At 39.7% G+C, this 513988-nt stretch overlaps 8 protein-coding genes, 1 long non-coding RNA gene, 1 other non-coding gene and 3 pseudogenes across 19 annotated transcripts; 6 read left to right on the forward strand and 7 right to left on the reverse strand.

The window, feature by feature from the left end:
* Positions 1-25290: 25290 nt before the first annotated feature.
* On the reverse strand, positions 25291-36276 carry LOC141584289 (uncharacterized). Of its 2 annotated transcripts, XR_012517248.1 has the most exons (5): positions 35144-36276; positions 33513-33579; positions 30152-30558; positions 27298-27413; positions 25291-26446 (listed from the first exon to the last, which is right to left on the reverse strand). It is a non-coding gene; the product is annotated as an uncharacterized LOC141584289 (long non-coding RNA). The 2 variants fall into 2 exon arrangements; XR_012517247.1 differs by having other exon boundaries at positions 25291-27413.
* Positions 36277-83274: 46998 nt separating this feature from the next.
* LOC120363504 (small nucleolar RNA U13) lies at positions 83275-83378 on the reverse strand. Its single transcript, XR_005579048.1, has one exon. It is a non-coding gene; the product is annotated as a small nucleolar RNA U13 (small nucleolar RNA).
* A 16169-nt stretch (positions 83379-99547) lies between these two features.
* On the forward strand, positions 99548-122872 carry AKIRIN2 (akirin 2). Its single transcript, XM_003922949.4, has 5 exons — positions 99548-100368; positions 119020-119163; positions 120753-120902; positions 121878-121949; positions 122194-122872. Exons 1-5 carry the CDS (start codon positions 100134-100136, stop codon positions 122202-122204), a joined length of 612 nt encoding a protein of 203 aa, XP_003922998.1. The 5' UTR covers positions 99548-100133; the 3' UTR covers positions 122205-122872.
* A 1241-nt stretch (positions 122873-124113) lies between these two features.
* ORC3 (origin recognition complex subunit 3) lies at positions 124114-191536 on the reverse strand. Of its 4 annotated transcripts, none has more exons than XM_010333804.3 (20): positions 191448-191536; positions 186716-186770; positions 179840-179937; positions 178219-178363; positions 175731-175835; positions 173904-174055; positions 172700-172833; positions 170059-170218; positions 165872-165985; positions 163568-163701; positions 163125-163188; positions 153449-153565; positions 151898-151977; positions 140416-140546; positions 136971-137047; positions 136079-136176; positions 130956-131097; positions 129253-129369; positions 128287-128366; positions 124114-127441 (listed from the first exon to the last, which is right to left on the reverse strand). In XM_010333804.3, exons 1-20 carry the CDS (start codon positions 191469-191471, stop codon positions 127336-127338), a joined length of 2133 nt encoding a protein of 710 aa, XP_010332106.2. In that variant the 5' UTR covers positions 191472-191536; the 3' UTR covers positions 124114-127335. The 4 variants fall into 4 exon arrangements, with proteins under 4 accessions (XP_010332106.2, XP_003922994.2, XP_074253814.1 ...); XM_003922945.2 differs by having other exon boundaries at positions 136971-137050; XM_074397713.1 differs by having other exon boundaries at positions 124114-127448; positions 136971-137050.
* LOC120363250 (large ribosomal subunit protein uL18 pseudogene) lies at positions 141257-142231 on the forward strand (annotated as a pseudogene).
* Positions 191537-191638: 102 nt separating the features above from the next.
* Positions 191639-273100, forward strand: RARS2 (arginyl-tRNA synthetase 2, mitochondrial). Of its 2 annotated transcripts, XM_003922944.4 has the most exons (20): positions 191639-191718; positions 211300-211373; positions 214359-214461; positions 215791-215874; positions 227566-227663; positions 230816-230871; positions 234127-234210; positions 244452-244528; positions 255624-255782; positions 257293-257399; positions 261935-262030; positions 265102-265162; positions 266395-266471; positions 267242-267366; positions 267973-268040; positions 268124-268233; positions 268949-269044; positions 270557-270631; positions 271921-271984; positions 272435-273100. In XM_003922944.4, exons 1-20 carry the CDS (start codon positions 191683-191685, stop codon positions 272519-272521), a joined length of 1737 nt encoding a protein of 578 aa, XP_003922993.1. In that variant the 5' UTR covers positions 191639-191682; the 3' UTR covers positions 272522-273100. The 2 variants fall into 2 exon arrangements, with proteins under 2 accessions (XP_003922993.1, XP_074253815.1); XM_074397714.1 differs by lacking the exons at positions 191639-191718; positions 214359-214461 and adding an exon at positions 191727-191925.
* Positions 273101-274000: 900 nt separating this feature from the next.
* SLC35A1 (solute carrier family 35 member A1) lies at positions 274001-307649 on the reverse strand. 3 transcript variants are annotated; one of them, XM_003922947.3, is made up of 8 exons: positions 307363-307452; positions 302657-302834; positions 285906-286065; positions 285578-285730; positions 280521-280587; positions 277906-278082; positions 277315-277449; positions 274001-274866 (listed from the first exon to the last, which is right to left on the reverse strand). In XM_003922947.3, the coding sequence occupies exons 1-8, from the start codon at positions 307376-307378 to the stop codon at positions 274739-274741; spliced, it is 1014 nt and encodes a 337-aa protein (XP_003922996.1). In that variant the 5' UTR covers positions 307379-307452; the 3' UTR covers positions 274001-274738. The 3 variants fall into 3 exon arrangements, with proteins under 3 accessions (XP_003922996.1, XP_074253816.1, XP_010332109.1); XM_074397715.1 differs by lacking the exon at positions 307363-307452 and adding an exon at positions 306801-307160; XM_010333807.2 differs by lacking the exon at positions 302657-302834 and having other exon boundaries at positions 307363-307649.
* A 17661-nt stretch (positions 307650-325310) lies between these two features.
* On the forward strand, positions 325311-326089 carry LOC101029837 (ribosome biogenesis protein NSA2 homolog pseudogene; annotated as a pseudogene).
* A 93-nt stretch (positions 326090-326182) lies between these two features.
* On the reverse strand, positions 326183-419229 carry CFAP206 (cilia and flagella associated protein 206). 2 transcript variants are annotated; one of them, XM_003922946.4, is made up of 16 exons: positions 415192-419229; positions 405344-405513; positions 395757-395901; positions 389883-390093; positions 388201-388313; positions 386864-386947; positions 382735-382825; positions 379962-380150; positions 379013-379171; positions 377704-377912; positions 369548-369667; positions 367336-367534; positions 363924-364064; positions 359355-359548; positions 332151-332294; positions 326183-329169 (listed from the first exon to the last, which is right to left on the reverse strand). In XM_003922946.4, the coding sequence occupies exons 3-16, from the start codon at positions 395814-395816 to the stop codon at positions 328939-328941; spliced, it is 2145 nt and encodes a 714-aa protein (XP_003922995.4). In that variant the 5' UTR covers positions 395817-395901; positions 405344-405513; positions 415192-419229; the 3' UTR covers positions 326183-328938. The 2 variants fall into 2 exon arrangements, with proteins under 2 accessions (XP_003922995.4, XP_010332111.2); XM_010333809.3 differs by lacking the exons at positions 395757-395901; positions 405344-405513; positions 415192-419229 and having other exon boundaries at positions 388201-388309; positions 389883-389967.
* Positions 342340-343125, forward strand: LOC101030474 (hsc70-interacting protein pseudogene; annotated as a pseudogene).
* Positions 419230-423429: 4200 nt separating the features above from the next.
* Positions 423430-448830, reverse strand: C4H6orf163 (chromosome 4 C6orf163 homolog). 2 transcript variants are annotated; one of them, XM_003922954.4, is made up of 5 exons: positions 445972-448830; positions 441560-441654; positions 439997-440104; positions 433536-433738; positions 423430-424113 (listed from the first exon to the last, which is right to left on the reverse strand). In XM_003922954.4, exons 1-5 carry the CDS (start codon positions 446117-446119, stop codon positions 423678-423680), a joined length of 990 nt encoding a protein of 329 aa, XP_003923003.3. In that variant the 5' UTR covers positions 446120-448830; the 3' UTR covers positions 423430-423677. The 2 variants fall into 2 exon arrangements, with proteins under 2 accessions (XP_003923003.3, XP_074253817.1); XM_074397716.1 differs by lacking the exons at positions 439997-440104; positions 445972-448830 and having other exon boundaries at positions 441560-445961.
* Positions 448831-450669: 1839 nt separating this feature from the next.
* SMIM8 (small integral membrane protein 8) lies at positions 450670-463900 on the reverse strand. The gene is made up of 3 exons (XM_074397717.1): positions 462550-463900; positions 454209-454368; positions 450670-451325 (listed from the first exon to the last, which is right to left on the reverse strand). Exons 1-3 carry the CDS (start codon positions 462615-462617, stop codon positions 451167-451169), a joined length of 387 nt encoding a protein of 128 aa, XP_074253818.1. The 5' UTR covers positions 462618-463900; the 3' UTR covers positions 450670-451166.
* A 19014-nt stretch (positions 463901-482914) lies between these two features.
* Positions 482915-494754, forward strand: GJB7 (gap junction protein beta 7). The gene is made up of 2 exons (XM_003923288.3): positions 482915-483112; positions 492762-494754. Exon 2 carries the CDS (start codon positions 492789-492791, stop codon positions 493593-493595), a length of 807 nt encoding a protein of 268 aa, XP_003923337.1. The 5' UTR covers positions 482915-483112; positions 492762-492788; the 3' UTR covers positions 493596-494754.
* The last annotated feature ends 19234 nt before the right edge of the window (positions 494755-513988 follow it).

Here is a 513988-nt window from a genome sequence, read left to right on the forward strand (position 1 = left end):
TCTCACTATAAGGCAACACCACCTTTGCCAAGAGACAGAGAGAAGGTTGGTATCTGTTACCTCAACCTCCTATTCTGTTCCCACAGATAAATCTAACTGCTCACAACCATCGTGTTTATGATAGTGAGATAGTTGAGCGCACCAGACATTAACTGCTTACAAGAAACAGTCCACAGTGGGATTTTCTGGGCTCATCTATAGCTTGCTTCCCCTCCAAACAACCCAGATTGGAGAACAAAGGAGGAGGCGCAGTTCTCCCACAGAAGGCAGGAGAAACAAAGTAGACCTTCCCCTCCTCTCCTTTCCTTGAGATAGGAGGAAATTTTAAACTCTAGTCTCTGCCTCCAATCATCAGGGTGCTCCAGTCTCAGCCTTGCTATTTAAGAGTCTTTTCTCTTTCAGATTTGTCAAGCCCTGGGAAACAAGTTAAAAAATAATTGGATAGTGTTGCACAATGCCATTTTCCTCATCTTTTATAAAAAGTTAGGATCAGGCCAGGAGTGGTGGTTCATGCCTATGATCTCAGCACTTAGGGAGGCTGAGGCAAGCAGATCAGTTCGAGACCAACATGGTGAAACCAACCCCATCTCTACTAAATATAGAAAAATTAGCCAGGTGTAGTAGTGCACACCTGTAATCTCAGCTACTCAGAAGGCTGAGGCAGGAGAATCGCTTGAACCTGGGAGGCAGAGGTTGCCGTGAGCTGAGATTGTGCCATTATACTCCAGCCTGGGCAACAAGAGTGAAACTCCATATCAAAAAAAAACAAAAACAAACAAAAAAAAAAAGAGTTAGGATCTCTGAATCCTAGAGACAAATGAGTATAGTAACAGGTTTCTGCTGTGTAGCCAACCTCATATGAGAGTCTACATTCATTTCCACGCCACCCAGAAGGGGCAGGTGTATTTAAATGGCAGGTGATTGTGTTGGAGGAGCAAAGTGCTTTAAGGCACAATACTTACATGAAAGACTGTGTAAACCCAAGTCCAGAGTCATTACCACTGTTGCTCCCCTTCCTCTGCCAAAAACTTGTAAAAGGCACTTACACCATCTGAGTCATGAACCCACTCCTGTGTACCAATTTATTTCCCTGAGTCTTAATCAGTCATGCTTTGAAGGGTGTAGTCAAGTTGTTAGATCTGACTGATGAACCTTTAAAAATCATGCACACCATTTACTGTAAACCATGCTAGTCCCATACAGTGAAATTACATGTCATTTTACCTCCCAAAGAAGCAGGGAGCTTGAATAGGTGGGATATAGCTCCGAAGCACTCACTTAAACGTTTACCCTATAATTTGGTGTTTAGTTAACATTCAGAAAAAAGAATAGCCATGGAAGTCATTCAAGGCTACCCAGTAGGTTGGAGACTAGTAGGTGTTGAACACAGAGTATATGATTTTCACACCTTTAACTGCAATGCTTTACATTTTGGCAATGTTGTGACCAACTGTGCATAAATAAAATACCTCATCTAATGGTTTCTCAGCTACCAAGAACATAGGCAAAATCCCACCTTCATTTCAGAAACATGCCTCACAGTACATGCTATGCAAAATTCATCCTCATCTAAGTGCAAAGCCATAAATCTGTGGGGCACACAAAGTTGGGTCTACCATGGTCCCTTTTCTTTTGAAACCCACATTCTAGTGAGAGATGGACATTATGTAAGGCATAGCAGAGTAAGGGACTATTGGAGACACGATTTCTGTGGCAGGTCTAGAGGATGAAGACTTAATTAGAATGAGCAGATTAGGGAAGGTGACTGTGAGGAAAAGGACCTGAAGAAGAAGAGGGATTTTAGGTGGGGAGAATGAGGGTGAGGGCATTCCAGCTTGATGGAAAACAGTAATGATAGCATGGAGGCATGAAGCCCTCACCAACGCAGAAACTCTATAATTACATCAGCTTCTAAGTTCCACTTACATTTCTTGCCTACACTATGCTCAGCCCACAGGGGTCTTGAGAGAAGCATAATACTTCTTTTTTTGTACTCTCAAGATGCAAGAAGAATCACCAACAACTTTTTACAGCAGTCACAGTCAGAAGAAACTATTCATTGTCTGTATCACTCCGTATCCACACCATAGCAATAGACCTTCACTGGCCTCCTTGGCCACTGGTTCTTGGTTTCCAATCCATTCTGCACACTGAGACCTTATTAACCCTCTCAAAAGCCGCATTTCTCCAGACAAGAAGAGCTCATAGAGAGGAAGAACTTATAATACTCTTCTGGGCATTCTAATGTTCACCAGATAAAGCCCAAACTCTTCAACAAGGACCTGAAATCTCTCTATGATCTGGTTTCAATTGTCCCTTCTGTCTTAATTTTCTGCTACTTCACACGTAAGCAATGATGGCATCTTATCACTAGGAAACTACATGGAACCCAGGCATTAAAAAAGAAGAAAATTCTATAAGAATTAGTCTGAGGTTGGGTGCAGTGGCTCACATCTGTAATCCCAGCACTTTGGGAGGCCAAGGCAGGTGGATCACGAGGTCAGGAGTTCAAAACCAGAGTGGCCAAGATGGTGAAACCCTGTCTCTACTAAAAATACAAAAATTGGCTGGGTGCAGTGGTGGGCGCCTGTAATCCCAGCTACTGAGGAGCCTGAGACAGAGAACTGCTTGAACCTGGGAGGTAGAGGTTGCAGTGAGCCAAGATCGTGCCATATTGCTTCCTGCAACAAGACTTCAGATGGTGTAAGAGAGAGAGAGAGAGGAGAGAGGAAAACTTGCTAGAAAAGAGCTGCTGATGAGACAAAAAAAACTGTTTTCTCTCAGTGAAAATTGTATTTAAAATTTGAACCTTATAAATACAAATCAAAATAAAACTTTAATAAGATTTTAGCACACACAATATTTGATCTAGGAAACGTCTTCCACAATTATTTAAAACAATCATTTATTTGTTCAGCAAACATTTACTGAGTGTCCACACTGTCCCAGACATCGCTCTAAGTCCTTGGGAATATACTTGGGAACATGACCGATGTGGACCGCTGTGCAGAGTTCAGTAAAAACTAAAATGGTGATACTAAAATGAGGTGGTTAGGCCAGAAGATCTGTACATGATGTGCATTCACACACCCACATTCCAATGCAACAAAGCAGTGACTCTACGTAATTAGGTAAAGCAATAAAAGACAGACTCTCCTATGTTCCATTGGCAGATTGCCCACCTACCAGGTTTTGCTTGTCCTTCTGAAGCCAGTGATATCTCTAAACACTGCTAAAATTTCAAATAGGGAGGGCTTGATCTGTCTCCTTATTAATGTCCCTGTTCCTTCTCTTTTAAAAAATTGTTTTCAATTTTTCCTAAGATATTTTCAGTTGCACCTTTGAACAAGAGAAACATGTCCAGCCTCCACAGTAATTTCAGCTTTTCACAAACTAAGTGTCTTAGTTATTATCTGTTTGGTTGACAATAAAAATCAACTTGAGCTAACTTATTTGGAAGGAAGAACCTATTCTAAGATTGCAGGGATAACTCACAAAACTCATGAAGGCAGCCAGGTTTCAGAAAATGACCTGGAAAGCCCCTGGGAACTAGGCAGTGTTCCCTCTCCGTGCTTCCTTGTTTTTCTTAGCGCATTTGCTTCTTTCTTCTGTCTTTTCACACCATCTTTCTGTGAGTGCTCCCCTACTGCTTGAGTTTTCACCACCTCCGTTCCAGCTGTAAAGAGTTACTAGCCATCACTGAATCCTAGCCTCAGATTCCTGGGCATAAGAATCTAATTGGCTCACTTTGTACTCTGCTCCAACTAACAGTGCACAGGGCCAAACATGTCCACCAAGGTCCAGTCACTATGAGAAGCACTGTCATCCAAAAGGTGTCTCCCATACCAAGAAAATGTGTACAGAGATTTCAAAGCTACCTCCCACTGAAAAATGTATCTTTCGAGATGAAGTTATAGGCTGGGCAGTGGCTCACACCTGTAATCCCAGCACTTTGGGAGGCCAAGACAGGTGGATAACCTGAGGTCAGGAGTTCGAGACCAGCCTGGCCAATGTGGTGAAACTCCATCTCTATTAAAAATACAAAAATTAGCCAGGCATGGTGGCACATGCTTGTGATCCCAGCTACTCAGGAGGCTGAGGCAGAAGAATCGCTTGAACCTAGGAGGTGGAGGTTGCAGTGAACTGAAATCACACCACTATACACTCTAGCCTGGGCAGCAGAGTGAGACTCCGTCTTAAAAAAAAAAAAGAAAGAAAGAAAAGAAAAAAAATAGGTTTGACCACACATGTACCTAAAAGAGTTTTCCTCCAAGGGTCTCCAGACCACATTTTGAGAACTACTACATTAAAGATTGCCTACCATCAGCATGTAAGAAGACACTTAAACAAAGTATCTTGATTTTATAGGAGTAGCTTCTTTCTGCCTCCATATTAACACAATCAGTTTAGCTTGCTACAGTAATCATACTATTTTTATTAATTTGATTAATCTATGAATCAATTGAATTTGATAAATTGGATTAATAAATAGGATATGGCAGTTACTGAAAAGCTTTGTGGAAGGATAGATCTAAAATTAATACTTGGCTCCTCCACAAATTAGCTGCATGACCTCAGGCAAGTCCTTTAGGCATCAGTGTCAGTGTCCTGTTGTTTTTTTTTTTTTTGAGATGGAGTTTCATTCTTGCTGCCCAGGCTGGAGTGCAATGGCATGATCTCAGCTCACTGCAACCTCTGCCTCCCGGGTTCAAGCAATTCTCCTGCCTCAGCCTCACAAGTGGCTGGGATTACAGGTGTGCACCACCATGCACAGCTAATTTTGTATTTTTAATAGAGATAGGGTTTCTTCATGTTGGTCAGGCTAGTCTCGAACTTCTGACCTCAAGTAATCCAGCCACTTAGGCCTCCCAAAGTGCTGGGATTACAGGCATGAACCACCACACCTGGCCAGTGTCCCCATTTTAAACAGGCATAATAATGATACTTACTCATGGGGTATGAGGGTTTCATGGGACACTATAATAAAATGCTTCGCATAATGCCTGATACCGTGAGTATTCAAAATGTTAACTGTTTTTATTATTTTTTTGTTACTTAGCGTATCTGTGCTCACAGCCACTAAAGATGAGTCTTTTCTTGTGCTTGAAGAATTAGTCCTACAAGTAATGATTTAAGTTTTGTATCCTAGGTGTCCCTACCCCACAGGAAAACGTGCTAATTAACTACCCCACTAAGATAGTTACTGGGCCACACAAGTGTTCTGGGTGCAGCTTGAGAAAGAAATCTGAGGTTATCTTCTGTCCATGAGGTGGTTTAGAAAGGATTGGTCTCACTGAGAGGTTATGGAGGGTTTTTTTTTTTTTTTTTTTTTTTGAGAGACGGAGTCTTGCTCTGTCACCCAGACTGGAGTGCAGTGGCATGATCTTGGCTCACTGCAACCTCCACCTCCCAGGTTCAATCCATTCTCCTGCCTCAGCTTCCCAAGTAGCTAGGACTACAGATATGAGCCACCATGCCCAGCTGCTTTCTGTATTTTCTGGTAGATATGAGATTTCACTATATGCTGGCCAGGCTGATCTCAAACTCCTGACCTCAGGTGATCCACCCACCTCAGCCTCCCAAAGTGCTGCCATTATAGGGTGGACCACCACGCCTGGCCCATTCCCAAACTTTTATTTTGTTTCTTGACATAAAGATTTGTTTCTTGAAGCCTTAAGTGAAACTTCCCTTTTGGTAAAATAAAAATAAAATAAAATAAGCTTTCTAACTGGTTACTAGTAAATCCAGTTTTATGCTATTAAATTTCATCTTTGCTCCAAATTGACAGAAAATGAGGATATCATCAAGACATGGATTAAAATTTCTTTTGTAGCCCTGGAGGTCCCATCAATTCTCATATAAAATAAGAAGTAATCAAGGAAATGGAACCCTGACCCCTGCTCTCTGGCTTATCTCTGACTTCCTTTACCCTCATTTCATATATTTTGCTGAGAATACAAAATACATAAGCTATTTAATTTTCTTTATCCAATCCAGTATTTTCTTATAAAATGAAACCGAAAAGCATTTTCTTAAAGCACATGCCAGGTGGCCACATATAACAAGTCTTTTATAAGAGGCAATATGTTTGCATAAGTGAGAGGGCAGAAAGAGAAAACATCATCTTATGTGGCCACAGTAGGTTTTATCCAGGTCATACTGCCTCTATATCCTGCCAAACCTTGACCAAGGGTCTGAGTCCTAACATGCCATGATAAAAAGCCAGGAAATAACCCAGGTTTTTAGAAAGTTATGATCACTCAATTTGAAGACCTTTTTTTGAGACAGTGTCTCACTCTGTTGCCTGGCTGGAGTACAGTGGCGCAATCTCAGCTCACTGCAACCTCCGCCTCCCAGGTTCAAGTGATTCTCCTGCCTCAGCCTCCCAAGTAACTGGAGAATCACTTGAACTAATCAGCTAATTCTTTATATTTTTAGTAGAGACTGGGTTTCACTGTGTTAGCCAGGATGGTCTTGATCTCCTGACTTCATGATCTGCCCACCTCAGCCTCCCAAAGTGCTGGGATTACAGGTGTGAGCCACTGCGCCCGACCTGAAGACTGTTTTTTTCTTCAATTTTTTTCACTCTAAAGCTCTTTCCCATAAGCTTCATAAAGAAACATTTAGATTCCCCTTCCCTCTAAAATATTTAAAATGTAACGACTAAAATGCAGTATCTTTGCTTAACTTTACTAAGGGAATGCAACAAAACATCAATCCAAAATTACAAAAATCAGAAAAACATTTTTTAAAAAGTTGTAATCAGCAGCCTAACAAAGTACACACTGAGAAGCCAATTAAAATGTTCGTGTTCAGCTCTAATAATAAGTTTATTTATGATTTTTATCTTTGTCATAAAGGCAAAAGATTCACATTTTTGTTAGATGCTTTTCATAATGGGAAGTCCACAACTTGTAGCTTCTCCTGGGTCAGTTGTTTGTCAGGATATATAGGCTTAGAGTTGGCCACAAATCTTTGTCACCCAAGCAAGTTTAACCACAGTTAAAATACCAGGACGCTGCTCATTTTCTATATTTTAAAATACAGAAAAAGCTGGGGAGCCTTAGCATATCAGGATTCTTTACTGAGCAGAGCCATGAAGTATGTCAGCATCTTCTCTCCCTGTTTCCCAACAACAGCACTAACCCTAGTGGTCCATGAGGACCTAAATGCTAATCAAACAAATGGAATGATGAATTGACCAAAAGAAGTATTACAGTTTCTACGGGACGGTGTTACATAATGTGGAGAAAGCTAGAATGGGATTTTTGAAAAATTCTTAAACATTTTATTTCTGGTCTGCACCAAAAATAAAGACAAAGAGTATCCTTCCAAGATCATGTCATAAAGTAATGAAAATTCTCTATTTTTTCCACCCAACTCTACTCTTTTGCCACAGTTTCTAAAATCTTTATAATCTATTTCAGTACCCACACTTTGAACAAATTAATATAAGGAGGATTCTGCAGGATAAAGTTTAGAAATGGGCAAAATAAGAAGAGTTTTCATTTTTCCATGGAAATAGAAAAAATAACTAGAAAAAAGTTCATTAAAATGTTTTAGTTATTTTAAAGCTTCTTATCTGTAGAAACTATCCAATTTTCAAAGAAACATTATCCATAGGTCCTTGTAACTAGAACAAATTTCTTATAATCATGGTTTTAAAATAATTATTTTATCATGACTATGAACAATTCTTTAAACGCACTCCTGATGTATTTCTTATCAGTGGCTTTACCATATTATTTTAACAAAACAAATTTTAAAAGCAAACCATAAAATCACTGAGAAAGATTAGATGACAAGGTTTCATTTCTAGAAATGGCAGAGTAGCTCATATTACACCAATCCTCCCAAAGTAATGATTACAAACCCCTGGAAAACAAACATACATACACACACACACACACACTCTCTCTCTCTCTCTCTCTCTCTCTCTCTCTCTCTCTCTCTAACACACACACACACACACACACACACACACACAAATATGAAGCCATGAGAGTATCTAAAAGCAGGCAAAACTAGAGGTGGCAATATTTAGAGGAAGATGGCCAAGTTCAATGGGCCCATAATCCGAGTGCTTTGGAAGTCCAAGGCAGAAGGATGGCTAGAGGTCAGAATTTTGAGACCAGCCTGGGAAACATAGAAAGACCCTGTCTCCCCTCAAAATACAAAAAAAATGCAAAAATTATCCAGGTGTGGTGGCATGCACCTGTAGTCCTATCTACTTGGGAGGCTGAGGCAGGAGGATCACTTGAGCCTAGGAGTTCAAGATTACAGAGAGCTATGATCATGCCACTCTGCTTCCAGCCTGGGCAACACAGTGAGACTCTGTCTCCAAAAAAAACAAACAAACAAACAAACAAAAAACAAAACACACACACACACACACACACACACACATACACACACTAGATAGTGGTCCATTTTTTCTGTTTCTTTGTCTGAGAGTACTCCCAATTGGTCCCACAAGAAGGTAGCTAAAATTTGCACAGAAACCTTACCAGCTAAGAAATCAGAAGACAAAAATCCAGAGACATAACAGCAAAAAAGTGAAAGGAAAAATAATGGAAAGGAAAGAGCCACAGAAGAGAGACTTCAATTCTACATATAAACTCTGCCCAAATCTCTGGCCAGCCTCTAAGACATATGTATGTTGGATAGATACCAAGAAGCCTAGCTAAAGCTAAAAGAGCTAAACAGATTTCAGTTGCTACACACCATAGGGGTAAAGATTTTAGAAATTGAAATCAACTGGGTTAATTGCCTGCTAAAACACAAACTGAATACTCTTCAGAGTAACACAAGAGAATCCAGAGTCTCTACAATGTATCAGTGACAATATGCACAACACAATCCAAAATTACAAGACATAAAAAATGGAAAAATGTGACGTATACACAAGAAAGAGGACAATCAATAGAGACCCCCAAGATGAATTATATGTTGAAATTAAGAAAAAAAGCTTTTAAAGTAGCCATTATGATTACACTCAAATATATAAATGAAATATAATCATAAAAAATGAGCAGAAAGAAAATCACAACAGAGTAATAGAAAACAAAAGAACCAAATGAAAACACTAGAATTACAAAATATAATACCTGCAATTTTTAAAAACTCACTGATGGGCTTAACAATGAATTGGAAATGACAAAGGAAATAATCAGTAAAAGTGAAGATAGATCAAAAGAATTACTCAATCTAAAAAAAGAAACAGTTCAGGCGCAGTGGGCTCATGCCTGTAATCCCAACACTTTAGGAGGCCAAGGCAGATGGATCACCTGAAGTCAGGAGTTCGAGACCAACCTGGCCAACATGATGAACACCATCTCTGCTAAAAATACAAAATTAGCTGGGCATGGTGGCACATGCCTGTAATCCCAGCTACTTGGGAGGCTGAGGCAAGAGAATCGCTTGAACCCAGGAGGCAGAGGTTGCAGTGAGCCGAGATCATGCCACTGCACTCCACCCTGGGCAACAAGAGTGAAAATCTGCCTAAAAAATAAAGTTAAACATATAAATAAACACTGAAAAAGAGGAGAGCCTCAGGACTTGTGAGAAAACAAAGAATAACAGATATAACATAGACACAATTATAGTTCCAGAGAAAGAGAATAGAGAAGGAATGGGCATAAAAAATTTTTGAGGAAATAATGACTGAAAAATTACCAAGCCTGGACACACGTTTACAGACTCAGTAAACCCCAAGCAGGATAAATACAATGAAAACTATACCTGTGTACATCTTAGCCAAACTGCTGAAACTCAAAGATACAAAGAAAATCCTGAAAGCGTCAGAGTAAAGGACTCATTATATACAGGAAAACATGGTATAGATGATAGCTGATTTCTCATCAGGAAAAAAAAAACCAGAAGAGAGTAATTTTTTTTTTTTTTTTTTTTTTTTTTTGAAACGGAGTTTCACTCTTGTCGCCCAGGCTGGAGTGCAATGGCACAATCTCGGCTCACTGCAACCTCCACCTCCCAGGTTCAAGTGATTCTACTCCCTCAGCCTCCCGAGTAGAGTAGCTGGGTTTACAGGCACACGCCACTACGCCCAGCTAATTTTTTTACTTTTAGTAGAGACAGGGTTTCACCGTGTTGGTCAGGCTTGTCTCAAACTCTTCACCTCAGGTGATCCACCTACCTTGGCCTCCCAAAGTGCTAGGATTACAGATGTGAGACACCATGACCAGCCAAGAGTAAAATATTTTTAAAGTGCAAAAGGAAAAATTTAAAACTTAGAACTAAGATTCCGTATGTAGTAAAAAGATCCTTCAAGACTGAAGGCAGAATAAAGACATCTTCTTATAAATGAAAACTGACAGTGTTCGTTGTCTGTACCACAAGAAATGCTTAAGAAAGGTTTTCAAGCTAAAAGGAAATGATAGCAGCTGGAAATTTGGATTTCCCAAAACGTTCTTCACAAATGGTAACAATATGGGTAAATATAAAAAACAATCTTTATTCTCTCATTTTCTCTAAAATACATATTACTGTTGAAAGTAAAACTTATAGTGTCATAATTGTGTATTCCACATGGCTGTGGAATACATATAACACCTGTACTATAAAGGAGGAAGTTAAGCGTAAAAGCACAGATGGCCAGTGAAAGCGAAACTCCCTTGCAGACTTCATTTTTTATGTGTAACTTACATTTAGTAAAGTGCAAAGGTCTAAGTACACACTAGATGAATTTATGCATATAACAACCATCAAGATCAAGATTTAAAATATTTTGGCTCCCCCAAAACACTCCCTAGTGTTCCTTCCCATTTGATGCCACTTGTCTTGCCTCTGTCACGATAGACTAATTTTACCTGTCAACACCCATCTTTTTCCATGTTTCCTTTCCCAACTTTCAGTCCTCTGTTTTCCCTTGCTACATTTAGGGCTGTATTGGCACCTCTGTCAAAGACTCATTAGAGAGATATGTATATGTATTCCCCAAAGCTACATAGATAAATTATTATTATTATTATTATTATTTTTTGAGACGACATTTCACTCTGTTGCTCAGGCTAGAGTGCAATGACGCGATCTCAACTCACTGCAACCTCTGCTTCCTAGGTTCAAGTGATTCTCCTGCCTCAGGCTCCCAAGTAGCTGGAATTACAGGCATGCACCACCATGACCAGCTAATTTTGTATTTTTAGTAGAGACGGGGTTTCTCCATGTTTGTCAAGCCGGTCTCGAACTCCCAACCTCAGGTGATTCACCCACTTTGGCTTCCCAAAAATGCTGGGATTACAGGCATAAGCCACTGAACCTGGCCAGATAAATTAATTTCTAAAACAAGAGGCATGGAGCTGAGGAAGACAAAGGGGAATATGACTAGGAGAAGAACAGGGATTCTTCCCTGAACATGCCCTGATTACCAACTACATGGGATGAAAACAAGCACCACTTCTTTTTCATTGAAACCCCACTTTCTCCAACAAGGCTGTAAACAGCCATGGAGTCTGTCTGCAATGATCCAGGAGGCAGGACTTCCAGCCCCAACTTTCTCTGATTTTACAGCCTCTGTAAGTGTGCTTCAAAGCTCTTCCCCAGGGCTGTTCCAGCAGCACCAAGTGCCCACAGCAGCCAAAGGCACCTTCACCCCAAGTCCAGGAACTTGATAATGATGATGTTGGCCTTGAGTGGAGGGTTGTTGATTAGGAGACAGTAGGTGGGGGAATGCAGCAAGCTCTGAACATGAGTTAATTAATAACCACAGTGTGTGCACTTCATGCTAACATCAAAAGCCAGCAGCATGAAGGGCCCTTTGATCTCCCGTTCAGTACCTTTTCAAGTTGTCCCCTTTATCTTCCCCAGAAAGTTCTTGCTTCTTTCTGTCTTGATTTTTAGGGAGAATTTTAATAAGAATGACCTCTGGCCCCAATCACATACGCTGTGGCAGGCAAGAAATGGAGCAGCATCCTGAGTACACAGATCCCTGCATCTCACTGTTGACAAAGGCTCCAGTTCCCAGTGACATAAAGTGGAATCACAGCTTTCCTTTTAAAAAGAGCTTGTGCATAGGAGACCTCTGTGAGAAGGTTCTTAGCAGCATTCTTGATAGGAGTCAAAAGCTAGAAACAGCTAAAATGTCCAACGGCAATAGAATGAATACGCTGCTGGGTGTTCTAACAATGGAATAATATATATCCCTGAAAATGGACATGACACAGCTCCATATGACCACACGGGTGTATTTAACAGGCATAATAATAGATGAAAGAAGCCAGGGATAAAATTAAAAATGCTATATAATCTCATTTATATAAATTTCAAAACACACTGACAGAAAGACTATAGTGTTTCTAGGTGAATAGTTAAGCAGCAAAAGCGTAAAAGAGACACAAAGAAACAATTACATTAAAATCAGGGATGATAAGGGTTTCACGCCTTCAGAAGAAACTAAAGACTTTCCACGAAGAAAAATAATATCCAATTGTTAGCAACCATGTAGGAAAAGAGGCATTCTCGCACAATTCAGGTGGGAGGATGGATTGCTTCATCATTTCTATTACCTTTGCTACCTAAGTATTCACAAAGAAACACTCTAATTTAGCCGTGTTTTGAAATTTACATAAATGCACTCATCTAGCAATTTGGCAATGTGAATTAAATGTCTCATAAAAACGCATGCTGGTTGATCCAGGAATTTCCTTTCGCTCTTAAGGAAATTATCAGTCGAGTACTTCAAGATATACACAAACCTGTTCATTACAACATTATTTATAAAAATGGTTTCTAGCAGCACACCCGGGATTTGGATCTCACCAAATACCTTGCAGTAGAGCTATATGGAAATGCAAATATTTTCACCAAATAGTATTGAAAAAATTTCTAATGTGGTCCATTTTTAATTACAGAGAGCATAAACATACAACATTTAAATGTGTTGTAGGATATTCCACAAAATATTAACATGACCCTGGGTGAGGAAAAATCATGGGTGATATATTTTTCATCAACAGCTGTGTTCTTGAACGGAGTGATGGTCACCGGGGTATTTTGTGTACTTCTTCTCAAAAATGGCCATGCATTTTAACTGTATAAAAAAATTCAAGGCCAGGTGTGGTGGCTCATGCCTATAATCCCAGCACTTTGGGAGGCTGAGGTGGGTGAATCACCCAAGGTCAGGAGTTCAAGACCAATCTGGCCAACATGGTGAAACCCTGTCTCTACTAAAAATATTTAATTAGGTGGGCATAGTGGTACGTGCCTGTAATCCCAGCTACTCTACTCAGGAGGCTGAGGCAAGAGAATCACTTGAACCCGAGAGGCGGAGGTTGCAGTGAGCTGAGATCATGCCATTGCACTCCAGCCTGGGCAAAAAGAGCGAAGCTCCACTCAAAAATAAAAGTAAAAAATATATACATAAATATCTTTAAATGGAAAAAAAAAAAAGTAAAATCGGGGTGGAGAAGGGGTGTGACACTGGGAAGGGGCGTATGGAGGAGGAATGTGTTCTGGGAACTAGAGATGCTTTGTTCTTCACCGGAGTGATGGTCACTGGGTATTCCCTTCATTCTGCTACATTCTGTACATTTATTCTCTAATCTTGTCAATCACTCTATCATATTTCACAACTTTTAAAAAGGGGGGGGGGGTTAAGGAAAGAAAAGCCTGAGAATCTTAATGCTAGTTAGGGGAAACTGGAGTTTCAAAAAAAGGAAAAAGAAGAAGAAAAGCCTGTTCAGTTGCTACAATGCCTAATAAAGCTGCAAATCCAGCCCAAACCCACAGGTTGTCAGATTCACGAAGTGTGAACGTAATGTAGGCAGGGGAGATGAAGCATTGAGTTATGCTTCACACACACACACACACACACACACACACACACACACGCACACACACACAAATAAATCTCTCCTTCTGGCCGCCCACGCTTCACCTAATCAGCACCAGCCTGGGCTGCTCAGTGGTGTGTATTCTCACCAAGGTGCTGCCCAGAAGACCCACCCTGCTCAAGGAAGCGTAGCTGGTCCTGTTCCTTTTCACCTCTGATGGTGCCAGAAATCCTGACAGAAACAACAGCCTCCATGATGCCAGAAGAGGAGGCTATAGCACTGCCTGGAGACAAACCCTTGCAGAATATATGCTTCCAACTGGGAACATGGTGATTTAGAGCCCCGGGGCCCTGCAAGTGCAGGATGTGCCACTCTGATTCCCAGTCTGTGACAGCAGGGGATTCCTCCCAATTATTCTCAGACTCAGACTGTGGTTTGGACTTTTTTTTTTTTTTAGAAACAGTCTTGCTCTGTCACCCAGGTGGAGTGCAGTGACACCATCTCAGCTCACTGCAACCTCTGCCTCCTGGGTTCAAGCAATTCTCCTGCCTCAGCCTCCCGAGTAGCTGGGACTACAGGCGCGCATCACCACACTCAGCTAATTTCTTTTGTATTTTAGTAGAGATGGGGTTTCACTGCGTTGCCCAGCTGGTCTTGAACTCCTGAGCTCAGGCAATCTTCCCACCTCAGCCTCCCAAAGTGCTAGGATTACAGGCATGAGCCACCGTGCCCAGCTGGTTTGTACTTTCTATCAGATCATTCAACTAAACTTGGTGACACTGCAGATAAAACAAAGCAGATTAAATGTCGCTGATTCAAAGAGCCAGCTACTGCTGCACCTGAACCTGATGGGCCCCCAAGAGGCTTTGACTCTCCCACAAAGATCGGGGGAGCCAGGTGTGTCCTCATCCCTAGGCCAGGGATGGTGTTGGGTAATTTTGATAGACTACCCCTTCCTCATAGAAGCAAAAAGTCCTTTGTGTTCTTTTAACATCCAAATTAGAGACACCAACATGTAACAAGCAAAATACAACATGCTTTAATCCAGTAAAGGGCATAATGCCTTGTAGTCAGTAGCTCCTATAATGTTTGTAGAAAAGAAGGAAGGGAATCAGCATTCATTCATCTCTAAGCTGTACCAGTTACTATACAAGATGCTTAATGTATATGATCATATTTAACTCTTACAACCAGCCTCCAAGGTAAGTGTTATGATTACCATTTTACAGAAATGATAAAGAAATGGAGGCTCAAAAAATTTAGATGCCTGTTTAAGATCACTCAGCCAGTTAGTCAGAGATGGACTTCAGTCTAGAACTGTCCCTCTGCAAAATCCCTGCTCTTGTTTCTCCGTTAATGAGTGAATGAATGGGAGTTAATGATATCTGTGAGATGACTCATTCCCAGACCCCCAGGTGCTACTAACACTGCTTCCAAACTCTGCCCTGGGGTTTGCAGGACCTTTTTTAATTCACTGGATAGTCCCTAACAGGGCTGGCATTAACCCAAAGACCCAGAGAAGTGGCCTTGGCATTCGTTTGTGAGATACTCTCTCCGCTCACATAACCCCCAGGGCAAAAGTGAATGCCGCTGCATTAATTATACCTCATTTGTCCTTAAACATGAACACACCCACAAGGGCTAAGCAGGTTCCTGCACTCATGCAAGCTTGTTCCTTAGGATGCTTTCCCCATCATCTGCCTGACAAATGTCTGCTCATCCTCCAGGATGCCTTCCTCAGCTCCCTCAGGCAGAGCTACTCACTCACTCTTCAGCTACTGAAGATTGAGTAGGGACTAGGCATGGTAAGGCCTAAAGTAATCAAGAGTCTCTACCCTTCAGGAACGGCAAGCCAAACAGAAGAAAAGAGGCCAGCTTTGGTGGCTCACACCTGTAATCTCAGCACTTTGAGAGGCTGAGGTGGGTAGATCACTTGACGTCAGGAGTTCAAGACCAGCATGGCCAACATGGTGAAACCCTTTCTCTCCTAAAAATACAAAAATTAGCCAGTCATGATGGCACATGCCTGTGATCCCAGCTACTCAGGAGGCTGAGGCAGGAGAATCACTTGAACCCAGGAGGCGGAGGTTGCAGTGAGCTGAGATCATGCCACTGCACTCCAGCCTGAACGACAGAACGACTCTGTCTCAAAACTAAATTTTTTTAATTTAAAAAATAATATATAGATTTCTATCCCTTTTAAATAAGAGAGTTTATTGGAAAAATACATGGAAATCTCCTAGAACTCTAAATTGGGCAACACAGCCAGGCCTCAAGAGAGACAAGAACCAGGTATAATAACTAGGAACCAAAGCCTATTTTTCTTTTTCTCTCTCTCTCCACATGTTCTCTCCTCTCTGCTTCTCTCTGTACTTCTCTCTCTTCTCTCTCTCAAAATACTAGCATCCTCTCTTCACTTGTACATACATGAGCCAAACATAGCTGCCCACATCTGATTTGTTTTTCCAAAACAAACAAAAAATTATAGTGATAACAATGAAATTTTTTGACAGTTTTTGCAAATCCCTTTAGTGGCTTGCTTAATAAATAACAATTTACATCCTACATCTGCCTCTGCATTCAATCTGTTGTGATATATTTTGGTTGAAGTATATAAAGAAAATTCAGTTTCACAGAGACAGGTAGCTTAAAAAGAGTAAAGTATTTTAAAAGACTTTTCATGTAGTTACGGATAATCTTTGATAATACACCAAAACTCAACATGTGGTAGTTTCTTAAAGTTTAATTGCAATGTGGAATCTGAATTCATATGAAAGATATTGTTTGGGCCAGGGGCAGTGGTTCATGCCTGTAATCCCAGCACTTTGGGAGGCCAAGGCAGGTGGATCACTTGAGGTCAGGAGTTTCAGATCAGCCTTACTAACATGGTGAAATCCTGTATCTACTAAAAAAAAAAAATACAATATTAGCTGGGTGTGCTGGTGCATGCCTGTAATCCCAGCTACTTGGGAGGCTGAGGCAGGAAAATTGCTTGAACCTGGGAGGCAGAGATTGCAGTGAGCCAAGGTCACACCATTGCACTCCAGCCTGGGCAACAAGAACAAAACTCAGTCTCAAAAATAAATAAATAAATATAAATACAAATAAAAGAAATTGTCTGGCCGGGCGCGGTGGCTCACACCTGTAATTCCAGCACTTTGGGAGGCCAAGACGGGTGGATCTCAAGGTCAACAGATCGAGACCATCCTGGCCAACGTGGTGAAACCCTGTCTCTATTAAAAAAAAAAAAAAGAAAAGAAATTGTCTTACCATAACATTAAAATCCATTAGTCTGTCTTGCATTTTGATTACATCTTTAACCTGCACACTTGTCATTATAAAATATTGGTTCACTGAGTTATACATCTTATCTTCCTAATGTTGACACATTTTATACAAATATATTTTTTAAGTCTCATTTGTTGATATCACCACCAGTCCCATCAGAAAAGTCTTTAAGTATTGAAAAGCAATCAAGCTCACAGTGACAGATACAAGTTTTACAAAATTCTAGCTTTCATTTGTAAACTCAAATTCTAACATTGGCACACACACACAAAAAAATGTTGGTTTTCTTGAAGTGACAGGATAACTTGGTTCATTTAAAAGAAAATGTCTGCCAAATACCTGGGTTTGAGAAATCATAGCTTGTACAGTCAAGTAATAATTGTACTCCTTGAAAAAAAGCCATTTGCTCTAGTTCACAACTGAAGTAATCACATAAGTGATTTTCCCAGACAATTGCCTACTTCAGCATACAGCAGACATGCTGTATGCATTTTTTCCATTTCATCACACAGAATGTGGAAAAGACATGTACCCAAAAGTCAGGTTTTAACGAAATTATTTTTACTGCTTCATCAAGGACATTAAGTAACACTGGCTTCTGCTTTTCTTTTTTCCTTATTTTTTCCTACGGTGAGTGCATGGTAGTGAGGAATGTAACAACTACAGTAAGTGCTATTGCCTTGATTCGTGCTAAGATGCCAGCAGTATTCCCCATCACTGCTATTATTCCATATGTGAAAAAGCACACTTTATAAAAAAAGGCAAATATCCTCTTAGCATTGTTATCAAAATGGTTTTGACTTCTTAGTCCCCATGAAAGAGTCTCGGGATTCCCAGGGGTCCATGGACCACATTTTGAGAACTGGAATTCTAAACCTTTCAAATTCAAGTTTCTGATTTTGTTTTTGTTTTTTCTTTTTTTGTTTGTTTTTTGTTTTTTGTTTTTTGTTTTTTTGAGATGAAGTTTTGCTCTTGTTGCCCATACTGGAGTACAATGGCACAATTTCAGCTCACCGCAACCTCCACCTCCTGTATTCAATTTATTCTTCTGTCTCAGCCTCCTGAGTAGCTGGGATTACAGGCATGCACCACCACACCTGGCTAGTTTTGTATTTTTAGTAGAGACAGGGTTTCTCCATGTTGGTCAGGCTGGTCTCAAACTCCCGACCTCCAGTGATCCACCTGCCTCAGCCTCCCAAAGTGCTGGGATCATAGGAATGAGCCACTGCACCCAGGCTGTTTCTGTTTTCTTTGAGACAGTGCCTTGCTCTGTTGGTGCAATCCTGGTTCACTGCAGCCTCAACCTTCTGGGCTCAAGTGATCCTTTCACCTCAGCCTCCCAAGTAGCTGGGACTACAGGTACATACCACCATATCTAGCTAACTTTTCATTTTTTATTTTTGTAGAGACATGGTCTCACTATGTTACCCAAATTGGAAAATTTAAGTGATTAATAAACTCCCTTAGTCCAAATTTCCATACCCAGATAGGAAAAAGTTACATGCCCCAGCCCTCAGTGTGGACAGGTGTGTGATCACATGGCCCACTGTCCACTTAACAAGGATTATGGAACCAGACAGTTGGAAAAGAAGTGAACAAATCTGGCAGAGCTGAGATTCAGAACAGGGTGGGATTAAGCACCTTCAAAAGCTTAAAAAAGAGTTGGAATAGCCAGGGAATTCAGCAGAGTATATCTTGCAACCTCACCAGAACACTATTGAAAACTGAAGTGTGTACAGTTTTTACAGATTCCAAAATGCTTTCACACACATCACCTCATTTCATCCTCCCAACAGCCTGTGACATAAGCATCATTCCTACCACTCTTCAAGTAGAAACAAAAGCTTAGGCTGGGCACGGTGGCTCACAGCTGTAATCCTAGCACTTTGGGAGGCCAAGACAGGCAGATCACCTGAGTCAGGAGTTCAAAACCAGCCTGGCCAACATGGCAAAACCCTGTCTCTACCAAAAATATAAAATTTAGCCAGGCGTGGTGGCACATGCGTGTAATCCTAGCTACTCAGGGAGACTGAGGCACAAGAATCGCTTGAACCTGGGAGGCAGAGGTTGCAGTGAACTAAGATCATGCCACTGCATTCCAGCCTGGGCAACTGAGCAAGACTCCAGCTCAAAACAAAATTTTAAATTAAAAAGAGAAAAAAGAAACAAAAGCTTAGAGAGATCAAGTTACTTGCACAGAACATGCAGTAAAGACACAACAGAAATTAGATCTTTGGACCAGGCATGGTGGCTCATGCCTGTAATCCCAGCACTTTGGGAGGCCAAGGCAAGCTGATCACCTGAGGTCAGGAGTTTGAGACCAGCCTGACCAACATGGTGAAACCCCATCTCTACCAAAAATAACAAACAGACCAAAAAAAGTAGCCGAGTGTGGTGGCAGCACCTGTAATCCCAGCTACTCAGAAGGCTGAGGCAGGAAAATCACTTGAACCCAGGAGGCAGAGGTTGCAGTAAGCTGAGACCGTGCCATTGTACTCTACCCTGGGCAGCAAGAGTGAAACTCTGTCTCAAAAAAAAAAAAAAAAAAAAAAGGAAAGAAAAGAAAAAGAAATGAGACCTTTGGATTTTAAGGGCTCATTCACCTCCAGCACAGCTGCCTGCCAAGCTGCAGAAATTACACTCTAGGTGATCAACAGGTGCTCAAGAATTTGGAACAAGCATCCTGTACCTGGGATGAGGGTGGGGGTAAAAGAAGAAAGACTTGGGGCTCCCTGCCTAGAAGTTAAAGTTCAGAAAAGGGAATGGATCCAGAGAGTCAGAGATTCCCCATCTTCCTGAATTCTGAACAGTTGGGTGCAGCGAAGACCCTGTGGTCTAACTCCTGTTAGATCACTCCATCAACTCTCACAGGAAGAGGAACCTTCACTCAACACCATTGTCACTACCAGTAAAGTGCAACTTTATGTGGGAAAAGAATATTGTTTTTGAAGAATAAAGTGTGGAAGTGTTATTTTTTTCTATTAACTATCCAATGTGAATTATTGTGCTCAGACTAGGAACTAAAGCATAGACTTTGTTACATTATAAACATTGTTTTTCTACAGTAGACCAGCTGGAGGACCTCCCACATGAAAAAGAAATGTCCAGTGTAAACAGAAAGGTATCCATTTAGGGAGCCTGGCTTTGAACCTTTCCCTGACACAATCCAGTTTCCCTAACCCCTTTCACGCAGTATGGGTTTCTAGAATATTATTCCAAATGTGTTGAGCCAAGAGGAAATGAAGATTAAAGTTAAGAAGGAAACCAACAGTTTGCTTTTAAAATATACAAGAGAAGTCTGGCTTTTCATAAGAGATCCAGGCTCTGAGTTCCAAAGCAAATCCAGTGAAATATCATCATGGAAGGGATTTGATAATTTCCCAGAGTTAGGGGATTCAATATGGAGGTCATTAGCAACTTGTGAATGTTGAGATCTGAAATGTAGCTAATCCAAATTGAGATTACACTGTACATGGAAGATACAGATCAAATTTCAAAGATAGTACAAAAACAATGTCAAATACCTTATTAATAGTTTTACATTGATTACACATTGAAATATTTGAGATATATTGAGTTAAAGAAAATGCATTATTCAAGTCAAGTTCACCTATTTCACTTACATTTTTAATGTGGCTGCTATATAATTTAAAATTCTATATGTGTCTCACATTGTATTTCTGTGAACAGCACTTACCTACGGGGGTCAGCTACACAGCCCTGCTAACCCCACCACATTCAGCTCTTCCTCATTTTTATTCAGAACCACATCAGTTTATTTTCTCTTTAATTTTTAAATTCCTACTTACATTTTGATAAAAAATAATTCTGAAGGGCAACTCAGATAAATCCAGGCAAATTGTGATGATAAAAAAATTAGAAGAGGAAAAAGAAAAGATCCAAAGCCCAAGATCTCTTGGTTTACTGAGAAAAACAAAACAAAACAAAGCCAAAAAACCCTGCTCATCTGTCATCTATTTCTTTATCATGAGAGGGATGTACTTACTCTACATGACAAATTGCTGTCCCTCCTAGAGAACAAATAATGTAATCATGATAGATTAGTTCCTATTTGACATTCATTAAAAATGAGTGTGTTGAGTTTAAGATCTCCCAGCACATATTAGCAGATGCTCAAAAAGCTAGAACAAACTACCAGTTAAATGCTATGACTTTGTGAAAATAAATCTCAGTAAGTTCTTACCCAGGAAGTTAAACTACTGGGTCCTGGGAGAACAGAAGGGAGAGGAGGTGGGAGTTGTGATGGGAAGCTTTCAGTTGCTGTACAACTACTCAGTCACATTCAGATATTTTTAAAAAGCTAAATGCTATTTGGAAGGTTGAGAGGAATTTTATGGTTTTGCCTCTAGCCTTAAACAAATCTTTGCTTCAGCAGACTTGACGGTTAGGATAAAGGTTAACAAAAAAGACGACTAATCATTTGGTGACACTAGCTGCACTACAGAGCAATACCATAGAAAGCCAAGGGTTGAGGAGGTGCAGGGCAGTGGCAAAACTTGTAATTCTCTGTAGGATCATGAGATTGTACCTCCCAGGTTCCTACTGTCTCAAAGATGACCTTCGCCACAGCTCCCAGGAGTGACTCATTGCTTTCCACTGGACCTCTCCACGCTTATCAGAGGCTTAATACTCACTTTATTGAACAAAGCAGGAAAACAAGAATCCAGATGGAAGTTCGAATCTTTATTAACCAATCATCCCAGCCTTGCTTTTACCCATCCTTCATCCTGTACCTGGAGAGGATTCCTCCTTTTTTTATTTTTCTATTTTTAAAAATTTCATGCCCAATTCCTGCAGAGAATTCCTCCTTCTTTATTGTTTCCTAATGCCTGCTGGGTTTGCTCAAGGTATGTGAATCACTGTGCAGTTTTCCCACCTGGTCCATCTTTGGCAGCCTCTAGGTAGCATTTCCCAACACTACAACCCTTCCCCTCCTGCCTGTGCCTGTGATCCCTCCCCCATCCCTGGGCAATGACCCTAGAGTTTTGTTAGGATGTTTTGAAATGATGAAACTAATCCCTCCCCCAAGGAAACTGAATCAGCAAAGACTATTACAAATGTCCCACATTTTACAATCATGGGAAAGGGAAATTTGAGTTGAGATTCATTCAGAAGATTCCACTTGTCAGTATTAATGCAACTGATTCTAAAATATTTTAAAGAACCCATTACAAAAATAAAAATACTCCTTAAATTTAAGTGGATATGTGCTATAAAAATACCTAAATCTGTACAAACACAAATTTTAGCACCTAATCACACTTCAAAGTATGCTGAAAAATGTATGTAATTATTCTTAACTCACACTGAGATAAGGAAGTATTAATAATCTTTCTACTTGTTTCAAATGGAGAAACTTCGCCACAGTAAGGTTTTACAGTGTTCCAAAGGCACAGAGAACTAGCACAAGTCAGCCAGGGTTGCTCACTGAGGACCAACACCAGACAAAAGATTATGGAGGCAAAAAAAAAAGAAAAAAAGGGGATCGGGGGGTATGCGGTTAAAAAAAAAAAAAAAAAGAAATCATCCTGAAACCTAAACTGTTCCCTGAAAGTGAATATAAGCCTAAAGGTTTCTTTCACAGAAGGCTCATCCTTGAAATAATTGCATTGAAATAATTGCAAACAGTATATTTTTACAAATGGACCGAATTGGACCAGTGGGTTCTAGAAGACAATCTTTCTTGCCTGAGAATACCCTGTCTTAGCCCACATTGTCTTTTGCAGAGCTTTCTTTTCTTCATCCAAAACATTTTTCTCTTTTCGCAGTTCTTTACTTGAATAGCTGTGGGAGACATTATCGGCTGGTAGGTAAGAACAAAAGTAAGAATCAGAAAACAGTGGGCTCAAAACCTGGCTCCACTGCTTACTAGCCACGCTGAACGTGGAAAAATTCCTAACCTTCTAAAACTGCTCCTTTATCTACAAAATGGGCTGATAATGATATCTACTTCTTAGTATTGCTGAAATGATTCAACAACATAATATTCATAAAATATTTAGCATGGTCCCTGACCTGTTCCCAATAAATGGTAATAATTACCATAATTCTGTCTTAAAACAAGAAATTCCAACTTCTCAGACAACAAGGAGAGCAGCCAAAACATACACTGAAAGGTTTTAAGGGATTTTAAGAAATTCTGCCAGGTGCGGTGGCTCACGCCTGTAATCCCAACACTTTGGGAGGTCCAGGCAGGTGGATCACCTGAGGTCAGGAGTCTGAGACCAGCCTGGCCAATATGGTGAAACCCCATCTCTAATAAAAATACAAAAATCAGCCAGTGCTGGCAGGCATCTGTAGCCCCAGCTACTTGGGAGGCTGAGGCAGGAGAATCACTTGAACCCAGGAGGCAGAGGTTGCAGTGAGTAGAGACTGTGCTACTGCACTCCAGCCTGGGCAACAGAGTGAGATTCCATCTCAAAAACAAAAACAAAAACACATCAATTTGGTTACCAATAAGGGCATGGATAGAACATGGCATTGATTAATGGCCACAGCAGGCTTGTATGAATTTACCTCTGACTTAAGGAAAGACCCACCACAGCCTGTTTCTCAAGGGCAGGCCCCTTAAAATACGACAGAGAGCAGAATAGGCTGGAGGGTCTTTAAAAGAGGAAAAAAGTGGCTCTATAGAGCATGCCCAGTTTTTCCTTCTAGGGATGTAGAGAGGCCAAGAGTGTAACTCTAACTGAAGTTCTTCCACAGGGAAAGATAAAGAGTGGAGAGAATGTTCTCACCCTACCGCATCTCCAGTGAGAAAATATTTTCTCATTGGGGTTGCTCTACAAAAAATGCCTTGACTCCCCTTCCTGCCAAGACATCTTCCTGCCATAGTGTTCTTTTCTTGTCTCTTCTTCTCCTCCATAGTATAATTCTCCAGGTTTGTTCAGGTTCAGATCAACACTCCCATATTCTGCTCCTTGAATTCTGTCCTGATACAGCAATAACATACAAAGATATTCATTTGCCTAGACTTTAATTTTGATAGTCCTTTGCTCCGCACAAGTATGCCCTCACAACAAAACCCAATTCAAAAGAACACAATGACAGTAAGAATATACCAAAAAGACAGGAACCTGGAAAATACAGTATTCAGTCATCCAATCATTCCTGAGTACCCAATATGTGCATTTAGGGTGCTGTGAATGTGGCTGTGAACAAGACAAAATCCTGCCTTTTTCCCATGGGTCTTCTACTTGATGAGGGAGAAACAGCAAAGGCTGCCCAAAGAGGCTTATCTTCACATGCATGGAATAAACCAAAGACCTGAGGTCCTTCCCACCTCTTCCACTAACTGCCTGTGTGACAAAGTTTCTCTAGGCCCTTATCAAATAAGGGGGTAAAATTAGAAATAGAGGCTGCTGATTCAAAGTTCTCAAAGCTTTTCCTCTTCCTTGGGTCTTCCCAAGGACAGTCCCTTCCAGACAGTGGTGAAATCAAGCACAGACATCGCTCACTTAGCAGCTGTCCTAGACAGACACCACTGGGAAACAAAGAAATCCACAAGTCAGATGCCACTTTTATTTTAGACAAAATTCCTTCAAGTTCAGTGATCCTTTTTCTAAAGCCAAAGCAGATGATGCAGCAATGAAAGAGGAAACCATAGATGCAAGGACAGAAGGAAGAAGTGAAAAACCATAATGGAAATGTCTGACTTAAATATTTCTGTAAACTTCTCCATGTAGAAGAGAAACAAAAGGGAAAAGACATGTATTCAAGAAAATTAAAATTAGAAACGTTTGGCTCTTTAAGGAGTAAATGTCTCTATTCTGGAATATTAATCTATATTCCCGCATATGCAATTAACCTAGTGAATTTGCAGTTGATTTCTTTCCCAGAAGCTGTAAGCTCAAATGCTTCATGAGTCAAACAAGTAACAAATATGTAAAGTGGCTGTAGGGTTTCAAACTCAAAACACAATAAAACCTCAAACTCAAATTTGTGTAGGTCAGATTTGTGACCCTTATCATTTTTTTTTTCCATTTTTGAGACAGAGTTTCGCTCTTGTTGCCCAAGCTGGAGTGCAATAGCGCAATCTCTGCTCACTGCAACCTCCACCTCCTGGGTTCGAGTGATTCTCCTGCCTCTGCCTCCTGAGTAGGTGGGATTACAGGCTAGCACCACCATGCCTGGCTGATTTTTTGTATTTTTAGTAAAAACGGAGTTTCACCATGTTAACCAGGCTGGTGTCGAACTCCTGACCTCAGGTGATCCACCCGCCTGAGCCTCCCAAAGTACTGGGATTACAGGTGTGAGGCACGGCGCCCAGCCTTGTGATCCCTCTTAATCAATGTTTAGGGGAGAGAAAGGTACCCCAAAACATGCAGTAAGGTCACCCTCTGAGAGTGACCCTAGTAGGAATCAACACATAACAGATGAGATGAATCGTTAATAGGAATCACCTGTTCTGTAATTGGTCTGTAAATGTATGATTGAGAAGATCCATTCTCTCTAGTCTTAGTTGAGGTAACTAGAGTAAAGTCTCAGGGAAACAAGACTGATTGAAATTAACAAGGCAGGAAGGGAAATTGCTGGGTTGCCTTTCCTACAGCCATTCCTTTCCTCTTATTCACAGAACCCGGCTCCAATAAGAGGCTATGAAAATGCTGGATACTGCCATTCATAGCCTCTCTTGCAGCTAGGAGTAAAAAGGTGATACTGCTCTAGCCAAGAAAACATGAGGGGAAATCTGCAGAGAGACATCTGGAAAATGTTTTCTCTTTGATAGTAACAACCACAAGAAGAATGTTTATCCCTTTGCTGGGCACGGAGACTAAGGGGGAAATGGAGACTCTTCAAAGCAAGCACAGGCAAAAACCACATAATTTGAACTTAAAAGGGTTGATATTACAAATCTATGTTTATTCTTGGAGAATGCCTTATAGATCAAAGGTTGTATCTAACTCTTCAGACACTCCAAATCAAATGCTACAGGAAATTTAAAAATCATGAAACCAGGTTTGGAAAAAATAAAAATTCCAAGAGAAAACCATCACGCTCACTCAGAAAAGAGTTGACAGTGAAGAGCTTGCTCTGGGAAATTGAAGATCCCCAGAGAGGCCTAGAACAATCCTTATGGAGATACTCCAGCTGAATTAGATATCCTGTTTACAGCAAATATCATAATGGATTTCGCAAATGCAGTTGGTGATCTCTATCAAAGAAAGTATTAGGTCAAAGCAAAATATAATAAAATTTTAACCACTTCTCCGGCCTTCTCCACAAACAGCAACAGACCATTCCGACATAAGAGTCAACTGTTATTCGCCACTTTAGATCCTCTCTGCCTTACCTTTCTCTGTGGCCTCCGACCTCTTGTTCCAGCTTAGCTCGTATTGTGGCAGCCAACTCTGTAAATTTCAACCAGCCTTACTTAGTGCGTGCCAAAAGCACATCACTTCATGCATACCCCTGACACCCTGTCCTGCAGCTTTCCTGTTGATGCTGGGTATGAGACCCCATAGAACAAGCAGTTACTGCATATGTACTTTCCAGGAGTACAGGAGGATTAACACTCACTGGGAAGATTCTTTGACCAAAGAGAAACGAGCCAGCAAATAATTCTCCCTTTAACACATCATAGGACTGTCCCGAGAAGCAATCATATATACCTCTTTCAATAACAGTTTCCCAAGATCAAGGGATCAGTTGCTCTTCACAGCCATCCTCCAATTGCATTTCCCTCCTTCTCTGCCTCCCTCTACTTTTCCCTTATTCCTGATCCCTACTAGGGAATTGCACTCCCTAACAAAGTTATAGTACACGAGCCTTAGCCTCAGGCACTGCTTTCTAAGCAACAAAAGCTCAGAATATATTCATTTTCTTATTGCTGTGTACCAAATGACCACAAACTTTGTTGCTAAAAACAATCCCTGTGTATTAATCAGGTCACAATTCTGTAGGTCAGTCTGCCCCAGTGCAGTTGGGTTTATAGCTTAGGTTCATAGAAGACTGAAATCAAGGCGTAGGCTGAGTTGTGTTCTCATCAGGAGTTCAGAATCCTCTTCCAAGCTCACCTGGTTTGGGTTGAATTCGATTCCTTGCAGCTGTAAGGTAGAGGTTTCCATCTCTTTGCTGGCTGTCAGCTGTGGCCTGTTCCCAGCCCCCAGAGGCTACCTGCATTCTTTGTCACATGACCCCCTCCATCTTCACAGCCAGCAATGGCACACTGAATCATTCTTGTGCTTCAGATTGCTCTTACCTCAGCCGGGCATGGTGACTCATGCCTGTAATCCCAGCACTTTGAGAGGCTGAAGTGGATGGATCGTCTGAGGTCAGAAGTTCAAGACCAGCCTGCCCAAAATAGTGAAACCCTGTCTGTACCAAAAAAAAAAAAAAAAAAAAAAAAAATTAGGTGGGCATGGTGATGGACACCTGTAATCCCAGCTACCCAGGAGGCTGAGGCAGGAGAATCTCTTGAACCCAGGAGATGGAGGTTGTAGTGAGCAGAGATCACACCATTGCACTCCAACCCAGGCAACAAGAGTGAAGCTCCATCTCAAAACAAAACAAAACAAAACAAAACAAATCTCTCTTACCTCTCAGTGTCTGACCCCTAGACCAAGATTTAAATGACTGACATAATCAGTTCAGGCCCACCTGGATAATCACCCTATCTTAAGGTCCACTGACTTGGAATCTTAATCATATTAACAAAATCCCTTTGGCCATATAATGTAACATACACATTCCACCCTCACACTTGAAGGAAAGAGGATTATACAAAAGTAAGAGTCATTGGGGAATCATCTTAGAATCCTGCCTATCACTCAGATAGTTGGTACCAAGAGGTGACCCTAGAGAGCAGACCCTTAGGATGAGATTTTGCTGCCAGATTACTCAGAGATTGGAAAGCAATAGAGTTTCCAGCATTGGTAGTAAGTGGGGTGGAAACTCCTAGATGCAACGATAGCGCAAGTACTGTCTTTCACCTGAAATTAATTGATATTAAGTGGAGCTAGAAGGTAAGGCAATGAGATATGCAATGGCTATGGTACTTGAAAAGTATGGGAGCAGTTATGACTAAACCTTGTGGAATGGCCTTACTGCTATTAACAGAATCAAAAGCCTTGAAAAAAGGAAATGATAGCCTGGCGCAGTGGCTCACACCTGTAATCCCAGCACTTTGTGAGCCTGAGGCGGGCAGAGCACAAGGTCAAGAGATCAAGACCATCCTGGCCAACAGGATAATTAAATAAAATAAAAATTAGCTGGGCATGGTGGCATGTGTCTGTAGTCCCAGCTACTCTGGAGGCTGAGGCAGGAGAATTGCTTGAATCTGGGAGGCAGAGGTTGCAGTGAGCCGAGATTGCACCACTGCACTCCAGCCTGGCACCTGGCGACAGAGCGAGACTCTGTCTCAAAAAAAGAAAGAAAAGAAAATGATAGACTCAGGACAAACAACTACCACCAGTTCAAAGCTTGCTTTGAAAACCAAATACATTTATCTCCTGTCACCAAAGGACAAAGCTGCTAAGGAGACAAGAACTGTGCCTCATTCTTAGTAGTAGCAGGTGTGAGGTGCAGCCTCTCATTTTTTATCTTGGAAGGGATGACCTGGCCTGCTCCAGACTACTGGATCCTTACAAACTTCACCAATGTAGCAAGTCCCTGAATATTCATGAGATTTATCTTCCACTCTCTGGTATACATCATTCTACTAGGCACTGGTACTTGCCACTCTTTACTTATCAGGTCTATTTAGCAAGATGCCATATGGTGATCTAATGATAGTCAACATGATTGAAGCCCCTATAATAGAAAGTAGAAGCATTTACATAGTTTTGGGCAAGGACATGAATGTGTAATACCATCCTTCCCATGAAGGCGAATTACTTTTCAACTTTCCTTTTAAGGTGATTGAGAAGTATGAATTCACTAGATCAATAGCTGCTTACCAAGTGCTAGAGGTTGGGTTGATTTGAACCGGTAAAGATACCATATACAAGAGCAGGTGTAGCTGGGATTAATACCCCAGTTAAGTCTGTGGAAGTCTACACTCTGCCATAATCCATTCAGATTTTGCAGGAACCATACAGGTAAAATGAAAGGAGGAAATGATGGTAACATACCAACTATATCTTTTAGGTCTTTCTTGCCAATCTCTGCAATTCCTTCTGGCATGATCTATGCTTCTGATTTATAATCTGGTCTGATGGGGTGGAACAGTGGGGAAGAGTAGTTTCAGAAGCTTCCACTTGACCTTTTTAAAATTCTAATGGCCCAAACTCTACTGATTAGGGACAACTATGACAATTCTTCTAGTGCTAAGTATATCTCTAATGACTTCAGGAACTAATAACGAGCTTGGTTCATAGACCCATTGGATCCCCCATGAGATAAAGGTCCATGACAGATTTTGGGATTCCCTGGTATCAGTGTCCACCTAAATCCTTATTTAAAAATCTTTGAATCTGAGTCTTCTCTTTTTCCCAGTGTAGTTATCTGACAAAGGTCTACAGGTCTCTCCAGGGAAAGAGAGGGAAATATTTACCTATCCATTTGTGTTACAGAGTCCTTCCACAAAAACACCTGTTCTCCCCTTCAAACAAAGGGATCTGGATCTCTGAGTTACTTAAATCTAGCAACAGGGTGAGGGACCACAGTTTTCTTTTGCAGTGTCTAAAATTAGCCTTCTACTTAACAGCTTTCAATATTTTGTTTGGATTAGCAAGTTGAGTTACATCCTAATTAGCTATCTGTCTACATCTCATTCCTAAGAACACTATGATTTATTAGGTTATCACTAGTGAAATCTGCAGGCCAGGGCACCCTGTTTGCCACTCTTGTCTCACTTTCTTTTGATCATTCCCTTTCTGCTCCTGATAGTTAAGTACCGACATCTGACCTCTACCATTCTGGAATACCATCACCCCCATTAATATTATGAAATACAATTCCATGCCAATGTTGCCTACAGAAGAGGACCACCATTGAGTTTCTCAAAGACAGGTCTCCTGTAACTTATGAATTCCTTACTGTCTCAAAAAAGGGAACCTTCTCATAACCCTCTGGGCAACATAATCAGAAGATGAATGTGCAGCTTTTTCCCTGACCTTCTGAAGATTCGCTCCTCAGTGTCATGCCAAGGCAGTTCGGTGTCTTCACCAAATCTTCACTGGTACTTCACTTCATTATTGTATCCAGCTTTGGCTTAAGGCATCAGACAGATTATATAGATGGACTTGCATGTCCTTTGCCAGGCCCAGTGACTCACACTTATCATCCCAGCACTTTGGGAGGCTGAGGTGGGCGGATCACTTGAGGTCAGGAGTTTAATATCAGCCTGGCCAACATAGTGAAACCCCGTCTCTATTAAAATACAAAGTTAGTTGGTGTTGGCCTGTAGTCCCAGATACTTGGGAGGCTGAGGCAGGAGAATTGCTTGAACTCAGGGGGGGAGGTTGCATGAGCTGAGATTGTGCCACTGTACGCCAGCCTGGTCAACAGAGAGAGGCTTCATCTAAAAAAAAAAAAAAAAAAAGACCTTATATGTCCTTCATATAACATTGAACCCCCAAGTTTTTGAGTTCTCAGTAAACCCTACCCTATCCAGACTTATATTCTGCTCTCCGTGGCCCAATTCCCTCAAGATTTTCTCTCTCATGTTCCCCTAGTCCCTGCTCATACATATTAATCAGATCTAGCAATTCCTCCAGTGCATATTTTTCTCCCGGAGCAAGAACTCTGCATCCCTGTTTGAGCTGTGCTGACACCTGACCCTTGTTACTGACCCACAGGCAATGAGAGGTAGCAGGGGTTGCTCTTGAGAACAGAGGCACCTGCCTCAGGTAAGCTCAATGCATAGTCTCCAAGCAAGTGGAGGCTCTTCTCCTTAGCAATGAGAAAGGGGATTTTTTTTTTTTTTTTTTTTTTTTTTTGCCTGATTTGAAAGACTCCAGATTCTCAGACTTGGTCACCCAAATAGTCCTATCCTAGATCTCAGGGTTCATTTGTTTCCTATCAGAATCCCGACTTTAACATGAGAAAGCTGCCAAAGCTGCAGGCGGAACTGCCAAAGTTGCAATTCTGCTTCCCTTACAGTTAAATCCTAGTCCTAATATTCAGCAGTCTTCCCTGCAACTACAGAAGAAAGAGTGTCCTTAAATTCTACCATGGAGGCCTTCTGTCTCACACCTGTGTTATCCTTTTCTGAAGGTCTCCAAAGCAATCCAAAAAAGCCACACAACTTCAGTCTTTATAATTATCATTGTTCCGGTACCATTCAAGTGCATAACAACCATGTAACTTAGTGCTTCTCTTTCCACTGATGTCTCATCCCAATTTTTTGATGCGATCACATGCCAAGATTTATCACCATCCACATACTACCTGCAATGCGGTTCTTATTGCCATCTGACCAGTGAGTGACCCAGCTCTAAATTCCCATGATGACAGCTTGCTTTCTAGTGTCATTTCTGATACTGTCTTACCCCAGGTTTGCCTGAGAGTTGAACCCAAAACAAAGTCTGGGTGCAGGTAGTTATTTGGGAAGTGGTCCCAGTGAGCAGGATTGGGGAGCAAGAGGGTGAGACCTCCCAAGATGCATCTCAGAACTGTTTGCCAGGTAAAAAAAAGATGGAGGCTTTTGTTTATTGGCTCTCATCCCCAACTGGTCAGAGATGACCTAATGAATATTAACTCCCTTGAACTTCTTGTCTGCCCTGCATGAGTGTCCAGAAATTCTGTGGATTCCACCAATCTGTGGTAGAGAAGCTCTAGGGCAGGAACCAGAGGCAAAGGCACTATCAGAATAAGACTGCATGCAGCTAGTCTAACTAAACCTACGAGAATTAATTACCAAAGCAGTGGCTAGATTAATTCCAAAAGGAATGTAAGATGCACATAAGAAGTGTTCGAAGGCTGGGTGTGGTGGCTCATGCCTATAATCCCAGCACTTTGGGAGGCTGAGGCGGTTGGATCATTTGCGGTCAGGAGTTCAAGACCAGCCTGACTAACATGGTGAAACCCTGTCTCTATTAAAATACAAAAATTAGCCAGGTTTGGTGGCAGGTGCCTGTAATCCCAGCTACTTGGGAGGCTCAGGCAGGAGAATCACTTGAACCCAGGAGGTGGAGGTTGTAGTGAGCCAAAGATCACGCCACTGCACTCCAGCCTGGGTGACAGAGTGAGACTCTATCTCAAAAAAAAAAAAAAAAGAAAAGAAAAAGAAGAAAAAGAAGTGTTCAAAACTATTATATTTAATCAATTCAAGTCAAGGTGATTCAGACCAGAAATACTAATGTATGGGGCTGGGCATGGTGGCTCATGCCTGTAGTTAACAGCACTTTGAGAGGCCTAGCGGGGAGGATTGCTTGAGTTCAAGACCAGCCTAGGCAACATAGTGAGATTCCCTATCTACCAAAAAAAAAAAAAAGAAGAAAAGAAAAGGAAAATAGCCAGGCATAGTGGCATGTGCCTATAGTCCCAGCTATTCAAGAGGCTGTGGTGGGAGGACTGCTTGAGTCCAGGAGGTCTAGGCTGTGATCACATCATTACACTCTAGCCTGGGTGACAGAGTGAGACCCTGTCTTTTTTTTTTTTTTTTTTAAAGACAGTTTCACCATGTTGGCCAGGCTGGTCTTGAACTCCTGACCTCAGGTGATCCACTCGCCTCGGCCTCCCAAAGTGCTGAGATTACAGGCATGAGACACCATGCCTGGCCAAGACCCTGTCTTAAAAAAAAAAAAAAAAAGAAGAAGAAGAAGATAAAAAGGAATACCATGTGTGTTTAAGAATGCCGAATCCTGGGAGTTAGCAACGCTTGTGTCCCCAATAGAAGTGGTTCTGACATCTGATTAAATAAAGCTAATTGAAGATGTATATTTTACTCCTCTCCAAAATCCCACTAAATGTAAAAGAGAAAAAAGGGCCCAGAAACAAAAAATAAGAGAGAGAAAATGAAAGCAAATAACAGAGGTCAATGCAAATTTTGGAAGCTAGAATGCAGATGGTTAAGTAGAAAAGTGATTTAACACAGTGGAAAAAATTGTAAATCTAAACTTTCAGTAGGGTAGAGAAAGAGTCAATAATAAGCAACCTTAACAGGCTTACAAATTAGAGACACCAGGAAATGCCAAAGACAAGCAGACAGGTAGTGCTGAGAACAGGGCGACTGTACTGGTTGTGTAAGGAACATTCCGAGCATGGGATTCCCTCTCCCCAGTTGTTTTCCTCTTCCCTATGCAACCAAAAATCACTCTTACCTTACCCAGGCAAAAGACGGTTGACGACTTTCTGGAGCGGTTGAACCAGACAGATTCCAAGAGTGGAAATTGAATTACTAATGTGCTAAATATTGAAGAGAAATTTTTATTTCTGTCAGCAAGTTTCTGATGAATTACTGATAGGTACTGTCAAGGGAGGACTTGGAGACTGAGGCATTTACATAAGGAAAAAAAAATTTAAAAACTTTACCTGCAAAGAGGGTGAGGAGGTCAGACTCAGGAGTGGCTCACCAAATTACAAACACACTGTTTTGTTTCTGTGCCCACAGGAAAAAAAGAAAAAAAAAAGTTTTTTGGTTTTAAGAAAACCCACAAAAGTACCAAACTACCAAGCTTATGTATTTACATTGTTACAATAGAAATAACAATTTTCTCACTTAGTTTTCTCATTCACAGAGGTCAGACATAACAGCAAAAATCAGAGATAAAATTACTTTCCGGCCAGGTGTGGTGGCTCACGTCTATAATCCCAGCACTTTGGGAGGCTGAGGCAGGCAGATCACCTGAGGTCAAAAGTTCAAGACCAGCCTGACCAACATGAAGAAACCCTGTCTCTACTAAAAATACAAAAATTAGCTGGGCATGGTGGCCCATGCCTGTAATCCCAGCTACTCAGGAGGCTGAAACAGGAAAATCACTTGAACCAGGGAGACAGAAGTTGCAGTGAACCAAGATTGTGCCATTACACTCCAGCCTGAGCAACAAGAGTGAAACGCTGTCTCAAAAAAAAAAAAAAAAAAAAAAAAAAAGCTGGGCGTGGTGGTGCGCACCTGTAATCCCAGCTACTCAGGAGCCTGAGGCAGGAGAATAGCTTAAACCTGGGAGACAGAGACTGCAGTGAGTGGAGATCTCATCACCGCACTCCAGCCTGGGCAGCAGAGAGAGACTGTCTCAAAAAATAAAATAAAAAATAAATAAAATAAAACTATGTACATGTGCTTACTTTTTTTTATTATTTTTATTTTTTTCTGAGATGGAGTTTTGCTCATGTTGCCCAGGCTGGAGTGTAATGGCGATTTTGGCTCACAGCAACCTCCGCCTCCCAGGTTAAAGTCATTCTCCTGTCTCAGCCTCCTGAGTAGCTGTGATTGCAGGCACCCGCCACTACGCCCAGCTAATTTTTGGTATTTTTAGTAGAGACGGGTTTTCACCATGTTGGTCAGGCTGATTTTGAACTTCTGACCTCAGTTGATCCGCCCTCCTCGGCCTCCCAAATTGCTGGGATTACAGGCATAAGCCACCGTGCCGGACCTATGTGCTTACTTTGTAAAAAATTAAAATTCAGTTTTTAATAAAGGCAGTTCCTAAATAAATAAAAAATAAGTAAAAGCTTGTCAATACTACTGAATTCCCCTTTTTGACCCTGACCGGTAAGATAGAAAAACGCCCAGATATATTCTAGAATGTGTTGAGGCTTAGAAGCAGGACCCCACCTGCTGTGGCTCCCATTTTAGGATCATTGCCCAAGCCCTTGGCAACTGCGAGTAGCTGGCTGAATGCTCTAACTCAGCAAGGAGTTCCAGTTGGCTCCAAATGTTTGTTCATCTTTGAGACCCCAGTACGTATGAAACTAAACTCACAAGGCCATCTTTTGTCTTTAAATGTTAATACTTTGTTGAAAGAATACATTAAACTACCACCTTTTTACTTAAGGAGGCCAACCCAACATTTTGAAAAAAGTAAACATTAATTTAACTTGCTCTGTGAAGTTATTAAAGAAAAATTAACTCACAAATATAAAGCCACTGTCAGTTCTTTAAAGGCAACGTGTCTCAAGCAGTTCTTTAGATATGCAGCCAACAGTCTGAAGTCTTCTCTTACCTTAGGGTTAGATTCAAATGTTGGCACTTAGAAACGCACACAGTCAAATTCTCCTTGACGATCCTCAGGAAGACTCTCAGGAAATTCTACAGAGACAGGTTTTACTCCATTGTTGGAACAGATTGCTATCTCTTGAGTGAGCACTGAATGAAATAACTGATGTGCATTTGGGGTTGTAAAAATTAAGTGTCTTTAGAAATAGAATTGTGCTCAGTTTGGTGAGATTTTCGCTCCATGAGAAGCCCTCGGGTGCTGAGCCGAGCTAAGGAATGGCTTATTCATGGGTTCCCTCAAAGGAATAGTGGGTAGACTCTCCCCTACTATTCAAAGAGTATTTCTTTCTTTTCCTTTTTACTTTTTTTTTCTTTGAGACAGAGTCTTGCTCTGTCGCCCAGACAGGAGTGCAGTGGTGCCATCTGGCTCACTGTAACCTCCGTCTCCTAGGTTCAAATAATTCTCCTGTCTCAGCCTCCTGAGTAGCTGGGACTACAGGCTTGCGCCACCACGCCCAGCTAATTTTTGTACTTTATTAGTAGAGACAAGGTATAAGGGTTATTGCCGAGTTTAAAATGAGGAAACTGAGGCCAGTATAAGAAAATGAAGATCCAATTTATTTGGCTCCCGGCGAGGTTCCATGGTCCCAGGGAAAGGGACCAGGGAAGTCGCAACAACTTCCTGGGGCGCAGGATTTTTATAGGTAGGAGGAAGGAGCAACAGCTGCGTGCTCTGACTGACTCCAGGGGAGCGGGATTGGCTATTGGTTGGCGGGTTGTTGGGCGGGTTTTCCCGTGAGAGAGCTGGTCAGGAGCGTTGCATCAGCTGGAACCTTCCAGGGGAGCCCTGCGGCAGAGCTAGGTGCCGAGTGCAGAGCCTGGTGCTGGGTGCAGAGGTGGGCGTTTCCAACCTCCCACAGGCAACCGGCCTTTCCCAGGGTTCCACGGTGTTACCCAGGATGGTCTGGATCTCCTGAGCTCGTGATCTGTCTGGCTTGGTCTCCCAAAGTGCTGGGATTACAGGCGTGAGTCACCGCGCCAGGCCATATTTCTCTTTTTGTGGAATACCTAAAGCACACAATTAAATGCATATATGATACAAAAATAAGTGTAATTTGAATGAAATGAGAGATAACCTAAACAAGTACAGTAGAAATACGTTTTCAGAGTACAACAATCTACATATGCAAGGATATAATTTTCCTTGTCTGTGGCTAAAATTAAATTTAGTTCTCAATATCCCATTGTCTCTGATAGCAGAAAACCTAGTTATATCCATTTCAGGGACTCAAGTCACCTTCATCTTAAAGATGTCATCTTTTAAGATTCTCTTCCTGGCCAAATGTGGTGGCTCACGCCTGTAATCCCAGCACTTTGGGAGGACGAGGTGAGAGGATCACTTGGGGTCAGGAGTTCGAGATCAGCCTGGCCAACATGGTGAAACCCAGTCTCTATTAAAAAAAAAAAAAAAAAAATTAGCTGGGGGTAGTGGCACATACCTGTAATCCCAGCTACTCAGGAGGCTGAGGCAGAATTGCTTGAACCTGGGAGGTGGTGGTTGAAGTGTGCCGAGATCATGCCACTGTACTACAACCTGGGTAAGACTCCATCTCAGAAAAAAAAAAAAAAAGATGATTTTTCTTTCACTTTTTTTCCCCTCCTCTTCTTCCCAGAATAATGCAAATTCCAGGGGATGACATGTCATCCTAGCATCAGGGGAGCATTGTTCCCTGTGTTCTCTCCATCTTCACCAGCTTTCCTGAGGTGTGGCTTAAGCAGCACCTCTGTCTCCGCTATGTTGATGGTCAAGGTCAGGTTTAGATAATTTACACTCTTCGCTGCTTGGGGGCTCCAGGACTGCCTGGAGGCTGGGTAGTCTTTCCCTCTTTGTCTCACAATGGCACTGCTGATCCTCCACCATTCAGCCACATCTCTTATCCTATCCATTGCTAAATTGTCCTACTATGACCTCTACTCTGAGATCCCCTTATTTCACACCATAGTGACCCTCTGATGGACAAACCCATATCGGTTATGAACTCATTCTGAGTCCCGCTAAGACATGGAAAATAATTTTTGGACATATTCCAGCCCAATGGACTGAGGAACACATTCGGTGGAAGCAGGTGGGGGTGGCAGCACGTGAGTGGGCAAGCCAACTTGACCATATCCTCCGCCTAAACACACTGTCCTGTCCTTTCATCTCTATCATGACCAACCTCCCCAGGGCACTCTTCCCACAGCTCCTGATGGATTGAGGAATCCTCACACTTCTAAATTTTCTGTCTTCTATCCATGCCTAACCAGAATTTTTATCTTGAGAGAGGGGTTGCAGAGTGCAAAGTCCTATTGTAACATCTCAATTCTAATTTTTCTCTTCAACTAGCTCTTCCATTTATCTCTGAGCCCTTCAGACTAGCCCAGAAAGAAGTCTTACATCTTTTCTATCAGGCTGGAAGCAGCTGGCATCGTCAGGCATGCCTCTTCGTACCATGTGTAAATGGTATGTCTTAAATCGAAATGATGAAGGGGCCAGGCACAGTGGCTCTCACCTGTAATCCCAGCATTTTGGGAGGCTGAGACAGGAGGATCACTAGAGGTCAGGAGTTCAAGACCAGCCTGGCCAACATGGTGAAACCCCGTCTCTACTAAAAATACAAAAATTAGCCGTGCATGATGGTGGGTACCTGTAGTCCCAGCTACTCAGGAGGCTGAGGCAGAAGAATTCCTTGAACCTGGGAGGCGACAGTTGCAGTGAGCCAAGATTGCCCCATTGCACACCAGCCTGAGCAACAGAGCAAGACTGCATCTCAAGAAATAAAAAGGAAAGAAATGATGATGGGGGAGGCACATTTCTCTTTCCAAACCCTGGCTCTTGCAAACTAAAAGCTTTCTGATGGAAGGGTGCAGTGGCTCATACCTGTAATTTCAGCACTTTGGAGGGCAGAGGCAGGCAGATCACGTAAGCTCAGGAGTTTGAGACCAGCCTGATCAACATGCGAAACCCCATCTCTACTAAAAATACAAAAATTATCTGAGTGTGGTGTGTGCCTCTAGTCCCAGCTACTGGAGAGGCTGAGGGGGGAAAATTGCTTGAATCCAGGAGGCAGAGATTGAGGTGAGCAGAGATTGTGCCATTACGGTCCAGCCTGGGCAAGAGAGTGAGACACCGTCTCAAAAAAATAAAATAAAATAAATAAAAGCTCTTTGGCTTCTAGGCATTGTATCTGCTACAGACTCTTCATCAAATCTGGGAGGTTTTTAGACATTATTTTATCAAGCATTCTTTTGGCTAGTTCTCTCTCTTCTCTCGTTTTGGAACTCCCATTATGCATATGTTGGCATGCTTGATGGTGTCCCACAGGCTTCTAAGGCTCTGCTAATTTTTCTTTATTCTTATTTCTTTCTGTTCATCAAACAGAAAAATTTCACTTGATCATCACATTTGCCGATTTTTTCTTCTATCTACTCAAATCTTCTGTTGAGCTCTTCTAATGAATGTTTCATTTTACTTATACCTCTAAAGTCCAAAATTTCTATTTTGTTCTTTTTTAAAAAAAAATCTCTATCTCTTTATTGATATTCTATACTTAGTGAGACATCATTATCATACTTTACTATAGTTCTTTGAGCATACCTTAAAATAGGTGGTTTAGATTATGCCCACCCCGGGAATGCAAAAAAAAAAAAAAAAAAAAAAAGTTTTAAAGTCTTTAGTAAAGTTCTGTGCCTGAGCCTCTTCAGAAAGCATTTCTATTGATTACTTTTTTTCCTGTATTTGGGTCATACTTTTTCTTTGAAAGTCTAGAAATATTTGTTAACAACTAAATTAGATATATAAAATACAAATAAAAGATAAAATGTGTCAACTCTGGAAATTAGATGATCTGCCCTGCTCAGGATTTGTTGTTGCTGGTTTCTGTTTGCTATTGTTTACTGACTTTAAAGAACTAATTTTTTTTTTTTTTTTTTTTTTTTGAGACGGAGTTTCGCTCTTGTTACCCAGGCTGGAGTGCAGTGGTGCGATCTCGGCTCACCGCAACCTCTGTCTCCTGGGTTCGAGAAATTCTCCTGCCTCAGCCTCCCGAGTAGCTGGGACTACAGGCGTGCGCCACCATGCCCAGCTAATTTCTGTATTTTTAGTAGAGACGGGGTTTCACCATGTTGACCAGGATGGTCTCGAGCTCTTGACCTCGTGATCCATCCGCCTCTGCCTCCCAAAGTGCTGGGATTATAGGCGTGAGCCACCGTGCCCGGCCTAAAACTAATTTTTTAAAATGTGTATTCTTGAGGCCAGGCATGGTGGCTCACACCTGTAATCCCGGCACTTTGGGAGGCCAAGGCAGGTGGATCATTTGAGGTCAGAAGTTCAAGATTAGCCTGGCCAACATGGTAAAACTCCATCTCTACTAAAAGTACAAAAAATTAGCCAGGCATGGTGTCATGCACCTATAGTCCCAGCTACTCGGGAGGCTGAGGCAGGAGATTCACTTGAACATGGGAGGCAGAGGTTGCAATGAGCCAAGATCAAGCCACTGCACTCCAGCCTGGGCAAAAGGGTGAGAAAAACAAAAAAGGGTCTCAAAAAAACAAAACCAATAAAATAAAATGTGCATTTTTTTTTTAATGTATGGCTAGTAAGTCTGCTGAGTTAGCTTAGTGGTCATCTAGTGATAGGACAGATATTTTCTTAAACTTTTGGAAACAATACTTCTCCCAGTCTTTGCTGAGGGGATCTTTGTGCATGTTGGGGCATGCCTTCAACATTTAGCCAGGCAGTTGACAACTTTGCCTCAAGCTTCACTTTGTTTTTTTTTTTTTGTTTTGTTTTGTTTTGTTTTTCCTTTTTTTGAGACGGAGTTTCGCTCGTTACCCAGGCTGGAGTGCAATGGTGCGATCTCGGCTCACCGCAACCTCCGCCTCCTGGGTTCAGGCGATTCTCCTGCCTCAGCCTCCTGAGTAACTGGGATTACAGGCATGCGCCACCATGCCCAGCTAATGTTTTGTATTTTTAGTAGGGACGGGGTTTCTCCATGTTGACCAGGATGGTCTCGATCTCTTGACCTCGTGATCCACCCGCCTCAGCCTCCCAAAGTGCTGGGATTACAGGCTTGAGCCACCGCGCCTGGCCTCAATCTTCACTTTCTATAGAGCCTCGAGGTCAGCCAGAGGTGACAGCTTAAGCTATTCTCAGGTCTTTACAGAGGTTACACACAGCTCTTGTTAGCAGCAGCAAATTCATATGAATCTACAGCACCTCGATTCTTGCATAAGGCAGACCAAGGGAAGTTTTAGAGCAGGAGTGAAAGTTTATTAAAAACTTCTAGAGCAGGAGCAAAAAAGGAGGACAAGCAGGAGACTTCAGAGATCCAAGCGCACCATTTGACCTTTGACTTGGGGTTTCTATGTCAACGTGCATCTGGGGTTTTCCATCTCTTCTCCCTTGATTTTTCCTTAGTGTGGGCTGTTTGCATGTGCAGTGGCCTGCCAGCATTTGGGAGGGGCCGCATGCACAGCGTCTTCACTAAAGTCGTGCTCAGGCTCATTTGAGGCATATTTTCCTTACCAGTCGAGTGTTTCTAGAGGAAGGTCATATACCAATTAAACTGCACCATTTTGCCTCTTAGTACGCATGCTTGAGCCTACTCGCCCAACTCCAAGATCTCATCAGGAAGCTGCGGATCACCAGTTGCAGGTGTTTTCTGTCTATTGGGAGACGGCCTTTCCTTGGCACTGGCTGCAACCAATTATTATTTTAGAGAGACAGTTCAACAACTACCTGACCATCACCTGATGGTTGCCTGCCTGACCATCACCTGATGGTTGCCTGACACTCCTAGTGGAGTGGGAGCCCCACTCCTGCCCTGCTCGGGCCTGCCTAGCTATCTACACTAAAACTTTTAGAATGTGCAGAGCCCTACACGTGCCCATGACCTTCTAAATTCCCCAGAAATACACCAGGGCTTTTCAAAATCCCTGTAAACATCTCACTCCTCCGGTTTTTCCTTTTAAGCTTTTCCTTTAAAGCTATTGTTTGCCCCAACTGTTATCCATTACCTCAGGCAGCCAAATAGTTAAACAATCATGTTTAAATATTTTCAACAAAACCCCATCTCAGGGAGAAAAGGTCTTTTGCAGTGACACTGGGTCAGCCCCAATTTAGGTTAAATAAAAACAGTCTTGTAAATAGGTCTTCCAGAGAACCATCAGACTGGTCAGATAATGACAATTTTCTTTGAATGAGGCATTAAAGGTGCTACAGCTCTGTTCTGCCCACTCCAATGGTTACCACACTGCTGGTTTTCACTGTGATTGTGAACTCTTTTTCAGGCTGTCGTGGGGCTGGAGAGTAGAGGATGGGAATAGAGCAAGTTAAAATGCTCTAAAACTCACTATTCTAATTGAGATTTCACTGTTTTCTAGTAAGAAACTTCTACTAAGTTCTCTAAATGTCCCTGGGTAGCTGAAAACCTTTGATTAATTTTCAGAGTTTGAGAAAAATTTATTCTGACAGTCTTTTTCAGTTTTCTTGCTGCCTTTACGGAGGAAAGAATTCTCATAGGTCCTTACTTCAACATTTTCTCTGACGTTGCCCTGTTAACAGCCTTTTGACTTACAGATTTTCAAATACAGACTTTTAAAAGCATTTTAAGCCGAGCGTGGTGGCTCACACCTGTAATTCCAGCACTTTGGGAGGCCAAGGCAGGTGGATCATGAGGTCAGGAGTTCAAGACCAACCTGGCCAAGATGAGGAAACCCCGTATCTACTAAAAATACAAAACTTAGCCTGGCGTGATGGTGGGCACCTGCAGTCCCAACTACTCAGGAGGCTGAGGCAGGAGAGTCATTTAAACCCAGGAGGCAGAGGTTGCAGTGAGCCAAGATTGCACCATTGCACTCTAGCCTGGGCTACAGAATGAGACTCCGTCTCAAAAATAATAATAATAATAATAAAATTAAAATTATTAAAGCATCTTAAAATGCAAAGCTAGGCAATGACTATTTTGTTTTCAGGTGTGACTGCTCTCTCTTAGGATAATAGTAATAATAAAAAATAACATATTGACAGCCATTTGCCAAGCACCATTCTAATAATTTTACATGTATTATCTCAGTCTACTTTCAAAACAACTCTGTTAAACAGATACATTTTTTTTTTTTGAGACAAGTTCTCACTGTTTTGCCCAGGCTAGAACACAGTGGCACGATCACTGCTCACTGCAGCCTTGATTTCTCAGGCTCAACTGATCCTCCCAACTCAGCTGCTATGTAGCCAGTACTACAGGCACAGGTCACCACACCTGGCCAATTTTTAAATTTTTTGTAGAGAAAAGGTTGCACTATATTACCCAGGCTGGTCTTGAACTCCTGGGCTCAAGCGATCCTCCCAACATGCTAGGATTACCAATGTGAGCCACCAAGCCTGGCCAACAGATATTACTATTATAGCGGTTTACAAATAGTGAAAATGTGGCATACAGAGGTTAAGAAACTTCCTTAAAATCAGTAAGAACTATGTGGTGGAGACTGGATTTGAACCCAGGCTGTCTGGCTCTAGAATCAATAATTGTGAGGTAACATGAAATTAGGGAGTTACCAAAATGAAAAATACCTGTTAATATTTTAAAAAGCATGAACCCACTACACAGATTTTTATTTTATTGAACTCTAGATTACTTTAAGTGTAAAAGCATTTATGCCAGATAAATGATTCTTGATTATGATCATGCCAAATTGTAATATCTTTGACAAAAGCAAATTATTAAATATACAACTAAAAATTCTTGCAATTCCAGTTTTATTATAATTTTTGGCCAAGTGTGGTGGCTCACGCCTGTAATCCCAGCACTTTGGGAGGTTGAGGCAAGTAGATCACAAAGTTAGAAGTTCAAGCAGCCTGAACAACCTGGTGAAACCCCGTCTCTACTAAAATACAAAAATTAGCTGGGCATGTTCTCATGCACCTGCAGTCCCAGCTACTCGGGAGGCTGAGGCAGGGAGAATAGCTTGAGCCCGGGAGTCGGAGGTTGCAGTGAGCTGAGATTGCGCCAATGCACTCCAGCCTGGGTGACACAGCAAGGCTCTGTCTTAAAAAAGAAAAAAGAATTTTCATATAAACAATTTTACAAATAAAAAAACAAAATCCTTTACCAGACAATAATTTCTGTCTTTTGTTTTAGCAAATATGATTACTGTACCTTTAAGATCTCTTCTGGTGCTGAAATATTTTTGAGATAGCCGTTTAACATTTCTTTTTTTATTATTATTTTTAAATAGCAATATGGGGTCTTGACATATTTCCCATACTGGTCTTGAACTCATGGCCTCAAGAGATCATCCCACCTTGGCCTCCCAAAGTGCTAACTTACATGCCACCATGCCCAGCCCACTTTCAATTCAACAAAAATGTCTGAGTGTTTTCTTTGTGCCAGACACTGAGGATGTGGTGATGAACAAGGCAGGTTCTGCCATGATGAAGCTAAGAGTGTAGTGGAGAAGACAGTCATGAAGTAGCAATAGGTGTGATTACTATTATGAAAGAGAAAGCACACAGAATTACAGGATCATATGGCAAGAGACCAGAGCTACCCTGAAAGACTGAAAAAGGCATCTTTGAGATGTGACATTAAAATGAGATGTAAAGGATAAGGGAAGGTGATGGGAAGCCCTGGTAGCTAAGGTTAGAGATCCAGAAAGCTGTGGTTTGTTCAAGAACTGAGAGGAGCTTAGCGTGGCCAGAAAACAAAACTGACAGGGAAAGGCAGAAAGGAGACAAAAACACAGCTGGAGGATCCTGTTTGTTTAAAAGCATTTGTTTAGACGGCTAAAAGCCCCCAAAGAACACCACACTATATTTATTATATATGTAAATACTCTTTGAGCACATCATTAAGAGATCACCCAATGGCAGCACATGTGTCTGCTTTCTGGCTGGCAGTTTCTAATGGATTGTCTGCAGTCCTCAGTAAAGCTAAAATCTATCTAAAGGGAGGCTGAACATGGTGGCTCATGCCTATAATCCCAGCATTTTGGGAGGCTAAGGCAGGCGAAGCACGAGGTCAAGAGATCGAGACCATCCTGGTCAGCAAGGTGAAACCCCGTCTCTATTAAAAATATAAAAATTAGCTGAGTGTGGTAGTGCGTGCCTGTAGTTGCAGCTACTCGGGAGGCTGAGGCAGGAGAATCACTTGAGTTCAGGAGGCAGAGGTTGCAGTGAGCCGAGACTGAGCCACTGCACTCTAGCCTGGTGACAGAGCGAGACTCTGTTCCAAAAAAAAAAATCTGTCTAAACAGAGTAAAGGGATAAAACGTTCATGAAGGGGCATGGCACAGTGGCTTACACCTGTGATCCTAGCATTTTCAAAGGCCAAAGCAGGCAGATCACCTGAGGTCAGGAGTTCGAGACCAGCCTCGACAACATGGTGAAACCCCATCTCTACTAAAAATACAAAAATTAGCTGGGCATGGTGGTGCACGCCTGTAATCCCAGCTACTCGGGAGGCCGAGGTAGAAGACGCGCTTGAACCCAGGAGGTGAATGTTGCAGTGAGCCAAGATGGCACCATTGCACTCCAGCCTGGGCAGTGGAGCAAGACCCCATCTCAAAAAAAAAAAAAAAAAAGGGGGGAAAACAGATTCATGAGCAAACTGGTAAAAGCAGGCCGAAATATACAGCCTTTTGAAAGAAAGAAAAAGAGAGAAGAAGAAACCATGCCTGGGGCAACAATACAACTTAAGTTATTCCAAAGCTCTCTGTAACCAGATTGCTTTCTCTGGTCAGGTATGTATTATATATGTGTATATGTAACAAGCTACTCGGGAGGCTGAGGCAGGAGAATCGCTTGAACCTGGAAGGCGGAGGTTGTGGTGAACAGAGATCGCGCCATTGCACTCCAGCCTCGGCAACAAGAGCAAAACTCCGTCTCAAAATAATAATAATAATAATAATAATAATAATTTTATGGAAAGCCCCTGAATGGTTCACTAACAATAAATTACATTCTAAGTTTGGTTCAACTAAATTCTCTATTATTATTATTTTTATTTATTTATTTATTTATTTATTTTTTGAGACCGAGTTTCACTCTTGTTACCCAGGCTGGAGTGCAATGGCGCGATCTCGGCTCACCGCAACCTCCGCCTCCTGGGTTCAGGCAATTCTCCTGCCTCAGCCTCCTGAGTAGCTGGGATTACAGGCATGCGCCACCACGCCCAGCTAGTTTTTTGTATTTTTAGTAGAGACGGGGTTTCACCATGTTGACCAAGATGGTCTTGATCTCTCGACCTCGTGATCCACCCGCCTCGGCCTCCCAAAGTGCTAGGATTACAGGCTTGAGCCACCGCGCCCTGCCTTTTAAATTCTCTATTATTTACTGGCAATTACAACATATACCTTGATTTTTTCACTCTAGTTAACACTATAGGAAAGACATCCAGTAAGACCCCTCGGATCCCTGTAAGTCTGAGATAAATGGATACCAGCTGTGAATTGCTGCTGCTTACTTCTTGGCTTCGTCTCTCATTCTCCTTCTTTGGTCTCTTGTCCTTATTTCTGCCTGGAGCCTTCAGAAAGAAGACATCCAAACTCAGGCCCTGTCTGTATTGTAGCAACATGAGAGATTCCTTAGGTCCCTGCTCTCCACTCATGCTTATTTGCCTTGGTGTCTTAATTCCAGATCGTTGACTGCAGTGAGAGACAAAGATATTAATCTTTCCCAGTCTTTTTTTTCAAGACGGAGTCTCTCTGTCACCCAGGCTGGAGTGCAGTGGCATGATCTCGACTCTACAACCTCTGCCTCCCGAATTCAAGCGATTTTCCTGCCTCAGCCTCTAGCTGGTATTACAGGCACACACCATCACACCTGGCTAATTTTTGTATTTTTGGTAGAGACGGGGTGTCACCATGTTGGTCAGGCTGGTCTCAAACTCCTGACCTCGTGATCCACTCGCCTCGGCCTCCCAAAGTTCTGGGATTACAGACGTGACCCACCACGCCTGGCCTTCTTTGCCAGTCTTTTAGAATTCTCCTTGCTCCCTTCTGCTGTCATCCCAACATTCTGAATTAGAGAAGTGTGAAATGTTACATAGCACACATCCAGAGATCAGAGATTCCCAAAGAACTTCTCTTCTAGAAGGTTTTACTTTTGAAGACACTGACCCTTTGAATGAAGGGGGAAGACACTGAGATGAGAAAAGTAAAGATAGGACTGCCCTCCAGCTCTTCCTTTCTAAATGTTTTCCTAGATTTTAGCTAGGGTGGGGTGAAAGTGGCTGGAAGGGGGAACAAAGGTATTTCTGTTTTTGTTGCTTTGTCCCTTCCCTACATTCTCAAAAATATAGTCTCAACACATACAGCCTCAACATCAGAATCCATCCACGAGACTTCTCCTGTCCATATTTCACAAGTTAGAATTCTTTCTAAGTCTCTTTTATATACTCTCTTTTATTTTATTATCTTTGTTTTTCTGAGACGGAGTCTTGCTCTGTCCCCCAGACTGGAGTGCAGTGATGAGATCTCAGCTCACTGCAACCTCCACCTCCCGGGTTCAAGTGATTCTCCTGCCTCAGCCTCCTGAGTAGCCAGGATTACAGGCACGTGCCACCATGCCCGGCTAATTTTTTTTGCTTGTATTTTTAGTAGAGATGGGGTTTCACCATGTTGGCCATGCTGGTCTTAAACTCTTGACCTCGTGATCCGCCTGCCTTGGCCTCCCAAAGTGCTGGGATTACAGATGTGAGCCACCACGCCCAGCCTATACTCTCTTAAATTCTTTAAAGTCTGGCCAGGTGTGATGGCTCACACGAGGCAGGTGGATCACTTGAGGTTAGGCGTTTGAGACTGGCCTGGCCAACTTGGTAAAACCCTGTCTCTACTAAAAATATAAAAATTAGGTGGGCATGGTGGTGCACGCCTGTAGTCCCAGCTACCCGGGAGTCTGGGGAAGGAGAATCACTTGAACCAGGGAGGCAGAGGTTGCAGTGAGCAGAGATCGCACCATTGCACTTCAGCTTGGGCAACAAAATCGAAACTCGATCTCAAAAAAAAATTTAATTTAATTAAAAAATAAAGTTTAAGGCCATGTATATGTTTGTATTATTCTGTTATTATTACCCAAATTTGCAAATAAGTACTGTAAACTACTTTGCCAGAAAGTATTTTGCTAAGGAGATACTCTTCTCAAGGCACAAAGGGACTCATACAACATCTGGCAATGCTGGTGGGCCCAGCTTCTGCCCTCTGCTGTGTATATTGTTATGATTTCAGATCACATAACATCCTCACTGTCCCTTCATGATCCTCTCACCAAAGAGACTCATATCTAGTAAAATCATTCCAGCCTGACGTCTTAAATAAACAAATATGACTGGAGCAGACAAGAGATTAATGACTGCAACTAAGAGAACATGAGCTTCAAAATTGCAAAGCACACATCAGATTTCACTGCTCCTAATCTAATGCACCAATCTGCTGGGATCATCAAGAGAAAAGACATAATTTGTTTTCTTGTTTGGTAAATGTTAAAAATAATTTAGCATTTTCATTGAAACTTTGGCCTCAAAACAAATTGTTTTCTTGTATTCTACCTTGAAAATATTGTATAACCCAGATGAACGGTCACTTTTCCAGCTTCTGCCACTAGTCTGTCTGGACATAGTTTTTTTTTTTTTTTTTTTTTTTTTTTTGAGATGGAGTCTCACTCTGTTGCCCAGGATGGAGTGCAGTGGTGTGATCTCAGCTCAATGCAACCTCTGCCACCCGAGTTCAAGCAATTCTCCTGCCTCAGCCTCCCAAGAGGCTGGGACTGCAGGCACGTGCTACCACACCTGGTCAATTTTTTGTATTTTTAGTAGAGACGGTATTTCACCATGTTAGCCAGGATGATCTCAATCTCCTGACCTTGTCATCCACCCACCTTGCCTCCCAAAGTGCTGGGATTACAGGTGTGAGCCATGGCACCGGCCTGGACAGTATTATTTTGCCTGGACTTCTCCAGGACCTCTTAATCAACCTTTGTACGTTCACCTCTCCAAACCACTCTCTCTGCAGCAGCCCTGGCTAAAACATAAATTCTTCATGTTATTTCCCTATTTAATGGCAAATGGCTTCTTATGGAATAAAGATAAAATTTAGAATTCTTATTTATTTATTTAGAAACAGTCTCATTCTGTTGCTCAGGCTGGAGTGCAGTGGTGAAATCTCAGCTCACTACAACCTCCGCCTCCTGGGTTCAAGCAATTCATCTGACAGCCTCCAGAGTAGCTGGAGGTGATGCATGTGCCACCACAAATGATGTGATCTCGGCTCACTGCAACCTCCACCTCCTGGGCTCAAATGATTCTCCTGCCTCAGCCTCCCAAGTAGCTGGGATTACAGGTGCCCGCCACCATGCCTAGCTAATTTTTGTATTTTTAGTAGAGATGGGGTTTCTCCAGGCTGGTCTTGAACTCCTGACCTTGAGTGGTCCACCTACCTCAGCCTCCCAAAGTGCTGGGATTATACATGAGCCACTGTGCTCAGCGTCAACCTGAAATACTCTTGCCCTGTGATTTGCTTGACTAACCCCTGCTCACCCATCAGACCTCAGCTTAGATATCAGTTCTCCAGAGAGGCCTCCCCACTCACCCCAATCTAAATTATACCCTTCCATCATCTTTCTCACAGCACTCGCTTTCCAAATTTATATCTTAATTTGTATGTTTATTTGTTCCATCTTTGCCTCCCCCACTATAATAAATCTATCTCCATGTACACAGAGGTATGATGCCTTGGGACCCACTGTTTCTGGTGCCCAACAGTAGCTAACAAATGGTATAGCTCAATAGATAGTCAAATAAACAAATGAATATGTGTGGAAGGAAGGACACAAATGTTCATCTGTTTATTTGATGAATTATTTAGCCCTCAAACATCATAGACCCCAAAACGTCCCTCAGCCTCCCTGCAGAAGCCCTCTAATAGGCCATCATAAAACTTTCAATTGAATGTAGCTTTTCCTAGACACATTGTGAGGCTTTTTTGGAGATAGGGCGTTTTATCCATATCTCCCCAGCTCCCAGTGAGTTAACTCTATAAACGCTCTTAACTGACTCTGCCTCTGACAGTCCTGCTCCCTGCCTCCCTCTTTCCGCCTGGCCAGTCCACTCTGATGTCAGAGAAATGAAAGTGTTTTTAAAGTCTGCCCCCTTAATTTGATCATTTAAGGCCTTTCATTTTCTTCTATTTCCACACCCTGTACCTATAAGCCACATGGGTCTGCTGTTGCTCCTTGAAGCCATTTCAAATTAGCCCCAGCCCATCAGCTCTGTTCATCAAATATGCCTTGAATCCAAGCTCTGCTTCCACACTTAACGCTTGACTCTCCACTCCATGCTAGCAGCCACCTCGCTTCCGACACTCAGCTTTGTCTCCCGGGTCTCGTCTCACTGTCAACACTTGGGTCCAGTAACTGAAGGAACAGCCCACTCTGGCCTTCTTCCTTCCTAAGGGCAAAGCTTGCATTCGTCCTTTAGATCTCTCTACTTGGTTGTTTGCGAAAACTCCCACCCTGGCACCCGGCCTCTGGCAAACACTCAGGCCAAGTTTAGACATGTCCCCCACAGAGAGGATGTCAGATTTCACCACCTCTGAAGCCCCATTTCCCTCTGGTTTCCACCAGATCCCATTTGGCCTCTCATTCCTTTGTGTCCGCAGTACTGAACATGCTGCCCACCCCACCCCAGCCAACCACTCACTAAATCTGGTAACAAATTGTCTCTCTATTTTTTTTTTTTTTTTGAGACAGTTTTGCTGTGTCGTCCAGGCTGGAGTGCAGTGGCGCAATCTCAGCTCACTGCAACCGCTGTCTCCCAGGTTCAAGCGATTCTTGTGCCTCAGCCTCCTGCGTAACTGGAATTACAGGCAGGCACCACCACGCCTCACTAATTTTTGTATTTATAGTAGAGGCAGGTTTCTCCATTTTGGCCAGGTTGGTCTCGAACTCACAGCCTCAAGCAATCTGCCCCCCTCAGCCTCCCAAAGTGCTAGGATTACAGGTGTGAGCCACTGTGCCCCTCTCTCTGGTGACCAATTCTAATTCCCCCATCAAACTTATCTCCAAGATCTTCTAAATTCGTCCCATCCCTCCTACCTACTCACTATGACTTGTTTGTATTGAAAACATGAGATTCTCTACAGAAAATTGGGTAAAGGACAGATCCAGATCTAAATCCCATTCCTGTCATCTAGCAGCTTCGGGAACTTGAGCAAAATAACTTAATGTCTTAGTTTCATTTTTTAACAAATATCTAGGAAGTGGGAACAATATTCTACAATGTTCAGCTGCTGGCACAGATATGCCACATTGTAGGCATTTTTAAAATGTGCAACAAAGGACGAGAAGAAAGAATATATTCATCATTTGCAGGGATGTGGTGCTGTGGCTATAGCAAAAAAAATGAGCATCATATTTTGGCTATATAATTCCTGTCGATGCTGAGATCAACCATAACAGCAGCAGAGTAAGGAGAAATGTATGGAGAGAGAAGTTGGTGTGCAAAGCCATAACGAATGAGTAAAATAGAACAACAGGATGATGAAAGGAAGCTTTCCAATAGGGCCAACATGAGTAGGAGCCGGGGCATAGGACAGCCATGGGAAGTTGGAGAGGCAGAACAGAAGCAGAGCTGAAGGGGGCCTGTTGAGGAAAAGCAGAAAATATGCCTGAAAAGATGAAGAAGGGCACCGGGTGCAGTGGCTCATGCCTGTAATCCCAGCACTTTGGGAGGCTGAAGCGGGAGGATCACCTGAGGTCAGGAGTACAAGACTAGTCTGGCCAACATGGCGAAACCCTTTCGCTACTAAAAATACAAAAATTAGCCAGGCTTGGTGTTGCATGCCTGTAATCCTAGCTACTCAGGAGGCTGAGACAGGAGAATTGCTTGAACCTGGAAGGCAGAGGTTGCAGTGAGCTGTGATCACGCCACTGTGCTCCAGCCCAGAGGACAGAGTGAGACTCCATCTCCAAAAGAAAAAGAGAGAGAAAAAAAAAGATGGAGAAAGGCCAGCTCAGAGAAGATGTGACTAAAATGAAACCCAGGTCTCCTCTGACTTCTGGCCTTATCTCCACGGCCTTGAGTTTTCCCTTCTCTGTAAGTGAACACTGGGATGCATAATCTCTAAGCATGTTTTTGTAACTCAATTAACCCAGCCCAGGGAGTGGTGTAGCCCACACCTTATCCAAGTAACTAATTAATGTTTGTAAAATCCAGATGCCACCTAAAATAGTCGTTATGAGGATGCTGCTGGAGATTCTGCAGATGCCTCGGCTTAGCCCTGGACTTGCTGACAGAGGCAGGGACCTCCCACTCTGCTCCCTGGCCTTGCTTCACTCTGCTCGTTCCTTGAATGTTTCCTGACCTCATGTGGAGATAGTTGTAAAGTATTTCCAGTGATTCTACATTTGCAAAAGTTATGGAAATCTTGGCTCTTGTATAAAGTGGCTGGGCTTAATTTATTTTTTAAGTAGATTCAAGGCAAACCTCTATTTGTCCTTAGTTTTCTACTTCTTTGGACCTCAGTATCCCTGATTTGGTTATGATAATAATATCAATACAAACTCCAGATAAGTAAAATTATACTAGTACTAATGCTGACTAAGTGAGACGCATCAGGCATTTTACCAATATCATCACGTGTACTCCCCACAATAATCCTATGAAGTAGGTACTATTTTTATGAGGATAATAATTTGACAGATGAGAAAACTGAAGCACAGAGGTAAGTGGCTTGCCCAAAACCACAGTTAGAAGTAAGACAGTCAGAAGTCAAACCAGGCAAGCTGCTTCCAGAGCCCATGCTCTCAATCCACTTGCCATACTACCTGCACAACAAATGTCAGGTTTCTTACTTTACAGACACAGAAACTGAGTTGTTAAATAATGGCCAGAATTGCCTGAGGTCACTCAGTGAATGAATCAGTAGCAAAGTCAGAACACTCTAGAATCCTGAATCTTTCTTGGCTCAATTTTTCTACCACCAATGTATATAAAGACATTTCCTCTGTCATCATTATTATTATCATCTTTTTTTTTGAGATGGAGTTTCACTCTGTTGTCCAGACTGGAGTGCAGTGGCGCAATCTCAGCTCACAGCAACCTCTGCCTCCTGGGTTCCAGCGATTCTCCTGCCTCAGCCTTCTGAGTAGCTAGGACTGCAGGCATGTGCCACCATGCCCAGCTAATTTTTGCATTTTTTAGTAGAGACGGGGTTTCACCATATTGGCCATGCTAGTCTCAAACTCCTGACCTCAGGTGATCCACCTACCTCTGCCTCCCAAATTGCTGGGATTACAGGCATGAGCCACCATGCCCAACCATTATTCCATTTTTAATAGATCTCAAGGCTATATGACTTTGGCTTGAAGAAACAAAAATCAATTTCAAACACCAAGTTGTTCCCTGAATAAAATGCTGTTTTCCTGAAGCTCAAGATTCCTAAGAAAAACAGAAATCAATCAACTTCAACCTTCTGGCACACCATAAACTTCAAATGGTCTAAAGTCTAGAGAAACAGACAAGTCCTTCCTCTTGCTTAGCAGGTCAGGGAACGTGAACATCAATGGATGAGACCACAGGCCTCTCAAGTTTTTTCAGTGCCTAAGGTTATGACATGTAAAGATACATACAAATTTTTGTATCACTTTTAAACACTTGAAGCTTCATGGGTTCTGTTTAAATCCCAAGGAGATCATTTATCCTGCCTCATCCTTCTTTAACTAGAGAAGAAAATAGTTAAGTAGATTTGAGGACGCAAAATCAAGCTCTCCACATGGGAGTTGTTTACAGAACTGCTAACATTCTCCCCAGCTCTCTAACATTTGTTAGAAATGTTGAGGTGCAGCCGGGTGCAGTGGTTCACGCCTGTAATCCCAACACTTTGGGAGGCCAAAGCAGGTGGATCACCTGAGATCAGAAGTTCAAGACCAGCCTGGCCAACATGGTGAAACCCCATCTCTACTAAAAATTACAAAAATTAGCCAGGCGTTGTGGCAGGCGCTTGTAATCCCAGCAACTCAGGAGGCTGAGGCAGGAGAATGACCTGAATCAAGGAGGCAGAGGTTGCAGTGAACCAAGATTGCGCCACTACACTCCAGCCTGGGTGACATAGTGAAACTCTGTCTCAAAAAAAAAAAAAGAGAGAAAGGAAAAATGTTGAGGTGCTACTCCTATATGTTCCAATTCTGTAAAACTGTATCTAGTTTCTGACTTAAGGGCTTATTGTCTCTGATTTTGGCATAGATAGTTATGACAGTTTTAGAGTAGGAAAGGCAGGTTGGTCTTTTTTTTGCAGGTTTTCTTTCTTTTTTTTTTTAAGATGGGATTTCATCATGTTGGCCAGGCTGGTCTTGAACTCCTGACCTCAGGTGATCCACCCATCTTGGCCTCCCAAAGCGCTAGGATTACAGGTGTGAGCCCTCTTACCCGACCGAGCAGGTTGGTCTTGAATGCCCTGAAAACAGCAGCTACAGGAAAATATGAAGACCTTATAGGGGTAGTTTCATCTCTGAACAGTAATGGTCCTAAAACAGGCTCTGGGGTGTTCTCAGGAACTAGACTATCCTTAGAAATGACATGCTTCCAGAACAAGGGCTATAAGGCAGTCAGTTTTACTAGAGTCAGCCAAGATTGAAGTAATAATAGAAATTTCATGTGGCCTGTTCAGTCTTGGAAAATAGTCCAAAAGTTTCCCTACAGCAGCCAACCAGAAGCCCTGCTCAGAGCCAAAGCCAACAACTGGAAACAAAGTTGCCAAACCCTTATTTCCCTCTCTGTGTTGTATTATTGCGTGTTTTTTTTTTTGTTTGTTTGTTTTTTTTTGAGACGGAGTTTCGCTCTTGTTACCCAGGCTGGAGTGCAATGGCGCGATCTCGGCTCACCGCAACCTCCGCCTCCTGGGCTCAGGCAATTCTCCTGCCTCAGCTTCCTGAGTAGCTGGGATTACAGGCACGTGCCAACATGCCCAGCTAATTTTTTGTATCTTTAGTAGAGACGGGGTTTCACCATGTTGACCAGGATGGTCTCGATCTCTCGACCTCGTGATCCACCCGCCTCAGCCTCCCAAAGTGCTGGGATTACAGGCTTGAGCCACCGCACCCGGCTTATTGCGTGTTTTTTACTTTTCCCTTGGCATTTTGAACTTAGATGTCAGCCCAGCCCTGGTTGAAAGAAAAGCATGAAGCTTTCCTGCATCAGTGTGCTCAGAGACCGTGCCATTGAAGGCAGTGACCCTCTGCATGGGGTAGGAGGTTGCTGTGAAGAGCAGTTATTTCCACGTGCACGTAAATGAGGGTTTTTCGGGAGTGCAAAATAATCATTTTTAGTTTTCAGTTAATATGCAATCTGGCTAAACTTCCCTATATTGAGGATATACTGATTGTGTTCATTTTTACTATGTGCTTGGCACTGTAAAAGGGCAAGCCTAATTTAGGTTAATGTCCTTTTTAGCAAGAAACAGCTATATGGAAATTTATTAAGTGGAAGATGATGTCCTTAAGAGGACTGTCATTCTAGAAGAAACTGGCTTTGGGGAGCACTTCCTTTCAAATACTAAGATTTCTCCTTCATCAGTACTCAGGAAACTACAGCTCAGCTTCTCTCAGATAAGTTTAATTTTTTTTTTTTTTTTTTTTTTTTTTTTTTTTTTTTTCTTGAGACAGAGTCTCACTCTGTCACCCAGGCTGGAATGCAGTGGTGGGATAGCTCACTGCAGTCTCCGCCTTCCAGTTTCAAGCAATTCTTGTGCCTCAACCTCCCGTGTAACTGGGATTACAGGAATATGCCACCATGCCTGCTTAATTTTTTTGTATTTTTAGTAGAGACTGGGTTTCCCATGTTGGCCAGGCTGGTTTTGAACTCCTGACCTCAGGTGATCTGCCTGCCTCAGCCTCCCAAAGTGCTAGTATTACAGGTGTGAGCCACCAAACCCACCTTCTTTTTTTTTAACATCATAAAACTGGCCAGGTGCAATGGCTCATGCCTGTAATCCCAGCACTGTAGGAGGCCCAGGCAGTGGATCACCTGAGGTCAGGAGGTTGAGACCAGCCTGGTCAGCATGATGAAACCCGTGTTTACTAAAAATACAAAAATTAGTCGAGCATAGTGGCAGGCACCTGTAATCCTAGCTACTCGGTAGGATGAGGCACGAGAATCACGTGAACCCAGGAGGTGTAGGTTGCACTGAGCTGAGATTGTGCCACTGCACTCAGGCCTGGGGGACAAAGTGAGACTTTGTCTCAAGAAAAAAAAAAAGTGTATGCACAAACAAATCTTCAGAGTTAACAAAAGAAATACAAGCATGAATTTGCTCATAAATATTTCCCATTTTATGACCTTCATATAATTTGGTTTTCACTTAGGTTTTTAATTTTAATACAGAGAATGCCAGCATATAAGAAGGAAACAAAAAAAAGTTGAAGTGAATGATATCATGCATGTTGAGCTAAACATATTATTATGTATATAATTAATAATAGCATGAGTTAAATTAATAAGACAGACAAATGGTAAAATTAAAAAATAAAAAATAAATACCACAGCCAGTCACAGTGGCTCACCTGTAATTCCAGCACTTTGGGAGGCCGAGGAGGGCAGATCACTTAAAGCCAAGAGTTCGACACCAGCCTTGCCAATATGGCATACCCTGTCTCTACTAAAAATACAAAAATTAGCCGAGTGTGGTGGTGCATGCCTGTAATCCCAGCTACTAAAGAAGTTGAAGCAGGAGAATCACTTGAACCCAGGAGGTGGAGGTTGCAGTGAGCCAAGATCACACCATTGCACTCCAGCTTGGGCAACAGAGTGCAAAAACAAACAAACAAACAAACAAAAAAGACAAAAAAGCCCAGGTGCAGTGGCTCAAGCCTATAATCGTAGCACTTTAGAAGGCAGAGGCAGGCAGGTCACCCGAGGTGAGGAGTTCGAGACCAGCCTGGCCAACACAGTGAAATCCTGTCTCTACTAAACACAAAAATAAGCTGGCCATGGTGGTGTGCCTCTAATCCCAGCTACTCAGGAAGCTGAGACAGGAGAATCACTTGAACCTGGGAGGTGGAGGTTGCAGTGATTCAAGATCGTGCCATTGCACTCCAGCCTGGGCAACAAGAGTGAAACTCCAACTCAGGAGAAAACAAAACAAAACAAACCCCAGCATCATAAGCATAGCTCATTCCTGAAGGAAAAGATCACCCCTAATTTGAAAAGGTTTCTGAGCTCATCATCTTACTTTTCTTAGCTCATCATACATAAGCAATGTCTGGCTGCCCTCTACATTAATCAGCCCTTACAACATTCCTATGAAATAAGTGGATGAGGTGTATCATTAGCTCCATGTGGCAGATGGGGCAAACCAAATATGTGGAAATTAAATGACTCACCTAAAGCCACCCAGAAGCCAATGGAGGAACTGAGATTAGAACCCACAAGCTTCTGTTTTCTGTGCAATCAACCCACAGTCACCCATTGTGAAGCTGAGCTGGCTCCCGGATTGCCACCTGAGATGCTGGTCCTACTTAGTCACTAATGAGCAGCATCCTTGCTCTGGGTGCCAGGGTGGAGAAAGAAGGCACCAGAGCCATATTTCCTATCCCTGAAGAAAGAAAAAAATCCAAACATCTTTCAACTTAAGTATTTTTGAAGTGCCCTTCTCAGTATGTAAATAGTAAGCAATTTGAAAAGGAGTTTTATCTTAAAGAAAAATAAGGAATTAAAGGGCAATTGCAGTGGGCTTTTTTCAGATTAAAGGGATGTGAAACATTTCTGTTCAATGAGCTTGGAATAAAGTTCAAATTCAGTTCATACGCTTATCTCCAAATTTCATTTTTTAAAGTACCTCAAACATAAACTCCCACTCAACTTGATCAAAAGCTTCTCCTGCTTCAAGAGACAGAGCAACAATCAGCCCCCTTGTTCATTTAGCCAAGTCAGTGTTCTTAATCAGCATAAAAAACATCAGGAGCCAACTGGTGTTTTTTTTTAATAAAAAGTGGTTTGATGAGGCTCCAGGCTGGTGGCAGCATTCTCAGCCCAGAAAAATAGGAGTCGAGTCCTCAGATACGCAAACAGGCCCAAGAACAAGGACCCACTCCAATAGCTGGTATTTCTTCAAGCCTCAAGCCCTCTACTGTGTACTAACTTCCACTTCATCTCCCTGCCTCTCCCTGCTCAGCATTCCACATTTCCCAACCATTTGGATCAAGATTCAGTGCCCGTTTCTCGCTCCCAAAAATATGTCATTTGGGATTTTCTTCCCTTCCCTCTCTCAACAATTTGGTGCAAAAGCCTTTAGGTGGGGCAGAGCAGGATAACATCTGTGACTAATGGGGGAAGCCACTGTGGTCCAGAACTGGGTGTTGGAACCCCAGCAGGGTGAGAAAAGTGTCTGCACAGGAGGGCTGCTTGCTGTGTGGTCTCAGAGCCTGAACAGGGTAGGACAGTGTTCCTGCAGGTGCAGCCTGGCTTGGGGTGGCAGAATCCCAGTGGAGTGGGCATCCCCATGGAAGAAGGGTGGCTGGGTATAAAGTTTCAGAGTCCAGGCAGAGTGGGAGGACTTTCCCTGGATAAGAGAACAGAAGGGGAATAGAACACTAGTTACACAGAGAAGATTAGTCAAATAAGTAACTTATTAAGGATAATGAAAGCCAGGTTTCTCACTGTTGGAGAAGGGAGTCACAGATATTGAAACAGAAACCTGGAATGAACCCTGTAGTTGTCCAGTTGAAATTGGAAGAATCTAAATGATATTATGATATTCAATATATTTATATAGATATAGGAATAAATATAGAAATGTGTGCATGCATGCATACCTACATATTGTAGAATGTAGAATAAGAGACCCCCAAAGATGCCTGCATCCTAATTTCGAAAACCTGTGAATATGTTACCTTCCACAGCAAAACGGACTTCACAGGTGAAATTAAGTCAAGAACCTTAAGATAAGGTTATTCTGGTTTATCTGGGTGGGTCCAATATAATTACAAGAGTCCTTATAAGAGGGAGGCAGAGGCTGGGCACTGTGCCTCACATCTATAAACCTGGCACTTCAGGAGCCTGAGGTGGGAGAATCACTTGAGCACAGGAATTTGAGGCCATTCTGGACAACGCGGTGAAACCCTATCTCTGCTAAAAATACAAAAATTAGCCTGGCATAGTGGCGCACACCTGTAGTCCCAGCTACTAGAGAAGATGAGCTGAGAGGATCACCTGAGCCTGGGAGATGGCGGCTGCTGTGATTGGACCACTGCACTCCAACCTGAGCAATGGGAGTGACACCCTGTCTCAAAAAAAAAAAAAAAAAAAACGAAAACAGGGAGGGAGGAGGATCAGATTCAGAGAAAGAGTTATGACAACAGAAGCGGAAGTGAAAGACAGATGTTAATTTGAGAATACTGTGCTGTTAGCGCTGAAAATGGAGTCAGGGACCATAAGCTAAGGAAGACAGGCAGCTTCTAGAAGCTAGAACAAGGAAGGAAAGGGATGCCTCTAGAGTCTCCAGAAGGAACAGCCCTGCTAACACCTTGATTTTAGGGCTTCTAACCTTCAGAACTAGAAGATGATAAATTTGTGTTGTTGTAAGCCATTAAGTTTGTAATACACCTACTATTATATTGGCTAATTCTGTCTAGTAAGCGCTCTTGGGAAATTGCAATACCCCAATAGCAGTGAGCACACCTAGCTGCTAAATACCTTTCTCCATTAAAGGGAACCAAGCCTCTTCAGAGAAATGGCTGATTCAGGGCTGAGTCAGGGAAAATACAAGACAAGCCTGGAGTATGTTTTCTCTTTTTTTTTTTTTTTTTTTTTAGATGGAGTTTTAGCTCTTGTTGCCCAGGCTGGAGTACAATGGCACGATCTCAACTCACTGCAACCTCCGCCTACCAGGTTCAAGCAATTCTCCTGACTCAGCCTTCGGAGTAGCTGGAGGTGATGCATGTGCCACCACAAATGATGTGATCATGGCTCACTGCAACCTCCGCCTCCTGAGCTCAAGTGATTCTCCTGCCTCAGCCTCCTGAGTAGCTGGGAATACAGGCACGCCACCACGGCCAGCTAATTTTTGTATTTTCAGTAGAGACAGCATTTTACCATGTTGGTCAGGCTGGTCTCATACTCCTGACCTCATGATTCGCCACCCTCAGCCTCCCAAAGTGCTGGAATTACAGGCATGAGCCACCACGCCCAGCCTAATTTTGTATTTTTAGTAGAGCTGGAGTTTCTCCATGTTGGTCAGGCTGGTTTCGAACTCCCAACCTCAGGCGATTCACCCGTGTTGGCCTCCCAAAGTGCTGGCATTACAGGTGTCAGCCACTGCACCCAGACGATCATCCCCATTTTATAGACGTGAAGGCTGAAGAATGGGGCAGTGAGCACACTCACCTAAGAGTCAGTCTGAATGAAGCCAGTCTTGCCCTGGAGTCTGTGCTGTATGTAGACCACACTGGACATCAGGGTATCTGGCCATGTACAGAGCTCCAATGCTCACCAAATAGTAAAGCTACATATTCTTAGCCATCTAGTTAACCCACTGAAAGTCTAGAGAAGCACACTGAAGCCCAGAGGGGTGAATGACCTCACCTGGATTACACAGATTATTCCCAGAGGAATTGGGTTAGAAGCAGGATCCCTGGTTGCCAGCCCAGCATGGTGCCTTCTCCCATGACACAGGTCCCTGGCTCTGGTCTTCTATTGTAAATCACATAGTGTTTATCATATGACATCTGCAGGTTTGTTTAGGGGTAGTTAATGAAGTTAGTCAGCGTTTCTCACAAATAGATCATAGTGTCCATCCCACCCAGACAATTATGTTGAATATGCTCAGGCTAAGTTAATACACCAGTAATAACTGTACTGTGAAAGATGAAAGCTAAAGAAAGAGATGAAAACTAAAGAAGGGATTGAGGGAGAAGAAGAGGAGGAGGAGGAAGAGGAGTGGGGAGGAGGAGGGGGGAGGAGGAGGAGGAGGAGGAGGGGGAGGAGAAGAAAAGATACTGAAGGCTGTTTCCCCCTCAGTAAGGTTCAGTTTTTTCCCCACAACTTTTAACAAAGTGGGAGTCTCTCCTAGAATGTTAACATCTGCTGGATGTTATTAAATATCAATTTTCTAGCAACTGAACCATTGGACATTCTTGCCTAAGTGAAACAAACTCTACTTGTGCTTCTCCATGGGTACAGAGCTTTAATTAAAGGCATGTGATTAAATATTTTTCAGTTAACTTAGAAAAGAGAGCCACAAGGTAGACAGACAGTGGATTCACTGAATTTTTTTAACTCTTGATCTTTCTGCATTTATTTTCAAGTTCATTTGTCATTTAATTTGTTGTCTCAAAGATTTTAGATTTTCCAGATTTCACATTAAATTTAAAATTAAAATTGCAATTTGCAGTTTATTCTCTGCCCTCCACCCTTTCAGGCAACAGTCAGGCAAGGCACTAACATGTTTCAGAAATTTGTTTAACAGAAAAAACAGTAATTTGTGCTGTCATCTCCTGTGTGAAACAAACACCCCTGTGTCTGTCCTCTCCAGGAAGGGTGGAGGTGACCTCCTCCCTTAGAAGCCTCCTCCGTACTGAAGGGTGGGGGAGGTTTCCCAGGATGCACCTCTTTCAAACATCTTTAAAAGCCTAGTTCTTCAAGTTTGGTGGGCTATTTAACTGAGGCACATAAAATGTGACTGTGGGCTGGGTGCGATGGCTCTCGCCTATAATCCCAACACTTTGGGAGGCTGAGGTGGGAGGATCATTTGAGCCCAGGAGTTTGTGACCAGCCTGGGCAACACGGCAAAACCTCAGCCCTACAAAAAATTCAAAAATTAGCCGAGCGTGGTGGCACGTGCCTGTAGTCCCACCTACTAGGGAGGCTAAGGTGGGAGAATCACCTGAGCCAGGAGGGAGAGGATGCAGTGAGCTATGATCATGTCAATGTACCCCAGCCTGGGTGAAAGAGTGAGACCCCATCTAAAAAAAAAAAAAAAGGTGAATTCATTCAGGCCAAATAAATGCCACCTGGTGAAATCCAGATTCTCTGACTCTTCCTTCAGAACCTATTTGCCCTCCTGCTGAAGAGGTTCCCCAGGATTTGATCACAGACTGGTTGTCACAGTATCAGAGAACCCAACCAAAATTAGCATTCTAACTATCAGAGCAATGACCATTGTTTGAGGGCCCACTGTGCGCCCCAAGCTTACTGTGTTATCCGATTCAGCATGAGTGGATCACCTTCTTAGAAACAGGACTGTCCAGGCTGACTGTGGTGGCTCATACCTGTAACCCCAGCACTTTGGGAGGCCAAAGAGGGTGGATCACTTGAGGCCAGAGGTTTGAGACCAGCCTGGCCAATATGGTGAAACCCCGTCTCTATTAAAAATACAAAAATTAGGCTGGCGTGGTGGCAGGTTTCTGCAATCCCACCTACTCGGGAGGCTGAGGCAAGAAAATCGCCTGAACCCAGGAGGCAGAGGCTACAGTAAGCCGAGATCACACCATTGCACTCCAGCCTGGGTGACAGAGTGATACTGTCTCAGAAAATTTACAAAAATAAAAAGAAAGAAAGAGAGAGAGAGAGAGAGAGAGAGAGAGAGAGAGAGGGAGGGAGGGAGGCAGGGAAGGAAGAAAGGAAGGAAGAAAGAAGAAAGAGAGAGAAGGAGGGAGGGAGGGAAGGAAGGAAGGAAGGAAGGAAGGAAGGAAGGAAGGAAGGAAGAGGATTGTCCAGGAAAATCAGGTATTTTTGTCCTGTCTAGGCAGTTCTACCTTTACAGATTAGAGAAAGAAAGGAGAGGAGTTGGTCTACATCCACTTTCTCCTTTTGGGAAGAGAGTGACCCTCTGGCCGGGTGCGGTGTCTCACACCTGTAATTCCAGTACTTTGGAAGTCCGAAGTGGGCAGATCACGAGGTCAGGAGTTTGAGACAAGCCTGGCCAACATAAAGAAACCCCATCTCTACTGGAAAAAAAAAAAAAATAGCCGGACATGGTGGTGGGTACCTGTAGTCCCAGCTACTCAGGAGGCTAAGGCAGGAGAATCACTTGAACCTAGAGAGCAGAGGTTGTGGTAAGACGAGATGGCGCCACTGCACTCCAACCTGGGCAACAGAGCAAGACTGCCTCAAAAAAAAAAAAAAGGAAAAAGAAAGTGGTCCTCTCACCTGCCATACAGGCTATTTTGCTGGAAGCTCTTCCATTGCCTTTTTAAAATTTTAATGTGCAGTAATCTTGACCCTTTAATGAGGGACCATCATCAGAAAGAAATTCCTAGTCAATGTGTGAGGTGGCAGAGGTGTGGACCGTTCCAGGCTCTGCTCACTTCTTCCTCTGCCCCTCCCAGGCCTGTCACAGGTTCAGGGCCGGTCAAACCTTGTCCCAAAAACCAAAGAAATGTGCCCCAGAAGATTTCTGACAATCTCCCAAGATTTCTAGTTATCAGAACCAAGGCCATCCAGGCCTCCAGCTGAATCTAGCCACCTGAATTGAGAATATTCCACCTGAATAAAAGCCACCTGAATTGAGAACATTCCAGAAACTAAAACCAAGGACAGGATGATACTTTGTAACTACGGGAGGGAATGTGGCTTCTCATTTTCCAAGAGAAAATGAAAACAAGATTTCTTGACGTTCTTTTCACTGAATGCTAAAGAAAGCTTCTTTGTTAGCTGTCTCCTCTCCCAACAATAAGAAAGCAAACAAAACAGAACAGAAGACCCCTGTGCAGCAGAGGTCTTTTTTTTTTCAATGTTGCATGTTTTATGCATTATGAACTGAGGTTATTTTTTCCTGTTAGGATTTACATAGAATGGAAATAGCCATTAGATATTCTGATTGTTTTAAAAGTCAAAAATTTTTTTTAGCTCCAAAGGGCCCTCTCTTATTTAATTCGTTTAAAAAGCTATTCATTACCGTATGCAGAGCATTGCCTTTGGCATCATAAAGAATTTTTTTTAATGATAACTAATACAGCCTTATTTTTGAAGTGGTCTTCTTGTTCAGAAGAGAGAAGGAGAATACATCAGGAATATGAAAAAGCAAGAAAAGCACTAAGTGTGAAGGGGTCTTTTAAAAACCTGTCTCAGGAGTGGTGGAAGGTAGTATTTCGTAGTGTTCCTAGGATTTCAGTAATGAGCAGACACTAGTGATATATTAGGATACAAATCATTAATAAGACACATTCTCTTGGCCTGAAGGATCTTCCAGGCTAGTGAGAAAGACAGGCATGTAAATCAATTGATTACAGTTAACAAGACAAGAGCTATGAGGAATAGAAATGACATTCTGTGAAAACTGAGAGAAGAGAATGACCAGGTCTTCTCAGGAAAATCAAGAAAGGCTTCATATAGAAGATGACATTTGAGCTGGGTTACCAAATGTGGTAGTTATAACATATGTTCACAATTTTTAGATACTTCTCCTTTCAAGAGGTGGAAGTTGCCGAGCTTGGTGGCTCACTCCTGTAATCCTAGCACTTTTGGAGGATGAGGCAGGTGGATCCCCTGGGGTCAGGAGTTCAAGACCAGCCTGGCCAACCTGGTGAAACCCCATCTCTACTAAAGATACAAAAATTAGCTGGGTGTGATGGTGTGCGCCTGTAATCCCAGCTACTTGGGAGGCTGAGGCAGGAGAATCACTTGAACCCAGTAGGCGGAGGTTGCAGTGAGCCGAGATCACGCCATTGCATTCTAGCCTGGGAGACACAGCAAGACTCTGTCTCCAAAAAAAAAGAAAAAAGAAAAAAAAAAGAGATAGAACTTAACTCCCCTTCCTTTGAGTGTGAACTGGACTTATGACACGCAGCCTCCCGAGTAGCTGGGATTATGGCCACCCATCACCACGTTCAGCTAATTGTTGTATTTTTAGTAGAGATGGGGTTTCACCATGTGGTCCAGGCTGGTCTCGAACTCCTGATCTCAGGTGATCCGCCCACCTTAGCCTCCCAAAGTGCTGGGATTACAGGTGTGAGCCACCATGCCTGGTGTCAACTTGTATTTGCTGTCTCCTCATGACACTAATAGAATATGGCAGCAGTGACCATGTACTTCGAAGACGAGGTTATCAGCAGCATTACGATTCCGTTTACTTCTTTCCTTGGATCACTCACTGTGAAGGAAGTCAGCTGCCCTGTCACGAGGACATTCAAGCAGATCTATGAAGAAGACCACATGGCAAGAAAGTAAGGCCTCCTGCCCACAGCAGACACGTGAGTGAGCCATCTTGGAAGTGGCTCCTCCAGGCCCAGTCAGGTCTTTGAATGACTGCAGCCTCAGCCAACGTCTTGACTGCTACTGCCTGTGAGACCAGGAACCAGACGCATGCAGCTAAGCCACTCAGAATTCCCGATCCCCGGAAACTGTGAGGTCATAAATGTTTCTCGTTGGCTTAGATCACTACCTTTTGGGATAATTTGTCATGCAACAATAGGTTCCTAATACTCCAGATGAGTATCAGTTTGCCATATTGGCAGGTGGGAGACATCCAAATTAGAAGAACTTAAAGTGTCCCAGTGAGTGGTTGAGAACGAAGGAGTGTAACACATGTATTTGTCACTCTCAAGCTTTTAGTGTGTTAGCAAATGCCCTAAGTATTCTTACAAGTGGAATTTCCTTCAATTAATATCATTGGCCAGGTGCAGTGGCTCATGCCTGTAATTCCAGCACTTTGTGAGGCCAAGGCAGGAGAATCATTTGAGGCCAGGAATTCAAAATAGGCCTGGGCACCATAGTGACACCTCATCTCTACAAAGGAAAAGAAAAAAAAAAAGAATATTGTGTAATATGGCTACTCACTGCACTTCGGGGGAAGAAAATTAAATTTTTTGCCATGATCTAAAAGCCACTTCTCTAGTCCAGGTTGCGTCACAGTCCTCCTTGCTCACAACACCTGAGTCTCGTTGATTTTCCTCATTCCGTCTCCCCTGCTAGGAGTTCTGTGCACACAGCTGCTTCTGCTTAGGCAGCTCTTCTCTTCACCTTTCCTCCGGCTGACTCCTGCTTCTATTATAAGACCCAGCCTTCGTGGGCCTTCAAGGAGACCCCTTTTCTGACCGTTACAACTGTTGTTCTTTTCCGTAGCGCGTATTTGTTTCTTCCATCGGAGGAATTAGTCTCCAAAGTCATGTTATTGATGGTATTCGTCTGTCTGCATGTTTTTGTCTGTCTTCCACTCCAGACAGTATATTCCCCTATGCAGGGGCCGCTTGATTACTGCAGTATCTCCAACACGTGGCATGGTGCCCAGCATGCGGTAAGTGCTCACAAAACATTGATTGCGGCTATCTTCCCCTTCCTCCTGTGTAGTAAAACTTTTGCATTAGGTAGTCCAGATTTTTTGTTCTGTTTTGAGATGAAGCTTCCCTCTTGTTGCCCAGGCTGGAGTGCAGTGGCCCGATCTTGACTCACTGCAATCTCCACCCAAGGGTTCAAGCAGCGGTTCTCCTGCCTCAGCCTCCCGAGTAGCTGGGACGATAGGCGCCCGCCACTATGTTCGGCTAATTTTTGTGTATTTAGTAGAGACAAGGTTTCACCATGTTGGTCAGCTGGTCTCAAACTCCTGACCTCAGGTGATCTGCCCACCGTGGCATCCCAAAGTGCTGGGATTACAGGCGTGCGTCACCATGCCCAGCCAGGAATTTTTGTTTTATGACTATTTGTCACCCAGGTATTCCCGTTTTAAGACTATTTGTCAGCTGGGCATGGTAGCTCATGCCTGTAATTCCAGCACTTTGGGAGGCTGAGGCAAGCAGTTTGAGACCAGCCTGACCAACAAGATGAAACCCTGTCTCTACTAAAAATACAAAAATTAGCCAGGCTTGGTAGCGTACACCTATAATCCCAGCTACTCTGGAGCCTGAGGCATGACAATCCCTTGAACCTGGGAGGTGGAGGTTGCAGTGAGCAGAGATTGTGCCGCCGCACTCTAGCCTGGGCAACAAGAGTGAAACTCCATCTCAAAACAACAACAAAAAAACGAAAACAAAACATGACTATTTGTGTGATCCCGTCTCAGAGAGAAGCGAATAAAATGAAATTCTACAACAAATTTTAAACATATTCTTCAATTTTTTTGTAACTTTATATTTTATATTATTTGATAAAATCATCTTTCATGTCTTGAACAGTAACTCATTCATTATGTAACAGAAGGCAATGAAAATATCCCATCCTGCTCCTATCAAAGCATCTCCTTTCCCCGCCTCCATTCCATTCCCAGAAAATTTTTTAATGATGAAATATTTAAAATATATTGAAAAATAGAAGGACTAGTATAGCAAACACTATCTCCAATAAATAAGAACATTCTCCTATGTAACACAGTACTATTATCACACCTATGAAAATTTTAATAATTTCAATTATTGTCTATAATTCCGTTTCCTCCCAAGTTTCTTTTTTTTTTTTTTTTGAGACAGAGTCTTGCTCTGTTGCCCAGGCTGGAGTGCAGTGGTGCAATCTCAGCTCACTGCAACCTCCCTCTCTTGGGTTCAAGCGATTCTTGTGCCTCAGCCTCCTGATGCTACAGGCATGCGCTGCCAAGCCTGGCTAATCCAAATTTCTTTTATATCTGGTTTGTTCATACCAGGCACTGAACAAGGAATACAACTTGCATTTTGTTGGATCTCAAATCTCCTTTAACCTAAAGCAGTCCTTTTTTCCTATCATTCTTTCTTTACGTAACTGACTTATCAAGAAGTCTGGACCAGTTGCCTTATAGAATCTTCCTTCCTTCCTTCCTTCCTTCCTTCCTTCCTTCCTTCCTTCCTTCCTTCCTTCCCTCCCTCCTTCCCTCCCTCCTTCCTTTCTTTCTCAAGGTCTTGCTCTGACTTCCAGGCTGGAGTGCAGTGGTATGATCTCCACTTGCCGCAATCTCTGCCACCCAGATTCAAGCGATTCTCATGTCTCAGTTTCCCAAGTAGCTGGGATCACAGGCGTGCACCACCACACCTGGCTAATACTTTAAAAAAAATTTTTTTTTATTGCATTTTAGGTTTTGGGGTGCAAGTGAGGAACATGCAAGATTGTTGCATAGGTACACACATGGCAGTGTGATGTGCTGCCTTCTTCCCCATCACCTATATCTGGCATTTCTCCCCATGCTATCTCTCCCCAACTCCCCACCCCTCCGGCTAATATTTTTTTGTATTTGTGGTGGAGACAGCGTTTTACCATTTGGCCAGGGTGGTCTTGAACTCTTGGCCTTAAGCAATCCACCTGCCTCGGCCTTTCAAAGTGCTGGAATTACAGGCGCGAGCCACCGCACCCAGCCACTTTGTAGAGTATTTCAACTTCTAGATTTGTGTGATTGTTTCCTCGTGGTATTGGTTAACATATTCCTTATGCCTCTGTATTACCTGTGAGCCAAAACATACTTATAATAGACAAGATTAAATGTATATTAAATGGCTGGGCATGGTGGCTCACACCTGTAAACCCAGCACTTTGGGAGGCCAAGGCAGGCAGATCACCTAAGGTCAGGAGTTCGAGACCAGCCTGGCCAATATTGCGAAACCCCATCTCTACTAAAATTATAAAAATTAGCCAGGAGTGGTGATGTGTGCCTGTAATCCCATCTACTATGGAGGCTGAGTCAGGAGAATCTCTTCAATCCAGGAGGTGAAGTTGCAGTGAGCTGAGAGCACACCACTGCACTCCAACCTGGGCACAGAGCGAGACCCTGTCACAAAAAAAAAAAAAAAAAAAAAAAAAAAAAAATAGATTTAGCATCTTGGCAGCAATACTTTGCAGATACAAGACTGTACTACATACATATGTGTATATGTTTCTAACTCACATGTATCATATGTATATATGTATGTCAAGAGGTACACAGTTTAGTGTCTCTCTTTTGGTGGTGCCAAAATTGGTCACTGGGCTTAGGTAGTAATGCCCAGATTTCACCCTGTAAAGTTGTGTTTTTCCTTTTGAAACTGAATGGCAAGCCATCTAAAGAATGATCTTTTGTCATCACAAATTGGAGATATAGTAATACGGCACCCATAAATACTTTAGCATATGTCATTAAAACGTAAGAACATTTTCCTTTATACCTAAAATCAGATTATTTCACTGAACAAAATTATTATCAACCCGTTAATATCACCTAATATTCAGTCCATGTTCAAATTTTCTCCCAACTATCTCCAAAATGTCTCTTATGTCTAGTTTTTCAAACTGGGATCTAAACCAGAGAAGCCAGTTTTTAAGTGATCATAGGAAAAACTTTAAATAGTACATTTTCCTTTTAATTTCATGTCTTACCCACTAGTTAAAAAGAAATGTGATTGCTATCATTGCAGTAGGTGACTGTTATATGCGTGTAGTTAGGATAGTTACAAATCTTGTTCTAAAATCTTCAACTGAACTAGGGGTGGTGGCTCATGCCTATAATCCCAGCACTTTGGGAGGCTGAGGTAGGCTGACTGCTTGAGGCCAGGAGTTGGAGACCAGCCTGGCCAACATGGTGAAAACCTGTCTCTACTAAAAATACAAAAATTAGTTGGGGGTGGTGGCACACACCTGTAATCCCAGCTACTTAGGAGGCTGAGGCACAAGAATCACTTGAACTCGGGAGGTAGAGGTTGCAGTGAGCTGATATCGCCACTGCACTCCAGCCTGAGCCACAGAGACAGATTCTGTCTCAAAAAATATAAAAATAAAAAAATAAAATCTTTAACTGGCAGTTCTAGTGCCAAAAAAATAAATAAAATTTATCACTAATAACATTATATCCTTATGATTTTTAAGTCCTTACTAATGATAAAGAAATCTTAAGATCACTATAAGATTGAAATATGGTCAGGTGGGGGTGAAAAAAAAAAAAGAAATATGTTCATTCATAAGTTGAGGCCAAGTAGTAAATCTTGCCCAGTGGCTAAGAATCAGAAATAGAATCAGCCCCTTGGCCATAAACAGCATCTCAGCAGAAGAAAGGGGGAAGCTAGTAGCTAGGTTCACACTAACATCAAGGATGAGAGAAATAATACATTTCGACTTGTTAGTCAAGAGGACTCAGACCTAAAGGCTTACAGAATCTCCTCTTTCTTTATAATGACATTTTAAACTTTCCATGCCTTCACTCAGAGTTTGTTCATTTTACTAAAGAACAGAGAGTATTCGTTTTCATACCACACCCTGCCCAGATGTGGAAATAACAAGTCAAAGTGATATTTCCAAGATATTAAATCAGGTATCTTTCACCCCTTTGTACCCGCAAAGTATATAAGCTATGCAAAGACAATAAACTATGATTTTATTTCTTATCAAATATTTCTGATGAATAGGAGGGAAACATTCATGCTTTAAATTAGCCTTTTCATCAAGTACTAGGACCTGTGTTATTTAAATGAAGCATGAAAATGTGTTCATAATTTTTTGTTGCCCTTTTTTTTTTCTGAGACAGACCCTCACTCTGTCACTCAGGCTGGAGTGCAGTGGCATGATCTCAGCTCACTGCAACCTCTGCCTCCCAGATTCACACAGTTCTCCTGCCTCAGCCTCCCAAGTAGCTGGCATTATAGGCGTGCCATCATGCCTGGCTAATTTTTGTGTTTTTAATAAAGATGAGGTTTTGCCATGTTGGCCAGGCTGGTCTTGAACTCCTGACCTCAGATGATCCTCCCACTTTGGGCTTCCAAAGTGCTGGGATTACAGACATAAGCCACTGCACCCAGTCTTGTTTCTGTTTTTTGGTCTGAACATTGGTGGTCATTTGTTTGATCAGTAACACTGAAATATGTCATAATCATAACTCTCCTTTTAAAGAGAAGCTTTAATCCTGAGACTACAAAACTTTTTAAAGAATCTATTTGCAAGTAATATTGGTCACTTTGAAAATAGGAAAGCTGAAGACAGGAAATTGCCTGCCCACACAAAATCACATGAGTCAAGAAGCAAGTCAAAACTAAAACTTGGTCTTACCGGTCTCAGCCTTGGCCTGATCAAAGTCTGAAGGATTGACTTTAAATTGTAAAGACCCGTTGTTCTTCCTAGTCTCATGATATTGACTCAAAATACTTTGTGTGCTTTATCCCTAAGGTAATGAGTTCTCACTTGATAGGTAGGCCATTTTTTTCTATAACTGTATGAAATATCTATACATATATGAATCAACAGCATAGTTTACATGTGTGTTTATTTTGTCTGTTTCTTTTTAGTGACTGGGTACATCCAAGAGATAGAAGAGTCTGTATAATTAGGAACAAAAGAGAAATAGACATTGATCATTTTGATAATTTTTTGATAATCTACTGTCCTCTTCTCAGGCTACAAAGATAACCTATTTGTTGTAGAAATTTTGAAGATCTAGGAAAGGCACAAAAAGGCAAATGCAAGTTAGCCATTTTCTTATTTCCCTCTCATAGAGAGAGCTACCATTATCATTTTTTATTTATCTTAATAAACTCCTCATCATGCATGTACTTTTCACTTATCATCTGGAATTTCCCTATCCCTAAAGACGTAGATAAATTTGGCTCCCATCTCTTTCTAGGCTGTGGAAAGTCCAATAATCTCGTCCAGGCTGGGGGTGGGTGAGAGTGAGGGGAATTTGAAGAGGGCTGTTTTAACTGATTTCTTGCCTCTGCTGATTCCTATACTCTGCTCAGGCAATCTCTTTGTGGTTTACACTCACCAACTAAATGTGAGGCCCTGCTATGTCAGACTTTCCTCAAGGCTTGAGAAGGTTTGAGAAGATGGAGAGAACGATAGAGGTTTATTGCAATATAAACAACTTACAACTGAATATTTAATGTCATGTTTTTAAACTCTCCTTTTTGACAACTTGGACTGTAGCCTCTTGACATTTTACTGGGATCTTTTTACACCTTTCCTGACCTACCTTGAACCCATCTACAAGTCTCCTCCAAAAAATACCAAAAAAAATTAAGCTATTCAGCTTTACTTGTATCTTTAATTTGGAGTCGAGGGGCAGAGTGCATAGGTTAAAATTCTGAGACTTGCTCTTAGGTAAGTAAACTCTCTAAGTCTCAGCCTTCTCACTTGGAAAATAAGAATATCGATAGAACCTCCTAGGCTGGACACAATGGCTCACGCCTGTAATCCCAGCACTTCAGGAGGCTGAGGCGGGCATATGGCTTGAGGTCAGGAGTTCGAGATCAGCCTGACCAATGGCAGATGGCTTGAGGTCAGGAGTAGATGCCATGGTGAAACCCTGTCTCTACTAAAAATACAAAAATTAAGCAGGTGTCGTGGTGGGCACCTGTAATCTCAGCTGCTTGAGAGGTTGAGGCAGGAGAATCACTTGTACCTGGGAGGCAGATGTTGCATTGAGCCAAGATTGCACCATTGCACTCCAGTCTGAGTGACAAAGTGAGACCCTGTCCCCCCCTCCCCCCCCAAAAAAAAGAACCTCCTTCACAGGCAAAGCACTTCAAGCACTTAGCTCATCTCCTAGCACACTGAGCAAATGTGAGCTACTGTCATTATCATTGAGAATATTTCATCTGGGCTATAGAGCCTGGAGAACCTGTCTGGACTTCTATTGAGTACCCCTTTCCAGTTCCAGAACACTTACTTACAGGAGAGTGAGGGTTTGAGATTAGGAGCACACAGTCTGGGGCTGGGCACAGTGGCTCATGCCTGTAATACCAGCACTTTGGGAGGCCGTTGACGGTGAAACACTTGAGCTCAGGAGTTTGAGACAAGCCTGGGCAACATGGCGAAACCACATCTCTACAAATAATACAAAAACTAGCTGGGTGTGATGGCAGGCGCCTGCAGTCCCAGCTACTTGGGAGGCTGTGGTGGGAGGATCACTGAGCTCAGGAGGCAGAGGTTGCAGTGAGCAGTGAGCAGTGATTGTGCCACTGCACTCCAGCCTGACGAGTGAGACCCATCTCAAAAAACAAAAGCAAAACCCCAAGAAACATATAGTCTGATGTGGGAATATCCATCAACTATAACTAGGGTACAAGATATTTATTAGGAATCAACATCTATGGAAAGAAGGGGAAGGAAGCAGGACTGGGCCGAAGCAACCAACCATCCTGGTTTGTATGTGACTGAGGGTTTCCTGGGGCAAGGAATGTTTGGTGCTAAAACTGGAAGACTCCAAAGTAAACTGAGACAGTGGCCACCCTGGCTGAGGAAACTGGTAATAAAGCCTTTGAAGGAGGATCTGGAAAGTGAGGATCTGGATAGTGCATCTCTGTGTCTGTCAAAAGCGCCAGTTTGTGCCTCGGTTTCCTCATCTACAGAGTGGCGATGATAATGGTAAATGCCTGATTGCATTGTTATGAAGGTTAAATGAGTTGATATATGTAAAGTGATTAGAGCAGTGCCCACACAGCAAGCTCCTGAGTATTAGCTATCTTGCCAGATCAAGTGTCTTCCTGTCAGATCCTGAAATGCTTGATCCTTGTTCTTCTTTGTCAAACTACCACATTAGTGTTCATCATTACCTCAGTCTGGTTGTAATGCACACCCAGACTGATTGAATTTGGATACATGCTGGTTTCTTGATTACAGCCAAAAACTGGGGTAAGAGGATCTTCCATTTCCCTCACACTCCCAGATTTTGACTGCTTCAGAAGAACCCGTCAACTCCTTGTGCCATCCTAGTTCTATTATTGAATAATGGAAAGAATTAAATGAGGAGAAAAGTGACACAGAAGTAAGGGCAAAAGGAATAATTTTATTATTTTATTTATTTTATTTTTGAGAAAGAGTCTTGCTCTGTTGCCCAGGCTAGAGTGTAGTGGCATGATCTTGGCTCACTGCAAACTCCGCCTCTCTGGTTCAAGCGATTCTCCTGCCTCAGACTCCCAAGTAGCTGAGACTACAAGCACATGCCAGCATACCCTGATAAGTTTTATATTTTTGTAGAGATGGGTTTTCACCATGTTGGCCAGGCTGGTCACGAACTCTTGGCCTCAAGTGATCCTCCTACCTCAGCCTCCCAAAGTGTTAGGATTCTAAGTGTGAGCCACTGTGCCTAGCTGAATTTTTTTCTTTCTTTTTTTTTTTTGAGACAAAGTTTCACTCTTGTTGCCCAGGCTGGAGTGCAATGGCATGATCTTGGCTCACCACAACTTCTGCCTCCTGCGTTCAAGTGATTCTCCTGCCTCAGCCTTCCAAGTAGCTGGTATTACAGACATACACCACCATGCCTGGCTAATTTCGTATTTTTAGTAGAGATGGGGTTTTTCCATGTTGGTCAGGCTGGTCTTGAACTCCCGACCGCAGGTGATCTGCCCACCTTGGCCTCCCAAAGTGCTGGGATTACAGGCATGAGACACCACACCCAGCCTGAATTTTTAATTAAAAGTAGCTTTCACACACACACAAAATTTAAGCATGAGACTTTGGAAGCTAGTCTGGGATGCATAAAAGGCAGAGTGACTAAAGATCATTTTTAGCCTGAGTAACTTTTGTGATTATGAAGCTGATAAAATAAATGATCCTCATTCTGACTTCTCTTTTCTCCAAACTAAACCATGCCATGTAATTCTATCAGGTGATCACTGGTTGCTTGTTCCTCCATTCTGAAGAAGCTAAAGCTGCTGAAAGTCATGTGAATCACTTTATGAGCAAGAGCAGGAAGCAGCACTAGGTTAAAATTTGGAGTGTGACATTTTCAATATGAGAATACTTCCCTCCCCGAAGAGCTGGACACAAATTACTTTTTATAGCAGCTCTTGGCTTTTCATTTAGCCAGGAGGGAAGTATGAGGTAGCACAGTTCCACACCCTTTTACCTGGATGACGTCCCTCTGTGTCATTTAAACAGATGCTACTTAGAATAAGGAGGTGGGTTATTTACTCTCTGTTCTCATTACCCGAACTAAAGCAAGCAAGCGAACAAGCCAAGCAAAAGAGCAATCTTAGAAGTCATTTTTTTAAATGCCTAGACCTCTTCTGGCTTGTTCTTCCATTGAATTCCAAGCATTATTTGTCTAGGTTCCCTTGCCTGAACTGTTGGCACAGAAGGTGCAATTTTATCCTTGAAGCAGGGTGTTCCTCAGGCACTGAGCCAATGCAGTTGGCTCATTCACTTCCTTCCCTGCTAAGTTTCTTCAGGGCTTTCTACATGTCAGAAGCCTATTACGCAATGATTCAGAAGAGGATACAGGAAATATTGTTCCTACTGTGACATTGGCTGTTCACCTCTCTCTAGCCCAAACTGGTTTACTTCACCAAGGAAGCCACAGAGTTTTCTTCATTTCAATTCCTTTCTGATTTCACAGTTACCATGATGGAAATCTGAAGTAGAAAGGACTTCAACCAGGTGCAGTGGGCTCACCCCTGAAATCTTAGCACTTTGGGAGGCCAAAGTGGGAGAATCGCTTGAGCTCAGGAGAGGAGTGTGAGACCAACCTGGCCAACATAAGAAGACCCCTGTCTCTACAAAAAATTAAACAAAAAAATAGCTGGGCATGGTGGCACACACCTATGGTCCTAGATGCTGAGAGGCTGAGGTGGGAGGATCATGTAGACACAGGAAGTTGAGGCAATAGTGAGCTGACATCATGCCACTGCACTCTAGCCTGGGTGACAGAGTAAGACCCTGTCTAAAAAAGAAAGAAAGAAAGAAAGAAAGAAAGAAAGAAAGAAAGAAAGAAAGAAAAAGAAAGGCAGAAAAGAAAAGGCATGGTGGCTCACACCTATAATCCCAGCAGTTTGGGAGGTTGAGGTGGGTGGATCACTTGAGCCCAGGAGTTTGAGACCAGCCTGCGCAACATGGCAAAACTTTGTTACTACTAAAAAATACAAAAAAAAAAAAAAAATTAGCTGGCCATGGTGGCACACACTTGTAGTCCCAGCCACTCAGGAGACTGAGGTGGGAGGATCACCTGAGCCCAGGAGGTCAAGGCCTCCGTGAGCCATGATTGTACCACGGCACTCCAGCCTGGGCCACAGAGCAAGACCCTATCTCAAAAAAGAAATAATTTGAAAAAGAAAAAAAAAGTTAAAAAAAAAAAAGGACATCCATATCTTCTTTGTGGGGAAAGTGCTTAGGACTTTTGCAGCTTCTGATGGCGAGCCTGGGCTGTCTGTCATGCAGGGCTGCTTGTCTGATTTCCACTACCTATGCTGTTGAACTTCTTTTGTGTGAGTAGACCAGCTAAGCCCTATCCTAAGGACAGGCACATTCATGTATTCCCCTGGTGGAGGTGTTGGTGTGCACCACTGTAACCTTTCTCACTCTCCTGATTCTTCTCAAGAACTACAGCACACAGTTCTTGTCCTAAAATCTTACCATTTGAGGCACCTGGCCCAGGCTAGGGATGCCTATTCTGCATCTGTTTCCAGGAATCACACAGACACCTTGATCTCAGAGCCCACCCAACTGCGTGAACCATTTCCAGGAAGCCTAAAGATCCTGTTTCTTTGTGTCATAATGAGACACTGAGCTAGAACCGCCTGCCCTTACAGGCATCTCCACACAGGCTAAGGGTTCTGATCAGAATAGTAATGGTGCAAAGGGGACCTGCACTGGAAATCTGTGTGCAGAATCATGATAGAGGATTGTCTCTGTGCAGAAAGCCTACCAGAAACCAGAGGGAGGAGAAGGAGAGAGCTGCAGGTTCTGACTTCCCCCTTCTATCACTCGACTCAGAGATCCTCTTACCAGCTGGAGGGGTGCCCAGCCCAGGCTTCTCATTCAAGGACGCAGGAGATAAAATGACTGGGTTGGTGTTTAAGCAAATGATTCACTCACCTTTTTATAGTTGGGAGGACACAGGAAAGTTTTAGTCTTTCCATACATTTTGTATTTTATCCTTATACTCTATTGATTAAAAAGAGAAAAATGAAAAAGAAAGCACAGTATCTGGGAAAATTCTTTCATATGCTCCAGACTCTAATTTATTTTATGTCCATAAACTGAAATCATCTTATCTCAGAACTGCTTCAGCTTTATAAATAATGCACTTTTAAGGTTTCACATTGACTATACTTGTACCATGAGACTTCTTATGTCCTACAAAGACGATTGGATAGAGTCAGTATCTTTTTCCCTCACTACCTCTTTTTTTCACTCTCCACTTTCAACATAACCACTGCTAAATGATCTGACAATCAATTTCATACATATAAAAACATGGTGCTTAGTTCCATGTTTTTATGTATATGAAACTCTGGGGTGTAGGGAAAGAAATGTGTATGAAGTTACCCTGGCAAAGGCACACTGTGTCACTTCCCTCTGGATGTTTTGTAAAACTGGTTGTGAGAAAATGTAAGAGTGGGTAGACAGTGCGACAGTGATGGAAACAGGTACTGATGAAGGAGTCAACTCCCTGAAAGCCAGCTGTCTTCCAAGTACATCCTGAGTCACATTTCTCCTCCACATCTCCTGCTCTTCCTCCTCATGTAGCTTGCCTTCTAACCACATCCTAGAGATTTGTCTCTTTTCTCATCTAAGTTTCAACCAGAGATAGGAGGAGTAAACTGAGATCCTCAGATACTTTTTCAACTGTCAAAGCTCCCAGAATGCATCTTTAACTTGGAATCAAACTTAAAGGATTTACCGGCCTTCCCTGTAAATTCTTTTGGGCCACTTCGGCAGCTTGTGAAATCTCCCTCAAAACATTGCTGGGTACCTCTGTCACATTCATTAGGTTTTCCTTTCTTTGTCCTTTGATGAATTTCAAAAAATGTACAAGGGTTCACTATACAAAGGGCAAACTGTGTTTCCAAAAGACATCATAAAACCAAACCAAAAAAAAAAAAAAAGTGAAAATCTTGTACCTACAGAATTCTAAGGCATTTTTTGGAATTTTTCTAGAGAAGAGATTTTTAAATGCTATATGCAGAACTCAATCTGTGGACATAATATTGCTTTATGATCTTTTATGAACCATAAGCTGGAATTGTTAAAATAAATTCAGGTGGACAGATGCCAAATGACAAAGCTGGGGTGGAAAGTAGTGGTAAAAAGGGATTTTTACTGCTCCATTTACGCACAGAAAAACTCCACCCAATAATTCTGCAAAGCAAGCCTAAAATACATTGAATCCTCTGCTGATCTCTAAAATCTTGAGCTTCTTGGTTAAGGTGAGGAAAATATCCTGATTGAAATCATTAAAATAAACACTGGTACAAGGCCCCAGAGAAATCTGGCAGTGGTACTACTGAGAAATTTCCTGATTTGTTCCATTTTCCTAAGACTCAATGCTTGTGCTGACATTCTAAATCTACTTGCCAAAGAAGCTCCTGTATTCTGTTAATAGACAAATATTCTGGGGTGGAGGGGAAGAAGACGTGTAAGAAAGAATTCTGGCAAATGCACACTGTGTCAGCATACATTTTACAAGACAAACTGTTTTAGGCCATACTTTCCTAGCTGTTGAAAAAATACCACTATAACAACAACTGTGCAACATTACAAAATAAAAATAATGCTTCAGAAGTCCACCAGCTTGATCCCAAACTGTTCTGACTGGCCTGAATGATGACTAGGTACAGCCAGTGATATCTATTTGCAGATGTCAATTTGCATGACTTGATTTGCATGACTTGATTTGGCCGTACTTGGCCAATAAATGACTTTTAAGTCCTTTAGCCTAATATAAAATCATGAGCGTAGGTATATTGTTCAAGATTTTTGGTTACAAACAACAGAATCCACTCTTGCTAGTTTGAAAATAAAATGGGCCAGGCACGGTGGCTCACCTGTAATTTCAGCCCTTTGAGAGGCCGAGGCAGGCAGATCACTTGAGATCAGGAATTCAAGACCAGCTTGGTCAACATGGCAAAAACCCATCTCTACAAAAATACAGAAATTAGCCAGGTATGATAGTGGGTGCCTGTAATCCCAGCTACTTGGGAGACTGAGGTGGAAGGATTGCTTGAACCCAGGAGGTGGAGGTTGTAGTGAGCCAAGATCGTGCCACTGTACTCCAGCCTGGGCAACAAAGCAAGACTCTGTCTCAAAAAAAAAAAAAAAAAAATTAGCTGTGTGTGGTGGCTCATGCCTGTAGTCTCAGCTACTTGGTAGGCTAAGGTATGAGAATCACTTGAACCCGGGAGGCAGAGGTTGTAGTGAGCTGAGACTGCACCACTGCACTCCAACCTAAGTGACAGAGTGGGACTCCATCTCTAAAAATTTTTATTTATTTATTTATTTTAAAAAGTATTAAAGCGTATTAGATATCACATAGATTGTCTGAAAGGGCCAGAGACTCATGTTCTGAGCTACTTGGCAGGAAGTTATATCCAAATTACACTGCTGGACTGTTACAGAAGGGAGTGCCGCTGGCATTGGCACGGTGCCTGCACTAACCCTCTGCTGGGGATACCAACACTGGGGCTGGGCCATTTCTGTGCCACTGGCAAGCCCCATAGCTTCACTAGAAAACAGATTCTGCATGACACCTGCTTTCTCATGGTTTTCTCTTCTGCATTCAGTCTTGCATGGCTACATTTGATTACAGAAACTAGGTCACATCCTTGCACCTTGGCCACAGATAAGACTAGAATAGAGAGTTCTAGTTTTACCTTGAAAAACAGAACTCAAAATGTAGAAATTCCCTTGATATGGGAAGGGCTTTTAAGAGATGATAAGAAGCCACAAACATAAAAAAGTGTCTACTAGGACAGGCATAAAATGATTAGGCCGGCAAACCCTTGCAAAGCAGCAGGAGGCCAGTGTTTACAAGGAGACTTCTGTTCATGATTGGAACAGAAAACAACCATAAAAGGATTTTTCTGTAACAAAAGAAAGTCTTGCAGGAAGCACTCAATCTATGATTGTTTTTTTTCCCCACCAAATGCAAGGAGAGATTCAAGGTCTCTCCCTCTCACCCTAGCTTTGGCAGGTTTTCCCAGAAACTTTACAGACATTATTAGCATACTGGAAGACAATCATATCTCCACCTTGACACAGATTTGGAAAAGAGTAGGCAGGAAAAAAAAATGAAAGCAATTTAAATGCAGTTCTTAAAATTTGTGTGGTGCCAAGCAAAAGATCTCCATACCAGACTAAGTAACTACAGATGGAGGGACTGAGAACTCGCTCATCAGTAGGTCCCATCAGTTGAGAGTGCTATGGTGCTACGGACCAGCACAAAAGTAGATCAGCACAAGGCACAGAATCAGACCAATATAGGAAGAAATTCTGGGACTGAACTAGGACAGTGACATTACCTTAGCCAAAATTATCTAAGGCAGAAATGTTCAATCGATTTTACCTTACATACCAAGATCTGTGAGTTGGTTGTGGCTACCTCAATTACCTTGTTAAAAGACTACCAAGAAAAATGTCCTTCTGTAAACCCATTTTCACATGGTTGATACTTACAATTTTATATTCTACCTTTTTCCTCATTCATTGAATCGAAAACATCTTTCCATGTTGTTTAATCTTGTTAGTTATCCCTTTTAACACTTGCATAGTATTCCACCAGCTGATTAACTCTAATTTACTCAACCATTTCTCCATCATTTCATTCTAGGATTATTTCTAATAATTTGAGAAAGGCAAGTGGAATTTTTTAAATGAGTTCTTTCTGTTATTCTATAGAGATTAGCACAGAAATAGTACCTAAGCTCTTCACAGACACCTTGGGCCTATAGAGATTTTGCAAGTACTTTTAAAGGAAAAGTGGTCTTATAAGAAATCAGGTTCCACATTTTCTTGGAAACTTTAAGCCAAAAGACTTTAGGAAGTCCTGACATATGTTCCCAAGGTGGCAGCTACATTCTACAATAAGATCTCTCTTCCTGAACTGAATATCTCTAAGACATCCTTGGGGAAAGACCTCGAATGGGGCTGGCTCCCATCTGAAGTTCTGAAAACCACTTACCTTGAAAGCTCAGTCTCCGGAGTCTGGATAATTAGTGGCGAGAATGCAGAAAGCTGCTCAGCCTGTTGTGGGTTTTGAGATAAAACCTCAATTTCCATAATCGTCGTAAAGAGCAGAACAGTCTTTCTGCCCCAAAATATATTCAATATGAATTGTGAAGTGTCTTAGGAAGAATTTGCATGCAAGGAACAGAATTCCACTTAGCTCAAATAAAAAGAGGGTTGATTGAAAGGCAAAGGTTATTATGGGGTCACAATAAGCCAGTGCTGGAGATACAGCTCCTGGGCATTATAGGACCAAGAAGGGGATTATGCAGATTTTATTTCTCTCTCTCTCTACTGTGCCTTTCAAGGTACATGGCCTCTCTATTTGACTCTGGGCATCTGTCTGCCTCATCTTTGTGCTCTTTTGCTCGTAGACTGGCTTTTTCTGCTGACTCATCGTTTCTCAGCTTCCCTTCACTGTGGCTAGCATGAGGTTTCAGCCTGCTGTGGCAGGCCAATGGGCATGACCTTGCAGCTTGGCTCCACACAGCTAAATGACTCAGCCTCTTTGTCCCTATTCCAAATTCCTGGGAGAGAATTCAAGCAAGCCGGCTTGAGTCAGATGTCTACTCCTGGGTCAGTAACTGAAACTGGTGGGGCACAGTCACATGGCAGGTAGTACTCTCCCTTTTAAGTTAGGAGTGGGGCAGAGTCTTCAAGGCAGCATATGGATAGGGAGGAGGGAATGTTTGACATATCTGAAGCAAATATGGGGCTGAGAAAGGCATGCATGATTGTGATTAAAAAAGAAGAAGAAGAAGAAGAAGAAGAAAGCAGGGGGTTTGGAGAGAAAAAAATATCTGCCATTTCTTAGTCATAAAACAATAGACCACTTTCCTAGTCTTCGAGAGACTCGTGTCCTTAATATATAACCTGAACAAAATGACCTCCCAGCTCTCAAGATCTATTACTTGTACTTTCATTTTAGGAATCTCATAATGTAAGGAATGATCAACTCTAATATCAGAAATATGGCAGGTTTTTATGAACAAACATTGAAAAAATTGTCTTTGCAATAAGTCCAGTGGTGTAATATTACCAACATTACCGTTCCTGTAAACATTTTTGGAAGGCTGCTAACAAGTGCTAACAATGTTGAAGTCCCCTGCGAGGCGTTCAGCAAATGTTTCTTGCTTAGAGGGGAATTCTAAAGGAGAAGGAAAACAGACCTTGCTCTGAGGTTTGCCTGTCAAGGTGTTAGAGGCTTGAAAAAGTAATGTGTTGAATAGATGCCTCCATTTCAATAGAAGATTCACTCAGTTCTAATGCTGATGGTGAGCAATGCTCTAAAATGCATTATTGGTGAACTGCCCACTGTGAATAAAGAAAAAAGACTATGTTAATTGAAATTTATTTCTATCCCAAATTAATAACGCTATCCTGCAGTGTATGAAACTGAGGCATTCCTGTAAAGTTGCCTACAAAGCAAGGTTAATTTTTCCCCATTGAAATCTACTGTGGCATTGAACATTTACTATGTTCCTATGAAGAAAGGAAGGATCTAAAGGGAAACACTTAGAAAAATAAAAATTATCCTGGTGAGGATCTTAATTGCTCAACCTACTCAAGTTCCTTTAAAAAATCTGAGTACCCAGCTGGGTGTGGTGGCTCACACCTGTAATCCCAGCACTTTGGGAGGATAATGTCAGGAGTTCAAGATCAGCCTAGCCAACATGGTGAAACCCAGTCTCTACTAAAAATACAAAAATTAGCTGGGTGTGGTGGCACACACCTGTAGTGCCAGCTACCCGGGAAGCTGAGGCAGGAGAATCACTTGAACCTGGGAAGTGAAGATTGCAGGGAGCCGAGATGGCACCACAGCACTCCAGCCCAGGCAACACAGTGAGACTCTGTCTCAAAATAAATAAATAAATAAATCCGAGCACCCACACAAACCTATGTTTGATAGCAAGTAAATATGTCTCTGGAATTACCCCAATCCACCTCCAAGTTCCCAGCTGGGCCTCTAGGTCTTCCTATATCCAAGCCCTCACTCGGTTGCATACCTCATCTCTCATCATTTGCCTCCTCTTCTTTTCATATATAAATGTAAAAATTTTATTTCTGGCCTTGAGCTGAAGAGTTAGATTCGTTTTAATTGAGTACATTAATTCATTTATAGCAGAAGAGAAAGGCCCTTGAGTTGTAGGTAATCCAACTTCTTCAAATAGGATTATCCTTCGGCCAGGCATAGTGGATCATGCCTGTAATCTCAGCATGTCGGGAGGCTGAGGCAGGAGGATCACTTCAGGCCAAGAGTTAGACCAGCCTGAGCAGTAGAGTGAGACACTCCCTCACCTCTACAAAAAAGTTTTAAAAATTAGCTGGGCATGGTGGCATAAATCCTAGTTCCAGCCACTTGGAAGGCTGGAGCAGGAGGATTGCTTCAGCCCAGGAATTTAAGGTTGCAGTGAGCTATGATCATGCCACTGCCCCCTAGCAGGGGTAATAGAGCAAGAAAAAAAAAAGGATAGCCCTATGTACTCTGTGGTGCTAGGAGAAGCTGACTTTTTTCTTGTCCATCCTAGAGAGCTCTTCCTAACAGCCCCAGACCCTGGGCAGGGCAGACTTTATTGCCACCTGCTAGGCCTGATCGTTATTGGAAAAATATTAGAATTTTTGTTTTCCTTCTTTAATCTTAAAATAGTAGATATTTTCCTTTGACATATAAAATCTGTACTCCTTTTTCCCCCCAGATGGAATAGCTTACTGCTCTTTTCTTCTGATTATAAAAGCAATTCATGGCCGGGTGTGGTGGTTCACGCCTGTAATCTAAGCACTTTGGAGGCCAAGGCAGGCGGATCACCTGAGGTCAGGAGTTCAAGACCAGCCTGACCAACATGGTGAAACCCCGTCTTTAAAAAAAGAAAGAAAGAAAGAAAATAAATAAATAAATAAATAAATAAATAAAAGTAATTCATGCTTAAAAAAAAAAAATCTCAGCTGGGCACGGTGGCACACACCTATAATCCCAGCACTTTGGGAGGCCAAGGCAGGTGGATCAACTGAGGTGAGGAGTTCCAGACCAGCCTGACCAACGTGGTGAAACTCCATCTCTACTAAATACAAAAAATTAGCCAGGTATGGTGGTGCATGCCTGTAATCCCAACTACTTGGGAGACTGAGGCAGGAGAATTGCTTGAACCCAGGAGGCAGAAGTTGCAGTGAGTGAGATTGCACCATTGCCCTCCAGCCTATGCAACAAGAGCAAAACTCCATTTAAAAAAAAAATTCAATATGAAAAAGGATAAAGCAGAAAGTGAAAACTTCCCATAATTCTATTCCCAGAGGCCACAATTATTAGTTGTATATATATTTTTCATATCAGATAGGTAATATGCTGATGCTGTAATGAGGTTCGAGGATGGCACATCTCACACATGTGGATGATTACCCAATCATCTTGTTCATGAACCACAAAAGGATCTATATGTATTCTTTCAGATGCATATTAAACACACACACATTCAAATATATATATGTGTGTGTGTATACATATATGTATGTACTCCAAATATACTCTTTATATTATGTAATATATACTCTATATGTTTAACAAAAATGGGTCATATTATCCACTCTTTCCTTTTTTTTTTTTTTTTTTTTTTTTTTTTTGAGACAGAGTCTCGCTCTGTCACCAGTCACCAGGCTGGAGTGCAGTGGCACAATCTAGGCTCACTGCAACCTCCATCTCCTGGGTTCAAGCAATTCTCCTGCCTCAGCCTCCCGAGTAGCTGGGACTGCAGGTGTGTGCCACCATACCTGGCTAATTTTTGTATTTTTAGTAGAGACAGGGTTTCACCATGTTACGCAGGCTACTCTCAAACTCCTGACCTCAAGTGATCCACTTGCCTCTATCTCCCAAAGTGCTGGGATTACAGGGATGAGATACTGTGCCTGGCTTTGTTTTTTTCTCTACAACTTGTCGTATACATCTTGCATATTGATCCATCTCATTCTTTATACATATATATATGGTTTTGAGACAGAGTCTTGCTCTTGCTGTCCAGGCTGGAGTATAATGACACAATCTCAGCTCACTGAAACCTCCATCTCCTGGGTTCAAGTCATTCTCCTGCCTCAGCCTCCCCAATAGTTGGGATTACAGGCATGTGCCACCACACCACCTAATTTTGTATTTTTGGTAGAGACAGGGTTTCTCCACATTGGTCAGGCGAGTCTCCAACTGCCAACCTCCAGTGATCCACCTGCCTTGGCCTCCCAAAGTACTGGGATTACAGGTATAAGCCACCGTACCCAGCCTTCATTCTTGATAATTTTTATAATAGTCTGTAAGTATTCTTTTGTACCATAATCTCTACCCTCCACTGAAGGGCATGTATAATGTTCTAAGTTTTTCCTAAATACTAAAATACTGCAATAAACATATATGTACATATATGCCGGTGCATATTCTGATTATTTCCTTAGGATAAATTCATGTATATAAAATAACTGGTTTAAAGCTTATGCACATTTAAAATACTAAAACATAATGCCCAATAGTACACCAAAAATCATGTCACCTTCCTCTCTTAGCAAGTTTCCTTCAATTACCTTTATTTTTCATTGTTGCCAATCTGAGAGTTCAAAAAAAATTAGTACCTCACATTATTGTGCTAATTTGCATGTCTTTGAATATTAGTGAAGATGAATATCTTTTCAAGTGTTAGCCATTTGGTTTTCTTCTGCAATTTGTTTGAAATTATGTGTCTGTACTACTCAATCTGTTTAATCCCCCAATCCCATATATATGCACATTTGGTTGAGAGTATCGGGGCAGGTATGTGACAGGAGCTGGGCCAATAAATTTGTTCTCCTAGGAATCTGGGTTGCAGAATAGGGTACCTCTAGTTTGCCGCATTTAAGCCAGGAAATCATGCAGTGCTGTCTGGGTCAACCATTTTTTATCATGTGCATGATAAAGAAGAGAAAGTAGGTCTGCAGAATGAAAAGAAACAGGGATACCTTGGAAGCAGAAGAGATAAGGGCTTGTGGCCTTGATCATGTCTTTTCTCCGGGCCTGTGAGAAGGTTCTGTATCCTTAAGCTAGTTTGATTGGATTTCTGTTCAGATAAGCACTATCACAATTTCTCTCCATAGGAATATTAGGGTGGGAAGGGAGGAGATGGTTTTGAAAGAATATTCTGATCTTTATTTTCCTCTCTCCTCATTCCTAAGAAGCCCAAATAAACCCCAAGAAATCTGTGATTCCCAACCTTTGAGGGAAGCCGAAGCAAAAAATTGCTCAATGGACCAAACACGTCTTCATTGTACTAGTCTTTCAACTTGTTCTTGTAGGATTCCCCCCATCTGATCAGTTGCCACTCAGCTCTCTGTCTGCCAGATGTCAGTACCGCAGTGTTACCACAGTAATGGCTCTGTTTATTGACCACTCACTATGTACATGCTAAGTGCTTTGCATACATTAATTATTTAACCAAAGTGCATATATTCTTGCTCAATTTGACAAAACAGGAAATGATGGATTAGTTTATTAAGTTGCTCAGAAACACTCAGAAAGCAGAGGAGCAGGTTTTCAGTTTCTGCCGTCTGATTCTGCTATTCTTGCTCTAGGCCAGTTTGGTGACTACAGCCCAGAACTTAGGACACACTGGCTTCTAGGGCAGAATTGTGGTCTCCAAGATCATGGCTCCAGGCCCCCTCTGACTGCCACCTTCAGATCCTTGTCTTTCTTAGAACAGGAAGTGCACTAATAGCCTAGCAGCTAGCACATATCTGACCACAGGCAGTGCAGCCTCATTGCCCATTTCCAGCGTGAAGTTTATCCAGGACCCATTGTTGAATAAGCAAGCTCTGAAGGTTGTGCGAGCTATGTCCTGAAGATGGGCTGGGCTTAGTAAAGGTGTTCTCACTTTCCACTCTACACTGGAATTCCCCTAGACACAGGCCTCCCACTCTGTGGTCTATGTACTAGTTATAGTAATATGGCCAACTATAATAAAGATAGCCAACACTTAGGTAGAGTTGGTCATTCAAAGCCCTCCACATATACTAGCTCATTTGCTCCTCATATCAGCCCTTAGAGTTAGATACCATTAGCATTGCTGTTTGGGAGGCCAAGTTAGGATGATTGCTTGAGGCTAGGAGTTTGAATCCCACCTGGGGAATATAGCGTGACCCTGTTTCTACAAAAAATTAAAAAAATTAGCTGGGCATGGTGGCATGTGCCTGCAGTTCCAGTTACTTGGGAGGCCTAGACGGGAAGCTCACTTGAGCCCAGGAGTTTGAGGCTGCAGTGAGCTATGATTGTCCCACTGCGCTCCAGCCTGGATGATATGGATGATAGAGTGATGCTCTGTTTCTGAATAAAAAAGCAAATACATAAATAAATAACCTTCCCAGTTTCAATGGAGGCATAGACATGTTCAGTGACGTGCTCAAGGTGACACAGCTAGTGACAGCAGCCAGGATTTCAACCCAATTATCAGATACTCCCTTGAGTAGTTGATGAACTCTAAGACTTGCTCATCAGAAAAATGCACGTATTTGTGATTTTGTGTAGTGTCAGGGTTTCATCTCAAGGAATCCTCCTATAGTAGATCAAGCACTTTTCATAGGAGTGCTCAGAAAACTCAGATATCCTCAGGGGCCAGGCAGGAATGTTAATGAGTGAAGGGGCTAGATGTGAAGAAAGACAGTGGGCCTGCAGAGTTTTCTCTTCACAAAAGCACTGATAAGAACAACCAACCAAAGCAAATCCCCTGGACTGGACCAAGAAAACTCACTTGTAGGCTGACCTCAATCAAATATTATACAATCAGTTTGCCCTTCTGTTAGAACACAGCATAGGCCCTTATTTGCTATAAACTCCCAACAGGGCTGTCTGGTGGTCCTAATATTCTGGTGTGTTGAACTGCTCTCCCAGCTCAGGGTGGACCTGCAGCTTATTCCAGGCAGACTCTCCTGCTAGAGGTCTAGACTTGATCCCTACTTGACTTTCACCAAACTTCTGGGTATCCAGGACCCCAGCTACTCTTCCTCAGGCTTCTGACGGGCTAAGGATATTTTGAAGGTGAAGTTGTTTAGGTTGCGTAAAGCAAATGGTGTTACTCCTACAGACAGTCATGAGCATGGAGAGGGGATAGCTGGCTTTCAGAGACTGGATTTAGGCAATAGCAGTACCCAGCTCCCAGAGGGCTCCTGGACTCTGGAAGATGGCCCACTGTAGCAGAGATGTGCCTGGTTTCTGTCTTCTGGCCTCTTCAGCCCAGCCCTCTCTTTTCTGATCCCCTAATCTCCCTCCTGTCTTTGTTCTTCCCTACACCCACTCTCGGGAAGTTAGAAATACTTTTCTAGTCCTGTGAAAGCTGCCCTCTCTCACTGCTGCTATTTTTTCTCAGTGGTACTTGCTCCGTTTTGTTATTACTGCCTCAAAGCACTTGGCATAATTTGCTTAATAGGTTTAGGCTTTTGGGAAACAAAAAAGCTAGAAACCATTTCTGCTTTCCACTTGGTAATGTTCCTCCTCTGAAGCAATAAATCACGTGCTCAAATGTGATGCAAGGACTACCTGCTCGAATGGAAGGGAGTGGGGGAGAAAAAGAAGGGTGGAAATACTGAGAGAAAAGTTACCATTAATTATTAAAAGTATTATTCTACCACGTATCCATCTTAAGATGTTTTTACACTTTTTTCTTTTCTTTTAAATCCTTTATTTCTTTTAAATTATAAAATAGCTTTATTTGACAAATTATAATTGTGTATAATAATGGGGTTATGTTATGATATAGGTATATAGTGTGGAATCACTAAGCTAATTAACATATCTATCATCTTAAATATTTATCATTTATTTCTCCTAACTGCAACTTTGTACCCAAGATCCCTTTACATTCTTTTTTATTTATTTATTTATTTATTTATTTATTTGGGACAGGGTCTTGCTCTGTCACTCATGCTGGAGTGCAATGATGCGATCATGGGTCACTCACCTTTGATATCCCGGGCTGTAATGATCCTCTCACCTCATCCTCCCCAATAGCTGGGACCACAGGCGTGTGCTACTATGCCCAGCTAATTTTTGTACTTTTGGTAGAAACGGGGTTTTGCCATGTTGCCCAGGCTGATTTTGAATTCCTGGGCTCAGGCTATCCTCCTGCCTTGGCCTCCCAAAGCACTAGCATTATAGGGGTGACCACTGTACCCAATCCCCTTTATATTCTTGCCGACCCCACAAAACTTGTTTACATGGGCTATGTGTATTGACGTTTATTGTTTTAGAAATTAAGATGGATAAATCTTTAAAGTATTTACTAATTCATTTAAAAATAACAATAAACCCATGACATGTTAACAAGAATTACTTTAAAAAACCTGTTTTCTAAAGCAAATAAATGAACAAAAAAGGTTCACTTAGAATAATGGCATCGTGTATGTTTCTGCAAGTCTTTTTAATGTCCAGCATAAGAGAAGACAGTTGGATTCACATATGTGGTTTTGTACTCAATGTGTTGCAATATCACATATCACGTGGCTCCTGGAAAACCCCATACGCTGGTGAGCAAAAGAGAGTGAAAGACACAAACGACATGTTAGTATTTGCTGAAAATACCTTTACCCAGATAAAGGATCACACCTTGATAACTATTCTTTCAGATCATGATGTATAGGCAGAGTCTAGAGTGCTAGTCCTGGCAGGAAACATACATAGTCATCATCTTAAGGAGGCAATGCATAGTCAAAGGCACTGATTTTGGAAGCAGACACTTGCAGATTTGAAGCTCAGCTCCTCAACTTCATGTAGAGTGGCCTTGGGAAGGTCACTGAACTTTCCCAAATTCCAGATCTCCTACCTACAAATGGAAAATAGTACTTACCTTACTGAGTTTTTGAAAGGTAATGTAGTATTTTCCAAACTTCCTTAGTCACAACATTGGCCAAATCCGTATAGGACCTATGCTGTTATCCTCTTGGTGTTTTCCTTTTGCTCACTTTTTAAACTTCAGTAAATATTTTTAAAGGAAATTTTATATCACTATTATAAGTGCAAAACTACTTGCCCTAAATTGAAGGTGCAATGAAAATTAAAGTGTTAAGCCTAAGGCCTGCTCTCCTTTTATAACAAAAGGAAGTAAGTCGATGTTAGGAAGTCATTCAGGACCTGCACCAAGGGGAGACTCTGCCAGACGTAATTAGGAGTCAGAGGTTTGAAGCAGGAGCAGCTTTCCCAATATGTGATGCAATTTGATTTCTGCCTAGCCCATGTACCACTAAGCCATCAACTACCTGAAGCCATTTCCTGTATCATCCTATACTTAGGAGACAGTGAGATCATGCATGTAAGTACTTAGCTCAATACCTGGCACACTGGAAGGACTCTGCCATGTAGCTTTTGTTACGTTTTCTAATTCTTCCTTTTCTTTTCCCACAGGGGTTAAATGAGTCACCTAAGTGCGCAGTTATTAGGTGAACTATGACTATAATGTGTGTCTTATATCCCCTGGTGGGTAAGAGCATGTACTCTAGAACTGGGCTTTGCCACTTTAAAGCTGTGTGACCTTGGGCAAGGGACTCGACCTCTCTGTGCCTCAGTTTTCTCATCAGTAAAAAAGTTATTGTTTACAGGGTATCCCACCATGGCCCAGGTGTGTCCTCAGTTTATCCTAATAAAAATCCTTACATGGTCATAGTGTTAATCCCATTTTACTATTGAATTTGTGCCTAAGTCACACAGTCTAAAATGGATCAGAGTTGGGACTATTACTTTTTTTTTTTTTTTTGAGACAGTCTTGCTCTGTCACCCAGGCAGAAACCCGCAATTACTTTTGCACCAACCTAACAGATAAAAGAATTTGCAATTGTGTTTTTTTACACGTGAACAAGATTCTGAATGTTCTTGATAATCTTTAGGAAGAGTCAGATACTGATCTGTCTTGAGTAGTTAACAGGTAAGCCTGTCTTGGGCTGGATTGTACTAGATGACCTCTTGAAATCACTGACAAATATATGGTTCTGATTACTCTGTGATCTACCCAATTGACTCAATATAATGACCATATCCAAAATTATGAAAACTGAAAATTCAGCCAGCATCATATCTACAACAGAAAGTACTTTTTTTTTTTTTTTTTTGAGATGGAGTTTTGCTCCTGTTGCCCAGGCTGGAGAGTAATGGTGCAATCTTGGCTCACCTCAACCTCTGCCTCCCGATTCAAGTGATTCTCCTGCCTCAACCTCCTGAGAAGCTGGGATTACAGGTATTTGCCACCATACCTGGCTAATTTTGTATTTTTAGTAGAGATGGGTTTCCTCCGTGTTGGTCATGTTGGTCTCGAACTCCCAACCTCAGGTGATCTGCCTGCCTCAGCCTCCTACAGTGATGGGGTTACAGGCATGAGCCACCGCACCTGGAAACAATAACTTTTATTAGGTTGGTGCAAAAGTAATTGCAGGTTTGCCATATTTCCCCCCACATATTGCCAATCTAGGCTGTAACTCATCCATTTAAGCAGGATTAAAGTGAGGCACACCCTAAAACCCAACTGCATTGACTAGGAACTTTAGACATTATCTGAGTTCCCTCTTTTGCACTCTCTTTAGTGTTATTTGTATACATTTCTTCTCCCTTAGACTATAAGCATAAGGGAGGCTTCTTCATCTTGCTAGACTCCATGTTGTCAAACAGTGTCTTAGACATAGCAGACTCTTAGTGCATGGTTGTTTAAACAAGAAAGACTACTCCAGGTATTCAAAATAGTTTTTGTGCACACCCCAATTGCATCTTTTATGTCACTATCATATTCCAAAATAAACTGCCAACACACAGGTGTAATGAACCCGATCACTACTATCTTCTGTTGTAACCTAAAAGACACCATAGGTTTCAGAGGTTAGAAGTCAGGCCATAATCCTGACAGTCACTGCTCCTCTACTGCTTGCTTATCAGAGAGCATTCGACTGGGCTGGCTGACTTTCTTTTCAGTGAATACCCATGACCTTTCTTTCAGAAGGGCTGTGAATTTTTAAACTGACAACTGTGCATGACCCAAACAGTAAATGATGAGCTTCCAGTTAAAATTGGAATGTCAGCTAGAGAATGGCTGGGAATATTAGGTTGACAATTTTGAGTCTGAACTCCCATTCTTCGTGTAAGAAGCCTTTGAAACACAATCGAAAATAATAAGAAACATCCTAGAAAGGCAGTCAAAGGTGAGGATTAAACTCATCAGCCAGGAGTAAGACAAAATTGATTAAAGGTCATTGGCAGCATTCTGCTTGGGCATGTATGTGGTGGTTGGGGGAGACGCAGTTGTCTCAGAAACTGGACCCCAGCAGCCGTAATTGGCCACTTGGCAATCTAATAGGCAATGCACTCTTGGGATTATTCCACTTCTTTAGGCTTGGGGAGATTTTGGAGTTTTTCCTTAGCACAATAATAATTGACATAGCTTACTAAGGGTTTGCTACACAGTAGACAGTATTATATGGTGTACCGGCTTTTAGTTTCCAGATTGTTGGTAACTTGGATGACTTTTTTTCTCCAACAAAAACATTATATTCTATTTTTCCAAATTATTATGATAAATGGGACTTTTCAAAAAGAATTTTCAAGCCGGGCATGGTGGCTCACGCCTGTAATCCTAGCAGTTTGGGAGGCCAAGATGGGCAGATCACCTGAGGTCAAGAGTTTGAGACCAGCCTGACCAACATGGTGAAACTCTGTCTCTACTAAAAATACAAAAATTAGCTGGGTATGGTGGTGCATGCCTGTAATCCCAGCTACTCAAGAGGTTGAGGCAGGTGCATAGCTTGAACCCAGGAGGCAGAGATTGCAGTTAACCAAGACCGCACCATTGCACTCCAGGCTGGGAAACAGAGCAAGACTCTATCTTAAAGGGAAAAAAAGGAAAATTCTTTTTTTCTTTTTATTTATTTTTTTTAAAGATGGGGTTTCACCATGATGGCCAGGCTGGTCTTGAACTCCTGACCTCAGGTGATTCCCCCCACCTCAGCCTCCCAAAGTGCTAGGATTACAGGCGTGAGTCACTGCACCCGGCTCAGGAAAAATAATTTTCAGACAAACTTGTAAGATAGAGTAAGCTTCTTTAAAGGTAGGAATGTCTTATTCCCACCCACTCCATGACCCCACTGCTGAGGTAAAACCTTACTAGGAGTGTGAACTATCTTCTCTAAGTACAAGATGGGGACAATTTCTTGCATTCATCTGGCCGTAATGAATAACAAACTGTGGGACACAAGTTTCAGATGAAATCTAGCAATTTCTTGAGTACTCTATAAAGCCCTAACATTAACACAAGCCCTGCCCAATAATCAGTCCCAAGGTGATGCTTGTTATCAGTGGGTGGAGTTAGAAAAGCTGCTCCTGGGGCAAGAGTTGAGCCTCTTTTTTCATTCACACCGCACACCTGGCGAACCCTTATAACAATGGGCTTGCAGAGGAAGCCCAAAATATTGGGGAAGTGCAGGCATCATCTCATTCTCTCCAAAAGCCTCATCAGAGAAGGTTCTGGTGGCATCATGGAACCACAGGACAAAAGGCCCAAGAGGGAACGAGAGCCTGACACAGACAGTGACACCAATTCTGAGTCAGGCATGGACTTAAGCGAGACAACGGAACTGACACCTGCAGGAGAAGGTGTGAAGGAATTCTAAAACTAAATGAGGAAGTGGGGCTAGAGACAACCTTCAGGGGCTTGAGGTCCCCCACCAATGGGGAGATAGTGTGTTAAGCTTTTCATTATTCATCAAATGTTTACTGTTTAGTTTATACCTGGCACTCTGCAGAGAATGCATGGTCCAAAGTATTTCGTGTAAATTAACTTTCCAAACAACTGAAACTTAAAATTATCTTAAATACCTTCTACGGGATATTTTCTAATATCATGTTTGTCACACATTTTCTGAACTGCACACTAAACATAGTTTGTGCTTTTCTTGATGACTCATGGTCACTGTTGTGCTTCTGACTTAGGGTTGCCAGATGAAATACAGGACACCAATAAAATCTGGATTTCAGCTAAATACATGCACTATTTGTGACTTTAAATAAAATAGAGATAGGGCTAGTCTCAAACTCCTGACACAAGCAGTCCTCTCGCTTCAGTCTCCCAAAGCGTTGGGGTTACAGGTATGAACCACTGCCTCTAGCCTGTGACATATTTATACTCACAAATTATTCCTTGTTTATATGAAATTCAAACTGAATTTGAATTTGGGCATCTTATATTTTTATTTGTTAAATCTGGCAACCCTACCACTGTAGGTGTATATGTATATATATATATATATATATATATATATATATATATATATATATATGATGTTATACTACAACGGAGCCTCAGCTGTAATTGAGCTGTGGTAGGGCTAATTGTCTTGACAGGTAGGTGTCTCAGTATTGTGCTTTTTGAATTCTGCAGTTCTTTTTGACAGTCTGTTTTATTGCTATCCAGTGATTGTATTGCTTGTTGTAGCCAGTGTATAGCATCTTTACTTTTCTCTGCTCTTCCCTAGTAGATTCTTCCAGTTGGTTTGGGCTGGAAAATAAGATCCTCAAGCACATTTGAATTTTCTGTAAAGTAAGAGTAAATAGTTTTTGAAGAAGGGTACAGGTACTTGAGGGCACATACTTAAGTATGCAAATTTTAAAATAGGACTTCGTAAAACCTTACTGTGGCTGCCAGAGACTATCCTGTAATTTCTTTTCTTTTTTTTTTTTTTTTTTTTGAGATGGAGTTTCGCTCGTTACCCAGGCTGGAGCACAATGGTGCAATCTCAGCTCACTGCAACATCTGCCTCCTGGGTTCAAGCAATTCTCCTGCCTCCCGAGTAGCTGGGACTATAGGCATGCGCCACCATGCCCAGCTAATTTTTGTATTTTTAGTAGAGACGGGGTTTCACCATGTTGATCAGGATGGTCTTGATCTCTTGACCTCGTTATCCACCCGCCTCAGCCTCCCAAAGCCTGTAATTTCTTTTCAATGTTCCTCAGACTAAGTGAATCATTGTTTATTTCCTGGAGTGCATAGGGCCCTGTATAAGGAGAACTCGCTCACTGATGTAGAACAGATAAAAGCTCTAATATTAGGTTGGCACAAAAGTAATTAAAAGTAATGGCAAAACTCACAATTAATTTTGCACCAACCTAACAGATAAAAGAATTTGCAATTGTGTTTTTCACACGTGAACAAGATTTTGAATGTTCTTGATAATCTTTAGGAAGAGTCAGATACTGATCCGGCTTGAGTAGTAAACAGGTAAGTTTGTCTTGGGCTGGATTGTACTGGGTGACCTCTTGAAATCACTGGCAAATATATGGTTCTGATTACTCTGTGATCTACCCAATTGACTCAAAATAATGACCATATCCAAAATTATGAAAACCGAAAATTCAGCCAGCATCATATCTACAACAGAAAGTACTTTGTATTCCAAATACAGTGCTTAGATGAGGGTTGGGCCAGCCTGAAAAATTTTATGCAAAAGGAATTACAATGTCTATTCTTCCCTAACCACACTCATTTACACAATGATTGAACAATTTTTCTGCCATAGACAATCCTTGTTCTGAATATAGATTTGAAATGCCTCCTGAATTAGAACTGCCATTCCTAATGCTGAGCCTATGATTATTCAAATTCAGCATGAAAAGTCAGCAAACACCTCCCCACACCTTATATATTTGCATTTATCTTTATTTGACATCAGAAAAAGTTGTTTGAAAATGATTTAACATATGCAGACGATCTTCAGGCTCAGAATGATGAGGTCTTGTGTTACCCAGCTATGTCTAGTTTTATTGGCTTTGAAGAATGACTCATCAGAATCAGATCCTGGAGAATATTTTGGGAGGTGTTAGGAAAATCTATTACCAAGCAAGACCAGTACCTTGGTAAAATAGTTTAATTTTCTTCAGAGGCTTCTGAGACTGTACAAATCAGAAAATACTTGCTGGGTCATGGTAAAACTATTCTAAATATGTTAAGCCTTTAAAACTTGTTACAGGCTTTTTAGTTACAGTAAGAGCCATTCTGGTCTGCGTAGGTCACTTGGAGCCATTAGCTGTATTATATATTTAGATTCATGTGGCCTGATTCAACTTACTAATGTGTTAAATATAGCTTTCTTTTTCCTATTTCTTCTTTCCCTTTTAATTATTATTTTTTAAATTTTTTTGTAGATATGGGGGTTTTGCTAAATTGCCCAGGCTGGTCCCGAATTCCTGATTCCCTCCCTGCCTTGGCTTCCCAAAGTGCCAGGACTACAGGTAGGAGCCATTGACCTCAGCTCTTTTTCCTCTTTATTACTTCCTTCTCCCCACCCCCTATCTTAAGATCTGCTATCTTTTTCCTCTTGATCAACAAAATAATTTCTCAAGTATATTGTGGTAGCTCACATTTGTAATCCCAGCACTTTGGGAAACTGAGGTGGGAGGAAGGCTTCAGGCCTGGAGTTCCAGATCAACCTGGCAATGTACTGAAACCCTGTCTCTACAAAAAAATTAAAAATTAGCTGGGCATGGTAGTGCAAGGTTGTAGTCCTAGTTACTTGGGAGGCTGAGGCAGGAGGATCACTTGAATCCTGGAGGTCAAGGCAGCAGTGAGCCTTGACTGTATCACTGCACTCCAGCCTAGGTGACAGAGGAAGTCCCTGTCTACAAAAAAAAATAAAAGTAAAAGCCAGGTGCGGTGGCTCACACCTGTAATCCAACACTTTGTGAGGCCAAGGCAGGCGGATCACAAGGTCAGGAGTTTGAGAGTAGCCTGACCAACATGGTGAAACCCCATTTCTACTAAAAATACAAAAAAATTAGCCAGGCGTGGTGGCACACACCTGTAATCCCAGCTACTCAGGATGCTGAGGCAGGAGAATCGCTTGTATCCAGAAGGCAGAGGTTGCAGTGAGCCGAGATTGCGCCACTGCACTCCAATCTGTGTGACAAAGTGGGACTCTGTCCCCCACCCCCCAAAAATAAAATAACTAAATACAAGTAAAACATACTATGTCATGACTTACGGCTTTTAAGTATTTTTATTTTCAAGTTTAGCCTAAGAAATACTTTAATTTTTGTTTTTTTCCATAGCTTCCTTCTACTCTAAAAGGATTGGTATGGTATTTTAGTAGATCTATAAAGGAACAAGGATAATGTGGGCTACTGAGGACAGTGTGATTAAAAAAATGTTTAAGAAATATTTAGTTGACATTTACTGAAGTGTGCAAGGTACTATACTATTGGTAAGGAGCTAACACAATGGCAGGAGAGGCAGATTCATGAACAGAATTTCATTGCAATGTGGTGAGGATAATGGTGAAAATATGCAGATAGGTGTCTCTTTCTCTGTGAGGCTATAAAACTAATTTGGCTTGGAACTGCTGGGGAAGGCTTCCTTGAAAAGTTAATACTTGGCTTGAGTCTTAAAACTATAGGCAATCAGGCAAAAAGGGTGGTGTGCAGAGCCTGAGAAAAGACACAGGTGAATAGGGAAGGGTCTCCCTTGTCAGTTTAGTTTCTGAAATAGCCTCCTGAGTCATTGGTAGAAGGGGAGGTAGCCCAGCCCTATCACTATTTAATCTTGACAGCCTTTTGCAAATATGCTATGCAGTGGTGACCTCGCAGGCAGCTATTGTGACTAAACTGTAAAGTTTACCAGATATCCCCCACTGCCTTTAGGTATAACAAGACTTTGCTGGTGGGGTGTGGTGGCTCAGCCTGTAATGCTAGCACTTCCTGAGGCCAAGGTGGGAGGATCACTTGAGGCCAGGAGTTTGAGACCATCCTGGGCAACTTAGTGAGATCCCTGTCTCCACAATTAAACACTTTCCTCATTTTCTAGGCAGTCTGGTATATTTCAGATGATAGCCTGATAACCACAGTCCCCTCTGTATTAGTTTCTTACAGCTGCCATAAACAAAGTACCACAAACTGGATAGCTTAAACTACAGACATTTATTGTATCACAGTCTAGAGAATGGAACTCTGAGAAGGTATTTTCAGGGTTCTGAGGACTGTGAGGGAGAACAACTTCTTTCCTAGCTTCTGGTGGTTTGCTGGCAATCTTTGGCATTCCTTGGCTTGTAGAAGCATCACCCTAACCTGTTTTCATGTTAATGCTTATGTGGGTCCAAATTCCCTTGGATCCATGCCTGGGTCCAAATTCCCACCCTAACCTACTCTCCCCTTCACCCTGGACTTTTTTTTTCTTTGAGACAAGGTCTGGCTGTGTCACCCAGACTGGAGTGCAGTGGTGATTACGGCTCACAGTAGCGTCGACCTTCTGGGCTCAAGCAATACTCCCACCTCAGCCACCCAAGAAGCTGGGACCACAGGTGTCCACCACCATGCCTAGTTAAATTTTTTTATTTTTGTAGTGATGAGGTCTCTTATTATTGCCCAGGCTAGCCCCAATCTCCTGGCCTCAAGTGATCCTCCCACCTTGGCCTCCCAAAGTCCTGTGATTACAGATTTGAGCCACCTCACCTGACCCAAATTTCCCTTTTTTGTAAGAATACCAGTCATATTGGATTAGGGACTCATCCTGCTACATTTAGCTAATTATGTTTGAAATAACTCTATTTCTTTCTTTCTTTCTTTCTTTCTTTTTTTTTAAATGAAGACGGGGTTTCACCATGTTGGTCAGGCTGGTCTTGAACTCCCAACCTCAGGTGATCCACCCACCTTGGCCTCCAAAGTGCTTGGATTACAGGTGTGAGCCACCATACCCAGCCTGAAATAACCCTATTTCTAAATAAAGTCACATTTGAAGGTACTGAAGGTTAGGACATCATGTGAATTTTTAGGGAACACAATTCTCTCAAACATAAGGAATTTAACTCACAATATCTCATTTTCAATGTAGGCTTTATAACTTAAGAGCAAATCTTAATTTCAGAAAATATTACCAAGAACATAAATGCTTTATCTGATTTCCATGGGTTAATGAATCTTTTTCTACCCATTTACATAAACTATATATGTTCTGTTAATTTTACAGTATTATGAATTTCATAGTGTTTAGAATTTAGTAGAAATTTACCTAGTAGGTGTCTTAGTTAAGCTGCTATTTCATTAAATGCTTATCTTTTTCAAAATATTGTCCAAATGTAGGAAATGTAGGATATTTCCAAATATCCTAGATTAAAATTAGCCGGGTTTAGTTGTTGACACTGTGATCAGGACCGCTGATCTCCGAAGCACTGGACAATTCTATAAAACAAAAATATATTGAACTACTTCCAAATATGGCTTTAAAATAATAGACAAAATGACTATAAAATATCTGTTACTGAATAAACGACAAGAATAAATGAGCATTGAAAATCAGTATTTACACTGGAAATTGGTATTTATAATTATTTGACAGTTGGCATTCACAAAATTGTTTCGTATTGGACTGGTGTTAGTTTCTACTCCTCTCTCTCTCTCTCTTTCTGCTCCCCCCGCGCCCTCTTTTTGAGACAGTCTCATTCTGTTGCCCAGGCTGGAGGGCAGTGACACCATCTCGGCTCACCGCAATCTCCGCCTCCCGGGTTCAAGCGATTCTCCTGCCTCAGCCTCCCAAGTAGCTGGGATTACAGATGCACACCACCACACCTGGCTAATTTTTGCATTTTTAGTAGAGACGGGGGTTTCACCATGTTGACCAGGCTGGTCTGGAACTCTTGACCTCAGGAGATCCGCCTGCCTCGGCCTCCCAAAGCACTGGGATAACAAGCTTGAGCCACTGTGCTGGCTACATGTATCACTTTTTAAATTAGTACTGTATTTGATTCTTACTTTAGGTATCTGACTAAAAGTACAACTTTTAGAAACACTTTTTTCCCCCTCTGCTTCCAAAATGGATCCAATATCTATTACCTAAACATTTAACTATCTTTTGATTAGTTTTGTACCAAAGTTCACAATATAATGCACCAATATTCAACAGAAATAATACAATGTCTGATATCACTTGCTTTTACCCAGAGCGAAACAATTTGGTTCTGTAAGTCGTTCAAATCCTATTCATTTACAGAAGAAAGCTGGCTTTACAGAATTTAATTAGTGGATGAAGCAGCTACTTGGGAAGGGCAAAGCATCGAGTTCAGTCTAGGATCCTGAAACTTCGATACTATTATTGTTCTTCTCCCTTTCAGTCCTAAATAGGTTTCATAGTCTCATTATCTCCTATCCTCTCCACGTGAAAGGTCTTGTTTTGGGTACTGTCGATACCGAAATTAATCTAACTTTGACTATAGATTGGCTTATTATTTCCCAAATCTTAAATCACTGTGGGAGCACGTATGCGAAGAATCTTAAAAGATTTCTACGTCGTTTAGGTTGCTTTCCCCACGGGTTTGCTATTCCATCTCCCACAGTGTCAGAATCTTTTCTTTTTTCTCTTTTGCTTAGTTCCTTTTACACTCAAGCTGTGTAGGGGGATTTAAATTCCAACCCGGAACTCAGAATCGCGTGCCTTGCATGACGGAAGTCGTAGTTTATGTGACTCCTCCCTTCCCGCGTTTCAGGCCGATTCCTCTTCGCAGCCCAAAACTACAACTCCCAAAATGCACTCTGGGTTTGGCCCGCCCCCATGCGCACGCGCTCTGAGGCCGCCGGATTTGAATCGGCGGCGTTGTTATTGACGCCATATTGGGACCGGCGGCGGGTGGGAGAGTCCTACGGGGGAGGGGGAAGCGGTTGGACGTGTTCGCTTGGGCTCCTGCTGCCGCAGCCACCTCGCAATCGCTCTGCATCGATCTCCGCTCGCAAGCTACTGACCGTACACGGGCATATTAGGAGCTGCGTTCCAGCCTCACACCCCACGGTGCTGTTTCCGACTTCTGAAAGGATCTATCTCAGCACAGAAGCGCCTCAGGCGCGGCGCAAAGCTCGAGCGGACGGCGGGGGCGTCCGGAGCCTCTCCCGGGGGAGCCGCGCCTGAGGAGGCGGAAGAGCCCCCCTGACGCGACTGGCGTGTGCTGCTGCCCGCCACCGCCCCTCCCGCTCTCACCCGGCTTGTCCCTGGCCACTGCCCCTGCCGCGGAGGCAGCGGCGGCGGCGGCTCTCCTTCCCGTAGCCGGCGCTTCGCGACCCGCTTGGCTCCTGAGCCCGTCGGGTAGGCTCTCCTCGAGTTCCCGCTCTTCCCCCCTTCCCTCGCCCTCTTCCTCGTCACCCCTCCCCGACCCCACCCGAGCCCGGCGCCTCAGCTGCCCAGGGCCATGGCGTGTGGAGCCACTCTCAAAAGGACTCTGGATTTCGACCCGCTGTTGAGCCCGGCGTCCCCGAAGCGGAGGCGATGTGCGCCATTGTCGGCGCCCACCTCGGCCGCTGCCTCCCCGTTGTCGGCAGCCGCAGCCACCGCCGCCTCCTTCTCGGCTGCGGCCGCCTCGCCGCAGAAGTATCTCCGAATGGAGCCGTCCCCCTTCGGCGACGTCTCCTCCCGCCTCACCACAGGTGGGACCCGGCCCCGCGGCCGCCGGGGTGGTCGAGGGAACAGGGGTCCCTGGGGTGGGGGTGCCGGACTGTGGTTCTCGTTCTTAGCAAAGTAGTTGGGTGGCCACATTTCTTAGCCCGAGGACCTAATAAGACACAATGGAAAAGGCCTGATGTCAAGGGGGGTCGTGTTTGGAGGTGGGTAGGGGCTTTGCCTTGCCAATGTTGGGTAGAACAGGGACATCTTTTTCTTTGGGCCGAATGATTAGAATTGTTTCCGTAGTCGCTAGAGCCCCAGCGGAAATGATCAGAGAGGGCTGTATTATTCATAAATTTAGGCGAGAGGGGTCACATTTCACCCCAGTCTTGATGTGTGCTTGTCGTAATCGATTGGTTGCAGCTATTAACTCTGGGACTGGGTGGTTTGAGGCGAGGCAACAGCCCCTCCTCCAGTTCAGACATGGCTGATTTTAGTATAGTGGGGGTGGGGAGTGGGGATGGATGTCACTGGGGCGAGATCTAGGCCTGTCATTAATCACCCACAAGAACGCCACTTTGGCTGAGTCAAGACCTGTTTCCCTAGCAGGGTCAACAACAAAGAAAATGCTCTTCCCGTGTACTGTAATAGGATCACGCTATACGTCTAGACCTTGAGAAATCTTGAACTTTTAATAAGCATATTGCATTTAAAATTGGGGCTGAGGAGTTGCTTTTATTTAGAAATGCTTTATTTCTGCCCAACAAAGTATGTTGGGAGAAAACAACCTAGCCTTGAGAATAATGAAGAAATCAACCCAAGATTCCGAGGGACTTCAGACTTTTGCTTTTCATTTTGAAGCATTTCCTGAGAGGGAGATTATGGGGAATGTCTTTTGGCTGCTTTGTAAGGCATGCGTATGCCCAGTTTTTTCTGTACTTTGAAATCCTTGTGTGCCCCTGGCACAGTCCTAGGATAGGCTTTTGTGGACTTGAAGTGTAAATGTTTCCTTTGTGTGTAGCATGCAAAGATTCCTATGTGAATCTGAAGTAATAATACTATCTTTTAGACAAAGCCTTTTCATAGCTTGATGTAAATGTCTCATCATTAGCTTTAAAAAGTGAAGTATATACCTCTGTATTTGTAACTTCCATTTGAAATTGACTTTAATTTTTTTTTAAGTCACATTTTAAAACAGTTTCTAAATCTGTGGAGTGACCCTCGAATACGCAAGCTACCATTTTTGATTAAATAGTTGATCTAACTTAAGCACATACTGTTTTAGAGTTGTAGAGAGTTTTCCCGGGAATTCTCAGATAAATTTATTTAATGACCTTTATAAGCTATCTTTTAATTAGCTTGAAAAGGCATTCGTTGATTAATTATTAGGCTTTACTTTAAAAAAAAAAAAAAAAAAAAAGGAAACCAGCGTCAAGAATGAGCTACTGGTGGTTGACATTTTTGGAACTTGTCTTTTAGTGAAATGGTACCATTAGAAATGGAAATGGAATCTGTACTTAACTAATAAGGCCATTTCAAAATAAAGTCATGAAGTAGCTAACCAGCAATAAATTTCAGTCGAGAAAGTTAATACAGTGCTAGGTTTGGGAATTAAAGTAATATATCTCAATGCCAAAATAATCTCGGGCATGTATGTAAACCAGTGGGGGCTATAACATGTTCCCCCCACGTTTAAAGGGCACTTACTCAGAAAGAATTGTGATCCTTTGTAAACTTGTCTTTTCATTGGCATATTGGTAGCATTGGCTAATATGGTTGGCTCCATATTTTCTCAAGTTTAAATTAATTGGACTATCATATCATAGTAAAACGACTGCAATTATTGAAATCGTTTAAGCCAGCTGATTCAGATTCACATTCATTTTCCAAAATGCTGGTATTCTGTTCTGCAAGATGGTTTTTGTTTTGTTTTGTTTTGTTTTTGTTTTTTTTTTGACATCTACTTTGGAAGTTTAATCATATCCTGAAACCTAAAATCACATTGTAATTGATTCTGAGTCTGCTAAAAGTTAACTAATTTGAATATCTTTGTAAGAAGTTGACTTGAGAAAACAAGTTAAAATTGAAGTTTTGACTTGATAAAGTTACATTTTGTAAATTGTAGTTTTGAATGACATTCTAAATGTAATTTAATTTGACTTTGTTTATATGGCCAATTTGGGGTATGGTCCTGTGTGCTTTTAGTAATGTCATAATGGGAGCTGCAGTGTTGTGCAGGTGTCAAAGAGCTGCCCAATTTTGATGTTACTAAACTTGGAAATAATTTTCTCAAGCACCTGATTTTTAGCTTCCTATTTCATCACCGATTATTCTTCAACTTTACGGGAGTGAATACCCATCTGTCATTAACTAAAATGAGGAGTTAGTATTGGAAGTAGACAGTGGCTTACCAAATTGAGATTGGTGATCTTGTGGGAACTCTGTTTTCCTTTCACATCTGTGAGTTAAAATATACTAAAGTGAATTTTTTTTCAGAGCATGTGTACACTTTTTTTTATCATTGCTCTCCTCTAGATACTTACAGTTTAAGTTTCTGATGGCATAGCTGAAGTCATATTGTGGCTTTATTAGTTTTAGGAACTTGGATGTCTGTTTTAAACCTTAGCTATCATTTCAGTCATTCCAGGAAGGTGATTCCAAAGTTTGACTTGACTTATTTAAGTATTTTTCCAACTGTTGCAACTTAATACTAGGAAAAAGGAAGGACTAGCTGAGCTGAAGGAAGTTAAGCTTGCTTTCTTAACAGCAGGGCTTAGAGCCTTTATTATGCGAATTGGCATTAGGAATTTTTTAGGGGCTCCTTAACACACAGCTATCCCAAACCTGTTTTTTCGGACCCCTAAGTGTTACTTTAATTCAGAAATGCTGTCCAGGGCCAAGGGTTGGTTGACAAAGTACAGCCATATTTTTATGTAGCCTGAGAGCTAAGAATGTTCTCTACATTTTTTAAATGGTTGGAAAAGAATAAAAAAATTATTTTGTGACACATGAGAGTTATGTGAAATTCAAATTTCAGTGTCCATAAATAAAATTTTATTGGAACACAGCTGTACTCATTCTTTTTTTTTAAAGTACTGTTCATTGCAGGTGATGATGACAGAGTTGAATAGTTGTCGCAGAGAGTGTATTGCCCCAAAACTCCATATTTGCTCTCTGGTGTTTATAGAACTAGTTTGCTTACCCTCTTGTGAAGCGTCAGCAGTGAAGCTTATGGTATGGGAAAGGAAAAGTGATGAGTGGAAGTAAGGGGAGAGGGGGAGCAGAAGCATTAAATATGATTGGGGAAATGAATGCCTCTAGTAGCTGCATCAGTACATATCCTGGTAAGTTAGTTGAAAACCAATTCAAAGTATTATTTACAATTGGTTTTTCAAACATCTCATAATATTGCCATTTAGCCAAAAGGTTGTCATGACATTCCCAAAAGAAATTATTTTAATAAAACCAAAATATTACGCAGCATTATGAGAGACTGTTAGTCAAATCCAACACATTGTTTTCATTATTATGTAGTGAATGAATGGTCTGAAGATACCTTTCTGTGACTGTTAACGTATTTGTGAGTTTGTTAGGCACATTAATTCACATTGTTTATGGCTTGGTACCATTACTCTAGTCTGCCTTAGGAATTGAATTCTGTGAAGAGTTAAGTTCCTTTGTAAGAACTCATTGTACTTGCTGGAAACTTGCCATTAAAAATGGAAACTACAGCTTGTGAATGGGGAAGGATTTACAGGAACATAGATTGTTCACCAGACATTGATGTGTGCCTGCAAACGGAGACACCAGCTGGCTGAAATGAAATATAAATGGTTCTAGGCAAACAAATGAGATGTCTGTTGGAGGAGGCAGCATCTCACTTCAGATGTCATTTATATTGAGCCAGAAGTATTTTTTAGTATTTTGTGGTTATTTAGACAGCTGTTAAGTTGCTCCTGGTTTCTCATTGGATTTGGCAAATAAATGTTTTTAATGGTCTTTGTACTTCGAATCTTAAACCTGATATTCTGTTTAGGACTGCGTATGTAGCTGCAGTTATTTCATATTTCTATGAATTATGCATTTAAGAATCCTGTGAGTATATATGGCCATTAAAAACTGCAATTGTATTCATTACTGGTATCAAGATTATTTTTTTTATTTTTTGAGACAGGATCTCGCCCAGGCTGGAGTGCAGTGAATGGTGCTATCTCAGATCATTGCAACTTCCATCTCCTGGGTTCAAGCAATTCTCACACCTAGAGGAGTCGCTGGGATTACCAGTGTTCACCACCACACCCAGCTAATTTTTTAAATATTTTTAGTAGAGAGGGGGTTTCACCATGTTGGCCAGGCTGGTCTTGAACTCCTGACCTCAGGTGATCCACGTGACTTGGCCTCACAAAGTGCTGGGATTATAGGCCTGAGCCCCTGAACCGCTGCCCCCAGCTTGCTTTTTATTTTTCTTTTTTGGTAGGAAAATAAAGCGTAACTTGAGCACAGCAATACATAGGGTAAACATGGCTAGATTAGAGGTTAGCCCCTCTTTGGTGTGGAAGGTACTAGTCACTATAGTTGCCACAGAACCATAACTTGAGGCGTAAAGGAGAATAAATTTCTTCAGTTTTTGAGTGGCTTTATAGGAAAAAGAATATAGTACATATTAATCAGGTCTTTTTTTTTTTTTTTTTTTTGAGTCAGAGTCTTGCTCTGTCACCCAAGGTGGAGTGCAATGGCACAGTCTTTGCTCATTGCAATCTCTGCCTCCTGGGCTTAAACCATCCTCCTGCCTCAGCTTCCCAAGTACCTGGGGGTACAGGGATGTGCCATCAAGCCCAGCAAATTTTTGTACTTTTTTTTTGTAGTGATGGGGTTTCACCATGTTGCCCAGGCTGGTCTCAGATTCCTGGGGCTCAAGCAATCTGCCCACCTTGGGCTCCCAAAGTGTTGGGTTTATGCATTTGAGCCACTGTGCCCAGCAGGTTTTTTCTACTAAGTGTTTTGATAGACCTAGAAAGATAGTGATAGAAAGCTTTCGTTTTGAAAGATTGAGAATAAAAGCTTCAGTGGAAGTGCCCAGTTTTGAGTATATTTCCTATTTGAAAAGAAATTTTTCTCCTCTTGAAAGAAGAATGTGATACAGCATGGGTTAAGTTTGGGCCTCTTAGATAGTTGCCTCATGAAACTACATAGTATTGGGAGTGGGAGTGGGTATTTTCAAGTACCTGTAACTGAATTAGTTAACCAGCAATTTGCGGTCCCTGTAGTCCTTGTATTTATTGCCATGCCTAGCACTGTTGACTCACAGAATGTTCTCTACAGACGTGAAACTGCAGGGAATTTCTTGCCTTTGAGAAAACTACCTGCTTTCAAAAAGGTATGAGAGAAAGTACTTATTTAAGCCTATCAAAAACCAACTAGGCATCTGAAGTTGTTAAAGAAGTCTTCACAAATGGATTTGCATCTTTAATTTTATTGCTGACTTCAGGATTGTAGAACTCAGCTTACTTCCAGTATTTCTTAGCTTTCTGAACATACACTATTTAAATACACTGTAGCACATATAGTGTATGCTGATACCCCCTATCAGCAACAGTCTCACTGTAGCCATGACTTCACAGGAATGTCTTGAATTTTGAGCACTAGGATGAGTCATATGAGACTTGTATATGGTGGCTTGAAAATAGCCCTCTAGTTATTCTTATCTGCCATACTGTCCCTCTTAATATCTTATCACAAATAGTTTTAAAATGCTAAATTTATTTGTCGAGTTAATCAAGTCTTGACATTTCCCAAGAGTTGCTGTGGTTGAAAAAAAATGTAATTTCAGTTTTATCCTGTAATTCTATACCAAATTTTCTATTTAGACTGTTCTATGACATTGTCATGTGTAACATTTTTGATAAAAAATGTGATTCAAATGAGTTGTAACAAATACAGCAATTAGTTTAAGACTTTGAATAATACTTTTCTGAGGCACTTTAAGTATACTTCTCAGTATTCATTTTTCTGGATAATGATGAGAAACATGGATTACATAAATTATGATATTTTAAGTAGCCCCATGTGTAAGAATTTTTCTATTAGATAATTTGTTCATTGGAAGAAACATGTTGAAGGGTTTTACAGGATTTAATATGATCTAAATTTTTTTAATGTCTAAAGGATTTAAATTGTTATAGCAAGTTTCTCACATGAGATGATATTGTAGCTATATTAAGCAGGAAATCCTTGCAGGTTATTTAAAATTCTAATGTATGTCAGTTTGTCAGCTTTAATATTTATTTTGGGCCTACTGATAGAATTTTACAGTATGACAGATTTTTGTAGTATTTCTTGTGATGATAGGCTTTGTTGGGTGGTGAACTTTATAGCATTAAGAGAGCAGCTCGTAATAATATACTTTTAGTTTGTCTTGGAGTGTAGCTTTTCTTTTAAAAAATCTTAAGTCATTAGTTTTTATCTGTCTCAAGTGTCGTAGGCAGGTGATCTTGAGATATACTAGTGATATTGTGATTTTATTAACATTGTGATCTTTCCATTAAATACAACTTTTCGATTCAATTTTTTAGGTCTTTTCATGTAGCTGGATTTTCTTAACATTATTAAAACATTTAAATTCCTCTTCTAGAAGTCACTTGTTCAAACCCTTATAACCTCATTTGAGTTCCAGATACTGTATTGGCTAGGCAAAGAAGAGTAAGAGTCTCTCTTGAGAGTCAATGATAGAGCAGCCACTGTTGATACTCTATTAGCTGGCACTTATGCTTTATCAATAGACCTATTTTAATTATTAACTTTTTCACATTAGTATTTCCCTTTTGACAGCCTGAGTATTGAAATTGGGTTATTGATTAAATCACATTTTTGAAAAAGTAGTTTTTTTCCCTTAAAGCGTTAAAGTTTGTTTACTGACTTAAGTTTCTGAAATTGTCTCGGTATGTGATGTATATTCTCACTTTGGTTAGCATTCGTTTTCATGTCTGTTAATGTTAATTCTTAGAAAACTCAAAACTAGATGGAATGAGAGGGAGGGACTTGGAAGTTTATTTTTTTGTTTCTTTTTGTTGAACTGATTAGCAAATGAAGAGTAGAATGTACAGTTAAGTTTGACGAAAGCCTTTTTTTTTTTTTTTTTTTTTTTTTTTTTAAGACAGTCTCACTCTGTTGTGAGGCCGGAGTGTGATGGCGTGATCTTGGCTCACTGCAACCTCCACTTCCAGGGTTCAAGCAATTTTCCTGCCTCAGCCTCCTGAGTAGCTGGGACTACAGGCGTGTGCCACCATGCCTGACTTATTTTTATGTTTTTAGTAGAGACAGGGTTTTACCATGTTGGCCAGGATGGTTTTGATCTCTTGACCTCGTGATCTGCCCACCTTGGCCTCCCAAAGTGCTGGGATTACAGGCATGCATCACTGCGTCCGGCCACGAAAGCCATTTTCAAACATTACTGTATTATAGGAGATTGCCTTGTTCCTCACACTAAAATACGATTATCTAGAAGAACTTTTCTAAGTGGTATACTTGATTTAAAGTATAGAAGATTTTAGTTGCTATGACAGAGTGGGGGACTTTATGCTTACTGTAACAATCTTCTATAGCCCAGGGTAAAATAGTGCATTATCAGAGCTTGGCATGGTAATCAGTTGTACATGTGTGGAAATGCTGACCTACCAAGTTGGAATAATTCTTCAGTTTTTTTTTTTTTTTTTAGATGGAGGAGTCTCTCTGTCACCCAGGCTGGAGTGCAGTGGTGCAATCTTGACTCACTGCAACCCCTGCCTCCAGGGTTCAAGCATTTCTCCTGCCTCAGCCTCCTGAGTAGCTGGATTACAAGTGCGTGCCACCACGCCTGGCTAATTTTTGTATTTTTAGTAGAGACAGGGTTTCATCATGTTGGTCAGGCTGTTCTTGAACTCCTGACCTCGTGATCCGTCCACCTGGGTCTCCCAAAGTTACAGGTGTGAGCCCCCGCACCTGGCCAGTTCTTCATTTTTAAAACACTGACAAAGTATTTGGGTTAGATGTAACTACCTATCCTAAGAGGAGGCATGTTAGACTCTTGAAGCATCCTTTTTATACATTTCTGGATATAACATGAAGAGGTTCTACAGTTTTTTTTATAGCTAGTGATCACTGTTTCAGGGGTCTAGTTAGATGAGAGTTAAGCTTCATTTTGGTTATTGCCTTCTTGACAATCACATTTTTTTGAAGTTTTGGTGTATGAAAGTATCAATTATACATAGTAGTGATTTCTCTATTCTAATTCCTGTTTTCTAAAAATTAACTTTCCTCATTGTGATATTTATTTATTTATTTTCGAGACAGAGTCTCTGTCACTCAGTCTGGAGTGCAGTGGCATGATTCTTGGCTTGCCTCAATCTGTCTCCTGGGTTCAAGCAATTCTCCTGCCTCAGCCTTCCAAGTAGCTGGGATTTTATAGAGGCGTGTGCCACCATGCCCGGCTAATTTTTGTATTTTTAGTAGAGATGGGGTTTCGCCGTGTTGGCTAGGCTGGTCTTGAACTCCTGACCTCAGGTGATCTGCCTGCCTTAGCCTCCCAAAGTGCTAGGATTACAGGCATGAGCCACGGCACACAGCCTATTGTGATTTATTTTAAAGTTAGATGCTAATAGAATTTTCACTAGGTGTAGTAGTATACTACTGGAGAGGGTAGTAGATGTTAAGAATTTGGGCCCTGAGGTCCAAACTTGGCTCTGCCATGTTTGAGCCATGTTCCTTTCAGAAGACATTGAAGCAGAGCCTAACATTTTTCTCATCTCAGGAAGTGTATGCATGATAATAGTAGTATCTGCCTCTTAGGGTTGTTATGAGAATTAAGAGCCAAGTGCTGGAAACAGTCACAATAAGTTGGCAACCTCAAATGGGACTTTTACTGACCAGCAGTTTTGCCTTTCAATGAATAAACTTGCCTTCTACAGAAAGAAGAGTTGCCATCAAATCACAGTTTTTCATTGTTTTTAGTACTAACACAACTGACATTTGTGCCTGTCCTTTTTAGTAACAGTGAGGGAAGGATTCTGCTTTTCTCTAAAGTAACCTTGTCCTCTTGATTATTCCCTTTTTCTTCTCTCAATTGTATCTTTGCTTTTAGCTTTATATATTCCCAAGCCTTCCATGAGAAAGTAAAAGAAAAAAACATACTCATTTTTCTCTAGATATCTTCCAGATTTCCAGATTCAAAGAGCTTTCAAATAGTCTGTTTACTTCCATTTCTTCAGTCTCAATTCCTGACATGCTTCAAGCAGCTCCTGTCAGTTCATCAGTGACTTCTATGGCACTCAATCAGTCCCCTTATTTGACCTTTCTTTCAGCATTGTGCCTGCCGACAGACTTCTTTCTTTTTGAAATACTTTTTTCTTCTGTGACTATAGTTTCCCTCCATGCCTTAGCGGTTCTTGTTTTCTTTACCTGGGCATTAAACCTAGCAGTTCTTTAGTTCCTTGCTTTTAGCTCCATGCTTATCTCACTTAATAGCTCCCTAAGCAGTCACATGCCTGCTCCTGACTTGAGTTTCCACTTACAGATGTCTCTTTAATTTAAATATTCAGTTCGGACCATTCTTTTTTAGTTCTAGCTGTGGAAATTTTGGACTTTTTTTTTTTTTTTTTTTTTGAGATGGGATGTTGCTCTGTTGTCTAGGCTGCAGTGCCTTGGTGTGATCTCAGCTCACTGCAACCTCCGCCTCCCGGGTTCAAGCAGTTCTCCTGCCTTAGCCACCCGAGTAGCTGGGATTATAGGTGTGCGTCACCATGCCCTGTTAATTTTTGTATTTTTAGTAGAGACAGACTTTCACCGTGTTGGTCAGGCTGGTCTTGAACTCCTGGCCTCAAGTGATCTGCCCACCTTGGCCTCCAAAGTGCTGTGATTACAGGTGTGAGCCACCACACCCAACCTAATTTGGATCTTTTTATCCCCCTGCCACCAGAAGTCAAAATTGTTGTGAAATCTTTTGACTTTTAAATGTTCACAACAAACTTACACAATACATGGGATAAATAAAAGAAGTATGTGGACTTCTAATCAGTGCCTTATCGTGGGAGAGGTGGTCTTTTTTGAGATAGTCTCACTCTGTTGCCCAGGCTGGAGTGCAGTGGTGTTGTTTCCATTCACTTCAACCTCCATCTCCTGGATTCAAGGGATTCTTCTGCCTCAGCCTCCCTAGTAGCTGGGATTACAGGTGCCTTCCATCATGCCTGGCTAATTTTTGTACTTTTAGTAGAGATGGGGTTTCACTGTGTTGGCCAGATTGGTCTCGAACTCCTGACTTCAAGCGATCTGCCCACCTTGGCCTCCCAAAGTGCTGGGATTACCGTGCCTGGCCTGAGAGGTGGTCTTAATTCCTCTTTTAAAAAGCAGTCATGATGATAAAGTAAATGAAGTTGTTCACCCTCAGTCACATAATGACAAATACAGATTTCCTTTTCTAAAGTGTGTTAGGAGAGATGAAACAATCATTGTATATAGGTTAATGTCATGTAATGAGTCTTCCTAAGTAGGTCAAATCAAATTAATTTGCAGAATATTTTTCCCTTGGGGAGGGGTATGTCTTACTTAGAATTACACTTGATCTTAGCCAATAGGCTGAGAAGCAATGAACTTAGAACTATAAAAACCATTCAGGTGAGGGTGGCAAAATGATTTTAAGTTAGCTTAGGTATTTTTGTACTTGCTGCTAATGTCTTCCTTTCCACTCCCTAGTATGCCCAGTAGTAAACCAACCACTTTCTAAAAAATGGTCACATTAAGAGAGTTATTTTGGCCAGGTGTGGTGGCTCATGCTTGTAATCCTAGCACTTTGGGAGGCCGAGGTGGGTGGATCACCTGAGGTCAGGAGTTCAAGACCAGCCTGGCCATCGTGGTGAAACCCCCATCTTTAAAAAAAAAAAAAAGAGTTCTTTTAAACAGGGGCTAGAAACTTAAATACCCATAGTTCTAGACATATAAATGATTTAAAGCACGAGGGAACTAGTGAATTCCAGTCCTGACCAGCAGCATCACCTCGTAAGTAATGTAGAGTCTTAAGCTCCACCCTTCAGTGTCTACATTTTAATAAGATCCGGAGGTGATCTTTGTGTGCATTAAAATTGTAGAAGCACTCGAGAACTTAGTCCCAGAAGGTAGCAGCCACTTTTCATCTTCAGCTGAGTTTTGCTATGTTATCTAGTTTCCTCAAGAGTAGTCAGAAGTCTTGACTTTTTATGTAAAACCACCCAATTTTTAAATGGCCACAAATTAATGTGTTTGTAAAAAAAAAATCATGTTTGTGGGGCTGAGTTTGGCCTCTGAGTCATCAGTTTGCAATTCCTATTTTCAGGTATGCTAATTCTTTTTTTTTTTTTTTTTTTTTTTTTTTTTTTTTTTTTTGAGATAGAGTCTTGCTCTGTTGCCCAGGCTGGAGTGCAGTGACATTATCTTGGCTCACTGCAACCTCCACCTCCCACGTTCAAACGATCCTCTTGCATCAGCACCCCCTACTAGCTGGGATTATAGGCATGTGCCACCATGCCCAGCTGATTGTTTTGTATTTTTAGAAGAGAAGGATGGGGTTTTGCCATGTTGGCCAAGCTGGGCTCGAACTCCTGACCTCAGGTGATACACCCGCCTTGGCCTCCCAAAGTGCTGAGATTACAGGCATAAGCCACCGCATCCGGCCCAGGTATACTAATGTTTTTTGGGGTGCCTGAACAAGTTGTTATAGGAGATGGGTTTGTTGTTCTTCAGCTTGATTGTGCTGAACCGGAGTCCTCGGTCTGCTTTCTCAGTCTCTGCAAGGTGGCTGAGGTTCTACATTTATATTTATGTAATATTTAACTGTATAAAACGCATTCATTTATTTTCCCTACAGGAGAAGGAACAACTGTAATCACTACAAGGGCAAAATCTTTCATTTCACTGGTACTATATAGCCAGTGCTACTTATTTGAAGTAAATTATTTGTGAAAAACTCTGCAGGTAAATACACATTACTTTGCCTCTGTGGCTCTGGGTAATTGGAATAGGAGCTGAACCTTTTGCCTTGGAACCACGTTTCTGTAGCATACACATTTTGGATTTTGGATTTGGGGCAGTTCAATTTCCCCTTAACCATTTATTGCCCTGTTTTTTGTTTTTTTTTTTGAGACAGAGTTTCCCTCGTTGCCCAGGCTGGAGTGCAGTGGCCCGATCTTGGCCCACCACAGCCTTGCCTCCCGCCTCCCAGGTTCAAGCAATTCTTGTACCTCGGCCTCTCCAGTAGCTGGGATTATAGGCAGGTGCCACCATGCCCGGCTGACTTAATTTTTTTTTTTTCTTTTTTTTGAGACAGTGTTTCCCTCTTGTTGCCTAGGCTGGAGTACAGTGACACAACCTCAGTTCACCACAGCCTCTGCCTCCTGAGTTCAAGCAATTCTCCTTCCTCAGCCTCCATACTAGCTGGGATTATAGGCATGCATCACCACGCCGGGCTAATTTTGTGTTTTTAGTAGATGGGGTTTCTACACATTGGTCAGGCTGGTTTCGAACTCCTGAACTCTCTACCTCAGATGATCTGCCTGCCTTGGCTTTCCAAAGTTCTGGGATTACAGGCCTAAGGCACCGTGCCTGGCCTTTATTTATTTATTTTTGTATTTTTAATGAGACGGGGTTTCTTCAGGTTGGTGAAGCTGGATTACAGATGTGAGCCACCACGCCTGGCCTCCTTTTTTCTTCTTCTTCTTAAGACGGAGTCTCATCAGGCCGAGGCAGGTGAATCACCTGAGGCTGGGAGTTCGAGACCAGTTTGGCCAACCTGGCTAAACCTCGTCTCTAGTAAAAATGCAAAAATTAGCTGGGTGTGGTGGCAGGCACCTGTGATCCCAGCTACTCAGGAGGCAGGAGAATCACTTGAATCTGGGAGGCAGAGGTTGCAGTGATCTGAGATCGTGCCATTGCACTCCAACTTGGACGACAGAGCGAGACTGTCTCAAAAAAAAGGAAAAGAAAAGGTCTCACTCTCGTCCAGGCTGGAGTGCAGTGGTGCCATTGTAGCTCACTGTAGCGTTGGAACTCCTGGGATTGAACTGTCTTTCTGCCTCATTTTGCCAGTAGCTGAGACTGTGGGGGCAAGTCACCACACCTGGCTAATCTTGTTTTTTATGTTGTGTGGAGATAGAGTTTTCGCTTTGTTGCTCAGGCCGGTCTCAAACTCCTGGCCTTAAGTGATCCTTCTGCCTTGGCCTCCCAAAATGTTGAGATTCTAGGCGTGAGCCACCACATGCAGCCATGCTTTCTTTTTTATTTTGTTTTGATAGCTTGTAAGTTATTTGAGAAAATACCTATAAGTAGTTCGGAGCTACATAACAAAAGCAACAAGGTTAATGTGTCCCCTTAGTATAACAGAAACTGTTAGTGTAAAACTTATATTAACCAGAGTTTTAACAAATTGAATCATTTATTTCAAATAAGTAATCATTGGCTCTATATACCAGTGAAATAATAGGATTTTAAAGTGAATTTAAAATGGCATCAGCTCATTCTTTCTGGTCATAGCTCTTGGTTGGATCAGAATATTGTCCTTAAGATTCCTTCAAGGAGAACCTAAGAACTGTTTTAGTTTCTGAAGAGATGATCCTGGGAAAATAGCCAATTAATAAAGATGAGTCTCCATAGCAACCCCAAGTTGTGTTTTAATTTATGAAGTAGCCATGACAATATCTAGTATGTAGTTCAGAACTCTACATCACTCTGTTATTGTGGATCAGTGTCTTAGTTTTTTGTTTTGTTTTGTTTGAGACAGAGTCTCACTTTGTTACCCAGGCTGGAGTGCAGTGGCCTGATCTTGGCTCACTGCAACCTCTGCCTCCAGGGTTCAAGTGATTCTCCTGTCTCAGCCTCCCAAGAGACTAGGATTACAGGCACCTGCCACCACTCCCAGCTAAGTTTTGTATTTATAGTAGAGATGGGGTTTCACCATGTTGGCCAGGCTGGTCTTGAACTTCTGACCTCAGGTGATCTGCCTTCTTGCCTTGGTCTTCCACGAAGTGCTGGTATTACAGGCATGAGCTACCGTGCCTGGCCTACAGTATCTTAGTTTTAAGTCTTAATGGCTACTGCAAGTTTTCTGTATGTAATTATGTATAAGCTTTCCATATCATTTGTGTTCCTGACTAGAACTGGCAAACTTTCAAGATTTCTTTTTTAATCCCATTGTTTCAATTGTCTAAGTCCACTTTCATTTTGTGTTTTCCAAAGAAGGCTATGGAGAAATAAATGGTATTGGTCTATAAAATGATACAAAAGGGCCTCATACACCTAAACTTAAAACTGTTAGTGAAACCTTAATGTTTGATCTAGTAACGATGCCTGGAGGAAAATAGTAAAGCTTTATGGGTCTGGAGCAAAAGTTTCTAGTTTCACATGTCAGATTTTTGGAACTTAAATTTATGGACCCTAGAAAGATACTTTGACACCCCACCCCCTTCTTTTGTTGTTCTCCTTTAAACTTAGTTTTAGTTGCTTCAAATTCTATGTTCTTTGCTTTGCTCAGTCCTATCTTGATGCTGTTTATCCTTCCCCCGTCAATTTCATTATGCCTTTTTTCCCATAACTACTTTTTCCTGTTTATACTGTTGACCTTATTCATGGTGTTCTGGATTTGTTAAGTAATCAGTGGCAACTAAAAAGAGGCCTTTTCTCTCCACATTTTTCTCAAAGTTTTTTTTTTGAGATGGAGTTTTGCTCTTGTTGCCCAGGCTGGATTGCAGTGATTTTGGCTCACTGCAACCTCTGCCTCCTTGGTTCATGTGATTCTCCTGCCTCAGCCTCTTGAGTAGCTGGGATTAGAGGCACCTGCCAACACACTTTGCAAATTTTTGTATTTTTAGTAAAGATGGGGTTACATTCTGTTGGCCAGGCTGGTCTTGAACTCCTGACCTTAAGTGATCCTCCTGCCTCGGCCTTCCAAAGTGCTGGGATTACAGGCGTGAGCCACTGCACCTGGCCTTCTAATTTGTTTTTAAAAATATTCCAAAGGAATAGGTGCTGGCTTATTGATACCACCTACCTGCTAAGAGAAGTTTATTAGCAATCTTAGTGTCTTTTACTAGGTTTGAGAATGAAAATGCTATTAGTCATAGAACTTGCTAATAATGGCTTCCGCTTAGCAGTATTTTTTGGTAAATAGTGACATAATTTTTAGGATTTAGAGAAAGAATATACAGCCATTTGTGTGATGTAGCTTGTCATGAAGATAACTCTGCATGTTTTGTTCTAAGTGGTTGCTGCAAATTCAGTCTATGCCTCATAAGCCAAATAGGAAGGCTACATTATTAAAACTGGAATATGCAACTGATAATACAAGTGAAGCTTGGACCCTGTTTTTCTTCAGTGAACTATAAAGGGTGTTGGCAAGACAATGTCAGATATTTCACGTGCCTTGGATAAAATGTTAACTTGCTGGTTTGATAAGAGATGGCCAGATCTAAGTAGCTTAAAACTAAGTAGACAAGTACTTTACTAATATATGGAAGGACTTTATCTACCTGGTATGAAAGCAGCTCACGTCAGCCAAGTATCTAGATTGAACTTAGCAATGTAGTTGTAGAATATTGAATCTGAGGAAATTTGAGTTATCAGCTTCAAAATTGTTTATATCCTTGGGCTGAAATAAATTGAGTTTGAGGCTTGCCATTGCAGTTAGCTGTTTGCTACTTGTGCTGTTGAGAGCTTGGCCAAGTTAAATTGGACCCTTCACTGCATAACCTTGTTGATCATGTGTTACCAGTATTAGAGCATTTGAGGGCACAGAGTGGCTTGGACGACATAGTTGCATATTAGATGTAAAAAGCAGTGCAGGCAATAGCATTAAAAATTCTCCAGCTCTTTAGCTGATAATATCAAGTGTTGGCAAGGATGTGGAACAGCTGGAGCTGTAATATATTTATTGTAGGAATGCAAAATGACAAAATCACTCTGGAAAATGGCTTAACGTGATGTCTTGCAAAATAAAACCCTTCATTTGTCATATTATTAGGCAGCCCATTCCGACTCCTAGGTATTTACCCGAGAGAAATGAAAACATGTCCACCAAAGACTGGTACTTGAATATTTGTAGTAGTCTCAAATTGCAAACAGTCTAAATGTCCATTAACAGGAAAAAGGATAGATGTATGTGTGTATATACATACGTACAATGGAATACGTATGTCACTCATAAAAAGGCATTTCTGATTTATGTAACATATATGAATCTCAAAAACATTTTACTGAGTGAAAGTAGTTTAGACATAAAAGTCTATACTCTTTTTTTTTTTTTTGAGACAGTTTTGCTCTGTCATCAGGCTGGAGTGCAGTGGCGCAGTCTCCACTCACTGCAACATCTGCCTCCCAGGTTCAAGCCATTCTTCTGCCTCAGCCTCCCAAGTAGCTGGAACTACAGGTGTGCGCCACCACACTGAGCTAATTTTTGTATTTTTAATAGAGATGGGGTTTCACCATGTTGTCTAGGATGGTCTTGATTTCTTAACCTTGTGATCCGCCCACCTCCCAAAGTGCTGGGATTACGGCATGAGCCACCACGCCTGGCCTAAAAGTCTGTACTCTTTATGATTCCATTTATGTGAAAATCTAGAGAAGGCAAAACTATATAGTAATTGCAGATGAGTGTTGGATTGTAGTAGGGGAGTGGTGATGGTGGTAGTAAATTAACTGCAGAGGAGCCCAAGAGAAGTTTTTGGAGTGATAAGTTGTTTATCATGGTTGTGTTAGTTCCAAAACTGTATGTATGTACTTGTCAGAACTCAGTGAATTGTACTGAGTGAATTCTGTCATTTGTAAATTATACCTTAAATTTAAATTGGTGAATTTTGTCATTTGTAAATTATACCTTAAAATTGTTAGTGATGCTTCTAAGTATCTGATGGTATGGTGTTTCACAAAGATAAATTTTTAAAAGTTTTACTGTATCTTAATTCTGGGTTAGCTTTCAGTGAACAAACTGAGGTTGTTATTATACAAGCATTCTTTTAGTACATTTTAATTGTGCTTTGGTTGACTTGTGAAGCAGTAGGAAGACTAAATCTGAGAACAGCTATATGGTGATTAAAGAATGTATATAAGTCATACAAAAGATAAATATTAAGGTCAAGTTACTCCAAGCTAGTACCTCCTAAAATACCTGATTATAAATAAACTTTATGATTTTTTTTTAATCTACTTTATGATGTTTTGAATGGCACTTTTGATCAGGATAATAATAGCTTTGAGCAGAAACTGATGAATGTGAGTGAAGCTTACTTTCTCTCTGAGAGCAAAATATAATTGCCTTTAAACCCTTCAGATAACCCTAAAGGATATGCCAGATACAGTTTTACTCATTTCTATGATTGTGGTTCAAGATAATTGCACTGTAGTGTAGCGGTTCTTATTTATTGAGGACCTGTAATACACCAATCACTTTACATGGTCTCCGCCTCACTCCATCTTTCAGCCCTAAGATTCAGAATGCTGTTAATATTCTTAGGTTTTATTGAGCTTAAAATAATTGGCCATGGCCATTTAATGTATGATGATTTTTTTAGTTCCTATCTACTTTGTCATTTTGTTGACCTACTATCACTTCTCACTGGTGTGTACTTGAATACACATACTCCTTCTTATTTATACCCACACTCCTTCTTATTTATGGGCTTGGAAAAGGCATAAAGGCATTAAAGGCAATTGGAAAAGCCTGTTAGTGTCATAGTCCTACATGATGAATAAATGAGCTTTGAGTTTGAAACTCTTAAGAATCTGAGTGTTTTGGTTCACAGACTCTTTGACCATTATTTCAATTGAAAAACTTGATTTTTGCCAGTCAGTGCACTTATTGATAGGTAATTCGACTTAGAAGTTTTGCTGGTATAGTATTTTAAGAAATATCCCTGGGCCGGGCGCGGTGGCTCACGCCTGTAATCCCAGCACTTTGGGAGGCCGAGGCGGGTGGATCACGAGGTCGAGAGATCGAGACCATCCTGGTCAACATGGTGAAACCCCGTCTCTACTAAAAATACAAAAAACTAGCTGGGCATGGTGGCACGTGCCTATAATCCCAGCTACTCAGGAGGCTGAGGCAGGAGAATTGCCTGAGCCCAGGAGGCGGAGGTTGCGGTGAGCCGAGATCGCGCCATTGCACTCCAGCCTGGGTAACAAGAGCGAAACTCCGTCTCAAAAAAAAAAAAAAAGAAAGAAAGAAATATCCCTGTACACATCCCCTTCCTTGCACATGTGTGTTATTGGGATAGGTTTCTAAAGGTGGGTTTTTTTGTTTTGTTTTGTTTTTTTGATCCTGTATCTGTTTTACCCACCTTTTGTTGGGAAAGGGCTACTTGAAGGTTTTGCTGAAAGAGAACCGTCAATAGTGGTTCTTACCTTTAGTAAAGTTCTCAGCAAAATAGTTTTTCTTGTGACAACAGTTGCCTGTGTTCATTGCTTTCTCTCCTCCCCCCTAGCAAGAATGATACTGTTGAACAGCTGAATTCCAGTTGGTGTGTATGTGCTAAGGGAATGTCACCATTTATGCTGAAATAAATTCCTACCAGAATGTCAGTTTTCTGGTATTATTTGAAAGGAATATTTTGGGTAGATTGGTATATTAAGTAATCATTGGAAAGCCAACCTTTTTGTTTTTTTAATGTGAAAGCTTTTATCTTGAAAAATTTTAACTTTTTTTCTTTTAGAACAAATTCTTTACAACATAAAACAAGAGTATAAACGAATGCAGAAGAGAAGACATTTAGAAACAAGTTTCCAACAGACGGATCCATGTTGTTCTTCTGATGCACAGCCACATGCATTTCTCCTTAGTGGACCAGCTTCACCAGGTAATAACATTTCTTTTCACTAATAAAATTTATTATTTAGAGTGGGAAAAGTTAGTCCAAGTTGCCTTTAGTTATTTAAGCTACTATAAACTCTGATTTTTAAAAAACTTATACAAGTAATGCATGACATCTTAAAAATATGTACAAGGCCAGGCGCGGTGGCGCACACCTGTAATCTCAACACTTTGGGAGGCTGAGGCAGGAGGATCATGAGGTCAGGAGTTCGGGACCAGCCTGACCAACATGGTGAAACCCTGTCTCTACTAAAAATACAAAGATTAGCCAGGTGTGGTGGCACATGCCTGTAATCCCAGCTACTCAGGTGGCCGAGGCAGGAGAATTGCTTGAATTTGGAAGGTGGAGGTTACAGTGAGCTGAGATTGCGCCACACACTCCAGCCTGGGGACAGAGCGAGACTCCGTCTCAAAAAAAAAAATGGGACAAGAAATTACCACCTGGATTCCTGCTAACCAGAGGCAACCACCTGTATATATCTCTAGAGTGGACATCTTGTAAGTACTATGATTTGTAGCCTTTATTAAAAAAAAAATTAACAGGCTAGGCACAATGGCTCATGCCTGTCATCCCGGCTCTTGGGGAGGCTGAGGTAGGTGAGTCACTTGAGGTCAGGAGTTTGAGACCAGCTTGGTCAACATGGCAAAACCCTGTCTCTACTGGTAATACAAAAATTAGCCATGTGTGGTGGCACACGCCTGTAGTCCCAGCCCCTAGGGAGGCTAAGGCATGAGAATCACTTGAATCCAGGAGGCTGAAGTTGCAGTGAACTGAGACTGCACCACTGCACTCCAGCTTGGGCGACAGAGATTTTGTCTCAAAAAAAAAAAAAAAAAAAATTAACAGAATACTATATGCTGGGAGGCTGAGGTTGCAGTAAGCCGAGATCGTGCCACTGCACTCCAACCCCGGGCAACAATACAAGACTCTTGTCTCAAAAAAAAATGATTTCTTCAGAAATGTGTCCCTCCTTTACCACTTAAGGTACCCTAATCTTTCTAAAAACATCCCTCCTATCTTCTTAATATCTGAAATTAATCTTTGAGACCTCAGAATGAGACTAGCCATAGTCATCTACTGTAATACTGCTAAAAGTATTTTATACACATTCAGGTACACCACTCATTTGCTATCAACTGTTTCTTCATCTAGCTCTGTGTATTTGTCCTGGTACCACCACTATTCCTCTCTTTACTTGCTCCTTATAACCTGCATTTTTTAGTTGAGATACGGTTTCACTATGTTGGCCTGACTGGTCTTGAATGCCTGTCCTGCCTCGGCCTCCCAAAGTGCTGGGATTATAGGCGTGGACCACTGGGCTTTGCTTGTCTTAAAGGTTTTCAACTCACCTTTAGACTTTTTTCTCTTGATTACATCTTGCTGTGTTTTGATGATGAAATTATTATTTTGGTCCTGTTTTAAGACTTGTGAAATGCTATGGTCAAAAACTGATTTGAAAATGCTTTTATATCAACATTGAAGAGTCCCAAATGAAATCTCTTCATTTGGAGAAAGAACTGCTTTCTATCGTGGCTCTAAACCAAGTGCTATTTTTTTGCCCTTATTGAACATAGGGACTTCATCTGCAGCATCCTCACCATTAAAAAAAGAACAGCCCTTATTTACTCTACGGCAGGTTGGGATGATCTGTGAACGTTTGTTGAAAGAACGTGAAGAGAAAGTTCGAGAAGAATATGAAGAAATATTGAACACAAAACTTGCAGGTATGAGATGTGTTTATTAGAGTTTCCGAGGAATTCAGTTGTAAGAAATGCATTATTTCCTACGTGTACTTTAATTTCACTTTCTATACACTAGTGCAGTATATTCTCTCAGAATGAGAAAATTTCAGTTCAGGAAAGGAAATAAACCTTCCTGTAGCTCATGGCCCACCTTGGCAACCTCAGGAGGAGAGTATTGGCTAGCCGTGTAGATCAGCAGTAATATTAGTATGTACCCTGTACTAAAAACTGAGGTTAGTTGTTTACCTCAGTTTGGTTGTGGATTTTTTGACTTTATATCTTTCATAACTTTGACCTCAATCTAGACATTTTAAAATAACAAATTGGCTGTCACTGTGTAAGTCATTTGAGTATCAAACTGCAGTAGTGTTTTAGTTATCAACGAAATTCATTAAAATTTGATAATTTAAATGCAATAAATAAAATCATGTATGGTAACATAAATAGAATGTTTGGCCACAGATTTAATTTTTATATAGATATATAAGCTTTTTGATTCTTAAGGAATTAAAGGATTAATGTAGATAAGAGAATTTGCTTAGATGTATAACAGCTTTTTCTGTGATACCTCATTAGGTTTTAGGTATTTGTTTTTTTGTTAGCTTTTGTAATCCTGTTTCTTCTCATTGCAGTCAGTTGCCATTCATAGATCACACACAATAACTTTCAGAGTAGAAAGGTCTTTTTATTGGAAGCCCTTATTTTTAATTGTTAGGAAATAAATAAACCTCACCTAGCTTGTATGTCAGGTCCTGTGACTGGACTAAAACCTAGGTTTCCTGAATAGTAAGCTCCATGCTGTTTTTTGTTTGATACACTGTTAGTACTACTGAGGTTATGTAAGTAATTAAGTTTCAACTTAGAATTGTTTTACTATACGTTTTGTATTTTCAGTTTATCTGGCTCTAATGTTAAGGCATTTTACGTCATGTAATTGACATGTACCTTTATTTGTAGAACAATATGACGCATTTGTGAAGTTTACCCATGATCAAATAATGCGACGATACGGAGAACAGCCTGCTAGTTGTAAGTATCACTTTTGAAGTTATAAACTGAAAAAGACTATCTTTTAAGGAGAAGACATAATTATTTTCATACTCAAAAAGATAATTTAATAAAATTACTGAAAATGTATGGAGGAAATAGGCAGCATAACTTTGTAAGTCTTTTGGTTACTTAAATACCTAGGGGCAATATTGGAAATCAAGATCTAGTATTTGTTTGGATTCTAACCTGTACTTTGCATTAATTTTCCTTTTCTCACCTTTAGATGTTTCATGAATCACGTATTCTACATTTGTGGGCTGCCTTGTTCCTTGTTGAGTTGTTGCAAGAGGTCCCAATTATGACATGCAGCAATGCCAATACCCCTTCTGTGAATACAGGTTATTTCAAGCTTTCGTCAGTGGCAACCACTCTTAGGCAGCAGCAACTGGTTTTGGAAATTTCCCTGATGTCAGTACCACCTGGATGTGGACCTTTGCTACCTGTATTAATACCAGTGGCCTCATTTTGCTGTATCATTACAATTTGGCTTCTTATATTAATGTTTGAAAAGGATTAAAGCTGGTATTCTAGAACATGCCCTTCACTGGTTGTGTAAATAAAACTGTAGAATGACACTTCAGATGAAGTTAGTGTGATTTTAATTATGCACTACAACCAAGCTGTAACCAGTTACTAATTTTAGAATGTAATCCCAGGACAATATTAAGCAAGTAGCCTGCAGTGCTTCCTGTGAAATAATGAAGGAGGGCATTTCTGTATTCCAGGACTTCTTGGGGTTTCAGAGTGGGTTTATATGATTTTCTTTTTTTTGGTAGTTTTATTTATTCTATCAGTCTTTTTAACAAATGTTTATTGCTGCATTTTTTTTTTCCAGTGTATCATTGTTTTACTGCCCTTGTAGTACTGGAATTTAGTTGGAAGAATAAAACATTTACTTCTGTTCTGCTTGTTTCTTAATGTACAGATGGGGGTTAGTATTGGAATAAAGTCGGTGTTTTAAAACATAAGCATTTTCCAGGAATCAGTAAAGTTAATTTTCTAAGGTTTGAGTGCTATTTCAAAAAACTGAGTTCTGATTCTAAATTCCTTCTTCTGTAACTTACTCCTTGATAAGAGTATTATAGATAACTGCTATAGAATTTTTACCTCAGATATCAGTAGAATCCAGTTTTTTTCTTTTAAGGACTTGATATGAAAAAGCATGATTCAGCAATTTTGACTCTTCCCATACATGGTTTCCAGACATAGCTTTCTTATAATGAATTGAGCCAAAAAAAAAAATGCTTCAGTGAATTATTTTGTTGAATTCTAATAGCATATTTCCAAAACTTAAGACAATCTTAAATATACATTTATAATTGATCAAGTTAGTAAAAGAAAAAGGATTTACTTTTTCCTTTTTAGCTTTGGTAATTACATTTCACCAATTCTTTGTTTAAAACAAGCCTAAAAAGTGGTTTCACAAGGTGGCCAGGCAATTTATATGTCAATTAGATTGGTATATAGCACAGGGTGGCAACAAGGTGCTTAATTCTACCTCCATTTAATGGTCTTAGAGATTCTCAACCTTAGCACTACTGGCAGTTTGGGCCAGATCATTCTTCGTTGTGGTGGCTGTTCTTGTGTATTACAGGATATTTAGTCACATATCTGGCCTCTACCACTAGAGGCCAGTTAAACCCCTTCCCACAATTGTGATAACCAAAGTGTCTGCAGACATTGCCAAATGTCACTGAGGGACAAAAGAGCTCCTAGCTAAGAACCACTGGTTAGCAGGATAGCCTGTAGTCCCAGCTATTCAGGAGGCTAAGGCATGAGAATCGCTTGAACCCAGGAGGCAGAGGTTGCAAGTGAGTCGAGATCGCACCACTGCACTCCAGTCTGGGTGACACAGTGAGACTGTGTCTCAAAAAAAAATTTTTTTTTCTTTTACAGCCAAATTTCTGCATTATCACTTACCCAAAAGTCCTAGCTTATAGGCTATTCTGACTTTAGATGGGTCCAGTAGTTGATTAGTCCAAATACCAACCACACATGATTTCAACAGGAAGATTATTTTAGCTACCTAGGGATTCTGAATTCCTCAAATCCCTGAAATTGCTTGTAATTAGTATCTACAGAATTGTGTGTTAACAGTCATCTTAATCTTTTAGTGAAAGGCAGTACTGATACAGTACTGTACTATGATCTGTTTGGTAAATCTGATTAACAAGTGCACCTAGCTATAATTCTTTGTATTTTTTGAAAAATAGGCAATCTGAGAAAAATAAATATTGGATGTTTAAAATACTAAAGCTGTCTTTGGCCTATGGCAAGACCCTAAAGAAAATGGTAGAAGATTCTCAGGCTCTACTTATCCCAAGACTGCTTTAGGCAATTGGGGGTAGGGGAAAACTTTTGGAATCTGTTTTAACATGCTGCCTAGGTGATCCAAGCAGCTACAGTTGAAAATGACTTGTTTTTGCCTCATTTGGGTTCTCTTTACTCCCTTCAAAATCGTTCAGTAATTGGTGTTAAGTGAATATTCTACAAAAGCACACTAATAGTCTCTACTGATGGATATATGGCTCCCACAATTCTCTGCTCCTGCATTTGCCCTAGGTAAGGAGCACTAGATGCAAACTCATGTCTCAGGCAAAGGATACAGCTCTAGCAGTCCTCTCTCTACTGCATCTATTTTCTCTACTAAATCACTTCCAAAAGCATAATCATGTTACTAAAAATCTTTTGATCCTATATCCCTTGCTAGTGATTATTTTACTGTTCCTCTTTATAAAAGCAAAACTCAAGAACTTTCTAAACTTTCTCCAGTTTATTACTCCCTCCTTTTTTAAATAACTTGTTTTATTAGGAAAAATATTCCAACAGAAAAGTTGAAAGAATAGTATAATGGTCCAAAGGCAGTTAATATTTTGCCATATTTGCTTTGTATGAAACTATTTCAAAGGCATGACAATACTTAAAAACATGCATCTCCTAAGAATGTGATTCTATATGATAATACCGTTATTCAATCTAAAATTTAACAACAAGTCACTTCAGATTTTTTCATGTGTCTCTTTTTTAATACCCTTATCCCCAAACAGGATTCAATTAAGATTTTCACTTTCTGGAAATACTAGTTCTTTTGTCTTGTTTTTTCTTTGTAGTGTCATTAATTTAACTTCTAATATCCCTTTGAACTTCCTGTAAACTGCAAGTTAGGCCTAAAGACTTTGTAATTTTCAGGTTAAACTTTCTGTTCAAGAGTGCAAGGTGATGCTGTGGTTTCCATATTGCATCACACAGTTACGGCTTTTCCAGGCTGTTAAGTTTGGACACTCGGTTGGGTCATCTGATAGGTGATTAGGCTTCGTCTCCACTACTCTTAGTAAAACTCATCAAAGATTTCCACATTGTTAAATCTCATCAGCAGCTAGCATTTTACCTTGAAGCATTCTTCGGTTGACTTGCAAAATACTACACGTGCTTGATGTTTCTCCTTTACTGGCTGCTCCTCCTCAGTCTCTTTTGCTACCAGCCCAATCTTCACTTCCCTAAATTTTGATAAAACATAGATGTTTCCCCCCGCCCCCGAGCTCGACCTTGGGTTGCTTACCTCCTCTTAGTCTCATCTTGGTGATCTCATCATAAGGACATCAGATTATATTAACTTGTGTGACATCTTTAGTTAAGTATCTACTAGACACCTCAAAATTTATGTCTAAAACTTACTTTTGCCTCTGAAATTTTTCCTCTCGGTCATCCTTAATGACAGTTTTTCAGGCAGAAACAGTCTTGGACTCCTTACATCATTTAAGCTTAGTTCCACCTAAAATCTTACCATTTCTACTTCTATTACTCTAAGCCACTATCATAGCTTGCTTGGATTATTTCTGTGGTTTCCCAACTGGTCTTTATTTTGCCTCATTTGTGTCTCCTCTCACCCATCCTATTCTCTCATAGCAACCAGACTGATCCTTTAAAAGTCAAAGTCTTGCTTAGATGGCCACCACACCGGCTAATTTTGTATTTTTTAGTAGAGACAGGGTTTCTCCATGTTGGTCAGGCTGATCTTGAATTCCCGACCTCAGGTGATCCACCCACCCTGGCCTCCCAAACTACTGGGATTACAGGCGTGAGCCACCATGCCCAGCCAGACATTTTTTTTGAGATACATTTCATCTAGCATTTTTATGTGCTTGAAGCAGGGAGTGAGGTGAGAAGGGTGACCGATTAAGGTCGTCTCGGCCCACCATGTTGGCAGAGGTCATAGGTGTTCTTTATTCTAAGCTTGTATTAATACCTCCTTTTACATCCTTGAATGAAGGAGGTTTGATTATGCAGGTTGAATATCCCAAATCTCAAATCTGAAGTGCTCCAAAATCTGAAACTTTGAGTACTGACATGCTCAAAGGAAATGCTCACTGGAGCATTTTGGGTTTTGGATGCTGAACTTGTAGGTATGCAAATATTCCAAAATCTAAAATCCAAAACACTTCTGTTTCCAAGCATTTTGGATAATGGATAGTCATAAAACTCTTCAAAGCCTGTGAGTACACATGCACACACACAATCCTGCAATTACATCGTTCCAAGGTTTGCAAACCAAAATATATGCATGGTAATTTTGTATGTTAGTGAGTAGTCTTAAAAGTCCCAGAATTCCCTTAAGAACAGAGCATTAAATAAGAAACTTTAGCTAACTTTCTTTCATTACGTCTTGAGTTTCTGCCATGGAAGAGATCGAGATGTCATTCATCTAGGCCTTACTTTCTTCATCTGATTTTTATTTGTTTAGGATGTGATTTGTAAAGGCCTTACTGGCTCCATGATGGGTCATCCAGAAATAGAATATTTACTGCCTTTAAGCATAAAGCCAAACAGTTTGGACCTTTTTTTTTTTTTTTTAAGTTGTAAGACTAAAGGAAATGGGGAGGCAGAGGCAGTTTTAGAACATATGTAGTCACCAGCAGAAACAAACCTGGAGGATATTCATGTTACCTACTGTCTACTATGCTAAAGTGAGGAATGCCAATGCAAGAAATTGGGGGAGGAGGAATGAGGTCTGTTAAACCAGCTATAAATTATACTCCTGGATAAAGGAATTTATTACATTTATATACTGTTAAGTTCAAGAATGATTTACTCACAATTTAGTAATGACTTTGTGGAAAGTACAGTAAAATGTGCGAGCAGTTTTAGTTATGTATTGTTTGTTGGAGTCTAAAGTACTCCACAGGTGTTTTGATATATGCCCATTTGGGGTTAGCAATGTACTTTTCTGGTTAAACATCACATGAGGATTACACATTTATCTTCTCACCAAAAACAGGCTCCTCTAGTACATGTAAATATGATAGTTGATAGTTCACCTTTTTCTCTTAAGCTAAATGTGATCGTTCTGGCTTCGCTCATCTGCTTTCTAGCAGCCTCCCCACGTTAGCCTTGCCACATGGTCAGTCTTCTGTTTGGTAGGTTTTATAAATCCTAAAAGTTCTAGTTCAGAAACAGCTCTAATAAACCGAGCACTGGAGGCTTTAGTTAAGGAAACTGGCCATATTGTATTTTTGACAAAAAGGGGTTAAAATCTCAATGTTAAAATACTAGTTGGTAAAGTGAAATAGATAGTTCAAATATAAACTCCTCAATTAGACTATAACTCTTACTGTAAAACATTAATTAGAATCCACTGTCAATAAAACATAAATGGAAACGTACTTAATGCTTCTTAACTCTAATGTTTTACATAGTATGGAAATTGCTCCCCACCCCCACTTCTAAACATAACATTAGAAAAATAGAGAATTCAGACCAGGTGCAGTGGCACATGCCTGTAATATCAGCACTTTGTGAGGCCAAGGCAGGTGGATCACCTGAGGGAGGTCGGGAGTTCGAGACCAGCCTGGCCAACATGGTGAAATCCCATCTCTACTAAAAATATAAAAATAAGCCGGGTGTGGTGGCAGGCACCTGTAATTCCAGCTACTTGGGAGGCTGAGGCAGGTGAATTGCTTGAACCCAGGAGGCGGAAGTTGGCAGTAAGCCGAGATTGTGCCACTGTATTCCAGCCTGGGCAACAATAGCAAAGCTCCATCTCAAAAAAAAAAAAAAAAAATTCAATAATGGCAGTTTCATTTTTGGTAAATTTTGGAATATAATCTTGAAATACATTTGATACCAAAAATTTTAGGTTTGGTCTCATTTTGGATTAAATTCAAAATAAAGATTTAGAAATTTCAGTTATTCTAGCACAGTATGGTTAATATTAACAAGTAATAAGGTTGTTTGGAGTATACCTTTATAAATATCTAGTGTAGAACTGGAGAAATTATAAACATTTTATGTGTATTTGGACATGGTTTTAAAAGGATACTGGATAATTTCATTCATTTCTTCTGAGGTTGCAGAATTTGCATCCATTTTTTCAGCAGCTGTCACAACTGTTGCAAAAGCCTTTTGAACAGACAAGACAGAAGAAAATAAAAATGTCTACAGTTGCCAAACATCTTTTTTTTTTAATGGCTGTTGATAGCTGGCACATATTTTTTATTGTGTCAAATTTAAGATTGTCAAAACTACAATGATGATCACTTTTAACCACTTATATATTAAAAGATTAATGGTTCCTGAATAATTTTGCATTAGAGAACTCAGAATATGCAGAGAAAATCAAGAAACAAAGCTAGTCAAAAGAAAAAGAAAGCCCTGTTTCCTCTATTCCTAATCTTACCCCAGCAAAATATCTATTTTTCGTGGAAGCAGTCAATTATGGATATTTTTTAATGGTGACAAGACATCTGTAGGGCCTGTAACAGAGTTAAGATCTTTGTAATACTATTTTAAAGACAGAAATAATAGTTATTTATTTAAAAGAAAAACAACAGTTGTTTATTGCCTTGCCAAGTATTCCTTGTACTTCCTGATTGCTAAATCTGTTATGTAGTTATTTCAATAATTTTTTTCTTTTATCCAAGAAGAGAAATGCTAGTTAATAATATACTTTATTTCGTGAAATAACAGAACTGACCTAAATTGTTTGGTTTCTGCTTAATGCTAACTATTGGGTTAGATCACATACTTATTTTGACCTGGCATAAAAACACAGACTTGGCTTGGTTAAGGAATGCAGGATCAGAGAGCTGGGGACTGGGAGTCGGGATTGTTGAGCTACCACTTCCTAAGAAACTTTTAAAGTTTGAAGCGATTAATGCTTTCCAAATAAAAGACAACGCATTAAACACAGTATGAATTCCAAAGCACTAAAAGTATAAAACTATTCTGAGAAAGCCATCATGGATGTTTAGAAAAATACCCAGCTTGCTCTTTTCCCCCAACCTACCTCTGACCAGTCCACAAGGTTGATTAGCCTGCTACACTCTAGGTGCAGTTTATATGCTATGCAGATGTCTGGGGCAATATTTGGAATGCAGCCTTCTTCACTTTTCAGTGCTTCATTCTAAAAAGTAACAGTAAACGAAGATCGCTACCTTTTAGAAATGATTAGGAACAAAATCAGACATTAATAAAGCCCTCAACCTAAACTGAGTACATCAGTAAATGGAATCTTGGTTTCCTTTATTTAGTAAGTGAGTCTATTCAATAGTTGGCTGGTTCTTGTTTAGGTTTCTGTCTTGGTCACAACCCCTGTAGTTCTTAGTCACTAGAATAATATTCCCAAGATTAGAAGACAAGCATATTTTTCTCAATCCATAAATTACCAATTTCTGAGACCTGAATGCACTTGCTATAAAAAGTTAATGGAAATCTTTAGGAATACTTAATAAAATGGTACTTCCAACACTTGTTAGCTGAAGTTTAACAATTACTATACTATATTAGCAAATACTAATACCACTTACCAGGGGTATAAATTAACTTTTAAAGAAAAGATTACATTGTCAACATTGCAGATCTTAAGCCCCAGAGAAACCATCAGTGTTTCTTCAACCTATTTGAAATCCATGGCTTTTATTGAGGAACACAAAGTCTTATATACACACCCTGCTCTGATATTGTAGTATCAGGGGTATATTATATCCCACCCAAAGACAACTGAAATCATACCAGTTCTCTTCTGTGACCCACTAGCCAAGAAGATAGATTTTTTTTAAAGGTCTAATTTGTGGTTTATATATTAAAAATAACATTGTTTTTGTTGTTGTTGTTGTTCCTTAAGTATGAAATTTTCAATGTTTTTCACCATCACTGAAAACCACTGACTTATATCGTCCTACTCAGTACTCTTGTAATACTGAGCATGTTTGTGTGCCATTTTGCAATGAGAACCAATACACTGGAATGCTCTTCATAGGTCTTACGGAGTTGCTGAAGTATTTATTGTGGCAAGATTTCTGGGTACTTAACTTACAACTCTTCCATGTATATACAGCTTACTGAATGTTTAAAGTGATCATTTTGCCTGGTCATAAGAAAGCTAGATTCTAAAATTGTGAGCTGTCTTAAGCTTTTGTTTAAAGAGCTTCTAGGAGTTGATAACTGTGTCTGGGCTTTAGCAAGGGCACTGCTGAAGTGTGTTGCTCCAGGAGTTTTAGTGGTGGACTGCTGGCTATCCTCCACACAGCTCTGCAGATGCTCTCAGAATAGATCTTTCTTTGGTCTAAAATCCAAGATGAAGTCCCAAAGTATTTCTCTTTCCCACTAGAAACAACCATTTTGATCTTTAAGTAATTTATTAGGCCATATTGTTTAATCCCTATCTGTTGTTATGTTTATAAGAAACATTTCCTTTATTTTCACAGGAGTGGTAACATTATACTCTGGAGTCTTTGTGCCTATGATCAGACTTCAGCATGTGAAGGGCAGAGATTACACATGGTCAAAAAATGGCAGCAACAGCTGACTACTGATTGGTATCTTTACAGGGTTAGACATTTTTTCTACAGTCTCAAGAATTTTTAAAAATATATGAGAGGTGCAACCCTGAGCTGCCAACTCTCTGCTCATTAAACCGTAACTGCAAATTTAGAATGTTTTTGTGAAGCCCAGAGCCTGAGCTAAACTATCAGAGAACGAAAATCTTACCTTTAGATAATAGTAAGGATTGTTGAGTGCAGTATGGAGGGCAACTCGCGGAGCAGCATTTAAATGCTCACGAAGGGCATGGGCAGCGCTGAAGTACACCACCTCATGGAGAGGCTGTGTCTCAGGAGGCAGAAGGTATTCTCTGAAACAGCCAGTCAGATATCCATGTTTAGATAAGCACAGGTTTATTTTTTTAATATATATTTTCCTTTAAGCTCTGTTGAACTTCAATTTTTAATATAATATTTTTGTCAATCCTCTCGTGGTAGAGGATTGAACCATTTACTAAAAGCAAGATCAACAACAACCAAAAACCAACAAATGAAACAAACCCAAGTATCAGATCTAGTACAGTTGCACTCAGAACTGCACCTCTTCCATATAATAGTTTTTAAAACTACCTCTAGACTCCTTATAAGAAGCTGTATATTTCAGTTCTGAGTTAAATCTTGAGGAACAAATGTATATACACTATATTTCTGCTCAGAAATCTTTAAGAAAGAATTTCTTAAAGTAAAAGAAAACTGAGATATCTACATTTTCTAGCACAGAAAACATTTAACCTTTGGCAATATTAAATACAGGCCTGGAATTAAGAGTTTAGGAAATTATTCTTGGATCACAGAATTTTTTTTTTTTTTTGAGATAGAGTCCTGCTCTGTTGCCTAGGCTGGAGTGCAGTGGCGCAATCTTGGCTTACTGCAACCTCTGTCTTCCAGGTTCAAGTGATTCTCCTGCCTTAGCCTCCTGAGTAGCTGGGACTACAGGTGTGTGCCACCATGCCCAGCTAATTTTTGTATTTTTAGTAGAGACAGGGAGTGTTTCATTATGTTGGCCAACCTGGTCTTGAACTCCTGACCTCAAGTGATCTGCCTGCCTCGGCCTCCCAGACTGCTGGGATTACAGCGTGAGCCACCGCACCTGGTGTGATCACAGAATTAGTTGGTATTTTTCACGGAAATGACACCTCAAAAGTTTTTTTTTTTTTTGAGACAGAGTTTTGCTCTTGTCGCCCAGGCTGGAGTACAATGGCGCAATCTTGGCTCACTGGAACCTCTGCCTCCCATGTTCAAGCGATTCTCCTGCCTCAGCCTCCTGAGTAGTTGGGATTACAGGCATCCACCACCACACCCAGCTAATTTTTGTATTTTTAAAGAGAGACGAGGTTTCACCATGTTGGCCAGGCTGGTCTCAAACTACTGACCTCAGGTGATCCACCAGCCTCAGCCTCCCAAAGTGTTGGGATTACAGGTGTGAGCTACCAAGCCCACCCAAAAGTTTTTTATATATTGGAATTACTTTTTCCTTTAGAAGGCAGAAAAGGCTAATTCTTAGTTTCAGAGTACTGAAAAACAAATCATCAATAAAATTTCAGTTATTAAAAAATCTGCCATTATTCGGGATTTTTTTTTACCTACGAGCTAGATGATAAAACAATTTTAATGAATTCTGAACTAAAAAATAAGGCATTAAAAATTCACTTTGAATGTATAATGAGCTCATCAGGTGGTCTGTGCCATGACAGTGATATCACGCTGGATGGCCTGGACGGTAGCGAATTGGAGGGGAGAAGCTTTGGCACATATAACCCAAAGACAGAGTAATGTCACTATGTGAATTAAAGTATACAGTTAACTCACATGACTTCATAAAGAAGATTTCTGAGGTTTAGTCCAGTCCTGAGCCTAAAGTATTTTGGCCACATGACAGCTTATATCAGCTCCTTTTCCCACCAGTGCAAGCAAAGCAAAGCAGCTACCTCAGTCCAGTCACTGGGGACATTACTCCCCTTCTTCCAAGTATCTTTTCTATTCTTCTGGAGAGGATACCACTCCCTAGAAATCCCCTACACTTGCTTTGTCCCGGTGTGGCCAGGAGCTTTTAAGAAGAGGATGTGAAAAGGGTATTCAATATGGATATCACTCTTCACCATCCCTATCTCTTCCCCCATCTCAAGAGCTAATGAGCCCTTGCTCATTCTAATTCTAGGTGCTGCTCTTTCTCCAGTGGCAACTGGAGTAAAACTTACTTGCAAAGAGTGTATGATTTTTGACTTGACCCTCACTAAGGAACAATATTCTGTAACTCAGATACTGCTAGCATCTTAATTACTCAAGGTTGAGTTAACTTAGCTGTAGCTTCAGGAAATAGTTTCTGTGATGACTGGCTACCAATACCTTATGTAGTTATTCCCAATCATTATACATGGCTGTCATTAAAAGATCTTGTTGCAGTCCCTGCTATGTAGTAAGAACTGAATATCTAACAAGGCAGCCAGATAGAGTCAACCTCAGAAACTCAAACCATTGCCTCATACTTTAACATTTTAACATCTGATATATAGAAATTCAGGCATTTCCCAAGACAAAAGTCCTCTCTAGATATTCTCAAAGAACCATCGGAGCAAAAATAAAATATCTGCCTTAATTTTGTTTCCACTGGCTGTATTAGTTGAACAACAGTGACAAATACATTATACATTACAAGTTTTATCTGATTGTAGACTTGGAGATTGGCAAAGAAACATATTTCTGCAACTTATTTACTGTGACAAGAAATAAGCACAAGTCTGGCACTAGAGCACTTCATTATTCTCACTTTGGATTCAGACCAGATTTAAACAAATGATAAGCTTCTCTGAAAGAGGTGGTTCTGAAGGAACTGGTGGAATTAGTATCAACAAGGGCTACAAAGTTGAAGCATGGTATTGGCAAAAACAGTAAGTTAGAAAGTGGCGATGTATCCTCCGCTCTCAAGATCTGGCAACTTATTCTTGCCTGTCAGTATTTTTGCCAAGAGCTGCTCATGGTATACTGTGAACTCTGCCTCCTGAAGTCTCCTGCTTATATTTGTCTTTAAAGGGCATCCTTTCTCCATAACTCCAAGCTCTGCTCAACCATCTGTGATGTGGCTGTTGACGGCAGTGTAGAGAAATGGAGAGGGCCTTTTGGCAGGTGTCAGGAGACTGAGACTGTGGACTTGCATGAGTCATGGCCCCTCTCTGGGCTTCGGCTGCCACATGACTGACGCTTGGGTCTCTTTTTGTTCTAGCATGCTACAATTCTAATCACTTCCCTCCTGGGACAATCTTGGAAAAGACAGTAAATCCTACTAGAGGAGATTTTGTGATTTTACAACAAAACACATTTTAATCACACTGAGCATTATTTCAACAACTGCTCAGAAAGGTAAGAAGTCAGACATATTAGGTGAAGGATCATGAAAGGGGAATGGCTGATGTAGTTTCAGAGCCTACAATTTGGAATCTGTAGGAACTCTGGAACCTGACATTTGGCCTAAAATTGGCAAATCACATTGCAAAATTATTTTTAGTGACAATGTTCACTACTTGGTAAAAGGGAAGTCAAGAGCTTGGGGCTAGAGTCTACAAGAACAGGAAAGCCCAGTAGGGCAAGGTTAACTCTATGAGTTCTAAAATGTAATTTTTGATCAGTATTTGGCCAATAGTGCAGTTCATCCTTTTTTTTTTTTTTTTTTCTTGAGATGGAGTCTTGCTCTATTACCCAGGCTGGAGTGCTATGGCACGATCTCTGCTCACTGCAACCTCTGCCTCCCGGGTTCAAGCAATTCTCCTGCCCCAACCTCCCAAGTAGTCGGGATTACTGACAGGCATGTGCCACCACACCAAGCTGATTTTTTTTTTTTTTTTTTTAGCACAGACGGGTTTTCACCATATTGGTCAGGCTGGTCTCGAACTCCTAGCCTCAGGTGATCTGCCCACTTGTCTCCCAAACTGCTGGGATTACAGACATGAGCCACCATGCCCAGCCATCACTTTGTTATAATACGTTTCTTTCTCTTTAACCTACTTTTTGTCACATTCAGGTGATCATTTTATTTTGTTTGTTTTTTGAGACAGTGTCGCTCTGTCACTCAGGCTCAGAGTGCAATGGTGCAATGGCGTGATCTTGGCTCACTGCAACCTCTGCCTCCTGGGTTGAAGCCATTCTCCTGCTTCGGCCTCCTGAGTAGCTGGGATTACAGATGTGCACCACCATGGCCAGCTATTTTTTGTATTTTTAGTAGAGTCTGGGTTTCACAGTTGGCCAGGCTGGTGTTGAACTCCTGACCTCAAGTGATCTGCCCACCTTGGCCTTCCAAAGTGCTGGGATTACAGGTGTGAGCCACTGCTCCTGGCCTTTGTTGATTATTTTGGACCTTTTTTGTGGTATGAGCACTTTCTCCCCAATAACTAGGAAGAATGACTCTGTCCCCACATTATTCTGGAAAAGGAAACTTTTCACTTTCAGAAAATGCATGTAATTTGTCAAAAAGGCACTCCTTCTCTTTAATAACTGCTATTTTCTCAGTACTTTATTCTGTTCAGTGCCTAGCCTGCTGTTGGGTTTAAACTGCCAATAAAATTACAATAAGCAATGATAACAGGTTCCCCCAGCCCCCCCACACAAGTTTTTAAGTATTAAATCATTTTCTTTTGCACATTTCTCATTTTTTTTCTGTAGCATGCCCAACTTCCACCAAACTTAGGTGGGAGATTTTACAAAGCTACATACACAAAGCTGACTTTTTAGGAAATCCATGAATTAAAATGACCTGGGTTTCCCAAAAAGGAATCATCTTAAAATACGGGCTGGACTGGAAGACTTCTAAATTTACTAAGCACATGTCTCAACGTAAATTTAGTGCTGATAATGAGGTACACTGGCATTGATTAGAATTAAATGTTCTTTCTTCAGGATAAAATAGAGCAGAATGGCTAATCTGCTCTGTTTTCTGGGCTTGGTTCAGATCCAGCATGTATTCCTAGCAAAGATAAATTGTAACACAAATCCTTTGTTATTACAAAGGGAAGAAATACTCTCTATCTCATCTCTCCCCACCCGGCCTAATGAAGTAGATCACATTTAAACCTATGTTCTTGAACTGAGAGTAAATAAATAAACTAATTCATTTGGTTAGACATCTTGATGATGATGGAAAAGGAATTAAAAATTACAATTCTAAGCTGGATGGAGAGACCTGAAAAGCATAAAGCCCAACCTAAGAGAAAAATGTTCTGGATTGACTAGACAGCTATGACACCAGTGTTATTTGGAAAAACAGCATGATTTTTAGCTCTTAAGAGCTAAATTTAGACTCACCTCACTAGACAGTCAATGAAGTCCACAACATTTTCTCTGAGTATTTCAAATTTGGTTGGCTTCTTACTTCTTCTTAACTCCTTCATTTCCAATAAGGACTATGAATAAAAGAACACACATTTTCTGGTGATTCTGAGACAGAAACCCCTCAGAGGGACACACTGTGGCTCAATTTCTGCTCTATATTGTGAATATACATTTTTTTAAAATCAAGAAAAGTAAACCTAATGATTTAGGCTCTTTTAAATCTCTCAGTTTGAGCAAACAAAAAAATACATCAGATAATGAATCGGATTTCTTTTGTGTAAACATGTTCCCATTTTCTCTTAGTGCTAGCGAACTCTCTTTTTTTCACTAAGCCCACAGGAACAGTTTCCACCTAAGTTAGCTAGTAGATTCCAGAATGTGTATATGTAGAGTGACAATGAGATTAACAGGATGTTCAACTTAGAAGTGAGCTAAAAGTCGTTCCTGGTTCTTTTTTTTTTTTTTTTTTTTTTTGAGACAGAGGCTTGCTCTGTCACCAGGCTAGAGTGCAGTGGCGCAATCTTGGCTCACTGCAATCTCTGCCTCCCAGCAGGTTCAAGTGATTTGCCTGCCTCAGCCTCCAGAGTAGCTGGGACTACAGGCGCACACCACCATGCTCATTTTTGTATTTTTAGTGAGACAGGGTTTCACCACGGTGGCCAGGCTGGTCTCGAACTCCTGACCTTGTTATCTACCTGCCTCAGCCTCTCAAAGTACTGGTATTACAGGAGTGAGCCACTGAGCCTGGCCCTGGTTGTGGTTTAAAAAATGAAAACAAAAACGTGCAGGCAGAGCTAATCTAGAGCACAAATTGCAAAAAGGGAGTGTCACAGGATGCAGCTGGAAGGAAGGAAAGTAACCTGACCTTTTGAAGATGATAGAGGTCTGTCTTCTGAAGCCCCTTTGGCTGTGACCCAGAAGCATCTTCTTCCTCTTTGGTTTCTGCTTTTAATTCAGAGCCAACAGACATCAATGAGGGCAAATCCAAGTCAAGAGAACAAACATTTCTACTTATCCAAAGGAAGCAAGTTTCACATATATATATAAATGTGGCAAGGGATCAAGATTCCATCCAATAAATGATTTCTTGCAGAAGCTGAAGGCCAATAAGTATTACATAACTTGTGCTATAGTGAGGTCTTTAAAAAACCAGCTGCTGACTTTTCAAAGTGTTACCACAATGAAAACAAAACAAAATACAACCAAACAAAACTCCCTCAAACCAACAGCAAAAAGTCTCAAAATTTTTTTTTTATTTTTTGAGACAGAGTCTTGCTCTGTTGCCTAGCCTGGTATGCAGTGGTGATTATCTCAGCTCATTGCAACCTCCACCTCTCAGATTCAAGCAATTCTCCTGCCTTAGCCTCCCAAGTAGCTGGGATTACAGGCGTACACCACCATGCCTGGCTAGTTTTTATATTTTTAGTAGAGATGGGGTTTTGCTATGTTGGCCAGGCTGGTCTCAAACTCCTGACTTCAGGTGATCCACCTGCCTCAGCCTCCCAAAGTGCTGGGATTATAGGCGTGAGCCACCGCACCTGGCCACTCTCAAATATTTTTGATGTTATACATAGTTTTTTTAAAAAAATCACAAACTTAAAACTGTTTTCTTTTGATTATGCCAAGATCATAAACAACACAATTTGGGTATGAAGAAGGTAGTGTGTAGAAGTTTTGAAATAATCCACTAAAACATAAAGTGCATCATGGTTCTTTAGCAAAGGGAAAGAAAATGATAACTGCTTAACTATACAGCTGTGCTTCTAGAGAGCATAAGGCTCTCATATTCTTCAAGCGCAGGCTGGGTTTTATGAACTAGACACACATGGTTTGTTTGGCCTAAAACTATGATGGGGATGCAGCTGGAGAATATGCATAGCTCTTAAGGAATAAACTGCTTTTTAGCTATAAATGATTTCTGGTTCAAAAAAGATATATCTAAAGGTTAAAATATCTACTAGATTCTTTGTCCCATTTCATTAACATGTAGTCTGCAACATGTTAATAAATCTAATATACCTTTGAAATAAATCTAATAAGGGCTGGATGAAGCGCCTCATTCCTATAATCCCAGCACTTGGGGAAGCCACGGTGGAAGGATCACTCGAGGCAAGGAGCTTGAAACCAGGTTGGGCAATACAGTGAGACACTGTCTCTATTAAAAAAAACAATTAATTAGGCTGATGAGGTGGTTCATGCCTGTGATCTCAACACTTTGGGAGGCAGAGGCAGGCAGATTACTTGAACCCAGGAGTTCAAGACCAGCCTGAGTAACATAGCAACACCCTATCTCTACAAAAAAAAAAAAAAAAAAAAAAAAAAAAAATTAGCTGGGCATGGTGGCACGTGCCTGTAATCCCAGCTACTTGAGAGGCTGAGGCAGGAGAATTGCCTGAACCCAGGAGGCAGAGGTTGCGGTGAGCCGAGATCGTGCCATTGCACTCCAGCCTGGGTAACAAGAGCAAAACTCCATCTCGAAAAAGAAAGAAAGAAAGAAAGAAAATCAAGAAATAACGGACAATTCTTCAAGACAGTAGTTTTGCTTTAATTTGTCAAATTCTTTTTTCTTTAAGCTACTAATCACCTTAATTTCCAACCTTCCCATTTCAAAAGCTGTATTCCTTTATTCAGTTCTAGCATATCACAGAATTTGCTTCCTAGCTCAGAATTCTAATTAAAATTTTATCTGGATTATCTCTAATTAATGGTGTCCAGAAAAAAAAATAATAATAATTGTATGTGCAGTTTATTTTTACAGAAATCCCCATAAGTCCAATTTTGTAAAAGATTGAAATTTGCCTTATTTACCTTATATTCTTCTAAGTCTTTTATCCTACTTATGTTACTTAAGGGTGGCCCCTTGCTGATTCAGTGGTTACTACTAGGGTGTATTTAAACTATGAATCAGCGATAGAAAAACAATGAACTAGTGGTTAAGAAAGATGGGCTCTGGTCTGAGTGCTACCACTAGCTAGCTGTGTGATCTCAGACAAGCTACTGTCTTTTCCTAGACTTTAGTTTCTGGTTATAGCTGGACTCAATGATCTTAATGATACCAACTTCCAGCCCTTAAAAGCTTTTGTGTTCTGAAAAGTAGTTCAGCTCATGCTGCAGTGGCAAGAGCAATGCCCACACAGAACCTGGAAGAAAACCCCTCAGTGCTTGTTGATGACTTCCTCACTCTGGCTGCTCAGGCCACTCTAGTCAGGCAACATTCTCTTTCATCTTCCATGACTGAGCACTCCTCAGGTGCCTCACATTGCAGCTATAAGAGATATGGGAAAATTTTTGCAAAAGCAGTTTCCTAAATAGCCAAAAGATAATTTTAAGACAAAGGAGCCCTTGCCAAACATAAAAAAGATTAAAATAGACATTTTAAGTAAGATACTTTCAACATGTCATGTCCAATTTTATGTGATTATATATGAAAAATCTGCCTGTTCCCCCAAAACTCCATTAAAAAAAAATCCTTAAATTTGGGAAAAGTAAAAGTTACAAACCAATATTTTTTGTTGTTGTTGTTCTACTAAGAGAATACCATACTTTGGTGCTAGAAACAGAGCAAGAGAAGAGCCCTGAAAAGCTAATAATACCAACCTGTGGGGCTTCATTAGAGCAAAGAATTCCTAGCGCATTTAGGGAATAGAACGTGGCTACCTATATACAGTCAGACACCCTAAGCATTCAGGATATGTAAATGATCATGTGGAGGTCACACGAAGGAGAGAAACTGTAACCCTCCAACAGTGAAGAGTGCCAGGCTGCCTCAGTTAATTTAGGACTGAAAGATTCCAGCTTTTGAAAATTCTATTAAAGTAAGCCTCATGCAGACTTTAGTAATCAACATACCAATGAGCTTCATTGCTGTGAAAGCAGTTCATAGCTATTAATTTTTCAAGCCTACAAATGATTTATGCACTGCTTTTGAAATCTATAAAGAACTTGATGAAATGCTTAAGAAAAAAAAAAACCTCTAAAAGGAGTTCTTAATTATGATACCCTGCTACTCTTTCCAATCTTTTTGCTTTCTTTTTGTTGACTTTTTAAAGACAAATTCTCCAAACTGTCAATCTGGAGAAAGAATTTCTTTTTCTGCCCATTTGTTTTTCATTGTTTAAACCAAACCTAGAAGAGAAGCATTTGGTCTATCTGTGATTGTTAAAATGTGATACTATGAGGCTTGGTATACTTACTCATCATGAACTACTTTATCTCTTCATCTCTAAGCACATCAGAAGGTGGGGTTGTCCATCCATTTTAGTTAAATGACTGTCATGGCCAATAGAATTGGGAGAATATTATACTCTTACCATCAAGGTTCTGAAACTGGGCCAGGAACTCCTCTATTCTCTTAGCTGTGCTGCCAAGGTGCTTTTCACAAGACTTAAAAACCTTGAAACATTTCTCAAGTATGATCATCAATTCATCCTTTGCCAACATCCTAGAACACAGTCAGTGACAGGAAATGTAATATAACTAGAAAATCAACACCCTTAAAAAGCATTATATTTAATATAAGTATTAAATGTTTCTGATCAGAAGATAAAAGAAATTCTTCATTAGTAGCTACCAACTTTTTTTTTTTGTAGAGATTTTCCTCCATATATATGAGATTCAAAATTCTTGAAGGATTCTCATGATAAAACTTAGCTTAGAAAATTTACAAAGGTCTGGATTCACAGTGTGGCTCTAACACTGTTTGTAATATAGAACAAGATTATTATACATCTCTGATCCTTGGTTCATTGTCTGTAAAATGAAAATAATAACTCGCTTATTTCTCAGGTTAGATGGAGATTTAAAAATTAAGTGAGAAGGCCAGTCATGGTGGCTCACACCTGTAATCTAGCACTTCAGGAGGCTGAGGAGGGCAGATCACAAGGTCAGGAGTTTGAAACTAGCCTGGCCAACATGGTAAAACCCCATCTCTACTAAAAATACAAAAATTAGCTGGGCATGGTGGTGTGTGCCTATAGTCCCAGCTACTTGGGAGGCTGAGGCAGAAGAATCGCTTGAACCCAGGAGGAGGAGATTGCAGTGAGCTGCGATCGCACCACTGTACTCTAGCCTAGTGACAGAGTGAGACTCTGTCTCAAAAAAAAAAAAAAAAAAAAAAAGGCCTGCAGGTCTCTGTCGAGCCGCAGACGCAGGTCTCTGTTCTGCAGGATGGGGTTTGTTAAAGTTGTTAAGAATAAGGCCTACTTTAAGAGATACCAAGTGAAATTTAGAAGACGACGAGAGGGTAAAACTGATTACTGTGCTCGGAAACGCTTGGTGATACAGGATAAAAATAAATACAACACACCAAAATACAGGATGATAGTTCGTGTAACAAACAGAGATATTATTTGTCAGATTGCTTATGCCCGTATAGAGGGGGATATGATAGTCTGCGCAGCACATGCACACGAACTGCTAAAATACGGTGTGAAGGTTGGCCTGACAAATTACGCTGCAGCTTATTGTACTGGCCTGCTGCTGGCCCGCAGGCTTCTCAATAGGTTTGGAATGGACAAGATCTATGAAGGCCAAGTGGAGGTGACTGGTGATGAATACAATGTGGAAAGCATTGATGATCAGCCAGGTGCCTTTACCTGCTATTCGGATGCAGGCCTTGCCAGAACTACCACTGGCAATAAAGTTTTTGGTGCCCTGAAGGGAGCTGTGGATGGAGGCTTGTCTATCCCTCATAGTACCAAGTGATTCCCTGGTTATGATTCTGAAAGCAAGGAATTTAATGCAGAAGTACACTGGAAGCACATCATGGGCCAGAATGTTGGAGATTACATGCGCTACTTAATGGAAGAAGATGAAGATGCTTACAAGAAACAGTTCTCTCAATACAAAAAGAACAGCGTAACTCCAGAAATGATGGAGGAGATGTATAAGAAAGCTCATGCTGCTATATGAGAGAATCCAGTCTATGAAAAGAAGCCCAAGAAAGAAGTTAAGAAGAAGAGGTGGAACCACCCCAAAATGTCCCTTGCTCAGAAGAAAGATCGGGTAGCTCAAAAGAAGGCAAGCTTCCTCAGAGCTCAGGAGCGGGCTGCTGAGAGCTAAACCAAACAATTTTCTATAAGGATTTTTCAGATAGACAATAAACTTATGGACAGAAAAAAAAAAAATTAAATGGAAGAAGTATTGGAAGAATGTAGCACAATGCTTACCACACAGTAGATGATAGTTTTCCTTTCCTTTGATCTAAACATATATGTGAAACAACAAATATCTACAGAGGATATGATGTGCTAAATAAATGTAAACTTGTTTGAAAGAACCAAAATGTAAGTATTACACTCATTTCTCTAATTACCACCATTTAAATCATGCTTTACATCTCCTGTGGGGTTTATAAACATCAGTCAGTAAACCCACTGAACTTTAAATGAGGTAGGCAATTCTAATTGTTATTTATAGCAAAGGCAGAGTGGTTCACAGCTATAGAAAAAAGGCCGCGCGGTGGCTCAAGCCTGTAATCCCAGCACTTTGGGAGGCCGAGGTGGGTGGATCACGAGTTTGAGAGATCGAGACCATCCTGGTCAACATGGTAAAACCCTGTCTCTACTAAAAATACAAAAAAAAATTAGCTGGGCATGGTGGCACGTGCCTGTAATCCCAGCTACTCAAGGAGGCTGAGGCAGGAGAATTGCTTGAACCCAGGAGGCGGAGGTTGCGGTGAGCCGAGATCACACCATTGCACTCCAGCCTGGGTAACAAGAGCGAAACTCCGTCTCAGAAAAAAAAAAAAGAAAGAAAAAAAATCTTTGTTAGAAATGGAGAACACAGATACTCTAAAGTTAGGATCTTGTTCTTGGAGCTTACAGGTTTCTCCACTAAGATCATACTCGGTAATAGCATCAAAAGACATCAGATCAATATTAGCAATTTTTAAGCAGTGGCATTACATAAGTACCCAAATTATGCTCAGCAAATTCATCTAAGTCATTAAAACTATGATGATTAACAGTTCTAATATTAACAATGAAGTAACACACAAATCCAGAATGTGGGCATTTTGCAATACAACAAATTAACTTATGTTTGACATATTTCAAAATTAAAAGGTGAGGAGGAATACTAATATTGCTGAGTTGGGAAAAAGAGAAACAAAGCTAAATATACTATAATTACTGAGAAATTGAACTGATTACTTGAACAAAAATTTAAACCCCAACAACGACAACAACCAAAAGTACACAACCACTAAATATAGAAATTATTAGAGGTAGACCAAATGGTAAATTTCCCTAGAGTTTGTTGAAAAAGTATAAAACTTATCTTCCTCTTTCTACAATAATTATCTAAGGTAAAATCTTTATCTAAAAATAAGCTAAGACATTTTATACTTGATTACATTTAAGATTTAAAATGTGTGGCTTTCTATTGCCCAAATGGAGTTATGAGAAAGGCTCCATGGTGGGCATGTCTGGCCTATTGAAGAAAACAAGGCCAAGATGTCTGAAGTGGAGAGAGAAAATGAGCAGACATCAGAGAGAGGCCATGTGGAGGGTGGGATGAAGGGATCACGTAGTGTCACTGTACACTGACTTTTACCCTGAGTGAAATGGGGAGTTAACGGAGGGTTTCAAGCAAAGGAGTGACATTATCTGAAATATTTTAAAAGGACTATACTGACTGCTATTTTGAGAAAAACCTGTAGGGGAACAGAAAAACCAGACAGGAGGCTACTGCAATAATCCAGCTGAGAGATGACGATGACTTGGTGGTACAAGCAAAGGAAGGTGGCAAGAAGAGGTCTGATTCTGGATAAATTGTGAAGGCAGAGCCCAGGCTTTCATTTTGAACAATCAGAACGATAAAGAGACAGTCAGAAAATGATAGGTTTCAGGGGAAAAGCAGGAGTTCAGTTTTGGGTATGTTAACTTTGAGGTATGTATTGGATATCTAAGTGGAGGTATTAAATAGGACATACATGGACATAACAGCCTGGCACTCAGGAGAGAGGTATAGGCTTATGACTAAGCTATGGGGCACTGTAATGTTAGGATGTCAGAGAGAGGAGAAAGCACTAAAGGAGAATGTGAAGGAGCATTCACTGAGGTAGGAGAAAAACTAAGAAAGTCCTAGAAGTCCATAAGAAAGGAGTGATAAACTGTCAAATGCTGATAACAGGTTAATGCTAGATTTAGGAACATGGAGGTCACTGGTGACTTTGATCAAACTAGTTTTGATCAAAACACAAACCTAATTGTAATCAATTAAAGAGAGAATGGGAGGAGAAGAATTAGTGACAATAAGAATGCCTTCCAATTTTGGTGCATTCCAACTAACATTTGGTTTTAAAAGAAAGAGAATAAAATTGTAAAGAAAATAGGAGAGAAAAAAAAAAAGGAGAAAAAAAAAAAGAAAATAGGAGAACTGAAGTTTGAAAGCCACCATGTAAGATTAAAGAGAAATAAACAGACCTTATCTTTATCCAACTTGATTAAGAAACAATTATTTCACTATCAGGTAAATGGTTCAAAAATGCCTGTGATATTTAACATATTAAAAGCTTTATAGGTAATCTGTCACAGGAGTTGAGAAAAACAACAGTCTTTATAGGTTATTTTTTTAAAAAGTTTTCTTCACTAAGACAGAAAGAGAATCACTTAGCAATCATTAAAAGCAACCATCCTGCAGGGCAATGGAGTGTTCTGCTTCATCATGCAGAGAGCCAATAATTTTTGGTTAAGTACTAATTATATAAATGTCTGATTATGAGAACAGGAAGGAAAAACTGGCCAATTCATGGCTAATGCAAACATCTTCTGACAGATGAGTTTTCAAGTTCTCAACAGACATTACCATTCCCAAGCAATTTTGAAAAATATTCAGAACTCAAACCTGCAAATGTATATCTATCAACGAAGATTGGAAGTTAAATGCAACAAAGCAATTATGCAGGATTATAACAATGAAACAGAAACCGAAAGTATGTGTATCTCCTCCAAAGCCTTGATATTTCATATTAGGTGCCACTTCTAGAGAAGCTGTCCAACACCACAAATGGAGGTTAACTGTCTAGGCTATTGGTTCCTCAGCACCCTACTCCTGATCCATCACAGCACTCACTACTCTGTATTGCAGCTCTCTACTGTTCACTTCAGTCATTTGACCAAAATTCTGTATAGGTAAGGACAAGGTTTATCTTTGTCATCTGATCAGTGGTTTCAAAAATGAAGCATTTAAAAAACCCATTTTTTTTTTAATGAATGAGGAAGGCAATCACCATGTAATAATTGATAAGTTCATTTCCTAACCTAGTGCCTTAGTGAAGAATACTTTTTCTAAGGGGAACAGTTCTTAGTCTGGCTCATCTTGGGAAGCACCTGAAGGTCATGGTGCCCTTTGTGGGACCACAGGCTTTTTTTTGTGAAATACATCAAAAAGAATAAATTTAATTCATCTCATGGTTAGAAGCAACTTTAGTAAGCTCAAATATATACATTATTGATGCATTTTTTTTTTTCTTTTTGGACACAGTCTTGCTTTGTCACCCAGCCTAGAGTGCAGTGGAGCAATAACAGCTCACTGCAACTTCCACCTCTCAGGTTCAAGTGATCCTCTCACCTTTGCCTCCCGAATAGCTGGAATTATAGGCATGAGCCACCATACCATGCTAATTTTTGTATTTTTAGTAGAGACGGGGTTTCCCCATGTTAGCCAAGCTGGTCTTGAACCCCTGACCTCAGGTAATCTGCCCACCTCAGCCTCCCAGAGTGCTGGGATTACAGACATGAGCCACTGTGCTAGCCTATTGATGTAATTTTTTTTTTTTTTTTGAGACAGAATCTTGCTCTGTCGCCCAGGGTAGAGTGCAGTGGCACAATCTTGGCTTACTGCAACTTCCACCTCCTGGGTTTAAGCGATTGTCCCGCTTCAGGCTGTGAGTAGCCAAGCATGCGTCACCACACCTGGCTAATTTTTGTATTTTTAGGAGAGATAGAGTTTCGCCATGTTGGCCAGGCTGGTCTTGAACTCCTCACCTCAGGTAATCTGCCCACCTTGGCCTCCCAAAGTGCTGGGATTATAGGTGTGAGCCACTGTGACTGGCCTTTTTTTTTTTTTTTTTTTTTTGAGACAGGGTCTCATTCTGTTGCCCAGGCTGGAGTGCAGTGGTGTGATCACAGCTCACTATAGCCTCAACCTCCTGGGCTGAATTGATCCTCCTGCCTCAGCCTCCCAAGTAGCTCAGACTATAGGCATGCACCACCATGCTCATACAATTTTTGTATTTTTTTTGTAGACATGGGGTTTCTCCATGTTACCCAGAGCAGTCTTTAACTCCTGGGCTCAAGTGATCTGCCTGCCTTGGCCTCCCAAGTGCTGCAGTTCATAGGAGTGAGCCACTATGCCGTTCCAGAAATTATATTTTAATGATGAAGTCTCACAAAGCTCTTGGATGGGTAAATCTACATCATCATAAGTTAGATTATTAGAAAGTATATCATAGATTAAGAAGCTGTGCCATTTTTCCTAAGTACATCTTTAAATATCACCTGAAGTTGATCTGTAAAGTCAGAAAATAATGCATTATTTAGAATCCAAATTTCTAGTCTCTTTGAACTAAGCTGAAGTGATCAAATGTTAATATCATTATTCAGATCATTTTTTTTAACTCAATGAAAGCTGAGCTGACTTGCTAATATATTACTGTTTAAGTCAAAAGCCTTACTCAGAAATTAGAATAATTCCTTTAGCCTAAGGTAAATTCCTCCAGCTATCCATCACTTTCCATTTGTAAGTCTGTTTCTGTAGCAAGCTCATAAGGTTACCCTTAGGATAAGCAGACTAGACACCGTGGCTCCTTTCATTTATGTCTGTGTCCTGTGCCAATATGGCTAGTGTCAGGATGGGGGAGGGAGCCATCTGAGTCCACTGAAGCTTGCTCTGCTGGTTCATTTTAAAATTTTGGATACATTCCAAACATGGACTACTGGCCACAAAATCATAAATTTCCCTTTATTACCACCTCTAAATAACTGGAATAGGGTTGAAAGAGTCTCAGCTCTGTCAACTATAGAAAAGTCAGTGTTTCTGGTCTTGGTTTCCCTATTTGAAAGAAGATGGAATAACTGTAGATGAGTAATTTTTAATTGATGGGGGTAGGGGATATAAATTCCCTTAAGAAGTGGCGCACACTTTTCATTATCCCCAATCCAAGAATCCACTGCAACTGGTATGAGAGTGTGGTATTCTTCAAGTCCAGCTGATCCAACATGTTCCTTTAAGTTGAGGCTCTGATTTTTTTTTTTTTTTTTTTTTTTTTTTGAGACATGGTCTCGCTCTGTTGCCCAGGCTGGAGTGCAGTGGTGTGGTCTTGGCTCACTGCAACCTCCACCCCTCAGGTTCAAGCAATTCTCCTGCCTCAGGAGACTGCAATTCCACCAAACCTGGCTAATTTTTTTTTAATATTTTTAGTAGAGACGGGATTTCATCATGTTGGCCAGGTTGGTCTCAAACTCTGCCTCCCAAAGTGCTGGGATTACAGGCGGGAGCCACCGCACCTGGCCAGCTCTGATTTACATTAACCCTTAAAATCTTATTTATGCAAGGTTCCGTGAATTGTAAAAATATGAAAAATTATTGGCCTAGTATTTGATTTCTAGAGGGGTGTTTAGAAATTCTAATAGAAGGGTAAAATTTTCCTCCTATGGTTTTTCATAGCTGATAAGGAAAAACAGTTGTATTCACCTAGTTCACTGCTGGGTTAGCATCATTTGTTACTACTTTCTGTTCTCAAATGGCTTTTTAATGGAAATAAGTACTTATATAATGACACAGGGTTGAGTGAAAAATTAATCAAGCATATCCCATATAGGGTTGTGGTCTTCATACTCCAAGAGTTGACTGAGCGAGGAAAGGCAGAACACATGCAGAGCCACTGCACTCATGTCAAATTATGGCATATGTTATAAATGTACACTTGCATGTTCCCGAAACACATCACTGTCTGTTGCATACATTTAAAAAATAACTGTGATATAAAACTATATAGGTCTTTTTCCACTAATAAATATGTGACATAAACATTATCCTACATTATTACAAAGTTGCTGTAAATACTTTTTAAATGGTCACCAGATATTTCATCAAGTAGATGACATATTGTTTGTTTCATTTTCCAGGTTTCAACAGTTTTATTGGGAGGTTTTGTTTTCTGTAAAATAGACTAGAGGTTGAGGAAGGGGACACATTTCCATTACAAGATAAGGGTTTCCCACCACTAAAGAAAAGGCATGAGGCGTGACACATTGGAGTTTGGATCCACCTCCTGCTTTGCTCACATTTTTTTTCCCTCTTTCTTTTATTTGCATATTTTTGAGACGAGCTGGAATGAAGTGGTGCGATCTCAGCTCAGGGCAACTTCTGCCTCCCAGGCTCAAGTGATCCTCCCACCTCATCCTCCAAAGGATGGGACCACAGATGGGTGCCACTATGCCAGGCTATTTTTTTTTTTTTTTTGGTAGAGAGGGTGTTTCACCATGTTACCGAGGCTGGCCTCAAAATCCTGAGCTCAAGTGATCCGTGCACCTTGGCCTCCCAAAGTGCTGGGATTACAGGTATAAGCCACTGTGCCTTGCCTCTTTTCATTTTCAACAAGTACCACGAACACCAACACAGAGGCAAGAAATAAAAACAGCAAGATCAACCTCCAACGGGGCCACACCTGGAAGGGGCTGAGGTAGCTACTCTACAGTCCCCAGGCTGCACAAGAAGGCAGCAGGCTCAGAAGTGGGGGGCTAAATTAATAAATGAGAATAAATTAGGGGGGAGGAATGCAACTTTGTGCTGGGAGGGCCCCTTCTCTCTAACACGCAGGAGAGTCAGTTCTTGGGGGAAGGTAGGAGGTACTGCCAAAGGCTACTACAGTGGGGGTAAGAGCAGTGGGGGCAGCAGTCAGCTTTTCTTCCATGTTCTTCTGAAACAAAGCAGAAGAATTAGAGCTAAGGGGATGTCTATAGCCATACCACCCTGAACGCGCTGGATCTCGTCTATCTATGGTTATTTAAACATGTTGGCTTCCACATACAGATTGAGTATTCCTTAACTGAAACACTTGGGACGAGAAGTGTTCTGCATTTTGGATTTTTCAGATTTTGGAATCTTTGCTATATATGCATAATGAGATTATCCTGAAAATGGGACCCAATTCTAAACAAAATTCATTTATGTTTCAAATACACCTTGTATACACACCTTGAAAGTAATTTCATACAATATTTTAAATAATTTTGTGCATGAAAAAGATACACTGAATCATCAGAAAGCAAAGGTGTCACTACCTTGACCAACTAGGTAGACAATCAACCTGTAGTTGTTTGGTACCCCATTATTACTGACTCTTGAATTCATATGCAACCATTTTCTTACACTTATTCACACTTAAGTACTTAACATTTAAAGAACAGGACATATCATTGGTAGAGTGAAAAAATAATGTGTTCAGCGTAACTAAGTAATACCCATATCAGTGTTAAACAACAACAAACAATGGCAGGCTGAATAAACCGTGTGGTGTGCCTCTGTTTTGCTGCAACCCATTTCGCGAGGTCAGGTGTGGAATTTTCCACTTGTGGTATCACAAGTCCTCATCAAGTTTTGAAATTCGAAGTGTCTCAAATTTTAAAGGATGTTGAATATCAGATTTTCAGATTAGAGATGCTCAATCTGTAAAAAGGATTTTTACTTGAAAAATCCTTTAAGCCGATTCTTGAAAACATTTCAAATAAGAAATTTAATTAGATTATGTTTCTAATAGTACCTTAGTAGTTTTTCTTTCCAAAGCAGAATTCAGGGATCATTTTAGTCTTTTCTGTCATGAGTTAAATGAAGACAGGTGATGAGAATGGTTTCGTAAGTTCCAGTGATGCCTACTGAGAACGCCTTAACTAAAAAGTGTCCCTGACTGCCGGTCTACATCAAATCTGTATGAAGAAGAAAAGACTGATTCCAGGCTGGAGGTTCCCTGATTCTTTTTCTCTTTTGTAGGACCCAGACTCCTGCGTGTCCTTGCTGTAGGTATTATGTTTGGTGTGTAGTGCTTTTTACATTCTTTTGCTTTTGACTGCCCATGTTTCTGACCTTAGCTTAGCAAAATGAAATCTCACTTTCTATTTTTTGCTTCTGCTGTACTGAGATCTCCAAATCTGTATTTTAGATCTTGGCAAAGAATAGCAGAAGGTACAACAGCTTTGAAGTCAAACCTGCAGAAGGATCCTGGTTCCCTAAGCAGCTAGGTGATCTCAGGCAAGTCACTTAATCCCTGTGTGTGTTTCAGATTCCTCAGGGGTAAAGTACGGCTAATAATATCTACCATAAAGGTATATCATGACTTTTAGATTGGAAAATGTACTGAGAGTGCCTAACAAGGTGCCTTGAACACAGCAGTCCTTCAATAAGTGATGGTTACTGCTGTCACTATTATTACTGCTCCTGTTTCCTTACCCTACTTTGGAACTGACGTTCTTGGTCCTTGATTATACCCCAAGATAACTGGTGTTGGGAGGTTCAGAACAAAAAGAACAAGTTCCTCCTTGACAAAAGACTGTAAGTTTGGGAACACCTCACTGGAGAAGGAAGATAATTACTAATCACAAAGGTTAAGAGAGAAAACCCAGGACGAATCAACTGGGTGTTTAAGGTAGGTATATTTACTTGAAGAGAAAGCCAAATAAGTCTCAGAAATATTCTAGTTCATCTAAGCTTATAAATACATAGACATCTTTTTTTTTTTAAATTTTAAAACCAGATCTGAGGAAATACATAGCAATCTTATTGGGATTTTTTTGCTTCCTTATGGGTGAAAAAAAAAAATTGGGATTTTAAAAAATGAAATAAAACACAGCTTTTCAGTGACAATCTAGTTTCCATGGGGAGGTATTTTTCAAGATAGCGTGAAATTCACTTTCTGTCTTAAGCTGTACCTGGATCACTAATATTTGTATTGCTAAGTCTCTGGACTTAAAGTGCTTTAAGTGTGAATTTTCCTCCTACTGTGCCCATCTGTTCTTTTCTTGTGGGCCCAGAAGAAAGCAAGATTTAATAAATATTCAGTTTTCAGACTTCTTTAGAATATTGTCATATAAGTACATATAACCTCTGAGGAAAATTATAAAACTGTTTGGTGAAACTTAGCTCACACCTGATTTCCCCTTATCACTACCCAAGTGGTCATTATTTTTATGGAAGACTAAAAAGTAACTATATATATAAGAAGTGAAGTCAAGGAATACAAATAATAACTTTAACCCTAAGATATCTTCTTTACTTATATATTATTAGATAAATAATTTATGAATTAGCCAATGTTAAGGTGGAGGAAGATATCAAGGCCACTGCCTACTCCTTGCTTCTCCTAATCAAGGTCAGCAGTGACCTCTGGGTACATACCACCCAATGATGCTCTTCCTCCACCCAACCAGGTTGGGGACATGGTGATCTCACTTTTCATGACTTACTTTCCCTGCCATGATATCAAGTTGACTGGATTCAAATGATCCATATCTAAGCTCTCATAGGGTAGTGTCAATATTTGACTAAACAATCATGGATTTTCCTTTAAAATCCACAAGTTCAAATGCAATGTTAAACCAGCAAAGAAATGCACGGTTGCTATATTAAAAACATCATAAGCTACAAGGATAAATTCAAGATATATGCAAATATTCTTAGACACAACATGGCTATTTATGAAACTTTTTGGCAGGCAGAGTTCTAGAGGAAGGTGCTACTTACTGGCAGGCTTATAGCAGACAAAAACAGAAAAACAAGAAAAAACAAAACTACCTCAGCAGTTGCAAGACTGATGCATACTCCTCTGAATCCCATATGTTCTTTTCTAAACATGTGCAGTACAACTCTCTGATCTGTAAGTGAAAAACACATTAGTGAGAAACCAAAAGTGTATATACACTACTAGCTTGGCAAAATAATTTCTGGTCAACACAAAAAACTAATGTTATTAAAAGTCATTTTCTTTAGATTATAATAGACTTGGTATATATCTCATGGATCAGGCTTTATAAGAATGTAATTTACTTAAAAGTAAAATGAGACTATGTTGAGATTGGCTGATATCACTGGTCATTTTTTTTCTTTCTTTTTTTTTTTTTTTGAGACAGAGTTTCGCTCTTGTTACCCAGGCTGGAGTGCAATGGCGCGATCTCGGCTCACCACAGCCTCCACCTCCTGGGTTCAAGCAATTCTCCTGCCTCAGCCTCCTGAGTAGCTGGGATTACAGGCGTTCGCCACCATGCCCAGCTATTTTTTTTGTATTTTTAGTAGAGACGGGGTTTCACCATGTTGACCAGGATGGTCTCAATCTCTTGGCCTCATGATCCACCTGCCTCGGCCTCCCAAAGTGCTGGGATTACAGGCTTGAGCCACCGTGCCCGGCCCTATCACTGGTCATTTTAAAATAAGAAAGTAATGAGAAAAAGAGGCTCACTGAAGATTTGAAGACTCAGTGGCAAAAATCACCTCATAAACAAGTCTTTTTTTTTTTTTTTTTTTTTTAAAGATGGAGTCTCACTCTGTCGTCCAGGCTGGAGTGCAGAGTGCTCAATGCAACCTCTGCCTCCTAGATTCAAGCTATCTGCCTGCCTCAGCCTCCCCTGTAGCTGGGACTACAGGCATGTGCCACCACACCTGGCTAATTTTTGTATTTTTAGTAGAGACAGGGTTTCATCATGTTGGCCAGGCTGGTCTTGAACTCCTGACCTCAGGTGATCCACCCGCCTTGATTTCCCAAAGTGCTGAGATTACAGGTATTAGTCACTGCACCTGGCCAACAAGTCATTCTTACAGACTAGCATTTGTTCTCTAAAACTTTAAGCTAAGATTTAGAGATACAAAATTCCTCTGCTAAAATCTGCTCTACAGATGGTTGATAGCTTTATGTTATGACAAAAAGGTCAGCTGAGCATAATTTTTCAAGGAGGAGAAGTACAGCTTCTCTTTTTATTCTGGGTGTAGTGCATGGTTAACCATCAAGCATTCTCAAACAGATTCCTTCTTTCATGAAGGGAAAAGAACCAGCTCTCTCAGTATAGGTGACAAGGAAGCGTAAAAGAAAGAAAGTTCAAATGCCTTAGTACAAACACGTTGTAGGGGAAGCAACACCACTGGGATTCATATGGCTGTTTCTAGCTGTGGCCATCAGAACAAAAAACAATTTCAATTACCAGTAATGTGTCTAGCTGGAATGGATTTAGATTGCGCTCTCATTGTAAGGATTCACTTCATTTCAAATTCTGATGCCCAAATGCTACAATATCCAAAGTAAGAAAGTACTAACATTCCTACTTCATAGATTCCAAATGAAGAGGCTTGGATTACCTGTCGACCCAGTGGATACTTGGGAAGAGAAGAGGTAAACTTATGAAGACATCTCAAAACCACGAAGTAATTCATATGATAAACATGCAGGTTTTCTAGTAATAATTGTGTTTCCTCCTAAAAACCACAGGATACATTATTAATACATAAGTCAGCTAATAAAAGAGCATAATAATAAACTCTACTTCAAGGCTATATAAAATTTCTGGAAAACTGACAAGATGATTCATAACTACAAATTAGCCTCTTTAATGAAAATCTGAAATACACATAAAATCCAGAATACAGGCTGAGCATTTTGGATTTAGTATCAAGTCTGGTGATACTTTACACATGCCAAAATTAATACTGTATTTTAATCTCCTGATATCTCTAGCATTCCCACAATATCTTGGCCCCCAAAATTACAAGTGCGCAAGAAACCATCTTATTGGATACTTGGCTGTGCCCATCACCTGGTATGTGCCACAGCGAGGGAAGGTGCTTTATCCTCCACCTTGCTAGCATCAGAAGAGTAAGATCACCAGACACAATGGTACTAACCTAATGAACCTGCTAAAGTTCTGTTTATGATGTACACTTTTCCTAAAGTACTGCTCGAGTGTGTTAGTGTGTTTGAAGGGGAAAATGAAAAGACTATGGCAGAAACACAAGTGATTCTGATGAGTTCCTGCCTCTTACTGAGATCTCCAATTCCAGTTGTATTCACTTTACTAATTAAGAACAAAAAAAGAAAAAAACCTGAAGCCAACAAGCTTTGTAATTTAGAATCTAGCAAGTATGATGACATGAGGGATAGTGTCTTAAGAAACCTATGCAGGTGCACTGGCTCATGCCTGTAATCCGAGCACTTTGGAAGGCTGAGGCAGGAGGATAGCTTAAGCTTAGGAGTTCAAGGCCTGGGTGAGCAACATAGTGAGACCCCATTCATACAAAAATAAAAAACCCACAACCGAAAACTAGCCCTATTCTCCATATAAGAGGTTTAGACACAGAAAAAAAAGAAAAACCTATGGATGACTAATCTCACAAATCAGTTTCAAAAGGTTTTGTTGAGGGCGGAGAGATACTATGTTTTCTAGAGCCTCCTGAAATAGTTTAAAAATGATTTTAAAACACTATATCTATGTCAAGTAGTTTCAGGCCTCCATTCCTTTTATAACTGCTTACTTCTGTAATATTTTCTTAAGAGGATTATGATCCGTGGGATGGTCTTCAATATTTTTCTCCTTTTAGAAGTCAAATAAAGACCTTTGCTGGGTTGTGTCTTTCTTTCAGTAATATCTTGCAGACATCCATTATTTTTAGCGGTCAACCACATAGAAAATAATTCAGATATCAATAAAGTCAAGCAAATCTACCGTCTATAAAGCAATAAATATGACATGTCTTCCTAAACGCCAACTCACTTAGGAAATGAATTCCTTGGTCAACAATCTATGGGTTATTACCTGAAAGCACAGGGCAGATTAAAGAAAAGCTTTTAGCACCCAAATGTTTTTCCCTCCCATTATTTGAGCTGATTGGCAATTTCAAAAATCTATGTCTCCTATCATAACAAAAGTAGCCATAATCAAAAATTGTTTTAACCACCATTGGGAGGGTATACTTTAGTTCTATTTTTACTGTGAGCCATAACATACAGATGGCATAAAGCCATTAATTGCCTTGATGTATGCTTAAATAGCTTTTAAATAGGGGGAATATTTTGAAGAAAATGAACTCTATTACTGAATAATAATCATACTGCATGCTACTTACGCTACCTATTTTCTTTTGCTTTGTGGAATAGCTATGTGTACAAGTACCTGGGTGATGTGGTAGAACTGAGTAACTTGATTCCATTTACTTGGATAAGGAAAGAAAAGAAATACTTTACACACTATAGGGCACTGCATACTCAAAAAACATACCTGCCCTGGAACAAGTGTGAGATAAGGAATATCAACAACATATCTTTCTCCCAGGTGGTCTTAGTTCTTTGATACTTTTCACTGTGTGGTACATCCCTGTGCTGAGTAGAGTTCTAGTGTTTAAAAAATGTTTTGTTTTAAAGTAATCATTATTTTATTTTATTTTAAGATGGAGTCTCGCTCTCAGGTCACTGCAACCTCCACCTCCCAGGTCCAAGTGATTCTCCTGCCTCAGCCTCCCAAGTAACTGGGATTACAGATGCCTGCAATTACATCCAGCTAATTTTGTGTATTTTTAGTAGAGATGGGGTTTCACCATGTTGGCCAGGCTGATCTTGAACTCCTGACTTCAAGTGATCCGCCCACTTTGACCTCCCAAAGTGCTGGGATTACAGGTGTGAGCCACTGTGCCTGGCCTAAAAAATGTTTTGTATTGTATTGTTTTGTTTTGTTCCACACAATGTGGCAGACTATGTCATCCGGTGCTGAACTGAGGAAATGGTGGTTGGTTCCAACAGTGGGGAAAAAAACTGGCTATGATGGACTTAATGAATGAGAGAAGGTTTGCTGTACCTTTCTAAGGGATTTTTTTCAGAAGTAATTTTGACTATTCCAGATCTTTGCTTTATGTGCTGACTTTAGAAACTAATCTCCACGTAAGAAAGATTTCACTGTTTTTATATGTGTTTCTACCAATCACAACTAAAACATCACAAATGATTAACATTTTCTTATAACCTGTCCTCTAGGTTCTCCATCTTACTTAGATGCCTGCATACGTGTCTGCCTTTACTTATTCAAAACAATAATTCTTTTTTTGGAGACTGAGTCTTGCTCTGTTGCCCTGGCTGGAGTGCAATGGTACGATCTCAGCTTACTGCAACCTCCACCTCTCAGGTTCAAGCGGTTCTCCTGCCTCAGTCTCCTGAGTAGCTGGGAATACAGGCGCCTGCCAGAACACCCAGATAATTTTTGGTTTTTTAGCTGAGATATTTCACCATGTTGTCCAGGCTGGTCTCTAACTCCTGACTTCAAGTGATCTGCTCACCTTGGCCTCCCAAAGTGCTGGGATTGCAGATATGAGCCACTGCACCTGGCCTTAAACCAGTAATTCTTAATGTACTTTATGGACACTATTTTACAAACTCAAACCTGTAAAAGGTTTTGATGTATGAGAAAATTTTCCATTTAATATATTACAGCAGCATCATACCCCATACATGTGAAAATAAAGCCTGTTGAAATATTAACCCTACTTCCCATTCACTAAATTTTTCCTCAGGCATTTTTTTCTGTACACTAGTCATAGCTGTCACCACTTTGTTTCATAATTGTGTTTAGAATGATTCTTTTCTACAGAGATACGCTTTGTCTAGGAATATGCATTATTACTAAAAAAAAATGATTTCTCTGTTCTTCAGACATGAGGACTTCTTAGTCTTTACTGATTTTTGTCAAAGGAATGGTAATATTTCTCTGCTATAAGAAAAACAGGCTGGGCATAGTGGCTCATGCCCGTAATCCCAGCACTTTGGGAGGCCATAGCAGGAAGATCACTTGAACCCAGGAGTTCAAGACCAGCTTAGTAGTGAGTAACACAGTGAGAGAAACTGTTTCTACAATAAATTTTTTTTTTAATTAGCTGGGCATGGTGGCATGTGCCTGTAATCCTAGAAACACAGAAGGCTGAGGTGGGAAGATTGCTTGAGCCCAGAAGTTCGAGGTTGCAGCAAGTTATAATTGCACCACTGCTCTCCAGCCGGCATGACAGAGCAAAACTGTCTCAAAAAGAAGAAAGAAAAGAAAAGCAATACATGGCAGCCTCCTTGCTCTTCCTCAAACATGACAGACATGCTCCAACCTCAGGTCCTTTCTATGTGCTTAGAATTCCCTTCCTCCACATTCCTGAGTGGCAAGCTCTATGACTTCCTTTAGGTCTTTACTCAAAATTTACCTTCTCACAGTCAGGCCCTTATCTAAAATTTCAACTCCACTTCCCATGCACAGGGAACTCCATAGCCCTCTTCTCTGTTTCATTGTTTTCACCTCAGCACTTATCACTAACAGACATTTTACTTATTTATCTTACTTACTGTCTGTCTCCCTCATACAATGAAAAAGGTAGGAATTTTGGCTGTTTTGTTCACTTCTGTAATCTCTAAACCTAGATTTAATACCTGGCACATTATAGGCACTAAAAAAATATTGGTTGGATGAAGAGTACATTAATGAATGAAGACCAAACATTCAGTCTTTTATTTATTTTTTATTTTTGAGACAGGATCTTGCTTTAACAACTAGGCTGGAATGCAGTGGTGCCATCTTAGCTGACTGCAGCCTTGACCTCCTAAGGTCAAGTGATCCTCTTGTCTCAGCCTCCCAAGTAGCTACGACTATATATAGGTGCACACCACCACACCTGGCTAATTTCTGTAAATTTTTGTAGAGATGGGGGTCTCACTATCTTGCCCAAGCTGATCTGCTTGCCTTAGCCTCCCGAAGTGTGTGATTTAGGGTTCCAGAATTATAGGTGTGAGCCTCCGTGCCCAGCCACAGTCTCTCTTTTAATAAGAGCAAACATATTTTGTCTTGCTGGATGTGGTCTAGATTTCCTGATTTTTCAAAAGACAGAAGACAGAATTTGTAACATAAAATTTCTCAATATGTAAATATTGGTTCTAACATTTTTTAAAAGGTATGTTTAAAAAATTCCTTTATATTAGACTGTGGGTTGCCGCTTAATGTGCAATATATCCTCTTAAATTAGTCATCTCCAACCTCATGACTCCTGTTATTCATACAAAAATCATTCACTGACAGCAGGTCTTTTACAGCAACATGGATGGAGCTGGAGGCCAGCATCCTAAGTGAAAGAACTCAAACAGAAAATCAAATACTGCATGTTCTCACTTACAAGTGAGAGTTAAATAATGGGAACACATGGATATAAAGAGGGAAATAACAGACTCTCTGGACTCCAAAAGGGGTAGGGTTGGGAGGGGTGAGGGCAGAAAAATTATTTATTAGGTACAATGTTCACTATTCAGGTGATGGGCACACTAGAAGCCAAAACCTCACCATCATCCAATATATTCATGTAACAAACCTGCACATGTAACCCCCTGAATCTACTTCTGAAAAATCATTTATTATTTTTTACTTCATGACAGAGCCCCGATTGTTATTTCTCCTCCAGAAAGCTAGCTGCTTTCTCTGGAGGAGAAGTCAATATATATGTAAAACTTAAATACATAGGTAAAGAAAAAATGGCTAGGCAGCGTAACATTTACCTTGCATTTCTCTCTCTTCTACTTCCATAGTACCTACCACTTTTGTCTGTAGAATTGTAAAGGGGTGAATTGTATAGGGGTGAACAGTGACCTCAAGATTCAATTTTGTAAAACAACTATAAACTTCTGTAGTTTCTTTTCAATCATTTCACTGATCACTAAGAGCTGGTAAAACAGACAATACTGAATTTTAGGATTAAGAGGTATCAGCTGTCTAAGAGCACAGCATTTCTCATTGATCATCTTTTCATAACAAAGCCTTATTTTTCTCATTAGAGAAAAATGCTGGCTAATGGTGCTTTACAGACATGACTTAGCACATTACTGCTACCTAATAAGAATGCCAAACCACAGCTTTCTCCTAGCACTTATGTGGCAAGAGTGCTAGTCTTCTCATCTGTCTCTGCCTTTTGTTCTCCATATTCCTACCCCAGCAGTTTAGATCAAGAGAAGCACTTGACAAAGAGTTTGAATTTAAATGATTAATTCCTGACATACTAGGCTAATGTTTAGCTCATTTGATCACATTTGAGAGACTGCGGTTGTTTTCCCTTTTCCTTCACTTTTCCATTTATTATTTTTTCTAAGAAATTTTCTCCCCCTGTCTGCCCTGTAGGTTTGACAAAAGAAACAGAAAGAGGTGGGGGTAAAGGTGAAAGGCAGGTCTCTGTCAAACTCATGAACTAATTTTGTGCCTTTTGTTCCTGAGACACCATAATAAGCATACTAAATAGTGAAAAGAAGTCCTTACTCTACCACTAACTTGACGTGCGAACTCAGATATCTCACTTCCTTTCTCTTGGCTGCAGTTCTTCATTTGTGAAATGAGGGTGCTAAATCAGGGCACCCTCCTAATGTTAACATATTACAATTCTAAGAAGTTCAAGATTTATTTCCCACTCTAAAAGGATTTGAAATCTAGCTAGGAAAATAGGTATAAAGACATGAAATGTTAACAAGTAAGAATAATAAAACTTCAACTGTCACTTGCAAGGGAATGAATCTAAACTTCCTACATAGCATGAAGATTTTTAGAATTTCATCAGCTATACCGGGCCTTCTAATGTCCCTCCTTAGTAGAAAATTCCTAGTGAATTACCTACAAATGTACATTCTTTAGTCAGCTAAATTTTTAAATTTCATTTTAAGTTCTGGGATGCAAGAGCAGGATGTGCAGGTTTCTTACATAGGTAAACGTGTGCCACGGTGGTTTGCTGCACCTATCAACCCATCAACTAGGTATTAAGCCACACATGCATTAGCTATTTTTATCCTGATGCTCTCCCTCCCCCCATCCCCCAGACTGCAGTATGCATTGTTACCCTTCCTGTGTCCAAGTGTTCATATTGATATCTTAATTATAAAAAGTGAAAAATATATAACAATATTTATTTACATTTATAAAAGTTTTATTGTTATATTTGTTTTCAACTCACTTTTATTTGCTGAACAAACTTTGATTATCTAACTAACCCTATGAAAAAAATCTAGGAATTATTATCCTACCTTTTTTTTTTTTTGAGACAGAGTCTTGCTCTGTTGCCCAGGCTGGAGTGCAGTGGTACAATCTCGGCTCACCGCAACCTCTGCCTTCCTGGGTCAAGGTATTCTAGTGTGTCAGCCTCCCAAGTAGCTGAGATAACAGGCACACACAACCACACTTGGATAATTTTTTTGTATTTTTAGTAGGAGGTTTCTCTATGCTGTCCAGGCTGGTTTCGAACTCCTGGCCTCAAGTGACCTGCCTGCCTAGGCCTCCCAAAGTGCTGAGATTACAGGTGTGAGCCACCACGCCCAGCCTATTATCCTACTTTGTATATAAGAAAATTGAGGCTTAAGTAAGGTAAGTGATTTTCTTAAATATGCATAGCTAATGAGTGCAGTTCAAATACAAGATTTCTGAGGTCAAGATCAGGATTTTCCTCTATATTTTGTAGTACCATATTATTGTCATGTATTTTTATAAAACTATAAAAAGAGAAGCATGATGATGAGAATATTCAAAGATACTTTAAACTTAAAGAAATCAATAAACTTTTTTTTTTTTTAAACACAGACTCTCACTCTCTTGTCCAGGCTGGAGTGCAGTGGCATTATCTCAGCTCATTGCAACCTCTACCTCCCAGGTTCAAGCGGTTCTCCTGCCTCAGCCTCTGGAGTAGTTCAGATTATAGGTGTGTACCACCATGCCTGGCTAATTTTTGTATTTTTAGTAGAAAGGGGGTTTCACCATTTTGGCCAGGCTGGTCTTGACCTCCTGACTTCAAGTGATCTGCCCAACTCAGCCTCCCAAAATGCTGGAATTACCGGTATGAGCCACCGCATCCTGCCTAAAACATTCATTTTTTTCTTAGACATTTTCTGTCTTTTGATTTCAGCAGGTAGCCTATGGGTAACTTTTTCAGGGTAAGGGTACAAATTTCTGTGCTTCTTCATAATTCTCACTGTATAAATCTCAAGAAAATATGCCCTTAAATGACAAAGTATGTAATTTTAAAATGAATACAGGAAAGATCATAACAAGCAAAACTGATAATGCAACAAGAACAAGGATAGTATAAATAAATGCTAAGAAAATATGCAAAAAGTCACTGAAAAGCAGACATAAATGGAAGGCTCTTTTTTGTTTTTAAGACAGATTCTCACTCTGTCACCCAGGCTGGAGTGCAGTGGTGCAATCTTGGCTCACTGTAGCCTCTGCCTCCCAGGTTCAAGTGATTCTCCTACCTCAGTCTCCCGAGTAGCTGGGAATATATGCACATGGCAACCACACCTGGCTAATTTTTGTATTTTTAGTAGAGATAGGGCTTCACTATGTTGGCTAGGCTGGTCTCGAACTCCTAACCTCAAGAGATCTGCCCAACTGAGCCTCACGGAGTGCTGGGATTACAGACTTGAGCCACTATGCCTGGCCAATGTCAGGCAATTTCTATAGTACACTAGCCTAGACCTTCTCTGTCTTGGTCATCTCAATGGTTAAAAGCACTCTTTAAAAAATCTATTCCTGGCTTCTGAAATACACTCTGACAGAAAGTTCTAGCAGGAAATGGACTTGGCAACTAGCTGACTCAGCAGAGAGCTAATCTAGCTAATCTTGAAAGATTTCAACGCACACATTCTTTCTCACTAGTTCTTAAATTTCTTCCCAACAAAACAACCTGCACTGGGGTCTGAGAACCTACTATACTGTTCTGGAGGCATTACAGAGATTATTAAAATGATTACTGAACCCAATCTAGAAGTGATTTTACATTATGACCAAGTATGCATTCTACATTAGAAATAATGTTTAATAAAAGCCATTCTGAATATTTTTTCAGCATGTATAATGGACATAGATTACCAATCGAGGTAAACACATGCCCTCTAGAACATAACATTTTTTAAAACACATTTTTAATTTTTTAATTGACATATAATTATATATGTATAAGACCTAACATTCTTTTGTTCAAAATTTGAAAGTCATATATATTACCAAAACTCATCTTTAGCACTATGGCTTACCTTCAATCTCATCTTACTATCATTACAATATTCTAACAACTTTTCCCTAAAAAAGGCATGAGGAGTATGAAAATAAATGTGACATCAGGTGTTTCTAAATACTCATCAGTAAGAGACATTTTCCAAAAAAAAGGTACGTTAATTCAGTAGACTACTATGTCACTCTTGAGTACTAATATGGAATGATTTCCAAGATTAAGTACAAAAGAAGGTACAGAAGAGTGTAAGAAGAAGGCAACTGCCAAAAGATAATATAATTCCTTGTATGTATGGAAACTACCTCTAGAATGAAACATAAGAAACTGTAACACTGGCTATATCCAGGGAAGGGACATGGGTAGTTGGAGGACAGAGATGAAAGGAAGTCTTTCACTGTATATTATCTTGGCCTTCTGAATTATGTACCATATCCAAGTATTATTTATTCAAGAAAGAAAAAATAGCCCTTCTTCTTGTGATATTCCCTATGTTGCACAGCCAACTGATAATTTCCTAAGCTCATTACTTCTTTCCTAGCATTATATTATCAATATATAATGATATTTCTTCAAATCAAATCAATACCCACTTAGCAGTAGATGTCTAAGCTGCCTGGCTTCTAAATGCTTTTATTTATCACAGCCTTTAAAAAGAACATTCAGATGAGATTGCCCGCAGATTCCAAAATAGCTATGTGAAAAAGAGTCACATAGCAGATCTCTATAGATCTAAAGGTGCTTTCAAAATTGGCCACAAGAGAAACTTGGTGTTTCAGTTAATACTTTTTCTTGATTAAAAAAAGCCTTATCCTTAGAGGTAAGGTTTTGTCATTTTTAAAACTCACATTCCTAATTGACTATCCAGACCCAGTACTTCACTGTGTCAATATTAAGATGTACAAATGTTTTAACTCAATAAATGTTATGTGCATATTCTTCTTCATGAAAAGAAAAAGGGAATGAAACTGAAACACATTTACATTCCTACCTTCAAACATTTCTCCTTGGTCAAAAGAGCAACTTGCTTTTCTGAAGCTTGCTTTTCCACGTACCTAGAATTTTTACCATTCCATACACAAAAAGAGAAAATTAAACATTCAACATATTTAAATAGTATATTGGGAAAAATAACTACCTAGATTGGTAGCCACATTTTTTTCATTTCTTCTCAAAAATAAATTCAATATGACATTTATGGTTTAATGGCAATTTTAAACTCCTTAAATTAGCTGCACTTCATAGTCTACAGATACAAACATTAAGAAAAGCCATAAGCCCCAGAAATAGGAAATATTATTTCTAAAAAGCAACTGTGGAGAACTTAACAGGTTATTATTCCTTTCCCTACTTCAGAAATAAATGGATCTGAGATCTCTTATTTAGTCTCAAACTCTAGTATAAGATGTGTTAAATATGTACTTCTCTTTTTACCTCCTAAAAGATGGAAGACGTCGAATGTTTTCACATTGATTATTTGACAAAAAATTTATTCTTCTTTTGGCTTCTGGAAGATTACAGCACAGTACACTTAAGGGTTGGGAATAGAAATGCTCTAACAGAGAAAGCTGAAAGAAATGTGAAGATTAAACATATGTATTATATTTTGGCAGTAAATCTATTGCCCTCAGTCTGCTCAACTTAAGGATTTTTTTTTTTAAGAGCCAAAGTATTTATGGCACTAATATATTTAATAATGTCACAAAAGCACTGCAAACAACATAACATGGCTATATAACCCTCATATTTTAAGGTTCCGATTTTGTGAAGAAGGTCAGAAAATGGTAATCTTTGAAATACAAACTAAAAGAAACTAATATAAATGGACAGATTTGCTATCTGCAAAAGCAACACGTAATAATTATAAATGTGGTGTGGATCAAACTGGTAGATACAAGTATTCTAATAGTAGAATGCTGTGGGCTTTATAATAGAGGGGAAGATGATTTTTCAGATTCTAACATTAAGTTTGCTTAGAATCTATATAATGAACATTTGGAAAGTATTGCGAGTTATAACTCCATATGTTTATTAAATGGATTCTAAGCAAACTTAATGTTAGAATCCGGAAAATCATCTTCCCTTCTACTATAAAGCCCACAGCATTCTACTATTAAAATATGTTTAATTTAATTGAAATTCAATTTAAAAAATATTTAATTCTACATGCTGCTAAGGTAAATAATCCTTTCTTCCTTTAAAATATTCTTTAAAAAGTCAAAGATGGGAGGAAAAAATGTGCATTAGCCAAATAAACTATGGCCATCTTTTTTGTGAAGGAAAACATATGAGAAATAAATTGTAATCTTCAAGGCACTACACAAAGACGAAGTATTATCAAATTGAACCTTTGCACCAAAGGTTACTAATACAGTATATATGTTTTTAATTTCAATTTTGTTTGTTTCGTTTTTATAGAGACAGGCCTCTTGCTCCATCACCCAGGCTAGAGTGCAGTTGCACAATTACGGCTCACTGCTGCCTTGACTTCTCAGGCTCATGTGATTCTCCCACCTCACACCCCTGAGCACCTAAGACTCTGTAAATAAACCACCACACCTGGCTTATTTTTTAATTTTTAGTAGAGATGAGGCCACACTATGTTGTTCAGGCTGGTCTCAAACTCCTGAGCTCAAGTGATCCTCCCACCTTGACTTCCTGAAGTGTTGGGATTATAGGCATGAGCCACTGTGCCTGGCATAATATATAGGTTTTAATTAACTAGACAACTGGCATATATCATAATGACTACACTTAAGTAGCTGCCAGGAAAATAAAATAATACTAACTTTTAAACAACTGGAGAATGGGGATCTTTTTAGGTTACAGCATATAATGAAGCTAAATTCCTGAATTAGCAATTCATTAAACTAGTGAAAATGCATTCCCAACGTATCAGAATAAATACAAATTACAGCCACATATACACACAAACACAGGCATGGTCCAGGAACTAAAAATATTTTTTATATCTTTAAAAGATTATTAAAGAAGAAGAAATAGAAGCAGCAACAACAGTGACCACATGTGGCATGCAAAGCTAAAAATGGGCCAGGCACGGTGGCTCATGACTGTAATCCCAGCACTCTGGGAGCCGAGGTGGGCAGATCACCTGAGGTCAGGAGTTTATGACTAGCCTGACCAACATGGTGAAACCCCATCTCTACTAAAAATACAAAAATTAGCCAGGAGTGGTGGTGCGTACCTGTAATCCCAGCTACATGGGAGGCTGAGGCAGAAGAATCGCTTGAACCCAGGAGGCAAAGGTTGCAGTGAGCCAAGATTGTGCCACTGCACTCCAGCCTGTATGATAAAGTGAGACTCTATTTCAAAAAAAAAAAAAAAAAAAAAAAGCTAAAAATGTTTAACCTCTGGCCCTTTACAGGACCCCATATATAGCATTTCCTTGGTAGAGAAAGTCTATAAGCTTTCATGAGAGTCTCAGAAACCAAAAAAAAAAAAAAAAAAAAAAAAAGTCCCCTGGTCCCTACCCCCACAAAATGGTTAAGAATTGCTGAAATAGAGAGGTCTTTTCCCATTATTAATATCCTAATAAATGTATTCTCTACATTTTGCTGCAAGGTAACAAAGGAATGGCAGAATCTAGAATAAAATAACTGGAATTTACTTACTCTAGGTTTTGCCATTTAAAATGCCTATCATACTAGACAGTCTGAAATAATGTGCAAGTTATTTAGAATCAGCTTAGAATTTTCAAACCCATCAGTGTGTTCTTACCTGAAGTCCTTTTATAAAGTTTTGAATTGAGAAATCATGATACAAAAAGATGTTGGTCAGAACCTGTAATACTTTTTCATTTATTTTAAAGGGAAACTGAGTTGTAAGAAGTAGCTGAAAGAGATTAAACGGGAGAGGGGCACACTCCTTATTAGTCTTCACTCTTCATAAATATGAAGTATTAATAATGAGGCAAAGAATGATACTATGACATAGTTAACAATGAAAGCTGAGATAGTAGCTAGTTTTTTAAGCTGAAATGTCAACAAAAATTTTAAGTTAATTTATACAACAGTAACAAAAAGAAGCTATTTATACTATATCGTCAGAACCAAAGATTATACCATCTTCCATCAAATTTCTAATTTTAAAAATACCACCTATTAACTATATGATCCTTTTTTTTCCCTCACAAGAAACCGCTGAAGAAGCTGCAGGCTTTGGCAATTCTTACTACCAGATGAGATTTTTTTCACTCCTACTGATTCAGAGTAATGAAGAGTAACATATTATGTATTGTTGAATGAGAAACACAAAATTAACACGTCTATTTAAAAAGTATACAATTGCTAAATTTGTATTATTTGGCTAATTTTCAAACGTCAATAGTGATGTTTTACATCTGAAAATGAAAAGTCACACAAGGCTTCTTAAACAGAAGCATAGTTGTAGAAGGCCAGTTGAATTTGGCTATAACCAAGCTGCTGCTGCTTTTCTTTTTCTTTTCTTTTTTTTTTTTTTTATAAAGGAAAGGTCTCGCTCTTTTGCCCAGGTTGGAGTGCAGTGGTGGCATCATACCTCACTGTAGCCTTGAACTTCTGGGCGCAAGTGATCCTCTCACCTCAGCCTACCAAGTAGCAGGGATTATAGGTGCTTGCCACCCTGCCCAGCTTAGCCAAGCAAATTTAAAAATTGTAGCTGGAAAAAATTTTCCTTGAAGTGTCAATAAATCACCTTAGTGGAAAAAAATAAACCCTGTGTATAAGTGGCTAGTAAATTTGTGGGCAGGTTGTTATTAGTTTACCTTACATAAGCAGTATAAAGCACATCTTAAAGGAGTTGAGTCTAGAAGCAATTTGGGGAAGGTCAATGATATTGTTTGGCTGTGTCCCCACCCAAATCTCATCTTGAATTCCCAAGTGCTGTGGGAGGGACCTGGTGGAAGGTAAAGTAATTGAATCATGGGGACAAGTCTTTCCCATGCTGTTCTCATGAAAGTGAATAAGTCTTACCAAATCTAATGGTTTTATAAAGAAAAGTTCCCCTACACAAGCTCTCTCTCTTTGCCTGCTGCCATCCATGTAAGATGTGACTTGCCTCTCCTTGCCTTCCACTATGATTGTGAGGCCTCCCCAGTCATGTGGAACTGTGAGTCCATTAAACCACTTTCTTTTGTAAATTGCCCAGTCTTGGGTATGTCTTTATCTGCAGTGTGAGAACAGACTAATGCTGTAAACTGGTACCAGTAGAGTGGGGTGCTGCTAAAAAGATACCCCAAAATGTGGAAGTGACTTTGGAACTGGATAACAGACAGAGGTTGGAACAGTTTGGAGGGCTCAGAAGAAGACAGGAAAATGTGGGCAAGTTTAGAACTCCCCAGAGACTTGTTGAATGTCTTTGACTAAGATGCTGATAATGATATGGATAATGAAATCCAGGCTGAGAGGGTCTCAGATGGAGATGACAAACTTGTTGGAAACTGAAGCAAAGGTGACTCTTGTTATATTTTAGCAAAGAGACTGGCAGCATTTCTTCATGCCCTAGAGATTTGTGGAACTTTGAACTTGTGGAAGATGATTTTGGGTATCTTGTGGAACAAATTTCTAAGCAGCAAAGCATTCAAGAGGTGACATGGGTGCTGTTAAGGGCATTCAGTTTTATGCGAGAAGCAGGGCATAAAAATTTGGAAAATTTGCAGCCTGACAATGCGATAGAAAAGAAAATCCCATTTTCTGAGGAGAAATTCAAGACAGCTGCAGAAATTTGCATAAGTAACAAGGAAACAAATGTTAATCCCCAAGACAATGGGGAAAATATCTCCAGGGCATGTTAGAGGTCTTCATAGCAGCCCCTCCCATCACAAGCCTGGATACCTAGGAGGAAAAAGTAGTTTCATGGGCCAGGTCCAGGGTCCCCATGCTGTGTGCAGCATAGGGACTTGGTGCCATACGTCCCAGCCACTCCAGCTGTAGCTGAAAAGGGCCAACATAGAGCTTGGGCCATGGCTTCAGAAGGTGCACACCCCAAGCCCTGGCAGCTTCCATGTTGTGTTGAGCCTGTGAGTGCACAAAGGAATTGGGTTTGGGTCCGCCTAGATTTCAGAAGATGTATAGACATTCCTGGATGCCCAGGCAGAAGTCTGCTGTAGGGGCAGGGTACTCATGGAGAACCTCTGCTAGGGCAGTGCGAAAGGGAAATGTGGGGTCAGAGCCCCCACACAGAGTCCCTGCTGGGGCACTGCCTAGTGAAGCTGTGAGAAGGCCACCAGTCTCTAGACCCCAGAATGGTAGATCCACTGACATCTTGCCCATGTGCAACACCAGCCTGTGAAGGCAGCCAGGAGTGAGTATGTAACCTTCAAGGCCACAGGAGTCAAGCTGCCAAAGACCGTGGTAATTCACCACTTGCATCAACAAGATGTGAGAAATGGAGCCAAAGGAGATCATTTTGGAGCTTTAAGATTTGACTACCTCGCTGGATTTTGGATTTGCATGGGGCTCGTAGCCCTTTGTTTAGGCCAATTTCTCCCATTTAGAATGGCTGTATTTACCCAATGCCTGTACCCCCATTGTATCTAGGCAGTAACTAACTTGCTTTTAATTCTACAGGTTCATAGGCAGAAGGGACTTGTCTTGTCTCGGATAAGACTTTGGACTGTAGACATGTGAGTTAATGCTGAAATGAGTTAAGACTTTGGGGGACAGTTGTGAAGGCATGGTTGGTTTTGAAATGTGAGGACATGAGATTTGGGAGAGGAAATGAGATTTGGGAAAGGCCAGAGGCAGAATGATATGGTTTGGTTGTGTCCCCACCCAAATCTCATTTTGAATTTGCCAGTGCTGTAGGAGGGACCTGGTCGGAGGTAACTGAATCATGGGGGCAAGTCTTTTCTATGCTGTTCTCATGATAGTGAATAAGTCTCATCAGATCTGATGGTTTTATAAATAGAAGTTCTCCTGCACAAGCTCTCTCTCTTTGCCTGCTGCCATCCACGTAAGATGTGACTTGTTCCTCCCTGCCTTCCACCATGATTGTGAGAGGCCTCCCCAGCCAAGTGGAACTATAAGTCCATTAAACATCTTTCTTTTGTAAAGTGCCCACTCTCAGGTATGTCTTTATCAGCAGCATGAGAACAGACTAATGCAATCAATATTAAAGAATCATACTAGCATTTATGTAGAAATATAGTCAATTAACTTTAGTTGCTAAGGTCTAGAAACATGTTAGTATTTATTTGTTGTCAAGAGCAGCATGACAAATCAGTTAAGAAACAGTCCACTAATAACTTCAAATCATTTAATACAAAATGTAAGAGTCAGGCTGGGTGTGGTGGCTCATGTCTATAATCCCAGCACTTTGGGAGGCCAAGGTGGGTGACCACTTGAGATCAGGAGTTCCAGACCAGCCTGGCCAATATTGTTGGTACCCTGTGTCTACTAAAAGTACAAATTAGCCAGGCGTGGTGGCGCACCACATGTAATCCCACCTACTCGAGAAGCTGAGGTAGGAGAATCACTTGAACCCAGGAGGCAGAGGTTGCAGTAGGCCAAGATCATCCCACAGCACTCCAGCCTAGGTGACAGAACTAGACTCCTTCTCAAAAAAATAACAATTAAAAAATCCAAAATGTAAAAGTAAAAATATATTGTTACTAGGAAGTCTGCAAATTCTGTAAAAGTTTATTTTAAAAACCTGTAATTTTTTACTGAGTAAAAATATAAAGAGATAAGTATATAGATAGATATGATCCCTCTTTTCATAAAGCTTATATTGTATCTGAAGAGGTAATATTATATAAAATCACTGTAAAACACTACAAAAAGTATTAAGTAAAAATATTAAGTATGTGAGGGAAGATGTTGAATATAGTACTCAAAAGAGTTGTAGAGACTTATTAACAGTTATCTTAATCTATAATTGGCAGTTTTCTTTTCATCCTATTCACTGGTAAAACTTATTCTTTTTACCTTATCGAGTACTGTAGTCAGGTGCTCCTTGCAAGGCAAAGATTGGAACAGTTCTATGCACAATAGAGATGATACTGCATGAGGAAGCAATCGATGGATGATAATAGGAGATGTGGCAATTCCAAAAATGAGTATTAGTGGAAATTCATGCAGATGTTGACTAGTTTTGAAAGAAAGTCACAAAAGTGAAATGTATTTAGCAAATATATTTCAATACATCACATTTCATAAAAGACAAACTTTATTTTAATGCTTACTTTATAAGACACCCATTAAGGATTATCATTGCAAATACTAAAATTTCCTAGGTCCTTCACTTTCTTCTATTAAACAGAGAAATATTTACTTCCCAGAATTCTAGCTCTGATAGCATCTCTAATGGAGCCTCTCATTTTATAAAAAGAACAGAGAGGTCCAGAAAGGTTTCCCGAAGATTATACAATCTTTGGTTTTTTTTTTTTGGAGACAGAGTCTCATTCTGTCACTTAGGCTGTAGTGCAGTGGTGCAATCTTGGCTCACTGAAGCCTCCACCTTCTGGGTTCCAGCGATTCTCCTGCCTCAGCCTCACCAGTAGCTGGACTACAGGTGCGCACCACCACACCTGGCTAATTTTTGTAGAGAGAGAGTTTTACCATATTGGTCAGGTTGCTCTCAAACTCCTGACCTCAGGTGATCCACCCACCTCAGCCTCCCAAAGTGTTGGGATTACTGGGATGAGCCACCATGCCCAGCCGAAGATCATACAGTCTTAAGTGTTAGAAGAGATGTTAGATAGCATTCAATTTAATCTCTCGCTCAAACTTTGAGCCCTACGTATAGTTCTCCTCACTTTTGGTGGCTAAGGTAGTCATAAGTCTAAGCTCCAAAAAACAGTACAGCTTTTCTGTCATTATTTTGTACTGTGTACTTTCATAGCATACTAAGCAGTTCAATGTTAGCATTAAGAAAAGTCCTAGGATCTGGGCTGGGTGTGCTCATGCCTGTAATTCCCAGTACTTTGGGAGACTGAGGTGGGCAGAACGCTTGAGAACAGGAATCCGAGACCAGCCTGGGCAACATGGCAAAACCCCATCTCTACAAAAAATACAAAAATTAGCTGGGCATGGTGGTGTGTGCCTGTAGTCCTAGCAACTTGGGGAGTTGAAAAGGGAGGACTGCTTGAGCCCAGGAGGCAGAGGCTACAGTGAGCCAAGATCATGCCACTGCACTCCAGCCTGGCTGACAGAGCCAGACCCTGCCACAATAAAAAAAGAAAACAAAGTCCTAGAATCTAGAATTCTTAGAATCAATGGGGTTGGGGGATGGGGGGAAGACATTGTTAAAGTAGGAATTTAAAGTATATTAGTAAATTAGCCGTATCAGGTGGCTCTTGCCTATAATCTCAGAGCTTTGGGAGGCTGAGGAGGGCGGATCACCTGAGGTCAGGAGTTTGAGACCAGCCTGGCCAACATGGCAAAACCTCTTCTCTACTAAAAATACAAAAATTAGTCAGGCGTGGTGGTGGGAGCCTGTAATCCCAGCTACTTGGGACGTTGAGGCATGAGGTTTCAGTGAGTCAAGATCGCACCACTGCACTCCACCCTGGGGGATAGAGCGGGACTCTGTCTCCAAAATAAAATAAAATAAAATAAAATAAAATAAAATAAAGTATTAGTAAATTATAACACAACACATAGCTTTAGGCAAATGTAGCTATAACTATTAAAGCAAATTGACATATAGAAGAGGCCAAAATAAATTTTATCCCAAAAAATACACCATGGAAAATGCATGTCACTGGATTTTAAAACAAGACTTCATTATTTCAATTCTGAGTTTCACATGATTGCTTTGAAGATCCAATGTGATCATGAAAATAGTTTTTCACTATAAATGTTATGGAAATGCAGGATAATGTTATTTAGAAGACACTTTTGCTTAGTAAAGCTCTCTGCAATTAAGAGCATCTAAGGATGGACAGTTATCGGAAAATAAGACCTAATACAAATCTCAACCTGGCCAGGCATGGTGGCTCATGCCTGTAATTCCAGCACTTTGGGAGGCTGAGGCAGGCAGATCACCCGAGGTCAGGAGTGCGAGACCAGCCTGGCCAACATGGCGAAACCTCATTTCTACTAAAAATACAAAATTAGCTGTGTGTGGTGGTGGGCACCTGTAATCCCAGCTACCTGGGAGGCTGAGGCAGGATAATCCCTTGAACCCACGAGGCAAGGGTTGCAGTGAGCCGAGATCGTACCATTGCACTGCAGCCTGGGCAACAGAGCAAAACTCTGTCTCGAAAAAAAAAAAAAAGAAAGAAAAGAAGAGAAAAAAACAAAACAAAGCAACAACTCAATCTGGAGTAGTTTAACTATTTAATGGATGAGTAAGAGACAGTCAGCCTTGGTAAGATAAACCATATTTAATACCATCTTACCATGTTAATTTAAAACTGGCTAAATGTGCCTTTGATTCTCATTCTTGGATCAAAAAGCAAATGGAAAATCTGATAGGAAGTCTTTGAACATTCAGTTATAAAAATTTTGAACACTTTGATTCCTATCCAGTTGGTATTAAAATGAAGACTATACTTTTCAAGTTAAAAGTAATGTTTTCTTAAGAAGGGAATTTTTCATAAAAGCCAAGCGATACACCATCTACCTGCTGATAATTATGAAGTCTTGCAGTACTTTTGTGGTAAAGCTTTCCATATCCTTCAAGATAACCACAACAGGAGGAGACTGCCATTGGCTAGAAGTAGTCCTCTTTTTGCTTGGCATTTTTGGGTCTCTCTTCTTTTAAGCCATTGCAGAAAGAAAGAGTTAAAGGTCAGCCTTACCACCCAAACAATGTTACAATGCCGCATGTTGATGTATCTGTCTTTAAATTTCACAGTAACATTGTTTATTTTATTTCTACCACATAATAAATAAACTCAGGTTACTAGAATCTTTCTGTGTCTGACGTGGGAATAATAACCAAGAAGAAAAAGATTCAGTAAAATCTGTAACTCATACGAAATATTTATATTTTCTACTAAGGAAATGACAGAAAAAAACACGGAAGAAGAAAAAATTTAATTTTGCTTTATATAGGGACTAAACTATATAAAACCTTTGGTTTTATGGTAAGCATTAGACATTAGACATAATTCAGTCCCTATGTAAAGCAAAATGAAACTTCACTTATGATGATTTCAGCAAAAATGTTAACTGGAAAATGTAACCACAGTATTTTTCCCCATACTGTCTGGCTACAGAGCACCATAAACTAAGGCTATGGTTTTATGATGCAGCTACCTAGTGTTAACCTAGATTATTCTTTTTCACCAGACTGTCACGGTAGAATGGAACTTCTTTTTATTTATCTGTTTGTCAAACATACTTTACTTAAAGAGCACTGATTCCCTAAGAACTCTGAACATGAAACAAATTAGATTTTAGAAAATACATGACTATTCTTCATTGAACTAAGTTGACAGTGGATATTAGCAGCATGGTTCATCTGGAGAAAGCAAACATTGCAGAACCTTAGAGATAATATATTAAAGTTACAGTTACTCTCACAGAGACGGAACCTGTAACAGAAGCAATTCCTGATGCTCTGTTTTTGTCATTAGAGAACATTCTCCCACAAATAATATGTCCTTATAAATTTCTAAGCACTTAACAGGAATTAGGCTGCATACTAATAAAAGAACATTTTAAAATTTGAGTAGCTTTAGAAAAAATAAATAGCTACTCTTAATTTAACACCTAATGTTGCAGAAGCATATCCTTGTTAGATGAAAACAGTACTGTGTCTAATATTATTCCGAGCCCCATCAATCATATTTCCTGGGAGAAAATTGTCGATTTATATCTACCTGTGTGACAGTCATATACCAACTGGAAAGTGAATCCATTGAATAATGTGTCTTTCTCTGGGTCACCTGAACACCTTCCTCCTCTTTGGATTTTATATCTACACAGCAGTCCATCAACTGTGAGACCAACTTTTGCAAAAAATGTTTTATATCTGTGGAATATAAAAAGAAAGCTTATGTCTGCCTCTTCTAAAAAGAAAACTAAAGCTCTTGAAATTTTTTTCAGTATATTACTTTTTTTTTTGGTAGAATGTGCTTTTTTATACTTACCATCAATATAGCTATATAACATTTAACATATTAACAATTGATGCTCATTTGTAGCTTCATTAATTCAGACTAAGACTAGACCAAAACTTATGTATATTATCTTTTTTTTTTTTTTTTTTTTTTTTTTTTTTTTTGAGATGGGAGTCTTTCTCTGTTGCCCAGTCTGGAGTACAGTGGCAGGATCTCGGTTCACTGCAAACTCCACGTCTTGGGTTCAAGCAATTCTCCTGCCTCAGCCTCCCCAGTAGCTGGGATTACAAGCACGCATTACCATGCCTGGCTAATTTTTGCATTTTTTTAGTAGAGACAGAGTTTCACCATGTTGGCCAGGCTGGTCTCGAACTCCTCACCTCATGATCCACCTGCCTCAGCCTCCCAAAGTTCTGGGATTACAGACCTGAGCCACCACTCCCGGTCACTTACGTATATTATCTAAAATAAAAAGCCACATAAGCAGACATGTAGAAATGCAAACTATAAATTTTAGGAATATGTATTTAAATTACATTCAACGATAAACAATTTTCAAGGTCCCTGAGAAAAATCAAAAGTGTCATACAAATTATTTTAGTAATTATAAATCATATAGCCATTTTTAAAGATGCCTTTAAGGGCTTTTATTTAATTTCAATTAGTTTATAAATGTGAAAGCAATATAAGCCCATAAATCTCTTTTATCAATCTAAATCCAAACAAATTTTACTATATTAGGGCCAGGCATAGTGGCTCAAGATGTAATCCCAGCACTTTGAGAAGCCAAGGTAGGAGGATTTGTTTGAACCCAGGAATTCAAGACTAGTCTGGGTAACACAGCAAGACCCAATCTCTACCAAAAAAAAAAAAAACACAAAACAAAAAAAAACAATGTAGCTGAGCATGGGAGCATCGTGGCATGTACTGGTAGTCCTAGCTATGGTGAGGCAGAGGTGGGAGAATTGCTTGAAGCCAGGAGTTCAAGGCTGCACTGAGCTATGGTCATGCTACTATAGTTCAGCCTGGGCAACAGAGTGAGACCCTGTCTCAAAAAAGAAAAAAAAATAAAATGAGCTTTTTATTATACTAGTGAACACTCTTTATGATTTCATGGCTTTCTATGCTCAGTATTAGCTCTGTCAATGGACTATTTTTCATCGTGGTGGCTTTTCAAAGTGGGACGGTAAGATGATTTCCGCCTGAAACATGAGCCCATGCAGTCTACTCACTTTTAAATTGAACAAGAGCTCCACATTCTCCAATTCTCAGCTTTCTGTCCTAAGTCTTTCTACTTATTAAACATTTCAGTGGGTCAAAGAATGCATCTTGCAAAATACCTGGACTACTACCAGCAGTTAAGCTGATGCTGATAGGGCAGAAATGGGTCAAGAATAAAGACAGCAAAGGGAGGCAGAGTTCTATAACAGTCACAATTACTCTAAGAGCCCCTAAACCTAACCCTGCCAAAACAGCACAGTGTTCTTTCCACAAATAAAAAGGGATAAAGAAAGCCTGAAAAAGACAGAAAAGGATGAAAGAAGTCTGTAACATCTCACCAAGGTTATTACGGCATTTATATTTTACCTGGACAATCTTTAGCTTGCAATGAGACTACATATGGTGTGACATTATTCTGAAGGGCCTCTGTAAGACTTCTGAATGTTAAATCATGATCTGTGACATTCACACCTGTGGGATAATACACCAATATTACATCACCATTTTTACTACTAATAATTTAACAATGACAAAACCTATTTATCAAGCACTAACAAGTAAAAAGATTTTTAAAAATGATTAATAACAGAAACCAAGAAAATATACTACATATATGAGGAGATATCCTTTAGCAGTAGCTATCCAAAGGCATACATTATATTTGTCAGGAAAGATATTTAGCACAGTTCTTCTTTCAAACAAATTACAGGGATGTGTAGTTGAAAACATCATTTTTTTTTTTTTTTTTTTTTTTTTTTTTGAGATGGAGTCTTGCTCTGTTGTCCAGGCTGGAGAGCAGCAACTTGATCTCAGCTCACTGCATCCTTCACCTCCCAAGTTCAGTGATTCTCCTGCCTCAGTCTCCTGAGTAGCTGTAATTACAAGCATGGCTAATTTTTGTATTTTTAGTAGAGACAAGGTTTTACCATGTTGGCCAGGCTGGTCTCAAACTCCTGACCTCAAGTGATCTGCCCGCCTCAGCGTCCCAAGGTGCTGGGATTACAGCTGTGAGTCACCATGCCCAGCTGACCCTTGTAAACATCTTAGAAGTAATTTAATTGCTTTGTAAAATTCATATCGAGCTCTTTAAGTAAATTAAAACTGGCCAGGTGCAGTAGCTTACACCCATAATCCCAGTACTTTGAGAGGATCACCTGAAGCCGGAGTTCAAGGCCAGCCTGGCAAACATGGTGAGACCATCTCTATGAAAATTTTTAAAAAGTAAAACTATTGGTTCTTTTGGTATTTATGGAATCCCCGGTTTTCATTTCTGTAAATCAGAGTTTCAAGGTATTGCATATAGTTACCAAATTTTTGAGTAAGAAGTTTCCTACTACTTTGGAAAAAAAATTCTGTTAACTGGTATCTTCCCTAACATAACCACCTGTGATTTCTAGATAATCATTTGGTGATTACACAGATAGCAGCAACAGCCACTTTCAAACTGCTTAAGAGTTGCAACTGCAAAACTTTCATTGCTTGGGAAAAAAAAAGAAAAATTTCAGAATCATCCACACCAGCAATAAGAAGCCATTTTTTTTTTCAGGAGAGCCTAAAAATAAAAATATTGGAAGACTATTTTTTAAATGGATATTGAAAATGCAGAATATCAAAACTATTCCTAGTACACATTATGGTCTATGATTATTATAATGCATTCCTGAACAAATTTAGAAGTTCAGTAAAATGCTGGTTTATCTTGTCTTTCACTGACTGGCTATAAGCTATTTATTAATAACATATTCATTATATTTATATTATAAAACAATGAACTTCTCTATTGCAAACAAGATCATCAACAATGTGTTTAACTAGAAAAATGTTCTCCTCAGATCATGATTTTAAAACATGCTTTCCATTAGCTTGGTACAAGCGGGTCATCACTAGGCCTCAGTTTTTCATCAAATGGAAGAGTTTTTAGATACTGCATTGCAAAGCTGGTCCACAACATCATAAAAATCATTCCCTTGAGTCTTATTAGTGTGATGCAATATGGGCATCAGCTGGTACCCTTTTAGAAATGCAAAATTTCAGGCCTCATCCCAGACCCATTAGCCAAAATCTACATTTTAATAAGATCCCTGGAGGTTATTTGTGGGTACAATGAAGTTGAGAATTAATTTCTTATCTCAGAGCTAACTAGTGTAACAAATCTTGAATAAACTGAAAGTGAAATTAGGAGCATGTTTGGAACTCAAATAAATTCAACTTTGCTTTCAAAGGGAATGAAGGAGCTTTGCGAATATTCCAAAGAAATTTTTTCCATTGTCCTGGAATCCAAATGTTTAGTAAAAATGAGCTACTAATGATGGATGTTTAAGTACCTAAGACATTTACAACCTGCAATTTGAAAGCAATTTATATGCAATCCATCCAAACATTGACTTGTAGGTATTAATATAAATATAATGAAACAATCTAAGACTGAAAAACTATGCACAGGAAAATAAAATTAAGGTCGTAGAGTAATTCCATTGAAGATATGACTCAAAGAAGTATGAAAACTAAATCTACTAACACTGGTAGTTTCTTTATTACCAAATCTTATATACTCTTGTAATATATGTACAAAGAGTAAGACGAATATATTTTCCCTTCTGACCAAAAGTTGGGGAGAACATTAGCTAGATAAATTCCTTTTAACTTAAAACATATGATCATCTGTAAAGATAAAAACAATTTTTATTGGTTTTTGAAAATATGGAAAATATAGTTGGCTTAACTGTACAAATAAAAGTGACAAAACAGGTTTATCAAAACAGGTCCTTCTCCACTATTCTCAACAATAAAAAAAATTTTTTTTAAACACAAAATACACAGAGATGCATGCATGAACAAACATATGCGTATATACCAAGAACAAGAGCAGCAGTTGGAATTTCTCTAAGTTTTATTTGACAGCCCAAGTCTCTTGAATTCTTCTGGAATCCAGAATGAGATTTTTGCAGAAATTCAATTAGATCGTCAAACAAGTTTTTATTTAATTCCTCTTGTAGTCGCTACAAAGAACACACAAAAAATTATTAGAAATAAGAATCAGATGTCTTTCCTGGTTTTAGAAAGAAAATTGTCATGAATTCAATAATGTAAAATGATCAAACGATGAACCTAATTAAAAAATGTTTTTTCCTTAAATCTCTAGAAATTAGTGCTTTGGATTCCCCCATTAAAAATTCCCTCTCAAGCCTGGTTAACATAGTGAGACCTTGTCTTTACAGATAAAAAAACAAATTAGCTGGGTGTGGTGGTGCATGTCTGTGGTCCCAGCTACTCAGGAAGCTGAGTCTGGGAGGTCAAGGCTGCAGTAAGCTATGATCATGCCACTGCACTCCAGCCTGGGTGACAGAGCAAAAAAATTAAAAAAATTTTTAAAAGGTGTGTGTGTGTGTGTGTGTATATATGTATGTATATATGTATACACACACGTACATATATGTTTTATATATAAATATATATGATTTAATGTCTCACATATTTATGATATGACATCAAAGGGTTTGGATTTTATCCTATGGGGAGCACCACTGAAGGGATGTGAAGTCAAGTCAAAAAAAAAAAAAGAAGGGTTAATCTGGCAGCAGGGCTGGAGGGGTTGCTTGGAATTGGGCTGCATTTGCCTTGAAGAGGGTGTTTTCTAATTTGCTCAGTGGTGTCAGGAATGCCAGTTAGGAGGATATTATGACAATCCAGATTAAGAAATGAAGAAGGCCTAAACGGGAAACCACAAACTCAAGTACCTTGAAGGGATCACATGGAATACATGAATGATCAAAACCACTAGGTGTAAATCAGTAAGGACAGGTAGGTGGCAGCAATAAACTGGAAAGTATATAACCCTCCCAAAGGCAATTAAAAACAAAAACTACAACACTGTGTTGGCCAAAGAAAATAAATTGTCAGCCTAAAATGTTGCCCCTAGAACTACTAATTTGCTACAGTGAAGAAATTTTTCAGAGCTGAAATATAAAGATGAGAAAGTAAAGGAGTTTATAAACAGCTTGATTTCATAGTTGTGTACCTAAATGGCTAATTTGAGTGTCACCATTTGAAAGCTCCTTGCCTTAACAGCTATAAACATCTGTTCCACTCACAAGAAATATGAGTGTTTTTTCATTTTTGTTTCTGAGACAGGGTCTCTCTCTGTCACCCAGGCTGGAGTGCAGTGGTACTATCTTGGCTCACTGCAATCTCCACCACCCAGGTTCAAGTGATCCTCCCAACTCAGCCTCCTAAGTAGCTGGAATGACAGGTGGACACCACCATGCCTGGTTAATTTTTGTAGTTTTTGTAGAAACAGGATTTCACCAAGTTACCTAGGCTGGATTATGGTTGTTTTTTTAAGGATACACAGGTTATGCTTGACCAATACTTCCTATATTTCATCAATTCTCTTGTAAACTGGTGGAAAGGAAGATGAGAAGCAACAAAAATGAGACTTACAATGTTACAGAAAAGTTACTAAAAAAAGTATTCACCTCATTTTCAGATTTCATCTGCTGCCATAACAACTGATAAGTTTCAAATCGAAGCTTACTGTCCTCAGACTCACTTTTCCCTTTGTTAAAATAATCCTCTAAAAAGAGAAAGAAATGTCAGTTTCTTTTTTCACATAGTGTAAACCTTGTGTGCAAAGTCACACAGTAAGTGACAGAAGTTGAATTTTTTTTTTTTTTTTGAAATGGAGTCTCACTCTGTCACACAGTTTGGAGGGCAGAGGCACAATGTTGGCTCACTGCAATCTCTGCCTCCCAAGGTCAAGTCCTGCCTCAGACTCCCGAGTAGCTGGGACTACCAGCGCCTGCCCCCGATGCCTCGCTAATTTTGTGTTTTTAGTAGAGATGGGGTTTCACCATGTTGGCCAGGCTGGTCTCAAATTTCTGACTTCAAGTGATCTGCCTGCCTTGGCCTCCCAAAGTGCTGGGATTATAGGCGTGAGCCACTGTGCCTGGCCTGGTCTTCTTCCCACTGCCCCCAAACATTGTTATTCTTTTTCAAAAATATTTAAGCCATTTCTTCAAATTAATTTTATAGTAATCCTGTCACTTCTCAAAACTAATTGTATTGGCATTTGACTAGATAAAATCAGATTTACAGATTGATTTGGGGAAAAATAACATCTTTAATATGTTAAAAAATATCCCAACCCCAGTATCACAGGTCTCTTATTTTAATCAAATATTTTAGATTCCTTATAGTTTTCTACTTGCCCTCATATTTCTTGTTGTTTACTGTTAAGCATTTTATTGTAACAACTGGAGTGTTTGTGATATTAAATTTCTGCTGCTAGTATTCTACCATCAAGTTTTAATGTTAACTGATAATCTGGAATAGAAATTCACTTTAATGTTAAGGAACTTCTCTCCTAATCACAGTTAACTCCGAGTTTCTAGCAACTATTGATTTTTAATTTTATCAAAGCCTTAGAATACATTGAGGTCATCATATGGTAAAGTGGCAGGTAAAGTTATAAAATTAAAATGCCAACAAAAAAGAAAGCAAAGAGATACATTATTGATCTTGGCTCACTGTAACCTCCACCTCCCAGGTCGAAGTGATTCTCCTGCCTCAGCCCTCCGGAGTAGCTGGAATTACAGGTGCCTGCTACCACGTCCAACTAATTTTTGTTTTTTTTTAGCAGAGATGGGGTTTCACCATGTTGGCCAGGCTGGTCTTGAACTCCTGACCTCAAGTGATCCACCCACTGTGGCCTCCCAAAGTGCTGGGCTTACAGGGGTGAGCCACTGCACCCAGCCGTAAGTCACTATGACTAAGAGACAAAGCAGGCCAGGCATGACACTATTATCATTATAAGACAAAGCAGGCTGGGCATGGTGGCACATGCCTGTAATCCCAGTACTTCCGGAGGCCGAGGTGGGAGGATCATGAGGTCAGTAGTTCAAACTGGCCAACATGGTGAAACCCCATCTCTACTAAAAATGTAAAAATTAGCCAGGTGTGGTGCCACATGGCTGAAGTCCCAGCTACTTGGGAGGCCGAGGTTGCAACTGAGCTGAGATTGTGCACTGCACTCCAACCTGGGTGACAGAGTGAGACTCCATCTCAAAAAAAAAAAAAAAAAAAAAAAAAAAAAAAAAAAAAAAAAAAAAAGAGAGACAAAGCAGAATAACAAGGTAGCTTTAAAAAGAACAAAAATAGTCACTTTACATTAACAGGTAAAGTCATAGTATAATGTGAAAGTGGCGAATCAAGACATGATTTTTATGTGCAGAATAATGCTGCATCAAAATACACATGAAAACCCTCTTAGAAACTGGGAAACACAGCAGTAGGGTACTTTAACTTGTTCATGACTTCTCTATTTTACAGATCAGGTAGGTAAATTTAAAAGCTACACTGAAGAATATAAGCTCTCACGGTTGCCAGGTTTCCACCTGCCTCGGTTCCCATTCACGGTGCTATACTTCAGTGTGAATACCGCCTACAGTGCCAGTACTGTTGCCAGTATCTCTCCAGTTCCTACCTAGTTGTTTTACTGGATATGCAGTCATCCACAGAATACTGAGGAGAGGGAGTTACCAGTCTTAATTACGTGCCTAAGTGTCTTAAGTCGGGACAGATGGTATGCAAAATGTAGAGCATCTTCCTACTTCTTCAGGCAATCTGTTTCAACAACTGAAGCCAGTGAAGGCAAGTGCTCAAGTCTGGATATGTTTCCCTCATTCCTGCTCCATCTGCCTTACAATCAGGGTCAATCCTCAAAGATTTTCATATTATAACACTATCTGTTGGTCTTAGAGCCACATAATGAAAAAAAGAAAAAAAAAAAAAAGCCTAATAAACTTCTAAAGCAAAGTTCAAATTATATAATTATACACATAAGGCTTACTAGTACTAAAAAGTATAAACCAGTCCTAGTAAGTTATAGCTTAAATTCAATACCAAAAGTTCTAAATAGAAACTTGACCTCATATAATGAGAGGCAGTATTAAGTTATGGTTAAATCATGAGCTCTGGAATCAGACAGGTTCAGTTCAAATCCCAGCTCTATCATTTACTAACATAATAACACTGAGAAAGTTCTGTGTCTAAGTATCCTCATATATTTCAATGGTGACAATAATCCATTCCTCATAGTTTGCTGAGGTGATTAAACAAATTAACACATATAAAACGATTAAAATAGTCTGGGCCTGTAATACCAGCACTTTGGGAGGCCAAGGCAGGTGGACTGCTTGAGCTCAGGATTTGAGACCAGTCTGGGCAACAAAGTGAGATTTTGCCTTAAAAAAAAAAATTAGCAGGTAAGGTGACATGAGCCTGTAATCCCAGCTGAGGCTAAGGCAGGAGAATCCCTTGAGCCCAGGAGCTCAAGGTTGCAGTGGACTATGAATGTGCCACTGCATTCCAGCCTGGGTGACAGAGTGAGGACTTGTCTCAAAAAATAAAACAAAACAGTCTGGCACGTGGTAAACACCCAAGAAATATTAACAATTTATTAGTTACAATTACATTGCTGATGATATTAGATGTCACTGCACACTATGTGACCCTAATGAAAATGGGGGAACAAGTCTTGAATTTTCAACGACCTATTTCTACTAAGTTGAACAATCTGCAACATTAAAGAAATTTGTGGCCAGGCATGGTGGCTCATGCTTGTAATCTCAGCACTTTGGGAGGCAAAGGTAGGAGGATCACTTAAGCTCAGGAGTTCAAAACCAGCCTGGGCAACACAGCAAGATCCCATCCCTTTTTAAATATATGTATGTGTGTCAACACTTTTAAAAAATCCTATTCTATATATCCAAGTTATCCATTTATTTCCTTACTCAAACAATGGCATAGTTCATTTTTTCTTTTTTCAATTCAAAACTAGTACATGGGTATGCTTAATTCCATATCATAATTTTTCCACTGGAATGAATTTTCATAGTGCTGAATATTGAATGTAAATACTCAATAACCCCGTGAGGAGCTTTTGAAAAATTCTAGCACTTAGGCCCCACTCTTGAGATTCTGATTTAATTAATCTGGGTTAGAGTCTGGGCATTGGCACAGGTTAAGCAGCTCTAATCCAAAAATCTGAAATCCTGCAAAATCTGAAACTTTTTGAGCACCAACATGATGCCTCAAGTGGAAAATTCCATATCTGACCTCAAGTGACAGGTCGGATTCAAAACACAGCCAAAACTTTGTTTCACACACAAAATTATTTAAAATATTATGTAAAATTAACTTCAGGCTGTATGTTTAAGGTATATATGAAACATGAATAAATTTTGAGACTTGGGTCTCATTCCCAAGATTATCTCATTACATACATGCATATATTTCAAAATCTGAAAAAATTCCAACATCTAAGACACTTCTGGTCCCAAGATTTTGGGATAAGAAACTTTCAACCTGTATTTTTTAAAAGATCCACAAGTTGGAATTGAATAAGGTCAGTAGATTGCATTAATATCAGTTTCTTACTTGTAACATTGTACTATAGTATGTAAGACACTACCACTAGGATAACTGGTAGAAGGGTACTTAACTGGTTAAAGAGTATTCCATGCAACTATATGTGCATCTACAATTGTATAAATATTAAGACTTTTTCAAAGTTCCCCAAATGATTCTAATGTGCAGCCATAATTGAGGGCCAGTGGAATAAGTACTTTCTGACAGTAATACTGGATTTGATTGAAGACATCAAGTCTTCTTAATTTGATCACTAAACAGATATCAGGATATACATGAAAAAAGTGAAGACGGTATCTTTATTAATTTTATTGAGGTATAATTTACAAATAATTCAACACAACCATTTTAACAGTTTGACCCAAGTATATACTGACATAACCACCCTCTCAACAGAGAATGTTTCCACCACTCCAGAAAGTTCCCTCTTGCCTTTTTGCAGTCAATTCCCCCTACTGGGACTTTAAGACAACCTGTGTTGTTTTTGCCTTAAACCACTGGGACTTTAAGACAACCTGTGTTGTTTTTGCCTAAAAAAAAAAAAAGAAAGAAAGAAAGAAAAAGAAAAACAGTTGGGCACAGTGGCTCACAACCTGTAATCCCAACAGTTTGGGAGGCCGAGGTGGGTGAATCATGAGGTCAGGTGTTTGAGACCAGCCTGGCCAACATAGTGAAACCCCGTCTCTATAAAAAAATACAAAAATTAGCCAGGCGTGGTGGCACACACCTGTAGTCCCAGATACTCAAGCGACTGGGGCAGAAGAATCACTTGAACTTGGGAGACAGGGTTGCAGTAAGCTGAGATCACACCAAGATCAGAGAGCTAGACTCTGCCTCAAAAAAACCCCCCAAACCAAAAACCAAACAAACAAATTAGGCTGGGCATGATGGCTCACACCTGTAATCCCAGCACTTTGAGGGCTGAGGCAGGAGGATCACTTGAGTCCAGGAGTTCAAGACCAACTTGGGCAACAAAGTGAGACCCCCATCTTTACAAAAATTTTAAAAACTAATTAGCCAGGCATGATGGTGTATGCCTGCAGTCCCAGGTATCTGGTAGGCTGAGGTGGGAGAATCATTTAAGCCCAGGGGTTTTGAAGGCTGCAGTGAACTATGATTGTGCCACTGAACTGAAGTGTGGGTAATAAGACTGAGACCCTGTCTCTAAAATAAACAAATAAACAAAACCAAAGATATGTCTTTCCTCTCTTACTCGCATGGGTATATAAGTGTGTGAGTGTGTATGTGTTTGAGTGATAAAAATCCACTTCCTTAATATCATATGTGTCTATGAGTGATTAAAACCCAATAATTTAACAAGTCTGTTTTAGTTGGAATAAAGAGTGATTGAGAACTGTGTGGGACCCCTGTGCTTACGAGAGAGGATGGAGGATGCAAACTGGTGGAAAGGAAGTGAAGATTAACAGAGATCAAATCTGGGCCATTTGAAAATATGCAGCCGTTGTGAGAGTAGAGTCTTCTGCTATTCATTCTCAGCTTTTCTCTTCCCTCAGGCTAGCAAGAGATAGGAGTTTTGGAACACAAAGTACAAGGCCAAGGTGGTAACAATCCACAATAACACAAGTTTCTTCACATGGTATTTATATTATATAGTCTTAGAAAGCTCTACATGTTAGTTTTTAGAGACATGAAATGAGAATAGGGAGAAATCTTAGTGATAAGCCAGTATAGTTTCTCATTTTACAGATGAAGAGACCTAGGGAAAGGTTAAACAACAGGGCCAAAGCCATAGAGCTAGTCAGGCTTAGGATCACACTCCAAATTCCTTTACTTGTAGTGCAGGTGATTCCATAACCCTGTGCTCTAGCAGGTAGAATTACTGTAAGAGATCCAAGACCTTAGGTTTTTTTCTCAACATGTATTGATGTGCACAGCATTTATCCCTAAGTTAGAACAGGTCATATTCTACTTAACACACATGTAGTCCCTAAGTCCTAAGTTCCTATATGTTCCATACAGATGATTGTTTTAATTTTCTTTCCCAAATTTATTCATAAAATGGAATATCACATCAAAATTTTTAAGCATATTCAAGTCTCCCCATGAATACTATGTTAACACAAAAATAATGTTCATACAATTTTCATTAGAAAATATATACAAATGTATAATCATTTTCTTTCTTAGGTTTTCCTATGCTACCAATTATCATTTTCTTTTCTTTTTCTTTTTTCTTTTTTTTGAGATGGAGTTTCCCTCTTTTGCCCAGGCTGGAGTGCAGTGGTGCAACCTCGGCTCACTGCTGCAACCTCTGCCTCCTGGGTTCAAGTAATTCCCCTAACTCAGCCTCCCGAGTAGCTGGGATTACAGGCACCCACCACCACGCCCGGCTAATTTTTCTATTTTTAGTAGAGACAGGGTTTCGCCATGTTGGCCAGGCTGGTTTTGAACTCCTAACCTCCGGCGATCTGCCCACCTTGACCTCCCAAAGTGCTAGTATTACAGGTGTGAGCCACTGCACCTGGACCATCATTTTGTTTTCTATACAACATTTTCCTAATCGTTAGGCATCTGGGTTGCCAGTCAGTATTTATTGTTTTGATTACTTAATGAAGGATCAAAATGCTTCTCTAGTAGAAACTCACTTTCATTTCTACAGTTGGAAATAAAATAAAATGGCAGAGAAGTAATCAAAAAGACAATCTCTTTTAAAGAATGGCAGCATATCCTTTAAAGGAAATTTACTTTCCAGCTTACCTTTGGAAGGTGTATTTGGATTCCCTTTTCAATTAGAGCCCTGGGGTGTCCTCTTATATCTTTGACCAATGCCTTGGAAAATAAGTGCTGCATCAACGTGGCAAGTAAGCCAAGCTCAGACAAGAGAATTACTAAATTCAATTAGGGTTAGTTCTTAATGGTTTAAGAAGGTAGAGAATAAAAAATTTAATATTTGGACATCTTACCTATTGGCACAGAGATCTTTCTCTTTTTGGAGTTTGGCTTAAAAACAAAGCAGCCCTATAAAAAGAAAGAAAGACAAAAAGCATAAAGTCCAAGTAGCCAAGGAACAGATAAATCTGATTAAGCAAATATTTTATAGGCAAGCACTTTTTTAAAAAAAAGATGGTAGGGCAGAGAACATATTTCTTTCAGGTTCTAAAATATCACATCACTTCTCTCTGACCTCTAGAAGGATAATTCTAAAACAACAAGGGAGACTATATTCTCTCCCCTTCTTCCCGTGAGAGGCCCATCTTTGATTCTGCTCTTTGGCACCTGATTTAAAAGCAGACAAAGAAAATAAAAGCTGATTAAATTCCAGAAAGGTTCCATTTTTATAAACTTAAAGGAATTAATACTACACATTAAAAAATGAAGATCAAGAAGGTTGAAAATAGTGATGCTCTCTCAACCCCAAAATTATTTAAACTTGAAGTATCTATAACCTTAGTAGGAAATAGATAATTGCAGCTGTTTCACTCTATATACTTTTCTTCATCTGATAAATGCCTATTCGTTTATCCATTAAAGCTTGACTCAACACTCATCTCCTTTGGAAACCTTCCCCAATTCTCTAACCAGAAATGCTCCTTTCCCTGAGATCTCACCGTAATTGAACATCTTTATTTTGCATTGTTTTAAGTCACTTTCATTGCATATCATAGTTGTTTATGGGTCTGTCTCTCTGAGAAGATTGTCAGTACCTTCAGGGACAAAATGTATTTTATTTATAATGGTTTCCCCAATGTTTGGAATAGTGCTAACATTTATATTAGGCAATCAGTATATGAAATGAATAAATGCTTGCCAAGTAATTGTCCTGGTAATTTCCCAGCTATGTTTAGTTTCCTATTATTTGACTAGTGGTAGATAGACCGCAAGTTACCGGTCCTACTCTATTCTACCAATCCTAAAGCCATGCATGATGGATAGCTCCTTAAAGATTTCTATTGCTACGGAAAATATAAGACGGAATGAAAGAACCATACCTAGGAAAAGTTGTCAAAGGATAGTGTTAAAGACAGCTGTGCAAATATAAAGTGGTCATTTGGATTACATGTTCCAAATTAAGAACTGTGCCTTATATTCCTTTTTTTTTTTTTGAGACAGAGTCTTGCTCCATTGCCCAGGCTGGAGTGCAACGGTGTAATCTCGGCTCATTGCAACCTCCGCCTCCCGGGTTCAGATGATTCTCCTGCCTCAGCCTTCTGAGTATATGGGATTACAGGCACCCACCAATATGCTCGGCTAATTTTGCATTTTAGTAGAGATGGGGTTTCACCATGTTGGCCAGGCTGGGCTCGACCTCCTGACCTCAGATGATCCACCCATCTCAGCCTTCCAAACTGTTGGGATTACAGATGTGAGCCACTGCGTCTAGCCCTGTGCTTTATACTCTTATATCTACAACTAGCAAAAGTGTGTGAAATCACATACATATTTAAAGAAATCATGTGGTACCATGACAAACCTGTCGTTGCCTCCTTTCGGAATCCACCTGCAATTCAGTAAAGGAAAAAGGAGCTTCAAAGGAGCAAGGAATAAGAAGTGACCAGAAAGGATCTTAATATAGAGCAGTGGTAGTAACATGATTAACCATTTGGATCTGCTGGTCAACTGATGGTGTTTGAGATAGAGGAAGGCCAACAGCCAGAATCTCATGAGGAAAGAGACATTAAAATGTTTAATAGGTTTAAGGGCCAGGCATGGTGGCTCATGCCTGTAATCCCAGCACTTTGGGAGGCTGAGACAGGCAGATCACTTGAGGTCAGGAGTTCAAGACCTGCCTGGCCAAAATGGTGAAACTCGGTCTCTACTAAAGTCCAAAAATTGCCAGGCTTGGTGGCACGCACCTGTAATCCCAGCTACTCAGAAGGCTGAGGCAGGAGAGTCACTTGAACCCGGGAGACAGAGGTTGCAGTAAGCTGAGATTGTGCCACTGCACTCTAGTCTGGGCGACAGAGCGAGAGCCCCTCTCAAAAAAAAAAAAGTTTAGATAGGTTTAAAAAAAAAAAAAAGGCTGGGCATGGTGGCTTAGGCCTGTAATCCCAGCACTTTGGGAGGCTGAGGTGGGCAGATCACAATGTCAAGAGATAGAGACTATGCCAGCCAACATAATGAAACCCTGTCTCGACTTAAAATAAAAATACAAAAATTAGCTGGGCATGTGTGCCTGCAGTCCCAGCTATTCAGGAGGCTGAGGCAGGAGAATTGCTTGAACCTGGGAGGCGGAGTTTGCAGTGAGCCGAGATTGCACTACTGCACTCCAGCCTGGTGACAGAGCGAGACTCTGTCTCAAAATATTAAAAATGAAAAAAAGAAAAAAAGCTTGCAGTTCCATAAATTCATTAAATAGTTCTTAAAGCTTCTTATTCATGTAAGGTCTCACCCAAATACAGACATTTCTGTTATAATACCAAAAATGCTTTCTTGAAAAAACTTACTTTCTGCAAGATACATAGAAATAAGAGGTGCTTATGCAACAAACATGATTAAGGGATAGACCATTCAAAACCTACAGAACATTATAACCAGAACAAAACAAAACCAGTACCAATTCTAATAAAAATACTACTACCTTTAAATCTCTACTAGCATAATCTTAAACCCTAGGGCTTGTACTTCCTCCCTGAGATGTAGTCTTGAAAAGCAGTTTCTTATAAACCATTTTAATCAAAATAAAAAATCAGATCCATGATATAGCCTTCTTCATTAATCCAATGTTTTAACATAGGGAGAATGTAGCTTCTTCATCTGCATTTTTCAGGTTTATGAGACAGCTTAACTTCAGGGGCTTCCCACTGCCGGGGGTTAGCAGAGGCTTTTTGGAGAAAGTGACTCTTTGGCTGAGACCTGAAAAATGAGTAGAAGTTAGGCAAAGGAGGCCAGGCATGGTGGCTCACGCCTGCAATCCCAGCACTTTGGGAGGCCGAGTCAGGAGGATCACGAGGTCAAGAGATCAAGACCATCCTGGCCAACATAGTGAAATCCAGTCTCTACTAAAATATAAAAAATTAGCTGGGCGTGGTGGTGTGCGTCTGTAGTCCCAGCTACTCGGGAGGCTGAGGCAGAAGAATTGCTTGAAGCCGGGAGGCGGAGGTTGCAGTGAGCGGTGATCACACCACTGCACTCCAGCCTGGCACCTGGCGGCAGAGTGAGACTCTGTCTCAAAAGGAAAAAAAAAAAAAAAAAGGCCGCGGTGGCTCACGCCTGTAATCCCAGCACTTTGGAAGGCCGAGGCGGGTGGATCACGAGGTCAAGAGATCGAGACCATCCTGGTCAACATGGTGAAACCCCATCTCTACTAAAAATACAAAAAATTAGTGGGCATGGTGGCACGTGCCTGGAATCCCAGCTACTCAGGAGGCTGAGGCAGGAGAATGGCCTGAATCCAGGAGGCGGAGGTTGCAGTGAGCCGAGATCGTGCCATTGCACTCAAGCCTGGGTAACAACACCGAAACTCCGTCTCAAAAAAAAAAAAAAAAAAAAAAAAAAAAAGAAGTTAGGCAAAGGATTAGGGCAAGGAGAGTAGAGCGAACATGTTCTTCTGCCCAGAAGATAGAAATAAAATGGCATAGTAGAGGAATTTAAAAACCATAATCAGAGTAGACGAACAGTGGGAGCATTATGAAAAATGAGAATGAAAAAGTAATGCGGATGCAGGTTAGAATTGAAGGTCTTACTTTTTGTGGTCCAGAGCAGCGCCGTGCAACAGAACTTTCTGTAATGATAGAAATGTCATATATCTGCACGATCTAATATGGTAGCCACAGCCACATGTGGTGATTGAGTACTTGAAATATGGCTAGTGCAACGGAGGAACTGAATTTTTACTTAATCTTACTTTTACTCAAATTTAAATAGCCACATGTGGTTACTGGCTAAGGCACTGGACAATACAGCTCTAGGGCTTATCTTCTTACCAACCACACTATGTCTTGCAATTTCTTGCCATCTAGGCAGCCAAGATGAGGAGTTCCATAAGATATCTCCACGACACATACCCGCAACCCCATTACTTTTTCATTCTCATTTTTCATAATGCTCCCACTCTTCATCTACTCTCTGATTACGATTTTAAATTCCTCTAATATGCCATTTTATTTCTATCTTCTGGGAGGAAGAACACGTTGTTCGCTCTGCCCTCCTCGCGCTAATACTTAGCCTAACTTCCACTCATTTTTCAGGTCTCAGCCAAAGCGACACATTCTCCAAAAAGCCTCCGCTAACCACTGACAACCTATATTAGGGTCTTCCTTCTCTTCTGTTGCCTGCCTAGAACTCTTTTCCTTGCTAACACAATTTGTGATCGTCAGTTTACCGTTTACTGACTTTCTAGACTGCAGAAACTGTTTTGTTTACCACTGCATTTCGGTACCTAACAGAGTGCTTGGCGCACAGTATTTGTGAGAGGGAAAAAAGAGAGACTGGGGCACATCATCGGGACATTCGACCTCCACCAACCAGAACTTAAAAATCCTGCTAGCCGCACCACAAGGCAGATCCCCGTCCTCGCTCCCCAAGGAAAGTTGGCCTCAACCGATCTGGAGCGAGGACGCCTCAGCTCAATACGCCGCTACCTCCCTCCCCTCCAGCCAGGGATCGGAGGCCTGCGTAAGTAACCTCCGCCTCATTCGTTTTTCAAAGGGTAATGAGACGGCGGAAGAGCCACAGTGAGCGCCTGACACTACATACCTTAGACACCGACGAGGTGGCCATGGTCTCAACTGGCTCTGCGGATTCCCGATGTACTCGGGATTTCCCGCGCGCCCTCGCGGCTGCAGGGCAGAGGTTAGTGGCGAGGCACGCGGCTTCATGATTGGCTGGCATTACCCTCCGGGGCGGGTTTCCGGCGCGCGGAGGAGGGGCGTATAAGGAGGCGGGGCGAGGCTGGGACTGGCGGACTACTGCGCTCTTCCTTGAGGCAGACATGGCGTGCGGCTTTCGCCGGGTTATAGCTTGCCAGGTATGGATCCCCTAGCGCGCAGGGGAACCCCTGCGAAGCTAGGGACCCCAAAGGCCTTTCACTGCTGCGGCCAGTCCTCAGTCAGCTGAAGGGTGGGTCCCACGGAATCCTATTAGTTTCTGCCACCTCCTCCCCGCTTCTCTGGAGCTGTTGGGGCTCCTGAAGTCCTGTGGAGGGTCGGCTGGGACCAGTTTGTCTCTGTGAAAAGTAAGCTTTGAACGGTACCTGGTGCTTCCTTCAGTCTTTCCAGTCCCACAGCTTTGTGTGTTTTGCCTGGCTGGAAAGTCATTAGACCCCATAGAAGTTAGTGTTCTTTGCATTTAGCGAAGTTGATGTTGGTCTGGATTGTTCTTCAGAAGGACGTCATTTTAAAGCTGCTTATTTCTCTTGCAGTCACTTGGCCTATTCTAGAATTATTTTTGGTAACTCCCAAAGATATATGAGATATCTGAGACTCAGTTTTTCTTGGTTCAGGGTCATATTTGAATAGCTCTGTAGTGAGGAAGAGCTTACAAAATTGCAATATACTTGGTTTGTTTTGTTTTCACTTTTTGTGCAGAACGGGGTCTTGCCGTATTGCCCAGGCAGGTCTCAAACTCCCGGGCTCAACCTGTCCTTCCGTCTCTGCTTCCCTAAGAGCCGTGATTACAGGTGTGAGCCACCGCGCTGGGCAAATCGCAATATAAATGTGGAATTCATCAAAAAGAATTTTTAAGACTCATTGGCCACCCTTGCAAGGAAGCTTTCTATTGTGGTCTTGAATAACCCATTTCCTTCTGATTAATGGACGTGTTAGTGGAGGTAATTTGCCTGATGTATAATTTAGCTTAGCTCATTTTTACAGTATTTCTAGACATTTGTGGAGAAATCCCTCTGCCTTGTCTTTATGCTTATAGATGTACTGCCCTGTGCAGTGATAATTACCCAAATATCACCAACATGGCATTTTAGTAAGACAGCTGAATTATTGCTTACTGGGATGAGGAAGAACACCACTTAGAGCTTTGGTAGTATATTAAACTGGGAGAGCAAGGTCAGATTTCACTGACGGGTATGGCTTAAGGCTGGTCTTTCAGTGGCAGAGGGTAGGAGGGGGTTGGAGGAAGATGGCTTGATTGGGATTGGACACTGATCAGATACAGCGGTTTAAGACTGATAGGAAAAGCAAAGCAGCAAAGCAAAGAGTGCAAGGAGCCTTAAGGCATAAACTGTTGAGGTTTTCTACTGGAAGAACTCACAGGCCTGGCATGTGGCTCATGTCTATAATCTCATCACTTTGCGAGGCCGAGGTAGGAGGATGGCTTGAGTCCAGGAGTTCAAGACTAGCCTGGACAACTCAGGGAGACCCCATCTCAACCAATTTTTTTTTAAGTAGCCAGGTAAAGCCAGGCACGGTGGCTCATGCCTATAATCCCAGCACTTGAAGGTGGAGGTGGGTAGATCACTTGAGGTCAGGAGTTCAAGACCAGCCTGACCAACATGGAGAAACCCCATCTCTACTAAAAATATAAAATTAGCTGAGCGAGGTGGCACATGCTTGTAATCCCAGCTACTTGGGAGGCTGAGGCAGGAGAATTGCTTGAACCCAGGAGGCGGAGGTTGCAGTGAGCCGAGATGGCACCATTGTCTTCTAGACTGGAAAACAAGAGCAAAACTCCGTCTCAAAAAAAAAAAAAAAAGAAGTAGCCAGGTATGATGGTGCACCTCTGTAGTCCTACCTGCTTGAAAGGCTGAGGCTGAAGGATCACTTAGATGGACCCACGAGTTTGAGGCTACAGTGAGCTATGATCATGCCACTGCACTCCAGCAGGGGTGACAGAGCTGAGACCCTGTCAACATAAAATAAAAGTAAAAAACATGAAAAACTAATAGATTTCTCTGGAAGTTCTTATAATGAACAATTAAGTTATTTGGGCAGAAGTCTTCTAGAACAGTAAAATTATGCTAATGAGGACAAAGAAATAATAAATTCATGGTAATGTAGACAGTAAACCGTATCAGGGCAGGTAGTTTTGGACCTTACTGTCTAAGCTGTGTCTAAGGGTAGATGGTTTCCATTCTTAGCCCTTAGGTCAAGATAGTGCCAAGATGAGAAACAAATTGTCTTTAGTTTTGCAAAGGCTGTGTTCTTTGTAAAGAATGTAAATTGGGCAAAGCATGGTGGCTCACCCATGACTTTGGGAGACCGAGGCAGGAGATCCTTTGAGCTGAGATGTTCAGGACCAGCCTGGGCAACGTGGGGAGACCCTCATCTCTACAAAAAATAAAAACAAAACTTAGCTAGGTGTAGTGACACATGCCTGTGGTCCTAGCTATTTGGGATTCTGAGGTGGGAGGATTGTTTGGCCCAGGTGGCTGAAACTAGCAAGCTTTGATTGCATTCCTGCACTTCAGCCTGGAAGACAAAGTAAGACCCTGTCTCAAAAAAAAAAAAAAAAAAAGGCAAGTTGGAGAAACAAGAACTAATATATTAAGTGTGTATTTGTGCTAACTACACATTCACATTTAAGCTCATGGCTAACCCTATGATATAGAAGTATGTATTAACCTTATTATATAATTGAGTAAGTTGAGATCCAGAGAAATTAAATAATCTACCCAAAGCCACATCATCAATAAATTGTAGAGTTGGTTTATTAACAGAAATCTAACTTTAAAATTAGATCTTTCCTATATACTATGCTGTTTAGTTTGTGAAAGCAAGAAGCACAATCCAATCATTGAACAAAATCTAATGGATTTATACAGCAGTGTAAATTATGTAGATATATATCCATTTCTCTGAATATGGAGCCATTGGGGAATGATCTGAAACTTTAGGATAAATAAGAATATTTTCAACATGGGACAGGTGGAAAAAAGAGCAAAGAAAAAAATGTTCAGTACAGTGTGAGCATCCCGAATATGGAAATCTGAAATGCTCCAAAATTTGAAACTTTTTGAGTGCTGACATGAGACTCAAAGGAAATGTTCATTGGAGAATTTCAGATCCAAATTAGGAGTTGAGTACAGTGGCTTATGCTGCAATTCCACCACTTGGGGAGACTGAGGCAGTTGGATCCCTTGAGCCCAGGAGTTCAAGACCAGCCTGGGAAACATGGTGAAACCCCATCTCTACCAAAAATTTAGAAAATTAGTTTGGTGTGGTGGCACACACCTGTAGTCCCCAGATATGTGAGAGGCTGAGGTGGGAGGGTCACTTGAACCTGAGAGGTAGAAGTTGCAGTGAGCCGAGATTGTGCTGCTGCGCTCCAGCTTGGGTAGCAAAGCAAGACCTTGTCTCAAAAAAAACAAAAAAACAAAAAAAACAACCCCACAGATTTTCAGATTAGGGATGCTCAACAGGTAAGTATAAAGCCAATTTTCCAAAATCTGAAAAAATTCAGAAGTTGATACACTTCTGGTCCCAAGGATACCCAGCCTGTATTTAATACCTTTGTGAATGGGCATCCCTTTGCTATAATAGTTTAGGAATGAAGGAATTTGTAACATGCAATGGCAAATGCATTCAACAAACTTTGATTAATGAGTCAACAGTTTTCTAAGCACTGTCATCAGTCCCAAGGCTAAAAGTGAACAGAAAATAGTTTCTGCCCTGAAATGGCTGTGGACATGCTTGGAAAACAATGTAAACAGGTAATTGCATTGCAGCCTGTAATCACTGTGTTAGAAGAATGTGCAAAGTGCTAAGGAAACTTGGAGAAGAAAGCTTCTAAGGGTCAGAGAAAGTTTTGTGGAAAGATGATGCTGAGTCTCAAGTTTTGAAAGGGGTATGGCTAGGAGTGTGCCAAGTTAATAGGGTGAGAGCTTAGGAAAAGGTCAGGTATTACAAGAGGAGGGTGTGCATAGACACAGACATCTGGAAAGCACTATATGTACATGGAATCACAATATTTGAATGCCTTACTTCAGCAAGTCCTGTTGATTTTATCTTTGTATCTTGAATCCATCTACACCGTTGCTGCTGCCTCCCCTCTCCTTTCTGTATTCCATACCAAGCCCCCATTATCACCTATATTGACTGCTTACAACAGCCTTCTGATGTGTTTGTTTCCATTCTTGCCCTCTCTCCACTCCATTCTCCATATGTCAAGAAAAGTGACCTCTAAAATATGAATCAAATTGCATCAGTTTTCTTTCTTTCTTGTACAAGTCTCTACCAGAAGCTTAACTTCTTCAACTTCCATTCATGCTCCACTGTATCCTTTTTGTAGGAACCCAGCTATAGGGTTATTTTCTGTTTTTTTTTTTAACATAGCAAAGTCTTTCCATTCCTATTGCATGGATTATTCCTTGGGCCTAAAAGAAATGCATTTTATACCATCACTCTTTATGCACAATGAAAGTTTCATGATACAATACTTATTTATACTGTATTCTGTCCTATTTATGCTATATTTTTTAAGACCGGCGGTTGGGACTCAATGGAGTTTATTTCTACCTGGCAACCCGTAATTTGTAAAGTGTATCCTCTAGTTCTCTTAGTCCCTTGTTTGTTTCTATGATGACAATAATAAGAATAAGAGTAATTGTTTTACTTGTTTTAGTGTATGTTTCCTCTATAAGCTTCATGAAGACAGAACATGTCTTAGTAACTGTTATTTCCTCAGTACCAGCAAAGTACCTGAAACATAGGTGTTTAATACATATTTGAAGAATGAAGACCTGAATATCTCTGTTGTGATCTCATAGAAAATATGCAGCTTCTCTGAATGAGTTCATAGTTTTAAAGCTATGGAGATGATATGATATAGTGGCTAAAATAACTCCATCTTGCATGCTAATTTGCCATATTGACTTTTGATCATCCCCAGTTCCAGGAATACTAAGATTTCTAAGTATCTATTTCTATTTTATCTACTGTTTATAGTAGATAAACAGTATTATCAATAGCCCTGTGAAGTGAAGCAAAATACAGCACTGTACAAGTGAGGTATCCCATAAATAGTAATTACTATAATCTTCAGCATCATTAGTAATCCTTGTAGCAATCCCGTAAATTTGGAATGAAAACTATCATACAGCCTCCTGTATTGTATTAAGGACAAGATTTATAATTCCTGCCCTTAAGCAAATTATAGGCTGTGACATAGCATTCTTGATTTTTTCTAAGAGGTTGACTTCACATTCCTTCTGAAGTCAACCAAGTCAAAGCATGGTCACCCCTTTTCTATGGTATATAAGCCTTGGGTCTTGGGGTGGATAACAGTGCAAGGATCCATCATCTTGTCTCTCAGCTTCCTGAGATATGACTTCTGTTCGTGAATCCATATTAAATGTTTCTTTCTGAGAAGCTGGGTTTGTCAGCTGCTTTCTTTACCCTCTCAGCCTCCTCAGTGTTTTGAGAGTAGATTTGTATAGACCTGTTTACCATGGAACACTTAATAATGGTGGGAAGGATTAGAATTCTAGCTTCACTATTTGTATAACTAACTTGACAAATCAGCTATAAGATGATGGTTTTAATTCCAAGTTTACAAGATTGCTACAAGGATTAATAATGGATGTTGAAGATTATAATAACTACTATTCATGGGATACCTCACTTGTACAGTGCCGTATTTTGCTTCGCTTTACAAGGTTATTGATAAAATCTAATGAGATAAGAGTGCTTAATGTCATGAGGTGGGAAGGGTCTGTAATTTTATCCTCTTAAGTTCCTACCACAGTTCCATGGATGGTGGCAGAAAACATCAGACCCCTGAATGAGGGAAAAGGATTTTACTCTTCATAGCAATAGCAATAGCAGTAGCCACAGTATCAACATATTTTGTGTATCAATTTCCAAAGTCCTTCTTTCCATAGCACAATGTGAAGAGGGTTGGATAATACCTCCACAAGCTGTGTACTGTGTTACAGGAGAGAAACCTTGAGTCTTTTATAATGGGCAGTAAGCATGCCTGCCCTTTGCTCTGGAGTGAGGAACCATCTTCATTTTACAAATCTGTATCCTTGAAAGATAGTCCAGAACAAAGGCAATTGGTGTCTTATTTACAAGACACAGAAATGTAAGTGTCCCATGAAGATTTGTCTCTTAACACTAAGCTAGTGGTAGATTGTGCTTAATGGTACACCCATACAATGTATATAATACTTGATATTTTCATTTCATTTCATCATCTCAGTTAAGCCATTGCTATTTGTATTGTTATCCTTATTTTACAGAAAAAGACACTGAGATTCAGGAACATGAAAGGAATAACCTAAGGTCACTCAGCTATAAAATTCTAGAGTTGAACTACTAACCTAGCTGTTTGCCTCAAAGCCAGAATTCTTGGTATTCTATATATAGAGTTACATTTGTAAACTGCCTGTACCATGCCTGGCTCGAAATAATGATGGAATATAGATTTGTCTCCCTTTCTTACTTGCTTTTCATTTAGGTTTGGTCATTAAACTTAAATTCGGCTAGCTCTTTTTTTTTTTTTTTTTGAGATGGAATTTAGATCTTGTTGCCCAGGCTGGAGTGCAATGGCATGATCTTGACTCAAGTGATTCTCCTGCCTCAGCCTCCTGAGTAGCTGGGATTACAGGTATGCATCACCATGCCCTGCTAACTTTGTATATTTAGTAGAGACAGGGTTTCTCCATGTTGGTCAGGCTGGTCTCAAACTCCTGACTTCAGGTGATCCTCCCGCCATGGCCTCCCAAAGTGCTGGGATTACAGGCATGAGCCACTGCACCTGGCCCAGCTAGTTCATTTTAATTTTGTTAATAATTTTGATAATTTTAATTGTGATAATAGTACAAAGAACTCCATATCCTCTTTATCTAGATTCAGCAGTGATTAACATTTTGCTGCATTTGCTTCATCATTCTATATAATTTTTTCCAGTGTCATTTGAGAGTCTATTTCATGCATCATTCTCCTTTACCTCTTAATATGTAATTGTTTATTTCCTAAGAACAAGGCTGTTTTACATGACCACAGTTCTGTTATTAGGTTCATAAAACATTGATAAAATGGTTTAACCTACAGGAACTTAAAACAACCCCATTAAAAAGTAGGCAAAGGACATGAATAGACCCTTCTCAAAAGAAGACACTTATGTGACCAACAAACATTTCAAAAAAACCTCAACATCACTGATCATTAGAGAAATGCAAATCAAAACCGCAATGAAATATCATCTCATGTCAGTCAGAATGGTGATCATTAAAATGTCAAGAAACAACAGATGTTGGTGAGATTGTGGAGGAATAGGAATGCTTTTACACTGTTGGTGGAAATGTAAATTACTTCAACTATTGTGGAAGACAGTGTGGCGATTCCTCAAAGATCTAGCACTAGAAATAACATTTGACCCAAGCCGGGCGTGGTGGCTCAAGCCTGTAATCCCAGCACTTTGGGAGGCCGAGGCGGGTGGATCACGAGGTCGAGAGATCGAGACCATCCTGGTCAACATGGTGAAACCCCGTCTCTACTAAAAATACAAAAAATTAGCTGGGCATGGTGGCACGTGCCTGTCTGTAATCCCAGCTACTTAGGAGGCTGAGGCAGGAGAATCGCCTGAACCCAGGAGGCGGAGGTTGCGGTGAGCCGAGATCGCGCCATTGCACTCCAGCCTGGGTAACAAGAGCGAAACTCCGCCTCAAAAAACAAAAAAAACAAAAAACAAACAAACAAACAAACAAAAATTTGACCCAGCAATCCCATTGCTTAGTATATACCCAAAGTAATATAAATTATTCTGTTACAAAGATACATGCACGTGGATGTTCACTGCAGCACTATTCACAATAGCAAAGACATGGAATCAACCAAATTCCCATCAATGATAGATTGGATAAAGAAAGTGTGGTTGGTACACATATACACCATTGAATACTATGCAGCTGTAAAAAAGGATGAGATTATGTCTTTCGCAGGGACGTGGATGGAGCTGGAAGCCATTATTTTCAGCAAACTAATGCAAGAATAGAAAACCAAACACTGCACATTGTCACTTATAAATGTGAGCTGAATAATGAGAACACATGGCTATGGGGAGGCGAACAACACACACTGGGGCCTGTTGGGGGTGGGGTGGAAAGAGGGAGAGCATTAGGAAAAGTAGCTAATGCATGTGGGGCTTATTACCTAGGTGATGGGTTGATGGGTGCAACAAACCATCATGGCACATGTTTAACTATGTAATAAACCTGCACATCCTGCACATGTACCCTGGAACTTAAAATTAATTTTAAAAAAGAGCTATGCTAAATTTCTTTTATTATAGATAATTACTTATAATTTGCCTTTTAAATTGTTTGGGATGTTCTAAGTCCAAGAGTTTTAATTCTTATTTTGTTTGCTTCTTGTTTGTGTTTTGAAACTAATGCACACCTATTCCTGAGGAAAATTTCTGCAAATGTGGGAGGGCCTCTGCACCGGCTCTGCACCGGCTCTTGGTGGCAAACCTACAGTTCCTGACTTGGTAGTGTTGGAGGATCAGAAGTGAGGAACAACTGGGGTAATTGCCTTTTTAGACGCATGGCCTATAGATTATGTTAATGAGGATAAAAATGCAGAGCTAATTTTTATAAGATTATGTCAATTTTGCCACCTGTATGTCTGGTTGATAAAGCATATGGATCTCTTTTTTATTAGCAAAATTAGGTTTTTATGCAATTATCACAGATTTTGATCCTGAACCTCGCAAGTGTAGCACCTAGCTGAATTTAGTACCTATCTAGAGCCAGACTGAGAATATTTTTTGACTTTGTGCTCAGTTGTCTGAGTACGGTACTAAAGGTAGGAATCATATTTCTTATGTATCAGAGAAATAAATGGTTGAGGACTGCTGACAAGCTAGTTGATTGATGTGCTTTGCTAGTGAATGCTCTGGAGCCAAAGATTCTATTATGCTAGACACTCTGATATTAGATTCCTAAATCCAAAGTTTAGAATTGTGCTTTGGTACATTGTAAGCACTCAATACATATTAGCCATTCTTATATTACATATTAGAATCTCTGATCTTAGGTTCTCAAACCAGATCCGGCAGATTGACACACTGTCACTTACAAGTGTGAGCTGAACAATGAGAACACATGACCACCTGGAGGATGGAAAGTGTTCCCACTGTACTTGCCCCTCCTTTCCTTTCTACCTCAAAAGAATAACTGCATCAACTGGCTGCCCCTCACCAAGAATCTTAAGATGCACCTCACCAAGAATCTTGGATTTTCACTTGATATTCCCTTAAGAAGTACTTCTTCTTAAAAATAAACAAATAACTAAAAGACCAGGTGCCGTGGATAACGCCTTTAATTTCAGCACTTTGGGAGGCTGAGATGGAAGGATTGCTTGAGTCCGGGAGTTTGAGACCAACCTGGGCAATACATGGCAATACAGTGAGACCTCATCTCTACAATAACCTAACAAATTTTTTAAAAGTGCTTCTTTTTTGTTTTCTTTTGAGACAGAGTTTCACTAGTAAATTCCTACCTCAGGTAATCTACCCACCTCAGCCTCCCAAAGCACTGGGATTACAGGTGTGAGCCACTGCTCCCGGCGAGAAATGTTTCTTGCTTTCAACCTCAGATTTGCTCCTCATTCAATGATTTAGTTTATTCAAGGACTGTGCCTCATTTTATGGATTTTCTCTGTTAAAATTTTCAGGTTTACTGTTATAGTCTTTTATTATTTGGTTTTCAATGTGTAATCTTTTTTTAGGATACTTTACTCTGTAAAAGTTTTAGCAGTTTGAAGCCTAAAGAAGATATTTATAAGTAAACTTTCTTATACTTGTGCTAGCACTAGATGAAACCCAATGCCAGGCAAAACAGGCCTACTTGAAGGGGGCGTAAGGGAAAAAAAAAACCCTGAAGCTAAGCAAACCCATTGGTCACATCCTGATCCAAGAAAGCTCTAAATCCAATCTGAGACATTTGAAGAAAGTCATGTTACTTCCAGAGTAATTCTGAACCTATGAGAATGCAGATGAACTTAAAACCATGCTCAGTGGCTCTCAGCGTCTTTTTCTTTTATTGCTCTTTTTTTGGGGGGGAGTGGGGGCTGCACCCATATGAGAGAAAGATAAACCTCTAATTAAAAGCATTCACTTAGTCTGGGTGGGCATTGTTAAGATGGGAGGCAACTGCTCTCTCCCTAAGCTGTGGTTCTTAAGCACTAGCTGCAGACTTGAATCACCTGAGAAGCATTTAAAAATACTTAAGCCCAGGCCCTTTGGCCTGGTGTAGGGCGTGGGCCTTGAGGTTATAAAAATTATCAGGTGATTCAGATGTTCATTCCCGCCTGGTAACCATTACCCAACAGCTACCCAGAGACAGAAAGGTGTAGTGCAGTGGTCTTGATGCACATTAGAATCACCTGGGGAACGTTTTACATCCTGCTGACCAGAGCCCACTTTATACGAATTAAATCAGAATATTTGCACGTGGGAGCCAGGCACGTTCTCCTAAAGATTTCCCGTGGTGATTCCAACGTACAGCAAAGTGTTGGAACTGCTGGTGTAGTGACTAAGAACATTTACTGTGGGAAGACCCAGCTTCTCCTCTGATAGATTTTTAAGTTTTCTTCGCCCCATCTGGAAAATCTGGAAAATTATTTAGCTACCATGTAGATGTATCATCAGGATTCAAGGTATTACATATGGATTGTGTTTGGTATGTTGTATGTATTCAGTATCGGTAAATATTAGTCATTATTTATGTTATTTTAGAATATCTGAGGGTGGGGTACTTTGAAGACCCCTCTCCCCCTCACCACTCTAGGTTTAACACCATGTGAAGTTAGTAAACAGTGCATGTCTGAGCCCTACTGCTTAACGTTTACTAGGAATTCCTTAAACGTACTTTTATAAAGTTGTGGTTTGGTAAAGGAAAAGTTCTCATTTTTGCAAAATAATGCCTGCTCATTTTAAAGAATTAAGCAATACAAAAATGCAAAGAATTTTTTAAACTCCCCCATAAATCATCATCATTGACTTTTAGTTTTAGGTATACCTATGTAGATATACAGGCAGAAAAAAAGAAGGAAGGAAAATAGGAAGGAAAACTGGGTAAATACACTTTTTACAAAATCCAGGCTGTGTTGTGATGAGCTTTTATTTTCAGAGTGTTTTAAGTTTTACAATGGAAAATGAAAGTAAAATAGTATTATGAATACCTCATGTACTCATTACTGAAATGCTGTTTTATTCTTTTCAATTTTTATTATATTTGTATTATTATTTTAAAATAGAAATGGGGGTTTCAATATGTTGCCCCAGGCTGATCTCAAACTCTTGGCCTTAAGTGATCCTCTGCCTCGATCTCCCAGAGTTACAGGGAAAGCCACCACGCTTGTCCTAAAATGCTGTTTTAAATAAAAATGTTAAAAGTAGTTTTGTTTGAATTCAGTAAAAGAAAAACCAAAATGCAGTTCAAAAAAATTGATTTCCTAAATGAGGTTTTTACAGATGAGAAAACTGAAAAACATTACAATCTGTAGTGTTGTTGTTTTTTATTAAGATCTTCACGTTTCTGGGGCCAGGCGCGGTGGCTCAAGCCTGTAATCCCAGCACTTTGGGAGGCCGAGGCGGGTGGATCACGAGGTCGAGAGATCGAGACCATCCTGGTCAACATGGTGAAACCCCGTCTCTACTAAAAATACAAAAAATTAGCTGGGCATGGTGGCACGTGCCTGTAATCCCAGCTACTCAGGAGGCTGAGGCAGGAGAATTGCCTGAACCCAGGAGGCAGAGGTTGCGGTGAGCCGAGATCGCGCCATTGCACTCCAGCCTGGGTAACAAGAGTGAAACTCCGTCTCAAAAAAAAAAAAAAAAAAAAGATCTTCATGTTTCTAATCTACATAGCATCACTTTCTGCCATAAGGGATGAAGACATTAGCACTCTCACAGATGTACAACTTTCTTCTATCTTTACCAATTTGTGTTGAGTAACCTTCTCACTCAAAGTTTTATAACATTTATAGTCTGTTTAGTAACCATATATGTGCAGTTTGTCTCCTATTCATTTTATGTTGAACCAGATAAAATGCTTACCGCCAATCTTTTCCTGATGTATGGCTTAATTGGCTGTATTTAAGAAATTATGACTTCTCAGAAAAAATCCTAGAAATATCAAAAGGAGGCTTAAGCTTTAGAAAATTACCATGTTTAGAAATAAGGCAGAATGCAGTGGCTTACACCTATAATCCCAACACTTTGGGAGTCTGGGGCTGTTTGCTTGAACCCAGAAGTTTGAGACCAGCCTGGACAGCAAGGTAAGATATGCTGTCTCCACAAAAAATTAGCCAGGCACAGTGGTGCACACCTGTAGTTCCAGCTACTCAGGAGGTTGAGGTGGGAGGATTGATTGAGCCCAGGAGTTAGAAGTTGCTGTGAGCTCTCATCATCCCACTGCATTTCAGCCTGGGCAACAAAGTGAGACCCTGTCTCAAACAACAGCAAAGAATCAAAATCTTTCATTTAGAAATAAAGGAATAACACTGATTGTTTAGTTCTTATCTCAGATTTTCTCTCCTGATACCATAGATGCAAATACATAGGGCAATCTTAATATAATTTTAAAATTTTCCAGTCTTCCTATGTTGGCAATTAACTCAAGTTAAAAGCAACTGAACAGGTGAAACAAACATACTAGTTTGCAACTTCTTTATTGAATGAATCTATTCCTATGTAATATCACCACCAAATTATCTGCTTTGACCAGATCACGATCTTTATGATTTAAGTAATGTGACTATGATGTAAAGTACATTTATTTCATTTCCCATGGAGTTTTCTTGACTGGATGCTTCATTTTCAAAATTCAGTAACTTAACCAGCATGTATCTCAGTGTTGAATTTTCTGTATATTTTCTTGACATAATTTATTTTTATCTGTAGATTCAGTTTGTGTCTTTTTAATTAAAATATGTTAATCACAGAAAAGAATGTAGTTAATACTTACATGCCTCACACCCAGATTGAAAAATAAAATATTACAAATACTTTTAAATTCTTGGGACTACCTATCTCTGACAAACTCTTTCCTCACACAAGAGGTAATGTCTATCTTGAAATTTGTGTTTATTATACCTGTGAATATAACTTATTACCCATGAATGTATCTCTGAATAGTATAATTTTGTTATTAAATTTTTTATAAATTCTATCAAACTGTAATCATTTTTGTGCAGCTGCAGCTTGGATTTTTTTGTTTGACTCAATTTTTTAAACAGACATATCCAGCTGGGCACAGTGGCTCACACCTGTAATCCTAGCACTTTGTGAGTGACTTGAGGTCAGCAGTTCGAGACCAGCCTGGCCAACGTGGTGAAACCCTAGCTCTACTAAAAATTCGAAAATTATCTGGACATGGTGGTGGGTGCCTGTAATTCCAGCTACTCAGGAGGTTGAGGCAGAAGAATTGCTTGAACCCAGGAGGTGGATGTTGCAGTGAGCAGAGATCACACCATTGCACTGTAGCCTGGGTGACAAGAGCGAAACTCTCTCTCAAAAAAAAAAAAAATTTTTTTTCCATAATGATGCATGGAGGTCTAGTTCTTTGATTTTACTGCTGAATGGTGTACCATAGTAGTAGTGTACCACAATTTTGATTTGGTTCTTTATTTCATGGAAGGTTTTCTCTTGTTTATATCATGCCCTATCTCCCATCACCTTGGTCACACCTCTGATTCCAGCTGCCACTTGAGTAATATGTGCTTCCATTCACCTATTGCTAACAGCACCCCAGCCTCTCTGCAGCTTGCTGGTCCCAGTACATAAGTAGCTCCAGTGTGGTGAAATTATTCTGGATAGAGAATTCTGGTAGACATTGTGTATGTATTTTAGGAGGTACCAAGAAAAGCCTCCATTGCTTACAGCAATGACTTTGATGGCATGGTCTTGTATTAACTTTTCTTCCCTCTCTCATCATTTCTGCCCCCAGGAAGCATCTCCCAAATAAACTGCTTGCCCACAAGTCTTTTTCTCAGCTCTGCTTTTGGGGAAGCCAAGGCATGGGTGTGGGTGTATGTGTGTGTGTGTACTTTCCATTTTGTAAGGTTCTGTTGATTCATCTCTCTGACTTCTGATAAGTGATACCACATTAGCCCTGCTAAGTAAGGCTGCCCCATTCTGCTTCAAATTTTGTAGTGTCGTGTCTTGGAGACCTCTTTGAACTTTGTGGCTTTGAATTTTGTCTCTCTATCCTTATGTATTGGCTTCTCGGGAAGCAGTCTACCTTTCCTTCCTGTCTGCTTGTTTTTGTTTGCCAGTCTTCTTTCTTTTTGTATTTTAAGGACACTGATTTTCCTGAAGTTGGATTATCTTGTCTTCATTTCTATTTATTTTTCTGATTACATTAATCTTTGTATACTCTGATTATTTTAGTTCTATGTCATACTTTTTTTTTTCAATTATGACTATACTCATGTTTCTAAATTATTAGTTTTATGGTAAAAGCTTTGGTCATCAATTTTTAGACACCTTTTAAAATTCACTTTTGTTTTATCATCTTGTCTTTTTTTTTTTTTTTTGAGACGGAGTTTCGCTCTTGTTACCCAGGCTGGAGTGCAATGGCGCGATCTCGGCTCACTGCAACCTCCGCCTCCTGGGCTCAGGCAATTCTCCTGCCTCAGCCTCCTAAGTAGCTGGGATTACAGGCACGCGCCACCACGCCCAGCTAGTTTTTTGTATTTTTTTAGTAGAGACGGGGTTTCACCATGTTGACCAGGATGGTCTCGATCTCTGGACCTCGTGATCCACCCGCCTCGGCCTCCCAAAGTGCTGGGATTACAGGCTTGAGCCACCGCGCCCGGCCTATTTGTTTGCATATTGTGTGGATGATTTCTTCACTCTTAGTGTCACATTTGTTCTTGACTTACCTCACCTTTGTGGTTGCAAAAATATAAACTCTGCCCCCTTTCCATTCCTCTTTTGTCTCTCTCTCCAGTAGGTAATGGTGACCTGTACATATTATTCCTCAACTCTGATATGATATATGTTTGCTAACTAGCCCCGATACTTTTCTGTCTTCCTATAAAAACTACTCCTCTTATTCTTACTGCTCACACAACACCATATCAAGGTTTGCTTTCTGCAGTTAGAGAATATATTGTGTTTTCATTGGAAAAGCCATTGGTGTGCTACCCTAGAATTTTTACTTGTGCTGGAATTTATTTCTGTCACATTGTTTCCCACAGCTTGGGCAGCATCTCTCAGTTGCAAGAGGGATTTTATAAATAGTGGAATTTATTCAGTTTGTTTCTCTCCAGATTTGGAGTGTTAATTCATCTCTATGACTTCTGATACATAAGAACCGAGTTAGGAGTCTTGCCAAACAGAGCTGTTTCATTCTCCTCCAGAAGCTATTGTATTTTTGCTTGACTATCACCTTTGAAGTTTATGGCTTTGAGCTCTTCCTGTCTTGTGTATTTGCTGCTGGAGAACCAACCTACCTGTCTGTTTACTCTCTACTTTCTTTCTTTTTCTTTTTGATGTTGGTTGAAGATGGGAGATTATGTGAAGAAGCTTTCATTTCACTACTTCATCCCAGAGTCTTCCTGGGTTTTTTTGTTTGTTTGTTTGCTTGTTTGGGTTTTTTTCGGAGGGGTGTGTGTGTGTGTGTGTGTGTGTGTGTCTGTGTGTGTGAAAAAATAAACATAATGTAAAATTTGCCATCTTAGCCATTTTTAAGTATACAGTTCAGTGGCATTAAGTACATTTAAATTGTGCAACCTTCACCACCATCTATCTGCAGAACACTTTTCATCTTGCACAACTAAAGCTCTCTCCCCGTTAAACAATAACTCCACATTTACTTCAACGCCTTTTTTTGTTTTAAAATTTACATTATATAAGACTGTTTTTATACTGATATGGTTTGGCTTCATTACCCCACCTAAATCTCATGTTGAACTGCAATGCCCAGTGTTGGAGGTGGGGCCTGGTGAGAGGTGATTGGATCGTGGAGATGGTTTCTAATGGTTTAGCACCATTCCCCTCGTGCTGTCTTAGCGATAGAGTTCTCACAAGATCTGGTTGTTTAAAAGTGTGTAGCATCTCCCGCTTCGCTCTTTTTCTCCTGCTCCTGCCCTGTAAGATGTGCCTGCTTCCCCTTCACTTTCTGCCATGATTGAGTTTCCTGAGGCCTTCCCAGCCATGCTTCCTGTATAGGCTGCAGAACCATGAGCCAAATAAACCTCTTGTTTTCATAAATTACCCAGTCTGTTATGTCTTTACAGTAGTACAAGCACAGACTTATTACATGTATCTTCTGTAAAATTATTGAAACTACTATCTTGTTATTTTTATCTACATGTGAGTAAGATAAGCTAGTCTTAGAATTACTTTCAGGAAAAGTTCATTCCTGCTATTTGCTGAAAAAAATATATATATATATGTGTGTGTGTATATGTATGTATGTATATGTATATATGTTTTACCCTATATTACTAGGGGTAAAACATACTGTGTAGATAGATTCCCTTTGTACCTTGATTGCCAAGAAGTGTAAGTACCTCGAGCTTAGCTTTTCTGGCATAATTTTATATCTCAGTTTTGTTTTATGTGTTTAAGTCCCCCACAGAGCTTTTCTGTAGCAAATGAAATATAATAAAATAACACATGAGGCCAGGCATGGTGGCACAATTCCTTGTAGTCCTAGCTACTCAGGAAGCTGCGGTGGGAGGATCGCTTGAGACCAGGAAGTTGAGGCTACAATGAGCTATGGTCGAGGCTGCACTCCAGCCTGGGTAACAGAGTGAGACCCTATCTCTGAAAAAAAAAACAAAAAAAAGAAGAAATGATTAAGTAGCTTTTAGTTTAGCCAAAAGAATTCTCTAAATGAGAATTGCATATTGTTTATTTCAATGTAAGTATTGTATTTCTTCCCAAGTTCACAACCTCTTTGTCAGCTGAAATGCTTCGGAACTGACTTAATCACTAAGCTTTTTTTCAGCTGAATTGCTATATATAAGATAGAGGAAAATCTTAGTGATTATGGGTAAGTTTGGGAGATTTGTCCAAAACTAAAACTTTTTAAAAGGAAAAGGAAATATTTATTACATGTTTACCATATGACATATTAGTCATCATAAGAGCCCTAGTTGGTTATTTAACAGATTTATTTTCTCCATATTTCAGCTATGAAAACTATAGCTCATTCATGTGAGATTATTTTCCCAAGATCTCTTAACTAGTAAAAGTAGAACTGGAAGTTAGATCCTTTTTTTTTTTTTTTCGGAGAAATTACAATAGAACCTTTATTTCTGATGTCTCTATTCTAAAAACATTTTGTACTATAAACATGAACTGTTTCAGCCTTTGTCCTATAAATGCTTTGGAAATATTTACTTCTGTAAATATATCCAAAAGAAATGACTTTTTAGTAAGGAATATAGTAATATACTTCCTAAAATCTAGAAAATAAAAAATACTTTTCCCTGAGAGGAAACTTTAGAAAATCAACCTATACCAAGCCAAAGTAGAAATGTACAAGCCCCTTAAAGAAAGTGATGGCTCCAGGTCTGCACGTTTGGGCAAGTTTTTACAGTTAATATGTTTGTGAAATTCAACAAATAACTTCTGTTGACAACAGGAGAGTAAATGTTGTTATTAGTCAAGAAACAGTGGTTTTAATTTTATTCCTCTCCTCAACAGTCACAAATACCCTTAAAGATGATTTTTTCTTAAACTCTTCTTAATTCTTTCTTTTCCCCATCTCATTTTCCCAACTCTACAGCCATGTAATCCTTTGCAGAGGCTACATGGGGTTTGGAAAAGTGGGGGGAAAAGTTGAAGACAGTTTTAAATTCATGCTGGCTGTGCTGTTATTTCACTATTTTGTTTTTATGCATTTCTCACTGAAAGGATAATACATATGTGTATTAGTCTATTCTCATGCCACTAATAAAGATATACCTGACACTAGGTAATTTATAAAGGAAAGAGGTTTAATTGACTCACAGTTCAATATGGTTTAGGGGGCCTCAGGAAAGTTACAATCATTGCAGAAGGGGAAGCAGACAGCAAGAAGTGCCGAGCGAAGGGTAGTGGAAAGCCTCTTTTAAAACCATCAGATCTCATGAGAACTAACTCACTGTCAGGAGAACAGGATTGGGGAGACCACCCTCATAATTCAGTTATCTCCTTCTGGTCCCTCCCATGATACATGGGGATTATGGGAGCTGTAATTCAAGATGAGATTTTGGGAGGAAATACAACCAAACCGTATCAATATGGCTTAGGGGCTGAGTACAGGTTTTGGTTTTAGATAGCCTGTATTCACATCCTAGCTTTTCTTTCCACTTAGGCAAGTTAAGTAAATTCCCTTTACTTCAGTTTCATCATTCATAAAATGAGGGCAGAAATAGTAGGAAAGTCATGGGATTGTTGCAAGGTAAAATTAAGGCACTTAAGACATGCTTGTCACATAGGACTGGTGTGGCACACTCTTGTAATCCCAGCACTTTGGGAAGTGGAGTCGAGAGGTTTGCTTAAGGCCAGGAGTTAGAGGCCAGCTTGGTCAACATAGCAAGACTGTCTCTCTACAAATTTTTTAAAAATCCGGCCGAGTGTGGTATCTTACACCTGTAATTCCAGCACTTTGGGGAGTTGATGTGGGAGGATCACATCAAGCCAGAGTTCGAGACCGGCCTGGGCAACATAGCGAGAAACTGTCTGTACTACAAAATATATGTACATAAACATACCAACCCCTACTATTCTAATGAGTAAGCCTTCTATAGGGCTGGGGATCAGATTTTCCCTATTATTTACTTGTTTATTTTTAAATACCATGAGGGTTTTTTGTCTGTTTTGTTCACTGCTGTATCCCAATACCTAGAATAATACCTGGGACATTAAGTAGCCACTCAATATTTTGTTTTGTTTTTTTTGTTATTGTTTGTTTTTGTTTTTGTTTTTGTTTTTTGAGACAGAGTCTCACTCTGTTGCCAGGCTGGAGTACAGTGGCACAATCTTGGCTTACTGTAACCTTTGCCTCCTAGGTTCAAGCGATTCTCCTACCTGAGCCTCCCAAGTAGCTGGGACTACAGATGTGTACCACCACGCCTGGCTAATTTTTGTATTTTTAGTAGAGACAGGGTTTCACCATGTTGACCAGGATGTTCGCAATCTCTGGACTTTGTGATCCACCCACTTCAGCCTCCCAAAATGCTGGAATTGCAAGTACGAGCCACCATGCCTGGCCAATATTTTTTTTTCTTCCCTTAGAGAACTTGGAATTACCAATTTTTTTTTATGAAAAAAATAAATGTTTTATCTGTGGATAATTTCTCAGTGGTTTGTCTTCTCTCTTGCTGTAATTTTTTTTTTTTAATTTACTTAGATAAAAGTCATTCTTTTTGCTGGACAGTTCCATTTGCTAATTTATGGTCAAATCCTCTTAACCCCTGTCAACCACAGATTTATTCTTCGTCTTTAGAATTTCGGGTTTTCCAGAGGTCAGATAATTGAATCATACACTAGATACCTTTTTGAATCTGGCTTCCTTCACTTATAATGCATTTGAAGCTCATTCGTGTTAAGTGTATTAATAGCTTATTCTTATAAGTGATATTCCATTGAATGGAACAAATACATTAACAGTCTTGTACTGTTTTGTCTTTTTTTTTTTTATTTTTAGCTTTCCAGAGTGTTGGATCTTCCACCAGAAAACTTGATCAAGTCAATATCTGCAGTTCCAATTTTCAAAAATGAGTTAAGTATAATATACTTGTAACAGTCTAAAAAGTTGCTGACTTTGTTGCTATACCAAAAAAGTAAAAAAAGAATTGTTACTCTTCAATTTATGATATAGTCCTTGAAATTAACTATAAGATATGACTCATTATATTCAACCTGTTACTCCCATTGAGTTAAATAATAAAATCTGTATTTTAAATATTCTGATGTGGCAGATTATTATTATTCACTACTGTATCCCCAATACCTGGAATAATGTATTATTCCATTAATCCCATTGACTTAAATAATAAAATTAAAATCTGTATTTTAAATATTCTCATGTGGCAGATTATATATTCTTATGTTAATTATATTAGTTATGCTAGTAAATATAATTATGGCAAAGTCTTTGGGAATGAGGTTCAAATTCAATACTGTAACAATAAAATCACAAAAATCATGATTAGAATTGCAGTGTTTTTGTAGGGATATTAAAGATTGTACAGCCATCTGGTGCTTGGATACTGTTGTACCATATTTATCTACTAGGTTTTTAATGTTGTTTTCGTTTATTGGGTTTCTTTTGAGTATTCCCAGTGATAGAAAATTGTTGGTTAGGACTACCCACAACCAGTAGTTACTTTCTTGGTTACAAGAGATGTCTCTTTGTGAGTTTGGTCATCCTAAATCATTCTTGTTTACCATTTGGGTAGAAAACTCTACCATTTGGATAAAATATTCTCTGTCAATTAATAATGAAAAGAAATTAGCTACATAGTGGGCATTTAAGCCCTAAGCTTTGAAAAGAAGTAAAAGATATAATTGCCAGTACCGTTATGTCTTTGTATTTTATTCACTCAACTTTGTCAGGACTTTAAGGTAGAGTAGAATGAATATTCTTTGTCTCAGAATAGAACAAAAAAGTAAGTGGAAAAGAAATTGAAAATCCTATTCAAAAGATAGGCCAAGATGGTTCAGCTTATTGAACGCCTTTGAAACATCAAATGAAAATGGAGGCCGGTTCTTAGAATCTGGGTCTTCCTATGTTGCCCAAGCTGCTCTTGAACTCCTTAGCTCAAGCATTCCTTCTGCCTTGGCCTCCGAAAGTGCTAGAATTACAGGCATGAACCCCTGTACCTGGCCGAAGTTTGATACATACTAGGCTGCTGGATGATGTATTAAGGCTCAGGAAAATTCTCTTTTTTTTTTTTTTTTTTCTGAGATGGAGTTTCGCTCTTGTTACCCAGGTTGGAGTGCAATGGCGCGATCTCGGCTCACTGCAACCTCGGCCTCCTGGGTTCAGGCAATTCTCCTGCCTCAGCCTCCTGAGTAGCTGGGATTACAGGCACACGCCACCATGCCCAGCTAATTTTTTGTATTTTTAGTAGAGACGGGGTTTCACTATCTTGACCAGGATGGTCTCGATCTCTTGACCTCGTGATCCACCCGCCTCGGCCTCCCAAAGTGCTGGGATTACAGGCTTGAGCCACCGCGCCCGGCTGAAAATTCTTAATGGTCATTGTAGACTAGGTTTTTAAATGTGATGTTAACCAGAAGTCACACAGGAATTTTTAGTCATTTCTCTGAGTTTCACAAGTGTTAATTAAGGGAATCATTTGTACCTTCTCAAAAATATGTCTTTTCATTCCAGTGACAGATGGGCTTGATAAATAATGTTTCAACCCTCTTACTCTGCCCATAGTGTCTCATTCTCTAGTTCCATATTAAACACCAGAAGATTAATTAGTATGTTGATTTAAAAAAAAAATTTTTTTTTCACCTGGAACTATTTCAAACCTCTGGAAAAATTCATAGTGATATAATGAGTACTCTCATGGTCCCTTTCAAAATTGTCAAGTCCTTTTTCCAAATTTACTTCAAGTCTTATTTTGTGGGGAAAGGGAAAGCTTTAGATTGTTATTAAGCATTAAGATAACGTTGAAGTCACTATATATATTTATTTGACTCCATTCCCTACCCTGCTCCCTGGAGAGAAGTGATCTCATGATGCAAATGACTTATTTTCACTAATTGGTTGCTTTGTGTTTGTTTCTTTGTTTTTGTATTTTCACCTACCCAATGAAAAGGATAAATGGAATTGTCTCTCTCTTTAATGAACTACTGAGTGTTAAGAATAGTCTTATTTTTCTCATCTTGAAACTCGAATTACAACATTTTTAAAAATATGGCATTTGGAGGTCAGTGGAGAAGTTTGAATTAGAAGCAAACTGTAGTAGTAGAAGAAGCATTGTAGAAGAGGTCAAGAGACCTGGGATTTCTTCTCAATCTGTTTTTAGTTGCAGTAGGATTTTAAAGGAAACATTTAGCTTGCCAGACATCAGTTTTCATGTCTATAAGATAAGGTGGCTGCTCTACATGTTTCACAGAGATACTGCAGAGCTACAATTGGGTAATAGAAGAGGAATAATTTTATAAGATGATAAGAAAAACATTCTAAATAAATAATAGGTTACTTCTTATTTCCTTGCTTTTGATTTTGTTTATTTATTTGTGGGTTTTTTTTTTTTTTTTTGAGACCAGAGTTTTGCTCTTGTCACCCAGGCTAGGGGGCAATGGCACAGTCTTGGCTCACTGCAATCTTCACCTCGTGGACTCAAACAATTCTCCTGCCTCAGTCTCCCGAGCAGATGGGACTATAGGCATGTGCCAACATGCCTGACTAATTTTTGTGTGTTTCTGTGTGTGAGTGTGTGTGTGTGTATGTGTGTGTGTGTGTGTGTGTGTGTGTATGTTTAGTAGAGACAGGGTTTCACCATCTGGTCAGGCTGGTCTTGAACTCCTGACCTCAGGTGATCTGCCTGCCTCGGCCTCCCAAAGCGCTGGGATTACAGGTACGAGCCACCGTGCCTGACCCCCTTGCTTTTAATTTTGAAAGCACACATAACGCCTTCTCTGGTAAAGGTATGTCTCAGTGGAGAACTCATAGTGATGAGTCTTTGTTACACAACCAATGCTTTTAAGTTAACAGTCCTATCTCGTTTCGATGTCTCTCTTTAGAGAAGCAGCTGATTTTCAGCTTTCTGTGGATTCTTTATTGGAAAAAGACAATGACCATTCAAGACCAGATATTCAGGTTCATGCAAAGAGGCTAGCAGAGAAGGTACTTAGCACTATTATCTCTTTTTGACATTGTAATAAACTTATTAAAAAAAATACTCTGCAAGCTATCTCAGCCATAATAATGAATTTAATAGTGTTTCTTTGTTCAAGGCATCTTGGGTAGTATAATTTAAATTCATTTTAGCCTTGTACTCTAAGGTTTTAATGATTTTTCAAATTAGTTTTAAAGCATTCCTCTTAAGCTGACATTGTTCAATTTTTTGATTAACCACTTACAGGAGGACTGAAGTGTTAATTAAATTTACAGATTGAAGCTGGATGGACTTTTGAATTTAGGAGAATAAGCTTGATAAATTAGAGCAGTGAGTTGCAAATTTTAAAATGAGTTTCTGAGAAGATAAATATTAAAATATGAGAAGAAATGATTAGATGTAAATAGAATCATGATTGCAGAGAAGAGGTGGTTAGATGATTTAATAAGCTCTTTTATTTTTCAGTTCTCTGATGGGTTTGATATCTAAAAGAGGAATTGAAACTATTATAAGGAATTACTAAATATAAATTGTTAGTGTAATTCTCTCAGAAAAGGCAGAGATGTTGGATAAGGTTATTAACATATGTCACAGAGGCAGTGTCTGGGAACTGAAGAACTGGAATAATGAAAGTCAATATTATAGGAAAAGATATTTATTTAAAGGATAAGTATGATAAAGAGCATTGGTAGCTTAGTAAATACTTGTTTGATCACAAAATCACCCCAGTTTTTTACTAGGAGAATTACTCAAAGTACAATATTTAGTTTCTTTTTCCCATTTCTTGTAAGTTCTTAAAAATAAAGACTAGTTGTTCTTAGTGACAACAGATATCTCTTCAAGTTCCATAGGTTTTTCATGAGATGGATTTGAACATCTAATAGGTTAAAAAGTGAAGGCATATGCATAGAAGACAAACTATCTAAATTACATCTTATCTGTTGGTGCAGGTGCTTTAGCATAGACCCTGACAGAATATCATGTTCTGTGGTTCTCATGAAAGCTGGGTGAGATAAAAAGTGTTTATTTTATGTCAGAGTAGGTAGAGTATGAGTAGAATGATTTTTCTTACTTGTAAAAAGGTGAATTTGAGGGGAGGGAAAGGGAATGAGGAAGAGAGAGACTGAAAACAGAATAACATGTTGGGGGAAAAGGAAAATGTGTTTACTTAAATAAGATCATGGAACTAAAGAGATTGCCTAAGACCTAGGACCCAATATAGGGACTATGAAAGATGACCTACTTGTATGTTTGTAAGCCAAAAATAGTGTTAGAGCTACGTTTCTCATTAGGCCCATTATGTAACATACCAACTTCATGTGATTTGTTCTTTTCAGCTAAGATGTGATACAGTGGTGAGTGAAATCAGTACTGGTGAAAGGACTGTAAATTTCAAAATAAACAGAGAGCTCTTAACAAAGGTAAGAATAAGTTAATATCCAGCCATTGTGCTTTCATTCTGTCTGCTTCAGTCACAGTGGTCTTCCTCCAGTCCTTTAACTTACTATGCCTTCTCTAACCTCAAAACCTTTGCACATACTGATCCATAACTTGAGGGAGGGCCACCACAAGTGAACACCTACTCATTCTTTAAGTGTTGGCATTTCTTTGGCAGTACCTTTCTGACCCCTTCATTTATATGCTTTCATAGCACTGTATAGTCATGTACCACATGATGATATTTCATACACAACATGTAGAGATGATGATCCCATAAGACAATACCATATTTTTACTGTACCTTTCTGTATTTAGATATATTTAGGTATACAGATACTGTTGTGTTACTGTACTACAGTAACATGCTGTACAGGTTTGTAGCCTAGGAGCAACAGGCTATAGCATATAGCCTAGGTGTGTAGTAGACTGTGTCATCTAGGTTTGTATAAGCACTTGGGAGACTGAGGCAGGAGGATTGCCTGAGCCTGGGAGTTCAAGACCAGTCTTGGCAGCATAGTGAGACCCTATCTCTATGAAAAATTTAAAAATTAGCCACTCAAGGTGGTTTGTGCCTGTAATCACAGCTACTCTGGAGGCTGAAGTGGTAGGATCAGTTGAGCCTGGGAGGTTGAGGTCGCAGTGAGCCGTGTCTGTGCCACTGCACTCCAACCTAGGTGACAGAGTGAGACCTTATCTTAGGTTTCAATGACCATGAATTTTCATGCTTCATTTCAATTAATAAACCAAAGAATTTTTTCTGATTTAAGGATACCCATTAGCTCACTTCTTAAAATTACTTCCAAATCTTTCTCAATTGACAATGGAGGGACAAGAATCACAGCTTCGAAGTCCAGCTACTCTTTCTCACATGGGAATTCTTCCATATTGCAGCCTTGAGGATCTGCATCCTAGTGGGAATTTCATTAAAGGAGCAAGCAGACTGCTTACTGTTGCCCTGCTCAGTGTCACAGTAAAGCCAGATCCTACATCAGTGATCACTCGTGTTCAGATACAGAACTATTGAATGTACCTCTGGTGCGTGTTATAATTTTAATAATTCTTCTTTACTCAGAACCTAATTTATTCTACATTTGGCTGTCAATTTAAAAGGAGGAAAGGAAACTGAGGCAAAATTAATATAAGTAGAGAGTTTAGTTGGGTCAAGCTTGAGGATTCCAGCTGAGGAGCACAGATAAAAGTTGCCCTGAATGTACCCTTCAATCAGCGGCAGTTACAAGTGGATTTTTAAAGGGAAAAAAGAGGGAGTTTGAGTTGTTAAATAGAATTTACATTAAAATAATGTAAGCTATTGATAGGCTGCACATTTTTCTTTGTATCACAAATTCCAGTAAGGTGACGATAATGTGTGAGGCAGCTAGTTGGCAACAAAATCACATAAAACAATATGCATAACTGACATCAGATATGCATGTCTTTCTGAGCCTGCATACCTCACATAGCTGAAACTACTCTGAGATATTTTTGTTTTCTCAAGCTTATAGCATCTGTTTTACTCATTATTGGATCTCCAGTTTTATAATTTTAACTGTTTTACAGTCCATTTTTTATAAGTAGGATAATACTCTAAAATAATGATCAAAAGTATAGTAAATGCATAAATCACTAACATAGTCATTAGTGAGGCATTATGTACTGTACATAATTGTATGTGCTATACTTTTATATAACTGGCAGTGTAATAAGTTTGTTTACACCATAATTTTCAGGTTTCACATGGTAGTCATTTGCATGTTTAATGAATTTTTCAGATCACATCAAGAAAAAATTCAACTCGTTAGGACCAACAAAGAATTGCTATATCTTTGCTTGAAAGGTAACCATGATGGTGTTGCGAAGAACTGTCACTTTGGTACCAAACTTCTACCTGTCAGTAGCTTGCAGTACTTTCAAGAGAAACTGTAACTTCAAATAATACTTAATTGTTAAAAGGGAAAAAAGAAAATATTATACTAACCAAATAGGAAAAATGCAGACAAAACTGTTTTCTTAGGGATGCTTCAAAATACACAGTGGATAGAATTTTATTTCACACTTTTTAATTTACCAAATTCAATTTTTTTATTTTTGTGGGGTTTTTTTTTTTTTTTTTTTTTGAGGTGGAGTCTCGCTCTGTCGCCCAGCTGGAGTGCAGTGGCACAATCTTAGCTCACTGCAACCTCCGCCTCCCATGTTCAAGCAATTCTCCTGCCTCGACCTCTTGAGTAGCCAGGATTACAGATGTGCACCACCGTGCTGGCTAATTTTTGTATTTTTAGAAGAGATGGGGGTTTCCATGTTATCCAGGCTGATCTCGAACTCCTGACCTCATGATCCACCCACCTTGGTCTCCCAAAGTGCTGGGATTAAAGGTGTGAACCACTGTGCCTGGCCAACTTTGCATGTTTTACCAGAAATAGAGGAAAAAGATACTCATTTAAATGGCACCAGTTCCACTCCAGTGGCTGCATCTATTTCACAAGGAGACTTTTTTCCTATAGGCAGTGGATGCATTCAAGTCACGTATAGTTTCCATAAATACGTGGAAGGAATGAATGATTTTAAGCACTTTTCAACTGTTGACCAAAGAATTGACAAGTAGGGTAGTGGTGATAGCTTCCTTAGACATAGGGAAGTGAGTGATAGCTTCCTTAGAAGTCTGGATCAGAACCATAAATAAATAATTAACCAACAATGAGTTAGATAAAATAAAAAAATTTTCCATAGAAAAAGACAATGGTGATAGACCAAGAGAAAGTACCAGTTAATTGGAATATTAATTAATTTGTAAGCATTCCAAAAAGTGAAACCTTTGAAAGATTTCATTTCTGATTAAAAGCCCTTTGTGCACCAGTATTTTACATTACTGAATACAACTTATGTTTAAACATACATATTGATAAAAAGATGGGCTTCTAGCTTATTTATCTATTAGAATATCTGGGAACATTAGTAGCTCACTGACATTCTGCAGTTAAAAGCTTTCATATGATTTAATGAATCTGCTAATTATTTGCCAGAGTCTAAATTACTGAGATCTGAAGATAAAATGGCTTGTATCTCGACCTCAAGGAGCTTGCAATCTAAAAGAAAAGCATAAAAAATACTGCAGTGTAATGTGTAATGGATATGATAATGCAATGAATGTTATAATGGTGGCATATACAAGATGCAACCTCAGTGTAAAGAAGAGTACATATATATGTGTATCTTCAGGAGAGAGGATATAACCTTGAATTGGAATGAAGATGAGAAATATACCTGGGAGATACAAGAGCAGGCATTCCAGGCAGAGGGGATGGCTTGGGACAGAGTACAGATAGTCAGAAACCTGGTATCATCTGGAAGTTAGCAGATTATTGAGAGTATGGTTGCACATAGGTGGCATATGGGAGGATACAAAATTAGTATGAAAGGCCTTCTGTTCTTTGCATAAGAGTTCAGCTTTTTCCTATGAGTCATCATTTTCCATGTTATGTGTACCACAGGCAGCACATATGATGATTTTTGGTAGTATACCGGTGAAACTTATTTCATTTTAATAGATAGATATTGGCAGAAAAACCTAGCACTTTGAACTTGTGATTTTTATGGATATTACAATGTGCCATTCTTTTTTTTTTTTTTTTTTTTTTTTTGAGACAGGGTCTTGCTTTGCTTTGTCACCCAGGCTGGAAGGCAGGGATGTGATCACAGCTTACTGCAGTCCCAACCTCCTGGGCTCAAGCAGTCCTCCCGCCTCAGCCTCCAGCGCAGCTAGAACTGACAAGCGCAAGCCACCATGCACAAGCAGTTTTTAAACTTTTTTAATAGAGATGGAGTCTTGCTCAGGCTAGTCTTACCCTCCTAGCCTCAAGTGATCATCCTGCCTTGGCCTCCCCAAGCACTGGGATTACAGGCATGAGCCACCATGCCCAGCCTATGGTATGCCTTTAAACAAACAAATTTCAAAAAAGTTCAAAAAAAACAAAGGTGATTTGCATGTGTCAAGTAAAAGTCAGATTAGAAATTGGTAAAATAGATTTTTAATTTTTTTTTGTTAGAGATGGAGTCTCTGTTACTCAGATTGGTGTATAGCATCATCGTCATAGCTTACTGCAGGGCTTGAACTGCTTGGCTCAAGTAATTCTCCCACCTCAGCCTCCAAAAGTAACTGGTAATACAGTCACAGGCCACTACACTTAGCTAATATATATATTTTTTAATTTTTAGTGATGGGGTCTTGCTATGTTGTCCAAGTTGATCTTAACTCCTGGTCTCCAGCAGTCCTCCTGTCTCAGCCTCCCAAAGTGCTTGGATTACAGGCGTGAGGCACTGCACCCAATTGATAAAGTCTCCTAAACCATTTGAACGATTGAAGAGTTTGAGTAAAACAGACTTGATTAAATGTATATGCTATGTAAAAAGATAGTTAGGTGTTACTGTTTTGTTATATAGTCAGGTTTTACTTAACAGTGCGATACATTCATAGAAATGTGTCAATAGGTGATTTTGTTATTATGGGACATGATAAAATGTACTTACACATACCTAGATGATATAGCCGACTACACAGACCTAGGCTATAAACTTATACATCATGTGAAATACCAAATACTATATTTGTGCAATTGTGACACAGTGATATTTATATCTTAACATGTCTAAACATAGGAAAGATACAGTAAAAATACAGTATTAAAGATAAAAGATGCTATACCTGGGCCGGGCGCGGTGGCTCAAGCCTGTAATCCCAGCACTTTGGGAGGCCGAGGTGGGTGGATCACGAGGTCGAGAGATCGAGACCATCCTGGTCAACATGGTGAAACCCCGTCTCTACTAAAAATACAAAAAACTAGCTGGGCGTGGTGGCGCGTGCCTGTAATCCCAGCTACTTAGGAGGCTGAGGCAGGAGAATTGCCTGAGCCCAGGAGGCGGAGGTTGCGGTGAGCCGAGATCGCGCCATTGCACTCCAGCCTGGGTAACAAGGGCGAAACTCCGTCTCAAAAAAAAAAAAAAAAAAAAGATGCTATACCTATGTAGGGCATTTACCATGAATGGAGCTTGCAGGACTGGAAGTTGCTCTGAGTGAGTCAGTGAGTGAGTGGTAAGTAAATGCGAAGGCCTAGCATATTACTATACACTACTGTGGACATAAACACTGTATACTAAGGTTACAATGGGTTTATAAAAAATGTTTCCTTGTATCATAACTTTAGAATAAAATAATAAAATAAAAATTAAAAATATTTTTCCTGGCTGCACATGGTGGCTCCCACTTGTAATTCTAGCACTTCGAGATGAGGCAGGAAGATCACTTGAGCCCGGGAGTTTAAGGCTGCAGTGAACTAGGATCACACCACTATACTCCAACCTGGATGACAGAGCAAGACTCTGTCTCTATTTTTATTTTTATTTTTATTTTTTGAGACAGAGTTTCACTCTTGTTGCCCAGGTTAGAGTGTAGTGGCGTGGTCTCGGCTTACTGCAACGTCTACCTCCCAGGTTCAAGCGATTCTCCTACCTCAGCCTTCCAAGTAGCTGGAACTACAGGTGCCCACCACCAAGACCAGCTAGAGATCCTGTCTCTAAAAAATAGATATTTTTCTTTCTTCAATAATAAATTATCCAGCTGTAACATGTTTACTTTATAAACTTTTTCATTTTTTAAACATTTTTCTTTATGTCTCAGCTTAATTTTTTAACTTTTTGACTTGTAATAATAGCTTAAAACACGTATTATACAACCGTACAAAAATGTATCCTTATTCTGTAAGCTTTTTCTAATTTTTAAATTTACTTTTTAGATTTTTTTGTTAAAAGCTAAGACACAAACATGTTAGCCTCAGCCTACACAAGGTCAGGATCATCAATATCATTGTCTTCACTGCCACATCTTGTCCCGCTGAAAGGAAGACAGAAGTAATTAGTATGTGAAGTCTTAAGAAAGTGGTTTAAGTCACCTAAAAGTGTAAAATAAAAAGCTAGAAGCAAGAATGGAGCACAGAGTACAGAGTCAAGGGCACATGGTGGAAGAAGAGCCTACGAAGGAAATTGAGAAACGAAAGTTGAGAGAAAATGGTGTCTTTACAACCAAGGAAGGAGAATAGTTGCCAGAAGGGAGTATTCACCAGCTAAGATGATGTTTGAAAAGTGGTTACTCCTGAGGAAGGAGGGAAGGAGTTAGGATAAGGACAGATGATTGAAAGGAACTTTAGCCTTATCTTAAATATGCACTTTTTAAAAAAATATATTACAGTTTTTTTTCCTTTTTTAAATTATATTTTAAGTTCTGGGGTACATGTGCAGATCATGCAGGTGTGTTACATACATATATACATGCCATGGTGGTTTGCTGCATCCATCCGCCTGTCATCTACATTAGGTATTTCTCCTAATGTTATCCCTCTTCAATCCCCCTACCCGCTGCTATCCCTCCCTTAGTCCCCCATCCCCCAGCAGGCCCCAGTGTGTGATGTTCCCCTCCCTGTGTCCATGTGTTCTCATTGTTCAACCCACTTATGAGTGAGAACGTGTGGTGTTTGGTTTTCTGTTCTTGTGTCAATTTGCTGAGAATGGTGGTTTCCAGCTTCATCCATGTCCCTGCAAAGGACAGAAAGTCATACTTTTTTTATGGCTGCATAGTATTCCATGGTGTATATATGCCACATTTTCTTTATCCAGTCTATCATTGGTGGGCATTTGGGTTGGTTCCAAGTCTTTGCTATGGTAAGCAGTGCCATAGGGAACATACATGTGCATGTGTCTTTATAGTAGAGCGATTTATAATCCTTTGGGTATGTAGTCAATAATGGGATTGCTGGGTCGAATGGTATTTCTATTTCTAGATCCTTGAGGAATTGCCAAACTGTCTTGCACAATGGTTGAACTAATTTATGCTCCCACCAACAGTGTAAAAGTGTTCCTATTTTTCCACATCCTCTCCAGCATCTATTGTCTGCTGATTTTTTAATGATCACCATTCTAACTGGGCGTGAGATGGTATCTCAATGTGGTTTTGATTTGCATTTCTCTAATAACCAGTGATGATGAGCTTTTTTTCATGTTTGTTGGCTGAATAAATGTCTTTTGAAAACTGTCTGTTCATATCCTTTGCCCGCTTTTTGATGGGATTGTTTTTTTCTTGTCAATTTAAGTTCTTTGTAGATTCTGGACATTAGCACTTTGTCAGATGAGTAGGTTGCAAAATTTTTTTCCCATTCTCTTGGTTCCCGGTTCACTTTAATGATTGTTTCTTTTGCTGTGCAGAAGCTCTTAAATTTAATTAGGTCCCATTTGTCTATTTTGGCTTTGTTGCCATTGCTTTTGGTGTTTTAGTTATGAAGTCCTTGCCTATGCTTATGTCCTGAAAGATACTGCCTAGGTTTTCTTCTAGGGCTTTTATGGTGTTAGGTCTTATGTTTAAATCTTTAATCCATCTGGAGTTAATTTTTGTATAAGGTGTAAGGAAGGGGTCCAGTTTCAGCTTTCTGCATATGGCTAGCCAGTTTTCCCAACACCATTTATTGAATAGGGAATACATTCCCCATTGCTTGTTTTTGTCAGATTTGTCAAAGATCAGATGGTTGTAGATGTGTGGCGTTACTTCTGAGGCCTCTTTTCTGTTCCATTGGTTTATATCTCTGTTTTGGTACCAGTACCATTGTTATTTTGATTACTGTAGCCTTGTAGTATAGTTTGAAGTCAGGTAGATTGATGCCTCCAGCTTTTTTTGTTTGTTTCTTAGGATTGTCTTGGCTATGTGGGCTCTTTCTTGGTTCCATATGAATTTTAAGGTGTTTTTTCCAGTTCTGTGAAGAAGGTCAGTGGTTGATTGATGGGGATAGCATTTAATCTATAAATTACTTTGGGCAGTATGGCCATTTTCACAATATTGATTCTTCCTAACCATGAGCATAGAACGTTTTCCATCTGTTTGTGTCCTCTTTTATTTCCTTGAGCAGTGGTTTGTAGTTCTCCTTGAAGAGGTCCTTCACATCTCTTTTTAGTTGGCACAGACAAGAAAGTCCTCTCTCACCACTTCTATTAGCATTGTATTGGAAGTTCTGGCCAAAAATAATTACCATTGCCTTTTTGTTGTTTGTGCCAGAGAAATCAGTTTAGAGAGAGTTATTTTTACAGAAAGTTCTAACTTACTGCTATGAACTATTGTGGAGTCTACCATGGATTATATAAAAAGGATAAGAAGTGAAAGATTTGTAGACTTTCAACTTAGAATAATCTCAATGTGGATTTCTTCTTACTGATGTTTACTTCTTCAGTTGCAGTGTTCTTGTCATACATATTCTTGGACTAATAATATTTATTGGGTCCCTAGTTTATGACAGACACTATTCTGTATACAGTCTATATATTGTATTAATCCTTTATCTGTTTCTTATTGTATAATATGAGTCAGGAGAATATTATTTTCTCTATGTCCTTGTGCACATACATACTAGTTCTGAACTTTAGTTTTTGCATCTATTAAATGGCAAATGCTGCCCATCTTTAAGATTATGAGGCTTAAAGACAACATACAGTGTAGAAGCATCCGGTCTTGGACCTAGCACTCTATAGATGCTTCTTAAATGTAAATTGTTATTTACTGTTTTACTGCTTGCTGCTCTGGTCTCTGCTTGTTCGACTTGGAGACCTCTCTGCTTGTTCGACTTGGAGACCACTTTACCAACTCTTTGATAATAAAGTTTTTCATAACATAAACCACATTTTTAGGACTCAAGATGCATTTTTGGGCCAGGCATGGTGGCTCACACCTGTAATCCCAGCACTTTGGGAGGCTCAGGCGGGAGGATCAGTTGAGCCCAGGAGTTCAAGACCAGCCTGGGCAACAGAGTGAGACCCTGTCTATATTAAAAAAAAAATTGTAATTAGCCAGGTGTGGTGGCTTGTGCTGTAGTCCCAGCTACTCTGGAAGCTGAGGTTGTGGAATTGCGTAGGTAGGAGGATCTCTTGAGTCTGAGAGGTTGAGGCTGCAGTGAGCTATGACTGCACCACTGCACTCCAGCCCCCTGGGAGACAGAGTAAGGCTCTGTCTCAAAAATATAAAAATAAAAGTAAAATATAGATGCAGTTGGGGAAACGAAACCAATTGATATGAGTAAACAAAAGTTTATTACTATTAATAAAAAATAAAATATGAATTTTGTGAACTATACAATAGTTCTATGTTAATAACTAAAAACTAACCTGGAACATGTTTTGGAAGTTTCTATGGGATTTCCTTTTTTCTCACTTGTGCAGCCAATAGATATTTAATTATACATTTTTATCTTTTTCCTACCATTACTTGTGGTCCTTAATATCACAAAAGCTGCAGCAGCAGCATGCAGCAGTTAACAGGTTAACTGTGAAGTGGAAAAGTTCTTTTCTGCAAGACTTAACCTTTTCTTTCTTTCTTAGTTAAAATAATTAAGGCTTGTTACAGCCTGGTGAGGGTGGAAGTATAGGCCTTTGTTGGTGTGGCTAGGACCACAGCTTTCTTCTGTGGTCTTTGAAGTAGGATTGTGATTTTCTGTCTTGCTAGGCTGCTCCCTTCCCAGTCCTTTTGCTAAAAAAACCAGACTTGTCTTGGCCTTTTTTTTTTTTTCTGTTGTTGGTGTCTGTTGGCATTTCCAGGTGGTCAGCTTCTCTGTCAGAACCCAGTCTGGGATAGATTAGGCAATAAGAAAACCCAAGAAAGTCACGCTGTTTTCTTCCTTGAGTTCTGAGGTCCCTAGTCACTCCATTCTCTCTCCATCTTTTAGAACCTTTTTATGTTTGCTTCGTATATAATATCCAGGATTTTTAGCTGTACTTAGTGAGAGCAATAGGAGAAAGTAGTGCTCCACCTTTCCCGTGACATTTTTATGCTTGACACTGAAATCACATATCAAGTTGTGGTATACATAGGGTTTGTGGTATATAACCTAAGAGTTTGTGGTATATGCAAGTCATTTGTAAGCAGTTAGGAAAAGGTACCAAAACAAATCCTCACTGGGTTCCTGAAGATAAGCTTCCAATTTGATAAGTAGAAACTATCAGCCTGCTTCATCTAGCTTTGAAGGAACTATAGTTTTTAAATTGAGGAATCACCAGCATTTAATTGTAGGTTATAAACTTGAGAAGGATAGATATGACTAACAATATAAAACATAGGGTTAAATTTTTAAAATTTGTCTTTTTGTTCAAAAAGTGTATGAGAAGCACTGGAGAACTGGACTTAAGAGTTTTGGATATTTTTTCCAGTTATATATTATCTACATGTGGCTCTCTGTTCATTTTAATTTGCCATATGACATATGATATAAGGAATCAACAAAGAATGAAAATAATTGGGATTTGGGACAAGTCACTTTCATCCTTTGAAGTCTGTTTCCTTATAGATATATGTTTTTAAATTTAATGCCTATTTGAGAATGACTAGAGTTAGGTAGAAAATGGATGCAATGTGATTTGTGAGCTATCAGATGCTATATAACTCTTAGGTATTATTGATAGAGTCATTTAGAAGAGGACATGTCTGTCGTGTATGCTCCACACTGGTGTAGCCCAATAGAAACAACTGTGAATATGATGGAATGAAGCTTTTTATATTTTTAAATAAGTTTTCTGGGATCCTGGTAAAATCCGTATCTTTTGAGCTAATCATATGATTTCTTTTAATCTATTAATATGGTAAAGTACATTGATTTTCTGATGTTAAAGAATCCTTGCATTCCTGGGATTTACCCAATTTGTTGATTTTTTTTTTTTCCCCCAATCTCTGGGGGAGTTTGTATCCCTCGAATTTCAGTTGCATTCATCGTTAAACTGGGATTATTGTGGTTGTAATATGTGGTTTGAGTAGTTTTAGGGGCTATTTAGATTTACTGTTTCTCCTAGGAAGTTACAGGTTTTTCTAAAAATGTATCCTTTTTGGTCATTGAATTATTTAAAATATTTTTATTTTCAAGTACTTGTTCTATCTGAACTTATGTCCCTTTTTTCTTTCCTGATATGGCTTATTTGTATCCTCACATTTTCTCTTGATCATGTTTCTAGAGACTTGTCAATTTTACTAGTCTTTTAAAATAACTTTTTGAACTTTTGCAGAATCGGCTTTTATCAAAGTATACAATAAAATTCACCCACTTAAAGGTGTTTGCTATGTTTGACAAAGATATTACTCTTGTAACTACCACTGTAATTGTGTGTGGTTACAATCGTTCCTCCTTCTCCTCCTCTCCTCCCTCCTCCTACGCGTCTTCCTCCTCCTTTCACCCCTTTTTCTTGATTTCTCCCTTTCTCCTTTCTTCCTTCCACAGTTCTGTCTTAAAATGACCTATGTAGACTTGTGCAAAAATCACCACAAAGGGTACAGAACAATTCCACTGCACCAACAAATTCCCCTTGTGCTTTTTTTCATGACTGGCTCCCCACCCCAAATTGAGTAAAAGGCTTTGATATTCATAATTGTCGTGTTATTTATTCCTTTTTATTGATGAGTAGTTTTCCTTGTAATGTACCACAGTATTCTTAACCATTAACCCATTGAAGGACATTTAGGTTGTTTATAATTTTTGTTGATTATGAATAAAACTACTATAATCATTTATTTTAAAAAAATGAAAAAATTAGCAACATTTAATTCTTGGTAAGAGTAATTAAAAGCATTGGAATTTTTGTTCATTAAATTATACTCCTTTAATTTTCAGATGGTATTACAACAAGTCATTGAAGATGGCTCAAAATATGGATTAAAAAGTGAACTTTTCTCTGATCTTCCCCAGAATAAGATTGTGGTTGAATTCAGGTGAGAGTGCACCCCCTTTTTATGTTGCTTAATCAAGCTAACTGGGCAGAGGAGTGTTTTGGGGTCTTAAAATAGCATATGGAAATCTTGAAAACCAGTGCAATTATATTATTTCTTGAAATCACAGTGAATTGATTGTTAAACTATGAATAAAAATATATTTTTGGGGGGCTAGGTACTGTGGCTTACGCCTATAATCCCAGCGCTTTGGGAGGCTGAGGCGGGTGTATCATGAGGTCAAGAGATAGAGACCATCCTGGTCAACATGGTGAAACCCCGTCTCTACTAAAAATACAAAAATTAGCTGGGCATAGTGGCTCAGAATGTAATCCCAGCACTTTGGAAGGCAAGGCAGGAAGATCATTTGAGACCAGTTCAAGACCAGCCTGGGCAACATAATGAGACCCTACCTCTTAAAAAAAATAGAAAAATTAGTTGTGCATGGTGGCACTCTCCTGTAGTAGTCACAGCTACTTGGGGGGCTCAGGAGGAAAAATTACTTGAGCCTAGGAATTCAAGGTTACAGTGAGCTGTGATCGTCACTGCACTCTAGCTCAGGTGAGACACACCAAGATCTTGTGTCAAAAAAAATTTTTTTTAAGTAATTTGATTACCAGAGAAACAAAGACTTAATAGTATTTGTAATAAATATATTTTTTTAATTACCAGAAAAATAGCTTGAAGTTTCAGTTTTCCTCTAGTCTTCATAGAACTTTCTAACATGCTGTCAGTATAACTGTCTGGTATTTGTACTGTTTGAGGTAACCAGGAAAGAAAAGGGAACACTTAAGAACTAATACTTTTTTGTACAGCTGACAGACTGACAACCCTAGGAAATTGTCAGAGATGTTGCATTTGTCTTCCTAATGCTGAAGAACAGTCTTGATGAACTGTTTTTCTACTTAGAAAGATAGAACTTGCTAAGACCCTTTTGTCTTAAGTATTTATTTTTGTGGAAGATTTTTAAAAATTGATATGGGAAATAGTGTCGCATGTTTACTAACTCATTATTGCAGTTTATGATAACAGCTTTTAAACTTAGTTATGATTAGCTCCTGAACAGTCAAAGAAAGAGCGGGTTTTATGCATGTGTACTGTCTCTGCCACTCACTTGTCTTCTTAAAGAAGGCAGACCCTCTAAGACCAAACTCATGAGTTTATGATAACCAATTACTGAGTAAACTTCTGCTCCTATGGAGTAGACACATATTATGAATGACTCTTATACTACGAACGTACCACATTATGATTTTTAAAGTTGAGTTTAACTTTTTCTTGCATCACAAAGAGTAGAGGGACTTCATACAGTCATCCTCACACTAGAAGGGAACTACACTATCTCCTAAGGAAAATTGCCTGTTCTATTTATCTCTTGAATAAGAAACCACTGCAAACCTTAATGTAGGGATTGTTAAACTTCAGCGCATAGACAACATCCAGTTTGCCACCTGTTTTTGCAAATAAAGTTTTGTTGGAACACAGCCATGAACACTTGTTTACATCATCTACATTGGCTACTTTCCTATTGCAGTGGCAGTTGAGCAGAGTAGAGCTGAGTAGAATAGTTGACAGAGATCAGATGGCCCAAAGCCTATTAAAATATTTACTATCTGGCTCTTTAAGAAAAAAATTTGCCAGCTTCTGATTAGGATCTTAAAACAACAATCATTTTGGTACTCCTGACACCATGGATTAGGAAATGGGAGGGAGGAGTGTTTCAGGCCAGTGGTTCTTCTACTTGCCTGAGGTCACTTACGTAACTGTGGTCATCTGGAGACTTTACTGGGACTGGAAATCAAAAGTGGCTCATTCACTTCTCTGGCCAGGCATCTGTCTCTCCCACCACATTGTCTCTCCAGCAGGGTAGCAAGACCTCTGTAGGAAGGTACTCGGGGCTCTAAGAAAGTGAAAACATCTAGTCTTGGAACAGGGACAGCATCATTTCTGTCACTTTCTGCTGATGAAAGCAAGTCACAGGATCACCCCAGATTCAAGGGAAGAAAAATAGAGTAGATCTCTTAATGGTGAGAGAAGCAAAGAATTTGTGATCATCATTGATTATTTCATTTTCATTAATGTCTTTAACTTAACGGACATACTGCTTTCTTCTCTGGGAAGGCACTTCATTACCATATTACTCTTAAACCCCTTGCAATTACCTAACGGGCAGGTAAAGGAAAATCAGTAGGGAGGCAATATATTACCAGTTATTATACATTCATCCTTGAAACAATGCCATTGTAAGTTTCCTAAAATTTGAAAACTTGCCCCCAGTACTTAACCTTCTTTTGCATTTTTTTCCTTCACCGTCCCCATCCTTTTACTCCAACTAAGCTCTAGAAATACTGTGACTTCAGTCTTTCTTACTCATCGATGCTCTGGCTTTTCTCTTAAGTTTTGGTTTCTCATATACTGCTTCTTTTTGTTTATACTTCTAAGAAGTATCTAAAAATAACATGTTCTATGTGAGTTGTATTCTGTAGGCTTTTTGTATGGCAGTTAATTTGCTTATAGATTTGCTCCTCTTAGCTTTTTTCTAAAACAGTTAAGGAAGGCTGGTATTTAAATGAGTGTCTCAATGCTGGTGAAGGCAGAGCCTGTCTATCTCTTAGCAGCCATTTTTGCTCTCTGACAGTTTACATGTGGCATTGTTGTGAGACCATTGCATCTCTCTCCTTAGAAGTTTTCCAGATGCTGCAGTTCTTGCTGTTGTGATTCCAAAGTAGAGACAAAATAGGTGGGGACAGGATTAAAATAGATAGAAAACATTGTTCTTGGACTTCTTCTGAAAATGAGAGTTGGGAGAAGAGAATTTTTAAAATATGTAATATCCTGAACAGACCAAGCAACATTTCCCAGAAAACAAGAGATATGATCACTGTGCTTAAGAAACTTTCTTCCTAAATTGAGCCACTTACATCACATTCAGGAGTCACAGTTTCAGTTTCACAAAGATAATGTCAAAATTTTGAGTTCTAATTTATCTTTGCTGTAAATTTTTAATTTTTAACTTATCTTTGACCTAAATTACCAAAGGCCATACTCCCCAGTTTTGTCAAAGTATGGATGCATGACCTAGTTGATTCTTAGAAGTCTTAATTCTTAGAATAGAGAAATAACTTTTGCCATTTTTTTTTTTTTTTTTTTGGCAGTTCACCTAATGTTGCCAAGAAATTTCATGTTGGACATTTGCGTTCTACGATCATAGGTAAGTGTTTAGTTTCACAGAAAATCTGTGTCTTCAAGGAAGTATTTGATAGTTCAATTTAATGGTTTAATGCTTAAATAACAAAAGGACAAAAAACAAAGTTTAAATTTATATGAGCCTTATGCTAATTAAATATTACAAGAAATGGGCAAAATTGGTTAATAACAATGGAAACATGAAATTCATTTCAAAACTGAAAGATTCACTGAGAGACTGATTTTAACTTCTATTTATGTTATGATTTTAACTTTCTGAAAATAAGTATAAATATGAAGAAGACCTGAAAGATGTAAAAGTAAAAAGAGTTATGTGGGATGTGTAACCCTTCAAGTTTTTTTATGTTTTGTTTTAGTTGTTGTTGCCCAAGCTGGAGTGCAGTGGTGCAATCTCTGCTCACTGCAACCTCTGCTTCCCGGGTTCGAAGATTCTCCTGCCTCAGCCTCTGGAGTAGCTGGGATTACAGGCGTGAGTCACCACACCTGGCTAATTTTTGTATTTTTAAGTAGAGACAGAGTTTTACCATGTTGGCCAGGCTGGTCTCGAACTCCTGACCTCAAGTGATCTACCCACCTCTGCCTCCCAAAGTACTGGGATTACAGGCATGAGCCACCTCGCATGGCCTGTTCGTATATTTTGTTTATATAAAATACATTAACAAGTTTTGTCTAAATTACAAAACACAATTTGTTAAATTCACCTAAGACATGTAAGCACTTAATAGAATGTTCAAGACTGGAAATTAAAACAAGACCATTTTTGGCTGGGCACAGTGGCTCACACCTGTAATCCCAGCACTTTGGGAGGTCAAAGCAGGCAGATTATTTCAGGTCAGGAGTTCCAGACCAGCCTGGCCAACACGGTGAAACTCTGTCTTTACTAAAAATAAAAAAATCAGCTGGTATGGTGGCACGTACCTGTAGTCTCAGCTACTCCAGAGGCTGAAGCTGGAGAATCGCTTGAACCTGGGAGGCGGAGGTTGCAGTGAGCTGAGATTATACCACTGCACTCCAGCCTAGGTGACAGAGCTAGATTTCATCTCAAAAAATAAATAAATAAAAGATAATTTCAATGAAGAGAGATTACTACATATTATTTCATTGTTGTAATGCTTCAATGTGTAATATACTTATGGTTTTTATTTATTTAACAGATGACATGCAGCAGGTCAATTTAAAAACTGAAATTAAAATTATATAATATTAGAATTGGAAGGGAATTTGGAGTTTATCTCAATCTAATTTCACTTCCAATGTAGAAATCTGTCTATTGCATGCTTAAGAGAAAGTTGTTTAACCTATATTTCAATGCTTTTCAGAAATGGAGAAATTAGTACTTGTGGCATAGATTGTTGTGGGGTCAGCTCTCATTGTTCTTGAGCAGCATTTTAAGAGAAGAAATGACTTTATGAAAAAGTATAAGAAATATACAATATAAAAAAAGCTATGTGAGTAAGTCAAAAGTATAGGAGTGAGTAAATAATGGGTAGCATATAATAAAGTTGTTTTCTAAGTTGAGGGAAATATTTGGACCAGTTAAACATAATATTTGAGAAGTTACCATGCTGTGCCTTCATGTATTATTCAATTTTATGACAGCCGAGTTTGGTAAATGCTGTTAACTCTGGTTTATGCATGAAGAAATTCAGATACCAAAAGTAACTTTCCCAAGATCCCGAAGTATTGTAGCCAGGATTTGAAATTAGGCAGTCTAATTCCGGAAGTCTAGGTTCAGACATTTAATTGGATTTGTGAGATAGCAAGGGGCTAAGAAAAAAATAGGAATATGCCATCTGTGTACCAACTGGGAAAACTGGGTTTCCAGTTGCTGGGACTTTATAGATTGGGAAAGTCTAGAAGTAGGGAAGCTGGAAAAGAAGATAGCTGCAGTAGTTTAAGTCAGGTATGGCTATTGATGAGGGTTTATTTGCAAAAAACTAAATCCATTCTTAGGAAAGGCAGGAGGAGATTTATTATAGGATATTGAATGGTTTACAAAGTTGTTGCGAGGGCTGCAGAAGCTTTGGATTAAGCTGACATAAATAACTCGCAAAGCTGCACCATAGAACTGTGTTATCAAGGGAGTTCCTGCCTCTTCTGTAATCACTTCCACTGCTCTAGAACCATGCTGCCACTGCCATGGTCAAGAAACTGCCACTACTCCTGCCATACCATCTAGAATCCTTTAGGCATAAGAGGCAGACCCGTATGCTTTCAATTTCTTTGGAGGTCATCGTAGAATACTAGGACCTCTGTTCATGGTGCCGCAAAAAAACAAAGCCTCCGCAACTGTGCTTACCGTAAAAATAGAAGTAGCTTCCCTTCCAAATCTTAAACAGACTGTGTCTGATTGCCCAACCCTAGACGACTTCTGGAACTCTAACCACAAGAGACTCTGGGAATTGTAGTTTTTAGGTTCAGCCTTGTCAGTAGATGAGGGCACACAAGAAGGAAAGCGGAATCGATGTTGAGTGTGAAACCAGCATCAGCAGTATGGGAAAGTGAAGGCCTTAGATTCACTTGCTGTTAGAGAGCAGGCATGCAGAGGATAGATGTTAGTGATTAAAAGGAGATAGAATGAACTATTTAGAAAACAAGGAAAACACAACAGTGAGGCTTCAGTTCTTAGGGCACAGACAAATTATATATTTCATGTTAGTTACTGGGATTTTATTGTTGTTTTTGAGATGGCGTTTTGCTCTTGTCACCCAGGCTGGAGTGCAGTAGCAAGATCTCGGCTCACTGCAACCTCTGCCTCCTGGCTTCAAGCACTTCTGCCTCAGCCTCCTAAGTAGCTGGGGTTGCAGGTGCCTGACACTGCATCTGGGTAACTTTTGTATTTTTAGTAGAGACAGGGTTTCACCACGTTGACCTCATGTCATCTGCCTGCCTCAGCCTCCCAAAGTACTGGGATTACAGGTGTGAGCCGCCATTCCCAGCCAATTTTTTTTTCTGTCCTTGGAATCGACTAGAATAGCAGTTACTCTATGTGTCCTTAACTCCTATTAATAATGTTAGTGAACGTTCTTTTACTGTGAAAATTGTGAGATTCTTTGGAATAACTGCTCTACCAGTAATTTCTTAAACCCTTTCTATAACATATGAAAACACAATGATGAATGTTATAGTAAAAAACATTGAGTTGGTAAATTTTCTGAAAAGAATTTTCTACTTATGCTTTAATAATAGAGAAGTACATGGTTCTTATGTCAAAAATGGATAACAGGAATGAGAAACTGTATACTTTATTGATTACTAGGAAATTTTATAGCAAATCTCAAAGAAGCTTTAGGACATCAAGTAATAAGAATAAATTACCTTGGCGATTGGGGCATGCAGTTCGGTAAGTACCCTTGAGATTTTATTTTTCATTTCATTGTAAAATTTAATTTTTTTTTTTAATTGCATTTTAGGTTTTGGGGTACATGTGATGAACATGCAAGATTGTTGCATAGGTACACACTTCGCAGTGTGGTTTGCTGCCTTCCGTCCCCTCACCTGTATCTGTCATTTCTCCCCATGCTATCTCTTCCCACCTCTCCACCCCCCCACCCCTCCCCCATTTCCCCCCAACGGACCCCAGTGTGTAGTGCTCCCCTCCCTGTGTCCATGTGTTCTGATTGTTCAACATCCACCTATGAGTGAGAATATACGGTGTTTGATTTTCTGCTCTTGTGTTAGTTTGCTGAGAATGATGGTTTCCAGGTTCATCCATGTCCCTACAAAGGACGTGAACTCATCGTTTTTGATGGCTGCGTAATATTCCATGGTGTATATGTACCACATTTTCCCTATCCAGTCTATCATCGTTGGGCATTTGGGTTGGTTCCAGGTCTTTGCTATTGTAAACAGTGCTGCAATGAACATTCGTGTGCACGTGTCCTTGTAGTAGAATGATTTATAATCCTTTGGATATATACCCAGTAATGGGATTGCTGGGTCAAATGGGATTTCTATTTTTAGGTCCTTGAGGAATCGCCACACTGTCTTCCACAATGGTTGAATTAATTTACATTCCCACCAACAGTGTAAAAGTGTTCCTATTTCTCCACATCCTCTCCAGCATCTGTTGTTTCCCGATTTTTTAATGATCGCCATTCTAATTGGTGTGAGATGGTATCTCAATGTGGTTTTGATTTGCATTTCTCTGATGACCAGTGATGATGAGCATTTTTTCATATGTTTGTTGGCCTCCTGTATGTCTTCTTTTGTAAAGTATCTGTTTATATCCTTCGCCCATTTTTGAATAGGCTTGTTTGTTTTTTTCTTGTAGATCTGCTTTAGTTCTTTGTAAATTCTGGATATCAGCCCCTTGTCAGATGGGTAGGCTGCAAAAATTTTTTCCCATTCTGTTGGTTGCTGATTCACTCTACTGACTGTTTCTTTTGCCGTGCAGAAGCCGTGGAGTTTGATTAGGTCCCATTTGTCTATTTTGGCTTTTGTTGCCATTGCTTTTGGTGTTTTGGTCATGAAGTCCTTGCCTACACCTATGTCCTCAATGGTTTTGCCTAGATTTTCTTCTAAGGTTTTTATGGTATTAGGTCTGATGTTTAAGTCTTTAATCCATCTGGAGTTAATTTTGGTGTAAGGTGTCAGGAAGGGGTCCTGTTTCTGCTTTCTGCACATGGCTCGCCAGTTTTCCCAACACCATTTATTAAACAGGGAGTCCTTTCCCCATTGCTTGTTTTTGTCAGGTTTGTCGAAGATCAGATGGTTGTGGGTATGTTGTATTTCCTCTGAGACCTCTGTTCTGTTCCATTGGTCTATATCTCTGTTTTGGTACCAGTACCATGCTGTTTTGATTACTGTAGCCTTGTAGTATAGTTTGAAGTCCGGTAGTGTGATGCCTCCTGCTTTGTTCTTTTTGCTTAGAATTGACTTGGCTATGTGGGCTCTCTTTTGGTTCCATATGAAGTTTAAGGTGTTTTTTCCAGTTCTGTGAAGAAGGTCATTGGTAGCTTGATGGGAATAGCGTTGAATCTGTAAATTACTTTGGGCAGTATGGCCATTTTCACGATGTTGATTCTTCCTAACCATGAACATGGAATGTTTCTCCATCTGTTTGTATCCTCTCTTATTTCGTTGAGCAATGGCTTGTAGTTCTCCTTGAAGAGGTCCTTTACGTTCCTTGTTAGTTGTATTCCTATGTACTTTATTCTCTTTGTAGCAATTGTGAATGGCAGTTCGTTCTTGATTTGGCTCTCTTGAAGTCTATTACTGGTGTATAGGAATGCTTGTGATTTTTGCACGTTGATTTTGTATCCTGAGACTTTGCTGAAGTTGTTTATCAGTTTCAGGAGATTTTGGGCTGAGATGATGGGGTCTTCCAGATATACAATCATATCATCTGCAAATAGCGACAATTTTATTTCCTCCTTTCCAATTTGGATACCCTTTATTTCTTTTTCTTGCCTGATTGCTTTGGCTAGAACTTCCAGTACTATACTGAATAGGAGTGGTGAGAGAGGGCACCCTTGTCTAGTGCCAGATTTCAAAGGGAATGCTTCCAGTTTTTGCCCATTCAGTATGATATTGGCTGTTGGTTTGTCGTAAATAGCTATTATTGTTTTGAGATACGTTCCATCAATACCTAGTTTATTGAGGGTTTTTAGCATAAAGGGTTGTTGAATTTTGTCAAAAGCCTTCTCTGCATCAATTGAGATAATCATGTGGTTTTTGTCTTTGGTTCTGTTTATGTAGTGAATTACGTTTATGGACTTGCGTATGTTGAACCAGCCTTGCATCCCCGGGATGAATCCTACTTGATCATGGTGGATGAGCTTTTTGATATGCTGTTGCAATCGGTTTGCCAGTATTTTATTGAAGATTTTTGCATCTATGTTCATCATGGATATTGGCCTGAAATTTTCTTTTCTTGTTGAGTCTCTGCCGGGTTTTGGTATCAGGATGATGTTTGTCTCGTAAAATGATTTGGGAAGAATTCCCTCTTTTTGGATTGTCTGGAATAGTTTCAGAAGGAATGGTATCAGCTCCTCTTTGTATGTCTGGTAGAATTCAGCTGTGAACCCATCTGGACCTTGGGTTTTTTTGGGTGGTAGGCTCTTTATTGCTGCCTCGACTTCAGACCATGTTATTGGTCTATTCAGGGTTTCGGCTTCTTCCGGGTTTAGGCTTGGGAGGATGCAGGTGTCCAGGAATTTATCCATTTCTTCCAGGTTTACTAGTTTATGTGCATAGAGTTGTTTGTAATAATCTCTGATGATGGTTTGGATTTCTGTGGAATCTGTGGTGATATCCCCTTTATCATTTTTTATTGCATCAATTTGGTTATTCTCTCTTTTCTTTTTTATTAATCTGGCTAGTGGTCTGTCTATTTTGTTGATCTTTTCCAAGAACCAGCTCCTGGATTTATTGATTTTTTGAAGAGTTTTTTGTGTCTCTATTTCCTTCAGTTCTGCTCTAATCTTAGTTATTTCCTGTCTTCTGCTAGGTTTTGAGTTTTTTTGATCTTGCTCCTCTAGCTCTTTCAATTTTGATGATAGGGTGTCAATTTTAGATCTCTCCTTTCTTCTCATGTGGGCACTCATTGCTATATATTTTCCTCTAGAGACTGCTTTAAATGTGTCCCAGAGATTCTGGTATGTTGTGTCTTCGTTCTCATTGGTTTCGAAGAACATCTTTATTTCTGCCTTCATTTCATTGTTTATCCAGTCAACATTCAAGAGCAAGTTGTTCAGTTTCCATGAAGCTGTGCGGTTCTGAGTTAGTTTCTGCATTCTGAGTTCTAACTCGATTGCACTGTGGTCTGAGAGACCGTTTGTTATGATTTCTGTTCTTTTGCATTTGCTGAGGAGTGATTTATTGCCAATTATGTGGTCAATTTTAGAGTAGATGTGATGTGGTGCTGAGAAGAATGTATATTCTGTGGATTTGGGGTGGAGAGTTCTGTAAATGTCTATTAGGTTTGCTTGTTCCAGGTCTGTATTCAGGTCCTGGATATCCTTGTTGATTTTCTGTCTGGATGATCTGTCTAATATTGACAATGGGGTGTTAAAGTCTCCCACTATTATTGTGTGGGAGTCCAAGTCTCTTTGTAAGTCATTAAGAACTTGCCTTATGTATGTGGGTGCTCCTGTATTGGGTGCGTATATATTTAGGATCGTTAGCTCTTCTTGTTGCAGTGATCCTTTTACCATTATGTAATGTCCTTCTTTGTCTCTTTTGATCTTTGTTGCTTTAAAGTCTATTTTATCAGAGATGAGAATTGCAACTCCTGCCTTTTTTTGCTCTCCATTTGCTTGGTAGATCTTCCTCCATCCCTTTATTTTGAGCCTTTGTGTATCCTTGCATGTAAGATGGGTTTCCTGGAGACAGCACACTGATGGGTTTTGGCTTTTTATCCAATTTGCCAGTCTGTGTCTTTTGATTGGGGCATTTAGTCCATTGACATTTAGGGATAGTATTGTTATGTGTGAATTTGATACTGTCATTTTGATGCTACCTGGCTGTTTTGTTGGTTAGTTGATGCAGATTCTTGATTGTGTTGATGCTTTTTTACCATTGGGTGTGTTTTTGGAGTGGCTGGTACTGGTTGTTCCTTTATATGTGTAGAGCCTCTTTCAGGAGTTCTTGTAGAGCAGGTTTGGTGGTGATGAAATCTCTGAGTGCTTGCTTGTTCACAAAGGATTTTATTTTTCCTTCACTTATGAAGCTTAGTTTGGCTGGATAGGAGATTCTGGGTTGAAAGTTCTTTTCTTTAAGGATGTTGAATATTGGCCCCCAATCTCTTCTGGCTTGTAGGGTTTCTGCTGAGAGATCTGCTGTGAGTCTAATGGGCTTCCCTTTGTGCGTAACCCGACCTTTCTCTCTGGCTGCCCTTAGCATTTTCTCTTTCATTTCAACCCTGGTGAATCTGACGATTATGTGCCTTGGGGTTGCTCTTCTTGAGGAATATCTTTGTGGTGTTCTCTGTATTTCCTGGATTTGAATATTGGTCTGCCTTGCTAGGTTAGGGAAGTTTTCCTGGATAATATCCTGAAGAGTATTTTCCAGCTTGGATTCATTCTCTTCATCACAGTCAGGTACACCTATCAGACGTAGATTAGGTCTTTTCACATAGTCCCACATTTCTTGAAGATTTTGTTCATTCCTTTTTGTGCTTTTTTCTCTGTTCTTGCCTTCTCTTTTTATTTCATTGAGTTGATCTTCGACCTCTGATATCCTTTCTTCTGCTTGGTCAATTCGGCTGTTGAAGCTTGTGCATGCTTCACAAAGTTCTCGTGTTGCGTTTTTTAGCTCCATCAATTCACTTATACTCCTCTCTATGCTGTCCATTCTCGTCAGCAGTTCGTCCAATCTTTTTTCAAGGTTCCTATTTTCTTTGCGTTGGGTTAGAATATGTTCTTTTAGCTCATTGTAGTTTCTTACTACCCACCTTCTGAAGTCTGATTCTGTCATTTCATCACCCTCCTTCTCCATCCGGTCTGGTTCCCTTGCTGGTGAGGAGTTGTGATCCCTTTTAGGAGGAGAGGTGTTCTGGTTTCGGGAGTTTTCATCCTTTTTGCGCTGGTTTCTTCCCATTTTTGTGGGTTTATCCACCTGTTGTCTGCCTCTGTCCCAGGGAATTGGAGCTTTATGAGTTTCCGTTGCACTACTGCCTTTTTTGATTTTTCTTTCAGGTCTGACCTGCCGGGCTAGCAGCAGGCCTAGCCACTGCCTGCCCGCAGGGGCTTTGCTGAGCTGCTGTGGGCTCCGCCCAGCTGCCCTGAGCTCTTCCCTGTAGTCCTTTTTGTATGGGCATAGTTAGCACTGTCTCGGCAATGGTGGCCCCGCCTCTGTTATGGCGGACTCTCTCTGTTGTGGCAGGTTGCCTCGGCAACGGCGGGTTGCCTCGGCAACGGCAGCCTGCCTCCGTAGTGGTGGAGAGTCTCAGTAATGGCGGAAGCCCCTCCCCCACGGAGCCAGACTGTCCCGGTTCAGCTGTGCTTGGTTTGGAGGGCTCAACCCAGAGGGTTTCCAATTACTGTTTTTGTTTTCCTTGTTGTTGGGGGTGGAGGGGTGGGACCAACCAAGCCTGATCACCTGGCTCCCTGACTCAGAGTCTTTTCTTTTTTTTTTTTTTTTTTTTTTTTTTTGAGACGGAGTTTCGCTCTTGTTACCCAGGCTGGAGTGCAATGGCGCGATCTCGGCTCACCGCAACCTCCGCCTCCTGGGTTCAGGCAATTCTCCTTCCTCAGCCTCCTGAGTAGCTGGGAGTCTTTTCTTTTAAGTTGAACGACCGCGCGTTCGGGTCGCCTGCTGAAAAGGCGCCGGGATCTCCCGCGCTGCGACGAGTCGGCTCGAACTGCGGCGCCGGCTCCTGGCGGATTTTTTGCCTAGGAATCTCCTGGCCTGACTCGCTATTTCAGATGAATGGGCAACTCTGCCATCTCAGGGCTCTGCTCGCCAGCTAAGAGGGCTCCCAGACCAGTGGCTTTTGTACGGAGAACGGCAGCAACAGGGAGTGGTCACCGCAGCCGCGCGGGCGGAGTCAGCCCCACAGGGGCCAAAACAGCCGCACAGGCTAGGACTGCGACGCTGGCAACCCCTCTGCCTGGGTATCTCCTGGTCTGTGGGCAATAAGAGTTCGTCTGGAAATGCGGCGTCCACTCACCCTCTGCACCTTCACTGGGAGCTGAAGTCCTGAGCTGTTCTTAGGCGGCCATCTTCCCAGCATTCCCGTAAAATTTAATTTTTAAAAACTTTTATCTTCTGTACAGAATATAGGCAGAAGCCCATTGGATGAAGTAGTAAGTCCTACCTTTTTTTTTTTTTTTTCTAATGGCTCTTTTGCATAAAATCTTCTATTTACTTGAGTAATTCTCACCCCACAAGTTACCTTTGGGAAGGGTAACGTCACACATTCAGAGAAGACCTGGGCTAAGCATGGTGTTTCACTCCTGTAATGCCAACGCTTTGGGAGGTTGAGGCAGGTGGATCACTTGAGCCCAGTAGTAGGAGACCGGCCTGAGCAACATGGCGAAACTCTGTCTTTACAAAATACAAAAAAATTAGCCAGAAATGGTGGCATGCCCTTATAGTCCTAGATACTCAGAAGGCTGAGGTAAGAGGATCCTGTTAGCCCAGGAGGTCAAGGCTGCAGTGAGCCATGATCACACCACTGCACTCCAGCATAGGTGACAGAGCGGGACCCTGTCTCAAAAAAAAATCCGGAGTAAGACCTGATATATGGGCTTTTGTGGTTTTAATAAAGAGAAATTGCCTGCTTTTATTAGTTAAATATAGAAGCGAGTATATACCCTTCTCAACCACAGCCCTGCCATTTTTAAATCTGAAGACATCCAGCCTCCCTGGGCCATCCTACATGAAGTAGGATTCACTATTATATCATAGCCTGTGGCCCAGAAGATAAACAAAGAATAATACTTTGGCTTCCCCTTTAACTGTATGGTGAAGGGTAGGAGTAGGGTGGGGAAAGTCCAAAAGGAAAAGAGAGGAGATCAAACAGTTAAGTGCCACAAATTATCTCTCATCTAATGAGTTTGCTCAGAACCATTCCTAACTCATGTAAACCAGTCATCAAGAGAAAAAGAGAGGAGTGAGATCCAGACTGTTAAGTACCACAAATTATCTCCCATATAATGAGTTTACTCAGAACCATTCCTAACTCATGTAAACCAGTCATCAAGGTATGAGAGAGCAAGATCAATGAAGTTGTTACGGTGGTGAAGAACAGGGTAACATGTGAAATACAAACCTTAAAAAAATCTCTTGTGTTACCCCCATGTGTATTTCAAGAAACAGCTCTAGTATCACTTCTATAAAGCATTCTCTGACACACAAACACACCCTTGCCGATCTTCTCACATTACCAATTTCCTAGTATCCAGCTCTACTCAAATATGGTAAGGCTCCTGTCTTATATTCTTATTTGTGTGCTTCTCTACCCTACTAAGCATGTTCCTTGAAGGTGTGGACTTACTTTTATATCTACAATGCTTGGCACATAAGAGGCACTCCAAGAAGAGTAGATCTTGAACCTGTTAACAGTACTCTTACTATTCACTGTGGAAGAATCAGAATACATGGGCTGCATGTATTCTGATGATTCAAAATCAACCTGTAGTTTACAACAGCTGGTAGTCAGAGGCCTAGGCCCTAGGCTCCACAGTCAGATTTAATAGATGGCATTGCTTTTTATTAGTTTGACCGATTTAGACATTTCACCGACATTAGCAAATATATGATTAGGGTATTCATTAAATTTTAGCTGCATGATTTCATTATAGCAGTTTTTTCTCTAAAGGACTGCTATGGTTAATGATCTGTCAACATTTCCATTATAATCATCATTGTAAAGAATCATAATTTTGCTGTTTCAGCGATCCCTATTTGAAAGTCGGCAGTTTCTAAGCACAGAATTAGGTTTTGAAAATGTATTAGGCTGAATGTTAAATGGAATTGGCCTTTACTTTTCTCATTTTTGTGTTTTGGAACACTGAGGATCTTTCCACACTCTGCTCCCAGTACCCTGAATCATAATCACATTTGCTCTTGCTTGAAAGTGAATAGAGCTTAAATCATCCTTCCTGTTCCTAAGTTCCAGAGTATTGTATATTCCTGTGCCCTGTGTTCAGTCACATCCCACTTACTACTGAGCCTTGTATAGAAAAATGTGTATCAGTAAACCCTTTTAGATCTGAAACTTGGTAGTTGATATAATTATAGAAGTAAATTGTTATTGTTGTTGTTTTTCTTTCCAAGATGGAGTCTCGCTCTGTCGCCCATGCTGGCATGCAGTGGTGCGATCTCAGCTCACTGCAACCTCTGTCTCCCGGGTTCAAGTCATTATCCTGCTTCAGCCTCCTCAGTAGCTGGGATCACAGGCATGCACCAATATGCCCAGCTAATTTTGTACTTTTAGTAGAGACAGGGTTTCACTGTGTTGGCCAGGCTGGTCTCAAACTCCTGACCTCAAGTGATCCTCTCACCTCAGTCTTCCAAAGTGCGGGGATTACAGGCATGAGCCACCATGTCTAGCCAGTAATTTTTTTTTTTTTTTTTTGAGACGGAGTCTTACTCTGTTTCGAGGCTGGAGTGCAGTCACGGGATCTTGGCTCGCTGCAACCTCTGACTCCCTGGTTCAAGTGATTCTCCTGCCTCAGCCTCCCAGGTAGCTGGGATTATAGGCATGTGCCACCATGCCCAGCTAATTTTTGTATTTTTAGTAGAGACAGGGTCTCACCATGTTGGCCAGGATGGTCTCGAGCTCCTGACCTTGTGATCCCCCTGCCTTGGCCTCCCAAAGTGCTGGGATTATAGGCATGAGCCACTGCACCTGGCTAATAAAATTAATACTGCTTTTGACCCAGGCTGCATGTATTTTTTCAAATGGAAATTATGATCATCTTTATGCAGAATACTTGAAGAGTCTATATACTCCCAGACTGTACCAGGAATTTTAATTTGTAGTTTACAAGCCTTAGTTTTTGTTTTGTTGTTGTTGTTGTTGTTAATAGGTTTAAATTAACACTATCCCTGAACTCTGAATTTATCATCAAAGACTAAAAAATTTTACGTGGTCAAATTAAGGAATTTTGTTGCTTGGCTACCTTGAACCTGAGAAATAGTCAAGGATGTTCCAAGTTTTACCTTTTACTGTTTTCCTCCAATTATTTGTTTAAGAACTAATATAACAACAAAACCATTGCTGTCTTTGCATTAATACCTACAAGTTTAAAAAGAAAGTTTGAAATCACTTTCCATCAATTTTTTAAATAAATTTTGAGTGCCTAGGGACTAGCATTATGATGTCACTTCAACAGAGTAGCTGCTTAATAAATGTTTAGTTTTTAACATCTACTAGGGAGGTGTTCAGCACTGTTAGTACAAAGATAAATTAGTCCTAGAGTCTACCTTTGATGTGCTCATAACCTGTTAGTTTCTATGAGCTTAATTTCAGTGATCTATTTAGTATGTTGAATTCATGGTTAAATATATTGAATATGACTTGTGTCAGTTTATGGGGTCATAGAAGATAAAAGTGTATTCTGTAATAGTTCTCAAGATACGGCTGGGCGCGGTGTAATCCTAGCACTTTGGGAGGCTTAGGTGGGTGGATCGCCTGAGGTCAGGAATTCGAGATCAGCCTGGCCAACATGACAAAACCTCATCTCTGAAAAAAAAATAGTTCTCAGGATACGTAATTATAACAGGTTTTGTTGTTGTTGTTGTTGTTGTTGTTTTTGAGACAAAGTTTCACTCTTGTTGCGCAGGCTGGAATGCAATGGCTTGATCTCGGCTTACTGCAACCTCCGCCTCCCAGGTTCAAGCCATTTTCCTGCCTCAGCCTCCCAAGTAGCTGGGATTACAGGCATGTGCCACCATGCCCAGCTAACTTTTTTATATTTTTAGTGGAGACGGGGTTTCTCCATGTTAGTCAGGCTGGTCTCGAACTCCCGACCTCAGGTGATCCGCCCACCTCGGCCTCCCAGAGTATTGGGATTACAGGCGTGAGCCACTGCGCCTGGCCAGGTTGCTTTTTATGGAATTATGCCTATTTTCTGTCATGGCGTTTCTCTATTGTTCAACTTTATCATTTTTATTTACGGATTATCATGGTAGGTCTTCTGGGAACTGGCTTCCAACTATTTGGCTATGAAGAAAAACTGCAGTCCAATCCTTTACAGCATCTCTTTGAAGTAAGTTGGCAATAAGACATTTCAAATTGTTTTCAAAATTCTATGCAGCTTGGTAACATAGTTTTAATCCCAAAGGTTATTTATTTATTTATTTATTTAGAGACAGGGTCTGGTTCTGTTACCAAGGCTGCAGTGCAGTGACACAATCTCAGCTCCCTGTAGCTTCTGCCTCCTAGGTTCAAGCGATTCTCATGCCTCAGCCTCCCAATTATTTGGGACTACAGGCGTGTGCCACCATACCCAGTATGTTTTTGTATTTTTAGTAGAGATGGGGTTTCGCCATGTTGGCCAGGCTGATCTTGAACTCCTGACCTCAGGTAATCCACCCACCTTTGCCTCCCAAAATGCTGGGATTATAGGAATGAGTCACCGCACCAACCTCCAGAGGTTTAAAAAATACGTTCTGTAAAACGGGAACCAAAACTTAATTGAAATTGTTGCTTTTGGCTGGTCACAGTGACTCACACCTGCATCCCAGCACTTTGGGAAGCCAAGGCAGAAGGATTGCTTGACACCAGGAGTTCAAGACCATTTTGGGCAACATAGTGAGACCCAGCCTCCATGAATTAATAAAATAGTAGCCAGGCACGGTTCCTGTGCCTGTGGTCCTGGTTACTTGGGAGACTGAGGCAGAAGGATTGCTTGACCCCGGGAGTTCAAGGCTACAGTGAACTGTGGTCACGATATGCACTACAGCCTGGGCAACAGAGCAAGACCCTGTCTCAGAAAGAAAGAAAATATTGCACTTATATTACTAGGTTATTCTTTTTGGTTCCTAATCTGAGATTTTTTTCAATGCTATTTTAGTTGATTTGGGACAGTATTTCTTCAGGTGTAGAATCTTTTTAGAATAAACATGGAAGATAATGATTCAACACAAATTTCTCAATTTTCTGTCAGTTAATATGTACTGCAGCTTTTTTCATGGTAATAACTATATATCAATTAGACTTGAAAAGTATGAATATTTTTGTTCTTTTTCTGGTGTGGGGCATGGCATGTGTATTTCTCTCTGAAATTGTGTGTGCTTTTTCCATTTATATCTTTCACCTCATTTTCCGGGCTTTTGTTCAGTGTGAATGCTCATCTACTCGATTTCACTTAGTCCCTTGGGTACTTTGCTGCTTTATCTTCAGTTCTTCCTGAAGTTTATTAATAAAGCCCTTCCTGTCCAAACAATCTCCAGGGATGTGTTTCCCTTCATTGTCCCTGTTGTTATCTCTGCTGTTGTCTGGGCCTCACAATGGAAATACAGATACGTTGTCAGCCATGTTGGTGACAGATCAGAGGATCAAACTAAAGATGTTCTACCTATGTTTGAGAAAGAGCACTTGTGAAAATAATGCTTGACTTCTCCAGCTAAAGCCACGGTGTGCTTCATCGTTTTCCTTTCTGTTACATGATTTTCCCCTGCAGCTTGCTTTGCAGTTAAATTGAACAAAAACATATTCTAGTTCTAAAAGGCCTTCAAAGGTTTGCCATTTTTTCCTGAGTCCATGCCTTTACTGCACTCTAAAATGACTGCATTTTGATTTTTCATGTTAACCAAAAGATTTCATCTCTTTCCCATTAAGAGTTTTATTGATAGGAATTTAAAAATTAATAATTCTTTATGGTTGTCTATAAGTAAAGCATGTTCCCTTAGTGCCTGGAGTTTTTACTATATTTATTTATTTATTTTTACATTTGAGTAATGTTACCTCAAGCTTAACAACCTTCATGAGGTCCAGGCCCACATAGACACCCTATGATACCAAAAATACAAATACCTGCTTGGAGACCTTGTATCATTGATTGCAGCATAGAGTGCAGCATGACATGTGAGAGTTATTTTTTTAATGTTATATTTCTTCTGCCCCACTTCAAAAGTTTTTATGTAATTCTGCAAATAGTAAACTTTTGTTTTCTATGACATTGTATTTTTATCTTTTAATATGTCTATATTTTTAAGACAGGGTCTATTCTGTTGCCCAGCCTGAAGTATAGTGACACAGTCACAGCTCACTGCAGCCTTGACCTCCGAGGCTCAGATGATTCTCCCACCTCAGCAACCCAAGTAGCTGTGATTGCAGGCGCACACCAGCACACCCAACTAATTTTGTTATTATTTGCAGAGACAGGGTCTCCCTGTGTTGCCCAGCTGGTCTTGAACTCCTAGGCTCAAGCAGTCTTCCACCTCAACCTCCCAAAGTGCTGGGATTATAGGTGTGAGCTATCATACCCAGCCTATTTTTTAAATTGCGATAGTGTCTTGCTGTGTTGTCCAGGCCAGTCTCAAACTCCTGGCTTCAGTTGATCCTCCCACCTCAACCTTCCAAAGTATTGGGATTACAGATGTGAGCCACTGTGCCTGGCCAAATGTAGGTATAGGTTTTCCAGGGTTTTTGTGGAGGTGAAGTCTCACTGTGTTGCCGAGGCTGTACAATATTTTAAATATTTCAGTAAAATCTGTTTTCAAGTTCCATGGAAACCTAAGCATGTATTTCTTTCTATGTAGTTTAATATAATTTCCTGCCTTTAGAGACTCAAAAATAGTGGGCTGGGCATGGTGGATTACACCTGTAGTCCCAGCACTTTGGGAGGTCAAGGCAGGTAAATCATCTGAGGTCAGGAGTTCAAGACCAGCTCAACCAACATGGAGAAACCCTGTCTCTACTAAAAATACAGAATGAGCTGAGCATGGTGGTGCATGCCTGTAATCCCAGCTACTCGGGAGGCTGAGACAGGAGAATTGCTTGAATCTGAGAGGCAGAGGTTGCAGTGAGCCAAGATCGCACCATTGCACTCCAACCTGTGCAGCAAGAACAAAACTCCATTTCAAAAAAAAAAAACTGGAAGGTCAACATCTATGTTAGAGGTTGTTTACTGGTGGGTACACATAAGGAAGGAATAAGGTCAACAGGGTACTTCTATGAATAATTAAAAAGTTGAATAATAATGGTGTTGTTTTCATTAGTATTCTTTTGCCCAATAGACTCACCAGCTACTGCATTTAAAGATAAAAGAAGGCAAGTCAGATACATGCACTTTGCTATTTGTAGTAGAAAACAAGACCATCAGAGTACTCACTTGTTCTTTTCCTTCCTTTGTAGGACAGAAAACATTCAAAGCCTAAAATGGCAGCCTCCAGGTTTATTATATCTTTATGCTAATTTTATAGACTCTGTTTGCATTTTAAAATTACATTTGCTACTTTGGATTACTTTCAAAAAAACTGTTAGCATAAGTGAGGAATTTTTTGTTAACTTTAAGCAAATATTAATAAATGATGTTACTCTGCTCCTAAAAGAAAATCTGAAAGTCAACAACTGAATTTATTTACTAACTGAAAGATGCCTTTGCATGCCCTGCAGTGTCCCAGACAGCTTAGGTGGTAATACAGACTCTCTGCCCCATTGTTATTTCTGGTAACCAGAATAGGTGACCAGAAAGTCAGCTATAGTGATCCTAAGCTTGGAAAGTGTTTGGTTTATTGGTAAATAATATTGGCTGATTTCCTGGAAGAAAAACTTTAAGATGATCTGTATTTACTCTTTCTTATTTGTGAAAATCCGTTTTCTCAAAACTTTGGTCGGACACTTGTTTTTTTTTTTCTTTATCAAGCTGTAGTTAGCATTGAGCTCTTTGAGAGGAAGAATGATGTTTTCTTTATCTTCCTTATCCACAAACTTAAATACTATGACTTGGAGTAAATGTCTGAATGAATTTGTTCTTATAGTTCTTTCGTTCCCTTCTCTAATTATATTTAAATTGTGGAATATAAAATGTATTGTTTGTCCAGGAAATAATTAACTGTTGTAGAATACACTAATTACCATTTGTCAGAATTTAACTTAGTTTGTTAACACAGTTTACTACAGAGGAAACCAAGGGCCAAACCCTGGATTCTGGCACAGGTATGCTGGCTCTTGAGTGTTCTATGGAGTGAATGCCCCCACACCTGCACTGTAGAATGCCTTTATGAGCCATTGATTTCCACTGGTTTAATTGTGTACCTAGCATTTTTGTTTCTTTCATCCCCTGAGTTGCTATACCAGGTATACAATTAGTAGTTTCGTTCTAGCACTTTCAACCTTCTGGCATATTTGTTTTAAATTTGGCTTAGGCCATCCAGTAGCAGATTTTATGTCCTGCCCTCCTTTAAATTGTACTGTGATTAGTATTCTCTAAATTATACTATAATCAGTATCAGTATATTAAGTTTCTCAGCCAGGTTGGAAATGATATTATTTGATAATTTCAGAATTTCTTTGATGAAAATATATAACACCCACAGTCATTTACTGCATTTCCGTTTTGGTGCATATGCTTTACTACTGGTTTTTCTCTGTACCTAATAGCATTCTTTTCCCATGACATCTGGTTGTTTTGTACATGGACTTAGGACTTTTGTTGGACAGCATTTGAAATTTTTTCTTTAATTATTCTATTTTTTTGGGGGGGTCACAAAACAGGGAAGTAGTTTGGTTATAGTTCCCTCTTCCCTTGTGAATTGGCTGTTAAATAGCTAATATATTTTTTACTTAGAATTCATGTTAAGTCATTCAGGAAAACATTTGCAGTAAGCTTTGGACAATATATTAAAAAAAAAAACCTTTCCACTTATATTGAAAAGTAATTTTTTTTTTCCATGACAGAGTCTTGCTCTGTCACCCAGCTTGGAATGCAGTGACATGATCTTGGCTCATTGCAACCTCCACCTTCCAGGTTCAGGTGATTCTCCTGCCTTAGCCTCCCAAGTAGCTGGGATTACAGGTGTGTGCCACCACACCCAGCTAATTTTTTGGTATTTTTGGCCAGAAACAGGGTTTCATCATGTTGGTCAGGCTGGTTTCAAACTCCTGACCTTGTGATCTGCCCACCTTGGCCTCCCGAAATGCTGAGATTACAGACGTGAGCTACTGTGCCCAGCCAAAAAGTAATTTCTTATGGTAAAAGTTAACAAGTATTAAATCTGAATAATGGATATGCGGGTGTCATTTACTTTTACCTATTTTAATAATACTTTTAAAAGTAACTTTTTAGGCTTTCTTCTAGATTTAAACTATTTGAATAGACCTTAATATCTAAAACAGTATTTCTAAGCATATATAACCACTTTTTTTTGCTACAGAAGGTTTTATTAATAGAACTTGACTCATTGCATATTGCCTATTAATATGGATTTTGTAACCACAGACAATGAAATATAAGGGCAGCCTTTCATAAGAGATAAATATCATATCAATAAAGTATGCATTAGCCTGTATCCTAGCACTGATATTTTAAAAAGTTATGTAGGCTGGGTGCAATGGCTCACTCCTGTAATCCTATCACTTTGGGAGGCTGATGCATGTAGACTGCCTGAGCTCAGGAGTTTGAGACCAGCCTGGGCAACATGGCAAAACCCCATCTCTACTTTAAAAAAAAAAAAAAAAAAAAAAAAAATTAGCTGGGTGTGGTGGTGTGTGCCTGTAATCCCAGCTACTTGGGAGGCTGAGGCATGAGAATCACTTGAACCCAGGAGGCAGAGGTTGCAGTGAGCCAAGATCATGCCACTGCACTTCAGCCTGAGTGACAGAGCGAGACTCTGTCTCTCAAAAAACAAAAATTTAAAAAGGTACATAACACAGATAGTATAAATTTTTTCTTAACTTCAAAATGACCTCCAAAGGTTCTATTTCAGTATTTCTACCTTGCCCCTTCTAAAAGGATTTAAGGTAATTACAGTGATGAGTGTTTAATGAAAGAAAAATAGAAAGTCAGGGGTTAATATATTACTAGGTAATATTATATAATAGCTTTGACTCTGAGCTTTCCATATCAGAAGGCAAAACGTATTTTAAAAAATAGGACAAGATCAAAGCACCAATTTAATGAGTGATACTGTTTACTTGCTCTCATTTTTAAAAACATGGAAGTAGTATCTATTCCTCAAGAGACAATGTTTTTCCTAACTTTAGAGTCACCAATTTCTCAACTTTAAATAAATAATTCAAGACTAAATCAATTCTTGTCATATGTAGGGATATTTATGCAGGTGAAGTCTTTATTTTATGAAAATTACATTCAAAATTTCATCATTGGATAGGTTACATTTCTTTTTTCCAGGGAATGCTATTGTTATGGCTAGTATGAATTTTGCTCCTCTATGATATTTATATGTAAGAAATAGTTCTTATAAGTGTAAGAAAATCTGATTTCAGCCATCACTTTTGAGAGTGGTAAGAGTCAGTGTAAGCCATTGTTAAGGATTTCCCACTTCCCAAATCACACAAAGTCCCCAGGCTCTTATGTGCTTCCTAGGACAGTCCTAGAGGATTCTTCTTGTCTTCAGTGCACACTGGTCTTTTATATGTTTAGTATCCCCGCCTACATGATGGTTGGAGGCATGCACCTCTTCTTGTTGGACCGACATCAGCTGGTGGTCCTTTCCCTGTCCACTGGCCTGGAGACCAGGTCGCTATGTAGACACACCATGAACCATTTCCCACGGAGGGTCTGCGCCACCCCAGGGGCTTGTTACCTTCTTCTCCTCCTGGAAATCTTCCCCATCTCCTCCCCAATCCAGGTAATTCTCCTTTCCTCTATCCTAGCAGTTTCTCCACTTGGCCATTGCTCCTTGCTGTCCCTTCCGAACACTGCTTGCCTTTCTACCATCTCTGCTTGTTTGGGACAATACTACAGTGTCTTATTGTCCTCTTAGTCTTCCTCTTAGAATGAGTTTTGAAATACCTAGCAAGGACATAGTACACGTTAATAGCTCAGTAAATATCTGACACCATTGAAATGTGCAAAAAATACTTTTTTCAGCATGAGAAATGTTAACATTTATTACGTGCTAGTGTGTGGTGATCTAGGAGGAGTTAATAATTATCATCCCTGAATAAAGATGTAAAATATCATGAATATGGTTATGTATGTACACAGAGTAAAAAGAGGAGATTCCAAATATTAAAAGATGAATAGAAGGTGAAATACAGTTATATGCTACAAATAATGTATTCAGGAGGAGAAATTTGATAACTCATGAATTAGCTCAAATTAGTTGTTTTTTTTTAACCTACCGCATTTTAGCTTTATTGTTAACTGTTTGCAGTATTGATATGTTCAGTTTTAATTATATAAACTCATTTGAATGTCTTTAATTTTTCATTTAATATTAGGAATCAACTAGCAGTTCTCTAAGAAATTTCTGATCAAGGCATGAAACAACATTAAACAATGAAGTTGTTCAAATTATAATCATTAATATTTTTACATCTTCTTTTCTAAACAATGAGGTAAAAATTCAGTGCATTTTAAGATAGATGACATAAATATATGATAAAAGGGTCTTTGGTTTCTAAGATTTGCTAACCATCCTTGGCAGTTATTCTCAATATTTCTAAGACAGGCATGGCTAGAAGTGGGGTTAGAGCCCCACAGTAAAGGGTTAAACTCAGCCGATGTGGCTAATGATATTCTAGGATCAAGTTTAAAGGCATAAGAAAGGCTTATCCTACTGCTTTTAATTTCATGCTTAGTTCTTTATATTTGGGCAGATCAGCCCAAGAGCTTACTATAATTATCTCAGTTGAATTCAAAATAAAATATTATGCTTTTTGACAGGCCCAACATCTAGAAATAGTGGAAAGGGAATGTTAATATTTCTTTAAAGAAGTCTAAGACATTTAGTTTATTCCCTAATGGAAACACAACTGTGTGTGTGTTTTTTTTCTTTTAAAAGAAAAATTGTGTTTCCATCCTCAAAAACTTTGCTAAGCCATGCTTCTTATTATCAAACCCAAATTTAAAATTGCCTTTTTATTTCTTTATGTCTAAATCTAGCCTTAAGGGAAGATATCTTCAAAATGCATCCTTTCCAAGGGTAGAAAAGGTTCATGGTAACTGTATAGTTTTATGTTATGCATTTACAAGTATATTGGGAAGTGCTTATTAAAGTTCTTCTGTTTGATAGTGTCAGTTTAGTTTCACTAATGTTTGTTTTATAACTACATATTGCAGAAACACTCAGAATATTCACATGTTAAGAAGGGCTTTTTATTTTGTATTCTATTTTTTTAAGAAAGAGAAGATTCTGGTGAAGTTTTTTGTAAAATAGTCATATCTCTATTTTGAATGCATAGTAGATTTTTAAATGTTTGGCTATTTGAGTTTAAAGTCCTAGATTTAAAAACAAAAAACTTCACCCTGCAGAAAGGCTTTATGGCGGGCGGGGTGGGGCAGGGGGTGGGGGGCTGGGGTTTGGAGAAGTCTTTTGTGAAAATAAGGACATTTTGCATATGCTTACTTAAACTTGTGTACACATGTGCATATGTGTGAGAGATAGAATAAAAAACCGTTTGTGAATATGTATTTATGTTTTTAACATCTGTAAGCTCGGCTGTTAAGCAGCTGTCAATGGCTGGGTCATTCAAAAGTCAAGAAGTCTGCAGTTTACTATCTTACCTCTTTGTTTTCCCACACCTTACCAAAATCTTCTTTGTTTTCTAACTGGCATTGTACATATTATTCTGGACTTACTAATAGGACTACATAGACATCCGGTTTTTTTTGTTTTTTTTTTTTTTTTTGAGACGGAGTTTCGCTCTTGTTACCCATGCTGGAGTGCAATGGCGCAATCTCGGCTCACCGCAACCTCCGCCTCCTGGGCTCAGGCAATTCTCCTGCCTCCGCCTCCTGAGTAGCTGGGATTACAGGCACGCACCACCACGCCCAGCTAATTTTTTGTATTTTTAGTAGAGACGGTATTTCACCATGTTGACAAGGATAGTCTCGATATCTTGACCTCGTGATCCACCTGCCTCAGCCTCCCAAAGTGCTGGGATTACAGGCGTGAGCCACCGCACCCGGCGACATCAGTTTTTTTATGTGTCAAGTATCCCAAGATCACCCCTTCCCACCCCAATTCAGTGATTTGTTCGGAGGACTCACAGAACTCAGCATAGTCCTACTTGTAGCTATGATTTATTACAGTGAAAGCATACAAAGCAAAATCAGCAGAGGGAAAAGGCACGTATGTGGTAAAGTCCAGAGGAAACCAGACTTTCCAGACTTCCAGATTTTCCCAGTGGAGTCACACAGGGTGCACATAATATGTCCAGCAGCAAATTATGAGAATACCTGTGAAATGTCCACTGGCAAAGTTCATTAGATACCCCATGTCCAAAGTTTTTGTTGAGAGCTGGTCTTGTAGGTAGCCTCTGCTTAGAATGTACTAAATCCCAAACTCCCAGAAGGAAAGCGTAGGTGCAGCCTAGGCCGTATTGTTTGCACACACAGTTTAGGCACAGCGGCCACTTTTTTTTTTTTTTTTTTTTTTTTTTTGAGACGGAGTTTCGCTCTTGTTACCCAGGCTGGAGTGCAATGGCACGATCTCGGCTCACCGCAGCCTCCGCCTCCTGGGTTCAGGCAATTCTCCTGCCTCAGCCTCCTGAGTAGCTGGGATTACAGGCACGCACCACCATGCCTAGCTAATTTTTTGTATTTTTAGTAGAGACGGGGTTTCACCATGTTGACCAGGATGGTCTCGATCTCTTGACCTCGTGATCCACCCGCCTCGGCCTCCCAAAGTGCTGGGATTACAGGCTTGAGCCACCGCGCCCGGCCCAGCGACCACTTTTATCAGTTAAGTTGGTGGAAACATTTCCAAAAATCTAAGTTAATAGTTGCCAGCCAGTAATCAACCTTGTAAGCAAAATATTCTAATATAACAGTACAAGGCCTGCTATGTTAACTCTTTTCTGGGGGGTGGGGAACAAAAGGTAATTTTAACCTTTCTTTAGCAGTATTTATTTCTTTAAGTCTATCGTTCCAGTAATTAACATAAACCATTTGTGAAAGCTGAAACATTTTTACCTTGAGAGATGTTTAATGCCCTGTCCCATTTGCTGGTAATATCTAGTGGGTATAAGCCAGTGTGTCCTCCAGCAATAAAATCATTTTTTCTATCCATATACTGCTGTCCTGATATTTTGATAATAGCACTATAAGAGTTTAGAAGCCTTATTTTTTCATAGTTTATTGACCAATTTTTATTGCTTTCATGAGACTGTAATAGCTTTCTGGAAATAATGTGATAGTAAAGTTATTGATGTTTCAACCTGCAAGTGAGTTATAATTTGTAAATAAAATGTTTGGATTCCATATGTATAACTTCAGTACTACTTGAACTATAATATTAATATTTCAATGTCATTTATTAACATATTTTAGAGACTGGAAAATGATTGAAACTACATTGGAAACACAAATTTATAGAGCTAGAAGAGTATATCTGAGCCCTTAATAAGCCATTGACTTCATGCTAGTCCTTGGCTGGGTATGGAACTAAAGTAGCTAAGACAGGTGGTGCAAAATAAAACTCCAGAGTGGGTGCTCCATACAGTTTTTAAGATACTAAGTTTAGAGCATAATTATACCAACTATCCAAAAGCTGTCTTTTTTTTTTAACCAATATTACCTATTTTACTGGTCTTTACACAGTAAGCTGTTTAGAACACAGTTTAAAAATCTTTCATAAAAGCAAATGCTAAATCATCCTTTGGCTGTTTCTTTGCCAGATTGCGCCATCTTACTTTATTCAGCCTTTCTCAGTGAAGTTACAGGATAATAATTTGGCCTGTTGGGGTGTGGGGGAACAAAACAACGTAGAAATACCAGCTTAGTGATTTTTTTTTTTTTTGGTTTGAGGCAGAGTTTACTCTTGTTGCCCAGGCTGGAATGCAATGGCCCAGTCTGCAACCATCACTTCCCGTGCTCAAGCAGTTCTCCTGCCTTAGCCTCCTAAGTAGCTGAGATTATAGGCATGCACCACTGTGCCTGGCTAATTTTGTGTTTTTTAGTAGAGACAGGGTTTCTCCATGTTGGTCAGGCTGGTCTCAAACTCCCAACCTCAGGTGGTCAGCCCACCTCAGCCTCTCAAAGTGCTGGGATTACAGGCGTGAGCCACCAAGCCCAACCAACAGCTTAGTCTTAAATAGGTGTTCTTACCCTGGGGGTCTGTGTTAAATTAAATGAGAATTCTGAACATGTGCTTTTTTTGCTTTATTTCCGTATTAGAGATAACAGTGACTGGTAACATACTTTATTTAATGTACTATTGTACTTTTAGGTTTATGTACAAGTTAATAAAGAAGCAGCAGATGATAAAAGTGTAGCAAAGTCGGCACAGGAGTTCTTCCAGCGATTGGAACTGGGCGATGTGCAAGCACTTTCACTGTGGCAAAAATTCCGGGACTTGAGCATTGAAGAGTACATTCGGATTTACAAGGTACTGGTTGACTCTCCCTTCTGCTTTTTCAGGATACGTTGCAGCTCTTGGCTGTTACCTGCATAGTAAAGTTACTTGTTAAGCTTGTATTTTAAAAATAAATTTGTACATGAATTTAAAATTAGGACTCAAATTTTGTTTTTTGGTCTGAAAGAACTGCAAAATAATCCTGAAGCAGTATCAGCTTGTATACTCATACTTCATTTTTATCTGGGTTTTCTTTTCCAGCATTTGTTCACTTTTTCATATTTATTTTTTGTTCTTACACTTCCTTAAGCTGATATATGATGGTTAATAAATGGATTCATTTAATAAACATTTGGTAGGTAGGGGATAACAGTGAATAGAAGAGGAAAACTCTTGCTCTTATGGACCTTACATTCTAGCCTAGAGACAGAGCACAAACTGAACAAATTAAAGATAAAGCAAGAAACAAGCAACTATGTTTTTATTAGATGGTGCTAGATGCTAGCTGGGGAGATCAGGTATGCGGTCTGTAGGTGGAATGAGGAGAGTTTTATAAAGAAGCCCATGTGACTGGAGTAAGTAAGCAAGATGAATGACAGGAGAGGGTTGAAGAGCTAGTAGCATATGGGGCATACTTCTAAAATTTCTTTAGGGCTGTCCAGTGCTTTTTGTGGTGATAGGAATGTTCTGTGTCTATGGTCATCTTCTTCAGTAGCCACCACCCACATGTGGCTTGAAGTGTAAATAGTGTGACAGAGGAACTAAATTCATTATTTCACTTAATTCCAGTTTAACAGTTTAGATTGTCAACTTGTGCCTAGTGATTACCATATTGCACAGCACAGTACCATTGTGAGTACTTGACTGGTATTGTGGAAGCTATTAGGAGGTTTGAGCAAAGGAGTGATTTTGTTGTTGTTTTATCTTCCCCCTGTGGTATTTCAGGAGATACTTTTTTAAAACAAAAATAGACAAGTCCTTGCCATCTTGCCCAGGCTGGTCTTGAACTCCTGGGCGCAAGTGATTCTCCTTTCTCAGCCTCCCAAAGGGCTGGGATTATGGGCATGAACCACCACACCCAGCCCTTGATTTAATTTCTTTCTTTTTTCTTTTTTTTTTTTTTTTTTTTTTTTTTTTGAGCCAGAGTCTTGCTCTGTCGCCTAGGCTGGAGTGTAGTGGCACAATCTCAGCTGACTGCAACCTCTGCTGCCCAGATTCAAGTGATTCCCCTACCTCAGCCTCCTGAGTAGCTGGAACTACAGGTGGATGCCACCACCCCTGGCTAATTTTTTGGAATTTTTTTTTAACTAGAGACAGGGTTTCACCATGTCGGCCAGGATGATCTCGACCTCCTGACCTCGTGATCTGCCCATCTCGGCCTCCCAAAGTGCTGGGATTACAGGGGTGAGATACCTCACCCAGCCCGGTTTAATTTTTATTGTGTTCATGTTTGTGACAGGTGGTAGAGCATCCTTAATTTTGCCTTAGGGTAAGAATAGGAAATTGAATTAACATTTGTTTGTCTTTTTCTGAACTCTTTTAGCGTCTGGGAATATATTTTGATGAATATTCAGGAGAATCATTTTATCGTGAAAAATCCCAAGAAGTCTTAAAGTTGCTGGAGAGTAAAGGACTCCTACTGAAAACAATGTATGATCAGGTTACTATTCTTTAGTAAAATTATTTGTTCTTTGAAATTGTTATTGACGTATCCTTTCAGTAAGGACAACAGAATGCAGTGCGCAGCTTTCTTGACATTTTTCACAGTGCTTTTTCCTGTTCAAAGTATTTCCCACATTTTGTATTTTGCTGCCATAGCAAAAGCTGTTAAGGTTTAGAGAAAGGCTGTTACTTGTTTTTTATAAGGCTGGGAACTGACACAGAAAATATAAGTGACCTGCCTAAGGTCATACAACCTGATAATAGTATAACTGAAAAAAGGAAATAAATTTTATATCTTTTGACTCAATTTTACCTTCTAAAACTAAATCCCTGCCTTTTCAAAAAATATTTAAGGCATCATGTGAAAATAAATATAATACAACAGGCTTTTAAAAGAGCAAAATGAGGAAAACAGGAAGTAGGGGCAGGAAAAGTAATATGAAGTCGGAGATGATGTTAGCATATCCCTCCTATAATTCTATTTCCTTGCTTATGGTAGGTTTTTTTCTCTAAAAAAACAAAGTTATTGATGAATGACATATTGTATATATTTATGGTATACAACATAATTTGATATTTATATATACATTGTGAAATGTTTAAATCAAGCTAATTAACATATCCATCACCTTACATACTTATCTATAAGGAGAACATTTAAAATCTACTCTGTTTTAAGTGTACTGTGCATTATTGTTAATTATACTCAATGCTGTACAGTAGATTTCCAGAACTTCTGTTTACATAAAACTTTGTAGCCTGTAACCAACATCTCCCCATTCCCTGCCCTTGGTAACCTCCATTCTAATTCTCTGCTTCTATGAAATAGAAGTTTTTAGATTCCACATGTGAGATTATATATATTTGTTTTCTGTGCGTCGCTTATTTCACTGAACATAATGTCCTTTCAGTTTATCCATGTTGTCACAAATGAAAGGATTTCCTTCTTTTTTAAGGCTATTACCTATTGTATATTTTAAAATCCATTCATCTGTTAGTGTTGTTTAATACCTTGGCTACTGTGAATAATGTTACAATAACCATGGTAGGACAGGTATCACTTGAACATACTGATTTCATTTTCTTTGGATGTATACTCAGATGTGAGTGTACTGGATCATATGGTTCTGTTTTCAGTTTTGTGATGAACCTCCACATTGTTTCCCATAATGGCTCTACTAACTAACATTCCCACCAACAGTGTACAAGGGTTCCGTTTTATCCACATCATTGCAAACATTTGTCTTTTTTTTTTTTTTTTTTTTAATGTGAAAGCCATCTTAACAGGTGTGAAGAAATGTTTCATTGTGGATTGTGGTTTTAATTTTGCACTTCCCTGATGATTAGAGATGTTCAGCACCTTTTTATGTATGTGTTAGCCTTTTGTATGTCTTCTTTTTGTTTGTTTAAGATGGATTCTTGCTCTGTCACCCAGGCTGGAGTGCAGTGGCCTGATCTCGGCTCACTGCAACCTCTGCCTCCTGGGTTCAAGCAATTCTTCTGCCTCAGCCTCCCTAGTAGCTGGGAGTACAGGCGCTCACCACCACACCTAGCTAATTTTTATATTTTTAGTAGAGACAGGGTTTCACCATGTTGGCCTGGCTGGTCTTGAACTCCAGACCTCATGATCAGCTCACCTCAGCCTCCCAGAGTACGTACTGGGATTACAGTCATAAGCCACTGCACCCACCCATGTCTTCCTTTAAGAAATGTCTATACATGTCTTTGGCTCACTTTTTTTTTTTTTTTTTTTTTTTAAGTTCTCAGGCACGTATATAGGATGTGCAGGTTTGTCACATAAGTAAATGTGTGCTGCCTCTATCAACCCATCACCTAAGTATTAAGCCCAGCATGCATTAGCTATTTTTCTTGATACTCTCCCTACCCCACCTCCCTGACAGGCCCCAGTGTGTGTTCTTTTTCTCAGTTTCCGTGTGTTTTCATTGTTCAGCTCCCACTTATAAGTGAGAACATGTAGTGTTAGGTTTTGTTTCTGCATTAGCTTGCTGAAGATAATGGCTTCTTTGGCCCACTTTTTAATTTGGTATTTTTGTTGTTGGTGGTGGTGGTTTGGTTTGGTTTTTTTGTTGTTGTTTTTCCATTGAGTTGAGTTCCTTATATATTTTGGATATTAACCGCTTATCAGATGTATGTTTTCCAAGTAGTTTCTTTTAGGCTCTAGGTTGTTTCTTTACCTTGTTGATTGTTTTCTTTGCTATGCAGAAGCTTTTATAGTTTTTTTGCTTTTGCTTTTGTTGCCTGTGCTTTGAGGATTAGTTCCAAGAAATCTTTACCAAGACTTCAGTGTTTTCCTCTAATAGTTTTACAAATCAGGTCTTAGATTTGTCTTTAATCCCCCTTGAGTTGATTTTTCTACATGGTGAGAGACAAGGGTCTAGTTTCATTCGTCTGCATATGGGTATCCAATTTTCCCAATGTCATTTATTGAAGAAACTGTCCTTATTGTGTTATTTTTGCACCTTTTTCAAAAATCAGTTGACCATAAATGTGTAAATTTGTATCTAGGCGCTCTATTCTATTTTGTTGGTCTCTATGTTTTTGTGCCAGTATGATACTGTTTTAATTACTATAGTTTATAGTAGGTGTTGAGATTAGGTAGTGCAATGCCTCCAGCTTTGTTCTTTTTTTTTTTTTTTTTTTTTTTTTTATGGTGGGGGGACATGGTCTGGCTTTGTCATCCAGGCTGTGGTATAGTGGTGCTATCTTGGCTCACTACAACCTCCACCTCCAGGTTCAAGCAATTCTTCTGCCTTAGCCTCCAAAATGGCTGGGATTACAGGCATGTACCACCACACCCAGCTAATTTTTGCATTTCTTAGTAGAGATGCAGTTTCACCATGTTGCCCAGGCTGGTCTTGAACTCCCGGCCTCAAATGATCTGCCTGCCTTGGCCTCCCAAAGTGCTGGGATTATAGGCATGAGCCACCACAGCTGGCCCAACTTTGTTTTTTGTTTTGTTTTGTTTTTTGTTGTTTTTTTGCTTAATATTGCTTTGGGGATTTGTTTTTTGTGGTTCCATATGAATTTCATGATTTGTTTTTCTATTTCTATGAAAAATGTCATTGGAATTTTGATAGGGATTGAGATTGCTTTTGGTGGTATGGACATTTAACAATATTGATTTTCCCAGTCCATTAATACAGAATACCTTTCCATTTATCTGTGTGTTTTGATTTCTTTCATCAGTGTTATGTCGTTTTCAGTGTATAGGTATTTTAGCTCTTTGGTTAAATTTATTCCTATTTTAATTTTGTTGATGTTATTGTAAAATGAATTTTTTTTCCAGATAGTTTGTTGTTGTGTGTAGAAATGCTACTGATTTTTGGCTGGACACAGTGGCTCACACCTGTAATCCCAGCATTTTGGGAGGCCGAGAAAGGAGGATCACATGAGGTCAGGAGTTCGAGATCAGCCTGCTCAACATGGTGAAAACCCATCTCTTTTAAAAACACAAAAATTAGCCAGGCATCATGGCTAATCCCAGCTACTTGGGAGGCTGAGGCGAGAATCCCAAGCACGCCTAATCCCAGCTACTTGGGAGGCTGAGGCAAGAATTACTCGAACCCAGGAGGTGGAGTTTGCAATGAGCTGAGATTGTGCCACTGCACTCCAGCCTGGGTGACAGAGCGAGACTGTCTCAAAAAAAAATGCGATTTTATATGTGGATTTTCTATATTGCAACTTTATGAAATTCATTTATTCTAACAGTCTTTTGGTGGAATCTTTAGGGTTTTCTATTTATAAGATCATATTGCAAAAAAGAAAAAAAGATTGTATTGCCTGCAGAAACAATTTAACTTCTTTTCCAATTTGGATGCTTTTTATTTCTGTTTCTTGCCTAATTGTTTTCTAATGTAGCTTTTAGCTTCCTGTTAGCTAAACAGAGAAATACCAACAAAAGAAGCCTAGACATCTATAATGTAGAGGCAAACCAATTGCTTAAGAGACATGTCACTTTTCATAGAACCAAAGCAAAATTTCTCTTGTCATATTTATAAAGACATGAAATGTGGTTAATAGCATCCTCAGTAATGTCCTTAAGGAAAATTTTTGGATTGTCATATACAGATTCCAATTTTGGTCATGCAGGAAAGACAAAAATCTGTAGTTTTATAATACTCGAGTACTTTGTGGTATGAAAAATTAGCCCAATATTGAATGCTATAATACCATGAATTAGAAGGAGAATCTGTGATATTTCATAGTTACGATGCAGCTGCATCTAATTTTTCAACTAGGTATATTAAAGATTTTATCTGAGTACCTTATCCAGAGCTACAGATTTAAAAGGGAGGATAACCAAATATTAATTACATTATACCCATTCGTAAGTGATTCTCAGTCATATTTTTTTTTCCATTCTTGGTTAAAGCTTGAATTAGCACTGCTTATTGCTCTGTGAGTAATAAAAATACCTTCTGGTTTGTTAATGTTTTAGATATTACAGTTTTAAAGGTCTGAATTTATTATATTGCTTCAGAGTTACCTTTTTGCATTTCTAGAAAAGGAACTGCTGTAGTAGATCTATCTGGGAATGGTGACCCCTCTTCAGTTTGTACTGTAATGCGGAGTGATGGGACTTCTCTCTATGCAACCAGGTTTGTAGCTTCTGTGAGGGTAAACATTTTGTTCTAAATCTGTTGCTTTCAGATTAAAAACTATTTACAGTTATGCATTATTGAACCCCACAGCTGACTACAGTATTCTATAAACTATGAAACTGAAGTACTTCATAATCAACTAAAAGTATGTTACAATGGCACATTGGCAAGGAAATGTATACTAAAAGGTGACTATATTAGCTCAAGGGTTTCCTCATGCTGTAAAGAACATCTTACATGCACATAAGTACCAGACCTTATTATGATTTGTTAAAACAGGCTGAGGGAGAAGGCAGCCATGTCACATTTTTTTCCATCCATCTCTGTGACTGACCTTTGTGGCAGGGAGCAATCTCTTTATCAGTAAGAAATGGGTTTATCAAGCACCCTTATTTCTGGGACAAAGCTAATAGGAAAGAGAAGGTATGATAATAAAATCCATACAAGCACTGCTGGCAAAAGTGTCTTCCAGGCCAGAATTTTATATTAGGTCACAGCTCACTTTTGTAACATAAAGTCATGGTATTTTGTTGTTATTATATCAACTACCATAATTTGTTCCAAACAACTTAAAGCAACCAGTCAAGTCTCTTAACTTCCCCTTAGGAATTTCATCTTTTACCTTCTATTACTTTTTGACATTTCCCTTTACCAATTCTATGCAATTGGGATTAAGAAGTGAAAAGAACTTATATATCTTGTATTTTTCTAGATAAGCAAATATATATAGTAAAAGGTTTTCGTATCAACTGATTATTGGTAGACAGATTAAAGAAATAAACCCTTGTACAATGGTTAAAAGAAGTATCCATTAAGAGCAGAGGCTCTGTAACTATCTGGGTCTGGATGGTGTCTTTTTTTGGGCTATCATTAGGTCTAAATTTTTCAACACCTGTATTTTTCTTTGGAAAAAGAAATGTCAGAATAGAGGCTCTATGACATGAAGTCTCTAACTATCCTGACTTGGTGTTTTTTTCAGGCTGTCATTAGATACAGACTTTTGTGTATATTTACCTTAACACCTGTACTTTCTCTTTTTTCTTTGGGAAAATAATTGTCTTTTTGCCACTTATTGAAATGTTTGATTTTTCACTTTGCTTTAATATCAGTTGCTTCTGCCTTCTAGTGGGTTTCTTGTGGAATACCTTTGTTTGTAGGGTGTAAATTAAAGGAATTGTTATAGCAGACAAAAGTGCAGGAGAATACTGAAAAGAGCAGAGTGTGAGGCTGGAGACCTGGAACTGTCATTTAACTCTCTGGGGCATGATTCTCTACTTTGTTAAATGAGAGATCTGGACTAAATGACCTGGCACTTCTTTGGCTTTGAAATTCAGTTTCTGCAAACTCAGCCTAGAAATTTTTCTTATTTTTTGTTTTTCCTTGGATCAAAAAGTTTCTCTTTGTTTTGTCCTCATCTCAAACCAAATAATAATAATAATAATAATAATAACACAGGTGTCTATTTGTGGCATCATTTTTGTGTTAATTTTCTATACAAGTGTTTCTCAACATTTTAAAAATTATAATCCCTCCAAGGAACCTTTTCAGCCGTATTTTTCCTAATTGCCAATCCTCATCAAATTTTATCCCACAGATATCCTGTATCTCTCTATATATTGTATATATATCTGTGGTTTATGCATAAAGAATAAATCTTTTTGTTGTCCAGCTGTAGTGGCTCACGCCTGTAATTTTAGACCTTTGGGAGGCCAAGGTAAGAGGATCTCTTGAGGCCAGAAGTTTGAAACCAACCTGGGCAATGTAATGAGACCCATCTCTATAAAAAATTTGAATAGCTCATGCCTGTAATCCCTGCACTTTGGCAGGACAAGAAGGGTGGATCACCTGAGGTCAGGAGTTCAAGATCAGCCTGGCCAACATGATGAGACTCCATCTCTATTAAAAATACAAAAATCAGACAGGCATGGTGGTGCGCACCTGTAGTCCCAGCTACTCGGCAGGCTGAGGCAAGAGAATGTCTTGAACCCAGGAGATGGAGATTTCAGTGAGCCTATATCGCACCAGTGCACTCCAGACTGGGCAACAGAGCAAGACTCAGTCTTAAAACTAATTATTTTTTAAATTTTTATTTATTTATTTTGTGTGGAGGTACACACCTGTAGTCCTACTTACTCAATGAGGCTGAGGCAAGAGGATTGTTTGAGCCTGGGAGTTCACATCACTGCACTCCAGCCTGGGTGACAGGGTGAGATCCTGCTTCTAAATAAAAAAAGAAAATTTTTTTGCCCCTCAAAAAACAGTTTTTACTTCCATTGAGAATGCAAACTCTGCCATGTCAGGATCATGAGATATGTACTCATGACATTTTGATGATCCCTAACGTTTCAAAAGATCGAATTTTTCAATCTTTCCAGTATCATACATAGTTAACCAAAAATAGCTCTAATTTTAAACTTTAATATTTCATAATCCTTGACTTGAAATTTCGGTTTATGAAGTTTCATTGTTTATTATTCATTATTTCATACTATGTGCAAACTGGCTATTTGTATTTAATCAGAGATAAGAGAGATAGAAATTCTGTCAAAGGACTTTATGGTCTTTTCAAATGCATTAGAAGATTTTCCCCCTGACTGACCCAAGGCTTTGAAAGACCTTAGTAATAGTAATAGGAGAGTATCTCGATGACACCTATTTACTACATCATCTATATTTTAAATATGTTCGTTAAGAGAATATATTGCAGATAAGTACAGTTTAATGGGTGATTCTTTTTAGTGGAGATGTCATCATAAAATATTTTACCTACAAGACACTTCACCCAGAGCTATTTTAGTTGTTATTGCTACTTGTAGAGCTTTTATATATATATTTTATTTATATGTATTTTAGGTTTAATTACTTTTCCTAGTGTTTTTGTTTTTCCCAAACCTATTTTTATTTTATATCAAAATGTGATATTTGCATTATCTGAATGTGGGTGGAACTCTTGAGGCTGTGGAATAAGTTAAGTTCTTAATTAGAAGATGCTTGTTGCTATTAAATAGTTAAAACCAGTTATTACCCAGATCTGCTTAGTAACTCTTGGTTTATGGCCACTTTTTCAGAGATCTTGCAGCTGCTATAGATCGAATGGACAAGTATAATTTTGATACAATGATATATGTGGTAAGTAATCAGAACAAAAAGTTATGACCTCTAACTCATGAAAACTACAGAGGTAAAAATTTGATGCCATCTTGAAAAACTATGGAAAAAGTTGTCAAACTACAGAGAGAAGTCAACATTTAGTATGTTTAAAGAGGGCAACTTCTATTATTTAAAAGTTTAAAAACTTAAAAATGAAAAAGTTTACATCGATTGCTTCATAGTAAGAAAAAATTACCTGAATCAGTAAAATGGTTATATGAAATTAACCATATATACAGATCACTATAATGCCAAGTTTTTTTGTTTTTTATTTTTCAATTCTGATTTGGGCTTAACAGTTGTTTTTAAATAACTTTATTTTGAAGAAGTAATTTGATACTCAAAAGAAGTTTAAAAATAGTACAGTGTTCCCCCCAAAGATAATATGTAACCATAGTACTTTTTGTCAATATCAGGAAATTAACATGGGTCGAGACCTTACTGAAATTTTACCACCTTTTACATGTACTTTCCTGTCATTGTTTATGTAGATATGGTTTTATGAGACTTTATCACATGTATAGATTAATGTAACTACCACCACCTTCAGAATATAGAACTGTTCCATCACAAAACAAACTCCCTCATGGTGAACCACTTAATAATCACACCTTCACCCCAGTCCTGATCCCTTGCACATACTGCTCTGTTCTTTAGCACAATTTTGTCATTTTGAGAATGTTGTGTAAATGGAATTATACAATATGTAATCTTTGAAATTGGCTTTTTTCTCTCAGTATAATGAATTCCCTGGAGAGTCTTCAAGATCAGGCTGTCCTGTGTGTCAGTAGTTTGTTCATTTTATTGCTGAGTGATATTCATTATCTTTTCCCCTTTCCTTACCATGTGAAACCTTCCTTTCCACTTAGAAGAAAAGTTGTTATCAGATATTTATTTAGAGCTTAGCTTTGGTCTCAGAAACCAGGATCATAATAGCTGAGAGGGAAGAAATTGAAACAGAATACTCAGAAGATTGAAGTTCGCATTTCCGAATCCTGACTCAGTGGAGTGCTATGGCTCTCATTTCCCTCCCTTGTAGAGCACTCCACTTAGACAGTCTTCTCAGGACATCTTGTTTGTGTTTACTTCAAATGTATCGATTGACAATGACTTTAGTCTGTCAAACCTCAAATATCTTAATTTGATTCAAGTTCAACCTATTGTTGTACATTGTCACTGTTCTTTTATTTTACATATATTTTCTTCCCAAGACAGATAAAGGACAAAAAAAGCATTTTCAGCAAGTATTCCAAATGCTGAAGATCATGGGATATGACTGGGCAGAAAGGTAATGTCTGTGTGGTTCTTAATTGCCTGTTCAGGGTCAGCTGATCCTAAAAATGTACCTAGTGGTTAAAGTTTTTCACTCAAATTTCAATTCTTTGTTTCAAGAGACTAGTATGGAAAAGCAGACTTGATTTTTTTGTATTATGTCTTGATTATAATAATTTCCAGCTTACAATTTTTTTTTTTTGAGACTGAGTTTCACTTTTGTTGCCCAGGCTGGAGTGCAACAGGACAATTTCAGCTCACTGAAACCTGTGCCTCCCGGGTTCAAGCGATTCTCCTGCCTCAGTCTCCCAAGTAGCTGAAATTACAGGCATGCACCACCATGCCTAGCTAAATTTTTGTATATTTAGTAGAGACGGGGTTTTTCTATATTGGTCAGGCTGGTCTCAAACTCCCTACCTCAGGTGATCCACTGGCCTCAGTTTCCCAAAGTGCTGGGATTACAGGCATGAGCCACCGTGCCTGGCCCACTTAAGAACATTTAATAGCTGTATTTTTATTAGTTACTTGCTCTCTGGCTTAGTTTTCAAAATTCTTAATCCACATCTCCTTTTTCTCCCAAAAGAAACTAGTAATTTAATCACATGTTGGTGATTATAAAGTGAAGCTGTCCTTAACGTCCTTTGTAGCATAAAAATCACATCAGTTTCATTTTATTAAAAACTCTGCTATGAGGGTTAAAGTTCAAACCACTCTCTGAACAGTATTATATGCTTTCAGCAGCAGCTCTTGTTTAGCTTTCAATTAACTAGATGCCCACTCTTTTAGGTGCCACCACGTGCCCTTTGGACTGGTTCAGGGAATGAAGACTCGAAGAGGAGATGTCACTTTTCTGGAAGATGTTTTAAATGAGATTCAGTTAAGGATGCTACAGAACATGGCTTCGATTAAGAGTGAATTCAGTTTTTTCTTATTAAAATCATAACTTACATGCCACTTTTATCCTGGACTTTAGGCAGTGTGATTTATTATGACTGTCCCTCTATTGAAGTGTCACTAACTTTGTCAAAAATAGCTTTCACTAATTAGAGGTGCCAGAATTTCTATACTTGCTACTCAGGAATTGGTCACTTCAATAATCTGAATTACTGTAACCTTGGTCCTCTTTTCATGGAGAGCTTGAGCATTGTCATTCTGTTGTGTAGGTAGTTTCGTGAAGTTTCTGTGTTATAATTTAGATACAAGTCACAAGTCCTTCTGACTTTAACCTTGACCCTTGGAAAACTAAGTATCAGAGATATGTATATATAGTATCAGAAATCCAAATTTATTTTTCCTACAAATATTTTTTTAATAAATAAATGTGGATTTCTTCCCTTTTAATGTAGGCAGGGGAAATGTCATTATCAAAGGTAAAATAGCCTAAATGAGGAAAGTAAATTGCCCACTCTGAAACTGTTCTTCATTGTCAGCATGTTTTGGCAAATCTTATCTACACCTTGATCCATGATTGGCACAGTGTCATGTAGGCTAAAGATAGCTGCCTTTGTGTATTTCAGCAACTAAAGAACTTAAAAACCCACAGGAGACTGCAGAGAGGGTCGGACTTGCAGCACTCATTGTTCAGGTCTGTTAAGACTCCTGTCTGTGAGGCCCTTTGTTTGGTACTGGAGTAAATCCCAGCAGTGAAGATTTTCTCTGTCATTTTAGGACTTCAAAGGTTTACTCTTATCTGACTACAAGTTCAGCTGGGATCGTGTTTTCCAGAGTCACGGGGACACGGGAGTCTTCCTACAGTACACACATGCCCGCCTCTACAGGTGAGAAGAGGCTGCAGGGAAGCCTTGTGCTGCCCTGTCCTTCCCCAGGCTAGGTCTTGAAGGGTGTGATTCTAAGACCAGACGCCCTGTGTTCTGGGCTTTTTCAGTATCATCTATGATGAACACCTATGTAAGAAATACATTTACATGGCCGGGCGCTGTGGCTCACGCCTGTAATCCCAGCACTTTGGGAGGCCGAGGCCGGTGGATCACGAGGTCAAGAGATCGAGACCATCCTGGTCAATATGGTGAAACCCCGTCTCTACTAAAAATACAAAAAATTAGCTGGGCATGGGGGCGCATGCCTGTAATCTCAGCTACTCAGGAGGCTGAGGCAGGAGAATTGCCTGAACCCAGGAGGCGGAGGTTGTGGTGAGCTTAGACTGCGCCATTGCACTCCAGCCTGGGTAACAAGAGCGAAACTCCACCTCAAAAACAAACAAACAAACAAAAAAAACATTTACATGTATTATCTTACTTAGTCCTCAGAATAACCCTGCCAAGAATATACTGTTACCTCCATTGTGTATGGTTAAAGAAATAGATTTAGGGAAAACTAAAGTATCAAATCATATAGTGTTGGCATCAAAGTCTAGGGCTATATTAAGGAGACCAAAATTGTGTATTATAAGGTGATGTTCATCACTTGCAGCACTGTGCCCTTGTATGTCTTTTTAATCTTTCTATGTTTTTAACTTTAAACTGTTGGTAACAGTTTGGAAGAGACTTTTGGATGTGGTTACCTGAATGACTTCAACACTGCTTGTTTACAAGAGCCACAGTCTGTTTCAATTCTCCAGCATCTTCTCAGGTATGATGTTTTCCAGGGATCATCAAGTGTGCCTCTGTTTATCAAAATGGCTATTGGCATTTTTGCTGCCCAGTAGAATCAGCAGGCCAGTAGCTTAACTCCTGCCTCCAGACTTTTCCCAAAGGTATGCCTAAAAAGTGATTACAGCTAGTGCTCGACTTACGACCACGGTCAGGCCCGCAAAATGGCCGTAACATGATTTGATCATAAGATGAGTAGGCTATATGTACACTTGAAATGGTGCACGTGGAGATAGTAGTGCTTCCAGAAGCTGGTCCGCACTGTCGTACGCCCAGCTGGGCGACGTTTGGGCTGGCAGACGCAGAGCAGTCGTGGCTAGCGATTGTGGTCGTAAAGTCGAATGGTCGTAAGTTGCATAGGTCGTAAGTCAATCAATACCTGAATTTGCCTTCTGAGGGCAGGCAGAGGCCATAGATTAAGCCAATGCTCAAGGACAGTCTGGGTCTTCAGAATATCACTGATGAATTAGCACACATTTAGTTGCCTCTGGTTCACATAAAGCCTGATAAAAGCATGACCTTTTAGTTTTGAGAAAGAGCATCTTCTTGCCCTCTGTGATAAATGAAGGAAAACACCTGCCTTTGTGCAGCTTTCTAGAGACCATAAGTCCTCCATTTGCCTCTTGGTTTCGGTTCACAACCTCAAATATATTTTTGTATCTGATGCTCCTGCACTAGGCAAGAGACCAAACATTTTAGTTCTGATGGGCATTGTTGGTGAAGGGATTAGTCTCTAGAAGAGATGTGGGTGGTTATGAACAAGGCAGTTTTCTTTGATTGCCGAATAGTAGTCAGTGGTTCTTTCCTGGGATCAGAAAAGTTTACCCACATGTACAATAGCAAATGTGAGGAGAAATAAGCCAGTCAGGTTTTCTTAGCATTGAGGGTAGACTTGGCTAGTTTATATTTTATGTTCCTAAACATGGCTGGAGGCTTTTTACATTCACCAGCCATGATTTAATTTTTTGCTGTGGACTAGGTCTAGGGAATATCAAGATGATTTAGAAAGTCCCTGTCATCAACGAATTTGTAAGAAAGAAAAATGTTCCTTTGCCTTCAGGTGTACACACTTTTTCATATACCTTTTTTTTTTTTGAGAGGGAGTCTCACACTGATGCCTAGACTGGAGTGCAGTGGTGTGATCTCAGCTCACTACAACCTCTGCCTCCTGGGTTCAAGCAATTCTCCTGCCTCAGCCTCCCAAGTAGTTGGGACTACAGGCACTCACCACCACGCCTGCTAATTTTTGTATTTTCAGTTGAGACAGGGTTTCACCATGTTGCCCAGGCTGCTTTTAAACTCCTGACCTCATTATCCGCCCAACCCTACTTCCTAAAGTGCTGGGATTACAGCCTTGAGCCACAGCACCTGGCCATACCTACTATTCTGAATCATGTCAAGTCAGTCTGACATTTACGATCTTTTGATGTCTAATATTTTACTTTAGTGTAACGTGTAGTCCTTTCCTGTTCACTGTTCTGTCATCTTTTAGGTTCGACGAGGTGCTTTATAGATCATCTCAAGACCTTCAACCCAGGCATATTGTCAGTTACCTTCTAACTTTAAGGTACTTTATAGTCTTCCTTTTTTCAGGTGTTAATGACATTTGAGACTTTTCTTTCATCTAAATGTTTCCTATAGACAGATTCCTTGGCCTAAAATCTGATGCACTTTTAGTTACAGAAATTATTGCTTCACCTATACAAATTAGCAGTTAGTGTTCCTTCATTCATTCAGTGATACAAGGTACTGTCACTATAGTCTAGAGAATAGGAACTGACAACTACAGTTACAGCACAGTGCATGTGTGTTAGAGTGAACATGAGATGGTGTTAGGGCAGCCAGCCCAGCCTTGAGAGATCAGAGAGAGCTTCTCAGAGGAAAGGAGATATTAATCAGGAGAAGCAGTGTGGCTGGGAAGAAGGAAAAAGCCCAGCATTGACCAAGAACATAATAATACATTTTAAAGGATCCATAAGCATTGTCCTGGGAGGGCTGATAAATGAAGCGTGTATAAACCTATACGCCATGCACTGAGGCATTTAGACTTACTTTCAGGGTGGTGGGGTCCATACGGGGATTTTAAGCACAGGGACAGAAAAATAAGCTAGAAAAATTGTTCTAATCTTTAATGACAGTTTCATGGTGTCTGTTTTAGAAACTTGGAATCGAAGTTGAATCCACTCTTATATAGCAGCAGCTATATCTTCCCATAAAGATATTTAACAAAGGAAATTTCGCTTTTACTCAACATTTATTGAAATTAGACACTTACCAGGACTGTTTTCTTGATTATGCTTTTTACCTTGTCTTCCCTAGATTTATGTAAGGTTTTTGTTCTTCCTTTAAGTGACACTTAAAACATACAGAGGTGAAGAAGCCACAAAATCTTATGAAATGTCATTTTATCATTAAAACTGATGTCTTCAGTATCATTTCTCTAGCACATTGTTCTACTTGCTGCCATACCTAAATTTAAAAGACACTTTAAAGAAGGGTGGCCAGTGTGTGTGGATAGTAACTACTCTCTACCCTACCTCACTGTACAGAGGGAAAGGCCATGCTGTGTTATACATTTGATTGTAGGCTGCCTAAATTGAGGAAAAATGATTAGAAAAAATCTCCAATATTTGTAAAATTAACAGTGAAATCATAATCTTAAGAATTGCCCACCTCTTAGTAGTAGAATAGGGCCAAGATCTAAAGTTTGAGTTTTAAATTCCAGTTTCAACTTTACAATTCTAAATACATCCTTTAATGGTTCTGGACTTTATTGAGGGAATAAGATTACATATCAAGCTCACATGTTACGACAGGAATTTACTGCTGGTACTATCATGATTTCTCTCGTTTCAGTCATCTTGCAGCTGTGGCACACAAAACACTACAAGTAAAAGACAGTCCTCCTGAAGTGGCTGGGGTATGTTATGTTGAATGTTTTCTGTATAATCTCTAGCTCCTCAGACTAATACTACTAAGTCAGTCTTGTAAATTTTTATAAAATAGCATTCTACTGTTCAACTATAGCAGTATACTTCTTCAGCTAATAGACTGTAACAATGTTTATATACTTGCCAATATGCTAGACTGAAGCACATTTTCCTACATGAAATATTATAGTGATAAAGTCACCTTATCTGAAGCCATACTGTGTGATAATACTGTCACTCCTACTCCTTGACACCCCATGTACAGGTCTTACTTAAGGGATGCTAGGAATTTATCTTCTCTTGCCTATGATAACTGTACAGCACTTTGACATACCGTTCCTGCTTTAAAGTTAGAATTACCTTTAAAACCATTCTCATGAATTCACTTATAGCTAGGCTGTTGTTGAACATATTAAGTTATTCTTTGATTTATTTTGTAGGCCAGACTTCATCTTTTCAAAGCTGTCCGTTCTGTCCTAGCCAATGGAATGAAACTTCTTGGAATAACTCCTGTATGTAGGATGTAATTTCCAATTAAAGTGGCTTTTAAAATGTCAAATGAATTCTAGTTACGTATTCTGAGATGCCTTACTGTTTAGAATAAATTTAAACTTATTCTATATAGTTCATAGGTGTCAGAATCTCTAAAGTATGACTTGTCAAGTTATTCAGCCTTTATCCTTAAATAAGTCATCTGAATTCTCTCATGGTCAGTAGGTATTTAAATAGACATTAAGTTGAAACTTTTTAAATCCAAAGCATTGTGGCCTAATTGGGGCTAAAAGGATTTGAGTTTAAACATTGGCTTGAAATTTCTTACCATGTCATTCTTCCAGAAACTATTCTTATAACTGAAATGATTTTTAATGTTTTCATAAAAGAATTGGTGGGGGGGTGGGAGTCTCAATTTTCTTGTAATTATGGCTAGTTTGATCCCTATAAACACAGGGAGATCAAAAATAAACATCTTTCTGTCAATATAGCTGACAACTACTCCCAGAGAGAATAGATCTCATGCTTCCCTTTGAGTTAATACATACAGGTAACTCTTATTTTGTGAACTCAGGAACTAAAGTACATTTTAATAAAAGGGAATTACTTGTAAAGACATTGAATTAGGATCTTTTTGTAAAATGCAGTCCATAAATTCAACCATAATTTGAAATGGAGTTTCTTATAGTTTCCTTCATGTATCTTCATATTGGTAACATACATTTTGTGTGGCTTAATCATTAGGTAACATGAACATGGCTTAGGCAACAAGAGGTAGGATATGGTGTGTTTGATCAGTATGGCTATCCTCAGCATTTCCATTCAGGTCTGCTATAATGTATTCTAAATGTTGCTAATAGTAGTCTTTTGAATACCAGCAACCAGTACTGTTTTTATGAGTAGAAAAGCAAACTGAAGCTTTTGTAGTTAGAGTGAAAATTGTTTCATATTAACAATTACGGCTTACCTTCTTAGTCCCAGAAAAGATTCAGCAGTTCCAATTTAAGCAAATTAGCTCCCAGATAGCAAATTTTCCTCTTAGTGTCAAATTTTTCTTAGCATAAGCCAGCCATGAGATAAAAATGTAAAGTAGGGACATGTTTTACACATCCAACATCCCTCTCTACTCGTTTGAAGAAACTTTCTCCTCCCAAGGTCAGTAGTGTCTTCCTGAGTATTTGAATCTTAAGTGAAATCATACGGGAACAGTAATGGTTAGAGTCGAATCTTTACAAAAGCTGAAAAGACTGTTTATTAATTCTTAGAACCTAGACTCCTATAGCCCTGATCGTGGACCTTCTTAAAAACTTTTTTGCCTAAGGCTTGCCAGAGTTGATTTGCAGCCAGAGAATCCTAACTATACAACTCCACATATGGAAAATACAAGTGCATTATCTTAATGGTCATATGTATAATATAAAAAAGTGATTAAACAGAATTTATATAAATATGTTTATTGCTGAATTTCCCCATTAACATTATAGAAATGTTTTTAAAAACACTGAAATTTCAAATTATTGAGAGCCCAACAGTTAAACATACTTTATTTAAAAAAGTACAAAAGTGACATTAGAAATTTTTTTTGAAGAAAAGTATATCATCTAACAGCAAAGAAATATGAACCAGACAATGAATGGCACAAATATAGCACTAAAGGGGTACTCATTCACCACCCAGAAATCATTGTCTGAGTTATGAAATAGATTCATTTTGAGAGGTTACACATTGTTTGTTTCTGAACTAGCCTGTCTTGTTTCTGCCTCTTGTAAGAAAAAAGCTAGGTCTTTGCTGCTGCTAGGACAAAATACTGTACATGAATAGGAGAACAAGAAGAGGTCATCCTTCTCCCCTGGTACCTGAACAAGAGAACAGTTAGTACAGAAATGGCTTTGGCACTTTAACCCTTAGACATTGTCCCAAACTTTGTTACTTGAATATTGTAGCCTCACATGATTTTTTTTAAAACACCACATCATCTCCATACTTTTTATGTACAAATTATATATAAACACACAGTAATAAAATTCCTTCATTCTAAAACAATAATAGTTTGACCCCAAACAGGTCCACATTAAGTTTCTGTATTATTAACAATTCACTCGGATAGCTTTTATTTCCACATACAGCACTGATCTTCTTAATTCTTATGCCATACAGTTAATTTGTTATTTGTTTATGCTACCTTCTGGGATTGACTTAAGGCTCTAATGCTAATGGTTTAGTCTTAACAGAAGTCTCACGTGAGGCTAAAATCACACACCAATAACTCTCTCCTTTGAAGCTGTTTCTCCTTGTTGGATAGATGTAGTGTCTTGTCTGGGTAATCCATAGAGATAAATGGAAACACATACAAGAAGAGTACCAAGAGCAAAGGTGAGTGCTGAAAAGAAAGAAAAAAAAAAAACAGCTTTATCTGTATGTATGTCTTAAAACTGCCTAACAATGATCAGTTTAAAATTTTGAAAACTCTTAATTGTGGGTTAACACTATCAGATGATATTTTAATGATGGTAAGGTTTAGAAAGGTCTTCCATTACAGCAAGAAAAAAAAAAGGAGGGGGGAGGCAGGGCAGGTAAAATCAAAGCAGTGTTGATTACTGACTATAGACTTTTTATAACATGAATATGCCTACCTGACACTATCTGACCACTCTGACAAAGAACATACTAATTTCCTTACAAAGTATATAATTTTTAAATAATGTAAGTATAAAATATATGTAAGTACAAAAGAAAATGTGGTAGGATTGGCTTTTCCATGACACCAGAAACCTGTCAAAGTTCAGAGTAAAAGAAAGTTGAGCAAATTTCAAACCATTGATAATTTCTTAATAGTATGTGCAGCAATAATTTACTGAATAAAACTACATTTCCTACTAGCTTTAACCCTTTTTTCATCTTAATCTTAAACATCATGATATAAGAAGCCGAATTATAACTTGTCCTAACTTGACAAATATATGATATCAAGCTTTATTTTAGTTCACTAACTAAAAAAGACCAGCTTTGCCTTCAAAAAAGGTGAAGGTAAAATAACTTAAATCTAAACAGTTAACTGAAAGATTGATAAAACATGCTAGTTGACCATCAATAAGAACATTAAACTGTTCCTATATTCTTACGAGCAATTGTATAAGGATTTTGTTGAACATAAAGATAGATCAGAATTACAACTAAAAGTTCACCCACATCAGGTAGAAAAACATCTAAGGGAGACGGTAAGTACCAGATACTGAAATGGTAAGTGGTGGGTAAGTAGTGCCAGGCACCACTCAGGCACTGCACCTGAAAACCATCCTAAGTCAATAGGTGGTGATATTCCCATTTTACAGAGGAAGAAAATGTCACCCAGGGTACATAAGTTCCCCCAGATTGCACAGTTAATAAATGGTACAGGCAAGATGTGCCACACACTATAAATGGTTTCCTAGGATTTCTGCAACACTGACATTTCCTTATTTCCATTTATAGACAGGAGTCGATTTAAAAATGAAATGTAAATATAAGCCAGGTCACTTTTACCTAATACAGATATTTAACAGATATTCTTCATACGTTGGTTAATAATAGTTGATCAGTAAAGAAAATTATTACACTATAAAAGGACCCTGAAATGTTAAGTCAATATCATTGCTTAAATAATTTAGAAGCCAACTTGATGCTGGGTGTGAGAGTTGGGAAAATTATATTAGGACTAGCAAAGCAGTGGTACTAGAATGCCAGCTCTACTAATGAATTTCATATTAATTACATACTGAATGAAGCAAAGATATAAAAGACAAAATCTAGATTTTGACTTTGTTTTCAAAACCGTCTCACACCCAATTCCTAAGCAGTTGGAAAGTACAACCTGAGGGGGGAATAAAGGATGTTTTCTACATTTTTCTAAATAATGAGCCAAGTTTAAATTGACTGCTGAAAATAATTTCCTAAAGTCAGCCAGGCGCAGAGGCTCATGCCTGTAATCCCAGCACTTTGGGAGGCTGAGGCACGTGGATGAAAATGTCGGGAGTTCGAGACCAGCCTGACCAATATGGTCGTAAAACCCCGTCTCTACTAAAATTAGCCAGGCATGGCCATGTGTCCCTGTAATCCCAGCTACTCAGGAGGCTGAGGCAGGAAAACTGCTTGAACCCAGGAGGCTGAGGTTGTGGTGAGCCGCAGTCATGCCACTGCATTACAGCCTGGGCAATAGAGCAAGATTCCGTCTCAAAAAAAAAAAAAAAAAGGCCAGGGTCAGTGGCTCATGCCTGTAATCCTACGCCTCTCAATCTCTGCTTGAGAGGCTGAGGCAAAGAGATCACAAGGTTAGGAGTTTGAGACCAGCCTGACCAACATGGTAAAACCCCATCTCTATTAAAAATATAAAAATTAGCCAGGCACAGTGGCAAGTGCCTGTAATCCCAGCTACTTGGGAGGCTGAGGCTGGAGAATTGCTTGAACCCTGGAGGCAGAGGTTGCAGTGAGCTGAGATTGTGCCACTGCACTCCAGCCTGGACAACAGTGAGACCCTGCCTCAAAACAAAAATTGTAATTTCCTAAAGTCTTTATATGTATTTCCCTGAGTACCTTCTCACATTCAGTTACTGAAGTTGCCCTATATATAATACTTAAAAACACAGGGAGGCCCTGACTACCAAAAAAAAAAAAAAAAAAGCCCCCTCACTTTCACATAGAACCAGTACCCCTTGTCTTAAGTTCTAGGACCGCTTAATGAAAGTACTGCTTAGCCACATTCCACAAAACTATGAACAGCTGTACCAGTGGAATGAATCAAGGAAATGAGGGGCTCTTCCATGTTAAAAACTCAACACAAACTAAGACATACTTATCTGTAATCCAAACAGCATTACTGAAGCAATGGTGGAAAGGACAATGGCCGCTGCTGCAGAAAAGCCTTTCATGATGTTGTCTGTATACTTAACCACAACAGAAGTGTAGAGGCCACCAACACTTGCAAGAACTTGTATACAGAAAGAAAGAAAATCTTAACACTCAAATAAATGAAACATTCCACAATGGTGAGGCAATTTTCATCCCTAGAGATGCCATACTAATTTACCTAGGCAAGGAAAATACTATTTTCCTTAGAAGGAGTCATCTGAGAGAGTTTGTACTGCAACCGAGCAGTAGTTCCTATACAACACTGTTTTTCCAAAGCAATGCCCATAGGGCTACGTGGTCTACTAAATTTTACACATTTTTTGCTAATACGTTAGATATTTTGGGGCACTGCTATCCCAAAGCAATTTTGCCTTCACAATTAAAACTAAGTCAATAAAATGAAAATTATATTCAAACTGGTATTTACAGTATCAAAGGATTAATTTCACAATGTTGTAACAGCTTAAAATGGACATCTAACGTTAAAAAAAAAAATAAAGGATCTACTAAGAACCCTTAATTCCTGGATACTTACAGATGACAAACCAGACATAATATGTGTAACCATAGAAAAATCCTTTTTCTTTAATTTCAGCTCCATCTGACAAGTAGACGCCAACTAATGTCACAATAATCCCTGATAGATACATTTGAATGTTTCTCACCCAAAGAGAAGTATCTGAACTCTTTAAAACTTTTTCAAAGTATACTCCTGAAAGAAGAAAATTAGACATGCAAATTAAAGATTACTATAACAAAATGTCTTTCATCTAGAACAATACACTAGAGATATATAAAGTATATGATCTGGGGAACAAACATACTTAAATGTGCATTTATTATGTAGGTTGTGACACATGGCATAATGAACATTATAAATTTGCATTTTTATAGAGTATATAGAATAATTAAGTGGGAAGTTATAGGCTACATTTAGCAGAAGGCTGTTAAATTAAGACAGTTTCTGCCTTTATTATGGCAGTAAGATAGACCACAAAACCTCTCTGTACTATTTAATGCCAGTAAATTATTTGCTTTGGTCAGCTGAAAAACTACACTATTAAGAGTGAATTAATCACATCCCTGTAATATCTGCCTACTAATGAATACTCCTAATTCTGCAACACAATCTATAGTCACCACTAGGAATCTTTTCAGAGGGACAACCAAAATTTAAATAGAATTTGCTGTGTGAAGCCATTTTCATTGTTTTGTTTTGTTTTGTTTTGTTTTGAGATGGAATTTCACTCTTGTTGCCCAGGCTGGAGTGCAATGGCGCAATCTCGGCTCACAGCAAACTCCACTTCCCAGGTTCAAGTGATTCTCTTGCCTCAGCCTCCCAAGTAGCTGGGATTACAGACATGCGCCACCACGCCTAGCTAATTTTTTGTATTTTTAGTAGAGACAGGTTGATCAGGCTGATATCGAACTCCTGACCTCAGGTGATCTGCCCACCTTGGCCTCCCAAAGTGCTGGGATTACAGGTGTGAGCCACTGTGCCAGCCATTTTCCTTTAAGGAGGGTTCCGCAAGCCAAGCTCACACACAAGGTGAGACGGATCATGAACTCCTCAACTAGACAGTAAATTTTGTGTATATGTGCATTTTCTGGAGTTGAAGCTCCATAGATTTTTTTCAGATACTTCAAAGGAGTACATGATACCTCTCCCCCACAAAAAAAGTCCCATATCTCTCCTTGTTTGGTGCTTAAAATGAGTATTTTACAAAGTCATTAAAGATTTTAGTTATAAACATCATGTTAGAGACTTAGAAATTGCCTATGAAGTACTTATCAACTAAAGTCTCATGAAAAACAAGATTTTTTTGGTGAGTCTACATTGGAATGGGAACAAACATAAAATAGCTATTCTTATTTTCACCTTTGATTTTACCTTCTAGGAAAAGAATTTTATTCAGTGCTTAGTTACCCAAAACAGAGAAACCACCCTCCATTTCCTCAATTGTGTATTAACAGGGTGAACTAATGAAATGTTGGACATAATAATTTAACTGTTCAAAATACTGCAAAAAATCAAATAGTATATTTTTTAGGTAACTCAATTTTTGTTCCCAATTTGGTTTCTACAACACAATGCTATCATTAAGCATATTCCTGAATTTATATTTTCTCCTCTTATAAAACATCTCATTTACAAGCAGTATTTTACTTCTGTATTCAGCCTGCTTTCCTAGTCAAAAATAGAGTCCTGACTTGAAATAGGTACAAATAACGATAAATAATAAAGCTGTATAGCTATAATATATTCCACTAAAAGCTTTAAGCAGAATAAAAACCAAACTTTACTCTCTGCTGGAACTATTTCTAAAACATGATGTTACACTTAATATTCATACTTTATCTTGATGCATTGGAGGAGTGCTTGTCCCTACACATACAACTCCAGATTTCCAGGGATTTTTGATGTTAGTGATATTGTGTTGTCTTTCCTCCCTGTTTGGTTGTTAGTTTTATGTATTACGTTTTCTAAGGTACTCTCGACCCACCTCGTCATCCTACTCCATAGCTCCTAACCTGTTAAAGCAGAGAGAGAACTTGAGGTTACAGGGGAAAAAAAGATACTTAGCTCGTAAGATAACAACCTAAAGCAGCAGGATCTGACTTGAGGATAGTGACAGTTCCAGAAAAATGGAAAGAGCTTTCGGAAGGCTCATTTCCTCCATTTTCAGAGGTCTTTTTTCATTTACTTTTGGGTTCCTGGCTGGACTGAGGTGGTCAAGGATGACCGAAAGAGTTAACTACAAGTATGAATAGAGACTGAGTCTGAACTTAGTTAAACAATGCTATATACCAGGCGTCCCCAAACTTTTTACATAGGGGGCCAGTTCACTGTCCCTCAGACCGTTGGAGGGCCGCCACATACTGCTCTCCTCTCATTGACCACCAATGAAAGAGGTGCCCCTTCCTGAAGTGCGGAGGGGGGCTGGATAAATGGCCTCAGGGGGCTGCAGTTTGGGGACGCCTGCTATATACATTTACTGGAAAAACAGCTGACACAAAACTACATATAAGCAAGAAGATAAAGTTTAATGGGAATAAAACTGAGAAAGCAATATAAACTAGACTGGTGTCTAAAGTTTGATGTTTTCAAAAAATATGACAAAAGAATAAAATGATGCTTTTATAATTTACCTGCAAATCCTGAGCACAATACAGCAATAGCTATAGCGCCAAACCCTAATAATGGATTTTGTTCCACCTGCAATATTAATTTTTGAAGTTATTTTTAGTGACTAATAAACAGCGTTCATCCAAGAGTCCAAACAAATACAAAAACCTGTGTTAGCCTTACTGAAAGTATTTCCATATCAGACACAAGTGTTCTACAGAATAAGACAAAACTAAACAAAAAGACCACTCCAGAAATTAACCAGGGCACTTGGCTTAAGTGAAAAAATGTGTCCCTCAAGTCACAGCCATAGTATATGCTTAATATAATGTGTGCCCAGTTTCCTACTACCAATAAGCACTCTAGCATGAACTTTTAAACAGCCCAAGTCAGGATGCTTCTTAATTTTAATTTCTACTATCACTCTAACTCAAGAGCTTATAGCATCAATCCTGAAAATGATAACAATTTAACTTATTTATTCCTCATCACCTACAGGATAAAGTGCTGCCTCTTCAGACTCCCCAATTAACTGAATCTTTAGTATATTTTCTGTATACGAGATACGTCGTCTATAGACACTGCTAGTTTGAATTTCCACCTTAAAACTCATGTTGAGATTTAATTGCCATTGCAACAGTAGTAAGAGGTGTACATTTATGAAATGATTAGGTCACAAAGGCTCTGCCCTCAAGAAGGATTGATGCCATTATGGAGGGAATTAGTTAGTTATTGAGGGAGTACGTTTCTGATAAAAAGGATGAGTTTAGTCCACTTCCCTCTTTGTTGCGTGGGCTCACTTCTTCATTCTGCCATAGAAGGACCCTCACCAGATGCCAGAACCATATTCTGGACTTCCCAGCCTCCAGAACCACAGGCCAAATAAACTTCTGTTCTTTATAAATTATCCACTCTGTGTAGTCTGTTATTATTTTCTCTTTCTTTTCTAAACTGTCAGGAGCTTTCATCAGTCTTTCCTGAAAGATAAATACTATCTCAATAGTTTCATTGAAATTAGAGGGTTGAGATTCATGACTATAATATGACAAAGTATATACCTTGTTCCAGATAAATAAGCCTAATATAAGAAAAGTACCATTTTATGGTACCTGAGAGAGCGAGCTTAGTCTAAAGTGTTTGCATGAAAATAAAAGGAGAAACAAAATACTGCAGACCAGTGGTTCTCAAAGTATGGGCCCTGGATCAGCAGCAGTGGTACCAGCTGGGGATTTTTTAGAAATAAAAACTGTCAGGCTCTATACCAGACTTACTAAACCATAAACTATGGGAATGGGTCTGGCCATGTGTTTTAACCAACTTTCCAGTTGATTCTGAGGTACACTACAGTTTGAGAATCACTGCTATAGACTACACATTATTAACAAGGATACTTTCCTAATACAAATTTCAAGACTGGCATAGATAGAATAAAATCATAGTGTGAGAGATACCAACTATCCCAACATCTGCTGGGAAGAGTAAGAGAGCAAAGGGGAAGGTAGCATACACTTTAAAACAACCAGATCTTGTGAGAACTCGCTCAGTATCAAACTGCTAAAAATAGAGTGCCTGATAAATTCTTGACTTAATTGCCTGCCAGTTTAATCTCTCTACAGTTAGGAAAAATAGTGATGGAAATGGCTTATCTGGACTTGATTCTGACTAACAAGAAACTGCTAGGTGATAGAAGTAGACATGATGGAAACTTTGGAAGAAAGCAACCATGTGATCTTAGCATGGGCCAAACACAGCACAGTTAAAAGGCATGTGCTCCAGTCCTGAATAAATCAAAATTCAAAAATATAAAACTTCAAGTTAGAATTCCATGGCTCGTGAAAAGATGATCCAAGAGAGGTTAAGAGTTATTGAAGAGGGATGTTCTGGTGAAGAGTTTTTTTTAAAAAAAAAACAAAAAACAAAAAACAAAAAAAAAAGGAAATCAACATGACTAAATAAGGGCATCTTCACTGAATTCTGATTTTACAGGAACAGAAGAACTGAAGTATTTATCACCAAGGGGAGTTTAACCAGGAATTTAAGAACAGTATCAAGAAATTGAAAACTCAGAATAAGTAGAAGCTTAAGAAAATACTGTAAGATATTAAAGTTGTTTTTTTTTTTTTTTTGAGACAGGATCTTGTGGTATAATCATGGTTCACTGCAGCCTCAACCTCCTTGGCTCAAGTGATCCTCCCACCGCAGCCTCCCAAGTAGCTGGGACTACAGGCATGCACCCCCACATCTAAGTTTTAATTTTTTTGTAGAGACATGGTCTATGTTACCCAGGCTGGTCTTGAACTCCTGGGCGCAAGCAATTCTCTCTGCCTGGACTACCTACCTAAATAAATTTAAAAGACTATCAAGAAAAGTAGGTGAGTTAGTGTATATAAAGCATTTAGATAATGCTAGTATTTAGTGCCATATAAGTGACTGCAGCTATTATTGTTAGACTGATTACCAGCAAAATGTTAGAACAGATTTAGAGATGACTTGTACTAAAATGTCTAATGGTCATCAGTGGAAAATAGTGTGACTTCACTAAGCATGAAACATCCCAGATTTCCTTCCTGAAAGGATTCCTAATGTTAAGCGATGAGGGGAATTCCACAGAGAGAATGTTTGGCAAGAAATCTGACAGACTTGCATTATATGTTTTGTTTTGTTTTGTTTTGTTTTGAGACAGCCTTGGCCTGGGCTAGAGTGCAGTGGCACAATCTCGGCTCACTGCAACCTCCACCTCCCGGGTTCAAACGATTCTCCTGCATCAGTCACCCGAGTAGCTAGGATTACAGGCACCCACCACCACACCCAGCTAATTTTTTGTATTTTTAGTAGAGATGGGGTTTCCCTATGTTGGCCTGGCTGGTCTCGAACTCCTGACCTCATAACCCACCCACCTCAGCCTCCTGAAGTGCTAGAATTAGAGGCGTAAGCCACCATGCCCACCACATATTTTTATAGACAACACAAATGTAGTGAGGATAAAGGTACAATTCATAAGTGTGTGAATGCTCATACAGAGAAATGCTAGTTAATTTAACAAAATCAAGCTAGACCAGCCACCAGTACAAATGTGCCAGGCATACAGATAAGCCACGTTAGAAACAGATCCTCCAGCCAGTCAGGCCTTCAGCTGACTGCAGCACTAGCCAATACCTTGACTGCCACCTCACGCTAGAATCAGCTAGCTAAGGTACCCTCAAATTCCTGACCCATAAAAACTATCAGTGATGATAAATGTTCAGTAAGCAAGAAAAAGATCAAGCTAGAAAGAATTCTAAAGGTACAGCCACAGAACTCTGATCCTGTTCTATCTAAAATTTTGAGTAGAGACCAAGAAGGCATAGTTTTTTACTCTGGAAAGCATAATACCTCAAGGAGAAGCTAATAATAATAAGAACTGGAAAGAACTTAAGGGGCTGAGCAATGACCCAAAGCTTAACAAGATGAGCTTAATAAATACAAGCATGCCCTGCATTCTGGTTTAAAATAAGCCAGAGTTTTAGTTCTAGTGTCAACAAGAGTCTATTCAAGTTCTGACACTTGGAACCCACTTAACCAGTATGGGAGGCATGCATGCCAGTACAGACAGATAATACAAAATACATTGGAGACAAACTTCTTAGGTGACACAGTTACATGTAGTGGTTTATGATCAATTGTAAAATAGATGCTTTGCCTGCCTCCTAGAAATTAACACAGTCATGCACTACATAACGACATTTCAGTCCATGATGAACCACATATAAAACAGCAGTCCTGTAAGACAAAACTATTTTTAGTGTAACTTTTCTATGTTTAGGTACACCAAACTTACACTGTGTTACAACTGCCTACAGTATTCAGCACAGTAACTTACAGAAGTTTGCAGCCTACAAACAATAGTCGATACTGTACAGCTTAGGTGTGCAGAAATAGGCTATACCATCTAGATTTGTGTAAGTCTACTCCATGATGTTTGCACAAAAATGAAATCACCTAATGATGCATCTCTCAGAACCCTGAACATGTATTTTTTGTTAAGTGACACATGACTATATAACAAGTCTCTAGTATTCAGAACAAAGGGGTAATTACCAAGCTGTGCCTCATACTACTTAGGCAACACTGGCAGACAGTGGAGTTTTAGGACATACTAAGAAATAATGACAGATGAATGCATCTAAGAGAGAAATATAAGGAAAAGTGTAGGGGCAGAAGGCAGGGATCAGGAAGTCTCTGTAGAAACCATATTATAGAAAGAAACAGTAGGGTTGTTTTAATTGGGGAAGAAGGAGACCAGAGGGTGGGGATATGATACTGTTCATAAGCACTGTATATCCCAGCTGCCTTCCTTTCCTAAGAAAACCATAGTCTGTTTGCTAAAAGTTAAAGGGAGTAAATATTCAACTGTAGGAAGCCCATGACCTTCACAAAACTATTCACTGGCATCCCATTTCCTATTTCGCTTTGGGGAATTAACGGATTGAGGCATACAATATAAGAAAAAAGTCAGATATGTATCTTAACATTAACTTTAAAAATCAGGTATGTACATTCACGTTAACTCTGAAAAACTAAAGATAATTATCAATTTCAGTAAGAACACTCCTCCCCTTGTCATCCCTACTGCTGATAGTAGGAAGATGTGCCAGAGACTGAGAGTTGAGGGAGAAGATGAAAACTAGATGGAGAAAACCTTGCCCAGTGTTTGAGATGTCTGAAAGAAGTCTAGAAGTTCTAAACATATATGCTATGGAAAACTGGCACAGCTATGGTCACAAATTAGCTATTAACTGTAATTTAGGACAAGTTCCTTCACCTCTTTGGACTTCAATTTTGTCACCCATGAAATGGAGGGGGTGGAATACATTATTTCTAAGGTACTTTCTGTCTCTAACATACTTTATGCATATTCTCTTCTGAGAAACAGCCAGTAAGTATTATTATCACTAATAATATGCTAAAGAAGCCCTATCTATAAGGTGAAAGTTATTTTAAGTCAAAGAAATGTAGTCATGCTGCGTACACAGTGTGACTGAACAGTGTAAGACAAAGTTTTCTATTTATGGGAAGTTATGGTGTACATTTTGTTTCTTACCACAACTTTTGTAGCTTGGGCTGGCTTCCACTGTACAAGCGTGACTCCAGCACAGAGCATAAAAACTGAAACCCACTGTAATTTGCTGAGTGTCCGGTTTAACATTAAAACTGTACATAAAGCAGTACAGGGAATCTTTAACTGGTAGGTCACCTAAAAACAAAACAATGAATTTCAGTTAATACTAGTCTCTAATACAAATATATTATTTCTGATATCACTGATGCAATTATCAATTTTTAAAAATTGGATTATATGGTAAAAAGTTAATAAAAAATTTTTTACCATAAAAGATTCTGTGCTTTTCATTGTCATTAACTCCACTTACCTGGTACACTGCTGCATCCAGATTGCTAAGAGCTAGGAAAGCCATGTTGTTCTGCACAGCATACACTAACGATGGCACACTTAACTTCAACAGTTCCTTGGGGCTCCCCAAGACATTTTCTCTTAAAGATGCTTTGAATCTACCCAGACTACCAGTTTCTCTTTGAAAACAAAAGGGGGAGATGAGAGGATGGTGAGGAAGAAAATTAAAGAGCATTCTTCTAATAAGATTTCTTCAAACACAGGACAGGCATACTGTGTATACTGCAATTTAGCAAACTAATAATTTCTAACTAGTTTTAGATTAAAAGAAACAAACCAATAATGTATCCTCTTTAAAAAATTATAGTTCTGTTTGGGAAAATATGACAACAACTAGATTTACCACACTATCAATCTCTGGTCAAAGTTCTAACAGGTTTTGAGTATATTAAATAGATTAGGAAAACAAAATTGTTCACATTACCTATATAAAATTCATCGCCTGCTACTTTAACTGTATTTTATCAAGTTCACCCCAATTACTTTTTAATTGATCAGTTTGCATATACATTTTTATTTATTTTTGAGACAGTGTCTCACTGTTACCCAGGCTGGAGTGCAGTGGCATGATCTCAGCTCACTGCAACCTCCACCTCTTAGATTCAAGTGATTCTCCTGCCTCCGCTTCTCAAGTACCTGGGATTACAGGCACCCATCACCACGCCCAGCTAAATTTTTTTTAGTAGGGATGGGAGTTCACCAGTTTGGCCAGGCTGGTTTTGAACTCCTGACCTCAAGTGATCTGCCTGCCTCAGCCTCCCAAAGTGCTGGGATTACAGATGGGAGGCACTGCACCTGGCCTATAAGTTTTTTGTTGTTTTTTTTTTTTTAATTACAGTAGATTTAATTGCAAATAAAAAGGCTTCAGTAGTTATGGAAGTTACATGGGTTAGGAATAGAGTTAGGTCAGTATTATTTGTAAATGAATTTGGTACTTATGAAACATAGTATGGACTCCTTATGTAAGGATATTCTCATATTTAATAACTGTATAATTCTGTAGGTCTGAATAACTCCAACAAAAATAAACTATATCTGTAATGCATATAAAGTTTACTATTTGACTACATATTGATTATTCATGCTCTTAACTATTAGTTTTGCTATTATTATTTCAGGAGGACCTGGCTAATCTGGCTTTTATTTCCTGTATCATAAATCAGCTCATTTATTTCCTGAAAAGAAAAATAAAACAATGTTTTATAATAAGCAATAATAATAACCAATACCCCAAAAAAGTGCTTACTATTAATGGTCCTAACTGCAGCTCACGATATCCTTAAGAAAACCATACTATTTTCTTGGTGAGATAGCTCTATTCCAACTCAAAGTTTGATAATCACAGTGAGATTCTGTATTTTTGGTTAATATATTAGAATCAACAGTTGTGAGTTGAATTTTTTCATTTTTAAATGCTGCAAATATAATTACCTAAGTTCTGAGAGGAAGCAAAAGACCATTATATCAAATAAACTAAACCTGTACCTGTTTATTTGCTATAGACCATTCTACCTTCAAGAAAATGCTTAATTAATAAGACAGGAGCTTTGGCCTAAGCTGCAGAAACAAAAGACATCCAAAGTTACAGATCTTTTTGTGTTACCAAATCAAACACCCACCCCAAAGTGTTAAGTCTATATGCTGAAAAGTCATGCATACATCCTGGTAGTGCACTACAAACTCTATCTGAAAAGCAAAAGAATACCAAAATACCACAGATTTTCCACCGAAAAATCTATGCAGGAGAGTTTTCCAGGCATCTGAATATAGGCTCTTTAAACTAATGTTTGGCTTTGTTTTTAACTGATTAATGCAAATCTAAGATGCCCCATATTCTTTCCTTGCATCTTTGTTGTTGTTGTTCTTGTTGTTTTGTTTGAGATAAAGTCTTTCTCTGCCACCCAGGCTGGAACACAGTGGTGTGATCTTGGCTCACTGCAACCTCCACCTCCTGGGTTCATGGATTCTCCTGCCTTAGCCTACCAAGTAGCTGGGATTACATGCACAGGCCACCAGACCCAGCTAATTTTTGTATTTTTGGCAGAGATGGGATTTCACCATGTTGGCCAAGCTGGTCTCAAACTTCTGACCTTACGTGATCCACCTGCCTCGACCTTCCAAAGTGCTGGAATTACACGCGTGAGCCACCGCACCCGGCCAACATCTTAAACAGAGTATAATGAATAATTTTCAAGAATGTTTTCAATTATAAAATTGATGAAAAATTAGAAAAAAATATTAAAATGTAAAAGAATCACTTTAACAAGGTGACGTATCAGAGAAAATAACTGAACAATTATCACTAGTCAGTATCGTGATAGCATACATTTTACAGATTGTGTGAAGTGCAAGTTTTAGTGCCCTTCTAAAATGCTGACATGCACTGATGCCTTTAAGGTGGTACCCAAAAGGAACTGCTGAGAGGTACCTGTTTGTACCCATGCTTCATACTCACTCTACCTCCTCCCATATTCATTTATCTCCTATTGTAAGATTCTTCAAGCCGAACCCTCAAAACCTACAGTATAATAGCTATTTATTCTTCCCCTAATCCTCACCGGTGGGCAATGCCACTTTACCTCCACCTGTTAAAGATATTACAGCCTCAGTGGCGTGGTGGTTCACACCTGTAATCCCGGCTACTCAGAAGGCTGAGAAGCAAGAGGATCACTTGAGGCCAAGAGGTGGAGACCAGCCTTAGTAACAGAGCAAAACCCCTTCTCTGTAAAAAAAAAAAAAGAAAGAAAGAAAAGAAAAAAGAAAGAAATTGCCAGGAGTGATAGCATGTGCCTGCTGTCCCAGCTATTCAGGAGTCTGAGGCAGGGGCATTGCTTGAGCCCGGAAGTTTGAAGCTACAATGAGCTACAGTGGCACCATGCATTCCAACCTGGGTGAAAGAGTAAGATACCATCTCTTAAAAAAAAAAAAAAAAAAAAAAAAAGTAAGATATTAGAAGACTTCATTAGTAACAGATGACGTTTTGGCTTTCCAAAGAACAGGGGTGATCTCTTTGTCCTGTCAGAATATGGGCTACTTAAGGATCCAACCGCTACTCCAAACAACTACCAAACCTGCACCAATAATCAAGGCAGCTGTGGTCCCTTTTCTCCCCTTCACTTTTCTTATCTCTTCTCCCTCAGCTTTCACATAAAAAGAAGGGCTTATGAAACAAATTAACAGCCAATCTAAGTACTCCTTTCCTTCACTGTAGCAAAAAGTGAAGTCCCGTGTGTCAGAATTAACCTTCAGATCTGTCTCTTTTGGCCATATCCTTTTTGTTGGATGCTTAGGAGCTATTTTTTCACTGCCAGGATGGCCACAGTATCTTTTTCTGGTTCCTTCTCTAATGCAGACATTAGAGAAACCAAGGTATATCAGAGTGTTAATTACTGGAAAGTGCAAATATCACTGTAGTACCAAAGAATTATCGCAATGTTACATAAGATACTTTGAAATAAGTTACAAAAAAATAGCAGAGGATGCTACAAGAACTACTACAAGAGAATAACAGACAAGTATCATAAAGTAGACAGAGGAGATTTAGGAGGTATTGGAAAGAATACGTGGGAATCTTACCACACAAAGTTTTAAAGAAGAGGGTAAATTATTTCAGCATTAATCAGGTTAAATCTTGCTTAAGCTAATGTATTAAGAACACAGCTCTTAATCTTATATTTAGCTTCATTCACTGAAGTAACAAGAGCAATGTATCTACTAGAAAACACTAGTAATCATCTTTTTGTTTTACTAAGAGACAGAAACAAATGATCAGTCCTAAATATACTGTAATATACCGTAAAAAAGGACATAATAAAACCAAAGGTTACTTTTTCTTCTATTTTTCTGAACACACACACACGTATACATATGATATAAAATGGGTATATAAAAAAATGTGTGTGTATATATAACATATATATACACACACACTTTTTTTTTTTTTAGATGGAGTCTTGCTCTGTTGCCCAGGCTAGAGTGCAGTGTGATCTCGGCTCACTGCAACCTCCACCTCCTGAGTTCCAGCAATTCTCCTGCCTCGGCCTCCTGAGTAAATGGGAGGTGCACACCACCACACCTGGCCAATTTTTTGTATTTTTAGTAGAGACAGGGTTTCATCATGTATCCAGGCTGGTCTTCAACTCCTGACAAAGTGATCCACACACCTTGGTCTCCCAAAGTGTTGAGATTACAGGCATGAGCCACCGTGCCTGACAGTGAACTTATTTTCTTAGAAATCAAAACATAAGCACCTTAGTGAGCACCTCTGTTAAAAACAAATTTATTAAATTTAATTATATAAATGACATTGTTAGCTAGCAGAAAGAACACATATAACTAACAGCATATACTCAATTTATTTTTAGACATAGTCTTCTTAAATTTTCTATTTGAACAATTCTTTTGATTTTTATCATTGGAATAAACTCTGTGCAACCTTTGGTTACCTGAAGAAATTCTGAAGCTCCATGTTGATTGCAGAGATATTCCGCTGCTGCCTCCCTCCCTAAATTTCCTATCAACTGGCTGAAACCAGTTCTTTCTGACCTATGATTGGTCAAAAGTAGGCCTCATTCTTCCAGCTCCTGATCTGAAGAGAAATACTAGGAGGCATAAAATCCTTGGCTAGATTACCAAGGCACTGGGCAAAATGGAATACAGCAGAAGTTACTCATGAGCTTAAGAAACTTAAATTTTGTTTATAAATTTCTTATCATCTACAAAGTTAATTAACTCATTTAAAAGACTTTGAGGGGTTAGGTTAAAAAAACAATAATGAGGTCAATTTGAGGACAAAAATACTCTTCATATGAGGGATGTGATTTTTACTTCCTCTCCAACACCCTGAACCCATTATAGCATGGGTACAACAGGGGAGTGAAAATGTGAACCCAGGAGAAAGAAACAACTGGATAATCTATAACATAAATATTTGACAGCTACATTAATTTCTCTAGATAATACTAAACAGTAAAAGGACTTTCTCTGGTCTTACTATGGACATGCAGTTCAAAGTTTATATGTGGTTACTAAACACACCCAAAGTATATGTACATTAACATGTACACATCCTGCTAGAGACAGTCTTTTTTAAACTATGGTGAACAGCAAACAAAAAGTTGTTTGAGCTGGCACAGTGGCTCACACCTGTAATCCCAGCACTTTGGGAGGCCATGGCAGGCGGTTGAGTTTAGGAATTTGAGACCAGCCTGTACAACATGGCAAAACCCCATCTCTACAAAAAATACAAAATTAGCTGGGCATGGTGGTGTGCACCTATAGTCCCAGCTACTGGGGAGGCTGAGGCAGAAGGATCACTTGAGCCCAGGAAGCAATAGTTGCAGTGAGCCAAGATCACACTATTGCACTCCAACATGGGTGACAGAGTGACACCCTGTCTTAAAAAAAAAGTTGACTTTGTTCCTTTGTTCTAAGACAATATGAAAGTGTTTTCACTTCCTTTCCTTTATACCAACAATGACAGATTTAAATCTAAACTGTGTTAACAGCTATGATAGGGTTTAGTAAAGCATTACAGCTAACAATTTTCCTGTGAATTGCAGCGGTAATTAATTTTATGAAATTGTTTTTTGTTTTTCTTGATTTTTTTGTTTTAGACAGTCTAGCACTGTGGCCCAGGCTGGAATGCAGTGGTGCAATCTTGGCTGACTGCAACCTCCACTTCCTGGGTTCAAGCAACTCTCCTGCCTCAGCCTCCCGAGTAGCTGGGATTACAGGCACCTGCCACTACCCCGAGCTAATTTTTTTTTTATTTTAGTAGAGACAGAGTTTCACCATGTTAGTCAGGCTGGTCTCAAATTCCTGACCTCAGGCGATCCACCTGCCTCAGCCTCCCAAAGTGCTGGGATTACAGGCATGAGCCACTGCACCCAGCTTAAAAGAGTATTTTTAAATGTTGTACTGTTTTATATTTCAATCAAATTATAGCTTAGAAATTGATAACTTAAAATTCAAATATTTAAAAAATCACCTTATTTACATATACAGCTTTCAGAATATCTGTTAATCTGCCCCTCTCCTAAAACAGAATTTACTAATTTCCCTTTTAATTTAAAAGTTATCTGATATAATCATTCAAATGCATAACAGTATATGTACAAAGATAATTACTACATCTCCGTGTTGGAGTAGAAGATGGGAAACACTCAAATGTCCATCAATACAGACTGGTATATGTGATACATATATATAATAGAATACCATGCAGCTTTTAAAAAGAATGAGATAGATTTCTATGTACTGACATGAAACCACCTCTAAGGTAAAATATTTAAGTGTAAGGAAAAAAAAAAAAAAGCAAAGTGGGGTACAATGTACATCACACACAGTGACCAGCAATCTCTTGCATGTAAAATTTACCACTGTGACCACATCGACCTTATTTATCAAAGTAGCCATCCATTAATTCCTTCCCACACTCCCTTTTTTTTTCTTTCAGTTCTAACTTCTTATTGAAATAAGTATAATTTCACACTCTAAAACTTCCAGGGTGTTATAAGTATAATCAACAAGGATGGGGGGAGTCTCAAGTTAACTACCAACAGAAATCAAAAAAGAGTGTCAACAAGATTACACTTGGAGAAAAAGAGAACTAACTCAAATATTCTAAAACACAGTATTTTACTGTATGCTGTAAAACTAAAAGCAAAGGGAACTACATACAAATACATACTTCAGTTAGTAGGTCTGTTTTTTCCTCAGATAAATACTAGAAATTCTAATACTACTTACTATGTATTCTAGGATTGAGCAAATAAGTAAATATCTTGAGCATAATGAGAGCTAGAATTCTCACCATTAGAGAAGGGAACAAATATGGGTAAGGGGAATGTTAGAATGAACACAGAGATGCTGGGTCAAAATTATAGATATCAATCAATATATAACTCTTTGTTATACACACACAGACAGAACTAAATACGGATAGGTGTGTATGCATACACAGGCATATATATTTCCTAGCTCTGTCTGCTGAAAGGGTCTAAAGTAATGATACTCCAGTATCAATGTGTATACCTAATGCCTAGATTCTTGTTTCTAAGTACCATTCTGGAAGAAAGGGAATAAGGGATCCTTGTAGAAATGTATGATTTCAGGGTTGGGGCAGGGAAATTATAAGAAAAGCCTAGAACGTCTTGATATGCTAAAAAGAAACAGTTTAATCCCACTGTGCAAATCTGGGACATTTTGAGCATCAAAATAATGATAATAATGGATTCTAATCTGCACAACAAAATAATCCTTGAGACCATGTTCATATAAATATAAAGAGAGAGGCAGAGAAAGAGGGGAAGAAGGGAAATTTCTAGAGTAGAATGCCAATAAATGTATAGGTAATGATGAAATACTAGGAAGTTATCATTTGACAACATTAATGGACAACAAAACCAGGGGGTGAAAGTGTGATGAGAAAGAGGATATTTATATAGTCTCAAAGTATCTCTCTACAAGACACTTATTAAAATAAAAAAGAAGAAACTGGTGACTTTATGTGGAGAAACCTAGCAGGCATTACCTTAATCAAGAAACCAAGATTTAGCCAGACAAGGTGGGTCACACCTGTAATCTCAGCACTTTGGGAGGCCAAGGCAGGCAGATCACCTGAGGTCAGGAGTTTGAGACCAGCCTGGCCAACATAGTGAAACCCTCTACTGAAAATACAAAAATCAGCCAGGTGTGGTGGCCCATGCCTATAATCCCAGCTACTTGGGAGGCTGAGGCAGGAGAATTGCTTGAATCCAGGAGGTAGAGGTTGCAGTGAGCTGAGATCAAGCCATTGTACTCCTGGGCAACAAGAGTGAAACTCTGTCTCAAAAAAGAAAGAGAGAGAGAGAGAGCGCGCGCGCGCGAGCGCGAGAGCGCATTTCATTTTGAGTATCATGTTGGCACTCAAAACGTTTTTTTTTGGGTCAGGGATATCATAGACATGATGCATCCCTTTTCATGCAGTATATAGAGATGTATGTGCTATCTATTTGTTCCACTACTGGTGATTTATCTTGATTTCTTTCTTTCTTTTTTCTTTCCTTCCTTCCTTCCTTTTTTTCTTTCTTTTCTTTTTCTTTCTTTCCTTTCTTCCCTCCCTCCCTCTCTTTCTTTCTAGGACATTTTAAATTTATAGCAATAGTACATGTTAAGTGGTTTCCTCATATTTATTGCCTAGTTTTCTTGGAGACCATAGCAACACATGCACCTCTGCCTTCCGTTCTTTTACCCCAACCTGAAAGAAGTATCTTTTTTTTTTTTTTTTTTCCAAATAAAAATGACATTGGGAGGCTGAGGTGGGTGGATCAGGAGGTCAGGAGTTTGAGATCAGCCTGGCCAATATGGTGAAACCCCGTCTCTACGAGAAACACAAAAATTAGCTGGGTGTGGTGGCACATGCCTGTAGTCCCAGCTGCTCAGGAAGCTGATTCAGGAGAATTGCTTGAACCCTGGAGGCAAAGGTTGCAGTGAGCCAAGTTCATGCCACTGCACTCCAGCCTGGGCAACAGAGCAAGACTCATCTCAAAAAATAAAATAAAATAACAAAATATATATCAGGCACTCTTCACTGAAGCAAGTCTGTATGTCTTGTAAGTTGTTAAATATCCTAAAATTTTCAAGTAAATTCCATTTATAATTTTTTTTTGAGACAGGGTCTCAATTTGTCCCCCAAACTCGAGTACAGTGGTACGATCTCAGCTCACTACAGCCTCCACCTCCCAGGTTCAAGCAATCCTCCTGCCTCAGTCCCCAAAGTACCTTTGACTAAAGGTGTGCACCAGCAAGCCTAGCTACTTTTGTAATTTTCTGTAGAGATAAGGTTTTGCCATGTTGCCCAGGCTGGTCTTGAACCCCTGGCCTCAAGCTATCCACCCGGCTCGGTCTCCCAAAGTGCTGGGATTACAGGTGTGAGCCACAACACCCTGCGTGCATTTATAATGTGTTTTTTTTTTTTTTTTTTTGAGACGGAGTTTCGCTCTTGTTACCCAGGCTGGAGTGCAATGGCGCGATCTCGGCTCACCGCAACCTCCACCTCCTGGGTTCAGGCAATTCTCCTGCCTCAGCCTCCTGAGTAGCTGGGATTACAGGCACGCGCCACCATGCCCAGCTAATTTTTTGTACTTTTAGTAGAGACGGGGTTTCACCATGTTGACCAGGATGGTCTCGATCTCTCGACCTCGTGATCCATCCGCCTCGGCCTCCCAAAGTGCTGGGATTACAGGCTTGAGCCACCGCACCCGGCCATTTATAATGTTTAATAGAGTTTTCTTTTAAATATTTTAAATACTGTCTTTGTCTGCTTTGTGTTGCTGTAAAAGAACACCTGAGACTAGGTATTTAAAAAAAAAAAAAAGTTTTTTTGGATCACAGTTCAGCAGGCTGAGACATTCAAGGGCACAGCCCTCTAAGTTGTGGGTTCTTAGCAGGCTTTCCTGCTGCATGCATCACATGACAGAGAAGGTCTAAGGGGAGGCGGACATGTGTGGAGAGAGCAAAATGTGAGAGGCATCCTGGCTTTATAACCCACTCTCTCCGAAAATAATTCCTGCAAGAACTAATCCAGTCTCTTGAGAGCCACAGCTCACTCACTACCAGGAAACAGCACCAAACCATTCGTGAGGAATCGGCCCCCATAACCTAAACACCTCCCACTAGACCCCACCTCCCAACATCACCATACTGCGGATCAAATTTCAGTATAAGCTTTGGTGGAGATAAACCACATCCAAACCACAGCATATAACCAGGACAAAGAAAAGATTAGGAATTAGAATTAAGCTATTGTCTTTTAATGTTTTAGCAAACCAATTTTACCCTTCAGCCTACAAAACCAACCATACTAATGTGAATGTTAGGGTATCCATGCCTCATGGCACACAACCCATCTACTGCTACCCTAAAGAAGGCATTAAAGGCAAGAGGAAGAACCAAAGACAATGGGGTCTCAGCCATTTGACCTAGATTGCCATCATGGGTTCTGTCCAAATAGGACTACCTGGTTATAGAAACTCTCTGCCACCTCAAATTCTGAAAGAGACTGGCATTTCATTTAAAACATGGATCTGGAACCTTGCTGATCCATTTAGTCACACCAAATTTTTAGTCAGAGATTACATGAATTAGTCCCCTTCCAGGCTCAAAGTTCTTACATATGAAATGAGTTTGACTAGGCCAAATCTCTAAAAGCTCACCAAGAACAATCCATGAAGCTACAATTGCCTCTGCTTAAACTCTCAGGACCTGAAGATTCTAATTTGCACACTTGACTGAAGTTATGCTTACCCTGGCCTGCTTAATCAAACTATTACAAAGTTCTAGGGCACTGCCTCAGTGCTGGACTGACTCCTTTGTTTTTTGTTGTTTTAATATGGAATGCTTCACAATTTGCATTTCATCCTGCAAGATTAGAAGGGGCCATGCTAATCTTCCCTGTACTGTCCAAATTTTTAGTATTATGTGCTGCCAAAGCAAGCACTCCCTTGTTTCTTAAACAAGCTGCCTTCCATGTCTCTAAACAGAGCACACCTATTATGTGTTCCGCTTTATATTAGACCTGGGGTTTCTAGTATCCTGTCCAGAAACAGCAATCTTTAAGGTATATGGAGTCAAATGACATTATAAATAAGATTATTTTTTACAAGATAATTGTTTAACAATGTCTTGTAATTCCATGAGATTAAATACTTTTATGTGATAAGAACTCTCAAATTTACATCCCTAGCTCAGACCTCTCTTCTGAGTTCCAGACCCATTTAATCCAACTGCCCATCTGGATGTCTCAAGATATTAAAAACTTTACATTACACGTGCCCAAAATCAAACTGTTGACATCTTCTTCCCCCAAATCTGTTTTCCTGTCTCAGAAAAAAAAATAACTCTATCCAATTGTTTGTACTAGGAAACACAGATATGATTCCTGATACCTCCCTTTCCTTCACCTACTATAGTTGATCATTATTATTCACGGACTGTATGTGTGAATTCTCCTCATTAAAATGTATTTGTAACCCCCAAATCAATACTTGTAACACTTTCAGTCTTTGGCAGAAAGGCGCAGAGTGACAAAAAATTTGCTTCACCAAGCACGCACATTCCTGAGGCTGAACAAGCTAACACTATGCTTTGTGTCAGCTTTCACACTGTAAACAAGTACAATCTACTCAGTGCCACAGTTTCTGCATTTTTGTGCTTTGTGTTGGTGACTTTGTTTAAATGGCTCCCAAGTGCTATAGGGCTGAAGCGCCGTCTGATGTTCCTAAGCATAAGAAGGATATGATATGTATTACGGAGAAAATACATGTGATAGATAAGCTTTCTTGAGGCATGTTATAGTGCTGTTGGCCATGAATTCAATGCTAATTAATCAATAATATACATTAAAGAAAGTATCTTTAGACTGAAGCACACATAAAACAATGATGTTGTATTGACTGACAAAAATGTGATCAGTTGCTCACAGGAACCTACCCTATATATCCCCAGGGGTTCAGTATTCACTAGTTTAATGTTGGTGGTGACTTTATAGAACATAAATACTGTGATTGACCAGAATTTACTATGCATCCAAACCCATCACCAAGTACTACAGATTCTATTGCCAGAGCATAACTCAAATCCATTAACTTCTGACCTGTGCTGTCAACCTAGGTGATTATCTCTTGCCTCTATTAGGTTTCCCTACTTTCAATTAGTTCTCAAAGAGGTTAAAGTGACCCTCAATATGGGTTCTATGTTAATCCCCGATTTAAACCCTTCAACGATTTTTTCTTTTTCTTTCTTTTTTGAGATGAAGTCTTGCTCTGTCATCCAGGCTAGAGTGCAGTGTCGCAATCTCAGCTCACTGCAACCTCCGCCTCCCAGGTTCAAGCAATTCTCCTGCCTCAGCCTCTCAAGTAGCTGGAATTGCAGGCGTGTGCCACCACGCCCAGCTAATTTTTGTATTTTTAATAGAGACAAGGTTTCACCATGTTGGCCAGGCTGGTCTCAAACTCCTGACCTCAGGTGATCCACCTGCCTCAGCCCCGCAAAGTGCTGGGATTATAGGCGTGAACCACTGCGCCTGGCTCCATTTAATGATTTTCTGATGCACTTCGGATCAAATCTAAAATCCTTAACAGGCCCATAATACTACTCTGATACCCTGATGACCTCTCCTGCTTCATCTCAACACTAAAGTCAAGGACTTTTCTGCCTCAAGGATTTCAAACACACAGTTCTCTGTCTTCTCTCTGCTCTTTTCTTATCTGAAGTCTACTCAGCTGACAGTTCTAGGGTTAAATATAACTTCCTCAGAGAGGAAACTCTCTAATCAAAATGTAGGCCCTCTATGACTTGTGTTTGTAGCACCCTCTACTTTTCCCTCATAACATCGCCTATTTATTATATTTGGTTCTCCAATCGGCTATAAGTCCATGAGGGCAGAACTACACCTTTTTAATTTGCACTGTTCCAGTGTTTTCACCAGAACAGTGTTGAGTACATAATTGGGGTTTGATAGGTATTTTCTTTGAGACACAGTTTCGCTCTTGTTGCCCAGGCTGGAGTGCAATGGCACGATCTCAGCTCACTGCAACCTCTACTTCCTGGGTTCAAGTGATTCTCCTGCCTCAGCCTCCTGAGTAGCTGGGATTACAGGCATGTGCCACCACACCCAGCTAATTTGTATTTTTAGTAGAGATGAGGTTTCTCCATTTTGGTCAGGCTGTTTTCAAACTCCCAGCTGCGGGTGATCCACTCACCTCAGCCTCCAAAAGTGCTGGGATTACAGGCATGACCCACTGCACGCAGCAGATAGTTATTTTCTAAATAAATAAATGAATGCGTGAACCTGACTGTCCCATATGTCTTATTAACAATACCTTGAAATGACTTAGAATGACCATTTGCTTCCAATGTTTGGAAGGAATGAAACATAGATTTGGATATGGCAGTGATATGTTATTACATAAGTGAACCTTAATTATAAGAAAGACACAGAATTTCAGATACTACTTTTATAAGTTTCTACCACCACCTCTCACTCCCATATATGTACTTACTTTAACAATTAACCAAGACTATTCACTGAGCAAAGAACATTACTGAACAAAGAGCATCAGAGACCATACTAAACAAACCACCAGATGAACTGCTCTGAGATTAAGCTTTTCAGTTCCAATAAAATTGAAGTTCTAGTATAATATTTGTATTAACCCTATAAAGTCATTGTACATTATCACAGTATAAAGAATGGGCAAAGGGGAAAAAGATTTTACTTCATTTAATCGTAGTTTTAAATGAAGTTTAAATTATAAAATGAATTACTATTTTTTTTTATTTTATTTATTTATTTTAAAGATGGGGTTTCACCATGTTGATCAGGCTGGTCTTGAACTCCCTACCTCAGGTGATCCGCCAGCATTGGCCTCCAAAATGCTTGGATTACAGGCATGAACCACCGCGCCCGGCCATGAATTACTATTTAAATGGAAGTTTTTTTCCATTTAAACAGCAATTTCTTTTCCTTTCCCTCTATTTATTCTCCAGAAAACTCAAATCAAAACTGAGCAAATGTTACTAATTTTTACATTAATTTCACAATATTTCCCTCGGAATATGGGGGAAATACACTATTTTAATCAATATCTAAGTTCTTCTAATTTTTTTTTTTTCTTTTTCCTGAGACAGAGTTTTGCTCTGCTGCCCAGGCTGGAGTACAGTGGTATGATCATGGCTCACTGCAGGTCCTCTCAGCTCAAGCAATACTTCCACCTCAGTCTCCAGGTAGCTGTGACTACAGACACACACCACTACACCCAGCTAATTTTTTTAAATTTTTTTGTAGAGATGGAGTCTCGCCATGTTGCCAGGCTGGTTTCCAACTCCTGGGCTCAAGAAAGCCTCCCACCTTGGCCTCCACACTGCTGAGATTACAGGTGTAAGCCACCACACCTGGCCAACATCTAGGTTTTTCTTAATTTTTCTCCTCTGAAGAGAAAGCTCAAGTTCTAAACCTTCAGTTACTTTTTTTTTTTTTTTTTTTTTTTTTTTTGAGACGGAGTTTCGCTCTTGTTACCCAGGCTGGAGTGCAATGGCGCGATCTCGGCTCACCGCAACCTCCGCCTCCTGGGTTCAGGCAATTCTCCTGCCTCAGCCTCCCGAGTAGCTGGGATTACAGGCACGCGCCGCCATGCCCAGCTAATTTTTTTGTATTTTTAGTAGAGACGGGGTTTCACCATGTTGACCAGGATGGTCTCGATCTCTTGACCTCGTGATCCACCCGCCTCGGCCTCCCAAAGTGCTGGGATTACAGGCTTGAGCCACTGCGCCCGGCTCACTTTTTTTTAAAGATGGATTTCTAATATAATACTTCCACAGCCTCCCATAATATCCTGAAATTGTCATCCTTTCTGTGAGACGATAAAGTCTTCCCTACTTTGAAAGCAAAGAAAAAAATCTAATTTCATTCTTGTTTTTAGCTCTACACAATTATTTTAACATTATATGGGAAGGAATTTTCAAGCAAATATTAATTCAAACATATAAATCAACTTTGGTTTCCTATGCATATAACAAATCATCTCAAAAATTTTTCTGTGTAACAATTATTTCCTGATATTTGGAAGCCTCTCCATCGCAGCAAATAAAGCACTGACATGCAACCTGTGTTTTAATAGACTACATAACATCCTGTTTGCTATGTACTCTTTTTGAATTACCATTTTAAAATGTGTACAAAGAAATAACAACACTGATAGTACCTGGAAAATATTTTACTTTTTTGCAAACACTAAATCTAAAAGACCATTAAAAAGCTCTAGGCCCGCCGGGCGCGGTGGCTCAAGCCTGTAATCCCAGCACTTTGGGAGGCCCAGACGGGTGGATCACGAGGTCGAGAGATCGAGACCATCCTGGTCAACATGGTGAAACCCCGTCTCTACTAAAAATACGAAAAATTAGCTGGGCGTGGTGGCGTGTGCCTGCAATCCCAGCTACTCAGGAGGCTGAGGCAGGAGAATTGCCTGAACCCAGGAGGCGGAGATTACGGTGAGCCGAGATCGCGCCATTGCACTCCAGCCTGGGTAACGAGAGCAAAACTCCGTCTCAAAAAAAAAAAAAAAAAAAAAACCTCTAGGCCCTTTCACTTGCTGCTCCTCTTAACTGTTTACATCATTCTTAACAGTCCATAGTCTGTCCATGTATTTTATTCATCTTTTTCATATTCCAGCTACTTCAAGTAGATTAGTATAAGCTTTTTCAAGATCTAGAACCAATTTTCAACACTTTCACTGGGTATCTTTCCCACAATGACAGCCATGCTTGTGGTTGTATTATCAACTGTCTCATCATACACTGCTGAAGCTGAAGCAATCAATGTCTTGTAACATTTCAACATTTAAATGTAATGTGTATGTTTTTACATAAAAGCCTGCATACAACGCTGTTCCTCCCTCTTCCCCTCACTCACCAATAGACATCTTGAAACTTATATGACTTAACTGCCCCAGTGACTCAAATAGGACTCCATCTCATAAATCTTTCCCCAAGTAATTTACTTATTGGATTTTATTTCATTTTCACCACCCCATATTATCTTCTCTAATTAAAAAAATGAAGAAACTGAAGCTTAACGAGGTTACAAAATGTGCATGCATCCACAATCCCAGTCTAGGATTAAAATTACGCCTATCTCCTCCAATGCCGCTATTCTTAACTCTCTCTCATGCCATATCCTTAGCTAAATATTTGCATGATGTTCCTGATTCGAAGCCAGGCCACATATTAACAGTGTAAATCTTTTTTTTTTTTTTTTTTTTTTTTTTTTTTTGAGACGGAGTTTCGCTCTTGTTGCCCAGGCTGGAGTGCAATGGCGCATTCTCGGCTCACCGCAACCTCCGCCTCCTGGGTTCAAGCAATTCTCCTGTCTCAGCCTCCCAAGTAGCTGGGATTACAGGCATGTGCCACCACATCCAGCTAATTTTTTTTGTATTTTTAGTAGAGACGGGGTTTCACCATGTTGGCCAAGATGGTCTCGATCTCTTGACCTCGTGATCCACCCTCCTCGGCCTCCCAAAGTGCTGGGATTACAGGCATGAGCCACCGCGTCCGGCCCAACAGTGTAAATCTTAAAGAACTTCAGATGCTGTGTCAATACAACAGGGGTAAAGTACTTACCTCAAAAATGTATAAGGAGTAAATGAGAAAACATGAAAAACACATGGCACAGTGCCTAGCACTTAACACAGGAAACACTCGAGAAATGTTTATTATTGTTATACTCATCCAAAACACAGTTCAGTAATTTTTTTCTCTAAGGGCCAAACAGTAAATATTGTAGGCTTTGTAAGCCAGTCAGTCACTATTACACCAAAACCAGGGAGCAAGCTGGATTTGGCCTATGGGACATACTTTGCCAACTCCGACTACAGCAGCGTTCTTCAACCTCAGCATTACTGACATTTGGGGCTGGGTAATTCTTTGTTGTGAGGCTGTCATGGGGACTGCAGGATGTTTAGCAGCATCCTTGGCCTCCACCCACTAGATGCCAAAAGCATCTCTCGGGTTGTGACAACTCAAATATCTTCTGGCGGGGGAGGCAAAATCAGCCCTAGTTGAAAAATACTGGCCCAGAGCAATTAAACATATAAAGATGTAGCTTTAATTTTCTAATAAATACCCTAACCAGGTAGAAAAGTAATTTAACACACTAAAAGTATTTATACTCACTTAGCTAAAATTCCCACACTTAGCAATAACTTTATAACTTCTGTGATACACACGGCTGTGGTTGAAAAGTAGAGTTCTTTGTCTGATGTCCTTGTGTATCTTAAAGCTATGGTATAGGCTGCAGCCATCAGGGTCATCACTGCCAAGCAGTATAACTTGAATAATAAAGTGACATTGTCTGGAAAATACATGCAACAAAGACATTACTCATTAGCCAATATACGTATATATAAATTAATCAACTAGTTGTGGCCCCCAAATACTTTCCAATTCCAAGCACAAAATATTTTCTAAAACCTATGTTTAAAAATTTTTTCAAAATAATACTTGTCAATTACACGAACACACACACATACACAAGACACAGCTGACTTTAAACATCAGCCAATTAGGCGTATGTTCCTGGGGAGTACCCCAATTGCAAGAGTAGGTAGCATATTGATTTTAGTTCAGGATGTTACAAATTATATATATATGTAATATGTACATATATATAGTTGTATATGTACATATATGTATAGTTGTTGTTTTTATTTGGAGACAGGGTCTCACTCTGTCCCCCAGGCTGGGGTACATTAGTGCAACCTCAGCTCACTGCAACCTCTGACTCCCAGGTTTAAGTGATTCTTGTGCCTCAGCCTCCTGGGACTACAGGCATGCAATACCAAAGCCAGCTAATTTTTTGCATTTTGAGTAGAGACAGGGTTTCACCATGTTGGCCAGGCTGCTCTCAAACTCCTGACCTCTGGTGATCTGCCCACCTCAGCCTCCTGAAGTGCCAGAATTACAGGTGTGAGCCACTGTGCCCGCACATATTTATTTATTTTATTTTACTTATTTTCAGACAGGGTCTCACTCTGTCACCCAGGCTGGACTGCAGTGTCATGATATCGTTGGCACGATCTTGGCTCACTGCAACCTTCACCTCCTGGGTTCAAGCGATTCTCCCACCTTAGCCTCCTGAGTAGCTGGGATTACAGGTGCCCGCCATTACACCAGGCTAATTTTTGTATTTTTAGTAGAGATGGGGTTTCACCATATTGGCCAGACTGGTCTTGAACACCTGACCTCAGGTGATCCACCCTCCTCAGCCTACCTAAGTGCTGGTATAAGCCACCATGCCTGGCTCTGGCACATATTTTAAATACCTTTATGGATTACAAACTTGTGAATGCAAAGCATAAAAGCAACTGCAGCAATGTATATTCTAAACTTAAAGGCAGCAGAAAGAAAATAACTGAGAAATAAGAGTGGGGCTTAATAAGCAAGTTATGCCTAGTCACTCATTTCATTGCATTATACAACACAGTAACTCCCAACACAGGAAAAAAATATTAAGAACACAGCTCCATTCAAAACCAAAAATGCAGGAAACATATAAGCACTCAATGTAAGAACTGCCTGTAAGTATATCCAACCAGGAGCCATCTCTCAGGCACCAAAGCCTGTCCAAAACCTCTGGTAAAACCATAAGCACTGGGTACAGTCTCCCTCATAATTCCTTATTCCCAGACCTGCTCGGTTACTTACTGCCACCACCCAAGGATCAAACTATTTCTACTTTCCTTACCCGCCTCCCACCTCGTGTCCCTAGTTCCCTTTCATGTTCATGCACATCTTTAGGCTTGAGGTTAAACAGCCATACTTTGACAACCCCAGGTTAAGAAACAGGACACGGGGGAACTCCAGTCTGCTACTTTAACTACATTATGTGCTAAGTGTGATTTTGTTCACTGCTTTGGGAGCCTAACACAATTCAAAGACTGTTTTCATAGGGACATAAAACAGGAGTGTCAAACAGATTTTTTTTTTTTTTTTTTTTTTTTTTTTTGAGACAGAGTTTCACTTGTTGCCCAGGCTGGAGTGCAATGGTACGATCTTGGTTCACCACAACCTCTGCCTCCTAGGTTCAAGCGATTCTCCTGCCTCAGCCTCTCGAGTAGCTGGGATTACAGGCATGCACCACCAGGCCCGGTTAATTTTGTAGTTTTAGTAGAGATAGGGTTTCTCCATGTCCATCAGGCTGGTCTCGAACTCCCAACCTCAGGTGATCCACCTGCCTCAGTCTCCCAAAGTGCTGGGATTACAGGCATGAGCCACTGTGCCCAGCCCAAACAGATTACCTTTAGATACAGTATGGTTGGAACTTAAAAGAGATAGGTTCCTCAATATAAATATTTTCCAAGTAAATTAAAGAATATTTTGTGAACTATAGGCAAATTTTAAAAATTATATCAGGCTTTAAATAAAAAGTAAAACAGAAGAAATAGTTTATAATTGCTTAAACTTTCTTTCCAAAAGATCTGAGGAGCCAAAAATCAATGTTATATAAAAGGAAGTGAAGGAGATCACTATAATACTTCCTTCGTTCTAAAACTTCCCTACACAAGGGACAAAATATGACTTCAAAAATAAACAGCAATAACCTTTAATTAGAAGAGAAGTTACTCCCCATCTTCTAGATAAGGGGTGAACAAGCTACAGATGTCGATAGTTTACATTAGGCCTGTGAACTCAGAATGGTTTTACATTTTTAAATCGTTGATAAAAAAATTTAGTAACACCTTGTGACACATGAATATTGTATGAAATTCAAATATTTCCGTGTCCATGAATAGTTTTATTGGAATGTAGCCATGCTTATTTGTTTCTAAATTATCTGGCTACTTTTTTTCCCCTACAACAGCAGAGCTGTAGTTATGACAAAAACTATCCAGCCTTTATAGGAAAAGTTTGGCAACTCCTGTCCTAGATTATCAACACTTTCATAAATAAAAGCGGTTAGGGCTGATACACTAAAAAGTACTTTAGTTTACCTATTGTATAGGTTCCTGATTCCAAAAACAACATAGTGAATATTTAAACACTAAACCAAATAGTTATATCCTACACACACATTCTGACTTATAATATTGTCATTAACTTGAAAAAATACCTATTTACATAGTGACTATTTGGAAATATACATTATATTCTTGAAAATAATTACCAATCTAAGTGGAAGGGTAATCAAATAAGTTCAGGTATTTGCAAAACAGATTGGGCTTTGATATGGAATACCATTTTTAAACGTATTTCAACTTTTAAATAATACTAAATGTTTTTAAGTATGATTTTCTCCGGCAGTTTAACATCAGATCAAACCATTTCTCGTTCACTCCATTCACAAATTCTCCAGTATAAAATTTCCGTTATTAGCAATTTCCATTTTTTTCAGGATATCAAAAGTACACATGTAATCACTTCAAACTGCGCAAATAATTCAAATCATGCACAATGCCAGTAACTATACAAGAATTCCACAACTCAGCTGGCAGCCACATCTTAATGTGCATTGTTCTCTACTTCTCATGAAGTTCCGTTAGCTTCCACACAGTATTCGTATGGAAATGTCCCCCAAAAGAAACTTACAGTATTATTTTTTTCAGTTACGTTTTACTATAGTTTATGGGGGACGTTATTTGTAATATCTAAGAACTGAGAAATTCAGGAAGTCTCCGCTAAGTCCTTTGTGGATATTCGGAAGCTATGGGAACTTCAATTTTGCTGGGATTACAATCAAGGCTCAACAAATATGTATTGGCAATAAGCCTAAACCTTTACATTGTTGCAGCTATTTCAAGTAATGATTTGACTTCTGTAATTTATAAGTTTTCATTCGGATCAATTTTGCTACCCTTTTCCATTTTAGTTATCAAAATAATTCTATTTCTTTTTCATTTCCTGTGTTGCTACAAAAAGGATTTTAAGATTAGACTTATTTGAAATAAAATATAAAGAACACATAAGAGAAGCATAAAAATGCCCCTGAGCAGGACCTGATGATAAACATGGAGCCCGCAACAGGGAAAATAACTTGACACTCAGGCAAGAAGATATTCCTTAGGTATTTGTTTAGTATTTATTCAAAGGTGAAGCCAACTGCTCTATGGAGGAAGGGTGGGGCAAGAATCCGGGTGTCGCCCAAACTCTCCTAGTTACTGCTCCACCGTCAAAAAATTCAGCTCTGGTCCCACCTTATATACAGTGCTCAGCAAAAGTGGTGCGGAGTCAATTAGACTCGCCTTCCTTAAATGGCAATTAGTCAACAAATACGCCTTCACCTGAATGTGCCATCCCTTGGGAGGAAAGAGGTGGATCTCACCTTCCACCCCAAATATCGAAGCGTTCCTTCTGACTGCATACAGCATTCTCTGTAACTACATACAGCATACAGGTGGGAACTGTTAACGATTATCTTCCTCCCGTTACGGTTTCAGTGCTGTTTCGACGCCCCAGCGACGTCTTTATTGGGGTCTACGGCCGGAGCCTGCCCTTAAGCCTCTGAGCATCCTCAAGGCAAGAGGCGCAGAGGAGACCGAAGCCGCGGGGCCAGGGCCAAGAACTGTCCTGCCTCGCCGGGTGATGCGGTCCAGCCCCGGCCCCACGCCCTGGCCCCTCTCGGTGTTCGCCGCAGCCCCGGCCTATCAGAATTCGGTTCCCACCCACCGCCAGCTCGTGGAGGCCAGCGCCGACCTGCCGGCGCGGAGTCAGCCGCGGAGACTGCAGCCGCAGCGGGAGGCCGGCTGCCCTGACGGCCGACAGGCTCCACGCAAACTCCTGACGCCTCGGCCCGGCCCCACAGGCCGTGGGCAACCAAGGGGCTCTGCCTCCCGACAAGTGCCGCCCCCCGCAGACTCCCCACTCCCGGCAGCCAGGGTTCTCACCTCTCGGGGCAGCCATGGTTCCCCGACAGCCCCGCGCGGAACTGACGCCCGCCCCCTCCGCGCCCCCGAGCAGGACACCGGGGACCGCCCCTTGTGGTCATAGAGACGGAGCCGCTCGGCCTAGAGCGCCTCGCCGGCCTCCCGGTAGGCCAAGCGTTGAAAATGGGCTCAGGAATCCGAGCTACACCCCAAAATGGGGAGAACGCGGAACCAGCGAAGGCGTTACCGGCCGCCTCCTAGGCGAGAGGTGTGTGAAAGTCGGTCCGGGAAGTGGTTCTGTAAACTGCGGCTCTGCGCCGGCCGCAGGAAGCGGAGTCAAGGGAGCGTTGCCTTCTGGGAATCGTAGTCCTCGCAAAGTGAGTAGGCGGCAAATAAGGATTTGGGGTTAGCCTAAGGGATTCACACCTGTCAAAGCTGTTGGAGAAGCTCCCAGAACTCGTAAAGTAACACAAACTACTTGCGGCAACGTTTATAACTTCCACCTGGTTCATTACCTTCAACTGTTACCTTGTATTCTAGATTAGTTATGATTTATGCTACATATTGTTCAATATCGTCAGCATTGTCATTCATATATTTACCCAGCCAGACATTCTAACTAATTATCTTCGCACAACAAAAGGGCCTTTAAAAATTAGATGTATCGCCGGGCGCGGTGGCTCACGCCTGTAATCCCAGCACTTTGGGAGGCCGAGGCGGGGCGGATCACGAGGTGAAGAGATCGAGACCATCCTGGCCAACATAGTGAAACCCCGTCTCTACTAAAAATGCAAAAAAATTAGCCAGGCGTGGTGGCACGCGCCTGTGGTCCCAGCTACTCGGGAGCCTGAGGCGGAAGCATCGCTTCAACCCAGGAGACAGAGGTTGCAGTGAGTCGAGATTGCACCACTGCAAAGCAGCCTGGGGACAGAGCAAGACTCCATCTAAAAAAAAAAAAAAAAAAAAAAAAAGATGTATCGGCCCGCCGCAGTGGCTAACGCCTGTAATCCCAGCACTTTGGGAGGCCGAGGTGGGTGGATCATGAGGTCAGGAGTTCAAGACCATCCTGGCCAGCATGGTGAAACCCCGTCTCTACTAAAAGTACAGAAAATCAGCCGGGCGTGTTAGTGCAAGCCTGTAGTCCCAGCTACTTGAGAGGCTGAGGCAGGAGAATTGCTTGAACCCCGCAGGCAGAGGGTGCAGTGAGCCGAATTTGCGCCACTGCACTCCAGCCTGCGCAACAGAGTAAGACTCTGTTTTAAAAAAAAAAAAAAAATTGTATGTATCGGCTGGGCGCAGTGGCTAGATCATCCGAGGTCAGGAGTTCGAGATCAGCCTGGCCAACATGGTGAAACGCCTAAAAATACAAAAAATCAGCTGAGCGTAATCTCAGCTACTCGGGAGGCTGAAGCGGGAGAATCACTTGAACTCGGGAGGTCGCAGTGAGCCGAGATCGCGCCAGCCTGGGTGACACAGTGAGACTTGGTCTCTAAATTAATTAATTAATTGATTAAATTAGATGCATCAACAGGCATTTTAACCACTATAATCTTCACTTTCACTAGGAGATGTTAATTAGCTGCCATAATTGGTATTAGAAATAATTCATTGGTGCCGGGCGCGGTGGCTCAAGCCTGTAGTCCCAGCACTTTGGGAGGCAGAGGCGGGTGGATCACGAGGTCGAGAGATCGAGACCATCCTGGTCAACATGGTGAAACCCCATCTCTACTAAAAATACAAAAAATTAGCTGGGCATGGTGGCGCGTGCCTGTAATCCCAGCTACTCAGGAGGCTGAGGCAGGAGAATTGCCTGAACCCAGGAGTCCGAGGTTGCGATGAGCCAGAGATCGTGCCATTGCACTCCAGCCTGGGTAACAACAGTGAAACTCCGTCTCAAAAAAAAAAGAAAAGAAATAATTCATTGGTAAAATAAATGATGTTCAAGGTACGTGAATTGGTTTAAAATGCTATGAAAATACCTTAGCCCTTACGGGAATAGGGATGCAAGATTCTGAGCTGCCCTGCAGCCTACACCTTCTGCAGCATGTTCTTTCTCCAAAATTGTCCTTTTAGAGGGTTGATTGGTGATGTTAAACACCATTGTCTTGTTAAACATACATATAGATCTATCTGGTCTGTTAACGTTACTGGAACATTTTGCATGCCTTATTAGCATCCTATTAATATTGGGAGGGGCTCTCAGGAGACCAGAGTTGATTTTGTAGAGGCAGACATTTGAAATGTAATTTGGAATAGTGTTAGACTTTTCCTCTACCGCGTAGGAAGTGTGCTCACTGGTGCCAGTCATCCCTTCCTGTAATTGGTAGTTTCCACTTGTAGAATTATTCAGTTCTCTGCAGCATATGCACTTACGCATACATTTAAACAGAAAATTTTTTTCTGTACTTGAAATTAATTTTAAAAATTAAAAATACTCTATCATATACTGTAGTCCTTTTGTTTTACAGCTACTGCTTTGTATGGTTTATCTCTTCCCATTTTGGACTATCATTGTAGTGTCAACTTACCTCAATTAAGTATAATTTCTAAACACTTAATTTGTTCCAGTATGGCCCTTGTATGCCTGCCTCTTTTTTCAGTCTGCACCACCTTGTTTTACTTTTTTTTGTAGAGATTTCTTTTTGTGGGTGTGGGCGTCTCACTTTGTTGCCCAGGTTGGTTCTCGAACTCCCAACCTAAAACAATCCTCCCACCTCAGCTTCCCAAAGCTCTGGGATTACAGGTGTGAACTACCACACCTGGCCATCACTAGCTTTCTGAAATATGTTTTAATTTGTGACAATAAGAGGGGTTTTTTTTTCCCCTGTCCTAGGTTGTAGAATCAACTACACTTTAAGAAACTATCATTCCTTCTGGTAAGGAATAGCATCACACACACCACACACACACACACACACACACACACTGATCCCAATTAAGATGGTGGGTCAAGTGCTGCTGGGCCATTTTGTGGCATTTCTGGCTCACATAACATCATGCTATTGAATCTTACTTTTCTTATACATTTTCATTGCCTCAAAAGACTATTATAGTTCATTGGCATCAACCTTAACTAGATTTTGATGCCTCTTTGTCCTAACCCAGTTAGCCCAAGACCAACAGGGACAAACCTGTTAAAACTATAGTCTGACAAAGTTGAGCTTACTGATGCCTTCTGATATATAATGTGAATATTTGTCTCTGCCCAGATCTCATGTTGAATTGTAATCCCCAGTGTTGAAGGTGGGGCCTGGTGGGAGTTCTGGATCATGGGGCAGATCCCTCAAGAATGGCTTGGGCCATCCCCTTAATGATAAGTGAGCTCAGGAGAACTGGTGTTTTAAAAGTATGTGATCTGGTGTTTTAAAAGTATGTTTCTCCCTCTCCCCCCTCCCCCGTTCCTCCCTCCCTCTCTCTTTCCCTCTCTCTCTCCCTCTCCCCACCTTCCTCCCTCCCTCTCTCTTTCCCTCTCTCTCTCCCTCTCCCCCCTTCCCCTCTCTCTCTCTTTCTCTCTCTCTCTCTCCCTCTCTCTCCCCCTCTCCCTCCCTCTCTCTCTCTCTTTCCTTCCCTCTTTCCCTCTCTTTCCTTCTCTCTCCCTCTCCTGCTCTGGCCATGGGACGTGCCTACTCCCGCTTCACCTTCTGCCATGAGTAAAAGCTTCCTGAGGCCTCCCCAGAAGCATATGCCAGTACTGTGTTTCCTGTACAGCCTGCAGAATTGTGAGCCGATTAAACCTATTTTCTTACATACTCAGTCTCAGGTATTTCTTTATAGCAATGCAAGAACCACCTGATACACATTCCAATGAGGGAAACTGAACACTAGAGGTATCTCAGGAAGGAAAGGAAAAGATACATTTATAGTTGTTTGTTTTTTTTTTGGGGGGGGGGGGTTGGGGACAGAGTTTCGCTCTTGTTACCCAGGCTGGAGTGCAATGGCGCGATCTAGGCTCAACGCAACCTCCGCCTCCTGGGTTCAGGCAATTCTCCTGCCTCAGCCTCCTGAGTAGCTGGGATTACAGGCACGCGCCACCATGCCCAGCTGATTTTTTGTATTTTTAGTAGAGACGGGGTTTCACCATGTTGACTAGGATGGTCTCGATCTCTCGACCTCGTGATCCACCCACCTCGGCCTCCCAAAGTGCTAGGATTACAGGCGTGAGCCACCACGCCCGGCCACATTTATAGTTTTTTAGGGAAGCATGGGAGTAGGTGAAATTTAAAGAAACAGTGTTTGATAAACTGAAAGCAGGACTGTATGCACCCAATAGGGACTGTAGAATAGTCTCAGGATCCTGTTTCTTGGAAACTACAAAGTTACCATAGATGTGGAATGTTGTATTCAGGAGCCCCTTAATTGAGGCTGCTTCTTTGTATCAAAATGACATAGATCCCCAAAGCAAGAGTAGGGTGTTGCATTCTTGCTGACATAATTTCAAGCAGCAAATTCTCCTAGAGTATATGATTTTAGAGAACAAAGTTTTTCAGTGATTTAGAAAGCAAACACTAGAAGGGCCTTGCTGTTATACTTTACAGCATCAGCGTATCCTTAGGAGAAATATTATTTCCCATTAACTTTGCAGCTGGTTTTACCTGGGTTTGTTATCCCAGCTCAATTAATGACAAAGTGGCTATTTATAGTCTTAGTCTGAGCTAATTTTTACTTTCTCATTCTGAATTATCCCTAGTTTTGGAGGAAAAAAATATTGATTTAATGTATTTCTTTTGTGTATGCCTTCTTTTCCTTATAGTTCTGGTTAGAGCAACAATCAGCAATCCTTAACATGTGAGATACAAGGCCCTGTGCCTATAAACTAACCTATAGTGCTTCGAGCAGCCATTGCTATTGTCACTTGAGTCCCTAATGATTCCTGATTGTCACTAGAAAACTACAGTAATTGCCTCAATCCCCTGCTCTCATCTATTTCTGCTCAGGTATCAGAACTACCCTCATCTCAATGACATATAAAAAGAGGCCCAGTACTGCATCTATTGGTAATAAAGTAAAAGTATGAACTTAAGTAAGCAAGAAGGCTGTGAAGAATCAAATACCAAAAGGCTTACAGAGGTTATAATTAAATCAGATACAGTAGCTATATAATAGATTATTAAATGTGATAATGTTTACAGAATAGTAAACAGTTGACCATAAAGAACATATAGACAAATATAGATACCAAAAGAAAATTGTTTCCCTGACAATTTAAGCGTTATCACTTTCATTGTGCTATTAAGCATCTAAACCCAATTTGCTAAGATATTGTCTTATTTTGTTTTGTCTTGAGATGGAGTCTGGCACTGTCACCCGGGCTGGAGTGCAACAGTGCGACCTCAGCTCACTGCAACCTCCACCTCCTAGGTTCACATGATTCTCCTGCCTCGGCCTCCTAAGTAGCTGGGATTATAGGCACATACCACCACACCCAGCTAATTTTTGTGGTTTTTTTTTTTTTTTTTGGTGGAGTTTTCCTCTTCTTGCCCATACTGGAGCACAATGGTACACTCTTGGCTCCCTGAAACCTCTACCTCACATATTCAAGTGATTCTCCTGCTTCAGCCTCCTGAGTAGCTGGGATCACAGTCATGTGCCACCACACCTGGCTAATCTTATATTTTTAGTAGAGACAGGGTTTCTCCATGTTGGTCAGGCTGGTCTTGAACTCCTGACCTCAGGGGATCCATCTGCCTCAGACTCCCAAAGTGCTGTGATTACAGGCGGGGGCCACCATGCTAATTTTTTGTATTTTCTGTAGAAATGGGGTTTCACTATGTTGGCCAGACTGGTCTTGAACTCCTGACCTCATGATCTGCCTGCCTTGGCCTCCCAAGTTACCATTATTTTAAAGCAATTCTTACCTATGGTATAATATGACTAAAAAGAAGCCAATAATTGTCACACTTTATAATTGATAAAAGGATACAGGGAGATCATGTAAAATCCAATGTCTGGACTAGGAGTGAAACGTAAGTAATAATCATCCGTATCCAGACATTTCATACTCGAGCTTAACTCTCCCTTGCCTCTCTTTTCTTTTTTTCATTACCATAATCTTTCTTTCCTTTTCCTGCCAGTCACTGATAGTTTGTACCTATTTCTACCATTTTATGCCTACTTTGCTTCAATGGTATTTCCACTCTAGCCAGCTCTACGAAAAGAGGGTTTGGCAGTTGCCTACTCCACTGACCTTTTGTAATCCATCATCCTCTTTTGTTATTCACCATTTTTTTAAAGTCATAATGTGCCTAGCATTATTCTAGGCATTAACTGAGAGCCAGAAAACAAAAAGTAAAGAAAAATAGGGAGGGGGGTACAGTAGACATGAGACATTGGAGAATCTCTTTTCTCTTCGCTAATGTTGACAAAGCAGTTGCCATATAAGTGCTTTATATGTGTTAACTCATTTAATCCTTACGACAACCCAATCAGTGCATTTGGAACTATTATTCTCATTTTTATGACACAGAAACTGCACAGAGAGGTGTTACGTGGTACAGCTAGTAAGTAGAAGAGCTAGACTTTTCTTCTGTGATCACAGAGCTTACTTTACATCTTTTTTTTTTAACTCTTCTGACTGCTATTCTATCTTATTTTGTCTCCTCTTCCTCCTCATTTAATCCCCATTCTCATGGGGATGACCCCCAAATTTTCTTTGTGCAGCCCAGATTCCTATCACCTCTGCTTTATTATCCATGTCATGCCTTAAACTCAAATTTTCTAGTGCTGAACATGTTATCTTTTTTGACAACCAGCTCCCCTTCCCAATTATCCTTTATCTCCTAGGGCAGAAAGCCTGAGGTCATACTTTGAATTTTTCTTCCTTTTTCTGAGATGTTATATCCTGTCCACTTAATTGAATCTAGCATTTGCCTCTCCGCATCCCCCATCATCCATGTCCCATTCTTGCAGCAGCTTCCTAGCCATCTCTCCAAATCAAGGATCCTTCTCCCACAATCGATACTCTATGCAAGAATCTGCCATATTTTCTAAGGCAAAATGTTTCTCTGCTTGGCTTTCAAAGTCCTCCAAAAAGTATACAAATCAACTCTGTTTATTCAACTTTATTGGCCAATACTTCCTCAAAAATAATCTCCCCATTCCTCTTTCCCATTTTTCTCCCTCTTCTTTTGCAATAACTACTTTACTGCTGAACTCTTATTAGCTCCCACCTTGACTATTCAAGTAATCACTCAACCAATACCCTGCTTCCAGTTTGCCTTTCCTTCCTTCTTTTTTTCATTCATTCATTTATCCAACAAGATACAAATGCCAGGGAAAGACGACTAATCCATAGTTCAAATCTCAAGAAATTCAAATCTAACAGGGAGAATATGCATGCATTATATTCTCTATATTCTCTGTATTCTCTACACATCAATTTATTGTAAGTACTATAATAAAAGTAATAATAAAATCCAATGAAAACTCAAAGGAGGAAACAATTAATTTGCTCAAAAGAGATGGGGAAAACATTCATGGAAAAAACTGATCACACTCTTAGAGGCCTGTACCTGTGGCCTACATTCCAGGGCAGAGAGTGCAAAGCATAAGTAAGAGTAGGGATATTAAAGACCATGACCTGTTGGGGTTGGGCAAGGTGGCTTATGCCTGTATTCCCAACATTTTGGGAGGCCAAGATGGGCAGATCACTTGAGGTCAGGAGTTCCAGACCAGCCTGGGCAACATGACAAAACCCTGTCTCAACTAAAACCCTGTCTCAACTAAAAACACAAAAATTAGCTGGGCATGGTGGCACATGTCTGTAGTCCCAGCTACTCAGGAGGCTGGGACACAAGAATCACTTGAAGCTGGGAGGCAGAGGCTGCAGTGAGCCAAGATCATACCACTGCACTGGGCAACAGAGCAAGACTCTATCTCAAAAAATAAATAAATAAAATAAAAAATGAAGACCATGACCTATTTAAAGAGTTTTGGTTCAATCTGGCTAATGTGTGTGGTGTGTGTGCTAACCTACCCTGTGTTAGCCTGACAGACTCCATTTTCCTGAGAGCCAGACAGACTCCATCTTAACCTCCACCTCACCGCTCCTGCCATTTCTCCATTAAGTGCATACCTGGGTCTTGCTACTGTGCTGGGTCATGCTGAACTTAGAACTATAGAAACATATAATCTTTCTAACCATATCCTACTTGGCAAGCCCACTTGCTATTGTGAATGCCCCCCCTTGATTGATTATATGACAAGTACCAAATACTCCACTTGATAACTGACAATCATGGGAACCTCTTGTGTATACCCTCCTTGGAAATCAACAATCATGAGAACCTCCTGCCTCCTAGTTACCAGACTCCTTATCTAACTTGCTTGTTCTGCTTCTGTAAATTCTGCTTCAGCTACCTAAATCAAGGTATAAAGGAAAATCAAGCCTCTTCCTCAGGCCCAAGAGAATTTTGAGCGTTAGCAGTCTCTCAGTTGCTGGCTAATTAATAAAGGACTCACAATTGGAACTCAGAGCATGATGCTGTTCCATCTAACTCGCCTGGGTATAACATTTGGAGGCCCCAGCAAGAAATTCTTTTAATATTTTTTTTCTTTCACCAATGAGTGCTAACCAAACTCAGTCCAGGCTCTCCTAGATTAGGAGGCAAACTACAGGGGAGGCACCTCTAGGAAGTTCCAGGGCCCTGTAGGCTGCCACTTTCCAGAGGAGAGTGAATCAACTCCCAGTGCACCCAACCAAATTATTTCTTCAGGTCCTCAGTCCTGGTCCGAGGAAAGGGTAAGTCAAGACTAACTCTGGGTTTAAAACAAGGAGGGGCATTAACCCTAACAAGGGTGCCCCCAGGGCTCTGTCATTACTTCAGAACACTGGAGAATAGAGTGCCCAGTTCTGTAAAAAATTTCCAAAAGAAGAAAAAATTTGTCTGGAATCCCAACTGCTTTTTAAAGTTCCAAAAAAAAAAAAGAAAAATTCTCTGAAATTCTAATTGTTTTACAAAAAAGTAACTGCTTTACAAAGAAATAGAAAACTGTCGTAGCCTCTAAATGCGTGTGTGTCTGCTTGTGTTAGTAAGTGGGAACCTTAAAGGCTTGTGTCTAAGAATCCAGTTTGTGGCTCCACGGTAAAAGCTATGGAGTCCAAGCGGGCCCTAACGTGCAGTTTCGTGGTAACCTCATACAGCTTAACAACAGCATGGAACTAGTTCCACAGCATCAAACAAGTTCTAATCCAAGTCAGGTGTTTATACCAACCTGTCTATGCCAAAAGGCACCCAAGTCCCTAAGGGGAGTGGCCAGGCCGTCATCTAAGGAATCCTAATATGGAACCCCCTTTCCTTTGCTTTTCCTTGGGAATTTATCTACCTCAACATCTGATCTCCCTCAGTGTCACTTGTCCTGTTTTGTTCCTAACATCTAAATTTGTATGTCTCGTGTCCATTGTCCTATTTTCCTCTAGCATTTAAATTTGTATGTTCCGTCATCCTTACTGCCCCAAACAATTGGGCAAGAACATTTTCAAAATCCTTAGTGCAAACTCCCTATCAAAAAGGTCAAATCCCTTATTAATCGTTTGGGCTGGCCATCCCAGTCCTGCCTTTTCTGTCAAAAATAGGACTGGGCGCGGTGGCTCAAGCCTGTAATCCCAGCACTTTGGGAGGCCGAGGCGGGTGGATCCCAAGGTGAAGAGATCGAGACCATCCTGGTCAACATGGTGAAACCCCGTCTCTACTAAAAATACAAAAAATTAGCTGGACATGGTGGTGCGTGCCTGTAATCCCAGGTACTCAGGAGGCTGAGGCAGGAGAATTGCTTGAACCCGGGAGGCGGAGGTTGCGGTGAGCTGAGATCGCGCCGTTGCACTCCAGCCTGGGTAACAAGAGCGAAACTCCGTCTCAAAAATAAATAAATAAATAAATAAATAAATAAATAAATAAATCAGGGGTTGTTACGGGAAAAACTGTAAAAAACATTCACTGGTTTGGAATTTCTGGCACCACAGCAGTTGCTGGGGCCTGGATTGTCACACTCCACACCCCAACAACTGGTCTAACTTCTCCTTAAATCAGTGGTAAACTCAAAGTAGCCATCCTGCTAATCTCGTTGCCCACCTTTTTTGCCATCCAGTAACTTTCCCCATGCCCTTAAAGAAGGCACTGTGCAGGAAAACCTGCACGCACACAGCTCTACGCCTTCTGCACTCTTAATACATCCCTTCGTGGCAACTCTCTAATCATCAAAAAAAACTCAAGTAGCCCTTATCTTCCTCATGCCTGTCCTTTGCCCCAAACATCTTTTTCCTGTGTATCAACAAGTCCAATGCCTCCAAAACGTGGTTCTGATGTCCTTCCTCAAACCCTTAAAGGAAAAGGCCAAATTTAAATACTTTGCCTTTAAGGTGTGAAAGCATCAAAGGTATCTTAGGTACAGAGCCAAGCAGGTGGCACAGCCTCGCCCGCCACAGCAGTTTCTTAAGTTTTCCCCATAATGGGAAACTCTTCCTCCTGTCCCCAACCCCTAAGCCCTCTTCAATATATGCTAAAAAAAAATTCTCTCTGGGCTTCTCAAACAACTACGAAGTCCGCCTTACAAAATGTAAACTCCAAACTATCTGTAAAGTGGAATGGCTAACCTTTAAAACCAAATGGCCCCCAGCAGATCCTCTAGACTCCACAACAGTTCGGGCTGTATGGCCAGTCACAGCGAGTGGTTACTGGGAAGCCCAGACACCCTAATCAATTTCCCTATATTAATCAATGGCTAAATTTAGTTCAAAACCCTCCTCCTTGGCGTCAGTCTTGCGCCACTCATAATCCCACCTCCAAGGTCCTTTTAAGCCAGGCTTCTCCCTTGCCCCAGTCCTCTGCTCCTCCTGTTCTGCCCCCTTCTAAAGAAGAGGACAACTCTCTTCACTCCTTGCCTCTGCCCTGCATTCTTCCGGCTCCTCTAAAAACTCCATCTCCTCATCCATCTCCTGTGGTCTCTCCACCTATCGCCTCTCAATTACAGCCCGGCCAGAGGAGGCTGCCCCACTCCCCCCCTTAAAAAAGGTACCACCCCCAAAAGGCAGCAAGTGCTCTAGTCCATTTTTAGTCTGTGTCCCCTTTTCCACTTCCAACCTGTATAACTGGAAGGCCCAAAATCCTCCTTTTTCTAAAAAGCCCCAGGTTTTAACCTCACTGGTAAAGTCTGTGCTCCAAACCCACAGGCCTACCTGGGATAACTGTCAGCAACTTCTTCTAACTCTCCGCTTCTAAAGAGAGGAACTGTATCCAAAGGGAGGCCAGAAAGTCTGTCCTTACATCAGCCAATAGGCCAGAGGAAGAAGCCCAAAACCTCCTCGAGGAGGTTTTCCCCACCTCTCAGCCTACTTGGAACCCAAACACCTTGGCAGGGAGAAAAAGCTTTAAACATTCCCACCGGTATCTCCTTGCAGGTATTAAAAAAGCTGCTCGAAAACCCATAAATCTGTCTAAGACAACTAAAGTTGCCCAGGGGCCTAAGTCACCTGGAGTGTTTTTAGAATGCCTCTAGGAGGTAATACCACCCAACTCACTTAAACTCAATTACCCCAGTGGTTTAAAAATTCCCCCCACTCTTTTTAAAAAAGCCCTTCAGCAAAACCTTATACCTTTCCAAGCCAGTCATCCTAGCTGTACCCTACTCCAGTATATAAATAACCTCTTATTGGCTACTAAAACCACTAACAGCTGTCTGCAACATACTAAAAACTTGCTTCACCTTTTACAAAAGCTCAAGTATTGGGTCTTGGCCAAAAAGGCCCAGCTTTGCCTCTCCAAAGTTTCCTACCTAGGGGACAAAATAAACAAGGGAAAAAGGGCACTCACCTATGCTCAAAAAAAAAAGCCATCCTGCAAATTCCCACTCCCACCCCTAAAAACAGGTACATAAATTCCTGGGGGCCATAAAGTACTGCTGCCTATAACTACTGTTCGCAAAAATCGCCAAGCCCCTGTACACAGCTGCAGGTAAAAATGGCCCACTAGTTTCAACTAACACACAAAAAAACCTTTTTGAAACCTGAAAAAAGCACTAACTCAAGGCCCTGCTTTGCCCCTCCCAAATATTTCAAAACCATTTCATTTATTTGTTCACAAAACTCAGGGAGTCGCTAAAGGGGTACTCACTCAAACCTTGGGGCCATGGCAACACCCAGTGGCCTATCTGTCTAAACCCTGTAGCCTGCAGGTGGCCAAGCTGTCTGCAAGCCATGGCGGCAACAGCAAGCCTGGTCCAAAAAGCTGATAAACTAACCCTGGGCCAAAATTTAACCCTCATGGCTCCACACGCAGTTAAAACATTGCAGCGCAGTGCTTCCGGTAAATAAATGTCAAATGCCCGCATATTACAGAACCAGAGTTTACTGTTAAATCAGCCTCGTTTAATTTTCTCCCCCACAAGGTGTTTAAATCCAGCTACTCTACTTCCTAATCCAAACTTTACCATATCTGTCTATAACTGCCAAAAACTGCTAAATATTACAAAAACTAGCCAACCTAATCTCCAGGACATTCCGTTAAAAAAATGCAAATGCTACCGTCTTTAGAGATGGTAGCAGTTTTCTTAAGCAAGAAGTGCAAAAAGCCGGTGCGGACGTCACCACGAAAACAAACATACTATGGGCCCAAGCCTGCCAGCCGGTACCTCCACACAAAAGGCTAAATTAATTGCCTTCACTCAAGTCATCCAGTGGGGTAAAAATAATCACATCAACATTTACACTAACAGTCGGTATGCTTTTGCTACCGCACATCAAAAGGAAAACACAGCCGTTGCTCCAAAAAAATAAAAGGGCAAACCCCGCTGCCCAAAAGGCAGCCCGGCTCCCGGTCACACCTTTAACCCCATTAACCCTGCTTCCAGCTCTCTCTTTCCCACAGCCTAATCTACCCAACCACCCAACATACTCTTCCAAAAAAAAAAAAAGCAAGCATCAAATCTTCAGGCCAGCAAAAACCAAAATAAATGGTAAATCCTCCCAAATTCCAAAATCCACCTTCCCTGAGGCCTCGGAAAAGCTTTCGTCGGCCGCCTCCACTCTTCCACCCACCTGGAAGAAATAAAGTCAGCCCAGCTTCTAAAAGGCCATTTTAAAATTCCTCACCTCCAAAACTTAACTAATCAAGCGGCCTCCCAATTTACAACTTGTGTGCAGGCAAACACCAAACAGGGTCCAAGGCCTAAACTGGGCCATTGCCTCCAAAAATGTAGCCCAAAAAAAGGCAGGAAATAAACTTCACAGAAGTAAAGCCACACCGGGTGGAATATAAGTATCTCCTGGTAATGGTAAACACATTTTCTGAATAAACTACGGTATTTGTCACCAAAACCAAAACTGCCTCTATGGTAGTTAAATTCTTACTTAATAAAATCATCCCTACATTTAAACTGCCATTTGCTATAGGGTCTAATAATGGGCCAGCCTTCACCTCGTCCATAGCTCACTCAGCAAGGCTCTAAATATTCAGTAAAAACTGCATTATGCCCATCAACCTCAGAGCTCTGGACAGGTAAAACGCATAAATCAAACCTTAAAAAATACTCTTACAAAATTAATCTTGAAAACCAGTAAAGGTTAAACAAACCTCCTTCCTTTAGCCCTTCTTAAAGTCAAATGCACCCCTTATAAGGCAGGGTTCCCTCCTTTTAAAGTCATGTATGGAAGGGCTCCCCCCCATCTTGCCTAAGCTAAAAAGTATCCATTTGGCAAAAATATCCCAAGCTAGCTTGTTACAGAACCTGCAGTCTCTCCAGCAGGTTCGAACATCACCCAGCCTCTCGTTCAGGAAGCACACCCTAATCCCGTTCCTAACCAAACTGGGCCCTGCCATTCTTTCTGTTCTGGTAACCTGGTATATGTCAAAAAGTTCCAAAAAAAAAAAAAAAGAGAACTCTCACCTGCCTAAAAGAAACCTCACACAGTTATCCTCACCACCCCAAGGGCCGTAAAGGTCAAGGGCATTCCTGCTTAAATTCACCATTTCGCATCAAACAGGCCAGCCAAACTCAACAAAAACATGGGTCTCCAAGCCCAGGCCAGGCCCCTTAAAGTTACAACTAAGTCGGGTAAAGCCCTCCTGCTAGTCTTTCTTACTCATTTCCTTTGCTTATTTCCCCCAATTATGTCTTTACTCCCCTCTGCTCTTGTCTCCTCACTAATTTCAAAACAAAATGTGTGTATGCAAATACCGCCTAAAGGAAAGGTGCCTCCAATAAGGTTTCTCTTGGGGTCAATTTGTGTGCTCCGTTCACAGAATCCAGCCCCAAGGTTGCTATCCGCAATGTTGTTTCCAAACAACACTGGTAAAAAAATTACTGAAACCAACTTGGTTGTAAAACCAAACCAAAAAAATGGCTTCAGTCTGTTAAATTTTACTTTTGTCCCCAAAATCACCGTCATACTAACTGCCAGAACACTTCCCAGTTGTTCTGCCCCTACTGGACTTGCGTAACTTTGGCGACTTACTCTGGAGAACCAACATCGTCCTCAACTCTTTCCATAGCTCGCACTTCTCGCCCTAAAACATGTACCATAAAAACTCGCAATCCTCTTACCATAACTGTTCATAACCCTAGTTTAACTCATTGGTACTATGGTAAATGGGAATTAAAACTCTATTTCACGGGATATAACCATGGAACTCTGTTCACCATCCAAAAAAAGTTCTGTTCCCCTGGAACCCCCCTAAGGCAATCAAACCTTTAACTAATTTAGGCAACCCTGTGTTCCAAAGGCACCCAGACAGTGTCAGTTCAACTGTCCCATCGCCAATCCCAGCTCCTCAAACTCGGTTGCAACATCAACACCTCCAACCCAGCCTAATGTCCATTCTAGGTGAAGTGCATCACCTCTTAATATTACTCAGCCTAAACTGGCCCCAAACTGTTGGTTATGCCTAAAGGCAAAACCCCCATATTATGGTGAACTGGAAGTTAAAGCCACACTTAACATTGGCCCCCTTACTTGTCATACACTCCCCTGTTCCCTTACACTAAAAAATACTTCAGAGGCCGGGCGCAGTGGCTCAAGCCTGTAATCCCAGCACTTTGGGAGGCCGAGGCGGGTGGATCACGAGGTCGAGAGATCGAGACCATCCTGGTCAACATGGTGAAACCCCGTCTCTACTAAAAATACAAAAAAGTAGCTGGGCATGGTGGCGCATGCCTGTAATCCCAGCTACTCAGGAGGCTGAGGCAGGAGAATTGCCTGAACCCAGGAGGCGGAGGTTGCGGTGAGCCGAGATCGCGCCATTGCACTCCAGCCTGGGTAACAAGAGCGAAACTCCGTCTCATTAAAAAAAAAAAAAAAAAAAAAAATACTTCAGAAAATGCCTCCTGCCTAATTAGCTCTAAATATCACCTATCTGCTTCTCCCTTTCAGGCTACCTGCAGCCCAGTCTTTACTCACTGTTATAAACCCCTCCGTCTCCTACCAGGCACCCAACAATACCTGGCTGGCCTGCACCTCAGGCCTCACCTCTGCATTAATAAAACTAAACCGGGACCTCTTCTGTGCGTGTTGGTTCCTGTGCTAACCCAGGTCTACGTGTACAGCGAACCAAAAGAACAACATCTCATCGCTCCCCAAAACTGCATCCCAGAACCCGCCAAGCTGTCCCACTCCTTGTGCCTTCTGGCCGGCCTTAGCATAGCTGAGTCAGCAGCTATTGCCACTGCCGCTCTGGTCCTAAAAAAACTAATGTCCCTATCTCAACCAGTAAATGCTAATTTAAAAAATCTCCAGTCAGCCATAAGTATGTTACCTACCCAGGTAAAATCCCTAGCTAAAGTTGCTCTCCAAAATCGTCAAGGCTTATTATATTTACTGTTCCTTTCCCAAGAAGGTTTATGGGCTGCTTTAAAAAAAAAAAAAAAAAAGCTGTTGTTTTATGCTAACCAGTCTAAAGTCATAAAAAAAACTCTTCAAAGCATTCGGAAAAATGTAAATAAATGCCAAGAAAAACAGAAAAATAACACCCCATAGTAACAAAAAATGTTTAACTGACGTCCACGGCTAACTGCACTAACAACTGGGTGAGCGGGACCCCTTCTCCTTCTTCTGTTGGGTTTAATCTTTGGGCCTGTATACTAAACTGAGTCCTTAATTTTGTAAAACAGCGCATAGCTTCTGTCATAGTTATGTATCTCAAAACCCACTATAACCCCCTTGTTATAACCGAAAAGTCAACAATTGAACTTTCCAAAAACACAAGTGGGGAATGTGCTAACCTAGCCTCTGTTACCCAGACAGACTCCATTTTGCTGAGATCCAGACAGACTCCATCTTAACCTCCACCTCACCGCTCCTGCCATTTCTCCCTTAAGTGCATACCTGGGTCTTGCTACTGTGCTGGGTCATGCCGAACTTAGAACTATAGAAACATATAATCTTTCTAACCATATCCTGCTTGGCAAGCCCACTTGCTATTGTGAATGCCCCCCCTTGATTGATTATATGACAAGTACCAAATACCCACCTTGGTAACCAACAATCATGGAAACCTCTTGTGTATACCCTCCTTGGAAATCAACAGTCATGGGAATCTCCTGCCTCCTAGTTACCAGCCTCCTTATCTAACTTGCTTGTTCTGCTTCTGTAAATTCTGCTTCAGCTAGGCTCCCCCTCTCCTACTTAAATCCAGGTATAAAGGAAAATCTAGCCCCTTCCTCAGGCCCGAGAGAGTGTTGAGCATTAGCTGTCTCTCGGTTGCTGGCTAATTAATAAAGGACTCACAACTGGAACTCAGAGCGTGGCACTGTTCCATCTAACTCACCTGGGTATAACGTGGAGAGAGAGTACGAGAAGGAAACTGGAGGATAAATGGAGATCATAGTTCAAAAAGTTTTACGTAATAGGTGAAGGAGGTATTTTTTTAGACAGAGTCTCGCTCTTGTCCCCCAGGCTGGAATGCGATGGTGCAATCTTGGTTCACTGCAACCTCCACCTCCTGGCTTCAAGGGATTCTCCAGCCTCAGTCTCCCGAGAAGCTGGGACTACAGGTGCCCACAAGCACGCCTGGCTAATTTTTGTATTTTTAGCAGAGATGGTGTTTCACCATGTTGGCCAGGCTGGTCTCGAACTCCTGACCTCAGGTGATCTGCCTGCCTCATCCTCCCAAAGTGCTGGGATTACAGGCATAAACTGGTAAGTTTTAAGCAACTGAGGAAAAGGCTGGGGGGAACAGGAGGCCAGATGACATGATCAGATTTATGGATGAGAAAACATCCTGATGAACCATATAAAAAATGGAGGCAGCAGTGACCCAAGCAGTAAGACAAAGTTCTGTAGGGAAGGTGAGAATAGGAAGACATGAATCTCCATGACAATTCAAGTCAAATGAACAGGGCTTGAAGGCTACTTAAATGTAGAGGGAGAAAGACAAGAAGTTTTTAACTTATGCTACTGAGTAAGGCGGTGATGTCTTTGAACATAGAAGAAAATAAAGAGAAAGAAACAAGTTTGGCAGAGAAAGTTATTTTGATCTGTAACCTGCTGAAATGGGGGTGACCATCAGACATTAAATTCAGCATAGGTTGGAAATCTTCGGAAGGATGAGGCTTGAATAGATGGTGGAGGTCCAGGGAGAGGATGAGTTTTCCATTGCATGTAGCTCTTTATTCTGTTGTACTTACCAGGTGACTGTCTGATATTAAGATTGGCTTTTCAGAACTTAAATAAATTTACAAGAAAAAAACAACCCCATCAAAAAGTGAGTGAAGGATATGAACAGGCACTTTTAAAAGAAGACATTTATGCAGCCAACAAACATATGAAAAAGAGCTCATCACCACTGGTCATTAGAGAAATGCAAATCAAAACCACATTGAGATACTGTCTCATGCCAGTTAGAATGGCGATCATTAAAAAATCAGGAGACAACAGCTTTCCTGTCGCGGCTTGCGTGGTGTCGGCTTGTGCATCTCCGAGACCTGAAAATTAAGAGCATTTTCGCACCCCGGGGTCTGCTCATGGTGGCTCTACAGCCGTCACCATGCCACAGAATGAATGTATTGAATTACTCCATAAATGCTATGGATACCATCTGGATTACCATGAGAAAAAGAGAAAGAAGGAAAGTCGAGAGGCTCATGAATGTTTGAAGGCAAAGAAAATGATTGGTATGAAGGCTAAGCTTTACCATAAACAGCACCACGTTGAGAAAATACAAATGAAAAAAAGACTATCAAGATGCTTGAAAAGAGAAACACCAAACAAAAGAATGATGAAAAGACTCCACGGGGAGCAGGACCTGCCTATCTACTGGACAGACAGGGACAATCTCGAGCTAAAGTACTTTCCAATATGATTAAACAGAAATGAAAAGAGACGGCGGAAAAATGGGAATTCCCTTTGCCTAAAGTCCGTGCCCAGGGAGAAACAGAAGTATTAAAAGTTATTCGAATCGGAAAGAGAAAGAAGAAGGCATGGAAGAGGATGGTTACTAAAGTCTGCTTTGTTGGAGATGGCTTTACAAGGAAACCACCTAAATATGAAAGATTCATCAGGCCAATGAGCTTGTGCTTCGAGAAAGCCCATGTGACACATCCTGAACTGAAAGTCACCTTTTGCCTACCACTACTTGATGTAAAGAATCCCTCAACCCGGCTGTATACAACTTTGGGTGTTATTACCAAAGGTACTGTCATTGAGGTAAATGTGAGCAAATTGGGCCTTGTGACACAAGAAGGCAAAGTTATTTGGGGAAAGTATGCCCAGGTTACAAACAATCCTGAAAATGATGGATGTATAAATGCAGTTTTACTGGTTTGACAGCAATTTAATATATAATTATTGAGGACTACACATGAATTGGAAAAACTGCCATTACTGTAATGTTACTGAATACTACCAAACAGCCATACATGTCTGCAATCAAGAGATTTATTAAATTGTAAACATTAAAATGGTCCAGTAGTATAAACAGTCTTTATTTTGAAATCTACTTAGACCCCCATGTTAATGAAATTGATTGAAAAAAAGCAAAAAAATAAAAAAGTAAAAAATCAGGAGACAACAGATGCTGGAGAGGATGTGGAGAAATAGGAATGCTTTTACACTGTTGGTAGAAGTGTAAATTAGTTCAACCATTGTGGAAGACAGTGGTGTGGAGATTCCTCAAGGATCTAGAAATACCATTTGACCCAGCAATCCCATTATTGGGTATATACCCAAAGGATTATAAAACATTCTATTATAAAGACACATGCACACATATGTTTACTGTGGCAATGTTTACAATAGCAAAGACTTGGAACCAATCCAAATGCCCATCAAAGGTAGACTAGATAAGGAAAATGTGGCACATTTACACCAGGGAATGTAGTCATAAAAAAAGGATGAGTTCATGTCCTTTGCAGGGACATGGATGAATCTGGAAACCATCATTCTCAGCAAACTGACACACGAACAGAAAACCAAACACCACATGTTCCCACTCATAAGTGGGTGCTGAACAGTGAGAACACAAGGACACAGGGAGGGGAACATCACACACCGGGGCCTGTTGGAGGATGGGGGACTAGGGGAGGGATAGCAGGGGGTAGGTGGATTGAGGAGGGATAACATTAATAGAAATACCTAATGTAGATGACGGGGGGTGGGGGCGGTGGGGGATGGATGTAGCAAACCACCAAGGCATGTGTATACCTATGTAACAACGCTGCACTTTCTGCACATATAACCCAGACTTAGTACAATTCAAAAAAAAAATTATGACCTCTTGGCAGGAAAAAAAAAAAGGAAAAAGAAAAAAATAAAAAAAGATTATCTTTTCAAATTGGATCTGGTATTTTCATTCACTTGGCCATTCTACTTCCAACCTTAACTTGATAAGCCCAAATTGCAGCTTACAGCCGTTCTTTTCTGTGTTTAGGAATCTTGTAGAATCAAATGAGGGTTGAACAGATAAAATGACATTCCCGAATTTGTCAATTTTAGTATCACTCCATTTCTGCGGGCCCTGCCTTAACAGCCAGCCAGTCTATCTTAAATATCGTTTGTAAATTACAAGTATGAAAATCAAGAAAACCTAAAAGTAGGGTTTTTTTGAAGCTTACGTGCAGAAAATGAATTTCAAAGCACATTCATAGTATAAATAACATTTAAGCAGCTGGGCACAGTGGCTCATACCTGTAATCCCAGCGCTTTGGGAGGCCTAGGTGGGCAGATCAGTTGAGGTCAGGAGTTCAAGACAAGCCTGGCCAACATCACAAAACCCCATCTCTACTAAAAACACGAAAATTGGCTGGGTGTGGTATTGCATGTCTATAATCCCAGCTACTTGGGAGGCTGAGGCAGGAGAATCACTTGAATCCAGCAGACAGAGATTGTAGTGAGTCAAGATCACACCACTGCACTCCAGCCTGGGCAACAGAGCAAGACTGCATATCAAAAACAAACAAAAACATTTAAGCTACATAGAAACCAAATTATACAAATGCCTTAGTAAAAGTCACCTGAGCAGAAAAAATATGCCAAATACAAACGACCTCCTAGCTACTAAAGCAAGTTGAACAGCCCCTCCTAGAAGCTTTATTATTCATGAATTGATATTAGAAGTATATAAGAGAGTAACAAAACCACAGCTCTAAAATATGGCTATCAGCAATTCATGGGAGCTTCAAACACAGCCACCTATGTGGTCAAGCAAATAAGATAAAGGAGTGATGTGGGAGGCCCGTAAGGTAGCAGGAACTGGATTAGACAATGGAGGATCGGAAGTGCCTGCCTTGTGAATGCACAAAGCTACTACTTCTGGCCCTTCATAAAAGAAGAAATCTTAAAAGAAGAATATCTGCTAACAAAGCAGATATTCTGATTTCTTATTTTTTGAAGGGCCAGAAATATAAATCTTATGTCAAATTTCTAATCATGTAAGGCAGGCACCGTGGCTCATGCCTATAATCTCAGCACTGTGGGAGGCCGAGGCGAAAGGATCACTTGAGCACAGGAGTTCAAGGCTCACCATGGCAACAGGGTGAAACCTTGTCTCTACAGAAAATTGTTTTAATAATTAGTCAGGTGTGATAACACATGCCTGTGGTCCCAGCCATTTAGGAGGCTGAGGTAGGAGGATTGCTTTAGCCCAGGAGGTTGAGGCTGTGGTGAGCTGTGATTGTACCACTGCATTCCAGCCTAGGTGACAGAGAAAGACCCTGTCTCAAAAAAAAGAAAAACATGAATATTATGTGGACCTCTGCTCCAATTGTTCAAAATTAGTAAGGTTTTATTACATATCAATTTAATTTATGTTGACATTTAATAGCTAATAAAGCTAAAAATATTGATTAGGTTTTAAGTTTGTAATGTTTAACATTAAATATGGTTTTAGAAATAGACTTCTATTCCAGTAATAATCTTACAATATATCTAAATGATATCATAATTTCAATCAATGCTGACAAACTTTTTTCTAACAAAAGATAAATGGACAGTTTTATTTTTCAACTTCAGCAGAATGAAAAATGTGTTACAGAAAAGTTTGATAAAATGTGGGAGCCCAATAAAGTCACACAACCAATGTGCCACCTTTACAAAATTAATTTTCATAGATGTAAAAATGCCTTCAAGTACTTGCTATTATTCATAATTGAGTAGCATCTACTTTTAAAACGTTGTCTCTAGTTTTCATCAACCTCTCTAGTTAAGTTCACCTTGACCTCATCAGTGATTTTGCTCTTTCCTCCACGAAGACCAGCCAAGTAAATCTGAGGCCTGGGCACTCCAGTGCTGTCTTCCTTCGTGGACTGGGTGCTAGTGTTCTTTGGAGGGTACACCTGGGAACAATTTTCTCTTCTCAAGTGACTAAGATCTGTTTGTACTGAGTGAGTAACTTTCTGGCGCAAATTAGCCTAAAGAGAAAAAGAATACAGGAATTGACATTTCTCTAAAGAGCAAATACCATAAAATATTATCAGATACCTGTTAATATCTGCCTATTTTTGTCTTCAATTCACAAAGAAATTAATTGTATAACATAGCAGTTTAATAAAACACTGGAAAATCTAGAACATAATAGAAAATTAAATATGCCTTACCAAGAAGTGGAAAAATATGTAAAATGTTGAAAATTGACCCAAAAAAATACAGATTCAAAATTACATGGAGCTCAATCAGTTATTTGTTAATATAATCTAATTATTTCATTATTATATTTTGAGATTCATATAACTTGGATTTTTCCACTATAATTGTTTTGTTTCTTTTTGACAAAAAGTTAAGCTTTATACAGTATTATCTTTTAAAAATGGACTTCGCCCTAGGTTTTTAACATAAAAAGGTCTGATGTTTTCCATTTATATTTTACTGTATTCTACATTTTGCTTACTCCCTTTAGGGATTACTAGTAAACAAGAGGTTAAACAGATTACTCAGGCTGGAAAGCAAGGAGGAGCTTATAAAAAGGAGAATAAGCTGCTGAGGTTATAGTAAAGACCAAGAAAAAACTCAGAAGGCATGAGAACACGTGAGTGAAGAAGGAGACACCTGGAATTAGAGGAAACATTTCAGAGTTTGAGATACCACAGGTGACTGAGAAGCTACTCCCCACCACCCAGCTTATTGTCCACATTAATATGACTTCACTATTCCATTGTCTTCATTAGCATAATTTTACTATTCCAAGAGACTCTTGCCTAAGCAAGTAACTTGATTGCTCATTACAGCACTACCTGAAAGATGTGGCAACTCTTCAGTAGTCAGCATCAACACACAGTTTCAGTCCAAAGAGTCTGCATCCCTTGCCTCAAAAAATCTTGCTATTCCCACCAATGCTGGACTGCTTTTTCATGATCCTTACCCAAACCGATCGAAACCTCCATCCTACCCCAATCCACCTCAGTCACTGGAAGACCTGCCTTAGCAAACTTCAAATTCTCAATAAATTCTGACTTTGCAGTTCCTCTTCTGAGACACTGCCAAAGCACTGTTTCCCTTATGGCTGTAAGCAATAAACTCCGCTTTGTCTTATCCAAAGGTTGGGTAGGTGACACTTAGGGAGCTGGCATTCAATACAATACAGTCCTAGGGAATAATAAGGCCCAAGGGGAGAGTCAAAATCAAGTGGAGATTGAGGAAGAAAGGGTTCAGTCACTATGAAATTCAGACCCCTGAATACCCCATTCTCTTAACATTTCCAGTCCATGCCTATGTTGTCACCTCTATCTCTTGTATCCTATCCAGCCATCACTTCCCTCCTCCTCTTTGCCTATTTGTATCTCAAAGGCAACTTAAAATATCACCTACGTTAATTTAGGAGAATTTTCATTTCACTTCTGTTACATCACTTATAAGGAGGTACTGAAATATTTTTATTGTAACAATATCACTTGCTAGACAACTAGCCCCTGAAGAACAAAATAGTAGGATATATATGTTACCCAATAAGTCTGATAAACTCAAGTGAGTTTAGTAGATAATAGAAAATAATATTGGGATTGGACATTTCATGAACTACGGAAGAGTAACTGATAGGAAGGAAGACTAATGCAAAAGTTATCTATCTGGAAGATATATGGGGAAACTGATCCTTTCTCATCCCAGGGAACTGAAAAGCTGTCACCAAATGAGTAGCAAACTAAATAATGTGGTCAGTGGGAAACCTGTGAGAGACTGAATATACAAATGCACAAAGGCTAGACCATATATGACAATAGAACTCTTTGACTTGCAACCTCTGCATCAACCAGTTGGGAAAGCCAATCTCAACCTCTAGCTATAGCAATCAACCCAGAATGTTGAGGAGTAGCCAGCTTCTCTATTTTTTTGCTCCTTCTCCCCCAACTCAGGACCAAACAGAGAAACCTAGATATGCTCACCAAATCAATCACATAAAATGCCCTGCTTCTAGTTAGAATGCCTCCGGCTTTCTCATGCTAATAGCCTACAATCAGAGAACACCTGAAGGCTTCCCCTTTTTCTGACTATAAAGCTTTCCCACTCCCCTGACTGCTTTGAGTCTACCAAACACAGGTGACAGTGTCTGACCCCTTTGCTATAGCAAGCTCTAGATCAGACACCCCCAAACTGTGGCCCCCTGAGGCCATTTATCCGGCCCCCCGCCGCACTTCAGGAAGGGGCACCTCTTTCATTGGTGGTCAGTGAGAGGAGCACAGTATGTGGTGGCCCTCCAATGGTCTGAGGGACAGTGAACTGCCCCCGTGTAAAAAGTTTGGGGACGCCTGCTCTAGATCAATAGCCTCTCTTTGTTCTCATTTGGGTAAGCATTATTTCCACACCTGCTTTCAATTAAGTAGATGGATAAAATATACTATAAAGGGCTACAGACATAAAAGATTTTATTTCATGCTATAAATATTTGCTGTTTAAAATGATAAGATACCATAAAGAGGGTTTGATGGAGGGAATTTCACTGAGTTGGACACGGATGAGTTTCAAAGACAGGCTTTAAGGGCAGGTATTTGTATTGTAATTGAGGTGACTGAGAATCAGAAGGATGAGAGTGCCCAGGGTCTGGAGATAATATGCTGTTGTTGAGGGGAAAATATCTATGATTTAATAGACAAGCTCCAAAAATCAAACAAAAAAGAATAGTATACCTTCAATGATTAAAGGAAGTTGGGAGTGCTTTAAATACTAGCACCAAGTTTTAAAACTGATAGATAGCTAGATAGATAATTACCATTGTTCTATATATGCTTAAAATTAGAAGACAATCTTATAATGTAAACCTAACAAATTATAAATTATATTTTTGTTAGCAAATAATTGTATAAAACTCATTATTTTACATAAATAATTTACCAGCTCTATAAGTAACAACAGATTAAAATTCCCCAACCTATAAATAATTTTAGAAAATATTGTTACAAACCAGTTTTATAGCTTTTCTTCTTAATTCCCATTCATTCCACTCATATGTTCTCACAATTGTTGGTGGCAATATGTGTGTATCCGTCTGTGTGCTACTTTCACTTTTTGTAATTGGTTTTATATAATGTTTGTCAGCTTCTCTCATCTAAAGAAATGGAGTTTTGTAATTAGTGCTTGTAAAAAGTAAACATTATTTACTGGTAACTAAAATATTTAGCTAAAACTGACAAAGCACTTAAAAAACAAGCATTTTTGGACATGGAATATACTTGTAAATATCAATACAGAAAAGCACATCATAATGAGCTGAATTGTTTTTCTGGGAATTATGGCTTCATGATTTTGTTAATGTTGGGGGGGTGTTTTTTTGAACTTTTATTTTAGATTCAAGGGGGCACAGGTGCAGGTTTGTTACAAGGGTATATTGCATGATGCTGCGATTTGTGGTAGGATTGAACCCATCACCCACGTAGTGAGCACAGTACCCAGTTGTTCAGTTTTCAGTCTATGCCCCTCCACTCTTTCCACTGTGGCAGTCTTCAGTGTCTATTTACTGGTCCCATCTTTATGTCCATGTATCCCCAATATTTAGCTTCCACTTATAAGTGAGAACATGCGGTGTATGGTTTTCTCTTTTCAAAATACACATATAGGTTGTGTATTTTGGGAATGAGGGATGTTTTCTCTTTTCAAAATACACATATAGGATGTGTGTATTTTGAAGAGAAAACATCCCTCATTCCCAAGTCAAATATCCCTCCTGACTTTGCACAATTAGTAACATAAGTAAATACCTTGTTGAAAGTAGATAGAAATTTAAAATAGCTATAAAATATCAGGTAAAAATCACATCTATTTAAACTATCAAAACCTCTTTAAGACATATGTTGAACTCAAACTATGCATACATAGCAGGTTATTACCCAAGGTTTTTGCTTTGTTTTGTTTTTAGTTGAAAACATTGATTTTCTTCTTTGGAACTCAATATTAAGAGTTCAGTAATTCCAGGCTAAACAAGATATGATAGTGCTGGACATGACATTGTTGATGTTGTTGAAGGGAGTGGTAGAGGCTCTTAAGGAACTCAGGTCACAGTAAAAAGGAAGGAGAGATATTCTTTCCAAACAACAGATAATCACTGAGTGCCTAAACATTTGATATGATATAATTTCTGATTATAAAATTATGATATAGTTAGGTATATTTTTAAAATACTAAAACGATAATTAACAATACTGTACCATACAAATAAATGAAAAGTAATAAGAAGACAGTAAGGACTACATGAAAAAGAGAGGGAGAAAACTCATTTCTGCAGATATTAAAAGTCACTGAAGAACAGCTGGGAATTAAATATCCAGAAAGACAGGAAGAAACAAGACCAGCTGGATAGGAAAAAATTATGCTTTAGTGGAAAACTATGCATTATCTACATAAAATACCTTGTCAGTCATCTGATTCTAGCCTTTCACTGTCCTTAGGCTATCTTACAACTCTGTAAATTATAAATGAGTGATACCAAGACCAAATAGTTTCTGTCTACAGACATGCAGTCTATCCTGTGTGTAGAAGTTCAACTGACTTCCCTTTCCCCATGTGAAAAACATCAGTGTTACTTCCATTTACACATTCATTTGAATATTCCTGATCTACAAATGTGTCTGTTCTTAGGATTCTCTTTTGAATTTGTTATAACATCTACCTGGTCACCTCATTGATTAATAAATAGATTACACTCTTCAATACATGTTCATTTTTATATCTGCATATCTGCATGACAATAATAATTTTACCCATTTTTGAAAACTATCTTTTAACAAACAGAAGACTAGAGCATATAGAACAAGTTTAAGACCAGTATATAATACACAATTTTTCTGACAGAGAGGTCATGGAGGGAATCAGTATAAATAGAAGGATAAAAAGACATGTATATCTCGAATGCCAGTCCCCCAAATTTGGATTTCATCTTAAGGACAAAAAACGGAAGAGTTTTGAATTCAGAGTAAAATGAATGGCATTTTTCTAATTTACAGAAAATTACTCAAATTTTTTTTTGTAAATTTTCCCCTCATACTTTTTTTTCTTTTTTTGAGATGGAGTCTCACTCTGTTGCCAGGCTGGAGTGCACTGTTGTAATCTTGGTTCACTGCAACTTCCGCCTCCTAGGCTCAAGCGATTCTCTGGCCTCTGCCTCCCAAGTAGTTGGGATTACAGGTGCAGACCACCATGCCCAGCTAATTTTTGTTTTTTTAGTAGAGACAGGGTTTCACCATGTTGGCCTGGAGTGTACTAGGGTTCCCCTTCTCCATATCCTCACCGGCATTTGTTATTGCCTTTTTGATATAAGCCATTTTAACTGGGGTGGGTGATATCTTAATGTAGTTTTGATTTGCATTTTTCTGATGACCAGTGATACAAGCTCCTTTTCATATCTCTATTTGCCACATGTATATCTTCTTTTGAGAAATGTCTATCTCTTGCCCATTTTTTCAGTTGGATTATTAGATTCTTTCCTATTGAGTTGTTTGAGGTCCTTATATGTTCTGGTTATTATTCCCTTATCAGATGGATAGTTTACAAATATTTTCTCCCATTCTGTGGGTTGTCTCTTTGCTGATTGTTTCCTTTGCTGTGCGAAGCTTTTTAACTTGGTGTGATCACATTTGTCCATTTTTGTTTTGGTTGTCTGGGCTGGTGGGGAATTACTCAAAAAATCTTTGTCCAGTCCAATGTCCTTAAGATTTTCCCCAATGTTTTCTTGTAGTATTAATAGTTTCATAGTTTGAGGTCTCAGATTTAAGTTTTTAACCCACTTTGATTTGATTCTTGTATATGGCAAGATAGGTCTAGTTTCATTCTTCTGCAAATGGATATTCAGTTTTCCCAGCAACATTTATTGAAGAGACTGTCCTTTTCCCAATATTCTTAGCACTTTTGTTTAAAATGAGTTCACAGTAGATGTTTGGATTTATTTCTGGGTTATCTATTCTGTTCCATTAATCTATGTGTCTTGTTTTTATGCCAGTACTGTGCTATTTTGTTTACTATAGCTCTGTAGTATAATTTGAAGTTAGGTAATGCGATTCCTCCAGTTTTGTTCTTTTTGCTTGGGATGGTTTTGGCTATTCAGGGTCTTCTGTGGTTCCATATAAGTTGTAAGGTCATTTTTTTCTATTTCTTACAGAATGTCATTGGTATTTTGATAGGGATTTCACTGAATCTGTAGATGCTTGAGTAGTATGAACATTTTAACAATACTGATTTTTCCAGTCCATTAATATGGAATATCTTTCCGTTTTTTGTGTCTTCTTCAATTTCTTTTATGAATGTTTTATAGTTTTCTTCATCGAGATCTTTCTACCCAAAATTAGTAGATGAAAAGCAATAATATAGATCAGAGCAGAAATAAATGATATTGAGACCAGGCACAGTGGCTCACTCCTATACTCCTAGCACTTTGAGAGGCTGAGGCAGGGGGATTGCCTGAGCTCAGGAATTCAAAACCAGCCTGGGCAACATGGTGAAACCCCCGTCTCTGAAATACTAAAAATACAAAATAATTAGCCAGCCATGGTGGCATGCCCCTGTAGTCCCAGCCACTTGGGAGGCTGAGACAGGAGAATTGCTTGAACCTGGGAGGCAGAGGTTACAGTGAGCTGAGATTGCACCACTGCACTCCAGCCTCAGTGACAGAGCAAGACTCTGTCTCAAAAAAAGAAAAAGAAAATGATATTGAAATGAAAAAAATGTAAAAGATCAATAAGATGAAAAAATAGTTTTTAAAAAGATATCCAAAATAGACAACTGTTAGTCACTAGCTACACTTTAGTCAGGATAAGAAAACATGAAAGAAGACTCATAGAAAAATCAAGAAGACATTACAACTGATACCATAAAAATTCAAAGAACCGTTAGAGGCTACTATGAGCAACTACATGCCAATAAATTGGAAAATCCAGAAGAAATGAATTCATAGACATATCAAACCATGAAAACAATTCCCTTCTGGCTAGGGCTGGTCTAAATGCTCCCTCCATGGGCACTGGCTGAATTCTGCCCTGTACTGCTTTATGCTGTGACAGGGCAGCACTGAATTTCAATGCAAAGTCCCAACAATCACTTTGCTCTCCCTCCACCAAGTTCACAGATTCTCTGCCTATGCCATGTGGCCACTAGTGGGTCATGGGGAAAGCATAGTATGGGCAATTAAAGACTGTATTTCCTATCCTCTTCAGTACCTCTTTCCTTGATATGATGTTTTAAAAGGGTATTGTGATTGCTCTCCTGATTTTTAGTTCTTTTATGGAGGTGCTTTCTTGTGAAGATATTTGATTTGATGTTTCTATGGGGTGATGATCACTGGAGGGTTGTATTCTGCCATCTTGCTCTGCCTCTCAACCAAGTGGTAATTTGAAGAGTGAAACATACCATTTTTTTTTTTTTTTTTGGCCATAAGTAGCTTTGAGACTTTTTGTCATAAGTGGCTATCTTATAGCTCCAAAATTACAAACACACACACACACACACACACACACACACACACACACTTCCCTTTTTTATTCAAAGGAAATATATAAACACATTTATAAAGAAATGGTACATTTAAAAGTCACATGATACTACCCAAAGAGATCTACAAATTCAACACAATCCCTATCATACTACCAATTACATTCTTCAAGAAATAAAAAACAATCCTAAAATTCATGTGTAACCACAAAAGTCCAAGACCAGTCAAGCAATCCTGAGCAAAGACAACAAAGCTGAAGACATCACACTATCTAACTTCAAAATATGCTACAAAACTATAGTAACCAAAAGAGCATGGCACTGGCATAAAAACATATAGTGACCAATAGAATAGAATACAGAACCCAGAAATTAATCCACACATTTACAGCCAACTGATTTTCAGCAAAGGTGCTAAAAGCACACAACAGAGAAAGGACAGTCTCCTCAATAAATGGTGCTGAGAAAACTGGATATCCAAATGCAGAAGAATGAAACTAGACCCCTATCTCTCACTATATGCAAAAATCAACTCAAAATGCATTAAAGATTTAAATATAAGAATCCAAATTATGAAACTACTAGAAGAAAACATAGGAGAAGTGCTTCAGGGCATTGGTCTGGGCAAAGATCTTTTGGATAAGACCTAAAAATCCCAGGCAACAAATGCAAAATTAGAAAAATTGGATTATATCGAACTAGAAAGCTTCTGCACAGCAAAAGAAACAATCAACAGAGAAAAGAGACAACCTACAGAATGGGAGAAAATATTTGCAAACTATCCATTAAGGGATTAATATCCAGAACTTACAAGGAACTCAGCTCAGCAAAAACAAAACAAAAAAAAAAACAAATAATCTAATTTTAAAATGGGCAAATGATCTAAGGAGATATTTCTTAGAATAAAATATACAAATGGCCAACAGGTATATAAGAAAATTCTCGATGTCACTAATTATCAGGGAAATACACAATCAGCTATCATCTCAGCCCAATTAAAATACCTATTATAGTCTGGGCACGGTGGCTCATGCCTGTAATCCCATCACTTTGGGAGGCTGAGGTCAGTAGATCATGAGGTCAAGAGATCAAGACCATCCTGGCCAACATAGTAATAACCTGTCTCTACTAAAAACACAAAAATTGGCCGGGCGCGGTGGCTCAAGCCTGTAATCCCAGCACTTTGGGAGGCCGAGGCGGGTGGATCACGAGGTCGAGAGATCGAGACCATCCTGGTCAACATGGTGAAACCCCGTCTCTACTAAAAATACTAAAAATTAGCTGGGCATGGTGGCGCGTGCCTGTAATCCCAGCTACTCAGGAGGCTGAGGCAGGAGAATTGCCTGAGCCCAGGAGGCGGAGGTTGTGGTGAGCCGAGATCACGCCATTGCACTCCAGCCTGGGTAACAAGAGCGAAACTCAGTCTCAAAAAATAAATAAATAAAATAAAAACACAAAAATTAGCTGGGTGTGGTGACGCACACCTGTAGTCCCAGCTACTTGGGAGGATGAGACAGGAGAATCACTTGAACCTGGGAGGCAGAGGTTGCAGAGAGCTGAGATCACGTCACTGCACTCTAGCCTTGTGACAGAGTGAGACTCTGTCTCAAAAAAAGAAAAGAAATGTCTGTTATAAAAAAGACAAAAAACAACAAATACTGGTGAGAATGTAGAGAAAGAAACTCTTACACACTTTTGATGGGAATGCAAATTTGATGGGAATGCAAGTCATTATGGAAAAGAGTATGAAGGTTCCTCAAAAAGACTAAAAATAAGAATACCATATGATCCAGTAATCCCATTGCTGGGCATATATCCAAAGGAGAGGAAATTAATGTGTCAAAGAGATATGTGCACTCCTATGTTTATCACAGTACTACTCCAATAGTCAAGATATGGAAACAAGCAAAGTGTCCACGAACAGCAGAATAAAGAAAATGTGGTATATATATACCATAGAATATCATTCAGGCATAAAAAGAATGGAATCCTCTCATTTGCAGGAACATGGATTGAACTGGAGGACATTATGTTAAATGAAATAAGGCAAAGAAAGACAAATAACACCTGTTTCACTCATGTAGGAGCTAAAATAGTTGATCCCATAGATCATGCCCATATAAGCAGGGAGAACAGTGGTTACCAGAGGCTGAGAAGGGAAGTGGATGGGGAGAGGTTAGCTAATGGGTACAAAATTATAGTTAGATAGTAGGAATACGTTCTAGTGTACTAGGGCACAATAGGGCAACTATAGTTAACAATAAGTTATTTTGTATTTCAAAATAGCTAGAGGAGTGGATTCTGACTGTTCCCAACACAAAGAAGTAGTAAATACTTGAGGTGATGGATATGCCAATTACCCTGATTTGATCATTATACATTGTATACATGTATCAAAATATCACATGTGCCCCACAAACATGTGCAATTATGCATCAATTAAAAATTTTTGTAATTAAGAAAAGGGCCCATGAAAACTCAAGTTAAAAAGAGATTCTAAAGCCAGGCACAGTGGCATATGTCTACAGTCCCAGCTAATTGGGAGGCCAAGGCAGGAGGATTGCTTGAAGCCAGGAGTTTGAGGCTGCAGTGGGCTAGGATATGATCACAAAAAAACAAACACTGCATGTTCTCACTATAAGTGGGAGCTGAACAATGAGAACCCATGGATACAGGGATGGGAACATCACATATCAGGGTATGTCAGGTGGTGAGGGGCTAGGGTAGGGATAACATTCAGAGAAATATCTAATGTAGATGATGGGTTGATGGGTACAGCAAACCACAATGGCACGTGTATACCTACGTAACAAACCTGCACGTTCTGCAAATGTAAGTATAATTTTTAAAAAATAAAAGAATCTAGAAGAAATGGATAAATTCCTGGACATAAACACCCTCCCAAGACTGAACCCGGAAGAAGTTAGATCCCTGAATAGACTAATAACAAGTTCTGAAATTGAGACAGTAAAAAATAGCCTATCAACTAAAAAAAAAAAAAAAAAAAAAAAAAAAAAAAAAAAAAAAATCCCAGGACCAGACAGATTTGCAGCTGAATTCTACCAGAGGCATAAAGAGAAACTGGTACCATTTCTTCTGATACTCTTCCAAACAACTGAAAAGGAGGGACTCCTCCCTAACTCATTTTTTGAAGTCAGTATCATCCTGATACCAAAGCCTGGCAGACATACAAAACAAAACAAAAAAAAAACCACTACAGGCCAATATCCCTGATTAACATTGAAGCAAAAATCCTCAATAAAATATTGGCAAACTGAATCCAGCAGCTCATCATCAAAAAGATTATTTACCATGATCAAGTCAGCTTCGTCCTCAAGATTCAAGCCTGGTTCAACATATAGAAATCAATAAACATAATTCATCACATAAACAGAACAAAAGAAAAAAAAACACATAATTATCTCAATAGATGCAGAAAAGGTCTTCTGTAAAATTTAATTTCTCTTCATGTTAAATTTCTCAATAAACTAGGTATTGATGGAACATTCCTCAAAATAACAACTGTTTATGACAAACCTACAGCCAATTTATCGAATGAGCAAAAGCTGGAAGCATTTTCTTTGAAAAGAGCCCCAAGACAAGGATGCCCTCTCTTACCACTCCTATTCAACACAGTATTGGAATTTTGGCCAGGGCAGTCAGACAAGAGAAAGAAATAAAGGATATTCAAATAGGAAGAGAGGAAGTAAAATTGTGTTTCCAGATGACATGATCCTATATCTAGAAACCCCACTGTCTCAGCCCAAAAACTTCTTAAGGTGATAAGCAACTTCATCAAAGTCTCAGGATACAAAATCAATGTGCAAAAATCACAAGCATTCCTATATACCAATAAAAGACAAGCTGAGAACAAAATCATGAGTGAACTCCCATTCACAATTGCCACAAAGAGAATAAAATACCTAGAAATACAGATAACAAGGGAAGCGAAGGGCCTCATCAAGGAGAACTACAAACCACTGCTCAAGGAAATCAGAGAAGACATAAACAAATGGAAAAACATTCCATGCTCATGAATAGGAAGAATCAATATTGTGAAAATGGCCATACTGCCCAAAGTAATTTATAGATTCAATGGTATTTCCATTAAACTACCATTGTCAATCTTCATAGATTGGAAAAAAACTACTTTAAAATCCATATGGAGCCAAAAAAGAGTCCATATAGTGAGGACAATCCTAAGCTAAAACAGAGCTGTAGGCATCATGCTACCTGACTTCAAACCATGTTGCAACTTACAGTAACCAAAACAGCATGGTACTAGTACAAAAACAGATACATAGAGCAATGGAACAGAACAGAGAACTCAGAAATAAAACTTCACATCTACAGCCATATGATCTTGGACAAACCTGACAAGAACAAGCAATGGGGAAAGGATTCCCTATTTAATAAATGGTGCTGAAAGAACTAGCTGATCATATGCAGAAAATTGAAACTGGACCCCTTCCTTACACCTTATACAAAAATTAACTCAAGATGGATTAAAGACTTAAATATAAAACCCAAAACTATAAAAACCCTAAAGGAAAATCTAGGCAATACCATTCAGGACATAGACACAGACAAAGATTTCATGATAAAAATGTCAAAAGCAACAGCAACAAAGCAAAAATTGATGAATGGGATCTAATTAAAGAGCTTCTGCACAGCAAAAGAAACTATCAGCAGAGTGGACGGCCTACAGAATGTGAGACAATTTTTACAATCTATCCATCTGATAAACATCTGATATTCAGAATCTACAAGGAACTTCAACAAATTTGCAAGAAAAACAAACAAAAAAACCATTAAAAAGTGGCCAAAGGACATGAACAGACATTTCTCAAAAGAAGACATTCATGTGACCAACAAACCTATAAAAAAAAGTTCAACATCATTGATCATTACAGAAATGCAGATCAAAACCACAATGAGATACCATCTCATGCCTGTCAGAATGGCAATTATTAAAAGTGAAGCAACAGCAGACGTTGGTGAGGCTGTGGAGAAATAGCCATGCTTCTACACTGTTAGGGGGAGTATAAATTAGTTCAACCATTGTGGAAGACAGTGTGGTGATTTCTCAAAGCCTTAGAACCAGAAATACCATTTGACCCAACAATCCCATCACTGGGTATATCCCCAAAGAAATATAAATCATTCTATTATAAAAATACATGCATGGGTATGTTCACTGCAGCCTTATTCACAATAGCAAAAACATGGAATCAACCTAAATGCCCATCAATGGTAGACTGGATAAAGAAAATGTGGTACATATACACCATGGAATACTATGCCGCTATAAAAAGGAATAAGATCATGTTCTTTGCAAGGATATGGATGGAGCTCCAGCTCATCAACAAACTAACGCACGAACAGAAAAATGAACACCACATCTTCTCACTTATAAGTGGGAAATGAGCAATGAGAAAATATGGACATAGGGAGGGGAACAAACCACACACTGGGACTTGTCAGATGGGCAGGGAGAGAGAGAGCATCAGGAAAAATAGCTAATGCATTCAGGGCTTAATACCTAGATGATGGGTTGACAGGGGCAGCAAACCACCACAGCACACATTTACCTGTGTAATAAACCTGCACGCCCTGCACATGTGTCCTGGAACTTAAAATTTAAAAAGTAATATAAAATAAATTTTAAAAATAAAAAAATGGGAAATGAAAATGCAGAGATAACAGATGATGGATCAGGCAAATGACAAGTGGCTGCCACTGAAGCCCTAAATGACAGCGAACTACAGAAAGCCATTGACTTATTCACAGATGCCATCAAGTTGAATCCTCTATTGATCATTCTGTATGCCAAAAAGAGCCAGTATCTTCATCAAATTACAGAAGCCAAATGCTGCCATCTGATACTGTAACAGAGCCATTGAAATAAATCCTGATTCAGCCCAGCCTTACAAGTGGCAAGCCTTACAAGTGGCTTTCACACACAAACTTCTGGGCCACTGGGAAGAAGCAGCCCGTGATCTTCCTCTCATCTGTAAATTGGATTATTCTAGCACAATGCTGAAAGAAGTTCAACCTGGGCCTAGAAAATTGCAGAATATCAGAGAAAGTATGAACAAAACTCTGAAGAGAGAGAGATCAAAGAAAAAATACAATTAAAAAAGCTCAAAAAGAGCATGAGAGAGCTTGGAGGAATCAGGAACTCAATAGGTTGTTTTCCAGCTGGCTTTCCTGTGGGGATGCCTGATACTGTTCATGGAGGAATGCCTGGAATAGGAGGGGGCATGCCTAGAATGACAGGAATTCCGGGACTCGATGAAATTCTTAGCAATCCAGAGGTTCTTGCAGCCATGCAGGGTCCACAAGTTACAGTGGTTTTCTAGGATTTGGCCTAGAACCTAGCAAATATGTCAAAATACCAGTACAATGGAAAGGTTATGAATCTCATCAGTAAATTGTCAGCCAAATTTGGAGGTCAAGCATAATGCCTTTCTGATAAACAAAGCCCTTGGTAAAGGAAACACAACCGAGACCACCTAATGGATGTCACAATAATACAAACCAGTGTACCTCTGAGCTCAACAAGAGAGCTGGGGTGCTTTGAAGATAATCCTTACTCCTCTACCCCAGATGCAGCTGAAGCATTTTACAGTGGTTTGCCATTACGGTATCCATTCAGATAATGTTTTCCTACTAGGAATTACAAACTTTAAATACTTTTTTAACCTTAAAAATATTTAAAATAAATTTTAAAAGTCTCTTGATTCTTTTTTAAAAATTAAATATCAGTGATAGTTTTGCATTGCAAAAGGGAAAATCTTTGTGAGTAAACTAACAAACATAAATAACCTATAATCTAAAGAAGAAATGCTAAAGATAATTAGAAAATATTCAGAACCAAACAGTGATTAAAACAACAATGTTTAAAAGTATGCTGCAGAAAAATGGATCCAGCTGGAGGCCATTATCCTGAGAAAATTAATGCAGGAACAGAAAACCAAATATCACATGTTCTCACTCATAAGTGGGAGCTAAACACTGGGCATTCATGGACATTAAGATGGCAACAGTCAATACTGGGGCTACTAGCATGGGAAGGGAAGGAGAAGGGCAAGGGCTGAAAAATTATTGGGTACTATGCTCACTACCTGGGTGAGAGGATCAATCATACCCCAAACCTCGGCTTCACACAATAAATATATCCATGTAACAAACCTGCATATGTGCCCCCTGAATTAAAAACAAAAGTTGAAATTATTTTTTAAAAACATATGTGACATACAACTCACATAGTATAGTAAAAAAGAAATTTATTGCATCAAGTTAAAAAGAAAGGCTAAAAATGAATGAGCTAAGCATCTATCTTTTAAAGTTAGAAAACAAATAGAATAAAAAAAGGAATTAGATAAAGGAAAATTATAAAGATCAGAGATGAAAATATAAAATGAAAGCAGTCATGAAATAGGGTCAATAAAGCTGTTTTTTAAAAAGACTGAGAAACTAGTGCTCTGGCAAGATTATCAAAATAAAAAGAGAGAAGGCTCAAATAAACACTATCTGGAGTTTAAAAGACAGCATAAGATAATATAGAGATTAAATAAATAACAAAAGAATATTGTGAAATCTTTATGAGAATAACTCATAGGCCAGGCGTGGTGGCTCAAGCCTGTAATTCCAGCACTTTGGGAGGCCGAGGCGGGTGGATCACGAGGTCAAGAGATCGAGACCATCCTGGTCAACATGGTGAAACCCCGTCTCTACTAAAAATACAAAAAAGTAGTTGGGCATGGTGGCACGTGCCTGTAATCCCAGCTACTCAGGAGGCTGAGGCAGGAGAATTGCCTGAACCCAGGAGGCAGAGGTTGCGGTGAGCCAAGATCGTGCCATTGCACTCCAGCCTGGGTAACAAGAGCGAAACTCCGTCTCAAAAAAAAAAAAAAAAAAAAAAAAAAAAACCTTAGATGATTCAAATAAATTCCTAGAAAAATACAATGTACTCAATCTGATACAAAAGAAATAAAGTACCTGGAAAAAAATCCTGTAATCACAAAAGTAGTTAAAATTATAGTTTAATTTATCATAGTTATAAGGTTTCCAACCAAAGAAGTCCAGAGAGCTTTATCAGCATACATCATCAGATAATTCCAATAATATATAAATTATTTCAGAGAAAAGAAAATGTAAAAGAGTCATCCTCATTTATAAGACATGTATGACTTTCACATCAAAACAACGGACAGTAAAAGAAAGTAAATGCATAGGTCAATTGCACTGAGGAATATAAATGTAAAACTTCTAAAGAAAAATTAAAAGCTGATTCAGGGATGTATTTTTTAAATAAATAAATAAACCATATCAAGTTGGATTGATCCCACGAATGCAAAGTTGGCTTAATCTTAGAAATAATATAATTCACCATATTAGCAGGATAAAAGCCAAACAATCATCTCAAAACACGTAAAAACAATATTTGATGCAATTCAGTAACTATTCATATAAAAACCTCTCAGCAAATGAGAGAGGAAGTCCTAAATCTAATAAAACAAAATCCATAAAATGCTACAATGAATACTGCAATCATGAAATATAAAAAATAGGGATTTCTGCCAAGATGGCCAAATAGGAACAGCTCTGGTCAGCAGTTCTCAGTGAGAGTGATGCAGAAGGCAAGTGATCCTGACATTTCCAACTGAGATACTAGGTTCATCTCATTGGGACTGGTTAAAAAGTGGGTGCAGCCCAAAGAGGGTGAGCTGAAGCAGGGTGGGGCATTGTCTCCCCTGGGAAGCGCAAGGGGCCGGAGAACTCCCTCTCCTAGACAAGGTAAGCCATTAGGGACTTTTCCTGACACTCTGATTCAGATACTGTATTTTTCTGACGGTCTTTACAACCCGCACACCAGGAGATTCCCTCTAGTGCCTACAACACCAGCACCCCAGGTTTCCAGCACAAAACCAGGCAGCCACTTTAGCTGCAGCAGGTTTTTTTTTTTTTTTCTCATACCCCAGTGGCACCTGGAACACCAGCAAGACAGAACTGCTCATTCCTCTGAAAAAGGGGGCTGAAGCCAGGGAGCCAAGTGATCTGGCTCAGCAAGTCCCACCCCTACAAAGACCAGCAAGCTAAGATCCACTGGCTTGAAATTCTTGCAGCCAGCACAGCTGTCTGAGCTCAACTGGGACGTTCCAGCTCAGTGGAGGGAGAGGCATCCGCCATTGCTGAAGCTCAAGTAGGTGGTTTTAACTTTGCCTGTGTAAATGATGCCTCCAGGAAGTTTATGCTGCAACTGGGCAGAGCTCATGGCAGCTCAGCAAGGTTTCTGCAGGCAGACTATCACTAGACCCCCTTCTTGATGGGCAGGGCATCTCTGAAAAAAGACAGCAGCCTGTCGGGGACTTATAAAGCACCCACCTTCCGGGAATAGAGCACCTGGGCAAAGGGGCAGTTGTGGGCACAGCTTCAACAGACTTAAACATCTCTGCTCAGCAGCTCTGAAGGGAGCAATGGATCTCCCAGCACAGCATTCAAGCTCTGATAAGGGACAGACTGCCTCCTCAAGTGGCTCCCTGACCCTTGTGTATCCTGACTGGGAGACACCTAAGACAGGAAAGCTCTGGCCAGCATCTGGCAGGTACGCTTCTCAGATGAAGCTACCAGAGGAGGAAACAGGCAGCAATTTTTGCTGTTCTGCAGCCACTGTGGGTGATTCCCAGGCAAGCAGGGTCTGGAGTCGACCCCTAGTAAACCCCAGCAGACCTGCAGCAGAGGGGCCTAACTGTTAGAAGGAAAACTAACAGACAGAAAGAAATACTTTCAACATCAACAGAAAGGACATCCACTCAGAGACCCCATCCAAAAGTCACCAACTTCAAAGACCAAAGGTAGATAAATCTACGAAGATGGGAAGAAACCAGTGCAAAAGGGCTGAGATCTCCAAAAACAGAACACCTCTTTTCCTCCAAGGGATCACAACTCCTCACCAGCAAGGGAACAAAAAGAGAATGCATTTGATGAATTGACAGAAGAAGGCTTCAGAAGGTGGGTAATAACAAACTTCTCAGAGCTAAAGAAGCATGTTCTAACCCAATGCAAGGAAGCTAAGAACCTTGAAAAAAGGTTAGATGAAATGCTAACTAGAATAACCAGCATAGAGTAGAATATAAACAACTTGATGAAGCTGAAAAACACAGCACAAGAACTTCATGAAGCATATAAAAGCTTCAATAGCCGAATTGATCATACAGAAGAAAGGATATCTGAGATTGAAGATCAACTCAATGAAATAATTGAGAAGACAAGATTAGAGAAAAAAGAGTGAAAAGAAATGAACAAGCCTCCAAGAAATATGGGATTATATGGAAAGACCAAATCACGTTTGATCAGTATACTTGAAAGTGATGAGAAGAATGAAACCAAGTTGGAAAATACTCTTCAGGATATTATCCAGGAGAACTTCCCCAACCTAGCAAGGCAGCCCAACATTCAAATTTAGGAAATACAGAGACCACCACAAAAATATTCCTCAAGAAGAGCAATCCCAAGACACAATTGTCAGATTCACCAAGGTTGAAATGAAGGAAAAAATGTCTAAGGGCAGCCTGAAAGAAAGGTCAGGTTACCCACAAAGAGAAGCCAGCAGACTCACAGTGGATCTCTCGGCAGAAACTCTACAAGCCAAAAGAGAATGGGGGCCAATATTCAATATTCTTAAAGAAAAGAATTTCCAACCCAGAATTTCATATTCAGCCAAACTAAGCTTCATAAGTGAAGGAGAAATAAAATCCTTTACAGCTAAGTGACTGCTGAGAGATTTCATCACAACCAGCCTACCTTACAAGAGCTCCTGAAGGAAGCACTAAACAAGGAAAGGAACAACCAGTATCGGCCACTGAAAAAACATACCAAATTGAAAAGATCATCAACACTATGAAGAAACTGCATCAATTAATGGGCAAAATAACCAACTAGCATCAAAATCACAGGATCAAATTCACACATAAAAATATTAACCCTAAATGTAAATTGACTAAATGCCCCAATCAAAAGGCACAGACTGACAAATTGGATAAAGAGTCAAGATACACTGGTGTGCTGTATTCAGGAGACCCATTTCATGTGCAAAGACACACATAGACTCAAAATGAAGAGATAGAGGAAGATCTACCAAGCAAATGGAGAGCAAAAAAAATGCAGGGGTTGCTATCCTAGTCTCTAATAAAACAGATTTTAAACCAACAAAGATCAAAAGAGACAAAGAAGGGTATTACATAATGGTAAAGGGATCAATGCAGTAAGAAAAGCTAACTATTCTGAATATTCATGCACACAATACAGGAGCACCCAGATACATAAAGCAAGTTCTTAATGACCTGTAAAGAGACCTGGACTCCCACACAACAATAGGAGGAGACTTTAACACCCCACTGTCAATATTAGACAGATCAATGAGACAGAAAATTAACAAGGATATCCAGGACTTGAATGCAGATCTGGACCACCTGGAACTAATAGACATCTACAGAATTCTCCACCCCAAATCTACAGAACATACATTCTTCTCAGCTTCACATCACACTTACTCTAAAACTGACCACATAATTGGAAGTAAAACACTCCTCGGCAAATGCAAAAGAACATAAATCATAACAGTCTCTCAGACCACAATGCAATCAAATTAAAACTCAGGATTAAGAAACTCACTCAAGATTGCACAACTACATGGAAACTGAACAACCTGCTCCTGAATGACTACTGGGTAAAAACGAAATGAAGGCAGAAATAAAGATGTTCTTCAAAACCAGTGAGAGTGAAGATACAATGTACCAGAATATCTGGGACATTGTATCTTTAAATGTCTCTAGACATTTAAAGCAGTGTCTAGAGGGAAATTTATAGCACTAAATGCCCAAAGAGAAACAAAGAAAGATTTAAAATCAACACTCTAATGTCATGATTAAAAGAACTAGAGGAGCAAAATCAAACAAATTCAAAAGCTAGCAGCAGATAAGAAACAACTAAGATAAGAGCAGAACTGAAGGAGATGGAGACACAAAAAAACTCTTCAAAAAATCAATAAATCCTGAAGCTGGTTTTTTGAAAAGATCAATGAAATAGACCATTAGCCAGACTAATAAAGAGAGAAGAATCAAATAGATGCAACAAAAAATGATAAAGGGATATCACCTCTGATCCCACAGAAATGCAAATTACCATCAGAGATTACTACCAACACCTCTATGCAAATAAACCAACAAATCTAGAAGAAATGGATAAATTCCTGGACACTTACACCTGCCCAAGACTAAACCAGGAAGAAGCTGAATCCCTGAATAGACCAATAACAAGGTCTGAAATTGAGGCAGCATTAATAGCCTACCAACCAAAAGAAAAGTCCAGGACCAGACGTGTTCACAGTCGAATTCTACCAGAGGTACAAGGAGGAGCTGGTACTATTCCTTCTGAAACTATTCCAAACAATAAAAAAGAGGGAACCCTCCCTAACTCATTTTATGAGAGTTAACACCATCCCAACATCATCCCAATACCAAAACCTGGCAGAGACACAACTAAAAGAGAAAATTTCAGGCCAATATCCATGATGAACATTGATGTGAAAATCCTTAATAAAATGCTGGCAAACCAAATCCAACAGAACATCAAAAAACTTATCCTTCACAATCAAGTCAGCTTCATTCCCCAGATGCAAGACTGGTTCAACATGCCCAAATCTATAAACATAATCCATCACATAAACAGAACCAAAGACAAAAGCCATATGATTATCTCAATAGATGCAGAGAAGGCCTTCAACAAAATTCAACAGCTCTTTATGCTAAAAACTCTCAATAAACTAGGTATTGATAAAACGTATCTCAAAATAATAAGAGATATTTATGACAAGCCCACAGACAATATCATACTGAACAGGCAAAAACTGGAAGCATTTCTTTTGAGAACTAGCATAAGACAAGGATGCCCTCTCTCACCACTCCTACTCCACATAATACTGGAAGTTCTGGCCAGAGCAATCAGGCAAGAAAAAGAAATAAAGGGTATTCAGTTAGGAAAGAGTAAGCCAAATTGTCTCTATTTGCAGATGACATGATTGTATATTGAGAAGACCCCATTGTCTCAGCCCAAAATCTCCTTAAGCTGATGAGCAACTTCAGCAATGTCTCAGGATACAAAATCAATGTGCAAAAATCACAAGCCTTCCTATACACCAATAAAAGACAGAGAGCCAAATCATGATTGAACTCCCATTCACAATTGCTATAAGAGAATAAAATACCTAGGAATACAACTAACAAGGGATGTGAAGGACCTTTTCAAGGTGAACTATGAAGCACTTCTTTGTAAATAGGAGAGGACACAAACAGATGGAAAAACATTCACTCATGGTTAGGAAGAATCGATATCATGAAAATGGCCATACTGCCCAAAGTAATTTATAGATTCAATGCTATCCCCATCAAGCTACCATTGACTTTGCTCACAGAATTGGAAAAAAACACCTTAAACTTCATATGGAACCAAAAAAGAACTCACATAGCCAAGACAATCCTAAGCGAAAACCAAACAAACAAACAAAAACAAACAAACAAAAAGCTGAAGGCATCACGCTACCTGACTTCAAACTATACTACATGGCTACAGTAATCAAAACAGCATGGTACCAGTATCAAAACAGACATATAGACCAATGGAACAGAGCAGAGGCCTCAGAAAGAATGCCACACATCTACAAAGATGTGATCTTTGACAAACCTGACAAAAACAAGCAATGGGGAAGGGATTCCCTATTTAATACATAGTGTTGGGAAAACTGGCTAGCCATATGCAGAAAGCTGAAACTGGATCATTTCCTTACACCTTATTCAAAAATTGACTCCAAATGGATTAAAGATTTAAACATAAGACCTAACACTATAGAAACCTAGAAGAAAACCTAGGCAATACCATTCAGGACATAGACATGGGCAAGAATTTCATGACTAAAACACCAAAAGCAATGGCAACAAAAGCCAAAATAGACAAATGGGATCTAATTAAACTTAAGAGCTTCTGCACAGCAAAAGAAACTATCATTAGAGTGAACCAGCAACCAACAGAAAGGAAAAATATTTTTGCAATCTGCCCACCTGACAAAGGGCTAATATCCAGAATCTACAAACAACTTAAACAATTTTACAAGAAAAAAACAACCCCATCAAAAAGTGGGTGAAGGATATGAACAGACACTTCTCAAAAGAAGACATTTATGGAGCTAACAACCATAGGAAAAAAAACTCATCATCACTGGTCATTAGAGAAATGCAAATCAAAACCACATTGAGATACCATCTCATGCCAGTTAAAATGGCGATCATTAAAAAAATCAGGAGACAACAGATGCTAGAGAGGATGTGGAGAAATAGGAATGCTTTTACAGTGTTGGTGGGAGTATAAATTATTTCAACCATTGTGGAAGATAATGTGGCGATTCCTCAAGGATCTAGAAATAGAAATACTATTTGACCCAGCAATTCCATTACTGAGTATATACCCAAAGGATTATAAATCATTTTATTATAATGACACATGCACACGTATGTTTGTTGTGGCACCGTCCACCATAGCAAAGACTTGGAACCAACCCAAATGCCCATCAATGATAGACTAGATAAAGAAAATGTGGCACATATACACCATGGAATACTATGCAGCCATAAAAAGGATGAGTTCATGTCCTTTGCAGAGACATGGTTAAAGCTGGAAACTATCATTCTCAGCAAACTGACGCAGGAACAGAAAACCAAACACCGCATGTTCTCACTCATAAGTGGGTGCTGAACAATGAGAACACATGGACACAGGAAGGGGAACATCACACACCAGGGCCTGTCAAGGACACAGGAAGGGGAACATCACACACCAGGGCCTGTCAAGGGATGGCGGGCTAGGGGAGAGATAACAGGGGGTGGGGGTATAGCAGAGGGATAGCATTAGGAGAAATACCTAATGTAGATGATGTGGTGATAGATGCAGCAAAACACTACAGCATGTGTATACCTATGCAACAAACTTGCACATTTTGTACATGTACCGCAGAACTTAAAGTATAATTTAAAAATAAAAGAATTTAGAGGTGGCTCAAGCCTGTAATCCCAGAACTTTGGGAGGCTGAGGCGGGTGGATCACGAGGTCAAGAGATCGAGACCATCCTGGTCAACATGGTGAAACCCCGTCTCTATTAAAAGTGCAAAAAATTAGCTGGGCATGGTGGCACGTGCCTGTAATCCCAGCTACTCAGGAGGCTGAGGCAGGAGAATTGCCTGAGCCCAGGAGGCGGAGGTTGCGGTGAGCCGAGATCGCGCCATTGCACTTCAGCCTGGGTAACAAGGGCGAAACTCCGTCTCAAAAAAAAAAAAAAAAAAAAAAAAGAATTTAGAAAATCAAAAATATTCTTTTGGGGGATAAGAAGACAAAAGTGCCGACTTTCACTACTACTATTTAATATTATACTAAGGTTGCTTGTCAATGTTAGTAAGAAAAGACAAAAGTGAAGAATATAATGACATCTACAGTCTTACACAGTACGGACTGCAACTTCAGCTAGTGCTCACTCTACTTTAATGGTGAAATAAGAGACTACAACAGAACTGTATCTACCTCTATTTCCAGTCTCAAGTTCAACTTTTACTTCTTGAGAAAGAGAGAGAGGAAGGAAGGAAGGAAGGAAGGAAGGAAGGAAGGAAGGAAGGAAGGAAGGAAGGAAGCAAGCAAGGAAGCAAGGAAGGAAGGAGTAAGTGAGGAAGAGTTTTTAATCCTTAAAAAACATAAATATAAAATTATAGCAGAAAAAGGAACTGGAATATAAGTATTACATCCAGAACAATTGGCAGCAGCAGAAGAAAAAGGTATTTCATTTAGTTGATTTACTGTGGTTGTTGATTGTTCTCTAGTCTCATGATAATGGAAGTTGCACATTTTTTCAATGGGACCTAGAAGCTGCTGGAAGTTTGGTTCTCCTGGCAGCAACCCGATGCAAACCAAAAATCTGGAGATCTTTGCACCACTCCAAGATCTGATGGTTACATATTTTTTAAGGATCTGCAATGTTCCATCACAAGTATGACAAAAACTGACATTCAGGTAGCTTATGAACTCAGTGACAATAGCACGTTTATCTCCAAGAGACATTTTATTTGGAAGACATATGGGACCAACTTTTGCCGAAAGCCCTGGTTCCCCTGTCGAAGCTTGTTAGGGATCACAGTAGATTTGGCTCAATGAAAAGCTTCTCTTATTCGCCTGAAATTTCATGAAGCCTTCTCACCAAGTGTACCCACACCAGAATTTCCAAGAAGAAGTTGTTTCTTTTTTAATTTTTAATATTTATTTATTTATTTTGAGACGGGGTTTCACCATGTTGGTCAGACTGGTCTCAACTCCTGACCTCAGATAATCCACCTGCCTTGGCCTCCCAAAGTGCTGGGATTACAGGCGTGAGCCACCACACCCGGCCCAGAAGTAGTTTCTTAATGTAATTTTCCCAAGTGGAACAGCATATTGTATGGAATGTGTGAATTCTGACTGTTGCTACTTGTATATGCTTTGGATTTCCTAGAGAATCTGGCAAGCAAACAGATTAAACCCTGGAAATTCTGAGAGTAACCTTGCCCAAGCAGTTATGAATCAATCATACATGAAAGATGGTATCACTACAAAAGACGTCATTCATGAGAGTGGAAATAGTGACCTAATACCAGGTTCTGCCACACTGTTAAATCCTTGTGGGTATTTAATCGATGGAATAAAATCAAATGAAATTTACTGGACTAATCACTCTAGAAACAGAATTTTTTACTTCAGCTTTAAAACAACCTTAAATCAGACCTTCTATGATGACCTGATGAGGAAAGTTGTAGAAGTCTTTCGTGCAGGAAATAATTTTACCACTTTGCTTGTAAATCAGAGTTTTAAATGTCACACACTACTTTCTTTGCCCCTAGAAAATGGAAGGTTTTAAATGTCCTGATTGCCACAGTACTATGTTCAGTGATTACAGTTTTGTTTTTACCAGTTTTGCTAAGAAGCAGCCAACAGCAGAGCTGATTAAGAAAAATGAAAAAAAAAATGCAAAATTAGAAAACACATAGAAGGGAGGTGGGTGCTTTCTAGAGATTAATACCCCAGGCCCATGCTTTCCAGAATCATCACCTTGTCGTTGTAAAAAGACCCAGATGTACTACAGTTTAATCATTTTGAACTGTATGCATTAGTATACCAAGGAGCTAGATACTATATCTTCCATGGATACCGTCTTCCTTGTTTAAGTATTCTATACCACTCTTGCTGTAAAAATGGAGTGCTTGTAGAAAAAGCAAACCAACCAACCAACCTTTTACTATGTAAAACTTTGTAACACTTGTGAAAGCAATTCAGCTTGGTTTATGCATAGTGTAATATTTCCCCAAGTACCATCCAAAATTCCCCACAGAACTTTTATCCTCATTAGCTGCTGGCCTCAGCCTTACCACTGAGGACATTAAATTGCTGCCAGAATTTTACACCCTATTACCTCCATTTTCTAGATATTCTCTACTAATGTTTTCAAAACAAGTTTCTATTTCTTTCTGCAATAGCAATTAAATTTTTCCATCTATGAGTTGAGTCTTAAGAAAATGATTGCAATTATGCATTTTGCATATTACGATTTTAACATTATTGGTGCCTGCGTTTGCAGCCCTGATTTCTTTCCTTACCGTGATGCCCCCACCCTACAATAACATTCACCTCCTGTAATAAAGCATAATGTTAAAAAAAAATACGAAGTCTAGGGGAAACAATTATTATTTGCATACATTATGATGGCCCACATTAAAAAAAAAAAACCTAATAGACTCTAAATGTCAATAGGCTCTCAAATATCAATTATTAGAATTAGTAAGGGAGTGTATTAAGCTTGCTGAAGATAAAATCAATATGCAGAAATTAACCATATTTCCATAATATAAGCAACAATGAACTAAATTCAATCCTAAGTATCAACAGCTTTAAAATAGCAATAAAAATTATAAAGTCCTTACAAATAAATATAACCAAAAAATGTGCAATTCTTTCATAGGAAGTATTATAAAACTACATTGATGCTTTGGATAGGGAGACTCAATGTTGCAAAAATGTCATTCTTCTCTTACTAATCTACATATACAAGGCAATTTCAAAAATCCCTTCAAGGGTTTTTAATGGAACTTCATTATGTACAGCCAAGACTTTTTAGAGAATAAAAAATGTGAAAACTTACTCTACCAGATACCAAGACTTATAAAGCTACTGAAGGTATCAGTACAGGAATTTTTTAAAAACTGAATAACTGAACATAATAGAGAGTATAAAAACAAGCCTGTGGTTATTGATAAGACACTGTAGATCAGTGGGGAAAGGAGAGACTGTTAACAGTCTACAACACTTTCACTACAAATGGGAAAACATTAAAATTGGATCTTTACCTCCCACCACAAGCAAAAATAAAATCCACGTGGACTAAAGACTCTATATAATAGATAAAACATGCCTTTTAAAAAAAGATAAGAATATTTTTGTGATCTCAGGATACATAAGAACTTCTTAAGGCATCAAGAAAAAAATAATGACAAATTACACATTAAAACGAAAGACCTGTTCATCAAGAGATACCACAAAAAGTATGAAAACATAAGCCATAAACTGAGAAAACATATCTTCAAAACATATATTTAACAAGGAATTCATATCCAAAATATAATTTTGAAAAGCACTTCCTGCAAAATCACTAAGATAAAGAGAAATCAATTAATAAAAAAATCAAATAAAAAATTGGACAAAATGAGGTCATTTCATAGAAATATATTACTTAGGAACACATACACAAATGGCAAAAACTCAACTACTATTTTAGAAATGGGTAGAGGCTAAAATACAGCTAAATCCATCAAGTTTTATTAAGGCATAATTAACAAAACTACTATAGGAAAAAACACCAGGCAAATGGTATTTTCATTGATGGGACAATCCAATATAATAAATATATGAATTCCCCTACAAATTATCTCATTAGTTTAATACAATTCCAGTTAAAATTCCAGTAAGATTTTTTGGGGGAAACTTAGCAAATTTATTAAGAAACTTCATGGAAAATTTTGAAAGCTAAAAGTCAAGGAAGAGAGCTTCTTTATCAGATAATAAAATATATTAGAAAGCAATAGTAATGAAACCAGTGTGGTATCAGCATAGAGATGATAAATAGACCAATGCAACAGAATAGAAAGCCTAGAAACAAACCTATTTCATACGAAAGTTAATAGAGATGCATCATATTTTGTGGGATATACATTTACATCATTTAGTAAATAATGTTAAGAAAACTGGCTTACCACATGAAGAAAAATACTGTTAGAATCCTTTATTATCTCCAAATAGACTAAAGATCTAAATGTAAAAAAATAAGTTGTGTGAAAGTTGTCAGAATCAAAATTGTGTAGCTTGTGTTAAAAACTCAGACAAATAGAGCCAGGGATGGCCATAAAGGAAGGGTTCTCACGGCAAACCTCTGATAAAAATTATCACAAGAGACTCTCCAAAAAACACAATATTGTAGAAAGGTCACCACAATCTTACACAGAAAAAATATTTCTGTGAGGACATCTGCCTACCAACTGCCTGTTCAATCAAGCCAAGGATAATTATCTTAAACAATTATGTAATCCTCCTAATTTTTCCTTTAATGGCCTTTTTCTTTCTTTACCTTCCTGAATAGATACATGATTTACTACGGCAAGTGTATTCCCATTGCAGTGCCTATTCCTGAATAAATGTCATTTTCTTTTAGGGAGTATCTGTTATTAGATTGATAATTTAAAAATAAGAATATGGGCTGGATGTGGTGGCTCACACCTATAATCCCAGCACTTTGGGAGGCCGAGGGGTAGGAGGACTGCTTAAACCTAGGAGTTCAAGACCAGCCTGAGCAACAAAGTGAGGCCCCATCTCCACAAAAACTTAAAAAAAAAATTAGGTAGGCATGGTGGTGCATGTCTGTCACCTCAGGTACACAGAAGCCCAAGACAAGGGGATTGCTTGAGCCCAGGAGGTCAACGCTGTAGTGATCCATGTTCATGCAATTGCACTCCAGCCTGGACTACAGAGTGAGCCTCTGTCTCAAAAAAATAAATAAATAAAAAGAAAGTGTAAAAGAATAATCTTAAGACAGAAAATTTCTAAAATAAGATTTTTTAAAAGTACAATCTTTAAAGGAAAAAATGTAATAGATATGACTACATCAAAATTAAAGATGTGTCTTCAATGAAGGACTCAACTTACAAAGTTAACAGAGAGGTACCAGGCTGGGAAAAGACATTTGCAACTTTTATAACTTATAAAGGATTAATATTTAGAATAGACAAGGAACTGCCAATCAGCAACTTAAAAACAGAAAGAGTGGAATGGAAAAAAAAAAACTGGCAAAAGTTATAAATAGGCAATGCACAGAAGGGGAAATCTGAACAGATAAGAGATGAACTTCACTGTCAGAAAAATGTACAATAAAACACGAATAAGTACCATTTTAAATTCATCAAATTGGCAAATATTACAAACTGAGGTATTAACAACTCCTCACAGGATTATGGGTAACTGACAAGCCTCATGATGAAGCTGAATTGGTACATTTTCAGAGTAACCTTTCCGGGGAAACAAAAATTATGGGCCTACCTACTATTTGGCTCACATACAGAAAGACACTGTAGACAATACTAATCTCTCATCACAACAGGAAGAACCTAGAAGGCTCTGCAGAATAGCTTCATTGGAAAGGCGAGCTTGAGTGCCATATCAACAGACATCACGATGTCAGAGTAACAGCGCCACCTGAGCTGTCCATGGTCCTGACTGCCATACCTCCCCCACCCCACTCAGATGAGTCAGTCCTTAGTTTCTGATCTTCCTAACCCATGTGTCCAGAACATCTTCTGTGCTCTACTGTCACTAGCCCAACAGACCTTTTACTCATTACCGCTTGAACCACTGCTGGCCAGGTCAGTGACACAAAGGCCACCTGCTTCATAGTTAAAATGTTGATAAAAATAGCAAACAAGGCCGGGCATGGTAGCTTACGTGGTGACTCACACTTTGGGAGGCTGAGGCAGGTGGATCACCTGAGGTCAGAGTTCGAGACCAGCCTGACCAATATGGTGAAATCCCGTCTCTACTAAAAATACAAAAATTAGCCAGGCGTGATGGTGTGTGCCTGTAATCCCAGCTATTTAAGAGGCTGACCGGAAAATTGCTTGAACCTGGGAGGTGGAAGTTGCAGTGAATTAAGATCCTGCCACTGCTCCCTAGACTGGGCAATACAGCGAGACTTCCTTTAAAAAAAAAAAAAGGCTGGGCGCCGTGGTTTACACCTGTAATCCCAGCACTTTGGGATGCTGAGAGGGGTGGATCAGGTCAGGAGATTGAGACCATCCTGGATAACATGATGAAACCCCATCTCTACTAAAACTACAAAAAACCAAACAGTTGGTCAGGATGGTGGTGTGTGCCTGTAGTTCCAGCTATTCAGGAGGCTGAGGCAGGAGAATCCCTTGAACTCAGGAGGTGGAGGTTGCAGTGAGCCGAGATCTCACCACCGCACTCCAGCCTGGGCGACAGAGCGAGACTCCATCTCAAAACAAACAAAAAAAAATGTAAACAAAAGACATTTTAAACCATGTATTTAAAAATGTTTTCAATTGAGTGAGTTTAAAAGAGAGAGGAGAGACAGAAAGACCACTTAAGAGATGAAGAACAGGCTGAGCATGGCAGCTCACGCCTACAATCCCAACACTTTGGAATGCCAAGGCAGGAGGATGACTTGAGGCCACAAGTTTGGGACCAGCCTGGGCAACATGGCAAGACCCTATCTCTACAAAAAAGAAAAAAATTTAAAAATTAGCCAGGCATGGTGACATTCGCCTGTAGTCTCAGCTACTTGGGAGGCTGAGGCAAGAGGATCCCTTGAACCCAGGAGTTGGGAGGCTACGGTGAGCTGATTGTGCCACTGCTCTACACTCCTGGGTAACAGAGTGAGACCTTGTCTCTACAAAGAACAAAAAAAGAGATGAACAATGAAAATGAGAAACAAAGAGGAAGTACATGAGAATACATGGTATTCAACTGTGAGTTCCAAACAGGCAGATATTTTTATCTGTTTTGTTTCACTAAATCCCCTATGCCAAGAATAATTACTGGCAGACAGTAAGTGGATTATAAAATAAGATGAATGAATCACTAGACACAGACATACAGGAAACGCACCTTGAAATCCATTCTGTGGCCTTTCAGTCTACTACAATTTAAACCTGTTAAACTGTTTTGCAGCTCTAAGTTATTATCTGTGTTGAGCTCCTCTGATTTTAGATAAAAAAATATACTGCAACTTCAATTATTTATAAGTAAATGAAGTCTTTCTCATTCAGATTTTTCCCATTTGCTAATTCATCAATTTGACTCCATATCCTATTTTCATTATTCTTTACGGATTCCGTTAGTTTCCATCTTCAGATGTGAATCCATTTCACACAGCCTATATAAAGATCCTCATCTGACTCCCTTTCTCTTCCTGGAATTGGGAAGAATTCTACAATAAAATATAATTTTTAAATTAACTATACTTTTAAATGTCATAAAGTCATAAAATCTTGACCCTGCTTACCTGAGAATATGGAATAAGTGTTTCAAACTGTTGATGAAGTTCCAATAGCTGAATTAACTCTGTATGTTTTTTGGCCTTTTCTCTAACTATATCAATATAATGTTCAGGATTTTCTGCAAATGAGTATGCAGCATCTTTACTACTGAATATGTAATATTTTTCTTTATATTTTAAAATTCCAATTGCTGGGTTTCCTGAAAATAAAAAAAGAATTAGATATGAAATGTCTTGATCACTTATGAAATATTGTTATTCTGGCTGGGCATGGTGGCTCACACCTGTAATCCCAGCACTTTGGGAGGCCAAAGCAGGCAGACCACCTGAGGTCAGGAGTTTGAGACCAGCATGACCAACATGGTGAAGCCCTGTCTCTACTAAAAATACAAAAATTAGATAGGCATGGTGGTGTGCACATGTAATTCCAGCTATTCAAGAGGCTGAGCAGGAGAATAGCTTGAACCTGGGAGACAGAGGTTGCCCTGAGCTGAGATTATGCCACTGCACTCCAGCCTGGGTAACAAATCGAGACTCTGTCTCAAAAAAAAAAAAAAAAAAAAGAAAGAAAGAAAGAAAAGAGAGAGAGAGAGAAAGAAAGAAAGAAAGAAAGAAAGAAAGAAAGAAAGAAAGAAAGAAAGAAAAAGAAATACTGTTATTCTGTGTTTGTAATATACCCACAGAGCTATTCCCCATCCACTCCATTTTTTTTTTTTTTTTTTTTTTTGAGACAATGTCACACTCTTATCACCCAGGCTAGAGTGCAGTGGCACAATCTCAACTAACTGCAGCATCAACCTCCCAGACTCAAGTGATCCTCCTGCCTTAGCCTCCCAGGTAGCTGGGACTACAGGCACGTGCCACCAAACCTAGCTAATCTTTCTTGTATTTTTTGTAGAGATGGGTATTCACCATGTCACCCAGGCTGGTCTCAAACTCCTGGACTCAAGCACTCTTCTCACCTCAGCCTCCCAAAATGCTAGGATTACAGGCACGAGCCACCACTCCTGGCCCTTCCACTCCTTTTTTTTTTTTTTTTTGAGACAAAGTCTCACTCTGTCACTGAGGCCAGAGTGCAGTAGCATGATCTCAGCTCACTGTAACCTCTGCCTCCCAGGTTCAAGCAATTCTCCTGTCTCAGCCTCCTGAGTAGCTGGGACTACAGGCACATGACACCACACCTGGCTAAATTTTGTACTTTTAGTAGAAACGGGGTTTGACCATAGCAGTCTCAAACTCCTAACCTCAGGTGATCCCCTCACCTCAGCCTCCCAAAGTGATAGGTTACAGGTGTGAGCCACTGTGCCCGGCCCCTTCCACTCCATTTTTAACATACCACTTATGCTTTTATTTTGCTAAAATGTTATAACTAGCATTTTAATTTATACATTTTATTGAGTGGTATGTGAAATTCATAATTTTATATATATTTTTTTATGTTAAAGTATGATTTTAAATTGTATTTTATGTAAAAATACTTTCCACTATCCAGATATAACAATTTAAAAAATCTTTTATGAAAAGCCACTTACTCATCTGGCAGATTTTTCAAAGCTACTTAAACTAAACTAACTGCTGCAAGGACTGTCTTTAAAATAATCCAGTAAGAACTACAAAAACGGGCCGGGCGCGGTGGCTCATGCCTGTAATCCCAACACTTTGGGAGGCTGAGGCGGGTGGATCACGAGGTCAAGAGATAGAGACCATCCTGGTCAACATGGTGAAACCCCGTCTCTACTTAAAATACAAAAAATTAGCTGGGCATGGTGGCCTGTGCCTGTAATCCCAGCTACTCAGGAGGCTGAGGCAGGAGAATTGCCTGAACCTAGGAGGCGGAGGTTTCAGTGAGCCGAGATCGCGCCATTGCACTCCAGCCTGGGTAACAAGAGCAAAACTCTGTCTCAAAAAAAAAAAAGAACTACAAAAATGGAACAGCTTTTCCAAAATGCAAATTTGCATGTTAGCAAATATTTTCCACTGTAAAAAGATAAGACTATAGATAATTAAACATCCACATAGTTTGTGGAAGTTGTATTAGAGTAACACTGTGTTATTCATTTATTCTTTCATTTATCCAACAGTTATTGACCTTGTTCTTGGTGTTAAGGCTACAGAAGAAAACAAATTCCCTTCCCTCAAAAAATCCAAATATATTGTAGGCAACAGAGTGACAAGTGCTACATAAAAAAATAACAAAGCAGGTTAAACACATAGTAAAAGGAAGAAGTGTGCAATTGATATTCTGGGTGATCAGGGAAGGCTGAATAAAATAAGGCACAAGGCCAGTAGCGACCTGGGAGGCAGAGCTTTCCTAGCAGAGTGCAAAAGCTCTGAGGTGAAAGTCGGCTTCAATTGTTCAACAACGGCAGGAAAGCCAGTGCCACTGGAGTGGCGCAAATGAGAGAAAGCGGGGTAGGCAATGAAGTCAGCGAAGGCATCTGAAAAGGACCCTCATTGGGAAGCCCCAGTGTTACACTGGGATTTAAGCCATGTGGTCTCCACTCCCACATGGAAGAAGGGAAGTTCTACAGAATTCATCTGAGGTAATGCAGATTGCTGCTGCCCAAAAAATTATGAAGTAGAAATCATGTAGTAAGCAGAAATAGTCAGAATTTGCTTATTCAGAGAGGAATCTGAAACTCATGGCCTCACAAGCTCTTCTACTTTTCTACTTCACCCTCTTTCTTAGACCCATAGTTGGGAGAAGCTGGAAGGGACCATATAGACCTCCTGGTTGATCCTTTCCATTTTCCCGAGGGGAAACTGAGGTCCACAGAAGGTGTGAGATTTCAAAAAGGTTACCTAGTTTACTAAGGACACAGACCAGGCTTTTCTGAACCCTAGCCATAGCTTTTTCAACCACATGCATATTTCTCTTTTCCCCCTTCTTATTTGTGTGAAACAGGGAAGGAAGGAAAGGAGGGAGGGAGGGAGGGGAGGAGAGGGGAGGGGAAGGGGGGAGGGAGGGGAGGGAGAGGAGGGAAGCGAGGGAGGGAAGGAGACAGGGAGAAGAAAGAAAAGAAATGGAAGCTATCTACATTCCATTACATTTTTCTGCATGGCTTTTGATTATTTTCTCCCCAGTATTAGTGACCCTCATTGGGCCTCAGTATATTACTCACTCAATTTCCCACAGTAAATATTTTGTTATTTCTGTTATCAAAAATGTAGTAAGATTTTTTGAATAAGCCAATTGTGTGTTCTCTCTAGCCTGTATACACACAATCCCAATAATTATTTTTAATGAAAAAATAATAGTGAGACATAACAAATTTTTAAAAATAATGAAGAAAGAAGGAAAATAAGGTTAATGGTGTAAAATAAATAAGACACAATCTTGTCACACTGTTGTCATTCTAGCCCTAGCATGCTTTTTTTTATTCACAATTCACACAGCACTTTTTGGATGACAATTTATTTCATCTCTATCTCTAAATTATTATTTATTTTGGAGAAGCTCTAATAGTATATATACCAGAAAGAAATTTTACTTGATAAACTATTAGCCACTTCGTTATAGGGGTCTAACAGAGAAATCCTGATCTATGCCAGTGAAATACAACTGCAAAGTGACAAAGAATATATATATATATTTTTTGGAGATGGAGTTTCACTCTTGTTACCCAGGCTGGAGTGCAATGGCGCAATCTTGGCTCACCGCAACCTCTGCTTCCTGGGTTCAAGCAATTCTCCTGCCTCAGCCTCCCTAGTAGCTGGGACTACAGGTGTGTGCCACCATGCCCAGCTAATTTTTGTATTTTTAGTAGAGGTGGGGTTTCACCATGTTGACCAGGATGGTCTCGATCTCTTGACCTCGTGATCCACCCGCCTCGGCCTCCCAAAGTGCTGGGATTACAGGCGTGAGCCACCGCGCCCGGCGACAAAGAATATTTTTTAACAAATACCTCAGTCAAATAAGTATTGCTCTTTTGGTAATTGCTTTGGAATATATTTTTAGTAGTGTTGTGTAACATTTTTTGTTTTGTTTTTGACATGCAGTCTTGCTTTGTTGCCCAGCTGAAATGCAGTGGTGTGATCTCTGCTCACTGCAATCTCTGCCTCCCTGGTTCAAGTGATTCTCATGCCTTAGTCTCCTGGGTAGCTGGACTACGGGTACGTGCCACCACACCTGGATAATTTTTGTATTTTTAGTAAAGACAGGGTTTCACCACGTTGGCCTGGCTGCTCTCCAATCCTGACCTCAAGTGATCCACCCATCGGTCTCCCAAAGTGCTGTGATTACAGGCGTGAGCCACCACATCTGGCCAATGTCATGTAACATTTCTAGAATTCTTCATTTGGCATATGAGTCATTCTCTTTCTATGGTACTACAGCATCCATATTTCATAATATATATACACCTTCCATTACTTATCACGTATAATTTCTTGCTTATGTCAGTCTACCAGAGCACCTCCAAAACGAAGACTTTGTCTGGATCATCTTTGTAGCTCCTTTGCTAGTCACCATTAGATTCCATAAAGTTTTTAAAGTGAATACGCAAGTGAAATGGCAGCACTTCATATAAAGAAAAAATTGGGGAAAGGAGAGCAGTCTTATTTCCAATGATATACCTGGAAGGAGAAAACCATCTGTTGCAGCAAACGTGTAAGCACAAAATCCCCGATACTGAATTAACAGTTTATCAAAATTTGCTGTTGTTTCTGGGAAAAGCCATTCTAGTTTTCTGAAATCCGCCACATTTACTCTATCTTCTAAAATAAAAGAGAACAAGAAAAGCTTTAATTCAGGGAGAAGGTTAAATTTTCAAAATAAATCAGCAATAGCTCATAAACATTACCTTTTTTATTTTTTTGTACTTTTCCCAATTGACAAAAACTTGATATTCACAAAACCAGACTTATGAGGAAGTCTATTCAAGCAAAGAAGTACAAATGACCTCAGTGACATATAATGTCACATAAGTTTCTGGGGCAAACTTGGAGGTAGGACTCTGCTCCAGAATGAATAGAAAGGAGAGGCCATTTCTGACAAGCATGCATTGCTGCTGAGAGAAAAGCTGACTGGGGTACTTCCAAAAGAGTGTGTGATGCTTCCTGCTGCTGCCAAGTAAATAACCCAAGGAATTGAGCAGAATCAACTGGCTGCTAGGTGACCCAGACAGACATACATAGATTGACCTGATTCAATATAGTGCTGTTCTTAATAATATACTAGGTGGCAAAATGTGTTTCATATGATGCTTATAAACCAGGACTACTGTTTCTTGAGACAACAGAAGGTTCTGAGCAAAGACAGTCAAAAAAATGTCTGTTACTTGATTTTAATAACAAGGTGTGTAATTTTTGTTCTTTGTATTTTTTTAAATTCTTCCTACTGTTGGTTAGCTTACCTATTTACATTTGATAAGCAAACTGAATAATTTTTACACAAATAATACCACATATTTATAAAATATTGTTCCAAAAGTTTCTTAGCTTTCACAATCCCACCTACACTTCTATGCCTGATTCTAAACCCAAAAAGCAGGCACCACAAATGATCTTGTGGCTAACCACTAAAAGTAAATGCATAATTTACAGAAAATAAATCATCTCTCTTTTTTCCTGATATGCCTAAAAGCCTCTAACAATGACAATATGTGGCAGGTGTCAATGAAATTCTTTTAGGAGAACACTGGATCACTCAATTCACTGGAGCAGTAATTTAATAGTGTTCAGGTGAATAAAAAGTTCTGATGTGCCAGGTATGGTGGCTCATGCCTATAATCCCAGTACAATGGTAGGCCGACGCAGGTGGATCACCTGAGGTCAAGAGTTTGAGACCAGCCTGAGCAACGTGGTGAAACCACATCTCTACTAAAAATACCAAATTAGCCAGGCTTGGTGGCTCATGCCTATAATCCAAGCTACTTGGGAGGCTCAGGCAGGAGGATCGCTTGAACCCAGGAGACAGAGGCTGTGGTGAGCCAAGATTGCGCCATTGCACTCCAGCCTGGGCAACTAAAGTGAGACTCTGTCTCAAAAAAATGTTCTGACATATGATAGAAAATGACACATCTAAATCTAGGAAGTTGCAGGTAAACAGTCTCGCCAATATGGTTAACTTGATATTCACGGTTGAAGCTACTTTAACTTTTTGATCTCATTTAATATTTGCTTAGATTTGCTGTTTTAATGAAATGAGTAATAAAAACCTTGAACTGATACTTTTTAGATTCTGATTTAGTTTTCACTTTTTATATATTCTAATAGTTTAAGAAATCACTGCTATTTTCCATCCTTACAAAAATAGAATTTGAAAAGAAAAATCATAGAGTAAATTATTTTCATTTTCCAGAACAACTCTCTCTTAAAGGCAACAACAACATCTCAAGTCTCAGGATCCTTTGTGGCATTCTTTATAAATGTTAAATTGTCTTTAGCTAAGATAGAAGAGTCTAAAATGGTTAAAAGTTTATTGATAAAAATTTTCTTTCTGTAAGAATCAATGCATCTTCCAAAGGCCTAAAAAAGCTCAATTAATTTAAAGGGATAATGTAATAACCTACCCTGGGCTAGCAAAACTGACTCCATTTTAGCTCTAAACTGCAACCTGGCTTCCCCCTCCTTACCACAGCCCCTTCGGGTGCGTAACTGGGTCGTGCTGCACTTAGAAGCATTGAAGGTACCATTCTTAACACTTGTAACCACTGTAACTGCTTCCTGCCTGGTATACCTACCCACTGCTATTGTAAGAAAAAAGTGTCCCTTTGATCATTGTGTAGAAGGAGACTGAATTGTTCCCCCACTTGGTAATTGTATGGAAACCACCTGTGCCTGCAGCTTCTTCCTCTAACCTGCATTTCTGCTTCTGTAAAATTCCGCTTCAGCTAGGTACTCCCCTCCCCTACCTCAATCAAGGTATAAAAGATAATCAGGCCCCTTCCACCGGGCCAAGAGAATTTTGAGCGGTAGCCGTCTCTTGGTTGCTGGCTAATTCATAAAGGACTCTTAATTTGTAACTCAGAGCGTGCCACTTTCCTTCTAACTCGCTCAGTTACTAGAGTGGCTGTCACCACTAAAACAGACATGTAGGCCCAGGCCCTGCTGGCCAAAACTTCAGCACAAAACACTAAGTTAATTACTATCACTCAGGCCCTCCAATAAAATAGAAATAAACACATCAACAGTTACACTGACAATAAGTATGCCTTTACAACTATACATATTCATAAAACTATTTACCAGGAACACAAGCTTCTCACTTCGACTAAAAAAACTATCAAAAAGGGCCTAAATAAACTCAATTAATTTTACAGGGATAACATTTATTGGTTTGTAAATTCTCAACTTGAATCTGAGGTAGATACCTAACAAATAACATTCTAAAGAAACTGAGCTCTATTTGCAACAAAATAGCAAGGAATAATATTCTTTTCTCCAACAAATCAATAATAAGAATCACTAGGACTGCAATAAAACTGCATCTGCACAAAAAATCATTGTTAACCAAAACATGAATGATAACACTAGAAATGTAGGAATGGTTACTGCTATTCACATTACATAGTTTGTTTTCCACACGTCCTCTCATGAACATTAGTGCTTTTTTTGGAAGGCGGAGGGATGGAGTCTCATTCTATCACCCAGGCTGGAGTGCGGTAGTACGATCCCAGCTCACTGCAACCTCTGCCTCCTCAGTTCAAGTGATTCTCCTGCCTCAGCCTCCTGAGTAGCTAGGATTACAGGAGCACACCACCATGCCCGACTAATATTAGTATTTTTAGTAAAGATGGAGTTTTGCCATGTTGGCCAGGTTGGCCTCAAACTTCTGGCCTCAGGTGATCCACCCGCCTCGGCCTCCCAAAGTGCTGGGATTATACACATGAGCCACTGCACTGACCCCTCATTAGTACTTTACAATCAAGAGAAATGTTTAATGCTTTACCAGAAAAATATAACATAAAAATTTTAGAACAAAAGAGTGACTTTGTTCTAGAGGCAATTTTAAAAAGAACAGGAAATAATGGATGATTTTCATTACCCATGTGTTCTTTCATTCTACACATATCAGTTTTCACAGTAACTCCACTGAGATAATGTTGTATTACTCTCTCAGGAAAGAATAGTTCGTGAGCATCCAGGAATGGCTGAAGGTGAGTGAATAAATTACTGAGGACACCAACTATAACAGTTTCATCTTGGAAGCTGGTCCACAGAGTGGAAAGTGCAATGAAGACAGGCTAAGAAAGAGGAAAAAAAATGTTCAAAATGTAACTGTGTAATAAAATTATAAACCACTGTCTTCTTTAAGATAAATACAGTTGTTATTTGTAAAGAAGTTAGTTAATTCTCCCTAAGTGAAAGTCATATGAATTTAGATAATAGATTTTAGATAGAAATTTAACTCATAAATTATGATATACCTGGAAAATAAACTTGCATTATGAGAAATAAATTATGAGAAAATAAACTTGCATTTTATTTCAAGGCATTTTATTTTGGTATGATTATTATAAAGTTAATTTTCTTTAAAAAGCCAAATACATGTGATCACCTAAGAAAGATTATGGACTCTTCATCTCAAAAAACCAAGGGAAAAATCTCTTAAAAAAAAAAATAGGACCCGAGGCAGTGGCTCACGCCTGTAATCCCAGCACTTTGGGAGGCTGAGGTGGGCAGATCACCTGAGGTTAGGAGTTCAAGACTAGCCTGGCCAACATGGCAAAACTCTGCCTCTACTAAAAATACAAAATCACTCAGGCATGGTGGCATGTGTCTGTAATCCCAGCTACTTGGGAGGCTGAGGCAGGAGAACTGCTTGAAGCTGGGAGATGGAGGTTGCAGGGAGCTGAGATCGTGCCATTGCACTCCAGCCTGGCCAACAAGAACAAAACTACATCAAAAAAAAAAAAAAAAAGAAAAGAAAAAAACAAGAGGAGTGGAACAAGATGGCAACACAGAAAAGTGGATAAGATGTCAACATAGAAAAGTGGTCTTGAACTCGCGACCTCAGGTGATCCATCCACCTTGGCCTCCAAAGTGCTTGGATTACAGGCGTGAGCCACCATGCCCGGCCTGAAGACCATTTTTGTGTTTGTTTTCCTGACTGATCATCTAATAAAATATAACAATATTAAGAAAGTAAAATTAAAAAGCTAAATATGACTCATTGTAATTAGATTTATCTGGCCCAATCATCGCTCAAAAGAACCTGGAAAGTACAGAGATATATCTTATGGCATGTTTTGTGAGCTGCAAGTTAAAGATTTTAGGCCACTGAGATATGTTTCTTATTCATATTAAAGGTCATTGACTTACAGAACACATGAAAAATCAACAAGGCCCCACATGTAAGCCAAACAATTTGGCCTTTTGTTTCTTGGTAAACTAAATACTGTGCATGACTGCAGAGAGTTATCACAGCCTCATATCCTCTGTAATAATACTGCATGTGGCCGGGCGCGGTGGCTCACGTCTGTAATCACAGCACTTTGGGAGTCCGAGGCGGGTGGATCACGAGGTCAAGAGATAAGAGACCATCCTGGTCAACATGGTGAAACCCCGTCTCTACTAAAAATACAAAAAATCAGCTGGGTATGGTGGCACGTGCCTGTAATCCTAGCTACTCAGGAGGCTGAGGCAGGAGAATTGCCTCAACCCAGGAGGCGGAGGTTTCGGTGAGCCGAAATCGCGCCATTGCACTCCAGCCTGGGTAACAAGAGTGAAACTCCATCTCAAAAAAAAAAAAAATAAATAATAATAATAATACTGCATGTACATTTTATACCTCCTTTTCCAGTTAAGGTTTGCCAGGTTTGTCCATAAAATGGTGCAGATAATGACAAAGTCAATATAAGTGCAGGCCTGGTGAACAAAATGATTATTATCTGTCTTTTCAGGAAGGTCACAAGTTATATCATCTCTTGTACTGGAGCCAACTTCTGACCTGCTCCTATGAATACATTTTCAACCTAGTACTATGATTATTTCTGTTGTCACAGCCAATACAGATATGGTTATCATACTATACAGCTGCAGTTCCTTTAGTAGCAGTTGCTTATGTAGGGGAATTCTCTCATCCAACTTAAAGCACACTATTTTGTAGTAAGAAAATAACCATAAAGAACAGGATCAACTTATATAAAACATTATATTTTTAGAAATTAAATATAATTATAATGACTTGCAATCCAATATTATAGGGCTCAACAGGAAATTTACCCTTAAGGTAAAAGTTTATGACAAACACTTACAAAGACTTGTGATGTTGGGACGGCTGTCTTTGATTTTACAGTCATTTTTAGTTGTTCCAGATGGGCTCCTAACTGTTTTGTCATCATTTCCACTTCTTGAGCACCAGTAATTATGTCTGACTGTGAAAACAACATAATTTGCATTAATATCTTTATAATTCTACTATAAAAATCATATGTATTTCAGACCATGCCTGCTTCCTACATCCTCTGAAGGGATGCTCAATGACAGCCGGAAGTCTGTTCTCCCAGGTATCCTTAGCCCCTAGAACAGTACCAGCATATGTATGGTGCTTACAAGATATTTGTGAGATGGATGAATCTTTTGAAATACAATGGATATACTTTTTAAAAATGTATACAGGTATTCTTAGATTTAAATATAATTGTGTTCTTGAGAAATGAATCCTCAAGAATCCATTTTTATATAGCTGTTATTTTCCTATTCCTCAATGATAAAATTAATTAGGCATTCCTCTGAAAACTATGTTGATAACAAGATTTAATAAAATCACATTGAGAAAAACCTGTTAGGAGTGAGCCAGCAGGGCACTGCAGGTCGGCAGGCTAGTGAGATCTCACTTTGTGATGTATGATATGATACATGGTTTAGGGGATGACCAGAATCCCTGTACTGAATCAGGGGATATTTTTGAAGACCCTGTCATATAAAGTTCATCACTGAAATGACTCACAAGATAGTATAATATTGTTTTCTTGATTTGAAAGGATCAAAGGAATTTGCTAGGGTTAAAGACTTGCTTACTATGAATGCAGAACTGAAATGAACTAGAAAAGCATTTGATGAAGCAAACTATGGATCTTGATACCTTCTGTACTTTCTGAAACTTCATTATCTTCTGGAGAAAGTACATATATTAACTGTATATTTTCTATAGTAAGGTCCTGATAGATATCTAGCCATGTAAATGAAAGATGAAGAAACACAAAGTTTTCAGCTTTGTTTTCATGCCTTCAATTTTAGGGTGATCTTTAGGCCTTTATTTGACTGCATTTATGTAAGCATACTTGAACTACTTGTTGGGTTTCAATGATCACACATAATAAGTTAAAGTATCAGCCAGGTTCAATGGCTCACGCCTGTAATCCCAGCATTTTGGGAAGCCGAGGCTGGTGGATCAAGAGGTCAAGAGATCAAGACCATCTGGCCAACATGGTGAAACCCAGTCTCTACTAAAAATACAAAAATTAGCTGGGCATAGTGGCTTGCATCTGTAGTCCTAGGTACTCAGGAGGCTGAGGCAGGAGAATCACTTGAACCTGGGACTTGGAGGCTGCAGCGAGCCAAGATCGCACCACTGCACTCCAGCCTGGCAGGACAGCAAGACTCCTCAAAAAAAAAAAAAAAAAAAAAAAAAGTTAAAGCATCTTGTAAACCATTTATTGCTTTCTGACTTTTGACTATCTAAAGGGTGAAGTAATATTTATGTGTTAACTGTATCTGTGCCATTGCAAGCTATACTGTAGGTATTTATTACGCAAGATCTAAATGACATCTTTGACTTTATAACTAAGACATGCTTCATATACCCTAAAGTTTTTAGACAACAGTAAACTGAAAGGTTAATAAAGGTAGTGAACTGGTTTGTGATCCTTCTAAGGAGATGATATAGAAAAATACAGTTCTTTGTAAGAATTTTTATCTGTATTAAAAGAAAATTTGTCTTAATATTCTTTTCTTTGTATAACGAGAGTGACTTTTTTTTTCAAGAAAATAAAAGTTTCATGTGAATGCTTCTCTGTTCAGGCACTTTTTATTTAAAACCATCTACTGGGGCTGGGCATGGTGGCTCACACCTGCAAATACCACCACTTTGGGAGGCTGAGGTGGGCGGATTATGAGGTCAGGAATTGGAGACCAACCTCACCAACACAGTGAAACCCCTTCCCTACTAAAAATACAAAATATTAGCTGGACATGGCCTGTAATCCCAGCTACTCAGGAAGCTGAGGCAGGAGAACTGCTTGAACCCTGGAGGCAGAGGTTTCAGTGAGCTGAGATTGTGCCATTGCACTCCAGCCTGGTCGACAATGCGAGACTCCGTCTCAAAAGAAAAAAAAAAAAAAAAAAAAAAAAAAGCCTGTTAAGTCTCAGGAGAACTCATTTTCCCATCTCACATTAAATCTTCTCAGAATAAATGCTTTCAGTAGCAAGAATAGTTTTAAAAAATGATGACGGGATAAGCATTTGGGATGGTTTTTATTTATGTTTGTAAGAACTTGTTCATTGTAGAAATGTGTACTTGACTAAAACATAAATGGCTATGGAAACTGCTTTTGTAGTTCAGGATATACAGGTTTGCATGTATTTAGCTTATTGTAAAGCCCGTAGCTTCAAAATAAGGATTAAAATTGTACTTAAATAGATCACTGAATTTTTGCTACTCTTTGGGAAACTGAACTTTTCGTGTGACACAAACATTATAAATCAACACTTGGGAAACTTTTACTTTCTTAATCTATTGATACAAAGAATAAAGTATGAAAAATTAAACAGAAAAAAATCACATACAAGAAGACAGAAAATCTTAAAAATCACAACATTTAAAGGAAAACAGTATGTTTGATACCACAATGATGGTCTGAAAACAGTTGCTAAACACTGAATTTGAAATAATTATATTTATTCTTACTCTGTGCGAAGCACCACGTTGAACACTTAAAAATACAAAAAGGGATAAATACAAATAAGAAAACCAAAGAATACAAAGGTAAGTAAATTATCTTACTAATAAGACAGCTAATAAGGGATAGCATCATGGTAGACTCCAAACCATCTGAGCCCACAGCCCAGCTCTTAAGCATTATACTGTGTTGCCCAAGATGTAACCAGAAACGGTTGTGGTATGTTTTTATCAGTATAGCATAAAAGAATGACACCTATTTCAGGAGAATAAAGTGCATTTGAATTCTCAGATCTGTATGTAGCCTAATTATATGCTAGAAAGACTATTTTAAATGACAAAAATAATTACTTCATGAGTAATATCAACTATTATCACTGTATTAAAACAAATGTTTATTCATAAATGTAACATGCTTTAATTTTACCATACTGCTGTTTAAGCATTTCTCCTCCTCCTGCCTAATTCTTCCATACACTATTATCTATTATATCTAATAGACCTCTTGTCTACCCTCACAGAGTTTTTTCCCCTTGCATGTTTTAAGTTTTGTTTTAGGAAATATGAAAATTCAGTCTCTAAAGTCTTTAAAGATTTGTGCAACAGCAACGAGAAACGAATATGTTTGCATATGTTCTCCAAAGTATATGTTGCATTTGACATGCAAACTTATTAAAACCTACAATTAAAAATACTCTGGCTGGGCGGTGGCTCACACCTGTAATCCCAGCGCTTTGGGAGGCCAAGGCGGATCACCTGAGGGCAGGAGTTCAAGATCAGACTGGCCAACATGGTGAAACCCCATCTCTACTAAAAATACAAATAAATTAGCCGTGCATGGTGGCACATGTCTGTAGTCCCGGCTACTTGGGAGGATGAAGCAGAAGAATCACTTGAACCCTGAGGCAGATGTAAACCAAGGTTGTGCCACTGCACTCCAGCCTGGGTGACAGAGTGAGACCCTGTCTCAAAAAGAAAAAAAAAATACTCTAGACCCCTTCCCCAAGCTGTGTTTGCAGGATCCATTCACAATAGGCGCACAGAACTTCTTGCTTTTTTTTCTAATAACGTCCTAGAAATTACTCTATTTACTAAAAAGAATTTACTCACAATCATCTAGAGTTGTTTTTTGTTTGTTGTTTGTGTTTTTTTTTTTTTTTTTGAGATGGAGTTTCACTCTTGTTGCCCAAGCTAGAGTGCAACGGCATGATCTCTGTTCATTGCAACCTCTGCCTCCTGGGTTCAAGCGATTCTCCTGCCTCAGTGTCCTGAGTAGCTGGGATTACAGGCACGCACCACCACACGTGGCTAATTTTTCGTAGTTTTGGTAGAAATGGGTTTCCCCATGTTAGCCAGGCTGGTCTTGAACTCCTGACCTCAGGTGATCCGCCCACCTTGGCCTCGAAAAGTGCTGGGATTACAGGTATGAGCCACCAGCTGGGCCCATTTAGAGTTTTTAGTTATAATATTAGTCCTCTAAATATGCCATCACTTAAAAAAACTTTTACTGTAATATTCAAATGGTTGGCAAAAGCTTGTGATTCCAGCATGTTTCTTTGTCTTCTTCCCCTTCCCGCTATCTTTTAAATACTTTTTATAAGTTCTTCATACTTTCTTCCATGTACAATTTTCAACAAGTCTAGTCAAATTTATAGAAGCAGAAATTAGAATGGAATCTCTCATTTTTAATGTTCTTACTACAACAGAAGTAAAATATAATAAAACAAGCACAAATTCCACCTAACTGATGTTTTTATTTGCCTCATCAGGAAAAATCAAGAAAGCCCTGTATTGCCTGTTTGTGAATGGGCCCTACCAATATAGTCTAGGGGGAAGAACTCTACAAAAATCTTGACTTACAGGTTTTAACAAATGTTCTATCAAATGCAACTCTTACTTGCACAATAACATGCCGCTTTCTCTCTTTGGTATCTGCCTGGCACTTTAAAAGTCCATGGAGGATGGAATTTTATTCTCTTAGTTAAGATAGTCAACAGGACTCTGATCATTGCTCCCTTTTCTAAATATTTCAATGTGTTCACTGCAGCAGATAAAGTCCTGATCAAAACAAAATAATTCACTATCTTACCCAGGCTATTAGTTGGATAATTCACTATCTTACCCAGGCTATATATTGCTTTTTTTTTTTTTTTTGAGACACAGTCTCACTCTGCTGCTCAAGCTGGAGTGCAGTGGCGTGATCTCAGCTCACTGCAACCTCTGCCTCCTGGGTTCAAGTGATTCTCCTGCCTCAGCCTCCCAAGTAGCTCAGATTACAGGTGCCTGCTAATTTTTGTACTTTTGTATGCCCGGCTAATTTTTGTATTTTTAGTAGAGATAGAATTTCACCATGTTGGCCAGGCTGGTCTCAAACTCCTGACATCAGGTCATCTGCCTGCTGCGGCCTCCCAAAGTGCTGGGATTACAGGCATGAGCCACTGTGCTCGGCCTATATTTGATTTTTTAAATGTTTACATAAACTGACTGAAACTTTGGCAAGAGAGAATTTTTAAAAATCAAAATTGCTACTTTAAAATTTTGAAGTAGTACCTGTTCAAATAATGTGACTTTAAAAAGAATATTCATAGATTTTAACATAGGAAAAATCTTGCCAAAATTTAAATTGATATAGTTTATAATCCAGAGATAATACTGATTAAACCAATATCCATTTCATAATAATCGACCTTAATTGTCACTAAGACAGATTGATGGGGAAGGATTGAATAGTTTAAAAACAAAACAAAACAAAACAAAAAAGTCTCTTTGAGCGGAAAAGAATCAGAAACTTAAGAAAACTCATCCTGATCCTGACTAAAGTCAGTACAAAATGGCCAAAAAGAGTGCTTAGATAAGAAAATTAACTTTCTTAACAACATGAGCAGCAAGGAGCTTGGAAATGAGATACTATATGGAAAAATAAAAGCTCTTCAGCTTGTTTCACTAGACAAATGAAATAACAGCTGTTCTGCTAAGACCCTAGCAATGATGATGACAATAATCATAAACAATATCATTATCACTTTACTGAGCTGTTGCACTAGGCACTATGCTGAAGTGAAGTGAAGACTTATTTTTCATAGTGAAGACTGAATAACCCATTTTACAGATATGGAAACCAAGGCACAGGGAAGTTAAGCAACCTCCTTAGGGACACAGATTTAGTACGTGGCAAAGTCATGATTAGAATTCATGTAGTCTGGTTGCAAAGCCCACACTCATCACTTCTACACTTTACTCACTGCCCCTCTCCAGCTGTGAGAAGTAGACCACCAATGAGAATTTAAGACTTGGTTGATTATGATTCATGATTGAAAGCTATGAGAAGATTCTGTATAACGAATGACATCTTCTGCAACATCCGTACAGTATGTATGACAGTTTCCCAAGGTTCTTTCTTATAATATCGACTCTGAATGCAGGTGACAGCAGGTGACAAATGTCAATGTGAAGTTCTACTCCTGTGGCCTCAAATGCACTTCAAAATAAATTGACTACAAAATCCTCTCAGTAGCTGACTAGTTACATAAGGCTGATAGCCACAAGGTAATGTAAGGGGATGTATCCACCCCAAGAGAGTGATGTGGTTTTTATTATTAATTCATTTATGTATTCTTAGAGATGGGGTCTTGCTTGGCTACCCAAGCTGGAGTGCAGTGGCATAACCATAGCTTATGCATCCTCAAATTCCTAGGCTCAAGCAGTTCTCTCACCTCAGCCTCCCAAGTAGCTGGGATTATAGGTTAGTACTACCATACTTGAAAATGTTATTTTTAGTAGAAACAGGGTCTTGGAATGTTGCCCAGGCTGGTCTTGAATTCTTGGCCTCAAGCAGTTCTCCAATCTCAGCCTTCCAGCTAGGATCCTTCCTTCTGAAGGCAATTAGATAGGCTAGTTGTGAGGACAACCCCTAGTTTGTTGCAATGAAGTCATGTCATCAGGACAGTTACATAAGGAGAGAGGACAGACGAAGTGCATCCAATAGTAGTACCAAGTCATTAAAATACAAGTTAAAAAGAAGAGGTGGTCAGAGTACATCCTATTCTATCCCTCAAGAAATTAGCATTCACTCATATAAAAGACAGTTCCACTAATCGAGAGTCTTATAGTTGCTGGAAAACAGAGACTGTGTAAAAGTAAACAGTGACAAGTGAGAACATAACTTGCTGTCATGCAGTAATTAACAGACTGTGTTCCTTGCTACCCTAGAGTGTCATGGGGATATCCCTTAGTGAAAAGGTCCTCTAATTCCTTTATGTAGATATCTGTTTTATATTTGTAAAATTCTGAGTAAGTTTCTGAGAGAAAGGGCACTGTTACTTTTTTAAAAGGTTATAACCACCACTTTACCATATTTTCCAACTCTCTGGGGATACTGTTTGGCTTGTTCATTAGATCTAAAAACACTAGATATAAAAATTTTTTCTGGCTAGGTGTGGTAGCTTATGCCTGCTATGCACCTTGGGAAGCTGAGGCAGGGGGACTGCTTGAGGTCAGATGTTCAAGACCAGCCTGGACAACATAGCAAGACCCCATCTACATTAAAAAAACAAAAACACCTTTTTTTTTTTTTTTTGAGTCAGGGTCTCCTTCTGTCACTCATGCCAAGTGCACTGATGTGATCTTGGCTCACTGCAACCTCTGCCTCCCCAGCTCAAGCAATCCTCAGCCTCTCAAGTAGCTGGCAATAAAGGCACGTTACTGTGCCCAGTTAATTTTCGTATTTTTTGTAGAGATGGGGTTTTGCCATGCTGGCCAGACTGGTTTCAAACTCCTGCCTCCCAAAGTAATACGATTGACATTATTTTGAGTCACTGTGCCTGGCCTACGAAAAACCTTTAAAAAAAATCTTTTTGGCCAGGCACAGTGGCTCACACCTGTAATCCCAGCACTTTGGGAGGCCGAAGCAGGTGGATCATGAGGTCAGGAGTTCAAGACAGCCTGGCCAAGATGGTGAAACACTGTGTCTACTAAAAATACAAAAATTAGCCGGGCATAGTGGCAGGTGCCTGTAATCCCAGCTACTCGGGAGGTTGAGGCACAGAATTGCTTGAACCTGGTAGGCAGAGGGTGCAGTGAGCTGAGATCACTTTAGCCTGGGATACATAGTGAGACGCCATCTCGAAAAAAAAAAAATTCTTTTCTACCAGTTGTTACAGTGAGAACAAATAATTACATAAAAATTATTTGAAAGGCAACTACCTGCCAAACAATGTTAGATACTTGCTCTGAATTAAAATATAGTATTACTCACACATATACACTATTTAACTACAGCATGCTATCAATCCTATTATCAAGTACCAAAGATAATGAAAAAATATAAAATCAATTTCTACCAAAATATTTTCATTAAAATCTAAACCCAACATTTCTATTTCTATTTTGATTCCTAACCCTACCAAAGCAATATAAACTGAGCAGTTAACCTGATTCTACCTGATGTGGCCTTATAAAATATAAAGAGATTACATTATATGAAAAAGGTCATACCTTATGAACTTAACTCACCAAAATGATCTGAAGGAAGACCTCACATTGTCGTATATTATATAGTGCCTCTTTTAACATATATGGCTGAAGTTCAGCCTTCATGAGTGGGTTGTCGGCTGCCTTCTCAAGGACGGCTGTGTAGCAATATGCCTGGCGCTGGGTCTTCTCAAGCTCATCATCAATATGCTGCAGGGTGGCTGGGATTGCTTCATGGAGAACACCTGGCACTGTTTGTAACAGTATAAAAAAGTCATAAAGCAGACTAAAAATGATTAAGGAGAAAAGGTCTAGGAAGTAGTCACATTTTAAGCATTCAGTTGGGGTTTTTTCCCCCAATCAAATTAATAATAATGAGGCATGTGTTTCATGGGTCCCACAACATAAAGAAAAGAATCTAAAACAAACAAGTTCAAACAAAAGATATTAGCAGAATGATAACCCAGTTGTAGCAGGTCAGCTTTGCCGCTAAATATAGAAGAGTTTAGAAAATAGGCAGAATTTGGAATTACGTGTTGTTAATCATGTCCTTCCAGAAAAGCCACTGGCTCCTCCTTCTATATACCATCTTTTCTAGTTATTGAAAAAAAAACCAACAAAAAACGAATGTTTGTTAATAAACTCATCTGGATGGTGAGAAATGACAAAATAGTCTAGCAAGGGAAGGTCATTTATAAAAATAAAAATTTGATTTTTTAGAATAGTTTTTAAAATAGAAAAAAATTCCCTTTTATACTAGATTAGTGATCTGGCGAAGGACACTAACACCTTATCAGTGGGCCTATAGGGGTACCAAATTCATAAGGAAGTTAATTCTTCTGATAGGTACTTCATTAAATATTTCATGATACTTTCAAACTTATAGATAAATAATGCATTAAGTATATAACAACAAAGAAGATGCACCTGAATTTAGAAATTTGAAATATCTCCTCGTAGATCTTTTTATTCCATTAACTGCAGCAGGAACTGTTTTCAGGAAGACTTTTATTTTTTAAACAACTAAATTTTACTCCCTTTTGGCTACTGACTTGCAGTAAAGAACACAAAGCCCTGCTGAACTGGGGAGGTTAGCTTTGAGCAGGACCCTTCATTGCTTTCCTGGATTCACTGTCTCATACTAGCTTTATGGTACATAAAATTTAAAGTCTTGCCCCAGCAAAAGTAAAAATCACTACACATTATAAACAATAGTAACTTAAGGAAATAGTAAAAAATGCAAATCTTACATTTAAGAATGCCAGTGGTGTGTTGTTTATTATTTTCCTCACTGTGCATTTTAAATTTTAAACATACATAACCTTTAGAATTAACCTAATGATATACCTACAATCATCAATGCCTTCTCCTCCTTTTCCACAGTCTCTGTTAAATAAACGAATTCCAGTAACAATCATGGTGAGTTCTTTCAGTTGGCGTTCTTTGTCCTTCTTAGAAAGAGTTAGAAATGTCCCAAGCTCAGACTGAGGAAAAACACTCTGGAGAGCAGCTAAAATAAACCAGAAAAAAAGGGAAAACGAAGTGACAGAATAAAGATATCAGAAGTTAAATAACAAGTTTTCTTTGTTTCAGCAGAACGTCAAGGGTGTGAGTTGCTTATGTAATTCTTCAGATTTCTGACACCTGATTATACAATACATAACAAAATTGATCACACATCAAAGCTGGACTACTGAGAGTTATGTCATTGCCTCATGTCCATTTTTAATAATTGAACAGCCATCAGTAACTTTTTGGCAATAGGCATGAAAACAACCTTTCTAATTAAAGATTTGAGCCGAAAAATGGATACTTTAAAATAATTGTCAAAGAGAGCCATAGGAGAGTTAGCCATTTTTTCTATTCCTCATTTTAAAGTATGAAAGTGGGCAAAATTTCCTAAGGATTAAACACTACCCCTTTCCATCATCCACTTAAAATGACAGACTCAATTTCTGTTATCAATATGAAATATCCCTTTCCAGTTTTTCCATTAACTCAATCAGTCTGGTACCCTCAATCCTACTATCAATATTTCTCTAATGAAGTGTAATAGGCCCCTACATATGTGCAGCTCTAAGAAATCAGCAATATTTCACTTTCTAGAGGTGCTACTTGAGTTTTAGGACTGATACACAGTGTAAAAGGAGACTGGGCACATTTTAACTCATTTGTGCTGATTTTTCTTTTTCAGATAAAAAGAGAACTTCAGTCTTTAACACTTCTAATTTAATGTATTTTATAAAATACAATGATCATATACTTTTACTTATGAAATGGGAATTGGTTATACTTTTTACCTGTTACCTCTCTGACAGTCTTGATGTCTGTAGGGGATCCAAGGCCAGAGCGGAGTAACACATAGCTGATAATCTTCCGGTAGAGGCTTTCCAATTCTTCTCTACTACATGCTCTGTTATCTGTAATTTCACTGGTAACAGAGCCTAATCTCAAGTCTAGGACTCGGTGATGTTCTTCAAGAAATTCCACTAAAATTGGCAAATAACAAAGTTCTATATATTTGATATTTAGAATTCTTCTCACATAAGAACTAGAAAAAAACTGGCTTGGATATGGCAATTCTACTTCATGAAAACAAGTAATTTCTTAAGACGTAATATGAAATAAAAAACAATGGCCAGCAAGTAACCTCAAGACAAAAATCCAGTAGAAAAGATTGATTACAGCTGGGTGTGGTGGCTCATGCCTGTAATCCCAGCTCTTTGAGAGGCTGAGGCGGGCAGATCACGAGGTCAGGGGTTTGAGACCAGCCTGACCAACATGGTGAAATCCCGTCTCTACTTAAAAATAAAAAAATTAGCCGGGTATGGTGGTGCACACCTGTAATCCCAGCTACTTGGGAGGCTGAGGCAGGACAATTGCTTGAACCCGGGAGGCAGAGGTTGCGGTGAGCTGACAATGCATCATTGCACTCCAGCCTGGGCAACAGAGCAAGACTCCGTCTCCAAAAAAAAAAGATTTATTACAGTGACTTAAATGGAATACTTGGTCAAAATACGTAAGACTTTAAATAGCCAAACTAACCAGTAAATATCAGAAAAGGCTAAAACCGCCCAATTAAACAGAAAGAAGATCATTTTTACAACATATATATCTTTAATACTATACGAAAAATATAAATATATACATACTATATATTTATGCTATATGTAAGCACATGTAGTATACTATACATAAGCTTATACAGTAACAGAAATACATATGTAGTGTATACATATATATATATATATATATTCCTTTCAGTTATGTGTATTTTTATTTCACTTCTAGTTAAATTTCCTCTGAAAAGCATTATTGATAATATAGTGCTGCATCAAGAGCTGTATCCCTCCTTATTTCTCCTGTGATATGCTGAGGTATAGTCTCAACGCTGGCAGGACACCATGTTCACTGAGTCATTGCAAGGATGTTTCTTTCAATGACTCAATAAGACAACCCATATTACTATTACAATGGCAATAATTAACATATCCACCATGCATAGTTTATATCTATATTCTTGCCACAAAAGCAACTGAGAACTTTTTGCAAATTTAAAAAAACATGTGTGTATATATATATGTATATAATTAAAAATATAGGCTGGACACGGTGGCTCATGCCTATAATCCCAGCACTTTGGGAGGCTGAGGTGGGTGGATCACAAGGTCACGAGATCAAGACCATCCTGGTCAACATGGTGAAACCCCGTCATTACTAAAATACAAAAATTAGCTGGGCATGGTGGCACGCGCTTGTAGTCCCAGCCACTCGGGAGGCTGAGGCAGGGGAACTGCTTGAACCCAGGAGGCGGAGGTTGCGGTGAGCCAAGACAGTGCCATTGCACTCCAGCCTGAGTAACAAGAGCGAAACTCTGTCTCAAAAAAAAAAAAAAAAAAAAATATATATATATATGTATGTATGTATATATATATGTATGTATATATATGTATGTATGTATATATATGTATGTATATATATGTATGTATGTATATATATGTATGTATGTATATATATATGTATGTATGTATATATATATAGGTTAAATTTTACCAATTCTAAAACTATTTTATTGCTTTAAAATTTCACTATTAAGCAAAAACACAAGATACATATTTTTACATAGGTAGCACAACTGAAACTAATACATAGAAAATCACTAAATTGTTAATAATGATAATAATGATTGTACTATATAGCAGAGAGAGAGGTATTCCATAGAGAAATATATTTGTTTTATATAGCAGGAACAGAGGCAGTCCATAGAGAATTATATTTCCCTTTTCCTTTTGTTTCCAAGTTGTCTTTGATGTATGCATTAAATTATTTACATAATGAGCCCGGCATGCTGGCTCACACTTGAAATCCCAGCACTTTGGGAGTCCAAGGTGGATACATTGCTTGAGGCCAGGAGTTTGAGACCAGGTTGGGTAACATGGCGAAACCCCGTCTCTACTAAGAATACAAAAATTAGCTGAGTATGGTGGCATAAGCCTATAGTCACAGCTACTCAGGAGGCTGAGGTGGGAGAATTGCTTAAACCCGTGAAGCAGAGGTTGCACTATGATCGCGCTACTGCACTACAGCCTGGGAGACAGAACAAGACTGTCTCAAAAGAAAAAAAATTTATATACTGAAAAGCTTTCTATGCTTAAATTTCCCATCACTCATTTCATTTTTGGATAGTTATATAATTTAGGTAATTATTATGAGATAATAATATAAACCAGGAACAAGAAAATCTACAAATTAAAGACTTTTACCTTCAGTGGGCTGGTTGTTTGAATTTCTATTATGCATTAGTGCCATAAAGGTTAAAAGACAAAAGACTTGGAAACAATAATTATGAGCATAATAATTTGAATTGACTTTTAACACTCACAAAGGCCAGTGATGTTTTTTTCACGTAGCATTTCTAAGATTGTTATATTCTTCAAAGTTGAAAAACATTTCAAAAGACTGCCAAAAATTAAATTGTTAAATTGATTAAACAATTAAATTCACTGTCAACCCTTCTTAGCTGAAATATAATATGAAATTGTTCTAAGTATAAAAATAGGTAGTATATGTTACCTCGATTTGTATAATTCATATCAAAGTAGACTTGCATCTTAATAGTGTCCAGGGATGGATTTTTAGTATCCAATAGCCGAGCCATACAAAGCTAGAAAAGAATAGCCCATTAATGCTTTTAGTTATAGTTTCTGAGACATTCAAGTATTTCCTAAAGTTACTTTTAAAAATAAAAGGAAAAGCAGTACTTTCTGATATTTATTCACCAATAACCCCTTCTATTATTTTTTTTTTCCTCCTAGAGGACTTCAGGCTTTATGGTTTATTTAACCAAAATTTTTTTTTGAGATGGAGTCTCGCTCTGTCGCCCAGGCTGGAATGCAGTGGCTTGCTTGGCTCACTGCAACTTCTGCCTCCAAGTTCAAGTGATTCTCCTGCCTTTGCCTCCCAAGTAACTGGGACTACAGACACATGCCACCACATCCGGCTAATTTTTTTTTTTTTTTTTTTTTTCAGTAGAGACAGGGTTTCACTCCTGACCTCATGATCTGCCCACCCAAAGTGCTGGGATTACAGGCATAAGCCACAGCGCCAGGCCAACTTTTTTTTATTTTTATAGATTTAGGGGGTACAAGTATCATTTTGTTACATGGATATATTGCGAGTAGTGGTGAAGCCTGGGCTTTTAGTGTAGCTAACACTTGAATAGTGTACATTGTATCTATTAAGTAATTGCTCACCCCTCACTCCTTCTCACCCTCCCAAGTCTCCCAAGTGGAACAATGTTTATCGTTCCACTCTCTATGTCCCTGCGTACATATTATTTAGCTTCCACTTATAGGTGAGAACATGTGGTATTTTACTTTCTGTTTCTGAGCTATTTCACTTAAGATAGTAGCCTCCAGTTCCATCCATTTTGCTGCAAAACATGATTTCATTGTTTTTTATGGCTCAATGGCTCAATAGAATTTCATTGTGTGTATGTATACATACATTTTCTTTATCCAATAATCTGTTGATGGACACTTAGGTTGAGTCCATATTTCTGCTACCAATAACATTTGTTAATAAGTCATTTTCCTTAAGTTAACCAATAATCACTATTCCCAGGTGGCTAGTAGTCCAGTTGAAGGCAAGAAACCTGATGTTTTGGTTAGTCTGAGCAGTCTAAATGTGGGTAAATATTTCACAAAGCTTATATTCCAGTCTAGAACTCTTCTAGAGTTCCTCATTACTATTTATTTGTGCCTTGAACAACACTCCCTTATTTTATTTTATAAAAAGCTGCCGTAGCCAGTGCAATGGCTAACACCTGTAATCCCAGCACTTCAGGAGGCTAAGGTGAGCAGATCACCTGAGGTCAGGAGTTTGAGACCATCCTGATCAACATGGTGAAACCCCGTCTCTACTAAAAATACAAAAATTAGCTGGGTGTGGTGGTGCGTGCCTGTAGTCCCAGCTACTTAGGAGGCTGAGGCAGGAGAATCACTTGAGAATCTGGGAGGCAGAGGTTGGAATGAGCCAAGATCACGCCACTGCACTCCAGCTTGGGGAACAGATCGAGACTTCACCTCAAAAAATAAAATAAATAAAAATAAAAAGTTGAAAGCTGCTGCAACTACCTGCCTCTCTTCACAAAATTTCTCTGGTTCTACCCTTGATATTTCTTCTCCTGGTCTGTTTTCTTTCATGAGCCCCCACATAGATGGCTCGTTCCCCTTCTCTGCCTTGCCTCTAGATGGAATGATCAACCTCAGTTTTTCTTTCCTTCTCTCATCTCTACTGGTCACCTCCCTCCCCCACTTCCTTCACTTCTCACCCTGTAGGCTGAATACACTGCAGCTGGCAGGCACCTGGCAACATTACTCTCAACCCTTCTCCGGAGCACGAGCCCTGCTTTCCTGGGAGGAGAGAGGGGAGAATACAAGACCGAGGATGGGGCACTGTGTCTTTGCACAAGGCTGTGCACCTGGATCCCTCCGTGTAGAGAAGTACTGTTCTAAAAAGCATGCTTAAAAAAAATTAGCTCATCCACGATTCTTAGTAGAGAAAAAAAAAAAAAAACTGTCACTTGAATTATATCATAGGTTGTTAGTTTATATGCCTGTCATATTAAAAGTATATTGACTTGATTCTTTCCAACTTAGTTGAGGCGGGGGTTGGAGGGAATGGAAAATTCTTCTTGGGTCATGACAAAGAGAAAAACTTATTTTCTGCCCCTCCTTGATTCTGTTGCATGGCTTTCCAATAAAATTTTTGACTGTCAAAATCACTTCCCCTATTGCTAAGAACAAGCTTTATATAATCTTTTCTCTGCATCCTCACCAATACCTGCTTTGTTTAGACTTGTTTGTTTGTTTTTTGTTTTTGAGATGGAGTCTCACTCTGTCGCCTAGGCTGGATGGCAGTGGCTGGATCTCGGCTCACTACAACTTTCACCTCTGGGGTTCAAGCAATTCTCCTGCCTCAGTTTCCTGAGTAGCTGGGATTACAGGCTCGCATCACCATGCCCAGGTAATTTTTTTATATTTTTAGTAAAGATGGGGTTTCACCATATTGGTCAGGCTAGTCTCAAACTCCTGACCTCGTGATCCACCCACCTTGGCCTCCCAAAGCACTGGGATTACAGGCATGAGCCACCATGCCTGGCTCCATGTTTTGGCTTTTTAACAGACATGCTAACTGGTGTATGATTGTATCTCATTGTCAGAATAGAAAATCAGAGAAAAAGCCACATACCTGAAGTCAAATGATCTTTGACAAAGTCAACAGAAACATACACTGGAGAAATAACACCCTATTTGAAAAATGGTGCCAGGAAAATTGCATTACCATTTGCAGAAGAATGAAACTGGAACCCATTGTCTCACCATATACAAATATTAACAACTGAAGATTGATTAAAAACTTAAATGTAGGCCGGGCGCAGTGGCTCAAGCCTGTAATCCCAGCACTTTGGGAGGCCGAGGCGGGTGGATCACGAGGTCAAGAGATCGAGACCATCCTGGTCAACATGGTGAAACCCCGTCTCTACTAAAAATACAAAAAATTAGCTGGGCATGGTGGCGCGTGCCTGTGATCCCAGCTACTCAGGAGGCTGAGGCAGGAGAATTGCCTGAACCCAGGAGGTGGAGGTTGTGGTGAGCCGAGATCGCGCCATTGCACTCCAGCCTGGATAACAAGAGTGAAACTTCGTCTCAAAAAAAAAAAAAAAAAAAAAAAAAACTTAAATGTAAGACCTGAAACTACAAAATACCAAAAAAAAACCTAGGGCTGGACACTGGCCTAGGCAAAGAATTCATGACTTAAAAGCAAATGCAATAGAAATAGACAAATTGGATTTAAATAAACTAAAAAGCTTCTACATATCAAAATGAATAATCAACAGAGTGAAAAGACAACCTGCAGAATGGGAGAAAATATGTGCAAACTATAAATCTGACAAAGGACTAACATCCAGGATCTACGAGGAACTCACACAACTCAGCAACAACAACTGACCCCATTAAAAAGTGGGCAAAAGACATGAATAGATATTTTTCAAAAGAAGACATACAAATGGCCAACAAGCATATTTAAAAAAATGATCAACATCACTCGGAATTAGAGAAATGCAAATTAATTTACTTCTATTTAACTTTACAGTATATAACAAACCATTTAATCTTTGCAATATAAGAGACTAATAACAAGGTGCCACGAATATACCATAGCAGATGCTGCTACCTCCCCAATTTCCCTGCCCGCCCTTCCTTCCTAACAGAGCCTCAATTTGAACTGGGGCAAGGATTTCTTCATCTAAGAAAGAAAAAAAAGTAAACATTCCTGGGTCACTTACAGTATCATTCTGGTCAATAAATGTAAGCAGATGGGAAGGATTCTGGGAAAACATTATTTTCTGGTTAGAAGGCAATAGACCCAATTGGCACACATATTTTGCCCTTTGCCTTTCCGGTATCTTTCTGCCTGGAGGTAGGGTAGCTATCTTCTGACCATCAGATGACCATACTGCAAGAATGGTGTGCCCCAGGAAGCCAGCAAGAGCGCCCTATGTCTCTCTAGACTTTGTGTTATGAGAAAAATGCCTGTCGTGTACTACTGTTTTGTGGGCGTTTGTTTCGTGCAGCTGAAGGCAATAATGACAACTGAGAATAAGTAATTGCAAATTTGAGAACCGTTTGGTAATCACCTTAACAAGATTCTGCACATCACTTTTCATGAGGGTTCTATCCATGTTAAAGCCATTACTTGGATCCAGGACAACAGCTTTCACCTGAGAGTAGGAAAGAGTCCATTAAGCAATTTTACTTCATATTATTATAAAATTAGTTTAATATGTTTCCATTTTTTAAACTACCTCTTGATCATACTGAGTTTGGTTTTCAACTATTTTTCTTGTTACTGAACTCATGAGCATCCTTGTTACAGGTTGAAGAAAGGAAGCAACAAACATCAAACTTTAATATGGTGCTAGAAAAGTTATATGGGGAAATAAGTTGAAAGCAGTTGATAGGTTTTCAATTGGGACACTATGGTATATTTTATTGTTTTTATAGTTTTGTTTGTTTTTTGAGACAGAGTCTCACTCTATCGCCCAGGCTGAAGTGCAGTGGATTAATCTAGGCTCACTGCAATCTCTGCCTCCCGAGTTCAAGTGATTCTCTTGCGTCAGCCTTCCAAGTAACTGGGACTACACGTGTGTGCCATCACATCTAGCTAATTTTTGTATTATTTTTTTTAGTAGAAACAGGGTTTCAACATATTAGACAGGCTGGTTCCAAATTCCTGACCTCATGATCCACCCACTTCGGCCTCCCAAAGTGCTGGGGTTACAAGTATGAGCCACCACGCCCGGTCTTTTTTTTTTTTTTTTTTTTTTTTTTGAGATGGAATCTCACACTGTCACTCGAGCTGGAATGCAACAGCACGATCTTGGCTCACTGCAACCTCCACCTCCTGGGTTCAAGCAACTCTCCTGTCTCAGCCTCCCAAGTAGCTAGGATAACAGGTGCCCACCACCACACCAGGCTAATTTTTTTGCATTTTTAGTAGAGACAGGGTTTCACTATGTTGGCCAGGCTGGTCTCGAACTCCTGAGGTCGTGATTCGCCTCCCTCGGCCTCCCAAAGTGGTGGGATTTACAGGCGTGAGCCACTGTGCCTGGCCATTTTGTTCTACTTTTATTCTGTATTGTTAATTAACCAAAAGCAAGAACAGAGAAACCACAGCAGACTAATTTTTAACAACAGCAAACAAAAATACATGTTGAAAAATTTCCTACACAGGAAAACATTACTGATGTTTCCAAAATTCATCAAGGTCTTCTCAATCAGTCTCTATAAAATCTAGAACTGACATGCTCTATAAACTTTTAAAAAATGTTTTCACTAACTTGCCCAATGCATCGCATTATGTTTCAATTGAAAAATATCTGTGAAAGCGTCACAGAACTTAGAAGGGAAAGTGGATACCACAACTTTAAAAAGCTCTTAATAAAGAAGTAATCACAAAAATATTTCTTCTTACCATAAAAGCAATCAGAGTTTCAGAAACCATCTCTCCATGGACTGCGCATTCTTGTCCTATTTCTCGTATAATACTCCTGATAACACTTTCGGCCTGAGTTGGAGGCATTCTGGCTAAATAACACAATAATTGTTTTTTTAAAACGTGGTTTTATGCAAATTTGTTATTTTTTTCCTCTTTAGATATCTCCACTCTCATATTTGTAAAGAGTCATAATATCATCTATTAGCTTATTAGTATTTTTATTAGCATCTAGGCCAGGCGTCCCCAAACTACGGCCCGTGGGCCGCATGCAGCCCCCTGAGGCCATTTATCCGGCCCCGCCGCACTTCAGGAAGGGCTCCTCTTTCATTGGTGGTCAGTGAGAGGAGCACAGTATGTAGCGGCCCTCCAACGGTCTGAGGGACAGTGAACTGGCCCCCTGTGTAAAAAGTTTGGAGATCAGGCGTCCTGTTTCTCATTAGTTTATTTTTAAAAATGAAGGGCTTTATTGATGACAGACAACGATTGGGATTCCAAATAATTGAAATATTTGATGCTTACCATTTTCAATTTTTAAATGATAGTCACTGAACACATATTTCTATCATGATAGTCTTAAATTTTTTTTTTAAAGACTAAGCAGTATTTGTGGGGGAGGGAGGTAGAAATAATGAGAAACCCAAACCCTGCAGCAGAGTACAGCTTCAAAGAGTAAATGCTTATTCCACCGCATTCACTAAATGACCCTTCGTAACTGTACTAGAATCTTGGAAAACAGTTCTTGCTCGGATCATTGAAATAATCTTTTCTGCACATCTAAAATGGAATTCAGACTCTTGATAAACATAAAAGCAGAAACCAAAACGTAAGAGTTACGCTTCATGGAAAAAAATGAACTCCTGATTATTAATTCCATTTACTATAAGGAAAAAGTGATTTTGATCGAGTTTTCTGATTTTCCTGAATATTAGTAACTAAGCACAACGGAATTTGGCATGTAGCCTATAACAAAGGCAATACCACGTAGATAAAGCCAGCTCCTCAGCATTATGAGCTTTTCCGATGGATGGGTTGGGAAGCATTAGGCATTTTGTCCAGAGAAACCAGATCGCCTGGATTCCATCGTGACCCGACCATTGTCTAGCTGTGAGACCTTGGGCACTTGCTTCACTTCTTTCCAGAGTTGTGAGAACGAAATGAGTCCTATGTATTTAGTGGTTACAACAGTGCGTGGCATAAGGGAAGCGGTTAAATCAGAACCAGTACGCCAGGATCTCAGACCGCGCATGCGCGACTGCCTGTCTGTGGGAGAGGCCTTCCAGCTCCGGCTCTGATTGCGCGTGCGCGCCGCTGCCCGTCGCTAGGGACGCGGCTCAGCACTTTCCCGACGCCCACCCTCTAATTACTAAATCTCCGGAGGTCGGACTTCTGGGGCAGCCAATGAAGGGTAACAGAGGCGGGAGGCCTCAGGTACCCGCGCAGTGGCTGGAAGGCCAGACTACGGCCCTGGGCGCCTCCTGCAGGACTGGACCGAGGCCCACACCCAAAGGCTGCGCAGCCTGAAGGGTCGAGACTGAACTCTCAGTCTCGACGAGGGAAGATGGGTCCTCCCTACGTCCGAGCTCCGCCCGCCGCCCCACGCTCGCCGCCTGGCCGGGTACGCCTCGGGGTCACGGGCGCGGACTCCCGCGTAGGCTGACCTGGACCGGAATCGACCGCAAGAGCCGTGTCCGTACGCTTCTCTCCTGGGGTCCTACCGCGGCTGTTGGGGCAGTCCGGCGCTCGCCGCAAACGCCGCGTAACCATGGAGATGGAACGCTCTGGACCAGAGGGGGCGGGGCCATGTGGGCGCGAGGCCATGTGGGCGGGCGGGGTACTACTTTGAGGGTCTTCTTTCCCCCGAAAGATGATCTAGAAAAACATTAAAAACAAAGGAATTTCAGGCACAGAAATCTTAACCTCAGTGGTTAAGCTTGTGAAACAAAAGTTCTGGTAAAGATATTAACTTGTTAGCGTGGGAACAATGGGGCGGCTTTGAAAACGGGGGGTGGGGCGGGGGAAAGAGGGAGGAGCCAGCTGGAGAGGCTGGGAAAACGGAAGGGCTGTATCCTGGACTAATAAAGTTCTTGTAAAAGTATCTAGTTTTAAAAAACGAAAGTAAAAAGTATCGAGGTTTTAGTTCATGTCCTGTTCTTCAAAGGAAGTCTGTAACGGAATGCTCCAAGATGCCGGAAGAGAAAACTGCTCATTCAAGAAGCACATGATAGAGACATAATTGGTTTCCGAGTTAAAATAATGAGGTTTTGTCCCTTAACGATAATGTCTTTAGGCCCACCTTCAGACGTGAAAGTGTGAAACAGGATTAAATACGCAGTAGAAGCAGAGCATCAAACCACAAGGTTTACTTTTAAACAGTATTTTTTCTCAAACTGCAAACAAATATGCAGAATATACTTTGCTTAAGGAAATTTCCAGGTAACTAGGAAATGAATTAACACAAAAACTCAAGAATAGACATCATAATATAATACAATTTTATTTCCCCCTTCTAGAAAATGTTCCTGGAAAGTGGATGAAGCTTGTGTAAAAATAGATGTTCAGAGTAACAAGATTTATAATAGCACCACCTTGGAAATCTAAGCACCATATTTAAGGACTGTTGATAAAATATCAGGAGATATTTAAAATTATGTTAACAAAAATCTCGTGTTTGTCTTATATTTTTTAAAAGCCAAATGCAAAATTTATCTATAATATGACTTTATATTGACATTCATATAATGCACAAAAAGTATAAGTCAATTTATCAAAATCACAGCAAGCAATTGGATTTAAGGATGGAGTTATAGGTAAATTATTTTTATTTACATTTTTCTGTTTTTTCTAGATTTTTCCATAGTGAGTATATATTGTCTTATGATCTATAAAACAACATTTTAAAATACTGGGGAGATGGGACTGGCTATTTGTAGAGAATGAGCCCAATGTAGATATATAAATATACTGTAAGTATACAAGGTAAAGCAACCAAAGGAAGGTGCGATAGCAAAATTTTAACAGTGGTTATATCTTGGTAATGGCTTATGGCTGGTTTGTCTTCTTTATACTTTAAGATAGCATATATTATAAATTATAATATTAAATATTTTTTAAGATGGTAAGAATAATACCATCATTAAATACAGTTTTAAACTAATGGGCAAATCCTGGAACAAATACTTCCTAGGTATGTTTGTTTGATACTGTTAATTCTTACTTAATGTCCATTTCTTCTTTTTCTTTTTTTTTTTTTTTTGAGACAGAGTTTTGCTCCTGTTGCCCAGGCTGGAGTGCAATGGCACTATCTTGGCTCACTGTAACCTCCACCTCCCAGGTTCAAGCAATTCTCCTGCCTCAGCCTCCTGAGTAGCTGGGATTACAGGCGTGTGCCACCATGCCCGGCTAATTTTTTGTATTTTTAGTAGAGACGGGATTTCACTGTGATGGCCAGGCTGGTCTCGAACTGCTGACCTTAGGCCATCCTCCCGCCTCGCCTCCCAAATTGCTGGGATTACAGGTGTGAGCCACTGCGTCCAGCCTCTTCTCTTTTTATTACTAATTTAACCCTGTGTTGGGAATGACTGTTCTCTTTTTTAAAATCTCTCAACGTCTTTCTCAGCAAGAGTGGCCTGTGACATGGTCTGGCCAATGAGATGTAAGTACAATCACTGGATGAGGTGTCAGGGAAAGCGCTTCCATTATATGTCTCTTGTCTTTCCTTTTCCTTCTACTTGAAATAAGAATATGCTGGCTGAAGCTCCAGCAGCCTTGTTGTGAACATAAGCATGAGGGTCACATCTTAAGGATGGTGAAACAAAAATGAAAAAGGAACTTGAGTTCCTGTAATGTCACGGAACAGGCCTATCAGCTCTTGACTGGCTATCTCCAGACTCCCCATGAGAGAAGATAAACCCTTATTTTATTTTATTTTTCACTTTGTTGTAAACCCCTATTTTATTAAGCCACTGTTGTTTGGGTTTTCTGCTACATTCAGCCAAACTGAATTCCTGACTGCTACAATGGGTATGACTTTGGAAGTATTATTTAGCGTTTTGTGCTACATTGAATTACTCTCCCTAATCCTTCATGCCTCTCTGCGTCCAGGTCTTTGCCATGGACTTTGGTGGGGTATACTTCCCCACTCCTTCCTTGACTTTGAGTTTAACTATGTGACTTGCTTTGGCCAATGGGTTGTGGTGAAGTAATGATGTGCTGCCAAATCAGACCCAAGGCCTTAAGAGACCCCATGTTTTTGCTTTCTCTCTTATGCCTGTGTCATTGCCATGAGAAGTACATACCCTAGCAAGCTCTTTGGTCCCAGGAGAATGACATGGACATGGTACAGAATTGCCTGAACCGATCTTTCAGTAAGATGCAGAGATGCCCAACTGGGGCCCAGCCTAGATCAGCCAAACTCCAGTCAACCTGTAGATGTGTGATAATGAATGAGTATTGTTTTAAACCACTGAGTTTTGGAGTGGCTTATTATTGAGTGTAATTGTGGAAAGAGTTCATTTATAAACCTTTCAGTGATCTAAATTTCTCATTTATAAAACAGAGAAATGGTATCTCACAGAGCTGTGAGAGTCAAATGAGATAGTCCTCAGGAAACATGTAGCACAGCATCTGACATACATAAAAGGATTAGTACATTTTAGATACTATTTTATGATCTTTATCATGGTTACTATTGACAGCATCAACTATGACAATATATTTTATACTCCCATGGTTTATTGGACTTCTAGTCTTTGTAGAACTAATTGTTCTTCGTTTTAACATGGCAGCAATGGCATTTAGTTAAAAATCATGGAGGAACCAGGGTGCATCCAGAAAATGATAAGAACAATTTTGTTAGAATAAGATAGAATTGGATATATTTACCTTGAAAAAAGAAGGCATGAGAACTCTTCTCAGTTTTGTTAAAAGAGAAACCAAGCTTTATGTTATTTTAGAACACCAGATTAGAGATCTACATATAATAGTCTTAACATAAAATAGAATTGTGATGGAAGTCATCCTGGAAGACGTGAACCCAATTTTATCAGCTGCTTTTTATCTAAAAGCTAAAGGATTGCCTTTAAGAATATTGTAGAATTCCTTATGATTAAGTGGCTTTAATGTGTCACAAACTGTTCAACTTTTAAAGAGAGAGTTATATATTTTTCATTTTCCTAAGGCTTTAAGAAGTTTTAAGCTCAAATGAGTTGAGCTTCTTAGCATGTTTAATAATTATTTTATTGAATACTGGACATTGTGAATTTCATCCTTGTTGAATATCTGAAGTTTGTTGTCCCCCTTTAGGAAGGGTTGCACTTTTTTTTTCAGCCAGTTATTTGTGGATGAATTTGATTCATTTGAGGACTGTTTTTAAGCTTTATTAGGGTAGGTCTAGAGTGGTCTTCATTCCAGGAATAATTTCGCCCTACTACTAATTAATAACTGCTCAGAGGTCTTCACTGAATTCCTTGGTTTTCACTGAGAACTCTTCCCTCTGGCTGATCAGTGCTCAAATGTCTTCTCATCCTCTGTGAGCTATAGGAATTATTTAGCTTAAACTTCCTGGTCATTCTATGCTTGACTGTCTGGACTGTCAATCCATATATGAACAGTCAAGTATTTAGCAAAGTCTTCGATTTGTGAGTTTTAAATTTTTATTTATTTGTATAGCTTCATCCTTTCCAAAACTCTGCCCTTCAATTTCCACATCTGTGAACTCTGATCTCTGTCTCCTCGATAAGGTCCCTAGACACTGGGTTTACCTTTCTATGCTCAAGGTCTGGAAACTACCTCCAGGCAGAAATTTGGGGGCAGTTATAGCTAACAGTTGTTTTATGTATTTTGCCTAGTTTTCTAGTTGTTTGTGGCAGGAAGTTAAGTCCAGTCCTTGTTATTCCATCATGGTCAGAAGTAAAACCTTGGGTAACCTTGGAGAGAGGCTAATAGGAAATAATCATCTAGGAGGGTAGAAGAGTGGGCTTACTAGAAAATTTCAGCAACTTTCAGTAATTACTAAGAAGTAATAAATGTGCATCGGAGTGTCAGGATCATGAATTTAAAGTGAAAGCATTTTGGCATGTTAAGTGATTTTCTTTGGAAATTATTCAGCAGCTCAGGAGCAAGCATGATCTTGAAGAATAAATGGTTGGCTTGGCCAGGAACATGTGTATTGCCAGACTACCATTATCATGCTAGACCATGCATTTAAACCAATGTAGAGCAACAAAAGCAATTCAGCAGGTTTTTGTTTGTTTGTTTGTTTGTTTGGAGACAGAGTCTTGGTTTGTCACCCAGGCTAGAGTGCAGTGACGAGATCTCAGCTCACTGAAGCCTCTGCCCCCCAGGTTCAAGCGATTCTAGGAGAATCTACTGCCTTTCGAGTAGCAGGGACTACAGGCACCCGCCTCCATGTCTGGCTAATTTTTGTATTTTTAGTAGAGACAGGGTTTCACCATGTTGGCCAGGCTGATCTTGAATTCCTAACCTCAAGTGAATTGCCTGCATCGGGCTCCCAAAGTGCTGGGATTACAGGCATGAGCCACTGGCCCAGCCAGCAGTTCTTTAGATGTTGCAAAGACCTAAGCTAATTTTTTCAATTACTAACAAAGTTATATAATTAACATTTGAAAGAGTACTTTGGAGCTTATAAAGGTGTTTCACAGATAGATAACTCATTTGTTCCTTAAAACAGCCTCATAAGAGAGTGAACATTATTACTTCATTTTACACATATAGAAGTCAATATTCAGAGAGCAAGTGACCAGCCTAAGACTGTAAAGCTACTAAGTTATGGAGCCATCTTAAGTCTTATTGCTCTAATAAGTATTCAAAATGAGGGGTACTCTTTTAAGCTTCTGAGAAAAGTTCTAGACTTTTTCCCCAAAAATGCATAAAGCCCCTAATTTTATATATAATTTTAGAGAATTCACAGATTCCCTGAAGTTCATACAAGTGGCAGTGGACTCTTGGTTTAAAATTTCTAATTTTTTCAGCACTGTAAGACAGGGTAGGAAAAAAAATTCAGTTTTTAACTTGTACCTAGATGGTAGTTATACAGGTGTTCACTTTATAATATGTTTTCATCTGTGTATATATATATATAACATTGACTTTTCTGTATATGTTTTGGAATAAAAAGTAAAGGCACAATAATATAGAATGTCTCTACTTTTAGTTGTGCTTTGTGGGTGTTAAGCATTGAAATAGAGATGTAGTTCTAAAAAAATTCCTCAGAAGTTAAAACAATATATTGTGTTATTCACTTTGTTTTCATTGTCCTTCTCCATTATAATCCATATGCTTCACAACAGCTCTTCTTTAAAACACACACACACACACACACACACACACACACACACACACAATTTATATATTATATGTAGTGCATTGATTTTGAAACTGTGAAAGTCAGAGTCCTGGAATTGGCTGACAATCTCCTTTTTCAGTTTATCTTTCCTTCTCCACAAAAAGGCTTGATAATGGAGAGGGAAGCTGAGTGTTCAGGTCAATGATGAGAAAGAAATTAAGGAACTTACAAGACAATGTAAGTCACTCTTCTTTCCGTTTCTCTTAGGATAAGCAGGAGCTGTTTCCATGTACTTTCCCACATCCTTTTAGTCAGGAGGATCACAAGATTATTTCTTCACCATCTTCTTCATGGAGATTCCTTTTCAGAGGTTACTTACATGGGCACAGATATAAAAAGGCAGAAAAAAAAGCAGATAGTTTAGTTTCCTGATATACAGTATAGCTTCCTGAGTTCAAGGGTCCTCTCTGACTCTTAAAAATCTACTTTTCTTTGTAATTATCAAGAATATTTTTTCTTCTCTTTTTTAAGAGACAGAATCTTTTGCTCTGCTGCCCAGGCTGGAGTGCAATGGTGTGATCATACCTCACTGCAGCCTTGAACTCCTGGGCTCAAGGGATCCCTCTGCCTCACCCTCCTGGGTATCTGGGACTGTATGTATATGCCACAACACCTGGTGAATTTTTAAGTTTTTTGTAGAGACAAAGTCTTGCTATGTTGCTCAGGCTGATCTCCGATTCATGGGTTCAATGATGCTCCCACCTTGGCCTCCCAAAATGCTGGGGATTATAGGCATGAGCAGTAGCACCTGGCCAAGAATATTTAAAGGTAAGATGAATGAGGAATGAAAGCATTAATTCTTCATTTTCCATCTCTTTCTCCATCACATGAGTCAGTAGAGAAACAAGGGACCTTCGCATCAGATTTTCACAAACTAAATCAGGGGCATAATTGAGGCATTTAAGGAAGATAAACAAACATAGGACTCTTTTGCATATTACAAAGGAAATTAAAACTATCAGAGCACAAAAATGAAAAAAAAATCAGTTAATTCTATTATAATCATCAAGCTTCTATAAAAAGTAGGGCAATAATGGTTCTTTTTTCTTAGAATTATAAACAAGGTACAACTTCATACACATACCACATGGTCCTAATTAGGAAAACAGAATTGAAAGCATCAAAATCTTTGCTACTGTAGCATCTGTGGCAGTGATCCTCAACTCTAGAGAGTGAAGGACAGCGTATCAGCAATGCATTGGCAGCCCAGCATGATCAACTCTGACGTGTGCTACTTATCTATTTAGTATATGTGGAAAATGTCACTGTGTACCTTTTCTTTTTTTTTTTTTTTTTTTTTTTTTTTTAATTTAATATCATTATATTTGATTAAATATATAGTTACAGACCCCATTAGGGGTATTACATTAAAATTCCTGCATAGGTCCCATTTTACTTTTCTTTTTTTTTTTTTTTTTATTGCATTTTAGGTTTTGGGGTACATGTGATGAACATGCAAGATTGTTGCATAGGTACACACATGGCAGTGTGCTTTGCTGCCTTCCATCCCCTCACCTGTATCTGTCATTTCTCCCCATGCTATCTCTTCCCACCTCCCCACCCCCCCGCCCCTCCCCCATTCCCCCCAACAGACCCCAGTGTGTAGTGCTCCCCTCCCTGTGTCCATGTGTTCTCATTGTTCAACACCCGCCTATGAGCGAGAATATACGGTGTTTGATTTTCTGCTCTTGTGTCAGTTTGCTGAGAATGATGGTTTCCAGGTTCATCCATGTCCCTATAAAGGACGTGAACTCATCGTTTTTGATGGCTGCATAATATTCCATGGTGTATATGTACCACATTTTCCCTATCCAGTCTATCATCGTTGGGCATTTGGGTTGGTTCCAGGTCTTTGCTATTGTAAACAGTGCTGCAATGAACATTCGTGTGCACGTGTCCTTGTAGTAGAATGATTTATAATCCTTTGGATATATACCCAGTAATGGGATTGCTGGGTCAAATGGGATTTCTATTTTTAGGTCCTTGAGGAATCGCCACACTGTCTTCCACAATGGTTGAATTAATTTACATTCCCACCAACAGTGTAGAAGTGTTCCTATTTCTCCACATCCTCTCCAGCATCTGTTGTTTCCCGATTTTTTAATGATCGCCATTCTAACTGGTGTGAGATGGTATCTCAATGTGGTTTTGATTTGCATTTCTCTGATGACCAGTGATGATGAGCATTTTTTCATATGTTTGTTGGCCTCCCGTATGTCTTCTTTTGTAAAGTATCTGTTCATATCCTTTGCCCATTTTTGAATGGGCTTGTTTGTTTTTTTCTTGTATATCTGCTTTAGTTCTTTGTAAATTCTGGATATCAGCCCCTTGTCAGATGGGTAGACTGCAAAAATTTTTTCCCATTCTGTTGGTTGCCGATTCACTCTACTGAACTTATCTTTGCCTGCCTCGATCTTACCTAGACTGCAAACTCAGCTAAGTCTTACATCCGGCATGGGGACTCTGCATATCTTCAGCCTGTTGCAGCCTTTCCTGCTTGGACCTTTGACCCTTTGCTTCACTCCAGAGGCACACTCCTGTGGGAACTTCCTCATACATATGCTGCTTCAATTCATGGTGATAGATAGCAAAAGCCAGCGCTTACCATATGTTAGCACTGCTGTACCACCTTCCTTTTACTAACTCATTTAATTCTCATATTAACTCTATGAGGTGATTACTATTATAATCCCCATTTTTTAAAAGAAGAAACTGGCCTAGAGAAATTTTTTTTTAATTGTTCAAATTCCTTAAGGTTATTAAGCAGTAGTGTCAAGATTTAAACCCAGCATCTGCATTTCCAACTTATTTGTAAGCACTTGGTGGACAAGATCTATGTTCTAAAATTCTTTTGAAGGTCCCACATCGCCTAGCTAGTGCTAAGATCTTAGGGACTGAGATGATAGTTTTACTACAGTTTACTAATTTTCCAGGAAATCAGAAGACCTAAAAAAGAAGGTAGATTCCCCTCCATTAAATCAGGCTGATTAAAAAAACAAGTTTGGCAAGATACTACAGCAATAATAGGGAACTTGTATTAACCGTGTACTATAAGCCTGGCAGTATGCTAAGCATTTTTATGTATTATTTAATTCTTACAATAAGCCTTTTCAGAGAAGTACTGTTACATATATCTTATAGATGAGAATGTTAAAGCACAGAGGGGTGAAGTGACTTGTCTAAGGTCACACAGATTCTAGTCTACGTTTAACCTCCATGCTGTCATCTTGCACCTACTGTGTAAGAATGCTTATTTACAAGGGGATTTAGAAATTGCAGCGAATAGACCATGAGGAAGATGACCTTCTCCCATAGAACGGTGGCTCCTAATTTTGTAGGATTGGTACAGGAGGGCGAACGTTCACAGAAGGATTGCATATTCCCAACTATTGACGTCTCTTTCCCTTGGAGATCTCGAGTTACTGCTGCCATCACTGAACTGACCTCATGGGGGCACTGCTCCCAAACCCACAGCAACCCTGAGGCAAGGCTGGAACATTTAAAACAGGATTTATTGAAATCCAGGGTAATAGGACAAGTGCGCAACGTAGAGCACCACAATCTGGTTACAAGATGTGGCTGGCTCTCCAAGGCTTGAACAAAATAGATATTATTGATCTTTCTTCCTCCAGTGGCTCCATTCTTATGTTTATGACAGAAGAGCAATCTCCTGGCACCTTTCCTCTTCAAAGCCAAGCCCCTAGAGAGCTGGGTGCAGGAGGAGGTGGAAGTTTCCAATGGTGTGAGAATTTCTATTTCCTTTATCAAGGACTGGCACTTCTACATATGATGGACATTGTAGATGGCCACTCTCTTCGAGAGATGCCTCCCGCTTCAGCTCCTAGCTCCAGGAACAAGACCTATTCTTACGCCTTGCTCCTTGTTATGGTCTGAATGTTTGTGTCTTCCCAAAATGCATATGTTGAAACCTAATCCCCAAGGTGATGGTCTTAGGAAGTAGGGTCTTTGGTAGATGATTAGGTCAGGACGGCTGAGTCTTCATGAATGGGATTGGTGCCCTTATAAAAGAGACCTCAGGCTGGGCACAGTGGCTCACACGTGTAATTCCAGTACTTTGGGAAGCCAAGGCAGGAGGATCACTTGAGGTCAGGAGTTCAAGATCAGCCTGGCTAACATGGTGAAACCCCATCTCTACTAAAAATACAAAAATTAGCTGGGCATGGTGGTGGGTGCCTGTAGTCCCAGCTACTCATGAGGCTGAGGCAGGAGAATCACTTGAACCTGGGGGGAATGGAGGTTGCAGTGAGCCAAGATCATGCCACTACACTCCAGCCTGGGTGACAGAGTGAGACTCCATCTTACAATAAATAAATAAGTAAGTAAATAAATAAAGCCCCAGAGAGCTGCCTTGCCCCTTCTACCACATGAAGACACAGTAAGAAGATGCCATCTATGAATCAGAAAGCGGGCCCTCATCAGATACCAAATCTGCTGATGTCTCGATCTTAAACTTCTCCAGAACTGTGAGAAATAAATTTATGCTCTTTATAAGCGTCTCAGTTTATGTTATTTTATTATAGCAGCTGAAACAGATTAAGACATACCTCAACTGGACACCATAATGTCTAACTAGCCTATATAACATATTTACATGTTTAGTAATAGGTACAAGTAATAGCTGGCCACAAACCAACTCCTTTGGTCAGGGTATCAAGAGATGAAAGGAATCCTTGCACCCAAATGTCAAAGAGTTCAAGAGAAGCCAAGAAGGTAAAGAGGCTTTTGCTAGGAGCACATCTTGACAATGCCATATGCACGTGCACGTGAGCCTGTGAGTGTGGACGAGAAAGGTGGTACATGCATTTTTGCCTTTTGGGGTGCTAGTGGCTAGGAGATCACCGAGAAGACTGCATGTGGGGACAAAGTGGAGGACAGTGCCTTCAGGATCACTTCTGCTCGTGCTGCCTCCAAACCTCTTTGCCCACTGGTGCCAAGAGCCTGACTACCTTGCGGAGACCCAGACTCATGCTTGTAAAAGCTCAAAAGGCTATTCATCAATTTCTATTAAGTGCTTGATTGTTGTTTTTATTTTTATTTTTAAAAATAAATGATTTCTTTATCAGGCAACAATGCTTTACCAAGAAATTTCTTTTCTGGAGCTTGCCTTTGGTATCAGCTTGGTCTTTGCCCTCTACTGAATCCTCAGCTCAGCTAGCCTTAAAATGTAAAGATTCTTACATGCTCCAGCAATTTCTTCTGATACGGCACACACCAAAAGTATAAGGCATTGTAGGGCCAGTGGTCATTGGTGAGAAGAGATATAACAGTTTATTCCACTTGAAAAATATTTCCTTCCTCATCACTTAGCTGTACCAATCATAAACACAGATATCAGTGATATCTCCAGATAGAGCAATTTTCTGTAAACCACCCCTGCCTACTTTTGTATGGCTTGCAAGCTAAGGATGATTTTTTAAAATTATTACATAGTTTTTAAAAATTGAAAGAACAATAATATTTTATGATATGTGAAGGTTATGTGAAATCCAAATTTCAGAGTCTGTAATGAAGTTTTATTGGAACACAGTCATGCTTATTCATGTATGCATCATCTAAGGCTGGCTTTGCTCTATAATGGCAGAATTGGGTAGTTTTCACAAAGACTGCATGGCCCACAAAGCCTAAAATACTTCCCATCTGGTCCTTTACAGGAAAAATTTGCCCACCCCAACACAGTGTAACAGATTCTCTTATGTTGAGGCATACGCTATGTCTTCATCCTTTTCTCAAATCATCTCAGTGGTCTCATTTTACAGATGTAGAAATGAGAACTTCAAAAGGGGTATAAATAGTCTGAATGATACAGAGCCTGAACTGAAGCCCTTGGCCAGATTACTTTAGCTCACTAAGCGTTAGCTACATCACTTATCAAAAAAATATAGTGTTGACCTCATACAGTTGTGGTAGAGATGAAAGGAAATACGGCTGTAAGGGGTTTAGTGCCGTGTATGGCACACCATAAGTGCTTATTAAACACAGCTATTTTTGTTAGCCAATAATATTATAGCTATTAAAACTCAGATCTTCTGTTTCAGCCCAGTACCCTTTTCACTACATTAAATAGCGTACCTCTTTCCCACCTTGAAGAAGAAAAAAAAAAAAAAAAACAGGAACAGGTTATATAATCATTGATTTTAAAATATTATTAGTGTTTTATCAAGACTAAAGGTAGTTTTCACTCACTCCCCAGACATCTGATCTACTCAGATCCTCAAGTTTCTACCAAGATGACATCAAAATGGTCCTTTGGGAGATAGATATCCCTTGCTCAGGAAAGCCCTATAGCCATTTTATCTCTTCTGCTCTGTAAAATGAAGATAACAATGTTCATCCTATGTAACTGGAAGCTCAAATAAGATGACAGATATCAAGGCACTTTAAAAGTGAAATGTCCTTGCAAGAAAATTATATATGTAGAAAGCCTTTTGCAAAAGTAGATAATTTCTAAGATCATTATTCATTCATACGCTGTTGAGAGTCTTATCACCATGTGAATCATGGCCTAAATAAAACCTTTAGGTTCTCTTTACTCTACAAATCCTTGCTTTGTAGAGGAGCAAGCAGTATTCAGCTCAAAATGGTAGAGAATATGCCAGTGATGGAATAAGGGAGAAAGCTGTCACAGAGGGAAGTGAACCAATGAGAAGCGTTGGGAAGCTTCCTGCCAGCTGTGCATTGCCCACCCGTGTCTCTCTCCTATGAGCCCTCTCTGCGGCCCTCCAGCTGCCTTCCTCTCTTGCCCATTTCCCTTTTTGCTCTTGTCTTTCCTATTTTCTTCTTCCATCCTCCTGCCCTCACTGCGTCCTTCTTTTCCTCCCTCACTTTGACCTGAAGGATGTTACAGGTTGAGAATCCCTAATCCAAAAGCCAAAGCAGTGGCTCACGGTGCAGTTTATTCAACATTCCCAAGGGAAAAAAACACTCTCCCAGCCAAGATTACATTTCCCTAACCGTACACTTGCTCATACATTTCTCTCTGCTTAGATTACCTCATCTTCTCACCAAATCCGTCCATTGAAACTGGACTAGTGCTTCAAGTCCCAGATCAAAACTAGCCGTATGTTTCTCTGAACTCCCACAGTCCTTAGTTAATGCCTTTATTGGGGCATTTCCCAGATTTAGCATTGTGCTATTATTATTATTATTATTATTTATTTTTTATTTTTTTTGAGATGGAGTCTCACAATGTTGCCCAGGCTGGAGTGCAATGACATGATCTCAGCTCACTGCAACCTCTACCTCCCAGGTTCAAACGATTCTCCTGCCTCCTGAGTAGCTGGGATTACAGGCACCCACCACCATGCCCGGCTAATTTTTTTGTATTTTTAGTAGAGATGGGGTTTTACCATGTTAGCCAGGATGGTCTCCATCTCCTGAACTTGTGATCCACCCGCCTCTCCTCCCAAAGTGCTGGGATTACAGGCCCGAGCCACCTCACCCAGCCTACATTTTCTAGTAAGTGCTTTTATTTGCCACCACACATAATGCTACAATGAGCATCGTGTATGCATACTTTTATGTGTCCTTGCTAGTATTATACAAAGTAGATTCCTAGATGTGAAATTGTTAGGTCAAGGAGTATGTTTACTTAAGACTTTTTTTTCTCTTTTCTTTTCTTTTTTTTTTAAAATTTTACTTTACATTCTGGGATACATGTGCAGAACATGTAGGTTTGTTACCTAGGTATACATGTGCCATGGTGCTGTTATTGTTATTGTTATGAACCCATCATCCACTGCTACTGTCTGATATGTCTCTGTAGGCCCCATAACCCTAGCAAAATGACTACACATAGTAGGTTTTACATGAATGCTTAATGAATCACTGAACCTACTGTTTCTAGCCTAAATTCCCTATTTAAGATCTCAACAAAATCGGGATTTTTAAAGTTTCATTGTATTTAAGAGTTAAATCATTTTTCTTATTTAGTACCAAATTTTACCTTGGCATGTATGACATGACATTGGATATATCATAGTTCCATTTCTCTACCTAAAACTCACAGTTCTGGGAAAATGAGAAATGTCTGCCATTGGCACCTGCTCAAGCACTGTAGTCACATGTAGGTCAGGCAAACACGACTGACTCTGATGCTAACTGCTCACAGGGCTTCAGGTTTTACATGACCTAACACACCACCTCAAGGCTGGCTTTCCTTTTAAATTCCAGTAGTCCAGAAAACTATTTATTTATTTATTTCTCTGCAGTAGGTCATAAAAGGTGACATTAATGCTATAGAAAAAAAATTACATTTGAATCCATTTATAGCTGAAAGAGAATATGGTTGGTAGTGTTTTTAGGAAGAGCTCTTCTCTCAAAGAAAATAAGAACAGTTTATATAATCACTGGTTTTAAAATGTTTTTGTTATTTTTGCTAAGATGTCTTAGATCAAGACATCTCATCAATTCATGTTCTCAAGTTTCTACCAAGTGACATTATAACGGGCATTTATGGTCCTTCAGGAGATGGGTATTACTCACAGAAAAAAAGCAGTATATTTTAAGCTCCTATTTTTTTTAGCAACATATGAAGTTAATTTTGTTAAAATTCAAATTCCATTTCCCCTTAATGCTACTATTTCTTTCTTTTTCAGGTTCAGAAAATTTCCCCCAAACTCAGACATTTTCATATCCCTATTAAAGATTGTTATAACCTCTCCTTATGACCGTTTATAAAATGGCAATCCTTCATTTCTCTGATAGGACTTTTTATGTTTAAATGGAAATAAATGTATGTGGTAGGCAAAATGCTAAATGGAATTTATGTAAAAGAGAGACCAGCGAAGCAAGCTAAGTGTGAGCTTAGCCCTGGGATTACATGTGCGGTGGTGTCCACGGTTAAGGAGAATGGCCTCGTCATCTTCCCTATCTACTCCGTTACCTTTCCCTCTGCAGGGAACTCAACATGTCCTGACAGTACTCCTGGTGACATCTAAGCACAAATGCAAGTGTGATGTTGTCAGAATCAAAATGAAATTGCTAATGTCAAGAAAACCCTGACAAACAGGAAGGCCATGAAGAGAGGGTTCTCATGCGTGTATGGTAACAGAAACTATCACAAAAGGCTGCAACACCCACAACATTGCACAAAGGCCACTGCCATCTTACACAAACAAAATACCTCTGCAAGGACACCTGTCCCGCAACCGCCTGTCCAACCTCAGGCTGGCATCACCCTTGTTGTTGATCTTTGTCGCCAGGGATAATTATTTCAAAACAGTTATGAATTTGTTTCCTTTAAAAGCCTTTGTCTTTCTTTACCTTCCTGAACATTCACAGAGTTTACTATGGCATGTATATTCCCATTCAATACTCCATCCTTAAATAAATATCATTTCTTTTAGAGAGCAGTCTTTGGTTGTTACTTAGACTGACACAAGGGTTCCTAAAACAGGGTCCCTGATGCTATCCTTTTAAGTAAAAATGAGGATAAGTATTCAATAAATATTCTTCAAGCTGAGTTCCTGGTTTCTCAGAAGGGATGAAACATAGGTTACATCTCAGAAATACCACCCCTGAGTAAAAGTAGGTTGATTGGTTACTCATTAAAAACCATGCCTGAGGTCTTCCTTGTCTTTAGCTGCAGCCTTTCAACACCCATCGCCCTCCCTGAGTCCCCTCAACTCTTGCCCTCCCCTTGCATAGGTAAATAGCCAGATGCATATTTAAGTTTTATCACAGCATGAGGGGCATTTTTGATGAAAATCATATTTTTGAAATAATTAAGAAGCTCACCTTATGGAGTTTGCTGGAGATTTTTAGAGCTGTAACACTGAATTATTCCTTCCAGGTGCTCCATATGATCCCTCACTGTTTTTCTCAATGAATAGATGTAGGTTTTCAAAGCTGGTCACTCTCCTGAGGCACTCTGTAATTCCTATGGTTGTTCACCAGGATAGTAGAGCCTGATAGAGAACACAGGTTTGTATAATTTTTTAAAAATTATTATTATTATTTTAGACCGAGCCTCCCTCTTGCTGCCCAGGCTGCAATGGCACAATCTTGTCTCACTGTAACCTCTGCCTCCCGGGTTCAAGCCATTCTCTTGTCTCAGCCTCCTGAGGAGATGGGACCACAGGCACCCACCACCATGACTGGCTAATTTTTGTATTTTGAGTTTTGCCATGTTGGCCAGGCTGGCCTCAAACTCCTGAACTCTGGTGATTCGCCCGCCTCACCCTCCTAGAGTGCTGGGATTATCGGTGTGAGCCACTGTGCCCAGCCTCATATAGATTTCTTATTCCTATTATAGAGGTTCTCAAACTTTCTTGGTTCTCAACATCTTTAGGGTTTCAGTACTTTTTTCATGGAAACTCTAGGCCTAAAGAAGTACCTAATTGTTCTGGCTTGAACAAAATAAATATTTTTGATCTTTTTTCCTCCAGTGGCTCCATTCTTATGTTTATGACAGACGAGCAAGTGCCTAATGGGTCTAAGCAACTTAATAACAGCAGTTTGCATGGCAGCTGGCAAATGTCACTGTGTTTCCCTTGAAATTTAAAAATGTCCAGCTGTAGCCCTGTGAGCTCACTACCCTGCCCTGGGGCAACTGGTGTAAGTTCGGAAACACCATCTTTATGTTTTACAGCAGTTAGCAAGCATTCCAATTACAATTCATATATGATGTCCTTATGAAAAACAAAATTGCTATGATTTCATGTCTCTCTAGAAAACAAAACGGTGACATATGTCAACATGGATAGATCAAAATGCAATGTTAGGTTCAAAAAAGGCAAGTTTCAGAATAACATGTAGAAAATAATAGCTTTTATGTAAAATTCGTATCTTATTTGTGCTGGAAGGATACACACTCCTTCTAGGAGAGTGGTTATCTCTATGGAGGAGAAAGTACGGGACTGGAAGGAGAATATAGAAGACCTGCATTTTATCTGCAACATTTTAGATGTATTATTAAAATACGCAAGGGAAACATGAACAAAGGTTGGTATTTGTCAATGTGGTGAGCCACAGGTGTTTCTTATACTAGTCTTTGTATTTTCCTATATTAATTTTTTTTTCAACCCAGAAAGTATTAAACCCAGTATTTCAACCCAGAGCAAGAATTAAAATGGTAGATCTTTTCTACATATGATCAACCCTTATGGCTATTTAATGTAGTTTGGGATCATAAAATAATTCTGATTTTCAGATGGAAGGGAAGCTAAAAAAAAAAAAAAAAAAAAAAAAATTTGATTTTTTTTCTGGGGTCAGAAAGAGCCAGATAATTAACTACTTACTCTGTGTGAAAAAGCCCTAGCTGCTGTGTTTTACAAACCAGTTGCTTGTTAATGCTAATAAGCTGTAACTTTTGCAACTAATTAGTTCCAGAAGGCAGATTTAGATTCACATTCAGATTCAACGCATTTTCATGTTGAAGAAGAGACCACATCTTGCAGGTTTTTAAAAATTTTCAGTATCTTATGTACAGTAGGTATTCAATGAATGCCTTTAGGATTAGCAAAACTAATTTATCTTTACTTAGCCTTTCAAAAAAATTTAACGATAAAAACCATTAAGGCACAGCTTTCTGGCAGCTTTATAATGTTATACTCCAAAATTAAAACATTTAAAAAATAATAAAAATTATTTATTTTTAATAAATTCTTATTAAATATATTATTTAATAAATCAATATTTAACAAACTATTATTAAAATATTACTTAATGAATTACTTAATATTTAATAAATCATTTATAATTTATTTAATACATTATTTATTATTAAAATTATTTGTTTTTTAAATGTCATTTTAATTCTGGAGTATAATATATTTGTATGGTTCAAAAAAAGAAGGTTTAAATTGATATGCCATGAAAATAAGACTTGATCTTCAGCCACTCAATTCTCTGAGAGGCAACCAACGTGACCAGTTTTTGTGCATATGTTTAGATAAGAGGCATTATATATATACCTATATATGTATTTATATATATATTATATATATGCACATGAATATATATATATAAACAAATATACAAATCTGTTTTTAAAATAGTAAATACGTGGCCGGGCGCGGTGGCTCAAGCCTGTAATCCCAGCACTTTGGGAGGCCGAGGCGGGTGGATCACAAGGTCAAGAGATCGAGACCATCCTGGTCAACATGGTGAAACCCCGTCTCTACTAAAAATACAAAAAAATAGCTGGGCATGGTGGTGCGTGCCTGTAATCCCAGCTACTCCGGAGGCTGAGGCAGGAGAATTGCCTGAACCCAGGAGGCGGAGGTTGCGGTGAGCCGAGATCGCGCCATTGCACTCCAGCCTGGGTAACAAGAGCGAAACTCCGTCTCAAAAAAAATAAATAAATAAATAAAAAATAAATAAATAAATAAAATAGTAAATACATGTCATATTCATGGCTGTAAATACCATCTAGGATGACATTGACCAGACAATCATTTGGATGTCTAATAAATTTTTCAAATTCCTGATTTCTCCCTCCGAACAAGCTCCACCTATAGCTCACTCATTCGGCTGACAGCAACCCCGGCCTTCGGGTTGTTCAGGCACCCCTGACTTCCCTCTTTCCTTCACGCTACACATCTAAGCTGTCAGGAAAGTCTGTGGATGACTTTGAAACATTTCCAGAATCTGACCACTGCTCACCACCTCCTCTGCTGTCACCTAGTCCTGGCCACCAGCATCTCTCACTGAGACCACTGTCTCACCATGATACTCTGCTTTTTGCCAGCTAAAACTAACTCTCCTTTTCCTGACTAAAAGCTGTTCAAGCTTTATGTTAGCCTTTTTGAGCTGCACAGACTCCATCTTGGCTTCTTCATTTTAGTAACCTTCTCCCCATTAAGTTCGTAACTATAGTATAAAGCAAGGTCAGACTGACTCTGGGCACCCAGAAATGCCTTTGTTGATAAGAGGCCGAGTAAGTGGTATCAGCAGAGCCTGGAAACGCAGCTGCAGTGGGCGCCCAGAGCCCCCTTATCTATAAGTTGTATATCTTCCATGACAGCTGTACTCCTCACACCTGGCACTGTTTTATTTCTTATGTATCAGTTTTTCTTTTTAACTTTTTGCTTACTCTGCCTTTGTGAAAATTTTGTTTCAGCTAGGTTCCCCGCTTCCTGTTAAAACTAATGTATAAAAGAACATCTAACTTTTTCTTCGGGGCTGAGAGAATTTTGAGTGATAGCCACTCTGGATCGCTGGCTTAATAAAGGACTCGTAATTCATTCTCAGAGTGTGGCACATTCCTTGACTTGCTTGGGTACAACAACCACACTCTACTTCCACCTTGTCTCTCTCAGTCTATTCTCTGCCAAGCGCAGAGAGATCTTTTGGATTGTCTAAGTCATAAATGCCACTCCTCTCAAACCCTACAATAGGCCCAGTGCAGTGGCTCACATCTGGAATCCTAGCACTTTGGGAGGCAGAGGCAGATGGATCGCTTTAACCTAGAAATCTGAGACCAGCCTGGGCAACATGGTGAAACAGTCTCTACAAAAAATACAAAAATTAGCCGGTCATGATGGCGCCTGCCTATTAGTCCCTGCTGAGGTGGAAGGATGGCTTGAGCCCAGGAGATGGAAGTTGCAGTGAGTCAAGTTGGTGCTGCTGCACTCCAGCCTGGGAGGCAGAGTGAGGCTCTGTCTCAAAAAAAAAAAAAAAAAGCAGGCAAAATCCTGTAATAGTTTGCTTTTACTCAGAATACACGTAAAAGTCCTGCATTGACGAAATCCTCCATGTAGGCCCTGTGTTAATCTGCCGCTTTGTCTTCCCTACCCTCGTGCTCTCATGCTTTCTGGCTCACTCTGTTCAGCCTTGCTGGCCTCTCTGCTGTTCCCTGCATTCACCAGACACACTCCTGCCTTAGGACCTTTTCTAGCTCTCTCTGCCAGCAACTCTTTTCTCACAGATCTTCTTTTGGCTAACTCTCTCACCTCCTTCAAGTCTTTGTTCAAATCTTGCCTTCTGAGGCTCAACCTGACCTATATATATATATATATATTTCTTTTTTCTTCTTATTCTTTTTTTTTTTTTTTTTTTTTGAGATGGAGTTTCGCTCTTGTTACCCAGGCTGGAGTGCAATGGCACGATCTCGGCTCACCGCAACCTCTGCCTCCTGGGTTCAGGCGATTCTCCTGCCTCAGCCTCCTGAGTAGCTGGGATTACAGGCATGTGCCACCATGCCCAGCTAATTTTTGGTATTTTTAGTAGAGACGGGGTTTCACCATGTTGACCAGGATGGTCTCGATCTCTTGACCTCGTGATCCACCCGCCTCGGCCTCCCAATGTGCTGGGATTACAGGCTTGAGCCACCGCGCCCGGCCATTTTTCTTTTTATTCTTTTCTTTTTTTTTGAGACAGAGTCTCGCTCTGCCACCAGGCTGGAGTGCAGTGGCATGATCTCAGCTCATTGCAACCTCAGCCTCCCAGGTTCAGGCAATTCTCCTGCCTCAGCCTCCCAAGTAGCTGGGACTACAGGTATGCGCCACGACACCCAGCTAATTTTTGTGTTTTTAGTGGAGACAGGGATTCACCATGTTGGCCAGGATGGTCTCGATCTCTTGACCTCATGATTCACCTGCCTCAGCCTCCCAAAGTGCTGGGATTAGAGGCGTGAGCCACCGCACCCGGCCAACCACAATATTTAATAGTTTCTCTTCTCCACAGGCAACCCCTGGATCTCCCATGGCCTGCTCTACTTTTTCTTTTAATCTTAGAACTTACCAGTTTCCAATATACTATATATTATTCATGTTTGTTGTTTATTGACTGCCTCCCTTAACAAAGTGTAAGCTCCACTATGGTTGAGACTTTTGTCTATTTTACTTATAGATTTATCCTAAGTGTCTAGTGTGATGCGGGACACACAGCGGATGTCAAAGGTATTTGTTGGATATGTGAATAATTAAATAAATTATACTCTGCATGTTGTTTTGCATCTTGTTTTCACTTAACAATATAGTTATTCAAAAAACTTATCTTGAAAATCTTGGAAATCTCTTATTAACACATTGTCTTAGTCTATTTAATGCTGTTATAAAGGAATACCTGAGGCTGGGTAATTTATTTAAAAAAAAAAAAGAGGTTTCTTTGGCTTACAATTTTGGTAGCTGGGAAGTTCAAGATTGACAGCTGCATCTGGTGAGGGCCTGGTGTTGCTTCAACTCGTGGCAGAAAGTGGCAGAAAAGTGGGCATGGGCAGAGAGATCACATGGTGAGAGAGAAGCAAGAGACAGAAACGGGAAGCTAGACTTTCAAACAACCTGCTCTCTCTGGTACTAATCAATTTCCGGAAGAGGAAGAGCTCACTCATCCCCATGGAAGGGCATTAATCTGTTTTTGGGGGTCCTTCCCCATGACGCAAATACCTCCTACTAGTAGGTCCCCGCTCCCCAACACCCTCACACTGGGGATATTTTCTTTCTCTTCTTTTCTCCTTCCTTCCTTCCTTCTTTTGCCTTCTCTCTTCTCTCCTCTGTCCTCCTCTCTCCTCTCTCCTCTCCCCTCTCCCCTCTCCCCTCTCTCTCCTCTCACCTCTCTCCTCTCTCCTCTCTCCTCTCTCCTCTCTTCTCTCTCTCTCTCTTTCTCTCTCCTCTCTCCTCTCTTCTCTCTCTCTCTCTCTCTCTTCAAGGTCTGGCTCTGCTGGAAGTGCAGTGGCATGATCTCTGCTCACTGCAACCTCCATCTTCCAGGCTTAAGCCATCCTCCCACCTCAGCCTCCCAAGTAGATGGGACTACAGGCACATACCTCCACCCCAGCTAATTTTTGTATTTGTTTTTTTGTAGAGATGGGGTTTTGTTATGTTGCCCAGGATGGTCTCAAACACCTGAGCTCAAGTGATCTGCCTGCCTTGGCCTCCCTCCTAAAATGTTAGGATTACGGGTGTGAGCCACCCCACCTGGCCTGGGGATCAAACTTCAACATGAGTGTTGAGGAGGACAAACCATATCCAAAGCATAGCACATATACATTTCTTTCTTTCTTTCTTTTTCTTTCTTTATTATTATTATTATTATTATTATTACTATTATTTTGTAGAGACAGGGTATTCCTGTGTTACTCAGGGTGGCCTCAAACTCCTGGGCAATACTCCCACTTCAGCCTTCCAACGTGCTGGGATTATAGGCATGAGCCATTGTACCCAGCTCATCCTTTTTTTGTTAAAGAAGCTTATTATTCCACTGGAAAGCTGTATCATTTATGTAACCAGTTAAGATTGTTTAGTTCTTTTATTTATTTTTACAAATAATATAATAATGACAATCTAGTCCATATGTTATTCTGTTGAATATCTGTAGGATAAATTCCTGGAAGTGGAATTTCTGAGTCAAAGGTATATATATATATATATATATATATATATATATATATATACACACATATATATGCCAAAAATACTGCCAAATTGAATTCCATACTTTCACCAACACAGTTTTATAATTTTGTTATTTTTGCCAGTCTCATACATTTTAAAGTCTTCTCAGTATAGTTTTAATTTGCATTTATTTTGAGTGATTGAAAAATCTTTCCTATACTTCAATGATATTTAGTTATTTTTATATTTTCTATTTAAAATTTTAATTTACTTTCCTATAGGGTTGTCAATCTATTTTTTATTGATGCTTAAGAGTTCCTGATATAGTCAGGAAATTGACCCTTTGTCTGTGATAGGAGATGCAAATATTTTTCTCAGGTTTGTGGCTTATCTTTTGACCTTGCCTGCAGTTTCTTTTATCTGCTTTTTAAAAATTTCTTTTACAGCAACATTCCACTGAAGCCTATGGTTTTTGACCTAGAAGATTTTTTTAAAATGTTTATAAAATTGAAGTCGTCAATGTTTTTACTAATACTGTTTCACCCCTGGGTTTTGTGTCAAAAATAGAAGGTCTTCCTCAATCTGATTTATGTAAAAATTCTCACATGGCTTCCTCTCATACTTTTGCGGTTTCATTTTTGCTTATAAACTTTGATCTACTTGGAATATATTTTGATGTATTATGAGAGAGGATTCAATAATATCTCACCTCAATAACTATCCAGTTGCCTTCAAACCATTGATTGAATGCCATCTTTTTTTCTACCACTTTGAAGTGCCATTATGTTAGTTTGTTTTCTGTTGCTTATAACAGAATACCTGAAACTGGGTAATTTATAAAAGAAAGGAATTTATGTCTTACAGTTTTGGAGGCTGAGAAGTCCTAGGTTGGGAGGCCACAGCGGGCGAGAGCCTTCTTGCTGGTGGGGGTCCTCTACAGATCCCAGGTGCTACATGGCTTTACAAGAGCAAGTGGGCTGAGTGTGCTAGCTCAGAACACTCTTCCTGTTTTTTTTTTTCTTTGTTTGTTTGTTTTGAGATAGAGTCTTGCTCTGTCACCCAGGTTGGAGTGCAGTGGGATGCATCTCGGCTCACTGCAACCTCTGCCTCCTAGGTTCAAGCGATTCTCCTGCCTCAGCCTCTGAGTAGCTGGGATTACAGGCACCTGCCACCATGCCAAGCTATTCCTCTTCTTTCAAAGCCACCAGTCTCACTCTCATGCTAACCCATTAGTCCCTGAGTGGATTAATCCGTTCATGAGGGCAGGGCCCTCATCATCTAATCTTATCTTTTTTCTTTTTTGAGAGAGTCTTGCTCTGTTGCCCAGGCTGGAGTGCTGTGGTAGGATCTCAGCCCACTGCAACCTCCACCTCCTGGGTTCTAGGTTCAAGCAATTCTCCTGCCTCAGCCTCCCAAGTAGCTGAGATTACAGGTGTGTGCCACCATGCCCAGCTAATTTTTGTTCTTTTTTTTTTGTTTTAGTAGAGATGGGGTTTCTCCATATTGGCCAGACTGGTCTCAAACTCCTGACCTCAAGTGATCCACCTGTCTCAGCCTCCCAAAATGCTGGTATTACAGGCACAAGCCACTGTGCCCAACCCCAGTCTCCTCTTAAAGGCCTCACCCTTCAATGCTATCACATTGGGGATTAGGTGCCAACACATGAAATCTGGGGTACACATTCAACCACAGTAGTGATCTTTGTCATATACTAAACTAATAAATGCATAAGTGCATTGGTATCTGCTTCTGGAAATTCTATTCTGTGCCATTGATTCTTGTATCTTGTGTATTCACGCCCACAACTACTGCTTCCGTTTCTGTTGGTCTGTAGTGAAAATGCTATGCTGTGTCATTGCATTTACTGTCAGACTGTCTCCAGATTTTCTTGCTGCTTATTTTTTAACTTGAAATTTAAAATCAGCTAATCTAGTACCTTTCAAACAATATCAATACCAAAATCAAGATACTGACAAAGACTAACACCAACAACAGCAACAACCACAACACTGTAGTATTTTGTGGGCTCCTATTACATTCATACTCTTCTCGTGAAGAGTGTGCTAAAGGCAGTAGCTCCAATCTTAGCTATTGCCTTTAGCATATTTTTTTTTTTTTTTTTTTTTTTTTGAGACAGAGTTAAGCTCTTGTTACCCAGGCTGGAGTGCAATGGCGCGATCTCCGCTCACCGCAACCTCCGCCTCCTGGGTTCAGGCAATTCTCCTGCCTTAGCCTCCTGAGTAGCTGGGATTACAGGCACGCGCCACCATGCCCAGCTAATTGTTTGTATTTTTAGTAGAGACGGGGTTTCACCATGTTGACCAGGATGGTCTCGGATACCTGACCTGGTGATCCACTCGCCTCGGCCTCCCAAAGTGCTAGGATTACAGGCTTGAGCCACCGCGCCCGGCCGCCTTTAACATATTTTAATCATGAGAAACAAAGTCTATTCCTGTTTTGTTTCTGAATTTTTTTTTTAATTTTGAGATGGAATCTCACTGTGTTGCCCAGGCTGGAGTGCGGTAGTGATCTCAGCTCACTGCAACCTCCGCCTCCTGGATTCAAGCAATTCTCCTGTCTCAGTTTCCCAAGTAGGTGGAATTACAGGCCTGTGCCACCACACCACCACACCCGGCTAATTTTTGTATTATTAGTAGAGATGGGATTTCACCATGTTGGCCAGGCTGGTCTCCAACTCCTGACATCAGGTGATCTGCCCGCCTTGGCCTCTCAAAGTGCCTCCCAAAATGCTGGTATTGTTTTGATATAGAGTCTTATTACAGGTGTGAGCCACCGTGCCCAGCCAATTCTTTCTTTCTTTTTTTGAGGCAGTGTCTCTTGCTCTGTCACCCAAGCTGGAGTGCAGTGGCATCATCCTGGCTCACTGCAACCTTCCCCTACCGGACTCAAGCCATCCTCCCACCTCAGCCTCCCCAGTAGCTGGGACTACAGGCGCTTGCCACCGCAGGCTAGTTTTTAAATATTTTTTTCATAGAATCAGGGTTTTGTCATGTTGCTCAGGCTGGTCTCAAACTCCTAGGCTCAGGCAATCCAGCCGTGTCAGCCTCCCAAAGTGCTAGGATTACAGGCATGAATGACCGCGCCTGGCCCACATTAATTCTTTCTGAATCAACAATGTCTAGTTGTGGCCGCTGTCTCAGTTTCACCTCTATCGCTGGTTTGCACTGTTGTTCTGGGTTCTGTGCTTCGGCATCCCGATACCCTTCTGTTCACTTTTTTCATTCTCAGTTCATGCTATATAGCATATTTAAAGCGGTTTGTTCAAAATCATAATTATAAAGGACTTACCAGAATATACCTTTCATTAACTTCTTTTAGATAGAATTCTTATACTCTTGAAACAGTCTTTCAGTCACTTCAATTCAAACCGAGTTTGTGATTCTAACCTTTAAATTTTGAAGTATGCTTTCCACTTGAGTTCTTTCAGATTCAGACAAACGACTGGTTTCTACGAAACCACGCAGGTGAAGAGCATGTTTTATCGTGCGGCTTTCCATTCCTTAGCACTGTGCTTCCATCTGTAGTCAATAAGTATACTCCACAGGGAAAAAGAAAAAAAATGAATTGAGTAAAAGAATTTTTACGTGAACTGTCAGTAGACATTTTATAAGATTACTTTTCTAAGCTAAAATAAAAGTTCTACCCACCATTGACTAAATATATTTTAAAGCCTACAAGCAAAAATAAACTATAATTCACAGACATATACATGAATACATAAAAGATGGAAGAAACCAAATATGATAAAATTGGTACATTTGAAAATTAGAATAAAGGTCTGTAGGATCTGTATGAGAAATGCACAACTATATATGTCTTGTGGGGATGAAAAATAATAACCAACATTTGGTGTGCAGGTGCTCTTTGACTTATGGTGGGATCAGGTCCTAATAAATTCATTATAAGTTGAAATTATTGTTTAAGTCAAAAATACATTTAATACTTAATCCACTGAACATCACAGCTTAGCCTCGCCTACCTTGAATGTGCTCAGAACACTTTCATTAGCCTGCAGTTGAGCAAAATCCTCTAACACAAAGCCTACTTTGTAATAAAGTGTTGAATATCTCACATAATTTATTGAATATTTTACTAAAAGTGAAAAACAAAATGGTTGTGTGAGCTCTCAAAGAATGGTTTCTGTGGAATGAATATTGCCTTTTCACTGTTGTAAAGTTTAAAAATCTTAGTATGAACCATTGTAAGTCAGGTACAATGCTAAGCATTCTATTGAATCCACGGCATGACCCTGTGGACCAGGTGCAATTATTATCCTCATTTTGTAAATGAAGAAACCTGAGGCTTAATAAGCAATTTGTTGAAAGCCAGTCACTTACCAATTGGTAGACCAAGATTCACACTTAAACAGCCCAATCCCAGGCCACTATACTGCTACAATGCACAAAGAGCTAAAATGGGAGTATGTGAAGGATTTCTTCCTGCATGGTGCAATTCTGAATTTTTTTTTTTTTTTTTTTTTTTTTTTTTTTTGAGATGGAGTTTCACTCTTCTCACCCAGGCTGGAATACAATGGTGTGATCTCAGGTCACTGTAACCTCCACCTCCCAGGTTCAAGCGATTCTCCTGCCTCAGCCTCCCAAGTAGCTGAGATTACAAGCGTGAACCACCACACCTGGCTAATTTTTGTATTTTTAGTAGAGACAGAGTTTCACCACATTGGCCAGGCTGGTCTCGAACTCCTGACCTCAGGTGATCCACCTGCCTCAACCTCCCAAAGTGCTGGGATTACAGACATGAGCCACCATGCTCTGCCTATGAATGATTTTTTAAAATCAGCTTCATTAGGTTTAATAGACATAAAATTCACCAATATTGAGTGCACAATTGGATACATCTCAAAAGAATAGTATACAATAATGTAATCACCACCGAAGTCATAATATAGAACATTTCTGTCATTGTGAAAAATTCCCCATGCCCTTTCAGTCAGCTTCTCCCTCCCATACTCTCTGGCTCTTAGTGACCACTCATTGGTCTCTTTTCTGTCATGTGAGTTTTGCATCTTCTAAAATTTCATGTTAATTGCATGATATAGTAGTAGCCTTTTGAGGATGAATTTTTTAATTTACATAATGCTTTTGAGGTTTATGACATTGTCACATGTATCAGTATGTTATTGACTTTTAAAAAAGAGACGGGGTCTTGCTCTGTTGCTCAGGTTACAGTACAATGGCACAATCATAGCTCTCACTGCAGCTTCAAACTCCTGGGCTCAAGCAATTCTCCTGCCTTAGCCTCCCAACTAGCTAAGACTACAGGCATGCACCACATCTAGCTAATTTGTATAAATTGCTTTTTTTCAGTAGAGATAGGGACTCACTCTATTGCCAACGCTGGTCTGAACTCCTGGCAACAAGCAATCCTCCAGAATCAGCCTGTTATTCCTTTTAATGGATGAGTAATACTTCATTGCATGGGTGTGCCACAATTTATTCACCAATTGATAAGCATTTGCACTGTTTCCAATTTGGGACAATTATAAATAAGGCTGCTATGAACATTTGTTCACAAGTCCTTGTATGGATATGTTTTAATTTCTCTTGAGTAAATACTGGAAATATGACTTCCAGGTTATATGGCACACAATACAAAATGGGTTCATAGGTGAAAATCACGATGATGGTATGCAAATAACTGTCTTTTGTTAAGACCCAATAGGCCTACAAAACCATATTAACATAAAAGGACATCTTTTATTTCAGTTAATCATTTCAATGATAACCTCTTTTATTTCCTTTATTTCTTATTTGTAATTAAGGATACTAAATTACTTTTTAATTAATTATCCAGAAATCAAGGGAAAAATGTAAAACAAAATCTCAAATTTCTAGGTTGACCTTGACCCTGAGACCCCTGGAACTGGTGACCACAGTCGTAGGGTTATGTTTTGTTTTGTTTTGTTTTTTAATATTTCCCAAGGCCTTTCCCAAAGAGTCTGGAACTGTCTTTGCACTCCAAAGAACCGAGAGACAGTATTTTGTCAGGTACAAAGCTATTTTCCTGAACCAATAGAGGAAACAACACCTCTTCATAAACTGTCAGATATCATGAGACTTATTCAGTATCACAAGAATAGCTTGGGAAAAACCTACCCCCATGTTTCAATTACCTACCACTGGGTCCCTCCTACGACCACATTGGGATTTTTACAATTCAAGGTGATATTTGGGTGGGGACACAGAGCCAAACCATATCATTATGTTTGAGGGCTGGAGAAACAACAATAATGGGCAGCTCCACTTAGTAACTGATATGCTATACTGGTGGGTGCTAACACTTAGAATCAATAGCCTTCTAGCCTAACTGACATTCTTGCTTAGTGCTGAGTCCTCGCCACATTAGTGAAGAAATGGCTTGATTCAAAATTGGATTTCAGCATACAAAGTGGATTCTACAATGTCAAAGACAAATTTTCCCAGTTCTCACATGTTTGTTCTTCTCAAGATTTCAGGTAGTGCCAGCTACTCTACATCCTAGAGACTTGATGAATTAACTAAAATACTGATAATGATATGGACAATGAAATCCAAGCTGAGATAGTTTCAGATGGAGATGAGGAACTTGTTGGGAACTGGGGTAAAGCTATGTTTTAGCAAAGAGACTGTTGGCATTTTGCCCCTGCCCTATAGAGGTTTGTGGAACTTTTAACTTGATGGAAATGATTTAGGGTATCTGGTGGAAGAAATTTCTAAGCAGCAAAGCATTCAAGGGGTGACTTGTGTGCTGTTAAAAGCATTCAGTTTTTAAAGGGAAACAGAGCATAAAAGTTTGGAAAATTTGCAGCCTGACCATGTGATGGAAAAGAAAATCCCATTTTCTGAGAAAAAATTCAAGCCTGCTACAGAAATTCATATAAATAACAAGGAACCAACTGTTAATTGCCAAGACAATGGAGAAAATGTTTCCAGGGCATCTGGCATGAGAGACCTTTGTGGAGCCCCTCCCATCACAGGTCCAGAGTTCTAGGAGGAAAAAATGATTCTGTGGTCTGGGCCCGGGGTCCCCCCTGCTCTGTGCAGCCTAGGGACTTGATGCCCTGCTTCCCAGCCACTCCAGCCATGGCTAAAAGGGGCCAAGGTACAGCTCAGGCCCTGGCTTCGGAGGATGCAAGCCCCAAGCCCTGGGAGCTTTCACATGGCGTTGAGTCTACAGGTGCACGCAAATCAAGAATTGAGGTTTGGAAAACTCCATCTAGATTTCAGAGGATGTATGGAAACACCTGGATGTTCAGTCAAAGGTTTGCTGCAGGGGCAAGGACCTCATGGAGAACCTCTGCTAGGGCAGTGCAGAAGGGGAATGAGGGGTTGAAGCCCCCACACAGAGTCCCCACTGGGGCACTGACCAGTGGAGCTGTGAGAAGAGGGCCACCATCCTCCAGACCCCAGAATGGTAGATCCACCGAGAGCTTGCACCTTGCACCTGGAAATGCTGCAGATGCTCAACACCAGCCTGTGAAAGCAGCTGGGGGTGGGGGTAGGGTGGCTTTACCCTGCAAAGCCACAGAGGCTGAACTGCCCAAGGCCATGGGAGCCCACCTCTTGCATCAGTGTGACCTGGATGTGAAACATGGAGTGAAAGAAGATGATTTTGGAGCTTTAAGATTTGACTGCCCTGCTGGATTTTGGACTTGCATGGAACCTATAACCCCTTTGTTTTGGCTAATTTCTCCCATGTGGAATGGCTGTATTTACCCAATGCCTGTACCCGCATTATACCTAGGAAGTAACTAACTTGCTTTTGATTTTATGGGCTTATAGGCAGAATGGACTTTGTCTCGGATGAGACTTTGGACTGTGGACTTTTGCATTAATGCTGGAATGAGTTAAGACTTTGGGGGATTGTTGTGAAGGCATGATCGGTTTTAAAATGTGAGGACGAGATTTGGGAGGGGCTGGGGCAGAACGACATATTTTGGCTCTGTCCCCATCCAAGTCTCACCTTGAATTGTAGCTCCCATAATTCCCACATGTTGTGGGAGGGACCTGGTGGGAGACAATTGAATCAGGGGGCCTGTTCCCCCATACTGTTCTCATGGTAGTGAGTAAGCCTCATGAGATCTGCTGGTTTTATAAGGGAAACCCCTTTTACTTGGTTCTCAGTTCTCTCTTATCTGCTGCCACGTAAGATGTGCCTTTTGGCTTCTGCTATGATTGTGAGGCCTCCCCAGCCATGTGGAACTGTGAGTCCACGAAACCTTTTTTTCTTTATAAATTACCCAGTCTTGGGTATGTCTTTATCAGCAGCACGAAAACAGACTAATACAGACACCTAAGCTGGAGTGCAGTGGCAGGATCATGACTCACTGCAGCCTCAACCTCCCAGGTTCAATCAATCCTCCCACCTCAGCCTCTTGAGTACTGGGACTACAGGTGTGCAACACCATACTCAGCTAGTTTTTTGTACTTTTTGTAAAGACAGAGTTTCACCACGTCACCCAGGCTAGTCTTGAACTCCTGGGCTCAAGCAATCTGCCCACTTCAGCCTCCTAAAGCACTGGGATTACAGGCATGAGCCACCGCACCTGGCCTAAAATACACAAGCTTTAAATAAGTCAGATGGAATAAGAGTTGCAGAAAGAAACCATCAGAGTGACTTCTTGGTAATCTTGGTAACATAAGGGTCCAGTGATTACTAAACTGCCCAACTCCTTGTGCTTTGTGACTCAGATTCTCCATCTGTCCGAGTGATGCTATAAATCTGTTTCATAGAGCACAAGTTCCTTTACTCTAAAAAGAAAGTTCATGTCTTAGTAGCATAAATTCCAGAAAATTAAACTGCAGTAATTTCTTACAGTCCTCAGTCTTAGAGGCCTTCCCAGATGGCCTCCAGGAGTTAACATAGCTTCCTAATTATCAGAAACCATGTGAATGGCATGCACTTACTGTACAGGAAGCATTTAAGATAACTAAGAAAAATGCACTTCTTTAAGCTCTCTTTAAAGTAACTCTCCAAAATGTTTACAACTTTAATAATTTATATGGGGCATAGTATCTAAGGTCTATAATGGCCTCTCTAGATATTGTACTCAAAGGAAACTGTATCTGGAGCGTTATTGTTCTCTTGTCAAATTATGCTAAAAATTGGTCCATTTGGGGAAACTTTTTAAAAATAGTCTGAGTTAATCTCTGTCTCAGTCAGTTTCACTAGAAAACCAGGAGTGAGGGTCCCAGTGAGATTTCAAAAACAACTTACTTTCAATTTTCTCTTGACTTTGCTATTCTCATCTTGCTACAGGCAGTTAGTCTCCAGAAACCTGAGGGAAAACCTGTCTTTCCTGACATTAGGATGGTGGGAGGAAGCTACAGGGTGTACCCCACCACACATTCACCTGTGGGGCTTGGCATCCAGATAGTACATCCGGCATGTTCAGGGAAGGGCATCCAGATCTGCTCCCCATCACTCTTGGCTCCCTGCCCATGTCTGCTGGAAGGGTTAGGGTTCTGAAACCACTTTTGCAAAACTTATGACAGTGAGAGAAATCTAACATGGCAGATTCCATCTTGCTTCTAACCTCACAAGCTTATTGCTCTTGCTCACTCCTGAGTGTAGGCCAAGATAACCATGGGAGGAATTTATTGTTTACCTTAAAGCAAGGATGATGATAGCCCCTTCCCAAAACTACCCTCCTCCTAGTTCAGGGACTAAAACCACCTTTGTAAAATGAATGAAAGACCAAAAGTTTAGAATTATGGGGGGAGCCTGAATTCTAACAACTATGTAAAGCTCAGTAATAACCAGCCATGGTCCCTAGCTTGCTTACTACTCAGGAGTTACATAGCCAGAGGTCACAAGAGTTATAACTTCCCCAATTGTTCCTACAGATAATATCCCTATTGTAAAACCTAAGATTGGTCTTTGAGATATTTTTCAGACTTTTTTTTTTTGAGACAGAGTTTCACTCTTGTTACCCAGGTTGGAGTGCCATGGCACGATCTCGGCTCACCGCAACCTCCGCCTCCTGGGTTCAAGCAATTCTCCTGCCTCAGCCTCCTGAGTAGCTGGGATTACAGGCACGCACCACCATGCCCAGCTAATGTTTTGTATTTTTAGTAGAGACGGGGTTTCACCATGTTGACCAGGATGGTCTCGATCTCTCGACCTCGTGATCCGCCTGCCTCAGCCTCCCAAAGTGCTGGGATTACAGGTTTGAGCCACCGTGCCCCGCTTTTTCAGACTCTTGCATCCTGATGAACAGACACCGCTCGGACCCATGACTCACACCAGGGAACTGAATTGGTCCTGTAACTCTCTCTCTTTTTTTTTTTTTTTTTTTTTTTGAGACGGAGTTTCGCTCTTGTTACCCAGGCTGGAGTGCAATGGCGCGATCTCGGCTCACCGCAACCTCCGCCTCCTGGGTTCAGGCAATTCTCCTGCCTCAGCCTCCTGAGTAGCTGGGATTATAGGCACGCGCCACCACGCCCAGCTACTTTTTTGTATTTTTAGTAGAGATGGGGTTTCACCATGTTGACCAGGATGGTCTCGATCTCTTGACCTTATGATCCACCCGCCTTGGCCTCCCAAAGTGCTGGGATTACAGGCTTGAGCCACCGCACCCGGCCGGTCCTGTAATTCTCAACCAGATGCTGCCTCCGCAAGCGATGACAGTTCCAACACTCCTGTGATTTCATCCCCAACCAATCAGTAGCACCCATTCCCCAACTCCCTGCCTGCCAAATTATCCTTTAAAAATCCTAGCCTCTGAGTTCTCAGAGAAGTAGATTTGAGAAATATCTCCCATCTTTTTTTCTTTTACAACTGGCAAATATGAGTCTGTAGCCCTATCAGACCAATCTGGCCCAACTTTTATGTAACAAAGTAGTGTGTTGTTTTTCAGTTGCCATGGACCCTCAGGTCATGTAACCTGAGCATGCCCAGATGGACCAAGCATTCAACCACACAGGGAACCTAACTGCTCAGATTGAGAAGAGGGAACTGAATTAAAGAAGTGGACATTGCATGGCAGAATCTAGAATCCAACTGGACTGAGCCCTGACATCACCCCATGGCAGGATCCAGTTAGATCCTGCCTCCTGACATCAGCTCATTGCAAGATCCAATCAGATCATGCCTCATTACCCAATGTTTGGAAAACCTGACCCAGCCCCCAGCACAGGGAGACACTGCTTTGGGGACTATCCCTGGTGTTCTCCTTACTCTTTACAAGTAATAAAATCCCCTTGGTAAACCTTCCTTAATTGTGGTCATTGGGTTAACACCCACCAAGCAACCGACCCCAACTGTTGCGTGGGTAGCAAGTCCTTCCTGAATTACTTTATATGGGAGTCCTAGAATTTAAATTGTATCCTACTAAATTTGAGAGAAATTGTTATTTTAAATTCACCCTGCTACTGCATTCACCAAATGATAATCTCTTTACTGGAACTTAGCACACCTGCCCAGAACAGGAACAACCTGAGAACACATCCCTTTACTTGTTTTCTATGGCAATACATAGTGAAATAATTAATTATATGTCTGATGTAGAAATGAATAAAGACAGATACAGAAGTGTGTTTAGGCTTTATCCAAGAAATCTTTCCCCTCTTAATCAGTTTGCTCCCTCTCACTGCTTTTTCTTTTCAGACTTGGCTCACTGTAACCTGGAATGTGCTTTTCAATATTTTGGTTTTCCATGAAAATTCTTACAGCCCAACAGTACCCTGCACAAGGCTGGGGAATCAATGAATGATTTTTGAGTAAATGTATTTAGTCTGGAATGATGTATTCTGTAGTGAAATTTCAACTGAAGACTTCTAATTGAGAGTTGTTTCATCCTCCTTAATAACAAGATCAGAAGGTGTTTTCTTTCTTTCTGGCAGAATAAAATCTGCATGTCCTGGTGAAAGCTTAGGAAAGGTATAATTGATGTATTTTTGAAATGCCATCCTGGTTTCCTGTAATTCCTCCTCTAGGAAATCTTTCCAATTTGTCATGATTCCCAGCTGTTTTGCTATGGACAGCAGCTCCCCCTGGGTGTCAGCCAGTTTATCCATCACATTGTCAAGAGTGGCCTGATGTGTTTTTTCTGCTTCTTGAAGCACTTCCTGTACCTCTTCTTGCCTCTGCCTCTGAGCTATGCTATAGAAGACATTCATTTCATGTTCTTTTTCCCTCATCAGGCGGGTCACACTGGTCTTCTCATCCTTAATAACTGTGATACCAGTATTCACAATATCCTCCGCAACTTTGCTACAAAAGATAATATGGATTTATAAGTTAGATGGATTAGCCACTAAAACCAAAGTCATTTCATCTTTAAACACAGATGAATGAGTAATTGTTGAGACGAGCCACCAGCCTGAGACAGGCTGATATAGATGAGCTTTTGGACTGCATCAGCTGTTTAGCTGTTAACAAAACACGTTTTAAGAGCAGGGAGGCTTCCTATGTACTTCCCTGCTGTGTGCTAGGGTGAAGCCACTAGTCTAATATCCAATGGCAACTTTAGGAACCCGAGGTCACCTTTGTCAGGAAAATATAAATGCACTGTGCTTAAAAATTAGGAGATAAGGTCAGAGTTCCAAACTCTGCAGAGAAAGTATTTCTTTTCTTTCTTTTCTTTTCTTTTTTTTTTTTGAGATGGAGTCTCACCCTGTTGCCCAGGCTGGAGTGCAATGGCACCATCTCAGGTCACTGCAACCTCTACCTCCCAAGTTCAGTTATTTTCCTGCCTCAGCTTCCCGAGTAGCTGGATTACAGGCACCTGCCACCACGCCCAGCTAATTTTTGTATTTTTAATAGAGATGGGGTTTCACCATGTTGGCCAGTCTGGTCTCAAACTCCTGACCTCGTGATCCACCCGCCTCAGCCTCCCAAAGTGCTGGGATTACAGGCGTGAGCCACCGCACCTGGCCAAGAAAGTCTTTATACTAATCTAGATGCTGACCTTTAGCCAGGGATGAAAAAACTTTATACTCACAGGATAGATTTAGCTTTAATCTTGATTTTATCTGAGCAATACTCTATGACAGTCACCTAAACTTTTGGTCTCAGGAGCTCTTTACACTCTCAAAATTACTGAGGAAGACCAAGAGCTTTTGTTTATATGAGTTATATCTATTGACATCAACAGTTATAGAAACGAAAAGGGAGACATTTAAAAAATACTATGTAAAATAAGAAATCTATTCCTCAACATAAATATCTCTTATGAAAAATATTTTCCAAAACAATGAATTATTTCATGAGAAAAAATGGTATCATTTAGCTTATTTTTTGAGACAGTGTCTTGCTCTGTCACCCAGGCTGGACTGCAGTGGCCTGATCTTGGCTCACTGCAACCTCCACCTCCCAGGTTCAAGTGATTCTCATGCTTCAGCCTCCAGAGTAGCTAGAATTACAGGTGTGCACCACTACACCTGGCTAATTTTTCTATTTTTTTAGTAGAGACGGGATTTCACCATGTTGGCCGGGCTGGTCTTGAACTCCTGACCTCAAGTGATCTGCCTGCTTCTGCCTCCCAGCATGCTGGCATTACAGGTATGAGCCACTGCGCCCAGCCTCATTAAAAAATTTTTTTTTGCAAAACTCTTTAATGTATGGCTTAAGAGTAAAAAGCTGAATTTTCATACTGTTTCAATTGATTGTGATATCACACATCGCAAAACCCTGGAGAACACCATTATATACTCATAGGAGACTAAGAGCAAAAAAGGCAAATAACATGTTAGTGTTAGTAAGAAAATAGTTTAAATCTCATGGACTGCCTCCTTAACGAGCCTCAGGGACCTTGAAGGGTCTCTGGACCACACTTTGAGAAGCACTACTGAATGATTAATAGACCTCTGGCTATCATGTAGGGAATTATAAATAATTTATAGCACCCAACCATGTTGACCTCTTACCATGTCAAAGCAGGTTAATGAGCATTCTATGCATATATTAATTCAATGACTTCTCAAAAACAATTCTGTAGTGTGGTTCCAATACTATGCCCTTTTTATGAAGAAGCCACTGGGCTCAGGGAGTTTAAGTCATTTAAGTTTGCTTAATAAGTAAGAGAGGCAAAATCTATACCACAATTCAGGCAGTCTGGGTCCAGGTCACACCCTCAACGCACTGTGCCCCACCCTATTCCTGGCTTCAATTCCACAACTTTAGGGGACTCATCAAAATGAAATTCAGAGACACTCTGACCTCAAACTAAAGAATCAAAAATTCAAGCACTAAGGCAGGCTGGGAAGAAGTTGGGGCTGAGTGCCGTGGCTTATGCTTATAATCCCAGCACTTTGGAAGGCTGAGGTGGGAGGATCACTTGAGTCTAGACTGACCAACATAGCAAAACCCTCTCTCTACTAAAAATACAAAAATTATCTAGGCACGGTAGCACGTGCCTTTGACATAGTAAAAGCTCTTAGTCACTGTAACACATTTCCAGTGGATTTCTGCAGTTAACACAGTTTGAGGCCGGGTGCGGTGACTCACGCCTATAATCCCAGCACTTTGGGAGGCCAAGACGGGTGGATCGCGAGATCAGGAGTTCAAGACCAGCCTGGCCAAGATGGTGTAACCTTGTCTTTACTAAAAATACAAAAATTAGCCAGGCACTTGTTATCCCAGCTACTTGGGAGGCTGAGTCAGAGAACTGCTTGAACCTGTAAGGTAGAGGTTGCAGTTAGCCGAGATTGTGCCATTGCATTCCAACCTGGGAAACAGAATGAGACTCCGCCTCAAAAAAAAAAAAAAGTTTGAGCAGAACCTCTAAAGATTTGAGGTTTTAAGATCTCAGTTGTATGGCTGTTAATAAAAATCCTCCCTCTCTGCCTCCCAGTCTAACACAGTCTTTCCAACATTTACCACTGGCCCTATGTCCTAAATTCTACCCCCAAGATGAAATTCTCTCATCTTCTCAGAGTCTTTCAACTGGACTTTAAAACCTGACAGACTTCCCTAGTCTTGAAATAAATCACATCTTTCTTTAGCTTCTGTAACCATTGTACTATTTCTCTTCTTCCTTTTCCTACCAACTAAGCTTTTTTCAATATTATTAACAGGGGTAATGATTATTGAGTATTTACTGTGTTACAGGAACTGTGCTAAGTATTTTACATGCATAATATCTCATTTAATTTTCACAACCCAATGAAGCTGATACTTTATTTATTTAGAGATGAATCTGGCTCTGTCTTCCAGGCTGGAGTGCAGTGGCACCGTCTTGGCTCACTGCAACCTTCACCTCCCAGGTTGAAGTGATCCTCCTACCTCAGTCTCTCAAGTTTCTGGGATTACAAGCATGCACCACCACAGATGGCTAATTTTTGTATTTTTAGTAGAGAGAGGGTTTTACTATGTTGGCCAGGCTTGAACTCCTAACCTTAAATGATTCGCCCACCTTGGTCTCCCAAAGTGCTGGGATTACAGGTGTGAGCCACTGTGCCTGGCGTATTTTTACTTAGAACCTGTGATTGTTCCCTTGTAACAGGTGAGAAAACTGAGGCTTAGAAAAGAGTAAGTTATTGTTCAATGTCACACAACTGAGAAAGCCGGGGAGTTCCTGCTTTAATCTCATGAGTGGGCACTATAAATTTTTTGTCAGGAGGGTGGCCCAATGAAAATAACATTTTAGACTTGTTATTCAGGTAACAGTGGTTGAACTGAATCTTAGTGGGGTGAGCTAGAGAGACCAATTAGTATCATTTCATAATATTCTTGAGGTGCAATGATGAGGGTCTGAACTAATGACAAAAGAGAGGGTTGGGAAAAGGGAGAGAAAGAGCTAAGCCTAGGAAATATTAAAAAGTCATAGCTGCCAGAATCTGTGACTGCTGGGACATAGGGGATGTGGCAAAAAGAGGAATCAAAACCACCTTGCTGATATTCAACCTGGGTCACAGGAGAATGGAGGTTCCATTGACAGACATGAAGCTATGTATAGAGTGGGGAGTGTGCATCGATACACATTCTTAGGATTTAGTCTGATGTTTTATAACATCCTGAGGCTGTTGATGAGATTGTTAGGGTGATGAAGCTGTGTTCCCTGTGTCCTCTAAAACAAGTAGGCATGAGCCTCCTGCCAGGTGGGGCTGACTTTCCTCTCACACAAACGGGAGGTTTCATTTACAGGCTAACTGGAAGGCTCTACCAGAATGGAGCTCAGGTAAAACTGATCCATTAATGCATATCTTAGTTGACTCCAACTCCCACCCTCAATGATAGTCCCTTTCAGACTCCCTAATATCAAAATCTCTTATTGCTAACAGTCTGGTACTTCAAAAAAAAAAAAAAACTTTTTCTTTTCTTTTTTTTTTTTTTGGTTCGAAACAGGGTCCCACTCTGTCGCCCAGGCTGGAGTGCAGTGGCACAATCTTGATTCACTGCAAACTCTGCCTCCTGGGTTCAAGCAATTCTCCCATCTCAGCTTCCTGAGTAGTTGGGACCACAGGCACGTGTTACCATGCCCAGCTAATTTTTGTATTTTTTGTAGAGACAGCGCTTTGCCATGTTGGCCAGGCTGGACTCAAGTGATCCTCCCACCTCGGCCTCCCAAAGTGCTGGGATTACAAGCACAAGCCACAGCGCCCAGCCCAACTTTTCTCAGCCTGCCTCAGTGCTTGAATTTTTTATTCTTTAGTTCAGGCGTCCCCAAACTTTTTACACAGGGGGCCAGTTCACTGTCCCTCAGACTGTTGGAGGGCCGCCACATACTGTGCTCCTCTCACTGACCACCAATGAAAGAGGTGCCCCTTCCTGAAGTGCGGCGGGGGGGCCGGATAAATGGCCTCAGGGGGCCGCATGCGGCCCTCGGGCCATAGTTTGGACTGCCTGCTTTAGTTTGAGGCCAGAGTGTCTCTGAATTTCATTCTGATGAGTCCTCTAAAGTTGTGGAATTGAGGCTAGGAGTTGGATGGGGCACAGTGTGTTGAGGGTGTGACCTGGAATGCCCATTTATTTTCATATCTCCCCTGCCTAGCATAGTGCCCGTTGTGGATACAACAGGCAAAAAAAAAAAAAAAAAAGTACGAGTAAGTGGGTAACACAGATGAAGTTCTCTCTAATACATGTTGTACTGAATAACACTAAATTTTAAAGCAGCTAAATTGGAACATTACAAAAGCTGTAAAGAATTCATGAGGCCAGGCACGGTAGTTCACACCTGTAATCCAAGCACTTTGGGAGGCAGAAGCAAGTAGATCACTTGAGATCAGGAGTTCGAGATCAGCCTGGCTAACATGGCAAAGCTCCATCTCTACAAAAAATAAAACAGATTTGCTGGGCATGGTGGCAAGTGCCTGTAATTCCAGTACTCAGGAGGCTGAGGCAGGAAAATTGCTTGAACCTGGGAGGCGGAGGTTGCAGTGAGCCGGGTTCACACCACTTCACTCCAGCCTAGGCAACAAAGCAAGACTCTCTCAAAAACAAACAAACAAACAAACAAAAAACAGAATTCATGCTTAAAAAGGATGCTTAACATAAGCAAAATGTTTGCCATAGGAAAATAGCCAATTCTTGGGATATGTATAAAATGTTTTTCAATGTGCATAAATTAGTCTACTGATATTTTTTTCCCAAAGAGGGCGTAGAAAGCTTGTCAAATGAGAAAGAACTGTGAAAGAACTAGGAATTAGTACTTTTTGGTTTTTCTTTAAATTAAATCTTGGACATAATCTCTCTCCTCAAACATCTGAAGGATCACAGTGTACAGAGGAGGGGCAGGGCCAGAAGCCAAGGGAAAAGGCGAGGCCCAGAGTTTCTGTATCCACGTTAGGAAGAACATGACAAGCAGAGGTGTTCAGTGTTTGGACCAACCACCTCAACCAGCGACATCAGGGAGGCTCACCAATGACTGGCTGGCATCTAGCAGAAGGAATGGCAGGTACAGCTCCATAACCCTGAGGCTATTTATCCGGCCGCACTTCAGGAAGGGGCACCTCTTTCATTGGTGGTCGGTGAGAGGAGCACAGTATGTGGCGGCCCTCCAACAGTCTGAGGGACAGTGAACTGGCCCCCTGTGTAAAAAGTTTGGGGATGCCTGGTCTATGCTTTCTGTAAGCAGTGAGGTTCTTCTGCCATCTCTATGAGGCTGTACATTTGTAATTTTGAAATACACACCATGTTTCAGGGTGGCACTAGCCAGAAATGTAACTATTTTCAAAATAGTTGTAGTATGTGTCCAAATTTATAGAATTCAGTCTGATATTTTATAAATCAGACTCGGAGAATGAAAACAAGTTACTAAATAAAAACATAATCTGATATCCAATAACTCAATCTTAGCTGATAGGAAAAAAAAACATGGAAAATCCATACTAGCAATTGATCCTTTGCCTGTTTAGTCCATAATAAGCTATTAATCTACTTTTCTTTCTTTCTTTCTTTTTTTGAGACAAAGTCTCACTCTGCTGCCAGGCTGGAGTGCAGTGGCATGATCTCGGCTCACTGCAAACTCTGCCTCCCAGGTTCAAGCGATTCTTCTGCCTCAGCCTCCGAAGTTGCTGGGATTGCAGGCACCTACCACCACTCCCAGCTAATTTTTATATTTTTAGTAGAGACAGGGTTTCATCATGTTGACCGGGATGGTCTCAATCTCTTGATCTTGTGATCCACCTGCCTTGGCCTCCCAAAATGCTGAGATTACAAATATGAGCCACCACACTCGGCCTAATCTACTTTTCATTAGAACTATAGTATTGGTAGCACTATTTCAGTCAGGTACAGCCATTGTGTTTACCAGTAACCTATATTCTGATTTTTTGCCTGGGACACAGGGAACCACTGGCTCTCTGGTCTGGCAGGAAGCTGCAGGCGTTTCAGAAGTTAGGCAGGTCAGGGACATCTCCAGATGCCAGCATTCAGCAGCGCATTTGTATCCCCAGGTTATTAACACTCTTGAACCTCCCCTTGGCTCTGCCTCATTATACATCACACTTTCTCCTTCCATGTCTTTGCTCATTCTGTTCTCATTCTTTTGCCTCTCTCACAAGTGGGACCTCCTACCTTTTCTCTTTAAAGCCCAACCCAAGACTAACTTCCTCTAAAAAACCTGCTTCACTATGTACCCCACCCACACTGCTTAATCTTTCCAGTACTTTGAACTCTTCCAGTGCTATCTGTACCAGTCCATCCAGGCTTGCTTGTTGGGAGCAGCCATGTGCTAGTGATTTCACAATGTTGAGGAAGGGCCCTCATTTTGTGCCACATCCACAGAAGGTACTTGATAAGCTCTAGTGAAGTGAACAAACCCTCTAGAAAACTCACATATCTTCTCTACCTGTAGAGTAGGCAGCTTAATGGAAGGTCACAAGCTTTGGCATCATAAAGGCCAGGGTTCAAATCAGGCCCTGTCACCTCCTTCCTCTGTGACCTTTGGCAGTTTGCTTAGTTTCCCTTTAAGGCCTTAACCCTCCAGGGTCTTAGCCTGAAGATATGTAGGATGATAGAGTCTCCTAGGAAAAGATATGCAGATGCAAGGAGAAGTCTACAAAAGGCCTTGCATGTGCTGCATATTGAATAAGGAGAGCTGTCACTAAGAATTACAGCCATGACCACAAAAATTCCTGAGTGGTCACTTCATTCATGCCTTGCCTTGGGCTAGAAAACAATTAGAACCTTTACAAACAGACTTTTTTTTTTTTAACTCTAAGAGAAAGAGTCTACTGTCTCTTGGGCAATCTGTTTAAAATCTAATCACCTCAACCCACAAAAAAAAGTTTTCCATGTAGTTAATTTCTCATAATATTTAAGTGTTATAAATCCTTAAGTCTTCATGAAAGTTTATAGTAAAACAAAAGATCTGCATAGAATTCTCAACACTGGTCTCTCTCCATGTATTAGTTTCTGCAAATTCTCTAAAGAACAGAGGAATCTGGTAGTGTCTAGATATACTTTCTGGTGTGTGAAGAGTGGGTTCAACTAATTGGAACAAATTTAAATCATTTATTCAATAAATATTTCAAGAATGCCTACCATGTGCCAGACTTTCTTCCAGGCACTTGGGAAACATAAATTGACAAAATGGGCATTCCAGCTGGATATATTTGAACACTACACATGGCATTTCCCTAATCCTAGTCTACGTATTCAATAAAAGGCAGACATTGAAAACCTTCCGTCAAATCTCACAGAGGAAAGGGCTGGATGGGACGCAAAAACAATCTAGCAAGAGAGAGAGGTGAGGCAGAGCTCCAGCAGATGGCTGGCAGGAGAGAAAGGAAAAGAGGATCCACCTTCCAATGCATTGGGGCACAACTCATTCCCTAACCCCCTGCTGGTATTCCCTCTCTGATCTTCCTCTTCTGCCTCCACAGTGACCTGCAGTCTATGCAGGAAAAGAGGTACCAGTTAAACTGTCACAGCTGTAGCTCTCATTCTCATTTATTTGTACCTCCTCCAGGATCTTACCTGTGACCCTATTCTGAAGAGTTCTAATGAAAAAGATTTTACCCATTAATTATATAGAAATGGCTTCATTTGTTAACTCAAGCAGCAAAGCAAAAGGGACCAGTCACAGACTAGAAGGCCAAATAGGGAGGTCTCAGTCAGTCTCAGCTCTGCTGCTACAAGTCAGTGATCTTGGGTAGGTAAATGACCTGGTAAAAAATCTGGAAATTATGGTTTTTCTCTTGCATATGACAATCTCTGGGCTCCTAACTACTGTCCTGTTCCAGTAAAGAATCATTACATACATAGAAATAGTTATCTTGGTTCTCTTAAAACATATCTACGTATGACCTGATTTGTGTAAAAACGATTTGTGATGATGCACATACATATGGCTGTAAAAACATCAAAAGGGCATGGAAAGATACAGACTCTATTGTTTAAAATAACTGTCTCTGGGAGGCAGGGAAGGTATAGGGGAAGCAGTGGATTAGGACTTGCAATGTTTTTCTATATGTTTCCTTAACGTCAACTTCTTTTGCAACATATATTACTTGCATAATAAGAAAAAGACCAAAAAGGAACAAAACCAGAATAGTGTATGATCTAGGCTAGAGAATGTGAAAATTGATTTTAATGACCTGTTTATGGGAAACTGTTTCTTGATTCCTCTCCTTGGCTTCTTAAAACCAGTGACACAGAATGAAAAATACCCTATTTAGAGAGCAGCTATCTTTCAAGGGGGAGAAAAGAAGAAGATATGATTGAGGAAGAACACAAGAGAGCTTCAGAAATGTTGGCAATTTTCAATCCCTTAAGCTTGGTGGTAGCTTTTTGAGTATTTATGTTATTGTTGTTGTTATTATTATTATTATTATTTTGAGACAGAGTCTTGCTCTTGTCACCTAGGTTGGAGTACAGTGGCACGATCTTGGCTCACTGCAACTTCCACCTCCTGGGTTCAAGTTATTCTCCTGCCTCAGCTTCCTGAGTAGCTGGGATTACAGGTGCCCGCCATACTTGGCTAATTTTTGTAGTTTTAGTAGAGTCAAGGTTTCACCATGTTGGCTAGGCTGGTCTCAAACTCCTGACCTCAGGTGATCCACCCACCTCAGCCTAAGCCACACACATACCCTACAATATAAATTGTTCCCTATATTTGGTATTTTCCATAATAAAAATGTAAAAACACAAAAACTGGGCAATATCCACCTATGTATCATAACCTTATCTGTTTCTCCAGATTGATTTTGATAAAGGAAGATACTAATTTGCAAATGGGTTCTCTGGAATACCTTTTCTGGGCCTGGATTGCTTCCTGGGCGATGCGTCTTTCTTCAGCCCTGGCTTTCTCCACAGCTTCGACCTTCTCTCTGTGGCATTCCATCATAATCCTTTGGATTCTGTGGACCATGCGCTGTTCCGCAGCCAAGTGCTCTCTCTTCATTTCATCATCCATGTTTTGATACATCTCTATCTTAGTTTTAGCTGTTATTTCCTGAAACAATAGCAAACTAGGTTTAGCTATTACAGATTTGATGTTTAAAATGGCACATTAAGAGGCTACCTAAGCCACAGTTTTATCTACCTGCTGGCAAGTGTACCTGTTAACACTAAGGATTTAAAACAAGAGTGTGTATGACACGGAAAACTTTTGTTTATATGATGTTAGGTAAAACAAAAAATGTACAAACGATGTAGCACAAATATCTATGTAGATAATATTGAAAGGGAATATGGAAAAAAGAAAATAGTTGGGTTGGAGGGATAGGGTTAAAGGTCTTTTTTTCTTGATTGTCCAAATATTCTAGTATCATATTATCACTAGACATAATTACATAATGTAATTCTGCTTTAGTAAGCCAGACCTGGAAAATGGCAGAAATAATTATCATGCCTCCTGTCTCTGGTTAGGAGGAACCTGAGGTTCAGGTGGAAAACAATTGCACGATGTTACAGTCACAGGAATCTGCCCACCTGTCCCCACACTGTTTCAGCCCTCCAGCTTATTAGTGTTGAGGCGCTCTTTCTCCTTCACAGAAGGGACAGGACTAAGTGCTCCAATGCTCCAGGAAGGAGGCCGTGAGGAGGGCCTTCAGCCAAACAAAGAGAGGAAGCACTAGTCAAACCAAGACCTGTGGAAAACAGACTCACAAACTGTGCTCAAGGAAAGCCCTGTCACCATTTTGGAAATGTCTACTAACTCCACAGTGTGCCTGGCACTCTGCGGCCCAGATGCTACAAACACGAGAATGTGGGGATCTCGGTCCTCAGGGAAGTCACTGCCTAGCGGAGGAGGCCGATGGCCTAATTGTGTGATACATGTTACAGAAATATAACAGTATGTAGAAATATAACATTATAAAGAGGAGGAGCAATTCATTCTGTCCAGGTGTTTAAAAAACTTTCATTTAAAAGTATTTTTTTTTTTTTTTTTTTTTTTTTTTGAGGAAGGTTCTCGCTCTGTTGCCCAGGCTGGGGTGCAATGGCATGATCACAGCTCACTTCAGCCTCGACCTCCCAGGCTCAGGCAATCCTCCCACCTTAGCCACCCATGTAGCTGAGACTATAGACACTTGTCACCTATGCCTGGCTTTTGCATTTTTTGTAGAAATAAGGGTTTCCCCATGTCACCCAGACTTGTCTTGAATTTCTAGGCTCAAGTGATCTCCCCACCTTGACTTCCCAAAGTGCTGGAATTACAGTCATAAGCCACCATGCCGGGCCCAAAGATAAATGTCTATCTCTATTTGGGAAGACATCAAAAGAACATAGAGAAATTAAGTTATTTCACATAGCACATCAATGAAAGAACTAGGAGGGATAGAAGACAGGATTGCTGACTGCCAGTTTCTCACTTCATTCCTGGCTGTGATGCTGGAGTCTTTCAAGAGATTCATCAATTGTACAGTCTTGTAAGATACAGTACAGTGGGTTTCGTTTCTTTTTCAATAGCTGCAGAATCCCCCCCCCCCCGACCTTTTTTTTTTTTTTTTTTTTTAATGTAATCTTACCCAGAATGGAAATAAATAAAACCAGTAAGAGTTCCCCTGGCTGAAGATTGCTCAATTCCCTTTAGCACCATTTCTATGGGAGACCCTGAGAGAGCCAGCTCCATTTACAATGTCCAGAGAGAATCTTCAGCTGAAGCTGAGAGAAAGTCAAGAGAACTCTAAATTGCAAGGAAAACTGAAATTGGTTTAGCTTCTTAGAAGATGATTTCAACAATTAAAATATCTGTAAAGACAGACCTTTCTCTTTTTTCAAGAGAAAAAGTTTTCAACTTCTCACTTTGGCTACTTCAAGGGTAAAAAGTTAAAAAATGAAACACAACAGAAATCAACTTTAAGAACCTCTCCAGAGTGGTCTCAGTTCATGTATTTAGAAAATATTTTCAGGAACACATTGGCCATTTAGAAATGCTAGCTGGGTTTCTTATACTGCAGAAGGCTTTGTCTCTTAAATCACTAAAATTTTTTGATAAAAGAATATTTTGAGGAAATGTTTCTAAATGTCTTTAATACCATAGAAAGAACATTATGAAACAATCTAATACTTTCTTGATGATCCAGGCTTGGTAGACAAAGACGAATGATTTTACTGGGCCAAAAACTTCATGTGGCATTTAATAATTGTTCAAGTTCATAGAGCCACTCATATCTGTCAGAAATGACCCCAGATTGCTTTGTTTTTTAAAATTTAATCTTTGCTTTTAACAGGTATCAAATCAAATTTTTCTTTTCTTCAAAGAACAAGAAAATTACTTGCCATCAGGCTGAGGACACTGCTGTAGCTGCTGTCAGTGAGCCCCTTTTTGTTACTTTTACTTTCCAGTATTTAATCTAGTTCCAATTTGAAAAATCAAGCAACCCTGCTGGGTGCAGTGGCTCACGTCTGTAATCCCAGTACTTTGGGAGGTCGAGGAGGGCAAATCCTTTGAGGCCAGGAGTTTAAGACCAGCCTGGCTGCCAGGCCAACATGGTAAAACCCCATCTCTACTAAAAATTCAAAATTAGCTGGGTGTGGTGGTGCACACTTGTAATTCCAATTGTGCACCACCACACACGGCTACCTGGGAGGCTGAGGCAGGAGAATCACTTGAACTCAGGATGCAGAGGTTGCAATGAGCTAAGATCACAACACTGCACTACAGCCTGGGCTAGAGAGAGACTCCACTTCAAAAGAAAAGAAAAATCAAGCATCTAAGTCTGTTGGGCTGAGGTTGTCAAGCACAATGACATCTGAGTGGGGTGAAGAGGTTTTGCTACGTGTAATACGCCTGGCTATCCTCTTGTAGTCAGAGGACTTTAACTTTGTAGGGGATATTTTAACTTACTTCTGGGTTTTCAAGTATATTTTCAGTAATTGAGGCTGCTGGGTGGTTGAGCTTAAGACAGGTGAAGTACTACCATAATATATTTCTATTTGAATCAATCATTTTTTTTTCTGTTGAAGAAGAAAAAAAAGCCAATGTCAATAAGGTGGTGTAAGACTGTTGTATGCCTGAACTTTTTTGGTGCTAAGTGATTTTTTCTTTTTAATTTTCAATTTTTGAGGATGCATTAGGTATTTTGATATAGGCAAACAATGTGTAATAATCACACAAGGGTAAATGGAATATCCCTCACCTCAAGCATTTATCCTTTGTTACAAACAATCCAATTAGACTCTTTCAGTCATTTTTAAACATACAATAAATTACTGAATCATAGAATTTAAAAATGACATTCTAGCCCTTCACTTTGGCTGGGTTCTGAAGTAGGTATTCAGATAATTAGAAACTATCTGATTCCTAATTACTAACTAGGAATTCAGGTAATTAAACTCAGTCCCTCTTTTATGTAGTAATAAAATCAAAATCAGTCTACTGCCTCACATAGCATGTGGAATATGTATTTAAAGCTCCAAAAATAATTAAATAACCTGCTGTTTATCGGTGTTCTTATTCAATGTAAGGTCTCTCAATTAAATTGTTTTTTACTGAAATGCATCTCGAGTGAGTCAGCCTGTATTTCGAGATATTATAAGAAACAGTTTCATGGACTCCATCAGGTTAACTGTACAGATGTTTGACAGGCATTTTACACAATGTCTCCCTCAGATGTTTCTCTGAGGTTTCATGACTAGGAATATCTAAGCCTCTCAAGTGCCTGATTTGTCTGTACAAATCAGATGTGATAAATCATAACATTTCTCTCTTTGCATTGGCTGCCAGAAAGCCCAATCAGTGATAATTGCACAGGGCATCATGGCATATATACATTTTTAAGTTTTTAATTTACTTGTGACTTTATTATATTTTCTACTCTAGTTTTTCATTTATTTTTCCCTTAGGTTTCATCTTGATATTATTGTCTTTCAATAACAACCTTTTCAAAAGATTACCTATCCGTCAGATAAGATCTAGAAATCTTATTTAATGGCATGAATTTGAGACATACCGAACTCTTAACATCATGTAAGAGAAATACATGGTGGTCTCAACGCATCAGAATTTAATATTTGGTTCTAGAGAAACTTGGTTTTCTGCTATATATTGGTAATCTCAAACTTTAAGATGTGTGAGAATCACTTGGGCTGGTGATGGAATCTGTAGGTCAGAGTGAGGCCCAGGAATCTGTGTCAGGCTCCCAAGTGAATAGATTCTGATGCAGGTGGTTCACAGACAGGCCCTGAGAAGTAATACTGATGTCTATGTCTTGGTATCTTACAGACATAACATATTGAAATAACCCTACATACTACTCTTAGAAATCATTCCTTCATAAATTAAAAAATACCTGAAATGGTGGTATAAATGTAAATACCCAATCCCTGGACAAATACTTCAGAAAGGTCGCTCTCCCTTTAACTATTTACCTTTAAATTTTCTTAGGACTTTTTTCTACTGAAGCACTAGGTACATCAACTCCCCTCAAAGGTTATGTGGGGTACATTATTCAAAGAAAGACTAGCATGTGAACCTTGAAACAGGCATCACATCTTCCTTATGCCTTTACAACCTAATGCCTGGAAGGACATTCAAAATGTGTATCAATCAGCACAGTAGGGCCCACCTATCTGAATGGACTTTGGCTGCAGCATTGTCGCAGGGAACTAGAGCTCCTCGTCAAGCCATGAGTTATCCTTTTAAGTTGCTGGATTGGGAGAGGTCCAGGATTCTGTGGGGGAAGCAACTAGGGTGACCATGGTGATAGAGGGCTCAAGTGGGTGACTATTTATCAACTGACAGAGAAGTATTTTAATACCTTAATTGCCAGTATGGCAGTATGGCCATACTTGTACATACCAGCGGAAGAGCAGGCCGCCTAAGCTATGCTGCAAATGCTCTTCACATTTTGAACTCAAACAAGGAATGGGCAGTGGGCCATCACAGCCAATATCCCTCAGGCACCATGCCAACCTGGGCTGAGGTAGGCCACTGGAGTGAAGCAGGGAGCATCTCACTAGCCTTAAGGATCCCTGGGGAGGAGTTCCCCTTCCTGTTAGCAAGTCCTCTCTGGTAGACAGTTCATTTTATTTTACCTGGTACAGATCTAACATATGGTAGGTGCTCCTTGCTGCTATAATGAATAAATTGGCCCACAGTCCCTGAACTGCTTATTATTGTTAAGTTAGGCCAAACTGAAGCCAGACCTCTGTCACTTTCCTCCAGCCTCTGCCCATGTATTGTCCTACCTGTACCTTGTCCTGTCCTGTCCCTCCCTTGGCCAAAATGTGGAAATAGTTCTGTATCTTTTTCCTTTGAGCAGATTTTGTAATCAAGGTATTGAGCTAACAATGAATCCTAGGGTCTCCACCTGCAAGTTTGCAAGTTACCTAGAGTCACGTACTTGAACAGGCTACAGGTTAGTATCCTTCATCTTGTGACATCTTGAGATGAGATTCTCTCTTAAGTTCTTGAGAGAGAGCTAAGATGTTCCTCCTGGCAGTGCAGTAAATGTAAAATTTAGAAAAAAGGATGCAATCAGAGAGCCCAGGAGAAGGAGGAGAACAGCCTACTTCACTTGTTCAACAACTATTTGAGCACCTACTAAGTCAGGGAATTGTGCTGGGCACCAGGGCTAGTCCAGTGATGAGACAGACACCCCTGCTGAAAGCTGCAGTCATGCGGCGGAGTAAGACATTCAACAACTAACCACACAATCATTTATTTAATTACAACAGTGAAGATTGCTATGAAAAAGATCAGGGTGTCATGGACAGCATGTGGGTGGCAAGGCAAGGTTAGTCAGGCAAAGCTTTCCTTGGGAAGTAAGCTAGGGGTTCTTCTTCACTCATTCATCAATGCTCCAGAGAGCTCAGCATCTCTTGTGAGAACCTCCCAAGGTTTCCAGCTAATGGCCATGAAACACCAACCTAGATTTTACTTTTTTTTTTTTGAGACAGAGTTTCGCTCCTGTTACCCAGGCTGGAGTGCAATGGCGTGATCTCGGCTCACTGCAACCTCTGCCTCCTGGGTTCAGGCAATTCTCCTGCCTCAGCCTCCTGAGTAGCTGAGATTACAGGCACACGCCACCACGCCCAGCTAATTTTTTGTATTCTTAGTAGAGACAGGGTTTCACCATGTTCACCAGGATGGTCTCGATCTCTTGACCTCGTGATCCGCCCGCCTCGGCCTCCCAAAGTGCTGGGATTACAGGCTTGAGCCACCGCGCCTGGCTGATTTTACTTATTATTTTTTCTCATTCCCTTGTCAACTTTTTTTCTTTTTACTAATGTAAGTACTTTTAAAAGACAAAGCCACTATAAAAACCTGTAAATCTTTTTGATGTTCCTCTTTCAAAATCTGAATTTCAATTCTGTGTCTTTCATTTGCTTCTTCAAGTGCTTTCTCCACTGCTTGTTTTTGAAGTTCATTAGCCTTTGAAAGAAAGAGTCCATTTATCTATTAATATATCAGAATAAGCACAAAGCAACATGTCTTACTGGGATGTTGGTAAATCAGGTTTTTAAGTTTATTGAAAATTAGCAACCACCATGGAATCCCTAATTTCTTGCCCCATTCCCATCTCAAATGTCTCATAGCAAACTGTCTGCCTTAGCCAGAGATGTTCTAATGCATGCCAATCCATGGCTAGCTTTGCTGTTTCTGGAATCACTAAAGGCAAGTCAGTTTTACTATATGTAGACTGCTGGGTTGCCTTTTCTCTTTGGCACTTTATTTCTTGCTTGATTGACTCTCAAAGTAACATATGTGCATTGTGGAAAATCTGGAAAACAGTAAAGTGAAAAGATGCACAAAGCTAGAAGAATCTGAGTAAAGAGGCAGAGTACCATCCAGGTCCCCCGCATCAGGTCTTCAGAAAGAACTTTATTTGAAGAGAGTACACAGAACACTAGATCAACTTACACTTAAATTGCAGACTACTCACAAAAGCATCACCTTGTATTAGGATGTATAATTGATGGTTCACAATCAGTTTGAATTTTACCACTAATAAAAATAGATGACTACAAAGATTTTGAGATAAATCAAAATCTGGGGTATGCAGAAGTGGAGTATTATGTATGTTCAAAATATTTTCATAGTAAGCTTTTGCTGGCATTAATACTGGACAATGCTATTTGCTATAATGTCTATTTTATAAAGAAACTGAGAAACATTGTTCTAAGCACTGTGGCTTGTTCTGCTTTCAAGGAGCTGTAACTCTCTTGAGGAAGTTATTGATGTCATTCTGTGATTGGAAGAAGTGGGGCTGCAGGATTGAAGCTTTGCTTCAGTTTGATGCCTTGGATACCACTGTTGAGCCCTGATATTCAGACTGCCCTTACAGTACTCAGCAGTTGTATGGACAAGGTGTCATGGATTTGGGAGAGAGGGGAGGAAAAGGGGAATAGGCCATAATGACATAATGAAGTATTTGAAAAAACAGGGGTATTACATGCTCCACAAATGGATGGTCTATGTATTAAATGTTAGGCCATAAGAAACAACTATTGACAAGAAGTCTTCTTAGTTCTTTTTTTCTTTTAGTTTTGGTTGCATTCAAATGAGAATAAAGGGAGCGGAGCAGGAGTCCTTCATACACAGGGCAGCTGAGAAGGAAGGAAGCACCTGATGATGCCGGCTTCTTACTGTGTGTGCCAGGCACATTATTTCATTGAATCCTCCCAACTATCCCATAGAAAGAGTACTATTATTACTCTTATACAATGAAGCAAACAAGACTACAGAGGTTGTAGAACTTGCCCACGGTCCCATGGCTAGCCAGGATTCAGTCAGTTCTGACTCTACTACACTATATGATTGTTTCAGAGAAATCCAGAATGTGAAAGAACTGTAAAGATGGTTAGGTTCATGTCTAACTTCTTTTACCTGAGCCCATACTTCAGCTTCTGCTTTTGCAATGCATTCTCTGAGTACATCTTCTTGAAACTGTTCTTCTCTTTGTAGAATATTTGCCCCAATATCTGTGTTTGAAGAGAAACGGTCACAAACCTCCACCAACTGCTTCCTGGCCTTCCTTTCCACTATCATCTAGTCATTTATGAAGGCTGTTTAGGAGATACATCCTTATAGGAGATACCATTATAAATATTTCAAAGATACACATTGAAAGGGTAGGCTTTTCTCTAACTGATTAGGAGGGAATTCACAGCACTGTCAGGCCTGAATAGAGTTGGTCATTCATCTCATCACACCCAGTCCATACAGCAGATAACTGAGGAGGTGAAATAAATGCCCTGCGGAAAGGAACACATTTTGTACACCCAAAGTAGAATGATGAGTGAATATTCAAGAGGTCTTAGCACATTATACAGATCTCTCCCCTTGCTCCTATCTGGGTGTTAGGGTTAGCATCAGAAGAGAGAAAGTGAAATGCCTTCAACATTACATGCCTTTCTTTACTGTGTGGTTCTTTTTGAGTTTAACTGCTTCAGTATGGAGTGAGCTAAGGGGTAAAAGTTTATTGTTTTTCTGCCAGTGATCTAATTTGATTTCCAAATAATATTCCCATAGTAATATCCTCTCTACCCAGGCAAGGTAATGAAAGTCCAGAGAGGTTAGAGGACCACACAGTATCAGCCAGAGAGAGCTTGACCTGGAGCCAAGATCTGAGCTCTCTGAGCTGGGCAAAGGGTCTTTCATATTCTCCTGCCAGAATGGGTTGTCTGATGTGGCTCATGAACTGTTATGGGAATGACAAACCCTCTGGATGCTGAAATCACACACAGTGATATCTTTCTCCAACCCAAACTCTTACACTCCTTATTCTTTATTCCACTCATTTCTCACATGCTAAATGTGTTGAATTACTAACTTTTCATGTGATTAGGTCTTGATGCTCCATATTCTAAAATTATGAAGCACACTTTGTACTGTCGTGTATCTCTGATGGAGCCTAGTTTGGCAATAAGCACAGATAAGACATTTGTGGACATGTGTGTTTGTCTGTCCAATGTCTCCTCTCTCTGGATAACAGGATCCATTTCTGTCAAGAACTTCCCTCCCCAATGTCAGGTAGTTCTGGTGGGACTGCCAATCATAGCAACCTTCTTAGCCCTTTTTACCCTCTCCTCCAGGTCACAATAATTGACCAGGATTGGGCAAATGCTCAAGACTGTTAACTAGGCTCTTGCCAAGGATTTTATATAAGGATGTAAGGAGAACACAGGTCTTTTTCCACTAGGATTTCTTTTCTTTTTTTCTTTTTGAGAGGGAGTCTTGCTCTGTCACCCAGGCTGTAGCACAGTGTTGCCATCTCAGTTCACTGCAACCTCCATCTCCCAGGTTCAAGCAATTCTCCTGCCTTAGCCTCCTGAGTAGCTGGGATTACAGGCATGGGATTAATCATGCCTGGCTAATTTTTGTATTTTTAGTAGAAATAGGCTTTCACCATGTTGGACAGGCTGGTCTTGAACTCTTGACCTCAAGTGATCAGCCCACCTTGGCCTCCCAAACTGCTTGAATTATAGCATGAGCCACTATGCCTGGCCTTCCTCTAGGATTTCTAAGCTGAAGGTAATAGATGTTTTTAAAATTGCATTTTAGGTTTGGGGTACATGTGAAGAACATGCAAGACTGATGCATAGGTACACACATGGCAGTGTGATTTGCAGCCTTCCTCCCCATCACCTATAACTGGCATTTCTCCCCATGTTCTCTCTCCTCAACTCCCCACCCCTTGCTGTCCCTGGTAATAGATTTTTTGAGCTATCTGGATCCATATTCCTCCTTTCCCAGCTGCTGGAGTAAGTCTAGCTGCAGCAATAAACCATTAAGCCAACTTACTAAAGGAGTCAGACAGATTGAAAGCTTTGATGCCAGATCCCCCTTGGGATTCTCACTTAAAAGGGTTAAGAAATTCCATTTTATGTAGTCTATTCTAAGTTATGTTTCTGTCAGTAGCAATTAAAAGTATATGTTTGGTGGCATAGACTCTTTGCTACTACTTCATCAGTGAATCTTAAAAACACAGGGCAGCAAATATGGTGGAGACCGACACATACCGCAAAAGCCCAACATCATGTAGAAATAATCAGAAAAGATTTTCTAGGATGAAATGTGACTAAGCATGGACCATCAATGTGTTGAACCTCATAAAAATGTGATACAAGTGTAAGCTACCACAATCTTCTTTAATGTTTAAATCCCATTACTTTGTATTAGTTGTTCTCAACCCTGATTGCACAACAGGATCCCTGCAAAGCTTTTTAAAAAAATGTACATACTTTAAAAGGAACAAACTATTAATAAACAACTTGGATGAATCTCAAGGGCATTATGCTGAGTGAAAAAAGTCAATTTCAATGGGATTATATAATGTATGATTCTGTTTAGATAGCATTCTCACAGTGATAACATTATGGTGATGGAGAACAGATTAGTGGTTGCCAGGGGTTCAAGTCTGGGTAGAAGAGACAGTTAAGGGGTAACATGAGGGAGTTCCTTTGAGGTGATGGAACAGCTCCATGTTATGATTGTGATAGTTGTTACATTAATATGTACATGTGATACAATTCATAAAACTCTATGCCAAGGGGGAAAAAAAGTATACATAAGGTCTGTACCTGAATTAATAGTATTGTTTCAATGCCAATGTCCTGGCTTTGACAAAGTACATGATTATGTTAGATATCAATGGAAGCTAGATGAAGAGTACAGGGGAACTCTGATCTATTTTATAACTTGTGAGACTTAAACTATCTCAAAATAAAAAAGGTTATTTAAATGTAAACGAAAAAATACACACACACAGTCCTGACTGTAGAGGTCCTAATTTAGTGGCTCTGTGTTAGATTAGCATTAAATTCAGTGGGTCTGTGTTTGGATATCTGTGCTAATATATTTTCAAAGTTCTATATAATGCACTGCTAAGATGAGAACTACTGTCCTATGAAATACTTAGTAGCTATGGACATTTCAACGTGCTTTTGAGCTTACTTATAAAGAACAGATAGTTTTGACTTTTTAAAAAACTTAAAACAGTTCGATAACAAATAAAGGCCACTGAATAGAAACGATTAATTTCTAACGATAGATTTAACTTATCCATTTAAGGTTTGGGTTAGATATTCCATAAGGCATAAGGAATCAATCATTAAGGTGTATCTAAGAATGGAGAAACACTGTCTTGGCTATGAAAAGTCAAGTCACTTTAGAGATTATAATGAATCATTCATACTAAGCATTTACTAAATGCTAAAAAAAAATTTTAGTGTTTATGCTTTTAGAATATGATTCCAATTTGATCTCCCTCCTATATTTTAGTTTTTTTCCCCAAACACCTCTGCTCTTCAACTTTTCATATTTTCAAATATCACGAGTGAAATAAAATCATCCTTCGTTTACCATTTTAAAGGAAGAGAGGATCAGATAAGTATTTTGACAGTCTTTAGGAAAATACTTACAAGGTTCAAGGTCAGATTGAAAACTCTTATGGGGATAAAAGAGAGACAGAAAGCTATAGTACAATTTGATTTGCTTATGTATTATATATACATATGAATGCACAGTAAATGCTCTCATGTTATCTATATGTAACTACTTTCATGCCACCAGCTACTACTTAAAGGTTATAGTTTCTTTTACCCATTTATTGGGATTTTTTTTTTTTTGAGGCAGTCTTGCTCTGTCACCCAGGCTGGAGTGCAATGGCATGATCTCAGCTCACTGCAACCTCTACCTCCTGGGTTCAAGTGATTCTCTTACCTCAGCCTCCCAAGTAGCTGGAATTACAGGCACGTGCCACCACACCTACCCAATTTTTTTTTTTAGTAGAGACAGGGTTTCACCATGTTGGCCAGGCTGGTCTTGAACTCTTGGGCTCAAGCAATCCACCCACCTTGGCTATCCAAAGTGCTGGGATTACAGGCACGAGCCACCACCATGCCCATCCAATTAGGGTATTATTTAGAGATAATATTTCCTCTCCTACACATACTGAAGGTGCCCAAGTATGGCCAAGGGCAAAATGAACTCACATTTACTATTATGTGTCAGGATTTATAATAGATAATTATAAATACTTCATTAAAGTATCCTAATAACCTGTAAGATAGGTATTAATATCTTTATTTCCATATAAGGAGACAAACTCAGAGGCTAAATACGCTGCCCAATACACACAACTGTAAGTGGAGAAGCTGTATTCTAACCCATATTATTTTTAAACATCCCTGTAGGGACAAGAAAGATGAAGAGAATAAAGCTGATAAAAGTCTATGTAACAGAAAGAATGAAGGCTATAAAGTGTTAGAACAAAGGAAAACAATAAATTCACTTACCTAGTATGTCTTTGTGAGTGTAAAAGCGTGTCTTAAGTGGCTTGTATTCATGGATCCGTGTGAAGGTGTTTCCAAAAGGGGCTGGTGGAATTATTTTATTACAAACAGCACAGCAAACAAAGTTTGTATAATCTGAATTTCTGATCATAGTTAAATATTGTATGTCTTCTCCTATTTACAGTTAAAATAATCTTAGAATCAGAAAAAGATGTTTCAAGAAAAGCTGAAAGTTTGAGAAAGCTGGAAGAGATTCAGGGTTTTAGGATAATGCTAGAGGCTAGTAAGGATTAAATGATTCACATGATTAGGCAATGGTTATGTGCCTAACATTAAAGAATGGTACTAAAAGCCCCTGTCATAGGAGGTATGGGCACCAGATTTGGGAAGATTTAAGCAGTTGCTCCTTCCCAGACTCTAGCATTAAATTGTTAACTTACTTAGCAACTGTTGCTAGATAAGACAAGCTTTGCTCATAAAAGCAACTTCAAACAATGACAAAAGGGAACATGATACAGCCATTCATTTTCCAGATACTTTCTGTATTAGTTTTCTATTGCTGCTGTCTTACTCTGTTTTCTGTTGCTTATAATAGAATACTTGAAACTGGATAGCTTATAAAGGAAATTATTTCTTACAGTTTGTGGAGGCTGAGAAGTCCAAGGTGGAGGGGCTGCATCAGGTAAGAATCTTCTTGATGGTGGGAACTCGCTGGGGTGGTACAGGGTAAGACATGGCCAGGGGCTGAGCTCACATGCTAGCTCAGGCCTCTCTTCCTCTTCTCATAAAGCCACCAGTTCTCTTCCCATGAGAATCCATTAATTCCTTAACCTGTGAATAAATTCACTCACCTCTTAAAGCCCCCACTTCTCAATATTATCACTTTGGGGATTAAAGTTCAGCATGAGTTTTGCAGGGGACAAATATTCAAATCATAGCACCATTGTGACAAACTAAAACTAACGTCATGGCTTAAATGTTACACAAATTTATCCTCTTGCATTTCTGGATATCAAAAGTCTAAAATGAGTGTTAGGGACTAAAATAAAGTTGTTAGAAGGGCTTGTTCCTTCTGGAGGTTTCAGAGGAGAATCTGATTCTTTGTCTTTTCCAGCAGGCCATTCATATTCCTTGGACTCATGGCCTCTAATCATACAGTCTTTTCTCCCCGTGCTTCCATGGTGACACTGTCTCTTCCTCCGATCTTCTGCCCTGCTTTAAGGACCTTCGTGATTATACCAGGCCCATCTAGTTAATCCAGGATAACCTCCCCGTCTCAAAATCCTAAATGTACCTATATCTGTAAAGTCCCTTTTGCCATATAAAGTAACATATTTACAGGTTCTAGAGATTAGGATCTGGACATTTTTGCAGGAAAGGAGAGTATTAGTCAGGCTACTATACTTTCTCTTAAATGGGTTTTTAAAGAATTAATTTTGTTTAAGGCCAACAATGGAGGTAGATTAATTTCTTTTAGGTATTTAATAAATGTGATGTTTTGGTGCCACGGCAATAAAACTGGGATATATCATGGTATCCGGAAGGAGAAATTACTTTCACTTAGTCAGCATTCTAAATTATGAAACCTGGTTTTAAAAAATCACAGTTAACTAATTTCTTCCTACAATTTTAGAAAACAGCCATAGAAATTCTGCCTATCACAAAAATCTGTGCAACTGATTATGCCAAGTCATTTTTTAAAATTGCCTGACAATGTCATATGCTGCATCTATTTGGGAAGACTGTTTTATAATAAGTGAATGCCATCAGTGAGATTAATTTCAACAACATGATTCCCATAGGGCCCTGAGCTAAGTGTACCACAAGTTACGCTATAATTTTTATTGACATATACGGCCTAATAACTGGCTGATGATTTTAAGTAACTATCAAATTGTGCCAGGTTTGATTTCAAGAAAAGGGTTAACTGGGACTTGGAGAGGAGTTAAAAACAAAGAGATGAATTTGTACTGAGAATGGGGACTACCGTGTACACACAGTTTGTCATCTGGATTGAGAACTGAGGCTACTTGTGCCAATGACTTTCCTATGTGTTACTAGAAATTCTTGCCCAGATGGGAGGGTAACTAACTGGCCTTGATTTGCCTGGGACTGTCCCTGTTTTAAAACTGAAAGTGCTGAACTGTCTTAGTGTCTGGCAAATTGGAAGAGTTGGACCCCCTATGGAAGATAGGGCTATAAAACCAATAAATAATTTCAGTGTTTGCCTTAGGAAATCCTTGAAAACCAATTTATCAAATGGATAGCTTGCTGATCTAGGCAAACAGCTCTTCCATCAAAACATGAGATTACTCCCCTAGGCAAAGTTAAATGTTCACTTAACATTTATCAAACAGTAGTTTACTAATCAAGACTTGCTTCAAGATCTCATCTGTTATGTCAGATACCTTGCCCATTCTCAACCAGTTTCCTGCATTGGAAGATCCTTCTTTAATCACTTGAACTCAGATCTCAGAACACTTTAATATCTTCCCCTGACCACTCCTTCTTAAATACAGCTAACTTTGTAAAAGTGGTATTTCCCCTTAGTGCAGATTTAATAAGCTTAGTTTTGTCTGATCATCTGGTTGTTCTGATGGTCTTTTGGCGGAGCTGGCAGTTAAATAATTCTGTTTTAAAGTACAGGAGTGTTTCTCTACTTAAGATTTAAACCTATTTCTAAGGGCTAATGTGGCTGCTTTATTATTATGTGGACATTTACACATAGGAGGTGGTATAGTATGGTGAAAAGATCCCTAGACTTTAGAGCAAGAAGATACGGGTTCCAGTCCTTTCTGAGAATCACCATGATCTTTGGTAGATCTCTTGGCCATTCTCAGACTACTGTCTTTTTTTTTTTTTGAGACGGAGTTTCGCTCTTATTACCCAGGCTGGAGTGCAATGGCGCGATCTCGGCTCACCACAACCTCCGTCTCCTGGGTTCAGGCAATTTTCCTGCCTCAGCCTCCTGAGTAGCTGGGATTACAGGCACGTGCCGCCATGCCCAGCTAATTTTTTGGATTTTTAGTAGAGACGGGGTTTCACCATGTTGACCAGGATGGTCTTGATCTCTTGACCTCGTGATCCATCCGCCTCGGCTTCCCAAAGTGCTAGGATTACAGGCTTGAGCCACCTCGCCCAGCCTAAGGCTACTGTCTTAACCATAAACTGACAGGATTGGATCAGGTGAAGTTCAATGTTCAGAATCTTCGGACTATTTAAAAGGTGTTTTATTTTTGATGGCTATACCCTAATTCAACAGAGAAAGGATGAAAATATCAACACATAGCCAGGCAGCCTTTGACACTCGGCATACACAAAGACTGTCCTACAACTTGTAGCCACTCTGTAAAAAGTATCATAGTTAGGTAATTGTTCCTAAAATTCAATATGATTCTCTCCTCACACTACTTTTCACAGCTCTGTGCTTGACTGACTCTAGTTACTCTGGTTCATTCACATACACGTTACATGACTTAAGGCTGTACCTTGTATAGTTTCTGCTGCCCTTCTGCCCTGCACTCTTTTGATAGTTCACGCACCTAATACCTCCTCTGCCACCAAACGTCAACTTATTCTGTTGAATAGTTAAAAATTCTAAAAGGTACCAATGTAACATTAAATGCATAAGTTAAAAACAGAAGAACCCTAGTTCTGTGGCAACCAAAATACATAGGGAAACCAAAATCAAAAGACAATCTTTAAATGAAAAGGCATTTTGTTTCAGTGAAGTGCATTTTAAACTATATGAAGTACCTTATACAGAGAGGAATAGCAAATAAATATATAAATATTTGGGGCTCAGTAGTAAAGATTTTATTTAGTTCCATGTAAACTCAATTAATTTTTAATATTTACAAATCACACGTAATTACAATTTCATGTACCTTGCAAAACCACAATGAAGTATGACAAATTAAAAATAGCATTATGATAAACTCTACTTGTGCTGTTATTATTACTTGGAAATATTAATAACAACTGAAGCAAAACTTCAGAGGTGAGATTTACTACTGAGGCCCAATTACAACAAATTGGAGAATTAGGTATACATCTAGAAATGAAACAGGTCCAGAACCCTTGTGAGAAAGATTTGAATTCTATAAGGCAGAATCTGGCCAGACATAGGGACCAAGCCTTGACCTCTGTCCTAGGTCCCTGGGCCAGGTGCCAGGACAGCCAAGGCCTTTCTGCTGCCTGCCTCCAGTGGGTGCTGATTATGGGGCTGGGCTTTGTTTAGACTCATTTGTAGCCTCATTTCTGTCCCCACTTCCATTAAAGAATGCTTCAGAGAATAAGAAACATTCTGAAAAGAAAAAAACAAAAAAGTCTGCTGGCATATAAACCTCAAAAGAAAAATAAAATTTGTAAGGTAAACCTGGTACAATAAGGAGACCTTATCTATTTCTTATCTATTGAGTAGTTCTAGTTTTTAAATTAACTGTAAGTATATTTGGTCTTATGTTTATAACAGGTAATATTTAGTTATGGTCAAAAACATCATACCTCATTATAACATACTTTTTTTTAAAAAAAAACCTCCAATTACTCTGGGATATTATTTTATTTAATCTTTATTTTAGTAGCTGAGTGGAAGAATCTTTTTAATTAAAATAAAATTCTGGACCAAAAATAGCTAAAATAGAAACTGAAATATATGAACCATTTGTGACACTATAAAAACTACTTGTCAGAGCCAACTCAGTTTTTCATATCTCATATTTTTAATACTGACCTTAGGCTTTAAAATTTCTATTTCTCTTTCTTTAAAAATGTAAGTTCTACGCCAGGAAGAACATGGTTATTTTGCAAATAGCAAAATACAACTAAACTCTCATGACAGCTGCACCAGCGTAATTAACTTAAAATATTTAAAACATCATGCAAATTTAACAGCATGGTACTTTCATTATACAGAATTTAATAATTAACAAAAACAACTTCTATTCTCATGGCACTTTTATAAGAGGATTTAAGGAAAGGAAAATATTATGAAGCTTACTCTGTGGAAAAAGAATGAGATAATGGCTGCAGCTGTGAAAGGACAAAATTTATGACAGTTGTACACTTGCAATTGCTATCTTCTCTCTTCATTAGCATATTCTAGAACAAGAAACATGATACTGCACACTCATAAAGTCTTTCCGTTGAAGATTTCAGAGCCCTTAATAAAGATCCATCTGCAGTAACCAGCACTACTAATCCCATTTAGATGTTTTCCGCCTCATGTAACTGTGCCCCTCACTATCAATAGCTTCATAGAGGTCCTTCTTATTCTCTTGTGTTGCATGTAGATAACCAATATATGCCACGCAAAGTGAAAGAGTTACCAATCCAAAAGCCATTACAGGTTTGTTCTGTCAAAGAAAAAAAAATTATAAAGCTTTATTAAGGCTAACAATTTGAGGAGACTCAAATAGCAGTTGCACTTTCCTCCTGACATGCCACATCTTTATTACAAAACTAGCATAACCATGGCAATATTCCAATTATAATCATTTATTCAGTTCTTTATTCAATTAGCTAAACTACTGATTAACTAGAGATTATAGAAGACTCTTGCTTCTCCTCTCCAGTCTTCCTCCCATCTGTACTCTGAACATCTCAGACCTCTACCTTCAGGAAGGTGACAGCTGGGAAAGGACTGGGCCAGGAGAACCGTCAGGGAACTTCTGAGTTTTCAGTGTTGAAGTGGAGGAGCTGCTTAACCTCCTGGGTCCTGGGCCCAAGTCTCTCATTTGCAAACCTCATTTTATTAGGAAGTGAGGAATGAAGTACACATGCTATTCTTCTTGCCCAAGTCATAAATAACTGGCAAAAATCCTCTTATATATTAGGCACAGAGATAATGATACACTCTTCACTGGGAACCTACTCTATTACCTCAAGAAATTTAGTGATTGGAACAGTTATTATGCTGTTAACCTTGATTTACTCTTGGACAATCCAAGGCCCTAAGAGGCAAAGTGATGCTTTCAGTTTAAAACCCACACACAGTAAAGCTGTGTTGTTGTTGTAGTTGTTTTTAAGAGACAGGATCTCACTCTGATGCCCAGGCTGGAGTGCAGTGGTACAATCACAGGTTACTGCAGTCTCAAACTCCTGGGCTCAAGTGATTTTCCTGCCTCAGGCTCCCAAGTAGCTGGGACTACATGTGTGCACAACCGTGCCTGGTTAATTTTTTGTATTTTAAATAAATACAAGGTTTCACCATGTTGGCTAGGCTGATTTCGAACTCCTGACTTCAAGTGATCTGCCCGTCTTGGCCTCCCAAATTGCTGGGATTAACAGGTGTGAGCCACTGCGGCCGGTCCAATTTTAAATTTTTTTGTGGAGATAGAGTACCATTATGCTGAACTCCTGGCCTCAAGAGATCCCTCTACCTCAGCCTCCCAAAGTATTGGGATTGCAGGCAGGAGTCATGATGCCCAGACCAAAAAAAAAAAAAAAAAAAAAAGCTTTTAAATATAGGAAAGATATTCACAACTCCAGAGAAGTATTTTATGTATTAACTTTGTTATTCCTGAAACTGTACCTTAGACCCTTTTCTTCGCATGTTCACACTCAAGAATTGATCTTTCTTAGGTCAATGTAAATGCACAGTAGTGATACAAATAATAGTTTCTGCTTCTGTCACCATACCTGCTGTACCACTACTGAGAAAGAAAAGAAACTCTTTAACTGAGGAATGTAAGCCCCCTTTAAATTACCAGGCTCAGAGAGGCATTAGAATGAGATAGTAATCACATCTTGAGCTAAGTAATAATTCTGAAGTGCTTGCTATGTGGGTTCTGGACTGACACCACCAATAAGCTATGCACTAACCTTACAATGCCATCCACTAGACATCATAACTTATACCCTATAGTTCAACAATGCATAGTCATTACTAATCAATATCATTTCTGCAAACCAATGAAAATTACTGAAAAGCAACTTTTGTACTTGCCCCCTCTCCTGATTCATCTTTTTTCTTAAAAACTCCAGCCTCTCCTTTGTTCTCCAGAGCACTTCCCAAGGTTACTCTGAAGTGTTTCCCAGGCTGCAGTCCTTAATGTTGGCCCAAATAAACTTTCTACCTATATTAATTTGCCTCAGTTTCTTCCTTTAAGTGACATTTCTATTTCAAATCTTAATCACAAAAGAATAATTGTCAAACTTTTTCACTTAGATGAATACCTAAGAAAGAACATAGACTAAACAGTTTCAATGTACAATTCTTGAAATGCTTTTAGCAATTAAAAAAACACATTAGTTCAAAGCCTTTAAAATATTTTACCTTGATTTAATGATCTGATTAAGTTGACCTACTTAGCTTTAAAACAGTTTACACTGCTAACTGTTAATAAAATTCTAATCAGATTCAATACACTCAAATATTTATATTTTAATTTGATTTTATGTTTATTTTTAAATAGTATTTACATTTATTTAAAAATAAACTTCAGCCAGATGGGCATGGTGGCTCATGCCTGTAATCCCAACAATTTGGGAGGCTGAGGTGGGAGAATCGCTTAAAGCCAGGAGTTGAAAACCAGCTTGGGCAACATAGTGAGACTCCATCTCTACAAAAAATTTTAAAAATGAGCCAGGCATAACAGTGTGCACCTGTAGTCCCAGCTACTCTGGAGGCGGAGGTGTGAGGATCACCTGAGGCCAGGAGTTTGAAGCTGCAGTGAGCAATAATTGCACCACTGCACTACAGCCTGGGTGACAGAACCTCTAATAAGGAAATAAATACATGAATTTCATCAAATCAAATGTTTTGGAATTTTTCACAAAGTATCTGTAATATTGCTTAGATAAAAACATTACCTACTGACTAGAATTGCAGTCTGTAAGAATGGTCATACCTTCATTTTGGTTTCCTTGCTTAAACAGAAGGTCTCATTTACCTTATAGTAACTAATCAAACAACAAAAGTTGTCTTCAAATTAATGCAACTAATAAAATAGTACTTTAGATAGTTTGAGAGGCCGATCCATTAAAGTACAACCATTTTCTTAAAATATCCTTAAAATATTTACTTTCAAATGCCCTTAAAATATTTACTTTTATTAATGTGTATTTATATGTGAAACAACATTTTCAATCATCCTTCACCTGCTTTTATTCAGAGAAGTCTTATTTGTCAACATAAAATTTCCAGGATAAAACCAATTACAAGAAAACAAGAACTTTCTATTTCTGACAGTCTGGTTGGATTAAACATAAAGTCTTATCTTGGACGTATTTCTTACAGGTTTAATGAAGAGCTCTGGATTCACAGCACGAAATAAGGTTGTTGTGCGCACCCCTCTGAGCCCTGGGCTTTCAAAGTCTTTCTCTTTGGGTGCTTCTCTTTTGAATGTTGGAGGCTCAGGTGCTGAAGACATCTTGATCAATGATGATTTATTATACCTAAAAACAAAACGACATGTTTTTTCCCTTCATAACTGTGCTTCTCTAATAAATTTATTTAAAAAGTCATTTTTTTAAATCATGCATGTTGCAGGGAATAAAAAATCATTCTTAAATTATTTATTTGAATTCTAACCCAGATAAATACCAAATGTGATTGTCAATTATTTTATTACTTCATATAATGCACTTTGTAAATGGTGCTTTAATTTGATAATTTCATTCATTATTTTAATTTTCATCTCAAAAGAGGTGGGCAAATGCTGTTTTCCTACTTTTCAACTGGTCTGAGTCACATCATATCACATGAAACCAGGACTAAGAGTAGGTGAGGCCAGTAGGTTATCCATTCCCTTCATTTCCTTGTTTTCCTGCTTCCTCACCTTTCAACAGCCCCTCCAGAACACCAACCTGAGGAAAGGACCAGCATTCCTTTGCTCATTGTCTTCTCCTACAGATTCACTCCTGGCCAGTTTTCCCCACTGCTCCTCTTTCTTCCTCCACTAGCCCACCGACAAACTCATTTTCCCAAGCAGTGATAAGGAGCTGTTTGTACTCACTTCTCCTTTGCCAATCAACAACTTTCTGCTAGGACATGCCCTGCTATCTCCTTAATCTCAATATCCTTTTTTATCTTAGTTACTCTAAATCTATCCTATTAAATCCAAGTGTGTCTTCTGACTTCTTGTTTTCCTAGCTGAAATGTCAGCACTTTGGAAGCATTTTTCTCTTCTAGGTATTATTAGGCAAAAGCTTATTCTTATCATCTTTGCCCACTGTACAGTAAATGTTATAAAAGAGCCAAACATTCATATTTAAACACATGTTGGAGCTTTGTTTGTACAAGTATTCTTTTTTTTTTTTTTTTTGAGACAGCCTTACTCGATTGCCTCGACTGGAATGCAGGTGCAGTGCCACAATCATAACTCACTGCAACCTGCAGCCTCGAACTCCTGGGCTCAAGTAATCCTCCCACCTCAGCCTCCCGGGTAGCTAGGACTACAGGCATGTATCACCACACCTAGGTAACTATTTGTGTGTGTGTGTGTGTGTGTTTGTAGGGAAAGGGTCTTGCTATGGTGCTCAGGCTGGTCTCAAACTCCTGCCCACAAAGCAATCCTGCCTCTGCCTCCCAAAGTGCTGGCTCGTAAGCATGAGCCACGACAACTGGCCAGTACAAGTATTCATTAAGCTATTTTATAGACTTTATAAAATCAATATTTACACAGTTTTGTAGTTAAGTAAAAAACTAGGAGCTTGCTTTTTCAAAATACTTTGTGTTACAGTAGTCATCTAAATATACATCTATACCACTTAATTGGGTATGTACCTCAAGAGGAACATCTGCTTGAAGAAAAAGGAATGCTCCAGACACTTTCTACACTTGCAAAGACTTCAGAAATGTTCGCCATTGCTGGTTCTCTCACTTATTCCTCATGCATATTATGCTCATCATTGTTGCCTTCTTCATTGACATCACCATGGCTTTCTGGTTCAATTTTTACATCAGTTAGCACTCCTGTAGCAACTTCAGGATTTGATAACTTGGGAAATAGTTAAATTACTATCTGTAGCCACACCGTCTTCAAAATCAAACTGGTTTGGGACATCAATGACAGTAGCAGTTGACTGCTAGATTGGTTTCAAACACCATGTTTGGCTGCAGTCTTCTTCCAGGAAGACCTCAGGAGATTCCACAGGAATCATGTCTGTTTTCTGCTAACACTTCATGACTGAAGATAACTTCATAGACCACCAGATCTCCACAATCATGTCGATAGCTTATTCACATTGCTTTTCTCCGTTTTCTCTTCATCCTTTACATTTAGAAAGAGTTGTTCCAGCAACTGCTTTCAGAAGTGAGCTTTCAGTGTGCCAATTTTACCCTGATCCGATGACTATGTAGTTCAATGGGAAAAACTCAACCCATGCATGATCCAAGTGTGGGAGTATGTTGTGGGCAGAGCAATTGTCTATCAGCAAGAGGATACCGTGTATTGCTCCTTGCACTCCGTTGTCAATCTTTATCAGCCAAACACATTTCTCATTATTCAGGCATGTGTATTGGCTTGGTAATCACGGGGGAACATTTCTGAAGCACTGAGAGTTAGCTAACTTGCCAAAAATGATTGTTCCAGAATGCATTACAGTAGAATACACCAATCATCAATCTCTGTTTATTTCCTTTGCAAAGTCTACCTTTGGCAGGCAGCATATGATAAGGTAACAAGGACACCTATTTCATTAGCATTTAAAACTCCATTCAGGCTTGGCAAGGTGGCTCACACCTGTAATCAGTGTTTTGGGAGGAAGAGGTAGAACTGCTTGAACCCAGAGTTTGAGACCAGCCTGGGTAACATAGCTAGACCCTGTATCCAAAAAGAAACAAACAGACAAGCCATTCGATCTATAATCAGCAATTTGTTTTTGTCTTAAAATTTCTCCTGCACATAAGTTAATAATTTTCTCTACTGAAACTGTTTTCTTCACTACAGGCAAGTTGTCAAACAATTCCAGAATACACCTGAAGTTTGTTCAGGCAGCCTGCACTTGCTTGAAACTCATCATGCCTAATAAGGTCTGGATGTTTGTCCCCTCCAAATCTCAAGCTGAATTGTAATTCCCAGTGTTGAACTGTAATCCCCAAGATTGAAGGTGGAATCTTGTGGGAAGTATCTGGATAATGGGGGTGGATCCCTCATGAATGGCTTGGTGTCATCCTTGTGGTAATGAGAGAGTTCTCACTCTGAGTTCACGTGAGATCTGGCTGTTTAAGAGTATGACACTTCCTCCCTCCCCTCTTGCTTCCTGTCTCACCATGTGACATGCCTGTTCCCACTTCATCTTCCAGAACTGAAAGCTTCTTGAAGCCCTCACTAGGGGCAGACGTTGGCACCATGCTTCCTGCACAGCCTGCTGAACTGTAAGCCAATTAAATCTCTTTTCTTTAAAATTACCCAGCATTAGGTATTTCTTATAGTGATGCAAGAACAGACTAATGCAATTCCCAAGGTTGGCAAAAATCCAATGCTTTCTACAGCATAGTTAGGTGCCCATTTCTTGCATGAACCCAATACCATGCAAAAACAGTAACAAAAGAGACCACACATTCACTTTTGCTTTTGTCCTAGAAACCCTCTTGAAATGTTCTCTTCAATCTTGGCTCAATTTTTTAAAACTGTGAACAGGAGGTGTAGTGGTGTTAAATTCCTTTGCTATTTCTCCTGTCTTGTGGCAGCAATCTACTGCTTCTACTACCATCATTTTTTTCTTCTAATAAGTACTACTGGTGTTTCATCTTTCTTCTCTTAGCCATAATGGTATTTATAAATCATGATGGGTTTATAAATATTATTTAGAATTTAAGTAACAAATGTTGGCTACCAGGTGCCTATACCAGGTGTCAATCATGTTTCTCCCTGTGCTTGTTTGAGTATAAATGTGGGTGCTATAGTTTGGATGGTTGTCTCCCAAACCTCATGCTGAAATCTGATCTCCAATGTTGGAGGTGAGGCCTAGTGGGAGGTGTTTGGATCATGGGGGTGGATCCTTCATGAACAGACTACTATCCTCCCTGAAGGAGGGAGGGGATCAAGTGAGTTCTTACTCTATCAGTTCCCTGGAGAACTGGTTGTTAAAAAGAGTCTGGCACCTCCCTCTCTTTCTAGCTTCCTCTCTCTTACCATGTGATTGCTGCACACACCTGATCACTGTCACCTTCCACCATGAGGGGAGGCAACCTGAGCCCCTCACCAAAAACAGATGCTGACACCAAGCTTCCTGTACAGCCTGCAGAACCATAGTTCCTCAGAGCATAGTTTATCACATATACTTTGTGTGGATGATAATGTGCCATGAATTGAGGATTGATGAACTCACCCCACAACTGATGTCCAAAATTATATAAAATTATGTTATATATAATTATATATTAAATTTTTATAGCATATATAATTAACATAATTATATATTAATGATTTATTGGAATATACAATTTACATTATATATTATTACTCTATATGCTTTATATACTCACCTGGAGTATATAAAATTATATACTGTATATAATTTTGGATTTCAGTTGTTGAGTGAGTTAATCATCCCCCCAGGGAGGGCATTAATCTATTCACGAGGGATCCGCTGACATTCGTGTGTGCGTGTGTGTGTGTGTGTGTGTGTGTGTGTGTGTGTGTGTATGGGAGGAGGCGAGAAAGAGACAGAGAGGCTAGTTAAAGCTAACAAAAATGTCACTATTTTATAATTAAATGGATGCAATGATGCTGTTATGAAATTCAACCTATATGAAATATGTCTGTAAAAAACTACATAGTTATATAGTATTCTAACACTAATTGTGATAACTTAATTTTAATTGTAAGATTGCTTTGTCTCCTTTTTTCCTTAGCAGAATCTATATTTCTTTTGTAATGAATCAATAAAATAAGCAATCAGAGTAGTACTTGCTATATTGCAACTCCCAGACACCCACATTTACCTTAATAATTCACTGTTTATGTTCAACTCTTTGCTAGAAATGACAAAGAATATTTGGACTAGAAACTCACATGTATATTTTAAAAGATTTAATATACCACAATTTCACTGTTATTGACACTTCCTGGAAAGTATAAGAATAACATTTTCTATTATTTATCATTCTTTTATTAGAAGTGTGATAAAACAGCTCAGTTTTATTGCTGCTTCTCCTTTATGAGCCACAGTCACTGATGTTATGATTCTCCCAAAATTGCATGAACTTATTTATACCATCTATCAAACTAAGAATTTTTAACAAGTATCTGTACTTTGTTAAAAAAAAAAAAATACAGGTTACTGAGACCAAAAGGGTCTTAGCAGCCAAGAATTTGTTATATGTAACTAAACTTAAAAAACAAACAAAAAAAAACCCCTGCTCTTTAAATAGGAGAAAATTCTTCTGTGTTTCTTCACATGCTGGATTATAGAGGTGTACAGGCATGGCTGAGGCAGAAATTTAAGATGTGCCAGTTGAATAAATAAAACCAGTAGAATTCAAAACCTTAGTCATTTCTTCACAGCTGTGTAAATTGTTTTCGGGAAAACAAATCTGCATTTTAACAAGCAAACTTTTAATCTTGAAGTTAAAGCTGACTAGCTATTTTCATGTACAGAACTAATATAAGTTCCATTTTTAAAAGCTGCAGAACTAATCATAAGGTTAAAGTATGGCAATAACTTATTCTGACATTACCACTCATGTGAACTGTACCTAATACAAAACCAGTTAATGTCTAGCACACTTCCATCAGAACTTTCTTAGTCTTCCCACTAGTTTCTCCACCTTCTTCCCTTACTCTTTTTGTTTCCACTGGAGCTGTCACTCATTTATTTACTGATGATATTGGCCAATCTCTATTTATTATCACTTTGCAGATCTATTTATTTTTAAGCTAGATTTAAAAACCTCATTTACTGTGTTAAAACGGTAATCACATAAAACGTACAGAGAGAGATCCAAGATGGCTGATCACTAGCAGCTCGGGATTGTAGCTCCCAGTGAAAGCGCAGAGAACGAGAGGATGCCACATTTTCAGATGAATTTTTTTGCTCACATACCAGGAGATTCCCAGCGGAAGAGCCCCACAGGTTGCCAGCGTGACTCTTGTGGCCGGGGAGGCAGTTTTGCCGCTGCCTTGGTGCAGCAGTTCTTGGTGCAGAGTTAGAAAAGCACCATCAATCTTAACGCTGCTGTTTTGGCTGGTGCAGTGGGTTGCTCAGATTTTAGTGCTGGGAATCAACAAGTTGGACGTCCACTCAGAAACCCAACTATAAAGACGGTAATTATAAAGACCACAGATGGATAAATCTATAATGAAGGGAAGAAACCAGCCTAAAAAGGCTGAGAATACCCAAAATCAGAACGCCTCTCCCTCTCCAGGGGATCACAGTTCCTCATCAGCAACAGAACAAGGCCTGATGGAGAACGAGTGTGTTCCATTAACAGAAGTAGGCTTTAAAAGGTGGTGGATGATAAGAAACTTCTGGGAATTAAAATAACTTGTTCTAACCCAATGCAAAGAAACTAAGAACTTTGAAAAAAGGTTTGACAAAATATTAACAAGAACACACAATTTAGAGAGGAATATAAATGAATTAATGGAACTGAAAAACACAACACAAGAAATTCTTGAAGTATGCACAAGTTTTAACAGCCAAATTGATCAAGCAGAAGAAAAGATATCAGAGGTCGAAGACCAACTTAATGAAATAAAAGAAGAAGACAAGATTAGAGAAAAAAGGATAAAAAGGAATGAGCAGTCTCCAAGAAATATGGGACTATGTGAAAAGACCTAATCTACGTTTGATAGGTGTACCTGAATGTGATGAAGAGAATCAATCCAAGTTGGAAAATACGCTTCAGGATATTATTCAGGAAAATTTTCCCAACCTAGCAAGACAGGACAATATTCAACTCCAGGTAATAGAGAGAACACCACAAAGATATTCCTCAAGAAGACCAACCTCAAGGCACATAATTGCCAGATTCACCAGGGTTGAAATGAAAAATACTGAGAGCAGCCAGAGAGAAAGGTCAGGTTACTCATAAAGGGAAGCCTATCAGACTCACAGCAGATCTCTCAGCAGAAACCTTACAAGACAGAAGAGAGTGGGGGGCAATATTCAACATCCTTGAAGAAAAGAACTTTCAACCCAGAATTTTACATCCAGCCAAACTAAGCTTCATAAGTGAAGGAAAAATAAAATCTTTTGTGAACAAACAAGCACTCAGAGATTTTATCACCAGCAGGCCTGCTGTACAAGAGCTTCTGAAAGAACCACCACACATGGGAAGGAACAACCAGTATCAGCCTTTCTTAAAAATACCAAAAAATAAAGAGCATCAACATAATCAAGGATTTACATCAACTAATGGGCAAAACAGCCAGCTAACATTAAATGGCAATATTAAACTCACATATATTATTATTAATTCTAAATTTAAATTGACTAAATCCTCCAATCCAAAGACACAGACAGGCAAAAAAAAGCCAAGACCCATTGGTATGCTGCATCCAGACCCATCTCACATGAAAGAATACACAAAGACTCAAAACAAAGGGACGGAGAAAGATTTACTAACTAAATCTTTCTCAAAATCAATAAATAAATAGAAAGCAGGAGTTGCAATTTTTGCTGATAAAATAGACTTTAAAGCAACAAAGATCAAAAGAAGCAAAGAAGGATATTACATAATGATAAAAGGATCAATGTAACAAGAGCTAAAGATCCTAAATATATACGCACCCAATACAGGAATATCCAGATACATAAGACTTATAAAGAGACTCGGACTCCCACACAATAATAGCGGGAGACTTCAACATCAATATTAGACAGATCAATGAGACAGAAAGTCAACAACGATATCCAGGACTTGAACTCAGATCTGGAACAAGCAGACTTAATTAACATTTATAGAACTCTCCACTTTAAATACACAAAATACACACTCTTATCAGTACCACATCACACCTATTTACAGGTTTAAATGAAATATTGGTTGGCTGCTTGTTAGTTATTTTCTTTCATCATTTCTTTTTTCATGTCTCTATTATAAAGCACAATTATAGGTATACCCATTTTTAGACTGCATTCTAGCCCGGGCAATAAAGCAACACCCCCGTTCTCTCTCCCTCTTCCTTCCTCTCCTTCATTCTTTTTTCTTTTTCTTTCTTTCTTCTTTAAAAAACAAAAAACAAAAAAACAAAAACGTACATACACACGGATTAGCAGGAATAATGGGAACCTGGCATTACACTGCTCTTGGCTAAGTAATTTTGTGATTCATTTGTGTGCAGGCCTACCTGTGAACTAATTAATCAGGCAACCGGGGCTGTACAATCTGCCCAGGTGCCCCACTCTTACTTCTTCATTTTTCCATCACCCACTTCTTGTTCCCTTCTCTGCGCATGATTAGGAAACTGTTATTTATCTTTTCTTTAAAAAAAAAAAAATTTCACACCTGCCTACAAAAAAGGTCTAAACTAAGCTGTATTTACTTCATTTGTTTCTCACTGGTAAAAGGTTCTTTACCTTTTTCTTCTGTCCATCCTCCTGTGATGGAAGCATGCAATGGAAAAAGAAGCCAAGATAAAGGAGTGCCCATTTACCCAACTCCATGAGAGTCATTTACATCTTTACCTTGAAATTAATAACACAATGTGAGAGGCTGTACAGATGGTCCTACACCAAGAGTCAGGACTAGTCATTTCTGAATGATTTTCCCTCCTTTAGTAAAATTCTTGCTCGGGGTTAATTCCAGAATGCATGACTACCTATTAATATATTGTACATGTAAATTAGACCAAGGTATAAAGAATATAAGCATTACTTTAAGGAAACACTTCATCTTCAAACATACATTTTAGAAATAAGTACCTCATTGGAAGATAAATCAAAACAAAATGACCAGAATCATAAAATGGTAACGAGCAGAAACCTTATTAATAATGAAAGCCATTCATTTAAAAGACTCAGAGAATTATAAAATGGGCAAAATATTTTAATAAAAGTATAATACACTTATAGTTTCACATGCCACTACATTATCTTAATACTTAAGAAACTAACTTGAAGTCTTAATATTTAAGAAATTAACTTGAATGCTTAAGATCTGGGGCAGAAAATCTTAAAAATAATTTAAATTAACTCAAGTTTGGGATAGGATCAGAGGACTTTAGGGCTCGAGGGAATCTAGCATAGCTTCAGATTCTCACTTTGCTACTTATAAGCTGTGTGTCTTTGAGTGACAACTCTGATTCTGTTTCCACTTTATAAAAGAGGCAATACTATCTACTGGATAGATAGGTACTAAATGTATGCATTAAATAGGATGACACATTTCAAAGGATGCAGCAGATGTTCAATAAATGGTAGCTACTGTCATCCCCACCATTTAGTCTACCTCCCCCTTCTAAACCCCCTTCTGAGAATCCCAGACGCAAGGAGGCTGCGAACATCTAGGTCTCACAATTTCCAGCCCACCAATATTTCACCACCTCACCCCATCTTACTCCTAAATTGATAAAAGGCCTTTGTATGTATAAGATACTACAAGATTCAAGAAACAAAATTATAATCATTTAAGCGTTAAAAAGGAGTTATATATATATGTTGTTTTTACAATAAAATATACTTTTAAAAAAGTGTATCTTTCCCGCTGGGCGGAGTCGCTCACGCCTGGGTGGATCGCTTGAGGTCAGGCGTTCGAAATCAGCCTGGACAACACGGTGAAACCCCATGTGTACTACAAATACAAAAATTAGCCGGGTGTACTGGCGGGCGCCTATAATCCCAGCTCCTCAGAAGGCTGAGACACCAGAATCGCTTGAACCTCTAAGGTGGAGGTTGCCGTGAGCCGGGATCGCGCCACTGCACTCCAGCCTGGCAACAGAGCGACTCTATTTTAAATAAAACAAAACAAACAACAACAAAAAGTATCTTTCTACCTCTAGTATGTACTACTTTCCCCGAAAAAAAAAGAAAAAAAAAAAAAAAAAAAAGGGAAAGCCCTTGTTGCCGACAACCTGAGGACGGGCAATCTGAGTCTTATCTGGCTTCCCCCAGGGTCACGGGCTACGGTTCCCTACTGAAGGCTGACTCAAAGACAGACGCGCTGGAAGCCTCCAGAAGAAACTCCGTTCAGTTCAGTTCTGCACATTGTGCTGCAGGGCTGAAAAAGCACGAGGGTCCGCACGGTGACAAAAGAAAAGGGGCGTCCCCTGAAAACACCACCTGTTCCCCTGTATGCGTCTGGTGAACCGGGACGCTAAGAACCTGGAGGACAGAGAGTTCTCAGGGGGATGAAGCGCCGAACAGACTGGCGCCCGAAAAGTGAGTCCCGGAGACGGGCTCCGTGGGGCCACAGAGCGCCACGACTTGGGGTGCGGGTTCAGGGCGCCCACGGAGAGGCAAAGACTTGGGCTGCGTGAGAGGACGCTCCCTCCCTGTGAGGGAGGCCAGCAGGGCGGCCGGGAAGGCCAGAGACGTGGCGGTGCGACCGCCCCGTCCCCTGCAGGCCGAAGCCCCGCCACCGAGCACCGCCGACGCCGCCTACCTTTCGCGGGGTCACCTCCTCTCAGCCCCGAGACACCCGCCCAGCTCCGCGTCGCCTCGCCTCGTCGTCCCGCCTGCGAGAGCGAGCGGCGGAGCGCGCCCAGCGCGGCGCCACAGCGTCCCCTACCGTCCGGAGGCTGCGGCGCAGCGGCGCGGGAGTGCGGGGACCAGCCCAGCGCTCGCCCCCACGGGTTGGGAGGACCTCGCGCCAGTCCTTGGAGCCTGCGGGCTGGAGTTTGCGAGGGGCGTTTTTGCTTTTTCCCCTTTTTGACCTTTAGTTTTCCGCCTCCCAATTTCAAATTACCTTTCAGTTCCATGTGTATGTTTGTGTAAATAAAAGGAGACATCTCCTAGAAATATGTCTATTTCACGAACGCGGAAAGCATTACGACTTGCGAAAGAAAGCTAGGTCTGATCTCCTCCTACCCCTATTTTAGGGGCACCGTCATTTAAGTGTAGAGTTAATACTCTGCCATTCCATTAGGGACTTGAGAGTCCAAGATGCAGGATGTATGCAGGTGCAGTTGAGACAAGAACAGGCATATGGATGCTGGTTTGCACATCCTTTGCTGAGGTACATGTTTGTTGGGATACACGTGAAAACGGATATGGTTTGGCTCTGTCCCTACCCAAATCTCCTATGAAATAACAATCCCTTATGTTGAAGGAGGGGCCTGGTGAAAGGTCATTGAATCATGGGGCAGGCTTCCCCGTTGCTTTTCCCATGATGGGGTTCTCAGAAAATCTATTTGTTTAAAAATGTGTAGCACTTCCCCCTTCACACTCTCTCTCTGGTGCCATGGTAAGACATACTTGCTTCCCCTTCCAACATGATTGTAAGTTTCCTGAGACCTCTGGAGCTATACCTCCTGTACAGCCTGTGGAATTGTGAGCTAATTAAACCTCTTTTCTGTATACCTTACCCAGACTCAGGTAGTTATTTATAGCAGTGCGAGATGAACTAATACAAAAACCAAAAATACAATTCTAAACACCACCACCACCCACCCACTCCCTGGAAAGGACTGGACCTTTGTCTTGGCCAAGGTAATGTCAAAAAAACCTGAAAAACGAGTTCAGGCCCTGATAGGAAGTGGGGGTGGTTGGACATGCCTCATTATACCCTCCTCCCATTGGAGTTTAGACACACAGCATTAACACTAAAATGGAGATCTTAAGACTGACAAAATAGACTGTAGCAATAAGAAAATTCCAACCTGACTCTGGAATAACATCATGTGACACATAGTGGGTCCTGAAAGAAATAAAAATATGTTACCCCAAAATATATTTATTTGACATATTTTGAAATGGCCTTGCAAAGCTGTCTCTTGTGGGGAAAATTTACATTCCATAGAGAATCTCTTTCCCTTACTAAATCTTTTCCAGAGAGTTTGACATCTTTTAAGGTTTGATGAGAGACATTCGCATGCATTCTCTGAAGCCAGCTACCTGGAGGCTTCATCCACATAATGAGAACCCAGGTTGCCACAACACTCCTGCTTACCTTAACTCAAGCTGGCTTCACATCTTCAGGCAGAGCTTAACCCTTTCAACTAATTGACAACGTGAAGATCTTTGAATTCACCTATGATCTGGAAGCCCACCCCCACACTGCTTTGAGATGGGCCAAACCAATGTATACCTGACATATACTGACATATGTCTTTGCCTGTAACTTCCATTTCTCTAAAATGTATAAAATCAAGCTGTAGCCCAACCATCTTGGGCACATGTTCTCAGGACCGCCCGAGGCTGTGTCACAGGCCATGGTCCTTAACGTTGGGGAAATAAACCTCTAAATTCATTGAGTCTCATATACATTTTGGTTTACACAAGTTATATTAAAACAAACAGAATAGTTGGAATAGAAGGTGCCCATATTTTGGCATGGGTCTATATAAAGCTTTGGCAAATAGGTTTTGAATTTAAAACTTGTTCTCTCAAGCCAAATTAACTTCACATTTGATTTGAGTTTTTTTTAATTTTAATATTTATGTGTATATATTTATGGGTACATGAGATATTTTGATACAAGCATACAATGCACAGTAATCACATCAGGGTAAATAAATGGAGTATCCACCACATTAAGGATTTATCATTCATGATACAAACATTCCAATTATATGCTTAGTTTTTTATTAATTTTTATTTATTTGAGATGGAGTCTCACTCTGTCGCTAGGCTGGAGTGCAATGGCCCGATCTCGGTTCACTGCAACCTCCGACTCCCTGATTCAAGCAATTCTCGTGCCTCAGCTTCCCAAGTAGCTGGAATTAGAGGCATGCACCACTATGTCCAGCTAATTTTTGTATTTTTAGTAGAGATGGAGTTTCACCATGTTGCCGAGGATAGTCTCAATCTTCTGACCTCATGATCTACCCACCTCGGCCTCCCAACTGCTGGGATTACAGGCATGAGCCACCGTGTCCAGGCTACTCTTAGTTATTTTTAAATGTATAATCAATTATTGCTGTCTGTAATTATCCTGTTGTGCTATCAAATACTAGATCTTACTCATTTTATCTAAGTGTACTTTTGTACCCCCTAAAAATCCCCATTTCCCACTTACCCCATACTCACTACCCTTCCTAGTGTCTGGTAACCCTCATTCTACTCTATCTCCATGAGTTCTTTTGTTTTAATTTTTCTCTCCTACAAATAAGTAAGAAATGCAACATTGTCTTTCTGTGTCTAGCTTATTTCACTGAAAATAATGTCCTCCAGTTCCATATACACTGTTGCAAATTGTTTTTTATGTCTGAACAGTACTCTGTTGTAGATATGTACCACATTTTTTTCTTTATCCATTTATCTGTTGATGGACACTTAGATTGCATCTAAATTTAGTTATTGTGATTAGTGCTGCAATAAACATGGGAGAGCAGATATCTTTTTGATATGTTGATTTCCTTTCTTTTGGGCATATGCCTGGCTTGAGGTTTAATTTTTAAAAGCTCATTGACATCTTGTATTAAAAGGCAAGCTGCTAACAAAATAAGTTAAATTTCAATTAAAAAGCTGTTACTGCAGTAGCTAAAAACTGCAGCAAGGCTAAAAAACACTACTTAGCAGACCCAAACTTTTTTCTTATCCCTCAGGGTTCTCAGTAATCTGTAACATGTCAAATATCACTAGGGAAACAAAGTACTTTTATTGTTATGATCAATAGAAAGTGATCAGATGAAAGAATACCAGAAACACACTGTTGCAACAAAATTGGGTTTACCATCTTGGCTTTAGTAGGTATAGAAGACAATGGATTGCCATCTTTATTGCTGTAATGTGTTAAGCATTATGTGTGAGTAGAATCTAGTTTAATTGTTTCAGGTGGAAAGTATTCTTTGAGTTTCCATTTTGAATGTGTTTAGACTAAACAAACAATAATAATAAATAAAAAAGGATGTGTAAGAAAAGAGCACAAGCTCTAGGTAAAGATAACAGAGAAAAGCCTGAAGACCTTGCCTATTTCATGGATATGAATATAATGTGAATGATATGACATGTTTAGTCATTTTTGTTTATAATTCATTCCATTTTATGCGTTTAAGAAATTACTTTGAGGCCGGGCGCGGTGGCTCAAGCCTGTAATCCCAGCACTTTGGGAGGCTGAGGCGGGTGGATCACGAGGTCAAGAGATCGAGACCATCCTGGTCAACATGGTGAAACCCCGTCTCTACTAAAAATACAAAACATTAGCTGGGTGTGGTGGCACGTGCCTGTAATCCCAGCTACTCAGGAGGCTGAGGCAGGAGAATCGCCTGAACCCAGGAGGCAGAGGTTGCGGTGAGCCGAGATCGTGCCATGGCACTCCAACCTGGGTAACAAGAGTGAACCTCCATCTCAAAAAAAAAAAAAAAAAAAAAATTACTTTGAAGAGTGATGCCAATCTGATTCAGCTTTTGTAATCTTAATTTTGAGCAGGGCCATCAATATTTAATAATATTTCCAGGAGATTTTTATATTTGAAGGGATTGCATTAAGCAAAGATTAACCTGTGTGAACACACATTCAAAGGGACAATGAATGGTCTGTTTTAATCTGGGGTTCCGAAAGTGTGCTCTGGGAACAATACTGGTGGTCTGGGAGCCTTCTCAAGGGATCACTGATGACACTAGTGCTTTTTAAAATTCAGGCAATAATAGTTGAATGATAATATTTAATAAAAGTCATACATTACTGGTATTTTATCAAATGCAGGTCTTCTTTTTTAAAAAATAACATAAATGCTGGTACTTGCTCTTTTCCTAGCAGAAAGCCAAGCCGAAGTAGTTGATATAATCAGTGGGGGCCAAGGATATCTGACTCCCTTGAATGAATTATTAGTTGATAAATAAAAAAATTAAACATATTGTGGTAATTTGCAAAAATCTTTCTAATTCTTCACCCTCCCTGTCCCCCCACCTCATCCATGCTCTCCCGCTCTGACTCTGGGGTGTCACCGTTGTGATTTATTTTTGCTGATATATTAGCAAATGTGAAACAAAATAAGCTGGAAATGTACCTGAACTGGTAAACATACTCTAGCTAGCCTACTGGAGATGAAAAACATGCAGAGCAAAACCAAGTGACCCTAATCATTCCAACTGAGGCCACTCTGGATTGACCAGACAGGTGTGTACTCCTTGAGTGAGGTCAGTCAGGCCTGCCCAGATCAGCTGAACTCTGCAGATTCATGAACTTAAATATATGCAGTTTTGTTTGCCACACTGAGGTTCAGTTGGTTGTTGTGCAGCATTAGGTTGCCAATAGATAACTGACAATATGCCCTTCATTGTGAATTCCTTGGAATCAAAGAGTATTTGCCTGGTAGCTTAAGGAGTGGTCTGTTTTCTAGTGGTGCTTGTAAGAGGACAAACATCTTGCTATTTTTGAAAATTATGTAGTTGTCTGCCATCACAGGAATGTCTGACCTAGGGAGAAAATGAAATCTATCAAATGGTATGAGACATAAATTAATACAAAAAAAAAATGAATGGGGAACTGATATTGTTAGAGGGTCACATTTCATTACCATTTTTCTTCCAAATAATGTTAGCAGAACTGTTTTAAATACTTTTTATGTCAGGTCATTTTGTATTTATTTCTCTCACATTTTGAAATACTGGAAATAATAATAACTTATTCTACATTATTTAACGTCTCAGAGTACCTTAAAAGTGATATGAAGTGAAAACATTTTTATTCTGTTTGTCTTTTGAAAAAAGCCTGTTTCTTATCAGTGTAGTTAGGCTCAGGTTAGCAAGAAAATTTTTGGTGCATTCAGTGTGCCACATGATTTCTTGGGCACCAGGAATTCAAAGATGATTAAGACATAATCTTTGCCCTTCAAACTCTTAAATATTAGTGAGGAAGGCTTGGCACAGCGGCTCATGCCTGTAATTCCAGTACTTTGGGAGGCTGAGGCAGGCAGTTCACCTGAGGTCAGGAGTTCAAGACCAGCCTGGCTAACACAGTGAAACCCCATACTCTACAAAAAATACAAAAAATCAGCCAGGCGTGGTGGCGCGCACCTGTAATCCCATCTGTTCGGGAGGCTAAGGCAGGAAAATCGTTTGAACCTGGGAGGCAGAGGTTGCAGTGAGCCAAGATTGCACCATTGCACTCCAGCTTGGGCAACAAGAGTAAAACTCAATCTCAAAAAGCAAAAAAATTAATGAGGGAGACAAATATAAAACAAATAATTTCTTGTTTTGTTTGGTTTTTGAGACAGGGTCTCACTTTGTTGCCCAGGCTGAAGTGCAGTGGCATGATCTCAGCTCACTGCAATCTCTGCCTCCCAGGCTCAAGCAATTCTTGGACCTCAGCCTCTCGAGTAGCTGGAACTATAGGCATGTGCCACTATGCCCAGCTAATTTTTTTTTTTTTTTTTTTTTTTTTTTGGTATTTTTAGTAGAGACAGGGGCTCACCATGTTGGCCAGGCTGGTCTCAAACTCCTGATCTGAAGTAATCTGCCCACCTCAGCCTCCCAAAGTGCTGGGATTACAGGCATGAGCCACTGTGCCCAGCCAGATAATTTCAATATAAAGTGATTTGGACAAGGTTCCATAGAAACACAGAGAATTATATATCGCTTGGCCTGGATATACCACAAAGGATGGTATGTGGCTGATAACTGAGCCGCGAATCACAATCAAAGTAAAAACCAAGGCAAGGAAAATAAAAAGGATGTTCCAGGGCAAAGGAGACAAAATGAACACAAACCTCAAAGCATGAAGCCAAATACTGTGGTGTGTTGCTTATGGCTAAAAAATGGATAATAAAATGGAGAATAGGAGAAAATGACATTAGAGAAACAAATGGGGCCAGTCCAGGAAGGCTCATATGCATCCACGTTTAGGGAATGAGTAGAGCAGAGGAGACCACGAAAGGGTTTGAGAAGAAATGGTGAGAATAGAGTGAGGACGATCAGAAGAGGAGAGTCTTGAAATCCAAAGGAGTCAAGATGATTAAGAAGATTAACATTCCATCTGCTTGCCACCAGCCAGGCTCCTCTATAAGCTGTTGTCCTCCTTTCTAAAATACACATCTAATCACGTCACTCTTCAGCTTCACACTCCCTGGTGGAACAGTCTTTTCCTGCCCCTGCCCTTTGCCTTACTCCTACTTATCCTTCACAAGGATAATCAGGGGAGGCATCACACCCACAGCTCAGCCCTGCTTGGTCTCTAGGAGCTGACTTTTGGAGAAGAACTGGAGCTATGCAAAAAAAGAAAAAACGAAGAAACTGAAATAATTTTACGAGGAAAGGAGTAGAGCAGGACAATCCTGAGCTTTTGCAGAGATTGGGCATATGGAGGCAGCAGCTTCTGCTTCCACCCATTCAACATGTCTAGTGTCTGCTGTAGGAGTTGTTAGGAAAGGAGGTTCTTTCTTTTTAATTGGGAGGGAAGAGATTTGTGCATCAGCTCATGCATATGGAAGAATAGAAAACAGCAAGATTTCTTGTTCCTTGGCCAACTGAAAACAAAAATCTGACCCCCTAAAGCAGGCATCCCCAAACTATGGGCCCGCGGGCCACATGCGGCCCCCTGAGGCCATTTATCTGGCCCCCCGCCGCACTTCAGGAAGGGGCACCTCTTTCATTGGTGGTCAGTGAGAGGAGCACAGTATGTGGCGGCCCTCCAACGGTCTGAGGGACAGTGAACTGCCCCCCTGTGTAAAAAGTTTGGGGATGCCTGCCCTAAAGGAATGGTGAGCAGGAAGAAGCGGAAGAGAGTCTTTGCTGAATATAGGGTCTTGAGGACACAGCACACACCTGTTATTTCAGTTGCAAATGAAAGAAACGATGGAAACTAACTCAAGTTCAAAAGGAATTATATTACCTTATGTCTACGAAGGGAATAGATTTCAGCAGTGAGATATGGGACATCCATACATGTCAACAGGAATGTCTAGTCTCATGTCTCCATTCTGCTTTTTTCTTTTTTCTTTTCTTTTCTTTCTTTTTTTTTTTTTTTTTTTTTTTTTTTTTTTTTTGAGATGTAGGCTGTCACCCAGGCTAGAGTACAGTGGTGTGATCTCGGCTCACTGCAATCACCACCTCCTGGGTTCCAGTGATTCTCGTGCCTCAGCCTCCCAAGCAATAGTAACTATAGGCATGCCCCACCACGCCCTGCTAATTTTTTTGGTATTTTTAGTAAAGATGGGTTTTGCTATGTTGACCAGGCTGGTCTTAAACTCCTGACCTCAGGTGATCCACCTGCCTTGGCCTTCCAAAGTGCTGGGATTATAGGTGTGAGCCACTACTGGCCTCTGCTCTGTTTCATAAATACACAGATTTCATATATTGGGTACATCCCTCCTGGTGGGTCCAGGCTTCTGTCCTGTTACAATGCATCCAAGTTGAAAGGGAGCTTTTCTCATCATCCATACATCAAATATCATAGAACAACTCTTTTGGCCTTGTTGGGGTTATGCGCCATTTTTCAGGACAAATTGCTTTGAACAGGAGGAAAGATACCATTGCAGGACAGCCCAGGGTTAAGGTCGTATTATCGTAATTGTGGAGGTGCAGTTCCCCAGTGGCTGGGTTGGGAGACAGATGCTAGGAAGATGAAATCAACAGAGGCCCACTTCACACAAGGGGTCAAGGAGTATGCTTCTGAAAAGCAGCATCCACAAAACAGCTCTTTTTCCACTGAGTGGTACTTTTGCCACATTTTTGTGGAAAAGAGATAACTTCTTCCAATGTTGGCTAATTAAATGAGGGGGCCAGAGTGGAAAGATAGGTGGGGCTATTTTGCTCTGAGCATACATGAGAGATCTAGCCTCTCTGAGTGCACATGAGAGATTTCTGAGAGACTTTAAAAAAAGTTTATCATTACCTGACATCACATTATTCACTTCTTTATTGTCTCTCTATTAGAATGTCAGTTCTGCGAAGGCGTGGATGCTCCAGGAAAGCTCCATGGAGCTCCATGAAAGCTCCGTTCCTGGATGCATATGTTTTGTTTGCAGTTGGATTCCTAGATATATTGAAGAGTTCTAGAAATAGTAATTGAAGAAATGTTGAGTAGACTAGGGAGATGCTAAGGAAGGAGGTGGGGTGCCATTCCCAGAATGAGGGTGAGAGTGAGATAATGTCAAAGAGGGCCAAGTGAAGGGGAGTGGAACTGGTCAGGATGGGTCTACAGCCTCTATCCATATCCTAAGAAATTCTGTAGCTTCTTTCCATAGCACCCAGGGCTACAGAAACAACTTTTCTCTAGGTACGGAGGCACAGGTCTGTTACTTCTTCATGAACTTCATAAACTTCATCCCATAACTCAATGAAAACACAAACAAACCCCTAAAGTCATCCTTCTTCTTACTCTTCTACCTTGCTCAACCTCACTTCCCAGAAAGGAGGGAAAATAGGGGAGCCCTCTGAATTAGAGAGGGGCCCATGTGAGGCTTTGTTGCAGATCTTTTGTAACTAGCCACATCCTTGGGCAGGGAGGGCTAAGGTCCTAAAGATTGCAGGGAGAAACAAGTAAGTCAGTGAAATGCCAGTATCCATGTTCTAATGGCCTCATATTTACCCAGATACTAGAAAAGCATGGAAACATTGAGGTTGTACTAGAAATTGCTACTCACCACACAATGCCTGTGAAATAAAACAACTTTAATGTAGATAAAAAAAAAGCAGTACCTTATGAAATGTATAGTTATTTAGGGAGATGGCCCAGAGCTTAACAGATAATAACTCACAAGATTTCTTAGTGCTTCTGAAGACTTGTCAATTGGTCCAAAACAGCCACATCCCCTCAGCATTATCCTACATGAGGAGTTCTCAAACTTGAGCATGCATTAGAATCACCTGGAGAATCTTATTAAAACACAGATTGATTCTGTAGGTCTGGAGTGGGCCTGGGAATTTCCGGGTTAAAAAAAATTTTTTTTTTAAGAGATGGGGTCTTGCCATGTTGCCCAGGCTGGAGTGCAGTGGCTATTCATAGGCAAGATGCCACTACTGATCAGCACAGGAGTTTTGACCTGCTCCGTTTCTGATCTGGGCTGGTTCACCCCTCCTTAGGCAACCTGGTGGTCCCTGGCTCCTGGAAGGTCACCATATTGTTGCCAAACTTAGTGCGGACACCCGATCAGCATAGCATACTACAGCCCAGATTCCTGGGCTCAAGCGATCCTCCCACCTCAGTCTCCTGAGTAGCTGGGACTACACCACCATGCCCGGCCCATTTTTAAAATGTTCTGGTGGGGCATGGTGGCTAACGCCTGTAATCCTAACATTTTGGGAGGCTGAGGCAGGTGGATCAGAATGTCAGGAGATCGAGACCATCCTGGCTAACACAGTGAAACCCCCTCTCTACTAAAAATACAAAAAATTAGCCAGGCATCACTGTGCTCCAGGCTGGGCAACAGAAAAAAGTTGTGAGGTGCTGCTGCTGTTCCTCAAACCCCACTTTGAAAAATACTGATAAGGTAGTTGCTTTCCTTTTCCATGTGCCAAATAAGACATAATTTATTTTTATTACCTAGTTTCTACTTTGGGGAGAGTGATGTGTGATATTTTAACTCAAGAAAATTCTCTCAAGATTTAAATTTCTGACCTAATGAAGTTTCAAGCAAAACAGACATAACCACCATTTCAGATGGTTGAGATTTGAATACTATTAGAGTTAATAATAAATCTTTATGGATTAGGAATGGGGCAATTTTATTTGAATACAGTAACATTTATCCCAAGAGGGTACTTCACAAGACTTACAAGAAATACAGAAATTTGGGGGAGACTAAAACTCTATTTTTAACTTCATCCTTTTAGGGCATTAAAAAATAATTTAATTATTTAGATGCATAAGCTATAATAAAGTCCTTTACTATAATGGTCCTAAAAGGGTGTCCCATAATGCCTCAAATAAAACTAAAAAGTCTTAAGTTCAATGAATAGGAAGAATTCCTTTTCTTTTATTTTTGTCTATGTTTTTATCCCCTTTCTTCTCCTGTTCCTTGATTCATTTGAAAACTTGTGAGGTTTCCTCAAATCATTTAGAAGTTGTTATACAACAGATGGCACACAGGCATGGTTATTTGTAGATTACAGTCATTGTTTTATTCACAGCAGAGCTGTGAATGTGCCAAATTAAGGTAACCCAATGACAAGCTAAGTGCTTTTCTTGATTAATAATAGAAGTTGTTAAAAATGCACAGTGAAAAGGCTGAAATCTGCAGGAGAGGACAGTCTCACATGGTAACAGGACTTTTGGGTTTTTTAAATCTGAACAAGATGCTCACCGTATTTCTGTTTCAGGTCACTAAACCTTTACCACTTACTCCAAGCAACTAGGAATACCCTGTCTCTTTCAGGCATGGCTCATAAATATCATATATTACACATCTTTTTCCTGAAGAAAGTAGAGATTTGATCAATACAATTTGAGTAGGCAGGCAGGTAAAGAATGCTCTGCCATTTGCCCATGAATGTCTGATAAAATAAGGCAAAGTGGCAGCAGGTATGTAATAATGGAAACTGCGTGAATCAAGGCAAGAGGACAGTTGGATTGTATGCTTGTGAGAAATTATGTTCTTTCGTTAAAATAGTTATTTAATACTGTTGTTGCATTTATTTGCAATAACATACTTCAGGTATAAACTGGTGCTGGAACTTACGTCTTTGCCTTGACCACCTCCATTTTCTTAAGTAAACTTTTTGTTTAACTGAAGTATGACATATGAATAGAAAAGCATACAAATTCTAAGTCTACAGCTTGATGGATTTTTACAAGTGAACATACTCAGGTAATCAATATCCAAAATAGGAACTGGAATATCACGGGCATCCCCGACATGTCTTCTCCCACTCACTAGTCATTCCCTCCCTTGGGAACTGACTTTTTTACTTCTATCACCACATTTTAGTTCTTTTTAATTTTAGGTTTTACAATTCTTCATATTGATGCATTTATTAGTTCATTATTCATCTCCATTGATATCTAGTATCCTACAGGATTAGCACTTTTGTTAATCTTTTCAAAGCCTTCCTTGTCAAAAGAGCACGCCAGTACAATAGCAGTGGTGGTGGCATCCTCAGCTTCTTCATTTGTGGTATTAGCAACATCTTTGACAAGTTTAGCTCTAATATTTGTTTATACTTATCCTTTACATTAATTGACTTTGCAACAGTCTCACCATCTTTTGTTACTTTAGAACTTCCCTGGTTGATCAATGACTGTTTCTGGTTCTATTGTAACAGCTACAGCATCCACTAAAAAGTTTACACCTTGAAGCAATAAAGCTCAGAATCTGCACCAAATTTTACATCTTTGGCAAAATCACGAGTGAGATAAGGGGCCAGTAGCCTGGACACAGGTCTCATCTGGCAAAAGACTACGGGTAATTGAAGCATTTCTGTGGGCTGGCAATGAGGTGTGGGCGCAGTGAGACAGGTCGTCAGTGGCAAGTGAGGGGTGAGTCTATTTCTATGTTTTTGATTAAATTGCTGATATTATGTATTTAACACTATAGAAGTTCTTTCTAGATAACAGTTTTCCTTTTGAGACTTCTTTTGTTTGTTTTTAGATTCTGAGACACAGAATAGGAACATATCATCTTTATCTAATAAGGACTCCATGTGATTTAGAGTTGGATTTCAGCCCTTTGATTTCTCATTTGCCTTACTGAAATTCTGGGGTGTATACCAGGACTTCTCTAGGTTGGCAAACTCTGAAGACTAATTTTAACTCACTAGCACCAAGAGATGCCAATAGCTCAGCTTCAGTCCTCAACCTGACAGTATTGATTTTCCTCTTTGTTCTCCTCTTCAGCCTGTGCTGCTTCTGTATCAGTGAATACCTGAGGGAAATAGAGGTTATTGGGTTGGCATCAGTGAATTTTCTCTCTCAGTGATCTTGGTTCCACAATTCCTGGTTACATTGGTGGCTCTCTGACACCTTCAGACAATTTAACTTTGTTTTGTTTTTGTGTTGTATTAGCTGCTCTGGTTGTTCTCAAATAGAGGATTGATTGGCCGTGAATCTGTCATAGCCAATGGGAGGAGACCCCTCCATTCCCTTTGATTCTGTCTCTGACTCCAGCCAATTCCTGCTTTCAAGGACCAGAACACTTTCTTACTTTTGATTGATCAAAACCTCTTTGATTCTGGTGACAGAGTTGTTCAAGCACTCTTTATCTCCTCCCCTTGTCCAAGACATGCCCTTCTCTGGAGAATCATCATAAGAAAACCAAAGAGAAAGATGGCCCTGCATTCTAGGGTTGAGTGGACTGTTTCCACAAAATCCTTAAGTCTTCAAACCGAGTCTCCTCATCTGCCCTGACCCTGCCTGTCCAGGTGGAGTGAGAAGCACTGCTCACTCAGTACTCATCCTCCCAGAAGCTCTTGCCTCAGCACACCATAATCATTTGTGGAAGCCTAGAAATGTTTCTATCATCTTCTAGACTCAATTCCTTAAGGAACTTCCATTGTCTGTATATTCAATTGCCTTTTCATGTGACAATAACTTTGTTAAATTTTCTCTAGAGACTCAACAAAGATAATTCAGACATTTCTTTAACATAGTTGTTTAAAAAGTGCTTTTTATTATTAATAATTTTTAATGTATTACTTTCTGATCATCACATTTTTTCCTGATTACTTTCTACTAATAATATTTACACTGGGAACGAACAATTTGGGGAAAACTTCCATTAAGTTTCTCCATATTTGGAAGATTTTTCCACAGACTAAAATCTGCCTTGATATATTTCTCCTCCAAGCTCACATCCTTTTAATGCTGGGTATCACTGGACACATTCAAATTGCAATGAGACATTGATCTCTGCTCCTTTGGTTACAACATTGGGTGAATCAGCAGAGTGGGAAGTACGATGAATCTTGAAAGCCACCCCTATACCATAACACTTAGCCATAAATCAACTGTAAACATGAATGAATGTGAACCACACAAATACACCTCACTAAATCAAAACTAAGCCCAAATTAGCTTACTCAAACCCTTAGTTGGGTCCTGTGGCCTCTCCAACTCTATCTGATAGGAGGGGAAGTGCAATGAAGGAGAAATTAGAGTAGAAAGAGACAGCTGTTTTGGTGGATTGTGGTTAAAATGTATTTGCAGATTTTACAGAAACATGTTACTATGAGAGCATACTGCCCAGGCCCTTCCTAGGGCCTTGCAGGAGCCGTGAAGCTTAACTTCATCAGCTTCAGGGTAAATCTACCTTGTATTTAAATATTATTAAAGATCACCCCCAGCAAAGAGTTAGCTAATTGAGAATGTGGGTTCTGAAATAATCACAGACCAAGAAAAGAGGGTTAAGTCTTTTCCCTCTATATAAATGCATACATATGATCTTGGAGAGATTCAGTTCCACATCAAACCCCTTCCCCTAATAGTCTCATATCAGTAGGACTTCCCGAGGGGAGGAACAAAAGAGCACTATTATTTATTCCCCAAATCCTTTCTCTCTTTCCCTCCAAGTCTTCAGTCCAGTACACTTGTAATATTATTTAATACTTTGCCCCTTTAACCTTAAATCAAACTAACATTCATCAAATACCTATTGCCTGTCAGACGCTGTTACCCAATACTTTCACATTATTGCCAGATAATTAGGCCAACAATTCCTGAGGACATAATGAAATTATAGTTGCAATGAGTCTATTCCAATCACTCTAGATGGGAGATCATTACTTATGTACATATTTATGTTTCATATAGTAATCTCCAGGTTACATTTAAAGTATAAGGATTTATATAAATTTTCTAGAATAAGATTCTATTGCCTGTGTTTATGACTCTATATAAAATTTAACTCTTGGTTGGGTACAGTGATTCATACCTGTAATCCCAGCACTTTGGGATGCCGATGAGGGGTGATCACAAGATCAGAAGTTCAAGATCAGCATGGCTAGCATGGTGAAACTCAGTCTCTACTAAAAATACAAAAAATTAGCCGGGCATGGTGGCAGGTCCCTGTAATCCCAGCTACTTGGGAGGTTGAGGCAGGAGAACTGCTTGAACCTGGGAGGCAGAGGTTGCAGTGAGCCAAGACCATGCCACTACACTTCAGCCTGGGCAACAGAGTGAGACTCCATCTCCAAATAAATAAATAAAGTAAAATTTAACCCTTAAAATAGGATTCTTCTTAGGGGTATGTAAGTGGTTAAGAATTGTTTATTTGGCAAAAGTTGGTGGAGATCAGTTTGTTGTTGGTTTCCCAGCACCTGCATTAACATCCATGTGCACACACTGTTATTTTTTTAAAGCAAACTCAAATAAGGAAGGAGCAAGATAAAATCCCAGACTTATCTGTCACATGACTATAACTGTCGTAATGTGTATACAGCAAATACACAAGTTGCCTCTAAATGTTTTCTGATACGGCACACTTGTTTTCTTAAGATCCACAAAATGCTGAAGAGTGAAATATGGCTTTTTATTTGTAGACTCGACAAGAAAATTAGGGCTAGAGGCACATGCATGCATCAACTTAGAGCTCTGTCAAACCCTGAAAGGTCTGAGGCAGTGGCAGCTAAATTGATGTGAGGTAATATGTGAGTTCTTCTTTCTTGGGAAAAATAATATCTCAAAATATTTCTTGGACATGGAAATTGCTTATAAAATATTTAATGCTTTAAGTAAAAATATTGAAAATGTGAGCCCTTTCAATTACTGGGAGGAGTCACGGTATCTGGCTGGGACCACCAGAGCGGTGGCTCTGCTGACAGTCAGCCGTGGTGTGGCGCAAGGCCCTTCATGCCACTGGGCTGCCAGGCAGGAATGAACTGTGATTAAAATCAAGAAGACAGAACTCACATATTCATTTGAAAAAGGTTGAAAACTCACTTTAGATATAGAAATGGTGCTAAAATGTGACCATTTCTATGCCCCTCAGATATTCTGTACTTACGGAATATTTTCTTTCAATTATTTCCTACATCCATCAGAAGATGGGTGAACCAACTACGGCACCAGAAGAGGCAGCAGCTGAAGGCACAGAGCCCTTCACCCTATTCCTCCCTGAAGAGGAAACCTCAAAAACACGTGTCACTTGACAGAGTTGATGTCACAAATGTCAATCATTACTAAGCAATGCTTATTGCATTCCCGGAATTGCTCTAGATGCTATAATCATCTCCTGCTACTGGCATAACTGAAAATTGCCAGGTACTTCCTTCCTCATGTAGGTATCTTATGTTCCAATTTGTACCAAAAGGTAATTGTGCTGAGATGTGGAGGCAGCCCTCCTCACATAAGTGTGTTGATGACCAGAACAAAAGGTAGTTGTTTTTCCCCCCAAATCAATGCATATTTCTCTCATTTCTTCTGCCATTTTTTTTTTTTTTTTTTTTTTTTTGGCCAGGAAATTATACAACCCAAGGTCAGTGTTGCTTGGGTTGATCATGATAGCTCTCATCCATTGAGCAGTTGTTGTTTCATTTAACCATTATAAATGCTTTTCCCATTTTGCAGACAAGGAAATGGAAGTTCAGAAGAAGTGAAACATCCTGAGCAAGGCCACAAAGTCAAGTAAGGAATAAGTCCGGGATTCCAAGCCCAGTTTGTTTGAACTCAGAGTCTATGGAATATCACTGAGGGGAAAACAAACAAACCTGGAACTAAAAATGACACCAAATTCTGATAAGTAACTCCATTGTACCTTGCCTCTCCAGGTGAAACATTTCAAGTTACTATAATCCTTCTTTCTATGGCACAGTTAGAGATGTCTTCATCACCCTGGTCACTGTCTTTTTAGATCTACTTGAGTTTGTCAAAGGCCCTATTCAGGCCAGAACAAAACACAGTGCTCCAACTCCCTTTAACCAGTGCAAAAAAGACCAGAATCCCTGGCTTCTCTTGGGAGGGATACTGCTGAGAAATAAAGGTCAAGTTCAAAGCACAGTTCTACATGTGTGATGGTTCCCAGCGCATAGGAGTACTTATGACTTCCATCGCTGCAGCCAGCTCTGGTGCTAATGCTTAGAATCTTGACCATGTTTTTCTCATATGGCATCTGCATTCAACACAACTCCATGGTCTTTCTTAATGGAGTGATCACTTAGATGTGTCTTCTTGCAGCCCCCACCCTTGTGTATTTCATCCAGAAGGGACACACCAGTAATTAAAGCTCTGGCTTATACTGCCTTCAACTGTTCTGGGCTGTGCACTTGCTGATTATCTTGCAAGGCCACATACTCACACTGAAGAGGCAGCTATTAAAATCAAAATCCAAAAGGAGCAGAGAAGAACAAGGCTTATTATATTTATTTTATCCTTTCTCCAGTTCTGCCTTTCTTATTTCGCTTTACCTTTAGCCTTTTGACTTCAATATGGTGTTATTTTCTATTACAATACTCCGCTCTTTCTGTGGTCATTATTATATTTGTTTCTTCCAAACCAAAGATGGAGGCGGAAGAATTAAATCCCTTTGTCAAAAGTGTAGCAGAGGCACTGTATCCATAATATGTCCATGTTAATGCCTCTCTTTCCATAAAGATTCAACTTGTATCCTGCTCTCTATAGAGCCTCTTCTGATTGCCCCCATCCCCTGGTAATTTCTCCTTCTTCCAGCTTCTGTGTGAGATACTGCAAGATTCTGAAGGGATCTTTGTCTGGAAAATTACACCTCTGTCATACTGGATTCTTGCATGCTACCTTTATTTGGGTTAGTGGTGACATTTTCAGAAGGCTGGGATTCTCTGAATCATCAGTGCCAGGGCTTCAGTACAGTCACCTTCAAGGTTGTGGCACAACAAACGTCCTCAGCCCAGCTGCTCCTAGCGGAAGGTGTCTTAGTACAAACAGGTGATGTTTTAAGGTCATGGATAAAGTCTAATGAGTGCTAATAATAAACAAAGGAGTGGAAACTGAAGGGGATGAGCAATTCCAGAGACAAGATTTTGGGATCTTATGATGATTATAGCACTTTGGGAACTGGGAACTGGATCGATATTCTGGAATCCTGAGATCTCTGTGAAAACAACAAAAACAAAAATAAAACAAAAACCCAGAAAAAGAAGCAACATATGCTTTATTGAATATGGAAAAAATTTATCTAGTAATTGCCCAGTAACATAACTAATTAATATAGATTGATGATTAAAAAAATAAACTGCATTCTTCTTTGGATTTTGGATTGCATATATGGACATATGGAATAATTCCAAGGGATGTGAATGTGAAGAGCAACCAGAGAGAACTGCACTGAAACTCACATGGTTTGCGGATGTGGATATCATAACTTGAAGAAAAAAACTCTGAGATGTGCGTTTCATTTCCAGCTCCTTTCTATGCTTTTCATGCTGGCTCTGAGAACTAATGCGGGCTACTCCCTGTGGTTATGTTTTCTCATCTCTAAAATGAAGGAATGAAGGTGTTCAATTTCATGCCATCTAAAACATTTCCAACTGTAAAATTCTCTTTCTAAGCTATTCTCATTCCAAGAGGAAATCATTTTGTTTTCATTTCTACATATCTTTAATTTTAGATGATCTCATGCCTAGAAATGGTTCCATAAAAGGATAAAGTACTTTAAATCTCTATCTCATCTGTTTTTTATATATACAGAAAATGTCTGTTATCAATGATTTCTGGGGTTGGGAAAGTGATTTTTACTTTTCTCTCTACTGCTATACTATTAGTTTTTTTAATAATAGTATACATTTACTAAAAATATGAAAATAAAAACTATGCCCTTTTACTTTCTGGACTTCCAAGAACAGGACATGTGAAGTGAAGTTAAATTAAGCTCATCAAACATAAATTAACTTGTTATTTTGCTCATTGAATTTTTGTAGATAGCTTTTGATAAAATGTTGGAAAGTCATTTAAAGAGATGAAACACATTCTCATTGTTCCAGCTTCTTTGTGTGAATGATAGCAAGGTTTTATACAAAGGAATATTCAATGAACTGTGTGTATAGAGAGTGACTTTGGATTTTTTCCAGTTTCAGTTCTCTTTCAATATATATTGAAAACAGCAGAGACCCAAGAATTCTCATCTAAGTTATGAGCCAAAACAAATGATCAGGTTACACCTGTTTGGCTTACACTACCTTGGAAACCATTTTCCTGGGCTTAAAGCACTAGTTTGCTCTCAGGGAAACAATATAATCAACTCATGCTTTTTTAAATCAAATGAGCAACTGACTGGATCTCTTCTTAATCTCCACATCCGTGTCAAGAGGTAAGTTAAGCTTATTTCTCTTATGACAGGATTTGTCTATTTAATGGGAAAATTGCACTTCTTATAATTGGGTAGTTATTACTTCTTTTAAAAAAGTTTCAGTGAGAGAAGTTATCTAAATTACTGCAAACCTCGTCATACTGCCATCCAATTTTGTGCTGCATCACATGTGCTCTTTCTGGATAAGCTGCCACGAAATAAGACTGCCTATGTGGCATGCGTGGTTGACTCTCAGGCTTTCAGATGCTGTAGCCAAGAAAGAATGCCAAGCCTGAGCAAAGAGTGTGAGGGCTGGTGTGAATGAACAGCAAGGAGAGGCACAGAGGAGCAGTCCAGGACCTTCTAGGGACATTTTCTGTGTGGATGGAGGACACCTATAGCACTGTTTGTAATAGGAGATTCTCTAAAAATGGCAATGCTGATACAGGAAATTTAAAAACCTTGCAAGTGGTGTGTATGCACATGTGTTGGCCTATGTGGGCACTGTTCTTTCTACTCAGTATTTCATGGATTCCCAGTGTTGAAAATTATTTTTTTAACATACAATTATTTACATGTATAAAACCTAAAACTACATGTAGATTTATGGCTCTTATGTATCTATATTTACAAAATAAAAATTGAACATTATGAAACCAACGCAATTAAAATAATTAAAGTTTAGCAGACAAAAGATACCATTTTGCTGAATCTAAATCACTACTCATTGAGAGAACCAGCTACTGACTATAGAAGCCTGATTCTTTGAAGCTGGGCTCACCTGTTCTGTGGGCCAGCTGACGGCTTGTTGGCTACCTTTTGTCTCCAATTAAACTAATAGCAGGCTTCATTCCTGTTGTACATCTACCCCTTGTGGCTTCATTTATTTGGCTTTCCCTTGAGCATACCCATTATGTGTTGTTTCTCATAGGCCTAGATAATTAAAGTTCTGGTACTTGGTTTCAGTATGATTTTAAGTACAATGCAAATGTTTTGTGCAAAGGGCCAGATAATAAATATGTTAGGTTTTGAGGGCCATACTGTCTCTGTCGCAACTACTCAACACTGCAGTTCTAGCATGAAAGCAGCCATCAACAACAGTAAACATCTAGGCATGGCTGGGTCTTAAAAAGTGTTATTTACAAAACAGGTGGTGGACTGTATTGGGCCTGAGTGCTGTGTAGTTTGCTGAACACTCATAAATATAAGTGCACAGTGCTGAAATCCTCTGGCAGTCCTGAAATATGAGCTGGTCATTCAACTTTTTTGCTTTTCTGTGTGTGTGTGTTTGTTTGCTTGTTTGAGATGGGGTCTCCCTCTGTCGCCAGGCTGAAATGCAGTGGCTCAATCTTGGCTTACTGCAACCTCTGCCTTCTGGGTTCAAGCGATTCTCCTGCCTCAGCCTCCCAAGTAGCTGAGACTACAGGCACACACCACCACACCCAGCTAATTTTTTTTGTATTTTTAGTAGAGATGGGGTTTCACCATGTTGGCCAGGATGGTCTCAATCTGTTGACCTTGTGATCCGCCCTCCTCAGCCTCCCAAAGTGCTGGGATTACAGGCATGAGCCCCCGTGCCTGGCTTCTGTGTTTGTTTTTTTAAAAGCTTAGGGGTAACAACATACATAAAACTTCTTGTAGACACTTGAGAATATACAACAAACCCTCAGGGGGCCACAGATCCTGGGTTTGGGAAACACTGTTTTAGTTTGGGAAACAGTTTCCAAATAGGCCATGTTCAAAAATAAAATTGCCTTGTATTCAAACAGGGAATTAAAGAGTTTGCTAGTGTCAGCAGGCACAACAGGACCCAGAGGTGGAACGATGTCCATGAGAGGAAACACTTTTCTTTAGGGGTCAAATGATTTGTGTGCAAGGTAGAACAGAGTTATGAATGGACCAGAGAGTCCAGCACTCAGGAGAGAGTAGAGATTAGCCATGCACAACGTGGGTTCTTCTACTGCTGGATTTGCTACTGAATTATTGGAAGTGTTGGATAAGTCTCCTACCTCTCTGGGTTTCAGTTTTTCCATCGCTAAATTGAAAGTTGTACCATGCATCCTGCCCCCTACTGAGGATGGAGGTAAGCATTGGATGAGATGCTGTGAAAATCTGAAGAAATGGTCAAGTGCCCAAGGATGAGTATAATTGTTACTAAGAGTTGAAAGGAGCTGGCTATGAAGGTTGATGAATTTTTTTAGGGAGTGTTGCTGGCAGTCTGCAAGGCAATTGGAAATGTAGTGCTCCTGAAACACAAGTTCCAAAACAGCACTTTTGGGGGATTATGAAGCAGCTCTCTGGCTCCCAGCAGTGCAAGGGATTTTTGGACAGTATTTATGCAGGGTGGCCTTGCCTGTTTTCCTCCCAGAGCCCAGCTTGACATTGCCTGAACCTCGCAGGAGGTAGAGCCTTCTGTGTTGGGGGAGAAGTTGCTGGTGTGGCAAAGCTCAATCCTGCAATAAGAGAAAAAGCGGGCTGCCCAACAGGGGTCTCAACAGTGTCACCACAGTTGAAACTGGCACTCAGTTCCAAAAGTTCAGAAAGTCAGTTGTATTGCCTACTCAAAGTTTAATCTATTCTAAGTGATTCATCCACATGAGCCAAGCCTAGAGAGCCTGATTTATAAAATGCATCTCCAGGAACTGGAACTCTTGCATATAATCTCAGGAGGACTTTCTTGCACAGCATAAACAATTTAAGCAAGAAAATCATTACTCAGAAGGTTGCTTGTAAATTGGTGTAATGAGAATCAAACAATTGTCATGTGTAGTATCTGAAATTCAAATTTTCCTTAGAATTCTACATTTTTATTTGTTTGGTCTGGCAACTCTAGTTCCTTCTCTTAAAGCACATGTGATCTGTACAGATGTTAATCACGTAAACAAGTTTATGATTACAACTTACAAGTGGTATGAAGGAAAAGTGCCAACATAATGAATAAGAATACCAAGGAAGACCTAATTTAGATTGGTGGGGTCCAGGGAAGCAACTCTGATTCAGGTTAAGGGGAAGAGAGTATTGCAGGATTGAGGAACAGAAAGTATGCAGTGTCTAAAGGAGAAACTGAAACAAGGAAAGTATGTTTGGAGTCCAGTATCCTTTGGAGATATGCAAGATGAGGTTAGAGATGCAGGCAAGGACACAACTACACAGGCTTCTGTTGTCCAGGTAAATGTTTGGCCTTTCCTCTACCCTCTATGCAGTAGAAAGCCATGGTAGGGCAGAGAAATGAGAATATATAGTCTCCATTTTAAAAGTTAATCTGGCTATAGAACGGATAATGGGTTGGAGGGGGCAAGAATGAGAAAAGGAGTTACAGGAAGCTATTGTGGTGTTCCAGGCAGGAGACAAAGGTGGCTTGGATTAGAGTGGTGGAAGTGCAGATGAAAAGACTGAAAAGTTTTGGTATGTATTTCAAAGATAAAAACTTTGGCCTTGAATATAGACTGGATGTGGGGTTTGAGGCAGAGAGAAGGATGAAGAATGAGTTCCAAGTTTCTGGCCTCAACACTTGGGCAGATGGTGTTGCAGTTTACTGAGGCAGAGAACACTGAGAAGGATCAGTGCTTTGGATGTGAGAAAGAAAGTGAAGAAAGTACCGGCAAGATTTCACTTTTGAATATTTTAAGTTTATGAGATGACATCCTAGTGGAGACGACAAGAAGGCAGCTGAAAGTCAGAGATGAGAGGTCTGCACTGGAGATACATAATTTGGGAGTCATTGACATATATGGAGAGGCAAGAAAGATTTAAAAGGATTCACTATATGATTTTATAACAGATGTTTGTTAATTGGCTGGCTTTGTAAACATTATTCTATAAACAGCTTTCTTCAATTGTTGAACCAAATATACACATAGGAAAGAGTGGTAGGTCTCTGATTTCATAGTGTTTATTAGGCTTATTTTTTTTCATATTTAATTTTATATACTCTTAATGTAAAAAATATTGGTAATGCACAAAAGCATTATTAATATTTTGTTGTCCTTTCTTTTGTCCCTATCTCTACTCCCTAAAGAGTTCTCTTTAAATGTTCAGCTTATATAGGCCCCCATGTATCCCATAATATCATGTTGTATACCTTAAGTATACATAATCACATTTATTTTTGTTGTTGGTGGTGGTGGTGTTTTTTGTTTTTGTTTTTGAAATGGAGTTTCACTCTGTTGCCCAGGCTGGAGTGCAGTGGCATGATCTCACTGCAACCTCCACCTCCCAGGTTCAAGCAATTCTCCTGCCTCAGCCTCTCAAGTAGCTGGGATTACAGGGACCTGCCACCATGCCCAGCTAATTTTTGTATTTTTAGTGGAAACAAGGTTTCACCATGTTGGCCTGGCTGGTCTTGAACTCCTGACCTCAGGTGATTTGCCTCAGCCTCCCAAAGTTCTGGAATTACAGGCATGAGCCACTGTGTCTGGCCAGTCTCCTTATATTTTAAATAGGCTTCCTCTCACTCACTTTTTTTTTTTTTTGAACTTTTAAATTGTGGTGAACTATATATGACATAAAATTTACTATTTTAATGGGTTTTAAGTGTATAATTCAGTGGCATTAATTATATCACAGTGCCATACAACTATCACTACAATCTATTTCTAAAACTTTCATTACCCCAGACAGAAACTCTGTAATAATTAAGCAATGACTCTCCGTTCTCCTTTCCTTAGCCCTTAGTAATCTCTAATTTACTTTCTGTGTCTATTAATTTGCCTATTCTAGATATTTCATATAAATGGAATCATATGATGCTTGTCCTTTTGTGACTGGCTTCCTTCACTTGACATAAGGGCTTTCAGGTTAATCTATTCTGTTGCATGTATCAGAACGTTATCCTTTTTTATACTTGAGTAATGCATGTACAAACCACATTTTATTTATCCATCCATCCGTTGACAGACACTTGTGTTGCTTTCACCTGTTGGCTATTGAGAATAATGCTGCAATGAACATTTGAATACATGGATCTACTTGAGTCTCTGTTTTCAGTTCTTTTGGGTATATATCTAAGAGTGGAATTGCTGGGTCATATGGTAATCCTATGTTTAGCTTATTAAGGAACTTCAAAACTGTTTTCCACAGTGACTGCAACATTTTACATTCCCACCAGCAACGTAAAAGTGTTCCAATTTCTCCACGTTTCTCTCACCAACACTTGTGGTTTTGTTTTTAAAGTTATAGTCATCCTAGTAAGTGCAAAGTGGTGTCTCATTGTAGTTTTGATTTCCTTTTTCCTACTAATAATGTTGAACACTTTTTTCATGTGCTTATTGCCCACTGTGTATCTTCTTTGGAGAAATGTCTACTCAAGTCTTTTGCCCATTTTAAAATCAGTTTCTTTTTGTTTTGAATTTTAGTAGTTTCTACATATTCTAGATATTACACCCATATTAGACATATTGTTTGCAAACATTTTCTTGGTTTCTGTAGGTTGTGGTTTCACTTTCTTGATAGTGTTCTTTGGTGCATTAAAATTTTAATTTTGATGAAGTCCAATTTATCTATTTTTGTCGTTGCTCATGCTTTGGGGGTCATATCTAAGAATCCATTTCCAAATCCAACATTATGAAGATTTGCCTCCACATTTTCTTCTAAGGGTTTTATAGTTTCAGCTCTTATATTTAGGTTATAGATCCATTATGAATTAATTTGTAAATGGTGTGAGGTAGGGGTTCAACTTCATTATTTTGCATGTGGAAATCTAGTTGTTCCAGCACCTTCTCCCCACACTCAATTTTAATTTAAATTAAATGGGGAAAATTTGCAACTTTCCAAAATTATTCCTAATATTGAGAATATTGAATATTTTGCTGAAAATATTCGATTAATTGACTTTTCCAATCTAAATTCCTGTGAAGTTAACTTTGCTTCTTAAGAGAAAGAAGAAAGTTATAGGATAATTGGTACATTTAAAAGTTATAGGATAACTGGTACATTTAAGAGGAACTCTTAGAAAATTGGAAGTGATGCTTGGTAACTTAAGAAAAGGGATAAATTAAAAACAAGGAGAGAAACTAAAATTACAATTAAAAGATTATAAATAGTCTAGGCACGGTGGCTCACATCTGTAATCCCAGCACTTTGGGAGGCCAAGGCAGGCCAATCACTTGAGGCCAAGAGTTCAAGACCAGCCTGGTCAACATGGTGAAACCCCGCCTCTACTGAAAACATGAAAATAAGCTGGGTGTGGTGGTACTTGCCTGTAGTCCCAGTAACCTGGGAGGCTGAGGTGGGAGAATCGCTTGAATTTAGGAGGTGGAGGTTACAGTGAGTTGAGACAACACCATTACACTCCAGCCTGGATGACAGAGCCAGACCCTGTCTCAAAAAACAAACAAAAAATTTAAAGTGAATTAACATTAGAGTGTCACTTCATCACCAGAAATGCCATTGTCTTTCCATCAGCAAAAAAATTTGAAATTAAGGGTTGGGCGCAGTGGCTCATGCCTGTAATTCTAGCACTTTGGGAAGCCAAGGCAGGCAGATCACAACGTCAGGAGTTCAAGACCAGCCTGGCCAATATGTTGAAACCGTGTCTCTACTAAAAATACAAAAATTAGCCAGGCATAGTGGCAGGTGCCTATGATTCTAGCTACTCAGGAGGCTGAGGCAGGAGAATCACTTGAACCCAGGAGGCACAGTTTGCAGTGAGCCGAGATCACACCACTGTACTCCAAACTGAGCGATAAAGTGAGACTCCATCTCAAAAAAAAAAAATTGAAAATAGGATGGACATTTATCAAATAAAAGTCATAATCCTGACATTTGATGGCATCATCCTCTGATTCTATTCAAAGATCACTTTTTAAAATTGCCTTTCTTTAGCAACACAGTCTCTTACCTTTCTCCTACCTCTAAAACGCCCAAGAAGGTACTTTCAAATGTTTTGTAACATTACATAAATATCCTCTTGAGTAATATGGAGAAACGCCCAATGATACATGTGATAGGGAAACATAATCTCTTTTTTTGTCCTTTTTAATCTTTGGGGCTTTGTTTTAATAATTCATAAACACATTAACCTTTCCGGCAGGCTTAAGAATGCTTTTTATTTAATACAATTTTGTTTGTGTTCTAAAAACCAAGGATACTGAAGTATTTATTTCCTGGTGAATAGGGCATTATGTACACGTAGCTTTGTTTTCCCTGAAAATACCTCTTAGCCTTCATTTGTCTTCTCAGGGCTCTAGCGTGTGGGCTTGCTCCATATGGCCTCCTCTGTAGGAGAACACATTGTGCTCCCGATGTGTGCGCTGTTGGAACAACATCTCAGTTTTCTTAACTCCCTGGTTCCCCTCACGCCATCATTTCCGTGATTTTCTTTTGGCCGAGTCTATGCAGAAAACAAGAATATTAATTATTGCAATAAGAAACAGGACCTGAAAAGGCAAGGTTTTCACCTAAGAAATTATAAGGTAAATTAGTGGCAGGCCTGGAGCTCTAACCTACGTCTACTGGTTACGGCAGAAAGTTAAAGCAGTGGTTCTCAACTAGGGAGATTTTGTCTCCTCTGTACAGGGGACATTTGGAAATATATGGAGACATTTTTGGTTGTCACAAGTGGTAGGGGAAGAGTTTTGCTACTGGTTTCTAGCTGCTAGAGGCCAGAGACACTGCTAAACTTTCTACAATGCACGTGACAGCTGCTGAAACAAAGAATTCATCAACCCAAAATGTGTATGGTGCCAATGTTGAGAAACCATGCTCTCAGGTAATGGAAATTAGACTTGAGCCCTGCTTTGCATCTTACTTTTTGACCTCGAGAAAGCAGCTTCATTTCTGAGTCTGCCTTTTCATTTGAAAGAATAAAACCACCATCACCATAAGATAAAAAGACAAAAAACAAACAAACAAACAAACAAACCAAAAACCACCTTTCAGAATGGTTTTGAGAGATCAACTCAAAATCACAGAACAGAGTTCTGAGCATATTATGGGCCCAAAAAACAAAGAATCAGGCCCATCCCATGGAGTTCAATGATAAGATGGAAGCAGGCAGTGCGAGAAAGAAAATGTCACTGAAATGAAAAAGAAGGCTCTCCAGATTCTTATTAGCTTTTATTGGGAAAAGAGCAAGAGATGGGAGGAAATTTAAGAGAATTAAATAGCATCATGAATGTACTAGAAGGGGAGGGGAGGAGATGATGAGACTGGAAACAGAACCTAGTGAGAGAGTTTTAGGAATGACAGAGATTTCAGCAATGACCTGGAGATGGATTTGAGATATATTTAGGAAGAATCTGAAGAACTTTGTGGACAATTAAAAAAGGGTCATGAGAGAGGAGTCTAGGAAGAATATGAGATTTCTGAGGGAAGCTTGGGTGTTGGTAATGCCATTCAATAAGAATGTGAAGGGCAAGGAAGAGAATAAATTCAGTTGTAGATGTATCCAGTTCAGAATTCTTGTGAGACATTTAGATGATGATCATGAGGCAGGGAGCTATGTAGGTTTAGGGAGAGTCAGGAAGCTGAAAGCAGAAGTCATCCATGGGGATGAGTGGGATTTTCTAGGGAGAGCATGAAGAGTAAGAAAAGAGCAAAGGACCAAAGGACAGAACTCTTAAGAGCTGTACAATAAAAATGAAGAGGAAAGAATCAGGAGGAGTGAAACAACAAGAAGAGAGGGTAGAGTGGTAAAGAACACAAGTGCAGGCAACAGTGTCAAATGTCACAGGAAAATTACATAAAATCCAAGTGTCCAGAAGATTTGGCAGTTGCATGATAGTGCTAACTTTAGCATAAATGTTAAGTATGATGATGAGCAGAAAAACTAGACTCAATGAATTGAGGAGTAAATAACAGTTGAGGAAGTAGAAATGAGGGATAAAGGAAGGAAGACTGTCAGTGAGATAAGCTATGGAGATTCTCCCTCTCCCACACTAAAACTGGACAACAGTTAAGCATATTTCTATGCTGAGAGAAAGGAGAAGCAGGTGTTGAAGACCACAGAATACAGAACAGGGAAAACTGATAGATCAAGAATGGGATGTAGAGTTTGAATAATTATTTTAAGGCAAGAAGAGGGAGACTCTCCTTCCAAACTGGGTAAAGAAGGTAAATTGGGTGTGGATATGTCAGTCTGGAGTGTGAGGGAGCAGAGTTTAAGTAAGTTCATATTGGACAGCTTCACTTTTCATTATCAAATTGGTGGCAAGCTGAGCTGCTGATATGGGATATGGGAACCAAGAGGAAGTAGGGGCAGGGAATAAACCTTAAGGCTTGGGAGGGGCTTTAACAAATTAGAGAAAATGAGTAGAGATTACAGCTTCAACAATGTGGCATGTGAAGGACATCTCAAGATACCAGGATCACCTTGATATTCATATCTAATCCTCTCCATATCAGTAATACGACCCAACCATCTTTAGAGAGAAGCAATTAACTAGAAAGATTTTGCCAACCACAGAATTGTTTGAAAATGGGGTAGTGGGCAGATAGACGACCAACCAAATCTCAAATTAAAGTGGACATGGGATTAATTATGTTCATGGACCAGTTCTATCATCTCCTTATATGTAAGAGAGCATATTCTTTGGGATTCTTAGAGAGCCCTAAACCATCAGACTTGTTATAATGCAGAAATTGTAATTTATCTTACATAATCCTTCAAATAATAGAAATGATCTGTAGAATAGAAATAAATGAATCCTGATGAAATGGTTTTATTTTGCAGAGTCTTGCCTTCTTTTGAGCCTAAGTCATGAGTTGGATGTTCCTCAGAGACCTCCTGAGTGGAGTAAATAAATACTCCACTGGGATTGGACGGATTTGGCTGGCTGTCATGTTTGTCTTCCGTTTGCTGGTCTACGTGGTGGCAGCAAAGCACGTGTGGAAAGATGAGCAGAAAGAGTTTGAGTGCAACAGTAGACAGCCCGGTTGTGAAAATGTGTGTTTTGACAACTTCTTCCCCATTTCCCAAGTCAGACTTTGGGCCTTACAACTGATCATGGTCTCCACACCTTCCTTTCTGGTGGTTTTACACGTAGCCTATCGTGAGGGTAGAGAGAAAAGGCACAGAAAGAAACTCTATGTCAGCCCAGGTACAACGGATGGGGGCCTATGGTACACTTACCTTATCAGCCTCATTGTTAAAACTAGTTTTGAAACTGGCTTCCTTGGTTTATTTTATAAGCTATATGATGGTTTTAGTGTTCCCTACCTTATGAAGTGTGATCTGAAGCCTTGTCCCAACACTGTGGACTGCTTCATCTCCAAACCCACTGAGAAGACAATCTTCGTCCTCTTCTTGGTCATCACCTCATGCTTGTCTATTGTCTTGAATTTCACTGAACTAAGCTTTTTGGTTTTCAAGTGCTTTATTAAGTGCTGTTTCCAAAAATATTCAAAAAAACTCAAGTCCTCGATGTGTGAGTGCCACAGCCTCAGATATGTTGAATGTGGTAGGAGAGGGGCCCCTCCCCTACTTCAGAATCATCATTCATGCTTGGCCATAAACATACTCCCACTACCTGAAGCAAAGCTACCTGGTGACACACAAGAGGGTTAAAGAAGACCTGCATTCCTATTCAGCAAGGCCTAAGCTGAGTTGGAAGACAAAGCATGCCAGCCTTAGTGTCATTTGGGAGGAATTTTTTTACATGGTCAATATGCTGTCAGTTGTGAGCACTAGACAGAGGTATCACTGTTTTGTCGTAGGGTTCTCCAGTAGGTAGATAACATGAGTTGTTGTAGAATAGTTCGTTGCAAATTAGTATGGAGAAATCTAATAGGATTCTTTTAAAAGCTTAGACTTCTTAGGAAAAAAAAGTAGAAAAAAAAGGAAAAAACCCTGTGTCAATTTTCTGTTTTTTTCTGTCTCATTACAATTTGTGCACAATGAACCAGAAAATATGAAAAGTGACACTTCGGACAAATGTGATGGCCTCCAAGCTGAAATGAAGGAACAGGCAATCTTCCCAAAGTGGCAGCCAAGGCCACACTCCCTGTCCTACTCAATCTCTGTAAGGAGAAACTGTGGGATGGGGTAGCAGCCAGCTAGCGGCACTCAGAGGCACATTCAACAGGAAGACCCTATCTGGGGAAAAGGCCACAGAGCCCAGGCCTCTTGTCAGTTCAGGGATCCTTGGATACAAGTGGACTAGGGCAAAGGAAAGAGCTGTCATTTCAGTGCTCTCCAAATTACGTACAAATATTACTGGGAGGTATCCCAATTAAGCCTGAACCAGTATACATCCAAAAGGGGCACTCTAGAGTCAGAGGGGAAGACAGGTCCCCCAGAAGGCAACACATTGATAGGGACTGGAGGCCACAGAGAAAGAACACACCCACTCGATTATTACTCTTCTATTTAACCAAAAAACATTGAAATACTTTGTAAATATTCATATTGTTGAATCTTTCATAACCAAGAATGCACTATGTACTATATAGTATGTCACAGTTTGCCTATAATTTACTAGTATATCTCCTCTAGGACAGATAGTAAAATGTGTACTATGTTGTGACAGTGATGCAAAAATGTTTAAAAAGTTCATCACTTGTTTTGAAGACTAGAACTTTCTTTACTTTTCTATATTTGTCTAGAAATTCACAGATACATTCCCTTTGGATTTAATATACTAACATATGTACATTTCTCAAGACTAAAAATAAAGGTATTTTGTAATGCTCTTTGGCTGTCATTGGTATCTTTGCTAGACTGCAGTGGGTTTGATTATTCTGTGAAATAAAACATGTTCTGAAAACTTTAGAACAGGATTGGCAACAGTGCTTGGTAAAGATAGCTCAGAAATAATTATTCTCCCTTGGGAATTTAACAGAAAATCAGGGCATAAAAATGTAATTTTAACTGAAAACCAATTATGTTGTATCTTCCATGGCTTGCCCTCTTTAGAATATAATCTCATTACAAGTCATGCACAATGAAGGTTATCTGGGTCTCTACGTGGTCATTATCTCTATCTTAAAGACTGTGTTCTAGATAACAGAGAGAAAGATGAAATTTGTGGTTTACCCCTTTCTTCAATTTATACCACAGATCTCTGCTGGACTTGAGCTTACCACCATGCACTTATCATTTAACATGAAAACATCTAGCCTGCATGGATGCAAGTAACCATGAATTTTGTGTATGTGTGACAATGATAGGTGGTTAAAGAGATTTAAAGTTTTTGAGACCCTGATCATGGCACAGAATCTAAAAAACAGGGTTTCAGAATGCAGAACTGGAATGGAAACAAGGGACTTTTTCAGTCTGAGGATGAGTTTGATGCCAAAGATGCTTTGGTGGAGCTCAGCCTTTTCACATCAGTTATGACAAGTTCTGCCTAAGTAAAAAAGTTCAGCTACTTGGCCATATATTCCTTGCATTTCCACTTTGTATAGAAAAGAAACTGAAAGGTAATGTGAGCAAGGGCAATGGCATTGAAGATGTTTTAGTAGGAAGGTGAGTGATTTTCATTCCTTGGGTCTTGTTAGTAGTACTTTAATTTACAAAGTGAGTTTTCTATGAGAACATTCTGATGGCTTTCTTGGGATCAGTGAGGACCCAAAATATTTGACTGAGAGAAATTGGCAGTTAATTTGTACCATATTGTTTCTCTTGTTGGTAAATTAATACTTATTGAGTACCTGGGAGCAAGACGCTGTGCTATGCATCTCCCAAGATTTAATATATAATTCCTGCTCAAGAAAATGTCCACTTCTATAAGGCTCACAGAGGGTGGAATATCTTACTCCTGGGCCCTGGTCTCACTGGCTCACCTCGACTGTTCCACCCCAAAATGTTTTGGTGCCCACAGAGCAGAGAGTAACCTAGGAAATGAGGAAAAGCAGTCACTTTTCTTCAGGGACACGCAAGTAGTAAAGGCAGACTGAGCAATCAACCATAGGTCTTCCCAGATCGCTAAACAGAGTTCTCCCTAATTTCACGTAAGTCACTCCCAACTTGCAGTGATTATTCTGACTGCTCCACACTTGTCCCATACTCTTTCTAGTGACAGTCCTTGCTCCTGGCCACAGGGGTTCTCATTAGAGCTGGCAGGAAATGTTTTCAAGCACTTGTACAAAAGAATGCCCAGAGCTCCAAGTGGCTGTGTTTCCAGTCTTCCCAATGGAAAGAAGCCAATCTAGAAACAAAGACTATGAAGATGAGAGGAGGGGAAAAGACAAAGAATTGAGGATGTTTGAACTCCTCATTCTCATTGTCCCTGAGCCTGGCTCTACCCCTAACCTTTCTGAGTTTTGTTACATGAAAGATAAATTCCTTTTTGCTTAAGCTGGATTTCTGTGTCTTGTAACTGAGAGTCCCAATAAACCCACCTTCTTCATAAATTTCTTTCCTATATACAATAAAATGTTAATAATTTAAAAGCTTATAGTGCCCTCTTATTCTAGCTCACATCCCATCACATACATGTAACACTTTTCTTAAATATGGATGCCAATTTATTCCTAGTTTCAATTTTGTTTGTATATTTAGTACTGCATAGAGCACAAAAGTGAGGAGCACTTAACAGCTCATTAGAGACAGTGCAGTGGCTCATGCTTGTGTTTCCAGCACTTTGGAAGGCCAAGGCAGAAGGATCCCTTGATCTCAGGAATTCAAACTTGAAATTGGGCTATGATTGCACCACTGCATTCAGTCTGGGTGACAGAGAAAGACCCTGTCTTTTTTTTTTTTTTTTTTTTTTTTTTGAGACAGAGTCTCGTTCTGTCCCCCAGAGTGGAGGGCAGTGGCGCAATCTTGACTTAGTGCAACCTCTGCCTCCCAGGTTCAAGCAATTCTCCTGCCTCAGCCTCCCAAGTAGCTGGGATTACAGGCGCATACCACCACACCTGGCTAATTTTTGTATTTTTAGTAGAGATGAGGTTTTGCCGTGTTGGCTAGGTTGGCCTTAACTCCTGACCTCAGGTGATCCACGTGCCTCAACTTCCCAAAGTGCTGGAATTACAGGCCTGAGCCACCATGCCCGGCCAAGAATCTGAGATAAAAAACAAAACAAAAAATTGATGAGGAAAGAAAGAAGCAGTGGTGGAGCACACAGAGGCAAAACAAGTCAGAATTCAGTTGAAGTTTTATCACAAAGGTCCAAGAAAGATGTTTTAGGAAGATCTGCCATAAGCACTTTCTCTAATATCAAATTGGGCCTTTTTTTCACAAAGCAAATCTTCCTTTGGCTATAAAAGATATTGGTGATTGTGAGGAGCTCTGAGAATTTTCTGCAGGCCCGTTCCCACAGTGTTAGGACAGTCTAACAAACAACTTTCTGAGATGCTTGTCTTTTAAAAATACTATAATGTATCCAAATATTGTTTGAAAGCAAAGCAAAATTAGTTCCGAATGTTACTGACATAGGTCAATATTCCCATCTATTTAAAGGTGGCATAAAATTCTTCCCCAGCTACAAATAATTTTTAATTTTTTTCTATTAAAAAGGAAAAATGTTCAGAGAAAAGTAATACGTAATTTCTGTTAATACTTTTTTTGATCTTAAAAAACCTTCAGACATTAATGCCTCCTGTCAGAGTAGAGAGAAAATCGCTCTTGTGTAGAATTCGGGACAAATCAATCATAGGACATTGAAAAAGAGGACTCAATTCCTCTTTTTTTTTGAAAAAGTCACTATTAAACTCTGTGCTGTGGATTGGGGCCAGGGCAGACAAATATTAAGCAATTCAACTGCCACATTCTTGCTGTAAAAATGTTAATTAAATAGATGGTCAGTAATCCCATGACTAAAAGAGTTATTAATCACTAGGTTAGCCAAGAGTTTTCATTTATATTTATCTCAAAGAAAAGTGCAGTTACTTGAGATTTGACCTTCTGTTGAAGATAAGCAAACTCAATACACCTATCCTCTTAGAGAAGATTGCTCCTAATTACCTTGACATTAAAAATTAATGACTGTGGCTATGGTCAAGGACTTTGTCTTATTCATCTCTTTATATCCTTGTATCCCCACAGGTTAGGTCCCTGTACTTAGGAACTCAAAGTTTCTTGGAAAAAAACATGTGTTCCTCTTTCCCCTCCACTTAATCCTGATTTTGTTGGGAATGTCAATGCGCCCAGCTAAAAAGGTATATTTTGAAGTTTCCTCTGCATGTAGAGGTAGCTGTGTGACTACCTTCTTGTGAAGGCATCAAGATGCTTTGGGAAAAGTTACTTTAAAAGTATGCTGACCTAGTTTGCATGCATCTTTTTTCGGTCTCCACCACTTCCTGCCTGAAACATCATAGTTTAATATTGCCGGGAATATCTTTCTGCCATGAGGTGACTTTGAGGATGTATGAGACCTTCTGAAGATGATAGGCAGACTTCCGGGACACAGGTGCCATTATGAAATTGCCTTATCAGCCTTGAACTGCCTGCTTGTTGTTATGTGAGAGACAACTTACCTTCTACCTGATGTAAGTCACTGACTCGTAAATTTCTTTTATTTACTGCTCCAAACAGTTTCAGTCATTCACATTAGTGACTAAGATGAAGACACAGAAGGCATGCCTATAGCAACTGAGGACAAAAGAAATGCCTAAGTACGTTGAATGGTGGAATTGAAACATTTAAAAAATCTCAGCAGGACAGAATTTTGTTCAGAATGTCAGGTGAAATGGAACAAGTAATCATTCTCCACCAAGATTTAAGAGTTTGAGACCAAGGTGGTATTAGTCCACAACATAGATTTCTTGGAATTTTAGCTGTCCACCACCTTAACATGAGTAAAGTGTAGTATGAGACTATTTTTTTTTTTTAAAAGTTCATTTACACCTGTATTAGCAAAGGTTTGTGTCCACACTATAGTGAGTTATTTTCCCAGTGCTTCAAGGACAAATAGCTTATTTTGTGATTCAAAGTTGCAGAACAAGGACCAATGGCTGAAAATAAGAGATAAAGATTCTTTAGACCGAATACTGGTAAGTTTTATTAATCTGAACTGCCTCAATGAAATGGTTGCCCAGTAAAGTGGTGAGATTCCCTAACACTGAAACAGATGTTCAATAGTGTTCCCGGATTATATAGAAGCTATAGTTAGATGACCTCCAAAATTATTTCAAACTCTTCAAGATCCTATGGTTCTAGTACCTAAATATTGGGCAATGGCAAAATAAGACTTTGTATTGGCTGTATCACTATATAAATCTGAGTCCACAGAAAGATCTCTGATGAACAGAATCATCTTAAAAAAAACAAATTTCAGGCCAGGCACAGTGGCTTACGTCTGTAATCCCAGCACTTTGGGAGGCCGAGGTGGGTGGATCACTTGAGGTCAGGAGTTCGAGACCAGCCTGGCCAACATAGTGAAACCCTGTCTCTATATTTAAACAACAACAACAACAAAACAACAACAACACAAAAAACAAATTTTATGTATAATGACAGGACAGCTCATTAAAATAGACAATGTAGGTAGTTCCAAAGAACTGGTTTAACAGGATTTATCTTCTTTAAAATTATGGCATTATAGTTAGTACCTATGAGGTACTTAATATTTTGTGTGATTTCATTCTTTTTTTCTCCACCTTGAGAAATTATAATTTTAAGGTTTGGATCAAGTTATTTCTGTCAGAGAGCAAAATGTGATGTAAGATGGGGATAAGTGATAATACATATCTCACAGGGCCACTGTATAGATTACATGAGATGATTCATGCAAAGTACAGCATATAGAGATAATTTAAAAATATTAGGTATTGTAATTAACAAAACATGACTTTATCATATCACTTATCTCTATCTCTATGTTATTTGCTTATACATTTGTATTCCGCTCTAAATGGTGAGCATTTTGAATGCAGGCAAGAACTATGTCCTTCATCATTTTACTTTTAGGTGTTAACCCACAGTAATTGCTCAAAAACAATGAACATATTTCTGAATTTTTCAGCATAACTGTGTTGCATAAAGTAAAAAAAAAATCACAATATTCTGGCATTGGAAGAAATCTTAAAAATACTTAACAAATCAAACTACAACCTGGAATGATACAGTGACTTGCCCAGTTACCTGAAGTGACTGAGCAAGAATTCAGTTTTTAAAAAACTCCAGGTTCAGTCTTCCAGAAATTTCCTCTAAAAAAATTTCAAAGATCTTTGGAATACTGGCATATCCACGTAATGACCAGCTGTGTTACTTTTAAAAACATTATTAGATAACTAAATATGTACAATCAATGTAGGATGACTTCAGCATTTCCATTATGAAGGCTGGCCTATTCACCCTAAAATGGACCAAGAGCTAATGTGTCATAGTCATCTCCCAATTAAAAAAAACTGTACCTTAATAACTGCTTAACTTATAAGTACTCAAAAATATAAATGACTATCACATATTAGCCTATGTCCCTTGTAAAGTATAAATAAAAAATATTGGGAAGGTAATTTCTGCTTCAATTTTCAGACCTTACCTGTATACTCCAGTGTTAGCTTGCCATCTTGTGGCTTCGTAATCCCATGCAATTCAGTAACTGATCAATGGGTATAAATTAGCCTATGAAACTGATGAGCTTTATAGGCTCATCACACACCTCCACTTTCAAACTTATTTCATATGCAGCCTCACAAGTCACTGCACTTCCAATTTCACTGCAGGCCAACTCCAGCTACAAGTGAAGCAAATCACCTAATTAAAAAATATCCTGAGACAAGTGCTCAAAGAATAGCTGAATATTTATTGAATAGATTATGCATACATATTTGCTGAAAAGGAGTGTATGTAACTTTTTTGACGAAGCCAATATGAACATGGCATCTCATAAAGATGGGAAAGCAAGGTAATAACAGGATTTGAATGTAATTTTGCCAAATGGTGACATGATCTTTCTCATACCCTGACAAATTATAAAATCTACCACAATGTTTGCTTTCTTTGTTGAAGGTGTGTGTATATATAGTGTGAGCACACACATATACACATACACACACACACACATACACACACACTATTGACTATGTATATTTTCCTTCAAGCACTAGGATTGTTAACCTGACTCAAAAAGAACACATCGGTCCCTTGGAATAGTCAGGTGGTGATAACACAAATAAAACTCAGTTACCTCCAGTGCCAGCTAATTCCTTTCTTACAGTTATGAGAAATGAATTGCCATAAAAAGAGCTCAGAACAGTTGCTGACACATGATTTTTTATTAAATATTACCTACTTTTCTATCTAGAGCCAGCCCTTAGCCTTGGGTTTCCCGAGATTCTCTTCAGGGATCTTTGGGCTCAGCACCTTGTAACTAACTGAGGGTCCAATTCTGTGTATGAAAGACTTGAAAACTCTAAGAGATCATGTGTGCCCTTTGCTTCAGTGTTGTACTTCTGAGGAAAGCTGCCTACTAGAGGTTATAGCTTGGTCAGTAAAAAGGAAAAGAGAAGAAAACAATGTAGCTAGGCCACAGGAATGCTGGGTTCCAGACTGTATTTTAAAATCAAAATTCAGTTTTTCTCTCATTGTCAGTGATATCAGCTCAGAGTGGCAGTCCCAGCAACACACACCTAAAGCTCAAGGATTACACAGAACTAGCTTCCATTTTATGCTGCTAAGGACACATCATTACCACACAGAGCATTCTAGGTTTCTGGTCTTTTCACCTCTGGCAAAGCAGATGTTGCCTTTCATACCAGTCTCATCTACCTTGGCTGGAAGCTGCTGCAGGATCAAGATTTTGTTGAAAGAAATTAGAATTACTTCAGCTTTTCATTTTATACTGGTAGATTTTTAAATTAAAGACATCAATGACATGACAGAACTTTTAATTTTGCCTTATTTACTGAAATGAGAAGTGTATTGCACTACTTCCTGTATTTAAAATGAAAACACAAAAACTTTCCCTATATATTTCTGACAATCTCAAGCTTCATTCTTCTGCTTTGAAATAAATGGCAATATAGTCCTCAACCAGGACAAAGGAGAAAACATTCTGACCTAGGGACCAGAGATAGTTTTATAGGTTTGCTGTTAAAAGTGTTTAAATTTTCCCACATCACTGTCTTTATAAAATTAGGTTGCTAGTTTTCATCTTCTTCTTATGGGGCAGAGGTGGTTGTGAGGATCAAATTTTAAACTGCATAAATGAAAACCCAACTGCCGTTCTTGATTAGAAATTCTCCTTTAAAGGGAATCCTTCCCAAATCATTTTATGAGAACATCATCATCCTGATACCAAAACCCAGCAGAGACTAAACAAGAAAACTTCAGGCCAATATCCATGATGAACACAGATGAAAAATCTTCAATAAAATACTGGCAAACCGATTGCAACAGCACATCAAAAAGCTTATCCACCATGATCAAGTAAGCTTCATTCTGGGGATGCAAGGCTAGTTCAATATATGCAAGTCTATAAACGGAATTCACCATATAAACAGAACCAAAGACAAAAACCACGAGTATCTCAATAGATGGAGAGAAGGCCTTTAACTAAATTCAACAGCCCTTTATGCTAAAAACCCTCAATAAACTAGGTATTGATGTAACTTATCTCAAAATAATAAAAGCTATTTACAACAAACCCAAAGCCAGTATCATACTGAATGGGCAAAATCTGGAAGCATTCCCTTTGAAATCTGGCACTAGACAATGATGCGCTCTCTCACCACTCCTATTCAATATAGTATTGGAAGTTCTAGCCAGAGCAAGAAAAAGAAATAAACGTTATTCAATTAGGAAAGGAGGAAGTCAAATTGTCTGTATTTGCAGATGACATGATTGTATATTTAGAAGACCCCATAGTCTTTGTCCAAAATCTCCTGAAACTGATAAGCAACTTCAGCAAAGTTTCAGGATATAAAATCAACGTGCAAAAATCACAAGCATTCCTATACACCAATAACAGACTTAAAGACAACCAAATCAAGAATGAACTGTCATTCACAATTGCTACAAAGAGAATAAAATACCTAGGAATACAACTAACAAAGAATGTAAAGAGCCTCTTCAAGGAGAACTACAAAGTACTACTCAACAAAATAAGAGAGGATACAAACAGATGGAGAAACATTCCATGTTCATGGTTAGGAAGAATCAATATCGTGAAAATGACCATACTGCCCAAAGTAATTTATAGATTCAACCTTATCCCCATCAACCTACCAATGACTGTCTTCACAGATCTGGAAAAAACCAGCTTAAACCTCATATGGAACCAAAGGAGCCCACATGGCCAAGTCAATTCTAAGCAAAAAGAACAAAGCGGGAGGCATCATGCTACCTGACTTCAAACTATACTACAAGGCTACAGTAATCAAAACAGCATGGTACTGGTACCAAAACACATATATAGAACAATGGAACAGAACAGAGGCTGTGGAGGCAACACCACACATCTAAAACCATCTGATCTTAGACAAACCTGACAAAAACAAGCAATGGGGAAAGGATTCCCTGTTTAATAAATGGTGTTGGGCAAACTGGCTAGCCATGAGCAGAAAGCAGAAACTGGACCCCTTCCTGACACCTTACACTAAAATTAACTCCAGATGGATTAAAGACTTAAGCATAAGACCTAACACCATAAAAACCCTAGAAGAAAACCTAGGCAAAACCATTCAGGGCATAGGCATAGGTAAGGACTTCATGACTAAAACACCAAAAGCATTGGCAACAAAAGCCAAAACAGACAAATGGGATCTAATTAAACTCCACAGTTTCTGCACAGCAAAAGAAACAATCATTAGAGTGTACTGGCAACCAACAGAACAGGAAAAAATTTTTGCAATCTACCCATCTGACAAAGGGCCAATAACCAGAATCTACATAGAACTAAAACAGATTTACAAGAAAAAAAACAAACAAACCCATTCAAAAGTGGGTGAAGGATATGAACAGACACTTTTCCAAAGAAGACATATATGAGGCCAACAAACATGAAAAAATGCTCATCATCACTGGTCATTAGAGAAATGCAAATCAAAACTATATTGAGATACCATCTCACGCCAGTTAGAATGGCAATCATTAAAAAATCTGGAGACAATAGATGCTGGAGAGGATGTGGAGAAATAGGAACACTTTTAACCTGTTGGTGGAAGTGTAAATTAGTTCAACCATTGTGGAAGACAGTGTGGCGATTCCTCAAGGACCTAGAAATAGAAATTCCACTTGACCCAGAAATCCCATTACTGGGTATATATCCAAAGGATTATAAATCATTCTATTATAAGGACACATGCATGTGAATGTTCACTGCAGCACTGTTCACAATAGCAAAGACTTGGAACCAACCCAAATACCCATCGATGATAGACTGGACAGGGAAAATGTGGCATATATACACCATGGAATACTATGTAGCCATCAAAAACGATGAGTTAATGTCCTTTGTAGGGACATGGATGAACTTGGAAACCATCATTCTCAGCAAACTAACACAAGAACAAAAAATCAAACACCAAATGTTCTCACTCATAGGCGGGTGAACAATGAGAACACACGGACACAGAGAGGGGAGCATCATATGCTGAGGTCTGTTGGGGAGAACTAGGGGAGGGACAGCAGGGGGTGGGGAATTGGGGAGGGATAACATGGGGAGAAATGCCAGATATAGGTGATGGGAAGGAAGGCAGCAAACCACATTGCCATGTATGTACCTATGCAGCAATGCTGCATGTTCTTCACATGTACCCCAAAACCTAAAACACAATGAAATATATTTATATATATATATATAAATTCTCCTTTGAGAGTGTATACACTTGAGAGAAAATTTTGTAATGCTGCAGCTGAGGTTGTAGAATTTTCAAATAAGTAAATCTAATGAGCTTATCAGTTTTAATAGGGTTGGAGGTAGCAAACAAGGATTGCCAAGAATGACTCATTTAAGTATTTGGATTATGTAAAAATGTATTGAAAAAATATAAACAAGATTGATTCTCTGTATACCGTTCTCCCATCCAAATCTTAAGTGTCAAGGTGTTGGTTAACATCTTAAAGCCTCCATACAAAAGGAGCAAATCTGACTTGGCAAGAAGGGGGCATTCCTCTTGTGAGGATGACTCAAAAACATCTGTTTCCATTGAAGAATTACCCAGTGTGGTCTGTTCTTGAATAGTCTGAAACACACTTGTGTCCTCAAAAGCCCAGTGACTTGTTGAACACCTCACTGCTACAGGGGGACCAAGGAACATGTGGGCATTACCATCCTCATGTCCACTTCTTTTCTCCAACCTACCCAGAGGAAGGGGGATCCAGGAGACCTATGAGTGGTGGCACTAAAGACAGTGTAAGTGCAGCCTGTACAGTGAACATTCTTTTGCCATGTTCATAGCTATTCTGGGGGACAAAAAGAACCTGTTAGCAAACAAAACCTCTGGCTACAAGTTTCAATTATAAGCCTCCCAATACATATTGACAAGAGAATCCTACTCTAGTCAGAATGTATTGAACTACACAATTGCTTCTCATTTCCATTTCTCTCTTGGCTTCTTTGGTTTAAGAGGACACACTGCAGTGCAGATCCCTAGCAGACAGCCCCTTTGTTCTATGCTCCCTACCTTCATCAACACGGCCACCTCCTTCATGGCTCCAGAAGTTTATTCTTTTTTTCCTTTTGGAACCAATGTTAACTAAGCCATAAGTAAAGCAAAGATGTCTGTGTGTGTGTGTGTGTATGTGTGTGTGTGTGTATACATATGTATACACACACACACATACATACACACACACACACACACACATATATATTAGTAAATACATTGCTTTTAAGGATTGTTTTGAAATTTTCAATAAATCTAAATCTAATCTCTCTGTATATACATGTCTTAATAAAAGAAAATCACTTCTAAATCAGCTCTTAACAGTTTCCTAATCACCTAGAGATAATTCTTTTCTGATACCAGGATAATTTTTATGGAACCTTCCAGCTAAAAACACTGAACAATCGATTATCTCATTTGGCTAAGCTTTGGACTGTTTGCCCTGTTTAGCTCTCAGCTCTGCCATATACTATCTGTGTAACCCTTAGGTAAGACACAAGCTTTCCTCATTTTACTCAATTTCCTCATCTTACAATAAGGATAACAGCACTTGACTCTTAAGAGTTAGTGTAAAAATAAGCAGAAATGCAAGAAAAGTTCTTAGTGCAGTGCCAGCCAATAAATGTTAATTGTTACTATCACTAGCAGGTCTGATACACAAGGCCTAGGCAGACCAGACAGATTCCTTGAAGAATTGTAAAGTTTATCTTTTTCCTGGCCACTAAAACCCAAAACTTTTTATTTCCTATCCCCTCCCACTCCTACTATTGCAATTCTTCTTTTCTGACTTCCTCCAAATATGTCTGCCAATCTTGTTCATTATGCTTCCTAGGGTTCCCTCTGTTCCCTCTAGAACTGTTATTCTTCACTGCTTCACAGACTTACATACTGCAATTTCATCTTAACTGAACCTGGATCTCCCAAGGTGATACTCTCAGGAAGCTGCTTTCCCAAACTCCTTACCTGTACCACACAGCCTGTAGATATGCTCCTTATAATTTTTTTTTTTTTTTTAGACAGTCTCATCCTGCCACCTAGACTGGGAGTGCAGTAGTGTGATCATAACCCAGTGCAGCCTTGAGCCCCTGGGCTCAAGTGATTCTCCAACCTCAGCCTCCCAAGTCACTGGAATTATAGGGTGACCCATCAGGCCTGGCCCTGCTGAGGGAAATTTAGGACTTCAGCATTTCTCACACTGATTTCTACTAAGGGCATCTTTTGCGTACAGTCCATCCAGGAAAATGGACCCAAAGTTAATCTACATTTGAATTCAGTAATCTATTTGTATGGCCATTTCCTGACACTGTGAGCTGCATTGCTCCTAAAATCATAAATTTCAATGTCTGAGTTTTTCATACTAATTTTTAGCCTTATTCCCTCCATACCACTTTTGTCACCATTAAGACCTCCAGTCCCTTGATCACTCGCTTTTCATCTGTCCTCTTGACTGTTTCCTCCCCTATCCAGACTCAATTCATTGACATTTTACTTTTACCAGGACTATGCAACCACCTCCTTCTTCCATTCAATTGAGGAACACTATCAGGCATACCATGTAATTACGCAGAGGGTGCTACTAAAATATTTTGCTCTCCTAAATCAGCTGGGCCTTGAATGTAATTAACAGCATATATTAGCTGATCGAGGATCCTTTCACATCGCCTACTCAGCTCTTCCTCTTATCTTCTGTCTCAAATTTTCACCATTCAAACCTTCATTTTCTACTTTCCTAAGGTTTGTTGTTGGGTGGTAATGTTGTTTCTTTCCTTCCTGATAAGGATATCAACTTTTCTTTTTTTTTTTTAATTTTTAAAAAGGTGGGGTTTCACCATGATTGCCAGGCTGGTCTTGAACTCCTGACCTCAGCTGATCCACCCACCTCGGCCTCCCAAATTGCTAGGATTACAGGCATGAGCCACAGCGCCCAGCCGGATTTCAACTTTTCTACTTAACAGACTTAGTCTAAGAGGTGTCCTTTCAACTTAGGAATGCTAATACTCCCAACCTGTGTTCTTGGGACCAGGTTCCATCTACGACTTGCCTACCTAAGTAACAAATCCCCGCTTTCACTTCCTCACTTAGCTCATTCAATTAAACTAGAAAATAAACAGTATTTGGCATTCTCTAAAACTTCTCTTAAGATGAATGACTACCAAAAGTTAATTCCAGTAGAGTCTTTATCTTTTAATTGATCATTCAATGGCATTTGGCGTGATCATTGAGGCTACATCATTCTCCCTCTTCTGGCTGCCATAATGCTCTGTACACTCACCCCATTTCCTAGTTCTCACCTGACTCTTCCTTCCCAAGTCATCTTCGCTGGTCTCTTCTGCCTACTAAATGTTGGTGTTCATCAAGTTTCTCACTTTGGCTATCTTTTCCCATGTGCTTTCTGGGCGTCGTCCTCTCTTTCCTCAAACTAAGGTTAAAAATTGCTAACTCCCAGACTTGCAGATTAGATCTAAAGACTGATTTTGCGTCTTCCTTCAGTACCAGTAAAATGTAATCAATGCTAACTATACTCCAGATTCTGAGCTAAATGCTTTGGAGGTAAGACAGGCCACTTGCCCCCAAGAAATTTAAAGTCCACAGTTGCAGTTTCAGAGTCTTACATAAAGTACTGGTCACTAATTAGACTTTAGCCCTGGGATGCAAGGTTGGTTCAACATACAAAAACCAACAAATGTGATTCATCACACGAACAGAAGTAAAGACAAAACCACGATTATCTCAACAGATGCAGAAAAGTCTCAATAAAATTCAACACTGCTTTCAGGTTACAAACTCTCAATAAACTAGACATTGAAGAGGATACCTCAAAATAATAAAAGCCATCTATGATAAACCCACAGCCCACATCATACTCAATGGGCAAAGGCTGGAAGCCCTTGAAAACTGGCACAAGACAAGGATCTCCTCTTTCACCACTCCTGTTCAACACAGTATCAGAAGTCCTGGCTACAGCAATCAGACAAGAGAAAGAAATAAAGGCATCTAAATAGGAAGAGAGGAAGTCAAACTATTCCTGTTTGCAGACATGATCCTATTTCTAGAAAACCCCACGGTCCGGGCCCAAAAGCTCCTTAAGCTGACAAACAACTTCAGCAAAGTCTCAGGAAATCAATGCACAAGAATCACCAGCATTCCTATACACTAACAACAGTCAAGTCGAGAGTCAAATCAGGACACAATCCCATTCACAATTGCCACAAAAATAATACAATACCTAGGAATACAGCTAACTAGGGAGGTGAAAGATCACTGCAAAGAGAACTATAAAACACTGCCCAAAGAAATCAGAAATGATTGGGCTGGGTGCAGTGGTTCATGCCTGTAGTCCCAGCACTTTGGTAGGCCGATGCAGGCAGATCACCTGAGGTTGGGAGTTCAAGACCACCCTGACCAACATGGAGAAGCCGTGTCTCTACTGAAAATACAAAATTAGATAGGCGCATGCCTGTAATTGCAGCTACTCAGGAGGCTGAGGCAGGAGAATCACTTGAACCCAGGAGGCAGAGGTTGCAGTGAGCTGAGATCGTGCCATTGCACTCCAGCCTAGGCAACAAGAAATCAGAGATGACACAAATGGAAAAATAGTCCATGCTCATGGATAAGAATCAGTATCACTGAAACGGCCATACTGCCCAAAGCATACCAATGACTTTCTTCACAGTATTTGAAAAAAACAATGTTAGAATTCAAATGGAATCAAAAGAGCCCAAATAGCCATGGCAATCCTAAACAAAAAGAAAAAAGCTGGAGGCATCATGCTACCCAACTTCAAACTAGACAACAGGGCTACAGTTACCAAAACAGCACGGTACTGGGCACAAAAACAGGCACATAAAGCCATGGAACACAATAGAGAGCCAGAAATAAGGGCACACACCTAAAATTATCAGATCTTTGACAAAGCTGACAAAAATAAGCAATGAGAGAAGGACTTCATTCAATAAATGGTGCTGGGATAAGTAGATGGCCATATGCAGAAGATTAAAATGGGACCCCTTCCTTAACTCAAGATGGATTAAAGACTTAAATGTCAATCCCAAAACTATAAAAACTCTGGGAGGACAACCTAGGCAGTATCATTCAGAACATAGGCATGGGCAAAGATTTCATAACAAAGACTCTAAAAGCAATTGCAACAAAAGCAAAAATTGACAAATGGGACCTAATTAAGCTAAAAAGCTTCTGCACTGCAAAAGAAAATATCAACAGAGTGAACAGACAACCTACAGAAGGGGAGAAAATTTTTGCAAACTTTGCATCTGACCAAGGTCTAATATCCAGAATCTATAAGAAACAAATTTATAAGAAAAAAACAACCAGAATGGCTATAAAAACTCAAAAATAATAGGCACTGGTGAGGTTGCTGAGAAAAAATAATACTTACATGCTGTTTGTAGGAATGTAAATTAGTTCAACCATTGTGGAAGACGGTGGAGCAATTTCTCAAAGACCTAAAAACAGAAATGTCATTCAACCCACAATCCCATTACTGGGTATATACCCAAAGGAATATAATTTGGGTATTGCTGCATGTGTATGTTTACTGCAGCACTATTCACAATAGCAAAGACATGGAATCAACCTAATGCTCATCACTGGTAACCTGGATAAAGAATATGTGGTACATATATACCATGGAATACCATAAAAAGAATGAGACCAGGTTTTTTTGCAGAAACACAGAGGGAGCTGGAGGCCATTAGCCTTAGCAAATTAATACAGCAAATTAATTTTTCTGTTCAGAAAACCAAATACTGCATGTTCTCACTTAGAAGAGGGAGCTAAGTTATAAGAACACATGAACACACAGACGGGAACAACACACACTGTGGCTTATCAAAGGGGAAGGAAGAGAGAGGATCAGTGATAATAACCAATGGGTACTAGGCTTAATTCTTGGCTAATTATTAAATACTCTGTACAACAAACTCCCACGACACAAGTTTACCTGTGTAATAAACCTGCACACGTACCTTTCAACTTAAAACAAAAACCTGATCACTGCAGTAATCTCACCCTCAACCTTATCCTTTCCTCCAACCCAATCCCTTTTACATTAGCTTGGTAAACAGCAACAACACTCACAAATACAGAGAAACTTAAGAATTTTATAAGATACACTATTCCTCACATCTGAACCTCTACCAAATCCTTTCAATCTGCACTTCAATATATTCTATTTTGTCCATCGTTTTAAGAACTTAAATTCCATTTGTCAGCCACCATTTTTTCCCTCCCCTTCACAAACTTTCCAAAAATAGGTGTTTAAAGTTGCTCTCTATAATCCTCCACCTTCTTCTAACTGGCTTCCACTAAAACTAAGTAATTGCAAAGGTCACTGATTATTTTATCACTAAATCCAAAGGATACTTTAAATTCTTATCTTAGCAGAATGTAACACAACTATATATGCCTCCTTTCAATATTTCCATCCTGTTTTTGCCATGATTCTCCTATTTTGCTATTTATCTATTTGTAAGTACTTAGTTCTTCTGGATTCAGCCCTCTTCCACATACTTTTTCCCTAAGCAACTATGCATTCATAAAACGGCTCCTCTTCATCTTATCTACATGAATAAATGTTATGTCTTCAACCATTTACTTAAACCAAAATCCTCAAATTTCTTTCATCTTCCTCCTTTCCCATAATCCTTAATGGTCAAGTCCTGTCCAATACTTTAGATTTCTCAAGTCCATCCACTTTTTTCCTCTCTGCCAGTACCAATCTACTCCAAACCAGTTTCTTCTTTCCTGGTTGACTTGGACAGCCTTCCTAACCAGTCTTCTTGGATTCCCATTGGAATACATCTTCTCGAGTAAACTTTTAAATCTCCATTAAGAATCTCATTCCTCTGCTTAAAAACCAAATGTGAATTCATTGCTTAGGATAAAGCCCAATACAATTAGGTCTTCTTAAGACACTAAGTGATCTGGCCCTTGCTCACCTTTATTCACTTTAAACTTAATCCTTAGCAACTTTCTATTATTTCCCTAAAAGCTATTTTTATCAGAGCTTTTAACATGCTTTTTCCTTAGCCTGAGTTTGCACTGGCTTCCCTCCCCTAATTTTTACTTCTGTAGTGACGTCTTTATTGCTTTCCCTCACCAGAGTATATAGTATATTCTCACCCTATTATACACCCTCAGAATACCCTGTATTATTCCTTCACAGCACTTAGTAAAAAATAAACATTTTATTCAAAGTGCAGTGGGAAAAATGAGTTTTTCCCCTTTCAAATTACTTAAAAATATCAATCTATCTGCTTGGCAGGGAATATTCTGGAAAAAAGCCAGCAGAGAGACTGTTACAGCAAGTTAGGCAAAGCATGATGGTGATTTGGATTAGAGTTATAACAAGAAGAGTTCCCTCCTACTTAGAAGGTAGAAATAATAGCTGGGTACAGTGGCTCACACCTGTAATACCAGCACTTTGGGAGGCTGAGGCGGGCAGATCTTGAGGTCAGGAGATCAGGACCATCTTGGCCAATACGATGAAACCCCATCTTTACAAAAAAAAAATACAAAAATTAGATGGGCACAGTGGCACGTGCCTGTAGTCCTGGCTATCCGGGAGGCTGAGGCAGAAGAATCGCTTCAAACTGGAAGTGGAGGTTGCAGTGAGCCAAGATTGTACCACTGTACTCTGGCCTGAACAACAGCGACAGGGTCTCAAGAATAAAAATAAAATTTAAAAACCCAGAAGGTAGAAATGACAGTTGTGACTAAACAAAAGGAAAGAGCATGAATTGGTATGATGACAACATCCAAAAGCCTGGCTCTAGGAAACCAGGTAGTGACTTCACTTACCAAGATAAATATTGGGAGAGGAACAGATTGAAAGTAGGCCGAAAGACATAATGGTTTGGACATGAAACACTATTAAGTAGGTAGTTGAATATACAAAGAACTATGAAAATTCTGGTCTCCAGAAGTATAAATATGGGTGGAATAGATACACTGATGATACTAAACTCCACAGAATGAACTGTATCATCGAAATAGTGTTGAGAGACATAGTAACCCAGAGGTCAGGTACTCAAAGTGGAGCTAGGGATGGAATCGGAGCTGGAGCAGCCAAAATAGGTAGGGAAAAAACCAAGAGAATATTTCAAGAGGTCATCAACCTTTCTGCCTCCTCCTGAGGCAGTGAATAGGGGCAGAAAAATAAACAACACATACGGCAGCACGGAAGAGATTCTAACGAGAAAAACTTCAGGAGAGTTGTAGGAACACAGAAAATGGCGGTTAAGTGAGAAATGAGGAAATGGAGCGCACATAAGCAGACAAGTCACACTGGCTGTAAAGTTGGTTTTTGCTAAGCAAGTGCAGATACAGGCAGGTTTATTGACTTGGTGATTAATTGAAAATGTTCATGTCTTTTTTTTCTCAGCAAAATGTGGTTAAAACATCACAAAACAAGTGATGTATGTCATTTAAGCTTGTGGAAACAAGTTACCAGAAACTGCAGAAAAACTGCCAGGTAGTTTTCAATCTACTTAAGTTTTGAGATTACCAACCTATCTCCTGGAATAACTTTCTTCCACTCAACTGCTCTAGAAAGGTTTGGGGATTTTTCCAGATCATGACAGAGGGAGAAGTGTATGGCCTGAGGATATTTGCAAAGGAGTATGTGTAACAACAGGATGCGGTTTCTAAGCTGAACAAGTTGAGGACACAGTGAACTGAAGAATAGTCAGCAAGTGGCAGTAATATGGTAGAAGTATTTTTTAGCGATACCTTGAGCAGGTGAGCTACAAGTTTGTAGTCGGAAAAATAAATTGAATTCAAATTTGGTAGTGATGGGGTTTTGATTGTGCAAAAGTCGCTGAAGAACACAGGTATTTTTTTCATTGAGTGGTAGTGTTGGTAGACAGATTAAAACAAAATTAAAAAAAAAACTGTAAAGAATGGGCACGTGAAACTTTATGATATGGGTCTCTCTACAATGAGGTGACATTTAAGCTATGAATTGACGCATATGGAATCAGCCCTAGAAATAAAATACATAAGCATTCCAGATAGGCTTTGGAGTGGGAAAGGAAGGTTACTATGTGTTCAATGAAATCAGAAGTGAAAAGTGGGAAGGAGGATAAGAATGTTTAGAGGGAGGGGCTTCTGGCAAGTATGACTGGATTTTAATCAACGTTTAATCACAATTGAAAGATTCAGTGAATATTATTTGATTACCAGATAATATTCAAAACATTAACAACCAACACAGAAAAGGAATCAATCAGTTGGGATATATAAACTGACCAATCAGAATAATCACCATTTACCAACAGCTGATACAACTGAATTAGTGTAGACACGTTGATTATCAGTCCTGGCTGAATAAATGTCACTTTAGATCAGCATTTTCCAAAGCATGTTCTTTAGAATGCTAGGTAAGTGGGATATAACTAATTATTAACATTCAAAGAAAAAAATGTTCTCATGGTCAATTAAGCCTGGAAA

This window comes from Saimiri boliviensis, chromosome 4, assembly GCF_048565385.1.
Source record: "Saimiri boliviensis isolate mSaiBol1 chromosome 4, mSaiBol1.pri, whole genome shotgun sequence".
NCBI classification, from domain to species: Eukaryota; Metazoa; Chordata; class Mammalia; order Primates; family Cebidae; genus Saimiri; species Saimiri boliviensis.

Coding starts and splice junctions, on each gene's coding strand:
- AKIRIN2 (XM_003922949.4), top strand. CDS start 100,134: ATGGCGTGTGGAGCCACTCTCAAAAGGACTCTGGATTTCGACCCGCTG. Junction 100,369..119,019: donor CTCCTCCCGCCTCACCACAG/GTGGGACCCGGC, acceptor TTTTTCTTTTAG/AACAAATTCTTTACAACATA. Junction 120,903..121,877: donor ATTGAACACAAAACTTGCAG/GTATGAGATGTG, acceptor CTTTATTTGTAG/AACAATATGACGCATTTGTG.
- ORC3 (XM_003922945.2), bottom strand. CDS start 191,471: ATGGCCACCTCGTCGGTGTCTAAG. Junction 178,364..179,839: donor AGATGAAATCTGAAAATGAG/GTGAATACTTTT, acceptor TGTTCTTTGTAG/CGACTACAAGAGGAATTAAA. Junction 140,547..151,897: donor TCAGTCTTGCAACTGCTGAG/GTAGTTTTGTTT, acceptor ACTGTGTTCTAG/GATGTTGGCAAAGGATGAAT.
- RARS2 (XM_003922944.4), top strand. CDS start 191,683: ATGGCGTGCGGCTTTCGCCGGGTTATAGCTTGCCAG. Junction 266,472..267,241: donor GGATATGACTGGGCAGAAAG/GTAATGTCTGTG, acceptor CCACTCTTTTAG/GTGCCACCACGTGCCCTTTG. Junction 271,985..272,434: donor GTCCTCCTGAAGTGGCTGGG/GTATGTTATGTT, acceptor TTTATTTTGTAG/GCCAGACTTCATCTTTTCAA.
- SLC35A1 (XM_074397715.1), bottom strand. CDS start 306,846: ATGCTGTATGCAGTCAGAAGGAACGCTTCGATATTTGGGGTGGAAG. Junction 285,731..285,905: donor TGGATGCAGCAGTGTACCAG/GTAAGTGGAGTT, acceptor TTTTGTTTTTAG/GTGACCTACCAGTTAAAGAT. Junction 277,450..277,905: donor TTATGTCTGGTTTGTCATCT/GTAAGTATCCAG, acceptor TCTGTATACAAG/TTCTTGCAAGTGTTGGTGGC.
- CFAP206 (XM_003922946.4), bottom strand. CDS start 395,816: ATGGAAACAGCTCCTGCTTATCCTAAGAGAAACGGAAAGAAGAGTGAC. Junction 379,172..379,961: donor GACTGTCAGAGAGGTAACAG/GTAAAAAGTATA, acceptor GGTTTATTTTAG/CTGCTCTCCAGAGTGTTTTT. Junction 369,668..377,703: donor TCTTCCTTCAGATCATTTTG/GTGAGTTAAGTT, acceptor TTGTTTTCACAG/TCAGACATAATTACTGGTGC.
- C4H6orf163 (XM_003922954.4), bottom strand. CDS start 446,119: ATGATCAGAAATTCAGATTATACAAACTTTGTTTGCTGTGCTGTTTGT. Junction 440,105..441,559: donor AAGCTGAAGTATGGGCTCAG/GTAAAAGAAGTT, acceptor TTTCTTTCAAAG/GCTAATGAACTTCAAAAACA. Junction 424,114..433,535: donor GCAATCCAGGCCCAGAAAAG/GTATTCCAGAGA, acceptor TATCTTTTGTAG/CAAAGTTGCGGAGGATATTG.
- SMIM8 (XM_074397717.1), bottom strand. CDS start 462,617: ATGACTAGTCCTGACTCTTGGTGTAGGACCATCTGTACAGCCTCTCAC. Junction 454,369..462,549: donor ATTGTGTTATTAATTTCAAG/GTAAAGATGTAA, acceptor TTTTGTTTTTAG/GTATAATAAATCATCATTGA. Junction 451,326..454,208: donor CAGAGCTCTTCATTAAACCT/GTAAGAAATACG, acceptor TTTCTTTGACAG/AACAAACCTGTAATGGCTTT.
- GJB7 (XM_003923288.3), top strand. CDS start 492,789: ATGAGTTGGATGTTCCTCAGAGACCTCCTGAGTGGAGTAAATAAATAC.